Source organism: Myotis daubentonii, chromosome 9 (genome assembly GCF_963259705.1).
Source record: "Myotis daubentonii chromosome 9, mMyoDau2.1, whole genome shotgun sequence".
Lineage (NCBI taxonomy): Eukaryota > Metazoa > Chordata > Mammalia > Chiroptera > Vespertilionidae > Myotis > Myotis daubentonii.
Window position 1 is genome coordinate 78,117,514 of NC_081848.1, and position 557,915 is coordinate 78,675,428.

Below are 557,915 nucleotides of genomic sequence, written 5' to 3' on the forward strand. Positions count from 1 at the left end.
ACGTTTCTCTCTTATTAATGTTTCAACCTCTCCCTTTCCCTCTCTCTAAAATCAATCAAGACATATTTTTAAAAATATTATAAACAAACAAAACAACCAATCAACACCTCTGGTTTCTCTAGCATTGTAAACTAATGATGAGTAAAATTCTTTTGGAGTTTTTAAAATTTTTATTAAGGTGGTAATCTGCCATCTTTCACTATTAAAACATTGAAAATATAATTTTGGAGAATCACATATCAGGTTTATATCTTAACCAAGTTCACCCTACCAAAATTTGTAGTAGACTATTTGTGTTTAGGAAATTTATCCCATATTCATTCTCATATTTTGATGGGGCCAAGTGCTGGGGGGAAATGAGGATACTGAAAAGAGAAGGGAATTAAAACTTATTTTCTGGAAAGGATCTGATACATAATTGATAAATTTTGTGTGAACTGGTTAGTATTTTACCTTTTCCAGGGTTCTTTCCATTGTAACCTTACTTTTTATGTATTTTTTAATATATTTTTATTTATTTCAGAGAGGGAAAGAGAGATAAAAACATCAATGATGAGAGAGAATCATTGATCGGCTGCCTCCTGCACACCCCCTACCGGGTATATGCCCTTTACCAAAATTGAACCCAGGACCTTTCAGTCTGCAGGCTGATGCTCTATGCCAGTGGTTCTCAACCTTCCTAATGCCGCGACCCTTTAATACAGTTCCTCATGTTGTGGTGGCCCCCAATTTCATTGTTACAAATCGAACATAATTAAAGCATGGTGATTAATCACAAAAACAGTATGTAATTATATATGTGTTTTCCGATGGTCTTAGGCGACCCCTGTGAAAGGGTTGTTCAACCCCCAAAGGGGTCCCGACCCACAGGTTGAGAACCACTCCTCTATGCAGTAGGAATATTAGATGCTCTATCTGAGCCAAACCGGCTAAGGCTTAATCTTAATTTTTAAATAGATTACAACAAGATTGCCCATTAAAGAAATTTTGAACAAGAGTACATTAGATGATGAACATCTGGGAAACAAAGGAAGTCTTTTTTAAAAAGTTATTTTTATTGATTTGAGAGAGAGGAAAGGAAGGAGAGAGCAAGAAAGAGAAGCATTGATTTGTTTTTCCACTTACACATTCATTGGTTGATTCCTGTATGTGCCCTAACTGGGGATAGACCCTACCACTTTGGCATATTGTGAGGATGATCTAACCGAGTTACCTGGCCTGGGCAAGGAAGTCTTGATATGAGACAGCCTTGAGGCTGGCCTTTAAAAATTATTGGATATGCCTTAGCCAGTTTGGCTCAGTGGATAGAGCATCGGCCTGTGGACTGAAAGGTCCTAGGTTTGATTCTGGTCAAGGACACTTCCTGGGGTTGCAGCTTGACCCCCAGTACGGGGTGTGTGGGAGGCAGACCATCAATGATTCTCATAATTGATGTTTCTATCTCTACCTTCCTCTCTGAAATAAAAAAGAAAAGTATATTTTTAAAAATGATTGGATATTATAGGGGGGAACAGTTTATAATTCCTCTCTATTTTTTAAACTTTTGTTTATTGCCAAAACCGGTTTGGCTCAGTGGATAGAGCGTTGGCCTGCGGACTGAAAGGTCCCAGGTTCGATTCTGGTCAAGGGCATGTACCTGGGTTGCGGGCACATCCCCAGTAGGAGATGTGCAGGAGGCAGCTGATCGATGCTTCTCTCTCATCGATGTTTCTAACTCTCTATCTCTCTCCCTTCCTCTCTGTAAAAAATCAATAAAATATAAAACAAAACAAAACAACTTTTGTTTATTTAGGCTATTTCAATATCTTAAAAGATTAAATATACACCATGATGAAAATATCCTCTTTTGTCCTTTAAAAATAATATTTTTCTTAGAAGTAGTTTACATTACTTGGTACAGATTAATGTCAATTCTAATGAGTGTGTTTTAACAGGTTTGATCCATCTTCACATAAATTAGATTTTCATGTCCTTATAATGACCTTTTAGAGGCTATCAAAGATCCTGGATCTATGAGGACTTCAAATATACTCTAAAAATTACATTCTAATTTTTTTTAAAACTGAACATACCTTCTACTATTATGTGCTATTTTAAATGCAACTTCCTGTCCTCCATTCCACTTTATTTCTTGTTTCTGGGGTGGTGTACCTGAGAATCTCCATAATTTTAAAAAATTATGATAAAATAAACATCATTTTTTAAAAAATCTATTCTTATTCATTTTAGAGAGGAAGGGAGAAGGAGAGAGAGAGAGAAATATCAATGATGAGAGAGAATCATTGATCAGCTGCCTCCTACATGCTTCACACTGGGGATTAAGCCTGCAGCCCAGGCATGTGCCCTGACCAGGAATTAAACCATGACCTACTGGTTCACGGGTCAACACTGAACCACTGAGCCACGCCAGCTGGGCATCATCATTTTTAACATGTACCACTGATAATTAGAATGCAGAATTTCAGAGAACCATTTTTTGAGAATTATACCTCATAAAGTTTCCTTTTACCTGGCATAACAAGTTCTCTTTTTTGCCTCATATATTCCAGAGTTAGAGCTAAAGAAGCCAGCAACCTGGAAACACCAATGGGCACAACAAAAGAGCCCCAACAAAAGCTTGCTCCCTCTAGTCAGCGAAGTATGAAGACTTCATGGTAGGAGAACTTGTTTCTAGACTGGCTCTGCCATTAACAAATTGCAACTTGGTAGATACTCTCTCCAGCTCTTCATTATCAGCCAATAGCTAAGTCCAGCATTATGATTCCAAGTTGGATGAAGAAAGGAGTTGTGTTTAAAGCAGTTTACTTTTATTGCTTAAAGTAGAAATAATTGCACACTGGAGAATATTGGAAATTAAAGAAATGCATTTAAAAAATTCTACAATCCAGAAGTAATCACTATTAACATTTGAGGCATTTAAACATTTTTTAAATTTAAATTATTGTTTAAAGTGTTACATGAGATGAGTCTCCTTTTTTTCTCATTGACCTCTTCCTGGCCACTCCCAGCCCCTCAGCACATGCCCTCACCCCTCTACTGTCTGTGTCTGTTGGTTATGCTCATATGCATGCATACAAGTCCTTTGGTTGATCTCTTACCTCCTCACCCCCCATTTTCCTTCATAGGTTGGACAGTCTGTTCAATGCTTCTGTGTCTCTGGTTCTGTTTTCGTTCATCAGTTTATATTGTTTATTATATTCTACAAATGAGTGAGATCATGTGATGTTTATCATTCTCTGACTGACTTGTTTCGCTTAGCATAATGCTCTCCAGTTCCATCCATGCTGTTGCAAATGGTAAGAATTCCTTCCTTTTCACAGCAGCATAGTATTCCATTGTGTAGATGTACCACAGTTTTCTAATCCATATTCTGCTAATGGGCACTTAGGCTGATTCCAAATCTTAGCTATTGTAAATTGTGCTGCTATGAGCATAGGGGTGCATATATCCTTTCTGATTGGTGTTTCTGTTTTCTTGGGATATATATTACTGGGTCAAATGGAAGTTCCAGTTTTAATTTTTTGAGGCAACTCCATACTGTTTTCCACAGTGGCTGCACCAGGCTGCATTCCCACCAGCAGTGCATGAGGGTTCCTTTTTCTCTGCATCCTCACCAACACTAAACATTTTTTAAAAACAGTGCACATATTTTATCTGAGATCCTACTGTATGTAAAATTTTTCATTTGCATATTTTACTTAACGCTAGAACATATTATAAACCCGTCATAAACATTTTATAGTCTGCATACTCTTATTGTATAAATATATCATCATTCACCTAACCATTTCATTATAAAATTTATGGGGGTTTTTTCCAATTGAAATCATTAAAAAAACTTTATTCATGGCAACTCTTATATTTTGCCTCTTGTGCATTTATTATTTTTTTTAATTTTAATTATTTTATTTATTGACTTGAGAGAGAGTCAGAGAGAGAGAGAGACCTCAATTTATTGTTCTACTTATTTATGCATTCATTAGTTGCTTCTTGTATGTGCTATGACCAGAGATCAAACCCACAACTGAGGCATATCAGGACAGCTCTCTAACCAACTGAGCTACCCAGTAAATGCATATTACTTTTAGTTTACATTTCTTTGGAACATTGACTAAACTATTTGATAAGGCCCTTAAAAATAAAGGGTCATTTGGATGTTTGGAACCAGGCATTCTTCCTATGTTTTCTCCTAAGGCCTTGCAATTGTCTGTAGTGGAGAGACTTTAAATAATGGGATAAATATTAACTAAGGTAGCCTATTAAAAGTAAATATTAAAAGGAAACATAAGCCCTAGCTGGTTTGCTCAGTGGATAGAGCACCGGCCTGCAGACAGAAGGATCCTGAGTTCGATTCTGGTCAAGGGCACATGCCTGGGTTGCGGGCTCAATCCTTAGTACTGGGCATGCAGGAGGCAGCCGATCAATGATTCTCTCTCATCATTGATGTTTCTAGCTCTTTCCCTCTCCCTCACTCTCTGAAATCAATAAAAATATATTAAAAAAATAACGAAAAAAATAAAAGGAAACATAAATTAGGACTTAGATTTGGTTTGGAATTACAATTTTGCTTCTTTTGTAAGTCTTGTTTTCTTTGTGTCAGGAGGCTCGAAGTGAGTGAGTGTGTGTGTGTGTGTGTGTGTGTGTATATGTGTGTGTGATCATGTAATGTGATTCTTCTTAACTAAATAAACATTTCTTGGGAAACACTTCCACAATGGCAGAGTAAGGACTTCCCAAAACCTGCTCCTCCATAAAGCAGTGAAATAACTGGCAATAATTGTCTAGCTCAACTTTTTCAGAATTCTAGAAAGTAACCAAAGCCTTGCAACGACCTGAGGACTGTTCATTTGAGAAAAATGGCTGATCTCAGAACAGAGAGATTTGTGATGTTTATTTATTTTTTTTATTGATTGATTTTAGAGAGAGGAATGGAGAGAAAAAGAAAGAAATCAATTTGTTGTTCCACTTATTTTTCATTCATTGATTCTTCTTTTTTAAATATATTTCTTTTTTGATTTCAGAGAGGAAGGGAGGAGAGAGAGATAGAAACATCAATGGTGAGAGAGAATCACCAATCGGCTGCCTCCTGCACGCCCCCCACTGGGGACTGAGCCCGCAACCCAGGCATGTGCCCTTGGCCGGAATCGAACCTGGGACCCTTCAGTCTGCAGGCTGACGCTCTATCCACTGAGCCAAGCCGGCCAGGGCCATTGGTTGATTCTTGTATGTGCCCTAATCAGGGAACAAATCCACAACCTTGGTGGAGGGGGACAGTGCTCTAACAAATTGAGCTGCCTGGCCAGGGCTGAGACTTGTGGTGTTTAAATTGCTGTTACACCCTGCCAGCATGGTTCAGAGGTTGAGCATCGACCTATAAACCAGGAGGTCAAAGTTCAATTCCCAGGGTACCTGCCCAGGTTGTGGGCTCGATCCCCAGTGTGGGGTATGTGGGAGGCAGCCAATCAATGATTCTCTCTCATCATTGATGTTTCTCTCTCTCTCCCTCTCCCTTCCTCTCTGAAATCAATAAAAAATTTGTTTTAAAAATTTGCTCTATTCCCATCCCACTCTCCGTAGCTCTACAGTAGCCTCAAAAACCAAAGCAGTATCTATAAAATAGCAGCAAAGCAGCCGCAGGATAGTGTTGCACAGGTTTGGAGCACCTCAGAAAGTCCCATTGTCTGAGAATTGTCACTATTTAACCTGCATAGCAGCTCTCCGAAAAGCTGCATTCGCCTGACCTGATTCAGTCTCCCAGGCCATGTAAGTTTTGTCATAGAGGCAGCATTTTTAGAATTCTCTGGGATCACATAAGAAGGATGGTCATGCTCTGTCTAGGGGGGATATAGAAAGTTTCTCAGTGGGTCTGTGTTAAAGTTGAGCATTAGAGGATGTTACCACATAGAGGAGGAAGTAGAGCACTTCCAGGCAGGCAGAAGAAATATCATAAGTAAAAGCATGAAAAAACATGTCTAAAATGGCATACTCAGCAATAAAAAGCTGTGTGGCTATGGAATAGAGTCCATAAGGGTAGTGATGGGAGAACTGAAGAAGTTAGGTGAGAAACATAAGGTGGCTACGTCATGAGGGGTCTTTGGTGATCAGGAAACAAACTCTGAAGTTGAAAAGTTCAGTAAATGAATTAATAAACTCATGAGAGGAACTCAGTATGCTTTTGAACTGACAGAAGAAAGAATAAACAATCTTGAAGATAGATCAAGAGATTATGCAAACTGAAGAACAGAGAAAAAAGAGAATGAATAGAAATAAGGAAAGTTTCAGAAGAAATGTGGGACACCACTAGCACAACAACATATGTGTAATGGGAGTACCAGAAGGAGAAGATAGAAAAGAGCAGAAAAAAAATATTTGAAGAAATAATGGAGAAGGGAGGTGTGTATTCTGTTCTTGCCTCTTGATAGACCAGAGATCATTTTAAGCCAATCCATGATGACTATGTTCAGGGCTAGCTTTAAGTTTTTCTATGCCATAGTTGACGCCTCAGTGGTTATCATGCACTGAATATTTTTGTCCCACCAAGTTAATTTTTGAAATCCTAACCCTCAAAGTGGTGGTATTTGGAGATGGAAACTGAGAGGTAATTAGGGTTAAATAAGGTCATAAGTGTGGGGAGAGTCTCTAGAGAGCTTGCTCTCATTGCCATTTGAGGACACAGCAAGAAAGCAGCCCATCTACAAGCCAGGAATCTTGACCTGGGAATTCTAGCCTCTAGATCTGTGAGGAAATAATTTTTTTGTTGTTTAAGCCACCTAGTCTATTACATTTTGTTATAGCAGCTAATATAGTAGTGCTCAAGTACCAGTTACAGTGATGATTTTTCATCTTTCTCATTGAATGGCAGTGTTTGTTCTTGAGTAGTATGGGCATACTTAACAAAACAAGCAGGTTTTTGTTTTGCAGTGCTTTGTGAATGGTGCTTTAATGCATAATCTTTTTGATAGTGGATTGTTTGCAAACTCCTATGATAAAGTTAATGCATTTGCATTAGCATTGGTTGTGCAAAGCCCTAACATCCTGACTTCTACTTAAGTCAAATAACATTATCTTATAATAAACTTGATGGAGGACTGGCATTTAAAAGACTTTATACTGATTGGCCCATTTACAGTTTTTAAGTCATTGATAGAGTGTATGTAAACAAAGCTAATTTTAAAAATTCATTCTGAAGCCGGGTTCTTTCTGTTAGGCTGTTGCTAGTGCTTTGAATTCTCTTGCTTCACTGCTTAAAGACACCTGCTCTCTGATAATAGCCCATTCGCTTCCATAGAGTAAATGGAAATTAAATATGACAAGAGACTCTGGTCTGTGGAGAAGCACAGTGAGAACTAAGAGAGTGATATGCAAGAAATGGGTAGTATAAGAGAGATTTTCTTTTAAAGACAGAGACAGTTCCTAGCTGGTTTGGCTCAGTATAGAGCATCGGCTCACAAGGGTCTCTGGTTCCATTCTGGTCATGGGCATGTACCTCATTTGCAGGCTCGATCCCCAGCTCTGGTTGGGGGGTGTGCAGGAGGCAACTAATCAATGTGTCTCTCTCACATCAATGTTTCTCCGTCTTTCCCCTTCCCTTCCTCCCTCTCCCTCCCTCTCTCTCAAATAAATAAATAAATAAATAAATAAATAAATAAATAATGATAATAATAATAATAATAAGAAGAAGAAATCAATGGAAAAAATATCTTCAGGTGAGGATTAACCTCTGAGGCCACCTTGAAAACATCAAACTGATTCCAAATAAACTCTCATTTATATATTCACCCATCTATCCAACACATTCCTATTAAGTGCCTGTTGTGTAAAAGACATGCTATTGGAGATAGAGGACTAATTGAAAACAGACCTTAAGTACTCCATAATTAACTGTTGATATCAGACATGTTTCTAATTGATCTTATACTAGTGTCACAAGATGAACTAAATACTGATGGGTTTCTACGTGTGTAAAATTAGCTGCTTAATGATTTTGAGCGTCTTGCAAGTTAGTAAAAGTTAGTAAAATAATGTGGTAAGGCCTTTCCATTCTTACTATTTTGCTGTACCTCTTTTGGTGCTGCCAAACTGAACCACTTTGCATTTCTCCTAACATTCCAGTCGACCAAGAACATTAATAGCTGAAGACTTGCCTAATTTTGAGGAAGAGAAAAACATCCAGACTAATATCACATGACATGCCGGGAGTAGAACTAGTTTAGTGGCAACTGAAGCAGAAAACATTCTCCTGAATACAGACTATCATGTGGTCTTTTTTTAAAAAAATATATTTTATTGATTTTTTACAGAGAGGAAGGGAGAGAGAGAGTTAGAAACATCAATGAGAGAGAAACATCGATCAGCTGCTTCCTGCACACCTCCTACTGGGGATGTGCCCGCAACCAAGGTACATGCCCTTGACTGGAATCGAACTTGGGACCTTTCAATCCGACGCTCTATCCACTGAGCCAAACCAGTTAGGGCTCATGTGGTCTTTCTTAACCAGCTGTTTAAAAGTCCTTCCAACCTGAGGATTGGTTTCATCATTACTGCTTCCATGAAGCCTTCCCTGACTGCCCCAAGTAAATGAACTCTTCCCCCAAGAATGTTGCTCACAGGGAGTGCACCTACCAGAAACTTTCATTTGCTTTTACCAGGACTTTTTCTCTTAATTATTCTATCTGAAGAGTCTGAAAACCCAAAAGACAGGAATGTGAAATCCTGGTCCCTGGGCTCTCTCTTCATGAGGACAAAATGTGAAATATGATGGCTACTACATTTCACTTTTTCATAAAATACCAGCATTCTTGTATTATATAAACGCCTGGTATTGACATTTTCTCCTGATGTTGCAATTATTGCACACTATGGTCATTAATGCTCTTATTGCAAAATCCCAGTGAATACTTAACTGTTTTTACCTTATTAATGCTCCCTGTAACTTTCCATTCATATATTGTTATTCATCAAATATTTAATGAAACCAGATTCTGCACTAGACACTGGGAATGCAATAGTGAGCAAAATACACATGGGTCCTATCATCAAGGGCTGCTAGGATCCAGCACAAGAGAGAACAACAATCAAGCAACCACACAAAGTGTGGTGAATGCTCATCTAATCTAGTCCAGAGGGTTAAAATCTAATCTGGCTAACAGAAGTGACGTTAACGTGAAATCTGAAGAATTAAGAGGTGGAGGAAGAATAGTTCAGCTGAGGGAACAGGAAGGACTGGCGGCAAGAAAAAACATGCACATTTAAGGAACTTAAACTTTACTAAGAATGGGCCACATAGAGGAAGGGCAGTAAGAAGGAGGACAGTGCTTAGGGGCTTTGTAAACTGTGATAGAGTCTGGGTTAAAGGCAATGAAAAAAGTCCATGGGAAGGTTGTGAAGGAGGGAAGGACAGGAAAAAAAGTAATTTTGGCTACAATTTAAGAAAAACATTTCTATTATGTCCATTATTTCCTATTCTGTTTTCTAACTGATTTTCATTGTTGCCTTATTCTAAATACTTTAAAGAGCTAAAAGAACACTTATATTTAGTTCGGGTATAAACAGTAAATTCTCCATGTATCACAGATAAATTATATGTAAAACTTAAGTTATTTTTGCAGAGTAACTTCTTGACTCCTGATTAACATCACAAAATAGATAAGGTTTAACAATAGACTAACAGGTAATTGTATCTTCCTTTTATTTGAAACCATTCAGTTCTAAATTATTCATTTTAACTGAAGAACAGATATGTACATAAACTAAAATGATCAATAATCTAGTTTCTATTCCACTTTGGGATGTCCTTTTTAATTTTCATTTAAATATGGTATCTCTAAAATTTAGGAATTTAAAGCCACACTACAGAAAAGGGCAAATCCATAAATACATAATCTTGCGATTTATCCCCATATTGGGAACTGAAAGTGTGGGTTAGGCTGATGTCAAAGACTGAGTAGAGAATGGTTTGTAATTTTTTTTACAAGTTCATTTTTATATTCTTGGACTTTAAGAACAAAAATTATGAGTAGTTTTATTATTTTTCTGCTAATAAAAACATTTCCATATGGAAAACAAAGAGTAGCAGTATTCCCTTTCAAATCTTCCCTGAGAGAGTCAGGTTAAATAACTGAGTTTCATTGAGATACAAAAATTTTTTAAAATGTTTTTATTGATTTCAGAGTGAGGAAAGGGAAGGGATAGAAACATCAATATTGAGAACCATTGATTGGCTGCCTTCTGCATGCTCCCTACTGGGGAATCAAGCCCTCAACTTAGGCATGTACCCTGACACGGAATCAAACCTGGACCTCCTGGTTCATGGGTCAGTGCTTGACTACTGAGCCACACTAGCCTGGCTACAAAGTGTTTTTTAAAATACTAAAAAAAGAATATAAGCCCTAGCCGGTTTGGCTCAGTGGATAGAAATTCAGCCTGTGAACTAAAGGGTCCCAGGTTCGATTCCGGTCAGGGGCACATGCCCAGGTTGCAGGCTCGATCCCCAGTAGGGGTCATGCAGGAGGAAGCCAATAAATGATGTTTTTATCTCTCTCTCCCTTTCCCTTCCTCTCTGAAATCATTAAAAATATGTTTTTTTAAAAAAGAACTACATTAACAAAGCAGTGTAGTATTAATTTCTATAATTTAGTTTTGTATGTGAATATATAGTTTTGAATAGTGGCTGTATTCTAAAATATTTTGCGCAAAAATACTAAAATGAACAGCAATGTCAGCAACCAAATGGAGATAAGTTACAGAATTTTAAAATACTTTTTGATAGAGATCATTGATTAAAGTTTTAGTTTTGAACTGTGTAAAATAAATCAAGGAATAAGGTCTTATATAACCAAAACTAAAACATAGCAAAAATGCTGACAATATTTTTGCTTGAAATATTTAGTATTTTAAAATATTATTTGAAGGTTAAGCTCGCATCTTATTCTGAAAATTAAAGGATCAGTCAGGACACATTTCTTTTTTACCTTTTAATATAGATAATAAAAATATCTTGAGAGTCGCAGTTACTTCTAGCTTTGCTTTATTTTCAAATAAAAAATTAGGTGAATTAATGGATTCATACACCTTTATAGGTAGAAAAGGACTAAAAGAGTTCTACCTTAACACAAACTCAGTTATTTTCTGATATTGTCAGCTGAGGTAGTATATAATCAATCAATATTGACTTAATTTTAGAAAATCATGGGTGGATCATATACCACCTATACCTAATAACTTTGTTTAGGACTCTACATGATATGTGTTGTACGAGAAATCTGTAACATGATGATGCTTTAGTAAAATACAATACCTGTTTTCAAATATTAAAAAATAGACCAAACCCCAAACATTCTGATTTTGTTGTTTAAAAAATTGCTTTCATTTTAATGATCTGAGTTAGTAACAAACAAATGTACAAAATTATCTTTCACATTTCCATACATTGTATTATGGACCACTTAAAACTCTGGATTGCAAATGCAGGTTTCTTTGTATCCTTAACTTCAATTATTGCCACTTATAAATAAAGGTGATTTACAAAAACATGCATTTGAGAACACAGATGCTAAAAGTTGCACATGGAAGTTAATGTACAACCAGTAGAGTACATTGTTCATTTGTGCAGTTTATGTGTCGAATGCAACTGACGCAGAAGCAGTTATCTTGGGATTTTTCACTCTAGTTAAATAACATTTTTGGGCAACAGATGAAAGTACAGTTTAAAACAAAAACTGTATTCTACAAATACAATAAAATTCACTTGTACAGCTGAAGAAACTTTTGGTACCCAAAGCTGATTCACTAACCCTGCTGCTACATTGGTTTTATGGGTATATTGCCAAAGTCATAGGTTGGAAAATAGCTGAAAATAAGTATGTATAGTAAAAGGAAAATGAGACTGAAAAACGTGAGGAAAGCTTTGAAAATAGTAGTAATGTATGAGTCATCTATAATTTTCATTTTTAAATTTCAGAAACTTGGAAGATAATCTGAACATTTTCTAAGCCGTTTAAAATTTTAAGATTTTTCCATCATACTGTTTTCTAGGCCACTTCCCCAACCACTAATCTGCACTATAAACAAACACCAACATATGACTTTTTATATTAAATTGTTTCCAGATATCTGTAGGTAAAAAAAATCTAATCTTCCTTAAACATGTTTTTCTAGGTTGTGGCAACATGTGCTTTACCCCTCTTTAACTCAATCTATAACCTAAAGTTATTTCTATATTATAAATTTTAAATTCCCTGGCAAGTAATGTGAATGTTACCCAGCTAGATATTTATTCAGCTTCTTAAAGGACTTATATATGGTTGTCATAATTGTCCCACTTTCCCTTAAAGCCCAAGTTTGATGTAATCTCATGTAATATGGATTACATGAGAAAAAAATGGTACAAAACAATGGATCTCTTCCAGGCAGTATTATAGACTTAGCTTCTGATGTTATTGAAAACACTTGTTTTATTACAATGAATACAACTGCAAACAGTTTGAGGACAACTGCAGTTGAAAAGAAAATGGGTGGTTTTCTATAGGAAACATCTGTTTTCCATGGACCTTGTGAAGAAAATGTGGCTAGTGATTTCAAACATGTACTTCAAGTTACCTAAATGCAACACAACTTCTAAAAAAATATAAATCATCAGTGATTCAGGCAAGAAAGCTGGGGGAGTAAAGATGTATACTTAAACACTACATTAGGAGATGTAGTTACCTACTCTGTACTTTGAAATGAAAGAAACCAATTCTGTCCAGAGTCAGTACCAGAAAGAGATATAGCTGCTTCCTACTCTTCTACATAACAAAATTAATTTTATGATGCTTTCACTTGCTGATAGTTTCTTATTTGAACTATCAAAATGAATCTAGGTTATTTTTGTTTTCAAAATAAGCTGCCTAAACAGGTGTTGTTTTTATAAAACTTTCAGAAATGAAACATTTAACCTTAGAGAGAAACTTTGATATTGAGTATCTTGTCTAATGGCAGGTACAAAGATTGTTGAATTAAGGATTATTGCTTTTAAAAAGATAACCATCAGAAATAAATATGTAAGGTTAACTCAATACTCATTTTTCACTCAATGCTACGTTTTATTCCCAAATCAAGTCACATGTTACCTTCAATTCTTTGCCAGTTTACTTAGGTTTTTAATTATAAGAAGTTAGCCTGTTAACTCAAAATGAAGACAATAGCATTAGCTACATAAGCACATCTTATTTGGGCATTGAGCAGTAACACTGCTTTCTTGATAGGACTTAAGGCACTAAATGGTAGTAAAATAAACAAAAGTATGATGATTAACAAGTTATTTAGAATCCTAAAAAAGGAGATTTAGAAGGACACTATTAAATCTTTTTCTCAAACAAATAAGGCATCCAGTTGGCAAACACAAAAAACACAAGGTCATGTTGAACCTAATACATTCACTGTCTCTCAGCTAAAGTACTTGACAAATTGACAAATTAACTAGCTATGATAGCATGTATAAAGGTTGGAAAGGCACCAAGGAGAGCTCTACCACTTCCAGTTCTGAGAGTCAGGTAGGCTGTGTTTAACACTGCATGCATGTAATCTAATTATAAATTTTATTCTTTAAAATGTATAAAGTGGTTAGATTTTCGTTTCAACAAATCAGTTAATCCAATGCTTGTTTAGTAAGAAATTTATTTTCATGAATCAGAAAATTACAGCAGTGTCTAACACAACCCCATTATAAAGCTAAACTAATTCTAGTACTGAATGCATATTCTGGATAACACTGAAGCAAATCTGTATAAACAAAAAAGGTTACCTCAAGATAGAATTCACAATTGAAATTCAACATATAACTAAATAAGATTTACTGAAAACAAAAAGTGTAGTACAGGTACATCAAACAGTTATAATCACAACATTTTCCTTGTGAAAAATACAACTATTAGTGAAATAAAATGTACAATTGAAATTTTTTTCCAAAGGAAAAAAAAACAGTATAAAGGAAAATACTTTTCTTCGAGATAAGGAAGATAGTATGTCATTGTTGTTGTTTTTTATCACAATATAATTTGACACAAAAAGCAGTCATAGAATTGCACCAATTCCACATCCAGTTTCCTGAACATGTTAAGAGTAAAAGGAGTTTGTAAAGCAGAATGCAGTTTCTGAATTTTATATTTTAAATTGATGATATTCTCATACAGAATGTCATAGCACACCAGATCTGTTTACACATGTACAATACTTTCTGTTTTGTGGCCAGACATGAATACAAACATATGATTTCTGCCACCTTTCTATCATTCTGGTGTTTAGTCAGAGTCAGGAAAAAATAATCAAGCTACTTAAGTGTTACCTAACAATAAAGAAAAATATTTAGTGCATGCTTCATCATTTGTCAAAAAACATTTCTGAAAATAAAACTCAGTTACCAAATGGTTTACAAAATAGAAAAATCATTCATTAGGATAAAAATGTGGTGGGACGTAGGTCCATTTTCGAAGGACTGACTTCCTTGGCAGCACCACTGTCCTTCAGCAGAGGTCAGGATGCAAGCAAGTTCTATGGCCAGAGCAGGTGTGCCTGCAGGAGATCACTACTTGACATTTGATTATCCAAGGCTCTAGACCAGCGGTTCTCAACCTGTGGGTCACGACCCTTTGGGGGTCGAATGACCCTTTCACAGGGGTCTCCTAAGACCATCGGAAAAGACATATAAAATTACATATTGTTTTTGTGATGAATCACTAGGCTTTCATTATCTTCAATTTGTAACAATGAAATTGGGGGTCACCACAACATGAGAAACTGTATTAAAAGGTCGCGGCATTAGGAAGGTTGAGAACCACTGTTCTAGACCAACTTTGATCACTCCCTCCACCATTTCATTAGTGCTACAAAACAGATGAAAATTTTCTGGAAATGTTAGAAGCATTTCTGCTGTACATGATTTAGAAGTTCTCCAAATTTTTCAAATAGGTCTTCTACCCATTTTACATTTTTCATACAAAGCTGAACAATTTCTTCTTGTCCTAAATCTTCATTTTTCTTCTGCACAGAAGAGATCTAAAATAAAGAGAATTGCCACATTAGCTTATACATACCACTTTATAAGCTCTTTATAAAGACTATTTCTATATCCTGAAAAGAGGATTTATTAATTCACCTATAAGTACTGATCTTTTTTTTAAAACCCATCCACGGAGAATAATTATTTCATATACATCTGAATGAAGTCTAATCCTATCATTTTTGGCTCCATGGGAGAAAGGAAGAAGGCCAGGAAAAGTGGTTCAAACTTTTAAAATTCCTTTCAGTTGTATTAAAAGCAGAATGACAAAATTTGAGGTCAATATTTCCTTTAAGATAATGTAAAAATAGTGAACATATTTTGCATGACCACCTTTACTTTCTCCTTTGCTAAACAGAGGTTAGATTTAGAACATCTTTCGAATCAGACCATTATGAAATACATTACATGTAACTGTGAGTAAACTTAACCCTTTTTTTTTTTTTAATATATTTTATTGATTTTTTACAGAGAGGAAGGGAGAGGGATAGAGAGTTAGAAACATCGATGAGAGAGAAACATCGATCAGCTGCCTCCTGCACACTCCCTACTGGGGATGTGCCCGCAACCAAGGTACATGCCCTTGGCCGGAATCGAACCTGGAACCCTTGAGTCCGCAGGCCGAGGCTCTATCCACTGAGCCAAACCGGTTAGGGCAACTTAACCCTTTTTAATTAAAAACAAAACAAAACACCTGATAGTACTGTCTACATTTAAACCCTGAGCGAGTTAATCCTTATATCCCATCCACAAAGTGGTACTATTGTCATATATAATTTCTAAGCAACTTAAATTATGATACTTAAAAGCTACAATTAAATGTTAACTATCATTTCTTCATGCCAAGAGCGAAACCCCATTTCTCTATAATTGAAAAGGATAGGAACATTCTAGTGATAAGGAAAACAGTGAGATATATGTGACTGAAGTATATTAAAACTGGATCATTATACATTGAGAAGAAAATATAATAAAGTACCATTTATTATGGCAATGTAAACCAAGCACCTACAACCTAAAACATTACCACTTATAGCTCCTTTGAGAGGCGGTGAGCCTCAGATTAATCTGAGCACAACACAACAGAGAGGCTGGGAGCAATAGTCATTACTTATAGGAGACTATAGAGACATATATTTTTAAGCAATTCTCTTTGACACATTAAAAATACTATAGTTACAGTCTATACTATAGTTATAGTTAAGGCATGGAAAAACATACATTTTGTTTTTAAATAAATGAAAAAATAATTACCTCGTCTTTACATATCAGATAAACATGATATTTATAATGATGGAGTGAATGATACAAAGAATATAGCTGTATTTTCTCTGGATCAACAGCAAACTCCTGTAACAAGAAAACAGTTTAGAGATATATTTATTTCATGGAGCACCTGAGCTAAGAACACTTTTATAAAAATGCTAGGCTAAAAGTTTCAAAGGAAATATTAAAAGTGACTTGTATGGCTAGATATTAGCGCGTATTAATAAGCTGCTATTAATAAGAGGCTTATTCAAAATAATTTAAATTGTATTTTTAAACCTTCACTTTTTTTCCTGAACATAAATATACACTATTTCAAAATATTTAACCATTATAGAAAAGTTTAAACAGTGAAGATATAAGATGATTTATAAAGTAAAAGAATCCTATAATTTCTTGGTTCAGAGATCAACAAGATTAACAAAATGTTATATATTTCCCATGTTTTCCTCCATGTATAACATATATTTCTATAACTTCTTTTTTAGCCTAACTAAAACATGGGTATCTATCTATTACATACTCCATCCCCAATATAAATTAAATGAGGGCAGGAAATTTTGACCCTTTTTCACTGTTGTATTCTTAGTACTTAAAACTGTATTTGGCATACTACAAGCACTAAAAAAAAACCCAAAAACTTTATTGAAAGAATGAATGAATCTATCACTTCTTTTTCTGAATAGGCATTAATTTAGACCATGCTTGAAAATGAATCAATTTCAATTGTAACAATTTTGCAGATATGTGGTCAACACTGAATCTTATTAAATGTGTGCACACTCATTTATCTGTATGCATTTGTATCCAATGACAAAAAAAAACTATAAAATATACATTCAAGCATGGTATATTTCCTTGCTTACTAGGGTATTTAAAAATTTTTTGAGCACTTACTATATGCCAGATACTGTGCTAGGTAATGGAGAGAAACAAAGAATAAGACGGAATCCCTGCTTTTTAGGCCAGAGCGGCTCATTCCTACCTGAAAATAATTCAAATTTAACAACAATATAGTAAAATATTTGCCTGCCTCAATGTTTTAATTAGAATTATATTAACAACTGGAAGAGGTATAATAACATCAATCAATATATACTTACTTGTGCAGATTTAATGGTTGTTTTAGAAGTCCTTAGAGTTTTCTTATTATAAGCTTTGCCATTCATTTTGATTTTAGAAACAGCAGATCCCCCACTTTTTGCTTTAGAGTCTCGAGTAATTATTGTTAGTTCAGGAAAACTTTCCAAAGCATTCTTTAAAATAAAGCAAAAATAATTGACATCAGAAGAAAACTAATTTACACTCCTTATAGCTACTGAAATTTACTTTAAAAAATATATAAATGTTTACATACATGTACATATACACACAAACATATATATATGGGAAACACTGATTGGGTGTGGCATATCTGATATGCAAATACACACATACGTGGGAGTGTTAAACATGGCCAAATTCTTTGCAGCTCCCCTCCCCATCAAGATGTGAATCTTAACTATATTTATGGTGATCATTTTGCAGTATAGACAAATATTGAATCCTTGCTATACACCTGAAACTAATATAATGTTGTATGCAAGTATACCTCAAATAAAAAAAATGTAGATTCTATTTCCCCATCCCCTGAATCTGGGTCAACTTTATGACATGCTGTAAGCAACCCCACATGACACTGTGGGAACCCCTGAATGAGGCAGAAAGTTCTTTGCAATAATGCCTTTCTGGTTTCAATGTAGGGGAAAGAGGGACATATACAAATGCTTTTAATTTATGATGGGGTTATATTCTGATAAACCCATGCTAAGTTGAAAATACTGTAAGTTGAAAATGCATTTACCACTACACTACAGAGCATTGTTGTTTAACCTTGTGATCACGAGGCTAAGTGGGATTTGTGGGTCCCTGCTGCTGCCCAGCATTATAAGAGAGTATCATACCACATATTGTAGCCCAAGAAAAGGTCAAAATTCAAAACTCGAAGTATAGCTTCTACTGAATTCATATATCTTTTACACCATCTTAAAGTAAAAAAATTAAGTCAAACCATTGTAAATCTACTTAAGTTTCTTCAAAGCTCTACCAATTGAACCACTGTTAACACTCTAAAACTTGGTCAAGTCCTGGATCAGGGCAAGAAACAAGTGTTGTAATGTTCCTCTGGCTTCACCACTTCTCTTGCTTCTTTTGACTATAGGAAACGCAGTTGTGAAATAAGAGTGTAAAACAGTTTGATGAGTTTTGTGACCACAATGATACAATAGTTATCACTGATAATTTAGTGGCCATATGGCAGAACCAATTCTAGTCCATTCTTTAAAAGTCACTGGCGTATTTATGCCCTTACCTACTTGGCAAATCATCCTGACATGAAAAGCTACAAACAATAATTGGAGCCTGGCCACAGTGGGCACAGTGGTTGAGCATCGACTTATGAATCAGGAGGCCACGGTTCGATTCCCAGTTATGGCAAATGCCCGGGGTGCAGGTTCGATCCCCAGTGTGGGGTGTGCAGGAGGCAACTGATCAATGATTCTTTCTCATCATTGATGTTTCTAGTTCTCTCTCCCTCTCCCTTCCTCTCTGAAATCAATAAAAATATATTTAAAAAAAATAATTGAATATTTGTAGCTAAATTTAACTAGTTTGAATAGTTTTTAAAAATTGAGCTACTAGCATCATTTAATATTTTGATACTAAAAGGGTTCAAGAGTTCACATTATCTTTATTTTCCCCCATTATATTATACAAACTAGGGGCCCAGTGCACAAATTTGTGCATGGGTGATCAGGGCCAGCTGGCCAGGGGGAGGTACTGCGGGAGGTTGGCCAGCTGCGGGAGTGCACTAACCATCAGGGAGCAACTCCTGTGTTGAGCGCCTGCCTCCTGGTGGTCCGTGTGAGTCATAGCTACTGGTCTTTCAGCTGTTCCGCCTTAACGGTCGCTTAGGCTTTTATATATATTGATTGTACTTCTCATTTGATAAACTGAACTGTTTTATAAACAGTCACAACCTTCAAGGCCACTCTTTTCAAACCCCGTGTGAGTTCCCAAACACCTGGTATTCCCAACAATGCATTTTTAAACAGAGACCCTAATGTTTTTATATATAAGTGTAGGAGGGAACTAAGTTTCATTTAATAGACACAATAGAATTTTTACTATTTCCTACCAGAGTGAGCTATCACTAATTTCTAGCTTCATTTTCTTAGATTATTTGTGCTATTATATACTTTGGTGTTTTCCTTATAAAACATGCCCAGGCTTGAATTACTCTTTATAAGAAATGGAATTTAAAGACCAAAAAATAAAAATAAATGGATTTTACATTTGGGAACAATGAACACTAGGTCAGTATGCAGACGAAAGGAGAAAACTTAAGTGCTCTTTCTAATAAGCACAAGATGCTAAAGATGACTAGAAGTAAATAGGATTCCGAGGAAATAGATCATTAACTTCAAAAAGCTTTAGGATTCCTAAAATTACCAGGATCATCATGGGAAGTGGGGTTATTTCTAAAGAATAGAAAATAGTTTATAATCTCTTTGTAATATTTTATATCAAATCATTCTAAATTTTAGTACTGTTTGTGTATGTAGCTTAGAAATGGCTATAAATGAAAATTATCAAAATTAACTAATTTAAAAAAATTTTTTTCTGTGAAAATAAGAATATCAAAACTAATTTTTCACTTGCTTATCATAAACTATTACATAAGCTTTAAATATCTACTGAATCTATTAAATTTCAAGTGGTAGCTTTATTTTAATGCAAGTTATTAGAGAACTGGTTTGATATTTAAAACATGGTTAGCCAAAACTGGTCACTATTAAGATTTAATAAATCTTTAGAAAACACACAGCTAAGAATATTCTCTTGTCTCTAGAAACATGGTATTTCCCAAAGGATATTTCATTTGAAGAACAGTTAAGTGGAAAATACTTGACTAGGAGTCAGTAGACCAAATTCTTAGTAATGAGCTTCTTACCAACTTTGGACATTTTTTCCCTACAAGTACGTATCAGTGAAGAATATAGGACTACTGGAAGAGTTTGGTGTCAATTAATTTTGAACTCAGTGTTCAGAGCCTTAATTTTCACCTAGCTAAAATAAAATCAATTTTCACTTTTATGTGGAGTTCAGATAAAACAGTGATGTGAAAAAGCTATACAAATTACCCAAAGAAATTGAAAATTTAAGCCCACACAAAAACCTGCACATGGATGTATATAGTAGCTTTATTGATAATTGCCAGGATTAGGAAGCAACCAAGATATCACTCAGGAGGTGAACAAATTGGTACATTGAGACAATGGAATATTATTCAGTGCTAAAAAGAAATGAACTATTAAGTTATGAAAAGACATGACAGTACCTTAAATGCATATTACTAAGTGAAAGAAGCCTATCTTAAAAGGCTATACACTATATGGTTTCAACAATATGACATTCTGGAAAAGGTAAAAAGAGACAGTAAAAATATCAGTGGTTGCCAAATGTTGGGGGGCGGGGAAGATGACTTGACAGAGCAGTGAAACTACTCTACATGATACTGTAATAGTGGATACACGTCCAAACCCATAAAATGTGCAACACCATAATGTCAACTATGGACTTTGGGTTATAATGATATGTCAGTGTAGGTTCATCAATAATAAGAAATGTATCATTCTGGTAGATGTTGATAACTGGGGAGGTTGTTCGTGTGTATGTGGCATATGGAAACTCAATTTTGCCGTGAAACTGCTATAAAAAATAAACTGTTAATAAAAAGAAAAGCTATACAAATATGCAAAAAAAATTATCTGAAGATAGACTCAAACACTTTTAGATGTTATATGTTATACTCTGAATAAGAGCTGGAGAGTTTTTGACAGCTAGGTAGCTTCTGTGATAAATTTTCTGAGTTTAGATTAACTTATATATTTTTATATAAGTTAAAATATTTCTGATAACACTAAAAACAACTTATAGTGGCAAGATATATTAACAGATATAATTATATATATCTCCTACCATTATATGAGGATTAATTTTCCTCAGATATTGGCTAAATAAGGCAAGTAAAGAGAATTTTGATGACCATGCAAAGAAAATGCCAATTCTAACTATAGGTGAAATGTGAAAAATCTGAAAAGTTTAAAAGTAAAAAAGATTGGTATACAGTGGTAGTTTATAGGAAATATTTTTGAAACATTTGTGAGTTATTTTATAGAAGGAATACTAGATAAATATATAAGCCTTAAAACTTATTTTAAGCAAAGAAAAGTAAACAATTAACATTAAGAATATGTTTAATAGGAATATAATGAACAACATAAACTGATGAACAAAAATAGATCCAGAAATATAGAAGCATCAAACAGACTGTCAAACCTCAGAGGGAAGGTAGGGGAGGGTGGCAGGGGGTAAAAGATCAACCAAAGGACTTGTATGCATGCATGTAAGCATAACCAATAGACACACACAATAGGGGGTGAGGGCCTGTACTGGGGGGTGGGAGCAGGCTAGGAGTGGCCAATGGGGGCAAAAAGGAGACATATGTAATACTTTCAACAATAAAGAATTTTTTTAAAAAAAATAATGAAGACAAGCTAAAGACTCAATGAATAAAAATCAAATTTTTATTGGGTAAGGAAATTTTATAAAATGGAAAATGACTGTCATAAATTTCCTTCCTATTGTATTTAAGACTACGATTCCCACTGAGTTTGCTAATAAATCATCTGAAGAAAATACCTTGAATGATTGATCCAAATGAAGATTCAAAAGAAGTCTCTTTCGGTTATCATTCAGCATGCTATCTATTTTTTTCATATGTGGCAAAAGTAGCTCATCTAAAACAAGATAAAAATTTATTATAACAGGATAAACTATCAACTCAAAAACTCTAAAGTTTTTCACATCATTAATATATCAAGACATTAATTTAATTGGCTTATATAAAGTAATGCTTTTGAAAATTAGGACATGAAGCTTTCTGAACAAAAGCTAACTTGAAAAATAGGTTTACAATAGTCAAGTGAGAAAAAAGCATGATCCTAGTATGAAAGGATTAAAAGTCCTAGGTTTTACCCTTCTCCGCCACCAGAATTGATAGCAGTGATTTGAAAAGTAGGCAAGCTGATTTCTCCAGACCTCATTTACCATCTGAACAATAATAGTATTATAATTATTGGAAATTTATTTAACACTAGAGCCCCTGCACCGGTGGGGTCCCTCAGCTTGGCCTGTGGGATAGGGCCGAAACCGGCTCTCTGACATCCCTCAAGGGGTCCCGGATTCAAGAGGGCACAGGCCAGGCCGATGGACCCACCGGGTGCACGATTGTGGCTGGGGAGGGACGCGGGAGGTTGGCCAGCTGGGGAGGGATGGTGGGAAGGCTCCAGGGCATGTCCGGCCCATCTTGCTCAGTCCCAATCTGCTGGACCCCAGGAGCAAGCTAACCTACTGATTGGAGAATCTGCCCCCTGGTGGTCAGTGCGTGTCATAGTGAGCGGTTGAGCGACCTTAGCATATCATTCGCATATTACCCTTGATTTGTTCAATGGCCAACTCACCAGCCACTTAGCATATTAGGCTTTTATTATATAGGATTATAAAATTTTCTAAAATACTGAGTATGATATTCTTAATTCACTGTAGTTTGGGGCAAAGAAAAAGTAGGGAAAGGCCCTGTCTTGGTTGCTTGGAGTGTCATCCCGTATACCAGAGGGTTGTGGGTTCAACCCCCAGTTAGAGCATGTGCAAGAGGCAACCCATCGATGTTTCTCTTTCTCTCTCTCTACCTTCACCACTCTCTCAATCAATAAAAAAAAGCATGTCCTCAGGTGAGGATTAAAATAGTTAGTTAACTTAAAAAAAAGTAGGGGAAGAAAAATGATCGAAATCCAGTTTTAAAAACACAAGAGTCAGCATAGTTATTTTAAAAAAGGAGAGAGTAAAAGTATAACAAGGATTCCAACCCAAAACTTTCTGCTTCCTTCTTCACCCCTCTGAAATGTTAAGGACTTTTAAGAAAAGCACCTTCAGAATATAAGTTTAATTACTTTTGGTGTTGTATTAAATATTTTAGGTTATTAGGTGATTTCTTTTTCTTTCTTTGTTCTTTGCTTTCTCTTTCTCAATAATCCTCATCTGAAGACGTGTTTTTTTTGTTTTTTTTATATATTTTATTGATTTTTTTACAGAGAGGAAGGGAGAGGGATAGAGAGTTAGAAACATTGATCAGCTGCCTCCTGCACACCCCCTACTGGGGATGTGCCCGCAACCAAGATACATGCCCTTGATTGGAATCGAACCTGGGACCCCTCAGTCCGCAGGCTGATGCTCTATCCCAGGGGTGGGCAAACTTTTTGACTCGAGGGCCACAATGGGTTCTTAAACTGGACTGGAGGGCTGGAACAAAAGCATGGATGGAGTGTTTGTGTGAACTAATATAAATTCAAAGTAAACATCATTACATAAAAGGGTACGGTCTTTTTTTTTTTTTTTTAGTTTTATTAATTTCAAACGGGCCGGATCCGGCAAGCCGGCCGTAGTTTGCCCACGGCTGCTCTATCCGCTGAGCCAAACTGGTTAGGGCCGAAGACATGTTTTTATTAATTTTTTTAGAGAGAGGAAGGGAGAGTGAGAAACCTCAATGTGAGAGAGAAACATCAATCAGTTGCCTCCTTTACGGCCCCAACTGGGGATTGAACCTGCAACCTTTAGGTGTACAGGATAATGCTCTAGCCAACTAAGCCACTGGGACAGAGCTAGATGATGATGTTTTGTAACATGAATAATCTTTAATGACCTTTCTGAAAATGTATATATAATCCTCCGGATCTAGTTTCTAATTTCAGAGATGAATAAAACCACTCTTTATATATTTAAAAGTACAAACACAAGCACAGTGACCAGTGAAAGAACACGTCCCGGAATTGAAGATAAAGTCCTTAGTGAGGAACACTTTTTAAGGTCACACAATAACACACCTGATAGTTTTCTTTTATCTTTCCAGTAGTGATTAATTCTATTCAAATACTATGAGAATTACATTAAACAAAAACAACTTTTACATACTTATGAATTTTTAAATATAACCATTAAAATCTTTCCCCCTCATATTATATGGAGGAAAATAAGAAGATAAGGAATAGTAAAAAATCATTTAAAATACAACTGTTGAGAAATGACCACTGCTAAGAGATGTGTATTTTATGTTGCAAGAAGCTTTGAGTGGAAAACATTTAATGGCAAAAATACCAACCCAGAAATTAAGTATTGTTTTTGTTGTTGTTAATTCTCACTCAAGGATACTTTTCCATTGATTTTTACTTTTTTTTCTTAAATATATTTTATTGATTTTTTACAGTGAAGAAGGGAGAGGAATAGAGAGTTAGAAACATCGATGACAGAGAAACATGGATCAGCTGCCTCCTGCACATCTCCTACTGGGGATGTGCCCGCAACCAAGGTACATGCCCTTGACCGGAATCGAACCTGGGACTCTTCAGTCCGCAGGCCGACGCTCCATCCACTGAGCCAAACTGGCTAGGGCTCCATTTATTTTTAGAAAGTAGAAGTGGGGGAGCAAAGAGAGAGAAACATCTATGTGAGAGAGAGACATTGATTGGTTGCCTCCCTCGGGGATTGAGCCTGCAACCAAGGTACGTGACCTTGACCGCAATGGAACCCAGGACCCTTCAGTCCATGGGCTGACAGTTTATCCACTGAGCCAAACCAGCTAGAGCAACTATTGGGTTTTGATCATGGTTCATCTACCACTAACTTGTTAACTTAGGAAATACATTTAATCTTTTTGAACCTTAGTCTACCAAATAAATATTTTTGACTAGACAATTTCTAACTCTAAAATGATGTACAGATTATATCAGATGGCCAAAAAAGCATGGACCAGAAATTAGAAGACCTTTGATCTTAATCCTTTGCTACTTGCAAGCTGTGGGCCCTTAAGCAAGTCACTTAACCTCTGATCCTCACTGTCTTTATCCACCAAAATGGATGTCCAAGTTCTTCTGGGATTGAAATGGAATAGCCCGGCAAAATATGTGGAAATAATAAAACAATATGTATTATTAGGCATTACTGTTGAAATATCTGATTATCTTTTGATCTTATACCCGTTCAATTCATTTTGATATAAGGGTAATGAAAATTAGCTCATAAATCCTTTCATTCCTTCTTAAAAAAAAAAAGTATTGATTTCAGAGAGAGGAAGGGAGAAGGAGAGAGAGATAGAAACATGAACGATGAGAGAGAATCATTACTGACTGCCTCTGCACACCCCACACTGGGGATCGAGCCCACAACCTGGGCACGTGCCCCGACTGGGAATCAGACCACGACCTCCTGGTTCAGGGGGTGATGCTCAGCCCGAGCCACACCAGCAGGGCTCATTCCGTCTTAGCTGCCCTGGTACAGACTAAAGTAGCTGAAGGCTAAGTATTAGTGAGCAACATCAGTGATGTGAATTATAAGTTTATTTCATATGTCAATTTTATCCCTATTTTATTATAATAAAAAATTACTAAAGTATAAAGAAATATTAATGAATGTAACCCAATGCATATAGTTTTACTACTAATAGATTAGAAAATAATTACTGTGATGTATCTTTTACTGGACACAAATATACAGTTTTAATTTTTATATCATTATCTGATTCATCTTTCCAATTACTGTATCTGGATCTTTCATGATATACATGAAATATTATGAGGATGATAAAGATTCCGCAGTTGAAAGAAACTATTGGTTAGTTACATAATTTTACCATGAATAGAAATCAATAAAAGTGCATCCAATATAAAGTTGTTCAAATATTCAGAAAACTCATGAAAAGATATTACCATTTTACAGAATAGATATATATCATGGATTTGGTTTTTTTAATTAATTAATTGTTATTATTTTAAAATTTATATAAATTGTTGAAAGTATTACAGATGTCCTCCCCCTCTTTCTTATTGACCTCCTCCCACCCTGCACTGCCCCTCCCAGGCCTACACCACACTACTGTGTCCATGGGCTATGCATATCATTGATTTGTTAATGGACAAAGTATAGGTATATGTTATAAAAACCATACATTAAACACATAACTAAAACACAAGAAAAAATAGATCCATAAAGTACTACCAAAAAAGTACTACTTAGCAGACTGTACCATTGCTCTTCTCTAAGGCTTGCATTGTGTCAGGGTCCAAAGCAATGCTAACAAGCAATTCCATGTAACTCTTAAAGGTTTCCTTCATTGCTCTTGTGTTCAAAAAACGAGTGACAAAGGGAGCTGGAGGATCAAATTCTGGGAGGGAGAAAAGATGAAATATTAAATATTCTTTCCTGACAACTTTAAAAAGCAGGTTTCTCTATAACAAGACTGTATAAGCAGATGAAAGGATGTAGATAAAATTTCTCAAATTAAAATGGTTCTCCCACTCTGCCCTTTAAAAACACCCAGGTGAGAGAATTAGAAAGCTTGTTTATACCTGCGAAACAACCGCCGCCCCCCCCGCCCCCTGCTAGATTTATTAAAACATGATCTTTTGACAAGGGATGGAAGTTGCAATGAAGCTTAATTATACTTTATAAAAGGTTCCTAGGTGACTCTGAAGCCCAACACCAGTCCAGCCTCATCAGAACCTATTTCTCCTCCCTGGGCCCTATCACAGATAGGAGAAGTACATATAAAATGCTTCTGCTATGAAGTGTGATGGTTATCTCCAGGAAGATCATCCATATAACTGTTTGAGTCATAAAGTAAACTAGACATCTTTTCCCTATGGGACACCATTATTAAAAAAAATAATATTGTATTGATTTTTAGAGAGAGGGGAAGGGGAGAGAAACATCAATGTGAAAGTGCAACACTGATCGGCTGCCTCCTGCATGCCTCCTACTGGGGACAGAGCCCATAATCCTGACATATGCTCTGATCAGGAGTAGAACCAGCAACCTCCTGATGCATGGGATAACACCCAACCAACTGAGCCACAGCAGCCAAAGCTGGGACACCATTTTTATCTAAAAGAATGACTGACAGACACACCATGCCTATTCAGACTTAAGTATGCAGCAGACATTTTCTTAAAAATCAATGCAGTGGCCTTAGCTGGTTTGGCTCAGTAGACAGAGCATCAGCCTATGGACTCGATTCTGGTCAAGGGCACGTTACCTTGGTTGCAGGCTCCCGGTCCTGGTGGGACAGGAAGCAACCAATTGATGTGTCTCTCTCACGTCAGTCTTTCTCTCTGTCTCTCCCTCTCCCTTCCACTCTCTAAAAATCAGTGGGAAAACATCCTAGAGTGAGGATTAAAAAAAAATTTAATGAAGTGAATCTATCACTTCAAGGAAAACAACTAATGGTATTTGTTGCCAATAATAAAAATTGAGGTTTCAAGTGAAAATTAGAATTCTGGAAAAATTATATCTACCACTGTCCCAATACTTAAAGACTTCATCAATGAGAACAGAGGTGGTATTAATAAATGTTATTTTTGATACTATAAAAATATGACATAAATGTAAGAGGTAAAATCATAAAACTTTTAAGAAAATATAGGAATAAATATTTATGACTTGGGACTTGGTAATGGATTCTAAATATAACACTGAAAGCAGAAGCAATTAAAGAAAAATTTGGTTTCATTAGAATTTCAAACTTTTGTGCATTAAAGGACATTATTTAAAAAGTGAAATGTTGCCCTAGCCCAGTGATGGCGAACCTATGACACGCATGTCAGAGGTGATACGCGAACTCATTTTTTGGTTGATTTTTCTTTGTTAAATGGCATTTAAATATATAAAATAAATATAAAAAATATAAGTCTTTGTTTTACTATGGTTGCAAATATCAAAAAATTTCTATATGTGACACGGCACCAGAGTTAAGTTAGGGTTTTTCAAAATGCTGACACGGCGAGCTCAAAAGGTTCGCCATCACTGCCCTAGCCAGTTTGGCTCAGTGGATAGTGTGTTGGCCTGTGGACCGAAGGGTCCTAGGTTCAATTCTGGTCAAGGGCACATGCCTGGGTTTCAGGCTGGATCCAACGTGCAGGAGGCAGCCAATCAATGATTCCCTCTCATCACTGATGTTTCTATCTCTCTCTTACTCTCCCTTCCTCTCTAAAATCAGTAATAATAAAAAAAAAGTGAAATGTCAACCTACAAATTGGAAGAAAATGTTTTTAAATTATGTATCTGATAAGTGTTAAATATCTAGACTGCATAAAAAACACCCACAACTCAAGAACAAAAGGAAAAATGACCCAATTTAAAAATGTTCAAAGGATTTGAATAGACATTTCTGCATAGATAAGCAATGGCAAGTACATGAAAAGATGCTGAACACCATTAGAGGTTAGGAAAATATAAGTCAAAACCATAGTGAGACAAGTGTTGGTACGATGTGAAGAAATTGGAACCCCCATGCATTGCTGGTAGGAATGTAAAATGGGCAACGATAGTGAAAAACAGCTTGGCAATTTCTCAAAAAACTAAGCATACATTGTCACATGACTCAGCAATTTCACTTCTAGGTATATACCACAAAGAATGGAAAACAAGGACACAGATATTTGTATGCCAATGTTCATTGCAGAGGGGGAAACAATCCAAGTGTCTATCAAGAGATTAAAAATTAAACTAAATGAATGTATGTACAGGTAGATAAACTTACAATGGGATAGTACTGGACCATAAAAAGGAATGAAGTTCTAATTCATGCTATAATATGGATGAACCTTGAAAACATTATGCTAAATGAAATAAGCCAGAAACACTTATACGAGATATTTAGAACAGGCAAATTCATGAAGACAGAAAGTAGATTAGAGATTACCAGCAGCTGGGGGAAAGGGAGTTAATGCTTATAGTTACAAAGCTTCTGTTTGGGGTGATGAAAGTTTTGGAAATAGTTGTGATAGTTGCATAATAATGTGAATATAATTAATGCTACTGATTTGTATACTTAAAAATGGTTAAGCCCTAGCCAACTTGGCTCAGTGGATAGAGAGTCAGCCTGCAGACTGAAGGGTCCCAGGTTCAATTCCGGCCAAGGGCACATGCCTGGGTTGCGGGCTCGATCCCCAGTAGGTGGCGTGCAGGAGGCAGCCGAATGATTCTCTCTCATCATTGATGTTTCCATCTCTCTCTCCTCTCCCTTCCTCTCTGAAATCAATAAAGAAATACATATTTTTTTAAAAAATAATAAAAATAAAAATGGTTAAAATGGCAAATTTTGTTCTATTTTACCACAATTTTTTAAAATATGATGAAAATGAAATAGAATATGTACATCAGTGAGCAAACAAGTATCTTCACATGACCAATGAAAGTTATAAAATCATTCATGCATCAAAGATATATTTAAAAGGTAAGATGAACCAATAGATCTTAATGTAACAGGAATGAAAAGCTGAAGAAACTACTACTTCTCAAGTTTGTCAAATAAAAAATTTCCCTGAGTAACAAAAATATCCATAATTATCTGAAAAGGTAATTAAAATACTCCTCCCTGTCCCAACTACATATCTATGTAAGGCTAAGTTTTCTTCATATACTTTAACCAAAATAATCTATATTATAAAAGGCCTGTGGCCGTAACGCCCAAAGACTGAACTCACCAGGAGGTGTACTGATGGGTCCTGCGGTCGCTGCGGCAGGCAGGACTTGTGGGTCACCAGGAGGTGCATGGAGCACCTCTTGTTCCCCCCCCCACCCCCGAAAGCCACTCACGGTGGCAGGGCCTGCGCCCGGGGGCCCACGGCTTTCGGCAGCTAGTATATAATGACAAACTGAATGTAGAAGCAAATATGAAAATGCTACTCTTCTAAATACTGTTAACTTAGGAAAATACAGTTATTTTAAAGAAATATTTTTAAAATTTGTTTTAACTGATACTTAGTAAATATAAATAATAGAAAACCTAAGTATTTTGGAATCCTCACTGTATCCTCACTTAAAGATTATTAAGAAGTTTTGTTTTGTTTTTTAAATATAGTCTATTGATTTTTTTACAGAGAGGAAGGGAGAGAGATAGTTAGAAACATCGATGAGAGAGAAACATCGATCAGCTGCCTCCTGCACACTCCCCGCTGGGGACGTGCCTGCAACCAAGGTACATGCCCTTGACCAGAATCGAACCTGGGACCCTTGAGTCCGCAGGCCGACGCTCTATCCACTGAGCCAAACCAGTCAGGGCTATTAAGAAGTTTTGAAATAAATAGGTTGGAAACCAAAAGCCTGTTAATTTATATTTATTATTAATATTTGCCTTCTTGCCCTGGCCAGTTTGACTTAATGGTTAGAGCACTGCCCCGCAGACTGAAGGGTCTTGAATTATCAGTCAAGTGCATGTACCTGGGTTGCAGGTTCCCCAGGCTCGATCCCTGGTTGGGGCAGGAGGCAACCAATAGATGTGTTTCTCTCACATCAATGTTTCTGTCTCTACACCTCCCTGTAATAACTACTCTGTAATAACTACTTAAATCTGTGGTTGGAAAGCAACAGTATGAAATATGCAAATGAATCGGTATGCCAATAAAACTTTATTTATAGACTAGGTTGCAGATCCTATTTGGCTCACTGTCCAGAGTTTGCTACCTTTGCTCTAGACAACGGAACCATTTGAAATTTCTTGCCTATTGTAATTATACAATAAGTTTGATGGCTAATGAAATGTGTACTGACATTTTCTTGTGTTTTACAACTACCTGAGGTTTTATTTCTAAGAAAGTAAATATTTATGTATAACCTACATAAATGCTCTTTGGTGTTTCCAAAATTTTTAAGAGTGAACAAGGGTTCTAAGGTAAGAAAAAATTGATAACTGATTTATTTCAATCTTTTCATGTTATAAAAGAGAAGTAAAGCACAGAGGTTACCTAGCTTAGCCATAGGCAACTGGTTGGCTGGTGGCAGTATGCATTACAGTATACTAGAGGCCCAGTGCACGAAATTCATGCACAGGAGAGGGGGTGTCCTTCAGCCCAGCCTGCACCCTCTCCAATCTGGGACCCCTTTGGGGATGTCTGCCTGCCGGTCAGGCCTAAACTGGCAGTCAGACATCCCTCTCACAATCCAGGACCACTGGCTCCTAATTGCTTGCCTGCCTGCCTGCCTGATGGCTCCCAACTGCCCTCCCCTGCCAGCCTGATCACCCCAACTGCCCTCCCCTGCCAGCCTGATCGCCCCCAACTGCCCTCCCCTGCCAGCCTGATCGCCCCCAACTGCCCTCCCCTGCCAGCCTGATCGCCCCCAACTGCCCTCCCCTGCCGGCCTGATCGCCCCCTAACTGCCCTCCCCTGCAGGCCTGATCGCCCCCTAACTGCCTCTGCCTTGGCCCCCACCACCATGGCTTTGTCCAGAAGGAAGGCAGGATGATTGGAAGATGTCCAGTCAACCTGGTCTAATTAGCATATTACCCTTTTATTAGTATATGATTGATAAAATCCCATATATATATGAATATCCTATTTAATGAGGAATATGCTAATTATCCATTATGCCCTGAGGTATAACGACCAAGCGCATCACAACCAGATCATGGATCAGCAGGAGGGTGGGCCAGCAAGGTACAAGTGGGCTGCAGAGAGCTACAGGAGAGTGCAGGGCAACAAGCTATGAGGGGGGGCAGGGGGAGATACGGGAGGGTGGCAGGGACTTACTGGCACACGGATTCATGCACAGGGCTACTAATATATATATATATATATAATATAGAGTTTCAGAGTTGCTGCTTCCTAGGCTTATTTTACTCTTCTAGCATAAACACAAACTCAGACATTCAGAACTAGAGTAGTGGTTCTCAACCTTCTGGCCCTTTAAATACAGTTCCTCATGTTGTGACCCAACCATAAAATTATTTTCATTGCTACTTCATAACTGTAATGTTGCTATTGTTATGAATCGTAAGGTAAATATCTGATATGCAGGATGGTCTTGGGCGACCCCTGTGAAAGGGTCGTTCGACCGCCAAAGGGGTCGCAACCCACAGGTTGAGAACTGCTGAACTAGAGGATTCTTAGTAAATCATCTGAGAACTGGCATTACTAAGGTCTTCTTCAGTTCACTGCTTTTTCTACTTCACAAGGCTATATGTGTGGGCAAACTGATCAGGGAAAGTGAATTTATTTTTATGAAAGTCTGATTAGGTAGCTAAACCCCCTAAAGATAAATAAATATTGAATCATCAGCACCACTACTTCTCCCCATTTATGTAGAAGATGTAAAGTAATTAAGGTACTCATTTCATGGAGAACTCACCCTCATTACTACTACTAGAATGGACCTCAGGAGATGAATCAGACTGGGATGATGAAAATTCTTCTTTCCATTTCTTTCGTTTCTTTGGTGGTGGCTCAGCCTTTACTTTGAGCTGTTTACCTTTGGGTTTCATGGAAGGGGCTTTTGTAGTCGTTTTTGGTGTTGGAGGATCAGAAGTTTTACTGCTATTACTAGGCTTCGCCTGAACAGTTCTGTAATGTTATAAACAGACTTCATTAACACACTGAAATCTTGTCAAATTAAAATAAATTAGAACAAATGAAAAAAAAAAAAAAAGAGAGAAAGACTGGAGAACACTTTCACTTCCTCAACAATAGCTCCAAAATAAAGTCCAAGTCCTATACCTCTCCAATGCTGAATCCCCCAAATTCTCTTGAAATGCATTCTTTTTTTTTTTTTTAAATATATTTTATTGATTTTTTACAGAGAGGAAGGGAGAGAGATAGAGAGTTAGAAACATCGATGAGAGAGAAACATCGATCAGCTGCCTCCTGCACACTCCCCACTGGGGATGTGCCCGCAACCCAGGTACATGCCCTTGACCGGAATCGAACCTGGGACCTTTCAGTCCGCAAGCCGACGCTCTATCCACTGAGCCAAACCGGCTTCGGCGTGAAATGCATTCTTTACTGACATTCAATACTCAGTTACTAAGGGACTATTAATTCAGTCCCTATTTCTCTCTCTTCACTACCCCCTCCCTTTATGAACTAATTTTCCCAAATATGAGGCTGTATAGCACAGGGGTGGGCAACCCCTGGCATGGGTGCCAAACATGGCATGCCAATAACTTTTGCTGGCACGCGAAACCCTCTCTTATAATCTTCCACTTACAATTTTTTTCTTAATATCAACTTTTTTATTTTTCAGATAAATTCAGTGTAGGTGCATCTTAGATAAATAATTTTACATAACAAGTTATCTTAAAGACCATAGACATGGATTGACAAGAGAGGGGAAGAGCAATTTCTATGCCTTTGCCTTAAACTCTCCCTGCCTTCTTAGATCCGACCAGTGTTTTGGTTTCCTCCACATACACTTGTGAATCTTTGTTCTCAGTGATGAATTTTGTTAAGTCTCCTAATAGGAGTAGCCTGACGGATGAAAGTAGTAGTTCGTGCATATCTCTGAAGGTCACGAAATATAAACCTGATGTAAAATCTGTCATCAGTGATGCAGCAGCAAAAGTCCCACTGATAATATCAAACGGAGTCATAAAGTTTTCTGTCGGACTATCAGTGTACATGTATACATTAAAAAATAAATGTATTTTTCATCATCATATACTGTGTTTTTGTCGCTCGAATGAATTTTATTATTCAAGGTTCTTCACATACATATACCTTAGAAGATATCAAGTAGGCGTAACATATTCTCAAAAAATTAGGGTTGGCATGCAGAAGAATTTTGAGTCAGAGATTTTGCAGGTTTTGGCACGCACTCACAAAAAAGTTGCCCACCCCTGGTATAGCAGATGATCAGTGGGCTTTGGGAAGTAATACATGATAAACCCTTCAAAGCTACATCTAGCTGTGAACATAAAAAACTCTCACATGTGGTGTAGGTTTTGATGTGGAGACCCAACTGTATCTGTCCTGGAGCCCCTTAAGAACATCTACTATAGCCCAAGCTGGTTTGGTTCAGTGGATAGAGCAACGGCCTGCGGACAGAAGGGTCCTGGGTTCGATTGCAATTAAGGGCACATGCCTGGTCTCTGGGCTCAATCCCCAGTAGGGGGCACGCAGGAGGCAGCCAATCAATGATTCTCTCTCATCATTGATGTTTCTCTCCCTTTCTCTCTGAAGTCAATAAAAATGTATTAAAAAGAAGATCTATATACGAGTGCTAGAGATTTAAATGGATCAAATTCCATTATAAAAATAAGGTGAGCTGTTTCCAATAAGTTGGAATTTTAATCAACTAGACCTTCCTAGCACTAGATTGAGAATAACTAGTGCAGTGGTTCTCAACCTGTGGGTTGCGACCCCTTTGGCGGTCGAACGACCCTTTCACAGGGGTCGCCTAAGATCATCCTGTGATATTTACATTACGATTCATAACAGTAGCAACATTACAGTTATGAAGTAGCAATGAAAATAATTTTATGGTTGGGTCACAACATGAGGAACTGTATTTAAAGGGCCAGAAGGTTGAGAACTACTGAACTACTGTATCTCCTTTCCCATACAGACCACAGGGAATGTGGCTAGGTCAGTGTCCTTCCAGATTCATGCTGCCAACAACTCAGTTACATTAATATGATGATAATTCTATTGTACACTTGCTTAATAATACACACTGAGTGGCCAGATTATTATGACCACCTGACGTTGGTAGGCAAATTAGCTATAATTTTGCGCTGAAGTTGCTAGAGGGCCAGACCATTATAAATAGGGAAGCAGGTTGTTTACCACAACAGAAGTGATTTTTTCTGAAGATATGGGTAAACAATGCGATTTAACAGCCTTTGAATGTGGGATATACATTATGATGAGTGGCCAGATTATTATGACCACCTGACGTTTGTAGGCAAATTAGCCGTACACTGCATCTTATGGGATATGGAAGCCGAAGGCCTGTTCGAACACCTTTGCTGTCTGCAGTTACCAAGATAAAGCATCTCCAATTCACACAGGAACACAAGGATTGGACAGTCGAGCATTGGAAAAAAGTCATGTGGTCCGATGAATTACATTTCCAGTTGCATCATGCAGATGGCAGAGTGAGAATTTGGCGGAAACAGCATGAAAGCATGCACCCCACATACATGAGTACAACCCTTCAAGCTGGTGGGGGCAGTGTTATGGTTTGGGGCATGTTTTCCTGGCATGATTTGGGCCCTTTATTTCATGTGGAACAATGTCTGAATAGCACAACAAACCATTATCATTTTCAACAAACCATTATACTTTATGTATAAAAAAAGATTGTCTTACTCTAGGTCACAAAAAGCTGAACTCAAACCTTGACTACAAATTCTTTTTCTTCTCACTTCTTCAAAAAGAATTAATTATTCCCTAGGGCTGAATTTTTAGACTTGTATATAATGGGGGGAAAATCTGTCTCTTTGATATAATTCTTTTTTTAAAAACATATTTTATTGATTTTTTACAGAGAGGAAGGGAGAGGGATAGAGAGTTAGAAACATCGATGAGAGAGAAACATCGACCAGCTGCCTCCTGCACACCTCCTACTGGGGATGTGCCCGCAACCAAGGTATATGCCCTTGACCGGAATCGAACCTGGGACCTTTCAGTCCGCAGGCCGATGCTCAATCTACTGAGCTAAACCGGTTTGGCTGATATAATTCTTTATACAAGACATCACCAATAATAAGCTCTCCAATAATTACTACACAAACATCTATAATAATTAAAGCGTAATATGCTAATTAGACCAGACATCCTTCTGAGTGACTTTCCAGAAGAAGCTGGGACTGTGAGGGAAGCCCAGGTCCCGGGTGCCTGCCGGTTGCCGGAGGGAAGCCAGTGCCAGCAGCCAGGGGAAGGAAGGCCTACTCTTTTTAAAAAATATATATTTTATTGATTTTTTACAGAGAGGAAGGGAGAGGGATAGAGAGTTAGAAACAATCAGCTGCCTCCTGCACACCTCCTACTGGGGATGTGCCCGTAACCAAGGTACATGCTCTTTTTTATTTTAAATATATTTTATTGATTTTTTACAGAGAAGAAGAGAGAGCATGCTGCCCGCCTGGCTTCCATGTGGCACCGCTGGGCAGCACAGAGGCCCAGGCTGCACTCTAGCCCATGGCGTCCGGCCACGTTAATCGCATCTCTGCATGGGGACTCGGGCACCGTGACTCAGGCGGAGGGGGCGCGTGGGGGCCCGGGAGGCCAAGAGGTCAGCTGGGACCTGCCCTTCCACGTCAGATGCTTGCGCTTCGATCATCAGCCAGGTCTAGGACCACACCCATGCACAAACTTCATGCACCGGGCCTCTAGTATTATATAAAAAAATAAATACCTGCTAGTTTGTGAAGGCTTACTTCTTGGCTTTTTGGAACACACTCTGACATATTCCTTTTTGTTTGTGTTTTCAATGAACTTCACATATATCCTTTTGTATTTACTCTTTGCGTCTCCAAAATATCCAAGGTACTAAGGAAAAAGCAACACTTTGAATTACATAATTATACATTCTGTACATAGAATATCACTTTGTCAGCTTGAATGTCACATAACCATCCTTCACGTTTTTCAAAACGCAGCTCTGGGCAGGCTAATTGCACCCTTAATAAAAATGATCCTAGGCTAATTCTTAACTGCAGGCTCATACACAGAAGCAATTTCATTTGGTTAATTATTAGATATTTACTTAATGCTATTAAATAAGTACATAAGTATAAAAGAATAACCTCTGTAAATCTTCTGGTAAATCGGGATAATCAACATTAAGCGTCTCTGAGCCCATCTAAACTCTTACCTTCCACCAGCAAGAAGATTATGACTCACTTTATTGTGGTGTTCTGAAACTGAAGCTGCAATATCTCCAAGGTATGCCTGTACTCTGTTATTCAAATTTTATGCTATTTTATAAATGCTCAATATAAAATATATTTAAATTTAAATCATTCTATATTTTCCACAGGATCACTGTCAAAAAATAGGAAAGCTAATATAAACAAACATTTTGCTTACACTATTTGTAGCAGCAAATTCTCTTTGCCCAACTCGAATTTCAGGAACAAACTTCTGTAATAAAGCTTTCTGTACTTTCCAAATAGCTGGCGGTTCTTTTCCTGTTTTTAAAGCCTCCTATAATAAGCAGAATTAATTACATTTACAAACACTAGCAACATATGCTAGATTTATAGAATCTTAGAGTTAAAAGGAATCTTAAAAACCTATCTAGAGCAACCTTTTATCTTTTACCTTAGCTGAATTTTTATAATAATTCATAAAAGCTGGCTATTCAGTCTCTGCTTAAATTCTTCCAGATATAGGGAGCACACCAACATGCAAAGTAGCCCATTACCCTTTTGTATAGCTATTGGAAAATTTTTCTGATATTTTCATGTATTACTTATGCAGTTTTATAACAGTAGATACATATTTAAAAAGACAATAAACAAATATGCTGAAATAATAACAGCAGTTAATTGTGAATGGAATATAGATTATTTGAATTTTGTACTCATTGTACTTTTTAATGCTGTTCCTTTCCACCCCAATTAAAAAATAAAACCAAAGCAAACACACAGAAACTCAAACATAAGTTTTCTTAAACATAGATAAAATTTTCTTGTGTGAAATTGTAAAGTTCTACTCATGGTTCTATAATTTGAAATTATAAAAATAAGTCTAATTCTACTTTTACATTATACTCCTGTTATTTTCTTTAAACTTTAAAATTAAATAATCATTTTCTCAATCTCCTAATAGTATACAATTAGTTGAGAGCCTTGAAAAAAAAAATTAACATTTCAAAACTGCTCTAGTCGCTAGTACATAAATGCAACATATTGACTAGTCAGAAATACATAAGACTCAGATACAAGTTAAAATTATTTTAAGTTATTTTCCTTTATATAATATCTGGTATATACTAGTGATTTTATTATTGAACAATGATAAAGAATATAACTTTATGAATTTCAAGCTAGGTACATACTACTGAAGTCATCATGAAAGCTAAAATAGTACATTCCCACTAAACTATACATAGCCTTTATACCTGTGAACATTCACATCACCTTAAAAGTCTCTATGTCTTCTATCTTTACCACAAACTCATCACGCTCTCTGTATTGGCCTTCTCCTCCACTTTCTGTGTTCTCATCATCTGTAAAACCTTCTATGGCAATAGTGTCTTGTCCTTTTGCAAATTGGTCTGAAGGAAGACCATCAAGTTCGATGGGCTTTGGGAGTTCTGTAGAGCCTTTATTTTCCAGGATATTTACTGCAGATGAAGTAGAGTAGAAAGGTTCTTGCTTAATTGTACCCACAGAGGTGGAGGAAGTAGAAGTACCAGTAGTATTGGCAGTTAGGCTAGTAGTTACCACCTGTAGGGCTTCTGAAACTAGATCAAGCAAATACAAATAAATAATAAAAATAATTAAACATAACAGCTTAAAAAGAAACAATTATTTTTGCCTAAAATTATTTGAAATGCCCAGCTTGTGTGGGCTCAGTGATTCAGCATCTACGAACCAGGAAGTCAAGGTTCGATTCCCAGTGAGGGCACATTTCCGGGTTGTGAGCTCGATCCCCAATAGGGGGCATGCATGAGGCAATTGATCAATGATTCTCTCATCATTGATGTGTCCATCTCTCCCTCTCCCTTCCTCTCTGAAATCAATAAAAAATATATTTAAAAAAGTACTTGAAACAGTCAAAAACTGCAGAAAGAAATTAAAGAATGGTTGTTAATTTTCAATAATCAAAGTGGTGGGCATTACAGACTGAGAACCTCCATTGACCTACAATGACCCTAAGTCCACTTAAGTAATATAAAGATATTTTAAAAAGAATAGAGTCACAAAAGTGATGCAAATTAAGTAAGGGTCAGCTGACCAAAGCTGTGAAATATTCCTAGAAGAACAGCCAATTGTATGTAGGAAAGGAAAACAACAACCCCAAAATATTCTGAACCAGCTCTAGAAGCCATAAAATAAAAAGGATTACAATGTAATAATATGAAAAACTGTATGCTAACAAATAACTTACATGAAATGGACAAATTTCCTAGACACAAACTACCAAAATAGACTCAAGAAAAAACTGAATTCTGGATAGACCAGTGATTTCTTTCTTTTTTTTACTTTATATATATTTTATTGATTTTTTTACAGAGAGGAAGGGAGAGGGATAGAGAGCTAGAAACATCGATCAGCTGCCTCCTGCACACCTCCCACTGGGGATGTGCCCACAACCAAAGTACATGCCTTGACAGGAATCAAACGTGGGACCTTTCAGTCCGCAGGCCGATGCTCTATCCACTGAGCCAAACCAGTCAGGGCTAGACCAGTGATTTTCAACTGATGTCATAAGAATTTTGAAAACACGCAGTATTTAGTCAGGGGCACTGACCTCTTTTCCCTTAGATTATCAAATTTAAAAATGACAACAGCTGCCCTAGCCAGTGTTTCTCAGTGGGTTGAGCTTAGCCGCATGCACTAAGAGGTCACCAGTTTGATTCCTCCTTAGGGCACATGCCTAGGTTGTGGGCTTGAGGAGGTAGCCAATCAGTGTTGATGTTTTTCGCTCTCTCCCTCTCCCTTCCTCTCTCAAATTAATAAAAACATTTTTTAAAATGACAACAGCCATCGGTGGGAACGAATCAAAATTATACCTATTTTTTTTGTCAGATCAGCAGGAAATATACTTTTGGTATGCCGTAGAATTTTAGTAATTAGTTTATGTGTGCCATGAGATAAAAAAGGTTGAAAATTATTGGAATAGACCAATAACAAATAAAGAGAATAAAAGAAATTTTAAAACATCCCACAAAGATAAAGATAAGCACATGCCTAAATGGGTTCACCCAACAGTTTAATAAGAATACTAATCCCTGCTAAATTCCAAAAAATAGGAGGAAGTACTTCCAGACTCATTTTTTGAGACTGGTATTATTCCAATACCTAAACCAGACAAAAATACCATGAAAAAAAACTATAGATCAGTATCCCTCATGAATATATACACAAAAATCTCCAAAACAAACAAACAAAAAAACTATGAGAAAATCTACCAACATAAAAAAGAATGACCCAAGTGGGTTTTATCCTAGGAATGCATGCTTAGTTTAACATCTGAAAATCAACCAATCATCATATTAATATAAAAAAGTACAAAAACCAAGGATCATCTCAATGAGCACAGAAAAAGCATTTGACAAAATTCAGTATCATGAATAAACACTTTCATGATACAAATACTCACAAACTAAAAATAGAAGGGAACGTCTTCAACCTGATAAAGGGTATCTATCTATAAAAAAATCCAGTTAATATCATGCTTATTAGTAAAGGAATAATTCTGACTTTCAGTCTTATTATTTAAGAAATATATTTCATGCCTAAATTGGTTTAATTATACAAATCACTGTACTTTTATGTTTGAAAATTTCCATAATTAAGCAAATTTTTTAAAGTGTATAACTTCCAAACTAGTAGAGAGATAAATGTATAATACTGTGTGATGTCCTTTATATGAAGTTTTAAAACAAGCCAAAACAAAAGTATAGTGTGTAGGGATGCATACACAGGTGGTAAAATGATAGAAGAAAAGCAAGGAAGTGATTACCATCCAACTCAGTGATTAATTCTAAAGGTTATGAGTTAGGTTTAATTTAATACTCAATTTATTTTTGTACTTTTTTGCTTTCTAATGTGTAGAATTTAATGTCATAAGTTTTCTTCTTTGCTCCACATTCTTGGTACATCCCATTGGTTTTAAAATACAATGCTCCACGGTCCTTTCTAAGTGGTTTGTCACTTCAGTTCTGGTTTCCTTTTTAAGCCATGAGTAGTTTAGAATTGTAACAAGTTATTTAGAAGTTTTTAAATAAAAACTTATTTTTATTTCTTTATATCTTTCTTTTTTCTTTTTGCCTGGCCGATGTGGTTCAGCTGATTGATACATAAATTGGCTTAATTATGCCAATCACTGTACTTTTGTTTATGTTTGAAAATTTCCATAATTAAAAGTTAAGCAAATATCTTTTTAAAAGAATGTATAACTTTCAAATTAATTGAGGGAAAAATGTAAAATACTGTACAATGAAATTGCTGCATATGGTCAGAAAATGTGGCTTAAATGTCTGCATTTTCAAATTTATGGAAATTTTTATGTGTTTTTCCTGTGTGTGTTATAGTCCATATGTGAGTTTTATTTCATAAGAAAAATGTTCTGAAAGAAAGAAAAGAGATATGGAAAAATACACTAAATATGCTACCAATAATAAAATTAGTACAGCAATATTAAAAACAGAAATGGGAAATTAAATGGGGAAAAGAGATATTTTGTTATGATAAAAGAAATTTAACTATAGTAAAATTGTATGCACCTGATTACATAGGTTCAAAACATATCAAATAAACTGTATTCGATAAATAATTAAATGTAGTTGGAAACTTTTAACACACCTTTTTCAGGAATCAACAGATCAAGCAATCTAAAAACAAATAAGGATAGGGAGGATTTTAAAAAACTTTTTTATTATTAAACATTTCAAACATACACAAAAGTAGAGAATACAAACCCTCGTGGTACCATAGCTCAGTGGTAGCAACCATGAACATTTTGGTATACTTCTTTCATCTACCCATTCATCACATAGTGAAAAATGAGATATAAAGGATTTAATGAAACCTATTAACACTTGTTACTCATGGAATTTATAAAAATTGACCATTTACCCAGCTACTAATAAAATTTCCATACATTTAAAGATGCAGACATTATTTAAGCCATATTTCCTTGATAATAATATAACAGGGCCACAAGTCAGTAACAAAAGAATGCCAAAAACAACAACAAACACCAAAACCTACTAGGAAATAGGCAAAAACTACTATTCTTAATAATTTTTGGGTTAAAAAGGAAATAAAAACTGTAATGACAAACCATTTAGAAGGGACAGTGAGAGCATTACAAATTGAAACCAGAGGGATAGAGACAGAGTGTTGTGCAAAAAAGAAAACTAACACTTCAATGGCAATAGTTAGAAAGTGAGCAAATACAAACATGAAGTATTATACTCAAGAAGCCAAAGAGAGAATATTAAATTGAAACCAGGGAACATAGGAAAAAAGAACTGATAAAAGCGAAAATTAAGAAAAAGTGAGTAAAAAATGATAAAAGAATAAAAAAAGTACTTAGGTTTCTTGAAAAGACTCATTCAATAGGTAAACTTTTCACAAATCAATCAACAAAAAGATTCAAATAGTCATTTGGAACAAAAAAGAACATAATTACAGAAATAGAGGGGAATAAAAACTTATGAGGGAAGACTTCGCTAGGTTGCTGAGTAGTTTAGAGCTTTGTCCTAATACACCAAGTTGTGGGTTTGATCCCCAGTCAGAGCACATATAAGAAGCAATCAATGAGCCGAAACCGGTTTGGCTCAGTGGATAGAGCGTCGGCTTGCAGACTGAAAGGTCCTAGGTTCGATTCCGGTCAAGGGCATGTACCTGGGTTGCGGGCACATCCCCAGTAGGAGATGTGCAGGAGGCAGCTGATGGATGTTTCTCTCTCATCGATGTTTCTAACTCTCTATCTCTCTCCCTTCCTCTCTGTAAAAAATCAATAAAATACATTAAAAAAAAAAGAAGCAATCAATGAATGCATAAACAAGTGGAACAACAAATAGATGTTTCTATCTCTCTCTAAAAATCAATAATAAAAAAAAATGTATAAGCACTGACCTAAGAACGAGAAGGTCAAAGTTCGATTCCTGGTCAGGGCACATGCTCGGGTTGCAGGTTTGATCCCTGTGTGGGGTGTGTAGGGGGCTGCCAATCAATGATTCTCTCATCACTGATGTTTCTATCTCTCTCTCTCACTCTTCCTTCCTCTCTTAAATCAATAAAAAGTTTTTTTTTAATGTATAAGGGAATACTATGTACAATTTTGTAACAACAAACTTTAAAATTAAGCAAAAGGGATGATTTTTACTAGAAAATATACCTTTCTTAAATTGACCCAGATAGATCAAACTACCTCAGGAAAAAACTGCAAAGTCCCAGACATATTCTTAGAAAGTTTAACCAAATCCCTATAATATGTAATAAACTTCAAAATATTCCTGAATACAAACAAGAATAAGACAAAAGAAAACCAGTACAAACTAATCTCATTTATGAATCTAGGTCTAAAATCCTATATAATAAAAGGCTAATATGCAAATCAACCAAACAATGGAACGACCGGTTGCTATGACATGCACTGACCACCAGGGGGCAGATGCTCAACAAATGGGGAGCACCCACAGGGGAAGCACCACTCTGCCAGAAGCCAGGCTCAAGGCTGGTGAGTGCAGCGGCGGTGGCGGGTGCCTCTCCCACCTCCGCGGCAGCGCTAAGGATGTCCGACTGCCAGTTTAGCCCCGCTCCCCACAGAAAGCGGGCCTAAGCCGTCAGTCGGATGTCCCCTGAGGGCTCTCGGACTGCAAGAGGGTGCAGGCCGGGCAAATGGAACCCCCCCAAGTGCACGAATTTCGTGCACTGGGCCTCTAGTCTATAATAATAAAAGCATAATATGCTAATTAGACCAGAGGAAGCCAGGGCTGCGAGGGAAGCCCAGGCCCCAGGTGCCTTAGGGAAGCAGGTGCCGGTAGCCGGGGGAAGGAAGGCCTACTCTTGCACAAATTTCATGCATCATGTCTCTAGTTCCAAATAAAATACCAGCAACTTAAATTTTACAATGGGTTAAAAAAATGCATCATGACCAAGTAGAGTATGGTAGAATTTTTTTTAAAAAAGGATTTAGCAATAAGAAATCAACTGAGCCCTAGCCAGTTTATCTCAGTGGATAGAGTGTTGGACTGCGGACTGAAGGATCCTGGGTTCGATTCCAGTCAAGGGCACATACCTCAGTTGCAGGCTTTGATCCCCTGCCCTTAGTCTGGGTGTGTGTGGGAGGCAACCAATCCATGTGTCTCTTTCACATCGATGTTTCTCTCTGTCCATGCCCCTCCCTTCCACTCTCTCTAAAAATGAATGGAAAATATCCTTGGGTGAGGATTAACAAAAAAAAAAGGAATAAAGAAGTAAACTGGCCGAAACTGGTTTGGCTCAGTGGATAGAGCGTCGGCCTGCGGACTGAAAGGTCCCGGGTTCGATTCTGGTCAGGGGCATGTGCCTGGGTTGCGGGCATATCCCCAGTAGGAGATGTGCAGGAGGCAGCTGATCGATGTTTCTCTCTCATTGATGTTTCTGGCTCTCTATCTCTCTCCCTTCCTCTCTGTAAAAAATCAATAAAATATATTTTTTAAAAAAAAAAGAAGTAAACTGAATTCATAGTTAAAAACTTTCTGATGAAGAAAACTCCAGATCTGCCGAAACCGGTTTGGCTCAGTGGATAGAGCGTCGGCCTGTGGACTGAGGGGTCCCAGGTTCGATTCCGGTCAAGGGCATGTACCTCGGTTGCGGGCATATCCCCAGTGGGGGATGTGCAGGAGGCAGCTGATCGATGTTTCTCCCTCATCAATGTTTCTAACTATCTCTCTCCCTTCCTCTCTGTAAAAAATCAATAAAAAAAATATTAAAAAAAAAAAAAAAAAAAGAAAACTCCAGATCTAGATGGCTTCACTAGCAAATTCAGCCAAACATCTGTGGAAGAAATACTACCACCAAATCTTTTACAGAGAATACAAAAGAAGGGAACACTACCCAATTCATTTATGAAGTCAGCAATAACCAGATATCAAAACCAGACAAATGAATTACAAAAAGGAAACTACAGTGGGGCCTTGACTTACGAGTTTAATTCGTTCCGTGACGGAGCTCGTAACTCAAATTACTCGTATGTCAAATCAATTTTCACCATTACAATGAATTGAAATGCCATTAATCCGTTCCAGACACCCAAAAAACACCGCAATTGTTTTGTTAAATTGTTTTTAAAAAAGAAAAATGTATTTTAAAATAACGAATATTGTATAAAAACACAATACTGAACAATAGAATGTAGTGCAATAAACTTGTTTTATTAAGTTTAATATACAGCATTTACCTTGGAGATCAAACGACTTAAAGATGCTGATGGAGTTGGAGGAGAAAGGCTGAACTGAATAACTGAATAACTGAATCTTATTTGCTGATTTTTGCCCTTTTTGCCATGTTCTGGGAGCCGGTCCATGCTTGCTGTTTCAAGGGACCTGGCATATATGGCATACTGTTCTTAATATGTTTGCTCACCTTCTTGGCACTATGTGTTTTAACCAAGGTCTCCTCTCTGAGAAAGGTTGTTTCCCCAGGTAGGGATTTTCCCCTGAAGTTAGGGAGGGAATAAAACCCCTCAACTAAGTGCCAGGTGGGTAATTAATCACTTTAACTACGAACAATCATGCTTAAGCTACATAATCTTTTCTCCCTGGAATGGAGATAAGAAACGCCCTAACCTTTGTAATAGAGATTGATAGGATTGAATCAACTGGTATAAATACAGATGTAACAAGACAGAACTTAGAACACAGAACTTAGAAGAGAACCAAGAGAGACAGAACCTAGGCACAGAACCTACACAGAACGTTCTCTAGAGACAGAAGAACTTCGCTGGAGAGAACATGGCAAAAGATCCTGGACTGAACCTGACTACAGAAATTGGCAAGAGAACCTGACTAGAACCTGGTGACTGAACCTGGCTGGAGAACCTGGACAGAACCTGGCTGAAGAACCTAGTGAGGGAACATGGCTACAGAACCTTGCTGGAGATCCGAAGCAGAACCTCTCTGGAGATCCAGACCAGAACTTGGCTGGAGATCCGGGCTAGAGATCCTGGCTAGGCTGCTGATCAACTGAACGCTGTCTCCGTGTCATTCCTTCTTCGCCGACTCCGTCCACACCTTTGGGAACCCCTGGACCTGCTGGGGCTGGACCCCGGCAGCCATGCTTTCATCACTTTCATCTACAGGAGTTTTCGATAAAAACCTGTCCAATGAGATCTGTTTCATCCTCCCTTTCAGAATATTTCTGAAATGAGTTAGGCAAGTGTCATTAAATAGCTCCATCGCACGCCCAGTTGCAATTTTTTCTGGGTGTTTCTTTTGAATAAAGTCTGAAAGTTTCTCCCACATTCCCAACATTTCCTTCATCTCACTTATAGAGATAACCTCCTCCTCCTCCTCCGTGTCATCTATTTCCTACAAAACCTCCGTGTGCTGCTGCGTCTGTAGCTCCTTTAGCTCCTGCATTGTCAGTTCCTCGGAGTGCTCCTCGATGAGCTCGTTGATGTCACCTTCCTTTATATCCGCGCTCGCTGCCTCACCATGTCTGACAACGGAGTGAATGCCGGTCCTCTTTTTAAAATTTTCGAACCAGCCCCGACCGGCTTTAAACGGCTCGCCCGATGCCTCGTCCATTGAAGTGCCTGGGGTCTGCTGCAGCCAATCAGCGTAAATAGCTCGTGCCTTCTCGCAGATTATAGCCTTCGTCACGGTATCTCCTGTGAGCTGCTTCTCCGTTAACCACACCATCAGCAGCTTCTCCATATTTTCATGGATAGATGTCCGCTGTTCAGAAATTATTGTAACGCCCTTGGCTGGAGTTGTAGCCTGTATCGGCTCCTTCTGCTTCAGGATGGTGCAGATCATAGAAGTGCTGCGCTCGTACCGCTTCGCCAAGTCGATTACAGGCACACCTTGGTCATGTTTTTCGATAATTTCTTTCTTTAATTCAATGCACATCATCCGCTTCTGCTTCTCAGCACTGTCCTTCGCACTTACTTTCTTCAGATCCATGGCTGAAAAAACCAAGTTTTGCAAAATAACTGCAAGCACAAATGCGAGCACAACACTGATGCTTCAACTAAGAGCTAACCGCGTAAAGTGAATGAGTGAGACACATGATGCTGGGCTGATGTTGTGGCGTTCACTGTGATGTTCGCTGCGCCAACTAGCGGTGGGGTATCTGAAGCTGGCTCGTAACCCGAATTTTAGCTCGCAACTCAAAGCAAAAAATCGGCCAAGAGACGGCTCGTATCTTGAAAAACTTGTTAGTCAGGATACTCGTAAGTCAAGGCCCCACTGTATATACTAATATCGATTGCAAACAGAGATGCAAAAAAAAATTAGAAAGTCGAATCCATTCATGTATAAAAAAAGGGGAAAACTGCATGAAGACCTGGCCTGGTAGCTCAGTTGTTTAGAGCAGCAGTTGCCAACCTTTCAAACCTCATGGACCACCACTGGTCCACAAACCACCGGTTGGTGACTGCCGCTCCAAAGGTTTCCCTAAACCAGCGGTCGCCAACCTTTCAGACCTCACGGACCATCAGTGGTTCGCGGACTATTGGTTGGCGATCGCTGGTTTAGAGGATGGTCCTAATACTCCAAGATTGCAGGTTTGATTGCTGGTCAGGGCATATGTAAGTATCAACCAATGAATGCATATATTAGTGAAACAACAAATCGATGTTTCTCTCTCTAAAACAGTCGCGGGCAAACTACGGCCTGCGGGCTGGATCCGGCCCGTTTGAAATGAATAAAACTAAAAAAAAAAAAAAAAAGACCGTACCCTTTTATGTAATGATGTTTACTTTGAATTTATATTAGTTCACACAAACACTCCATCCATGCTTTTGTTCCGGCCCTCCGGTCCAGTTTAAGAACCCATTGTGGCCCTTGAGTCAAAAAGTTTGCCCACCCCTGCTCTAAAATCAATCAATAAAAGTTTTTTAAAAGAATTTTAAAACAAGAAAATTGCACGATCATTTCAACAGATAAAAAAGCATTTGACAAAATTCAACCTCCATTCATTGTAAAAACTGTCAGCAATCTAAGAAATGTATGGAACTTCTTTAATGTGATAAAAGACATCTACAAAACACATACGGTTAACATCATACTTAATGGCAAGATTGAGTCCTTTCTGCCAAAGATTAAGAACATGATCATGATGTCCAACACATCACTCTCATTAAACATTGTATAAGAAATCCTAGCATGTGTATTAAGACAGGGATAAAAAGGGCATAAGATTAGAAAAGGAAAAATAAATTATCTCTATTTGCAGATGCCATCATTTTCTACATAAAAAATCATACGGAATAAAAATATCCTAGAATAAATGAGTTGTGCATATTTGCAGAATTTAAAATCTATAATAATAAAAGTGTAATATGCAAATCAACCAACGACCGAACAGCAGAACGACCATCCGGATGACCAGGCTATGACATGCTTTGGTGCCAAGCCAGCCACGATTGGCCCGCAGACACTGTGGTGGGTGTGTGGGGCCAGCCAGCGATCACCCTGCAGAGGGAGACCCAGGCCAGCCAAGCAATCGCACTCCACACCTGTCACCCGCAGAGGGAGGTGACCAGTGGCGGGGAAGGGCAGTGCCATACAGATGGCAAGCAGTGGCAATAGTGGGGGTGGGCAACCAGGGGAAGGAAAACCCCAATAGGCCCTGATCGCCGGCCAGGCCTAGGGACCCTACCTGAGGGGTCCCAGATTGCGAAAGGGCACATGCCGGGCTGAGAGACCCCCTCCTCCCCCATGCACGAATTTCATGCACCGGACCTCTAGTTAACATATAAAAGGCAACTGTATTTTTATGATCAACCAAGAATAATTGGAATTTGAAAGCTTTTAAAAGTATAGTTTATAATAAATAGCACCACAAAAACATCCCAGAATAAATCTAACAAAGCATGTATAGGATCTATAGGCCAAAAACTATAAAAAAAGACTAGTGAAATGTAAAAATGTTCATAAATTGTTAAAACTCAAAAAATTGTTAACAGCTGTTTTTCTCAAAATGCTATAGATTCAAGGAAATCAAAATCAAAACCCCGGCAGGAGTTTTTGTAGATGCCAACAGTTGATTTGAAAATGTATGTGGAAAAGGAAAGGAACTAAAATAATCAAAACAATTTTGTAAAAGGCAAGTTTGGAGGACTCACACTGCCTTACCATAAAGCTACAAGAATTAAAATAGTGTGGTATTGGTAAAACCATAAACACATAGGTCAATGTAACAGAATTGAGTCCAGAAATAGATTCATATAAATATGACCAATTGATTTTGACAAAAGTGCAAAAACAACCAATGGAGAAAGGATTGTCTTTTCAACAAGTGGTACTGGAAACACTGGACTTCTATATGTAAAAAAAAATTAACTTCAACCTATATTTCATATCTTACACAAAAATATAATCAAAAGACACCATACTCCTAAATGTAAAATGCAAAACTTTCCAACTTCTAGAAGAAAACAGGAGAAAATTTTTGTAACCATGGGCTAGACAAAAAGCATAGATCATAAAGGAAAAGGTGGATTTATTAGATCTCATCACAATGCCTGCCCTTCAGAATTAAGGGCTGTGGGAATTTAGAAGACAGGAGCACTTATTCTGCCTGCAGTAACTTCCACAATGTGACTTTGAGAATGGTCTTCAAAGATAACTAAGTGTCTGCTGGGCTAAAAATGGAGAGGAGGTAGAAGAAAACCTGTTCAAAGACTCACAGTCCAAGGAACAATGAGAAGTTCAGTTGTCACAGAAGAGGGAACATGGAAAGAGTAGGGCAAGAGAGTAACATATGGAAAAGAAGAATTTTTTCATATTATTTGTCTTTCTTCCCATTAAGCACCAAGTAAGAATTCTTCAGAAACATACTAGCAGATAGCTATGCTAATAGATTTTTTGGGATACCATTTGTTTCATGTCACTTTAGTAGTTAAAAGTAGTCTCAAGTCTGGAAAGAAGCTAAGAACACCACAAAACAAGGTTTAACACTTGAAGCACCACTGTTTATACAAAAGAGCTAGGGTAGAACCAGGAAAACTTGAGTTCAGAATTCAGCTCTGCCACCTACTAGCTGCATGAACCTGGGCAATTCATTTACTCTGTTATATTATCAGTATATTGGAGGTAACAATGCATATCTCCCACCATTGCTACTAGGTTCCTAGCACAGAGGTGGGAGCTATTTTATTATTTTAAATATTTTTTCCTTAGTATATGCTTTAAAATAGTAGTATTTATACTCGTCAATTATTTACATAAGATAGTGTTTCTTAAAACAGTTCTTCTAAATGTTCCCTTAAAGTGATTTGGACATAGTCTGGAGCCAGCTGAAAATTTTATCTTATATTAACTGTACATGCTACATACAATATAGCCACATTTAATAGTAAAATGTTACTCTTCAGGTAAAATTGGCATACCAAAAAAATATGCCAGTTTATACAACAGGGCCCTCAATACAACGCCTCATATTCATAAGCCCACCTCAAGGTGCCTCAGATTAGACAAGTCTGGATAGCATACCATGTAAGTTAAGTTGCATGTGATAAAAAAAAGTCAAGGAAAATACAAAACTACTCCATCAGAAATCCAGAAATTCCTACAGTCAAGGAACACTGGGGGGAAAAAGTCCTTAAGGTACCTACCTGTGCATTTTGTCCTGAAAATTAATTTGCAGACCTGCTTCAAGCGAAAAAAGCTTCAAAGCCAGTCCTACAGCCAGAAGAATAATAGTGGACAGCCATAATTATGAAATCTAAATTTTAAAACTTTACCTGTTTCCTTTTTTTTATCAGAAGTAGTATCCAAAGTAGTTAAGGTAGTAGGGGTGCTTTTATAAATATCCTGACTGCATACTCCAGAATCTTCTTCATCAGATGAGAATGAAGATAAATGTTCTAAGTTTTTAAGTTCCTTATCAACTTTTTCTGATGGACTGTTATCCCCCGTTTCAGACACTAAAGGTGTGGGTATTGTAGATGAAGTCTTTGGAAATGGTGGGGGACAAAATGTACGAACGATCTGGGTCCCTGGTCGTCTAGTCCTGTTAGGCATTCGTACAGCAAGAGTGGAAAACTGTTGCTTGGGCCCAGATTTCAGAAAATCTAAGAAAGAGGCAATAAATCCTGTTTTGACTTCTGGCTGTTTTTCCTCTACTTCTTTGATCTTCTGTCTCATTTTTTCTTGATGCTGATAAACATCATGGCAGCCTTCTGAGGGAGGAGGAGTATATGGCAAATATATATCTGTTCCCCTTGAATTCTGGCGTTTGCCTTGGATAGGTCTTTTCAGCTGTTTCAGATTACTGTTCTCTTCCTCTTTAGTTTGCCCTTTCCCTTTAGTTTTCTTCTTCTGAAGGTTAAAATGCAGTAAATCTTGGTTTTCTTCTTCAATCTTGACACTGATTGCCTCCCCAGGTTGGGCCATGGCCAACAGTGCAAGTGCACTCCTTGTCAGATTCACTGACACACCACTGTCATCACCCCCTAAGGTGAAGTCACTCTCCGATGTAGCGCTCTCTCCACTTATACTTCTACTACTGGAAACGAACTCTTGGTTTCTGTTATTTAATGAACTATCAACAGGAACTTCACAATCATCTTCAAAGTCATGATTGGTAGCAGGCTGTTTCTTGAATGGGCCAGACCTTTGCTCCTGGACTTCATGACTTGGTCCAGTCACTGGTGAAGTTAGTTTAGATGCTTTATTTTGACCTGGTGTTTCAATGTGCTGTTGATCAAGTGTTATTTTTGACTGAAGGGTAGATACTGGTGAAAGGTTTACCGTAACTTGATTTCCATTTAAGGAAATATCATTTATATTCTGTGGCTTTCCTCCTGTAGCTGTTATAGAGTTAAAATCTGAACTTACATGCCCGACATCTAATGACTGCTGAAAATGAGATTTAGAATTACCATCTTCAACAGTTGGGATGGTTTCATTTGAAGTTGACTTGGAAAAATCAGGTGTAACCCCACAAGCTGCTGCTGTAGCTGCTAAGATATCATCCACATTTGATAAAATATTTCTTTCATCATTGAGAAGAATTGCCTCTGGAAAACATATTGATCCAAGGGAAACAAAATGATTCTTTGAATCATGCTGATTTGTTTCACTAAAAGGGCCCTTTGTTGTTAGATGTTGTTGTAAAGGTTTTGAAGACTCAGAGAGGTCCATTTTCATAATTTCAGAATTCTGAGTATGGAGTTGCTGCTGAGAATGATCACCATTGCTCTGAATAATATGACTATCCATTTGAAGAAAAGGATGCACTATTTGTTGAGGACTTGGAACATGATGTACTTGTAAAGACGCCTTTACTTGTCCTAAACCTGCCTGCAGCATTGACTGCTGAAGAATTTGTAAATCACAGGTAGAATCTAAAAGGATCTGTGTATTAGGAAGAGATGCCTGCTGGCCCTGCTCTAAAGTATGATTTGGAATTTGAATCTGAGATGATGCATTAATTATTTGATCATGCTGCTCCTGGACCTTGGCATCATGTACCTTATGTATAAGAGAGTGCTGCTGGTTTAGGTCTTTAGCATTCAATGTTATTTGTGGAGTTTGCATTAAATCAGTTGCCTTCTTAATATCAAGGGCTGCTGCACTATTGACTTGGCCAATTTGTTGGTTAAGTTGTGTCACTGAACCAACCATACTTTCTTCTTTTTTTGAACTTTGTAGAGCAATCCCAACAACGTGATCTTCAAGATGGGAATTACTTCTGATTACGCTCTGAGAATATCTGTCATCTGCCTTTGACACCTTATAAGTTGATTCTTGAACATTAATTTCCCCATCAGATAGCCTTTGGGTCGATGACTCAAGAGATACTTGTGGCTGTAAGACCTGTAACTCTTGCATTGGAAAACCATCTTTTTGCTTTGAAGATGTATACACATTTGAGTCAAGTTTCCTTTCAGCATAAGACTTTGGATCAGGGGAAGGTATGCTGTTCTTTAATGTCTGACAATGAGTAGAGGACGTAAAAGATGACTGAATGGCAGGCAAAAACTTTTGGGACTGGGGAGATGATGACCCTTGAGCTTGAGCATTTTGGGAAGAGTGCATAGAAATATAATTCTGAGTTGTGCTAGACTCTGGCAAACTCTGAGCCCGAGAGGCGGAAGAATAAGAAAGAGAAGGAGCTGTTAATGTTAGGGACTGCCCCGAAGCATAGCTTTCTGAAGGATTAACAACTGACAAAACTTGTGATTGAGATGAATAATTAACCTGTGTCTGGCTAGCTGGTGATAAACCCTGAGAATGACCAGATGAGTAACTTTGAGACTGGCTAACTGAAGATAGATCTCTTGTTTGAGCAGGGTAATTCTCATTTGTAACTGAGGATAACACCTCTTGCTGATTAGAAGAATAATTAAGTGTCTGATTTTCAGAAGTTATAGTCTGAGGTGAACCAGAAAAAGTCAGTGTTTTATATAAGGATGGCAACTTTTCAACTTTGCTGGATCTATAAACCTGTGAATGAACAATAGATGGCACATTATGTGGTTGTACTAAACCATAATTTTGGGACTGACTAACTGATAAAAGGCTTGGTAGTTGTGCTGTAGAATAAATTTGTGCTTGGCCTGATATTACAGAACTCTGGTTATGTAAAGGTTTGGAATAGCTTAGTGTTTGCACAGGAGGAATTATACTTTGAGGTTTGGGAGTCTGAGTTGATGTGAGTGGTTCCTTCGCAGAAGAGCTTTTTACAATTATAGTGGAAGGAGGATACCCTGATGATGGAATTACAGATGAATAAGATTGAGCAAGTTCCACTGATACCTGGGAGGTCTTCTGCTGCAGTCCTCCATTGCTCACCTGAGTGGACTCTCCAATTGGGCTACAGGATAAAGATGACTGCCTGCTTGTTTCCTGAAAATTAACTACATTTGCATTTGATAGATAACTATGTAAGGAATGCTGTGAACCAGTCAGTTGTGCCTGAATAGACTGGGTACCTGAAGGCCGCTGATGGTGTTTAATAACACTACATTCTCGAAGAGCTCTTTCAATGGAAGCAGTAGAATTAGTAAAGAGAGTTGTACTGTAGGCTTGAGGCATTTGCTGGGTTCCCCCAAGTGCTGAAGGCAACAAACTGAACTGAGGTTGTAAAAGATGGGGTGCAGACTCTTGAGCTGAGCGATATGTTGAGGACTGAGGTGGTACACTGTTACATAACACAGAACTGCCCAGGCGCTCAAATGCCAAAGCAGTTGGAACAGTTCCCTGGGAAGTTTTGATTTGTAGCAAAGGGTCATGAGGATTTAGAATTCCATTTGATGTAGTGTTAAAACTTGAATCCTGAAGCACCAAAGGTGAGGTGGTAGCAAAGTTCCTATTGTTGAAGGTGGTGGGATGCTGATAAGCAGAGAGGGCAGAAGGTGAAAGTGTTCCAGTGGTTGGCAAAGGTCCAGTAACGAACAGTTCAGCTGCTGCTGAGGAATGCATACCTATGAAGAGAAGACATGAAGATATTTATGCAATTACCACACAAATACACACACACACACATATATATGTTTTCATAGTAGATACTTATGTAACATTTGCTCACTAAAAAAGCATGTAAACAATACAAGGGTATATAAAATGGAAAGTGATAGTTTCTAACAACAGTCCTACTTTTTGAGAAGATTCTGAAAATTACATTTTCAAATAGCTAGCTTTCTTAAAGCAAAAACAAAATTACAGTTATCAGCAACTCATACCTATAATTGTTACATAAATGTGATTATAAACAGTTAGACAAGGCCAATTAAGAAACCAGTAAAAATGAGTCCTGGCTAGGTGGCTCAATTGGTTAGAGCATCATCCCAATATGCCAAGGTTGTGGGTTCGATCCCCAGTTAGGGCACATAAAGTAGGAACATATGAATGCATAAATAAGTGGAACAACAAATCGATGTCTCTCTCCCCCGCCCCCACCCTCCTTTCCACAATCTCTAAAAATCAATGAAAAAAATGACCTTGAAGATTAACAAAAACCACCTGTAAAAATGCACAATCTCTAGTGATCAATTTAACCAATGCAAAATAACAATGGACAAACTAAAATATTCATTAACATTAAAATTGAAACTAAGCCCTGACCAGTTTGGCTCAGTGGATAGAGCGTCGGCCTGCGGACTGAAGGTCCCAGGATCGATTCCGGTCAAGGGCATGTACCTTGGTTGCGGGCACATCCCCAGTAGGGAGTGTCCAGGAGGCAGCTGATTGATGTTTCTCTCTCATCGATGTTTCTAACTCTCTATCCCTCTCCCTTCCTCTCTGTAAAAAAAATCAATCAAATATATTTTAAAAATTAAAACTAAATTATCTACATTTAACATGATAAATAAATCTCACAATTACAGTAAGGTTAATACTGCAAAGTTTCTCTTATCAAAATACATGCACTTTAAAAATCTCTTGCAATTCAAGTTTTGATGCCCTATGAACGATTTCTAGTAACAACAGATGCATGTTTATCATAAAAGGCTAATCAGAAATTAATAAAGTACTGTCAAGAAGAAATTGTTGCCGAACCAGTTTGGCTCAGTGGATAGAGCATCGGTCTGCGGACTCAAGGGTCCAGGGTTAGATTCCGGTCAAGGGCATGTACCCTGGTTGCGGGTACATCCCCAGTGGGGGGCGTGCAGGAGGCAGCTGATCGATCTCTCTCATCGATGTTTCTAACTCTCTATCCCTCTCCCTTCTTCTAAAAAATCAATAAAATATATTTTAAAAAAAGAAATTATTAACATTTCAGGACAGCATTTTAGCCATATACAGCTAAAATAAAAAAAGTGTATGCCCTTGTCATCCTAAAGTTCCACTTCTAGAAATTTATCCTATAGAAATAAGTGGACACAAAAAAATTTGTACAAGATATTCACTACAGTTATTATACATAATGAGTAGAAACAACCTAAATGTCCACCAACAGGGGATTGATCAAATAATGATGGCATACCCTAATAATATTATTGCTATAAACATTGATAGGTGGATATATGTTTTGATATACAAAGACATAAAAAAAAAAAAAGGGTTGCCTTGACCAGTTTGGCTCAGTGGCTAGAACCTGGACTGAAGAGTCCCAGGTTCAATTCCGGTCAAGGGCATGTACCTTGGTTGCGGGCACATCCCCAGTAGGGTGTGTGCAGGAGGCAGCTGATCAATGTTTCTCTCTCATGGATGTTTCTAACTCTCTATCCCTCTCCCTTCCTCGCTGTAAAAAATCAGTAAAAAATATATTTTTAAAAAAAGGGTAAATACAAACTGATAAATCTTCCCTAAAAAGTGGGATTGTTGTTAGAAACTATCACTTTCCATTTTATATACCCTTGTATTGTTTACATGGTTTTTAGTGAGTTTCCATTAAAAATATTTTTTTCCACTTTGGAGAAATTGGGGAAAACAGATTCTCTAGTCCTTTCAAAAACATTCTTCTCTTACTTCTTTCCATTGAATGTCAAAAAAGTATTACTACTACAAGGACAGAAAATATCTAGTTACACTTAAAAGAATAAATAACACTTATAATTACTGGTTAAAATAATATTACCATAGGAACTAGAATAGAAAGTCTAACTGAATATGTAAAATTATTCCAGGAAGCAAAAGATGAAGCTACTGTGTTTTTTAATATTCTGTTATATTTTACACTAAACATTATCTTCTTAGAAGCAGAAATTGCTGAGGCATTTTGAGAAGCTCTATTGTAATTTGCATGAGAATAAAATATTGTTTCCTATAGCTATCATTTACAAATGTTTTCTCAAATATGCTATGATGTTTCTTATTCTTTAAAATAAAACCTTAAAAACTAACCTTCCTGTTATCCTGTAAAAAATAAAAACATACAAATAACTGGGGGTGAGAAACAGTTGAAAAGTAAAATAATGAAAATAAAATTTACAAGTTCATATAAACAAACACAATACAGAGTGGGGCGAAAGTAGGTTTATAGTTGTATGTGAAAGTCTATTCTTGTATTATTATTAATTATTGTATTATTTTCCATACAAACAACTATAATACCTACTTTTGCCCCGCCTTGTATAATGATTTTTATTAAATAGTGATTCAGTCAATTTAATTAAGAATAAATTTATGTAACTTTAATGATGAAATCAGTTCCATGATTTTATTCTATCATATAAGCTACCCAGCCTGCAGTTGCTGACATATGTGAATTTAATCTTTCACCAAAAAGTAAAAAATAAAGTGATGAATGTAAATTTACTAAATGAGGGGGAATTCGTTCACAATGTAAATGTATATAAAATCATTACAAGGTATATTTTCATTATCTTATAATTTTATATTCACAATAAAAGCTAAAATTTAAAAAAGAAAGTTAATCTCTGCTCCTCTCAAGTAGACAAGAACTACAGTTAGCCCTTAGATACACAGGTTTGAACTACATGGGTTCACTTACATAAGATTTTTAAAAATAAATACTGTAAATGTATTTTCTCTTCCTTATGATTTTTCTTTTTATTTTTATAAAAATATATTTTATTGATTTTTTACACAGAGGAAGGGAGAAGGATAGAGAACCAGAAATATCGATGAGAGAGAAACATCGATCAGCTGCCTCCTGAACACTCCCCACTGGGGATGTGCCCGAAACCAAGGTACACGCCCCTGACTGGAATCGAACCTGGGACCCTTGAGTCCGCAGGCTGATGCTCTATCCACTGAGCCAAACTGGTTAGGGCTGATTTTTCTTAATAACATCTTCTTTTCTCTAGCTTACTTTCTTTTAATATAGCACATAATACATATAAACATATAAAATGTGCAATCGACTGCTTACTTTATTGGTAAGGCTTCCAGTCCACAGTAAGTTGTTAGAAGTTAGGTTTTAGGGGAATCAAAAGTTTTTGCATGCCCAGCCGACATGGCTCAATGGTTGAACGTCAACCTATGAACCAGGAAGTCATGGTTTAATTCCCAGTCAGGGCACATGCCTGGGTGGGCTGATCCCCAGTGGGGGACATGTAGGAGGCACCTGATTGATGATTCTCTCTCATCATTAATGTTTCAGTCTCTCTTTCCCTCTCCCTTTCTGTCTGAAGTCAATAAAAATATATTTTTTAAAAAGTTATTTGCAACACAGCAAATATAATGAATACTGTAATAACTACGTATGATGCCAGGTGAGCACTAGAATTATTAAAGCGATCACTTTGCAAATTATAAAAATGTCTAATCACTATGTTGTACTCTTGAAACTAATATACAATAATATTGAATGTCAACTGTAATAGGGAAAAAAGTAAATTTTGCTCTTAAAAAGAAGTTATATGTGGATTTTCAACTATGCAGGGGGTCAATACACTCTTAACACCCATTTTTCAAGGGCCAACTGTATTTAAGTTGCCAGATAAAAACTTTACTTCTAGGGTTTATCTTTAATAAATTTAAAAAATTATCTTCTTTCTTCAATTTGGTTTTTATCAGAGTGCTAAAACTGAATTTCTGCTAGTAAAATTTATTTTGTCCACCTTAAAATTGTGAAAAATTTCAGGTTTTAAAGTTCACTGGAAAATCAATAATTAACTTCACTCTCAGCCACACTACCATAATGATAAGGCCCATTCAAAGTATATTTTTACAAGACTTAAAAATTCTGAAAACAAAGAATCACCTGTCTGCCAGGATGGAGCCCTGAATTGTGGTAAAAGAGTAGTTCCTGAAGAAGCAGCCTGAGCTGTTTGAGATTCAACAGAAGAGAGAAAGTTCATTACTGAAGATTCCTTAGTGTTAGTGCTGGCACTGTTCACACCAGTATCAAATATTCCAGAAAGACCTACATTTGAAGATAAAATATATCCCGAAGTAAAGATATTATTAATATAAAATTATATTTCTGATATTTTTAAAAGGACTCTCTGAAATTTGAGGCCAAAATTCTACAATTCTAAACTGTCTTATTTTGAAGTAGCAAACAAATATTAATTTGACTAAGCATAGTATAGTTATCATTCAAAATCTATAAAGATGCATGAAAAAGATCTCCCAACTAATTAGTTGTTTATATTCCTTATCAATAAAAGACAAAGCTTTTAATCTCATTTTTATTTTAAAATTTCCCATGACACTGTTATGTACTGCACACATATTCATAACCCAACATGTGAAAACTGATTTTTCCCCCTTATTCACTAAATGTATCCAGATTCTGTTATATTTCACAAGAGAATTTTTACCGGTTGGCTGAGGTGTGGTAGGATATCCAGGAAGTTGATGAGAAGCTGCAAAAGTCTGTCTCTGAAGGCGATTTGTTTCAGAGAGTGAGGGATGTCCTTCTTCATAGCTTAAACTAGAGAATAATAAAAACAAGTGACCAAAAACACAATGCTCAAACCATATGATCAAAAAATTTCTAGAAAAAAAGTTTCTAAAACAGCAACTGTCAAAAGTAGCGGAAGTCTTTGACTATAAATTCCTGATCTATAGACCAATAGATCAAGCACAGTCTGAAAATGTCAAAATGGGGAAAGCACATTGAAGATATACAAGGAAGAAAAATGACACATAATATTTTCTTTAATTCAACTTTTACCTCCTACAAAGTCCTTTTACTGAGAGTGGTAAAACATGGTACAGTGGGAAGAGCAATATCCCGGAAAACAGGAGAGCTGAATTCACTATCCAAGCTCTACTACTGGCTTACAGTGTGATTTCAAGAAGTGATTCAGTTACTGTCAGACTAATCTCCTCATCTGTATGAATAAGGGACTAAACAAGATAATCTCCAAGGTCCCTCTAATTTTAACATTCTATGTAATATCAGATCATTCAAATAAATCGATCATTAATATTATTTCCCAAAAGCTTGAAATTACATTTTGAGTCATTCAGAAAAAGATGTTTTCTTCCCTTGATTTTTTTTTTGAATATTTTAAGCCCACAGAAAAAATTAAAATAGTATAGTGAATAACCCACACACCTGTCACCTAAGATTGAACAATTGTTAACATTTTGTTATCTTTTACTACACACACACACATTATTTTTTTTTACTAAACCACTTGAAAATAACTTGCAGACATCACAACACTACATCCTTAATTCCTTCAGTTGTATCTCCTAGGAATAGAATATTGTCCTATATAACCAGTATTAACTTGAAGAACTTCAACATTAAGTCAATAATAGCATGTAACACAGAGGTCATAATTCAATTTCCCCTAATTATTAGCAAAATATTTGGAAATTTTAAAGCTTTTTCAATGTAGGATCCAATCAAATTCAAGGATAGCATTTGGTTGTATCTCTTTACATTTAGTTTAAAAAAAATATATATATATATATATATATATATATATATATACACACACACACACATACATACTAGAGGCCCGATGCATGGAGGTCCCTCAGCCCAGCCTGCGCCGTCTTACAGTCCAGGAGCCCTTGGGGGATGTCCAACTAATGGCTTAGGCCCACTCCCCTAAGTCTGCAGTCAGACATCCTTAGCGCTGCTGCGGAGGTGCCCCTGCCACCACTGCTGCGCTCACCAGGGGAGCCTTTTCTGGAGAGCAGAGGTTCACTGGAGAAAGATATCCTCTGCAGTGTGACTCGGCACAGGGAACCAGGGTGGCTGCCCTACGAACTCCAACCCCAGATCCCTCAAACCTGTCTTCTTACTAACACAGTCCCAGTCCACTCTGCCCAGGCCCAAGGGACAATGGATTCTCGGTGGAGCCAGATCCCACTGATAGGTGGGGGCCTGGATCTCAAACAGGCACAGCAACGGACACTGAGCTTTCAACTGTTCCAGAAGAAACCTGTTTCTGTTGCTGGAGACAGAACACACACAGCCTCTCTCAGAAGCAGCGTCAGAGAAGAAGTTTCACAATGTGGACCGTGTGGGTTGATCGCTGAGGAATCTGAGCCTTGCTTTTCATATTTCAGGTGGAAGGAAGGCCTGCTGTGGGAAGAGGATATGCTCAATGGGGAGGGCTTCCTGGAGACGGAGGAGAATCAGAAGGCTCCAGGGCGTGCCCATTACCACCTCTGGCTCTTCTGAGAAAACCAGGATGGAGACCTGAGCTTTCAGCACTTGTGGACCTGGCATGAATCAAAGAGAGACAGCCAACCCAAGTCAAGTGAGTGAGTGGTGAGCGGCAGTGAAGGGACTCATGAGCATCAAGGGTGTATTTCACAGAATTGCAGGGAGGACTTACAGTCAGGTGTTCAGGACAAATAGATTCCTGACCTCTTTCTCTTTGTAAAAGTGCTATATTTTTTCACAAGGAATTAGAAGATTTTCAGTTTTTCGAAAAGGACCTTTACAAAGCCCTAGCAAAATCTCCAATGGAGTGGTATTTCTTATCCATGAGAGTGAGTATTCTCCAGACAGAGGGACACTGTCAGTTTATTACACAGACAGATACTGAAGCCAAGCATCACTGTTTTGGTTCTGACATTAATCTGTAATCAGAATGGGCACAAGCCATGTGCCTCTCAGTACCAGCAGGAAATTCTCTGTCCCATGCACCTGTAGGCTTGCTAGAAGGTTGTGGTGGGAGCCACTGGGTCAACACTGTCAAGGGGGCTTTATCTCTTTAACCTGATGGCAGCTGAGTAAGCAGGATTCTTGTCTTAGAATAGTTTGGTTCCCATGAGAATAAAATCAGGATCATTTTACCATTCCTTCCTTAGAGAGGTCAATGGGGCCACCACCTGTTGCAGACCTGTGGGCTGCCCACTAGGGAGCCATTTCCTCCTTGCTACCTGGGTGGCAGAGCCTTGATTGGGTTGCCCTCTTCTTAGGGTTATGTCCTTTTTAGGACCATGGGCTCCACCCAGCTCCAAAGGGCGACTCTTCATTAGTCTAGGCCAGTGGTCGGCAAACTACGGCTTGCGAGCCACATGAGGCTCTTTGGCCCCTTGAGTGTGGCTCCTCCACAAAATAGCAACTTCTGCGCATAGGCCACGAAGTTTCAATCGCACTGTACGTGTGCGCCCGCACGTGGTATTTTGTGGAAGAGCCACACTCAAGGGGCCAAAGAGCCGCATGTGGCTTGCGAGCCGCAGTTTGCCGACCACTGGTCTAGGCCATTGTGGGGGCCTCGTCTTACCTGGAGATTGTTAAGTGGGTTGTGCTGATTCTGGCCAATGAAACCTGGGGGACATCTGATGAGGGACATGAGACAGGATACCGTGAGCAAAAGTGAATGGCAGGGGGAGAAAATGGAGAGAACCTGGGTCCTCAATGACATTTTTCAGCTGCTCATGTATGTAATCTTGGATCATCTCTACTTTGGAAGCTCTTATTATGAGAGGGAATGATTTGTACCTGTTGCCCAGAGCCACTTGGTTGGGTTGCTATTATCGAAGCCGGCTAACAGGCAAATGAATCTCCTCTTCTGCATCTATACTTGCCTTCCTGCTTGGAGAGCACTTGGGAGAAGGTACCACCAAGCAAAGGCCCCCTCAGAGGGCGGATCTTAAACCAGAGCCTTTCAAAACAGGACGTGAGGCAGGGTGGAGGAGAGGCAACCCCCACTCCGCCATAGGACTGGGGCACAGGGACTAAAGCCACCACCCAAGGAGCTGAAATACACTTGACTTCCCATCTTCAACTTTGGAATTCATGGGAACTTTTCATTCTATTTCCTAACATTTTTTTTCTTCACATATAACTGATATTTCTGATCTTTTTCCTACTTTCCAGTTAAATTACTTAACCCCCACCCCCACTCCCACTCAGCACATTGTCCACATGAAGCAGTTGTGCATGGACCCCGGCTGCATGCCACAGGTAATCCCAGAGTGTGTGGATAGCACCTGCCAAGGTCCACACAGTGATTGTTGCAAACACAAAAGGGGACAGAGCAACAGAAAGCACCTTGGGTGGATGTAGCAGCTTTCGCTTCCCCTGAATCCTCGGGTTGGAAGTCTGGGCAGGTGGTGGTGACAGAAGCCCAGCACAGACCACATTCCTGCCTCAGGTGAGGTCTGTGTAGGTGAATTCCCAGGTTGCATGAAAGGGCCCAGTCATCACAGCTGAGAGCTCAAACTTGCCCCAGGCCAATTGTTCAACAGCAGGGACAGTGTCCCTTCCACTAGGCTTCCGTAACCCTGGCTGGCTGTGGTTCAAAGCAAAAGGATGAATTACTGACTATCTAGGGTGATTCTCCCTGTCTCTCCCCACCCAGACTGGCCCCTCTGTGGTGAAGTTGGAACTCTCCTTTCATGAAAGTCCCTAGAATGTCCGCTTGGGGAGGCCAGGACTTTGCCTATCCTGGTCCCTGCTGGCTTCCCAGTGCCCAGAACTGTCTGGCGCCTCATGTGTGTTTCATAAGTATTTCTGAATGACTAACTTTGAACTGTTTAGATTAGGGATGCTTTAAAGGCCACACTACAGTGGGAGAGAGGAAAGTGCCCAGTGCATCTGGACTCTGAACAGAGTTTAAATGGTAGGAATAGAGAGAATAAATGAAGATGGAGCCTTGGAGGGTGGCAGGAAGGAGCTGCTGGAGAAGGCAGGGTGGCCCCACTCAAATTTTCAAGAACCAGGTGGGAGAACACAGCTTATCTTTACTGGTGTGGGAACTTCTGCTGGCTTGGGTCCAGGGTCCAGGCCAGGCAATGCTCTGTGGGCCCAGGATAGAATTGGGCTCCATCCCCTTAGCACCCTACTCATGGCCTGGCCAGGACTGAATCTGATAAGACTGTCCTTGGTCCCTGTTCAATTACCCGAAAATCTCCAGGGGTAGTTTCCAGATCCTGGAGGAATGGTTGTGAGGAAGCCCCTGAATTCTTCCCAGAGAAAGGAGGTGGTGGGAGGTATTCCTGTTAGGCTCAAACACATCTTTCTAACACAAGAAGCTTTAGGCTCACCTTGTTATTTTCCCTGTACCAGACCTGAAATCAATCATTTCTACGAGGAGCCCTTTTAGTGGGCATCGGCGTTTAAAACCAAGATCGGGTGTGAGGTGTGTTCCATGCCCGAGGTTTCATTTGCTTTTAGGCCCTTTTGGTGGACAAAGCTAGTCTTTTAAAATATATGAGTTCATACTGACAATTCTCATTCAAATCTAATACAGTATTCCCCTCTTCCCTGATTTCACATATGTATCTCCCTTTTCCTAAGGTTGGAATCCTAATTCACAACTACATCAATATTTCTCATTAGCTCTATTTGAAAATACTATAATGCAACCTCTACCAAAAACAAATCTACTAAGTAAAGGTCAGTATTTCTTCATAGTGCTTTCTGTGCCAAGATTATATCCCACTAAGTGTAAACAGTTAGAAAACTGATTCAAAAGTAATATTGTTACAGCTACCTTATTAATTACTTGTAGGAATTATATTTTGTTTGTTTGAAGATTCAATTTAGGGTTATTTTTAAATCTTTTTTGTTGTTGTTAATCATCACCTGAGGATATGTTCCCCTTTATTTTTAGAGAGAGTGGAAAGGAAGAGGAGAGACACAGAGAGAGAAGCATCAATGTGAGAGAAACACATCAATTGGTTGCCTCCCACACGCACCCTGATCAGGGCCGGAGATTGAGCCTGCAACCAAGGTACACAGCCTTGACCAGAATCTAACTCAGGACCCTTCAATCTGCAAGCCAACACTCCATCCACTGAGCCAAACCAGCTAGGGCATAAAAATCTTTTTTTAACTTTAAAAATAAATTTTATTAAGGTATAATTTACACACAATCAAGTACATTCATTTTTTAAAATCTTCACCTGAGGATATGTTTTTATTGATTTTAGAGAGGAAGGGAAAGGAGAGTGACACACCAATGTGAGAGAGAAACATCCACAGATCAGCTGCCTCCTATACCCTCGACCTAGGTATGTGCCCTGACCAGAATCGAACCCAGAATCGAACGGGTGATGCTCTAACTAACTGAGCCAGCTGGCCAGGGCAAGTATACCCATTTTAAGTGCACAGTTCACTTATTTTGATAAATAAATACACCAATATAATCACAATCCTAACCAACTTTTCCTTCACAACAAAAGGTTTCTCATGACTATTTGCAATCAATATCTTTTTCATCTCATCCCCAGATAGCCACTGATAAGCCTCATGCCTATATTCTTTTGTGTCTGGCTCTTTTCATTCAACATGTTTTTGAGATAAATTCATGGTGTTGCATACATGAATAATTCATTCCTTTTCAATGAGTTGCATGAATACTAGTATATCATAACATGTTTATCTAGTCACCTGAGGGACATTTGGGTTATTTCTAGTTAGGGACGACTATGAATAAACAAACCTGCTTTGAACATTTGTATACAAGTTTTTTGTGGACATACGTTTTTATTTCTCTAAATTAAATATTTGGAGTGGGATTTCTAGGTGAGAAGGTAAGTGCATGTACTATTTATTTCACATTACCATTAATAATGAATGAATATTCCACTTCTGCTTTATATTCTTTTGACCATTTGAATTTTTCAGTCTTCTTAATTTTAGACATTCTAAGTAGGTAGAGGTATCTCATTGTGGTTTAATTTGCATTTCCATAATAACAAATGATGAGAAGCATCTTTTTATATTTTTATAGGCTATTCTTATAGTTTCCCTTATGAAGTTTGTTTAAATTGTTTGGCCAAAAGAAAAAAAAAGTGGTGGTTAGCTGTCTTATTAGTTTTTAAGAAGTGTGTATGTGTATTATATAAAGTCCATGACAAGGACTTTATATTTTCCTCTGGAGAAACATTGGAAGGTTTTAAGCAGGGTAATGACATCACCTGATTTATATTATGAATATTAAATCTGGCTGTTGCAGGCTTAATAGACTCTAGAAAAGCTAAAGTGGAAGCAAGAAAAGCAAAAGGAGGCAACTGCAACAGTCCATGTAGGAAACCATGGACTCAAGTCAGCAGGATTTACTAAGGGAGTGGATATGGAAGGAAAGAAATGAATCATAGATGGCTCCCACTTTTAGGCCTGAGATACAATAAAAGGTGATTATTATTTACTGAGGTGGGAAAGATTAAAGGAGAACCAGTTTGGTGGTTAGGGTGATACCCATATTTGTTTGAAATACCTCTTCAATATTCATGTGGAGATAATAGTAAGCAACTAGGTATGAATCTAGAGATATAAATTTGAAAGTCATTTGATATACATGGTAGCTTCACTAAGGATGACATAGGATGCTACCATAGTAATCCAAGTGAAAAATAACAGTACCTTGAATCAGGGTGGAGTAGTGGGAACAGAAAAAAGTAGACAATTTCAATATATATTTAAGAGATTAAAAAGTAGTAGCACACACAACTCCCAGGTTCTGGCCTGAGCAACTAGGTGGAGAGAGGTGTGACTGAGATGGACCTCACTATACAAACAAGAGCTGGGGTGGTGGGGGAAGCATGAGCTCTTAACTAAAAGCCCATCACATACCCAAGTAAAAGTTCAGAGAGAGGTAACTGCATATGGATTAGGTGCTCAGAAGAGGTCTGGGCTTTAGCACATGTGTCCCCAGAGATGATATTTAAAGCCATAAGCATGGATGTTATGTGCTTAGGAGAAAGCACAGAATGGACAAGAAATCACATCAGTCCCAAGCCCTGAGGAAATGACAACATGTAGAGATTAAAATAGTCAGGACTAACCAAGAACAGGGAAAAGCAGTGGGCCAGAGAGGAAAATACAGTGCTATGGAAGTGAAAGGAAGCTTGTTTCAATTAGGGGGGGGTGTGTGTGTGTGGGGGTAATGGTGACAAAGAACAGCGAAGTAAATATATTAATAATGGTTAGGTTTCCAGGCCAGCTACAAAAGCTCATTCAACCCATAATACAGGTAGATGTATCTTATCATGAAGTAGTTAAGTACAGTAATTAAACATGCGGCTCCAGATCCACAATGCCCAGGTTTAAATCCCAGCTCCACTACTTACTAGCTATGTGTCTCTAAGTATATTAATGTCTCTATGCCTCGGCTTCCATTTTCAGTAAAAGTAAAAATACGTACCTCAAACGATTACTGGAAGATTAAATTGTGTGCATGTGTGTTCTAGTACATCACTTAAAACACTCAGTAGCTAGCACACATTAGTTGCTCAGTAAATGATGGTTACTATTACTTACAACTTTATTTCTATGGGAAAACACTTTCTGAACAACAAAAGTTTATTTAAAAGTAGGGGCCCGGTGCACGAAATTCGTGCACTGGGTGTGTGTGGGGGAGAGTGTCCCTCAGCCCAGCCTGCCCCCTCTCACATACTGGGAGCTCTCAGGCGTTGACCCCCATCACCCTCCAATCACAGGATCAGCTCCTTGCCCAGGCCTGACGCCTCTGACAGAGGTGTCAGGCTTGGACAGGGGACCCCCATCTCCCCCCCCCATCACTGGCTCTGGCCCCCGCCCAGGCCTGAGGCCTCTGGCCCCAGGAATCATGCCTGAGCAGGGGACTCCCATCTCCCTCTGATCGCTTGTTCCACCCCCCCCCGCCCAAGCCTGACCCCTCTGACCCAGGCTTCAGGCCTGGGCAAGGGGACCCTCATATCCCCCCAATCCCCGGCTCCGCCCCCCACCCAGGCCTGATGCCTTGGCCAGAGGAGTTGACCCTCATCACCCTCCAATCACCAATCACCGGATCGGCCCCTTGACCAGGCCTGAGGCCTCTGGCAGAGGTGTCAGGCCTGGGCAGGGGACCCCCAGCTCCCCGTGGTTGCAGGCTCCGCCCCTGCCCAGGCCTAACGCCTCTGGCTGAGGCGTCCGGCTCGGGCAGCGGGGACCTGCAGCTGCAGCGGCCCCTCGATCGTGGGCTCCACTTTAGGCCCAGGCAAGGGACCCATAGCTCCTGGGACTACCAGCTTCAACCGTGCCCAGCTCCCATCGCTGGCTCCACCCCTACTTCCTGCTATCACTGGCCAGGGCGGAAAAGGCACCTGATTCTCCGATCATGGCTGGGGGGGCAGGGCCGCCTTTGCCCTGCCCCCCAGCTCTTAGCTCCCCCCTGGGTTTCCGATCACTGTCAGTGGCAGGGGGCTTCTTCCTGCTTTCCCTTTCGCCTCCCTGCATTGTGCCTACATATGCAAATTAACTGCCATCTTGTTGGCAGTTAACTGCCAATCTTAGTTGGCAGTTAATTTGCATATAGCCCTGATTAGCCAATGAAAAGGGTAGCTCGTACGCCAATTACCATTTTTCTCTTTTATTAGTGTTGATAACCTTAGTAATTTGGGATTGTCCTTACTCCTCATAAATTGTGATCTTACAAGGTCTTTTTCCAAAAGCCTTGGGGGAAACTCTAACTTTAAAACTCACTCAAAAAGTCCTTAATATAGTAGCTGACCATTTTTAGAGAAGCTAATCATTATTTTGTTTTTTTGGAGGGGTACCTATCACACTCATTACACATACTATAATCAGAAAGAACTTATTAGGAAATTCTAAAAACTGGTGGCAAGAAAAACCCCGGACTGTTTCAAGTTAGAAAGGCAAAAAAACAAATATAAATCATTGTAAAACAAAATATTTCCATTTAGTCACTTTCTGGTGCATATTCAAATACAAACATCTGTCATCACCATGATAAAACTGCTATCTCTTCCTGTTCAGTACAAAATATAAGTAATAGAGAAAAGGCAGCAGGTCTGCAGCTTCCTGATGTCATCTTATTTCCAAAAGCATGCGAAGGTATTTATAGTATCTAAAATAGTCCCACAAAAAATATTTCCAATTCCATAGTGATAGGCAAAAATATGCTCATTTGGTCCCTAAAACCAACTGAGAAAAGCACAAATAAATGGAGACTAATATGACCAGTTCTTACCCCTGAACTTCCATGTACCTAGCCTGTATTGTTTTAGAAATATTCAGAAATCCCTATTTACACCCTATTTTAAGGTAAAATGCTGGTGTTTCCCATTAGCTCTTTATTTTTCAATGGTTAAAATAAGAGAAATACCTATGTCTGATGGAGCGGTTATATAAAAAAAAGCATTACTTTAAACTCATGAAAAATTATTTACCATGCTTTTCCCTATCAACTGATGAAAATGTTCCATTTCAGGACCAAGCAGACAGAAAGTAGGATGTTCGATCCCATGCCAGTAACAACTGAATGTCATTATCATCTATAAGCTTCTGAATAGGTTACTGGAAACAAGGCGACAGACAAGCTAATTCTTTATGGATATGTATCCATATTACCTCATCACAACTAGTACTCATTTGCACCTTCAAGAAGAAAGTGCCACAAAGGGAAACAAAAACATTCAACTGATAACCTGAATTATGAAAAAGCTCTTTAAAATGTTATAAAAATATGAACAGGCTTCAGAAAATGAAGAATACTGAAAGACTTAAGGGCATCATTTCAGATTTGGTATTTTCTATATAACTGAAACGAAAGAGGGCATTGCACAGTTTGAGGAATAAAAGGAGGTGCAATTAAGAAGTGTGTGTAGCCCTGTACAGATGGCCTGATCCTAACACAAGATGTTAACAAAGCAAGTTGGTGGGGGAGGGGGAAAGCCTGCATTTTCTATGCTATAATTTTGCTGACCCCATCCCCCAAATATATTTTAAGGGGGGGACTTAGCATTTAAAAATCAATAACTTCCAATAAACAGAAAATAAATTTTTTTCTAGATTATGTGTTCCAAATGAATCTACTTACTGTTTTCAAATGTGTTTGGGAAGTCATTCTTTGTTATTTTGATAAACAACATTTGGAAAATATGACAAGTAGATTTAGTTTCTTGCCTCAGAAGTATTCTGCTAAAAGAAATAACAGAAATAACTAGGTAGCATTTACCTAATAAAACATTTTTTCATTTAAAACATAAAAAAAATGCTGCACAAATTCCTATCATTGCTGTTCACTGAAGAGAAAGTAGTTTTAATTTGTAAATTATCATTTTCAATGCAAAAGCTACTTGAAAAATGATAGTCAAATTACCACCAAAATAATAATAGTAATGGGAAAGGTACCAAACATCTTTCATAAAACTCCATGGTTTAATTGTATATAATACAGAGTTATGACTGTTTATGACTATTTATTTCAGCATTTAAGTATTTATCTCCAAATTGGGACATCATATTATTTTTTAAAAAATCGCAGTTCTTTTAAGCAAAGGCCCTAACATTTTCTAAGGAAGCTGATTTCCCGTTTCTTGTGCCAGATTTTTCTCAATTTCTCATAATCATCCCAAGGTACTAACTAAAGACAAAGATCAGCTGATCTTCACACCTATTTTCCAAATCGTGATCGTGGAATTTTCATAAAAACAAAGATAACCTAGAACACTGTAATATGTAAAGTAAAAAAAAAAAAGTTCACTTCTGTCTGGACAATAATGAAGAAATCTGATGAGACAAAGCCACGAAGCTTCCTGTCGGTAGTTGAGGATGAAGTCATGGGCGACCCCGGCTTCCCGATCCCGGTCCTCTGACGCGGCACCCACCTACCGGACTCAGCATTGTTCGGCGGAGGTGGTTTCAAAACGCCCCGCTCCCGCACCGCCCGAACCAGACCACGCCTTCCGGCCATCATTCAAAGGACCGTTTCGCAAAGTGGCACTACGACACGTCTCCCGTGCGCTTAAATACCGAGAAAGCGTCAATATCTTAGGTTCCCTTGGTTCTGCTATCGACTCGCAGAGATGAACTCTTGAACCCCGCGCTACAAAGACGACCAGAGCGCCAGAAGCCGAAATGGAGAAGCACGCCCCTGTTCTTCAACCTTTGCGGCCTGCACGGAAGCCCCCCTCCAATGTCTTCCCAACTTTTGGTCTCCCCAACACACAGAGCGATTCCTTACTTCTGCCGCTGCTGCGGAAAGGGAAGGAGACCGAAGAGTAACTCTGAAGGCGGGGAAGAGAAAGGGCTTGGGCTTGGCCGGCACTGCAAACATATGTCACCCGCTCGGCGCAGCGTTCGCGCCACCAGGACCCCTGCCGGGGCCCCGCGCCCCAGGGGTTCTCCCGCCGCCCAACCCTCCCGGACCCCCCAAAGTCAGCGGCCCGGCTCGGCGCCTCTTCCTCTCCGGCCTCCCCGACCCCTACACTGCCAGGCCCCCCAAGACCACATTGCCGGTGCTAATACAATGGAATGTCACAGCCCCGACCTCCTCGGAGCCCCCCTTCCCCCCTCACCCCGGAGGCACTCTCGGGCTCCGTGAGAGCGAGTGCAGCCACGAACCCAAACTTCACCATGTGAGAGCCCAGGACCCGGGAGGTGACGGATCCCACGAATCCCGACCAGCCCTCCCTGGTCCCCACCGACCCCCACTCGCCCCGGGCGCGAATCCCGCGCTGGGCGCCCCCGCCCACCCCAAGACCACCGGGAAGAGTCACCCGCCGCCGCCTCGGGGGGGGGGGTGAGGGCGGGGAGGCGAGCGGAGGGCTCCCCACCCGGCCCGGACCCCTGCGCGGTGCTGCAAAGGGGCGAAGGCCCCAAACGCATCCCCGGCCTTTCCTGGCCCACCGATACCCCGCCGCCCACCTCCCTACCTGGCCTTGATGCTGGGGCTGCTGCCGCTGCTGCCGCTGGGGCTGGCGGCGGCCGCCGCGGCTCGGGGCTCGTAGGCCCAGGCGGGGGCGGGGGGTTGTGCGGCGGCGCTGGAAGCGGCGGGGGCAGCGGGGGGCGCGGGCGGCGGCGGCGGGTCGGCGAAGCCGGAGGTCGCGTAGTTCCTGTCCATCGCGGGGGCGGCGTAGGAAGGGCGGGCAGCAGCGGGGGCTCCTCCAGGGCCCCGTGGGAGGGGAGGGGGAGAGGGGGAGGGGAGGGGGGAGGAAGAGGAGGAGGCGGCGGCGGCGGAGGGAGCCGCCCGCTCACATGGCCCCGGCGGCGGACGGGCGGAGGTCGCGCTGGCCAGTTTGTGCCCTGGGCTCCTGGGCCGCGGCGCGCGGCGAGGCCCCCGCTGGGCGTCAGGGAAGCGGCGGCATCCGCGGCCCGGGCTCGCGGCGGCGGCGGCGGTTTCGCCCCATGTTGGTGGATTTCCCAGGATGCACCTCCCGCCCCCTCCGCCCCGCCCCCCCGCTCCGGCGCCCCGCGCTCTAGCAGCTCCCGGCCGAGCGGGCTGCCCGCGAGGCCTCCGCCGCCACCGGCCGCCTCTCGGTGGCTAACGTGGGGGTGAAGGCTCGAGGCCTCCCCCGCCCAGCCCGCTCTGGGGGTTCCGGAGGGGCGCCCCCCAGCCGTAGCCCGCGGGCCGCGAGCTTCCCGCCGTCGGCTGCTCCAGGGACAGCTGTCCGCTCGCCGCGCCCCGCGTGGGCAGGGGCCGCGCCTGATGTTCGCGCTGCGCGAGGGAAGGGGAACTGAGTGGAAACGGGTAGGAGCTGCAACGGGGGGACCTGGCCACGCGTCGCTTGGAGCTCGTGCTTGACCCTTCGAGTTACTTGGACCCAGATACTCGGTTCCCACATCGCGACTCCTTTCCCCGCGCCTGGTCCCCGACCAGAAACAGCTGAGCGGGCTGTTCTCCGGTTCCGTTTACTCCCTTCCTGCCCCGAGCTGCTCGGTTAGGGGACCCTTTTCCTGCTGTTAGGGGGGGATTTCTATTTAAAGAGATTCAAATTCAAATGCATTATTTATTTTCAGTCCTCGATGAAAGGACCTTTCCCAGGGGCTCTTATTAACTCCCCACGCCCCACCTCGGGGATTTTCTCATTCTGGGTTTTAGAATCTTCTATCCCAAGATAAATAGTGCCTCTTCATTAATTAATCCAGCTACCTTCTGGATGACTTTAATTACAATAAATTTAAACGCACTATGCACATCTTGTGTTGGAGTTTTTTGTTTGAGACTTGGAACCTCAGCAGGACTCTTTACCCACACATTTACTATCTGTTTGGTGCACGGTAATTAAATTATTATTTGAGGTTCTTCTATTGTACATGAGTTGTGTTTCCTCTACCCTAGTAGTGAGATTTAGGGATCATAGGAAACATCGGTCTTGAAGGCATAAAGTAAAAGTTAAAAATAAGAGTAAAGTTTATATTTATTGGCCATCGCCCTTAAAAATCAATACTGGTTTAACACCTATTATGTGCTTAGCACAGAAATCTATCCCCAAGATAAGCCTAGGATAAAAGTTTAAGCAAATCAGGCAGGCATAGTAGAAGACCCAATAAACTTGATACACTATCTCTGATCACCATTTTAAAGGCAGTTTAAACTTTGGTAATACCCGGTATTGGATTAGCTATTTCTTTTGAGATTAATTTTGTCCTGGGAGATTGTTTTCCTCCTGGCGCCTACATCCCTTTGTTCCTATTCATTCCTTTTTGTAAGTCTTTAGGCACCTGTGCTGCTTGGAGTCCTGTCCTGGGGTGGGAAAGCAAGGAAGTGAGTAGTGGTTATTTACAAATGAATTCGAATGTGCAGACACAAGGGACTTGCCAATTTTATGTTAATTTCAGTATGCATGTTACCGAGGATATCTTTGAAAAGTGGTTTTCCTTGGGGAAGGAATTTGCCAGAAAATCTGAGATCCTGCAGAGAAGTAAATCTTCCTTGCAACATTTATTTTTCTTACTGCAGACTGGAGGTCTGTAATCTAAATAAACCAAAAAAGTTTTCACTATTACATTTATGTGTATTTTTCTGAGCACCAAAATGTTGTCTCTGTGGAGAAGGTATATAGGAAGTAGAGAGACATGCTATAAATGTTTTATGGCACTTAGTTTGAGGTACCCACAACTGTTACTCAGAGTGAGTTATGCAGTCAATTCCAAACAAGTGGCAATAAAACCTTTATAGTCCCTCACACCATTATGCAGTGTGTTTATATCACATAAATAAGAGGAAAGATATTAAGCAAAATGTTCAATGAGTATTTTAAAAATATAGTACTCTGTCACCATGTTTCTTTGCCCACTAAGTGAAATTTCCTTAATTTACTTTAAACCAATACACATACATTTCCAATGTTACATGTCTACAAATAATGTCATTAAATCTTTTTTATTAAATGGGTATCTGGAGAATGTCTTCTTCCCTACTGGCAATATACTCCCAATGCTGCAAATTTTTCATGATCTCTTTTAAATAGTCCACAACTAAGCTGCATTAAGTCTGAGCTAGATAGTGTCAAAAGGGAGCCTTGTTCTTGTTTTAAATAAAAATGGTTATTCCATTCTTTGCCTGTGGAACTTTTACTGACTGTTCAAGAATCCACATCAGAAAAAAAAAAAAAAAAAGAATCCACATCAGACATGCTGTCCTCCATGACATTCCCCCAACTTTCCAAAGCAAAACGAATTGCTTCCTTTTCAGTTGCCTGATGGCGCTTATTATTATTACATTTAACACTGTCGTGTCCATTACAATTAGTTGTGTATCTGCCACTTTCCCTCACAGATGAGTTCCTTAAGGGGACTCATCTTGGACTGGCTGCCTGCCATACCCCCTGGGCAACAGCAATGGAGTCCAAAGGGCTGTGTTTAAGCCTGCTTCTTTGGACGCCACAGTCTCACTGAAGTGTCACTGACAGACAGTGATGAGATACTCCTCCCAGTGAGCAGAGCTTCAAGAAGCATATTTGGTCATCAATTTTGTATGTAGAAGGAGTGGTCTGAGCTATTGATATGGATGGACCTCAGGGCTCTGGTGAATGGCTTAGCTGATTGGTGCTCTGGAAGGAGCAAGGTTGAAGGACTGGACCAGGAGGCCTGGGAATGAAATAATCTTAAATAGTAGCTGTAAAGATAGGGGTGTGGCCTGATCATAAAGTCTTTCAATGAGTATAGCTTTTTATCTCTCTGGAACTTAAAATATACATATTTTAATTGATTTAAGGGAGAGAGAGAGAAACATCCACTTATTGTTCCACTTAGTCATGCATTCGTTGGTTGATTCTTGTATGTACCCTGACCCAGGATCGAACCTGCAACCTTGGAGTATTGGGATGACACTCTAACCAATTGGGCTACCCGACCAGGACATATTACAGGAACTTGAAACGTCATTCTGTAGATGATAGCTATTCTCATCAGAACAACCAATGTGTATTTTAATACATATGTGCTGGATCCTGTGCTGTGGGCTTTACATGGGTTGTCTCATTTAATCCTCAAAATGTCCTTCAGATATGGGTATTGATGATTAATATTTCCATTTTATAGAAAATTGAGGCTTAATGAAGTTAAGTAACTCCTAAAATCATTTCAGCTAATATAAATTGATAATGCAGGTAGAACTTCAAACCACTAATGTTTGACTCTGAAACCCAGTAAGTTTCAGCAATAAGGACTATTGCCTACTTTCCCTACTGAGGAGTTACTATATTTTTATATTTTTCCTTATAATGAGTACGAATTTTGTGGGTGCTTTAAGAATTTGTAAATTCCCACCGAAACCGGTTTGGCTCAGTGGATAGAGCGTCGGCCTACGGACTGAAAGGTCCCAGGTTCGATTCCGGTCAAGGGCATGTACCTGGGTTGCGGGCACATCCCCAGTAGGAGATGTGCAGGAGGCAGCTGATCGATGTTTCTCTCTCATCGATGTTTCTAACTCTCTATCTCTCTCCCTTTCTCTCTGTAAAAAATCAATAAAATATATTTTAAAAAAAAAAGAATTTGTAAATTCCTGAGGCATCACTCTTTTTTCACCAATGGTTTTAGCATCTGTATTAGTTTCCTGTGGCTGCTGCAACAAATTCTTACAAACTGGATGGCTTAACGCAACAGAAATTTATTGTCTGAGTTCTGGAGGCCAGAAGTCTGAAGTCAAGATGTCTGCAGGGTGTTTTCCCTGGAGACTCCAGGGGAGAATTCTTGCTTGCCTATTCCAGCTTCTGGTGGCATTCCTTGGTTTGTGGCCACATTCATCTCTGCTCTGTCTCTGGCTCACATTACCTTCTCTTCTGTGTATCTGTCTGCTGCTCTGTCTTTTATAAGAGAAAAACATTAAGTATCTCTTACAGTCATTGGATTTAGGACCCACCTAGGTAATTCATGATGATCTCATCTCAAGGTACTAAATTTAATTATATCTTGCAAAGACCCTTTTTCCCAAGTAAAGTCAGATTCCCATGTTCTGAAGAATAGAACATGGACATGCCTTTTGGGCAACCATTAACTCACTGGAGCATCCATTAATAATTATTGCCTGAAGTAAGTATTATGGTAACCAAACAGTGATTTTTCTAATCCATTATCCCTCCTAGAATCATTCTTGGACAAGAGGGAACTTTTTCTTATTTATTTATTTATTTCCTTATAGACTCGTGGATTCTTATGTTATTCAATGGGTTTGTGCCAAAAGATTAACTGAGCAGATCCAGGTTGTCCAGACCCTGTACATTCCAAAGAAAGATTTGTCCCTTGCCAGACTCCAGGACAGTAAGTTTTAAGTACTTTGAATATCGTTCCTGTTAAGAGTATCTTTGTTTATCTGAGGCCTTGGCCCACACCAGATAGTTTATGCTAACAATGTGATTTATGGTGAGGGTTTTGGACCACACAGTATCTTTTGACCTCTAAAGAGGCTAGAGAAATAAGTTCAGCCACCAGGACAGTCAGCCATGCCCATGTGACTGACCACCAATAAAAACCCTGACACCAAAACTGAGGTGAGCTTTCCTGGTTGGCAGTACTTCACGTGATCAGTGTCCACAGTAGTCCACTGAGAGAGGACAACTGCAAACTTGCACCTGGTTTTCCATATGCTCTACACCAGGGGTCCTCAAACTACGGCCCGCGGGCCACATGCAAATACAAATATTGTATTTGTTCCCATTTTTTGTTTTTGTTTTTGTTTCCGTTTTTTTTGTTTGTTTTGTTTTGTTTTGTTTTACTTCAAAATAAGATATGTACAGTGTGCATAGGAATTTGTTCATAGTTTTTTTAAAACTATAGTCCGGCCCTCCAACGGTCTGAGGGACAGTGAACTAGTCCCCTGTTTAAAAAGTTTGAGGACCCCTGCTCTACACTGTGTGCCTTTTTCCATTGCTGATTTTGATCTGTATTCTTTCACAGTAACAGACTAATCCTCAGCACAACTTCCTTACTCTGTGGGTCCTTATAGCAAATCATTGAGAATGAGAGTGGTATTGGGAGGTCCTTGAACACAGGATTATTATCCATTACCATAATTATTTATTTTGATGTTCAAATAGTCTATATTTGGCCCGATATCCACACATTTGATTACTTTAGTATACCTCCTCCCAATAAGGAGCCAAGAGAAACTTTAAAGCAGGGAGTGACATGATCAAAGCCTGGAAAACATTCCCTTGCCCATCCTAATGTTCCACCATAGTCTACATCTTCAGCCTGGATAGAACATTGGTGTACCCACCTGAGAAGCATAGTTCCTTCACAGGTTTACACACACACCACCACCACCACCAGCAACAACGATAACAAAAAAAAGAATAAAACAGGCCCTGGCTGGGTAGCTCAGTTGGTTAGAGCATCATTCCGATTGTAGGTTCCATTCCCAGTCAGGCTAAGTGTCTGTCTGTCTGACCTGTAGCTATGATGCACACTGACCACCAGGGGGCAGACACTCAATGCAGGAGTTGCCATGACGTGCACTGGCCACTGGCCATTTAAAAATAAAGGCACCATGGACCTGGCCCCAACAAACCAACACTCAGCTTCCTCTAAATGGGACACACCCTGGAGCCACACCCCACCAAATGGCAGCCAACACTGCCAAGACCTCATGGTGCAAAATGCGGCCCACAGCCCAGCCCAGAAATGGTCACTATGGGTGCCAGGTAATGCCTTCACATAGCAACACCTGGCTTCCTCTCCCTAGTGACTAGCCTCCTTGGAGTTTCCTCAGCCCAGGAACATGACTTGCTTTATAGCCAGGTGCAAACACTTTACAGTTTAACCAAATGTTTGTGAAGCGTTTTCACATGCCTCATCTCATTTGATCCTTAAAGAAGTCCTGGAGTAGGTAGATAAGAGACTTGGTAGAATCCTATTTTCCTTTCATTAGCAAGACAATGGAGATTTAGAAAGTTTAGAAACTTGACCCGACTAAAAAGAAGTAAGAAATGGTGGAACTTGACAGTGACTTCAGGTTTTCTCACTGCGCAGAATATAGTCAAACACTGCTACAGTTAAATATTTTACCCCTTTTTCTCCCTGCGTGATCTACAATAATAATCTGCTTCATGTTGATATTTACTGCTATGTTGCTGACAATTACCTGAAAGAGAAGTTGGGGTGCTTCATTGGGCTGGGAAATGTTTAGCAACATCAGAAATCAGGTCTAATTAAACAAGTTTATTCTATATCTATAAAAGTCTAAGTGTGCATGTGTGATACATATAAAGCTCTCACTAGTGCCAATCGCATGCATGTGTTTCAATCTGTCATTGCTGATCATGAATTTCGTTGATACTTCTATTATAGAGAAAAGGGGAATAGCGATATTAAAGTAGATGAATGGATTAGAAAACTGTGGTACATCTACACGATGGAATACTATGCTGCTGTAAAAAGGAAGGAACTCTTACCATTTGCAACGTCATGGATGGAACTGGAGAGCATTATGCTAAGTGAAATAAGCCAGTCAATAAAGGAAAAATACCACATGATCTCACTCATTCATGGACAATAGAGACCATTATAAACTTTTGAACAATAATAGATACAGAGGCAGAGCTGCCTCAAACAGATTGTCAAACTGCAGCGGGAAGGCCGGGGAGGGTTGGGGGGCAGGAGGTAGGGGGGTAAGAGATCAACTAAAGGACTTGTATGCATGCATATAAGCATAACCAATGGACATAAGACACTGGGGAATAGGGGAGGCTAGGGGACTGTCTAGGGAGGGGGGATAAAATGGACACATATGTAATACCCTTTGTAATACTTTAAGCAATAAAAATATATATATATATATTTTATTGATTTTTTACAGAGAGGAAGGGAGAGGGATGAAAGTTAGAAACATCAACGAGAGAGAAACATTGATCAGCTGCCTCCTACACACCTCCCACTGGGGATGTGCCCGCAACCAAGGTACATGCCCTTGACCGGAATCGAACCTGGGACCCTTCAGTCCGCAGGCCGACACTCTATCCACTGAGCCAAACCGGTTAGAGCTAAAATATTTCTTTTTTTAAAAAAATTTTGTTTTTCCTAAAGTATTACAAAGAGTATTACATATGTCTCCTTTTTTTTTTTTCCCTTGACATTCCCCCGGCCTCCCCTACCCCCCAGTGTCTTATGTCCATTGGTTATGCTTATATGCATGCATACAAGTCCTTCCGTTGATTTCTTACTCCCCCAACCCACCCCAGCCTTCCCACTGTAGTTTGACAGTCTGTTTGATGCTGCTCTGCCTCTGTACCTATTTTTGTTCATCAGTTTATAATGGTCTTTATTATCCATAAATGAGTGAGATCATGTGGTATTTTTCTTTCATTGACTGGCTTATTTCACTTAGCATAATGCTCTCCAGTTCCATCCATGCTGTTGCAAATGGTAAGAATTCCTTCTTTTTTACAGCAGCATAGTATTCCATCGTGTAGATGTACCACAGTTTTCTAATCCATTCATCTGCTGATGGGCACTTAGGCTGTTTCCAGATCTTCGCTATGGTAAATTGTGCTGCTATGAACATAGGGATGCATATATCCTTTCTAATTGGTGTTTCTGGTTTTTTGGGATATGTTCCTAGAAGTGAGATTACTGGGTCAAATGGGAGTTCCATTTTTAACTTTTTGAGGAAACTCCATACTGTCTTCCATAGTGGTTGCACCAGTCTGCATTCCCACCAGCAGTGCATGAGTGTTCCTTTTTCTCCACATCCTCTCCAGCACTTGTCGTTTGTGGATTTGTTGATGATAGCCAGTCTGACAGGTGTGAGATGGTACCTCATTGTTGTTTTGATTTGCATCCCTCGGATGATTAGTGACTTTGAGCATGTTTTCATATGTCTCTTGGCTTTCTGAATGTCCTCTTTTGAAAAGTGTCTATTTAGGTCCTTTGCCCATTTTTTTATTGGATTGTTTATCTTCCTTTTGTTAAGTTGTATGAGTTCCCTATAAATATTGGAGATTAAATCCTGATCAGTGATAACATTGGCAAATATGTTCTCCCATGCAGTGGGCTTTCTTGTTGTTTTGTTGATGGTTTCTTTTGCTGTGCCGAAGTTTTTTATTTTGATGTAGTCCCATTTGTTTATTTTCTCTTTAGTTTCCAATGTCCTAGGAGATGTATCGATGAAGAAATTGCTTCGGCATATGTTTGAGATTTTGTTGCCTTTGGATTCCTCTAGTATTTTTATGGTTTATCGTCTTACATTTAAGTCCTTTATCTGTTTTGAGTTTATTTTTGTGTAAGTTGGTGGTCTGGTTTCATTTTTTTTGCATGTATCTGTCCAATTTTCCCAGAACCATTTGTTGAAGAGACTGTCTTGACTCCATTGCATGTTCTTGCCTCCTTTGTCAAATATTAATTGAGCATATTGGTTCGGGTCGATTTCTGGGTTCTCTAGTCTATTCCATTGATCTATATGTCTGTTCTGTGCCAGGCAGTTTTGAGAATAGTGGCTTTGTAATACAGCTTGATATCTGGTATTGAGATCCCACCTACTTTGTTCTTCTTTCTCAGGATCGCTGCAGCTATTCGGGGTCTTTTTTTATTCCAGATAAATTTTTGGAGAGTTCGTTCTAGGTCTGTGAAATATGTCGTTGGTATTTTAATGGGGAGTGCATTGAATTTATAGATTGCTTTGGGTGGTATGGACATTTTAATGATGTTGATTCTACTAATCCATGAACATGTTATGTTCTTCCATCTGTTTATGTCTTCCTCTATCTCTTTTTTCAACATCCTGTAGTTTTCTGAGTAGAGGTCTTTTACCTCTTTAGTTAAGTTTATTCCTAGGTATCTTAATTTTTTTGGTGTGATGGTAAATGGGACTACTTTTTTAGTCTCTCTTTCTGTAAGTTCATTATTGGTGTATAGAAATGCCATAGATTTCTTGGCGTTAATTTTGTATCCTGCTACATTGCCAAATTCATTTATTAAGTCTAATAGTTTTTTGATGGAGTCTTTAGGGTTTTTTATGTACAATATCATGTCATCCGCAAAAAAGGACAGTTTTACTTCTTCTTTTCCAATTTCGATGCCTTTTATTTATTTCTTCTTTTTTTTTCTTTTTATTTATTTATTTTTATTTATTTATTTTTTTTTCAATTAAATCTTTATTGTTCAGATTATTACATTTGTTCCTCTTTTTTCCCACCATAACTCCCCTCCACCCAGTTCCCACCCCACCCTCCGCCCTCACTCCCCACCCACAATCCTCATCCATAGGTGCATGATTATTGTCCAATCTCTTCCCTCACCCCCACACCCTTTCCCCCCCTCCCAAGAATAGTCAGTCCATTCCCTTTCTATGTCCCTGATTCTATTACAATCACCAGTTTATACTGTTCATCAGATTATTTATTCACTTGATTTTTAGATTCACTTGTTGATAGATGTGTATTTGCTGTTCATAATTTGTATCTTTACCTTTTTCTTCTTCTTCCTCTTCTTAAAGGATACCTTTCAGCATTTCATATAAAACTGGTGTGGTGGTGATGAACTCCTTTAGCTTTTTCTTATCTGTGAAGCTTTTTATCTGGCCTTCACTTCTGAATGATAGCTTTGCTGGATAAAGTAGTCTTGGTTGTAGGTTCTTGGTATTCATCACTTTGAATATTTCTTGCCACTCGCTTCTGGCCTGCAAAGTTTCTGTTGAGAAATCAGCTGACAGTCGTATGGGTATTCCCTTGTAGGTAACTGAGTTTCTTTCTCTTGCTGCTTTTAAGATTCTCTCTTTGTCTTTTGCTCTTGGCATTTTAATTATGATGTGTCTTGGTGTGGTCCTCTTTGGATTCCTTTTGTTTGGGGTTCTCTGCGCTTCCTGGACCTGTAAGTCTATTTCTTTCACCAGGTGGGGGAAGTTTTCTGTCATTATTTCTTCAAATAGGTTTTCAATATCTTGCTCTCTCTCATCTTCTGGCACCCCTATAATTCGGATGTTGGTACGCTTGAAGCTGTCCCAGAGGCTCCTTACACTATCTTCGTATTTTTGGATTCTTTTTAAATTTTGCTTTTCCGGTTGGGTGTTTTTTGCTTCTTCGTATTTCAAATCTTTGACTTGATTCTTGCGACCCTCTGGTCTGCCATTGGGAGTCTGTATAATATTCTTTATTTCAGTCAGTGTATGCTTAATTTCTAGTTGGTTCTTTATCACAACATCGAGGGTCTCATTAGATTTCTTGAGGATCTCACTACATTTATCGGCAGTCTCACCAGTCTTCTTGAAGATCTCACTACATTTATTGGCGGTCTCATCAGTCTTTTCGAGGGCCTTATTAAATTTATCGGCGGCTTCTAGACAGTTCTTTAAAGACCTTAAAAGTGTGGTTTTGAACTCTATATCCAACAGTTTGCTTTCCTCCAATTCTGTTGTTTGTGTCCTGCTTCTTTGTCTCAGCATTTTTTATGCTTTGCTGGGTCAATAGAGTGCCTTTCTGTGCTAAGTGTCCCAATTACCTGAGGTAGACACTCTTGGTGCACCCCCTTGTGGGCTTTGTGCACAGTCTTGTTGTAGTTAAGCCTTGGTTGTTGTAGTTATCACTGTGAGGAATTGACCTCCAGGCCAATTGGCTGTGAGAATCAGCTGTGCCTGCAGTGGGAGAACTTCTGTGCTGGAGACGCCCCTCTGGGGCTAGACTTGCTTCGATGGGGCTTTGGTGCTCACTGAGTCTGCCCCCTGAGTGTATCTTTTATGGTTCCACGGAGCTGCAAACTCTATTTCTTCTTCTTGTCTGATCGCAATGGCTAGTACTTCCAGTACTATGTCGAACAAGAGTGGTGAGAGTGGGCATCCCTGTCTTGTGCCTGTTCTTACAGGAAATGGTTTTAGTTTTTCCCATTGAGTATGAAGTTGGCTGTGGGTTTGTCGTATATGGCTTTTATTATGTTGAGGTATAATCCTTCTATTCCCACCTTTCTGAGAGTTTTTATCAAAAATGGGTGTTGGATTTTGTCAAATGCTTTTTTTGCATCAATTGATATGGCTATGTGGTTTTTATCTCTCAGTTCATTTATGTGATGTATCACGTTTACTGATTTGCAGATATTGTACCATCCTTGCATCCCTGGGATAAATCCTACTTGGTCATGGTGTATGATCTTTCTGATGTACTGCTGGATCCGATTTGCTAAGATTTTGTTGAGGATTTTGGCATCTATGTTCATGAGGGATATTGGCCTGTAATTCTCTTTCATTGTGTTGTCTTTATCTGGTTTTGGTATTAGGGTGATGCTGGCTTCATAGAATGAGCTTGGAAGTGTTCCTTCCTCTTGAATTTTTTGTAGTAGTCTGAGGAGGATAGGTTTTAGTTCTTCCTTTAATGTTTGGTAAAACTCCCCTGTGAAGCCGTCTGGCCCTGGGCTTTTGTTTGCTGGAAGCTTTTTGATGACTGCTTCAATTTCTTCCATAGTTATTGGCCTATTGAGATTTTTAGATTCTTCCTGATTGAGTTTTGGAAGGTTGTATTTTTCTAGGAATATGTCCGTTTCCTCCAGGTTGTCTAGTTTGTTGGAGTAGAGTTGTTCATAGTATTTTTTAACAATCATTTGTATTTCTGTGAGGTCTGTTGTTATTTCTCCTCTTTCATTTCTGATTTTGTTTATTTGGGTCCTCTCTCTTTACTTCTTGGTGAGCCTGGCTAGAGGTTCATCAATCTTGTTTATCCTTTCAAAGAACCAGCTCTTGGTTTTGTTGATCTTTTGTATTGTTTTTTTGGTCTCTATGTCGTTTATCTCTGCTCTGATCTTAAAATATTTCTTCTAATTAATTTCCTTTCAATGTGCATGAATCCATGCACCAGGACACTAGTAATAAATAGATAAATAAACAAACAAATACCGTTTAAATGCTTCGCTAAACTTTGGGGAAAACACACACACAAAAAAATATACAAACATTTTACTGTTGAGGAGAATGACATTTGTCCTGGTTGCCTGCAAACACTTGAAGCAAATATTTTGCATTGGTTTTGCTGCTGGAGGACTGAACCTCAAACCAAAGGTGATAGAGCATGTGTTCCCAGCCTCCAGCCTCCAGCTTCTCCCAGCTACGGCCTAAGGTGTAAAGCTCACTCTGCTGGTTTATATCCTCTCCTTTCTCTGTTCCCTTTATCCCAATGCCCCAGATATGGGCGCAGTAAAGGAGCTTGTTGGAAAAGATGTAGGCTTCCCCTAATTAGGATCCATGCTAATGTTATATGTATACTAAGTACTAAGCATGTCAGGAATTGGTATTAATGCCCCAACCGGTTTGGCTCAGGGGATAGAGCGTCAGCCTGCTAACTGAAAGGAATTGGTATTAGATTCAGTTTTCTCATGTGGGATTTCTTAGTTTAAGTTCAGGATAAGGTAATCTCAAAACATCTTGTGAAAGTCAAAAAACCCTCTCCCAAATTTCTGCAAACTTTGGAGAAACCGAGAGTCTCTCGCTCAACATGTCTTCAAGTTTCTTCTGCTTCCATGAGTGCTTTCTCTTTTCAGGAGAGAAGCTGAAATTCAGTCTCTTCATAGACTTATTACACACACAAAATCCACTCAAATGGAACATTTATGAAAGTAACAATGTAAGCACTGGACTATTCATCATACCAGTTTTATTATATTTACATATATTCCTTTTTCTGCTGCTCACTCAGAACTTTAAGAATTCAGAGGAAAATTGCTTGTGTCAGGTGGTAGAACACCCCTCTGGTGCCCACATCACACCCCCGGCTTACCTCTGAGGTCTTGCTGCACTCTGCTTATTTTTATAAAATTTTATTGTTATAATATATATATAATTTATTGATTTCAGAGAGGAAAGAAGAAGGGGAGAGAGATAGAAACATCAATGATGAGAGAGAATCATTGATTGGCTGCCTCCTGCACACCCCCCACTGGGGATTGATTGAGTCCGCAACCCCAGGCATGTGCCCTTGACCGGAATCGAACCTGGGACCCTTCAGTCTGCAGGCTGACACTTTATCCACTGAGCCAAACTGGTTAGGGCTGCACTTTGCTTTCTTTGACTCCACTGAAGCTCCCTGAAACTCAAGGGAGCTTGCATCTCCCCATCAGGAGAAACCCTCATCCAACAGAGAAGGGAAGTCAGTGGGTAAACACTCCAGCCTCTTAGCTTCCAGGTGGGTTGCTATGGAAGGCATTTAGCACCTCTTCCAGTGGTCCTCACAGAAGTGAGCCCTTATTGCCAACAACTTTGATAAAATACCCTTTGCCTTGTCCTCCTGCCCTGTCTTTGTTGAGGTGTCTATTCAGATCTTTTGCCCATTTTAAAAACTGGGTTGTTTTCTTAATTGTTGAGTTTTAAGAGTTCCTTGTGTAATTTGGGTAACAGGCCTTCTTTATCAGATGTCTTTTGCAAATATTTTCTCTTAGTCACTAGTTTGTTTTCTCATTCCCTTGATTAAAGTAATCTTTTTAAAAAAATATATTTTATTGTGTTTTTTTTTTTACAGAGAGGAAGGGAGAGGGATAGAGAGTTAGAAACATCGATGAGAGAGAAACATCGACCACCTGCCTCCTGCACACCTCCTACTGGGGATGTGCCCGCAACCAAGGTACATGCCCTTGACTCAAATCGAACCTGGGACCCTTCAGTCCGCAGGCCGACGCTCTATCCACTGAGCCAAACTGGTCAGGGCAAAAACTTAAGGTAATTTAAATGTATAACATGAAGTAATATTTAACAATAGTCAGGGTTTATTCTATGTATATGGTACCTAATATTACTTAATGTATTTCTCTTAAGCTAGAAGTACTTCTATGCTATAATTTATCTTTTATTTTTTTGCTATGCTATAGTTTAGTGTAACATTACTATAGTCTCTTTTGATTTTTAAATTATGTATAGTCATAGGCCACAGGAATAAATTATATAGTTTTACTATATAAAATTAATATATATAATTTTTAAGGAGCAATATATAATAAAATTGCCTCAAACAATAAATTAAATATTAAAACCATGTTAAAGACAATAGCACTTTCACAATGGCAACTAAATTGTTTAACAGAATGCTGGCCCCACTGGGTGAAAGGTATATACAGCAACACCATGGTGTAAACGTTGTTTTGAAAACATGCATTGTGTTGTTCACATTTAATTTATATAGTTATATGCCACTAAGTAAGGAAAAAGTATATTTAATTGAAACAAGCAATAAATATTTACTTAGTATAAAGTTTATTCACATGTTTAAAAAGTGTCTGTAATTGAAAATCCATTAACACCAAAACATAATCAAGGCTGTGGGGAAAATGTACATTAAAAAAAATGGATTTCTTTTTCCAGATAATGAAAATACTGAAACATTTGTACTGTATTGTCTTAAGTTCTTAACCTGATAGGAAAGCATTTTTAAACAACAAAAAATGGTGGAGAAATCACACAGTACAGAAGAGTGAAGGCATCCATATGACATACATGTTCCAAAACGTCACACTGGCAGTCCACAAAAGAATCTAGTTTAAAAAATACAGAAATTCTAGACACTCTTTTAATAGCATAAGCACTATCTGCAACATTCCAAATCAAACTAATAACCATTAATTCACATTCAGTTAGAACAAAAACAATATGAATGATATGAAATTGAGCTTTTGAACAGCACTAACAAACATTTTCTTGTTAAAGATTCTCTTGTACATACTGGAAAAGTGTACACACAGAAAGTATCTGATAAATAGAAAAAAAAATGATTAGAATTTTACAGGCAAAGGGGAAACCAAAGACACCGAGGACACTTTTGTTCTACTTCTTAATTGTTCGGAGAGTTTTCACCCACCCTATTTTACACAGAGGGAATATTATTAACAGATGCAAAACTTTCACATTTTGTTGTGCTCTCTTTAATTTTTTTCATTTTGAAAGAACATTCCATGTAGAATTATCTACTGAAGGTATAACATTATAAATGTGTATTTCTCTTTTTCTAGTCCAATTTCCTTTTTTTTTAAAAAAAAAAATATATTTTATTGATTTTTTACAGAGAGGAAGGGAGAGGGATAGAGAGTTAGAAACATCGATGAGAGAGAAGCATCGATCAGCTGCCTCCTGCACACCCCCTACTGGGGATGTGCCTGCAACCAAGGTACATGCCCTTGACCGGAATCCAACCCGGGACTCTTCAGTCCCCAGACCGATGCTCTATCCAGTGAGCCAAACCAGCTAGGGCCAATTTCCTTTTTTATACCCATATTCCATTCATTTCCTGATTGTAATAGAGGGGAAAACACCTAATTCAACATAAAACTTTGTGTCAAAGTAGATTTAATGGTTAACCCTAATCAGTTACCTAGGGAAGAAGCACAAACAAACAAAAAAATCCACCCAAAATACAATAGGAATAGGAAAGGGTGGCTATATGTCAGAAATATGTCAATAATTTTACGTTGAGATATTTTCCTTTCAAACATTATAAGCATTTGTCAATTGTGGCCGACGCTCTATCCACTGAGCCAAACCAGCTAGGGCACATATACTAGTATATACTTTTATATATAGGTTCATATATTACATATGACAAATGCTTATAAATTCCTCATATAGATTTAGAATTAAGCAACAACACCCCTGGATTTCATAATTTGAGACAGTCTAATTCTATAGTTACAAGTTGGGCCTTGAAAAGTGTGCTTGCTCATTATAAACCTAGCTCTCACCAATATGTTAGATTTTGGGCAAGTTAGCCTATGCCTTAGTCTGACTGTTACAAAGTGAGCAAAGTAGAGTTTGCCTCTGACCTGTTAAAGTAAGTGCAAAGTGCAAGGTGCAAAGTTACATGAGAAAAAGTGCTTACTTGTAAAAGCCAAGTTATGACTAACAGTTAAATTTTTATAGGTAATATAGGAGGCTCTATAAGGACCACTTTTCCTAATTATATGTAAATGTTACTAGATTATTTCTTTGTGACAGACAAGCAAACAAAGAGACACAAGAATCTAAAAAGGATAATGCTTGTGGTAGTCTGTAATGGTGAAGGTATTGCTTTTATGTGCCTTAAGATCATGCTGTCTTAAAGGAGAGACACATACACATATGGTAACATGACTTATACTTTCTAAATATTCAATTTGGAAGGAATTACCAGTCATGTGAGTTTAAGTCTCGCCTCTGTAAAAATTATAAAACAATACAATTTTACAAATGAGCTTTAATAGAAAAATGCAATCCCTGGTAAAATCATAAAGAACAGAATTTTCTATTTCTCAGGAGTATGTTATATTTCTTTTCTTTGTCTTTCTTTTGTGTGTGTGTGATTCTGGATCTCTTTATTACATGTAATAGTTGTATTTCTTGAGCTCCTGCAAGGAGGAAACAAATTCCACATACATACATATCCACCTACATAAATTTGTGCACACACATTCACTCCAGAGGTTACTAGTAGCCCTACGCATGAATCCGTGCACGAGTAGCTCCCTGCCACTTGCCTCAGCTGGCCACCCCGCCCACCACCCCAGTAGCTCTCCACTGCTGGTAGCTCGTTGCCCCGCCCTCCGCCCTCCTGTAGCTCTCCGCTCATAGCTGCCCGCCAGTAGCTCGCTGCCCCACCCCCCTGTAGCTCTCCACCGCTTGTAGATTGATCATGACATTACGGCGTCCTGGCTAATTTGCATATTCCTCTATTATTACATTAGATACTCTACTACATTATTTTTTGTTTGTTAACCCTCACCCAAGGATATTTTTCTATTGAATTTTAGAGAGTGGGAGGGGGAAAGACAGAAACATCAATGTGAATGAGACACATCAATTCGTTGCCTCCTGCACACACCCCAACCATGGCCAGGGATTGAGCCTGCAACTGAGGTACATGCCCTAGACTGTAATCAAACTTGGGACCCTTCAGTCTGCAGGCCAAACTCTAACCATTGAGCCAATCGGCTAGGGCAACTCTACTACATTCTTAAGGAGAGACTGGTCATAAATACGATTAGAAGGAGAGATAAAATATAAGTTAAAATGGCTACTGATAGTGTTTTGTGTCCAGACATTAAGAGATACAAGGGGTTGCTGGTAACTTTAACCAATATTATATTTTAATAGCAGAAAAGTAAATTACTTCTTCTAGGTTCTGAAGCTATTATTTAGAAAAATCACATTTTCAAAATAAATAATTATATATAGTTATATATTGATAATCCTATATAATAAAAGCGTATTATGCAAATTTTCCCCTTGACCGGAGTTATTCCGGGAGTTCGACCAGGGGGCAGGCCAGCCAGGGGAAGGGAGGGAGGCCCCAGCCGGCAGCTGCTAGGGACCCTACCAGTGCACAATTTTCGTGCACCGGGCCTCTAGTTTAACAATAAAATAGGTGCATCTACTTAGTAATTTGGGTAACTTTATCAGATTCTAGCCACTCCTAGATTTGAGGCCTGTGTATTTATTTGTTAGTGTAACACTCTTGAAAATCCTTGTTATTACAGTCCTCTAAAGATCTAACTCCTTAGCAAGTGTGTTGTTTTTTAGAGAAAATTACTGATCCCACTCCTCATAATGAAACATGACTGATAGCCAGAATTAACGACTAAAACCGGCAATATATGGTGAATGCCATTTTATAATTTAAAATATAAAACCAAGTGATTATATTAAGGCCACCAATTTATAATGAAGTATCAAATTCTTTGAAGTTTTGCAACCAATAAGAAAACCTAATAAAGAGTGGGCCCGATATTATGATGGGATAATCTAATGGTTACAAATTCTTACTTTTAAAATATTCAACACAAAAAATCTACAACCTTTATCTACCACAAAGGATACAGATATTTTCATCAGTTCTACTTATGACACCCATACTACAGATTTTTTTTTTGAACCATTAAAATAAATAAGAAAAAAGTGCTCTCTTCTTAACCGCAAAGATATGGAGTCCAAGCTTCTTATCAGGTTAATAATGATCAAGTTCAGGTTCAAGATGCCGACAGAATTTCTGTGGTGTAATACTCATGCTTATTCCTCCGTTACTTCTTGCAGTTCGTCATAAAGGGCTGAACTGGCGTGTCTTTATGGTTCGGGAAAAATGAACCATTCAAATAATACGAATCTCCTCTACCACCAAGATGGCAAGGTGAGCTTAGTGAGATGGGAGTGACAGAGACTTTTTAAATACCCTAAACCCTTTTGTTGATCCAGGATAAGGCGGTGGTGGCGAAATACTGTGTTTTCTGGTCAGTGCTACTGCCTGTTCATAAGAAGGTAATTCTGCGTCCCCCAGTGGAGGTGGTGATGGAAACAAGACAGCCTCCTCAGGTCTTCTGAAAATGATGGAGGGAGTCTGCCTTCCTCTTCTTACGTAGGTGGCTGAAGAACTAAACAGAGACACAGCATTTATGTCTAGAAAAGGCAGCAGTTTTAGTTTAAGGTGGCAACATTTAAAAATCCAACTGACTAATTTTATAAAAGTTGAACCTAATTTATTAATAGAACAACAGGTTTCTAACAACAGAAAGAGTCTTTCTTGGTCTAGTGGAAAGGTCAAGAGCTTTAAAGTCAGACATGGGTATGAAGCCGGATCCTGTCCTTGGTTAGTCATGTGACCAAAGGCAAGTTAACCTCTCTGTAAAGCGGGAATAATAATAGCTACCTCTACATAAGGACTCAAAATACGCTACTTTCCCTGGACGAAAACTTCCTCAAAGTATGGCGTGAAACCAAACCCAGGTTTTGCTGACAGGCAGCTCAACGCCAAGTCAAGGCAACCAAATGCCACCGATAATCACAGCAGCTGATGTCTGTCTCTCCTTTGTCCCCCTCCCGAAGTCCTGCTGCCTGATGCGGAGGTCCCTTCTAAACAGTTCCTTCATCGCATCACTCTTCTCTGCAAAAGTCTAACCTGCAGCGTTCTTCCCACTGAATCGAGTTCTAACTCCTGTACCTCCTTTTCAAAGCCTCCCTTATTCCGGCCTCATCCTGCTTTTTATAGCTCTCTGCTCTTGCCAAGGTAGCCTCTTTAACACTCCTCAGTATGTGCGATGAGCTCTGTGCGTTCACTGGTATGGTTCCCTTCCTCACATTATGTCTTTTTCCCACTCCATTGATCTAAGCCCAACAATGAAAAAATATATATATGGCCTAGTTCTAGTCCCACCATATTCACAAAACTTTGTCAGCTACACCAGCCAATGAAAATTGAAATGCAATATGGGTCTGATGTTTTGAACCTACCTTTTCCCTCCTCACTTGTAAATTACAAAATGATAATTGAAACATTAGTAAATGGAACTGTTTAGGCTAATCTATGCATAAATTAACCTCCTACAGTTATGGCTAACAAGATAATTAAAATTCATAGGTAATCCCCAACCTCTAGTCAATATTTACAACATCCTTCCCAACAAGAGACAGTTTAGCAGACTCAAAATTCTGTAAACTTTTCTAAACTAAGTAAGTCCATTTGCACCTTAAAACACCCTTTCCTTCAGAGGTAATAATGAGATCTGAAATTGGAGGGAAGGAGAGTAGAAAAAGATCTGTGTAAATCTAGGAACTGGATAATCAGCCCGTCAATAATTGAGAGGTGACCGAGATCATTACACGTTCACTTAGAGGGCTGAACACAATTCCTCCTCTGTCAGAAATCTGGAATGTTCTCATGGTAGGCTAGTCACTTGCCACATTCACTAGCTTGTAACAAAAAGTTCTGTTTGTTTGCTTATAAGGAACAGATGCTTTATTTGAACAAATAAATTTTTCCATGTCAACTTTCAAAGCTTGAGATATAGAAACAATAACTGCACCAAAGCCATTAAATATCTACACAGCTATTTCTTACATACACCTTAGATGAGTGAAACCAGAAAGTATGCACCAATAACATCTCAAATAAATGGACATCATATTACACCTATTTTACTCCATAAAATAAGAAACTAAGAAATGAAAAGATCTCGTTTCCAATTTCTTGGCATGTTTTTACAGAAGAATGAGACAAACTTTTCTGACAATGATCTTATTTTTCACTCTTTTTCAAATATTTCTTCACCCTTCCCCCATTTCAGACTTGCAAAATATAGAAAGAAAACAAATAACTCTGCTGGAAGAATTTCTTAGGACAATAGATGAAATGTACTTTAGTAAGTATCTAAAAGCTAATCCCAACAAAGGAGAATATTTGGTAAACCTAGTTTGAAATGTCCCCTAAAATGCAAAGGGTCGCTGTGAGGGTTAAAGTGAGACAATAGATGTAAGAATGATCTGTGAACTGTACAGCACTATACTGTACTAACATTAAGTGTAACTATTTTTTTAAAAAAGCTGACATTTGTGAACCTTCTTGTATTCTTTTGAAGGACCAGCGTTTTTAATGTTAATACTTGGAAATACTTTCTGTCTGTTAAATAAGGGAAATTAATAGAAGTCATACAGCATAAAAGATAGTGGCTTAAGAAAAATGGAACCAATTCTCCTTACTTTCTCTCACTTCTCAGATTTCTGCAGGATTTACAGAAGTCTGACACACTCCTTAGTCCATGCCCACAGGTCAGATGAATGCCTCAGGGAGCTTTTTGGGAATTCCAGTTTGGGGACAGAATTACAGTTTATGTTGCCCCTGTCCTCTGCCCTCTTTGCTGGCATGTCTCCTGTCTGCACCCTTTCTGTGGGCATCCTTATGGGCTCAGTCCTTTGCTTTCTGTTCTTCCATCTCATTCAGAACTTGCCTATTCTCATGGCTTCAGCTTTTATCCTCCAACAGATGAATCCTAATTCTATATTGTTGCCCTAAACTCTGACCTTAACAATACAGAAAAAAAATTTATTGTGATAAAATATATATAACTTAAAATTTGCTATATTAGCCATTTTTACGTATACAATTCAGCAGTATTGATTATATTCACAGCATTCTGTAATCATCACCATTATCTAATATCCATAACCTTTCCATCACCTGGTCACCATCATGCACTTGTTCACTTAATTTGGAAGTGTAAATAGGAATATATAAGCACCAATTTTGAATAGTCTGTTTAGTATCTGGTGCTTTTAAAAATAACATTATTCTGTGCTTACTCATCTATATTTATTAAGAAGGTAATACAGAAGCTAATAACTTTTTATTCCTATAAGTACATTGAGGTTCTATTATGTAAACAAGTACTGCTTTTATGAATATTCATGAAACTTTATTAATGTACTATTATCTTCAAGTGGGTAACCATTTTATTTTATTAATTTTTATTTGATTTAAAGTATCAGTAAAAATAACTGAATTTAAAAGCTAATCTTTTTCTATTTGGGTAGCCACATGGCTAGATCTGATATCACCGTGACTCAGACTAAACTATGGGACTTCTTGCCTCTGGAAAGAATGTGGGGACACTGGTATCTGCCTCCTGCTCAAGAAGGAAACATCGCCCGGCCCGTAGCGTGGCTCAGTGGTTGAACATCAACCCATAGAGGTCAGGGTTTGACTCCTGGTCAGGGCACGTGCCCAGGTTGCAGGCTCGATCCCCAGTGTGGGGTGTGCAAGAGGCAATCGATCAATAATTCTCTCTTATCATTGATGTTTCTATCTCTGTCTTCCTCTCTAAAATCAATTACAATTTTTTTTTTTAAAAAAAGAAGGAAACATTGAAAATTCAATCTGATATTTGGGAATCTTCTTGTATTGTTTTGAAGGACCTTAGAAACAGCATTTTGAAGTTTTTTATTTGTGTTAAATTAGGCAACCAAACAACTCTCATATACTAGAGGAGACTGGGGACACATGACAACTAAATGCAATGTGCTATCTTGATTGGCTCCTAGAGCAGGAGGAGGACAATCATGTAAAAATTGGTGAAATCTAAATGAGGTCTGGAATTCAGTTAATATTAATGTACCAATGTTGTTTTTTTAAACTTTTATTTATTTTAGTTTGTTAATCCTCACCCAAGGATATTTTTCCATTGATCTTTTAGAGAGAGTGGAATAGAGAAGGAAAGACAGAGAGAAACATCGAAGTGAGAGAAGCACATTGATTAGTTGCCTCCTGCACATGCCCTAACCCGGGCCCAGGCCAGGGAGGAACCAGCATCCGAGGTACGTGTCCTTGACCAGAATTAAACCCGGGATCCTTTGGTCTGCAGGCCGATGATCTATCCACTGAGCCAAGCCGGCCAGGGCCCAATGTTGTTTTATAAATGTACTATGATAACATAAACTGTTAACAATGAGGGGAACTGGGTGAAAGATACATGGTACTCCTTTGAACTATCTTTATCACTCTCCTGTATATCTAAAATTATTCCAAAATAAAAAGTTTATTTAAAAAACAGGCAGCCATTTTAAATCCACTTAAAAATAACAGTACAGAATGTGTAATAGTGAATTAAATATTTTCATTTGGTACTTACCCTGGATGTCCTTGCCGGTTACACTTAGTGATACAAAGATAGTAACCAAGTAATCCAAAAATAACCAAAAATACTCCAGCAGCAATTAGTCCAGTCAGAAGGCCCAAAACGTCAATTTTCTCTCTGTTTCCACCTTAAGAAAAATCATTAAAATAACGTAAATATAACAACTGAAAAGCCCTACCTGTGATTTCCATAAATTTAATCCTGGGTCTAAGCACAATATTAAGCATCAAATAATATTAATTTTTAAAAAATCTTTTTTTTAAAATATATTTTATTGGTTTTTTAGAGAGGAAGGGAGAGGGATAGAGAGTTAGAAACATCGATGAGAGAGAAACATCGATCAGCTGCCTCCTGCATACCCCCTACTGGGATGTGCCCACAACCAAGGTACATGCCCTTGACCGGAATCGAACCCGGGACCCTGGAGTCCGCAGGCCGACGCTCTATCCACTGAGCCAAACCGGTTCGGCTTTTAAAAAATCTTTGTGCTAAACATATGACCTAAAGAATTTTAAACAGCCCTAACCGGTTTGGCTCAATGGATAGAGCGTCGGCCTGTGGACTCAAAGGTCCCGGGTTCGATTCCGGTCAAGGGCATGTACCTTGGTTGCGGGCACACACCCAGTAGGGAGTGTGCAGGAGGCAGCTGATAGATATTTCTAACTCTCTATCCCTCTCCCTTCCTCTCTGTAAAAAATCAATAAAATATATTTTAAAAAATAATAATTTTAAACACTTCCTGAAAGCCCTAGTTATGGTTTCGTTTCTTTTAAATAAGTCATATTAAATGAATAATATTCAAGACTAAGCGGGATAAACTTAAACTTTGTTCCACTAGGCACACTTTGATAGTAACTACTAAGATAAATGTATTGAGCAACTCCAGTGTAGCTGTGTAATATAATCTCCCTATAAGCTTGGGCCCTACGCAAGAGGAATGAAAGAACAGCTGGCAAAAAACCTACCTAAAAGTTAACTAGAGGTGATCAATATAGATAAAAGACAGGATGGTCCCTCTCTAGAAGTTACTTCATACTACCTAACAATCTTAACTTACCTAGTAACATATGATTTCCATTCACTTGTAATGGTAAAAAAAAAAAAGGACAAAACAATTAAAACAGTTTACTACTGGAGTACAACCTTTATTCTGTGCAAGTCTTGACTTAGCTGAGCTGTTTAAAGCAGCTTTAAACCTATTATCTCATTTCCCGAGTATCTCACCAAACTTGATTTTCATTGTATAAATAGATGAATGGGGCCTTTTCTATCTTAAATAGCCCAGTGTGTAATTGAGAAAATTTCCTTGAATTTACAAGGTAAGCATGTTGAGCAACAACCAAACTCAAATAATGAAACTAAATGTATTATAAAAGAAAGGGTGTGGGAAAAACATTATTTAATCAATTCTTGTCTTACCTGATATTGTGGTTGGTCCTTTAATTGAATAGTCCTGCCAAAATGCCAGCTAAGAGAAAGATAAATTTTCCAAGTTAATTTCATTTCATTGTCATTTTATTTGGTCCCAATGACCTAGACTAGGGGTGGTAAATTTTTGGCATGTACCACAGGTAAGATACCAGTTCATTCAAGCTAAAGGGTGTGACTCACTCTAATTAAAGCACTACCATGCACTACTGTTTCTCCCAACTCTGGAATGGTCAGGGGATTATTGCCAGTGCCACCTCTCTACCACTGTACCCTGCTATTCTCCCTTCACCTGCCCAGAGCTCCCACGCAGGCATCAGGGAAACTATTGCATTGCAGAGTTGGTGCAAGTGCCAAAGGTAGAAGCTGAGGCAGGAGACTAATTTTTGAAAAGGAGTCTGAATTTTTCTATGCTAAGTGGGACCTCGGTTTGCTAGATTTTATTGAAAGGTATTTATTGATTTAGAAAGACATCCCCAAGGCTGTTTAAGTTCAGTGTTACTTGAGAGAATGGGAGAGATTTTAAGGAACCGTGATAAAATTACAAAACGGGTTTGTGAAAAACAGAATAAAATCTCAACAGGCACCCTTACAAAGTGTAGACTTTGTTTTCCTTCTCTAATACAAGCAGCAGATGTTAGTGTGGAGGCTGGGCACCGTTTTGGGGGGAAAAGAACTACGTTCCATTAAAACCTGCATTTGAAGGATACCAAGCGAGGTTCTTATTGACCAAAGAGTAAAATGGCACTTTTGAGGAAGGGAAAAAGGAGCTGGGGTTATTTAATCTACAAAAGTAAAGAATTTGGGTCATTTAACATTCTTCAAGAATATGCCAGATTATAACAAGGCCAGTGCTGTCTCTGTTTTGTGCCTTTACAAGATGAACAGACGGGATTTCATTATATTTTAAGGGAGAATGTCTCAAAGTCTCTCCCTTACATTTACAGTGATGCCACACAACCGACTCCTGAGTGCGGGGACTGTATATTTTGTATCTTCAGGCTCTAGCAGAGCACTTGGCACATAGCAGATTGCCAATACCTGAACTATAAATACAGTCATCCAAGAGGTGAGGCCACCGTCCGAAAATACTGCTCAGAGTCTTGGGTTAAAGCCTGTGTCAGAGAGCTAGCTCAGCTTATATCCTGAAGTTTAGTTCACTGCTTCATGATTGTTTTTGAAGATAATAAACATTAAGCACACAAAATTACAGCATAACCAATCATTTGCTGATTACTATAAGCCCAGTTAATTAAGTATAAAGCCAAGTCTAAAGTAAAAGCTAATTCGCTTTTTAAGAAAGTAGAAAAGAGATGACAGAGATAGAATCCTAATTTTATTTAAAGCATTAAATCTCTAATGACTGCAAGGGCCATTTTCTTAGGTACGAGTTATTAAATTTCCAGACAATTAACATCATTAACCAAATTACCGTTTTATCTTCATCCACAAAAATCTCTCTGGCTTCCTCATAATTGCAGAGCTCTTCGATGCACTCTCTTTCTAGGTCACCTGGAGTGAGGAGCTCCAAATCAAATCTATTATATAGCAGGTGTCTATGTATGAAAGAGTTTGCTTCTTCTTTTGATGTAAATACTAATGAAGAAATAGAAAGATGTCAAATACTGATAACAATAAGAAAGAAAATTCCTATTTAAATTGTGAAAAGAGTGAAGAGTTCTCTTGATGTAGTTAAGTTACACCAAGCTTTCTTGTGTGGTTTTCAAAGCTGACAAAAAGAAATATCACTAAAAATAATTCTATCAGTTGAAGCAATTCGTAGATATAGTCTAGTGGTACTCGGCTTGACATGGGTTTAAAATACTAAACCAATAATGCAGTACCTCAAAACCTGCCTAACTTAACTATAACTACATGAAATCTAATTTCAGAAAGGAGAATATTAGAAATCTGCTTCTGTATTGCTACTTCTCAGATTCACCCAGATCTTCACATTTTATTGACTAGAAAGCGGTGCCAAATTTCTCATTGTTGGTCCTCTGTTTGAAAAGGTTATCTGAGTTATAAAAATATCCCTACCCTCCTGAATGGCACTCAATAAGGCTACTTTCAACTGGAAAGGAATACAAAAGAGAGAGGCGTAAACGTGTTTTATTGTTCCTGAAGTGATGTTTATGCCAGTACAAATCCTCACCCAGAGGCTGTTTGCCACTTCCCCGAGTGTGAAAGTTCCAATTCGGTCAGTGCCTTATCAAACTTTTCCCTGCCTCCCTCACAGTCTTAGGAGAAATGCTGCTTTTTATTGTTTGGGTTCTAAGTAACCCTGAAAGTGCTTATAATTGAAAGAAGCAAACTTCCTTGCTCTGGATCATCCTGAACTTGCGCGAGAGATTCTATTTTCCCTCTGGTCTTTGCACTTTGGATCTGCCGCCTCAGATTCTCTATCCATCTCCATTTCTCCTGCCTTAGACCATTCAAAGAGTCCCTCTGTGCATTTCAGACCCACCAGTCCAAATATTTCATTCTCGTTCTCTCTCCGGTCTCCACATGTTTTTTAAATAAATTCCTTGTAAGTCACTGACCTTTATCAGAATTTAGCTGTAGGTTTTCCTAGTTACTTTTCATATTTCCATTTATTATATACCTTTTCATTTATCTTATTTGCATATAGAGAGCACTGGCTTCTGTGCCGTACAACTCTCCTAAGACAGAGTTACTGCTAAGAACTTTCCTCTACTCTGCAGGTCTCTGTTACTACCTTCTGAGTTTATGGTCACTTCCTGTTTACACCCTGCCTCCCAGATCAATGAAGAGGCCCTCCAGGGCAAGGATTACAGCCTTTCATTTCTACATCTCCAGTACACAGCATAGGGCCTGGCGCAGAGTCTGTGTTAACAAAATGGTTAATAACTGAACAAGCTGGCTTTTTAAACATAGAGGATTCCTCTTTTACATTTCCCACATATATTGCCAGCCTTTTGCACTCAAGTATGATCTCTAAATTCCTTCCAGAGTTTGTGATACTATTTTCGAGAGTGTCTTTTTGTCTGTTACTGTGTGCATAGATGAATACATTCACAAGGATTCTGGGGATCAGCATCTGGTCCCACTGAGAATGGATCATCAACCTCATATATGAGTGAACTTACATACATGGTACAACTTGGGAGATACCAAGAAGGATCTCCTTCCAAAATCTGTCCTTTTACCATGAGCTAGCCTATCCAATTGCCTAGAATTCTGTCATCAAGGGTTCAATTCCTCTGGATTAAGATAATTGCCCTATCTTAAAACCCAATCTCTCCTCTCTCTCTCTCTCTCTCCTAGAAGGTTTAACACACTAAGCTGTATTAATCATTAATAAGTCATCCAGGAGTATTAGTGTAACAGATCCTGAAAATGAGCTGAGTATGATCTGATGAGAAGGGAAGGGATAAGGGACAGTAATGTGTGGGGAAGTAGATCCAAAGTACTAGCGCTGGGTAGGGAAGCAGGGAGAAGGATGCTGAGAGCCAAAGCCTTTTTCCCCCCTTTTCTGTTTTTTTTTTCTTCTTCTTCTTTGTTAGGCTCTTAAAACATGGGCAGGAACCCGTCTATTTATGACCTGGAACCCACAAGGTGTAAAAATATAGGTTAGTAAGCCCCAAACCTAATCTCACAACCATCCGACTATATCCAGAGATTTGAAAAATCAAAAAGGACCTCAGATCATTCCACTCCTCACCCCCATGACTTTACAGATGAAGAAATTCAAGCCAAAAGGCATCAGGTGACTTGCCTAGGGTCTCAACAAGTCCAGACCAGATCTTGGACTCTCTCTCTTTCCAGGAAGAACAACTCATTATGCTCATTACAATTACCACATAGCCTTATGTAAACAAAAAAAAAAAAAAAGAAAAATGGCACTCACTGATTTTAGAAGTTGAAATAGGTTCTCCATTCAGGTTAACCACAAACCAGATCTTAAGTGTGTAAGTGTGTGTGTGTGTGTGTGTGTGTGTGTGTGTGTGTGTGTGTGTTTAATCAAAAGTAACTCAAAATCAGTTTGTATCCATTGCACTTAAACCACAACATTACCAAATAAACCAAAAATTAAACTAAAGAATATTTTAGTGCTCCTATGATTGACGAGGGCGTGTAATTTCAAATACTATGCTTCCTACTTTGAGATCTATACTAGGCGGCTTGGGGTTGCAAGAGGGTTTTCTGGGAAACCGAAGCCACGCTCACCTTCTTCCCCCGCATGCCCAGACTCCTCTGGACCTCTCGTACAAAGAGGAAACGCGATGGTAGCTGCGGGCAGCTGGCTGAGTAGAATCAGGAGCGTAAACATAGTCCAGCAACGGTCAAACAAACTAGAACAGAAACAAACAGAAAGACACGTCAAAAAAGCCCCTGCCTCAGCACTGAGTTTCTGTAGGACCTGAGTCACGGACCTGTTGTGCTCAGAGCCACGGGACAATTGTGCCCCGCGCGCGGTTTCGGTCACCCGGGTCCAATCCGCGCCCTGACAGCGGCCGCGAAAGTGCCTGGGGACAAACGCCGCGCCCCGAACCCGGCCGACGCCCGAGCCGGCACCTGCCGCCACGGGCGACCCTCTGCCTCGAGTTGCAATCGGACCCGATCTGCGGAGTGGCCGCTCCGAGAAACCCATCCCCCGCCAGGGCCAGCGCGGGGCAGCGCACCTGCAGCTCCGGGCGCATGTTCCCGCAGCTCCCGGGCCGCAGCCGCGTCGTAGGGTAGTGTCTGCGGCCGCCAGACCCTCCGTCTCTGCTCCCCGCCAAATCTCGGCCACGCTCTCTGCAGGACGGGGTGGCCCCCGCGCTCGGGCCACGGAAGCGCCTGGGGTCCGCGAAGGAGTGCCCTGACCGGCACCGGGGCGCGCGCGACGGAACTTCCTGCCTGGATCCCGGGAGGCCGCGCAGCTGATCGGTGGGAAAGGGAGGCGGCGGCTACCTGGGGAGCACCTGGCGGCGCCGCCCCGCCCCCGGGGCCCGCCTACCTGCGGCGGGCGGCCAATGGGCGGGCGTCTCCCGGAGCTCGCGCTGCGCTTTCTTAGGCAAGAACCTCCCTCCTGAGCCTCTGGTTCTGGCCTCGCCTTAGCGCGCGGGTGGCTGGTTTATCTGGGTTCTAGACCCGGCTTATTCTGCGACTTCAGGAGGGGGTTCTCAGTGCTCAGCGGAGCGTCCTCGGGGAGTCCGGAGGTTTTCGGGTTTGGTCCCTACTAGGCTGCGGGGGGGGGGGGGGGGTCTTGTGGTTCCCTTAACTCAACATTCCTAAAAGGGTGATCTGGGAAGGAGAGCAACATATGCATCAGAGAAAAGTCACTTTAGTAATAATATGAAATGGGAAGTGACATTAAAGTTATTCGGTGGCATTGGTTCTCAAACTCGCCGGATCTGGGACGTCTCCAAGATCTTTTTTTTGAATCTCCGAGATCAAAACCATTTCCATTAGGATAATAAGACAATTTGCCTTTTTAATTTTCTTAATTGATAAAATTAAACTTAATTTTATTTTGCAAAAATCTACAAATACGTATTCTAGATCTGGTTTATCTTCAAACCACGTGTTCGTTTTTTGACAAACATGCCAGTTTATTTGGCATGCCAAACTTCAAGTTTTACTAACATTAATATTCATTGAGCGGAAAGAAAAACTGCATTGCTTGATTTTGGTAATTAGCAGTATAATTAAAAACTTGTAATTGTTTTTAAGATAAACACTTTGAAGGACATTTAATAAATCTTGGTTTTGCTCTTCAAAGGAGCCACTATACCAAAGCATTTACCTGGATCTATCAAGTTCCTGCTGATAGAATATTACTTCCAACCTATTTGTTAGCTTTTCTTCCTGTAGTCCAATATATGCTTCCCTCCCTCCACTGAATGAAAGTACAGAAAAAGGCAATTTATTTCTTCTTCCCTCCCCACTCCTAGAATCATGACAAAAGGAAAACATTCCCCTACAAATGTGTGTCCAACAGCACTTCCCCCAGTGACTCCTTCCAGTTCATTTTCATTCTCTTATGAATGGAAATTTCTCTTATGAGTGGAAATTTCCAGAGACCATTTGATGTGTAATGATGTCATCACTCTGCTGACTAATAGAATGCCTGCCTGCATGTGTATTCTTGTGTTTTCTAGTATTTTCTATGGTAGTTGATGTAAGGATCAATATGTATATATTTATAAATAATAGAAATTTATAAAGATTAATAAAATGTTTTATCTCAGTATTTCTGTAATTTTATTAGCTAACCTTGGTATTATCTGTCAGGATAGCTCTAACCTCATTATCCTCAAATAAATGGTTATGTTGAAATCTTGAACTTGTCTTTGAGTCTATAGAGAAACAACAAAAAGTAAGTACTCATCGTTGCCTTGATTTGAAATAATATTTTGAAATTCTCTATTTTAATATGTAATAGAAATACCGTTAGATGGCATTCACATAAGTGAAAGCTCTTTGGGGCCCTTGTTAATGTTAAAGATTATATAAAGTTCCCAAGATAAAAGAGTTTGAGAACTGCCGCCATAAGTAATGAAGGCAGCAGGTGGACAAAGGACCTCTGGCAGGCGATTTTCTCATCCTTCTTTGTCCAAACAACATGCTTAGCAATTCTTTGGAACATCACTTAAGGTTCCATGCTTTGGCTTGGCACTTGCTGGAAGCCAAAGGAAACATTCTCCCCGACCCCTTCTAATCTTTGGTTAAGTCAATTTCCACTAAATTTTCTTTTTTTCTCCCCACAAAGGCTACTATTGTCAATTTTATCTTAATGTTTTAGAATCAACTGTATTCTTCTTTAATCTTCTGCAGAAAATTTGTTTTCACTGATTCCTTACACCAGGGGTGGGGAGCATCCGGCCTGCGGACCGTATAAGGCCTGCAAAATCATTCGGTCTGGCCCTGCCAAGGCATTAGGGGTGAGTTAATTAAATATTTGACCAAATATAGCAGGCTAATTTTTAACTTGATAATTTTGTATGGCTCATGAATGATGTTAAAATTATCCAAATGCACTCTAACCGGTTTGGCTCAGTGGATAGGGCATCGTCCTGCGGACTAAAGGGTCCCAGGTTCCATTCTGGTCAAGGGCATGTACCTTGGTTGCAGGCACATCCCCAGTAGGGGGTGTGCAGGAGACAGCTGAGCGATGTTTCTCTCTCATCGATGTTTCTGACTCTCTATCCCTCTCCCTTCCTCTCTGTAAAAAATCAATAAAATATATTTTTTAAAAAAATATATCCAAATGGTCCTTGGCAGAAAAAAGGTTCCCCACCCCTGCTTTACAAGTTCCAACTCCTATTCGCCTTGTTCTCTAACCTGGTCCTATCATAGATCCTTCTTCTTTCACTCTTCAGTTCTTTTATTGTCCTTAAGCAAATGGGATCAGACTAAAGAGGCTAGAAATGATTTCTTGTTGGTTGACATCCAATAACAAAAAATGTCTTCGTTAGAATACCCATTCTTCTATTAATTCACTCGTTTAGCCAAACCACAACACTAACATCTAAGGATGGAGAGATCATCACTGTCCATATTTTGGAGAAGAATGTAATCTAAGATCTGTATCTAAGAATGTGGGCCTATAAAGTTCTTATCAAGAGCAAGAACTGACTTATTCAGCTTTATATTCTACACAGTACCCAGCAGAGTGCCTTTTATGTTGTTGGTGCTCAATCTATATTTTTGGGTGGAAGCAATTTATTTCCAGGCAGGAAAAGTACTTCATGCTATTTTGAGAGTGGCAAATGGTCAGATGCTTCATGCTGTGGAATCAGCAGATGTGAACTTTAATGACATTCCTTGGCAGAAGGCATCCACCCACATATCTGGATATTTGGACCAAAATAAATGAGGCTTTGTGTTCAAGTGAAATATCACTTTATAGCCTGAGAGGGGAGGTAGATATAGAAATGAGTCTGTTTCTCAGTAGTGAAGTACATCCCTGAATGTTTACCTGTAATATTGGATCCTACAGAATATTATAGCATTTGGCAATATGCACATAAACTTCAGCCACTATGGAACTGCAAGATATTTTGAGAGTAGATAGCAAAGAGAAAAGAGTGTAGTCAGAAACAACATTGTCCAAGATTGTTGATTTCTTCTATTTACTTGCAGTATTTATTTTCTAATTTTGTACCATTTGCTTGTTTTTTAAAAAATTTTTTAAAATAATTTTTATTTCTTGAAGTATTACAAAGGGTATTACATATGCCCCCCCCCTTGACATTCCTCCGACCTCCCCTACCCCCTAGTGTCTTGTGTCCATTGGTTATTCTTATATACATGCATATAAGTCCTTCGGTTGATCTCTTAACCCACCCCCCCAAACCCTCCCCAGGCTTCCCACTATAGTTTGACAGTCTGTTCAATGCTGCTCTGCCTCTGCCATTTGCTTGTTAAAGTCACAGTATTCTTATGCCTTTCTTCCAAAGCATTTCAAGTGCTCTTATTCTGGCCATCTGTGGAGTTGGGCCAGATATTATGATTCTTACTTTACAGAGAGAGAGCATGAAATAAAAAGTCTTGGATGGTCATTGGCCAAGTAGTAGCCTGGCTCTTGACTCTTTCCAGTACTTTTTTTTTTTTTTTAGTTATTACAAAGCAATGGAGGGTACTAGGTGAAGAATTATTTAATTTAAAAAGAAATAAGAAGAAAAAAACAGAGCAATAAGATTAAAATATGTGGATTAAAGTGATAATGCATCATTGAGTTTGAGCACATACCTGCCCACTTACCTGTGTGAATTCAAGAATGAAATAGAGATTCCATCTTGGGAGAAACCAAGATGGCGGCATAGGTTAACTCCGGAGATTGCTGCCTCGAACAACCAATCAAAAATACAACTAAACGACGGAACAGACATCATCCAGAACCACAGGAAGGCTGGCTGAGTGGAAATTCTACAACTAGGAGGAAAGAGAATATCATACCCAGACTCAGAGGAGGCGCAGTGCTGAAGTGAAATACTCAGGTGCGGAGTGCGTGTGTGGAGCGGGCTGGCGGCAGAGGGCGTGGTTATTGTTTTCAATCAGGAGGGAGTTTCAGACTCTGAGCTCCAGATCCGGGCGAGTCTCTAGGGACCCAGACTCCAACGGGAGAAGGGGGACTGTCTGGCTTCGGTCTGAAGGCAGCTTTCTCTCCGAGGCTTGCAGTGGTTGCTGGGACTCTGTGAGGCAGAGCCCCTGGGGATGGAACTGAGAGCAGCCATAACTGCTCACTCTGCCCGCCCTATAGATCCCCAGGGACCCGCCCCGCCCAAGCCCTGCACAGAGCCATTTGCCGGATAGCCTCAGGCAAATGCTAGATTAGCACCGCCCTAGAGATCCAGCACAGAAGTTCTCCCACTGCAGACACAGCTGACTCTCATAGCCAGTTGGCCTGGAGGTCAAATCACCCCCAGTATTGCCGACAACAGTCAAGGCTTAACTACAACAAGACTGCACACAAAGACCACAAGGGGGTGCACCAAGAAAGCATAAAAAATGCAGAGACAAAGAAACATGACAGAAATGGAGGATATAGAGCTAAAAACCGCAATTTTAAGGTCTTTCAATAATTTTCTAGAAACTGCTGATAAATGTAGTGAGATCCTCAAGAAAACTAATGAGACCCTCGATGCTGTGATAAAGGACCAACTAGAAATTAAGCATACACTGACTGAAATAAAGAATATTATACAGACACCCAACAGCAGACCAGAGGAGCATAAGAATCAAGGCAAAGATTCGAAATGCGAAGAAGCAAAAAACACCCAACTGGAAAAGCAAAATGAAAAAAGAATCTAAAAATACGAAAATAGTGTAGGGAGCCTCTGGGACAGCTTCAACCGTACCAACATCCGAATTATAGGGGTGCCAGAAGAAGAGAGAGAGCAAGATATTGAAAACCTATTTGAAGAAATAATGACAGAAAACTTCCCCCACCTGGTGAAAGAAATATACTTACAGGTCCAGGAAGCGCAGAGAACCCCAAACAAAAGGAATCCAAAGAGGACCACACCAAGACACATCATAATTAAAATGCCAAGAGCAAAAGACAAAGAGAGAATCTTAAAAGCAGCAAGAGAAAGAAACTCAGTTACCTACAAGGGAATACCCATACGACTGTCAGCTGATTTCTCAACAGAAACTTTGCAGGCCGGAAGGGAATGGCAAGAAATATTCAAAGTGATGAATACCAAGAACCTACAACCAAGATTACTTTATCCAGCAAAGCTATCATTCAGAACTGAAGGTCAGATAAAGAGCTTCACAGATAAGGAAAAGCTAAAGGAGTTCATCACCACCAAACCAGTATTATATGAAATGCTGAAAGGTATCCTTTAAGAAGAGGAAGAAGAAGAAAAAGGTAAAGATACAAATTATGAACAACAAACATGCATCTATCAACAAGTGAATCTAAGAATCAAGTGAACAAATAATCTGGTGATCATAATAGAATCAGGGACATAGAAAGGGAATGGACTGACTATTCTTGGGGGGGGGGGGAAGGGGTGTGGGAGATTCGGGAAGAGACTGGACAAAAATCGTGCACCTATGGATGAGGACAGTGGGTGGGGAGTGAGGGCGGAGGGTGGGGCGGGAACTGGGAGGAGGGGAGTTATGGAGGGGGGGAAAGAGGAACAAATGAAATAATCTGAACAATAAAGATTTAATTAAAAAAAAAAGAAAACGTAAAAAATCCTAAAAAAAAAAAAAGAATGAAATGGAAACTTGCTTTACTTTTCATGCCCACTGTGGGCATGAGGGTTGACTCAAGGGCTGTGACAGGAAATGTTAAGATTGTGGCCATGAAGCTCTTACAGCATGAGATCGCATTCACATCCCTAAAGACACAGTGATGACTCTACCATTCAACTCCTCAGAACAGGAGATGCAACTTTCCTGAACCTGATATTTCTGTGACATGTTAGCCTTGACATTTCACCATCGATTGTTCAAAATTTTAATTCATCCTAGTAAAATCAGCAGGTGGAAAAGGAAAGACTCCTCGTGTTCAAGGGTGATTATATGTTCGTCTGCAGGTATTTTCAGATTCAACAAATAGGTAAAGGGGTTAAAGAGTTTATTTTAAACATTTGGTTAAAGTCCATAAAGGAATTTTTGACTAGCGTTCATGTTTACTTATCTAATTTAAGAACAGTGACTGTTAATAACAAAGCAAATAATATCAAGAACATGCCTGCCCTAACCGGTTTGGCTCAGTGGATAGAGCATCGGCCTGCGGACTCAAGGGCCCCAGGTTCGATTCCGGTCAAGGGCATGTACCTTGGTTGCGGGCACATCCCCAGTGGGGAGTGTGTAAGAGGCAGCTGATAGATGTTTCTAACTCTCTATCCCTCTCCTTTCCTCTCTGTAAAAAATCAATAAAATATATTTTTTTAAAAAATAAGAACAGTGTGAGGGGTCATCTGGTTTCACGTGACACTGTGAGTAATAATAACTACGTGTCATGCTTTTAAAAATGAGTAATCCTTTAAATCCTTACGGAGCAATAAGAATCACTGTAGTTCTGAGATACCCACAGGGGCCTGTGACAGGGACTTGTGTCACAATTGATCACAAAACTCTCACTCTTTGTTCCGGCCTTGGCATTTTTACAACTATAATTAATTATTTGACTCATAGACTGATTTTATCATCATAGACTTACTGTCTGATTGCCACACATTATTTTGGCCTCTATTTTGGAAACTCGTGTTCAGGTGTTCTAAGAAAACACAGAATTATTTTCATACATAAGTTTATTTGGCATCAATTGCGAAACCATACTTTCTATCCACAACATGAGAAAAGGGGGTTTAAAAAATCATGCATTTTGTTAATTCTGCGTGGAAGAAGGATAATAACGTGGTGTTGATGTTACTGATATGATTAAAGTCGCACATTAGGTGGGAGAACTGTTAGGAAGTCTATAAACCAGGCTTCCATTTATCTTGCTTAGGCAGACAAGTCTCCTTTGTTATTTTATGTATCACTCTGGTTTGAAGCTCTCAAATAAGGGTTCTCAAAACATGAGTTTTGAAATATAAAACGTGGGGTTTTAAGCATTGTTTCTTTTACTGATGTACTCTAACGGCTTTAGTAAAATTTATGGCGCTCCTTTACCCACCTTCTGCCGGGAGCCGGTCCATCCTTGCTGTTTCAAGGGACCTGGCATATATGGCATATGGTTCTTAATATGTTTGCTCACCTTCTTGGCGCTGTGTTTTAACCAAGGTCACCTCTCCGAGAAAGGTTGAATCCCCAGGTAGGGATTTTCCCCTGAAGTTAGGGAGGGAATAAAACCCCTCAACTAAGTGCCAGGCGGGTAATTAATCCCTTTAACTACGAACAATCATGCTTAAACTACATAATCTTTTCTCCCTGGAATGGAGATAAGAAACGCCCTAACCTTTGTAATAGAGATTGATAGGATTGAATCAACTGGTATAAATACAGTTGTAACAAGACAGAAACACTCAGAACTTAGAACACAGAATTTAGAAGTCAGAACTCAGAAGACAGGACCAAGAGAGACAGAACCTACAGGGAACCAGGAGATGGAGGAGCTTCGCTGGAGAGAACATGGCAAGGGATCCTGGACTGAACCTGACTGCAGAGGTTGGCAAGAGAGCCTGACTAGAACCTGGTGACCGAACCTGGTTGGAGATCTCAGACAGAACTTGGCTGGAGATCCTAAGCAGAACCTCTCTGGAGATCGAGACCAGAACTTGGCTGGAGATCCTGGCTAGGCTGCTGATCAACTGAACGCTGTCTCCGTGTCATTCCTTCTTCGCCGACTCCGTCCACACCTTTGGGGACCCCTGGACTCGCTGGGGCTGGACCCCGGCATATGGCGCCCGAACAGGGACCCCTAGGTAAGCGCCCCGCACTCGGGACGGATAGGACTCCACCATAGGAAAAGGGTGGATAGTCTTCGCCGACTCCGTCCACACCTTTGGGAACACCTGGAACAGGATTCCCCTAGGTAAGCCCCCCCCCCCCCATTGAGAACCCCCACACTCGGGACGGATAGGACTCCACCAGGGTGCTACAGACACCCCTATAGAGGATAAATAGGGTAAGAAGGTGGATAGTACAGAACTTAGATTGAGAAGATGTGCCATACTGAGTCCAAAGAAAGAAGACTCTGTATTGATTCTTAGTTTGAGAAGATGTGCCATACTGAGTCCAAAGAAAGAAGACTCTGTATTGATCTTTAGATTAAGAAGATGTGCCATACTGAGTCTAAAGAAAAAAGACTCCGTATTGATCTTTTAACATATATGCTTGCTAGCAGAGGAATCAAGGTGACTCCCAGTCAGACAGAACGTTTTATACAAGAAATACGTCCATGCTTTTCTGAGGAAGGAAAGGTGCCGGAAAGGTAAATGTAGAGGCATGGGAGAAGGTAGGCCCAAGGAGCCTTATCCTTAACCCCACTGCAGCCTTTCCACCCCGGGAAAGTGCAGGATTGGCAAGCTCTCCCTGGGATGATAGATCAGGACTCAGGTAATAGCGGAAAGCGCCAATCCTACTCTTAAAATGGATACAAGAGAGCGTTTCAGGTTTTTCTTTTTAATGCTTGCTTTTAAAAAATAAAAAAGGGGGAATTTGCCGGGAGCCGGTCCATCCTTGCTGTTTCAAGGGACCTGGCATATATGGCATATGGTTCTTAATATGTTTGCTCACCTTCTTGGCGCTGTGTTTTAACCAAGGTCACCTCTCCGAGAAAGGTTGAATCCCCAGGTAGGGATTTTCCCCTGAAGTTAGGGAGGGAATAAAACCCCTCAACTAAGTGCCAGGCGGGTAATTAATCCCTTTAACTACGAACAATCATGCTTAAACTACATAATCTTTTCTCCCTGGAATGGAGATAAGAAACGCCCTAACCTTTGTAATAGAGATTGATAGGATTGAATCAACTGGTATAAATACAGTTGTAACAAGACAGAAACACTCAGAACTTAGAACAGAATCAAGAAGACAGAACCTACTCGGAGCCTGAAGGCGGAGCCTGGCGAGAGAGCATGGCAGGGGATCCTGGACTGAACCTGACTGCGGAGATTGGCAGGAGAGCCTGACTGGAACCTGGACACTGAACCTGACTGGAGAACCTGTACAGAACCTGGCCGGAGAACCTGTACAGAACCTGGCTGGAGATCCTAAGCAGAACCTCTCTGGAGATCCAGACCAGAACTTGGCTGGAGATCCTGGCTAGGCTGCTGATCAACTGAACGCTGTCTCCGTGTCATTCCTTCTTCGCCGACTCCGTCTACGCCTTTGGGGACCCCTGGACCCGCTGGGGCAGGACCCCAGCAACCTTCAACAATGCCTCCCTGACAGTTCCTGAGAGCCAGGAACAAAATCTACCAGTCTTTGAATCTCACCTGGCACATGGCAAGATTTCCTAAGTGAATGCAAGAATTAATAAATTCTAGTCGTGAGTCTGCTTCTCTCTAGCTAGATGACTTTGAACAAATCACTTCTCTGAACTCTGTCATCCTCTTCTGAGTCATTGAAGGCTTATCTGAATAAACTCTAAGATTCCTTCCTATGCTCAAATTCTATGGTTCTTTGACCATCCTTTAATAATAGAAGAGTAAAGATACTCTACTTAGATAAGTTTCTAATTATTCTTTCCTGCCTGGATAGTCTTAGATTACTTGCTATTATATAATTTACTATAGGCATGAATCCGTGCACCAGGCCTCTAGTATGCATATAAGATGTTTGGTTAATCTCTTTCCGCCCTCCCCCTCCTCCCTTCCCACTGAGATTCATCAGTCTGTTTCATGTTTCCATGCCTGTGGTTTCCGCTCCTGCATTGAGCATCTGCCCCTTGGTGGTCACTGCATGTCATAGCTACCAGCTGGTCAGCCAGCCAGCCAGTCGTTTAGGCTTTTATATATATAGACTAGAGGCCTGATGCATGAATTCGTGCATGGGTGGGATCCCTCTGGGTGGCCTGCAGGGATCGGGCTGAAACCTGCAGTCCAACACTGTCTTCAGCTCCTACCTGCCACTCCTGCTCATCCTGGCCCACTGTGTCTGCCATGGGCTCGCCCCCAATCAGTCCTGATCGAGAGAGGCTCACGCTGCTGCAGCAGCACTCAGCAGCCATGAGCCCTACATCTGGTGCCCTCCCAAGGGGAGTGGCCTGTTGGATTGGGCTGAAACCAGCTTTCCGACATTCCCCAAGGGGTCCCAGATTGCGAGAGGGTGCAGGCCAGGCTGAGGGACCCCACTGGTGCACGATCAGGCCAGGGAGGAACGCAGGAGGGCTCCAGGGAATGTCTGGCCCATCTCACTCAGTCCCAATTGCTTGGACCCAGCAGCAACCTAACCTATCAGTTGGAGCATCTGCCCCCTGGTGGTCAGTGCATGTCTTAGCGACTGGTCAACCAGTTGACTGTCTGCCCCCTGTGGTAAGTGCATGTCATAGCAAGCACTAGAGCAGCCTTAGCATATCATTAGCATATTATGCTTTGATTGGTTGGTTGTTCTGCTGTTTGGTCTATTTGCATATTACCCTTTTATTATATAGGATATTTGCATGGATGTTAGGAAACAAATTTATGGAGCATGCATCTTTTTGAGAACATCATCTCAAAAAGCTGAAATATGTTAAAAGGGAAATAGTTTGTTCAGAAAGTAGAAATTGAAGGAAGATCAGGTTTCTTAAAACATGCCGTAACCAGTTTGGCTCAGTGGATAGAGCATCAGCCTGTGGACTCAAGGGTCCCAGGTTTGATTCCAGCCAAGGGCATGTACCTTGGTTGCAGGCACATCCCCAGTGGGGAGTGTGCAGGAGGCAGCTGATTGATGCTTCTCTCTCATCGATGTTTCTAACTCTCTATCCCTCTCCCTTCCTCTCTGTAAAAAATCAATAAAATATATTAAAAAACACACACACACACACAAAAACACATGATTATTTCAGTGTCATTAGCATTAATGTGAAATATCTGTTATCTCCCCAATGGTCACCTCCAATATTTTACCTTCAATGGGCCTCAGAGAATTTATGCACACTGAAATAACAGACGAGCCTTGGAGAGGAGACTTATCATTGTGGAAACATTTCAGGCTTCCTGGGTTGCTGATGACTAGAATTGCCTACACTGTCCATGAAGATTTTTAGTTCAAGCTGCTTTTAATACTTCAATACATTATCACATAAGCCCATTTTTTTTTTAACAACTAAGATCTTTGTTTAATGCATTGACAATAGGTGCAGAATTTTAAGCAATTTATCTCATGAAATTCAGTAAGCAAATCAGGGAATCAGGGGGAACATTAAAACTAGGATTTCTGGTTTCTACCCAATAGGATTTCCACTTCACCTCATTGGCATTAGACTTCTATTTAGTCATTCAGTAATTGCACTTATGATTCACACCCCCATGAATTGTGAAGAGTGTCTTTTGTTCTCTTTTAGTCATGAAAAGGTGAGGTTCAAGATCTGACTCTGACATGTGGTATCAATTTCTCATGCAAGGAAGGACATACTTTTTCTTTCTTTCTTTTTGAAAGATAAATTTATAATTATTTAATAGTAAAGCAATACATATCCTTTGTAAAACATTCAAATAACATAGAAGTTAGTTAGTAAAAAAGACCTAATCTAAAAGAAAGCTGTTAAAATAAGTTTTCACACAGTCCAGTCCTTTTCTTTAATGAACTCTGAACTATTTAAATACTTATATTATAGTAAATTTTGTAGTATTGCAATGACTCTTTAGACACATTTAATATTACAATTTTTTTTTGCACAAAAGAGGAAATACAAACAGCCAATAAATAAGCCTTAGCAATGTTCAGTTTCACTAATCATCAAAGATATGAAAAGTAACATGAGGTTCATTTTGTGCTCAGTACATGTAGTACTGTGAAGAGGGTGGCAAAAGGGGCATTCTCTACTCACTACTGTAATAACCATTTTAAATGGCATTTTAGCAATTCGCTTTAATAAGTGTGAAGATTCTGTTCTTAAACATTACATGAGAGTATTGCCCAATCCATTTGTATTTACCTAACTATTGCACGTTTGCATTGCTGATTTGTAAACATAACATCTCATGAGTCAATCTCATGATCATGATCTCATGTGTCATTCTCTAATTGCAGATGTAATGTCTCTTCAGTTATTTCTATGTTTTATCTATTTATCACTTTCTAGATATGCCACTAAGAAGCCCAGTAAAATTCTAGTTTATTCATAAAAGCTTTTTTTTTAAATTAATAAGTTGACTTCAACAAAGTGAACTGGTTCCCCTTGCCCTCAAGAAATCCTTGTTTATTGAAAAATTTAAGGGACAAGAACAAGCAAGAAAAATGCCTAATTCCATTTCCAAGTGTACCACTTGGAGTACATCATTCCAGGCTTTTTGTCTAGAGTAGACATAAATATATGTATGTATTATACATGCTGCCTCCAGAAAGAGTTATAAATGTATATGCCCACCTATATAAAAAGGGAAATGACAAGCAAGACTATAATTTCTCCTTGTAAACAGTGGATATTAACATTTTAAAAATGGTTTAAAAATACCCTCTTGCTTTAACTAGCTTTATTTTTTACATACTAAATGCATATTTATAGTTCTTCATTTTTGAGTTCTCTATTAGTATTTTTTGTTAGAGTGTATTTTAGCCAAGTGTAATCCCAAGATTGTTGGAACTGTTTTGTTTTAATTGGGCTTAGTCTATTCTTGGAATTTCTATAGGACAATACATTACCATTTATCTGGTTTGTTCTGCATGCAAATTGTAATCACTATAATTTATAGAAGTTACTCGAATCATTTCACTTTTGCAGTTAAGGCCATATTAAATGTCATTCCCTTTAAAAAATGATTTTCTTTTTGTTGTTGTTGTTAATCTTCACCTGAGTATATTTTTCCATTGGTTTTTAGAGAGAATGGAAGAGACAGGGAAAGACAGAGAAAAGCATTGATGTTTCTCTCACATTGATTGGTTGCCCCCAGCAACGGAGCTGGGAGGGGAAGGAGCCTGCAAACCAAGGTACAAGCCCTTAACCTGGGACTCTGGTTCACCAGCTGACGCTCTACCCACTGAGCCAAACCAGCTAGGCTCATTTTGAAATTTTAAAAAACTGACTTAGTGCCCTAACTTGTTTGACTCAGTGGATAGAGCTCAGCTCATGGATTGAAGGAGGGTTCTGGGTTTGATTCTGGTCAAGGGCTTGTTCCTTGGTTGTGGGCTCGATCCCTAATAGGGGGTGCACAGGAGGCACCTGATCAATGTTTCTCTCTCATCGAAGTTTCTAACTCTCTATCCATCACCCTTCCTCTCTGTAAAAATCAACAAAATATATTTAATAAAAAACAAACAAACAAACAAAAAACTGACTTAGTAAAGTTGTTTCAAGCCACATTTGGCCAGAATATGAATTTGTTAAGTAAATCTGATCAGAAGAATTTTCTTCAGAAAATTGCCTTAAGTTGGCCTGTGTTTTATATTTTTATTTCACTTAGATCCACATTTTTGGATACAGTTGCTTACACTTGACTTGATTTTCTGAACTCTATGAGTAAAAGACCTTAACAAGCATTTGAGTATATTTTATAGAGCTCTTTTATCCTTTTCCTACCTATGTGGAATTCCTATTAATGTCAGGGGGATTTACTGTGATTGAAATAAAGGGAGTCTGTGTCCTTGAAAAGTTTGTAAGCAGGCTTTAAGTATATAAATGGTATTTCACTAACATGCTAAATGTCCTACCGTCCAACCAGTCGCTATGATGCACATGGACCACCAGAGAGCAGATGCTCATTGCAGGAGCTGCCATGATGCACACTGGTCATTTACAGAGAAATGGAACTGTGCACTTGACAGCCACAAAGCAACACTCAGCTTCCCCCAAGTGGGACACAGGCCCCGCCACACTCTGGAGCAATACCCCACCAAATCGCAGCCGACGCTGCCAAGACCCCATGGTGCAAAATGTGGCCATCTTGTGACAACGCGGGGGCAGTCATCTTGTGACGTGGGGGTGGCCATCTTGTGACAACATGGGGACCGCCATCTTGTGATGCGAGGGTGTGATGGTCAATTTGCATATTACCTCTTTATTATATAGGGTGTCTTAGAAGTAGGTACTATCATTATCCCTATTTCACTGTTGTGGATTTTGAGGCACAGAGAAATAATATGCCTTTTCCCAAGTCATCAGCTAGTGAATGGGAGTTAGGATTTGTATCAAGCCATTTATGCCTTAACCACTGTGTGTGTATACCATCCGCTGTGTTAGCTTGAGGATATTTTTTCCATTGATTTTTTTAGAGAGTGGAAGGTAGAGGATGAGAGAGAGAGAGAGAGAGAGAGAGAGAGAGAGGAAGAGAGAGAGAGGCTGCCTCCCACATGCTGGGATCAATCTGCAACCCAGGTATGTGCCCTTGACCAGGGATCGAACCCATGACCCTTCAGTGCATGGGCCAACGCTCTAACCACCAAGCACACCGACTGGGACAAGCCTTTCCCCAAAGGCTTTAAAAGTCTACATGACCAGAATCCTTGTCCCGAAGTTCACAATATATTAGGAGAAGGAAACTGCAGATAATTGCAGTGGAGTGTGATAAATACTACAACAAAGATTTGTAGAATACAGTGATTATACCAAGGAGGAATGATCAATTCTGCTTAGATGGGAGTGGAGGGTTCATGAAATTTCAAAGTGGAGGCGTGGAATTTAAAGAAGGAGAGCTGGAGTTTAAAGAAGGAGAAGATTTGGGGGGCAGGTAGAGCAACGATAAAGGGAGAGGAAGCATCACGTGCCAAAGCTAAAGGAACTGCTGGGTGGGGCGAAGTACTATGGAGGAAAAATCTAAAAAGGAGGACTACAAGGATATCTTAGGCAAGTGAAAGAAGCATAAGGAATTCTAAACAGTTTTAATATATTTATTAATTTTCAGTTAGGGCATGACACTATTAACAACATATTAAAAGACAAAATAGCCAAACTATTCAATTAGAATTCACTATAAAATGTACCAACTTTGACACAAATTTTTAAAATTAAAGGACTTACCCAATCATTGTTTTCACTTTGGGGATATCGATTTTAGGCCATTGTACATATGGACATTTAAAAAATATAATTTCCATCTTATTATGCAGCATTACAATATCTTTTAGGTATTTGGACATAGATATCTGGACCAGGTAGTTTCTATATAGCTACTGGAATAAAAATTCTGGTGTTCAGAGAGGAAAACATATCTTACAGAATGAGAATGAAGTCTTAGGCTTCTATCTGTGAGGTACTTGAGAGAGAAATATCTACTGGGGGGAAGGTGTGTAGCTACAAAATGAATCCTCATTTAGGTCGTTGAAGTTTTACAGGCCCTTCCATAAAAAATCCTGGGCTGGGGTCAGATGGGAAGAAGAAAGCTCTCCTTTGGTATTTTCCCCTTTTAGTCTTACTTTCACCTCTTCCCCATATAATTGACTAATACCATGAATTAGATCAGTGACAGATACAGAGGTGTGGGTACCATTGTTTCTAGTATGAGTCCATTATGTAATCATATGTTAGGTAATTAAGTAATTATGGTAATCATATGATAAATACAAATTATATACAATAACAATGTTATTATTACAATAAAAAGAGGCTTGTTCCCTCACAATAATTTTTCAATTACTTTTTGTGTAATTTTCAAAATACCAGTTTAGTGTACTCAATCATTTTTTTAAAATACATTTTTACTCAATCATTTTTTTAAAATACATTTTTATTGATTTCAGAGAGGAAGGGAGAGGGAGGGAGATAGAAACATCATTGATGAGAGAGAATCATGGATCGGCTGCCTCCTGCACGCCTCCTAGTCTGTGACCCAGGCATGTGCCCTTGACCGGAATGGAGCCCGGGACCCTTCAGTCTGCAGGCCAACGCTCTATCCACTGAGCCAAACCGAACAGGGCTCAATCATTTTTATTTTATTTAAAAATGTTTTTAAATTAATTTCAGAGAGGAAGGGAGAGGGAGATTGAAACATTAATGATGAGAGATCAATCATTGATCGGCTGCCTCCTGCATGCCCCCTACTGGAAATCAAACCCACAACCCAGGGTTGAGAAACATTGATTGGTTGTCTCCCACATGCGCCCCGACCAGGACTGGAGATCAAGTCTGCAACTGAGGTACATGCCCTTGACCGGAATCGAACCTGGGACCCTTGAGTCCGCAGGCTGATGATCTGTCCATTGAGCCAAACTGGTTAGGGCTTGAGAGTGCATTTTTTTTTTTGCATTGAAACAGTGTACTTATTTTTAAAAGGTTATAAAGGGTATGAATTTACTGATATACTATGTTGTTTTCCACATATCCAACTACTTTCGGATGATTATTTAAACATTTTTCATTATTATAAATAGCACTGTTATAAACACCTTTGTACAAATTGCTATTCTTCCTTCTGTCTCCATTTGATCATTCCTCTTGGAATGATCTTTCAAAAATGAAATTATGGAGTCAAATGATCCGTTTAATTTCACTGTTCTTGTTAATATAATGATGTTATTGTGATGAACTAAACTCTTACTGTAAAATATTTTCAATCAAAACCAAGATGTTTTCCATTGAACAACAAATATCTACTGTGAATATATTAGAAAAGGAGAATAGCAAAAAAATTCTAGAAATTATTTAAAATAACACTTCTAGGAATAACTTATATTTTTATATTTACCAATCACTGGGAAATTTGCATAGAATTAGAAGTGGATCAGATGTCATTAAGTTCAACTCCTTAACCTCTCTACATCTTAATTTCCTAGTGTGCAAAAGTCTATGATTATAGAGTTGTTGTGAGACCAAAACAAGAAAATACATGTAAAACACTTAGGCCATTGTCTGGCACAAGTAAATTATCAGTAAATATTAGTCATTATTATAGTATAGCTGTAATAGTTAGCATATACCAAATTGAAAGATCATATTCCATCCATTCATTTATTCAGCATGTAAATGCTAGACATTGTGCTAGAACCTGATATGCAAAAGTGAAAAAAGTCTCTGCCTTCATGGAGCTTATGTTCTATGATATAGACAATAAACAAATATATCATGTGTGGGAACCATGCCAGAGTCCCCAGATAGTCAAGGCTAATTAGAGTGTGGCGGCCTTGTATATAGTATGCCGGATGGCCAAGGCCGCTCTGAACATGGGCACCTCAATCAAATGTTCAAGATTGAGATACCATAAGCAGATGCAAGGCTACAGCGATCTGATGGTACGCTGTGCCCTTCTGTAGCCAAATGATTGATGTCATTGTTGGCAACTAGCCTTCTTTGTCTAAGGAGTATAATACGTGTTGTTAACCAGCCAGTGGGCTAGAAGGGAAAAAAGCTAGAGAGCTCAGAGGAGCTGAGAGTTGGTACTGCTACGATGTAAGGCTGAGAGCTCATAGAGAGCTCAGATATAGCTACCATGCTGACCAGCCAGTGTGCTGGGCAGAGGAGTGTGCTAGAGAGGCAGTAGGCACAGAGGATGTAGCTACTGGAGACTCGGGAGACAGGAGAAGCTGCTGAGCCAGAGAGCTCAGGTGCCGCTACTATGTGAGGCGATAAGTCTAGGGGGGCAGTGTGCGGCTGCTCAAATAATAACTGTGGGTGCAAAGACTGCTACTACTGTGTGAGAATGATATGTATTTACCAGCCGGTGTCCGGCTGCCTGTATGGACTTTGTTGTAAAGGACTGTTTTGTCTGATGGCTATATGGCCACTGGCTTCTGCAATAAAGACTCATTCTTATACACCCACAACCTCTCATGGCTTCTCCATCTAAAACCCAGCGTCCAAGAAGGTCCAGCCCCTAAGCAGAGGGCCTGGGACCCAACAATTAGAACAGTAGGCAGGGTTTTGACAAAGGAACCTGCCCTGTGCTTGGCATAGTTAAATGGGAGAATTTAGAAGAATATATGGATTCAAAGCAACTCAGAGCAGCAGTGCTATGGTTGTGATCTGACATCTTAGATGGTGATTGTGTTATGGAAAATAAGGCAAAATCCATAAAGTAGAGTATGTACGTGGGTATTACTATTGTATATATGGCAGTCAGGGAAGGTCTCCCTAACTTGGCAACATTTGGGCAAAGACCTGTAAAAAGACGGAGTTAAAAGAGAGACTTTTACTCGGAAATATGGTTAAACTCTTTTTCATTGTTGCTAATCCTCACCCGAGGATTTTTTCCATTGATTTACAGAGAGAGTGAAAGGGAAGGGGCGAGACTGAGTGAGAAACTTCAATGTGAGAGAGACACATCCACTGGTTGCCTCCTGCACACGCCCTGACCGACCGGGGCCTGGATGGAGCCTGCAATTGAGGTACATGTCCTTGGCCAGAATCAAACCCGAGACCCTTCAGTCTGTGGGTCGATGCTCTCTCCACTGAGAAAAACAGGCCATGGCTGGTTAAACTTTTGAGTACAGGGACCAATTCTTTGGTAACACAGCCAAAACTATATAGGAGACCTGAAATATATTGCATTCTACATTAGGTGTTGGAATAGTATGATTATAGCTACAGTTTTCTCTTTATTATTTCACTTAAAAATCACTATTTAATTTTTTGCATGGATTAACACCTTTACGTGATTCAAACATAAAAAAGTGTAAATAAGGCCCTGGCTGGTTTGGCTCAGTGGATAGAGCGTTGGCCTGCGGACTGAGGGGTCCTGGGTTCAATTCCGGCCAAGGGCACATGCCCAGGTTGCGAGCTTAATCCCCAGTGGGGGCCAAGCAGAAGGCGGCCAATCAATGATTCTCTCTCATCATTGTTGTTTCTATCTCTCTCTCTCCCTCTCCCTTCCTCTCTTAAATCAATAAAGAAATACATATATTTTAAAAACGTGTAAATAGGTAGAGAAGTGTCTCTGTCCTGTCCTCATCTATACAGTTTGCATGGCTCCCAACAAACAGGTAACACATTCAAATTTTTAAAAATCATTCCAAAGATTTTAAAATTATTATTATCTTATTGATTGATTTTAGAGAGAGAGGGAGGAGGGGAGAGGGAGAGAGAGAGAAACCTTGATTTGTTGTTCTACTTACTGATACATTCCTTGGTTGAATCTAGTGAGTGCCCTGACCAGGATGTAACCTGCTACCTTGGCTGTGGGGAGGACGCTGTAAGCAACTGAACTACCGGGCGGGGCCCCAAAGGTTCACACACACACACACACACACACAGACACACACACAGACACACACACAGACACACAGACATGTGAGCCAATACATGTTCTACTTAAACAAAAGAAAACCACCCAGCATCCAGAGACAGCTTTACAGTAGCCTGTATCTTTAAAAAAAAAAGTGAGTCCATGTTGCCCCAGCTGCCCAAGATTGCCCACCCACGCTCAGCTGGTGAGCTCAAGGCCCGGAAACCGGAAACGCCCTCGGGTGGGTGAAGGTGAACCGGAAGTCCTTCCCGGGGAGCCACAGAGGCGCCTGGCTGAGGTCCCCGCGCGCTTGGCAGCTCGAGGCCGGCTGTCGAGGAGCGGGCCTGACCTCCTCCGCCCAGTTTCCCGGGCGTCACCTGCGTCTGGGGGTGCCCGACCTCCCCTCCTCGCTCTGGCTGCTGAGCGGTGTCCTTCCCAGGAGGCCGCTGGCGGGCGCAGTGGGGAGTCTAGAACCTTCCGCCCTCAGGCCTCTCTGGTTGGGCTTCTCACCTCGGGCCTGTCGAGGCTGCTGGTTAGTCAGGTGAGTCTTGTCTGTTCCTCACAGAGAAACGCAGTTTGGGAAAAGCGCCGATGCGGTCTATACTGTTTTGTTTTGTTTTTAAGGTTTTGTTTTATTTGGAAACTTCACGTTTTCGTCGTGAATACAAGGCGATGATGCCGGTCATTCTGGTGAACAATTTCAAACGCGTCTGGCGGTCCAGGTGGGCGGCGTGTGGAACTGTGGCCGTGCCTCGGGACGTGTTTTGTTGGGTGTTAATTCGCAGAATGAGGCAGCGGTTCTCTAGAACCAGGGGCGGTTGCGGAAGTGTGTAACTCCCCGAGGAGCAGCTCTCCAGTTTTCTCTGTTCTTGCGGTAACTTTATTCCTTTTGAAGTGCCTGGCACGAGCCGGCCGGAGTGGAGTTTCCCGCCGATCCTGCTAACGCCGGAGTATATAGCGGTTCTCAGCCTCGGCTGCACGTTAGAATCACCTGGGAGTCTTTTTGAAATGCTGATTTCCGGGCCTGGTCCTCCGGAAATTCTGTTTCTTTGTATGGGGTGGGGCCACAGCATTAGTAACAAAGAAACAGAATTTCCGGAGGACAAGGCCCGGAAATTAGCATTTCAAAAAGATTCCCAGGTGATTCTAACGTGCAGCCGAGGGTGAGAACCACTGGGTTAGAAAGAAAATGTGTAGATTCCACTATGAAATCCTTTGCCTTTTGATTATTTGCTATTTTGCCTTAGTTGTGATAAATGCCTATGGCTGTGTTGAATTTTTTTTTTAAGGGAAAACCCTTACTGAAACGGCAGTCTAACCTATGTGAGTGGAATTTTTTTCTGCAGTCCTCCACAGTTTTCTTCTCTGCCCATTTCTTTAGTCAATTTTAGTGTTTGTGATAACCCTTCCTGGCTTCAGGGTTGGATTCGAGTAGTATTATTGAATTTTAAACGTTATAGTCACTGCTTTGATGATTTGTAAATTGTGCTGCTGTAACTTGAGAAAAGGTTTTCGTTTTTATACTGCTTCATACCATAGTATCAGGAAGGATCCTACTGTCAATTTCTGTATCGTAGTGCCCACTGGGTGGCAGCATAGTGTTTTTAGTTTCTTTAGCTTTCCCTGGATTTCATAATTACTGATGCTGTAACAGTGTTGTTATTCTGATAGCAGTCAATAGCTTTCATGTGTTGAATGCTTATTACATGCCAGGTGCTGGACCAACTCCTTTATGTGTATTTTCACATTCAATCCTAAATGAATTCCCAAACCTGTGACTTAAATATTCCTATTATTCTTTTTATGCCATATGAGGAAGCTGTGGGAAAGAGGATAACTAATAATGCAAGGCCTGCCCTAACCGGTTTGGCTCAGTGGATAGAGCGTCGGCCTGCGGACACAAGGGTCCCAGGTTTGATTCCGGTCAAGGGCATGTACCTTGGTTGCGGGCACATCCCCAGTAGAGAGTGTGCAGGAGGCAGCTGATCAATGTTCCTCTCTTATCGATGTTTCTAACTCTCTATCCCTCTCCCTTCCTCTCTGTAAAAAATCAATAAAATATATTTTTTAAAAAATAATGCAAGGCCAATAATAAGCCAATAAGTGATAGAGCCAGAACTGAAACACAGGTGCTAACTACTTCATGCTAATCAAATTAAAACCATTGTAAATTTGACCAATTGGTGAAGAACCAGCAGTTAATATGAGAAATCTGGGGATATTCTGAAAGAATATAAAATTTTTATTGGTTTTATATAATGTGCCTCAAAACAGTTGGGGGGGCATGGTTTACAAAAGGCAGTGTGTGTGTGTGTGTGTGTGTGTGTGTGTGTGTGTGTGTGTGTATGTGTATAACTTAAATAAATACACATGAGGTAGTACTTACTTTCATACTACTCTTATGTTTATGTTTTTCTAGCCTAGCCTTCCATTTAATTTTTCTATTGATTTTAGAGAGAAAGAAACATTGATTTGTTGTTCCACTCATTCATGCATTCATTGGTTTCTTCTTTTAAAAAATATATTTTATTGATTTTAGAGAGGAAGGAAGAAGGAGAGAGAGATAGAAACATCAAAGATGAGAGAGAATCATTGATCAGCTCCCTCTTGTATACCCCCAATTGGGGATCGAGCCTACAACCTGGGCATGTGCCCCGACTGGGAATTGAACTGTGACCTTCTGGTTCATAGGTTGCCGCTCAACCACTGAACCACACCAGTCGGGCATTGGTTGCTTCTTGTATGTACCGTGACCAGAGATCTGACCAGGATGACCAACTGTAACTAACTGAGCTACCCAGCCAGGGCTAGCCTTGGCTTTCATTTTTAAAAAGTCTTTAAAATAAAAGACCTTTTACATTGATTTCAACCAGTCGCTCTGATGTGCACTGACCACCAGGGGGGCAGATGCTCCAATCGTAGGTTAGCTTGCTGCTGGGGTCTGGCTGATTGGGACTGAGTGAGACGGGCTGGACACGCCCTGGAGCCCTCCTGCGGTTCCTCCCTGACTGGGCAATCTCCCTCGTCCCTCCCTGGCTCCCATTGTGCACCGTGGGGTTCCTTGGCCTGGCTTGTGCCCTTTCACAATCCGGGACCCCTCAGGGTATGTCGGAGAACCAGTTTCAGCCCAATCCCACAGGCCAGGCTGAGGGACCCCACCTGTGCACAAATTTGTTTACCAGGCCTCTAGTTGTATTATAATTATTTTTATATATTTGTATCTCTTTCTACCATAGTTCCTTGAGGACAAAGTCCCTCTTCTCTCTCTCTCTCTCTTAAATCATTACGTTTTGAATATAGAAGGCTCAACAAATGTTTGTTGAATGAATGAAAAATTTTTTGGTTTATTTATTTACATTAATATTTTCAGACTCCTTAGCTCTGGTATTTTGAAATTTATTTAATACCAGGTTTACACTTGATTTTATAATATTCTATTCCCTTCTGTAACCTCAACAATCTTTGTACATTGGCCCTATACTTTATTCTTCACTCTACTTTCTAAGAAAGAAAAGAGTGTGTTCTTTCCTTTTTTTCCTAAGGTTAATCATTCAGCAATGTGTTTCAGCTCTACCTAACTCCAAGACCTCACTTCTTCAGTTACCCCTCTTTTCATATTTAATCAGTTGATCTTTACTAGCTTCTTTTTTTATTTTTTTTTTATTTTTATTTTTTACAGAGAGGAAGGGAGAGGGATAGAGAATTAGAAACATCGGGAATGTGCCCACAAACAAGGTACATGCCCTTGACCAGAATCAAACCTGGGACCCTTGAGTCCGCAGGCTGACACTCTATCTGCTGAGCCAAACTGGTTAGGGCTTTACTAGCTTAATGTTTCCATTTCTCTCTTATCTCCTACCTTTCCTTGATTATTTATAACCTTAAACTACTATCTATATTTCATTTCATATCTTTTTGTGAGGACTGCTCATCAGTGATCTCTTACTTTCCAGGTCAATTTGTGTCAATAGAACTACCATGTTATCCTTCTGCCAAATTTGATTTCCCTTTGAACTATTTCTTTTTTTTTTTTTTTAATATATTTTATTGAACTTTTACAGAGAGGAAAGGAGAGAGATAGAGAGTTAGAAACATCGATCAGCTGCCTCCTGCACATCTCCCACTGGGGAGGTGCCCGCAACCCAGGCACATGCCCTTGACCGGAATCGAACCCAGGACCTTTCAGTCCGCAGGCTGACGCTCCATCCACTGAGCCAAACCGGTTTCGGCCCCTTTGAACTATTTCTTGAATTTCTCCATAGCCTAAGAATTCTTCTTCATAGCTCAACTAGGGGCCCACTGCAAGAAGTCATGCACCTTGAAAGGAACTGTGGGCCGTGAGGCTGCGTTGGGCACAGGGGCAGGTCTTGGCCCATCCTCCACGCCTCTACCCAGCCCCTCCTGTTGCAGCCCCTGGTCTGCTGTCTGCTGGCAGCCCCGCTCCCACCACTCCCACACGCTGACAGCACCAGTCCCGCTTGCACCCACTGATGGCGCGGAGTGATTGGGACCAGCGCCAGCAGCAGGTGCCATCAGCAGGTGTGAGTGGTGGCTGCTGCCCCAATTGCCCCTCAGGAGCAGGGGGAGATGGAGAAGCCCTCAGGGGCGATTGGGGCCAGCAGCGGACACTGGCAGTGGGTGTGAGCACTGGATGGGACCACGGCGTGCGGGAGTGAAGAGTTTTCAGTAGCCACCAGAGGCTTGCCCTGATGACAGTGACAGGTGCCCCACCTTGGTCTGGCGCCCCTGCTCACCTGCTCCACCATCCTGCCATGGCCAACGCCTGCCATGTTCCACATGTGCCCCTTGGAGGTCAGTGCACATCATAGTGACCCGTTGTTCAGTTGTCCCACCGTTCAGTCTATTTGCCAATTAGCCTTTTCCTTTTATTATATAGGATTAGATCAGAATTATACTGCTACAAGTAGCCTTGATACCGTTTACTCCAATTGCTATTGCACTTATAACTATTTCAGTTAATGAGCTTATTTACAAATAAAAATTTAAACTTAGTTTACCATTCTTATTTTATAGATAACATAAATGAGGCTTTGGCACTGTGTACTTTGAACCCTCTGAACACTTAGAGCCTCCTTTTAAATCTATGGTATGTTTTTAAAAAAGGTGTTTTTATTTATTTTAGAGAGAGAGGAAGGGAGAGGGATAGAGAGGAAAACATCGAGGAAACATTGATTGGCTGCTTCCTACATGCCCCTTTCTGAGACTTGAGCCTGAAACCCGGGCATGTTCCCTTACCAGGAATAGAACCAGTGACCTCTCAGTGTATGGCATTACGGTCAACCAACTGAGCCACACCATCCAGGACTATCTATGATGTGTTTTATATCATGCTTCGTGTTATCATGTCTGGGGTTACACTTATTTGAATAAATGCTTTATTCACCTTTCAGATCTTGAAGTTAAATGCCATTAACTCAAATTTGTGTCACCTCAGTTTCTTGAACAGAGAGATTTATTAAATTATGTCACTCTCTTTTTTACTGTCTCTATACAAGAAGTCTAATTTAAAAAATTCATATGTGGTCTGGCCAGCGTGGCTTAGTGGTTGAGTGTTGACCTGTGAACCAGGAGGTTGTGGTTCAATTCCTGTTTGGGGCACATGCCTGGATTGCAGGTTCCATCACCAGTGTGGGTTATGCAGGAGGCAGCCAGTCAGTGATTCTCAGCATTGATGTTTCTGTCTCTCTTCCTCTCCCTTTCCCTCTGAAATCAATAAAAATATATTTAAAAAATTAATATGTGGATGCTTTTCCATTTTCCTTCATTAGATAATTATTATTCTCTAGGTCTTTTCTAGTATTGTGATATCTATCAAAGTTTATCTATCACAGTTACAGGAAACACTCTGATTACACATGTGACTTTATTTGACTCAGTTTCCCAGTATCCTACTCCCCATCTTTCCAGAGTATACAAGTGATCTGTTAAACTCAGTGCAACAAATATTGAGTGCCCGACTTTTGTAAATTATTGTATTGGGCAATGTGAGGATATAAAAGTGAGTGAGATTTGGTCACTAATTAAAGAACTTACAATATAATGGTTAACACACCATTGCTAATACAAGATAGAATATGATTATTTTTTGGTAATTTTTTTTTTCTTTTAAAGAAATATAGGAGAACCAAGATGGCGGCATAGGTTAACGCCGGAGTTTGCTGCTTTGAACAACTACTTCAAAAGTGAAACCAAAAAACGGAAGGGACATCACCCAGAACCACAGGAACGCTGGCTGAGTGGAAGTCCTACAACTAGGAGGAAAGAGAAACGCATACGGACACTCAGAGGAGGCGCAGTGCTGAAGTCAAATTCTGAGGTGCGGAGTGCGCGGAGCAGGCTGGTGGCGGAGGGCGCGGTTGGCGTTTTCAATCGGGAGGGAGTCGCAGACTCTGAGCACCAGATCCAGGCGAGTCTTTAGGGACCCAGACTCAAACGGCAGAAGCGGGTCTGTCTGGCTTCGGTCAGAGCGAGTGCAGCTTTCTCTCCCAGCTTTGCAGCGGGTGCTGGGACTCAGAGAGGCAGACCCCCTGGGGACAGGACTGAGAGCCGCCATAACTGCTCTCTCCGGCCCACCCTGTTGATCCTGTTCCACCCACCCCGCCCAAGCCCTGCGCAGAGGCATTTGCCGGATAGCCTCAGGCAAAGGCTAGATTAGCACCTCCCTAGAGGACAGAAGTTCTCTCACTACTGACACAGCTGATTCTCATAGCCACTTGGCCTGGAGGTCAAACCCTCCCTGGAATTAGCTACAACAATCAAGATTTATCTATAAGACTGCGAACAAAGATCACTAGGGGGTGCACCAAGGAAGCATAACAAAATGCGGAGACAAAGAAACAGGACAAAATTGTCAATGGAAGAAATAGAGTTCAGAACCACACTTTTAAGGTCTCTCAAGAACTGTTTAGAAGCTGCCGATAAACTTAATGAGCTCTACACAAAAACTAATAAGACCCTCGATCTTATATTGGGGAACCAACTAGAAATTAAGCATACACGGACTGAAATAACGAACATTATACAGACGCCCGACAGCAGACCAGAGGAGCGCAAGAATCAAGTCAATGATTTGAAATGCGAGGAAGCAAAAAACATCCAACCGGAAAAGCAAAATGAAAAAAGAATCCAAAAATGCGAGGACAGTGTAAGGAGCCTCTGGGACAGCTTCAAGCGTACCAACATCAGAATTATAGGGGTGCCAGAAGAAGAGAGAGAGCAAGATATTGAAAACCTATTTGAAGAAATAATGACAGAAAACTTCCCCCACCTGGTGAAAGAAATGGACTTACAGGTCCAAGAAGCGCGGAGAACCCCAAACAAAAGGAATCCAAAGAGGACCACACCAAGACACATCATCATTAAAATGCCAAGAGCAAAAGATAAAGAGAGAATCTTAAAAACAGCAAGAGAAAGAAACTCAGTTACCTACAAGGGAATACCCATACGACTGTCAGCTGATTTCTCAACAGAAACTTTGCAGGCCAGAAGGGAGTGGCAAGAAATATTCAAAGTGATGAATACCAAGAACCTACAACCAAGATTACTTTATCCAGCAAAGCTATCATTCAGAATTGAAGGTCAGATAAAGAGCTTCACAGATAAGGAAAAGCTAAAGGAGTTCATCACCACCAAACCAGGATTATATGAAATGCTGAAAGGTATCCTTTAAGAAGAGGAAGAGGAAGAAAAAGGTAAAGATACAAATTATGAACAACAAATATGCATCTATCAACAAGTGAATCTAAGAATCAAGTGAATAAATAATCTGATGAACAGAATGAACTGTTGATTATAATAGAATCAGGGACATAGAAAGGGAATGGACTGACTATTCTTGGGGGGGAAAGGGGTGTGGGAGATGTGGGAAGAGACTGGACAAAAATTGTGCACCTATGGATGAGGACAGTGGGTGGGGAGTGAGGGCGGAGGGTGGGGCGGGAACTGGGAGGAGGGGAGTTATGGGGGGAAAAAAAAGGAACAAATGTAATAATCTGAACAATAAAGATTTAATTAAAAAAAAAAAAAAAGAAATATATATACACTAGCTTGTATACATATAATACTTTAGAAATATATTTATACACTTTAAAAATATGTAAATATACACACTAGCTTATATATACATTAATACAATTTTCACACGAGGATTCATTTTTTGTGACAAATATCACCGATATTTTACATCTAAATTTTATATTTATAATTACTTATGAAGGAGATATGCTTATAAGACTGATTTAGCATTTAGTTTAAGATTTAAGAGTATTTCTGAGAATAAAGGTAATATGATGATACCAACTTATAGGCTATTAAAAAAAAAGGAAACTTGGAAGTTATAGTTCTTTAGCAAAATTTTTGAGGAAAATATTTTAGTCACTAAAAAATCAAAATTTTTTGTATTTGTAAAGCTATTGATTTTGTTTATACTCTTTGAATGTTTTAGCTAATATCAAAGTTCACCAATCATTATGTGATTGTGTGAAATTGAGGCTGTTATAGTATAACAATAAGGACCTGACTCATGTATTTTATGTACATATGCATTCAACTGTAGTGACAAATGGTTTTATGCTGTGTGATTAAATGCATATTAGCGATTGCCCTAGGCCTTTGATTATTACCATCTTTACTTCATTACATCACCACACTATCCTATATAATAAAAGGCTAATATGCAAATCAACCAAATGGCAGAATGACCGGTCACTATGACGTGAACTGACCACCAGGGGGCAGATGCTCAATGCAGGAGCTGCCCCCTGGTGGTCAGTGCACTCCCACAGGGGGAGCGCCGCTCAACCATAAGCCGGGCTCAGAGCTGGCGAGCACAGCACTTGTGGCGGGAGCCTCTCCTGCTTCCGCAGCAGGGCTAAGGATGTCTGACTGATGGCTTATGGCTGAGCCGTCAATTAGACATCCCCTGAGGGCTCCCAGACTTCGAGGGCGCAGGCCGGGCTGAGGGGCCCCCCCCATGCACAAATTTTGTGCACTGGGTCTCTAGTATAGACATATAGTTTATAAGGTAATACACACATCACTTTGTTGCTGATAGGAATTATTCTGTTTTATGGATGGTATCCTTTAATTTTGCCTTTCATGGATTATAAAATAGGTTAATATCTGCTGAAGTAAATCACCGAAGAAGCAAATGAAGATGCTGGCCTCATGTCACGGTGTCATTTGTGACACTGGAAAAATCTTACAGGCTCATTTATGCCTGTACATGATTGATAACAGCATGGGTTAAATGGAGAAAGCTTTGTTTCTATAAAAGGACCATCATGAATGAAGACCTCCCATTTAATAGCCAGGCATAAAAGAAGTGCTGTTCTCAGAATGTCCACAAGAGGGCGCTATTGTAAGAAAGCCTCTGGAAGTCAGTGAGGTGTTAAAGTCCGCTACTAGGACTATTGTTGATCTCTCCCTAAAAGTCCTCAAGAAGGTTTTTTTTTTATATATTTAGGTGCGCCTATATTAGGTGCATATATGTTTACCCGGATTATAATATCCTATTGTTGGATGGATCCCTTTAGCATTATGTAGTGTCCTTTATTGTTTCTTGTGATGGTCCTCATTTTAAAGTCTGTTTTGTCAGATATGAGTATTGCTAACCCAGGGTTTTTTTTCGTCTCCATTTGCATGGAAAAATTTTTTCCCATCCCTTCACTCATCCTGTGTGAGTTTTTTGTTCTAAGGTGAGACTCTTATAGACAGTATAGTGTTGGGTCATGTTTTTGTATTCATTAAGTTACCCCATGTCTTTTGATTGGAACATTTAATCAATTTACATTTAAAGTTATTGATAGATACATATTTATTTGTCATTTAATTTTTTAGAACAAATTTTTTTTTTAATATATTTTATTGATTTTTTACAGAGAGGAAGGGAGAGGAATAGAGAGTTAGAAACACTGATGAGTAAGAAACATAGATCAGCTGCCTCCTGCACACTCCTCACTGGAGATGTGCCCTCAACTAAGGTACATGCCCTTGATGGGAATTGAACCTGGGACCCTTCAGTCTTCAGGCTGACGCTCTATCCACTGAGGCAAACCGGTTAGGGCCAAATTTTCCTTTAAAAATAATATTTTTATTGATTTCAGAAAGGAAGGGAGAGAGAGAGAGAGAGATAGAAACATCAATGATGAGAGAGAATCATTGATCAGTAAGTTACCTTCTGCATGCCCCTTGACCAGAATCGAACCCGAGACCCTTCAGTCCTCAGGTCGACACTCTGTCCACTGAGCCAAACTGGCTAGGGCACTATTTTAATTTTGTATGCCTACGTTTCTTGCTCTATTTCTTCTTCTCATTACAGCAGTCCCTTTAACATTTTTTACAATGTTGGCAATAAACTCCTTTAGCCTTTTTTTTTTTCTGCAAAGCTCTTTATTCACCATCTATTTTGAATGATAGCCTTGCTGGATATAGTAATCTTGGTTTCAGATCCTTGCTTTTCATTACCTTGAGTACTTCATTCCAATCCCTTCTGGCCTGTAGAGTTTTGGATGAGAAATCAGCTGATAACCTTATGGTAGCTCCTTTGTAGGTAACAAATTGCTTTTCTCTTGCTGCCATTAAGATACTCTCTTTGTCTTTAATTTTTGGCATTTTAATTATGAGGTGTCTGGGCGTTGGTCTGTTTGGGTTGTTCTTGCTTGGGACTCTCTGTGCCTTCTGAACTTGTGTGACTTTTTCCTTTACCAGTTAGGGAAGTTTTCCGCCATTATTTCTTCAAACACATTCTCTATCCCTTGCTCACTTTCTTCGCCTTCTGGCACACCTATTGTGCAAAGATTGTTACATTTCATGTTGTCCCACAGCTCCCTTAAACTGTCCTGTTTTTTCATTGTATTTTTCTTTTTGGTTCTCTGATTGATTTTTTTTTCTATCCTGTTTTTTAATTCACTGATCCAGTCTTCAGCTTTCCCTAATCTGCTGTATATTCCTTCCAGTGTATTCTTTATTTGTGCTATATCGTTCTTTATTTCAGCCTGTGTTTTTTTTCATATTTACTATATCTTTTTTCTTATGCTGTTGAGTATCTTTACCATCCTTGTTCTGAACTCTATATCAGATAAGTTTCTTATCTTCATTTATTTTCTGGAGCATTCTCTTGTTCTTTCTTTCTTTCTTCCTTTCTTTCTTTCTTTCCTTTTTTTTTTTTTGTCTCCCCATTTTGGTTGCCTGTTTGGGTTTGTGACTATGTATTAGGTAGGTCTGCTATGCCTCCAAATCTCTAGTGCAGGACAGTCAAATGCTGTTTCTGACTAATTAGATCAGGCAAAGACTCAAATCCTCCCGAGACTCACCTCTGCCTACAGATTGATTGAATTCATTTTTTAAAAAAATATATTTTATTGAGTTTTTACAGAGAGGAAGGGAAAGGGATAGAGAGTCAGAAACATCGATGAGAGAGAAACATCGATGAGCTGCCTCCTACACACTCCCCACTGGGGACGTGCCTGCAACCAAGGTACATGCCCTTGACCAGAATCGAACCCGGGACCCTTGAGTCTGCAGGCCGACGCTCTATCCACTGAGCCAAACCGGTTAGGGCTGGATTCATTTGGAGTAGCCCTCAGGCAATTTGTCCACAGGTGTGGTGAGAGGTTTCCGACAGGGTGGGGCAGTTGCTTCTGCCTGGAGGCTAGTTGTTATTCTCAGTCTCTTAATGGGTCTCAGAAATGCCACATGGTGGGACAAGGGGTTTTCCAATAGAGTGGGTCAACTGTCTTCCCCCCAGGCAAAAACCACCTGGATAACAAAATTCTGCCTGAGAAAGATGACCTCTGCAATGTGAGGAATGACTCAACACAGAAAACCAGATTGTCTGCCCTCTGACCTCTAACCCTAGAGCCCCCAACTCTGGCTTCTGCTCACACAGCTCCAGTCTACTCTGCCCTCCCTCTCCTGGAGCCCAAGGTGAGTGTCTGCAAACGAAATTTTGTGTATTGGCCCTTTAAGAAAGTGCCTGCATTTTTAGGCATCTCTCCCTGGAAGATAGCAACCCTGCTCCTGTTCACAGCCAGATGTTTTGTGGGCACCCTTCTCAGTTCTGGTGCTCTCTGCTGGGGGGCCGAATTGGGGATTAGACCCCAGAGTTCTCAGTGGCAACCCACACAGCTGAGATATCTCTCCAGAACTTCAGCTGCTGTCTGTGGTGCCCAGCCGCTCTTTCGTGCCTCTGCCCTTCCTCCCAGTATCTATGTGGTCCCCACTTTCTGTCTTTGGTTATCAGGGTTCTCTTCAGCTAGTCTTCAGATGATTATTTGTGATTTTTTTTGGTATTTTAGTTGGAATTCCAGTTTGGTCCTGGGAGCATGTCTGTGTAGCATCCACTTACTCCGCCAACCATTTTTAATTCCTTCAATTGGGTTTTCTTTTCAGACACCCAGAATTCAGTACTAGGGTGCTGTTCTCATAATATCCACCAGAAGGCCCTATTGCCACAACTCCTTGCAAGGGCAAGAGCTCCCTGTCTGTCCATTGGGTTTTGTCTTGGCTGAGCTAGAGACCAGAGGCGCCCCCCCCCCCCCCGCGCCCCAAGTCCAGTCCTTTCAACTCCTCCTTTCTGCTCTTGGTGTTGGCCCCTGGGGCTCTCAGAAAATCCTAGTACACTCTTGGGTGCCTAGCCTCCCCAGCCTGGCCCCTCCCACGAGGGCCTGCCCCGCCCCCACAGCACCACTGTCCGGAGGGCTGCACAGGGGTTGCTGGCGGCTGCACCTCCTGGTGCTCAAAGCAACCCCAGCCTGGTGATTCAGTCTGAAGGGCATCAGAATTGTTTCTGTGTGGCTACAGTGCTTTGTTCTAGAAGGTTCCATCATGTGTCCTGCTGGACTCATGCATGCTGGCAGCCCTGGACAAATGCTTCCCGCCCTGCATGAAGGCTCCTGGGCTCTGCTTTGCCCCTTGGGATCCACTCCCATCAGGAAGCTGCTCCATGATCAGCAGCCGGCACCCCGAGAGTCAGGTAACCCTGTGCCCTGTGAGAGTGTAACCACCAAATTCCTTCAGCCTGTTTTCTAAGCTGAGGTTAACAAGACACTATGCAGTCCAGCCTTTGCAATGGAGCCTGGTGCCCTCTGCATCTCCAAAGCACCTCTGGGCACCCACCCCCTCAGAGGCAAGCCCAGTTGCCAGTAGGCTCCCCATTGAGCCAGAGAAGCCAGGCACCCTTGGGCTGTCCCCTGTAGCAGGGGTTGCAGGAGATGAGGGCAGGACTCAAGGGCTGATTCTGCCCCCAGGGCACCTGTGGCAAGTCTGGGAACAGGTTTGATTGCCAACCAGGAGTGGGTGATCAGGGCAGTGCTGACATGGTACAAAGCACAGGATGCCCCCACCAGAGAGCCACCGTAGATCTGTGCTACACCCGGCCCAGGGGACATGGCTGGTGCTGAGACGTTCCCCAGCTAGCCCCATGGCCGTGCTGTGCCCGACATCCACATATGGGGCAGTGTGCTTGTCGGGGATCTCCAAGGGCGACTGCTCTCTGCTCAGATGCCCTATCCAGGGTACTGTCCCCGTCTCATGGCTGTGCAGTGGGTCCCTAAGTGCTGCCCTGGCGATGGGACTGGGCCTGCCCTTCCTGGTGCAGTAGCAGAGGGGTGGATGGCTGAAATGTGATCCAAGTACCTGCATCCCTGGCTGGCGGGCACTGAGGGTGTGGCTGGGATTGCCTCCCTTCGCTTCCAGGGTTGGGCTACAGAACCCCATCTGCTTCTTCCCAAAAAAAGGATTGAAAAGGTTATCCTCCAGGAGAAGCCCACGTGCTGGGTGACACCTGAGGTCTGGGTGGCCGTGGTCAAGCAGGGGGTGGTGTTTGTTCACTTTGGGTGAGGCTTCCCTGTGCCCCGGGCCTCTCCTCCCACCCACCCCAGCGGGTTACCCAGCTCAGACTGGGGCAGCCCCCACCCCCGTACAGGGTCTGTCCTCTTCAGCTGAGGCAGAGGCCGTACCACCCACCCCTGCAGAGCCCTGGGCAGCACATGTGGGGGACACGAGCTGGTGAACCCAGACCACCCGTGTCCCCACCCCGCCCACCTGGACCGAGACTGGTGTCAGTGTCTTTACTGAAGGAATTTATTGTTCCGGAACTAAAGTTGCTCACAGTTATTTGACAGGGGTACATGGGGTGGGCTTGTTTGTTTCCGTGACGTCTGCGTGTGTCCCAAGTACAAAAGAGGAAGGCTGACGAAGAGATATTGCTTTCGGTGTCCTCTGCCTCTTGAGAAGCCCCCGCTTGTACCTGTGGCTTTGCTGTTATCGGGCGTGTAATAGTTCTTATGTGGAAGCCCCAGCCTGTGGTGGGGCCAGTGGACAGAAGCGTTAAAATCTATCCTCGACCGAGGGCGGGCAGGCGGGCGGGCTGCGGGGAGACACCAGAAGCAAAGTGGACCCGTCACAGCGAAGGCATGCAATCAGACCTGCCCTCCCGGCCTCCGGCTGCCCGGTCCCTCGACACCGCGGGGTCTGTGCGCCGGGCTGGCCATACCCACAGGAAGAAACGCAAGCATTAGCTGGGGATGGAAAGCGGGCAGCCGCACCCGCACCCGCACAGGAAACACTGCAGAGGACGCCGCTGACTCTGTTCTTGGTTATGTGGTTGTTTTTTTTGTTTTTTTGTTTTTTTTCACTTTTTGTCATTTTAGTAAAAAACTCTGCGGTGCCCCTGCCATCCTGTGAGTGGGTGGGGGCCAGCCCAGGGCCTTCCTCCTACCCTGTTCTCGGACACAGAACCAAGAGGGTCCCCATCCTGGACCGGGTGGAGGGGCCCTGGGCAGTGGCGCCCATGGGACTGGAGTTGCTTCTACCCAGGACGGACAGAGCAGACAGAGTGGCCTGCGCCGTTCTTTAAATATATATATGTGTGTATATAGAAAGAACCAAGAGCAAGAACCAAACACAAAACCTAGCCCTGCCCAGCGGCTCCCCTCCCCCACACCCTTTTCCAAAAACAACCAAGAAAAAAAGTTTATAAAAATATCTTGCAGGAATTCTTTAAAGTTTACAGTAGCTTGCCGGCACTGCACCCACCGGCCTGCCCCCCAGTGCCCCATCGGCTGCGTCCTCAGGGCACCTGGGCCCAGACCCACCCTGCCCGAGACAGACAGACAGACAGACAGACTGCAGGAAGATGCTGCTGCTGCCCCTTCCCTGAACAGAGAAGTAAAGAAACTCAATAAGTTAAAACAGCAAATAAATAATACTGATCTCGGCCAGCCTGCTGCCTCTGGGTCCAGTTCCACCCGAGCCAGGACAGGAACGCAGGCCCGAGAGCACCTGCAGCGACGAGCCGGGGGGACTGGGTGCCAGCTAGCATCAGCGTGGGTGCCGAGGTGTCGATGGACTGGGGAGGGGGTGCTGCAGAAGGAAGGGGCTGAGGAGAGGCTGCAAGTGCCCTCTGCCCGCCTCTCAGATGCTTCGCCCACCATGGCCCCGCCCTGGAGGCAGCCTGGGCGACAGGACCTGCCGAGGGCTCTAGTCACTGCAAGTCTGTCGGCAGGCTGGAGGCAGCTTCCCCTCGGAGCCAGGTCCTCCTCCCCATGGCCATGCGGAGCAGAAACCGGGCAGAGTGCCACGCGGGCAGGTGGACGGAGGCAGTGGCGGTGGGCAGGGCCTCGCCGCCGGGCACGCCGCAGCAGCAGGAGAGGAGAGGCAGGTCCACGGCAGCTGCCTTCAGCGGGCCGGTGTCCGGCGCGGAGCCCAGAGGACGGCCTCGTGGAGGTGACATGTTAACTTTTCGGGATAATTCCTGGTATCAGAGCGGAAACAGTGACGTTGTCAGAGACAGGCAGAGAGAGAAACAGCGAGAGAAAGAGAGAGCAGGCACGGGTGGACCGGCCACAGGCCCTGGCCCCCGGTGCCCCTATCCTTTCCTCCCCCGCTTCACACCAGTCTAGATGGGTAGGTGGGTGAGGCCCTGGGTCCACTCAGGGCGGGCAGGTGGCTCGGTAGCCTTGGTGGCCACTGTCAGGGCCGTGCTGGGGGGGAGGGGCTATGTGTCTAAGGCTGCTCGTGGCGGGCGGCGGGTGGCCCCGTCTTGGCCGTGTCCTTGCCCGTTGGGTACTCGGCATCCCCTCCAGGGCCAGGGCCAGCGGCCGCCGAGTCACCGAGTGGACTGTGGGCACTCCGCTTGGCGGGCGTGCTGGGGGCCTGGGCCGCCTGCCCGTTCTTCTCGTCTGAAAAAAGTTGTTTAATTACGTCAAAGAAGTTACTCAATGGGCTGCCTGGGTACACAGAACAGAAGACAAAAGAAAAGAAAAAAGAAAAAAAAGGGGCGAGAAAGAGGAAGGGAGGGAAGGAGAGAGAAAGAGAACAAACAAACAAATGAACGAAAGGGCCTTGTCGAGAGAAAGAAAAACCCAACGAGATGAGGTCTGAGATGGGCGTAGGGGGTGGGGACAGGTGACAGCAAGCAGGGTGGGCAGGCGGCCGGCCGGCGGGGTGCCCTCTGTGCCAGGGGCTCACAGAAGGGGTTGGGGCTTTGGGGACACGAGCTGGGACCTCTAGGCCTCTGAACTGCGGGGCGGGAACCCAAGGCAGGTGGAGAGACCCCTCCTCCCTCACCAGGCCTGGCCTTGCAGGTGCAGCGCCTCCCCTGGCCTCAGCCAGACACGGAGCTCAGACACCAGTCTCAGAGTCTCCCCATGTCAGCTCCGTGGCCTTGCTGGCCGGCCGGCCCACTCTGAACTCAGAGCCACAAAGACAGGGCTTCCACATCCCCAGGGAGCAGGAGCCTGGGACGGGCGTCTGGCTCTTGGCAGGAGGCCACGGGGTCTGCTCTGGGTTGGGAGGCTGGAGCCAACGTGCCCGCCATACTCCTCCCCTGGCCAGCCCAGGCCACACAATGTGGAGACAGCGGACGGACAGATGGAAGGATGGATGGACAGGCATGGAGAGCTTGGGTGTGGGAGGGTGGGGGGCAGGCAGCCAGAGTGGGAATGTCCTGAGGTCAAGAGGAAGGGGTAGGATGGGATGACCACCCTGACCTGGGGCCTGTGCTCCCTTTCCAAGTGCACTGATGGGGCACCTTTGCTCTAGTTCCTAAACCTGAGCCCTGCCAGGTCCCTCCTCTCCCTGCCAGGTACAGTGGGAGGGTAGTGTTATATGGCCTGGGTAGCTCACAGGTCCCAGCAGGAGCGGCCCCTGCTCCTGATTGCAGTCCATTGTGATCCCCGGTCAGAGCCTGCACATGCGACCCTCGCTGGTCTCAGGGCATGCTCTGAACACGGGTCCCTCCCGGGCCCACCCTGATCCTGGCCAGGCCTGTGCTGCTTTTGGGTGAGTGACAGGGTGCTCCTGGCAGAGGCAAGAGGCTGGGCGTGCAGGGGCCTACCCTGAGTCCCGTGTGTGTCTGGGCCCCAAGCTACACACAGACCCCAGGACAGCCCCAGGGGTGGCAGGCGCAGCACCCAGCCGGGAGCGGGTTGCAGGTGGGGTGATAGGCGGGAGGCCCAGGCAATGGGGGTTCTTACCACACTTGGAAAGCCTCCCCGTCATCATCTCCACACAGTTAGTGGTGTCTGGAGCACAGAACGGAGAGAGGGGGATGTGAACACAGCTTCCCACCAGCCCCTCAGGGACAAGCAGAGGCTCAGGGCAGGGAGTGGGCGGGCTCAGAGTGCAGGCATTAGGTGAGGGCCACCTGGGCAGTAGAGGGTCCTGCCGCAACCAGAGCCTCTCCTGCTGTCCTGCCCTGGGTCCAAGACACGCTGTGGAGCTGAGAAGCCCACGACTTTGGCCATGGTCTGCACTGGCCACCCACGTGTCCTCACCCTGCAGGTCTGCAGTACCCTACCCTGACCCTCCCATCTGCTGCTGGGCCTGGGAGTGTTGGTGCTGGCAAAGCCCTCGCCGCAGGTGGGGTGTGCCCTCTGGGCCTCCCCTTTGTAGGCCAGGCTGGGGGCCCTGTTGGAGTGGCCACCAGAGGACTCGGCGTGGCGGTTGAAGGTCCCTCTTTCCACCCACCTCCCATGATGGCCTGGGACTGAGCTTGCTGGACAAGAGCATCCAGTGTGGGAGGGAGGCCAGGGGATGGGGTCAGGGAATGGGCTGAGGTACCAGGTTGGGCTCCCTAGGAAGAGAACTTGCTGAAGGAGGGCGAGGGAGATGGGTGAGGGCCCAGAGCTCATTGGTCCAGGCCAGCAAGGCCCCTGCTCTGGGATGGCTGTAGGCACAGATGACTGCTGGACATAAGCATGCCAGGCCCTGGTCTTGGCTCCCCTTCCCGGACAAGCTCTGTTCTTCCCCAGCCTCAGTTTCCCTGTCAGCATTGCACTGCTCCAGATGGAGACCTTAACAGCTCAGGAGCCAGAGGCACCTGGCCTGCCTGCTCCCCACCCCCACAGCCAGGAGAGCGGGCCCACACCTGGGCTAGGGCCAGGGTGCTGAGGGACATGTTAGGGAGAAAAGGAGGGCAGTGAAAAACAGACGATGGAATGAGGATGGCAGGGTGGGGTGGGCACTGGGCCGGCCTGGCCTTTAGAACTCCACACAGAAGCACCACAGGTCGGGGGAGGGCCCACTGAGGCCCCAGCTGGCTGCAGGGGGTTCAGAGAGGCAGACGAGGGCTGGACACTCTGCTCCCGCGGCCCCGAACGTCAGATCAGGCCTCACGACAACCCCGCACCTCACCGCCATCCAGACACACACTGCACACCTTCACCAATAGATGGCGACTCACGCAGGGCTCACACACCCATACCAGTGCAGCCCACCCCCCACCAGGCATGACCCTCGGGCCTGGGAGCCACTTTCCCTGGATGGCTTCTCTAGGCCCAGTTGGGGAGCCCTTGCTTTGACTGGGGTCTGAGGCCTCTTTTGTCCTGCTCAAAGCCAGACAGTCACAGGCCTTCTCAGGGAGGGCAGATAGCAAGCAACCCCACCACATGTCAGGCTCCAGGGCCACAGCCCTCACAGGGCACTGCTGCAGGGAGATCTCAAGGGGCCATGGCTCCAGGCAGGACCTTGGCCACTGCTCTCCCGGGGCCTGCTCTCGCTGAGGGGTCCCGGGGCCAGGCTGCCCTGTGCCCCGAGACTCAGCCTGGGTTCTGGACCTGCACGGCTTGTCAAGGGCCGGGAGCTGGCCACTGGCCATGTGAGTGGGCACAGGGTACCCTTCTCAGGGCCAGCCTGGCTCTTGCCAGAGGACATGACTGCAGCCCCCTCCTTGCCCCAGCGGTGGGGTGGGACACCTTACCTGCCAGCGTCAGAGGCTACTCTCGTAGCTGGTGGCCACCTTCTGGCCTTTAAGCCCAGCACCCCAGCTTAGTCCTGGCGCTGGCGGGGAGGGTTCTACAGTGGACAAGAGGTGCCTTTCAGTGTGGTGTGCTGGGCCCTACCTCCCTGGGTGTGCAGACTCGGGCTGGCCCGCTGTGCTGGGGAGGCCCTGCTCCCTGGGGGGCGGTGGAGGGGCCACGCCCACTCGATGGCCCACAGGGCGGCCGAACTGAGCGCCGCCTCACCTGACAAGTGCTGGGTGGAGGGCTGGTCGTGTGTGCTCAGTAGCTGTGTCTGAATGGTCTCCACGACCCTCTTGAAGCGGCGGCTTGGGCCTGGGGGAGACAGCGGGTTAAGCCTGGGCGAGGTGGCCGGAGCCCGTGCCCTGGACCCAGCAGCTCACCTGATAGAAGCGTGAATGTGACAGAGTAGATGCCGTTCTCCTTCTGTGCTGCCCCACCCTCGCTGTAGGTGATGTCCACCTGGAACTTGACAGGCTTCTGGAACACGGCCGGGCCCCCTGTCGCCTTGTACTCGGCCCGAAAGCTGGTCTGGGAGATGACGCTGTGGCTGAGACTGGGAATCTGCAGAGTGGCAGTTCAGTGTGAGCAGGGACCCAGCCCCCACCCTGAGCTCCTGAACTGGGACCCACAGGCCAGCCCCTCCAGCCTCATCTGTGAAATGGGGAGGCCATCACCAGCAGGGCCCTCGGGATGTGGCCATGAGAGCCAAGAGCAGGACTGACCGAGACCCCGGGGCAGGGCTTTCTAAGGAGCGATGAGTAAACATGCAGGTTGGAGGGGGACCCTCAGAGCAGCAGTGAGGACAGGGGACCAAGGCTGAAGCCTCTATTGGCACTGAGAACAGCCACCTGAGGCCAAGGCCAGGGCCATCAGTGACAACAGTGCCTGAGGCTCTGCACCTGGTCCACTCCGCTGTGTATTTGGGTTTTGGGCAACCAAGGAAACTGGTCACAACAAACTCAGCAGGCAATCTTGCCTCAGGGTCCCCCCCAAGAGAGGGTTCTGCCCCCAGGAATGCCCAGCACCCGAGGTCAGAAGGGCCAGCCATACTGGGAAGCATTAGAGGGCGGGGGCTGAGTCCATGCCCCACGGGGAGGGACTCTTGGTGCTCCAGGAACAGTAGAAGGGGCCTGGAGATCATAGGGTGGGGTCAGGGGGGACAGAGGCCCAGATCTGGGCCCTAAGGAAGAGAGCAGGGTACAGGAGAGTCAAAGGGGACAGTGTGCCTGTGTCCAGCGTGAGGCTGACCCCTGCCTGGTTCTGGGCTCTCCTGGCCCCTGAACCTCTGGGAGGAGCACCTGCTGTCCTCATAGCCCTAAGGGAACCTGGGCAGCAGCTGGTGACAGGGGGTGCTGAGACTGGGCTCAGAGAAACCCCCGGCAATCTCTGCCCACCTGGTGATGGGGCTGGAGCTGCAGCAGCTAGACCCCCTCTAGTGATCCTGGGATCTCCCCTAAGCTATGATCCTGGGGCCCCCTGGCATGAATCTGGAAGAAAACCCTCAGGGCTTTCTGCTCCCTGTGCCTGGTGATTTGGCAAAGACAAGGGAACCCATAGAAGGCCCAGTGTAGTCCCCTCAGCACTATAGGCCTCAGTGGGAGGCAGGGGCTGCAGGAGGCCGGCAGCATGTGGGGCATGCAGAGGGCACTCAGGAAACAGGCCCCTGGGGACTGTTCCCGAGGCCTTGGCACATCCCCCGGATGCGGCAGAGGTCCCTCTATTGAGGCTGCCTGCGCATCAGCCCTCAGGGCATATCCCTGTCCCCAGTGCCACCCTCCATCACAGCCCAGCCTGGGACCTGGTCACAGCATGGCTTGCTTTGTCAACGCCTCAACCCGCCAGCCACACGTGCCCCTGCCTGGCCCACACCTGCTCCTCCACGGTCCCCTTCCTTTCACCCCCGGGGCAGGCGGAGACAGTGTCTGTCTGTCCAGTGAATGGGCCCTCTGGGGCGGGACAAGGCTCACCGACAGGAAGGCATGAACAATGTCGGCTTTGATGGAGCTCAGGGGCTTGTCCTTGATGACCAGGAAGATCTGCTCCTCCTTCTCGAGGCTGATGAAGTTCCCAAACCAGGACTTCTTGGCCAGCCTGCGGGGTGGAGTGAAGGGCTGCTCACACCTCGGGGACAGGCCTGCCCTGCCCCTGACCCCACCATCCTGACCTCCCGACTGCCTCCTGAGCTCTGATTCACCCTGCTCTGGACCCTGAGCCCCTGCCCACCCTGATATTACCATCCTAACCTCGACCTGCCTCGTCCCTGTCTCTACTCATGCCTCACTCGATAACCCTACTGCTAATCCCACAGCCCTGGGCCTAACACTCCATCCTCCCCCCTTGTCTGGGCCCAGCAGCACCCACTGGAACCCAACCAGAAGGGTATGGCACCATGACCCTGGGGTGATTTGCTGTGCGGCAGTCCCACAGCCTCCTTGAGGAAAGTGGCCCCCACCCAGGGGGGGCTGTGAGGGGAGCAGGAGCATGCGGGAGCTGGGGTGGGATTGGGGCAGGCCAGGCACCCTTGCTTGGCTATAAATGGCTGAGACATGGCGCAGAGGAGGGGCAACCTCAGCTTCCCCAGGCCACCCTTCTTGTCTCCGCCCTCAGGGACTGGTGGCCCTCGCTGCCTGCTTCCTTGCTGCCCCAACCCAGGCCACTCCATGGGACTGGGCTGCTGGGCAGAGCGGGGATGCCGCCCACAGAGCCCCAGACTGGCAGCACCTTCTCACATGAGCCCTTACCCCATTGCGCTCAGGGCCACCCTCCCTCCTTGGTCATCAATGCTGACCTGGTCACTGTGACCTGGTCTGGGGCTTCCCCTGAGGTGGAGCCCTCCCCGTGACAGTGTGGGATAGACATCCACCACCCTGCCTCCTGGATTCACGCCTGTGTGGCCCTTCCTATGGTGTGGGTGGGCCAGTGACCAGCTTCTGACAGGAGAATGTGGAAAAGTGGAAGTCATCTCCAAGATCGGGCCACAAAGTCTGACTCCCCTCTCACCGTTTTGTTGAAACGGACCAACTGGTGAGAGGCCCACAGGGACCTGAATCCGGCCCACAGCAGCTCCTGCTCCTGTGCAGCCATGAAGGCCACAGTCTGTCATCCCTAAAGTCAAGCACCCAGGTGGGCGTGGCTGGTCCTGACCACTGAGAGGACAAGCATGCACCGTTTTACGGTGCAGTGTGTTTGATTCGTTTGTCATGCAGCCATTGATGACTGGCAAACCCTGGCCAACTTCTTGCTGCCTCCCTTGCAGCTATAGTGTAGACACATGACCACTCTACCTGTCCAGTGATGAGAAGCAGCAGCCAGGCCCAGTGTCTTCCCCATGGCATTAGTAGGGCACTCCAAGGTACTCTACACTGGCCTGGGCATGGCCAATAGTTTTCCTGGTTGTGTGACATCTTCCCTTTTCCTGCCCATGTCCAGAGCCACTCTTCAGCAGCTGTGACAATGACCAACCCACCTGCCAACAGTGTCCCTGTCCTCCCTCGTCAGCCCGGCGCAGGAATCCCAACAGAAGATGTGAAGAGAGGACATTGAGGACCCCACACCCTCATTCAGCCACCTCAGCTCCCTGGTTGTCTGCCATGTTGAGCGAGTGCGGGCTGCTGGCCTGAGCTGCACAATGCTGCACCCAGGACTACGCCGGGCCTGGAACCCACAGCTGGGGCTCGTGCCTTCTGCAGACGAGTTACAGTGAAAACTGGCTTTTTGTACTTTGACACCAGGGGTTTGAATAGTCCCAGATCTGAAAGAAGCCTGGCTGAGCGGGAAGGCTAATAGAGGGTGTGTGGGGACAGGCCTGTGACGGTAGCTCAAGGTGTCAACTTGGCCTGTTTGGTCCAACATTGGGTGTTGCTTCTTGAAAGCCATCTTATCGACGTGGTAGTTGTTACCAGCGCGGTCCTGCAGGCCAGCCTGCGACATCACCCAAGCTCTACTTCCCGCCTGCTGACCCGTCTCAGGCCCGCTAGCATTCATGTGCACACTCACCCGCACCCTCCTGGTTTCGGTTTCCTCGGGGACCCTGACTGATGCAGGGCTCCTAGAAGCTGCAGGTGGAATGTCCTGGGACCAGGAGTATGTCTTGTGCAGGAGGCGCTGGGGAGCTCACTGCACCCCGCTTCCAGGGACACCTGCACCTGCTCATTCCCACCAGGCTCTTGGGCAGGGACAGGCCCCATGGGCCTCAATGGAATGGAGGGGCACAGGCCATCGGCTGCAGCACGTGACTGTGTGATTTTGTAAATTCCCTGAAAGTCCAGCAGTTACACTGCAGGCAAGTTTGGGAAGGCTTTTCAGGGCAGCAGAGACTGGCAACTGAAGGGATGCAACCAGTGGGACTGCAGAATCCCCCTAACCCAGCAGCTCCGGGCTCGCACCTGCACCCACATGCACAACACCATGACGACAACTCTCTCTCAGACAGCTGGCCCCACTGCCTTCACTGCCAGCGCAGCCCCCGCGCCCTGCCCTGTGTCTACACTGCATTTCCTGTTCACACCACCACCCGGTGACGAGGGAACCGAGGCCTCAGGGAGGGCGGGCACTTGCGCAGGTCTCTCCAGGACCTTGGCTGGAGACCCTGAGTGGGGGGCATTTCCGTATGCAGATCTTCTGCAGGGTGGGGGGGCGGTGGCCCTGTTTCCCCATCGCTCCCACGGCCCCTGCATCTTCCTCTCATGTGACAATGATCCGAGGGTCACTCTGCACCTGGCCTTGGCCAAGGCCACGCCATATGCGTGTTCCTGCAGGCCATCGCTGGCTATCCCTCCTCGGCCTGCACATGATTTCACCTTGAGACCCTCCATCCTTACAACCGGACACGCCTGGCCACCTTCTGGGCTCTGCTCTGCCCAGCACCCTTCCCTGGTGGAAACCCCTGTAGCAGGCACCTCAGACTAGTCCTGGAGGCCTCCCCATGCTCAGCACATCCAGGGCAGACGCTGTGTTTGAAGTGTGAGCAAGCCGGGCCCCTGTGGCTCCCTCGTGTGGAGGCCAGGGCTCAGCAAGTATGCAGCAGTGCCTCCGAGGAGTGGCTATGCCGTACTGCCTCCAGCCAGCATAGGCCCTTCTCCCAGGCTGTGGCTCAGAGAACTGAACTGTCCCCTAAGGGCTCCCCCACCATCCTAGGCCCTGCTCCCCGCCTGGTGTTCAAAGTGCAGGAGGCTCCGAGATGTGCACGTTGGAGAGGAGGTAGCTGAGGCAGGAAGTGGAGGAGAGGACCAGTGGCAGCAGGGGCCACAGGGAGAAGGACCTGTGGGCTGGGATGCTCAGCCGGAAGCCCTTGTGGATTCCGTGGCCTGTTATGTGGGAGTGTACCCTGCGGCCCCCTCGTGCTCTTGGCATCCTAGCACCAGCCAGGAGGTTGACAGATCCCACCTGCTCCGACGGCCACTTACTCTGGGGAGGACTCCGGGGTCAGGTTGGACATCTCCTCTGGCGTTGGGACTGTGCACAGGAAGGACAGAGAGAGAAGGTGTGGTGACCACTATGCCCTCCCCACAGGTCCTGCACCGTGGGGGGTCCTATGGAGCACCCACATACTGTCTACGGGCGCCTTCCTGGTCAGGGCCTTGGGAGCCTTGGGCCATTGGGAGCTGTCCTGACCCCTGGTGCTGAAACCAGGCTAGGCCTGCTCTGGCCTTTAGCCAGTCCTGCTGTCCCTCCAGGTGTTGGGTGTCTGGCTGGGCTCTCCTTGGGTGTGTGCCCGGCATCCCCTTGGAGGTGAGGAGGGGACTGCCCCTTGGCACTGGGCCCCATGCCTCACCCCTTGGCTGTGCAGTGGGGCTGGTGAGCCCAGATAGCCAGCCACTGTCAACTGACCCTCAGCACCCAGCACACAGGGGCAGGCTTCCGAGCATCACCCTGTGGGCTTCGTGACCATCATGTCCATACCCACCCAGTGGCCATCTCTCCTCCCTGGGCCTCAGGCAACCCGTACTGAGGAGGCCACTGGGCTGAGGAGAAGCAAGGGTTCCAGGAGGGCTCCCAAGGCTGTGCCCACTGGGTGCCAGGTCTGCACTGTGTAGGCCCAGGCACAGGTTGAGCAGGCTGGTAAATAGTGGAAATCTGTGATGCTGCCTAGGCCTGTGCCAGTCTAGCAGACCTGGGAATGATCCAGTGCTTTTGGTAGGGTGACCCCTGCCTGGCTCCACTCGCCCCGCTGGCCAGGATGAGCAGTGCTCCACTTGCCCCGCTCATCGCCTGTGCCCTGCCGTCACGGAGCTCACCCTGCAGTTTCCGGCGGTGGAAGCGAGGTGACCCCAGGAAGCTGTTCTTGATGGAATTGAGCCTTGTCCTCCAGGGCACCCCTCCAACGCTGGGGCTGGATGGCGGTGTGGGGTTGGGTGTGCCAGCTGGGCTTTCCTTGGGCGTGTGCACTGGCGTCCCCTTGGGGGTAGGGAGGGGACTGCCCCTTGGAGAGGGGTGAGGGGTCACCTGTATGGTGGGGACAGATTTAGTGTTTGGTTCAGTCCCAGTGAGCAGAAGCCGGGTGGGGGCAGGCAGAGGGGCCAGCCCCAGGGGCGGGGCCAGTTGGGGGCCAAGGCCGCCAGGGACAGGGTGCCGGGCCTGGGTGCTGGCTGGGAGTGGGTTGGACTTGGTGCCCTGCAGAGGCTTGTCGGTCAGCTTGGCCTTGCTTGGCAAGGTTTGGGTCTTGGGGTTGGGCCGCGGGGCGGCCTGTGGAGGGAGGACGTGTCCAGGCCGAGAGGCGCTCTGACAAACTTCAGGCTCCATGGAGGTGGCCAGGGTGCAGGCCACGAAGGGAAGTTCAGGGGGAGGGGGAGGCAGCACAAACTTCCTAACAGGCTACAGGGCAGGCACCGAGGGCAGGGAGTGGAGTGCGGGTCCACCATGCAGGAGTCAGCCATGCATCCGTGCCCCCCACCCACATGCACACAGAACCCCAGGAAGACCCACGGGTGCAGGCATGTGGGGGCGGAGCATTTGCCACGAAAGAAAACAAGTAACACACAAGAAAACACACAAAACAAAACAAAAAACGTGCAGTTAGCGAGAGCAGCCAGAGCCGCAGAGCAGCAGCACCACGCGTGGCCCCCAGCAGGTGGGAATGGCGAGGGCCTCTTCCAGGGCCGCCCGGCCCCTCCCGAGCACCTTCGGTTTGGGAGCCTGAGTGGAGGGGGCGTCACTCACCCGGGGGCTGCTGAGTGGGCTGGTGGACAGGCCTGAGGAAGCGCCGCTGATGGATCGGGACCTGGGGACACAGGTGCAGAGCGGGGCTCAGCTGAGACGGGCCACAGGCGCACAGCTTCTCTTCCCACAGGAGGCCTGGGTGCCCAGGACTGTCCTGCTGTCCCCAACCCGCCTGTCCTCATCAGGAGAGACCCTGCAGCCTCTCTGGGACCCCATCGGAGCCCCATGGTGCAGCCTTGGAGCCCTCTTCCAGTGTCTGCAGGGGCTCAGGTGGGCAAAGGGATGAGGAAGGTTGCAGATTCCTGGAAACTGAACCCAGCCTGTGCCAGGCCCCTCTCCACACTCCAGCTGCCAGGAACCACCTGACCCCCAAGGCTGTTCTGGCCCAGGGCCACCAGCTGGGCATTAGCCATCCCCTTGGCACCCACAGCCCACCTGCCCGGTCCAGAGCTGCCCACAGCAGGCCAGTCCTTGGCCCTCTCCTCACTTGCATGACCAGGGCCTGGGCAAGACGAGGCTGGGGTGGACACTGATCTTTTTCCACCACAGGCTGCACTGGGCCTGCAGGCCTGGCCTGGGCATAGCTGGACCCAGGGTGCCCAGCTGAGACAGGCACACAGCTGTGCCCCCTTGGGGCAGACACGGCCTGCAGGGACTTACCACACCTGCGGTCCTTAGGGAAAGGAATGGGACTGGGGGCTGATGCAGCCCTAGGAAAGGACAGGGGAATGGTGGACTGCCCTGCCACCTGCCCACCCCGGCCAGCATGGCCTGGAGAGAGGTCTCGCCTGCCACACCTTGGCCTGGCCCCTGGGCCTGGGGGAGGAATGGAGCCCATGCTGGCCAGACCTTGGCTCCTGGCCACTCCACCAGCACCTGTGAGCTGGGGCCCCATGGCCATGACCGTCGTACTCTCCCACCTGACCCAGGCCCACTGTCACTTAGCACTGACCCTGCTCCAGTTCCCCAGCCCAAAGCTTTCCGATGCTGAGTCCCAGTTGGTGCCCCCCAACAGCCACAGTGAGGCCCAGTGCCTGGGGCCTCCCACCGAGCCAGTGCAAGCTTGTGGCTTGGCACAAGGAAGCAGAGAGCAGCAAGGGGAGGAAGGGGTGGGAGCCGTCCACACGCCCTCCTGCCCAGCAGGCAGCTTCTGGAGACTGAGCCATGGCTGCCTAGACAGGACAACACCTGCACCCCAGAGGCAGGGGCGGCGAGACTGTGGGGGACCACGGGGCAGGCCCAACCATGTCACCCTCAGGCAGTGGGCCCTGCAGGTGCAGGGCAGGGGGCTCACAAAGGCCAGGTGTGACCAGCACACCTCCTGCCATCAACTTGGGAGGCTGCAATGAGCTCGGGATGGCTGAGCCGCCTCTGGCTGCCACTTCCACTCAGGCCCTAGTGGGCAGCATGGTGGCCCCAGGACCCAGGGGACAGCGCTGGCCAAGGGGAGGTTAACCAGAACCACCACCAGCCACATCAAGGTGGGCCAGATGGGGCCTCGCACCTGCAACCCCTCAGGGGCCCAGGGCAGGGAGAGCACAGTGGGTCTCCCAGCCCCTCTTGGGCTGGCCGTTGGCCTCGCCCAGTAGCCCACTCCTCCTGGGCCTCAGCCTGGCCTGACCCAGCCTTTCCCCCGGCTTCTGGAAGGTTCCCTTGCCAAAGGGGAGCAGGCCAGAGCCTCAGGCCCAGCCCTGCCACCAGGCCCGAGTCGCCTGGGGGGCTGGGGGCGGGGCGGGTGGGCAGGGTGTATACCTGTCTTCTTTGCTGAATTGGGGGTGGGCTTCAGCGATATCCAGGCTTTTACTGAACATTGCTTTACTACAGCGGGAACAAAGCGAGAAAACAGAGTTACTGCCACAGCGCCGCCAGACGGCCTGGAGGCCAGACCACACAGCTCCTAGCTGTGCGCAGGGCACACAGATGCCAGGGGACATGAGCAGGAGAGCTCCAGGGGCACAGCACCCCCTGGTGACCTGCAGGGTACTCAGCATCAGCCCCAGCAGGAGGCCCACTGTCACTCAGCACCCTATGGCCAGAGGAGGAGGCAGAGGCCAGGAGCTGGGAGGAAGGGGCTTTCAGGTGACCATCAGCCTGGGTCACACCAACCCACCCTAGCACCCAGCAGCCCATGGCAGCCAGGCCTGGGAAGCAGAGTAGAAGCCGTGGCAGGGTGGCCTCCCACCCCCAGCCCCTACCCCAGGCCCAGGCAGGTGGGGTGGGAGGGTGTGGGGAGGCTGGTGCAGGGAGGGCCAGGTCAGCACTCAGCCGGCCCCGCCGGTTTCCAGCCAGAAGCCAAGGGCCAGGCTTGGGGAGCTGGGCTGAGCAGAGGTATGCCCACAACAAGCAGGGCAGGTGTGGTACTGGGCAGGAGTGTGGCCAGCAGGAAACCTTCCCCCTGCTCCTCCCCTTGCCCCACCTGGTGCCAGAGCCACAGCTGTCTGGAGACCTGGATAGAGGCTGAGCCAGCTGGTTCCCTGGGAGGACCCAGGACCACTAGGGGGCTGTGGGCCATCAGCCCAGTTTAATCTTGATGGTGGCCCAGCTGCCCTGTGGTTCCCCTGTTTGATGGTAAATTCCTTGGGAGGTTTGGCCAGCTCGAGCACCCAGCACCCAGCTGACCAGAGATAGCTGGGGCTGCTTGGACCACCCATGGTGCTCCCCGGGAGGGGGGCGGAGGGACAGACAGCTGAAGCCCCCATCTGGGCAAGAACATTCAACCTCAACCTAACAGCGCCAGGTGAGGATTGGCCAAGGGCCTCACAGCTGTGACTGTGGGCCTGGATGTCTGCTTCCTCCAGGGGGATCTGTTGGGACAGCCTAGATCTGCTCATCGTCCCCCAAAATTCCATTTTTGCCCCTTGCACAGCCATAGGGGACCAGCGGTTAAGTGGGGACAAGCCTGCTAGGCTGCTGGCTCTGAGCATAACTGGACCACGATCCAGTCTATTCCACCTCAGGTCAGCCCAATCCAACTCAGCCCAACCCAGTCAAGCCCAGCTCAGCCCAGTCCAGTCCAGTCCAGGGTGGCCTACCAGCCCAGGCCAACAAAGCAAAGCCCTGCCCAGCTCAGCCTGTGCAGCCCAGTGCAGCCGGCCCAGCCCCAGGGCCAGGGGGCAGAGATGAGTTAGCCCAGCACAGCTCAGGAGGGGTGCCTTCACTGATCAGGCCAGGGCACAAGCAAGTAGGGCACTGGGTCCCCCCAGGAGGCACGTACCTCTGGCTGTGCTGGGCCATCTCGATGGCCCGCCGAGCAGGCACCGGAGAGCCGCCGTCTGTCACACTGAGCACCTCCATGGACTTGCGTTCAGGCCGCCGCTTGCCGTGCCGGTTCAGCATTGGGGAGTCTACGCGCTTCCGGGGAGGGTCTGTGTGCAGATAGGGGTCAGGCCGGGCAGCCTGCTGCATCTGGCAGGGCTGGTGTGGGGCCAGGCTTCCCTGGGACTTTGTACCTATTTCGTTCCTGGGGGGCAGGTCCTCATCCTCGTGGCTGGGGTACCTTTCTTTCCGGTCCAGGAGGAGGAAATAGATCATCTTCTCCTGGTTTTCCCTGTTGGGGGCGGGGGTGGGGGGCGAGAAGGGTCAGCAAGCGTGGTGTCCACTGCCGGATGGCGGTCCCAGGGCCACAGCATTCCCTCCCACAGCCCACCATCCCCCGCTGCTGCCTGCAGGACCCCACATGGGACATACTCCTCAGACAGCAGGTCCTGCAGCAGCTTGTTGCGGTCTCGGAAGCAGCCCAGCGAGTGCATGCTGTCTAGCACATCGGGGTCAATGTCCTCCAGGCTGGGCAGTGAGCGGATCTGCACCTTTCGGGGGATGGGCTGCTCTGGCTCAGGCTCGTTCTTGCCCCCTCTGTGGACAACAGGGCACCACCAGTGGTCACTGACCTCGGCAGGCCTAAGGCTTCTTCCCCCCAGCCCTTCCTGGGGACCCTGAGTCCTGCTGCTCTCTCCCTGTCCCAGCCCCTGCACACCTCCTGCACGCTGCTGTGCCCAGCGCAGGCATGCCGGGAGTCCCTGACCGCTGGGCTGAGGCTGGGGGCAGGCCTGCGCTGGGCTGGGTCCTCCCCCCGCCTTCCCTAGCAGGCCCTCCGGCTGCAGTGACAGGCAAAGCAGGCGATGAGTGGGAGGAAAAGCTACTTACATATACCATATGTGTTTCTGAATGTGCTCTAGCTACAAGAGAGAGAAACAGGAAGTTAGTATGGAGGGAGCAGGGAGCCCACGTTAGGAGGCCAGAGGGAGCAGGAGCTGGGAGCACCTGGGAGGGGGTGGAGAGGACCATTGTGGAGGAAGATAGCCAGCAGGAAGAGGGGAGGGAGTGGAGGAGGGATGATGGGGGAGGGCATGGGGAGGGAGGAGGAGGGGAGAAGGATGAAGGGAGGGCAGGGTGAGGGCGTGGAGGGAAGGTGGGGGGAGGAGAGGGGAGAGGGTGGGGATGGAGGAAAATGGGGAGGGGCTGCGCGTTCCCAGAGGCTCCAGACTAGCCCCCTGACCCTGCCTCCCCAGCGGAAGAGGAAATGCCAGTCTAGGGAAAGGATGGTAGGGGCTGCAGGTATGGGTAGGAGGCAGGGGGCCCCTGGTGGCTCAGAGAAGGAGGCTTGAGGGAGGAGAGCAGAAGGCAGCCAGGGGTGGCCCACTTGTGGGGAGGGGCTGGGGTGCAGGTGAGAGCAGGGGGCTCAGAGGCCCGCTCTCCAAGTGCCTCTCCACCAGCCTGGGGACAGCTGGGTTGGGGCGGTTGGGAGATGGCCTCTTGGTCACCAGGCCACCCCTGTCCTGGAAAGACCAGTCCAAGGGAGTCCTGCTGCCCTTGCCCTGGGGATCTAATATCCTGGTACCCGCTAAGCCCTGGCTGCCTATGGGCTTCTTTCAGAAGTGGGACTTCCCTCAGAACATCCACCCGCCATGGTCAGTGTCATGATGAGCTGTGTCCACTGTCAGGGCTGGCCTGGAAGCTGAGGGACGGTGCTAGAGTTGGTGAAGGCTGGTCTCCCAGGCACACCTGCAGGACTCAGCCAGCAGGAGGTCCCTGTGCACATACCCACATATCCATGCACATTCACACCTGGGCACATGCTCACACATGTGAATACTGCCTGTGCATCTGTGTACATGCACACATGTGCACATACCTGTGAAATACAGTTGTGCAGACACTCTCATGCATGTGAACACACAAACTGTACCCGTGCAGGGGCACACACACTTATGAACGGTTCTCATGTGCATGAGTGCACATACCTGTGTACACGTGTATGTGCACACTACTGTGCCTGCACTCATGCACTTGCAGTCACACTTATGAAACGTGCAAACAACTGCATGCACTCTCACACATGTGCACATTCATACCTGTGCGTGCACACACATGCACACACCTGTGCACACACATAGCTGTGCATTCACTCACGCCTGTGTATAGCCCGCACACTCAGGGGTCCCTGTACCACACTCCGCAGGCACAAGTCTCCCTTCCCAGGGAGGTGGCATGGAGAGGGAACCTCTATCCCTGGGGGCCCTTAAGTCTGGCCTGGAAGTGTAGGCCCGCACCCTCTGACCCTCTGTGCGCCCGCACGCACCGTGAGGCGCCGCGCCGCATCCACTTCGATCATGCCGCGCAGCAGGCTCTGGCAGTCCGGCGGGATGAAGTGCGGCATGTGGAACACTCCCCGCTTCACCTTCTCCAGCAGCTGCCGCAGGTTGTCATCGTCGAAGGGCAGCGCCCCCTGCCGGCCGGGGACGGGGTCACCGTGGGGCGGGGGACTGGGCGGGAGGGGCGGCACAGAGGGGCGGCACAGAGATGGACGGGTGAGGGACGAGGGACGAGGGACGGGCGGGGAGGAGAGGCAGACGGGGGAGGGCGGAGCAGGGTGTGGACGGCGCGGGGCTCACCACCAGCAAGGCGAACAGGATCACGCCGCAGCTCCACACGTCCGCCTTGCGCCCGTCGTACTTTTCTCCCTGCGGGGGGCGGTGTGGTTGGCTTCGTGAAGAATGAGGGACCCAGGTGGAGGGTCTGGGGTCCGCGAGGGCGGGGGTGAGGCCCCTTGGACAGGCAGGGACAGGGGCGCGTAGTGACTACTCACCCGGATCACCTCGGGGCAGGCATAGTGGGGGGACCTGAAGGCAAAAGCAGCCATCAGGGCGCAGGCTGGGGGCTCGCTGTCCGCCCAGCCGTGACCTCGAAGCTGCCCCAGGACCACAGCAGGTGGACGCCGAGAGAGAGAGGTGCCGTTCCCCCAGCACCCGCCGCCCAGAGGAGGCCCCACCGGGAGCCTCAAGGGGCGTTGCTGCCACCCCATCCCCTACTCAGGGAGGAGACCAGCCTAGGAGTCTAGGGCTCTGCCACCTCTAGGCTGCCCAGACGTCCTGGTCCAAGAAGGCAGACATCAGAGGAAGGACCGCGTCACGGCCGGGGTCCCGAGCCAGCACCACCGCTGGGAGTGCACGGAGCAGGAGGCTGGTACACCAGCTTGCTCGCCAGGGGCCAGACCCGCCTGCCTTCCAGGGCCAGACGGGTCACCAGCAGCCCCCTCACAGCACCGCACATCGGAGCCACCGCCAGGAGCGGAACCAGGGTCCTGCCTGCAGCCCAGGCTGTGAGGTGCTGGACAGGCGCTTGGGGCCTGGACCTCCCTGGCCACGGAGACCACTCACTCCGGGCCTCCAGGGGACCACAGCACTGAGCCACCCGCGGGCCTGGCAGCACTGGCGGTGGCCGGGAGAGGGCGCGGGGGCAGCGGATGGCGGGTGGCCGGCCGGGGCGCCCACTCACCCGCAGCTGGTCTCCAGGAGGCTGTCCCCCACCTGCAGGGACGCCATGCCGAAGTCCGCGATCCGGATGTTGTTCTTCTCGTCCAGCAGGAGATTTTCTGGTTTCAGATCCCTGTGGCTGTGAGGGAGGCAGCGGAGGCTGACCTGGGTCCCTCCCCCAAACCCCACCCACACGGCACCCGGCCAATGGCAGCACAGCCTGGTGATGTCACAGGCAGCCAATCGGAAGTCGCCTGCCTGGCGGTTGGCTGCAGGTCTGGGATGGAGGGACTGGGAGCCTGTGGTCGCACCGCGTGCTCCCCCAGGCTCGTGAGCAGGGATCCCTCCCGCTCCCTGCTCCCCCCACACCTGCTCTGGGGCCAACAGAGGGGTGTCTGCTGGCGGGACAGCTAGGCGTGGGTCACGTGGGGGCGGCTCGCACCAGATGGAGTGGCTGTGGCAGAAATCCAGCGCTGAGATGATCTGCCGGAAGAACTTGCGGGCCTCTTTGGGGGTCAGCCTCCCCTTCTTGACCAGGTAGTCAAAGAGCTCCCCACCAGACACATGTTCTAGCACCAGGTATCTGCGGGGATGGGCGGGCTTCAGGTGGGTGCACACGCCTGCTGGCCCACCTCAGGGCCATCCTCGGCATGAGGGCCCCCCCCCCCGCTTGCCCCACCCCCCCACCCCCCTCCTGGCAAGCCTGCCTCCAGGGCAGCGACTGGAGGAGCCCATGGTGCCAGGGTCTGGGAGCAGGGCCACACCTGGCTTTCCCGTTGAGGGACCATTAGGCCCCAAGGTGAGTGGGCACTGTGGCTGCTGACCCTCAAGGAGCTGGTGCGTGGCCCTCCAGGCCCTGCCCAGCCCAGGTTGGGCTCCCGGAGCAGGGGGACAAATCAGACAGGGACCCTCAGGGAGCCCTGGCCAGCAGGTGGAAAAAGGGGCTGGAGGTGCAGGGGGTGGTGGGCGAGAAGGGTCAGGAGGTAGAGGGCAGGAAGACATTGGAGGATGGTGGCGGGGAGACCCCGAACCCCTCTGAGGGTGGTGAGTGAGAAGCCTCTGTCCGAGCCCCTGGTGGAGCCTGTGGGGGCTGGTTTCGGGGATGGGGGACATGGGACTCGTGGGCACTGAAGCCTGTGGGGCCTCAGAGGAGCTTGGACGGGGGCTGTGCAGACTCCCCTAGGACTTGCTAGTGGGCAGCAGTGGCTTTCGGGAGGGAGAGGGACGAGAGGAGAGGACAGAGCAGGGAAGAGGCGAAGGACCGGGGCTGGTGGGGAGGAGGGTGTGGGCTACGGGGACCGGCTGTCTCCAGAGCTGGTCTTGCAGGACTTAAGGGATCAGTGGGGGGGGGGCACCCTCAGGGCATAAGGAGTCTGTCTGTGGAGAGGAGAGGGGGAGGGGCTGGAGACACAGGGCAGGGGGCACAGGGTGGTACTGGGGGGGGGGCGGGAACGCCAAGGCACAGCACAGGCCAGAGGTGCCCTGCAGGCGCCCTGGCCTCAGTGACCCAGGCTTGCTACTGCACCTCCAGGCTCCCTGAGCTGTCTTGGGACTTCTGACCCCGTGGGAGGGGGCTGGCCCCAGCAGGACCTGGACCAGCCACCTGTCCGCCTTCATGCTAGGCATCCTGCTCCCGTCACCAGGCCTTTGCCCCAGCTGTATCCCTCCTTGGGCTGTCCTCCTAGACCAGTGATGGCGAACCTTTTGAGCTCGGCGTGCCAGCATTTTGAAAAACCCTAACTTAAATCTGGTGCCGTGTCACATAGAGAAATTTTTTGGTATTTGCAACCATAGGCAAACAAAGATTTATATTTTTGATATTTATTTTATATATTTAAATGCCATTTAACAAAGAAAAATCAACCAAAAAAATGAGTTCGTGTGTCACCTCTGACACGCATGTCATAGGTTCGCCACCACTGTCCTAGACCAGTGGTTCTCAACCTTGGCTGCACATTAGAATCACCTGGGAATTGTTTTAAAATCGTGATTCCTGGGCCTCATCCTCCAGAAATTCTGTTTCTTTGTTATGGGGTGGGGCCACATCATTAGTAAGAAAGAAACAGAATTTCTGGAGGATGAGGCCCAGAAATCAGGATTTTAAAAAGATTTCCAGGTGATTCTAATGTGGAGCCAAGGTTGGGAACCACTGTCCTAGACCCTTTCCTGCTTCCTGCCCACCGCCCCCACCCGCAAGGTGGCCTCCTCAGAGCCAAGTGCTCTGCCCCTCGTCCTCGTGTGTCCGTCCTCAAAAGTATCTCGCCAGGAGCGAGGTGGTGACCGGTGTCCTGCATGCTGTACACAGAGGTGGGCCAGGCCTGCCCCAGGTCCTGCCTGCCCCCCAAACTCATGGGACATCACCAAGGCACTGCAAGACAAGCCGCCATCAAGCCAGTGGGTGTGTCTGTCGGTGCCCTTGCCATGGTTCTGACGGTGGCCGAGTTCCTGCGGCTCCCCAGCGTCGGCCCCAACACCAGGACCAGCCCCCCTGAGGCATGGGTGACAGCGTCCCTGCTCCTCAAGGCCCCCACATGGGGCAGCTGCGTCACCCGTCCTCAGTTAAACACGAGCTGGCCATTCGTGCCATGTCGGGACCCCTGCCCCTCGAACCCCACCCCCCACCCCAGCCACGCCTCCAGGAAGCCCCGTCCCCCGTGGCGGCTCCGCGAGTCCCCGGTGTTTGGTCAAGGAGCAGTGACGCCACCGCCCGGGACTGTTCCTGAGACCGCCCTGCCTGGTCCCACCGCCAGAGGGGCTGCCCGTCTCCTCCCCAGGTCCCTCGGCCTCCACTCTGGCCACCCCAACTCTCCGGACCCAGCAATACCTACAAATATTTTTTGTTTTCATAAACGTCGTGCAGCTTGAGGACGTGGGGGTGTTCGATGAGCTTCAGGATGGCGATCTCCCGCTCCACCTGCGGAGGAGGAGTGCATCACACGTGCTTGCCTGTGGGGCGTGGACCCCGGCCTCGGCCTCCCCCTCCCCAGGAGCCTCGGCTGCTGGGAACACAGCCCCTTGGGGGCACCGCTGTGGGCTCTCGGGTGCAGCTGGGGCTTCGGGGCAGGGCCAGTCTAGCCACAGGGTCTCCACCTGTGGGATGGCCTGGACTACACGGCATCACACACAGCCCCACGGGTGTCAGGGCCACCTCCAGGCCCCTGGCCCAACTGCATGTGGTTCTTGCCAGGCCTTCAGGGGGATGGGCCCCAGTTACATCCCCAGTCCCTTTCCCCCAGCTCCTGTCTCTCCACTTGGACATCTCAGAGTCCCAGTCGGAGTCCAGGACCTCAGCCAAGTGCTCCCCAAGGCAGGTCAGAATGCACCTGGCCCCATCTCCACTGCCCCGCCCAGCCCAGCAGCCACCACCTCCCCTAAAATCACCCACCTCGGGTCCCTCGGGGTTCCCCAGGTGAACCCGCCCAAGTCCCCCTCTACCCTCAGCAGCCAGAGGGGTCCTCACTGATGTCACTTGCCCTCCCCACCTAAGCAGAGTGCTGTCCTCACCCACCTGGGTCCCTTCACTGCAGCAGAGCCCTTGGCCTGCCTGTGGCACTGACCGCAGGGCCAGCTCCCACCCACTGGCCCTGCCTGCCTCACTCTCGCTCACCTTCATCAGCACAGACTCACTGAGCTTCTCCCGATTGACGATTTTGATGGCCACCTTCTGGCACGTGACACAGTGAATGCCCAGCTTCACGAGGCCTGTGGGGAGAGAAGCCCGTCAGACCCACCCAGGGCCTTGCGGACCCTCAGACGTGCCCCACCCCAGAGTGGTCTGGGCAGGGGGCTTGACCAGGAGGGATGCCACTCACTCCAGGTCTGGCCTCTGCCCCACCCTGCCCTTTATTGTGCCTCAAGCTGGATTCCTGTGACCACTGTCTGCCCTCCCACACTCCCTGGTCACAGCCCAGGACAGCTCTGCCCCCCCCCACCCCTCTCCCATGTGGGTGATGTTGAGTCCCTCCCCCAGGCCTTCAGCTGCCCAGATGCCCCCTGCAGGGGAGCTTGGGTGCCCTCAGGCCCAGGAGGCCCCACCCAGGCCCCTCCCCCCAGCACACTCAGCCTCTGCCACCCTTTCAGCCTGGACAGAGGCGCCTGAGACAGCAGGACAGGCCACGGTCATCCAGGGCAGCACACCTCAGCCTGCCTTGCACTGTCCGCCTGGAGCCCCCACTGGGGGGACTCCCCGATAACTGCTCTCCTGGCCATACTTCAAGGACCCTGGCCCTGGCCCCCTTGTCATGTGGGCAGAGCTGGGTACCTGCCTCTCCTCCTGCCCACTCCGTGCTGGGACCGGCCACCACCAGCCTCTCCCAGCAGCGCCCAGCCCCCTGCCAGCTGCCCCCTGTTGGACTGCTCTGTGGCCTCAGGCCCCAGACACCCTGCCCTCCCCTTCCTGATTTGGGGGGCCTGTTAGCCATGGCACTGCAGCTTGAGGGTGACTTAGGCTGTTTTAAGGGATGCAGACCATGTCAGGACTCCCCGCTGTGAATGCTGAGGGACACCACACTGCCATTTCCGACTTCAGAAGGTGGCCCCACAGTGCCCCTCCTCCCTTGTCATCGTCACCCACCTCAGATTCCAAATGCTTGGGTTTGTCTCCGCCCCTTTTTACACTGGGAGGGGGGGCGGTTAGTTACCAATTTGCGAGCCCTTTGTGGTGTGTCCCGCACCCGCGCCTCCTTCCCAGCCTCCTACAGGGAGGCCTCAGCCTCTGCCTTGTGGCCAAGAGATGAGGCTGTGCCCCCAGAGGCACCACACCAGGCTTGAGGGTAGGGGGCCCTGAAGCTCTGGTGCCTACAGGGTCTGCTCGCCGAGCCAGGCCCCTGCTGTCAAGGGCAGCAGGCTCCTAGGCCTCTCCCTGGCGGCCTCTGATCTGCTGCTCAGTGGCCCTGTGGTTCCAGGTCGGGCGGGAGAAGGCAGCGCCATCCACCCATCAGAGCCAATGGCCTGGGGACTCCACTGCCTCCGGGAGCAGCAGGGCTGGCACCTCCTCCGGTCCTTGGCCAAGACATGGAAACAGGAGGGAGCAAGACAGAGTGAGAGGGAGAACTGTCTGGCAAGTCCCCCAAACAGGTTGACAAGCCGAGAGGAACCAGGGAACAGCGGTGACAGGAAGCAAAGGCCACTAACTACCCTGAGAGAGCCAAGCTCCTACAAGTCCTCAGCGCCCAGGGCGGGTGCCAGATGAGCTGGGTTCCTGGGAGACCCCACAAAGGCGGGGGGCGTGAGGCAGGCGGCTTGGCCCTAGGCCAGCTCTGCAGGGCTGTTCGTGCAGCAGAACGTGAAGGACAATGTCATGTCCCCAAACAGTGCGGAGTAGTTACGGCTGGTCAGCAGCTACTGGACAGATGTGGAAACTGTGACGCCACCGAGACGGACAGACCGGGCGGGAGCCTGCGCAGGAAGCACAGGCACACGAACGCGCTCACACACGCTCCACGAGGGTCCCCAGGAGGCAGACGTCACAGACGTGAGGGCAATTTCCTGCTTCCAGAAGAGGAAGCGCTGGGCCTCAAACTGACAGGGAGACAAAGAGCAGTGCCGGGGACCCTCCGGAAGCAGGAAGCTAGAGGCGGCCAACGGCAACAGCTGTCTGCTGAGCAGAACACACCCAGCACCCATTTCACAGATAAGGAAAGGCGGAGGCTGTGTCACCAGCTGGTATACAGAAAGGTGGGGAGGACAAAGGGCACAGCCAATGAGGTGCCCTGGATGAGCCCCACGCTGTGGGCACCCTCAGAGCTGCTCGTGGGCGGGGGCACAGGCGGCCAGGACACATGGCTGGGGTGTGTCCTGGAACTCTGGTGGCTTCCTCCTGCTTTCATTCTCATCCACCTGCTGCCTCCCTGCCCTGCAGACTCCTATACATCCCTCAAAGCCCAGCATAGAGGGGCCCCTCCTTGGTGAGGCTTCCCTGCCACTTGGGCAGATCAGCCCTGGGTGTCCTGGTCCCCCACAGCCGGGATCTCTGGGGCGGGACCGGTGGGTTCCGAGCAGCCCTGCCAGTCCCTGGGGACAGGCAGTGGGGAGTCCTCCACAGGAGCCTCCTGAGTCGCTGCAGCCTCAGGCGGGCAGAAGCAGCTCCTGCTGGGGAAGCCCACAGCCGCCCTAATCACCCAGCCCTCCAAGTGCTCAGGCTCATTATCCAATTGGTGTTTTATCTCTAATTATTGCCTTTATAGCAAACACAGGCTCACATGGAGAGAGGAAAGTACACCATGTCACACTGTGGGAGGCGCCGCGGCAGTCTGCGCCGGCTGGTGCGCTCGGAAGAGGGGTTTTCCGAGTGCTGGCCGCTTCCCTGGGTGAGGAGGACTGGGGTGCGGTTCCTACAGTTACTGCCCCCAAAAGACACTCGCAGCAGCTCCCAGCCCACTGCCTGGGCCAGGCCCTCAGATGGCCCATGTCCCCTGCCCCACAGGACCCTCCCAGCTGCCCCTTAACAGGTGGGGGAGGAGGTTCTATGGCCTGGAGGTTAGTCTGTCCAGTGAGGGCTTCGTATCCCCGAAGGCTAACAGCTGTGTGGAGAGGGGCCTGCTCCGCCTCCCCCCTCCTCTTCTCAGGGCTTTCAGCTTCTGGCGCCTCCTCCCTGAAGCTGACCTGTGTCCTGTCCTGTGGGACAGCCTGAAGGAACAGTGACAACCCAGCACGGTGACCTGGGACCTTCCCCTGCGGGTCTCCGGTGTGCTGCACGTGCTGGGCGTCTGGCTAGGCCTGGAAGGTCCTCACCAATGGAAACCCACACCCACCGGCCCTGTGACCCCGAGACAACCCGGTGGCCTCTGCTGGGCACCTGGGAACCACCCGGGCCTGCTGGCAGAGTCCTGTGAGGACCACACAGGTGCCGAGGCTCCTCCACAGCCGGCAAAGCCCTTCCCCATTCAGATAACCGACCTCTAGACCACGCCTCCCTGAGCACCCGCTGTGGGGCGGGAGCCCGCTGAAGGAGAGAGCTGGCCTGGAGTCTGAGGCCTCCAGGAACACAGGGCAGACCTGGGGCCGCCCTGTTTCTGCCTCAGTTATTCTCAAAGCTCCGCAAACCTGCCCCCCATCTCCCCCTTGTTTTCTCCCCCACACAGTCCCCATGACAGCCCAGCAGAGGTGCTGTCACCCACTGGCTGGCCCCGGCACAGCCCTTCCCCAATCCCTCCACCTGACCTCCCTCCCCAGCCACAGACCTGCCCCTCCCCCAGTGGGGTCTGTGCTCCAGAGCCCTGGAGTTTCTGTCCCTAAAGTCCTGGCCTTCCCCGCCCCTTCCCCCACCCCATTTCCTCCTGTCACAGACAAGTCCTGTCCTGCCCTGGGCCATGCACGTCAGTGCCACAGGCCACCTTGCTATACAGTGCACCAGGCACCTGGCTGCGTGTCAGCTGGTCCTTGGGCACGGGTGACCAGAGGGCAGCACCCCGAGACTTATGGGGGACAGGATGTGCCAGAGTCCCAGCTCTGAGTCCACTGCTGAGCCAGGAGGAGGAGCAGGGCGGCCTCCAGGTCCTGCCACTAATGCTCACAGGACCACTCTGGGCGTCACTGACTCCTGGGACAGCCGACTCTGTCCTCCCCCACCGCTAAAGCTGTGCCTCTGGGACCACGTGGCCAGCTCCCCGGGGCCACAAGCACAGCTAACAGTGACCCACTTTCCGCCACCTCACAAGCCTCACCGTGGGGGTGTTGGGGGGCAGTTTCTGCACCAAGCTCAGCAGACACCCCTCCTGCCTGGGCTCCTTGGAGGGATGACCGCACTGGCTCTTGGAAAAGTGAGTCAGCAGAGTGGGCCGCCCTGAGCCAGTACGGCCTCCTCTGGCCTGGCAGCACGTGGGCACCAGGGAGAAGCTTCCGGGAGCAGGCAGGGGCAGACGCAGCGCTGCTGCCCTGATGAGAGGGCCACGGGACTGCGGGGAGGATGGGGCCCAGTCCTCCACCCCCAACAGCCTCTGCTGAGCGACCTGGATTGGAGCTCGCAGCCTGCAGGCTGCCCTTGTCCATGCTGGGACCTGAGTGTCCCAGGAGCTGCTGCCGAGGACACTGTCCCCACAGGGACCACAACCCCACGCCACGGCCAGGACCCACATACCAGCCTGCTCTGCCCTCACCACGGCCCTCACTAAAGTGGGCCCGGCGGCCCCAGGTGGCCTCCCTGGCAGGAGTGGCAAGACCACGGCCTCTCCCCTGGTCTGCCTCCACCCCTGCCTCCTGGCCAGCTCCCCTCAGGTGAGAGAGGAGTGGGGGAGTCAGCTGCTGGGGGGAAAGCAAGGGCCTGCCTGGCTCCCAGGACTAGCCCCTCCTGTGCCCGGACTGGAGTGAGGAATGGAGGGGATAGCTAGTTGCTGGAGCTCCTGCTGGTTCTGCAAGGGGCCTCCAGGTGACCAAGCTCCAGATGATGGCCGAGGGCTTCTGGCAGCTAGCTGAGCCGTTCCTAAGTCCCCAGAGACGCTGAGGGATCCGCCTGGGGTCCCAACCACAAATGGAGTGCGTGGCTCCAAAAAGATGCGTCCAAGTCCTAGTCCCTGGACTGCCCGAATGTGACCTTGTGTACAGAGCTGGCTTACGAGATCCCCTGCACACGGAGGCCCTAACCGCAGTGAGTTCTTCCAGGAGAAAGACAGGGAGATGGGACATAGACTCAGAGCGAACCCCGGGAGCTGGGCACGGGGCCTGGGCCAGCCTCTCCCTCACAGCCTCAGGAGGAAGCGGCCCGCTGACTCCAGCCTCTGGAACAGAAAGAATAAGGCCGTGTGTGCAGCAACCAGGTGTGTGGCCGTTTGTGGGGCCCAGTGTGGGCATTTTCAACTCACACGGGTATTTACCTTGAGTTTCCTTTCACCGGAAAACTCCCAGTACATTTAGTTCAACCCACGAGGACTTGGCCGAAGAACTTGTGTTCAGGTGGCTCACTGAGATAGGAGCTGCTGCCCGTACTCCGACACCCAGCAAAAGTGTGTCCCAGGCTCCTAACAGCAAGTGGGCTGTCCACCCAGCATCAGCCTGGAGACACTGAGGGTAGGACTTGGGGGAGGGGTGTGGGTTCGGCCACATTTGCAGGAGCCACGGTGCAGGCCCAGCTGGTTCTCACCATTGCCTGACCCCAGAAGGTGTGGCTCTGAGCCTGTGGGCTGCAGACCACTCAGCCTGGAGCCATGGCTGACCCTGGGGCACATGGGCTCCCGCAGTGCCCCGGCCTGGATGGGGCCACCTGTTCCAGCAATGGCTGGTCAGAACGAAGGCTCCCAAGTATCCTCGCTGATCCTCACAACAGCCCTGCTCTCTTTCTCAGAGAGGAAGGCAGGCTGGGCCAAGCCTTAGTGACATCCAGGCCCACTTGCCCGCCATTGCACAAGGGGTCGGTGGAAGCCTGCACAAGCCCTGCCCTGTCGCTTCCCCAGCGGGTGCAGGCACGAACTCCACCCCTTCGTCCCGTGTACAGGCCTGGGGAGTTAACAACGCTCCGGGCAAGGAAGTGGGGCGAAACCAAGAGCCCAGGGGCCCACTGTGTTCATTTCCCAGGGCCACTGAGGGCGGGGCGCGTCTTCGGGAGCAGAGACAACCTGAGCAGCGTTCAGCACCATGGACAGGGCCCCCGGGCCGGCGCGGCCCCGCCCACAGGGCGCAGGGACAGCAGGGGACCTGCTCCCGGCCCACAGCTCGTGGGGCGCCTGAGCCTGGGGGCCTTTGGAGGCCGGTGGTCAGCGCTCCTGGGGCGCCTCCTGCGGCCACACCCCAGCTCTTCCCTGGGCTTGAGGCCTAGACCCGAGCCTTTCTAGCCCTGGTGGTCGTAGCAGGGCCATGACCTGTACACCCAAGGCACTCTCCCTCCGACTGGAGGCGAGCGGCCGGAAGCCTAGACCAGTGACCCGGGCGCCCAGGCGCTGAACGAAGGTTTGGGGGCCGCCCCACCCCAGCCCAAGCCTCAGCTGCTCCCTCTCTCCCCTCCCGAGCCCGGGTTCGGGCCCCACGCGCGCTCCTCGGACTTCAAAGTCCCCTCCACGCAGGCAGAGGGCGGGTCCGGCGCCAGGGAGCGAGAAAAGCAGGGCCAGATTGGGTTCCGGGGCTCCGCGAGCACTCTCACCCGGGCTCCCCGGGTCCCACAGCAGACACTTCGCTGCACGCTCGGCCCCGGCTCCGCAGACACACGCGCCGCCGCGGGGCCGCCCCTCCCCCCCCCCCCCCCCCCGGATGCCGCAGGGGACTCGCCGACTCCGGCTGCCAGCGGCGGGGCGGGGGCTGCGCAGACATCAAAGCGCCGGTCGTTCCCCCTCATTAGTCGGTCCCGGCGGAGCTCCTCCCGCGCCCCCGCCCCCGCGCTCCTTTCCAGCCGCGCCCCCTGCTTCTGCCCCAGTTCTCAGCCTCCCCTCCCCAACCCTTCTCCTCCTCCCGGGCAGGGGGTGGGGGGGACGCCTGGCTTCTGGGCCCTGCCCCAGCTTTTCGCGGCGGCAGGCCTCTCCACGGGTCCTCGCCAGTGCACCCACATTTCTGCTCTCGGGGAGGCCCTGCCCACCGCCCACCCCGGCTCCTGGTTCACAGCCACGCCGCTCCTCCGGGCGTCGGGAAGGAGCCCCCCCGCCCATGGAAGGGCTCGGGAGCAGGGGACAGAGAGGAGGCTGGGCACCTCCAGGCGGCGCCCTCTCAATATAGATTCCGCGGTTTCCTTCGCCCACCAGCGCCAGGCAGGCGGAGGGGGAAGGCGGCAGTGCGTCTCCCAAGAGACGACTGTTCACGCTCCGAAAAGGAACCTCTCAAATTAAATTAATTAAGGCCTGAACTATTTCACACGCGTTACAGCCGCTGGGCTGCCTCTGCTGAGCTCCCTGCCCTCCCACCCACAGCCCCCAGACAGGACCGCAGAGTCCCCCCCGCCCCCGCCCCTGATCCTAGAGAGGAAGGGATTGGGGGGGGGGGGAGGATTCTGGCACTCCTTACATAACGGAGGGCTATTCCAGCACCCAAGGCCTTTCCGGGGTGGAGCTGGCCGTCTCTGCAGTCCCGGGACCGGGATGGGAGGGTGGCCGCGGTCAGCGCCCAGACTGTGAAGCCTGGCTCCCTGTCCCGTCCCGGGTGGGGGCTCACGCGGCCCCTCCAGCTCCAGGAGTGCCCTCATGCCCTCTCCTGCCGGCAAGGTTGGGTGAGAGCCACTGTACACACATCCGCAAGCCTACGCTGCTCCCCACAGTCCGCCTGGGATTGCACCAGGAAGAGACCTGGGGGGGGGGGGGGCGGGCCAAAGGCAGTGTTCAGGGGCTTGGAACCAGCCGCCCTGAAAGTCAGAAGACACCAGCCCTGCACCCCCCAAAGCTCCTCGGTTCTGCACCCAGTTGGAAGATGCTGAAAGGAACCACCGTCAGAGCCCCAGGGATAAGAACTCACTTTCTAGGACCCCGTGTGTGCAGAGGGTGGGGGTGGGGGCTGTGACCCTTGTGGGACTCAGGCCAGGCTCCCAAGGTCATTGCTGAGAAGGGGCGAGATGCTGGGCACCAGCTGAACACACGCCAAGCACCCAGGTCTGCAGGCTCGGTAACGGGCAGACCTCCCCCCCCCCGCCCCCCGAGGCTGGCGTGGGCTCCAACACAGACACAGCTGGGAACAGGGGCATCCCCTGCCACGGGGAGGGGAGGGTGCCTGAGGTGTGTCCCTAGCAGGCTGCCATGAGGTGCATGTTCAGAGAGGGAAGCTGGAGAGGACAGGTCCCAGAGGACTTGCTGCCCAGGTAATGGAGGAGGGAGGGGCCGGGACAGGTGTGGGGGGGCTCTGGCAGGAGTCGAGCTGGGGCCAATGCCCACCACCGGGCAGACTCAGGTCCCTTGTGTTTGCCTCCTATTGAGGCAAAAAAAGAGGGAGCCTGGAGCGGAAAGATGAGATCTCCAAACATTCTGGAAACCTCTGAAAGAAGGCAGGCAGGGGCAGGTGATGGTCTCCAGGGACCCTGAAGAGGCCTGATGATGGGGCTCCAAACACAATGGGACACTTACTGAGGGGGGGGGGCAGCTTAGGTCGGCATCCCCTCTCTCCAAACCCTATCTTCACGCCAAGACCAGGAGACAAAGTGCAGCATGCGGGGCCTGGAGACAGCCCTGAGAAAACCTCCCGGTTCTGTTGTATGAATGGCTGTTCTCTGGAGTCCAGTACGTGAGGTGGGCACCCAGCCCCCAGAGAGCGGCCCAGTCTCCAAGGGGGCCCTCCAGTATGGCTGGGGCTCATGTCCCCCCAGGTTGCCCGGGCAGCCCCACTCACACCCCAAGCCCCAAAGATGAGCCTCTGGCCAACAAGGTGGCCCCAGTCGTCTGCCCTGCAGCATGGGCCCCTGGCTGGGTCTGCCCTTGGCCTGGGCATCCCTGGCTAAGTTCACTCCAGGTGGCCATGTCCTCTCCCTGCCTGTCGCCATGGCTGGGACCAGCAGCCAGTGTACTGGGCAGGATGTCCCTGTACCTTCTCAGGAGGGTCACAGCCACTGGTGAGCTATCCTGCCCCTCAACCCAGTGTTTCCAGAGATGGCATGAGGGGCTAGTGGAGTGAGGGGTGCAGCAGGTCCCCCTGACCCCGAGCTCAGGTCAGGACCCCACTGGCCTCCACCAGCTCTGCCCAGAAGGGCACCGACCTAGGGACAGCAGATGGTGGGATACAAACCCCAGGAAAGGCTGGCCCCTGCCTACAGGCCCTGGACGCCCCACGCCTTTCCTGACCCAGGGGGTCTCTATCATGGAGCTGGAGGCCAGGACCCACATCTGAGTTGGGGGGCAGATGTCAGCACGGCTGGGGGGAGGGGCAGTGAGGGGAGGGGTGCAACGGGCGGGGAGCACAGGCCTCACCTGATCCCCAGCCTCCTGCTGCCCTGGTGCCATAGGAGCCTCAGGCCTCCCCAGGGTGGGGGTGAGGCTGTCCACACCAGCCAGGCCCTTGATGGAGCAATCCTGTCCTGGGACAGTGACCCTGGAGGACTGCCTGCTCCCCACCCCTGCAGGTGAGGTAGAGGGGGTGGGACAGAGCGGGGTCCCCTGGGCTGAGGAGAGTGGGTGGTGGGTCACAGTATAGACTCGGGAAACAGGGCTGCCCTTGGGAGTCCCAAGGAAGCCTTAGGGAGACACCAGGCTGAAGGCTGCAGGGGAGAGGACACTGCCAGGGTGTCATGATAGTCAGGGGCCCCCAGGGGCCCCACTGTGAGCTGGGGCCAGCACAGTGACTCCAGAACAGACCTGACTGTGCCTGAGCCCTGGGATGCCACAGAGAAACCAGCCGCAGTGCCCCCTCCTCCCTAGTAGGCCGGGTGGCGCAGGCTCCTCCTGGGCAGCGCTGCACAGGGTGCTAACATGGGCCAAGTTCAGCAAGACCAGTGGTGCCTGTGGGCCGGGGCGGGAGGAGAGACGGCAGCATAAACCCTGGGCACTGCCTTGGGCTAGGGGAGGCAGCACCTATCCCTGCTCCGCCCCAGCCCACTCAGGATGTCAGACTGGTGAGCCGGTCCCTGCAGTAGCCCGGCAGGTGGCCAGCAGCCTTCACACCCACGGTGCCAGGCCCCAGGACTCAGATACGTGCAAGCACTCCCACCTGGGAACCTCGCAGCTAGGCCTCACTTGGTGCAGGTGAACATGCACAGGGCCCTTCCAATGGGGAGGATGTCTCTCACACTTGTGCACACACACACACGAACTCATGCTCTTACACAGTCCTGCACACACACACGCTCTCACACACCCAGTCACACACGCAGACTCACACTTTCACACACTCACATTCTCCACACATGCAGACTCCCAGTTATGCACACACATAAACTCACTCACACAGGTGTGAACACACATAAAGACACAGGGATAACGGGCAGAGCGTGGGGGGAAGCTGCCTCTGCAGGAAGAGCCAGCCTGGCCTGGAGGAGGGGTGGTGCAGTGGGAGCCAGAGTTGGGGTGCAGGCTGAGCCTCACCCCTCCCACCGGCTGGGACATGATCTTCCAGGGCAGTGCCAGTGCCAGTGCCAGTGGTGGTGCCCCTGCAGTCTGGCCTCACAGGGGTGAGGTGAGACTGCTGTGCCGCAGCCATGCCTTCCCCCCAACTCCAGGGCAGGGAGGGGGGCAGAGCCACACCCACTGCCCAGTTGCAGCCCCCACTCTGCCCACTGACCCAGGCTCGAGGGGTGTCCAGGTGGGGACCACAGCCTCTTTCCCAGCCCTCTGGCCCAGGAGCAAGGAGGAGAGGGAGGGGTGGGCGAGAGTGGGCCAGTTGGCCATTGTGACAGCTCAGATGGGTTTGCATCTAAAACCTGCCCTGCAGGGGAATGGGGGCTGCTCTGAGGGCCCCAAAGGAGGAGCCTTCTCAGCCTGGCGGCCAGCTCCCCCACACCCCTATCCCTGAAGGATCCCCAGCTGGTCTCTAAACCCAGGGCTGCCTCATACAAAGCCCTCCCCCTCCTCTCTCCTGCCAAACCGCCATCTGTTGCCATGGCAACGGAGCAGAAAAGGCAGGCAGCACTCAGAGCTCTCCCCACCCCCTTCTTTCCTGTTCCATCAGCTGGGCTGTGGGCTCAGAGCAGGCTGGTGCAGCCCCCACTAGTCCAGGAGCCCCCGGGCCCGAGCGAAGGGCCTGGCTGCAGCCCCACCAACAGCTGCGTCCTGCACAGAAGGCGAGGCAAAGCCTCCCATGACTCCAGCCTCCAAAGCCCCTCCTCTGGCCCGGCTTCAGCGCCAACCCTGCCCCCGGCAGGACCTGTCTTGCACTGGGGAATGGCTGATGGCCCATCTGGTCCCTGACCCGCCTCCCCTGCTGTGCACCCACCAAGGAGCGGCCCCGGGGCCAGCCAACCACCCTGCCACCCCGAGGCCAGATCCAGGGGAGAGGCACAGTCCTGGCTACTAAAGAGCAGTGCCCAGCAGGTGGCCTCACCTGCACCTGCTGCCCCAGATGAACTCCCGAAGGACGAAGGAGGCTGGGAGCGTAGGAGCCACCACACGCTCTGCAGTCAGGGGCGGCTACGGCCCCGAGGTCCCAGGTGACCAACATGCACAGCATCAGCCGCGTCAGCAGCTGAGCACATCGCCACCGTCACAGTGCAGCTCTCACACCTCCATGAGGCCCACATAGGTGCCCCTTGGCTGTGAGGCCTCCGGCCAGAGCGGTACAGCCACTGGCCTGGCGGTGACCGTCCACAGCCGGCAACAGGCCTGAACTTGTGGTTTCTCTTTTTCCTTTTGTGTTTTGCTCCTGGCTTGCTCCCTGAAACCTGCTTCTCCAGCAGCCCCCACCCCAGCTGCTTTTCCACACTCGGGGAGGTGTCACTGACACCCAGGTTCCACAGAGCGTCGCCGGTTTCTACCTGGGCGCACACCCTGAAACCGGCAGGTGATCAGGACAGCGGTCCCTCCTCCAGCCCAGGGGTGCTAGTACCCCTTTCTCACCTCTTCACCACCTCTGCTCACTGTCACTATCCAGTCTGCCTTCTCTGGACTGTCACCCAGACGCATCACCACCCAGCGCGTGGCAGCTGCAGCGGTGACTCAGAGCGGCCTGAGTGACAGGCGGGTGATGGGGGAATAGTTATGGAAGCTCTGACTTGCCCACCTCGACTGTCCTCAGAGGAGCGAGGAGGAGCCGGGCTTCTCTAAGAGACGCAAGTGCCCAGCACACACCAGAGTTCAGTGGTCACCCGCACAGGGCAGGCCTCTGAGGGCCTGGCCGGCGAGGACTCAACCTGCAGAGTTTAAGGACGGTCACCAGCAGGGCCGGCCCTCCAGGCTCAGGTGCAGGGCCTGGGAGTGGGAGGTAGGTGGGGCTCGGGGTAGAAATGGGGCCACAGAAGCAGGAGGCACCAGCCTGCCTCTCCTCATGCCCACTGTCCAGGGCCACCTCCCCCTGTGGATCCGGGAGATGGGGCTGGAGCCTGGGGCTGTGGCGTGAAGTCCCTATGAAGCCACATCCAATCAGTTCCTTCCAAGGGCTGCAGTCCTGGGCCCAGCCCACAGGGATGTATGGACGCTGGACTCAGTCCCACGCGGTGGGGCTGCAGGGCTGCAGAAGGAGTAGGCTTGGGGCCTCCTCCCACGGCCACACCGGGCTGCATGGACAGAACAGGGGGGAAGGGGAGAAGGGGGAAGGAAGTCCTGGCAAGAGGCCACGCAGATCCCCCACCCTCAGGTGTTGAGGGTGAGCACTGGTGGGGAGGGGGAGGGGATTCCCTTTCCTCAGCAGAGTAGGATGCCCAGCCTTAGCAGCTCCTTGGTTGCCATGGCGACGGTAGAGGCAGCAGCAGACCCAGGGGGTGTATGATGCAACAGGGTACCCTTTTTTCCTCCCTCAGCACCCCACCTGGTTTCCTCCCAAACCAGCACCTACTCCCCCAGAACCAGGAGCCCCCAAACAGGCCCACCCACTGCACTCACCCTGCTCCCCTCTGCTGTGGTCCCCATGGTGTCCCTACCTCCAGACAGAAGCTCCCCCAGACACAGCAGGACCCACCTGCACCTCCCTCAGCCATGGGAAGCCCACCCACCCAGCTAGTGACCAGGAGGGGAAGGGCGCCTTCCTACTCTATGCTCAGCACCACATCCTAAGGGCACAAGCCCCAGTGCTGGTCAGGCAACCTGAGGGCTGGGGTGGGGTGTGCTGGAGAGAGGGAGGCGGGAGGTGGAGGGAGAGCACCCGCATCAGGGCACCCCCTCCACCCAGCCAGGTCACAACCCTGCCAGCCACGCTCAGGTATGGGCGGGTGCCCATGGGGACCCAACCACCTTATCTGGGCACAAGGGCTGTGAGCCCCACAGTTTCAGGGGGCACTGGGCAAAGCCATGACAAACGGCTGCCTGGCTCCTGGGTGCCCCCTCTCAGCCATCCCGCCCAGAATGTCCCTCCTCCAGGCCACATCTTTCGAGTCCCTCGGGGCACATGACCACATTCGATTTTTATTAACCGGCTTTTCAATTCAATACTGTAAAATTAGACCAATGAGCTATCCTGATTGAACTTAGTAACTATTCCGTAATCCCATCTGGTAAATTGTGTTCTTTTTAAGCTGGTGTCCTAGTTTCAGAAGCCTCAGGTCTGGGGGTGGATGCTGGGTGGCCAGCCAGCCCTGCAGGCTGGGACAGGAAGGTGGGCGGCAGGCCTGAGGGCCCAGGGAAAGGAGGGGTCGGAGGCCAGTGGGGAGCAGGCAGCAGAGGGCCGGCTCAGGGGCTGCTCTGAAGGGAAGGCTGAGGGTCCTGTCCCAGGGGACTCACAGCTGCAGCGTGAAGGCCGTGGTGTGATGGCCGTGGGAGGCATGACTAGCGGCAGTGCCCTGGCTAGCAGCTGGCCAGCCCCCAGGGACGTGTGGGCGTGTAGGTGGGGTGAGTCGTGGAGGGACAGATCCGTGGTGGGCAGCAGGAGTGACTCAGTGTCAGTGACCCAGGGCCTGGCTGGTGAGTGCAGGAGTCCCCCGGCAGAGGTGGACAGCCTGTGGTCCAGGCCCAGCCTGCCCAGCAGAGCTCTGACCCCACCAGGCCCAGGGATGGTGGGACGGTGATGGGGCTGCCGTGATGATGAGGTCGGGACCTACCCTGGGAAGCCGAGGGAGTCTCTGCCTGTCATGACCCAGACAGACACACACCAACACAGACACCTCTTAGGTTGGCAGCGGCAACCCCAACCAACTCCACACAGGCTTGCTGAGCGCGGGAGGACCCTCAGGCAGGGAGCCAGGCCAGGCCACTCCCAGTCTAAGCCAGGTGTAGAGACACTTCCCAGAAGCCTCCGGGACTCCCAGCAGCCTCTGCCCCAGGGAGCAGGAGCTGCGGGTCACCAGACCCCAGAGGTCAGACACCCTCCATCCCTGCCATCCTTAAGCTCCTACCGGCACACTGCGTGCGCCCCACCCCAACACAGAACACAGGCCCCCTCGTCGGCCGGCCCGCTGTGGTCAAGCAGAGAAGGCACAGCCCACCGCTGCCTCCCTAGCAGCCTCATCACCCGGACACCCGGGAGGGCCAGCAGGGGGGCCAGGGAAGGGATGGAGGGGGGATGGCTGCAGAGCAGGCAGCCTTTCTGGTCTGTGCCGACACCTCCTGTCTCCCCCTTGGGGTTTCTCTGCAGGGGCGGGGCTGAGGGCCACCCGGCACTGTCAGATTTGGGTTTAGCTGAAATAAAACCCCAGTCCACATTTAATAGACTCTCTGCTAACTTGGTTTCCCCAATACTAGGATGGTCTCAGGTACCCCCTCCTGGCCCACCCCTGCGCGTCGGTGGGGGAGTTGGGGACATTGCCACAGCCTCTCCCTAGCTCCTTCCCGGAGAACAGCCCTCGGGGTGCCCTGGGCAGCTCTGCCCAGAGGAAGGGGTGGGCCCTGGGCCTCGATTTCCTCCTCTGAGCCACGGCACAGGCATCCCGACCACAGCTTCCGGAGCTGCATGTGGGGAGCACCTGACCTGGGGAGCGGGGCCGGGGGGGTGCGGGGCTCAGGGAACCCAGCGGCGCTGGCATGAGCTGGACACCGAGGCCTGGGCTGAATGGGCAGTGTGCCGGGCATTCCCTGTCTGGCCCAGGCTGGTCCTAGAGCCCAGGGCAGAGCTCGGTTGAGGCACCGAAACCCAGGGCTGCTCTCTGGGGGTGAACCCGACCCCTTTGGGCCCCTCAGCTGGATCTGCTCCCCAGACAGCCAGGCAGACACCGGCCCTGAGCCAGGAGAGCCGGCCATGCCCGGAAGGGCACCTGCGACGTAATCTCCAGCTGGGGTAATAATAGAATCTGCTTAGCGGGCAGTGGGCAGCTTGTTCAAAGGACAGAGGCAGAGGAGAGAGGCACCCGCCTGCCCACACCAGTCCTCTCGCTGTCCCCAGGAGGCCCGCCTGCCTGGAGTTGTCCCTGGTCACGGAGCCAGGGTGGGCCTGCCGCCTCTGCCAACTTTTTCCCTCTTTGGGGCTGGCAGTCAGGGGGCAGGGAGGTGGGACCAACATTACAAGGAGCAGCCCTTCCCCCCATATGCCAGCTACACACCCACACACAACCTCCGGCTGCGGCTCCCTGCCCAGAGGTCTCTGCTCTGTGCCCCAGGGCCTCTGCCCTGACCTCTTGACCTTCTGGCCCTGGACCCCGAGCCCCACAACCCACAGCACCCGTGGGCACAGGCCGCTTTATGAAGTCCTGAGCCCAAATGCCACCAGAGGCCACTTGTCCTGAGGCCACACATGCCAGAGAATCCTGCAGCTCAAGGACCCCCGCTCTGCTCTGCTCGCCCCATGACAGGATTGGCTGCCACCTGCCGGGCTCTGAGCAGGGCCTGGGGAGGCCCCGGCGCCTTGCTCCCCCAGCGCTCAGCCCACACCTGCTCCGCAGCCCAGAGCTGGCGGCCCCACCCATTTCTGGGGCTGCAGGCCCCTCTAGGGGAGAAGCCACGTGGCATCCAAGAGATGAGGTGCCCACATGGGGGTCAGTACAGCTCCAGTGGTGAACCCCTGAGGCCCAGCAATGGATCAGGGGCCCCAGGGCAGTGCGTGGGGACATGGCTGCCCACTGGACCCCTACAGCCTGCTGAGGGGCCAGTCACACAGTCGCCGAAGACAGCCCTCAGCAGAGAGACCTGCACCCTGTAGTCCTGCCACTGGTCAGACCGGCCCCGTGCCTCTCCTTCCCGAGGGGCTCCTGCAGTGGGCATGGGCGGCAGCCGGAGCCCCAGACCCGGCCTGGCCTGGCTGCTCCTTGGTCTCTCAGCCCAGGTAAGGACTGTCCCCACAGAGCTCAGCCAGCTTCCCAGAGGTGTCCCTCCCCCAGCACCAAGAGAGACAGGGCTGCTGAGCAGGCCTGAGTCAGCACAGAACCCAACGTGAGCCACCTGGGCCCAGCAGGCCACCTGACTTTGGTGACTCGGGATGCTGTGGGCCCTGGAGGGAGGGGCAGGGAGTAAGACTGTGAGGTCAGGGCCCAGGCCCCTTAGCCCCCGCCAGGCCCAGAGCATCTCTCGGACCCACAGGACTGAGTGTCAGGCTGGGTCCCCAGGTCCTGGCTTCAGTCTGACTCCCTTGCTGGCCATCTGCCCCCCCAACCTGGCTCCCAATGGGGGCAGTACCAGCATCACCCACAGTGACCCATGGACCAGGGGTGGCATGGGGTGGGGTGCGGACCAGCCACCTTCCTGGTCTCTGGGTGTGGGACAACTACTACTGTCTCCGATTGACCCATCTGGGCCCATGTCCCCCTCTCAGTCACCAGGGCAGGGGCTCAGCATGTGCACTGCAAAGGAGGTGGCACGACACAGGGCCCTGAGGTCAGAGTCCCAGGGCTGGCTGACCCCAAAGGAAGCACCCCACAGGAGGCATCAGGAAGGGTGGCGCAGACATGGGCCCATCCCCAAGGCAGGGGGACACCCTCCAGGGCACCCCTGCAGCCCCACCAAGCTGAAGGCACTTATGCCCTGGGGCCCACAGCCCTCATCCATGCAGACACCCCTGCTGCCCCCGGCATCGCTGGAGGGGCCCTATCTGCACCACCCTTTGGGATTTGGGGCTTTGAGTCAGCAAGCCTCCTATCTGAGATAAGCTTCCGCCTCAGAGAGAAGCCAGCACCAAAACCCTCAATGGTGTCCTCACACCCTCCCCAACAGGAAACCCTCCCTCCCCCAGCCCAGCACTTAGCCCAGGATGGTGATTTGGAGGTGGGAGGGTTGGGTGAGGTTGGCTCCCTGCGTCCAGTGCCCCAAAGCCTGGCCCACAGCTGGTGGTCCCTTCGGCCTCCCCAAGGCCATCCAGGGACATTCCCATGTTCTGCACAAACACCTGCATTTCTCCCACTTCAAGCATCAAGATCCCATAACAAGGGTCTCAGGAGTGAGCCGGGGGACCTGGCCCCATGGTGTGCCTGCCCCTCCCCAGGGAGACCCCAGGGTGCAGAGCACAGGCCCAGTGGTCAAGGCCTCCTGGGTTACTCTGTGCCACATGGCACCCACACCTCAGGCCCTGGCCCTCCCCTCACTCCCAGCAAGTCAGTGGCAGCCCCCGGAGAACTGGCCATTAGCTTCTCTTATGGGGCCAAGGTCTCCCGTTGGAGCACACCAGCGGGGTTGGGGGGACTTGGGCCACCACCAGGTGGCTTCCACCTCCCACCCCTCCTCAGCACAGAACCAAATCCACGGCGGGAGACAGGTGCGGGGACTTGCCACAGGTCTGCCCAGCTGCTGGGAGGTCTGAGCACCACTGTTCACACAGCCTCCCTCGCGGGAGCGGGAGCCCCAGACTTCAGCACAGCCGTGCTGGACAGCTCCCCGCCCAAGGCCCAGGCCTGCCCAGGAGAGGTGACAGGTTCTTCCCCAATCCTGAAGGCTTCAGAGAGGAGCTGCCCCAGCCGCATCCCCACATGCCTCCCAGGAGGTAGAGGCCACCGCCCTTGGGCCTGCACTGCTCTCCCTGGAGACCGGGAGGGCAGGAGGCTGCAGGCTGCCAGTGCGGATCAGAGAGGGGCACTCCCGGCAGAGAGAGCAGGGGTCCCAGGCTGCCTGGGCCCCAGCTCCCGCTCCGGACAGCCCCCTCGGTGTCAAGCCATGCTCCAGGGACACTGCTCCGGGTTGCTGCCCCCTGGCAGCCACCATGTACATGGAGGTGGTGGGCTTGCAGGTTAGCACAGTCCTAGCCAGAGAGCTCACCGTGAAATGCACACGCGGTGGGGCAGGGGGAGCATCTTCCCACTTAGCCCGAGCCCCGGCCGCAGGAAAGCAGCACATGCCGGGCATGAAACCCAACATGAGACACCTCGGGTAGCGTGGCCCAGGGGTGGGCAGGGCCGAGACCACCCGCCTGCGCTTGACCATCTCACGCTCTGTCCCTGCCTTTCTGCAGGGCCCCAGGTGGCAGTGAGCATGAGAACTGGCACTTGGTGAAAGGGCCACCATGTCCAGGGAGAGGCTGTGCGTGGAGCCGAGGACCACTGCAAAGTAAGGAAGGTCAGATGTACCAAGCACCCCAGGGGTCAGGGGTCAGAGGTCAGGAGTAAGGAGTGGGACAGGGCACAGTTCTTTCCACCTGGGGTCCTGCCAGCATCAGCATCTCCAGGGACACAGCAGATCCTCAGGCCCACCTGACCCGTGCCGCGGACGCCCTGGTGAGGGCCCAGGGCCCAGTCCCCGCGGTCCTCCAGGGGCGGCAGGCCCCCAAAACCGCCAGGTAGAGTGGAAACCCCCCATCTGGGGGGACTTCTGTGGGTTTGGAAATCGTGTTCAAGTCTCGGGGCAACGATGATGGTGCTGTGCTTTTTAAGTTTCTCTTAGACGCAGGCACCAAAATATTTACAGTTAAACATACCTGAGGTTATGGGCGGGGGGCGGGGGGGCGTGAAGGGGAACCGGCCGCATGTCCTGGGGCTGGGTGGGCACACGGGACCAGGGCCCTCCTCTCTCTGTGTCTGAAAATACCTGCATGCGAGGAAAGGAGACGCTGGGCCCAGGACAGCCTGACTGGGGTGCCAGAAACCAGGGTCCCCACCCCCAAAGGGCCCCAGGACAAAGGAAGCTGCAGGCCAGATGCAGTGAGAGGGGTCAGCCGGGTAGGGACACGGGCAGAGCAGGGCCACGTCCCAGGGCAGTGTGGCACCCTGTGGCAAAGGAAGAGGCAGGGAGCCCCTCACCCGCCCAGTGCCTTCGGGGAGGGGCCGCCATCTGTCTGAGGCCTTGGGACTGGGCCCCTCAGCAGGCACAGCTGGCCTGGCCCGGCTTTGCCACAATCCCCGCCCATCCCAGAAGTGAGCTCCATGTAAATAAACCCTGCACTGAGGGGATGAGCACACACCACTCACCTGGTTCTCCCTGCAGCAACCCTGACTGGGGGGGAGGCGGGGGGCATTCCAGGCCCCGTGGCCCACCTGAGACCCGAGGGTGACTCAGATCCCCAGCTCAGCCTCACCCACCATCGTGCCTGAGCTGGATGGGGAAACGGAAGCATGGAGACATGTGACCATCGACAGTGGAGTCGGCTCCTCACGGAACCCCTGCCTCAGGGACTCTGCAACGGGCTGCCCCAGGGACCCCACAGTCACACCGCTCTGTACTTTCGGGCTGACTCCTGGGGGGGCGGTCAGACTGGGCCTGGGATGGGACGGCCTATCCAGCTCCCTCCGGACTACGTGGGGCTGGCCCAGGGGCTGCAGAGGAAGAGGCAGAGGAGCCCCTCGCCCACCGGGACTCGGCTCCTCTCGCACCCTGAAGAGCAGGGGCCTGCCCCTCACACAGGCCTCAGGCCATACTCTCGCCCTGGGGCTCCCTGAGCTCCCACAGGCACCCACCAAGTGCCACCCAGGCTTCTGCCAGACAAGCGGGGGTGGGGCCAGCAAAGCCTGTGACTCCCAACCCAGGAAGGGGCTTCAACTGGTCTTGCCCACCTGGCACCAGCTTGGGGCAGTCACTCCCAAGGAAGCTGGACACACTGGGCCGACTGCCGATGGACTAGTCTCGGATAGAACGACTTACCCAACCCTGCCCTGCCCCACCCCACCCCGCCCCACCCTGCGGCCACCTCTGGCCAGTGCCTTTCCTGTCTCAGCTCGGCCCAGGAGAGGTCTCCTGCCCAGGGAAACAGCCAGCCGGGGCCCAGGCGGGCCTCCAACCAGGCAGCCCAGGCAGCGTCCCAGCGTCATCTAGTCCGGCCTTGTGGCCCATGCTCCACGCTGAAGCCGTCGGGAGGAGAGACCCTCAGGCTTCCAGACAGCCACCCCAGCACACAGGGACCTCCCATCCCAGGGCTTGGCCCAAGCCAGTGGCTGCCCAGTGGTTCTGGAGTTACCCAGGGCCATGGGCCAAACCACCCCTCACAGATGCCACATTCCTTGCCGGGCAGCCTTGCTGCCCCCACAAACGCCCACGGCACTGAGATGAAGAGGCAGCCTGACGTGTCTCCAGGCTCCAGCCACGTCACTCAGGCCACGCAAGCCATTCAGGCCGCCTCCCACCTCTGCCTGGGGGCCAGGAAGGCCAGCCCTGCCCTCGGGACTCTCCCACCCAGCCTGAACCCAGAGTGGGCGACAATGGTACAAGGGGCCCTGGGTGCCCCATCACTACGCAGGCCATGGGCCCCTGCTCCAGGGCCCTCCCTCGCCCCAGCTCACAGCCCAGAACCACAGGCCCAGAATCCTCCATTCACCCCTGGCCAGGTCCGCAGTCAAGGCCGGCACAAGATCCAGTCGGGGGCAGCCAGCCCGGGGTCCCTGTGCAGACGAGGACCCGGCAGCACCCTGGGGAAGCACCTCTGTCCTCGGAGGCCAGAACCCAGCCAGGATGCATGTCCCCAGGACATGTGCGGGGGTCTGTACGCATCGGCCTGCATGACCCTGGCAGTCCACCCAAGGGCGCTGTCCTCCCCAGGCACAGGGAGGAAACTGAGGACCAGCCGCGGCCTCCCGGGCTCCCAGGGATGAAACGCACACTCGGGGGAAAAACCCGGGAAGAAAGGGGCCCTTCTCTTGAGCCACTCCAACAGGGTGGGGGGCTCCCAGCTGCCGGCTCAGAACACTGGCCCTTCAGAGGCTGCAGAACAAGGCCTGGGCCGCCTCTCAGGGCCCGGCCCACACAATCCCGGCTTTGTCCCCAGCCCCAGCCCAGCCCAGCCTCCATCTTGTCCTGAGGCCGAGGCAGCTGGCCAGCCGGCACCCCTGGAACAAGGCCTCGGGCAGCTCGGCCATCCCTGGCCAGGACCAGGACTTCGGGCCCGGCTCACGGAGGCCACCCTGGACCTGCCACCCGGTGCTGGGACACATCAGCCACATGCAGGTAACAGTGGGGCTGACCAGGCCTGGCACCAGGGAGGGTCAGCAGATCTCCCACATGCAAGAGGATTTCCTGCAGAGGCCTGAGCAACACCAGGGACCCCCCCCCCCCCCACCTAGAGGAGCCAGGGGTCTCACCCTTCCCCCAAGATCCAGATGGGCCCTGACAGATGCCAGCTCCTGTCCCCTGCCGGACCCCAGGCACAATGGAGGTGCCCACATGGTTCCCAGCCATCAGAGCCTCACAGAAGCTGCAGGACACCCGGCCACACAGCTGTGGGCCTGAGGCTCAAGACCCCTCGGCCCCTGAGTGCAGAGCCCGGCAGGCAGTCCCCACACTGTGCCTCCAGGACCAGGACACAGAAATGCCCAGTGGGCTCCACGATGGCCACGGGGGACCTGGGCCCTGGCCAAGTGGTTGGAGGAGCATCCGGGGCCACAGGCACCTCCACTCCCCTCACTCCCTGTGTGGCCACAGGCCCTAGGAAGTGCAGCGTCCCCCCTTCAAGGAGCCCCAGGCTGCGGGGACAGTCCACCTCAGATGGGGGCAGGCAGAGGGCCCTGGGAGCTCCAGGTCCAGCCCCACAGGGGTGCACACAGTGGTCGGCCACCTCCTCTTGGTGCCGCCACCAGCTGAGGTGCTGACTTCAGAGCAGCCTGACCCTCTCAAGGCCTCAGAGAAGCCAGCTCTGTGTCCAGTGGCGTTGAAGGCACAGATGCTCTCCAAACCAGCGCACCATGCAACCTAGAAGGTGCCCTAACTGCTCCTTGTGAGCACTGGCCATAGACCCTCCCACTGTCCTCAGATGTGGGCAGCACAGCCAACCCGAGCTGCCCTCAGCATCCGGCCTCTGACCTGAGAGGGCCTGTCTGTCTGCTCCAGGTACACTTGCCGAGTGGGCTGCCACACAGGCAGGGAGGATGCCGACGGTGCTGTGACCTGGCCCACACCTGCCTCCTCCTTCTCCTCCTTCCTCTCCTCCCTGCTCCTCCCTTCCTCCCCCTCCTCTTACATTTTGTGGCCCAGGGGTCACCCCACAGACAAACACTGAGGGTGGCAAACAGGAGCAGAAACAACCAGAGAAAGGTGCGCCCAGCAGGGAAGGTGCATGCGCTTGGGCTCATGACCAGGAACCGGCCCAGGACAGGGCAGGGGAGACACTGGTGTGGGCGGCAGGAGAGCCCGGTGTCCTGCGACACGGCCCTCACATGCCCCACTAGTCAGGGAGGGTCCTGCTGGTGGGGGAGCACCGGGAGCCAGTCCTGGAGGCCCCAGTCCACACAAGCCACTTATGCTGGGCCAAAGCCATCAGCTACCAGCACGGTCGGGTGGGACCTGGACCTTCTCAGGCCCCAGGCCCGTGTGCCCTCCGCGCCAGCACAGTCACGGTGGCTGCCTGCCCAGCAGCATTCACACCTGGAGCCCCGGAATCTGCTGGGAACAGATGGCCCTTGGTTAGAACCTCCGGGCTGGGGCTGGGGCCGGGGTCGGCAGGCTTCATGTGGAGAGTGAGGGCCAGGCCTGGCGCTGCCTGTGCATGCGCGGTCGGGGGCAGCCGCTCTGGACGGTGCTCTAGACAGCTCTGCGCCCAGGGCACCTGTCAGGGCAGAGGCTGAGCACAGGTGACCTCAGAAGGCTTCTAGGTTCTGCCTGTGTCATGCAGGGAGCCCGGGGCCGGGCGGGGAAAATGCTAGTCCTCAGTGATTCCTGCGGGGAACCCACAGCTAAAGCTACACCTAGGCAGCACCTGGTTCTGCAAAGAGCAGTTCTCACCTCTGCCCGGGGCTGTGCCCTCTGCCTGGCAGGCCCTTCCTGGTATACAGGTCCCTGCAGAGCCTGTCCCCTACAGCCAGTGGTGAGCCAGGGGGGACCTGTGACAACTCCCAGATGCTCTGAGCCACCGCAGGCCACGTGGGCAGGGGCCACTCTGGGAACGGCGACCTAGGGCTCTGCCGACACCAGACCCTGCCTGCAGGAAACGGCCCATCCTTCGAGGCATGAGCCCATCACCCCGAGATTGACAGGGACAGCCCACCCAGAGCTGCCCCCTGCCCCCAGCAGAGGGTTCCTGGCAGAGAGCCTGCACCATGGGAGGAGGGCTGGAGCTGTGTCGTCCACTCAGTCACTGATGGGGTGCCGAGAGCACACAGGCCTTTCCCCACCCCCCACCCCCGCCCGGAGCACTGCCCACAGCGATTTGGGAAGAGGGTCCTGCTTCCTTGGACTTTCAGGCCCGTGCAGTGAGCAGACTGTGCCTTCCTTCCGTCCCCAAGGAGCTGCTGTCCTTGACCGAAGTGCTGCGTCGGAGCTGGTTTCCTGGCTTATAAAGTGGTTGGACAGACCGAGGGCCGGCCTGATGCACAGAGGAGCAGGCTCCGGGCTCACAGCAAGGACCAGCGTGACCTGCCCATGGCAGTGACCGTCAGACACCACAGGCAGTCCACACTCGGTCAGCGTTCACGGGCCCACGCATCCTGCTCTGTCCACGTTTGCCCCATACCCAAGTCCAGTCCACGCAGGAAGGCCAGCTCCTTCTCCTGGCCTCAGCACCCCCATGGCACCTCCCGAAGGACCCCAGCCAGACCCTGCCTCAACCCCACCCGGATACCTCCCCTCCCTCTGCTGCCTCTGCCTTCCCATCCAGCTCCTGGCCTTGGTCAGCCCAGGGTTGGCCAGACTCTCACTCTCACCTGTCTCTCCCCCAGGTCACCTGTTCCATCTTTACTGGCTCCCTCTACCCCAGGATTCCTCTCCAGCCTGCCTGCCACCAGCACCCCAACATTGATTCTCCTAAAGGTCTCCTGAGAACCTGGAGCGGGACCTGGCAGCCTAGGCTCTTCCCCCAGGCCCACCCACCGGCTTGAGAGCCCAGCCAGGTGAGCAACAGGGAGGCCTCCTCACTCCCATCTCTTCTCTTTAGCTCCAGTGATCCCTGAGCCCTGCTCAGCCCCCTCTCTCACCTCCTGCCCTCTGGAAGGTTTCCAAGGGTAGGCTGCACAATTTACTGTGGACCCCAGCTCGCAGAGCCTGCTGTCCACCCTCCTCTCAGGGGTCTACCACCTCCTCCCAGGAGTCCTCCGGGCTTACACCCACCCTACGGGAGCTGAGCCCACCAGGCTTGCTACACTCTGGTTTGGGCAGGACCGCGCCCTCCTCCACTTCTTGGGATTATAGGGATGGTGGCCTCACGGCCTAAGTGACACGCCCTCCTAGATCTGGTCGTGCCTGGGGGTGCTCCCATCCCCTGCCCCAGCTGAAGAAGCCTTTTCCGGATGTGGGAGAGGCCAAGCAGAGCCTTGGCAGTGGATTCCGCCCAGCACAGCGACGCCTGCCCCATCAGGCCCTGACGCCCATCTCACCACCAGAAACCACAATGGCCAGTGGAGCTTACATGGGGCTGCCTGCAGAGGCCACACCAGGCCACCGAGGACAGCTGTGCAGGGGAGATGGGGCAGAAGGGAGGTGACCCCACGACCACAGCCCAACCCCAACATGAGTGACAGAGCCCCTTGCTGAGCCGACGCTGCACAAGCCAGACGGCAGCACCCACCACCGCAAACACACTACAGGACAGACTGGACCCTGCCGGCCACCAGAGCAGCGTGCGGAGGGCAGAGGGCAGCAGCTCTGCCCTCACCTGCACTCCACACCAGGCAGCGTCCCCCACCCTCAGCTGATGCCCCAAAGGCAGCGTTTTGGGGACAAGCGGCGGGCTCACCTTCCAAGAGGCCCCGGCTTGGAACTGAAGGGCTGCGAGGCCCAGCTGCCCCAGGCCGCTCGCACCACCCGACAGCTCCCACTTTACTGGACTTGGGCCAAGACAAGGGGACTGAGGTGATTGTGGCCGTGAGACAGGAGAGCCAGCCTGGGCGGAAGGTGCTCACGCACAGTCCCCGCCAAGGGCTCCTGGCCCCCAGCTAAGGTCAGATGTTTGCCTCCGGAGCGAAAGGCTGGGCCTGGGAAATCGCAACTCTCTCGGCATTTGGCAAGCCTAGTGGCCAGGCCAGGCAGTCACATAAGAGGTGGCCCCATGTCCACCAAACTCCAGAGGACCCTTCAACAGAAGGTTCGGAGAGACGGGCACCAACAGTCCTCCTGGGAACCAGGCACTCCCGTCATCGGGGCCAGAGGGGACACAGGACTAACAGAGCCCCTGGGGTGGCCACTCAACTAGACCAGCGGGGGGTTTTCCTCAAGGGGGAGGCTGCTGGCTTTGTGCACCCTGGAGCTCTTTTCCAAACCGCACATGGTGGTGTGTTGTTGACACGCACACACACAGCACACCCTTTGTGTTCATTACTGTTAATTACAGTGGAGACCTCCTATAATTAACTGTGTGATGGTATAACTCAATGAAGAGTACGGGGACCAGGCCTACCCACGGAGGCCGGCACACGCGCTGTGTGTAATTCATCCCTGTCATCACTTACACGCTGATGTTTCCTTATAACATCTTATTGGTACAATAATTAGGTTATTTCACTGCCTCCCACATTGTGCGGCCCCAGGCCCCTCCCCTGCCGCGGATTTCACCAACTACAGCTGTTCCTCCCAGGAAACATGCGTAGTTTGAACTCCGTGGAGCCCAGGTTGTCTGCCACCTTCTCCTCTTCCTCCTCGAACCCAAGCCATGCCATCACCACTCCCAATGTCACTGCCCTAACTGCCAGGGACCCCTCGGTGCTTCAGCAGTTGGCACAGGGGTCTGTCTATCCAGGGTTTGGACCAGGGGCAGCCTCCACCCCAGATGCCCCATGCTCGCTGCTTACATCACAACCACTGCCCGCTGGAGAGAAAGCCGGACCTGGCCCACTTTCCTCCCAAACACCACCTTCCAGCTCCACCTCCAGGCCACCCTGGGGGGCTCTGGGAAGGCCTGCAGCACCCGGCTAGAGCAGCTGCCTCCCAGGCCCCCACCCTGCACGGGTGGTGGGCCCAGCCCTGTCTCACCCTCCTCCCCTGCCTCTCCCAGGTCTAACGGGCGTCCGAGTGGCAGGGAGATCACTGCCAATTGGACCTCTGAGCGCCAGGAGAGGCTCATCCTGGGAGAAGAAAGAAAATGGCTGAGCCCAGCTTCCCACAAAGCGACTCTGAACATCAGCCAGATGAGGGGACTGGCCGCCTGGCTGGGACCTAACCTGCTCCCTGGAAGCCAGAACCAGCCAGGAAGCCCCTTCTCCCTCCCACAGGCCCGGGTCAGGTCAGGTCTGGGAGGATCTACGGCCTGATCCTCGATGGGGCCCGGTATCAGCCTTTTTCCCTCCTCTGGGGAGCGCAGTGTCGCAGACGTTGCGAGCGGAAGCTGGGAGGGGAGAAAGGCGCTGTCCAGCCCTTTCAGTGGCGAGCACTCTTCCATTCCCACCGCGCAGGGAGGTCCAGGCCAGGCCAGGGAGGCTCCGCTGGCCCGCAGACCGCACCGGGCGGCCTCCCTACCTGCCCGCCACCCGGAGTTGGGGGTCGCGGCCGGGGGGCGCGCGGCCCGGGGCGCAGCTGCTCGGGCGGCACGCCTATTAGCGCGGCCGCGGCAGACGGCAGATGGGCGCCCGCTCGGCCCCCTCCTCCCGCGGCACAATGGGCCTGGTCGCTCGGGCGCACAATGGGGCTGCCGGGGCCGCACACCTGCAGCCTGGGCCGAGGGGCGCTGGCCGCGGTGCGTCCCCGTCCGGGCTGCGTGTCCTTGGGCCGCGCCCGGCCGACCGCAGCCACGCGGCCTGCGGAACTCCGAGGCGGGACCCGGCGTCCGGCCGCCCATTGTTCGCGGCCGCTGGCAGGATCTGGGCCAGGCCTGCAGCCCCGCACTCGGGGCGGCCTCCCTCCTGGGCCCCGCTCGGCGCGCCGTCAACACGGCCTCCCCGACCGCGGCGGGCCTGTGCGCCCCGGAGCCCTGGTCCTTCCCGGCGCCCCCCGGTCCTCCCGGATCCCCCGGCGCCCCCAGTCCTTCCCGGTGACCCGGTCCTCCCCAGTCCCGGTTCCCCCCAGTCTCCTCGCGGCGCTGCCGGTCCCCCTCGGGGCCCCAGGCCCTCCTGACCCCGGCCCCCAGGCCCCGAATCTCCCGGTTCTCCAGCCCCAGGCCTGGCCCTGCCCGCACGCACCTGTCTGCCCCTTGCCCAGCGTCTTCTCCAGCCGGTAGGGCCCCACATACTGCGCGTGCTGCGCTCCGCCGCCGTCCTTCCCCGTCGATGTCATCGCTCCCGGGCCTGGCGCCGGCGAGTGGGCGCCCCGGGCGGGCGGGCGGCGGCGGCAGGGAGGGGCCGCGTCGGTCCGCGTCTGTCCGTCCGTCTGCTGAGCCGGGTTGGCGGTGCCCGGTGGGCCGCGCTTGCTCCGCGCCCCCGCTCTTCCCCGCGCCTCCGAACCCGCGTCCCGCTCCGCAGCGGCCCGCGGCACTGCCTCCGCCTTTGCGAGAGGACCGGGCGGGCGGGGGCACTAGGCTTCCGCCGCCGCCGCCGCCGAGGCCCGCGCCTCGCGCCCCGCGCCCAGCGCCCCGCGCCCCGCGCCTCCAGCGCACGCCCGTCAGTCGGTCCGCGGCCGAGCAGACGAGCCGAGCCGAGCAGACCCGAGCGGACCCGAGCCCGAACGAGCGAAGCCCGCTGCAGAGGTTGCGGCTGCGAGTGGTTCCCCCATCGGCCAATCAGCGGGTCTGGCCAATCATCGGCGCCCGCGTCCGCCGCCCCCTCCTCCGCGCGCCCAGCCGCCGCAAGCGCTCTGGGGAGCTGGGACGCTAGGCGGCGAGTCCCGGGCGAGGTCCGGGCGAGGTCCCGGCGAGGTGGGGGCGAGTCCGAGGCGGGGCGGGATGCGGGGGGCTCCAGCTCGCCGCCCGGCCTGCCCACCTGCTCCTAAAGCGACCCCGGGTCGGTGCAGGCAGTGGAGCGGGGGTGGGGGGAGCGCGCGGAGCGGGAGCGCGCCGGGCCGCCTGGGCCAGATGAGGGTGGACCATCTGCAGCCCCTGTCTCCCCGCGCCAAGCCTGCTGGCCACGACCAACGGGGTAGGAAGGACTTGTCGTCCCCCCACCCCCGGGAATGGGGGCGCGTGGCCCAATCGTGACCTTGCGCCTCCCTGCGCTCCTGGCCCTCCTGCGCTCCGTTTTCTGGGGTATACAACGTGGCCAGCACAGCGAGGTCAAAGGACTCGCCGAAGTCACCCAGCAGTGGCCACCCTGGGGAGGCAGCTCTCAAGCCTTCGTGCAGACCCTTCTGTCGGGTTGGACGGTTGGGCCAGGGTGCAGGGCCACCGGCCACCGACAGCTCCGGAGAATCGTCTGCCGAGGCAGCCAAACCTGTTTCTTGTAGAAAAATCTTCCTTAAGCAGGTGCTGCAGAGGGTGGTGAGAGAGGAGAGGTGAGGCCGGGAGCAGGGAGCCCAGAACCCTGCCGATGTTGGGGGTCCCACAGCATTGGAGCCACTGGATTCCTGCACATAGCATGGGGTCTGCAGCCAAGTCCTTGATGCCAAGTTCCACCCGTGCGTTTTCTGCTGCGGCTCCACCTCTGCAATGCCAGCTGCGGACAGTCCCCTGCTCCAGCCCTCCCTTGGGGGAGGGCTGTATGAACTCCAGAATCCTTACGGAGCCCCACCTGGGAGGACCTGTTTGCATCTTTCTTGTCTGCCCAGGAAGTGGGGCTAGGCCTCAGAACAGCTGTCTGCTTGCTCCTCTCTGTCCTTGCGTGTCCCCGGGGCTATGCTAAGTGAGGAGGCCTCAAAGGTGTGCAAGCGCCAGTCAGGGTCCTTCCCTGTGTGGAGCTCATGGCACTAAAGGAGCAGTTCTCAACCTGTGGGTCGAACGACCCTTTCACAGGGGTCGCCTAAGACCATCGGAAAACACATATATAATTACACATTGTTTTTGTGGTTAATCACTATGCTTTAATTATGTTCAATTTGGAACAATGAAAATACATCCTGCATATCAGATATTTACGATTCATAACAGTAGCAAAATTACAGTTATGAATAAGCAACGAAAATAATTTTATGGTTGGGGGTCACCACAACATGAGGAACTGTATTAAAGGGTTGCGGCATTAGGAAGGTTGAGAACCGCTGCACTAAAGGGATCATCACAGAGGCTCCACTCCAGGCTGGGGAGTGGGGTGTTGTTGGACTTAAGGAGCGTTTGGAACCTTGGACTAGAAAAATTATCCAGGGGTGCGATCTGGCTGGAGGCAGACCTAGAGTCCCCCGGGGAGGGCCATGGTGTCTGAAGGAGGGGCACCTGCCAGGGACATACTTCACGGCCTCCATGTCTCCCTCTGCTGGACCAGTGCCTGCCACCGTCACCTGGGTCTCCCCAGCCCACAGGCCGTGTCATCTCTCTGCCCTCAGCAGCACTTGGCCTTCTTGACCATTCTCCTCTGGGCGCCCCTCCCCCCGGCTAAACCTCTTGGCTTTCAGGACTCCCACCCCACCCCTGGGCTCCCGGGGTCTTTTTCCTTCTCTGACCACCTCTCAGTCTGTCTGTGCAGCCTTCTTGGGGCTTCGTGGGAGACCTGTCTGCTGGCCTCCCCATGTCCTCCAGGCGATTGCCCGCTCTCAGCCCAGTCCTGCATCCTCATGGCCAGCCTGCCCTCACTCCAGGGTCTCAGGCCAGCTTCCTCCTGCAGCTTTCCTTGTGTCTTGTCTGTTGCAAAAATTCCCAAACTCAACACACATTCCCAGAAGAGTGCCTCGTCTCCTCCATCCTCATGGGGGTCAAGAGCACAACCCGGCATGGCCGGGCTCCCGTCCGCCCTGTCCGGTGCTGGCCTCGGTGCAGACAATGTCCAGGCGGGAGGCCCGGCTGGAAGGTGACACCAAACACTTAAAGAAGGAACAGGGGCGCCATCTGAGAGTTTCCAGGCGCAAGGAGGAGGAAGCAGGCATCCACGACTGTGTGTGCAGCTGGGCTTCTCCGGAGAAACAGAACCAATGAGATGCCTATAGAGAGGAGAGAAAGACAGTTATTATAAGGCACTGGGTCACGATTATGGGGCTGATGACCCAGGACATGCAGCCAGCAGGCTGGACCCAGGAGAGCGATGGCAGCTCCCATCTGGAGGCAGGAGAGGACCGATGTCCCAGCTCAGCAGTCGGTCCGAGGTGTGTTCTCGTACTCGGGAGGGTCAGCCTCTGGGTCTGTCCAGACCTTCAACTGATCGGACGAGGCCCACCCACACGTTGGCTTCACTCAGCCGACCCACCAGTTCAGACTTTAACCTCATCCGGAAACCCTCACAGGCACGCCCGGGATAAGGTCTAATCAAGTATCCAGGCTCCTGTGGCCAGTCGGGTGGACTCATAAATTGAGCTGCACACGGTGCCGGCTGTGGTAACGTCTCCTCCGCGCGTGAGCAGGGCGCCTGGTGCGGTCCGTTTCCGTGCCTCTCCGATCATTTTCCTGCGATAAACTTCCCCACGCAGGACCATGAGGCCTTGGGGACCAGTTCCATGAGCCTTCCAACCCACACTGCCGGGGTCCAACCCCAGCAGGTCCAGGGGTTCCCAAAGGTGTAGACGGAGTCGGCGAAGAAGGAATGACACGGAGACAGCGTTCAGTTGATCAGCAGCCTAGCCAGGATCTCCAGCCAAGTTCTGGTTAGGATCTCCAGAGAGGTTCTGCTGTTTATTGTCTTGTTACATCCGTATTTATACCAGTTGATTTTAATCCTGTCAATTTCTATTACAAAGGTTAGGGCGTTTCTTATCTCCATTCCAGGGAGTAAAGATTATGTAGCTTAAGCATGATTGTTTGTAGTGATTACCCGCCTGGCACTTAGTTAAGGAGTTTCATCCCCTCCCTGACTTCAGGGAAAAATTCCTACCTGGGGAAACAACCTTTCTAGGGGAGGCATCCCCTCCCTGACTTCAGGGAAAAATTCCTACCTGGGGAAACAACCTTTCTCGGAGAGGTGACCTTGGTAAAACACACAGCGCTAAGGGGAGCAAACATATTAAGAACAGTATGCTATATACGCCAGGTCCCTTGAAACATATGCTGTGCAGATGTTTCTTTCCTGCAGCGACTGTGTCAAGCAGCAAGGATGGACCAGCTTCCGGCACCACACCACCACGTGCCCGAGAACAGTCCTGCTGAGCTGACTAATCCTCCTGGTCCTGCTTCCTGTGGGGGCTGTTCTGGGACCCCCGCCGTGGCCTCGGAGCTGGCTCCTGTGTGACACTCGACTCTGCCCTCGTGTGCCGTCCGCTGACGGTGAGGCTGGATGCCTGCTTTTTCATGTACTTGGTAACCATTTGCATTTCGAGAATCACTCATGTCCTGCTTTTCCCTTGAGGTGTCAGGCTTTTCCTACGAGTCGCAGGAGTCCGTTGATCCTGGAGACGGCAGCGTGCTCGCCGGCGGGCAAGGTGCAGTATTTGTCCCGAGCCAGTAGCGGTGCTCTGCGTGCATGGTCAGTGTTTGCGCCTTCAGGCCGTGCTTGGAAGGGAGCCCTGTGGGGTTGTGTGTCCAGATCGGGGCGTTCCGCTGTCAACGCCCTGATCTCTGAGTCATGTTGGTTCGGGCCTGGTGACGCCCAACCTGGGCTCATTGGACCAGGGTGCCCTCTGCCTGCTGGGCCAACTGGGTTCTGCCTGCGGATAACTTGAGACGGGGCTCCACCAGGCAATGCTGCCCATGTGACCTGCACCCCTGGGCCTGAGGCCTCCTCGGGCCTGTCGCCAGCCTAGGAGGCCCACGGTCCTGTGTCCTTGAGAGCCGTTCCCGCTCATGCTGGGCTGAGGCAGGTCACTCGCCACAATAAAGCCTGACCCAGCCCCTCCGGGGGCAGGATTGCGGGGGTGTGTCTGGCAGCCTAGCAAGCCCTGCCACCTCTCACCCCTCCCCTCAGCTCACCCTGGGGGCACCCCCAAGAGAGAACTCCACTCTTTTCGGGCCCAGCTGGCTGCCATCCACCACTGCGCGGGGGTGAGGAAGAGCTGAGGGCGCTGGGAAGCAGGGAGGGTGCGGGAGTCTGTGCCCGCCTCTCACCAGCGAGGGAGAGATGGAGCCTTGTTCCTGGCGACTCCAGGGCCAGGGGTACAGAATCTAGGGGCCAGGATCTGGCCCTGGGACCCAGAAGGCCTTTCCCGCACTTCAGAGATGGGGTGTGCTGTCCTGGAGCCCCAGAAAGCTCTGCATCCCCCACCCAGCTGGACGGGGGTCCACACTTTGGTGGAAGGGGGTGGAGGAGCCTGGGAAGTGGAGGGACCTCTTACGGGGGCAGGGGAGGGTCAAAATCCAGGGCCCCATAGCCTTGTTCACCACCCATCTGGGGTCACAATGGGGGGCAAAGGCACCTCTGTGCTCCTCACTCCCCACCTGTGCATTCCCACGGGCACCTGAGTAAGAGATGGGGAGTCCAGCACCACCTGAGGGAGTGCTTGCTCAGTGTATTAGCACCACTGAAGTCACACTTAAAGATGCCTAAGACGTTCACGTATGTTTTCAGGTTAGAAAAAGACGGGGGTCGTGTTCTTTTTTTCTTTTTTTTAAAATATATTTTATTGATCTTTCACAGAGAGGAAGGGAGAGAGATAGAGAGTTAGAAACATCGATGAGAGAGAAACATCGATCAGCCGCCTCCTGCACATCTCCCACTGGGGATGTGCCCGCAACCCAGGTACATGCCCTTGACCGGAATCGAACCTGGGACCTTTCAGTCTGCAGGCTGACGCTCTATCCACTGAGCCAAACCGGTTTTGGCAGGGGGTCGTGTTCTTAAAAGTGAGGTGCATGGAGGTGCCTTTCCTTCCTTCCCGTCCATGGGCTTCTCAGGGCTGAGACGGGACACTGGATGGGTCCACAGCGCAGGGAGCACTGCCTGCCCACCACCGCCCCCCGCCGCCCCCCGGGCTGGCGGGGAGGAGGGGGGGCACCATTTCTCTGGTGATTGGCTGGGGAGTTCGGAGCATAATCCCATTCCTCCAGAGACAGCAGGACTCCAGGCCCCCAGCCCCGGCTCTGGTTCCAGGGCGAACACGCACCTCTCGGACCAGGATTGCCACCACCACCACCACCACCACCACCACCACCACCACCACCACCACCACCACCACCACCACCACCACCGGGAGGAGGGGGAGGGGCCGCGCTGGAGGTTACACTTATTAGGCGAACGAACGCAGGTGGTGTGAGTTTTTCTCCTCCCTCGGCCCTTCTGGGCGTAGGATTCCTGCGGAAGGGAAAGGCGCCCAAAGCCTTCAGCAGAGAGCCCTCTGTGCGGAGTCTCCCGTCGGGTGGTGACGGGCGCACGGACAGTACAGGCGCTGGTGCTCCGGCGAGCTGGGGCTTCGCGTGGCACGCGTCTCCGTGCCCCGCCTTTACTGACTTGCCTTGCCTAGTGACATATGGCCCTGGAGAGGCCCGCCTGGAGGAGCTGCGGGAGGCCGACCAGCCCGGCCTCCCTCCCCACCCCTCCTGCCCGGTAATGAGACCCTTTAGTTATGTTTTCAATTTGGTTTTTATTATTATTTGTTTCCTGGAATTGGGGGAGCATAGCTAACATCCCCCGCCCCCAGAACCGGGTCGCCTGTCTCCGCAGCACAGGCGAGACTGTCCTCACGTGAGCGGGAGAAAGTGTCTAATGATGTTGGATGTCGATAATTACAGTGAAAGTAACTCAACGGCTTGAGCCCCTATCTCCCGGAATTTGCCTCTTCGCTTCTCCGCGCGAGTAGCTGGTAGACTGGCATTTTTGCAATGTTAGTGTTGTTTTCCCGTGAAATTTGGGTTTAATGAGGGATTTCTTTTCCCGTTCCTTTGAGGAGCCCTTCAGTACCATGCCCGGTCCCTTGGCCTGGACCCGACCGATTCCCGGAGTCCCTGTAGAGCAGCGGTCGCCAACCGGTGGTCCGCAGACCACCAGTGGCCCGTGAGGTCCGAAAGGTTGGCGGCCGCTGCCTTAGAGAGGGAGGCTGTGTCTGTTATCTGATCGCCTTGTATCGGCTCACGCCGTCGTGCCCTCACACGTTCACACACGCGCTTACACACGTGCTCACGGGAAGCACGTTGGTCCCCTGCCACCAACCCCGAGAGCCTTGATCCCTGGTGCCAGCCCCTTCTGGGAATGAGCCACAGCACCAGGTCCTCCTACCCGCTCCCCAGGGCCCAGGAGGGGTCGAGCTCCAGGCCAGGCTCCCCCCGGGGGAGGGGGGTGTCCGTCTCGGACTAAGGGTTGGGATGAGGAATTCTTGCTGCTCACCTGAAGGTGAAGCCGGTATGGTTGGGTGTGGCTGTTAGAGACGCACATGGAACCCCAAACACCACTTTCTTGGGTGCCTGCACCTTTGCGGAGGGAGGCATGGCAGGGCCTCGGGAGTGCAGCTGTGGGGGTGTCGGGGGCACTAGTCAAGCGGGGGCCTGGGCTGCCAGTGGGCTGATCCGGGTACGGAGGGGGACCCAGGGCCGCGGTCGCAGGCCCACGGGCAGGAAAGATGACCCCCGACGAGGGCCTCCGAGGAGCCGCAGAATTGCAGACGATGGTGCTGCCGGCATCTCACCTCCCAACCTGGAGCACAGGAGCCGTCACGTGGCGGAGTGGCCACCCCGTGGTTTGGGGACCTGTTTCCCCCTCCCCCCACGCACTCCCCTGCCACCTGTGGGTTCCATGACTCGGTCCCTTACTGCCTCCCTGGCCTCGGTTCCCACGACATGGGCCAGCTGTCCAGGCTGCGTGGTGAGCCCGTGGTGTCTGAGCACACAGGCACGTCACGAGCCGGAGACTTGGTCTATGGTTGAGGCGGCCGTTCTCACGGAAGGCCACCAAATAGAACCGTTTCTGAAAGCAGTGACGGAAAACACCGTTTCTCCTAACGTCGGGATCTGAAACCCTGCCTTCACCAGCAGGGGCCGGTGAGCAGGAAGGAACGTTAGATGCCGGGTCTGCGTCCTGCCGAGCCCCCCACCCTCAGCTCGCACCCCTGGGTGGCCCCAGCGCAGGGGGCCCGAGCCGGTGCCGAATGGGGCTCCTTCCTGGGTCCCAACTTCATGGCCGTCGGTTCCGCGCTGTGACCCGTGACCAGCCTCTGTCCTCGGCGCGCAGGGAAGCTTTCTGGCCGGTGACTGCCTGTGCTCCTTAAAGTGCCGCCATAAATACGTTACAACAGCCTGAACGGCAGGACACCCAGGGAAGGGCAGCAGCCGTCTGTCACAAGGCCGCCAGGAGCTGTGGCCACGCCACTGCCTCTTTGTCCCCTGGTCCAGTCGGTCAGCAGTACCGAGCTGCCCTATAAGAAAGGGCCGTCGCGGGTGTGGATCAGAGAGTGAGCTCTCGGCCTGCCGGGCCTGGTTCCTCTCTGACCGGACCTCTCAGGGGCCACGCGGGCGAGGCTGCCGCCGGCAAGTTCTCCGTTCCCCAGCATCAGCGCCACACGTAGAACAGCTGGGTTCAGTGAATAAACACAGGACACGCAGGTAAGTTTAAATTTCAGATAAACAACAATGTTTTAGTGTAAGCGCGTCCTGTGCAATGTTTAGGGCACACTCGTGCTGAAAAATTATTCATCGTTTATCCGAAAGTCAAACATAAGGGGGTGTCCTGTGACCTGCCGGGCAACTCCGTGAGCAAGTGGGGGAGTCCCCGGATTGAGAGGTGTGTGCAGGGAGGCCAGGGAGTGGGGGGGAGGCAGGAGTGGGGGACAGGGCAGGGGCGGGGGGAGCAGACGAATGCCAGGCCACCCTCAGATCCCTGGGCTGTGGCAGTGACCTTCAGAGCGTGTCCTGGGGCCTGCAGGGACAGTGGAGTGGGCCAGGGGAAGGGGTCAGAGCCCCAGAGACACCCCAGCTCCCACACCCACCCCTTAGGTCCAGCGGAGGCATGAGTCCCAATCAGAGAGGCTGTCCCCCACCTCTTGCTGGGGACAACAGCACCCTGCAGTACGCAGTGGCCCCCCAAGTGCCTCCAGCCCCCGTCCCCGTCCCCTCTGTCCCCCGCCACCCCCTCCCGCAGCCCTAGTTCTCAGGAGACCCGGAGCAGGTGCAGAGCCTAAGCCTCGGCCACAGAGACCGTTTCCAGCTGTGCCGCCTCCCGGCCTCCTGGCCTCCGCGGCATCTCATGTGGATCTGAGGCCGGAGTTCAAGGCAGAGCCGCACTGCGCAGGAGCGGCTGCTCCAGAAGCTGGGGTTCCCGGCCTGAACCTCGCCTGGCCTCGACACCCCCAGCAGCGAGCCGCTCACCCGGAGATGCTGCTGCCAGGGCTCTGATTGGCTGTAACAAAGAAAACAGGCCACTGCTCAGGATGACATAAAGTGACCTGGGGTCGGTAGAAGAGACCTTTCAAGTTCCTTGAGCAGATTGGGAACCGGAGAGACGGGGTTGGTCAGCCCAGTGAAATGAAACCGGCTGTAGGTGGTCTGACCCAGTGGGGGGCTCCTCCTTGGCTGAGGCTCTGAGCACCCCGGGGGCCCCCAACACCCCGGCAGACCCTGGGCTCCCTGGCATTACGGAGGACACGCAGCCAAGGCTTCTGCGGTGATCAGGCAGGTGAGGGGTCAGCCTGGTTCAAATCCCACCTCCAGCCAGGAGCCAGCGGGACCCTTCCCTCCCCGCCCTCCTGTCTGTGGGTGAGGGTGGCGGAGTGGTCTCTGGCGTAGTCACAGGGACAATAGAGGGGGTATTAGGGCACAGGCAGGATGGCATGAGGGCCCTGGTGGTACCCCTTCCTGGGCCTGTATCCATGGATGGCCCGGTGGTCAGACCCACCTGAGGGGCAGGGCAGCCCAGCTGCAGAGAACGAGGCCAGCATGCTCATCTGGGGTTCCTTGGGCTGCACCCCGGCTCCCCACCTCCCCTCAGTGGCAGAGCCACCCAGCCCAGCACTGGGCAGACTCCGGTCCCCTCATGGGCACAGGGCTTGCTGGGCAGGAATGGCTGCCCATCACAGCTCGAGGGGAGACCATGGAGGTGTGGCTGCAAGGCTTACCGGGGGACACCTGAGGCTGGCCCGGAGGGAGGGAGGGGAGGGCACTGGGTGGGCAGTGAGACACGAAATGCGGGCCTGCCACGGAGGGGTGCGGGTGGGGGTCCCACAGGCAGGTGAGCGAGGACCCCAAGCAGCCCCAAGGCAAGGCCGGCGGGGGTGACCCCCCGTTCCCCCGGGCCACTTCCTGGCAGCTTCCAGGTCACCTTCCCGAGAACACGCCGCTGGCGAGGCCAGCCCTTTCGACGTGTTGACATCTGTCTCACAGACCCACACGCGGTGTTTGTCCCAGTGTTCCTGACACCTGGGAGGGGGTCATTTTGGGGGCCTAGTGTGTTTATCATGGGAGTCGAGTCTGCACAGTTATTAACTTTCCTTCCTGTCTTATTGTCCCGAGGGAGGGGTGACATCTCCCAGTGACAGGTACAGGGTAGTCTGCCTCTCCATGCAGGTCCCTGGCCCGTGACTGAGGGAAAAATCACAGTGACATGCAAGGACCTCGGTGAGTGTGATTTCATGAATTCTGATGAACGGACGCACCTCACGGCGGAGGAGGTGGACCCCTGCCCGGAACACCCAGGCCCGCCCTGGCCCTGACGCCCCAACAGACGCTGCCTGGCGTCCAGCACCCAGATCCCATTCTCGAGCTTCACGTACATGGAGTCAAGAGCCATGGCCGGCTTCCTTCGTGTACAACAACGCCTTCAACATTTTATTTGTAAAGAGACTTTACAGTTTTACGGAGGGCTAGCTGAAATCCAAGGGACTGGCACCGAACCAAGGGGCACAACAGGGGTTCATTCCAGATAAAGTCTTTCTATTTATTTTATTTTTTGTTAATCCCCACCCAAGGATATATTTTTCCATTTATTTATTTATTTACTTATTTTAATATATTTTATTGATTTTTTACAGAGAGGAAGTGAGAGGGATAGAGAGTTAGAAACATTGATGAGAGAGAAGCATCGATCAGCTGCCTCCTGCACACCCCCTACTGGGGATGTGCCCGCAACCAAGGTAGGTACATGCCCTTGACTGGAATCAAACCGGGGACCCTTCAGTCTGCAGGCCGACGCTCTAACCACTGAGCCAAACCGGTTAGGGCTCCATTGATTTTTAGAAAGAATGGAGGGACAGAGAGAGAAACATCGATTGGTTGCCTCCAGCACATGCCCTGACCAGGGCCAGGGATCGAGCCTGCAACCCAGGTACGTGCTCTTGAACCGGAATCAAACCCAGGACCCTCAGTCTGCAGGCGGATGCTCTATTGTCTGAGCCAAACCGGCCGGGGCCAGATAAATTTATTTTAAACCTCACGGTGGAACGCCTAAGGCTCAGGGCACACATGGCATAGGGCACACGCACGGCTTAGGGCGCACGCACGGCTTAGGGTACACGCACGGCTTAGGGCACACGCATGGCGCAGGGCACGCACAGTGTAAGACACACACACACACGCACGCACGCACATGGCACAGGGCACGCACGGCACAGGGCATGCACGACGTAGGACGCACGCACGGCACAGGGCATGCACGACGTAGGACGCACGCACGGCACAGGGCACGCACGACGTAGGACGCACGCACGGCACAGGGCACGCACGACGTAGGACGCACGCACGGCGTAGGGCACGCACGACGTAGGACACACGCACGGCGCAGGGCACGCACGCACGGTGTGGATTTACCAACTCCAGCGTTCTGAGGCGTGGGGCTCGGCTCCAGTAGGTGTGTTCCCGCCTGTGCGGCGAGGCCTCCATCCTCCGCTGGTTCTGGCTGTCAGTTGGGCCGTGATTGCGGAACTCCCCTGAGCAAGATGAGGGTTCCTCTGCGAGGATTAGCTCTGCGACAGCCCGCCTGCCCGCGCGCTGCGGAGGGAGCTCTCATTTGCACGGATGCCCAGCATGTCATCGCCCGGCGCACAGATGGTACGCTTGTCCTTCCTGCTTTCCCACAGCTGAGCCTGGAGACGGGCGTGCACCTGGGGAAGGAGAGGGGGACCCAGGCGGTGGGGAGCATCAGCAAGGGCTGGACGGCAGGAACGGGACTGACGAGGGGAGGCTGGGGGACCCTGGGCAGCGAGCAGCAGGCGGGGCAGGACCTCAGTCAGACTCAGCCCCAGGAAGGAAGCAAACCCGATGGGTCGGGCACCTCAGGATTTCACAGGTAGGAGGGGGCCGGGCACCAGGACAAGCAGGGGGGTCAGCTAAGAGGACCCAGGGTGGAGGGCGGAGAGGGTGGGAGGGGGCCAGTGGGCTGCGGATAGACTTGCCCCAGGGGGCTCCAGGCAGCTGATTCCCCACCTGAGAGGCCCTCCAGCCCGTGCCCAGTCAGTTCCCATGGTCACCACCAGGCCCCGGCCACCCCACAGGCCTGGGGGCAGGAGCCCACAGCCCAGGTCTCAGAGGAGGAACAAAGGCAGCAAAGACAGCAGCCGGCGCGCTGAGCCGTCCCCAGAGTCAGGCCAGATGGAGCGGGTGGCGGCCTCAGGGACTCAGGGCCTTTGTGTCCTGGGCCCAGGGACAGTCACAAGTCATCCATCAAACTGAGGGCCCGCATTTGAATTCTAATAGAAAGGGTGGGAGGCAGGGGCTGCCCTGCAGGATGAGAGCTGTCCCCACCAGGAGGGGCACACAGACCTGAGGGACACTCAGGGCTCGTGCTTGGGGGTTTCCCAGGGACCCACTGGAATCACGCCACCTGCCACAGGAAGACTGCAGTCTGCACGACCCAGAGCCGAGTGCAGTGCCGCGGGGCCTGCTGGCGTGGCAAGGGCGTGGTTTACTCAAACCATCACCCACCTAATCGCTAGCCAGAAATCCCTAACTCAGATCAGGTGGTCCTCCTGCTGGGCCCCGTCACTGATTGGAGCCAGGGGTGAGGGGGCCCGAAAAGTCCCAGCCAAGTCCTAGCTTTCTGCCCGTCAGAGACGGGGGTGGCTGTGCCCTGGGAAGTGGTGGGGCTGGGGACACCCACCTGGATGTTAGTGACATGCAGTGCACGGGTCCTCCCCCCAGCATTTCACGCCAAGGAGCGAGGCCTCAGAAGGAACCAGGCCTCAGAAGGAACCAGCCCTACGACACCTGGATCTCGGACGCCAGCCTCCAGGACGGAGACAGTGAGTATCTGTCATTGCAGCTGCTTGGCTGTGGTGCTTGGCAAACGAATACGATGATCATCTATCTATATACAGAAAAGCCTAATATGCAAAGTGTCCCCTCAGGAGTTGGACCAACCAGGAGTTTGATCGCTCGCTATAACGTGCGCTGACCACCAGGGGGCGGCGTGGAACGAAGGACCCTCCCAGTGCACGGATTTTGTGCACTGGGCCTCTAGTTGATAATCAATATACAGGGGATGGAGTTTGTATGTGGGGTGCTGAAAAGGTCCTGGCGATGACAGTGGTGACAGCTGCACGCAATGTGAAGGTGCTAACGTCATCGAGCTGGGCACCTAAGATTGGCTAAGATGGTATCTTTGTGTTATGTACGTTTTACCCCAAGAAAGAGAATCAATGTACAGAAATCAATTGTTTGCATGTCAACAGTCAAACCACTGGAAATAGAATTTGGAAGCTGATACCAAAGGCATCAGAAAAGTCAAATAATTATTAATTCAGCAGAAGATGTGTGAGCGCACTGTGGGGGAAAAGATGACATGGGAGGAAATCTAAAGGTTATCACTAAAGCCCTGGCTGGGTGGCTCAGTTGGTGAGAGGGTCGTCTCAGACACCAAAAGGTTGTGGGTTCCATCCCCGGTCGGGGCGTGTATGGGAGGCAACCCATTGATGTTTCTCTCTCTCCCTCTCTCCAAAAAATCAATAAAAACATATCCTCGAGTGAGGATTGAAAAAAAAAAGATGATCACGGAGAGATATACCCTGTTTATAGATGAGACGACAGTGTTGTCAGGATGTCAGCTCTCCCAGGTTTGCTGTCCGTGACTCAGGGCAGACTTTAATGGAATGCTTCTACATTTAACAAATAAACAGCAGCGTTGCTGCAGGTCTCCAGCCGCACGCAGTTAGGACGGTCTCTGCGTTCCTGATTCACAGAGCGTCCTCACCTGCGAGCTGTCAGTGCCGAGGAGTGTTAACAGCACGCGGCATCCTGCACCCCCTCGCCGCAGCCTGTGTGCTCGCGGTTCATTCAGGCAAACTCGAGGACGGCACTCTCTGCTTCCACAGGTACGGAGCTGACATAATTCCAAACCACAAAACCCGCGGAGCTGGGGGAGGGGACGCGGCCGTCGGCCATTTCAGCGTCGCCTGCTTTGTGGGTGGTTTGTGTCACTAAAGTGACCTGGGAAACCCGGTGTGTGCCTCTCCCTTCTGCATGCTGCTGCCCTGAGGTTGTCTCTTTACATGTACAGGACGTCTGTGTGTGTGAGTGTGAGTGTGTGACGGGGACTGTGTGTGACCGAGGGTCAGGATGCGGGGGCTGCAGTGAGAGGCTGGCCCGTGCCGGGCTCTGCTCCCAGGCTATGGGCAGCTCTCGCCTGGCTCAGGGCCCAGAAAACACAGTGCAGAGGGGCCCTGTGTGGTCCTCGGTGATGCACGGAGGTTGCTCTGTGGGTTCCCAGGTGTCATTGGCGGGCTTACGGCACCTTGCATGCCTTCCTGGTCGTTGTTCCAGTTTTCTGCCTCTCATGGGTCCTATTAGAACCCCGAGGGCAGGGGTTCCTGTCTGTCTGTCAATCCCCAGCTGAAATGCCAGCACCTACATCAGAACCTGGCTCATAGGAAGTGCCCCAAAATACCTGGGGGTAAACAAGCCCATTTATCCTGTATGCCTTAGAACAGTGGTTCGCAACCGTGGCTGCACATTAGAATCACCTGGGAGTCTTTTTAAAATCCTGATTTCTGGGCCTCATCCTCCGGAAATTCTGTTTCTTTGTTACTCATGTTGTCGCCCCACCCCATCACAAAGAAACAGAATTTCCGGAGGATGGGGCCCAGAAATCAGGATTTTTAAAAGATTCCCAGGTGATTCTAATGTGAGCCGAGGTTGAGAACCGCTGAACTAGAAGATTATCAGTTTCATCGAGATGCTCCAATTTACAGGCATCAGTACTACACCAGGTTCTCTTTAACTTTTAAAGCCTCTGCCATTATTTTCCCTTTGTCTTTTTCATTTATCATAATTGCACTCATTTCTTTCTCAGAACCTGGCTTTGGGTTTTATTGAGCGCTTCTGTGCTTTAATTCCCTGCAGCCGGGCGACTCCCGTGACTGACCGTTTGCTTTCGCCCCCTCTTCCCCCCCCCCAAAAGCCTGGAGGCTGTGCTGAGAGGACTCAGCAGGCTGTGGTCTAAGATGTCGTTTCCTCTTGGACCAGAAAGTTTAGAAAGTTTTAAGTGTCCTGGGAACCGACCGGACACATTGCTGCGCTGTACGGGGCACGGCTGCGCTCCGTGCAGGGAGCTCGGGGACTTCCTGGTGGCCCTAAACAGGGTCTACCTGGCCACCGGGTGACCCTGTCCGGCACCCGCGTCTCCGTTTTCCTTCCGCCTCGTCGGTGTCTGAGAGCGCCGTCACCACACGCCGGGTCTGCTAAGGTCCCAAAGGGCTTACGTGGTTTCCGGTGAGGGTTTAGCTGTGCGACCCACACTCTGTGTCTTTTGTCAATGCAAAATCTTCCCCCTTTTCCATCTTAATTCTGTTTTATTTATGTGCGTCTGTACATATTTATAATAGCACGGCTGTCTTCTGTCTGGTGGCTGCTTTCTTCTCTGTGCTGGTCTCGTGTCTGTCACGTCCTCCCGCCACCCACACCTACAAGGTTCTCAGTGGGAACTGGAACCCCAGCTCCTCTCTGGGGTGCTGGTAGCTGCACCCCCCCGGCATCTGGTCCGTGCTTCCTGTTTCCAGAGGGTTGTCCCTGAGCCCCACGCCCCGGCCTCTCGCTGTACGTCTGAGTTTTCCTTGTTCTGTCTGTCTCGGCGATAGTTGGGACTCCTATACCCTTCACATCCGAGCGTTACGTGTACGTGTGGGGAGGTGTTTTTCTGTCGGTACTTGGAATCTGTGTCCCCAGGCTGGGGGTGCTGAGCCGATCCTCCGGGAGGACGTTTACCTCCGGCAGTTTGGGGTCAGCGTGCGGGTGAGGGAACACAGACACGCGTATTTTGTTAGGGTGTTTGGATTCCCTTATGCCCCTGGAGTGGGACGCCCGGCATCCCCTCAGGCGTCACCCACCAGGCTCCTGACTCTCCTTAGAAACCAGAGAAGTCCCTCCTAGGCTAGGTTTGAGATACACAAAACCCACACGTACACGTGTGCGCGCACACACACACACACATACCCCCCCAATACCTGCACACATGTATCCACAGATACACCCCACAACCATAGACAGCTACACACCCACACCACATACCTGTGTCTGTACATACACCACACATGTGCACTCACACGTACGTACACTCTCAAATGTAGGCACACAGGTGCATACACTCACGTGCATGCGCACATTCTCAGACCTGTGCACTCACGTGCATGCACACACATGCACACACATGCACACACTCAGACATGCCCACAGTCTCACAGGTGCACACATGCATGTACACTATCACCACGGCCCCCGGGTGGCAGGGTTGGCCCCCTTTGCTCCTGCTGCATCGCGGATGCTGAGCCGGGGACGCCCAGTGACGCCTGAGGAATGCAGGTAGAGGAACGGCTTGGCACGTGCAGTGACATAGTCTCATCCTTTCAGGAACATCGTGTGAGTGTCCACAGATGCGCAGGTGCTCAGCAGAGGAAACTGCTTCCTGTTGGTGGCTGAGCAGCTGGTAAGTGGCCGCCTTCCAGATGGCGCCCTCTGCTGGCCCAGAGCCCCAGCGGGCCGCACGGCCGGGGTCGCTGAGGGCGTCTCGGTGCTGGGGCTGTTCTGGCTGTGGGACAACTCGCTGCCCGGGACACACTGTGAACTTGGGCTAGGCACTGAAAAGGAGGCGGCCGGAGGACGGAGCCTGCCTCTGTGGGCCGGCAAGGAAGAGACCCGGGCCCTGAGCACAGAGCTACCAGAGCCAGTGGGGAGACACATGGGCACCAACTCCAGAGAGAGAACCCTCGGGGGAGAGAGTCAGAGAGACAGACGGAGGCAGAGACAGAGAGAGGTAAAGAGAGACACAGATAGAAACAGGGAGAGGGAGGGAGAGAGATGGAGACAGAGGGACAGAGACAGAGACAGACAGAGACACAGAGAGAGGTAGAAAGACACACACACACACACACACACACACACACACACGGAAATGGAGAGATAGGTACAGAGAGACAGAGACAGACGAGACGGACAGTGGAGATGGCCTTGGAGGGAACCTTCCAGAGCTGGACAGTGAAACCGAAGGGCGGATGTGAGGCAGGGATGGGCGTGTGGGGAGCCTGACTGCCCAGTAACTTACCCAGCTGGAGGGGCTGGTCCCCACTGTCCACTGTTTGAACTGGGCTCCCGTGGTGAGACCAGGAGCCGGGGAGGCCGGATTTGTGCATCTCTCTCCACCCCTCCCTCCTTCCTTTTCAGCAACGTTTCTCAGGGGAGGGTGAGATGGGGTTAAAACGTGCTGGGATGGAGTGGCTCCTGCCGACGGGGACGGAGGGAAGCACCTCTACAACGTGGAAGGGATGAGGTAGGGTTAGGGTTAGCTCTGCCTGCCCTTCAGGACCGGCTCTGCTGCTGGTGACGAGGCGAGGCCCTTCGGGGCCAGGCGGGGCTCTGAGGGCAGGTTGTCCCTTTGGGCGAGGCTCGGTCTTGGGGACGAGGCTTGGCCCTTGGGTAGAAGGCTCGGCTCTTCAGTGCTGGGTCGGCTCTCTGGGACTTGGCTGGCTTTTCCTAGCTTGGTTCGTCTCTCCGAGGCTCCAAGGCTAGGCTGGACTTGAGGCAAGCATCAGTCTTTTTGTTTTTGGCTAATCCTTGCCTGAGAATGTTTTTCCATTGACCTTAGAGAGTGTGAGAGGGAAAGACAGAGAGAAACATTGATGAGAGAAACACATTGGTTGCCTCCTGCATGAGCCCCAACCAGGGCCCAGGACGGGAAGGAGCCTGCAACCAAGGTACGTGCCCTTGGCTGGAATCGAACCCGGGACCCTTTGGTCCGCAGGCCGACGCTCTATCCACTGAGCCACACTGGCCAGGGCTAGATCAGTCTTTAGTGATGTCATGCAGTACATTGACACATCGCAGGCTTTGTGCTTGTGTTGGCAGCGACGACCTACCGTGAGTCTGCACGGTCTGAGCATCAGACTGGCCTGCAGGGGACATTCATTCATTCCAAACCCCTCCCCCCATCTCTTCTGACTTCCCATCATGGGCCTGAGAGCAGCAGCTGCCGTGGATTGGTTTGATTTCTGTGTACACCAGCTTTACCTGGCTTAATAAATACAAACCTTCCATAGTGTTCCTGTAAGCAGGAGCAAAAATCCTTTCCTCAGAAGGGATTATTTCTAGGGCCGTGCAACATTCAAAAGCAGGGTCGCCAACCTGTCAGACCTCGCGGACCACAGTGGTCTGCGGACCGCCGGTTGGTGACCGCTGTTCAAAAGGATCAGATCCCTTTGAGAGTCCAGAGTCCAGGACCATCAAACTGACCGGGCCATGGGGAAGCCCCGGTCTCCTCAAGACTGCCTTCCAGGAAAGGACCCCTACGTGAGCCCAGTGGGCCTCAGAGCTGGAGGTTGAGAGGGCCACTGACTGTCAAGGGGGATGCGCCTGTGCAAATCGCTCCAACACAGGCTGGCTCCCTGGGGCTGCTGGAGGAGCAGAGCGTGCTCAGGGCTGCGCCGGGCTCTTCAGGGCTGCGCCGGGCTCTTCAGGGCTGCGCCGGGCTCTTGGGAGCGAGGCTGGGCTCTTTGGGGTCAGCTTGGCCCTTTGGGGCTACGCTCAGCTCAGCGAGAGTGGAGCCCGCCTCTCTACTCCTATAAGGAATCAATGAAGGAAAACATTCCTTAAGGAGCACAAGCTCTGCGGCCCCAGGTACTTACTGCCCTTTGGGACTGGCTCCAGCTGTTCGGGGCTGGGCCAGGCTCTGCCCTTGGGCCGGGGCTTTGTCTGTTCGGGTCTGGGCCTGCGGACTGTTGACATGAGCCCACATTTCCACTCTGCTTCAGTCCCCTGTGCCCTGGTCCTCCCAGTTCTGGTTCCCCTGAGGACGGGCGAGGTCATCTCGGCCTCCAGGGCAAGGGCAGGGACCGCCTGGCCCTCCTTCGGATGACTCCTGAGCCTCCCCACTGGCTTCCGTCATAGTTTCCCAAGGGAGGACAAGGCCCAGAGCTGAGGCGGACAGGGCAGGCCACCCACGCCCACTGGCAGTGGGAAATGCTTTATTGAAAGAAAGCAATAAATAACACTGTGATAAAAAGAGTTCCAAAGTGGACTGTACATACTGTTACATAATCGGGACGTTCACAAAGGGTTACTAGAAAAACAGAAGGGCCACAGCCAACTGTCCAAGTCGCTCGGAGCCGAGAGTGAATGTCGGGACACGCCATCTTCTGTCTCCGCAGCGGCTGCAGAATAAATAATGCACCGTGATCCGCACGCAGCCCCTGCTGGCTGTGCCACGTGCCATTAAAAAAGGGCCCCTGGCTACTCAGACCGTCCAAAATGGCTACATCATCAACCCTAAAAAATGCATGGCTGGGTCCATTCTTTAAACAAGTTTACAAACAAATGTAAAACGATGTTCTAAGTAAGAAAAATAAGGCCTTTATTAGTTGCGCAGCATTATTCTCAGGAGCCCGTGCGTCATCTCTGCATCCACGTCTCTGCGATGTGCGTGTGGCCGCCGTGATTGGTCCTTGTGTGGGGGTGCCGGCGCCTTCCCGGGGCAGAGCCGGAGGCTCCCCACCTGCTTTTTCTTGTCCAGCAGAAAGCTGTCCCCAGCTCACGGCTCTGGCCGTCACTGAAGACGTCTCCAGTCCACAGAGACGAGGCTACAAAGCACTGAGCCGGGCCCGGGAGTTCGTCGTGTTCTGATTCGTCCTTTCAGTCCAAACGTCTAACCCAGGTATCTTCTCGCTGCAGAAGGAAGCATTTCTTGCTAGAAAAGTATAGCAAGGTCAGTCATTAAACTCCAACAGGGACTGCAGGAAACGTCTGCCCATTGCACAGGGATTGCTGTGCAGCTCGGAGAGGCCACCGCACGGTGTCAGGCCGACTTCACAGACCCAGTGAGAGTCTTTTCTCTGCTGTGGCTTATTATCAAAAAATTAAAGTGATAATTACAGAAAATGCATAATTTACAAAAGCCCTACATTTGTTCACAGGATTTTTACATACAAGCATTACAGTACATTCGTTGAAGAGACTAAAATTAGACATAGGGACATGACTTGGTCTGATAGGACATTTATAGCACAGATACACATGAAAAAGTAAGTAACTGTATAAATGAAGGCATAAGTTTACATAAATATAAGAAACATTAGATTCTAAAATATTTTCTTTATGGTACTTGTGAAATTTTCACTGATTAAAAACTCTGTAATAAAATATCTCAGGTCCATATAACAAGTATTGACAGACGGAAGAGTCCATCGAGTTCTAAAAGGCCGTCTCTGCAGGGCTCACGGCTGCAGAGTCACCTGTAGAAGTAGTGTGGATAACCTGCAAACGAAACAGAAAGGCAGCCTTGAGACCATCCACGGGAGGCACTGCCCTCCATGCCCCACCCCCGGGCTCCCGCCTTCCCACTGCCTGCATTCCAGCTGCTCAAGAATTTGGATAAAACACCAAGGACTGCGTGTATCAATGAGACAATTTCTTGACTGACTTTATTTTGGCACATGTCTAAAAGTTGCGAATTTTAAAAAAAGATGACAAGCCCTGATCAGTGTGGCTCAGTTGATTGAGCGTCGTCCTGTGCACCAAAAGGCCACCGATTCGGTCCCCAGTCAGGGCACTTGCCCAGTTTCAAGCTCGATCCCCAGTAGGAGGCGTGCAGGAGGCAGTGACTGATGTTTCTCTCTCACATAGATCTCTCTAAAATCAATAAAAGTAGCCTGGCCAGTGTGGTTCAGTGGTTGAACATTGACCTATGAACCAGGAGGCCATGGTTGATTCCTGGTCAGGGCACATGCCTGGGTTGTGGCTCAATCCCCATTAGGGCGTGCAGGAGGCAGCCAATCAATGGTTCTCTCTCATCATTGAGGTTTCAATCTCTCCCTCTCCCTTCTTCTCTGAAATCAATAAAAATATATTTAAAGATAAAATCAATAAAAGTGTATTAAAAAAAGTGATGAAACCAATCAAATAATCCGGCTGAGAGATGACAACAGAACAGAGCCCTCCATCCAGCCCTCAGAGGGTGACAAGGGCTGCCCCCCGCTACCCGCAAGGGTATGTCCCTCAGGAACTGATCTTGGTGATGGCCATGCAATTCTGTTTTTAAAACCAGTTTCTACATTGAAAGGCTATCAGCAAGTGTCACAGCATGGTACAGAGTCATGAAACAATTCTTTAGGGCTTGTCACCAGGAATGTGTGACAGCCAGCTAGCACCAAGACCTGGGGCCACGCCGGCACACGCACAGTGTGCAGGGACCAGTGCCTGGCACTCTGAACCACCGCCAGCTAAGAGCCGGGTTCCTCTTTTCTGCTGTGTTTGGCCTCCCCACTCCGAAAAGGACGTTAGCAGATACTTAGAAGAAGCCAGCTTTCTCAGGTTTAGGGACAGCAGGCGTGCACATTCTGGCTCCCGTGGCCAATGGCAAGTACACAGCACCAAAGCCACCTCTGTGGCGCAGAGGCCACGCCTCTCCAGGTTTAAGTGCCTAGAGTGGGCGCTCCAGGCCCGAGCCGCCTCAGACCGGCTGCAGGATGCTGCTCTACTCACCACAGGAGGCGTCAGCAGGAGTAAGTCCTGACTGTGGCGGAATCCAGCCTCTGCGCTCCTGACACACTGCCTGCGCGACGCCCCGGGAAGAAGCATGCAAACACAGCGTGCAGTTAGTGTGGGCGTCACACGAGGGCACTGGCACACACGCACACCTGCCACCGCCACCATGAGGGTCCCAGGGAGCCTTCCAGAGGGGGACGTGATGGGCCAGGGAATCTACGTGTCACCAACTGCGGTGCCCCTAAGTGTCTCTGCGTCTCCCAAGCAGCCCTGCAGTCACTGCAAGTTAACCCCCAAACAGTGTCGCTGCATCGGTGACAATTTCACCACGTGCATCTATGTGCACGACTACTTAACGTGATGACTTTCTCCTTAAGCATCCAGAAAAGAGAGCAACTGGATTTTCCTTTCCACCCTAAACGCTGCACCTGTAAGGAGGCGGGAAAGCCCAGCAGTGACGGAGCTGTTACCAGTCCACTGGGGGGAGGCCAGAGTCCAATGCCCACCTCCCAGCACCCTCTCCGTCCGCCTGCCGAAGGACGGGCTGCTCCCCCGGGAGGCCTCAGGGCAGGAAGGGGCCCAGGGGGGTGGTTTCGGGGGGTGGCTAGAGGACAATGACTTATCAAAGGACCTGAAGCCACTGTCAGTTTCTCTGGGAAACAGTGCACACCACGGACTTTTTGGTTAAGAAGCACACTGCAGGGCCCAGGAGATAAGCCCCAGTTCTTCCTTGCAAATCTAAGAAATTTTCAAAAGTATGTAGCAGATAGTCAAGGTTCCCAATTACACATTTTTGGTTTTCCACCAGGAACACATTAGTAACATTCTGCTAAGGTTCCAGGAAGGATGCTAAGACAGCTGGTGCTGCTGCAGAGAATGGACAAGCTTATAAATCCTTCCAATTCCATGTGCCAGGAAACCTGCTGCAATTCATCTTACACGCCCTCATTTCAACAGCCATTAAAACAGCCCATTCAATCAGGTTTATGCCTTAGTTACCATATAGGGTAGAAAGTCGTCTTCCCATATAACATGCTCCCTATACCTTTTCTAGAAATAGTTTTAATTCATCTAAACTCTAATCTCAATATTGCTGTTATTAAGGAAAAGGTGTAATGAGGAAAATAAGAAAGCACCGAGGCTGTTTAATAAGTCAAAGGCCAAATTAAAACTTATGAAAATTATCTGCGTGCTCCTTTAAAGAAAAATGTGACTGTTTAAAAAGCTCCTGGCTCCCCCCGATAAGCATATTAACTCAGAGAGACGTCTTTCTAACAGGAAGGCTGCCCTGCAGCCTGGCCCGCGGCTCGGTTGGCTGGAGCGCCATCCCGCACGTCCAGAGGCGATGGACTCGATCCCTGGTCAGGCACGTATGGAAGGCACCAGATTGATGTGTCTAACATCTATGTTTCTCTCTCCCTCCTGACAAAACAAATAAAAAATAATAACAATGTTCCCTACAAGCCATCCTCATTAAAAGTGTCCAGCTTAGCCAAGGCCTTATTTATATAAATGCACTTTTCTCTGATTTTTACATAGGCAAGTGAGACAAAACTTCTAAACCCACTTATGGGAAGGGCTAGTTAACATGAAAAACAGTAAAACCACATCAGTGCCCTTTTTAACTTCCCTAGGGCCCCCACTTCAGAAACCAGAATGGAGCCATCTGTCACAGGAGCATGAATACTGACTTGTGCCGGCCACACACTGAGAGCTTTATGGGGATCACTCCTCTGGCCATCGCATCAGGCCGATGAGGAGGACCGCTGCACGACCATGTCACAGACGGGGAAGCAGGCGCAGTGCCTGCCGTCGAGCGGGCAGAGCACAGTGGCTGTCCGAGGCCTGATTTGAGACCAGGACTGCAGGGGCAGCGCAGTCAGCAGGACCGGCTCCCGTCTGGGGATGACTCCCCAGGCCTGCAAGGTCTCCATCCCTCTGTGACAGGCAGTGTCGTGGACGGGTCCCAGCAGGGACAGGGAAGAACAGAAAGGGAGCCCTCCCAGGGTGCAGGGTGCAGACTGCTGTTAGGTGGACTTGGCCGTTGCCCAGTGTGGAGAGAGGTCCTGGGAGTAAGTGCTGCGGGCTGAGAGCCACCACACAGCTGCTACAGCGAATTCTAGCGCTGCCTGTCATGCCCACGTCCTCACATGCACGGATGTCCATCTACACGGAGGACACGCAGTGCTTAGCATCATGCGTTGGAAGAATATGAATATTCAACCAGACACGAACATAAATAAAACATTTCCTATTGTTAAACTTTTATAAACAGATGTTAAGATTAATTCTAAAACATGTAAGCCGGGGCATGCAACAGGACTGAAATCCCTCGTAACAGATTAAACGGCCGTGCTCCATCACTACCCACACTCCAGCCACCCAGCGCCCACGTACCGTCCAGCTGCATCTTCTTGGGTGGCACGGAGGGCGAGGACAGGGAGGAGGTGACCCGGAAGTTTGCAGGGAGAGTCTCTGCTGATCCAGCAGCTAAGCCACGAACGTCCTTTGGTCTAAATTTTTTTCTCCAAGAAGGTGCTCTCCTAAAGGTCTTATCATCGTCCTGGAAGGTAAAGGACAGAATACAAAATGACTGTAAAATAAAGGACAAGAAAATAGTGGTTTTCAGCCCTTTGAAATGATGGCTGGACTCGCGGCCGCACTCTCATTCACATGCATCCCACCCGTTCCTGACGACCATATGCCTCGGGGACCGACTGGGAACCTGACTGAGAGGTGGTGGGCAGCACGTGCACCGGAGCCCCAACTGGGCAGAAATCTGCACTGTCCTGGCCGCCGGGGTGATGCTCCTCCCCTCCACCACCACGAGTCACTTCTGATCTTGCAAAAATCACGTCCTAACTATGCAAGAGGACATATCTCTGTCTTAAAAATAGCCATCAAGCTGTAAGGATTCTGTCTTATGCTGGGGTGGAGCCAGCAAGTGCTTCTAACTCAAGTTTCCTTCAGACCCGAAGAAGAGAGTAATAATAGTGCGGGAATCAGTGAGTCATGGTTTTGTACAAGGAAAAATTAACATTTTTATGTTTAACGTACTTCCGAAACAGTCCCCCAAATGTTCCCAACACACAGCTTACAGACTCCATTCCTAGGCTACAACCAATGTTTTATGAACATTTTTGAGGGTTATCAAACGTTAAATAACAAAAAACAACCTATCTTACTGAAAATGTTAGTTTCTTAATAGCTCATTTGTTCCTAAAGTTTTAAGAACAAAGCTTAACTTGAAGTAAACACATCGCCACACTTAGCGAGTCCACTGAAGTTATTAGGCTGGAACTTACTTCATTGAACCGCCTGTCAGTGCCCACGACCAAGAGGTTGTTAAACTCTCTCTCCAGGACAGTGCGAGCCTGAAAGGATAAAACACTCAACTTCAGTCTCACTTGGGAGGGAGGGGTCAGCACAGCACAGCTGTTCTTTCAACCAAGACTTTAAAAACCTTTGAAGGGAGGGAGGGGGAAAGGGAGACAGCCGTTATATTTTCAACAATAAAAACTAAAACAAAATAAATAAAAAACCTTTGAAAAAGCTCCGACTGCCTTGAGCCATGACAGTGACCCAAATCAGGGTTTTCCTGTGGGGTTCCCAGACGGGCTTCTAGGAACTGCAGTGGGAAGGGTGTGTGTGGGTGGTGCAGCCAGGGGAGCGCCATGGGTGGGGGCGGAGTACTGGCAAAGCACATGCATCCTCTCAGAGGAATAAAGAATGTCCTGGCTCTCAAACGAGCCCGCGAGTCAGAAAGGACCAGGCAGGCGGCAGCGCACAGAAACGACTGCCCTCCGTCCGTCCGGCACGTGGAGGGTATGGAAGGTGTTTCTCGTCCACGTAAGGTTGGATATGGATGCGACTTTCATGAGCATGTGGACCTGAATGAAAACTTCCCATTATTTTATCGTTAAGACTCATGCAACCGGACATGAAAAGAGGACACAAATAACGGATCTGAACTGCCACGCCCGGGTTAGGCAGGGAAAGAGGTGCTGCGCTGCTGGAGGGTTTACGTTGTGTCTCCATTTCGGTAACTCGCTGAAGGTCCCGGCCAGGAGAGCCGAGGGGACACGGACTGCGTGAGGCCGGGCGGGCGCTACCTGGGTGTTCTGCGTGGGGATCTGCAGTAGGAGGGCCAGCACGTTGAAATCGAAGGTTTCGTCTAAGGCCATGAGCGCCCCGTGCACCCCGCTCTCCAGGAGGTTGTTTGCGTATTCTTTCAGACCAATAGACAGGACCCAGCGAATCACGCGATCGTTGCTCCAAACAAGCACATCTGCAGGGAACAACAGGATGCAAGTGACTTCAGAAGGCTGTCTCCCTCATGTGTCCCCCGAACCCAGGACCAGGGCTCCTGCATGGGCCCTGATCCCTCAGTGCCTGCCTCAGCCAAAGCTCCACGGGCCAGGAAACACTGCTGAGTGTGCACCAGCCACTCACTGACCAGGGATCGGAAGCAAAAGGACAGACTCCTGGGAATCTGAGTGCTCACCAGGTGCCAACTCGACTCACACACAGACTTGAGATACTTGAAACACGTTCCTCCCATCACAGGAGCTGGCACCAACATGCATGCCTTGCTCACTCAACACAAACTTCCTGCTTATGATCTTGAAGCCATTTTTCTTGTCCCACTTTTAAAAGAGAGAAACGTAAAGATATTCTCCAGAATACTAGGATACTAGGAATTTGGAATTGGGCGGGGGGGTGGGGGGATGGGGGGGGGGAGGCAACAGAAGATCTTACATTATGCAAAGCAATAAATTATTAAATTCGCTCTAAAAATACCTCTCTAAAATACATACAGATGATCATCACTGCTTTCAAAGACAGCTTTTGTCAATTGTAAAAAGATTTAAAATGAATAGAAAAAAACAAGACAGATTTACACATTTAATTTCTAAAGCCCCTTTCTGGATAAAGGACAACACACACACACAGTGAGCGCGGGCTTACAGTTGTTCTCATGAGTCACATCAACTCAAACACAACTAGACTATTCTTCCAATGGGCCATCACCCCCAAAACACGTTCATCTTCCATTTCTTTCTTAGTGAGAGTTGGGGACAGCAGCATTTACAGAGCCATGGAGGATTAAATAAATTAACCCACAAAGAAAAGCATTCTGGTCTCCCGGTCCAACATCTGCATCTTCTCATGCTTCCCCACCCGTTTTCTTTTTCTTAGTATGTTTTTATTGATTTCAGAGAGGAAGGGAGGGGGAGAGAGAGAGATTGAAACATCAATGATGACACGTCCCACACTGGAGTTCAAGCCCACAACTCAGGCATGTGCCCCAACCGGGAATCAAACTGTGACCTCCTGGTTCACAGGCCGACGCTCAACCACTGAGCCACGCCAGCCGGGCCCCACCTGTTTTCTAACAGAAACGCCTTTGCCTTCCTTGCCATAGGAAGCTCCCACCCAGCCTCCAGGCTCAGCTGGAATGTTAGCCCCGCACCATTCCCCCCGCCCTGGGAGCAGGACCACCTGCTCTGTTCTGTGGCTCAAGTTCTTGAGTCAGTGGCCAGAGCAGCATTCACACCTCCATCAGGCGAGTGAAGTGCAGGCTCTTGCCCACCCTGCTCAGCGGTCCTGAAAGTAGTGGGGAGGCACCTGTGTACCCCCACCAGGAAAGGCCGAGTCAGAGGGAGAACATGCACCTTGGTGCACCCAACCACAAACTAAGGATGCACAAGCTTCTCCGGCCGCAGCGGGACCTTGAAAAGCCCTCTTTCTCCCACCCTATCTGTGATGACTCCAGGCTCATCTTCCCCACTCAGAGCCTTTCCTGATTTTTTTAAATATGGGAAGCAGAGACATGCTAAATCAATTAGACATGAGGTACTAGCCTTTTACTTCATTCTGGCTTTCTTCTCTTTTCCTTTCCAGTTCTTTTCGGTCATAATTTAACCTTCGCAGGCACATAATTCCGCACTGGAAACTGTTTCTATTTATTAAAAACAAATAATAAAAATTATAAAAAAAGAGAGAAAAAAATGGCAACAGTCACAAGTCAGCCAAGCAATAAGCACTCTGGCAACGACGTGCCTGTGGAAGCTGTCGACCATCTTCAGCTGCCCGCGCAGGTCCTTCTTGGTCAGGTGGTCCAGCATGCGTGCGTCCACCAGGCACTCCATGAAGTAGCTGCGGTACTGCGGGAGGCCCAGGCTGGGCAGCCACTCGTTGCCGATCCACTCGTGGTTCATGTCCCCGTACGCCAGCGTCTGCTTTCAATAATTGAGTACAATCAGCTCAGAAAAAAACCAGGAAAGAGGTCACAAGAACAGTTTCAATAATCTTTACACTGGATGTTTAGTCTATGACATATTCCCAAAGGCTAAAAACTAAGTACATCATTCTCCTTTATAATATCAAAATCATTTGCTCTCCTGTTAACTACCTTAAAATGTTAGTAAAACTTTATACAAAAGGAATTATACTAATAAGAATCTATGACTCATTTGTGTTTATAAATTGAATCTATTTACTGAACTACAACAGAACTGTAACTGACTATATATTATCTTTCTGGAATACGTTTTATGTGTAATAACATAAAACCAAAGAATGACCATGACTCATGAACAAGTTTGAAGGACCTACCCACCTGTACTCATTAAGTAATCTTCGCTGGCTTTAATTTTAATACTTTGCTTTCTAAATTTTCTTAAAACCTGTTACTTTCAAAATCAGTTAGAAAAGTGAATAAAATTGTTTTAAAAGAATAGATAAAAGAGCTGATGGGTCTGAAAGGAAAAACAGACACACACACAGGCCCACTCTCAGTTCATCACCCTCTACCTCATTAAGGCTGTGGATGCCTCCAGTACCGAGCCCCTGACCTAATGGGCATGTCATAGCGCACTCCACAGCTACAAGGGCATATGGAGCATTCTTCACGACAGACAGAGCTCAATGTACTCACAGAGAATAAAATCATAAAATGTGCTCCAACCTCAAAAGAATTAAATTAGAAATCGATAATAAAAAGGTAAATGAAAACTCCTGAATATTTGGAAAGCAGCATACTTCTAATAACCCATGTGTCAAAGAAGAAATCATAAGAGGAATGAGAAAATATATTAAACTGAGTGAGTGAAAATACAATATATTCAAAAAGTATGGGATACAGCTAAAGCAGTGCCTTGAGGGAAATTAATAGTATAAATACTTATGATATAATTGAGGAAAGGTCACAAATCAATAATCTAAGATTCTACCTGAAAAACCTTGAAAAGAACAAATGAAATCAGAAGGAAGGAAATGAAGCAGAACGAAGAAAAGAAAAAGAGCAGAAACCAATAAAACAGAAACCAGAAAAATAATTAAAAATGTTTTAGAAATAATTAAAATCTGTTTCTTCATAACTATCAATAAAATTGTCTATCTGTGACCCCTGAAAATACAGCCTGCATATCAGATATTTACATTATGATTCACAACAGTAGCAAAATTACAGTTATGAAGTAGCAACGAAAATAATTTTATGGTTGGGGTCACCACAACATGAGGACCTGTATTAAAGGGTTGCGGCATTAGGAAGGTTGAGAACCACTGGACCCTTCACCAGAGTACTAAAACAAAAGACATTACCAATATTAAGAATGAAAGGGGATAAGGGTTCATATCCTATAGATATTGAAAGAATAATAAGGGAAAATTGTGAATAACTTTAAGCAACTCAGACAATCTATGAAAGCCACTGAGTAAGAAGTGTATGACCTCTATCTATTAGAACTTTTTTGTAGTTACAAACCTTTTCACAACCAAAATTTCTGTCCTAAATGGCTTCACAGGTGAATCCTACCTAACAAACATTTATGAAAAAAGAGCAATTCTATATGTAACTGGTGAGAAGAGAACATCTTTATTGGTAGGAGACCTAACAACCCGGGAAATGAATCTACGAGACAGCCGTTACAACTGAAGAGTCCAGTCAAGTTGCAGGATACAAGGTAAAAATATGAAAATGAACTGTATTTCCAAACACTAGAAAGGAACTGGAAACGGAAATTTTAGAAATGCATTCACAATGCCATGAATCGCCACGGACGCCTTGGGTAAATCTAACAGGATAGGTGCAGCTTTGTCCAGAGAAGAAAGGGGCACATTGTGTGCAGTATGTCAGAGACACTGGGGTTCTTCAGCCCGAGACCAAACTAACCCACAGGATGCTGCACGGATCCCTGGACACCGCAACTCTACCTCCTACCATGTTGTTTTGAAAATATGGTCTCTAAGCTATTATTTATTCCAACCAAGCTGAAAGGAATGACTCCAACTCCAACAAGAATGCTCAAATTCTAACAAAAAAAGTTTTACCATTTGCTCTAAACAACCATGAGGGAGAAATACACACTTTTTTGGACACTGTCACAATATCATGTTTTTCTCAGTCTTTCAAGCCTCACTTTCATTTCACAGACACTTAGAGCATGGATATCTGGTACTGCTTTCTTGCTTGCTGAGTATGTAATTCTTAAATTGACACAAAATGCAAAGAAACTTCTAAACAGAAAATTCTATGGAAGCAGAACCCTCCTTATTCTCATCTACTCACTCTAGTCTAGTTACTTCCTCCTGGTCAGCGACGTGAGCTCCTGGGAGGACCGGCTCATCCCAGGGAGTCCCACATCTCCTGGGCTGCCATCACAGGCCTCTGAGAAACGCACGCAGCAGGGTCTCGTGGTCAGAGAATGTGGGCGACAGGAGACAGCCACAGCACAGGGTGTTTTCCCACCATTGGAATGATCACAAATTCAATTCGGACCTTTGAGCTCTGTAGAACGGGGCGCTGGGAGGGCCCAGGGCCGTCCTGCCCCTGCTGCGTCTGGAAGCAGCAGTCTCGTGGGTGGACACACTGATGGTGCCTGCCCAATGGCTGTATCTTGACATGTTCTTCCCCCAGTGCCCACGGGCACCTCGAACTTTCCCGGCGGTAGAGCTGCCGCCGTGGGGCGGCACGGGGTGGGCACCGAATGACTCCCGCACTTGGCAGCACCCGGACCCGCCTCCTTTCCTCTCATCTAAAAGCCCAGTGGCCTTGGCTCACGCCGAAGACCGCATGCTGGCTAATTCTGGCGTTATCAGCACAGCTCGCCCTTGCTTACATTTCCAGAGCAAGAGCAAATGTTCAGCTTATGTAATTTATACGTCGTGCCTCTGATGCAGGGATTTCCTAAGGCAGAGCTCTGCTTCTCACTATAAAGTTCAGTGACATGTAAGGAACTACGAAATGCCCCCTTTTTAATTCTAGTGGTCACCACTGACCCTGTGAAGGTGGACAGGGCATTTACCTGGAGAAGCAGCCAGACCATAGGTGGGGGCGGGGAGCTCAGGGAATCCTGCTCGAGCTCCCCTCTTTTGTTTAGGAAGTTGATGTAACTGGCTTTATTTTAAGGGGACCAATAGGAGAAACAGGAGTGTCAACCATCAACTGTAACTAAGAAAATTCTCATTTAAAATTATTGTTTTTCAGATACACAATCTCCAGATCCGTGTGCAATGCCTTTAAGGAGGCCTCGGGAGAAAAGGCCTGCCCACACCTCCCGGCTCCGAGGTGCTGCTGAAATGCACAGCACACGGCAGTGCTGGCGGACGCAGGAGGGAAGCCACTGCTTAGCACAGCTGCAAACCAGCTGGGACAAAGCTCCCTGGAGCTGAAGCACCAGGAAGTTGAAAATCCAGATGTGCACTAAGTGAGAAGAGGCTGAACTGAGGTTTCCATAGGAAGAAAGCTGTTAGTTAGCTCACACAGTGTTAAGAAAGTACCCACACAGACTCAGAGGTGAGCCTCTGAACCTACTTGTGTTGTTAATTTATTAGAAGGGTTTTCCCATCAGCAGATCTTATAACTACAGTGACCCTACTGTGGACTGAAATATCTAATCTCAGGAGCTGCTGAGTCCACAGGACTTTGCATAAAGGCCACACGTCAGGCAAAGTGATCTATGTTCATGAGAGTGAACCACTGTGTCCCTACGAGAAAGCTGAGAAATGTTCAAAATTGTCCATGAGACATCCTCTCTGCACTCTTGAATCCTATACTTGGCTTTGACTGATGCTTTCAATCATTAACATTATTATGATTAAATTAAGATGTTAAAAACGTCAAGAAAAGTAAATTACAAGTTTTCATACGCCAATTCTTTTTGTTGCTGTACATATAGTGAAGAATAGATTATAGAAAGTCTCCAACCTGAGCCCAGCTTCCCTCCTCATCCTCCTGATGTTACGTGGTTAGGGATGCAAGAGAACATACACATATGGTTAGTACTGTGAGCTTAGGAACGCAAAACAGTGAACGCGGGCAGTACAGCTTCACCAAGGGAAAGCTCAAACAGCACAAGCATCATGCAGAACGCATGCACAACCCACACGCCCTCTCGCATGCAAGGAGCAGGCGTCCATGCCCAGCGCACCCACTGAGGAGGAAACTCGGGTTGGGCCCTCACAGTGGGGGCTAAACTGAGGTCTCCCCTCAAGAGAAAGGAATTCAATCTAAACAGAGCTGGTCTACCAACTTTAAGTTCATGACAAAAAAAATCTAAAAGAAGAAGATAAAATACAAATTCTATTGCACACATTGAACCCAGACCTAAAAGAAGTATGCATCGGGAACAATATGGTGTGGAGGACACCCTGTCCCTGCTCTGAACGGGATGCCCTGAGGGACACAAGCCCGGGCGGGACTGACCGTGCGTGGCGTGGCGGTGAGCGTCTCCATCTCCTCGTGCGTTAACCAGACATTTCCTGTGGTCTAGGGTGACCCATGACCACGCCCATCCGGGATAAGGGGAGCAGTGACGAGAAGGAAAGGTGGCAGACATGTCAGCCACAGGCACGTAAGAGCAGGCGACGCAAAGGGTGTCCTTTTCACCTTCATGTCAGATGTCCACATGGAAGTAACATGTTACCACCAGCTCTCCCCTTTTACCGAGTAGCCACACCTCACTGACACTGTGCTGTCAACAGCAGGAGAGCAGCCCACGCCTTCCAGGTGTACCTGCCACGCTTACCACCTGAGGTATGTGACAGGCACAGAGGAAACAGGTCGTACTCCTGAGAGCTGTGACTGACTGTCGATTCAATAGATTGAGCGCAGTCTGACCGACAGCACAAAGGGCACAGCACAAAAGCAGGTTCCGTTATGGGAAGACGGTCCTCAGCAGGGGCCGCCGAGAGTGGCCTCCCACCTGGACAACCTCGTGTGGGGGCACCAGGAGGCTGGGAGCAGGGCTGTGTCCACAGAACGGCCCCCTCCCCTCAGCTGGCCTAGGAACAGGCCCTAGCCCCGGGATCCTCAGGGAACAGCTGCCCTGGTCTTGGGGTGCAGGGAAGGCTCCCCCAGGGGAGGTGTGCTCTCACTGCCTACTCAGGAGCTGTCTTTGTCACGAGTTTATGAAACACTGGGGAACCACCGGCCCCCTCCTTTCTAGAAAGGCCAATGAGGTGAACTGGGACAAGCCCACGGGACAAGAGCATCTGGGCAGCAGCTGAGACAGGGGTGCCGTTCACCCCGCCTTCCCTACTCAACAAAACCAACACACGCGCTCTTGACTCACTGAGAGGAGCAGCTACGCGTTCGAATCAGGCCTTGGCCTCCACTCAGACGAGTGTCTGTGCGGCTCTGAGGGGCCTGACCAGGTCTTCTCTCCAGAGCAGACGTAGAGCAGAGAGGCCCGGAGCCAATGCCAGAGCTGCCCGGACCCGTTACCGAGCATATGCCCCTGAGGTATGTTTTTAACTTTTCAACCAGCAGCTTTGAAGGCTGTTCAAGGTCTCCCCGTGGGGGAAACTGAGCAGACCACGCTGGCACACCTGCTGGTTCAGGACTGCTCACACCCTCGCTCCCAGGGGCTCCAGTCCCCAATGAGCAGCACCCGCAGGCCGAATACATCGGTAGAGAAACACTAGTTATCATGCAACTGGGGATCTAAGTTTTCCCTTCACTTTTTCATAAATTTCTATTTAAATGTGATCACCACTTTTCTACATTTCAAACGCCTTCTGTATTACAATGGCAAAGCTGCTGTAAAAGCATTTCATAAAGTGTCTTTTAACCACCGTCACATGAGAAGCTGTAGTGTTTCTGAATGCTAAAATCTTAAACCGGAACCGTGAGTGTGTTTCTAAGGAAGCAGGGACGGACACGTACCGTCCTGGACGTGGGTGGGGCCGACGGGCTGGTCAGGGACATGATCTCCTGGATGGCCAGCCGCAGCTTCAGCCGGTGCAGAGGGTTGCTGATGCCGATCTCCCGCTGGATCTCCGTGTCCGACAGGGCCGACATGATGGCCCCGCTCTTCACGTTGGCTCGGCACGCGGCCACATACCAGGCCGGCATCCCCACCCAGAGCTAGAGACAGGAAGTGTCAAGGCGGGGTTAGGCTTAGAGTCTGACGGGAATCACACGCTCACCCCCCGATGAGAAGGAGGCGTACCTCCAGCCACACGACCACAGTGGGCCCGTCCCATTGTGCAAAAGGTAGACCTTGTCTCCGTGCTTCCTCGAGCAGCTCGTGCCTGCAAATGACAAGACGCTTGAAATCAGAGTCCCTACTATACACATACATAAAACACATGGACAGCATTCTTTCCGTAACTGCTCCCAAGTGTAAGAGTGCATGCCCATCACTCCTCTAATCTCCCACATCGCCCACTTATTGCTGGTTTGCTACAAACTACAAAGAATGCCTGGAGGAGGAAATGCTGACTGACTCCTCCATCTCTACAGCATTGTCTCCTTGCAGAATGAAGGACACATTTAATAAACAAACATTAGGTAAAAATCAGGCTCAATAAAAAAATATTCAGTAAGTTGGACAATAAAACACTTACTTTTTCTGAAGTTTGCGATTTTTCTCAGCCTGTCCTCCCAATTTGCTAAGTCCCAAGGCGTCTTGAGAAGAGTTTTCTGTCTCTGAAATGCCAGCTACGAGGAAGCAGAGTGGTTGAGAGATCAATATGGGCACCTTAGATGGTTTCATCAACAGGTGGACAGTGTGAGCAGGTAGAGTGAAAAACTCTATAGGCTGTTTATAACGTCACACAGATGCCCAGAGAAGTAAACCGCTTACTTCCACAAGAAGCTGGTGGCTCTGTGGTTTGTAGGTGCACACGGAGAAAATGAGCCTGTCCCTGGCCTAGGCCCCAGGAGAACACCCAGCTGGTAAGGCAGACCCCACGCAGGACGGATGGGGCACACAGCAGGCACACCTGGCAGACCCACCCTCACGGCTGGCAGTCTGCTGAGAACACCGACCTTGTCCCAGCGCCTCCTTGCCGATGTGCCCAGGGCGCATCTTTTCCTTCTTGCCAAACAAGCGGCCGATGGAGGACTTGATGCCCTTCTTCTTGGGGGCTTTGTGCAGCGAGTCCTGGCTACTGTTACTGCTGCTGGGGTTGCTCACCGGGCCATCCTGTGAGCCTGTCGAGCTTTGGGGACAGAAAATGATCTTTAACAGGTGCCCCTGTCACAGGAACCAGAACTCTCCATATTTTTAATACCCGCTCTCAAACTTCACCACAAACATCTCCGTCTCTTCTGCGACACCTACTTCACAGAACACACAAGCCAGGAAGCTTGGGCTCCCGTGTCTCCCGATAGAGCCCTGTTTCTGGGAGGCCGAGGTTCTTCTGGGCCTGGGAGACTCCTTCCAAGGAAGGCGGGGCTCCACACCACCTGCCACAGAGGGCATGAGCGACCCCACCCAGGTCACCTCTCAGCTAGTGACACGGCAGTCCCCACTCTCTGCAGCTCCCTCAGCCTCCCCGAGTGCAACTGTCCTGGCCGTGGAAAGAGCAAGAGTAACCAGCTGCAGGGCTGTCTCACTGGGCTCCTGAGGGCAGACACTCGAGAGCAGGAAGGACAAGTGAAGTCCCGCAGCTCAAAGGTACAGGGGCACCTGAAAGCCACCGATTGCCTTACAGGGGTGACTACCAGAAACATGCCATGTGCGGGGCAAACGCTCCCAGAAGAATAGAACGTTCGTTCTCAAACCAGTTGATTTGTGGAGTCTGAAGAAATGAGGTTTTCCTAAAATTGTGGATCTGGCCTAAGTCTATCTTCCCGCACTGCCTCTACCACCCACGCCTGCACCCGTGGCATCACTGCAGCTCCAGGGCACGGCCCGCATGCTGAGAACACCATTTCAATAAACGCTACTGAATTAGCCAGTTTTTCTTTAAAAACATTGTTCTGGCCGGGACCGGTTTGGCTCAGTGGATAGAGCGTCGTCTTGCGGACTGAAGGGTCCCAGGTTCGATTCCGGTCAAGGGCATGTACCTTGGTTGGGGGCACATCCCCAGTAGGGGGTGTGCAGGAGGCAGCTGATCGATGTTTCTCTTTCATCGATGTTTCTAACTCTCTATCCCTCTCCCTTCCTCTCTGTAAAAAATCAATAAAATATATATATTTAAAAAAATAAAATAAAAATAAAAACAATAAAAACATTGTTCTGACTTTTTTAAGCGAGAAAAGATCAAGAGCCTTGGCCAGTGTTGCCAAGTGGTCAGAGCCTTGGCCTGCAGGTTTGTTCCCCACCCAATCTGGGCGCATGTGCAACCAATCGATGTGTCTCTCTCACATCCATGTTTCTCTCGCTCTCCCTTTCCCTCCCTCCCTTCCACTCCCTCTACAGCAAACAAACATACAATGGAAAACTATCCTTGGGTGAGAATTAACAACAAAACAAAATCAATAGCTTGCCTGGCTGGTGTGGCTCAATGGCTGACTATCAACCTATGAATCAGGAGGTCACGGTTCGATTCCCAGTCAGGGGACATGCCCGGGTCGCACGCTTGATTCCCAGTGGGGGGCATGCAGGAGGCAGCTGATCAATGATTCTCTCTCATCATTGAAATCTCTCTCTCTCGTCCCCTCTCCCTTCCTCTCTGAAAGTAAAAAAAAAAAAAAAAGACATTAAAAAAATAGAGGGAAGGAGAATGGTCTTTCTTAAAAAAAAAAAATAGCTTTCTTAATGCTGAAAATCCAGACAAGTATGTTTCCACGGTGACTGGCTCCGCCCCACCCCTTACTTCCTATAGACTGCGCGTCCTTACTTCCTGAGGTCCCGGATGTCTTCGTGGCTGACCGTGTGCAGGGCTCCTTTGTGCAGCCTGTCCAAGCGCAGGGACCTCGGGGAGGGAGGGGGGGATGTTTCACATTTTATTGTTGTCTTGTCATCTCGTACCTCTTCTCGGGAAGCTGGCAACTGAGGGGTGGAGAGAAGTGTAAACTTAGTTAACAACAGACTTGACCAAAAAAATAAAAAATCACACAGGCTTTAAATTACAATCATACACTTATTTGAAAATCTACTGGCTCCGCTTTTGTCTGAGTACAAAGCGGTCTCGGGCTAATGCCATTTTAAAGGCAGGTCTTGCTCACAAGACACAGGGCCACGGACCACCAAGCGCACAGCTCAGAGCCTGGCCCCAGTCCCCACTGCTGCACTCGGGCGAATGTGGGCCCTGGCGGGACACAGGGACACTCCTGTTCCCGAGCCTCCACGCAGACTAGAGTCCGAGGACACCATGGGGACAGCCACTGATGGGATGGCAGAGACCTGGACCACATCATCACGACCTAGGCGGCATTCGCTCTCCCCAGTGGGGAGTGGGGAGAATGTGTGGATCCGGTGCCCTTCCAAAGAAATGCCAGCAAGGGCAGAACCCTTTTGGGCAAAACTATCCAGACCTTTTTGTTTAGAAGGAAGAAAAAGAAACAGCTTGTACCATGACCCAGTACGATTTCAAATAATGATTCAAATTATTGGAGTAACAAACAGTTAAAAAAGTGAAAAGGTAACTAACTCCTCCACCCCCACACGTGTGTCTGGCCCGTTTCTCAATAATGTTTAGATTGGGTGTCATAACTGAAACATTATATGCGGTTGAAAAACAATGTGTTCACTCTGGCTTAGAGGAAATAACCCTAAGTTTTCACTAAAAGATGGTCTCCGTGGTCTTGAAGATTCTAGGTGTGCCAGGATGTGAGTATGGGAAGCAGGGCGATGGCAAGAGCATGGGGAGCAGATGGACCCTCAGGACTCATGTACATATTTGAGTTTCATGTTTAGGGCAGGGCTGGACATCACGAACTGCCCCTCGCAAGCACTTGTGTGCACAAAAGAGACTTGAGCAGCCAACGTACGCCTTTTTAAAAATGATATTGTGTATAAAATATCAATCCACTGCATCCCAGAGGCTCGGTGATGACCAAGTGAATTAGTGCAGAACAGAGCTGAGCTCATTCAAGACATAACCATTAGCAACAGCTGGACAATTCTGCATCCTCTCCTCATTTCCAACCATCAGACCACAGGCTACAATGGCTAAACCTATCACTGTGAAACTTAGGGGTAGATCTCAGATGCAGGTTAAAACAATGATTTGTGAAAACCCAACAACAAAAAACAGGACGGGAAGTGACCCTTGTGGCTGAACTGACTGTAAACTCCATGAAGGCCAGCAACTGCCCAAGCAAAGGCTGCCCCTCGTTCAAAGCTCAGTTGACATGAGCCTGTTGCTAAGGACATCTCCCGGCTCACCCCACGTGGCCTGGCCGGCCCTCTCCCTCTGTGCTCCTACTGGAAGGTGCTCCCCATGCTGGACTAGAGTCTACGTGCCATTTCAGACTTGACGACAAGAGGAGACTCCGTGGAGCTGGGAAGTCATCTGGGCATATCCAAGGACACTGGGGAGTAGAAAGGCGCCATTGCATACCCATTGGCCGCATCTGCATGGCGCCAGGCACTCCGCACACACCTGGTTGCATCCTCACAACCACCCCAGGGCAGTCATGACAGAACAAATATAAGTGAGCTAAGATTTAGAAGAAAAAAAGTAACTGGAAATAGAACATTTTTTCACCAAAAATGTTTAAGTTATTCAGCCCTGGCTGGGTTGGTTCAGTGGATAGAGCGTCAGCCTGTGAACAGAAGGGTCCCAGGTTTGATTCCGGTCAAGGGCACATGCGGAGGTTTCTGGCTCGATCCCCAGTAGAGGGTGTGCAGGAGGCAGCCGATCAATGATTCTCTCTCATCATTGATGCTTCTCTCTCTCTCTCTCTCTCTCTCTCTCTCTCTCTCTCTCTCTCCCTCTCACTTCCTCTCTGAAATCAATAAAAAATAAAAAAATATGATTCAAAATTTACTAGAGAAACACTAAGATTACTCAAGGAAATAAAATTCTATTACAACCTATAAGATTAATTAAAATAATGCAACCTATGTATCAAAGAGCCCTAATAGTTGTCTATTCTAAGCCAAACTTCTCTATTCTTTAGGTACTGCATGTTTGGTAAGTTGATGACATCGACAGTCTTTTTTTTTTTTTTCCATATATTTTATTGATTTTTTTAGAGAGGAAGGGAGAGGGATAGAAAGTTAGAAACATCGATGAGAGAGAAACATTGATCAGCTGCCTCCTGCACACTCCCCATTGGGTATGTGCCCGCAACCAAGGTACATGCCCTTGACTGGAATCGAACCTGGGACCCTTGAGTCCGCAGGCCGACGCTCTATCCACTGAGCCAAACCGGTTAGGATGACATCGACAGTCTTGAATACAAAGGAGCCCGTGAGTGAGCCCAGGCTGTCCTGCCCGGAGACAGATCAGCACACCACTTCCTTCATTGAAAGCCTTGCTAGCAAGAAAAGTGAAGTATGAGCCAGCAGGACGGGAGGTGTGCTCTGTGCCTGTCGCTAGTGTAAGCTCTTCATCACCTGTGGCCTGTGCGCAGACAGGCACAGCCCATGGCCTCCCGAGGGCACGCTTTCTGTCACTGTCTTCATTTCACAGGAGAGCAGAGCCGGGCACCAAGAGGGCGAGGAGCACAGCCAGGCCACACACCACGCAGCGACAGAGCTGGAACGTCACCACACAAGGTCCCTAAATCACCAGGCTACTCTGCGCGAGGGAAGGCTCACACCACTGAGCATCTGAAGGGCTGTCCGAGTGCGTGAGCACACAGGCTTGGGAGGGGGTAGACTGGTGCACAGCGTGACAATCACGAGGAAGTCATTTGGTTCCATCCTCTGAGAGCAGGGAAACCCAATTCATGGCCATCTATATGGAGAAGAGGCCCTGACCCCCCTGGCAGGGATGCTGCAAAGGAGCCGAGAGCATCTGGGAAAAGGTAGGCTGGAGGGCGACGTGGCCAAGTGTCCAGGCTTTGAAACCAGACAGATCGTATTGCACTGTTTCCTGACTGTGCGACTGTGGGCACAGTGCGTGACACCTCTCCAAGCCTCAGTTCCCAAGTCTGTAAAATGGGGGTAACAAGAGTAACCCGTGTCTCCCAGGGTGTGTGTGAGGATCAGTGACAGACTCGTAAGCATGGAGCACAGAGCCTGGCATATAGTAAGAGCTTACTAACTGCTGCCAGCTATGATGATTAAAACTGGTTTTTCTCAGACCTAAGATCCATGGTTCTGCTTTAATAGTCAAACACCACGTTTGTTATAAACATGAAAGCAGCAACTGAAAGGCAACCAGGTGGGAGGAAGGCCAACGCTTATGCCCATCATGGCTTCTGTGGAACCACCAAGGACCTATTTCTAACAGTGTCATTCATTCCCTGCCCTCGGTGTGCATGTATATGCAGTGACAGACACTCTTCACAGAGAAACAAAGGCACGTTACATCACGAAAATTTACCTTTCTACGATGTTTCCTTAAATCACTAGGCTGACAGATGCATGCAAAGAAAGGAAGAGAAACCAGGTTTACTGCACACTTTGATGTTAAAAATCCAACCATTAGTATATACAGGCAAATACATTTAAAAAAGAATGACAGGAGAAATATAAGTGAGCTAAGATTTAGAAAAAAAAAAGTAACTGGAAATAGAACATTTTTCACCAAAAATTTAAATATAAGTTATTCAAAATTTACTAGAGAAATACCACGAATTATTACTCAAGGAAGTAAAATTCTATTACAACATATAAGATTAATTAAAATAACGCAATCTATGTAACAAAGAGCCCTAATAGTTGTCTATTCTAAGCCAAACTTCTCTATTCTTTCATTTTTCTTAATGAAAAACAAGTTACACTTCAAACGATCAGTCTTATAACTGTTATAAAACTGAACAAACCTAATTGGAGTTAATCACCTGTTGGATGTTAACGTAAAATCCTTGCCTAGAATTTAATTTAAAATGCTCAAAAAAAAAGTTTTATTGACTACAGCAGGGAACCCCCTGAAAATCTGTAAGAATAAAAGCTAGAATAAGTAGGTGGAATCTTCACATTCTGTAATTCATGATCTTTAAATTAGAAAAGTAGTCTGTTAAAAGTATTAACTGTGCATGTTCAGTAAGTTGATGCTATTGATGGTCTTGAATACGGCATCACAACCAGAAGGTATACTGTTTGTGTCAAGATTCCATTAATCCTACACTTAGTGGATCATTTCTTCACATTTGTAGAGGTAACATTTCACTTACGAATTACACACATCCTATAGTTTTGAGTAAAACCACTCTGATCCATCTATATCATGCCTATATCCTCATCTAAAATATATCATCATTGTGGGGAAAAACACTATTCAATGAAAAATGAAGAAAACGCATAAAGTCACCAATGAGCTGAGCGTGAACAGTCACTCCCCATGGACCACATGGCTGCCGTCACTTGGGCCTGTGGTGGAGGGAGGTATTGCAGCCAGGGAGAGGGGAAGGGAGGGAGGAATAGACTACGGGGAGATGGGGGCCAGGGGAACTGAGGCCTGGATGAATGGTGATTAAACAAACAAAAGGATGATGCAGGAGATCAAAACCAAATGCAGCAGACACAGGCCAGCCAGCATGCAGAACTACACACAAGGGGAAAATATCCAGCCTGTTTATAAATTCTCAGAGAAAATAAATATGAAACCCTAAGTGAAATTGTCAGTGTTTAAAATACTAGCTAATTAGCTAATGATGTAAGTTATGGAGAGTATGTCACATGCCACCAGAATGATGCAGAGGTGAAGTGGCTACTGCTGGCGGGCAGTGTGGCTGAGGGTGAGTGTGGGCGGGACAGGGAAGGTCGGTGGTACGGCTGCACAGCACGCTGTCGGTCAGTGTGCAATGTGAGGCAGTGCTCATGCAAACCTAAACCAGATGCGTGAACAAGGGTATCGCTCTGTCACCAGGGCCATAGGTCACTGCATTTCCAGATGCTGCCTAGGAAGCCACGCAGCTCTTTATGGATGGCTGCTGGTCTCCCAGGCAGCATGACTAAGAGGGCCGGTCTGCCTTGCTTGGTTGTTGTTTTCTGATGGCAGGCCTTGTACCCTCCAATTAGGCAACCCTAATGTAAAGGAAGACGGCCTTGGCCTTGGTACACTTCTCTATCAGCTACGAGGCTGCCTATACTTACTCTGTTAAACTGTCCATTCCTAAAAAACGGAAATACTCCCCCTTGAAGCTGCCATGCCCAATTGGTCCTCCGAGAAGTAAAATTCATTTGTCACCGTGCTGCTGTCGAATGACTGATGACATACCAGCTGGTTTTCAAAACCTTGGACTTCCAAGCATAACATATGCGAAGCCAAATACCCGATTTTCTTCTGGGTCAAACAAAAAGCACATGTGCAGTGTCCGAGACAGAACTCGCTGGATGGGGAGTGCAGCGGGGAACAGGCAAACACTTACCAGAGTCATGATGCCTAGTCTGTCCACTTCCCGAGCGGGGCTGTGCGGGATGCGTCGAGGGGTGGACCGACCGCTGTTTGGAGGGGAGGAGCCCGCGAGTGAGGACGCAGGATATGGAATGGAGCTCATGGATCTGAAACGACCAAGGTTGTCCAGGCTCCCACTGCCAACGCGGCTTTCGATCTCCTCGGCCCGCTGCTCCGTGCTCTCCTTTTCCTCCTGAATCAACCTGGACAAACACAGACAGGGCATCCGCTGTCAGCAGCAGCACCCACGCCACTGTGTAGAAACCGTGTGCAGGTGAGGGGCATTTCTGCCGTGTTAGTTGTACAAGAACAAGACCTGGTGGCCGCGCCACCTGCATGTACGGCAGGCTCAGCACGTGGTGCTCTTCACGTGGCCTGGGGACCAACCGGGTGTGTGGCTGCATCAGGTCTGAGCAGGGCGGGCCTCAGGGCACCCTGGTCATGGCTGCGCCCCAACACCTAAGGCCTCCTAAGCCCAGGCAATTCTTTGAATCCTGCCCCAGATGGCCCACTCTTGTACTTTTACTACTAGAACTGCTGGGAGGTTTCTAAGGAAACCCTTTTAAAATACTGATGAGCCTAAAAGAGCGCACACACCCCTTGTGACCAGCACTGTCCCACAATGCACCAGTGCCTGTGCTGTGTTAATTTACTATGGCCAAGTACAAACACCAAGGGGATTTGCCAACCTTCACACCTTAGCTTTCCTGTTCGAAGTGGCTGTGTGATACACACCGGCACTCTGCAGGGTTGGAGGAGACACATGTGGGAGGTAGCCCCCACCCGCAGCCTCCCAGGTGGGCAAAGCTCCAGGGCCCTCCAGCTGGGTCCTCAGCTTTTGGGGATGGAACTGAACACCTCTCACCCTGCCACGGCACCTTACACAAATGAGCCGACACCACAGTTGTAGAGGGAAGGCCCTGGCTGACTGAATTCCATAATAAAGGGCAATTTCAAAACTTAAAAACCCTTCAAACAGAACTGAAGTATTATTCTAGACCAGTGGTTCTCAACCTTCTGGCCCTTTAAATACAGTTCCTCATGTTGTGACCCAACCATAAAATTATTTTCGTTGCTACTTCATAACTGTAATGTTGCTACTGTGATGAATCGTAATGTAAATATCTGATATGCAGGATGGTCTTAGGCGACCCCAGTGAAAGGGTCATTCGACCGCCAAAGGGGTCGCGACCCACAGGTTGAGAACCACTGTTCTAGACCATTTAGACACTGCTCGCTGCACCTGCTCCAGCCTTCTCTAAGTGGGGTACAGTTCCCCGGGGACACTGTCTGTGTGCCGGGCATAACTCCATGTACAACCCCGTATACCTGATCTCCTTGTTGATGGCGTCCAGCTGCTCCTGCAGCATCATGGCCAGCGTCTGAGCGTCGGCCTGCCCACTGGGCGACAGCAGCGCCGACGAGCTGAAGAGAGTGTCCCCTTCGTCCTCGCCGTCTGACAGGTCGACATCGCTCTCAAACGCCTGTGCCACGTTGGCCAGGACGCTGGCTTGCTGGGCACGCTCCCAATCCTGCTCGTTCAGAGTCTGTACCTGTGGAGAGAAACCCCATCTCAGAAAAGATGCAAGAGTATAACCACAGTCAGAGCAACTTTAAGGAAGTCAAAGTCAAAAGTTTTCAAAAATTTCTAAATCAAGCCAGAAAGATTCTTGAAAAATGGGCCATGCTACAAGCTGCTGGCATCCATCAAGATTAGCCAGCGAATGTTAATTTAATTAGCGAGCGAATGCTCATTTAAGTTAAAATAAAATGCTTAGCCTGGCTGGCGTGGCTCAGTGGTTGAGCGTCAACCTATAAACCAGAAGGTCAGGGTTTGATTCCCGGTCAGGGCACATGCCCAGATTGTGGGCTCAGTCCCCAGTGGAGGGCGTGCAGGAGGCAGCCAATCAATGATTCTCATCATTGATGTTTCTGTCTCTCTCCTTCTCCCTTCCTCTCTGAAATAAATAAAAATATACTAAAAAAAATATATATATATACTCTTAAAACTGAAAAGATAAATATTGTCGACCCTTGAACAATACAGGGTTAGGGGTGCCAACCCCCTGCAGTCATAAATCTATGTATAACTTTTGACTCCCCCAAAACTTAACTACTGACAGTCCATTGTTGACTGGAACTCTTATCAATAAGATAGTCAATTAACACATACTTTATCTTACATTATACACTGTACTTATAATAAAGTAAGCTAGAGGAAAATACATTCACGATGCTGTACCTACTCATAGATACCTAGTCCTAAGTGTAAGTGGTCTGTTTACACGTTGGAAAATTCCACAGATAAGCTACTTGCAGTTCAAAACCGTGTTGTTCAAGGGTTAACTATACATGCGCTCATTAACTATACATTCTTCACTACTACTTCAAGACTACTAATCGGCATTGTGTTAGATTAAGAGGTCATATTTTATTAGAATTTCCATTCCTTAAAAAAATAGCACACCTCAAAAATAAACTTTTAGCCAGAAAAAGGGACCTGGGGGGGAGGGAAAGAGAACGTGACCTATTGACACTGTCATTCCAAAACACTCTCACAACTATGAGGTAAACAGGTGACTTGTGCAGGCAGGTGACCCAGGGAGAAGACGGAGCGCTTGCCTTAGAAGGCTCGTCCCGCAGCGCTGCCACGCGGCCTTTCTGGGGGCGCCGCAACACCACGCTGCTGCTGTAGGAGTCCGTGGGACCGTCTGCCACGGGGAACCTGAAGTCTGGGACGCTGCCCAAGTGGGGTCGGCTGAAACATGGGAAAAAAGATTATTAGAAGAAAGTGAACTAACTTTGTAGGTCAGGCCAGACCTGTCAATCTGGGAAATAAATAAATTTACGGCAAGGTCTCCACGGAGGGCACAGAGGGGCCTCCGCTTGCTCCAGTGCCCACGCCCTGCCAATCTTTCCTCTTTCAGCCCCTCCAGGAGGGAAACCTCGATGCCCAGGGAAACCAATGCGACACCGCAAACGTGACCCTCAGAACTGTCCCTTGGTCAGGCTGCGCAGCCTGGGTCATCTCCACTTTCTCCCTGATTGACCAGGGGGCACACCCGCATGTCACTCCTGGCCGCCAACTGCTTACCTTCCCAGCTACCAACAACCACCGCGTGAGGCTGCCGGCCCCCAGCCCCCACCTGTGAGGCTGCCTCAAGTGCACCCTGGAGGACCTGCTGCAGGAGCCCCTGAACCCCAGCTGGCACTGACAGGAACTGGACTTGGCAGCTTGCTTTCATGTTTCCAGATCCAAAGCACAGACCAGTGTGCAATCAGATTAGCAGACACTCAACACTGTTGGCTGGAGGAATCTCCAGAACAGTGGCCAGGCCTGGACACCCTGGACGGAGATGCTGAAGGAGCCACCAGCTGTCACCAGGAGGCCTGCCACGGACCTGGTCAGCGGGGGACGGAGCGCACTGCCCACAGGTCCCACCTTCACTGGGCAGGGCACTACACTCAGTCCTGCCACCGTCACCTGGGAAACAAGGGTGCTGCCTTCATTCTTAAAAGTCCTTAGGATCTGGGGAGATAAAACCCACCCACCTGATCAAAGTAAGTTAACGGGTCCCCTTGTGCCTGGGCACGCGACCTGCGGACAGGGCCAGTGGGGCATGCCAACTCATCCCCTTTTTGGTTCCCACACCTCTACATTCTTTCAAGAAATGTTTCTGAAATGCTGCTCAGACTTATTGCTCATCTAAAGATGTCCGCGTCGGGAATTTCCTCTTTCCCTTGTTCCTAATGAACTGCTCCTTCCTCCTCAGCAGGGTTCCAGCTGTGGTGGGGCTGGGCCTTGTTTCACACCAGCTGAAAGCCACGCGCACAGTCCTGCATGTCATTCTGGATGATTCTCGGTTTCTCCAGAGTCCGCAAGTGCCTACTCCTGACACCGATCTCCAGGCTGCCTCGCCTCCCCACTGCCACCACCCTGCAGCTAGTCCCCTCAGGAGCGAGGCTCTTGTCCACATGCCGTCTATTTACAGAAGCCCGTCCATCAGCTGCCTTTCCCACTCCGCCTGGGCTCTCTCCTCTCGCTCCAGAAGGTCACAAAACAAGCTGACAGACCCCACTGCGAAGTCACGCCCAGAAGCCGAGCTCATGCCTGCTTCTCTTCACCCTCCCAGCCAATGCCTGTCCCAGGCGCTCTGCGAGGTGTCTTTTCCCACCTCCGGCTCCTCTGTGAAATCTGCAGGTTTGCCTCCTCGAAGTCTCTCCTGCAGCTGTCCCCCACACAGCCTCTCGGTCCCTGTGCCCGTGCCTGTCACTCCCGGGTCTGATGCTCTCTGAGGCCCTGGGCTTTGCCTGCCTGTCCCTACACCACCAGGGCCTTGTTCTGCGGGGCCTTCCAGTGCACACACCCATGAACTGATCACCCCGCTTCCAAACCTCCTCCAGGTGCTGAGCCTGGCCTGGCCTCCGGGGCCCAGCCAAGCTGCAGCCAGTGATGCTGCTCACCCAGCCAGGCATGCGCCCTGTGCACACGACAGGGCGGAGGCCGACTTCATACCTGTGATGAAGGGAAGCACCTCTGAGCCGCATCTGGCTCAGTTCAGCCCTCAAAGCTTCGATGTTCAGTACCAGCTGATTCTGCAAAACATCAAGTGACACCCATTGAAGATCTCAGGATGCAAATTCTTCGCACAATAGGTTAACTGAACAGTGACAAGTACCAAGCGCTTTAATTCTAAGAACATTTTCTCCAGAAGTCCTAATGTAAACAGACCCCCCTAACCCCCAACGAATAATTGCACACCTGCACTCACCTACCATTTGTATGCTCAACCTCCTTTCTATACGCTGCAGAACATTAAGTCAAGCTGACAAAAAGCTGTTCCAGGCACCCCTAAGCTGTGTCTCAGTGCTACCCCAAGTAGCTCCTATAGTGGCCCCACGTGGCCACGGAGCACTCGAAGGGGCAGTCCCAGTTGAGATGTGTGGTGACTCTAAGACTGTAACGTGGATTTCAAGCTTCATATGATAAAAAGCATGGGAAGGAGCTCATCAATTTTTATATTAATTACATGAAGAAGTAACATTTTGATTCTACTGGGTTAAACACAAGTACTTTCACCTGTCCTTGTACTGTTTAAATGTGGGCCACTAGGATCACGCATGGCTCAGTGTCTTCCGACTGGCCAGGCCTGTGCTAGGGGAAGGTTTGTGGTTCTGTCGTAGCTTTTCTGTGGAGCCAGAAGGAAGCAGTCCTGGGCCGCGTGCACCACCAGACGCACAGCCACGGAGCAGTGGGCCCGCACAGAGAAGCCGCCTCAGCACCCCCCATGCCGCAGTGGTCACAGCAGCACTGGACGCAGCTCCGTTCTGCTCTCAATGGGGGTCTATATGGGTTACAGACTTAAGTACCTTATCATGTTGAGTTTCTTCTAGTTGCTTTTTTGCATCTTCAACTTCACGTACTAGAGAATTCTGAAAAAGATACAGTGCTTTAGTGTTGATTCGGGACAGTGCTCCAGGTGATCAGATGGCCGCGTTCCTGTTTAAAATAATCGCCGAAACCGATTTGGCTCAGTGGATAGAGCATCAGCCTGCGGACTGAAAGGTCCCAGGTTCGATTCCGGTCAAGGGCATGTACCTGGGTTGTGGGCACATCCCCGGTAGGAGATGTGCAGGAGGCAGCTGATCGATGTTTCTCTCTCATCGATGTTTCTAACTCTCTATCTCTCTACCTTCCTCTCTATAAAAAATCAATAAAATATATATTTAAAAAAAAATAATCAAGCGCCTCAGCAAAGGAATGAGGCATAAGAACGTACTGCTGAGCAGCGCCACACTCCCAGAGTGAGTCAGAGGAACCGTGAACAGCCCCTGGCAGGGTAAACTTACTCTTCTGGCTGCCTTCCGAATGTTGGTGTGGACATGCATTTTAATTGTTACACTGGTCTGCAGTGGCCTTTAGGCCATTAGGGAAAGCTAACACAGGTTCACATGCCGGGTTCAGCTCCCAGATAAAAACATTCCTGCCTGCCCAGCCAGTGTTGCTCAGTGGTTGAGCAGTGACCTATGAACCAAGAGGTCATGGTTTGATTCCCAGTCAGGGCACATGCCCGGGTTGTGGTCTCAGTCACTAATGTGGGGAGTGTAGGAGGCAGCCAATCAATGATTCTCTCTCATCATTGATGTTTCTATCTCTCTCTCCCTCTTCCTTCTTCTCTGAAATCAATAAAAATAAATAAAAATTAAAAACATTCGTGCCTTCGGGTTGGCCCACTGATCAGGGATGTGTGTCACCAACCATCCTGTGCAGCTCGGACAATGCGTTTCATAGTGTCTGATGTGTCGCACCATCAGTAGAGATCACTGGTCTCTCTCAAGTGAGCATGACCAAATGCCAATCCCAACAAAGATTCTGGGTCGCATCTCTAGGTACACTGGTGCCATCAGAACAATTTTATTGACCTGGACCCCACTGGCTCCCACTGGGGTCCTGACAGATCCTAGAATGTGCCTCCTCTCAGTCATAGCTAAGAATTCCATGGCGACAGCAGCAAAAGCCCAGGCTCAGACACTTTCCAAACCAAATGGAAAGAGAGAAGGCAGGTGGTAGAATGGGACTCTGAGACACAAATCAACTTCCAATGCAAGAGCAACAAAGGGGTGAGGGCCGGGCCTCCCAAAAGATTCTAGTGTAGGGGTTGGTAAACTGGCGCCTGTTGGCGAAATTCAGCCCACAGCCTCTTCCTGTCAATTAATTTTTATTAGAACAGCACACCAACTGATTTACATACCGTGTCTTTGGCTGCTTGCATGTTCATTGATTAGCATGGAATTATTTTACTCAGTTTGTAATTATTAGCAAGAGTGTAAAATATTTACTGTCTGCTCCTTGAAAGAAACAGTTTACTGACTCCTGCTCTAGAGAATAAGAATGGCAAACGATTTTCCATGTATGCAAACTGCGCAAGGACATGGCCAGTGAGAGCCACTTCTGCTGGAAGATACTGTCTGCTTTCCGCACTGGCATTGACCGTTAGGCACTGTAGGGCGGGAATGCCCTCAGGGCAACCAACCTTCTCTTCCAGAGCAGCCATCCTCTCCTTAAGGTGAAGCTGAAGTCTCTCATTTGATTCTGAAAGGAGCCTGTCAACAGTTTCTGATAAGCGTTTATTATGTTCTTCATTCATCTTTTCTCTCTGCCGTGCCTAAAACAGGAGAAAAAAACTTAGTGCCCTGGCTGGTTTGGCTCAGTGGATGGGGCGTCAGCCTGTGGACTGAGGGGTCGTGGGTTCCATTCCGGTTGGGACACATGCCCGGGTTGCAGGCTCAATCCTCAGTAGGGGGCGTGCAGGAGGCAGCTGATCGATGATTCTCATCATTGATATTTCTCTCTCTCTCCCTTCTTCTCTGAAATCAATAAAAATATATTAAAAAACAAACAAACACTTAGCAACTTCCAGCAAAGGCAGGATCATTATTTTAAAAGTGCCAAAGGCCGATGGTGTGGGCGACCTGTGCTATCAGCCCTAGGCTGTCCCTCCCCATCGCCTGTAGTGATGACAGGAGCACTAGGACCCACTCGCAGGTGCAGAGTCGCAGGGACGAGTCTGTGAGAGATCACCAAGGAGAAGGTCCTATTGCTTCTGCTGACGAAGCACTCGTGGGCCTCAGGAACCCCTCCAATCAGCTGCCAGACTGACGCAGGAGGCAGACTGACATGCAGGAACGAGGGTGTTTATGGGGATCAGATTATGTACACACACTGGGGACCTTTCCCCGCGTGTAAACAGAAGCCTGTGTCTGGAATCAGGGGAGAAAAGAATTTAACCCACAAAGCAAAAGGTAAAGAGGTTCATTTTGGAAAAAAGTCAGTGGTAATAGAGAGACTTTCACTTGTTTTTCTTTATATTCCTACATCTCTTGAACATTTTATAATAAAGGTTTATATTAAAAAATTACAAATACCTTAATTTTAAAATATATTAACAAAGTGATAAGTCTATAGTTGATAAAACCATCACCCATATCCTAAGTGCAGGGACAGGAAGTGCCAACAGGCAGCCAAGTCAGGGTGGGCCGCTGGAGCGTGGCAGGCGCTTACCCAGGCGGAGGGCAGCGTGGCCAGGGGCTGAGAGGCGTGCTCAAGCCACGCTGCCCGGGTAGGAGTGGTGAACCCACAAGAACTCACTGCGGGACTGTGCTTCAGTTTCCTCGTCTATAAAATGTGGTGCCAGTGTCCCCCTTTTCTCTATGGTCTTGTAAGGATTAAAGAGAAAGCCCTCCAAACCATGCCTAACACTCTGCAAACACCACCTGGAGGAGACCCCATACAGTAAGGTGTTAACATTCGAATATTTTGAGAGCAAAACTTAAAAGTTTACTTTGAATTGCCTTAGCTATACACAGAATCCCCATCTCAGCCCCTGTCCTTCAACTCTACAAGCCAGTACTGAAAATAATAGAGGCTTAAGCAGTGTGGCTCAGTGGTTGAGTCGACCTATGAACCAGGTCACAGTTCAATTCCCGGTCAGGGCACATGCCCAGGTTGTGGGGCTCAATCCCCAGTGTGGGGCATGCAGGAGGCAGCCAATCAATGATTCTCTCTCATTGATGTTTCTCTCTCTCTCCCCCGACCTCTTTGAAATCAATAAAAATTAAAAAATAATAAAATGCACCCCTAAATAGCCAAAAATCTAATTCTCCAAGAGGTGAACGTGTGCATGAGCCTGTGCATGTGTGCCTGTATGTGTGCACAAGCCTGTGTGTGTGTGTGTGTGTGTGTGCGTGCATGAATCTGTGTATACCTGCAAAGGAGCATGTGTGCATATGTGTATGTGAGTGTGCACATCCTGGGAGGCAGGGGACTGCCCAGCACAGTCCCTTCATCAGAGTCAGAATCTTCTCTTTGTGGAAGCTCATGTCTGATGCTCGGCATCCATGACCAAGAATACAGGTTTCTGGTGAAAACAAAATCTAACAGCCTTGAACTGATGTCATAAGGTGGATACCCGCTGGACCTGGGGCAGCCACTCTCTGACCTCTGACGGACTCTTTGTGAAAAGCTCTTAGATCCACCCGGCATGCGCCCCACGACCCTGCTCACGGACTCCTTCCATCACGGCTCAGCCAACAATCCTCATGTGCAGGAATATCCATCCCTATATATACCTTTACATTGAGAGTAATAATTTGCTATTTCGGGATAGAGGTCAGGAACATAACCTGAATTTGGGACTTAGGTGCCATATCCTAAGCAAGCAGACTCTGCCTAGTCATTTCAGGGGGCCCCAGGCCAGCAACCTCAGTGTGTTTGAGGGGCGCCCATAAATCGGTCCCGCTGGTGCCTGGAGCAATTCCTGACAGGTTCGTCAGGGCTGCAGGCAGCCTCCTTGGACGTGGGGATCCATCTGCCCCTGCAGGACTGCCCGCAGGCCCCAAGTTCTTTCCTGCTCCCAAGGGGACATAATGTTGCCTGTGTGGCAGGGGCCCCTATCAGCAGACAAAGCGCAGATGCGGCCACAAGGTAAATGCACGCAGCAGAGGGAGAAGGGGACAGAGTCAGGGAAAGAGGAGAACTGAGCCTCCCGCACCCGGCGGCCCCCAGGCTCCACGCAGCGCTGGAGCAGACAGATGTCTGCTGGCCACGTACCCGCTGCAGCTCCTGGTTCTTCTCCTCCAGCTGCGCCTCCATCTGGCACAGCTGCTCCTCAATGTTGCCGTGTCTCTCTTCAGCCTGTCGGCAAGAACAGTGTATAAGTTCAACTAACAGTGACGCGACTCTGGGGACCGCATGCTGCAAACTAACTAAAGCGGTAGCAGAAAGCACACATGCTCCGTGCGGCGCTCCCACCCGACGGATGGAAGCGCTTCCTCATCCACCAGCACGTCCTGGGTGGCGGCATGTGTCAGTGGGAGGCAGCTGACCCTCTGAGGGTGGCTCTGGGTGCGGCTGGGGTGTGGTGAGCTCTGTGAGGAAACTGCCTCCCCCCATGCCCAGGCTCGGGCTTCCTCGTGTCCCCCGTCCTGAGCTTGCGTGCTGAGTGCGCATGGAGCGGAGAGCAAGCACGACCCGACGCGGCACGACTACCTTCCTAAGCTGGGAAGTGAGTTCGCACAGTTTAGCTTCCTTAGCAGCAGAGCTTCCAGGAGACAAAAGGTCAGACTACAGGGCCGACCGGGGACAGGAGAGATGACAAGGACAGGAGAGGTGACAGAGGAGAGAAACCGAGACTTTAAACGCAGATCACGGTGGAAAGGAAGAGCTTCCGTCCCAGCTGTTAGCATAAACTCGCTCACGGGTCTGTGAGCACGTGTGTCAGCTGACTGACCCCCCGCTGGCCACGCAGCATTGTCTGTCCTGCCCCTGCCAGCTCCTGAGCTCGAGCCAGTGAGACAAACCATCAGCAGGTGCTCCCCCACAGACGCCTGGGCTGCTGGGCCGCTGGGCCGCAGACCTGAGGCTCTCGAAGGCCCAAGAGGGCGGGGTATCTGTGGCTATGCCTGTCCTCCTCCTGGGGACCCGCCCAGCCCAGGCACCAGGACAGCATTCTGACATCGTCTTGTCATCCGTCTGCTTCCCCCGGGGTGAGGATGACTCTGAGAACAGGCACTGTGTCTTGCACATGCGTAGCCAATATTTGTTGAGCAAATGAATAAATTACTTAAAAAATTTGTTTATTACAAATCCACTCTGACTGTCTGTAGAAGAGAGTGGTTCCTCCCCTACTTCTGAGAAGCCCTTCCCTTCCTCTCCACAAAGCTTCCATCTGGGGCCTTGAGCTGCTGACTTAACTCCAAGAAGCAGTGACTCTTACTTAGAGCACCCACGCTGGGGACAAACAGTACACATCTGACAAACTGGAGGGAAATCAACATCAGGATAACAAATAACTGGGGGTATGCCTGACATTTAAGAAGTGTTCCGCTCTCAAACAAAACAGCACTAAAAACCAGTCTGGCTATTTCAGGGATTTTGGGCTACCGATGTAAGACCAATGACCAAGGTCCATGAACAAACCATCCCCCCAATCAAAGCCTCGTGTGTAAGGGAAGGAAGCCGGGGAAGCACCTTGGAGAGCGCAGCCACCCGCTGGGCCAGCTCAGCCTCCACCTCAGGGAGTGTCTCCGCCTTCCGCAGGGTCTGCTGCAGCTTCTGCTCCGCCAGCTCCAAGCGCTCCTGCAACTGGCGGTTCTTATCCTCAGTCTGTGGGGAGAGAGCAGAGAAGCGAGTGGGAACAGGTCTTTGTGTGTTTTTTAAAATATATTTTATTGATTTCAGAAAGGAAGAGGGAGAGAGAGAGAGAAACATCAATGATGATAGAATCATCGATCAGCTGCCCCCTGCAAGCCCCCTACTGATGATTGAGCCTGCAACCTGGGCATGTGCCCTAATCAGAATCCAATCGGCAACCTCTGGGTGCACAGGACGTTGCCCAACCACCTGAGCCACAGCAGCTGGGGCAGCCATTCTGTCTTTAATAAACTAAGACAAATCTGAATGCTGACATCGAAGTTAGTTCTGATAGGAGAACTCTTCCTGTGAGGAGTTCACACCCACTTTCTTGGGCTTGACTTCAATTGCAAAACACCTCTGGCCAGAGTACTTGCCTTTCCTAAGTATCGTTAAAGAAATCTTCCCAGAAATACAAGTTTCTACACATTAAAGAAACATGCTGGTCCCTTTTCAGTGGGGACTGAGGAGAACCAGGCCCCTCTCACAGCTGACCACCACGGTGTGGCTCCATCTCCTCGGAAAGGGAGCCCCCCCCCCCCAAGAGGATGCCTACGAAATGCATCTCAAGTTATTTTTGCTTTTTAATATATTTTTATTGATTTCAGAGAGGAAGGGAGAAGGAGAGAGATAGAAACATCGATGAGAGAGAATCATTGATCGGCTGCCTCCTGTATACCCCACACTGGGAATTGAGCCTGCAACCTGGGGATGTACCCAGCCCGGGAATCGAACTATGACCCCCTGGTTCATAGGTTGACGCTCAACCACTGAGCCATGCCAGCTGGGCTCAAGTTATTTTTGTAAATGTATGATTAGTCTTTTAAAAAAAAATCCTCATACTCTACAAAAATTTCAATGTAGAAAATGCAGACAAAAGAATTTTTTTTTTTTTTTTTTTTAAAAAGAAAACTTGCCGAAACCGGTTTGGCTCAGTGGATAGAGCGTCGGCCTGTGGACTGAAAGGTCCCAGGTTCGATTCCGGTCAAGGGCATGTACCTGGGTTGTGGGCACATCCCCACTGGGGGATGTGCAGGAGGCAGCTGATCGATGTATCTCTCTCATCGATGTTTCTGACACTCTATCCCTCTCCCTTCCTCTCTGTAAAAAAACACACACAAAAAACAAAAACAAAAAAAAACACACAAAAAAACTCAGAACTCATTTATAAGTTCAGGTTCCTGAGATGTTAGCATTTGTTTATATTCAGCTTTCTTCCCTTTCTCTGCCTGCATATATACGGGTAGACAAAAGTAGGTTTACAGTTATAATACATCTAATAATACAATAATCAATACATAATAACCAAGAGTAAACTGTTCTGAGTACTCACAATTTTAAACCTGTTACACATATACAATATATTATGCTTTCAAACCCTCAGAAAATTTTGTGACCTGTCTTTTAAACTCAGTATTGTGAACATCTTACATGCTCTTAAACAGCATTCCACATTCTAATTTATAACTTCCCAGTATTTTATTTATTATTTTAACTTGGGTGCTAAGGATACACTTTATAATACACTAGACAAACTCACTTTATTTTCAGAAGTAGATTCAGTTGTCGAGTTAACTGACTACCTGAGCCTCCAGAGGAACAAGAACGGTGTGGCTGTGGAATCACCAGAGGTGAACGCTCCCTGCAGGCTGCCTTGCTAAACCCACCATTTACTATCCTGACCCCAGTTACTCACAAGCAGCCCACTGCCTCGAAATGGGAAGGTCTTTGCCACTCTGTTTCTTAGGTAAACAGGCTGACAAACAACAGATTAATGAAACAAAACAGAAGAATCGAGGAGTGTAACTCTATAAAATGGTAAAACCAAATCCTACATAATTAAAACTGTTAATTAAAATAACCCATACTTTTCAAACATAATAGTCTGAGATCATAAAAACTTTACTTTGGACTTGACATCAACAGGAAAGTCACAGGAAAAAGGGCTCTAACTTCCTTAGTAATTAACTGGAAAAGCGAGACCAAGTTCCTTAAGAACACTACCTGTCGATGCATAGAGTCCTTGTTGGCAATTTCGTTTTCCAGCTTGTCGTTGAGGTCGTGCACAGAGGTGGCCTCGCGCTGGGCTGCGAGGTAGCGCTCCTCCAGGGTGTTGATCCGCTCCTCCATGTCTTCCTTCTGCGCCATGGCCTGCACAGCATTCAGAGGGGAAGGTAAGTGACAGGGAACACATCAACATGCTGCTGAGAAAAAACTGGACTAAACCCTAATTTTCAAATCAGATATAAAATTAGTGTCTCCAAAATTTAATTGATAGGTCAATTTTCAGCAATGTGAATGGAAACGTGCCTACCTCAAATATCATAAACATGCACCTATACCATTAACCAGCACTCCCTATCTTAACACTATGTCTGGCCACTCAGTTAACCAAGCTTATCCTTTTCTACGTAGCATTTCCAAAAAAATGTACAATGAAATATCGCAATATTGCACAAATTCCAGGAGGGGAAGGTATCTGCCTCACGGTACAAGAGGGTTCATCAAGGTGTGATCCCTCAATGGACATGACAGTCAGACACCAGTGTCATTTTCTTGGGTACAAATTGGATGAAATCACATCCAATTACCACAAAATTAAGGAAATCGTTACACTCGGCTGGTGTGGTTTAGTGGTTGAGCGTCGACCCAGGAAATAGGAGGTCACGGTTCGATTCCCAGTCAGGGCACATGCCCGGGTTGCAGGCTCGATCCCCAGTAGGGGGCATGTAGGAGGCAGCCAATCAATGATTCTCTCTCATCATTGATATTTCTATTCCTCTCTCGCTCTCCCTCCCTCTCTGAAGTCAAAACATATATTTTAAAAAAAAATGTAAGGAGATCAAATGAATGAATGGAAATGGAAGTCAAAGTTTAAGTTAACTGTATACAGCCTTCAAAAGCCTAATCCTGTGAAAATAATTCTCTTACACAGTATTAAACACTGAAACTAGGGCCGAACTTTCTGCTCATGCAATTCCTGTCCCCATGTAGAAATTCATTTTAGGTGCCTCCCCATTGACTAAGTAACTAATGTTAGCAAAGTCTTAATATTAAAAGTGACAGGTCTTTAAAAAAAGAATTTAATTTCAAAATTCTCTGCATATTACTCTGCCACATAAATACTGCCTGTTACCAGGGAACAATGTAATAAACCTTAATAGGTTACACTCTATCTACTCCTGTGAGGGTCTGAAAGGCTCTTCCCGAGAGTCCTGGCTGAGATGGTCTCCCCGGGAGAAGAGGTGGGGTGTTTGTCTTGTTTACAAAGAAGAGCATAAAGTGAAGGGGGAGGGGCAATGCCAGAGAAAGTATGCAGCCCTCGCTGGCTTTTATAATGACGATAATAAATTCTTACACATACAGAAGGAACTGTCTGCCAGATAGGAGTGCATTTCTACGCAATGTGACAGCATCATCCTGAAGACCCCATGTGAGCACACTCACTGTCTGTCTGACCCCGGCATTTAGTATCAATGATTCCTTTGGGGACAGGACATATAAAGGCTAGGAGATTGCCAACGCTCTGAACAGTCAGCAGACAACGCAGATAGCAGGTCAGTGAACTAGCAGCACACCAAACACCAACACCCACATGTTCACGTGTGCGTCAGAAGGAAATCTGAGCATGGTGGAGACTAGGTTCAGACCGCCCAGACCTTGCAGAAATCAGGACTCCACAACCAGGCCATTACACAGTCACGCAGTAGCATGACCAGAAGGGTGGCCTCCTGCCCCTTCTGCCGCCGCCGGTCTAATGAGCAGCTGGATCAGGTCTCCACCTTTCCAGACCTTGGGGAAAGGAGACTGCATCAGCAGAACGGGGAGGTCACCTATCACGGTCTCACAGCACCGTTCTGTTTTTTGCTATTACGTATACAATGATGCGAAGGTTGGAAGCAATTGGGAGGGTAAGGGACAAAAGGAGCAAAACAATCAAACTTTCAGACCACCCCAGCATTTGGCCCGATGATGGCCCTGCAATCTGTGGGCTCGCTTACCTCCCGCACATCTCGCTGCAGCTTCGTGTTCACCTCCTCGGACTTGATGAGGTCCTTCCGGGCCGTGTCCAGGTCCTCCTCCAGCTCTGCCACGTGGGTGGAGAGGGCGGCCAGGCGCTCCTTCATCTGGCTCTGCTCCCGGGCCTGCTTGTCTATGACTTCCTGCAGCTCCATCACTTTAGCAAGGTCTTCCTCATGGCTTAAAGAACCATCAGAGGATCTCTGATGGGGAGAAAAGAACTCTTAAACAGCCTCATCTGAGGAGCTAGGAAGCAAAGTGCTTCTGGGACACAGGGAGACATCAAATGAATATATGCAGCCAGCTGGACCACAACTTCCGCAGGCGCGAGGCTGGACTGGACTGGGCTGTGGCCCAGCGTTCCCCACAGCCTTGTGCAGACCACGGACAGGTGAAACCAGGACTTAGAAAGGGACAGAGAGAGCCAAGGACTTGCCTTTCCATTCGTGCTGGGTGTGTTTCCTTGTTCATGATTTATGTCAAGCACCCCATCTGTCAGTGTTTTTTTCTGATTATTCTGTTCTTTAAGAATCATCAGCTAAAACCAAAAAATCGAATATGAGAGTAAAGCACTAAGTAAAGATAGCAAAACTCGTTTTGGAAAAACACAACTACCAAATGTAAACATAATGGGCACGTCAGCCATCCGGACTATGGCCGGATTAGTAAAACCAGAACTTACTCCCGACTGGACAGGTGGTACTAAGAGATATCCTGCAACTCTGGAAGGAAAGTGCCATTCACCAGTCCTTACACTGACTCCAGGGGCTGGTCCTCACTCAGAAAGACAAACAGCACCTGATATCCACTAGCACAGTCTTCATAATTTTTTTAAAATTACGAGATAAAAATGAAAAACCCTCAATTCAAACCATGTGATGTACCAAACTTACCTCTTTGTGGGTGGCACCCAGCTCTTCTTCCAGCAAACTACACCTTTCAAGTGCTACTCGTAGGCGCTCCCTCACCTGAAAGCAAACGGAGTTGAAGTGTGTGCATATTTATTTAATGCTTAATGACAGCAATTCTAATTCACCATCATTCTAACATAACACAACAGTATACCTTAACGTCTTTCATGATGTTAATGTCAAGAAAAGCCGTTTGTTAATAGCTTAATAATTTAGAAAAATCTTCTCCCTAAATTATACTATTCAATTCTTAATAACAAATCAATATACAGAATGGAATAAATTTTAAGCCTGGCTGGCATAGTTCAGTGACTGAGCATCGACCTATGAACCAGGAGGTCACGGTTCGATTCCCATTCAGGGCACATGCCAGCATGCGGGCTCGATCCCCAGTGTGGGGCATGCAGGAGATGCCGATCAATGATTCTCTCTCATCACTGATGTTTCTCTCTCTCTCTCTCTCGAACTCTCCCTTCCTCACTGAAATCAATAAAAATATGTAACAAAACAACAACAAAAACTTTAAAACATTTATGCTAATACTTTTTACCTATACAGAACTCTGTCTTCTCAGAGGAAAACTGTAAGAGTTTAAGTGGTGCACATCCATGATGCCCTCGGAGCAATGCGGCACGTGGTCAAGCCAAGAACAACTGCGGGGCTGCTGTACCTTTTCATCCAGAGCTTTGTGGTGCTCAAACAATGACTTGAGTGCTTTGAGGACTTCCACCTCGCTGGACACGCCTGCCGGGGACTGCGCCTGTCTCTTCACCACGGTCATCCGGAGAGAACGCTCGTGCCTGGAGACAAGGCACTCTAAATGTTCTAGCAGCAGCTACAAGAAAGGCCAAAATCAAACACGTTTAAGGCACACTCTCAGTATCGTATTTGAACCTGGAGCAAATAACTCCCTTCATTCTCATGCTAACACGAGTCTGACTCCCTTCAATTTGGTCTAAAGTCAGAGAGAGCCCTCTCAACGGTATTAAAATATTAGTTCTTCTCATCATCAATTTCAAGCCAGGACTGAGAACACTGAACTGATCAAATGCAGTTGAGTCACGGGAAATGTTCAAACAGTACTTGAAGCCAGACGGAGTGGGTCGTCTTTGAGAGTAAAGCCAGCAGCACAGCTCTGGACAGCGACCCAGAGGCCAGTGTGAGAGCACGCAGACCAGACTCACCCTGGTGTTGTTTCTTTCTGCCTTCAGTTCAGCAATTTCTTCTTCCCGCTCAAGCAGCTGCTCCCTGCACACATTGAGCTCTTTAGTAAGTGCTGCAAACTCCTGGAAAACAGGACAGACGCTGTCAAGATCCCAGGGCTCACGCAGAGGCAGCCCAGGCCTGGGACAAGGGGTGACCCTCCAGAGAAAGAGGTCAGACGACGAGCCCAGACCACAGACCACCTCACTCAGACTGCCTGTCAGGCATTCAATAGAGCGAAACTCCTCTGAAATAATTAAAATTATCTGCCAACGTTTCGCTGCATTTTAAGTTTTTCTCTCTAAAGAACAAAGAAGGGACAAAGGTTCACTTAATCAATCTGACATTCAAATTATGAAAAATGGTTGATATAGATTCTAGACAATTTACAAACAGGTGGCATATTCAAGTTCATGAATAAATTCTTTGAAATCAAAGTCAACTTTACCCCAGAAATGACGCCAGTCATTAGAACCTGACTTTACAAGGCTAGCCTCCAAGAGCTTATTTGAGCCATGACGCAGAACTGAAATACTTGAAAAGGAGCTGTCCCCAGGACTTGAAAAGAAGCAAAACCCAGGACTATTCATGCAAACTGGGGCACATGGTCATCCCACCTACGAGAGGTGGGTAGACAGAGATGGGAGGGGCAAGACTTCTGAGTATGCCTAGTTCTGTGGTTCTGATTTTTGGATCATATAAACATTTTATATATTTGGAAAAAAATTATATTCCAAACAAAAAAGGCAGACCCTAAAATTAAGAATAATCAAAAACAAATGAACCTGTGTTCTCAAATTTTGTGTGGCTATGTTATTTCCTATTGCTTTAAAACATATTATTCTAACTACACCTGACACTTAAACAATGGGGGAGGTTGGCTTAGGGGCACCGACCTGCACATGCAGTCAAAAATGTGCCTGCATATAACTTCTGACTCTCCAAAAACTTTACTCATGACTGAAGCCTTACCGATCACATAAACAGTCAATTAACACATATTTTGTATGTTATGTTATATACTGTATAATTACAATAAAGTAACTTAAAGAAAATCAAGAAAGATAAAATACATTTATAGTACCGTATGTGTATATTGAAAACAAAAATTGCACATATGTGGGTCTGCACAGTTCAAATCCATTTTGTGCAAGGGTCAATTTGCATATATTCTTTTTTTCAAATTGATTTTAGAGAGAGGCAGGGAAGGAAAGAGAGAGAGAGAGAGAGAGAGAGGGAAAACACTGCTCAGTCACCTCCCATACACTCCCCAACCAGGGATTGAACCCGAAACCTTTTAGTAGACAGGAAGACTCTCCAACCAACTGAGCCACACTGGCCAGGGCTGGGCTGCATATATTCTTAAGATATATTTATTCCAAAACTCAAAAGAATTATAAAAACAATTCTAAAACTTGACTCAGTAGGATAATTATAACAATAAGGTACTAAATATCTAAATAGGATAAAGAAAATAATGTTGCCCTGGCTGGTTTGGCTCAGTGGTTGGAATGTCAGCCCAAGAACAGAAGGGTTTTGGGCTTGATTCCCTGTCAAGGGCATGTACCTGGGTTGCAGGTTTGATCCCCGCCCCGCTTGGGGCACATATGGGAGGCAGCCAATTGATATGACTCACATCCATGTTTCTCTCTCTCTCTACTCCCCCCACCTCCTTTCCACTCTCTAAAAAAAAAAAAAAAAAAAAAATCAATGGAAAAAATATCCTCTGGTGAGGATTAGCTAAAAAAAAATATGAAAAAATAAGTGACCACTCGAACCAATGGTTCCCACCTTGTGTCCATGCTTGCCCCCACCCCCAACCTATTCTCTAAGCAGCATAAGCATGATCTAAAAACATCCCAACAAACCTTGCTAATCTCTCCACCTGGTCCGTGACAGTATTTAAAGAAACCCTCACTCTTTGGCAGCCAAGGCTCTGACTGCCCACCTGGCCCCCTCACCTGACGCACTCCTCCTTTGCTGCAGGAACAATGGCCTCACTTCTATGGTGTGAGCCATGGCCAAGTTCTTCCTTGCCTCTGGCCTTAGCCCCTGCAGTCACAGTGCTGGGGAAGGTCTCACAGCTGGCTTCTCAGCCTCTGGATCTCTGACCAAAAGAGACCCTCGACAGGCCTTTTCTGGGTCCCTCCTGGTCCCCAGCGTGCCACAGGCAGCACACCTCACACAGCCCTGGCTGTGTCTTTCTAACTACTTCGTCTGTGAAGATACACCTCACAACCTGTACTGCTGTTGAGAAGCGGTTTGATGTCAGCTCTCGAAAGACAGCTGTCTGCCTCTACCATGGTCTCCCGGGGATATGGAACTCGGAACCTGAGGGGCTCAACTGAAAGCGGAAGGCTCACCTGGCTGGTGTGGCTCAGTGGTTGAGCATCAACTTATGAACTAGGACAGTGATGGTGAACCTATGACACGTGTGTCAGAGGTGACACACGAACGCGAACTCATTTTTTTGGTTGATTTTTCTTTGTTAAATGGCATTTAAATATATAAAATAAATATCAAAAATATAAGTCTTTGTTTTACTATGGTTGCAAATATCAAAAAATTTCCATATGTGACACGGCACCAGAGTTAAGATAGGGTTTTTCAAAATGCTGACACGCCAAGCTCAAAAGGTTCGCCATCACTGAACTAGGAGGTCACTGTTTGATTCCCGGCCAGGGCACATGCCCAGGTTTCGGGCTCGAACACCAGTAGGGGTCATGCAGAAGGCAGCCGATCAATGATTCTCTCTCATCATTGATGTTTCTCTCTCTCCCTTCCTCTCTGAAATCAATAAAAACATATTTAAAAGTAAGAAAGTGACCACGGTAGCCCTGGCCAGTGTTGTTCTGCAGTTAGAGTGTTAGCCGACACACCTAAGGGTCACAGGTTCATTTTCCGGTCAAGGGTATGTACCTTGGTTGCAGGTTTGATCCCCCAGTAGGGGTCATGCAGAAGGCAGCCGATCAATGATTCTCTCTCATCATTGATGTTTCTATTCCTCTCTTCCTTCCTCTCTCTGAAATCAATACTCCCCCCCCCCACCTTTATTTTAAAAAAGAGTGGAAGGCTCTGTCTCAGGCAGACAGTTAAAGGTGCTGGCACGGAGGAAGACAAGGCAGGGCTGCTTTAAAAAAGATGGCAAGTTGTGCAAAAGAGAGAAGATACAAATGGGCCAGTGCTGCTTGGAAAGGATATAATTAACCGTTTCATAAACTAGGAACCATGGAAATAAGCATGGTCTCCTGAGCGAGGTTCTGCCAAGTCAGTGAGGCACACCAGGGGGACCATCATAGGCCTACCCTCAGTGAGGAGGCCTTGACTAACTTTACCGCTCCCTGATTAGGAGGTCGGTCTCCCTAACCTGTGCACTGACTTAAGCTCAGCCCGTGCCTGATCGCCTTGTTTAAAGCCCTGAAAACGGAATTACAATTGAGCGCTGCACCCTCTGGCTGTGACCCCTGGAGCCCCTCCACCCCGGCCCCTGGCCGCATACTCTTCCCTATGGGGGAGTGGGGGGGGGGGGGTTGCACTGTCCAATGTTCAGGAGCGTCTCTACCCCAGTTCCTTTGTCTCCCCAGCATCAGAGCTTTTCCAGATCTCATCCTCCCGACAAGTCTGCTTCCACCTGCTTCCCTTTCCAATCCACCCAGCACACTTGATACTGCCACCAGCTTCCCCTAAACCTCTGCTGTGACAATCAACACATCTGATATAGGTAGGCTTACTTCTCACTAAGTTGTGATTCTCCTCCCCCCCATTATATTTTTATTGATTTTAGATTGAGGAAGGGAGAGGGAAAGATAGAAACATTAATGATGAGAGAGAATCATTCATCGGCTGCCTCTTGTATGCCCCCCACTGGGGATGGATGTGCCCTGACGGGAATTGAACTTTGACCTCCTGGTTCATGGGTCCATGCTCAACCACTGAGCAACATGAACCTGGCTGAGTTGTGATTTTTAAGAACCTGTTCAGGCCTGGCTGGTGTGGCTCAGGTGATTGGGGTTGTCCCACGCATCAGAAGGTCTCAGGTTCAATTCCCAGTCAGGGCACATGCCCAGTTTGCAGGTTTGTTCCTGGTTGGGTGAGTACGGGAGGCAGCAGATCGATGTTTCTCTCTCACATTGATGTTTTTTTTTCCTCTTTCCAAAATTAATAAAACATTAAAAAAAACCCACCACCACCTTATTGGTTAGGGTGTCTGAGTCTTATATACACTCCTGTCTCAGGGATTAGCAGACTGGGAGAGACATGGACAAAATTTGGGGTCCTACCCAAAACTCAACCTGAACAATCGGATTCTCTTTTCTCAGTTTCATATACGAGAGTTCTCTGAGAGAAATGTGTTTCAAAAATCTCATTTGTTGCTTTCAAACAAATCTGATCTGATATACTGAAAACACTGCTTTCCCACCAATACTCATTGTTTTCAAGTACCCGAGGAAGAGTTCACAAAAATGAATACATGCTGTCTCATCATCAGGCAAGCTCAACACATCTCACAGGACTGAAATGATGCAGTCTACTTAGGAAATGCAGCGGATTGACAGTTTATGTCCCCTCCAAATCCTCCACCGCCCCAAGGAGATGGTATGAGGAGGCAGGAACTTTGGGAGGTGATTAGGTCATGAGTGGACAGAGCTCCTTTGCCCCGTCACTATGTGAGGACAGGGAGAAGCTGGCCATCTATACACCAGGAAGCAGGCTCACCCGACAGCGAATCATCTGGCACCAAGACCTTGGACTTCCCAGCCTCCAGACCATGAGAAATAAATCCTGTCGTTTATAAGACAGCTAGTCTATGGTACTGTTATAGTGGTCTGAAAAGACTAAGACAGGTATCTTCATGAAATTAAGCCAGAAATCAACACAGAGATAAACAGAAAATCCCCCAAACATTGGGAAGTAGTATACTTTCTAAAAACTTTATGACAAAAAAAGATACTACAATGACAAAATTATAAATATTTTAATGTCTTTATTGATTTTTTTTTGAGAGAGAGAGGAAGGGAGGAGAGATAGAAACATCGATGAGAGACAAACATCAACATTGATCAGCTGCCTCCTGAACACCCCCTGCTGGGGATCAGCCCAAAACCCCGGCATATGCCCTGACTGGGAATTGAAGGGTGACCTCCTGGTTCATGCTCAACCACTGAGCCACACCATTTAATATTTTTACCTAAAAGAATAAAAATTTGGCTTATCAAAACTTGTGGAATGCAACTAAAGGTGTGCTTATAGGGAAACTTACAGTCTTAAACACATATATTGGAAAAGAAGAAAAGCTAAAAATCAATTAAGCATCTATCTCAAGAAACCAGAAAAAAGAACAGCAAATAAAAAGTAGATGGAGGGAAAAAAATGAAATAGAAAACAAAAATTACATAGGAAAAAAAAATCAATAAAGCCAAAAGGTGGTTCTTTGAAAGGATTAATACAATTGATAAACACCTAGCAAGACCAGCAAGAAAAAGAAATAAAGCCCAGTGACCAATATCAAATAATTGTAAAGGGGACATGAGCCACTTCACACTCATTAACTGAAAAGTTCAGGTGAACTGAATGAATTCCTAGAGGGGAAAAAAGCCTACCTAAATAGACACAAAAAACAGAAAATAAGAAAAATCCTATTTCCATGTAAGAAACTGAATCTGAAATTAAAGCCTTCTCACACACAATAACAAACCCTACACCAGCTTCTTCCAAAAATCTAAGGGAAAAGAACACCAGTCTCACAGGAACTCTTCTGGGAACCCATGAGGAACACTCCCACCCTGTTTTATGAGACCAGCATAACCCTGACCAAACGCAACAAAAAGAATGGACTGTAAAGCACAGAGCTCAAAGATACGCAGATATTTAGCGTCAGAGACATTCAGTGCAGGAAAGTGTTGGATGCTACAGATTCATCAGGATTCCACAGTTTCAATTATAATTTACTTGCAAGGCTACACTAATGTTTTTGCTTGACTCATTACAAGATACGTTTCTTGACTCTCAATTAGGTTTTCAATGAGGATGTAACAAAATAAGAATTTTGAGACTAGAAATTGTTCTTTTAAAAAAACTGAAATAAGTTCATTCCTAGTTAATTATAATAGAAGCATAAAATTTTATTGGGCAAGCAGATAACATACATGTATTGAAACATAATACTTCTCTGAACTTCATTAGGCTTTCATATACTCATTTCTATTTAATTATAACTAAATCACCATCATTCATTGCCAAGTTGGAAACACTGTCAAATAAACACTTTCAATAAGAGAATTAAAAAAAAAAAAGATTTAAAATTACAGACCAATTTCTCATGAATGCAGATGAAATAATTCTTAAAAATATTAAGAACAACAAAAACAGTGAAAGAAGAATACACTGAGGTCAGGTTGGGATTATTACAGAATTTCAAAAAAAAATTTTTAAAGTTAAACCACCACATAAAAGAAAAATCACTTGATACAAACTGATGGTCACCAGATTGAGAAGGGGAGGCAGAGGGTGGAGGCTGGGTGAAAAGGGGGAAGGGATTAATATGTATGAACTGCCAGTTATAAAAATAGTCATAAAGTATAGCATAGGGAATATGGTCAATAATTTTGTGGTAACTATGCATAGTACCAAGTAGGTACTGGACTTATGGGGGAATATCATTCTGTAAGTTATTTAAGTATCTAACCACTAAGTTGTACACCTGAAACTAATAATATCAAATGTCAACTGTAATTGAAAAATTCTAAAGTAAAAAAAAGTTAACATAATAATTTAATTCATTATTTTTAAAATGCTTAGCAAACTAGAGAATTTTCAAATTTTGATAAAAATATCTACAAAGAAACTACATCAAATATCACTTGTAATGGTAAAATACGGACTGCTTTCCCTCTGATATTGGAAGCGACATAAGGAAACCTATTCTCATCACTTCTACTTAACACTGTACTGGAGATCTTAGCTAGTACAATAAGGCAAGAAAAATAAAAATGGGTATAGCACTGGGAAAGAAAAAAAAATAAAGTGTCATTTGCAGATACATGTGTACGCATAGAAAATACAATAATTATTATTAGAAATATATTTAGCAAGTGAGTATCCAAAAAGTTCTATCTCTATATACCAGTAATACACAACGGCATTATTTAATTCATAAAGATATAATTTTTAATGGCATCAAAAATATCAAATACCTTTGAATAAATTAAACACATATTAAACATATACAGAAAACTGTAAAATACTAAGACAAGTTAAAGAAGATCTAAATAAATGGTAGACTTTCTTGTGTTCATGGCTTATAAGACCAATATTAAAAAGATGTCAGTACTCCCTACATTGGCCTACAGATTTAATGCAATCTCAATGAAAATCCCAGCACATTTTCTGGGGAGAGACTGCCAAGTAGATCCTAAAATTTATCTGAAAACACAAAGGGTCAAGATTAGCTAGGTAATCATGAATCAGAGCAAAGCTGGAGGACTTAAATTACTAGCTATCAAGACTGACTAGCTGGGGAGAAACCAAGATGGCGGCATAGGTTAACGCCAGAGATTGCTGCCTCAAACAACCACTTCAAAAAACGACTAAAAGACAGAACGGACATCATCCAGAACCACAGGAAGGCTGGCTGAGTGGAAATTCTACAACTAGGAGGAAAGAGAATATCATACCCAGACTCAGAGGAGGCGCAGTGCTGAAGTGAAATACTAAGGTGTGGAGTGCACGCAGAGCGGGCTGGAGGCGGAGGGCGCAGTTGTTGTTTTCAATCGGGAGGGAGTTTCAGACTCTGAGCTCCAGATCCGGGCGAGTCTCTAGGGGCCCAGGCTCAAACGGGAGAAGCGGGACTGTCTGGCTTCGGTCGGAACTCGAAGGCAGCTTTCTCTCCGAGGTTTGCAGCGGTTGCTGGGACTCTGTGAGGCAGAGTCCCTAGGGACGGAACTGAGAGCAGCCATACCTGCTTGCTCTGGCCCGCCCTGTAGATCCCCAGGGACCCGCCCTGCCCAAGCCCTGCACAGAGCCATTTGCCCGATAGCCTCAGGCAAACGCTAGATTAGCACCGCCCTAGAGATCCAGCACAGAAGCTCTCCCACTGCAGACACAGCGGACTCTCATAGCAAGTTAGCCTGGAGGTCAAATCACCCCCGGTATTGCCGACAACAATCAAGGCTTAACTACAACAAGACTGTGCACAAAGACCACTAGGGGGTGCACCAAGAAAGCATAAAAAATGCGGAGACAAAGAAACAGGACAAAACTGTCAATGGAGGATATTGAGTTCAGAACCACACTTTTAAGGTCTCTTAAGAACTGTCTAGAAGCCGCCGATAAATGTAGTGAGATCCTCAATAAATCTAATGAGACCCTCGATATTATGATAAAGAACCAACTAGAAATTAAGCATACATGGACTGAAATAACGAATACTATACAGACTCCCAACAGCAGACCAGAGGAGCGCTAGAATCAAGGCAAAGATTTGAAATGCGAAGAAGCAAAAAACACCCAACCGGAAAAGCAAAATGAAAAAAGAATCCGAAAATACGAAGATAGTGTAAGGAGCCTCTGGGACAGCTACAAGCGTACCAACATCAGAATTATAGGGGTGCCAGAAGATGAGAGAGAGCAAGATATTGGAAACCTATTTGAAGACATAATGACAGAAAACTTCCCCCACCTGGTGAAAGAAATAGACTTACAGGTCCAGGAAGCGCAGAGAACCCCAAACAAAAGGAATCCAAAGAGGACCACACCAAGACACATCATAATTAAAATGCCAAGAGCAAAAGACAAAGAGAGAATCTTAAAAGCCGCAAGAGAAAGAAAATCAGTTACCTACAAGGGAATACCCATACGACTGTCAGCTGATTTCTCAACAGAAACTTTGCAGGCCGGAAGGGAATGGCAAGAAATATTCAAAGTGATGAATACCAAGAACCTACAACCAAGATTACTTTATCCAGCAAAGCTATCATTCAGAACTGAAGGTCAGATAAAGAGCTTCACAGATAAGGAAAAGCTAAAGGAGTTCATCACCACCAAACCAGTTATTATATGAAATGCTGAAAGGGATCCTTTAAGAAGAGGAAGAAGAAAAAGGTAAAGATACAAATTATGAACAACAAACATGCATCTATCAACAAGTGAATCTAAGAATCAAGTGAATAAATAATCTGGTGATCATAATAGAATCGGACATAGAAAGGGAATGGACTGACTATTCTTGGGGGGGAAAAGGGTGTGGGAGATGCGGGAAGAGACTGGACAAATATCTTGCACCTATGGATGAGGACAGTGGGTGGGGAGTGAGGGCGGAGGGTGGGGTGGGAACTGGGAGGAGGGGAGTTATGGGGGGAAAAAAGAGGAACAAATGTAATAATCTGAACAATAAAGATTTAATTAAAAAAAAAAAAAAAGACTGACTAAATCTACAGTAAGTTAGACAGTGTGGCATTTGTGCAAAGATAACCAAAAGATCAAGGGCACAGGGTAGTCCAGAAACAGACCCATACATTTACAGTGACTTGATTTATGACAGAGATGACACTGCAGTGCACTAGGGAAGGATGGTCTTCTTAATAAATTACGTGGTGTCATTTGGATATCTATATATTTCAGGTAGGGGAAGGATCTTGGCCCCTATCTCACACCATAAACAAAAATCAATTTCAGATGGATTATAGATCTAAATGTGACAGATAAAACAAGAAAGCTTTCACAGGAAAACACCTTCATGAACTTCATGATATCGTGCAATGAACCAAGAGCATCAATTGGTCTACATTAAAATGAAAACTTCTCATCAAAAGATACCACTGAGAGAGTGAAGAGGCAAACACAAGAATGTAAAAGAAAATCTGCCATACATATATGCACTCAACACCCACCAGACAGCGAGAATGAAAGAACTGATGAGACCACGTATTAGAGAACCACTGACTGCTCACACACTGCAGATGGTACAAACTGGTACCAACACCACTCGGGCAGTGTCTACTGAGGCTGATCAAATGACACCACTACTTGTCACTCCTTTGAACACACCTAATAGGAATGTATACATATCTGCACCCAAAAAACCAGCAAGGATATTCAGGGCAGCATTTGCAAAAACTAGAAACAACCCAGATACCCACAAACAGTAGAAAGAATAAGTTATGATAGCCCTGGCTGGTGTGGCTCAGTTGGTTAAAGCAGTATCCCATGCATTGGAAGGTCGTGCCTAACAATCGATGTATCTCACATCAATGTTTCTCTCTCTTCCTTCCTCCCTCTCTAAAATCAATTTTAAAAATAAATAAGTTATGGTATATCCATTCATATATTGGGTTACTAGACAGCAGATGAGAATAAACAAAGCTACATAAGATAACATGGATGGATTTCGCATACAATGTTGAATGATAGAATCAAGAAACAAAATATACATATTACTTTACTGCATTTATATAAAATCAAGAACATGCCAAAGCAATCATCACCAAAAGTCAAAAGCGGGCAGGCTGGCGTGGCTCAGTGGTTGAACATCGACCTATGAACCAGGAGGTAATGGGTTTGATTCCTGATGAGGCCATATGCCCTGGTTGCGGGCTCGATCCTGTGTGGGTTGTGCAGGACACAGCAGATCAATGACTCTCTCTCATCATTGATGTTTTCATCTCTCTCTCTCCCTTCCTCTCTGAAATCAATAAAAATATTTTTAAAAAAGTCCAGACCATCATTTTCTACTGATACTTGTTTTATATATTGGGATTCTGAATACAAGTTTTCTTGAAGAAAGAGTTCCTGTGGTTTTTAAAAAAATTGAAAACCACTGGAACAAATAAAATTAAAAGTCTTTTTAAAAAATTGGGGGGGGGCATAGTTAGCTCTGGGGGACAAATACTGGGAGTAGGTAAGAGGGGCTTCTGGGAAGCTTGGAAATGTTCTGTTTTTTGAGCTAGTGGTGGTTACAAGAATGTGTTCACCTTGTGAAGAACTCGAGATGTACACTTATGATTTGTGAATTTTCCTGGTGTATATTATATTCAAATTTTGAAGTATATACTTGCCTACATAATGTGCCAGGAGAACAAATGTACTTATCTGATTCATATGCCTCCTACCTGGTTACACTGCTAACCACCAAACAGGAGATAAATGCCAAGAAAGGGAAGCGTCCAAAACACGTTTACTCGATGGTTCCTGTGTTTCTGAAATGCTGGCCCCAGGTGCTTAGGTGGTGAGTGACTGTGTGACACCATCTCTACTTAATGAGGCATTTCCAGGTTACCACCCTGCACAGTAGCTAGAAACAAATCATTGAGCAACTGTCTCACCCCACTGGTGCAGCAACCCCCTGTACGAGACTGTACTGCACAAAACTCCGTCCCTTCCCTGCTGTGTCCTTGTGCTCCTTTAAAAAAACTAGCTCACCAGATCTGTATTTGACATACACTTCAGTATATGTACCTACCTCCAATTACATTAAAACAAATACAATCACACATACACAAAAATACAACTGAAAAGATTTACAAATACACTAAAATCTGGCAAGACATAATATGACCAATCCTTTTAAGCTTCTGGTAATAAAATCTGACCCAAATAAAATTGGCAATTTAGAGGATTGGAATGAGAAAAAACTTAATGGTTCTCTAATCCAAAAAAAGGAAATATTATAGCACTTACATTAAATTATTGCTGCTAAAAAAGAAATCCAAATGTTGAACTTATCAATCTTTCAGGACAGCTGACTAAAGCCAAGAAACGCATTAAGGCCAGTAATTATTCATTCACTAATTTAGCGCTGCAGACCCACCACGAAAGCATCAATGTGTGCCTATTCAGGGCTGCCTGAAAGCACCATCAAGGCAGCTATTATGAATAAGTAAAACGGCACCTAGACAGCTCATAAACACCCAAGTCACTTTCCTCTCTCCCACCAGGCTGTGCCTTTTACCTTACATTCCAGTTGCCATTCTCTCCCTTCACCTATCATTAAACCCTCATTCAGCTCCATAATCAACGGGTTTGAAACACTGGTCCAAACGTAACATACTTAAATGAACAACTGCAGCTTTAGAATTCTCATCTGCCAAGGAGAAAGTTCCAAAGGAATCAATGTCCAGTTTTCTATTTCCTGGAACAAATTTAATTTATAACACGCAGGTGTCCTGATAAAGGCGGATTGTACAAGTATTTTCCTGTGAAACCAATCCTATTTGTCCATTCAATTTCATCAGTTAATTAGAAATATATGACACAACCCATGGGCAATACCCATTTAACAAGAAACGGCTGAAGACGAGCGATCGAAAGGCACCCCATAGCTTGACTGTTTCAAGGTCCTTTTAAAAAAACTTGGGAGCACCGCCCCAAATCCAGTTCCTCCCGCCGCCCCGAAGAAAGGAACAAGAGTAACCAGGTGTTTTCACATGACTTCAGAAGGGCAGAACCTTTTTTCCTGAGAACTTTAATCCCCAGGACCTGGCTCTATAGCTCTTACAAATACCAGAACCCCATCAACTCACAGATGGTCATGTAAAGGACTCATCTAAAAATACCAACACCATCAAGATGACCTCCCAGAAATGACACCACTTAGCAGACACCAATCTGTAAAGCTGCAGGAGAGGGAAGAGCATCCGTACCTGCGGAAGTGCAGTGTTGAGCTGCCTCTGCAAGGAATCTCTTTCATGGCCAACCTCGTGTAATTTCCCCTGGGTTAACGCCAGTGTCTCTTGGGTCTCTCTCAGCGTCTCAAGAAGGCGGTCCTTCTCCTCCAGCATGGACACCATCAACTGCTCAAAATGCGAATCTGCATCTGGCTGCGAAGGCGAGCCGGACCCATGGCTCCCACTTCCTCCTGGGGGGCCTTCTGCTTCACTGATGGTTGGCATCACCTCGCACATCATCTTGAAAGAAAAGGCCCAGACTACAGTCAGCAAGTGCAAAGTCAGGGCTCTCACAAAGCTGCAACTTTATAGCTACCTGTCCTTCATAAACGGAAGGCCCACAGCCTCAGTCTCCCATCTGACTGTTAGGCTCTGAACATGACAGACTGGGAAAACACACACATGCAAACCACAAGATGAAGGGAGACATTAATAGACAATGATCCATAAAGGACACAAGGAGCAAACCCTTGGTACTTTGTTTGCAAAGCTGTATTTTCTAGATGTTGAAAACACGTGTGCTTCTGTAACCTTTTTTTTTTTTTTCCTATTTCCCGGTAGGGGAAAGACAGTTGAAACACACGCCACCCAATCAGTCTTCAGGAAAAGCACCGGGGCGCACACAGACAAGTACAAATCCACCAGGCATCTTACAGGAATGTGTGCCGTCAGCTCCTGAGAAGGACTGACGGCTCCCTGAATTCTTGGGCTGGATTTGGGGAGCGCTAAAAGGCCTGGATTCCTTAGGGGCTGGGAGACATGTTTTCCAATGGCTGCAATGGCTGGTCCGACAGTCTAACTTACGTAAGTTACCAGACCAAAAAAAAAAAAAAAAAATTCCACAATGGAAATATAGCAGGTCGATACAGCCGTGACGGCTAGGAAAGAAAAGTGAAAGGTGAGATTATGAGAGGCTATTAAGTGTCTCAAATATAACTCCGGGGCCAGGGAAAGGAGGGCCGGTGCCCGAGGCTGCCGCGGTATTCCCGGCTCGGCAGAACCCCGAGCGGGAGATGCCCAAGACCACGCACCGGATGGTCACCACGACCTCTCCACGCTCACGCTCGCACCAGGTGCGGCAGATCCCGGACCCCGGGGTGCTGAGAACCGTTTGCAACGGGAGCTCAGCCTGAGTCGGGGTTTCTCGCGGCCACAGGTGTTTGCCTTTCGCGCTCGGAGCTGGGATCACCGGGGCGCTGGGGGCAGGGGAGGGGGCGGCGCGCAGTGCCTGAGCTCGTCCCTCGGGGCGCGGGCGGGGGACGCATCCTCCCGGGGTCCCGCCGGGGTTCCAGCGGGCGCCCGCAGGGCTCTCGCACCGACCCCGCGCCGCGGGCCCCGCCCCCAGTTCCCGCCCTGCGCCCCCCGGAGCGCGCCCTTCCCGCGAGGCTGACATTAATCGGCAGCGGTGCCGTCCCGGGGAGGGGCTGGCTCCCGGGACCCCGCTCCGCCCGAGCCTGCCTCAGTCTCCCGCTCCCTTACCTTGCTCGCCGGCGGGAGCAGGCGAGGAGGCTCCGCGGCGGCTCCCGGGCGGCCGCTCGCACCGGGCGAGCTCGGGGCCCGACGAAGGCAGCCCGCGCCCGCGCGCGCCCCGCGCCCGCGGCCCCGGGCCCGCCGCCCCCAGTCACTAAGGCCGGCCCGCGGCCGGACACTGTCGGAGCACGGGAGGAGCGGGCCCGGCTGCGCGTCGCCGGCGTCAACGTGCCCGACGTCGGGCGCGTCGGCGTAGCGTCAGCGCCGAGCGCCGCCGGCCCGGCCCGCCCCGCCCCGGGGAGGGGCGTCGGGCTAGCACCGTGGCGGCCGAGAGCGCAAGCGCCGCCTCCTCAGGTGGGGCGGTCTGCGCCTCCCAGGCGCCGATTGGATGGGCGCTGCCGGAGCCCCGCCCCCACAGGCCCCGCCCAGGCCGGGGTCGCCTCCCCGGAGTCGTGGCTCCGGGCTCGGGTCCTGACAGCGTCTGGCACCTCCCGGGCCGCCCCCAAATCTCCTACTGCGCGAGGACTCCAGAGTCATGATCGAGCGTCCACTCTTTATCAGGCTCTGGGCCAGACTCTTCCCGACGTCACGTCTCCACACCTTGCTGGGAGCGCGCGCGGGCGGAAGTCACCTGCTGGCAGGTCCGAGCCCGCGGCGTCGCTTCCGGAGCCTGCGCGGAACCGATCCTTACCGGACTCCGAAGGACGCGCTTTCCACGCAAGACCCCTTGACCTCGCTTTACCTGCTGTGGTCGGAGAGGCAGAGATGCGCAGCGCTGGAAGTCGAGTCCCCAGGCGCTGGGTGGTGAATGCAGGCTTCGGAGCCAGGCGCACCCGGTTCGGCTCCCGCAGATGCTTCTGGCCGTGTGCGCTTCTCGCGGTGTGCGCCCGAGTCTGACTCAGGGGAACCTGTCTGCGATTCAGAGCCTTATCTCTAGGATGGGAAGAGGATCCAGAACCACCCCAGGGCTTTCCTAATAAGTAGAACATCTGCAGAGAGCATCCAGATGAGAACCTGGCTGGGAGGCACTCTGCAAATGATGGTCATTTTTATCCTTATTCATATTCCTATTTCAGCCTTACTCAAACCTTTTTAAACACCAGCTCTGTGCCAACTCCTGCGCTAGATCCTGCAGGTACAGATATTGATAAATACACCTTTAATACATGAAAGCAGATGCTCCCCCTTTGGTTTGACTCCTGGAGCACAAACTTTTCACAAACCAGAATGTCAGGGCATGTTGCCCGGCGCTGCTGCCACTGTCTGGCTATTTGTGATGAGGCAGCCAGAAATCCCTGAATTACCCAAGTCTAAATAAAGGCAATATGGGGGCAGAGGACTCTACCCAGGCTGATTCCTGGACTCCCCCAGATCGCTCCCTCAGATTGGCTTTCTTAACTCCCAGAGTCCAGGACCACACCTCTTTTTCCTTCATGTATTCATTCATTCATTCATTCAATAAATATTTATTGAGTGACTGCATACACACACGAATTTGCACTCCTAACCCAGGGTCTGGAACAGAGGAAAGTCTCTAGCTCTCCTTACATGTACCAGCTTAATTCATCCAGCCCATGTTTGCACCATGCTCATAAAGTACCTTCTAAGAAATCAGGAAAAAACAAATACCTGGCAGGAGAGAGAGCATGATCACAAAGGTGATTTCCCACAGTGAGGCTTATCCATTGCACTCCAGATGTGCTGCCCCCTGCGATTTCCCCAAATGTAGGAAGCTTGACGGCATAACTTGTGGTAGTGGGGGCAGGACTGCGTACGCGTACACACTCTCCACTGGGGGAGGGGGGGGAGAAATTGGGAAGATACCCAAATTTAGTTCAATGGGGTGGAATGTTCATTCATTTAATGAATATTTTTAGGGCCCTATGTGCTGCCGGGAGCCAGTCCATCCTTGCTGTTTCAAGGGACCTGGCATATATGGCATGCTGTTCTTAATATGTTTGCTCACCTTCTTGGCACTATGTGTTTTAACCAAGGTCACCTCTCTGAGAAAGGTTGTTTCCCCAGGTAGGGATTTTCCCCTGAAGTTAGGGAGGGAATAAAACCCCTTAACTAAGTGCCAGGCGGGTAATTAATCACTTTAACTACGAACAATCATGCTTAAGCTACATAATCTTTACTCCCTGGAATGGAGATAAGAAACGCCCTAACCTTTGGAATAGAGATTGATAGGATTGGAATCAACTGGTATAAATACAGATGTAACGTGACAACAGGATATAGAACCTAGAACAGAACCTACACAGAACCTAGACACAGAACCTACACAGAACCTAGAGACAGAAGAACTTCGCTGGAGAGAACATGGCAAAAGATCCTGGACAGAAACTGGCAACAGAAACTAGTGAGAGAACCTGGCTGAAGAACCTAGAGACAGAACCTGGATAGAACATGGCAAGAGAACCTGACTAGAACCTGGCAAAAGATCCTGGACAGAACCTGGCTACAGAACCTGGCTGGAGAACCTGGAGATCCTGGCTAGGCTGCTGATCAACTGAACGCTGTCTCCGTGTCATTCCTCCTTCGCCAACTCCGTCCACACCTTTGGGGACCCCTGGACCTGCTGGGGTTGGACCCCAGCAATGTGCCAGGTGTGGCATAGGTTTGGGGAACACAGAGCTAAGACATCACTTCTACCCCGCCCCCCCGCCCCCCAGTTTATAGCCTGGAGGGGCAAAGAAAAACAGAGTATTGCAATGTTTGTCTTATAAACAATGTGTGACTGGTGCAGAGGGACCACAGAAGAAGGAGGATCCAACTCTCCAGCTGGCATCATGGGGGCTTCACAGGGGAGATTTGAGCTGGGTCTCAAAGGATGAGCAGTTTTCCAAGCAGAGAAGGGAGAAGCCCGTTTGGTATAGCTCCAGTAAAGTGAGATCCCAGCTTTCACTCATTTTCATTCATTCATTCATTCATTCATTCATTCATGCATTCATGCATTCATGCATTCATGCATTCATGCATTCATGCATTCATTCATTTCATTCCCCCAGATTGCAAATTCAGTAAGAGAAAGTTGTAAACAAGCTAAAAGGCCAACAAAAAGAGACTGGTTAAATCATTTTCTTTCCAAATGACAGAAAGTGTGATGACATTCTCAGTCATGTTTTGATAACTATCTAATCACAGGCAAAATTCTTTATCTTGTTTGTGGTGGTAGTTACAAGACTATACACGTTTGTCAAAACTCACACAACTCTACACTAATATGTAAAGTATGCCCTAATTCTTAAAAGTGGGGAAAACCTTTTTTTAAAAAGCAAGATACAAACAAGTATATACAGAGTGAGTCCAAATTCAAAAAAGAAAGCGGGATGTGTTTAGATGAAACATGTATGATATAAACTTTAAAGCTCTAGAACAGCGGTTCTCAACCTGTGGGTCACGACCCCTTTGGGAGACCATCGGAAAACACATATATAATTACATATTGTTTTTGTGGTTAATCACTATGCTTTAATTATGTTCAATTTGTAACAATGAAAATACATCCTGCATATCAGATATTTACATTACGATTCATAACAGTAGCAACATTACAGTTATGAAGTAGCAACGAAAATAATTTTATGGTTGGGGGTCACCACAACATGAGGAACTGTATTAAAGGGTCGCGGCATTAGGAAGGTTGAGAACCACTGCTCTAGAATGTTATTAATCAAGTGATAGAAATGTGATAAAATCAGTTTGTTGTTTTAAATATATACTTTTATTGATTTCAGAGAGAAAGGGAGAGGGAGAGAGAGAGAAACATCAATGCTGAGAATCATCAATCGGCTGCTTCCTGCACGCCCCCTACTGGGGATTGAGCCTGCAACCAAGGACATGTGCCCTGATTGGGAATTGAACCATGACCTCCTGGTTCATAGGTTGCTGTGCAACCACCGAGCCAGACCAGCTGGGCAACAAAATAAGTTTTACATGAAATGAAATTCTAAGCCTGAAATTTGTAAAAGAAAAACATACACATCCATACATGAAAATATTGTTACAATACGCAATTAGTGTTGTGCATTTTTCTGTATAAACATCATATGTTTTCCTGCAGAGGGACCCATCAGAATGTTGGCAGTGGTTGTCTGAGTGGGACGTGGGTAGTTTTCATGTATTTCTTCGTGCTAGTCTGTACTTCCTAGATACTTTATGGTGAATATGCACTACTTTTATCATGGGGGGGGGGGCACAAATCTTATTTTAATAAAACCTAGGCAAGAATGAACCATGGAGAATTGCTCAGGAAGTGAAAATGACTTTTAGATGCAGTTATCTGTACCACCCAACTAAACTGTTTCCCAGAAGTATTCATCTGAACAACACTGTAGAGATTGGGTGGCATCCTTGTGAGCCTCAGTCAGGAAAACAATGAACATGGGAAATGCTTTGGCTCCAATTCTTCTAAAGTTTCGATAAAGATAAGGTAATATGGGTGGGGAGGGGGTTGTGTCTTCACAAATGTGCCACCAGCCTCGGCTCGAGATAATGTAGTTAGTTGTCAACCTTGAGCATGACCCAAGCCGCCTCTCCTTTCTAGAGATGCAAGCAAGCCAAGGAATCCTGTGAGATCAGAGTGTGTATCACAGAGATCTGGGCGTGTCTCAAACCCCCAGGAATATGTAAGAACCTAATGAATGGTGGTGTGACAAGCAGCCAGAAGGTCTGGGCTGGAAGAGCTGTGTGGGTGGATGGTGGGACAGGGGACCCTCCCTTTAAGAGGAAGAAACAAAGCCCAGAGATGCAAAAGGGATTTTCCTACTGGCACCCGGCCAGGCTGGGGCAGAGATGGGACTGGAGCTTCGAGTGAACCGGGGCTGTAGGTTCCTGAGTCCACCCTGCTTGGATTTTCCATGTACCCCTGTTAGGTGGGAGGTCAGTAAACGAGGAGACAGGGAAATAAAGCAAGTGCTTTGCTTATTCATCTCATTTAATTCTTACAGTAACTCCCCAGATGGGTTTCTATATCTTCCCATTTTGCAGATGAGGAAACTGAGGTCCAAGTGGCCGATAAGCAGGGAGATCCATCATCAGCCCAATTGTTCCAGGGTCCACAGTTGTTCGATTTCTCGTAGTCAACCAATTAACTGAAATTTTGACCCATCAATAAGCCAGCCTGGATCGTGGGAGCTTGGTTGGTGCGTGTCAGTCCCTAAGAGCAGGGATGATAAAATCACACTTGCAGAGCATTTTACAGAAAACCCTTTACCCCTGTAACCTCACTCAATCCCACATCCTTTTACAGGTGCCACCGAGAGACTAGATAACCTGCCTGGCGCCCATGATTTGGTCAAAGCTCTGCCTGGAATGCAGGAATGGCTCCGGAGCCCGTGTTCCTGATGCTATATCAAAAGGTGTCTCCTGACCCCAAAGCTGGGAACAAAACCCCTTGACCCGTGTGGGCCGACCAAGGTACCACCCCCAATGCCCACTGAGGGTCCACACTGCCTCCCACCTGCCCAGCCTAAAATGCTCCCCATTTTCCCAGCAAATGCCAGGCACAGAGAGTCCCAGCTCTGGGAGTACCCCACACAGGGGTGAAGATTTCTGTTCCCTTCACCCATATAATTAGGTTTTAAAATCAGGTCATAAGCTTCCCGCAACTTGATTTTCTGGATTTCACTGAGTTCATCAGATAGTGTCATCTAATAAAAATACCCAGCTATTATAGGGAGAAGAGCCCACGGGCAGTTCAAACTCTCTGAGAGCTGGGCCCTCTTCCCTTAACCTTGACCTTGGGCAAGGTATGTAACCCATAATAAGCCTCAATCTCACCTGTCAGATAGGGACAACAAAGACTAACTTGCAAGCTGGGATGTTGAAATAAGAGTAACTGCCCTTCTTGTCCAGTCACCATTGCCCTCTTTGAAAGCCACTTTCACACAGTGGTTACTAACATGGACTCTGGAGCTGGGTGGCCTGGTTCAGACGTTGGCTCTGTTTCTTTTGGCCGTGGCTGTGTACTCTCAGGCAAGTTGGTTGACCTCTCTGGGTCTCAGTTTCCTCATTCCTAAAGCAAGCATCATAGCACCGCCTCAGAGGCCAGCTGTGAGGGCTAAGTGAGTGGGGAAGAGCTCCCGTGTAAGAGCCCTACCCTCCCCCCCTCCCCCACCCCCCAAGAATCTGGATTACTTCCTACTTCTTTGCTTCTGACAGGCTGAGAGAGGGCGGGGCCTGTTCTCACCACTGCCACCCAAGGGGCCTCGCAGGTCTTCTGAGGTTTTCTTCCTATTTGTGACCATCCCGCGAGCACGTGTGGCTGGGAGCTAAGACAGTCGTCTGAGGCCGTAGGGAGAGACACTGTCCATCCCATTGCCAGGCAGGGGTTCCTCACCCCCCCCCCCCAATCTCCCAGGAAAGTTTTGTTTTTCCCATTCCCAAAGAGCGCAGAAAAGCAGTCAAGAAATGGAGAAAAAGGGGAAAGTATTATAATTCCGTAATAATGAAAGAGAAGCATAATGGTTAGACTTTTATATAATTTATGAGGTGATCCCCAATAAGCCTAGTACTCACGTGGCACCATCGCTAGTTATTACAATACCATTGACGATATTCCCTGTGCTGTGCTTTCTATCCCTGTGACTGCTTTGTAACGACGTGGAATTATCTTTAAAATTTTAAGTGGTTTTTATTTGGCATGTAGCTATTATCATTCTCTGGAGAAGTAAACTTACCAACCAACATGAAGAGGTTACTGGTTGGAAGGGATCCACTGATCAAGTCAAAAGCAAGGGCAGGAAATGCCGTCACGTGGAGCTGCAGGATAAGGGTTAATTTCGGGAACTGGGACCGAAGCACGTGGGACCAGTCTTGCTGTGGCTGTGGCTGTGGCTGCTCTTGGCCCCGCCTCTGCCAATGGTGAGCTGTCCTTTCAAATAAAAGAAATATCAATGAGTTTATGCACACAGGTTACTTCATATGGACCTGGGAGTGGTATTCCCAGGAATAAGCAAAGGACTCACATTGGCGACTCTGTGTAGTTCCACATGGCCAACAGCTGCACGTGTTCCGTGACTGGAATCCCACTCCATCACACTTGCTGGCATTTCCAGTAAGTTTTTAGGGTTTTTTGGTTTGTTTTAGATTCTCTCAACATTTTACTTTTTTTTACGTTTCTGAAATACAAGTCAAAGCACATTTTTGTAACACAGCATGTTAACAAGCTTTACATTCGTTTCCCTACAGGATGACTGAATATAGGTACTTTAAAACTTCCTCTTCAAAAGAACACATTTTATGGAGGGAAGTCCCTCGTTAAAAGAATACATGGGAGCACAGGCTATCATGTTTAATTATTTTAGTGCTTATGAACACCAAACTTGGACACAGCAGCCCCGCCGACGGAAAATTTGTTCTCTGAAGTATATTAAGTATTCCTCCTATTACAAAAAGAAATTAAGTGCATTTGAAAAAGTGGCAGTTTTTGGTATAGGCCTCTGAGCTTGGAAAATTAGGATATGTTTTGACTCTACAGAAGGAACATTCTAGAATCCACCTAAAAACATCTGGCAGAACAGTTGGCCTGAGGCTACTGGGGTTGTTCCACATCAGAGGGGGTCAAAGGGGGCCTGGAACAGTGCCCAAGTCTCACAGTAGCCACAGAACCGCTTACTCGAATTAGCCGAAATTCTGTATAGACTACACAACACTAGCAGAACCACCTCGGCAGTCACAAACCGTAAGCTTAGAACAAATATCTCAGCAGGAACAATGTTCAAAATGTTGACAAACTTTGGAGGTGAAAACTCACTTCCTCCTTCAGAGATGATGTCTGTGCTGAAGCACGTTGTTTCCAGGACGCGGGGGACAACCACGAAACATTCACACTGAGAATAAATCCAAGCTGCTTGCCCCAAGCTTGGTGCTTAGGGTGTCGGCCCGTTCCCCATTGGGTCTCAGGTCCGATTCTTGGTCAAGGGCACCTACCTGGGTGGCAGGTAAGATCCCCGGCCCTGGTCAGGGCACGTGCCAGGGGATGTGTCTCTCTCACATCGATGTTTCTCCCCTCTCCCTCCCTTCCTCCCTTCCACGCTCTGTAAAAATCAATGGAAAAGATATCCTCAGGTGAGGACTAACAAAGAAATTAAATTAAAAAATTTAATAAATAATCAATTTAATAAATTTAACGGTGCTTCACTCTCACCGTTCCTGTGACCTTGCAAGGGGTGTCTTATCTTCTTTATTCTCAATGTAAATACTTGCTCCCTGGGACACTGGCAGGTATGCCTCCCCCACTCTCTCCTCATCACGGACTAAGTATAGAGGAGTGGTGCCTTGGATGCTTGTGGGTGCCCCGTAGAAGGAGATGAATCATCTTCAGGTTACCCTGGCTGCCGCCCGGTGCATTGCTATAGCCTCACCTGGTCCTTAGCATCTGGATCAGCCCTGCCTTCGGGCAACAGCTGCATGGTGTGGGGGAGTACAGCTATTTTGATGGGCAGCATTCACTTGAGCACCTCTTCCCAGAAGGGCTTTTGCAGTCTCATTATCCCAGCCAGTGGAAGCAGCAATATGAAGCAGAGACTGACCGGCATCACGCTCATCACGCACTGGCACCCCAAGGTGCCGCAAGAATGCAACCATTTCTGTGTGTCCGCTGAGCACGCCCACGCAATGCAGTTCTGCTGTCCCAGTAGCCGGGATGTCTGCGCCAGGATCTCCTGCTTCAACTCCTCCAGCTTCCCGCTGCCGGCCAGACCGCAGACCATCCGCTTAGAGCCAGGGGTGGGCAAACTTTTTGACTCGAGGGCCACAATGGGTTCTTAAACTGGACCGGAGGGCCGGAACAAAAGCATGGATGGAGTGTTTGTGTGAACTAATATAAATTCAAAGTAAACATCATTACATAAAAGGGTACGGTCTTTTTTTTTTTTTTAGTTTTATTCATTTCAAATGGGCCGGATCCGGCCCGAGGGCTGTAGTTTGCCCACGGCTGGCTTAGGCCCTCCTTCCCTTTCCAAGATCGGTGGCAGCAGGGCCCTCCTGGGTCTGATGTTCACGTGGGACTACAGGTTTTTAAAATATATTTTTGATTTTTTGGGGGGGAGAGAGAAAGGGAGGGAAACATCAATTTGTTGTTCTACTTATTTATGCATTCACTGCTTCTTCTATGTGCCCTGGCTGGGAATTAAACCTGCAGCCTTTTTGGCATATTCCTATTGCCCAACTCCTACTGACATGTTCCTAAAAATCTGACCAACACAAAAAGAAATGTTTTTAGCTCTGGAATATTTGTCATGAAACAAAAGATTGAGAGGATCAGATAGGGTAATTTTTAATATTTGAAAGCATGCAAATACAGTGTTCTCAAGAACACGGAATAATTAGGGTGTGGGGTATTCTGATTTCTCGTTCCCAAGTTTTAAAGATTAATATCTGTGAGGAACTTGGATCCCGTGGCTGCTGACTTACTGAGGAAGCAGGTTGTGCTGCGCAGGGGTGCCAGCCAGCACCCGCCCCCACACCGGGCTTGCTGAGTGGAACCGTCAATGGGTGTTTTGTTTGCGTACCTTCAGTTGATCAATCTTGGCACCCAGGCCATGGCAGTACCACCAGGAAGGTCTATTTCTTTCTTCCTGACACGTCCTTAAAATCACTTTAACGTTCACAGAGGATATGACAACTGTTAGACGTTGGAATTTTTCAGCATGTATACGATGAACATGTTTATCCATTTCATTCATCTATTCAGCAGACATTGTCATGTTGAGCCACTTTAAGCCAGGCACCGGGCCAGGCGCTCAAAATACCTCCATAATTCGAGATGTGAGAGCTGGTTGTCTAGGCAGAGAAGCGGACGGACGGATAAGCAAAGATTTGCGTCTGGTTTGGAAATAGTGTGTTCTGTGGCCGGGAACGACTCCTTTATATGGGCTCCATCAACTGGACCCCCACAGGGAGAAGCAGAGTTGGGGTTACAGGGGCCATGAGCTCCTCCTGCCTGCTGCCTCTCCTGCCATCTGGGAAAGGAAGGGAGCTGCTGGGGAGACGCAGAGGGAGGCAGGCAGGTGGCTGCACTCAGGGTCGGTGAACCGATGCAGCCACTGGAGCTGAGGTTTCTTACCAGCACTTGGCTTTTTGCCTGGGAGTGGCTGGTTGTCCATCCTCACTGCTAAGACCAAGTTAGTTGGAATTAAAGTTTTATCATTCTATGTTTAAAAAAAAAAGGGGGGGGGAAAGCTGGAAAACTTTTTGTTTGAGATTGGAATGTGTGTTGATCTACTCGGGCGGCTGTAACTAAGTCCCACAGACGGCGGCTTAAACCAGACATTTACTATCCCCGCCCTGGAGGCTGGGGGTCAGAGATCCAGGTGTAGGCAGCCGTTTCCTCCCTGTGTCCCCACATGGTTGTCCCTCTGTGTGTATCTGTGCCCTGATCTCCTCTTTTAATAAGGATACCAGTCACAGTGGATTAGGACCACCCCAGGGACCTCATTCTACCTTAATCACCTCTTTAAAGACCCCATCTCCAGATACAGTCACATTCTGAGGTCCTAGAGGTCAGGACTCCAACATATGACCCTGGGGGACAGTGCAGCCCATTGCTGCCGCCCTCAGTGTCCCTGGCTGCCGTGGTGCAGACACACCACTGGTCTCCCCTCAGGGTTAACTTCCTGCCACATTTCCATGTCCAAGGTGTGATGATGGACTCGACTAAGCTGGACTGGCAGGGCTCACAGAATACTTTTTACCTCACCAAGAGAACGGTTTTATTTATTTTTTAAACATTTTTAAATTGATATTTTTTAGAGAGAGAAGGGAGAGAGAGAAACACGCACACATTGATTTGTTGTTCCATCCATTCATGCATTCATTGGTTGATTCATATATGTGCCCTGACCAAGGATCGAACCCGCAATCTTGGCGTATTAGGACGATGCTCTAACCAACTGAGCTTCCTGGCCAGGGCCCGAGAGACTTGTTGTAAAAACGAATCTGAAAATACTCGAGCTGAGAGTCAATTCTCAAATCTCCATTTTCAAGTTCTATTTCCCACCACCATGCCTGCAGGCTACCTAGAGTCGTTTCTTCCTCCCCCCGCCATCTTCCTGCATCGGTAGGGCTGTGCATTGGTGACAACCTTCTTTGTGTGTGGCTGGCAGCAGATGCCCTTATCCTGTCTTCCTCTGATTGTGTGTGTCCATTGTGTTCAGTGAGGAACTGGGAACTGGTGGCTTTCTTGTGCTTTATAGACTGTCACACTGATGCTTAGGACAGGGCACTCATGAGGAGTTTAGGACACAATAGTGGGGTGGGATTAAATATGGAAAAAAAATGTCCTTGCATAGGAGGCGTCCATATCTCCCACAAACGGAGCCTTGGTAGCCTGAGCTGCCATGCCCCACGGCGCTGCCCACTGCCTCATCCACCCTCCTTTTTTTAATCCTCACCAGAGGTTATTTTTCCATTGATTATTTTTAGAGAGAGTGGAAGAGAGAGGGAAAGCAGAGAGAAATATTGATGTGAGAGAAACACATCGATTGGTTACCTCCTGCACAAGCCCCAACCAGAGCCCGGGCTGGGGAGGAGCCTGGAACCGAGGTAAGTCCCCTTGACCAGAATCAATCCCAGGAGCCTTCGGTCTGCAGGCCGGCGCTCTATCCACCGAGCCAAACCGGCCAGGGCCCCACCCACCCTCCTCATCGCCCCTGGGCTCCCCGCTGCCCACTGCCTGGCACCCACTCTTGCCACACCTTCTCCTGGCCCTGGAGGACGAATGATGGCTCACAGCTTGGCCGGGACTGATGAGAACATTGTCCCTGTTCCCTGCAGCCCAGTCTTCTCAGAACCAGCTGGCTGTGACTCAGAAGGAAAGAGGAGAAATGAGGCCTGTTTCATGGGCAGCAGGGGTGGGGGTGGGCGTTTAAAATCTGGGAAATAATGAGCTGTGAGTGACGCTTCCCTTGAGCCAGGCAGGTGACAGCAGCCTCGATGGCCCCGATGAAGCCAAGAGGCCGAGGCAGGGCCAGGGGAGTGGCTTGGCGTATTAACCTGCTTGGACAGCTGTAACTAAGTCCCACAGATGGCGGCTTACGCCAGACATTTACTGGCCCTGAAGGAGTTTTAGCCCCCGTAAGGTCACATCAAGCAATCAGCCAACACCGAGCCAGAGGGGCTCTGACCAGACACAGAAGAAACCCCTGGTTGTGGCAGAACTGACCCAAAGCGGAGCCAGGTAGGCTCCGCATCCCGGCTCTGGTGGCACAGGCTGGGAGCCACATGCGGAGCCTCGCAGCTCATGGAGGGGCCTGTCCACTTAGTCCCCAGCACTTAAGAGTTTGGCCTTTTTACATCAGGCGGAAGGAGAACGTGCCCGATCTCTTTGTGGGAATCCCGGGAGTTTCCACCGTGGGAAGTTGGAGTGTGGATCCCCTGCACTGTGGACCAGCCCTTCCCCAGGTCTGCACACGGAGCAGGTCCCAGCAGGTGTGGCAGAGGGCCAGGGAGCAGTCTGTCCCTGGCTCGCTGTCTTGATCTCCCTCACTGAGCAGGTGCTCAGTCATCACCACAGAGCCTCCTGGCGGCCCAGTCAAGGTGGCAAGCCAGGGACAGCGACAGTGTTTGCACGATGCTCTCAGCTGCCATGGGAAAGGCCCCACCCAGCCAGTCCCCTTGGAGCGATTCCCTCCTCCTAGCCCAGCTGGGCACCTCCCTGCCACCCAGCCCACCCCGCAGGCTCTGGACCAGGCCAAGAGGGTCCAGACCTTCCTGGCGGGACCTCATTCTTTCAGCCCACAGAGATCTCTGGAGGCCGACAGGAAAGAAGAAACAGGACAGGCAGGATCCTGGGAGGAGATAAGCCTTAAACAAGTAATTACTTGTCATTCTTTAATCACAAGGTGAGGCGTGCCCCAGAGGAAAGGGTGGGCGAGGAGAACCTGACAGCAGCCAACAGCATGCACTGGACGAGGCTGATCTGGCGGGAGGGGCGGGTGGCGGCCCACAGCGGGTCTGGATGGCAGGTGCGTGGCCACATGCTAATGCACCTGTGCAGGCTCCTGAGGAAGCTTCTGGCAGCCACACGAGGCCCCTTCTCCTCCATCACACTGAGCAGCGGGGAGAGGCAATGACAGAGACATCCCCGTCCTGTAGGGGCCTAAACTTTTAAGCTCCTGGTTTATTAATGCTGTCGTGGAAACTGCCGATCTCCGTAGGTAGGATGAAGTCACTGCACGGTTCGCCCCCCTCTCCCGTCTGCTGCCCGACACCGGCCTCCGCAGGCCTGACTCCTGCGTCCCATCCTCTGTGTTCTTGAGGTCGTCGTCTTCTCACATGGACATATCTTGCGAGTCTGTGCTGGGGTTCATATCTCTGTGTAATCCCAGGATTCATAAACCACGCCAAAGCCTGGCCACCACCAAAATGGGTCCCGAATCTAGACACAAAGTTGACGTCTGCTTGGTCTTGTACATTTAGCTAGTTTTTCCCGAATTTCTGTCTTAGGTACTGTTCCCTTCCCAGGGAGAAGGGTTTGCTTCTCCTGAGGTTGGCCATGAACTTCCTGGTCCGGATAGTTACTGTGTCGCTCACGAGGGCGGGCGATCCAGGGGGCCCTAAACTTATAGATCGAGCATCCTGATCATGTGGTAACTTTTTTTTTCCTTGACAGACAACTGTTTAGTTTTTATTTCATAATCATAAACTTAACTCTGCAATCCAGCTAGACTGGGAAGGGGTAGGGAAATTATGGAACCCAATAAACTGGCAAGAGCACAAAGATGATAGAACATTCCAAGCAAATCGGGGTGAGTGGGTGCTCTCCTGAGCCACAGAAGGAATGGTCTGGTGGTTAAGATAAAACAAACACAAGTCAAATTTATTAGAGTTGCCCACAGTCAGCAATGGTGATCTTCTTGCTGGTCTTGCCATTCCTGGACCCAGAGCGCTCCATGGCTGTCACTATATCCAGGCCTTCTGTCACCTGGCGAAGACCACATGCTTGCCACCCACCCACTCAGGCTTGGCAGCGCAGATGAGAAACTGGGGACTATTTGCGTTAGGTCCAGTGTTTGCCATGGACAGATGCCAGGACCTGTATGTTTCAGGATGAAGTTCTCATCCTCTAATTTCTCCCCATAGATGGACTCGCTGCCTGTGCCATTATGGCGTGTGAAGTCACCATCCTGACACATAAATCCTGGAATAATTCTGCGAAAGCAGGAACTTTTATAACCAAATCCCTTCTCCCCAGTGCTCAGAGCATGGAAGTTTTCTGCTGTCTTTCGAACTTTGTCTGCAAACAGCTCGAAGGAGATGCGGCCCGAGCGCTCGCCGTCGACGGCGATGTCGAAGAACACGGTGGGGTTCACCAGGGCTGGTCACGGGCGGCTTCGGGGTAGCAGCATCTGCCCATGTGGTAACTTTTGAGCACCGTCCTCTCTGCAGTGGGTAGAAGTGGTCCCCAAAAGACATGTCTGTGTCCTGACCCCCAGGACCTGCAAACGCATCGTATTTAGGGTCTTTACAGACGGGATCAAATTAAGGGTGTCAAGATGAGAGCTCCTGGATTTAGGGGGCCTTAGTTTGTGTCCCTATAAAAAGAGGAGAGGATGCACACACACAGGAAGCCATGTGAAGACAGAAGCTGGAGAGAGGCAGCTTGCCCACGCCTTGATTTCGGACGTCTGGCCTCCAGGACTGCGAGAGAATCTATTTCTGTTGTTTTAAACCAAGGGAGGGGAACCTTTATTCTACCCAGGGCCATTTAGATATCTGTAACATCATTCGAGGGCCATACAAAATCATCAACTTAAAATTTAGCCTGCTATATTTGGCCAAACAGTTAATTAATTCACCCCTAATGCCTTGGCAGGGCCAGACCAAATGATTCTCGGGCCTTATATGGCCTGCAGGCTGGACATTCCCCACCCCTGTAAGGATCCAGTGTGTCTGTGACAGGAAACTACTCCTCTCTAACCTACGCATCTTTACGTATTTATACATGAAACACCCCCCACATTAGTACTTGCTAAGACCACAGCGCAGCTGGCATGAAGCGGGAGGCACACCAGGAGAGGAAGATGAAGGTGAGACTTGGGGTCCCTGTGGGGCGGCGTTGGGGGGTGGTGGGTCAGGAGCAACAGGAGGGGTGATTGGTCTTGGCGTGTTGTATTTCTTAGGCGGGCGGTGGTACGGGGTGTCCGTGTTATCTTATTACTATTTTCACTTCTGTTCTTTTGTATGAATGAACTATTTCATAGTAAAAGGTTTTCTAAAGGGCACAGGACTTGGGGGTCATGTTCTGCATGCTCTGGATTGTGGCTCCGGTAGGTCTCTGAGCCTCACTGGTCACACAGGGGTAGGTCACAGTGCCACCTCATAGAAGGGGACCGCTGGCAGTGCCTGGCTGAGGTGGGCATGCCTTGTCGGTCTTCAGGGTGGGACCTCAGCAGGGAGATGGCATCCAGACCCGTAGCTGGTCTCTGTGGCCACTCAGATCCTTTCAACGAGAGAGGAAAAGACTGGCTCTTTTTGTCTTTTAGCTTAACCTGTTTACAATTTCTCTTACACCTTCTGGCGAATGCCTGAATCCGGAGGGCCGGCCACACTGCTTTTGCCCAAAGCCCAGAATGCTCGCCGCACTCCTGTCTGCATCCCTGCTGGTGGCTGAGAGGCTCGCTCTCACCACGATGACGACTCTGGACACGGAAGGTGAGGGTGTGCTGCGGCCCGCCCACGGGACCCTTCTTCCTCACTGTGCTTTCTGGGTACGGTTCTTCCTCACTGTGCTTTCTGGGTACGGTTCCAAGTCCCGGCCAGCATCTGCAGGATGGCGGAGGCGGCTGGGGCCGGGCAGCCGTGGGACCCGTCCCCCCACCTCAGCACAGGAGAGGCCCTGCCGCTGGGAAAGCCCGCCCACAGCTCACATTCTTCCCTGGCGTCCGACCCACTTGGAACAAAATCCACGGCTCACTCAGCTCCACGCCTACTGGCCCTCCTTGTGGCCTCAAACCTGCCAAGCTGGTTCCTGCCCCAGGGCCCTTGCACTAGCTGCCCCTCCCGCCCAGATCACTCTGGCCTGGCTCATCACCTGGCTGACGTCTCTCAGTCACTGAGTTCTCACGCCATAAAGTCACCTCTTCCGGGAGGTCACCTGACCAGGCTTCCCCCTCCGCCTCCCCCTGCACGGGAGCTCCGAGCTCCGCTCCGTGCCCTGCTCCTCGCTGGCCTTGGTTCCCACGGGGAAGGGAGAAGCCAGGGCCTCAGGCAGGAAGGCAATAAGCTTGGTCCTGGGAGGGAAGGAGGCGGATTGCCAGACTCCAGTTTCAGCTCCTTCAAACCCTCCGTGTTCTGCGAGGCCAGGTGCCGTAACAGGGTGGGCAGGCGCCCCCTCAGCCCCAGGGAGAGCAGGGCAGGCTTCCTGGAAGAAGCAACACTGAAGGAAGGACAGAGAGAACGGGATTCTGTCGGGTGAGGAGAGTGAGGGAAGGTCCAGGCGGAGAGGTGAGGCAGGACAAGAAAGCTTGACCGCCCTGCGCTCCCTCTTCCCAGAGGTCTGGGGGGAAGCTCAGATTGGCTCTGCCGGAGGGAAGGAAAACTCTGCAAGAGGGAGAAGGGGGTTCCTCCCTACCAGCCTTCTCTGGGGCACCCTGAGGAAGCGGAGGGGCCCCCTTTTCCCACGGCCCGCAGCAGGCTCCTCCCACCCAGGGGTGCCAGCCAGCCCCAGGGCAGTGTGGGAGAGGGCAGGACGCTGCGGCTCCCACCACGGGCCATGCAGCAACCTGCCTGGGGATAACAAGCTTCAGTGCTGGTGAGAAGATTACAGAGGCCTCTAATAAACACTGAAAAAACAAAACAAAACGAACCAGACACCTCACCGCTGGCCGGTGAGCCAGAGAGCGTCAGGGTTTTCCCGGAACAAAGCCCGTCGGACAGGAGGCGGGGAGGGGAAGAGAAGCCGGCTGAGGACAGAGCCAAAGCCTGAAGGCAGGGGGCTCAACTGCCGGAGGACACAGAGCCAGCGCAGCCACCCTGGGTCTGGACCTGCACCTGCCCTTCAGGCCCCTGTCCTGTCCTGTCCTCTTCCAGGCCCAAGGAGCCCCCAGAGCAGGTCCACAGGCCTGGCCAAGACGATCTCCACAGTCCCCCCTGAAAGCAGCCAATGACATTCCAGCACATTGGATGACAAGGGGCAGCGGTCAGTCCAATGCCATGTGCTCTGCGAGGCGCTGTGTCTCCATGACCAGACCGCCGGCGTCTTATATGTGTGGCCTCGCTGTGGGGATGCAGAGTGAAGGGGATCAGCAGTGAGGAGAACAGGTGCCCCTTTTCCAACGCCGGGGACTGGGACAGATCAAACACCCCACCCGGGCCAGGAGGCCAGGCCCCGGTCACCGTTCACTTCACAGGTGCACTGAGTGTCTGTGACACGTGGGCACTGTCCTGGGGGCTGGCAGTGTCACGGGGAACAAAATCAGGGGTGTGTCCCGAACCCTGAGGGGCTTCTGTCCTATGAAGAGAAGTGACAGCACCAGCAAAGCTAACATCTAAAAAGGACCACTTAGGCCCTGGCCACTTGTGAAGTTTATAAACCAAATCCTGACAGTCTGGGTTTTCCCCAAGCAGCCCTGAATCTGCCCCTTCCCGCAGCCAGAGGCCAGCTCAGCTCCCCGTTTACTTGCTGTCACAGCACTTGACCCCGCTGACCCCATGCCCTCTGCACTCCCAGCGGTGACCAACCCCCAGTTCCTTTTTAGGACTCCTCACCCCACCATGACTCCCGAGGGCCCGTCCCGCGCCCTCCTCTCCTCTGTCTGTACTTCCTGCGCAGGCTCTTCCTTTCCTGAGGTCCCCATGACTGTCTAGAAGCTGACGGCCCTGGACTGCGTTGAACCGGGTCCCCCCAAATCCATGTCCACCTGGAACCTCAGAATGTGAGCTTATTTGGAAGCAGGTCTTTGCAGATGTGACAAGGTAAGTTAAGATGAGGCCACCCCGGAGGAGGGCAGGCCCTAAACCCAATGACCCGTGTCCTTATAAGAGACCCTGGGAGGACACAGGGGTGGGAGCCACGTGCCACGATGGGCAGAGATCGAAGAGACACAGCCGCAGCTAAGAACACGACCGATTGCCGAAAACCGAAAACCGCCAGCAGCCGGAACAGGCAGGAAGGATTCTCTCCTGAACCTTTGAGAGAGCATGGCCCTGGGTCACCCTGACTTAGGACTTCCGTCTCCAGGACTCTGAGAGCATAACTTCTGTTGTGTTAAGGCTCCCAGCTTGCAGTCCTTTGTTATGGCCACCCCAGGACACTCACACAGCCCCCCATCTGTATCCCATCACGACCTGTCTCCTGAAGCTCACGCCTGCTTCCCCACCTGCCTGCCAGATAACTCCTCCCGTGAGCTCTGTTCCCACTCCGGGACCCCCAGCTCAGGGATGCACCGCTGGCTGCCCAGGCCAGAGCCTGCCTGTCACCCAGACCCCTCCCTGCCCCTCGCCCGCCACCCAGTGACTCACCGGCCCTGAACTGTTCTTGGAGACAAGCCGACATAATCAAACGCAACTCTGCAAGCTTGATGGGACTTTAAAAACAAATAGGATCCAACGGTAGAAGGCGTTCCTGGAATCACGTGAACTTGAACGCAGGCAGGCAGCACCAGCACTCCTGCTGGACTTCTGAGTGACACTGGTCTCGTGATGGAGCAAACAGTCCTATCCCAGGGGCGCAGCTGAGGACGCAGGGACGAAGCGTCCTCGTGTCTGCGACTCACTTTCAGATGGTTCAGAAGAGGGAACTCTACCTGTCCTGCTGCCCGTCTGGTGAGAGAAAGCCAAGGGGAAGCGTGTTAGGGATCCTTGACTCCAGGTGGACACAATGTTCATTGGCCTTCCTTCCACTTCTGAGCAGGGCGCAGGCTTTTTAAAAAAATATATGTTTTGCCCTAGCTGGTTTGGCTCAGTGGGTAGAACGTAGGCCTGCAGACTGAAGGGTCCCAGGTTCAATGCTGGTCAAGGGCACATGCCAGGGTTGTGGCTTGATCCCCAGTAGGGGGCGTGCAGGAGGCAGCTGATCAATGATTCTCTCTCATCATTGATGTTTCTCTCTCTCTCTCTCTCTCTCTCTCTCTCTCTCTCTCTCTCTCTCCCTTCCGCTCTGAAATAAAAAAAGATATAAAAACAAACAAACAATGTCTCTTTTTAAAAAAAAAGATGGCCATACCATATGTTTATATAGCAAGGTCTGTTTAAAAAAGAAAAATATATATACATATACTGAGTGGCCAGATTATTATGACCACCTGACCTTTGTAGGCAAATTAGCTATAATTTCACGCTGAAGTTGCTAGAGGGCCAGATCATTATAAACATCTGAATAGCACAACATACCTAAGTATCGTTGCTGATCAAGTTCATCCTATCATGTTGATGGCGTATCCCAATGGAGATGGCTTCTTCCAACAAGACAATGGGCCATGCCATGGTGCTCATATTGTGCAGGAGTGGTTCCAAGAACATGAGGGAGACTTTACCTTGCTTAGGTGGCCCCCACAATCACCAGATCTCAATCTAATTGAGCATTTGTTGGATGAAGTTAAAAGAGCCATCAAAAAAAAAAAAAAAAAAAAAGAGCCATCAGGCAGCTGGTTCCACAACCATCAAATCTCACAGAACTGGACAGTGCTATTCACCAGGCATGGTGTCAGATTCCTCACATCACCTTACAACATCTCGTGGAGTCAATGCCAAGAAGAATCGCCACAGTATTGAAAGCAAAAGATGGCCCAACGAAGTACTGATGGGGTGGTCATAATAATCTGGCTGGTCATAATAATCTGGCCACTCAGATTATGTTTTTATTGATTTTGGGAAGAGAGGAAGAGAGAGGGAGAGAGATAGAAACATTGATGAAAGAGAAACATTGATTGGCTGTCTCCTGCACACCCCCTACTGGGGATTGAGCCCGCAATCCAAGCATGTGCACTGACCAGGACTTGGACCAGCGACCTCATGGTGCATAGGACGATGCCCAACCAACTGAGCCACACTAGCCAGGGAACGGTGAAGTCTTAATAATAAAAAGTTGGGGGCGGATTCTTTTGATCTCAGCCTATTCTCCAACCCCAGGGCTTGTGCTCTGCCCCAGACTGCCACCCTGCACTCTTGCTGGGGTCACCTCTGCTCCAGCCTTCCCTGCACATCACTGCTCACCCCCACTGACCATCCACTCCAACTCGTCCACATAGCAGCCATACTTCTCCCCCAAAACCAGACCCTTGTCCTGCCCCGCCTGCCTGAAGTCCTCTAAGTCTGTGCTTGGGTCAAAGTTCAGATTCCTTCCTCGGCCTACACAGTCCTCTGCTACCTCTCCAGGCCACACTACTCTTAACTTCAAGTTCAACACCCCACCTGCACTCCTTCCACTTCCCTTTTCACCCCCTCTCCCGTCGTCACCTGGCTGCTCTACCTGCAGGTCTCAACTGAGATGCCTCTTTTCTGCAAGTCCTGTGCCTGCACCATGTGCTCTACAGAGCACATTTACCCTACATATCTATTAAAGCTCGATGCTGTACAGTCAACTCCTTCTGATGGCATCTCTCCCCCACCTGACAGTTATCTCCATGAGAGGAAGGGCTGGGAGTGTATTGTCATTATCTCCTACCCACATGGCAGAGGACCTGGCACATCGTGGGCATGCAATAAATGATGAATGGATGACTCTGTTGGAGCTGGATGCATGTATGGATGGATAAATGGATGGATGAATAGATAAATGAATGGATGGATGAATGGGTGTGTGGTTGGATAGACAAATGGATGGATGGATGGATAGATGGTTGATGAAAGGATGGATGAGTGTGTAGAAGAATGGATTAATGGATGGATGGATGATGAATAGACAAATCGGTGGATGGATAGATGATGGATGGCTTGATAGATGAATGGGTAGATGATGGACGGATGATGAATAGGTGGGTGGATGGATGATATAGTGCAAACAAAGGTGCCATGAGGAGGTGGGGGTCAGGTTTAATTGAAGGAGGCTTATTAGAGGAGTTGAGAGGACAGCATTGTGGTGACAGCTCCAACTTAAAGAGCTTTCCCTCTTTGCTGGGTCCCAGACCTGGCACTGTATTTGTGTCACCTCTCTGCATCCTCATGGTAGCCCTTGGTGTGAGCTATCGTCCCCTTGCCTAAGTCTTGTTTCATTGCTAATTAATACTTTAATAAAAATTTAAATAAGTAACACTTGCTTGACATGGCATTTAAAGGGTGCAGCAAGATGTACATTTTCCCACTGCGGAGACCCAGACTGTTGTAGGCACAGTAGGAGCTCAACAAAACGCACTGACTTGAATATTTAACATGTGACGAAACAGCAGCTCAGAGAGGGTGGGAGCTTGCCCAGCGTCTCACCGTCAGCCACGTCACGGTGTGCAAGCAGGTTCCTCTCACTGCAGACCAGCCCTCTCCGCCGAGGAGGAGGAGTGGGGTGCGGAGGGCATGCCTGAGCTGAAAGGTGGGAGGTGTAGACAAAGGCTCAGAGGCAGGAAAGGCATGGCACGTCCTGGGGACAAGAGGAGGATTGTGTCAGGAAATACGGTGAAGCTGGAGTTGGCATCAAGGCCTTGAGATCCAGCTGAGGCGGCGGCGGTGACCGGCCAGGCACAGGAAAAGGGCAGATGCCATCTTTTTGGAGCTCGGAAGGCAGAAGGCTGGGACCAGACGAGAAAGCCGATGTTGCAGGTTGGGGTGAAGACAGTGTGACACACAGAATCAAGCCAGACCCACTCTCAAAGCCTCCGCCTGGATGTCTGCCCTGCTCCCACCTGCCCGTCCTCACCGCCGCCTGCCTCATGGAAAGAACATGATCCACTGGGCCGCTCTCTTGGCTGAGCGCAGGGGCCCTGGGGACAGGAATGGAGGTGCTTCCAGGCCAGCAGAGGCGGTGCTCCGGGGGCTGCCTGCCTGCGTGCGGGTGTGCCCCGCCAGAGGGCTCTAGGTAGCGGTGAGGTAAGGGACTTGGCACCAGATAGCACTGGGTCACATGGTGAGAAAGCTGTTCCCCTTTCAATTACCCATCAATCCTGAGCAAACTGAGATTCAGGATCCTGGTTATTCAGGTGAATGACTAAGTTTTCTGTTTGTTTTAAAGACAAGAGCAGCCCTGTGGTTCAGAGCCTTGAAGGGCAGCTGAATCTGTCAGTGGTTTCTGAATATTATTTTTTCACCGAGTCATTGGTACGGTCACCTTCTACCGACTCCCAAGTAATACTTTCTTTCAGTTTGTAGGAGGTTGGTGGTAAGTGTCTGAAACCCCCAAATCACCGTGGCTTCAATGAGAGAGCATGTCTTTCACCGAAGGCAGGCTGGTAGAGGCTCCGCGATCCAGGCTCCGTCCACCTTGCTGCTTTGCCCCTCGTGGTCCAAGATACCTGCCGGTGCTCCAGCTACCAGGCTTGCGTTCCAGCCAAAGGAAGGAAGGAGATGCTGACGTGCACAGCGCCCTCCCTTTAAGGATACTTCTAGAAAGTTCCAAATGGCACTTCTTCTCAAATGGCCACGCCCGGCTGCAAGGGAGGTTGGGAAGCAGCCTGGATTCTGGGCAGCCATCCACTCATCCAAAAATCAGGGATCTCAGGGAAAGCAAGAAGGTGTGAACAGGTACTGGGGAAACGAGCGAGTCTGCCGCGCTCCGCTTTTCTCTCCCGATGGAGACATCAAGTTTTATTTTATTTTAATTTCAAGTGAGGAAAGAGTGTCGCTTTAAAGAAAAAGCTAAGTAAATAAAGGAACAGGTGGCCCCTGGCTGGCCTGGAGCTCAGTGAAGTTCAGGAAGCATGCTGTGAATACAGAAACACAAAAGATAATCGAAGGGCCAGATGGATCAGGGTCAAGTTTCATTTTTAGGATATCTCAGGCCCCTGTGGACAGCGGCCTGGAGCAGGACAGATCAGAGGCCGGAGCCCAGAAGAGGGGCAGAACGGTCTGAGCCAGGCCCTGGAGCTGGGAGGAGCGCAGGTCTGGATAACCAGGAAAGCTAACCAGGCCTGGCGAGGGGGTACCTGTGGGCATCAGCATCTGTTTGTTTGCTTTGGGGGCAGGAGTGGGGGTGGGTGGGGCTGCCATGGGGTTTAAGAATAAGAAAGAAGTTAAGATGGGATAGGTCAGAGGTCTCTAGGTCAGAGGCTGCTGAGAGGATGGAGGGGTCTACTAAGCCAAGCCCACAGGCCATCCTGAACAAGTCTGTGGACAAAGCACTGGCCAGGGCAGTGCATGGGGCGAGGGCTCACATCCTGGCAGTGCTGACGCTGTCTGCATTGTTTCCCTGCACCCACACAGCGCAGCAAACCGGTCACCTCTGTCTCCGTTGGACAGCAAGAGGAAGCTGCTCCCGATGGTCTGGGGCGTGTGAACAGCAGAGCAGATCCACACGGGGTCCGAAGCTTCCCAAACTGGGGCCCTGGTGCCCAGAGCTGTGCCTGGCCCGGGCAGGGTGGTCCTGAAGAATGAGCGAATGAATGAATGAGCGAATGAATGGGAGGGCCATCCTCCTGCCTTTGGGTGCAAACATTCTCTAGCAAGCAGGAGTCTCGGGGAACCATGCCACCCCTTCCCCTGGCCGGCAGCTCCTGGTGGGGAACACTCCATTTTCCCAAAATAAAAGGGTGTGGGGACCGGAAGTGTGCTCCCTGGGCTCCTCCCTGACTGCTCTGGGCAGGAAGCCAGCTCTCGCGGTTATTTCCAGCGCCCGCCCTGCTTTCAGCGGAGTATTTCTGGAGTGCACACAGCCTTATTTTAGTTTTATGTTAGGGGTTGCTCCGCGCAGGGCAGACGCCTGGCCACGCATGCTGCTGGTGACTGCCTGGCTGTGGTGACTGGGCCAACCTTCCGTGGGAGCCCAGGACAGCATGTGGGCTGGGATGAGCTTCTACACGCCCCCCCTCCCCCGCCCCCCCAGCTGGGCCAGTCTGGGAGCTGGAAGGTGCTGCAGGGCAGGCCAGCTCTGTCAGTCTGCGGACTTCACCCTCCGCCTCCTACTGTGAGCCTCCCTCCCCCGCCCCCCCCCCCCCCACCCAATCACCAAACTCCAAAAGTTAAAGTACCACCCTTAGGAATCTAGTTGTTTGGTTTTTCTCATTTTCCGATGAGCAAGCACATTCACTGAATCTCTAATAAAATGAGCCACACATTTAGTCATGTCCTTGTCCTGCTTAAAACATGTTGTCTAGAAGATAAAATCCAGGCCTTTCCTTTCCCTTCAGGCTGAGAACACTCTCCTGAACCTGCCTGGAACCAGCCCCACTAATCTGCTCCCTGCCTCCCGAACAAGCCCTCTTCTTTCATGCCTCCTGGCCTTTGCACTTGCTGTTTTCTGTGCTTGAACTGCTTGCCATCTGCTGAACTCCTACTTATCCTATGAAACCCAACTCAAAAGGCCCCTTCTCCGAAACACAGTTAGGTGTCCTTGCCCCACCTGTGATCTGACAGATTACTCAGCTCTCAGGACTCTGGTTTCTTTTGTCATTGTTTTCCTGTCTCTCCTGTTATACCTGGAACTCCTGAACATCACGTACCACCCTGCATTCATTCCAGTCCTGTCCTTCCCCAGTGCCTAAGGCAGTTACTATCCCATGATGGTAATAAGTCAGCAACTACCTTCCTTGGTGTTTCAAGTTCTGCCCTGGCTTTGTCCCACCACAGCCCTGGGAAAGGCGGGGCACCCCCAACTTTACTCATAGGAAATGCAGGGGTTCCATCAGTGAGCAGTGAGTGCCACATTCCTTGGGCTGGCAGCACTGGGTGTGCAGTTAGAAGGCACCCAGCTGTGGTGACTCAGTGGGTGTCAGAGGTGGCCCAAGGTCACTCCTCACATCCCCCCCCTCCCCAGCCCAAACAGGGAGAAAGGAAGGTGAATCCCAGCCCCCTTTGTTTTACAAATTGGATGACAGAGCCTCTCAGATTAACCAGAAAACAAAACCAAAACCAAAACCCCAAATCCACCACTTGCATCATTTCCAGCCTGGAGGAGGGCCAGCTTTCAGCCTAGGGCTCAGCTCTACGCACTGGATTGGCCCAGAACACCACCTGCCTTCTCTGTTCCCTGAGCTTCGGGTTGGCAATGGGGGGGCGTTGTCCCCTGGGGGCCGGAACCCCACAAGACCACTGGGAGTCTCTGGAGCTGCTAGACCCCTCCCCCCACAGCCCATGCTCCCCCTGACAGGCCTGGGCTCCATCCTGAGGGGAAGGCCAGGTTAGAGCCCAGGCAGTTAGTGTACCTCACGTTGGTAAGGAATCCGGTCATCCTGCCCCCTGCGGTGCTGGGGCCACTTCAGGGCTCTGTGTAGGACTGAATCAGACTCCGTGGGGGTGGGGGTGGGGGTCTGGGCAGGGTGGTCCTGAAGAATGAGCGAATGAATGAATGGGCTTGGGCAATTTGAACACATTTCCAGAAGATTCTTTCTTCCTTGGGGATAGATGCTCCCCCTCTCCTCTCCTGACCAGCAGGCACCCACACTCTTGAAGCTCTTACTCCAGCCCCGTGATTCACCTCCTTGCCCAGGTGCCTCCTTCGGTGGAAGTCCTGAGGGCCCCTCCCATTCAGCGTCCTCGGAACCCAGCATCCGTTTGTGGGCTGTCCCCCCCACCACCCCCAGCCACTGGGCCTCCTGCTCAGGACACCACCTCCTGCCCTGAATCTCTCGGCACCACCCCCTCTCTCTTGCCCCATTGCCCCACATGTATGCCAGGCCACAAATATACCCTGGAATTCATTTCTGCTCTCCCTCCACCACCGCACACTATCCCAGCCCCCTCCATCGCCACCCCCCCTCCCCCGTCGCCTGGCCCATTCCAGTAGCCTTGAACCCACTCCCCTTTCCCTCCTCTGTTCCCTGCAGCCAGAGCAGCAAATCTGATTACCTTGCCCCCTGCTGGCACGTCTTCAGGGCTGCCCCTTACTCCTGGGACAAAATCAAACTCATGGAGTTCCAGCTTGCACAACAAAGGCTGGAGTGGCTGACGCAGCAAAGCGAGTTGCTAAAGGACAGCAGACCACTCTCGGGCTTCAAGAGGGCAAGCGCCCCAGGGAACCTTCCAGCTGGCACTGCCACCCAAGCCACCACGAGACCTCTGCTGTGCTGCTCCCGCCTGTGCAATGGGGTCCCCGAGCCCTGCCTGGGTCCTGGCTTTGGGCCATCCCTGCGCTGCAGGGAGGCAGAGGGTGCCGTTGCCCTGGGAGGTAAGGGCTCTGGGCATGCATTTCTTAGGCATGTGTCACATGAGCAGAGCAAGCTGATTGAGCCACTCAGTGATGTTTGTCACTCGGCTCTGCTGATGGCTACACCGAGGTCGCTGTGACTGCCACAGCCCTGGAACAAGGGGCTGATGCGTCCTTAGTTCTATACTTCCCTCTGCTCTGTGAGCAAGTCACAGAATCCTCACGGGGTCCTAGGAGGAGGTGCCGGGACCACCCACTTTGTAGATGAGTTCATTTGCCCAACGGCACACAGCTGCTAAGTAGTGGAGCTGGGCTTCGAACCTGGCCAGGCTGCTCCAGAGCCAGCCTCCTGGGGATGCCATGTCCCTGGGGGTGGGGTTCGCTGGGTCTCTGTTAGCTCTGCCTTATTGTTATCCATTACCTCTACACGGTCCCCCACATCTTTTTGGCTATTTGAATTTCGGTCTGTGCTGACAAAGATGAGTTAGTCTCCAGTCTCCTCGATCCATGTACACTGACTTCTTCCCATAATCTTTGGTTTGTGGTCTGGGTTGCAAACACCATCAGTGGGGCCAGATGACAGGAGTCCCATTCCCATTTGTCTATCCATCCACACACCCATTCATCCATCCATTCATTTTATATGTAAAAATCTTGATAAGTAAGGGCTTGCCAGCCAGGCCTGGATCAAGTGCTCCTCAGTGCGAGGTGCAGGGGTTGACTTCCTAGATGTTACCCAGGGCCCGTGAAGATGTCTGGAAATAAACATGTGATCCAAGAGTTTATACCAGCAAGCTGTAAAAGAAGTCATTTAAAATATGCAGTCACTCAGGAATAATTAAGATAATGACATTTAGTGACCTTGACCATGTACAGTCACTCACCACACCTCATCTCTGCAGCCCTGGGAGAGGGAGGGTCCTATCAGGTGAGCAATGGAGGTTGGGGAGGTGGGGCTTTACTGTGGGGTCACCCAGCTAGAGGGAGGTGAAGTGGGCAGTCCCAGGCTGAGCCCTTTGCTAAGAATCTACTGGATGAAGAGATGGGTGAGTGGGTGGATGGATGGATGGGTGGGTGGATGGATCCAGAGCAAAGGTATGCTCCTGAGTATGGGCAAGTGGCATCCATCCTGGCTGGGGGGAGGGCAGCTCCCGAGGTCCCTGGCTGGACCTGCATGGTGTGAAGGGCAAATTCCGGGTCTTGGTCATCGCTGGCCGGGCACTGGGCGTCAGTGGGCGATGGCCTGCCTGCACCCACCCCAGCAGGAATCTCAGAGCCTGACCAGCCCAAGCCCAGCAAAGGCAAAGCGCCCTGGGAATCTGAAACCCTCCAATGACACGGTTCCTGGCCTGCAGGAGACTCTGGGCCCCCGGGGACGCCTGGGCTGGCCTTTCACAGATGCAGTTCACTTATTCATCCGCCCAGCAGACCCACAGGAAGCTTACCTGCAAAGCAGCTGGGTGGCGCTGGGAGCAGCAGCGAAGAGGAAGCTGTAGGTTGTGGCGCTCAGGGAGCTGAGCCTGGTGGTGTGGGACCGGGGCAGGAGGGGCCTAGGACGGGTAGCGGGGTTGGGCAAAGCTGCTGTCAGAATGGCTTGGGCAGCCTGCTGGGCACCGCTCCTGGCATCACAATGCTGCTGACCAGTGTTGATCCTGGGGGACCTGGGCGTCCTGGGAGCCGGTTCCTCCAGCCGGGACCCCCCGGAAAGCACCGACACTGACCCAGACTCAGTGATGAGCAAGGCTTTGCTTGTGACGATGTTACTGCGATCCATACAAACAGAAGGCCAGACGGAGGCTTCTGCTTCCAGCTCTCAGAAACTACAGAACATGAATACAATGACAAATTAGAGGGATGCCTACAAAACGGACACAATGTAGACGAACAGCTAATTAAATGGTTAATTTAATGTGAAGAATGACCTCTTAATTGCTGTAAAATAGACACAAAATGTACCCCTTTCAACCATGTTTAAACGTCACTGAGCATGCTCACAGTGCTGTGCAGTCATGGCCACCCTCCATCCCCCAAACTGTCGTCTCCCAACAGCTGTCCCACGAAGCAGCACGTGAGGTTTGGTGGGACAAAGCTGTCACCTCGTGTCTACACGGTCATCGGGTAGGTTTGGGAGAGGGGGCGGCCTTGCACTCCCTGGCATCTGGGGTGACACAAATGGCCGATGGCTTTTCATTCAACCCAACCAGGAGATCTGCGCCCACACATCACGTGGCTCTCACTCATTGAGGACCCCCCTCACCCACTGAGTCAGCCTCTGTGCCTTGGTGGCAATGTGGGGGGTACACACATGTGTCTCTGGCCAGTGTCTTAATTTAGACAGACTCAAAACTGAGGGCTTCTTTGATGAAACTGGATTTCCATTGCAAATTTTCCCTGTGAGAGACAAGTTCTGCCTTTGTATCCGCAGACGGAGGGAGACTGGGCATTTTCTCATGAGCACATGCGACCCCGGCATGCTTGCCTGTCCGGTTCCAGACACAATGCACACAGCAACCCTGTGGTTAGAAAGCGGTCCGAGAGATGACTCAGAATAGTTATCATGGAAATAAAAACACAAAACAAAAAAACGTGTAGAGAGCTTGCGGCTCTAAAAATACATTCTGGGCCCTGGCCAGTGTGGCTCAGATGGTTGGGCGTCATCCTGTGCACTGAAGGGCTGTTGGTTCCATTCCTGGTCAGGGCACATGCCCAGGTTGGGGGCTTGATCCCCTGCGCGTGGGGGGGGGGGGGGCGGGGGGGCACGCTGGAGGTACTTGGCGTTCCTTTCTCACATTGATGTTTCTTTCTCAAGACCAATAAAAAATGTTAAAATAGAAAGAATACATTGAGAGCTCTGCAGATGGGGGGTGGGTTAGAAGGGGAGGGAAGGGCAGGAAGGAGAAGAGCCTGTGTTTTCTAGAGGGGGTGAGGCTCACTGGGGGGAGGCAGCAGGAGAATCTGTGAGGTAGTCTGGTCTAGAGGTAGCCCCAGGCAGGAGGAGTCCCAGTTCTGCACCTTAGGCACTGGCCAGAAATGGGGAGGCGGGGAGGGGATGGGGAAGATGCTGAGCTTGAGTTTTGTGGCTGGCAAAATGCCTACCCGCCCAGGTGCCCGAGTCCTAACCCCCAGAACCTGTGAATACCTCTTGCATGACAACAGGTGTTACCCCGGCAGCCAACAGTATGGGTTTGGTGTTTTAGGAAAAGACCTGGGAGGAACCAGAGAGCTGGGACAGGTGGGGCCAAGGCTGTAAACTGGTGCTGGGAGAGGGTGTGCAGGAGTGGGCAGCAGTGAGAGGAAACCAGGAGCATTTCATGGGGAATGGTCAAGAGAAGTCAGTGCCTGGACTGAGCGAGACTGAACAGGTATATGAGTTTGCAACCTGCAACCTCAGCAAGTGCTGGGAAGATGCAGTGAGGACGGAGGCCAGTGAGTGGGAAGGAAACAGGATGAACGAGGGCCTCCCACCAGTGGCTGGTGACCCTGGAGGCGGGGTGACTGACAGAGAGAGCCCTGTGTGTGTCCAGGGCAGGACTGGCTGTGGTGTGAAGGGGTGAGAGGGTGTGAAGGGGTGAGAGGGTGTGAAGTCAGAGCACTCAGGAGGGGTGGGCAGGCCAGGCGTTGACCCTTTGTTCCAGGAGACGCTTGATCCAGTTCCCCTTGATTGGCCTGAAATCTGGGAAACACACAGGCCTCTCTTTTTCAGGGGAAAAGGGTGGAGAGCAAAACATGCCCTTAACTTCAGCTTTCGAGTTGACTTGTCTACACACCTTTATTAGAAACATACGATGTCATGATTGCAAAAAATAAGGCACATGGGTTGCTATGAGAACTCCTTGTCCAAAAATTGTAGCAGCTCCCTCCTTTGGGTGGTGGAATTGACCCTGTCAAGGCCATGGCTCTGATCAGACATCAACCCTGTCTGTCCCAGGAGAGGCTATGGGAAGGCCCAGAACGTTCCGCGGAAGCAGCCATCGCCACCCGTGTCAGACTCGAGCCACATGCTCTCCAGGGGCAGAACACCCCACCAAATAGTCCAGGTTACTCCACACATCAAAGAAAATGCAGAAAACACAAGTACAGTAACCCTGTCATCAGCAAATAACCGTTCTCAGATGCTTGCTGTGTGCATTTCACTCTGTGCCCACCTGTGCTTTGTACAAGCTGTGTGTATGGTTTATGTTTCCTTGTTTTACAAAACTGGGGACACTGTGCTTCTCAAGGACAGGCTGTGTGTCCTGTTCGACCGAGTCTCACGCCAGGCTCGGTGGCAGTCCCTTGGAAGCCTCCCAACCACGTGCACGCTTCTATCTGGCTCGAAGCCTCATCTTCACCCCACCCTCCGGCTCTGACCTGGTGGCACACAGCAGCCCAGGGCTAGGACCCCCTGGGCCCAGTAGCATCAGTTGGAGGCATTTTGTCACCCATCACCTTTGCCGAGTTTTACAACTCAAGACCCAAGCTTTGTTTGAGATTAGATCACGCAGAGGATGAGGTGAGGCTGCCCCAAGGCTAGGGCTCCTCCCTCACCACAGGGACAGGAGTCCTGGGATGTCAGTGCCTCACTGCACTGGCATTGGGTGATGGGCTGCTGGCAGCAGAGCTGAGGACTGAGCCCGTGTCTCTCTACTGGGCAATGGGAAATTTCGGGTACAGCAACCACGCCCATCAAAGCCTCTATTGGAGCACCTGGCATGATGGGAGGGCTGGGGTTCTTATAGCAAGTGGGAGAGGTAGGACGTGGGAGAGGGAGGATGCTGCCAGTTGCTCCACACGTCCCCATTTCAGCAGTGGACACCACAAACCATAGGAATGGCAGAACCTCTAAAACCTATCTCTGGGCAAGAAATATGGACACACTGCCCAGAAAACTCAATTCCCTAAGCTACTCATTCGGGAAGCCACTCACATTTGCTGATGGTGATGACTTCTGCTGTCCACAGAACTGAGCTGGCCTGGGGCTTGAAGAGGGTGCTGCTGGTGGGTGGGGGTGTGTAGCGTTAACACGGGGCCGGACCACACCGTATGGGACAGAAACCAGCTCAGCTCCTTGGCAGCACCCAGACCTGTGATGGGCAGGCTTTTGGGGTGAACGGAGTAGGGCCATGCTGTCCTGTGTGCTGCTGTGCCCCAGCTCCTGGCACAGGAAGTATCTGCTGAAGGTGTAGGGGCTCAAGGGCTGGTCCACACTGAGTGGGGGCATGGCTAGGTCCTCAGGGGGAGGCACACGCATGACATCCCATCACATGTGGCTGTTCCCAGGTGGCAGCTGGAAGGCCCAGACTAGGGACACCACTTGGCTCCCGGGTGCCTCCTGGAGGTAGGCAGGGCCCAAGCAGCGAACGCTGCCCTCCAGACCCCGGTTTCCTGAGGGTAACGCTCCCCTATTCAGAGGTGGGGCAACTGTGAGGAAATGCGGCCACTCACAGGCTGAGCCCAGGATGGGCTGCAAGGGAGACCATGATCGGCTGAGACGGGACTCTTGAGAATATGTGATATAAAATCGATAGAAATGGAAAATTATCTGTAATAGGGAGATTTTTGCTATAAAGGCATTTGCTTAGTACGATTACTGTAGAAACAGGAAGACTGCTTTTTAAAATTACAGATCCCAGTCCCTTGCCAATTCTGTTACCAGAAGGAGCGTGATTTTGATACAATAGTAACTGGGTTCACAGGAATCACAGTGCTTCTAAGGACTGAGTGCCGAGCTGACTGTGAGATCCCTTCACTTCTGAGCCCCGAACAGGCACCACCTCAGAGGCGGCAGCTCCCTCAGGGGCAGGGGCAGGGCCTGGAGCAGGGGTGCGTCTCGCCCACGCGCTGCCCTAGCACTCGGTCCGCACGGACAGCCTCACGAGCAGAGTGGGCTCTGAGCTGGCGCACTGCCTCCAGTCCCAGCTCTGCTGGCACCAACCCCAGTTCCCTCCAGTGCCTTAACTCTGAGCTCCCTCCCTCCCCTGAGAATCGTGAGGTATCAACCAGGGCTAGATTCCTTTTATGTGCTGGAGATGGTTCCAAAATCCCTCTGTAGGAACTCACTTAATGGAGGCCAGACTCCCTTTCACAGGGTGATCAAGAAGAATGAATGGACGTATGGGTACCAGGCCCGAAGCTCCACCTGGCACACAGTGTGTGCTAAGTCAGCGCTCTGGCCGAGATGCCTGTGGCTGTGCGAGTGAGCGCTGAGGTCGCTTGTCCTGGCTCACTGTGAGGTCGTCACAGCGCAGGCGCACGGAAGCCCTGGTCAAGCTCGGGGGAGGGGTCCCTGGAGAAGAGCCGCGGGGTCAGGAGGAGGCTCTCGTGCTGGGTGCGTCCACGTCCCATGACATGAGGGACACAGCGCTGCTTCCGCTCTCGTTCTCGCGCTGGAGGTCCCGGGCCTGCTGGCGCTCCTCGATGAGGTCTGCCACCAGGTTGAGCCGGCAGGCCCTGAGCGCCTCCACAAGGCGGGGCACGGCCGCTCGCTCCCGTGCGCTGCTCTTCCAGACTCTCAGCGACTCCCTCACCTGCTCTGTCAGGTTCCGGGGATACTTCACCTCGATGGCATCGATCTTGCTGTCAGACACTTTAAGCTGACGAGCCAGCCTTCTCCAGTCCTTCCCCACGTGATCGCATATGATGTCAAATGCTGCATAAAGGTCTAGGGAAAGAAAGAACAAAATGATTGCCAGAGGTTTGGGGCAGCTGCTTAGGAGACAGATACCCCAATGGACTTCTCCGTGCTGACCCAAGTGCTGGGTACACCAGAGGTCCTCTTGCAAAGCTGAAGTCACCTGGCAGCAGAGGGGCTGGAGGTCACAGAAAGCCCAGCAGTGACTTCTAATCCCACCCCAGCCAATGCCACCCCAAGACACGGAGGTGTGGCCTGCTGAAGACTTGGTGGCTGGGACGGGCTGTGGTGGAACTATCTGTTTGGACAGGGGGCACTGAAGAAAGGGCTGGGAGTTGCTGGAAGGAAGGAAATGGGGCTACTCCCCTAACCCATCCCGAACCATGGCCTCTAAAAGGGTATATCCGTGTCAATTCCCTGGAACCACGAACGTTAACTTAGTTAGAAAAGGGTCTTTGCAGATGTGAGTAAGTTGAGGATCTCGAGATGAGGCCATCCTGGGTTATGCAGGTGGCACTATATCCAGTGGTGTCCTGACAGGACATACACAGAGGCCATGTAACCATGGGGGCAGACACTCAAGTGTCGTGGCCGCCTGGAGCCCCAGGAGCAGGACGAGGCAGGAAGGACCGCCCCCAAAGCCTGCGGAGGGAGCACAGTCCCCAGACACCGTGGCTCTGGACTCTGGCTGCCTCCTGTGAGAGAAGCAAGCCCTGCTGCTTTAAGCCACCGAGTCGGTGGGGGTTTGTACGGCAGCCCCAGACTGACCACCAGTCTTCAGTCCCCGGCTACCATGTCCTCAAGTGCTGGCGCTACTGCTGAGACCAACCAGCCGGGCACTACAGACCACAGGCTATTCTGGAATGCGGAGAGAGGCGAGAGGACAAAACGTTCCTGCAAATTCCATCTCCAGCGACAGACCAGCGACTCTATGGCCATTTGTACAGACGAGGAAACCGAGCACAGGGAAGGCCAGTCAGCCTCCTGAGGTCGGACAGCCAGACCAGGGCAGAGCCAGGTGGCAAAACCCTGACAGTCTGAATCTTTAGGCTAATTCATCTTCTATAGAAGAGTAACGAAGAATCACCCCTGTCAACCCTCACACCTGCTCTTCACCTCCTGGTGCACTTGCCTCCAACGTACATAAAACACACACACACACACACACACACACACACACCCCGGAAAATACTTGAAGATACACTTTTCCCATGTCCTGGATTGTCTGTCTAGCACTGTGTGTGCACGTGTAATATGTATAAATCTGTCTACTTTTAGGCAGAGCTGTGCTGTCAGCCTGCCACCAAGAAGAAGCACCAGTGCTTATGGAGTGACACCCATGGAGTCACTCTTAATATCCTTTTTGGGTTCAGACACAGAATAACCCATTTCAGGCCACAGCCTGAAGCCCTGAGGGGTGCCCCCCAAGCACTTCCTGCCCTTGGGTTGTAGACTATGGCCCGTGGCTGAGAAACCCTGAACTTGGGTTTCACTTTTATTCCTGGAGGCTCTGCAAGCCACAGGTGCGGGCTGCGGAGGGGGTGCCTGCTAGCCGGGCAGGAGCCACTGCAGAATGGACTTGACCAGGGAGACAGTTTAGTGCCCAATACCCCCTGCACCCCGAGGCCATACTGCCTGGCCTCAACCCTCCCTCCGTTAACTATTGGCTATGCAAGTCACTGAATATCCCTCTGAGCCACAGTCCTCTCGCCTGTAGAAGAGGAAGAATAACGTAGGTAACAGTCTTTAACAAACGGGGTTATTGTGAAACTGAATACGTAATGTGCCGAGAACAGTAAGGGCAGCCATAAACCCGCCTACTGCTACTGTCACTATTCCCCGAAGGCGGCGGGCACAGCTGGGCGCTTACTCCCAGCAGAAGGCCAGTGCGGGCGGCAGCACAGGCTCCCGCGACCCTCTCCCACCCGGAGGATGTCAGCAACGCCTTTTCCTTCCGACGATTTTCTCTTGTTTGGTGCGGACCCGGGCTCTGCACCACAAACACTGAACTTGGGGGGCGGGTGTCCAGGCCCTGCAGCCCAGGGCGAGCTCACGGTTCTGAAGTTTGGTTCTCCCATGTGTCACCGGTGTTCCAGGGGGGGTTTAGGGGAAACCCACGCAAACTCGAACCTGGCAACGATCAGACGCCCGGCAGACCCGCAACGCGGCCTGCTGGGCAGACTGGCTCCGGCCCCCGGCCGCGCCCACCTTGCTCCTCAGGCGCCGCCCGCTCCGCCGCGCCCGCCTCGTAGTCGTCCAGGAGCCGCAGCAGGTCTTGGCGCCGCAGGGGCACGAGCAGCTCGCGCAGCAGCTCGGTGTGCTCGCCGTCCAGCTCGTTCTGCTCGAGCAGCACGGAGAAGAGGTCCACGCCGCTCTGCACGCGCTCCAGCTTCCTCTTGCTGATGCGGCCTTGGCACAGGAACTTGAGCTCGGTCAGCTCGCCGCTCGTCAGGCCGGTGGACACCGAGTGCAGCAGCACCAGGAACCGATCCATGGCGGCGGCCACCGGGCGGGCGCGGCCCGAACCTGGCCCGCCGCGCGCGTCCCCCGCTCCGGCCCGCCACCCCCGGCCTCGGTCCGCCGCCCGCCCGCCCGCCGGCCTGCGCCGCCGCTGGGGGGTCCCTCTTCACAAATCCCGAGCTTCGATCCCGACACCGGAAGTCCACCCAGGGCCTCCTCCGGGTTTCGCGAGAACTCCGGAGCCTCGCGAGAACTGCGGGACTCACGCATGCGCCCGGGACCGACCGTAGCCGTTTCTGCCTGGGAGACGCGCCGCCGCCTCCAGGGGGCGCCCCAGGCAGGGTACCGGCGCGGGCTGGGGCGGCCTCTGCGCCTGCGCCCTTCGGACCCTCTCCCTCCTGATGGGAACCTTTGGCCTTGGCGCTCCCGAGACCCCGGTGGCGGGCGGGAGGGCGGGCCTGCGTTTCCTGTGGAATGTGGCAGGACAGCTGCTGATGATAAATTCATTTATTTATTGACATTGGTGATGGTGCATGTCCTTTAGTGCCCCCTAGGCACCTGTGTGCGGAAAAGGTGACTCAGGTTTATTTAGGTGGTTAACTTTAATCGGTATTTGATTTTTAAAGTTGTAGTCATTGGTGCTTTGAATGCTTTTTAGCCTTTATTGAGCGCCTACTGTATGCCAGGCAGTAGGTGCTGGGGACAAATTCGGGAAGTCCCTGCCTGCTAGAGCTTAGTCATCAGTACACTCCTTTACAAAACGCAGATAAGAAAGCGCAGTGTGCCTGAGGTCAATGCTGCAGGAAGGGGGCTGGGGGGGGGGGGCAGAAGGTAGGGGTGGGGTGGGGTGGGGGTGGGGGCTGAGGGAAGGCAGGGGGAGGTCAGGGAGGGGCCACGTAAGGATCGGCTTTTCTGCTGAGATGGAGCCCCTGCAGAGTGTGAGAAGCAAAGACATTTGAGTTACATTAATATATATATGATGTGCGATAACTCACATACCATATCACTTACCCTTTTAAGGTGTACAATCCACTGGTTTTTAGTCTATTCATGAGGTTGTCCGACCCTTTCCATTAGCTAATTTTAGAACATTTTCATCACCCCAAGTAGGACCCTGCCTCCCTTTAGCGGCCCCTTCCTTCCCTCCTCCTCCCCCAGCCCCTGGCACCTGCTAATTTACTTTCTGTCTCTGGATTTGACTATTCTGGGCATTTCATACAACTGGAACCATACACCACGTGGCCTGTGGAGCCTGCTTCCTTTTCATTGAGCAGAACGTCTTCCAGGTTCATCCACGACGTAGCAGGTGTCAGTGTGGGTTCCTTTCTATGGGGCAGAAGTCTTCCATGCATGGATGGACCACATTTGTTCACCAGTCATCAGCTGATGGACATTCCAGTTGTTTCCACCTTTTGGCTATTATGAATAATGCCGCTATGAACTGAGTAATATATTTGAAACCTTTTTAATTTATTGATTTTAGAGAGGGAGAAAGAGGGAGAGAGATGTTGATTTGCTGTTTTACTCATTTATGTATGTATTGGTTGACTCCTGTATGTGCCCTGACGGGGATCGAACTCACTACCTTGGCACAGAGGGATAATTCTTTAACCCACCGAGCCACGCCAGCCGGGCTCTGTGTAATATTTTTAAGGAATTGTTCTGAGTAGAAGCCATGGGACTCTGCACTCATCCCGACGAGGGAGGAGAGCCCCTGGTCCGAGTGCAGTGCAGGGGGTGAGAGGGGTGAGGCCCTCTTCAGATTTGGGGTGGACATAAACAAGAGGAACTGAGGGTGCTTGTGCATTGACTCACCTGGGGAAGGTGGGGGTGGGTGGGTTTGGGGGAGGACCTATTAGAAATGTTGACTGGGCAGTGGGATGTACAGGAAGAGGGTTTGGCACAGAGATCTGGGCAGTGATGTGAATTTGGGAGCATTCTGCAGATAGGTGGTGCTTGTGATGGTAAATTTTTAAAAAATGCATTTTTTTTTTTTATTGATTTCAGAGAGAAAGCGAGAGGGAGAGAGAGATAGAAACATCAGTGAAGAGAGAGAATCATATGTTCCAGATATGAGTCCCACGTCAGATATATGATGTGCAAACATTGCCTCCCACTTGGTGAATTGCCATTTAACTCTGTCGACTGTATCCTCTGATGCAGTCTAACTAGAGAGATGGCAGGCAGCGTGAGAAGGACCCCCAGCCGACACTGGCTTGACGATTGTGGGGTGGGTCTGGCCCTGCCGACACCTTGGTTTTAGCCCAGTGAGACTTGTGTCAGACGTCTCACCTACGGAACTAGAAGTTAATAAATGTGTGTTGTTTGAAGCCACTAAATTTGTGGTAATTTGCCCCAACAGCAGACAGAAAACCAGCCCTGGCCCGCCTGCAGGCGCTTTCCCTCCCAAAGTGCAGTTCCCACAGGCAGCCAGCAGAGGGAAGCAGCCACCTATAAACAGACCCAGGGACCAGCCTTAAGGCAGCTGGAAGTCAGCACAGGGGTTCAGGACCCTGGTTACAGTTGGGTGAGGAGGGGTGACCAGAAGGGAGCACCAAGGGAGGCTTCTGAGTCCTGGCTACAGCGGTGTGGGTTTTGTGGCAGTTGTCTAGACACTTAAGGTACGTGCAGTTTTCTGTGTTACACGTCAATGTGTGGGGAGAGTGGGGGCATGGGGGTGGGAGGAAGAGAAGGGGAGAGGGAGAATGGATCACAGTAAATAAGTATCGGCAGAGCTGAGGAAATCAGGCCTCAGTTTCACAAGCTGCCTTTTCCCCAGGTGCATCCCAGGATCCTGGCCCGGGGGCTCACACCAACTCCTCTGAGGAAACCTGGCTGAGGTGTCTGTGCTGCCCAAGTCAGTGTGCCAGGTGTCAGCTCCTCTGCCAGAGGCTGTGGGCCTATCTGCGGGCCAGAGGCATCAACTACCTCCCACGTAACCCCTAACCTCCTCCACCAACACCCCTGCCAGTTGATTCTAAGGTCCACGCAGCCCAAAGGCAGAAAAGCTCAGTTGTCAGTCTGTTTGCCTGCCATCCATGTACCCATTCACTGATCTGTCTGCCTAACCACTCATCCATCCATCCATCCATCCATCCTCCCAGCCACCCATCCATGCACCCATTTACCCATCTATCCACCCATCTACTTATTTATCCATCCATCCATCCATCCATCCATCCATCCATCCATCCATCCATCCTCCCAACCACCCATCCATGCACCCATTCACCCATCTATCCACCCATCTACTTATTTATCCATCCATCCATGCATCCATCCATCCTCCCAACCACCCATCCATGCACCCATTCACCCATCTATCCACCCATCTACTTATTTATCCATCCATCCATCCATCCATCCATCCATCCATCCATCCATCCATCCTCCCAACCACCCATCCATGCACCCATTCACCCATCTATCCACCCATCTACTTATTTATCCATCCATCCATGCATCCATCCATCCTCCCAACCACCCATCCATGTACCCATTCACCCTTCTATCAACCCATCCACTTATCCATCCATCCATCCATCCTCCCAACTACCTATCCATGTACCCATTCACCCATCTATCCATCCATCCTCCCAGCTACCCATCATCCATTCACTCACTTGGCACTTCTGCTGCCTTCTTTGTGCCCGGCCTGGGCCCCTGCTCCTTCCGGGTCTGTTCCTTGCAGGGTCAGCACTTTCCCACTTGGCGGTGGCTCCTACAGAACGTGGACGGTAAATGAGTGCTGCCCAAGCGTGGAGACACCGACACCTGTGCTGGGGGTCATTTTAGGGAGCATGTTGGGCCGTAGGAGCCTGCAGGTGAATGAGTGGGAGGTGGGGATGTGGGTGCCCGGCTCTGAGTCCAGCCTTGGGGTGAGGACAGCTGTGTCCCAGCACACGCCTTGGCCAAGCTCTGTTGCAGGGACCCCCACAGCTGGTTCTGCATCTCAGGAAAAGGACCTGCCCTGGGCTCGTCTAGAAAACCAGTGGCTCCGGCAGCCATAGTCTCAGCTGCTTCTGTGGGCTGTGGGCAGGCACGTTTGGGAGGGTGGGAGGTGGACTGTGGCGGGTGGAGAGGACTTGCACCATCTGAAGAAGGGCAACTGGCCCCAGTCACACGTGAGAGGTGACACGGTGAAAAATGGGGCCGTGTCATCAGTGGGGGAGAATTTTCAAGAGAACAGCAAGCCAGGATTTTTATGTGGATTTAACTGGTTTTTCTATATTAAATTCACTCAAATATCAGCTAATTCTGAACCTATCAAATGGAGGTTGTGGGGCTGGATGCAGCTCACACCAGCCTCCACCCTCTGGGGAGGGCTGCCCAAAACCCCACCTCAGACGCCGGGGACAGACTCCTGCCCATTCCCACACCATCCAGGGGCCAGAAGCAAAAGTGTTCGGCACTAGGTGCCACAGGGCCTGGGTGTGAAAGATGGCTGTGCAGCCTGCTGTGTGACCACAGTGGAACTATGACCTCTGGGCCTCCTTGTGCCTGCTGTGAAGTAATGGCACCGACCGACCAGCTCATCTCTGGGGAATCCTTCCACTGCGAGATTGTGAGTCTTTCTGGCATTGTTGCTCTTCCTCCACCACTTCTACCACCCCTGCCCAAGCCTACCCTCGCTCACCTGGACTTCTGCAGCTCTCTCCTCTCAGCCTTCCCACCCAACAGCTGCAGAGACTAAGATGTGAATCAGATCCTGGCACTGCCTGGTTTAAACCACCCTCACTTTGCCATGGCACTTAGCACCAAGCTCACAGTCCTCACGTGGCCGGGAGTCCCTGCGTGAGTTGGTTCTGGTGGCCTCCCCTGCCCTTTGCTCTAGCCACGCTATCCTTGCTGCTCCTAGAGTTAGCCCAGCACACTGCTGCCTCAGGACCTTTGCACTGGCTGTTCCCGCTGCCTGAACTGTCCTGCCTTCCTCTCCAGGGTTTTACGTTCTGGCTCCTCATTGCTCAGCTCCCCAGGGGCCTCCCTGACCAACTCAGTCTGTCCGTGGTACCCCCTGTTTATGTTCATCAGCACCCCTTTCTTCCTCTGAAGCTATCATATTTTGGTGTTCATTTTCTGGTTCAGCATATGGCGCCCTCTGTAAGAAGCCATCCCCCGAGAGCAGGGGCGGTGTCTGCTTGGTCTATGGCTCTCTCTGTGAGCGTGCCATGAGTGGATGTCTGAAGGCCCCGAGTGCCAGCCTCCATAAGGTCTTGGCTTAGGTGCTACGGAGCCTGTGATCGTGGGCAAGTCACCGCCCTGCTCTGACGCCGTGTCCTCATCTGTCAAACGGGGCAGGTGCCACCATGAGCCCTCAGGCTTCAGGGAGGACCCAGGAGAGGAAGGGGTTCCTGCGACACTGGCCCTGGGTGCTGCCCTCCGTTTAGGACCTAGAGTGCGTCCCAAAGCTTCAGAAGGCCTTTCTGAATGCGAGTAACCAGGACCCTGGGCGCTCGCGGTTTGCTGAGGTTTTCTTGGGGACGGAGGCACGTGGCCACCAGAGGGCGCCCGAGGCTTGCGGCTGGCAGGGAAGGCCCGGAGGTGTGCGGACCCCGCTAGCCTGCGCGGCTCCTGGGCGAGCGTCCAGCTGCCAGGGTGTGCTGCCCGCTGGAGTTTGATATTACAAATGCCCCTTCTTTCACGAAATGACGGTGGTTCTCGGTGGTGGTTTAAAAGCAGGTGCCCCCACTTAGCCACAGGAGAACACTGGTGACTCTAGGTTGGTCCCCGAAAGGTTGGCGGGAAGGTTTAGCTCCATGAAATCCCAAATACTCTGTTGGGTGGGAGCAGGGGTCAGGATTTGGAGTTCATGGAAGAGGCTGCTGGGAAGGTGCGCAACTCCCATCCCAACGCACACGTGTGCACACACAGACACAAGGACATATAAACACATATAAACACATGCACACACGTGCACACACAAGCCCCTGCACACATACATAGGCACACACCAATACACACTTGCACACACACAAGCACATATACCAGTAAACACATAAGCGCATATGTGCACACACAAGCCCCAGCATATACACATGCAGACACACACACATATGAACATGTGCGCACACATGCCCCTGCACACATGTACACACACACGTGCACACACACGCACTCAGAGGGGAAGTCCCAGGAACACCCACAGCACTCCATGTGTCTCACCAAAGACGACGGATGCCCCCAAGTCCCTCCCGAATTCTCAGCTCCGCCCTGGGGCTTGGGACAGGGGGGAGCCCGGGGAGCCCCCCGGGGCAGATGTCACCGGACAGTGTTCCGTGAGGACGGTGCCACACACACACATTTACTCAGGGGAACGTCTAGCCACGGCTTCCGGATCTGTGCACATTCACTTAAAAAAAAAAAAGGTTTCCATGAGAGGATTTTTGGTCATCACCTAGTTTTTAATACAATATTCGTATACAAAACCCCCATTTCACACAACTTCCTGTACACAAGAACACAGACGCATCCGATGGCACGATTTTAGCACATGACGGGCATCGCCGCCTGCAGACTATGACCAGGGCTGGCAGCCGGTGTGTCTGCTTCCCTCCTGTGTTTCTCTGGGTGCTCGAGGCTTGGACCCCGGCACCCACAAGACCTGTGTACACAAGCTCTTAAAATCCTAACTGTCCAACAGTAACATTCCTGTGAGTAAAAATATAGAGAAGTGTTACCAAAATAGAAGACTTTATTAATAAAAATCTTTGGTAGTAACAGTATTTTAAATTCCTCTCAATGATACTTGGTTAACTAGTAAAAGAAATTCCTTCCACCTTTGAGCTACAGGAAAAAAACCCTTCAAATCCACCGTAGAATCGATTAAAAAAAAAAAACCAAAAAAACACAAACCCTCAATAAATATCCTAAAGCTGTGACCGAACCCTGGGAGCTGTTAGACTTCCTGAAACCACTGTCGCCCCCAGATGCGTCCGGGTGACCGCTCACTGCCTGCTGTCCTGTCGCTGGGCATTGCCCATGAGGAAAGGGGACAGCTGTGAGGCCAGCTCCCGGTGCGGGGGTGGGGTGGGGTGGGGTGGGGAGGGGACAGGTGTGGCTCCCGGTGGGACCTGCCCCCCGCTGGCTCAGGCGTAAGCTGGACGCTCCCACGCCCTCTGGCCGACATGGCCAGGCCACCTCCCCTGACCAGAATGCCTGCTTCTGAGCCTACAGAAAAGGTGATGGAAATCGGCTCGCTCTCCTGACCGAGAGGCAGGTGAGGTCTCAGGGAACTGGTCTCAAATGGCTCATTCCTCTCTGTTCCCCCTCCAGGTGGCACCAGATGTGCCCAGGGCCTCGGGTGCTGTTCCCACCTGTCAGGGTGCCAGGGGGATTACAGAAGGTGCTCCCCGGCGCCTCTGCTCATGGCCGCCGTGGGGCGGGGGGGGGGGGGGGGGGGAGACGCCAGGACTGCCCTGCAAAGGCCGCCTCTGCCGCGTGCACCACCCTATCCCAGCAACCATTCTGATTAACTCCAAGAGAAAAGATAAAAAATTCCCTGCATCATGGGTTTGTGCAAAAACAAGGGAAAAAAACAGAAACCCAGAAAAAAGATTTTAAAAAATGTCGTCCTATCAGAAGGTGGTCTTCAAGGTTTGCTGCAAACACAGGAGCCACCCGACCTGGTGGGGGTGGGCCGCCTGCCCGGGAGAGGTGCCCCTTGGTCGGGCGCCGGGGCCGCTACAGGGCGCCCCCGTGGTTTTCGGGGCCGTCCGGGCCGGCCTGGGGGCTGTGGTTGCTGCAGGGCTCGCTCTTCTTCGGGCCCCGCTCCATCCACGTGTCCAGCAGCTGCTGCTTGCCCTGCTCCTCCCGCATGAACAGCTCGACCATCAGCACCTTCTCCTTGTGGATCTGCTGGCTGATGTCCTTGGGGATGTCCGGGATGACCCAGTCCACGAAGTCGCTCATGAACATGACCAGGTTCTGGAAGGACAGTCAGCGTGTGGGGATGGAGAGGAGGACCCCGGAAAATGCTCCCCAGGTCTCCCCACCTGGCAGCACCGCCCCCCTGTCATGCCCCTGCCGGTGGCTTTGGGCACCCCCTTGGAGCTCCTGGGCTCGGTTTCCCGGAAGGTATAACTGAGGCAGGAAACCTCCCTACATGTTTGCCAGCCTTCCTTTGAAAATTTTACAGTTATTGATTTTTAGAGAGAGGGAGGGAGCGAGAGGGAGAAAAGGAAACACCCGTTTGTTATTCCGCTTGCTCATCACTCATTGGTTGAATTCCTGTATGTGCCCTGACCTGGGGATCGAACCCACAACCTGGGGGTAGTGGGTGACGCTCTAACCGACCGAGCCACCGGCCAGGGCGGCCGGCCTGCTTGAGAATCTGAGCTCCGTCAACAGGAAACGCCTCTGGAGGAATCGAAATTCCTTGGCTGGGAGGCTTCAGAGATGACCCGCTGGGTCACGCATCGCCAAATAAGACAAGCATCAAGGCTTTAAAGCAATTAATAACATGAAAACAGCCCACAAAAGGACGGAACTCCGGCTGATGCCGCCGTGGGCACGCCCGCCATGCCGCGGCTCGGAACCCTGCCGCCCAGACCCTGCCTGACACAGACTCTCAAACTCCGGGACGCGGGGCCCCGGCGTACCTGGAAGACGATGACGAAGGCCAGCCGTGCCGCCAGGACGGCCCAGAAGTCCTTGGAGATGTCGTACTTGTGTTCCGACCACGGGGGCTCCCGGTAATCTTTGTACCTGCAAACGCCGGCAGGAATGGGGGGCTGCGAGAGGACCCTGGGGTTCTGCCCAGCACCACGTGGCCCCTGAGGCCACAGCCTTGGCAGGGGCAGCCCCGCTGCCCAGGGGACAGGAAGTCTCTCCATGTTGGAGGGATGGCCAGGAGCCACCGTGGGCTGGCAGGGCCCGAGGGACTTTGCGGAAAGTTGAGGACCCCAGTGAAGTGTCCCTGGAGGCCCGGCTGTGGGCCCCCAGAAGGAGGCTCTGGGACCATCTGGTGAAACCCCATCTCCAAAAGAAGTCCCACCGGACACCCCGGGAGGTCAAACCAAGCGAGCGGGGCTCCCCTGGCTGGAGTGGGTGGGGGTCCCTAAGCCTGGCTCCCCTAACCTCGGCCCACGCCTGCTGTCCACAACACTCAGGCTGGGTCTGCTGAAACCCAGTCTGAAAACCACCTGCCCAGTCTTTGCAGCGGAAACTACTGGAAAGAACGACATGTTTTCTCAGCGTGGCCTGTGGAGGGGGTTAAACATACAAGTGGTGTGGCCGGGGCCTGCCTGGCAACTGCCCCAGGGGGCCCAGTGCCCAGGGGCACTCCTCTCTCTTCCAGCCACAGCCTCTTGGCTGTGACCTCCTTATCTCTGACTAATACAGTCCACCCCTCCTTCCCAGTCATCACGTTTAGACATTGCCTAATGACTTCCTGCTCGGAGAGACCAGCTCCTCACACCCCTCCCCCGAGCCTGCCTCTGTCCCTCCTTCTGCCCACCACTCTGCCACGTGGAAGTGATGGGCACCTCCTGAGCTTCCGGTCTCTCCGTCCCCTTCCTCTTTCACGCAGGCCCAGAGATGCCCAGGGTGAGGACCCAGGGTTCTGGCTCCACCTAGGCCCATCCAACTGCTCCCTGAAATCTGGGGGTGCTTGGGCTTAATGGGCTGATGCCCCTCTGCATTGGGAATGCCCTCAGGAAAAATGCCCGCGGTTTCCAGGCTAGGGGGCCACAGGTGTGCTCCGCGCTGGTCACTGAGAAGCTGAGGTCCAGTGGGGGAGGGGGGGAGGGGCGGCACCGGCTCTGTGGGCACAGTAGCCCCGGCCTGGACCCCAACCCAGTTACTGCCTTGCTGTGTGTCCCTGCACAATCGCCTGGCCTCTCTGGGCCTCTGCCTGGCATTCCCTCACTTATTCACATCGTGTGCCTTTACTGAACAGCTACCATGTGCCAGGCCCCAGTCCAGGGAGCAGACGCAGCAGGGAACACAACCGACAGGGCTCCTCACCCACAGAGCGGTATCTCTGGCGTGAGCTGGATGGGAGGGCTAAGCTGCCAACCCCGGAGATAGGATTGGGCTGGGAACCCACAGTCTGGTGCCAGCTGCTGAGCGACACAGAAGTTGCACAACCTGAACTCCGATGGGAACAGGCAGCCCGTGTTCTCCCAGCATCAGAAGCCACACACGTGTCCTCCTTTCTGTGCTCAAGGCCTGCGGCATCGGGTGACTGGGAAAGGTGTTTGGGTCACCTGGCAAACTCCTATGCATCCCTCAAAGCCCACTTACAGATCTGTCCAGATGCCACCACCTGCACTGACCTCTATGATCCTTTTTTATTTCCTTGCGTGGCTCTCCTTAGCCACCTGCTAGCTCCCCTGGGGAGAATAACAATATTGACGTCCTCTCTGGGGATGGCTGTGAGCATTCCATGAGACAAGGCCTGTTTTAGTAGAGGGACAAATGGTAGCCACCAGCATCACAGCTCTCAGCTCTGCTCCGCCGCCTCTCACACCCACCGCCCCAGGCTGGGCTCCGTGCTGCTCCTCCCACAGCCAGCTCCTCCGGGAAGTGGGTTGTCATGGGCGCGGCCAGTGGAGGCGTGGAGCTCACAGCACCTGCAGCCCATGATCATGGCCAAAGGATGGGGTGGACCTGGCCGAAAGCGAATTCTGGGGAGTGCAGTGGTCTGGCCCACGGTCTTCCACATCCACGGGGGTAAAAGCAGCAAGCTACTTAAAATAATGGGGCCTTCACCCTGCTCCCTGGCCTCCCGCTACGTGAGCAGGACACCTGAACTAATGCATGGGCCGAGAGCTGCCTCCTTAACCAATGCCTGTGACCTGCTTCCTGATCCTAAGACCCAAGGCTGACCCTATGACATCAGCACTGACACTCCCGAGGGGATTTCTAATGAAATGGCCTCCTGCCTCCCTGCCTTCTTTCTTCAGAATCATCCTTCCTTTAAAATTCAGTTTAGACAAATAGGTCAAGCCCGAGCGTGTTCTTGGCATGAACATTCAGACAACACAAAGGTACTGGTGCTCCTGACAAGCCGGAGGCTGGGGCTTGGGCTCTGCCCGCCCGGCACCCGGGGCGCCTGCCTGCGGTAGGACAGGCGGAGGGTTGGAGCAGGTCATCCTCTGCCTTTCCTGGGTGCATGTGCCCACCTATGTGTATGTTGAAGTATGGGCCCCTCCCTGACACAGGGCACGCAGGGCACCGTGTCGCTGCTCACTGATCACTCGCCAGCCGGGAGTGTCTGCTGCTGCAGCGCCATCAGCAGCACCTGCAGAGTCCAGGAGACTCGGGCCTGGGACCGCTGACTACTGGGCAGGAGACATTCTCGCCACTGGGACTGCTGCTGGGGGACCTCCCTGCTGCCAGAAAACCACGCCCGCACGGACGGGACAAAGGTGGGAGGCAGCACCCGAGTGGCCCTGATGGCACCCGGCAGCACCTGGATCCAGCCATGCCTGAAGCTACCCTGGACTTCCTAGTTAAAAGAACGAAGGGATCTTTTATTTCTCGCAGTACAACTGAGCTGTCCCGCGACTTGCCCCTGAAAGAACCCTGGCTTGAACCGGGTTCTCCCAGAAAGCAGGCTCTTCACTGGGAGGGGCGGGGAGGGTACCTGCAGACGTGCACCTCGTAGCCCAGGTCCAGGGGGTCGTTGGGGGCCGTGCCGTCCTGGAAGTCGCTGACGTTGAAGGAGGAGAGGGTGTGGTTGACGAAGCCGTGCATGGTCCCGTTCTTGCTGTACATGTACAGGTACACCAGGCGGGGGATGAAGTCGGACGTGAAGGAGATCACAAAGGCCTGGGCGGAACAGCAGGGTGAGCGCAGGGCCCGTGGCCCTGGGCCTGCTCGTGGGACGCTCTGCCCATGAGTGTGTGATGTGAGCAAAGGCCCAGTGAACACAGGAAGGGTTGGGGGCATTCCCGTCAGCCCCTCCGGCAGCCCAAGGAGCTGGGAACACATCACCCCTGGGTGGGAAGGCATGGGATGAATGCTGGCAGCCTCTACTAGCTGTGCGGCCTTGGGCTAGTCACCTAACCTCTCTGTGCCTCCATTTTTCTTCTGGTTACACAGGACTAACGACACCCACTGTACAATCCTCGTGCCTCGTGGTTTTTTTTTAATATATTTTTTAAGATTTTAAAAATTGATTTTTAGAGAGAGAAGAAGAGGGAGATAGAGTTTAGAGAAACATCGATGTGAGAGTGAAACATCAATCTGCCGCCTCCTGCACACCCCCTACCAGGGATGGAGCCTGCAACCCAGGCATGTGCTCTGACTGGGAACTGAACCTGCAACTTTTCAGTGGACGGGATGATGCTCAAGCAACTGAGCCACACCGGCCAGGCACTTAAAAAAAAAAAAAAGAGCAGAAAAATTGCCTATGAGGAATCTCTCTTTCTCAATGTCTCTCTGTCTCTGTCTCTCTCTTGTTTATTCTCAGGACTCTGGGGAGAGTGGACTTAGGGGTCAAGGTGGGCATGGTGGAGAATTTTGCTCAAGGTCGCAGGAAAAGGTTCAGGGGGATCTGTGATTCCTGCCTAAAGCTCCCCACAACGTCTCAACACGACCCAGGGACACTTCTAAAGAGGAGACGCTGAGCTGATTCTCATAGCCAGTTGGCCTGGAGGTCAAATCCCCGCCAGTATTATCTACAACAACCAAGGCTTAACTACAACAAGACTGCGCACAAAGACCACAAGGGGGTGCACCAAGAAAGCATAAAAAATGCGGAGACAAAGAAACATGACAGAAATGGAGGATACAGAGCTCAAAACCACACTTTTAAGGTCTTTCAATAAGTTTCTAGAAACTGCCGATAAACTTAATGAGATCTACAAGAAATCTAATGAGACCCTCGATGCTGTGATAAAGAACCAACTAGAAATTAAGCATACACTGACTGAAATAAAGAATATTATACACTTCTCGCCCTTCCTACTGGTCTCCAGGTACCTTCTGTTCTTCCTTGGTATAAGTCACCTCAGCTGGACCAAGTTGAAAATTCCAGACTGTCATAATGGAGTTGGTTGCCCTGGTTTCAAGTCTACTCCTGACTACAGCAGTTTCAGTAATTATCTCCCTGAGCTCAAGCTTTGAGAAGACTGAAAGCAGGCAGAATGCTTTGCCAGCAGCCGACCCAATTCAACCTCCCTCAGACCCTATGTCATCAGGGATCAGACTGTGTCTCAGGGGACTGGAGACACAGCATGGATGAGAGTATGGATATGTATAAACAGCTCTAACTCTCTCTCCTAGTTATTTCTAATAAGCTAAACCTAGATAAAGAAAGGTATACACTCCTAAGGAAAAAATAAATGATGCAATGCCATTGCACTGATTTCCCACACACAAAAAAAAATATTATACAGACACCCAACAGCAGACCAGAGGAGCGCAAGAATCAAGTCAAAGATTCGAAATACGAAGAAGCAAAAAACACCCAACCAGAAAAGCAAAATGAAAAAAGAATTCGAAAATACGAAGATAGTGTAAGGAGCCTCTGGGACAGCTTCAAGCATACCAACATAAGAATTTTAGGGGTGCCTGAAGATGAGAGAGAGCAAGATATTGAAAACCTATTTGAAGAAATAATGACAGAAAACTTCCCCCACCTGGTGAAAGAAATAGACTTACAGGTCCAAGAAGCGCGGAGAACCCCAAACAAAAGGAATCCAAAGAGGACCACACCAAGACACATCATCATTAAAATGCCAAGAGCAAAAGACAAAGAGAGAATCTTAAAAGCAGCAAGAGAAAGAAACCCAGTTACCTACAAGGGAATACCCATACGACTGTCAGCTGATTTCTCAACAGAAACTTTGCAGGCCAGAAGGGAGTGGCAAGAAATATTCAAAGTGATGAATACCAAGAACCTACAACCAAGATTACTTTATCCAGCAAAGCTATCATTCAGAACTGAAGGTCAGATAAAGAGCTTCACAGATAAGGAAAAGCTAAAGGAGTTCACCACCAACAAACCAGTGTTATATGAAATGCTGAAAGGTATCCTTTAAGAAGAGGAGGAAGAAGAAAAAGGTAAAGATACAAATTATGAACAACAAACATGCATTTATCAACAAGTGAATCTAAGAATCAAGTGAATAAATAATCTGGTGATCATAAAAAAAAAATAAAAAAAATAAAAAAAAATAAAGAGGAGACGCTGCTGCCAGCCCGCGGCCTCACCCAGGTTGAAAGCAGAGGGTGCCCAGCTCCCTGGGAGGGGCAACGGGCTGCCAGCCAGCTCAGCCAGGGCCTCCCTGTGCCCGACCGCTGTCACTTACGTTGATGATGACGGCAAGTTTCCCGATGCCTCTGAGAATGTTGTACCAGATTCCTGGGGAGGCAGAAGCACAGTGTTAGCCCCTGCGGTGGGTCTCAGGGACCCGGCTGCTGGCCCAGACAGGCACCTGCTGACCCCAGAGCCTGGGCTCCTGCAGGTCCACCAGCTGCTTGTAAGCAAATCCTAACTTCTAAACGAGTCCCTCCGTCGTCCTGAACTAGCTCCCGTGAGCCTGTTTACCCACTGATTGGCTTGGACGCTGCCATCTTTTCTACAACAACAAAGATTCAAGTCGGGTGCAGCTCTTGCCCATAAGAGCCCACGGCACAGTAACTCGAGGCCAAGCCCAGAGGGTTGGTGACTAGAACTGTTACGGCAGCTCTTTCTTTCTGTCCCTGTATTTAGGGACAAGCCAGAGGTAGTGCGGGGTCCTGGCTGCTGAGGCCGGGTCCCGTCCTGGGTGTAAAGACCATTTCCCGTGCACCTGAGCGCAGGTGAGAAGGCTCCGGCTGCCCTGGAGGAGCAGGTGTTCCGCCACGGCCTCCCTGGCAGCCGGGCCCAGGAAGGAAGTGCCTTGCCTGGGGGCCCTGCCTGTTGGGGCCTCGATGCTGCGACTCCTGGGAAGGGGCCCAGTGCCTCCTAGCCCAGTGACCCTAACCCGGTCCTGTTGGGCCAGGAACCCTGTCGCTGAACCAGATCTGATTCTGGGGACAACCAGCACTTCTCGGAAAGGGCGGGAGAGGACCGCGGCCCAGCCTGGCCTGTTGGTGCGACTGGCACTAGGGAAGACTGTGGAGGGTGGGGTTTCTCTACTCAGGGCGGAGGCTGCTTTGGGGCAGGAGCGCAGTGAGCACCTGGGCGCCCCCTCGGCCCCGATTTGGGGGTGCATGTTGGTGGTCTGCAAAGACATGATTCCAGGTCTGTGTGGCCCAGAAGCTAGAAGCCACAGGCTTGGAGGCAGCGCCCGCCCGAGGCCAGCTCTCTTACTCCCTGCCGGCCTGTGAGATTCTGTGACAGCGCCCCCTGCTGCCGGCCCTGCCTCCGGTCAGCAGTCCTGGGGCCGTGGGAGGGCCGACCGAATCCAGACACAAGTTGGTGTGGTTCTCTTTGGTTTTCCCTGAGAGCAGGAACTTGGCCCATCACGTGCTCCGTGGCCCTGTCAGCATCCTGTGTGTGCCCGTCTCCCGTTCACGCGGCCCACCTGTGGGGCCTGAGTCTGCGACCTCAGAGCTGGGGTGCTGGGGTGCTGGGGCTCAGGTAGCCTGGGGAAGGTTGCCGTCTCTGGGTCGGGGGCTCCCTCGGGAGGCAGCTGAGCTCAGCACGAGGAAACGGGTCCACGGCCGGGCTGGTGGCAGCGGGGAACGGGTGGGCCAGCAGAGCTTTCCCCAAGTTGGGAGCGAAACCTGTCTTGCAGGTGCTGCAGCGACTTCACGTGGCGGCCAGTGGTCCTCGGAGTGACCCCCACACCAGAATCGTGGGGTCCCGCTTAACAAGTGCAAAACCAGGGCCAGACCAGCCTGTCTCGTGTCGTGACTCTCCCCAGGTGCCTGGCCGAGCTCCATGGTGAGGACGGCCGCCCTGCGGATCCCCAGGCGCCAGGGGCCACGCTCGTGGGAAAAACCTCTGGGCTTCCTTTATGGGGGCGGGGTGGGGGGGGGCTGCCTTCTTCAAGGCGCCTCTGCCGTCCCAGGTGCTGAGCCCCATTTCCAGGAACAGGACAGGGCTGTGCAGTCACCCGTGACCACACGCGGCGCCCGGAGCCGAATGCCGGCGGGAGTTTGTTCCCGGAGGCTCCGCAGAAGGAGGCTGAGAGCCGGAAGCGGGTTAATCTGGTGTCAGAGGTCAGGGCCGGGAAGCTGGAGCCGGTTCCCACGCACAGGGCTGGGTCCCCTGCAGCGCCGCGCCGCACCCCTCCCCCCTCTCCGTGCCCAGGCAGCGCGATGGAGGCGCCCGGCCTTTGTGGCAGAGCTTCCCGCAGCCACCCCGCCCGTGGGTGCAGGTCACAGGGGCCACTGGGGCCCTCCGTCCCCTCGGGGCCCTGCACGGATCACAGGAGGAATACAAAAGCCTCTTCAGGAAAAGGTTACAGCGAAGAAGCCCATAAATAAACCCGTGAAAGGAGGCAGATTATGCCTCCAACCAACCGTACAGGAACCAGGAAGTGAGCGGTGATCCGCAAGAACCAGAAAAAAACAGGGCCACCCTCCCCCAGGCCCCGGAGACCTGCTCCAAGCCTTGCTCGCGGTGGGAACAACGGCCACGGCGGAGCGCAGAGGCCGGAGGCTGCCAGCCTCCTCCCACCCTGGTGGGTTGGCAACTTTCGGGATGTGGCTGCAGGGGGCAGCCAGGCTTTGCCAAGCAAAGGGCGCCAAAGCAAACACCGGACCGGGGCCTGCGGGCACCTGAGAATCATAAGGAAGAGTGACAGGAGGTCACGCTGTTTACTGCCACTGGGCACGGGGTCCAGCTTTCCCAAGGACTGTCCAGGGTGTGGCGAGCAGGCCCCTGACACCCCTGGCGAGGCCTTTGGTGCAGCACGAGCTTCTGGAGGCCACTCTCCTCGTCCCCGCACGGCTGTCAACCCTCTAGCCTCGGTTTTCCCATCTGGAAAGTGGGACCCAGGATCTTGCCATCTGGAAAGTGGGACCCAGGATCTTGCCACCCGACAGCTGAACCCCCAGGAGACGTTCGATGCCAGACCTGCTCCCCGGGGTGTTCCTCGGAGCAGGCGTGATGCGCTAACGGAAGCCTGCTGCCGTGTCTCAGTCTCCGGGGGGTCTGCAAGCGTCGCCTGGGTTTGGGTGGCCCACGAGCGAAGACCGGCTTCTTACATTTAACGTGGAGATGGGAACCCAGCTGCTCTGACTCAAGGACGAGGCCTCCTGGTCCACAGGGACCGAAACATTGACTCTGGGGCCTTCACGTGCGCTGAGCTCCGACCCATGTGATGGGGGGGTGCGGGGGAGGGGAGGGGAGGTGAGGGGGAGGCAGGCAGCATCACAGACCAGAAGGGACTCAGAGAGCCAGCCAGTTCAAGGGCCTTAACAGCTGTTTAAAATTGCACGCAAGCCCGGCCGGTGTGGCTTACTGGTTGAGCATCAACCTATGAACCAGGAGGTCACTGTTTGATTCCTATATGCCCTGGATTGCGGGCTCGATTCCCAGTAGGGAGTGTGCAGGAGGCAGCCGATCAAGGATTCTCTCTCATCATTGATGTTTCTATCTCTCCCTCCCTCTCCCTTCCTCTCTGAACTCAATAAAAATAAATTTTAAAAAAAGCCCACATGGAATCCTACCGGGAAGTTGGGTAGGGAGGGCGTCTGTTCTGAGTCCTTGCTGGTGGTCTGGGATGGGGGCAAGCTAACGTGTCAGAACGCAGGGGGATGGCTGCTCTACTCGCGTCCTGGCTCTGACGTCCCTCCCTGAGGAAAGCCCGAGTGTCCAGGCTCCTCTCAAAGCCGGGCCCGCAGGTCTTGCCACGGATCCCGCAGCTCCAATGTGGGGTTGCACGGGAACCGGACAAAATCACCGCTAGGCGACCATGTCGGAGCCATGAAGATGGCGATTTCATACAGTTCAACCTAAGAGACCACACTTGTGATGGAGTCCACGCCACCTCAGAGGTGGATGGGGGGCCGGGGGAGGGGGGAGGTCTGGCTACCATGGGCGGGTCCATCGGCCGGCAGAGGCCAAGGCATGGCCAAGGACAGGGATGGGATGGCCCAAGAGGACAGAGGAGCTCCTGGCAGGGCTGATGGAGCCCCCATATTTAGCAATATCATGTCTCGGCTGTGAAATGATAGAGTGATCCCCCAGGAAGGAAGGCCCTGGGGTGTCCTGCCACACTGCAATCCAGTCCTTCATCAGGGGGAGGGGGGCGTTTCCCCTCCTTTTCTTTCTTTCTTGTGAACATCAAATGATTAAAGGATACCCTGCGTAGGAAGGCTCTTGTTAAGCAGCTAACGTGCGCTTCCCCACTGGCCTAGCTCTGTGTTCTGGGGGTGCACACAGTGTCCCTCGTGGGGAGGGGACGTTGGGGACCATCGAAGGGAAGTGCAGCCGGAGGACCTGGGGCAGTGGGTGGTGAGACGCGTCTGGACTAACTCTCGTGGCCAATACATCTCAGGAGTTAGGAGGTCGGCGGGTGGGGGATGGGGGAGCCTTGGGGTTGTACATCACCCCGCCCCGAGACCCTGAGTCTCCATCCAGGCAAGGCGTAGTGAGCAGCCTGTGGGGACCCCCTGCCTGGCCCCACTTGGCTGGCTCTGACTCTCGCTTGGGCAGAGCGGGTTCCCCCCCCAAACCAGCATGTGCTCGCTCACAACCCGCCGGTGTCGCTCACCGATGTCCTTGGCCCTGACGGCCACCGGCCTGCGCAGCTCGGTGACGAACTTTTTGGCGTCCAGGCGGATCTCGATGATATTATTCAGCAGCGCGAACAGCGGGGCGAGGGGGAAGGATGCCACAAACAGGGTGACGAAGCCAAACTGGATGACTGCAGAGAGAGGGAGCCATCAGCCTCCCACCCGGGAGGGGTGCCCACCGCCCAGGAGCCCCGGGAGCTGACCACTGGGGTTCTGGCTGGTGCCCTGCCTCCAGAGGAAGAAGGTAACCCGGGAGTGTGATTATTATTATTATTTTTGGGGGGAGTGTGACTCTTGAACAATGGGCCCAGCTGGTCCATAAGTACTCATTTATCACATGTTTAATCTTAAAAAAGAATACAAAATTATCTTGACTGTAAACTGTAATAAGTAAAAAGAGAAAATCAATAATGGGAAAAAGGCCCCACGGGTATCAGGGCCCAGCCTTGGCCATCGTGCCTGGGCTAGAAGGGCCTCGCATGGGCCCTTACGCTCCCATCGGCCAGAGGTTCCTGCACTTGGGGGGCCTGCCAGGGTCTCCAAAAGCCCTTAACATCCCCTTCCATTGGGCCTCGGGGAGCCGGGCGGGGACCAGTGTGCAGGATGATGTCCCCCTGCCTCAGGCCCCTCCCTCTCCCTCCTCATCCTCATCAGGGACAGGCCGCCTCTGTGGTTTCTTCGCTGGGGACACTGCAGCCAGCACAGGGCCGGCGACCCGGAGGGGACAGGAAAAGGTTGCTGAGCGGAAGCGAGTGGGGCTGCTGGTTCGGGAATTGCACAACAGGACCCGGCCAAGGCGCTCGGTGCCAGGCGGCAAACAAGGAGCTGACAGGATGTCACGGTGTGCCTGGGCAGCTGAGTGTGGCCACTGACCGCACCGTGGGTGGGGGCTCCATGTGGCCTCTGGGCCGTACGTTGGTCCGGTCTAAAGGCTCTGGGGGTGACGGGGCCCTTGGATAAACTCAGCGTGGGGTCAGGGGCTGCTGAGGCTGAGGCTGTGGGTTCCCCCACTCGTCTTGCACTGCTGGGCCAGGAATGGGGCCAGGAGGGCAGCTGGAGCCTCGATTGGGCGGGACATTCTCGGCGGGCCTTTTCTTGCCGTGTACGGGCACCCGTGACCCGTGCTCTGGGTGCCCAGCGAGTTGGCCTCAAGGGGGAGACAGGCAGCGGGTGTGGCGGGGTGACAGCCATGGGTGCCCCCTGGATGAACGGATGAGGGAAAGGTCTGAAGACTCCTGCAGAGAGCTCCAGGGGAGGGGGTGCCTGTGGCCACCACCGACAGCTTATTTAAAAGGCGGGTTCCCTGGCCCATCCCTGGTCTGAGCCAGGCAGACCTGGGGCTGTGGATTTTAAAACAACCCCCCGGGCAAGTGGTGCGGGGCAGGGCGACCTGGGGCGGAGCTTCCTGCTTTATGGCGAGCCTGCCCTGCGCGCCTGTTGGCCCAGCTGGTCCATAAGTCAATCCCAGCGTCCCAGAGCGGCGTGGGGCACGGGGAGTGGGGCGCTCCCTGGTTGGCAGGAGGAGCCTGTCCCAGGATCTAATTTCATCAAATCCAGGGGAACGTGGGACTCGACCTCCAGCCATCATAGAAACGACCTCCTCTCTTAGCCCATCAGAGGCTGCCTCTCTCCACCCCCCTCCTGGGGCGGGGCAGGCAGGGGCGGCCTCCTCCCACACCCCGTGCTGGGTGGAACAGCCCACCTGCCTCTGGTTCAGCTTGGATTTTATTCCAGGAGGAAATAGAGAATGTCTTTCAAACACAACACTGTTGCCTTTTATTCCAAGCCTCCAGATTCTTCTCCTTCTGAGTCAACGGCGCGGTGCTCTTTGCACCACTGGGAAGCGGGCGGGACTTACACGGACCAGCTGGGCCAACAGGCGCGCAGGGCAGGCTCGCCATAAAGCAGGAAGCTCCGCCCCAGGTCGCCCTGCCCCGCACCGCCTTGGCAGTTTGCCCAGGGGTTTGTTTTAAAATGCACAGCCCCGGGTCTCAGCCCGCACAGACCAGGGATGGGCCGGGGAACCCACATCTTAAACAACCTGTCCGTGGTGGCCAGGGGGCACTCCCCTCTGAGGCATCCTTCGCTCATCCGTTCATTCAGCGAACACGCACTGAGCGCCCACTGTCCGCCTGGGCCTGTTCTAGGTGCAGGGGGCCTGCTAGGAAAGCTGACCATGTCAGAGGGTGATGGGAGCCGTGTGCAGGGAGCGTGGAGGGGAGCCGCTGGGCAGGGAGGGGCCGCCCCCTTTCAACACTGTGGTCAGGGAGACCCTCTGGGGTGGACACTCGGTGCTGAGCCCCGGGGAAGGGAGAGGGGGAGTGGTGCCAGTATTAGGGGGAGAGCATTCCTGGCCCTGCTAGTGCAAGGGAGGTGGCCACTTGTGTCTGGGTGACAGTGGGGAGGCCTGTGTGGCCAGAGCCAGGGGAGGCGGGTGGGGTCAGGGAGGCTCCGGGTGGTTGCCATGTGGCCACACCTGGCCTCCTCCCTCTGTCCCTAGCTCCGCCTGTGAGTTACATGCCACCCTTGGGCACCCTCCCGAGTGCAGGTGGCCAGGCCTCCCTGGTGAGCAAGGGCCCGCCCCCCTCGAGCCCGCCGTGCTCACTCATCTCCATGTACTCGGGGGTGAGGCCCCCGAACGGCTCCAGCGTGAAGTCCGCCTCGTATCGCTGCTTCCTCTTCATGTGCTCGTCGTGGTCGGCGGGGCTCTGGCGCTTCAGCCGCAGGTAGCGGATGAACTTCTTCATCTTCCTGAAAGCAAGGCCAGGACTCGGTCAGGCTGCCAGGCGGGCGGGCTTTGGGGGCTGAGTCTGCACCGCCAGCCGTGCTCCGAATTCCCTGAGCCGTCATGCCACACCCTGAGCTGTCGCGCTGGCCAGGACTGCTCTGTCCATGGGCCTCTTTGCCCGTTCCCCCCCCCCCCCCCGAGGCCGGGGTCCTAAGGAAGCAGAGGCGCAGGGAGGGCAATGGCCACCTAAAGCCATGGGGAGGTGCCGGGGGTCTGGCTGTGCCTACGCGGACCCTGGGAGGGCGGAAAGAGAAGGCAGATCATGGCGCCTTGAAGAGGGACCAGGCCATGGTTCCTGAAGGATGCTGGGTAAGCAGGCACAGCCTCCACAGGAGCTGTCGGTACTCTGCATCCTCGGCCAGTCGGGGAGCAGAGTCCCCGGCCTCCTCCTCGTTCCCTGTGGGGTGGCTTCCGTCCGGTCCTCCCCTTCTGTGCTCACCACCTCCCTGTCTGGCATCCCCACGCCCCCCACCCCGTCCTGGCCCAGGCCCCCCGGCCCGCGGTACTCACGGGATGCCGATCTCGAACAGGTTGTTCTGGATGAGCTGCTTGCCCAGCATGATGATGCTGAGCTGGATGCACAGCTCCATCAGGCAGCCGCCCGGGGCGCACTGCAGGTAGAGGGGGGTGCGTGAGATCCCACCCCACCCCGAGGGCACGGGAGAGAGGACCGGCCCCAGGGAGGGGAGCTCGGCCCTCCTGGGGTGGGCTGAACTGTGTCCTCCACAAAGCTAGGTCCACGTCCTAATCCCAGAACCTCAGAAGGGGACCTTATTTAGAAATAGGGTCTTTGCGGACGGGACCAAGTTAGAATGAGGTCACTCGGGAGCACAGAGGGCTCCTGTCCAATGACTGGTGTCCTTACAAGAAGAGAACACAGACCCGCAGAGAAGGCGAGTGAAGCCGGAGGGAGGCAGAGGTCGGAGTGCTGCGTTTATATGCAAGGGAGCGCCACGGACTGCCCGGGGCCATGGAAGCCGGGAGAGGCCAGGCAGAGCCCCCTCCAGCCTTTGGAAGGAGCGCAGCCCTGCTGACACCCTGGTTTTGGACATCTGGCCTCCAGAACTGCGAGGGGATCCATTTCTGTTTGTTTTTCTTTTAAATATTTTAAATGATTTCAGAGAGGAAAGGAGAGGGAGATAAACATCAATGATGAGAGAGAATCATTGATCGGCTGCCTCCTGCACACCCCCTACTGGGGATCCAGCCCACGTCTGGGGCATGTGCCCTGACAGGGAATCAAACTGTGACCTCCTGGTTCATAGGTCGATGTTCAACCCCTGAGCCACACCAGCCGGGCAATTTCTGTTGTTTTGAGTCTCCCGTCTGTGGTATTCTGTTTGGCCCCCCAGAAGCTAGTGCGCCCGGCCTGCAGGCCGTTGGGGCTGGGACCAGGCTCAGGGAGGGAATGCACGGCCAGGCTGGGCAGCGCTGGGGCTGATCTCGGCTTCCCCTTCTCCCCCAAGGCCAGTGCTCTGTCCCTTACACTGGCTGCCTGTCCACAGACCCTGCGTGGCCACGGGCATGGCCACGGCACGGGCACGGCAGCCTGGGGTCCCTGCAGTTGGGAAGCCACACGGTGAGACAGCCAGCCACCTACAGCCCCTGTCCTTATGGGGTTTGTGTGGCCTTAGGCTGGGGGCTGGTATGATGGGTGAGAACTTAACTCATCTGAACAAAGAGAACTCAGGACACACTAGAGACCCCTGAGTACAGATGACTCCTCTTTGAGTCCCTAGCAAATCTCTTTATATTGTTACCCAAAAGTTTTTCTTGCAGAGCTGTTATTTCATTAAAAAAAAAAAAATGATGATGGCTGTAGCTGGTTTGCCTCAGTGGATGGAGCATTAGCTCATGGACTGAAGCGTCCGGGTTTGAGTCTGGTCGAGGGCATGCACCTCAGTTGCTGGCTTGGTCCCTGGCCCTGGTCGGGGCACATGTGGGAGGCAACCAATGAATGTCTCTCTCTCATATTGATGTTTTTCTTTCTCCGACTCTCCCCCTCCTATCCACTCTCTAAAAAAAAAAAAAAAAAGATGATGTCTTTGCTGTATTCTATTCTACGAAGGCATGTCACCATGTCAACTTCCCCAGACACTGCAGAGTTTGACAGGGCGCCGTCCATGTGAAGGGCACGTCCAGGAAAGCCCTGGCTGGGCTTTTGGCAACCATCTCTTCCCGTGGGTGAGGCCTGTGCCGGGATGTTCAGAGGCTGGCACTCAAGGGGCTGAACCTCTAGGCTGTGCCCTGGGCAGCCAGATTGCCCTGTGCCTGATGCCCACCCCAACCTTCCCCTCCACAGGCTCTTGATCAGGAAGATACTCCCCCTCATTTTCCGTCAAGTGGAATTATTCTGGGGGTTGGAAATGCTGACCTGGTCCCCCGAGACCTGAACAACCCACCGGCTCAGAAGCCCAGCTTGGTCTGGGCTGGGACTCGGCGGCAGAGGACAGCGGGCGCCCTGACCAGACCCGCGGTGGCCCAGGGTCACCAGCATCGTGTTTGGGGGGAAGAGAAGTGGGCATTCCGATGTTAAAGTAAAATGAAAGGTAGCCGAGTTTCGTTTTCCCCTCATCTTAACCAAAGAGGAGAAGATCCTCGGTCTCATAGAAAAAGGGAAAAAATCGGTGTCCTTGTTGGGTTTCCCCGGCTACGAAGAGACGCTCCTTTCGGGGTGATCCTGTACGGACACACCTCAGACTACCAGAGCCCGGCCGCCACCCGGGGGAGAGGGGCTCCCACGGGAAGGAAGGAGACTGCCCCCCAATAAGGAATCGGCCGGGTGCTGAGTGGACATGTGATGGGGGCCCGGGAGGCTTGCGAGCTCATTACCTCTTCCATGCGGAAGGACCGGAAGATGTACACGTAGTCGCCGGGGCGCCCCACGAACCTGTAACGGTTGGAAGGCAGTTAGAGGGCAGAGTCCCAGCTTGGGGGACCCGTCGGGGAGGGGCGAGCTGAGACCCCCGAAGGCACAGCCCGGAGTGTGTTATAGAGGCCTCTCTCTGCCTGTTCCACTGGCTAAGAAATGACCGGGGGCTTTTCTGTTGGTCCAGTGTTCCTGTGACTGCCAAACCCACGTGGGGCAAGAAACGTAACAGGAAACAAGTGGCTGAGGGGGGATGGAAGCGGGGAGCCCAGGAGGGGACGAAGGCCAAGCTGTCACCCACCATGGCAGGGCCCCGGGACCCCAGGGGCCTTGGAGGCTGGGGTGTGGTGGTCCCTGAGGCCGCCTCTCAGCTTCCTGTGGGATGTGAGGCTGGGGGCCTGCTCCATTGTCATGTATGCTCTCGGAGGGCCTGGACCCCTTGGCTGGGCTCTGGGACCCCAGGGTGGGAGGACCCCGAGGATCTTGTAAATGATAGGGTGCTGAGGAGGAGCCTTTGGGAGCGGTCTTGGGATCACACCTGCCAGCCCCAGCAGGAGGGGTGGTAGGGAGTCTGGCGGAGGGGGTCACGGGCCAGGATGGCTCCAGAGGGTCCAGACACGGGCTCACCCTGCCACCAGCCTGGCACATGGAGCTGGTCAGTAGCGGCACTTCTTACACCGTCTCCCAGGGCCCTCGCCCTCGAGTCATCTTGACCCACTGTGGAGGCAACTGGTGCTTGCTGCCTGGGGTCCTTAGTATCTGGGGTCTCCATGGTCCAAGGTTCCTGCAGCCTGGAGTCCCTAATGTTCAGGGCCCCTGCTGCCTGGCACCCCCACAGGCACTAGAACTGGGCGGCCGTGAGAACCATCCTGACTGCTCTGTCCTGGGCCATGGTGCCCCCCGCCTGCAGACACAGGAAGGGGAGCCTCCCACGGGCCTGGCAGCAGCGAGTGGGGGAAAGGCAGTGAGTTTCAGTGGCTGAGGAGGTCCCTACCGGCCTTTGAAGAAAGCCACGTAAAAGATGGGGGTGTAGGAGTTGACGAACTTCAGCAGGAAAGCCTTGAAGATCAGCCTCTCCTCGAAGCTCTTCTCAGTCTTGGGGACCTCTGGAGGGAGCGAGACGCAGGCTGCTGAGTGGCCGGCTGACCGCTCCACGCGGCTCTCAGGGGACGGGGCCCAGAGGAGGGAAGTGACCCGCCCGAGGCCCCAGGGCAGGAGGGGCCGCGGTCCCGGACACGGGCGCTCACCGATCTTGGTGAGCCACCGGGCTACGCAGCCGTAGACCTCGTCCAGCAGGATGATGACCACCAGGTTGATGATGACTGCAGTGGCCGTGACTGTGACCCGGATGTTGGACCGCACGGAGGGGGAGGAGTTCATGGCTAAGGCGGCGGCTGTGGAGATTCTGTAGATGATGACTCCAAGGACGATGGCGAAGGTGACCGCGATCTGCAGAGGAGGAGGGACACCTTGGCTGGGCCACCTGGGTCTCCCGGACCTCCCCCTGCGCTCCCCAGCCAGCCCTCCCTCCACCCCGTCACCCACACATGCCAGGGGCTCTACGGCGTTAAGTCCACAGACACGAACAAAGGACTGGTTTCTGTTGTCCAGAAGAGACTGAGCGGTCTGGCCACCAGGCCAGGTCCCCCAGCACACAAGTGGGGGTTCACCAGGCTGACCACCGGGTGGGGGCTCCTCCCCTCAACCTGGTGATGAGCAGAAGCAGAGACACTCGGGTGGAGCGATGTTTAAAGGAGGCGGGTGGCGTGGGGGCGGCCCGATCTGGGGTGGGCGCTGCTGCAGGCCTGGCTGGACAGTCAGATGGGTCCCTCTCTCAACCTCCTTGGTTCACCAACACCCTCGGGCTTGTCCCCAAGAGCGAGCCCCTCTTCTTGCCACACCCCACTGTTGGACTGGAACGTCCCACACAACTCGGGCTGGAGGTTGCCTGGGAGATGGGGGGGGTGGGGGCGGGGCGGCTGGGTGGGATGACAAGGCTGTTCCGTGTGGAGCTGTCTGTCTCTCTGTCTGGGTTCCATTTCCTTTTCCTCAAAGACCCTAACTCAGCCGGGGAGACCCTGTCCTGCCCCAGGGGTGAGGCCACCTGCGAATCCCAGCCCCGAAGACACACTGCGTGCGCAGGCTCCACGCTCTTCCCACTCCCTCCTGGGTGTTCGCATCCTCACACATTTACCCCCATTAGGGTGCGGAGGGCGGGCCCCAGCTCTGCTAGGAGGGTGCCGAGAGGCCCCGGGACAGTCCTGAGGCCAGGGGGTGCGCCGTGCGCCTGCAGCTTGGTTCACCCCTCGGGGGCACCGCAGCCATCAGAAGTCTCCTAGCAAAGCTCTTATTTTGAACTTTGGGCCAGTGACTTTGCTTCTGCTGCTGACTAAAGGGTGACCACACCCTGCCCAAGAAATGTCCACGGCCACACCACGCCCTGATGAAGGGGTGGCCCCATTTTGAGGTGTGGGTACCGCTCCCTGCCGGCTCTGGGAACAAGGGCTTTCCTCGGAAAATCCCTGGCTCCTGCCAAGGGGCCCCTCCCAGGGGAAGGCACCGCCCTGGCCCTGGAGTTGGCCCTCGTGCCCGCGTGTGGGGGGGCAGGCAGGCGGCCGGGCCTGCAGGGTGACTCAGCAAGGCCCCCCCTTTCCCAGCCAGAGGGCTGGCACGTCCCCATGACAGGCAAGCCCCGTGCAGCCTCCTTCCTGGGTACAGTTCCCCCTGGAAGGACAGGGCGCCGGGGCGTGGGGCTGGCTGGTGCGGCCACTCCAGTGTCTCTACACCAGGAACACGGGCACATCGTAGGTGCTCAGCCAACATTTGTTCAGTGAATGGAGCTCCTGTGGGCGGGACAAAACTTGCTGATTCATTTGAGGGGGTCGCCAGTACCTCAAGGGCCAGCTCCTTTCCACCAGCCTGCCTTTGCTGGGAGTGACAGTGCGCCCATGTCCCCATTTCCCTGCAGATAGGGGGCCCGCGTGAAGTGGTCTGACCAGTGAGATGCAAGCAGAGGTTGTGGGCAGGTCTCTGGAAAGCACCTTCAAAGAGGGCTGCCTCCACCGGCATGGTCTCCTTCCCCTTGGCCCCACCCCGTCCTCCCGCCTGGAGAGTGGAGGTGATGCCGGGGCTGGAGCAGCCTCGTTGTGACTAAGAGGAGGCACAGGCTGGGTGAGAAGGAGGTCAGAGAGGTCAGTGTCTGGCAGCATTGTGGAGCTGCCAGACGAGCCCTGCACAGCCACCTCCTCACTTTTGGTTAGGAGGAGCTTAGACGCCCTGAAAGACCATCCAGGAAGTGACATGTAGCCAACGCCTCCTTGCTGCGGTGCAGAGGGCCCAGCCAGCCCCCCCGCCCCCACCACCCCGCTCTCACTGGTCCTTCTGCAAGGACACTGCCGCTTCTCCGCCAGGTGCCTCCGTCTCCTGCTTCTGCATCCGGACCCCTGTGCTGTGAGCCCCAGGGAGGCTCAGGGTAGGGACCCCATCATCCTTAGGTGACCCCCAGCACTAAGCCCAATGTTTGCCCAGAGGGGACACTCACATGCCTTTGGGGCACGTGCTCCAGGGCCCTCAAGACCAGACTGGCCCGCTCGAGTTGGCTCTGGGGATTTCCTTCCATTAGCCGAGAGCCCGCTCTAGCGTGTGTAAGAGCAGGAGGGGAAACTGAGTCCTCACTCTGCCCTGCCCTTACCCCAACCTGGAAAACCAAGACAAGCCTCTGGCCCCAAGTTCATATGGAACAGCGGGCTCCTGGGGCAGATGGGCCTAGTGGCGTGTGGCCCTGTCACCTGCTGGCTGGCGGCCTGGGGAGAGGGACTGGCCCTCCAGGCCTCAGTTTCCTCACCAGCTGCAGGGGTGGCCTCAGGACAGGCAGGTGGTGAGGCCTGAAGGAGATGCTCCCTGTTAGGCGCTCCGGCCAGCTGGGCTCAGGCTCAGCCCTCGAACCCGAGGCCCCTGGGAGCCAGGTCACGGGGTGGGGGCTGGACAAGGGGACAGCCGTTCCTTCAGTGACCACAAGTGGCCCTGACCTCTTGGGGAAGGATGAAAGCACGGCCGGCCGGGGAGCCCCATCCGTGTGGGGGGAAAACCCCCTCAGAGAGCTCAGGTGTGGCCGAGTCATTCGGGCCCACCAGCGCGTCACAGCCCCCCAGTCACCCTGAGTTGTATCACCCTGACTTCTGTCCTGTCTGTGCTTATTTAATCTCTTTCTTTAAAAACCTTCCAATTAAAAGGACAATGAGGTACCACCTCCCACCTGCCAGAATGGCTACCATCATTAGCTCAACAAGCAACAAGTGCTGGCGAGGATGTGGACAAAAGGGAACCCCAGTGCACTGCTGGTGGGGATGCAGACTGGCGCTGCCACTGTGGAAGACAGTGTGGAGTTTCCTCAAAAAATTAAAAATTGGAACTGCCTTTTGACCCAGCAACCCGTTTCTAACACGATGTCCTAAGAACCCCGAAACACCAATCAGAAAGAAGGCATGCACCCCTATGTTCATAGCAGCACAATATACAATAGCTAAGATCTGAAAACAGCCCGAGTGCTCATCAGTAGACGAGTGGATAAAAAAGCTGTGGTACATTTACTCCATGGAAGACTGTGCAGCAGTAAAGGAGAGGGACCTCTTACCCTTTGAGACAGCACGGAGGGACCTGGAGAGAATCACGCTAAGTGAAATAAGCCAGTCAGAGAAAGACAAGCATCACATGATCTCACTCACATGTGGAATCTAATGAACCAAACAAACTGACGAACAAAATAGACCCAGAGACATAGAAGCATGGGAGAGACTGATGAATCTCAGAGGAAAGGGGGCGGGGGAAGGCAAGAAAAGATTAACCAAAGAACTTATATACACATATGCATAACCATGGACACAGACAACAGTGGGGTGAAGGCCTGGGGAGGGGTGGGGGGAAGGAGGGGACCTCTGTAATACTTTCAACAATAAAGATAAATTTTAAAAAAATAAAAACCTCAGTTTTGTCTTAAATAATATCTGTGAGATCTGGGTCTGGCTGTCACAATGAGAGATGTGCATCGGGGACTCTGGGAAATTCTCTCACCGACCCCAGGGCCCGCAGAGCGCCCCTGGGGACCACGGGGAACCTCGCTCCTTCCCATTCCAGGGGCACCATCCCAGGAGCATACACCTGCCACAGTGACGGCTGACCCCGGCCCGGGTGTGGGCTCCCCGGCGTCCTCCCGCCTCGGCCTTCCAGAACTTACCATGAAGACGATGGACATCAAGTTGGTGAAGTAGGCGGGGAACCGGTCTCTCCAGGTCAGCTTCACCTTGTCAGTCTGCAACATGGAACACCGCGGGTCACCCGTGGGAACCACCCGGGCGGGGAGGCGTGCGTTGTGTATGTGTGCATGTGTGCACATATGTGCGTGTGTGTGCACGTGTGTGTGTGTGAACTCGGACGACAGAAACACTTAGAAACACCTTAAAAAAAACATTTACAGTTCGAGTGGATGCAAATGTCTAGTGTTCACAGAAACAGCTGGGGTCCCGTGACCTAGGAAATGATGTCAGGTCATGACAGAGGGAACTCGTTTAACATGGGCTTACAACAGCAGTAACGACAAGAGTGTCAGGCTCTTTTCTAAATCAGACCGTCAGACCCTCGTCGGGAGAAGCGTGTCTGGACCCCACTTCTTCGGCGGAAGGTCTCACGTCTGGGGCAAGAAGATCTAAGGTGCTCTGCCCTCCGCCGCCCAGACCATAATAGTTATTTTCCTTTGCAGAGCAAGTCGAAACAGGCAGCCCGCACGACACGTTCCAATGCTGCTTGCCGCGTAGCCGCAGCGGACAGTGGCGACACTTGGCGACAGGCGCCTGGAGGCTCTCTGGGTGGGGAGGAGCCCTAGGTGGAAGCCTGTCACCAACCCGGGATGTTTCAAGAACCGGGGTGGGCTTTTAAACGGGAAGCACAAGTGTTCGGACAAGGAATGCTGCCGCGGACAGGACCCGGGAGGCCCTCGCTCCGGGGCGGGTGGCATGCATGTTAACGAGAAGACGAGACCGCGGGCAGGCAGTGGTGACAAGCACAGATCACAGGCCCCCCCGCACCCCCCAGCCCTCCGTAGCCATGCAGTGACACCTCCGCACACGTCACAGCTCGCTGGGGGTGGCAGGAGGCGAGGAAGCACGCATGTGAATGTTAAGAAAAAGACAAAACCAACACAAAAGTCAGAGTTGGTTGAGGAGGACGCAATGGACTTTGGTCGTCGCAAACAGTCACGACTCGCATCGCCCCGACACAGAAAAGTACCAATTTCACCCCCGCCATGGCTGTCTTAACCCTCTGCTTCCATTTGTTTGTTGACTCTTCTGGAATATTCCGGTGCTTCTAAGGGGAGGGGGGAGGGAACAAGAGAGCACCACGGGGTGAGGTGTGACCTTGGCCCAGGCCCCCGTCACCCCCGTGGCGTGCTTGCCGCCGAGGCTGGTCCAGGTTCTGGGCGTTGCAGACCACAGGAGCCGGCAGGGACCCCGTCCTAACAGCAAAGGCTGAGACCAGGGGGGAGGGGAGCGCAGGCCAGGCTTCAGACCGAGACCCCAGCACGGAAGTCCGCGGGGCTCGGAATGCCCGACTCGCCAACCGGCTGCTGTGATCTACAGGGTTCGCTTATGCAGACGCCGCGCGTGCTGAGCGTCCGATGCCAACACAAAGGAGGCCACGCCCAGAGCTGTAAGTTAATACACCCATTAAGGGGTGGATTGTGTTTTCCTAAGTGAATCTGGAGCCTCGGGGGGGGGGGGGGGGGACGAAAACCATCAAGGAGCCGCTGGGAGCCAATGAAATGGAGGAGAAAATAAGGGTGTGGCCCCCCAGGGGCAAACAGGGCTTGGGGTCCCCCAACAGCCTGCAGAAATCACCCCATACCTTGTTCTCATGTGATCTGAGATCTCTGGTCAAAGCCCAGAGCGGGAGTGAGCGGGGGTCTGAGGGGCACTCCTGACACCACCACCCCCAGACCCACTGTTGGGGTTGGTTAAGTCCCTCGACTTACGCAGACACGACATGTGCCACAAAGCCCTTTTCCCCCTTAGGAGGGAATGCAACACCCACCCCTGCTGACGCTCAGAGGTGCCACTGTGAAGCCATGGGATGGACTGTCCTGGGCCACCGCGGCCGAGATGCCGCACTGAGCGCATTGGCATCACGGCTCTCCCTTCAGGAGGGGAAACCGAGGCCCAGGAGGGGAAAAGGAGCCGCTCAAGGCCACAGGTCGCTGCTCAGATGGCACCGTGCACGGGGGTGTCACACCTTCTGATCGGTCCAACTGAAGACAATATCCCGATCTGGGGTGATGGCTCATGCTTTTGTGGTTATATTTTTGCACCCCGAGTCCCGCTCAGACTGTAAGAGTGTGTTCGAAGAGTGCACCCTCTTTGTGACTACAAGAGGACTAAGCTGGACTCTGCTGTCATGGAAACGGGCCCGAGAGGGGGCTTTGGTGCACCCACTTTACCCCCTAGATGGGATGCTGGCGATTGCGACCCCCAGCCTCTCGGAACCAGAAAACTCTGCCCATGTGACACAGCGACCAGGAAAGACTGGGGGACTGCCCTGATCAGCTCCAGAGGCTGAGTGTGCAAAGGGGACAGCAGACACTGGAGCTGGGACGAGCATCTGTCAACTGTCCCCGTCCCACAGGCATGATGCGAAGGTCCCCAGCCGCGGTCAGAGGCTGACAAGGGCCCAGGGCTCTGTGCGGCCCCGGCCATGTACAAACACCTCCCCCGCAAAAACCCAACACTCTAGAGCTTGCGAGCCTTCAGGCTGCACACGTAAGACTACCAACTCGAATGACAGGTTTGGGGAGAAAGAAAGGCATGTATTATGAGAAGATGATGGCCTCCAGGACATCACCAAAACCCACCTCTCTCTCTCTCATCCTCCTTGTCTGTGAGTGGAACAAGGAACTGGCCATTTGTTCAGGGATGGCTGGTTGAGCAATCCCTTCCATTTCATCCTTCAACCCAGAACAGAGTGAGGTGGACACAATGAATGTCAAGTGTACTGCGAAAAAGCTGCAAAGCTACCTGGTCCTTGATGTTAAAATGCTGGCTGAAGTTTGAGGTCACGCTCAGGATAGATCAAGACGGTAGGGCTATAGCAGGTTTGACAAACTACAGCCTGCAGCCAAATCTGGCCCTCCCCCCCACTTGTTTTTATAAATAAAGTTTTATTGGAACAAATGGGCCAGGCCCATTTGTTTACCTGCTGTCTATGGCTGCTTTCAAGCCATAATGGCAGAATTGAGCAGTTGTGACAGAGGCTTGCAGAGTCTAAATATTTCTCTGTCTCGCGGGCCAGCTTCTGATTTACACTGTGAACAGGCAGAGTTTTCTGAGCCCCAGTCTACACTGTTGATGAACACACAATGTTGGATTGCTGGGAAAGCCAGAAGAGGTGGCCAACGTACCTCTTTGTTCTTGGATTCTTTCCTGAGTGACTTCTCCAAAACTCTAGCTTCATACTCAGCTCTGGGATGGTCCTGTGGAAGAAACCAAGTTGGCCGGTGAACTGTGAGTTTGAGATCCTCACCTTGAACACGCATGCCAAATCCAGTCCACCCAATCGCGCTGGGCACCCTTTGGGCCCAATTCACAGCTGGCTGCTTTGTACCGTTTCCAATTCAGAACGCACCATACGCAGTCCGTCCGGGATCTACCCCTTGTTGGGAACGCAGCCCGTGGGGAAGGCCAGAGAACCTGGCAGCGAATCAGTGCCCAGTGGCCCCCTTTTGAACACCCAGCTGTGAACTGGCCCCGAGAACGCCTACTGGGGTCAGGAGAGACGCAGTGAGTGTCAGCAAGCGCGGGCAGACCGGAGGCGCCAGGCCTCGGGGGAGCCCGGAGCAGGCCAGCAGCGGGCACTGGAACGGAAGAACGGGGTTAAGAGAGGCCCGAAGGTGGGGAGAAGCGGAGACCCCGCCCGCGGTGGAGGAGCTGCGGAAGCCTGATGGTAGAAAGAGGCAGATGAGGCGTGAGAAGATCCCTCTTCCCGGGAGACAGGCTATGGGGAGACAGAGGAGTGACAAAAAGTTCCAAACCTTGACGGCCTCCTTCAGGGAACCAGAAACATAAACATGAAAACAAACAGAAAAGACTCCATTACTTGTGCTGTTTTTAAAGAAATAGGCCACGTCCTCTAAACTAATGACAATTTTCTTAAGGGCTGGAATGAGGGTGAAGGACATGGGTGGACAAGGAGCACCTAGGGTCCGAGACCCGCTAGCGGTCGTCGTTGCTTTAGGGTGACCGTGCGTGCTGTTGCTTTTGCAGCTTGAGCGATTTTGGGAATTCCCAGGCGGGTGCTGGACTGTGTCGGTCTCAGCTAAGGGGCACACGGGCTCCTTCTGCTCCCAGGGCCAACGCCGGGGCTCAGACTGCACGGAGAGGCTGCCTTTACCCCTCAGATTCACTCCCAAAGGGTCCCTGGTCAGCTATGGGGGGGAGGGAGGTGATGGGGAGATTCACCTTGGGGACCTCATTCAGTCCCCTGGGGCCTCATGCCCAAGGGCTCCGACTGCCACCCCCAAGTCAAGTGCCGGGGATGGGGGGCAGGTGAAGAGATCATGAGATGGATCCCCGAGGGGCTGAACACACAGGACTGGCCCCCTCCCCAACTTTCCCCAACCAGAGGGACATCATGAAAAGGACATTCTCAATCTTCTCCTAAAATAAGACGGCGATTGCTTTGTGTTGTGCTTGCATCTTCCTAATTGAAAGAGTAACAAGGAAAGAACCTACCCAGGGGGAGGTTCCGTGCCTGGCTCACCCCTGAAGGGCTGCCTGTCAGTGAACAGGCTGCACCTGTTTCGGCGTCGCCATGTGTGAGACGGGATAACGGGGCCCCCTGGGTTAAGAGGGTTGAGCTCAGAGGTGGCTAGCGGGTGACTGGTCCTGGGGCACTTAGTGGTCCGGGGCCCTCCCTGCCCTAAGTGCTTCTTATCCACTGAGACCCCCTCAAACCCTCTAGAGTGAGAACTAGTTCACAATCCGTATTTAAGAAGGGAGGACACTGAGGCACAGAGAGGTTAGGCAACCTGGCCTCGGGCACACAGCAAGGGCAGTGCCAAACCAGGATGGAAGCCCTGCGGTGCCTCTCCCCGCAGACCCCAGTCCCCTCGGCCACCAGCAGCACTGGGAGCACGGAGCCCGCCCACCAGCTTCCCTGACTGCAGTAGGTTCGGCTGAAGACTGGCGGGCAGACTCAGCGTCAGGAGGGAGCATGTGTGGGGAGAACGATGGAATGCTAAAAAACGACGGAGGAGATTTCACATCCAGTGAACATGCATGAGAGCTCGCTTTTAAAAGACAAGCTCGGCGTCTTATAAAATTAAGTGGCTGCCGTGACCGGTTTGGCTCAGGGGATAGAGCGTCGGCCTGCGGACAGAGGGGTCCCGGGTTCGATTCCGGTCAAGGGCATGCACTCTCTATCTCCCTCCCTTCCTCTCTGTGAAAAATAAAAAATATATATATTTTAAAAAAAATTAAGTGGCGACCAGTGTGGCCACACCTTACAGCTCTGCTCTGCGGGCGGCAGGCTGTGGGGACTGCTTTTCCTTGTCTTCCCTGCTCTCCCTGTGGGGAACTCGGGCGGGAGCTGCCCATTCGGAGGGCAGCGGCCAGGCTTCTCCGAGGAACCTCTGGGGAGTGTTCTCCGCCGTCCCAGTGGCCCCTGGGCCGTCTCGGGAAAGCGGGGATGCGGGCGTCTGGTTTTCCCTCTATTGGGAAAGGCTCGGCTCCCACCTCTCAGTCACGCCCAACGACTGGCACTGAGGAGCGTGGCTTTGGCACCGGGGCAAAGGCTCACAGCCGCTTTTGGGGACTCGACCTCCTGGGCGGTGGTGATTCCCTCCCAGACTCGCCCGGCCTCCCCCGGATTCGATGAGGTCAGCGTGGTGAGCTGTCCCTGACCACACTGGTGGGCGGTGCGTCCATGTGAGCATGGAGATCAGAAACACTAGACAGACATCAAACCGTCGCCCTGGCAACCGCGGGTGATTCAAACACCAGGGATGTGAACTGAGAAGCAGGCGGGGGCAGCCTTGCCTAGGCCCCAGGGCCTCAGGCTTCCAGGAGCGTCCCCAGGAGGTAATGGGTGGGGGCAGGGGAGGACGCAGTGCCCCCCACTCACCTCCTCCTCCTCGAAGCCTGTGAGGTCCCAGCGGTAGTTGAGACGCATCTGTTTCCGCTTCCAGTGCTCCATGAAGGTGGCGGCTGCAGGCAGGGAGGAAAACCATAAAGTCAGGGCCGAGCAGCCCTGAGACGCCGGATGGCACAAATGCATTCTTTGCTTCTGCACCATTTGGTGAGTGAGGGTGACATTGTGCTGGGCAAGAACGTCACAGGAATGAACCCTTTCTGCCCTCCTGCCCACCCTGAGGCAGAGACGGTCCCATTCCCCTTTTACAGATGAAGAAACTCAGGCACGTGGAAATCAAGTCCTGGTCAAGGTTACTCATCCAGCCAGTGAGGGGCCAGCCTGGGCTCTTAACCGTCCTGTTCCATCGATCTTGGGGACCCCCAGGTCAGAAAGCGTGAGGGGAGAGCCAAGGACACACACTCAAGCTTCAAACCCTCGCAGGTGGTCTGGCTGCTGGGCTGCACTCTTAGGTGCGACCTCCTGCTTTCGCATTCCCAACAGACTATGCATAGTTCAAATGCCGCCTCCTCCAGGGAGCCCCCGATCCTCCTCCTGTGTCAGAAAGAAACTAACTCCTCCTGGGGCCTCTCCCACTCGCGGTGTCCACACTGCCCTCCATTATGATCCCCGTCCCATGTCAAGGGGCCTTTCTATTGGGAGGGGTGCAGGGGGGGCCCTGTTCCCCTGGGTCCCAGGCACACAGCCCGGCACCCGGCGCAGACTGGAGCTCAAGGGTGCTCACTGAATGAGCGGACGGCGTTCATGAGCACACAGCTTGCAACCGGAGATGCTGGCTGCCCCTTTATCCTTAACGCTTCTCCCCAGGAAGGAAGCTCGGGTGCATGCAAAGGTCAAGCTGTCCCGAGTCAGGCCTATATGGAGGGCCGTCGTGTAAAGTACTAATCAACCTCCCAGTCATCCCAGGAGGGAGGTGCTACTCTCGCTCCCTTTTTCAGAGGCGGAAACTGAGGCTCAGAGGAATTAAACGGCTGGTCTGACAAGGGGTGGCATCAAGATGGCGTCAAATCACAGGACAAGGACGGATTCCCCGGCGGGCCACCTGCCACACCTGGAAGGCCGGAGAAATGGATCGTTTTCCCCTGGGGTTTCTCAGAGCGTGGGCCTGGGTTCTGCGGTATCAGAGTCCCCCAGGGAGCTTGTTAAAATGCAGATCCCGGGGGCCCATGTTCGGAACAAGCTGTGGGGTGGCACTCGGGCCCAGAGCATGCAGACACACTGACCTACCACGCCTGTCCTTCCTCCCACCCGTCCCTGCCCAGCGATGAGTTGGCTGCTTAACGCTCGTCCCCCCACCCCCACCCCCCAGGCCTCCGTTTCAGCTTCCACCCAGGCCGCATCCACCCGCACCCTGGGCCCCCCGTCTTGCCCTGTCCCCACTGCCTCCTGCCTGGGCCTGCCTCCAATTTCCCTAATTCTGGATGCCTCCTCCGCGGGCTACCGGAGCCCTTTCCCGAGCACACCCCTGAACACTGCTGCTGTGACCGAGCGTGACCTTGCAGGCCCGGGAGATGCCCTGGCGCGGCCTCCCCGCCGACTGTTGTGCCAGGTGGGCCAGCAGAGCCTCTCAGACCGGCCGCTGGAGTCTCAGGTCACCAGGCGAGGCTCTGGCCAATCTGGGTGCTTCTGCCGCTGCGTGCAGACCTGCCCGCCTCCCTGGGGAGGTCCGCGCTCCTAGGGGCCGGGGTCTTGTCTCCCAAACCTCTGGGCTCCATCACCCAGACTCCATAGGGCAGGGCCGCATCCTCCTTAAAGCGCAGCCCCCTGAGAGCAGAGACCAGCTGCATGAACGGTGGCTCCCAAGAGTCACACGTCTGCTCAACGCACATCTGTTTTCTGAGAGCGGAGGAGCAGACGGGACCCTGCCTGTCAGCCCCTGTGGGGACGGGGGCCAGGCACGAAGGCCCTTGCCCTCCACGGCCTCCCTGAGTCCAGAGGACACCACAGTGTCGCTCTCCGTGTCCCTCCAGCCCAGGGTGACTCAGCCGGGTCACCTGCCCACTCCACGCTGACCCCGGGGAAGGGGTTTCAGCCCTGCCTCTGCCATTTCATTCAAGCAGGGACCATCGTCCTCCGGCTTCTGGGGGCCGGGCTCAAATCTAATTACTTCCTTTGTTCTGCACGAAAGTGACAGGCAGTTAAAACCCATTATTATGCCATCATTTCAGAACACTGATCCTGGAGAACAGCTAAATGGGGCTCAAAGTTGCTGTGTGCGACGCCTAATTTGAGGTTTTGAAATGTCATAAATTCCAGGCAGCAGGGAGCTGAGGTCTCTCGGCCCAGAGTGTCAGCCCCGGGGAAGTCAGACCCCACCGTGGCGTGGAAGCGAGATTAGAACCGCGGGCCGGCAGCCATTCCTCCGGGGGCACAGCCCACGCCCCTCCCGGCAGGAACAGGTTTGGGGCCGCTCTGTCACTGTGTGAGCAGAAACTTTAAAAGCTGGGGAACGGAAAAGAAAGGACACAGTGGGATGAAGCAGCAGTGGGAAGGTGATCCCTGAGAGGGCAATGAAGAAACAATTGACAGAGGATTAAAAAACCAGCAGTGCAAGGCCAGGGGACAGAGGGACTGTCCCTCCCCCCGACCCCCCATTCTGTGCGGTGCGGCCGCACAGGGCACACACACCTCTCCGCCCAGCAGGCTCTTTCCCGTGGCTTCTGTCTTAATTTCTAATAACCTCCTTTTCCCCTGAAGTAAGTGCTTCATGGGAGTGGTTTGGCTTCTCTGTTATTCCCCCCAGATGGGAAAGTGTAGACTGAGCTTGCTTTTGACTCTCTGACAGGCACTTGTCTCCTGGGGGAAGTGGAGCTGGAGGAGGCTGGGGCAGACAGCGGAACAGATTGGCCCTTTTCCCTCCTGGTGGTGGGGGTGGTGGTGGTGCAGATGGAACCATATGTTTTCCCCGCAAGGATGGGCTGTGGTGAGGGCTGGCCAACACCTTTGAGGGTGTGAAGCAGCACTGCCTTGCACACAGTAGGTGCTCAATAAAGAAGTGTGAAGTGAGCGAGCTGGCGGCAGAGAAGGGGCTGCACCGGATTTACTGGATTTAACTGAAACCTTGTGGTGCTGCCTGGCCGAGCAGTGCTGCTGCCCGAGTGCCCTCAATACCGCTCTGGGTGAACCTCGGCTCCTCCAGGAGGGCACAGAGCAGGGCCTGGGGGAGGCTGGGGTGGGGAGGTGTGACCGGGGCATGGATCCGTCATGGCTGGTATGAGTCTGTTAGCTGTGTGATCTTGGGTAAGTCACTTAACCTCTCTGGGCCTCAGTGTCCCCATGAGAGAATATGAACAGAGCCTCCCTCTGCTTGCGCTGTGGTGGGGTCACTGAGATAAGCTGGCTTCCTCCTCTGCCCACCACTCCTGCCAGCGCCTGGCATAGTTCACCCTCAGCGCAGGCTCTGGAGGGGAAGGCAGGAGTGGTGGGCAGAGGAGGAAGCCAGTCCAGCACAAATTCGAGCTGGTCCCGTCAGGAACGAGCCAGGCAGGTGCTAAGTGTGCCTGGCACCAGAGCTGTGAGTGACACCAGCAGAGGGGGCAGAGCCCAGGGGTGGGGTTGGGGAGCAGATGCTGGGTTCTCGTCTCCCTTTGCCTCTTATTAGTGGTGTCTGTTTGGGAAAGTTGCCTCAGTGTGTCCATCTGTCAAATGGGGCAATGGAGGTAGCACCTCTTAAAGCCACGGGGGGAATGATGAACCACCTCCCGTGAGGCGCTCAGAACAGCGCCTGGCCCAGCGGGGCCCAGCTCACTGAAGCTCGCGTTCCTTTCTGAAGGTGAAGTGACAGGACTCACAGAGGGCCCCAAGCGCAAGGGGGGAGGTCAGATTTGGGCTCTGATATCTAGAGTCTAGGCTGTTTTCACAAAGCAAATGGGCATGGCACCGGTGTGCCAGCTGGCAGGACATCACAGCTGGCTCTCGGTACGGCCCAGAGATCGTCACAGGGATGCACTCGAGGGTTCCAACAACTCAGCTGGGTACCAGCACTATCTGCACTGTACAAATGGAGACCTGTCCCAGCTTGGAGGTGACCGAGCTGGGCACGAAACCGGAGTTTGGCCCAGGAAGGGGCCCTATCCTAGTACACGGCCAACCCAGCCGAGTTATCCAATTAGCCCAATGGTTAGGCTGGGGGGGCGCGGTCTGTGCGGGCTGAGCTTGGCTGTGCTTCCTGGGCCCAGGTCAGAGGAGGGGAGTGGGCAGTGAGCTGACCGGTGCTGAGGTCTTGAGGAGGGCCAGCAGGCTGGGGATGAGGAGCAGCAGGTGGTGGGGGATGGCTAGGGATGGTTCTCCATGGACACAGGATCCAGAGAGGCGGGAGATGGGTGGGGAGGAGTGGAGGGGCCAGAGCTCAGGAAAATGGGGGCTCAGTTCCTAGACCTGGCATTTCAGTGGCCATGGCTTCCATACCTGTGAAAGAGGCACGCGGCACCTACAGGGATCTGTAAGGGTCTAAGGAGACACGTGCCCCAGGGCTGGCTCCGGCCGGAGGAATGCAGAGGCCAGGCCTCCTGCGCTAAAGCAGCTGCCTCCCTGGACCACCAGACCCTGGTCCCAGGAGGAAGGTCCTGTTTCTAAGGGCAACGCACCCTCCTGGGCTTTTCCCCAGGGGTTCCGGGGTCGGTCAGAATAACTCAGAGTAACTGCAGCTGCGATGGACGCAGCGGAGACCCTGGGAACTGCAGGTAAAGCAGGGGGTTATTTCCACGACCTCCCTCCGTGCTCATCCCCGGCATGTGCTGCCTGTGGGCGGTCCCAAGAAGGAAATTAGGGACCTACCCCATGTCACCTGGTCCCCAATGGCCCGGGGGTGGGGGTGGGGGCGCGGCGCTCTGCTCACCCCAGAGAGCCATGAAGATGGAGAAGAAGACGGTGGCCGGGTTGTCGAAGAGGTGGCTGGCCCGGGCCGTGGCGCAGGCCGAGCTCATCTTCCAGTAGCTGCAGGTCTTGTCGCACAGCGGGCACATGGTAATGTTGTGGCTCTGGTCACACATCTCCATGCTGGAAGAGAGGGAGCCGCTGAGAGTCCTCCGCCGGCCCACAAGGACTGCCCGGCCCCACCACGGTGCCCCTGGCCAGGCCCTTTAACCTTCGGGAAGACGAGGGGAGGGCCCAGCTCTGGCCTGCCTTGCCCTCCTCCCCACGGACTTGGACAAGATGCGGAGCTCTCAGTGACCCAGGCAGGAGTCACTCCCAGGGCGGAGGTGGTCATCCAGGAGAAGGCTGGGGGGGGGGGGGGGTGCTGCTTTTTGTTTTAAATTTCTGCTGCACGACTTTATGCACCGAATCACAGCTGGCCCACGGCCGACGGTGGGTGTCTAGTAAACGTCTGCGGAATGGTTCTCTTCCCGGCACAGTGGGCACTCCGGCCCCATTCTGTCCTTTCAGTTACTCACCAAATGCCTATTAGAGAATGTGCATGTGCTGTATGTGCCCAGCTCTGTGTTGGGCCCGGGGGATGGGAAGATGCCTGGTGACCGAGGCTGCTGGCTCGAGGCAGCTGGGGAATTGTGCATGCGTGTACACGTGTCTGTGTGCGTGTGCGTGAGGGGTGGGTGCCTGCCGGTGGCGGGACTGCGTGCAGCCAGCCAGCGCTGGACTGGAATCTCACCCCACCACTTGGGATCTGTGTGCCCTCGGGCATGTTACTCCAACTCCTTGGGCCTCAGTTTCCCCATCTGCAGCGTGGGGATGCTGAGAGTGAAGAGTGCCCATGTTACTGGGTTGTCAGGAGGATCACACAGAGCGAGCGTGGAGCCCTGGAACAGAGCTGGCACGCGCACACCACACTCCCGTTACGGGAATAACCGGGCGCCGAGCAGCCGCAGTGATTTTGAAAGGAGGCCCATGGGCCGCCTTGAGGGGTCTATCCCTTGCCCCTCCCTGAGCTTCCTGTCTTCTGGGGGCCTCTGCTGGGAGGCAGAAGGAACCCATGTGTGGGGGGCAGACGCCCCAGGGAGGGCTGGCCGCATCTCTGCCTGCCGTGAGTCCCGTGGCTGCCACAGCCCTCCTCCCTGCCAGCGCTAACGCCAGCCAGACTAAAAGCCTGTTTTCTGCCAGTTTTAAACCCTCCGCCACTCCCTTCACCACTTTCAGCCAAAATAAAGACAAGGAAAGGGATGGCTTGTCCTTGGAGGGGGTAAAAGGGCAGATCAGACCCCCCCCCTCCCCTCCCCGGGGAACACGCCCACATCATGGGCTGAGGGCCGATGGGACTCAGGAATCCCCGGTAAGCGCCGTCTGCCTCTGGCTGTGTGGTGGGGGAGGTGGCCTGGCCTAGGCGATGGCTGTGCTGGGGAATGCACGCCTGCCTGGGCAGCGCCTCAGCTGGCTCCGCATCCCCTGCAGGGGGGAGGGAAGGTGACGTCCTCTGCAGCCTCCCAGGGGGACCGTGAGGGTGCCCCGGCTTCCACGGGCCACGTCCCGCAGGGCTTTCGAATCCGAACCCGCCCCACCTAGGCCACTTTCACCTTCGCCACAGCCACACCCAAGCACTGTGACCTCACGTCACATTAGCAAACAAAGGGTAAGCGTTCTCCCGCCTGTGCCCCACATAAGCCGGTGCCCTTAACCGTTAGATCCCGAGTGGGTGGACCTTAGGTGTTATTCGTGTGTAAGAACACTGACACATGTTTGAGGTGTCATTCACATATTAAACATTTACGCGAGGTTCACTGGATACGGCCTCTCCGGGCTGTGGGCCCTACGAGCCACCTCCTCGCCAGGCAAAGGCTCATGGGCTCTTTTCTGAATGGACGGTGGGCGCACTTCCCAAGCCACAGCTCGGCTTCCAAGACTCGGGGCTGAGCCGTAGGAAATGGAACTGAGCTGATGTCTTAGGGCTTTTCCAGAGAGACTGGGAGCTGCTGGGAGGCAGGGCCAGGGGGCACCCGCCCTTCTAAACTCGAGTTTGCCCATGGGTACAGCAGCCTCTTGTCCTCACACACAACCTGGTTGTCTTGGGGCTGGTGTTGGCAGGTCTAGGAACAACTAGAAAGGAGGGGAGACATCTATGCATGCGGGACAGGGTCCCCTGAGCTCTGTGCGTGTGGGGACAGGGTCCTCTGAGCTCTGTGCGTGTGGGGACAGGGTCCCCTGAGCTCTGTGCACACGGGGACAGGGTCCTCCGAGCTCTGTGCCTGCAGACAGGGTCCTCCGAGCTCTGTGCCTGCAGACAGGGTCCTCCAAGCTCGTGCGATTTGACTTACGTTCTGGCTGCCACTCTGGGAGACACCTTCCTCCTCCCCCCAGCACGAGGTCAGGCTGCCCCTAGAGTCTCGGCCTCTCCCTAGTGCCCAGCCGGCCCTGACCGTGGCAGACGGCAGCAGGAGCGTGGGCTCTGCGTGCAGAGGCCTGGTCTGCTGTTCATGCCTCACCTCCCAAGCCCCGGGGTCGGGGCGGAGAGAGACATGGCTGAGTCCCCTGCCCGAGGCCCATGAGTGGCATTTGTCCCATGTCCCAACCTCACAGGAGGCAGGGGATTTCCTGTCACCTGAGGACTGAGAACTAAAAGGGGAAAGAAAACTTCAGAGGAAGAAAAGGGCGTTGTCTCCCGTCTGCTTTCGACAGTAAAACGGCTCCCAGGGTGTTTGTGCCCGAAAAGGATGCCCGGCCTTCAGATGGCAATTACGCCCCTTGCACCGGGCCCCCGCCCTGACAGCACACGGCCAGCATGCCCGTCCGGGGCTGAGTGTGGGTGCGGAAGGTTCTGGGGCCTGAGGCCAAGGAGGCCTGCAGCTGGTCGCAGAGATGGGCGTGTCCTGGGACAGGCCCCGCCTACCTGGGGATGTTTTCATTGACGGTGGCGCATCCATAGAGGAAAACGATGACCCCGACAATGGAGGCGGGGATGAGCATCTGGGTGTACACGCCCAGCCAGGCGAAGTACAGGCCGATCTTCTCCCCAAAGTACTTCCTGCACGGCGGGCAAAGCCAGAGAGACAAGCTCACTCATTCTGCACCGCTGGGAGACAAGTCCCGTCCCCTCCCCTGCAGGCAACAGCTCAGAGCCGCCCCTGGTCCTCTGGGCCAGGAAGTAGAGAGCGGGCGGGGCTCTGAGCCAGGCTACCAGGTTTGGGGGTGCTCTCTGCTTTCCCTACGTCCGCCCCCTCTCTCTGTGCCCCGGGGGAAGTGTTTGTGATACGCATGCTGGTGGGCGCGATGCATGGCCCGCGAGGCTGCCAGCTTCCTTGCGAGTCGGGTTCCGCTAAAAGCTGGCACTCTGGCCTGGGGGCACCAGGAGAGGGCCTGCGCCTCCTGCTGAGGGTCTCGGATGCCGTGATGGGTTTAGACGAATGCTCATGGGCTGAGCTCTGTCTCCACGTCCCCAGAGGACACACACAGCTGGATCTGGTCCACCCCGTTCCTGCCCTCGGGACAGAGGTCCTCTGGGAGAGGACACATTCTTTTCTGCCTCGCAGCACAGCAACGAGAAGACCTGGCCCGCCGCCCACCCGGCAGAGTCAGGCCGGGCTGCGAAATTAGGAGGAGACAGCGAGTGTGAGGAAAGAGCCATCCTCCAGTGAACTAAGGCTACTGGGTCCTGCCGGGAGGCCTCGGGTCAAGTTCAAACAGGTTCCCCGGCACTGAACAGTCAGGGCAGCTGGCACACGTGGGGACATTTATCCCACTGGCATCCAACTGGGGATGTGCCTCCCACAGCCGCTGCCCGGGGAGCCGGGCTGCTCTCGCTTACCTGACCAGGTCGATGGGCTGGTACTTATAGAAGACGCCGTAGCTGGCCCACTCTTCGTACAGGAGCTGGGAGAGAGAAAGCGGCGAGGGGCCGGTGAGAGTGGGATGCTCCCAGGTCCCTTCCCAGAACACAGGGCTGATGCTCTCTGCTCACAGCTGCATCCTTCATTCATTCAACAAACGCTGGCGAGAGTCGGACAAGGGCCAGGCCCATGCTGGGCACCGGGCTTTCAGAGGGGAGCTGGGCAGACACAGCCCTGAGCCCCGGGCCCCTGTCGAGGTGGGGGAGACGGACGTGGAAAAACTGGGTCACGGCCTTCAGCTCTGGGAAGGGTCCCAAAGAACCCACCCTCGGGGGTCGCTGAGCTGCCGCTGAAGGCCAGCGATGGGGTTGGGGCTCCCTGAGCAGGAACGAGCCTACGGTTTCAGGTGAAGGTGGGGATGGGAAAGAGGCTTTGGGCATCTTCGTGGAATCCTCTCCCTTCGCGACTTGATCTAAAGCCACCCGACACTGCAAGGCTTTTCCATTTAGGTTTCCCGGTCGCTCCCGTCACACACGGAACCATTGTGATAAAGGACAGAATCTACTTGGCTTTGGAGCAAAGAAATAAAAGTGGCAAGATTAAAAAAAAAAAATCGCATGGGATGCACAGAGCTCGACGTTTGTCTCCTGAGACGGGCTGTCTGATTAAGACACTTAGTGAAATAAATGAAGCCTGCACACACCGTTGCCCCCGGGCTGCGGGCAGGAACGGTAATGAGAGGGACAGATCGGAAGCTGGGCGTGAACATGCTCAGGGTGTCCCAGGACGCCGCCGTGTCAGGACTGCTGGCTGGAAGAAGGAAATCCCACGCACAGGGGTAATTCGTGCTTTCCCAGCCTTAGCTCCAAGCCCAAGGTCACACGGCTGGCTGCACGGGAGAGGGGGCCCGGCCTGGGGCCTTCTGTGCCTCGCCACCTGTCTCTGCTGGGCAGGAGGCGGGCTTGGGGATGCCTGTGAGGACTCGCCAGGGTCTCTTCTGGATGCTGCAGCTTGCCCTGTGTCCTTCTTTCTTTTCTTCATAGTTAAAATATTTTGGGGGTCTCCTATGTTCAATTAAAAAATTTGGGGGGTCTCCAATGCTCAGATTTTGCTGTGGCCCCATCTTATCATCCCAAACGCTCTATGCTATGGACTAAATGTTTGTGTCCTATGTGACTGTATTTGGGAAGTAATTAAGGTTAAAAGAGGTCATAAAAGTGAGGTTTGGATAGACACTTTTCGAAAGAGGACATACAGAAGGCCGAAAGACATATGAAAACATGCTCAAAGTCACTAATTATATGAGAGATGCAAATCAAAATGACAATGTGTTATCATCTCACACCTGTAAGAATGGCTATCATCAACAAATCAACAAACAACAAGTGTTGGAGAGGATGTGGAGAAAAAAGAACCCTTTTGCACTGCTGGTGGGAATGCAGACTGGTGCAGCCACTGTGGAGAACAGTATGGAGCTACCTCAAAAAACTAAAAATGGCACTCCCATTTGACCCAGTGATCCCACTACTAGGAATATATCCCAAGAAACCAGAAATGCCAATCAGAAAGGATATATGCGCCCCTATGTTCATAGCAGCACAATCCACCATAGCTAAGATTTGGAAACAGCCTAAGTGCCCATCAGCAGATGAATGGATTAGAAAACTGTGGTACATATACACAATGGAATACTATGCTGCTGTAAAAAAAAAGGAACTCTTGCCTTTTGCAACAGCATGGATGGACCTGGAGAGCATTATGCTAAGTGAAATAAGCCAGTCAGAGAAAGATAAATACCACATGATCTCACTCATTTGTGGATTATAGAGAACAACATAGACTGATGGAAAGGGACAGACCCAAAGACTGAGAAACAGCAATCAGGCTATCAATCCCCAGAAGGAAAGTAGGGGGTAAGGGGAAGAGATCAACCAAAGGACTTGTATACTTGTATATAAGCCAAACCAATGGACATGGACAACAGGGGGATGGGAGCATGAGTGTGCGGGGCGGGGGTGGGGGGAGGTTGGGGGTTAATGGGGGGGATGAGGAAACATTTGTAATACCTTAACTAATAAAAAAAAAAAAGTGAGGTTTGGATGTGACAGGACTGGTGCGCCTATAAGAAGAGATGCGGAGCGTCTGCCGGGAGCCGGTCCATCCTTGCTGTTTCAAGGGACCTGGCATATATAGCATACGGTTCTTAATATGTTTGCTCACCTTCTTGGCGCTGTGTTTTAACCAAGGTCACCTCTCCGAGAAAGGTTGAATCCCCAGGTAGGGATTTTCCCCTGAAGTCAGGGAGGGGATGAAACTCCTTAACTAAGTGCCAGGTGGGTAGTTAATCAATTTAACTACAAACAATCATGCTTAAGCTACATAATCTTTACTCCTTGGAATGGAGATAAGAAACGCCCTAACCTTTGTAATAGAGATTGACAGGATTAAAATGAACTGGTATAAATACAGATGTAACAAGACAGCAAGACACAGAACTCAGAACAAGACAGCAAGAGACAGAACTCAGACAGGGCTTGGAAGACAGGACCAAGAGAGACAGAGCCTAGGCACAGAATCTACACAGAACATTCTCTAGAGATAGAAGAACTTCGCTGGAGAGAGCATGCCGGAGGATCCTGGAGAGGGACTGGCCTCGGAGCCTAGAGACAGAGCCTAGCGGGAGAACATGGCAAGGGATCCTGGACTGAACCTGACTACAGAGATTGGCAGGAGAACCTGACTGGAACCTGGACACTGAACCTGACTGGAGAGCCTGGACAGAACCTGGCTGGAGAACCTAGCGAGGGAACATGGCTACAGAACCTCGCTGGAGATCCGAAGCAGAGCCTCTCTGGAGATCAAGACCAGAACTTGGCTGGAGATCCTGGCTAGGCTGCTGATCAACTGAACGCTGTCTCCGTGTCATTCCTTCTTCGCCGACTCCGTCCACACCTTTGGGGACCCCTGGACCTGCTGGGGCTGGACCCCGGCAAGCGTCCCTTCTCCACGCACACGCAGAGAGGAAAGGCCCTGTGAGGATGTGGCCAGAAGGCGGCCGTCTGCAAGCCAGAAAGCGAGCCCTCCAGGACCCCACCCCGGCGGCACCTGGGTCCTGGGCTTCCAGCCTCCAGAACTGTGAGAATAAATGTCTGCTGTTTAAGCCGCCCTTCTATGCAGTTCTGTGCCTGCAGCCCGAGCTAACACATTCTCCTCCATTTCTGGGCACCCACGTATAGTCAAGTCTTTGAAAACGAAAAATGTGTAAGAAGCTTGCTGGGTGGGTCCAGCTTCCACAGACCAGGGAGACATGGCCCCCGGCCAGTTTCTCCGCTTCCTCGGGCCCCTGCTGAGCGAGAACGCCTGGGAGGAAGAGAGGCACCGTGATCCGTCAGCGGTCCACACGCACCGCTGAAAGCAGGGAGGAAAGGACGCAGGAAAGCGAAGCGCAATCGTAATAAATCACAGTGAACCTGGCTGTCGGCATCCTGTGTGTTGCCTGCTCTGATCTTTATGGGGTAGCTGCCTTCAGACCTTCAGTCCTGCGAGTGGTACAAACAGGATGTATTCAGCAGGACTCCAAGTTCTGACAGATGAATGGCCAGGCCTGCTGCTGGGGAAGGGGGGTGGGGGTGAGGGGAGCTCTGCAGCTTCGGGCGGGCAGGGAGCCAGGTTGCACGGGGCCTCCCCCGCTGTGCTCTGAGCGGGGTGGTTGGCTCTGCTGAGTCTGGAGTGGCCATCCCGGGCAGACCTCTCTCAGCCTGGTGGGAGGTCCTGCGTCGACCCTAACCACTGAGCGCTGAGTGTGTGAGCTGGCCCTCCCCTCCGAGTCCTGGTGGGCATCGGGGCTCTCCCCTGGGCCCCATCGCCTCCTTTATACTGAAGGGCGCTGTCCTTCCTGCCGGTCACAGAATGAACCCAGACGGGCTCACGCACTGAGGGAGCTCCGTGGAAGGCAGAGGGCCGTGCCCCCGGTCTCACACGCCTGGCCATGCAGAAAGCGACGCACAGCCCACAGCGGCACTCTGTGAACAGGGAGGTCTGCGCCAGCAAACTCTGACGAGACTGCACAGCACCTCCGGAGAAGCAACATGGCCATCCCTGTCCCGGGCGGCGTCCTCCCTTGGCTGAAATCAAGTCACTGATTTATATCATAGACAGGCTGGGAGGCGCTGGGAAGGAGGAAGGGAGGGAGAGAGGGAGGGAGGAGAGGGGGAGAGAGGGGGAGGGAGAGATCCTGGGAGGGAGAGAGAGAAGGAAGACTGGCCCGGGAGGGGTGGTACGGGGGGGGGGGGGGGAGCCTGGAGAGCCTCTGAAGCCATGGCCATGTCCCACCAGTCACCGTGTTCCCGAACCTGCGCAGGAGGACTGGCCCGCAGCAGGCCGGCCACCATGCACCCACAGCTGTGCCAAGTGGGGCACACCCCGATTTCTGCATAAGCCACTCTACCTCGGTAAAGTTCTCTTCCTGCCAAGCAGAGAACATCCATCACCCTGTAGCTGTCAGGGTAGAGAAATCTGACTGAAGATTTCCCTGTTACCGTTGGCAGAACTCCCAGGGTGCACCCCAGCCTCATGAGCAGGGTGGGAGGTGCTGGGGGTGCCCTGGGTGGGGAACCGGCGGCTCCAGTCACAGTGACCTAGAGCTCCCAGCACCCAGACCTCAGAGGGGGTCTCGGCTCAACCTGCCAGCATTCCTCCTGCCCAGACCTCCCGCTGGGCCCACATGCTGGGCACTGGTGCAGTTCTTAATGGCTGTGTATGAACTTGCCCTTTGCTGTGTCCCCCCCTGAATGCAGGTCCCAAGAAGACCAGGTTTGTTTGGTCTGTGTCGTCCCCAACACCTCCAACAAGGCCTGGGGCAGATAACAGGTTTCCAGTCAGTACCTGCCAGATGGATGGATGGATGGATGAATGAACAAAGGAAGGGAGGGAGGAAGGCAGCATGGACTGGGCCCTGTGGCTCTCAGTCCAGCCCAGGATGGAGCCACCTTAATCCACACCTGAAGGAGGGACCGGGTGCAGAGGGGAGAGCCGCACCCACCCCCGGTTGTGGCCGCGCCTCCCTCCTGCTGGGCCCCTGCTCCTGAAGCTCAGCCAGGAAGATGGCCTTGGCTTGCCTGGTTCCCCCTTTCCGTCCTGTCCCTGGGGTCAGCCACACGGGCTCCTGCCACTGACAGGATGCCTCAGGCTTTGTCATTGGAAAAGCAAAATATTCAGAACCGGGCCCCTTAGGGGGGAGTCATCATGGGAGAATGAGAGGTTCTTTAGGGTTCTGAGATAGGACCCAAACACCTGACTGGGCATCCTCCCTCCTGGCCTCCCTCTCTGTTTTCCTTTAGTCCATTCCATCCCATCCTAACTTTTTTTTTTTTTAATATATTTTATTGATTTTTCACAGAGAGGAAGGGAGAGAGATAGAGAGAGTTAGAAACATCGATGAGATCGATCAGCTGCCTCTTGCACATCCCCCACCGGGGATGTGCCCGCAACCCAGGTACATGCCCTTGACCGGAATCGAACCCGGGACCTCTCAGTCCGCAGGCTGATGCTCTATCCACTGAGCCAAACCAGTTTCGGCCCATCCTAACTTTTATCTGTTTGTCCGTTGTCCATTCATCCATCCACCCACCCACCCACCCATCTAATACTCCCTGACTAGCCCCCCGGGCCAGGCCTCATGTTCATTGCTGGGGCATAACATTAAAAAGGAGATGGAGGCTGGCAGCTTTCCAGGCAGAGAACAGGTGGGTCTGGGTGAACTGGGAGCCATGCTGGCTGGGCCTGGCACACAGCAGTGTTCAGTAAATAGTTCCTGCCAAAGCAACTGGGAAGACAGTTTTGGCACTGGTGTGATCATCGTCCAAGGAGCCTTCAGACTGGCAAGGCAGCCAGTGTGGCTGGAGCGTGCAGAGGAGGGAGGGGGACTGGGGTGGAAGGGCCTAGGGCCTGGAGGATGGGATTGGGCCAGAGGGGGTTGCTGGTGCCAAAGGGGCACAGAGAGAGCAGGAAGGGGGCTTCCGAGGCCGAGTTGGCCAGGCCGGGGGAGGGGCTGGGGGAGTTCTGCAAGTCATGGGGTCTCAGACGAATGCCAGATGTTCCACTAAAAATAACCAAATATGTAATTTTGTGCTAACCCAGATAGCATCTTCAGCTGGATCCCGGGGCGGGCAAGTTGGATCAAGTACCAGAGGTTTAAAAACACGTATGGGGGGCTGGAGGGGGCGGGAATGAGGAACATTCCAGAGCCTGAGGTTCCTGGCCCTGCCATCTGGGACGAGGCCACCACTGTGAGGCTCTCGGGGGAGTGTCCCTGCTCTCCACATTGGAGGGATCCGCTCTCAGGGTGAGAGGCTGGACAGGGGACAAAAGAGACACAGGGCCCAGGGAGGGCTGCTCCCCGAGGGGTGGGTGGGGGGAGGGCTGAGCTTGTCTGGGGTGACACGGAGCCAGGAGCAAGGCTGGTATCTGGGCGTGGGCACATGTGCAGGACGGCAGGGCAGAACCTTCCAGAGTGTGGAGGGCGGAGAGGTGGCTATTGTGGGAAGATGCGTACATGTAGTGGGTGGGGGGAAGTGGGGGTGGAGGAACAGAGCTTCCTGGAAAGCCTGGGGGCTGGAATCAGGAACACCCACTGGGGAAGGGAGGAATCACGTTTCCAAAGTGCGTCCCACGAATGCTAGCTCAACAACTTGTCCACTAGAAAGGGTTCCACCCTCCTGCACTGCTGGTGGGAATGCAGACTGGTACAGCCACTGTGGAGAACAGTATGGAGTTTCCTCAAAAAACTAAAAATGGAACTCCCATTTGACCCAGTGATCCCACTTCTAGGAATATATCCCAAGAAGCCAGAAACACCAATCAGAAAGGATATATGCACCCCTATGTCCATAGCAGCACAATCCACCATAGCTAAGATCTGGAAACAGCCTAAGTGCCCATCAGCAGATGAATGGATTAAAAAACTGTGGTACATCTACACAATGGAATACTATGCTGCTGTAAAAAAGAAGGAACTCTTGCCATTTGCAACAGCATGGATGGAACTGGAGAGCATTATGCTAAGTGAAATAAGCCAGTCAGAGAAAGATAAATACCACATGATCTCACTCATTTGTGGAATATAGAGAACAACATAGACTGATGAACAGGGACAGATCCAAAGACAGAGAAACATCAACCAGACTATTAATCCCCAGAGGGAAAGTAGGGGAGGGTGGGGGTAAGGGGAAGAGATCAACCAAAGGACTTGTATGCATACATATAAGCCAAACCAATGGACACAGACAACAGGGGGATGAGAGCATGAGTGGTGCGGGGGGATGGGGGGGTTAATGGGAGGATGAGGATACATTTGTAATACCTTAAGCAATAAAGAAATTAAAGATAAAAAAGAGAAAGGGTTCCAGGTCAAGTAAGTTTGAGAAACACTGGGTTGAATACCATCCAGCAAGTTTCCCCAGGGTGCTGGGGGCTCTCTATGCAGCTGGCCACAGCGGTTCCCACACTCACCTGCCCGGAGCAGGGCAGGATAGGCTGAATGTCAGCAGGGATGGCGGAGGTTGCGTACCCCGGTTAAGACACAGGTTTACCCCGGTCCGGGCAGCATCTGAGCAGCACAGATAACCTGCCACCCGCGTTTCTGAGCATCAGACGGAGAAACCGACCAAATGGAGTTCACCGACGATCTCCCTCAACTGTGGCAGCGGAAGCCCTGTCACCACAGATGCCCATGGAGCAACCCGCCCTGACCCTCCCGGGGCCCAGGGGCCCTCCCTGCCCGGCCGGAGCCCCTTCTCTCCCTCGCGTCCACTTACTTTTCTGTCATTGAACTCCACGTCCTCACCTTCATACTCTCCCTGTTGGAAAAGAAAAAAGGGATGTCTTACCACCCAAGGGCACTCTCGAGTACTTTCCACTCCTCACGTCTCCAAACAGACTCCACAAACACGCACTGGCCCGGTTAAGATCATCCTGGGACGAGACTTCACCCAGAGCAGGAGGTGGACCAGGCCTCCCTCCGTGATACAAATCACTCCGCGTGTCCCGCGTGCCCTGCCCTCCACCCGACCCAGAGGCGAAGTCCGAGAAAGGACTGTGGCCAGGTCCCTGGAGGTGCCTTCTGGGGCTGGAGAATCTATCGACAGGGTGAACACACCTTCCACTCTGCAGGGTGGCCCCAGTGTCTCGGCCCCAGGGCCCCGTCCAGGTGGGGTCCCTGTCACTCTTGATTGTCCCAGGAGGGACGATAAATGATATGGTAACGGCACGTACAGATCAGTGAGCCCAAATCTCCCATTTTACAGATGGAAACATTGAGGCTCATTGATTTTCCTGAGGATAGAAGGCTGAATTTGATCCAACCCGGGACTCAGATCCCGTCTCCAAGTGCAATGGAAGAGGAGGGTCTAAAAGTCAAAAGTGAGTCCCATGCACCAGCTTTGACTGAGCAGGAGCCACAAGTGAGGGGCTCAGTGAGGGCCTGGTGAGGATGGTCCTGAGAACTGCCCGACAGATAAAGCTCTGAGGCCCCTTGGAGGCGTGCCCACTGCCCGTTCCACCACCAGCCCCCTCCAGGTGAGGAGGACTGGGCCACCCTGGTCCTGGAAGGGAGATGCTCTGAGAGTCTTAAAGGACTCTCCCCTGCCCTGTCTTTCTTCTCATGGTGGAGTCAGCCACCTGGGTCCCACAGTACCGCATTTATCCAGAGGTCAGTTAGCTGGTGACCTCAAGGCAGGGAGATGCCAACCAGGAAGGAAGCCGAGTGGCCAGCTGAAATGTCAAAACCCGTTCTCTGTGGCTGACACACTGATTACAGAGACCCCCTGGGGGGGGGGTCTTGCTCAGAGCACACCCCATTTTGGCAGTTATCCTCTGGTTGGCACCAGCACCCCACACCGTGCTGACAGGTGATCTTGCTTAATGAATGAATGAATGAATGAATGAACAAATGAACACAGTGAGCCAGGCACTGGAAGGGGGTGGCAGTGCTGCGGGCATGCACAACGATTTCCACCCTGTGCGCCACAAGAATTTTTAAACATGTAATACCTGACTATTTAGTCAGGCGCACTGACCTCTTTGCCCTTAGGCCAGCGGTTCTCAACCTGTGGGTCGTGGAACGACCCTTTCACAGGGGTCGCCTAAGACCATGGGAAACCACATATATAATTACATATTGTTTTTGTGATTAATCACTATGCTTTAATTATGTTCAATTTGTAACGATGAAATTGGGGGTCACCACAACATGAGGAACTGTATTAAAGGGTCACGGCATTAGGAAGGTTGAGAACCAATGCCTTAGACTGTCAAATAAAAAATGATAACGGCCAACACAGTAACTCTCCCATGTGAATGAATCAAAATGATATCTATCTATATATATATATTTTTTTTTTTTGCCAGATTGCCATAGAATTTTAGTAATTAGGTTATGTGTGCGTGAGATGAAAAGGGTTGGAAAGAGCTAGGACTACACAGCACGTGCGAAGAGCCTGCGCCGACCAAGGAGACTGCGCCTTCACTGTGGGCAGGATTCTCTGCTTAAGAGCATGGGGTGCACGGGGCCCCGCTCACAGCCATGTCTGAACACCAGCTTTGGTACTGAAGGAGGTGGGTGTCCTTTACGTGTATGGGAAATTCACGGATATAAAACTCCGTATTCCCTCAAGACGCCCAAGTCCATAACTTGGCTGGAAAGAACCCTGGAAGTGGAACCAGAGGATCTAGGCTCCACTTCCTCTTGGCTGTCTTTCCCAGCAACCCCAGCCTCAGTTTCCCCATCCATAAAGTGGGAACAGTTTGCTTACACTGCAGACAGACTCGATTGCTGGACAAATGTGGCAGTGATGGGGGGGGGGTGCATTTGGTGCCCAGGGAAAAATGAGGTGGTGGTCCACTTGGGGATGGAGGCATAGCCTCGGGTCAGAGGGCTGGCTTCCGGCTCTAGCTCTCCCCAGAGGCTGTGTGACCTTGGGCAAGTTACTAAACCTCTCTAGTCCCCTTGTCTCCACTGAATTAAATAAGGTAAAGCTCCTACTAAATACAGTTCTTTGCACATAGTAGGTGCTCAGAAAAGTTGATTTCTCCCCTTTCCCTTTCAAGACTTAAAGGTCTGACTTAAAACAGGCAGGGAATCTGAAACATTTCCGCTTCTGTGTCCCTGACCCTTGCCAGGAGTCCTCAGCTCAAAGGCCACGTGGGTGACGGAGAGGGCTGCCCTCCTGGTGCCGGTGGGACCTAACACTGAGCCTGAGCGGATGGCGGGTGGGTGAGCGAAGCCCCTCTGGACCCCGGGCTCTGCGGGAGGGGGCAGGAGCAATGGTGAGATCTGTGGGGCTCTGAGCCCTGCCCTGGAAACTGTCATCCAGCAACATGGCTCACCGAGGCAACTTGACTTGGTCCAGCCCATGTCAACACCACATTGATTGAGCACCACTAGGTGCCGGCATCGGGTTTTCATGAGATACACGCACAGTGAATGGCGGCCCAAAGTGGTGTCTTACTGGGACCGGAGCAACAGGGGCCCCAAGGAGGCAGGGAGAGATCACGGAGCTGGGGAAGGGGAACAAGGCAGGCGTGGGTCGATGTGATGCTTCGTCTGCCCTGGGAGGGGAGAGGTGTTGTCCAGGCAGAGGAGGCGGGAAAAGCATGACAGGCAGAGGGAACAGCATGCACGAAGGCACAAAGATGGGAAAGCTGGCCCAGGGGGTCACGGTTTGATTCCCCGTCAGGGCACATGCCTGGGTCGCCAGCTCCATCCCCAGTCGGGGCTGTGTGCAGGAGGCATGCGATCAATGTTCCTCTCTCATTGATGTTTCTCCTCTCTCTCCCTCTTCCTTCCTCTTTCTAAAAAGTCAATAAAAATATGTATTTTTTAAAAAAGGTGGGGAATCCAGTTGACCTCAAATCCCTACAGTGAGTGGTGAGGGCAGGGGTAGCAGGTCAGAGTTTCAGGGGTCGGCCTTCTGCTGCTCTATACCAGTGATGGCGAACCTGTGACACGCGTGTCAGAGGTGACACGTGAACTCATTTTTTTGGGTTGATTTTTCTTTGTTAAATGGCATTTAAATATATAAAATATCAAAAATGTAAGTCTTTGTTTTACTATGGTTGCAAAGATCAAAAAATTCCTATATGTGACACGGCACCAGAGTTAAGTTAGGGTTTTTCAAAATGCTGACACGCTGAGCTCAAAAGGTTCACCATCACTGCTCTACACCCTCCGTTTGTCCAGTCCACTGCTGCTGAAACCCCTTTCGTTTCTGCATTCCCTCTGACACCCCCACAGGCCCTGGCAATGGGATGGGGCGGGAATTATTCCCAACTGGCAGGTGGGGACACTGGGGTTCAGAGACCACAAGGGGCTATTTCCACTGTAGCCGAAGAGGAGTGAGCAGAGCCAGCGTCTGAGTCCCTGGCCCCCAGGCCTGTCCTCTCCGGCTTCTTGGCTCCTCACCGTGGCAGTAACGCACATTTGGAAAGTTCGAGAGCCTCTGTCCGGGATTCCCACACTGCTCCGGCCTCACGGCCCATTCCCAGTGCCCTTCTGAACTCTAGACTGTTTCCATAGAGACAATGAGGAGGAATCATCTCGCTCTCTCCACCCCGGAGCCAAGACAACAAGGGGCGGAGGCCACGGGCTATATTTGTCAAGGGGATCCCAGTGGGATTTGGAGATTCAGCTCAGGAAGCCGGCCACTCGCTCTGCAGAGATAGAAACGTGCAGAGCCCTGGCCACTCTGCCAGAACCCGGGGGGTTGGGCAGGGCGGGGACCAGCCAGGGGAGACAGGTCCTGGACAGCTGGTCGAGGTTCAGATAAGGCTGGGGCAGATGCTCTGCCACTGCCGTGTCTGGTGGATTTGCTCTTCAAGAAAAGATGGCCCTGTAACTCCTCGGTCCCCACTCAGGGGAACAGGGAAGGCCTGTGCCCAGCTGACATTTCAGGGCGAGCCAAAGCAGGAAGCCGAGACCGCAGGATAATGAGAGCTCCAGCGGGTGTGCGGGCCCCGTGGGGATTCTGGCAGGCAAATGATGCAGAGATAAACCCCGTTGTCAAGGTCACTTACATCGTGCAGAGGGTAGGCGGCCGAGTAGACGCCATTGGCCAGCAGGCTGGTGATGCCTTGAAAATAAAGGCAGAGAGAGAGGATTATGGACCAGGCGTGTCCCCTGCTGCTCCGTGTCCCGACAGAGCTGTCCCGGGACTGTCGCAACCACCGAGAGTGTTCACAGAGCGAACCACACCTGGCTGCACAGAGCCCAGCCACCTTCCTGGGGCGTCCTCCCCAGGTTCGACCCGATGACACACACATGCTCGATTGGCAGAATCAGGAAGACACCCAGGAAACCCCGAGAGGAAGTTACGTCTGGAAGGAAGGAGGAACCCCAAACCGGCAATTCACCAACGACCCCGCCTGCTTGAGGGCAAGCCTGCAGATCGGAAGGATGATTTCGAGTGGTTAGAAAAGCTGAATCACGAGAAAAACATGGATGGGAAGGAAAATTGATGGTGTCAGAAACACGCATACAATTTGGAATTAGATTTTAGGTTGATTGGAAAAGCCGAGGAGGAGGCCGGCGGCCCCGCACGGAGGGCAGAGGCACTTACCGTATTTACCACACTTTCGCCTTTTACTTAAAAGGGCAGAGTCCTTCTTTCTTCCCTCTCCATGCCCTGTTTATACATCCGGCTATTAGTTACATTAGCAAAAGGGCCTGAAAGCATCGAAGCTGCTGCGTTTGGGGGAGCGCGGGCCCTGCGGCCCAGTGCCCCTGGGGCAGTGGGATGAGAGTCAGGCCCTAATTCGCAGACCCCAGGCCCTGCACGGAGTGCATTGTACCGAGAGCCACACCTGCACTTCCTGTGGATCAGGGCGCCCCGCCCTGGAAGGCAGTGCTGTGAGAGAGGCTGGCTGTGCATGGGGATCGGGTCCTGGGACTCTGGTCTTGGTCCACACACACGTTTTTGGGATTCAGTGCTGTTGCTGGTCACAGAACCACCTGCCTGGCCCAAGAGACGTTCTAGGGGATATGTGGGTTAGGTTTTTGCACTGGCCTGGCCGCCCGCCTTCCGCTGTTGTGAGAGTGCTGGAAAGGGGGCTTCTGGAAATCTGCTTAAAAACTGTGTCCACCATTAGTGACCTGGAATGGTCAGGGCACCTGAGGGCGCTGGGCAATCCAGACCAGAGAGAGGCGGGAGCACATGGCTGAAATCACACACAAGTGAGTTCGCCTGCAATAAGAGATGGACCCGGGGCCCAGCCAGCATGGCTCAGCGGTTGAGCATCGAACTATGAACCGGGAGTTCACGGTTCGATTCCCGGTCAGGGCACTGGACCAGATTGTGGGCTTGATGCCCAGCTTGTGGGCTCGATCCCCAGTAGTAGGTGTGCGGGAGGCAGCTGATGAATGGTTCTCTCTCATCATTGATGTTTCTATCTCTCCCTCTCCCTTCCTCTCTGAAATCAGTAAAAATGTATTATAAAAAAAGACAAGAAAAGGGTGTGGGTGTGGTCCCGGTCACTGGCTCCTCGCTGTTCCTAGGACCCTCTTAACACGGAGCTGCCTTCTTTGAGGTTTGGGCCTTCTCTGACCACTGCTTCTCATCCGCCCCCGCCCCCCGGGCCTCCCCACCCCCTGCAATGGCAAGTTTAGGACCTGGTGCATCTGATGATTTACTGTCATTTCCCTCCCCCAGAACACAGACCCCTGGGGGCAGGGAGCACCTGGAGGGGCCTGGCGGGTGGCAGACTCCTCAGGTGCTGAATGAATAATCTGGAGGCCAGTAGGGCTTTCAGACAAGGCACCCATGTGAAATGGGGGTGCAGAGAGGTGCCCCCCACATCGATCTGCTCTGACACCAGGCTCTGGGAACCAGGCCTGCCAGAGAAACAGCGGGAACACTCAGCGCGCCCACCCCCAGGGAGCACCTGCACCCGGAGGCCCCAGCCCCCAGCTATCAACAGCTTCCTAGGGAAGGGGCTCCACAGGCAGCCTGAGCTCCCAGACGTACTGGGGTGCTAGATCCATGCTTCCTCCCTGCTCTAATCCCCCCTGCCCTATTCCTGCCCCCGCTCTACTCCCCCCTGCTCTACTCCCCCCTGCTCTAGTCCTCCTGCTCTCCTCCTCCCTGTTCTACTCCCCCCTGCTCTGCTCCTCCCTGCTAAAAACTGTGTCCACTGGGCCATTCTGGAGGCTCTCGCTCTATTGACGGTGGCCAGGCCTGTGGGGACAGTTTTCTTGGGCTCTTCCTGACCCCTCGCTGAGGCCCCACTCCCTCTGACCTAGGACATGGGCTTAGAGATTTCAGGCCTGGAAGCGTGTCCCTGTGACCGGCTATGGGTCCTACTGGCCAGAGGCCACACAGCCTGTCTAACCCTGTAGGGTTCGTCCTCACCCCGAGTCCTGGACTTGTCCAGGACCATCACCTGCCAAGCTTTTGACTCCTCCCACCCCCTCCCAGGGCGTCCTTCCTTCCGTGGGGAGCAGGTGGCAAGGACTCTCACTCCTGGGTGCACAGACCCCGGCTCCTACAAGACCCACCCTGCGGCCCTCACCACAGCCTCACAACCTCAGGTGCTTGTCCAGCGTGATGAACTGCAGCGTGGGCACCGCCCCCGGCAGGGCCTACCACAGCTCGGGAAGAAGGAGAATCGGCTAGAAAAGGCATTCCTTTGCTCTGAATGTTCCAGATTAGCAAGCTCAGCCTGCAGCTGTGGGCAAGGGACCGGCGGCGGGGCGGTGCCCGTCCACATGCTTTGATTGGTAAGGCTCTGGACACTGGCCCCCGAGGAGCCCAGCTCGGGTGGTTGTACGGCAGGTTCCAGAATCAGGGCGTGTGGTGAGGGGAGCACTTTCCGGCAAGGCCTGGTATGGGGCTGCACCGGCCTGGAGGGGCTGCTGTGGGCCATCACCCCGGCTGGAACCCTAACTACTTCTTGCTGGACTGTGAAGGTCCAGAGAGGGTTAAGACACCTGGTCACCCTACAGCGGCCAGCAGCCAGGATTTACCGCCTCGCCAATGCCTCAAGCCAAAGAGGAGACTTCGGTGCCGAGAAGTGCGGGCCGTAAAACTGCCCCGCGGTTCCGGTCCCGGAACGGCTCTCCTTTCTGAGACTGTCACACGGGCTTAAATCAAAACCCTCTAACAACGCCCAAGCCTGCCCGCCCCCCACGGAGATGATGCCGAGGCGAGATTACCGCTGGGAACCCAGCGCTGATGTCAAGCCCCAGAAATGTCCTTACCCATGCTGTACTTGGCTTTGGTACACGTTGTTCTTTTCAGAATTTCATAGACCTAGTGAGGAGACAAGAAGGGCGGACAGTTACTGGGGCTGCAACGGCACGCAGAGCCCGCCGTGTGATCGCCGAGGAGGGACGCGGTCGAGCGCGGCCCGTGATGACCTCCTCTCGGGGACTTTTCTGCGGATGCTCGGTCAACAGTGCTGGGGTTTCGATGTTCTCAGGGATAAGTCAGGGCGTTTCGAAGGGGTCCCATCTTTTACTTTCCTTCTCGAAGCGCCGACTCCGTGTTGTGCTAGGCTCAGGGTTAGGGGTGGTCCTGTGGGCCCTGCGTCATGGGTTACTGTCCCCCTGGCTATGAGGTGAGTTACAATTCAGAGACATAAGCACCCGGCTAATAGGGCAACTCCCGGTATAGCCAGGAAAGTTCCAGAAACCCCTAGTGGGCAGATCTCAGGATTCCATTCTGCTGTCAAGAGGCAGCAGAGCACAGGGTGCTTGGCAGAACCCCCTCACCCCCACCCCTCCGGGAAGGCTCCCATCGCACGCCCCTCCGTGCCCCATTTGCTAACAAAACATTTTGCCTGGTGGCCTCAGGAGCCCCGGCTGGGGAGTCTGCCTGCCTGGGTCTGAGTCCAGCCTCTACCACTTGTAGCTGTGTGACCTTGGGCACCTACCTCACCACCCTGTGCCTCAGTTTCCCCATCTGCAAAATGGGATGAAAAGAAGGGACCTTGCACCATAGACATACGGGGCAGAGCACCGATCCCCCTCGCAACCTTCCACGATCCCACTCACTGGGGCAAGACCAACAGCCTTGCCATGGCCCCCCAGGCCCACCTGTCTGACCTTCTCTTCCCATCCTGTCTGTTCCAGTAACCCCAGCCTCCTGGCTGCTCCTCGGACTCACCAAACCCTCTCCCATAGCCTAGGGCCTCCACCCTGGCTGCTCCTTCTGCCAGAAGTGCTTGTCCCGAGATTTAAATGAGAGGGACCTAAGCAAACAGGCCACAGTGCACCTGCCTTTCCCGCCGCTCTGCCATCTAACTTCTGTCCTGTCCTGGAGTGCATTTCACCACCTGCCCTATTGCTTCTCCGCCCACCAGTGGTGGGTACACATCAGGTGCTCCATAACTGCCCACCGAATGAATGAATGAATGAATGAACGATGGCCACTCAGTTGGCTCGCTCTCGTCATCCCCCAAATCTAATCGGTGGCCTCTTCCTGACCACGCTATTCTCCCAGAACTGCCTCCTCCCACCCACCTGCCGTCACAGCTGCATTCACAACCACCGCCATGAATCTGCCTGCACTTTCCTTCTGTTCTTCCTCAGCCGGCCATGGGCAGTGATCTTTGTAGGACAGATCTGACCTCACCTTAAACCTTGTTCCACAACCTTCTATGGCTCCCTAGTGCCCAAGGCTGAAGGTCTAAATCCCAAGACCAGCACATTGGCTCTTTCCCTGCTGTTCCCGACTCCTACCTGCCTACAATGACCTCACACCAATGCCAAATACTGTTGGGACTCAAAGACCATGGAGCCTGACTAACCAAGGGCAACCTTTTGAATCACCAAAGTTTTGAATCCAGAGCACAGGCAGTTTACAAACTGGCCTTCAGGGTGTGAGAGAGTGACCCTGCCCCACAGGTAAATGGACTGATGGACGGTCCAGTTTATACTTACTGCCCTATCAAAATTGCTTTCTGTGACTTGGGGGTCATGGACTGATCCCCAGTGTATGAGAACTAAAACTTTAGATTCTCGTATTCCTCCCTTCCGTAATAGCAAGAGTGAATTTACAAATGTGCACCTGCCCTGTGTTCCGGGGATAATGCGAAAAGTTGGGGAGCACATACGTAATGGAGCACGGGCACGTGGCTCAGCAAACACCGCTGGCCACTCTCTCCTGTCCCATCCTGGTGTAGGAAAGGGGAACCACTGAGGTGAGAACTGGGGGTTCTCCCAAGCAGTGGGCATCCCAGAGAGAGGGGTTCCCTCTGGACACAGGTCAGCCCCAAGCTATGCCGGGTAAAGGAGTCCCCCTTCATTTATAATTATGAGATTTAATTGCTAAAACTAATCAGTAACACGGTTAACAATAAAAATCACAGCCTCTGTTCCCGGCTCTGTGTCCAGGTGACCCTCGGAGGAGGCCCCCGCTGTCCTCTGAGCAGGAAGCCAGGATCGCCGTGGTTCGCACGCAGGCTCTGACTCCCAAAGTCACGAGGCTAGGAGGGACCGGCGGGGGGACAGGACCCTGATCTGCCTGTCCAGGCCTCGGCAGCAGCCCCCCACGTCCGTGTGACCGGCGGCACTGTCTCTGGCCTGGCAGTTATCTGCTCAAGGTCCAGCCCTGCACCCCGCACCCCCCGGCTGGGCTTTGGGGCGGGGAGGAGAGGGCAGCAGTGGAGGTTTGTCTGTGGCTTGGCTGCGAGGTTAATTTCTTGTTTAGATAAAAGTTGGGTCCCGAGCCACGCAGGGCCCAGCTTGGCTGGCGGACAAGTTGGCAGCCAATGGATAAACATTAAACCAATACTGTACCTTGAATAAGACAGGGTGGCCCGGTCAGATTTCAAACCTCGGTTTGCTCATCTGGCAAAGCCTCAGATATCTACCCCAACCCACCCGGCTCTGCGGGCCACTGCCCATCACGCCTGCCTGGCCGCTGCCTGGGCAACCTCTGGGCCTGGGCCCCACAGTTAGGAACCTGCAGATTCCTCTTCGGGCCCAGGGAGCTGTGCTGGGCACAGCAAGACCAGACCACCCAGAAATCACCCCAGGGTCTGGAATCCCTCTCTCTCTTTCCTGCTGCCACCCCCTCTCCTCCTCTCCCCACCACCCCCTGCTGGGCTGGGCCATCCTCTGGGCCCCTCCAAGCTCTCTAGGTTTTATGATCCTAATTATTTCTGTCACAGACAATTAGAGGCACTTCCACCCCGAGGAGTTTCTCTGAAATGAAATTATCCTCCCTCTCCCTGAGGCCACCTTGCTGGGGAGCGGGCGAGCCCCACGTGCGCACGTGATACTTACTATTGTGCTGCGGGTTTTGCTATCGAAAAAGGAATCCTTGTCAGACAGGTCAAATCTGTTGAAATAATAAGACACAGTTCGCCGGAGTCTGAGAACCTCGCTGTCCCCATGAGCATCAGCTGTGCAATTGGCAGAGCTGTCCACAGCCCAGATGTGACCAGATCCTAGGCCAGGGGTGGGCAAACTTTTTGACTCGAGGCCCACAATGGGTTCTTAAACTGGACCGGAGGGCCGGAACAAAAGCATGGATGGAGTGTTTGTGTGAACTAATATAAATTCAAAGTACACATCATTACATAAAAGGGTACGGTCTTTTTTTTTTTTTTTTAGTTTTATTCATTTCAAATGGGCCGGATCCGGCCCGCGGGCCATAGTTTGCCCACGGCTGTCCTAGGCGCTTGGAACAGTTTATCCCTCCCCTCCCCCACCTTTTCGCCAAGAGGATGGGAGACCTTCAGGGGTGGGAAGTGACCCCAGAGGCAAGCGTGCTCAGACCTCCCCTCGGAAGACCCTGCTTCTGTTAGGGGCAGAGATAGAATATTGGGGACCAGCTACAGTTACCTATCTATGTAATAGAGGAATATGCAAATTAGCCGGGACATCGTAACATCACAACTGAACAGCAGGGACCTGAGGCTGCAACCCCCAACTGGCACCAGGCTGGGGGATCTGAGGCTGTGCCCCCCCGCCTGGAGGGGCTTGACGGGGGCGGGGCCAACCGGGTCTGGGTCTCACCCAATGGGGGTGGAGCCAGCCAGGTCTGGGTCTCCTGTGTTTTTGAAGCGCCTGTGGGTGGTGGGTGGGGATTTGACTCTAGGTCCCACGGTGTGCCCCAGACTCTGACAGGGGGGAGATTTTCATGTACATTTTACTAATTTTCTTTAATTTCTGACACTTCTATTATAGAGAAAGGGCAAATAGCAATATTGAAATATTTCCGCTAATTAATTCCCTTTTAATGTGCACAAATTTCATGCACCAGGCCACTACTAAGAAATAGTCATCGTGCTCTGTTAACTGTGATGGTTCTGTTCTGATTAGAGAAAGCACATTCTAACCTGGTTGGGAGGTGCACGCCCTGGGACATGGGAGCTACCATCACAATGCAGCCCGTCCTCCTCTCCAAAGAGCTGCCTATTAGCATGGAAAGATTTACAACCTCGAGGCCAAAATAATCTAGTCCCAGAGTCACCCATCCTTTGCAAGCCCCAGCCCCTATTGCCTGCAACGATTATACCTTGCCAACTTCCCCGTGCCTGTAATTCCTACTTTCCAACGTAATCTTTGCCCTTCTACCCTATATAAGCAGTTGGCTTATGGGGAGAGGGAGTGCAGATGTTTGTGGATGACCTGCTACTCTCCCACGCTGCCAAAATTATTGGAATAAACGCTCATATATGATTCAACCCTGCCTCTGCTTAATTGGCTCAAGTAGTGACAGGCAGCCCTGACCCCTTGGCTGTCCAATTATACTCCCTTTTGAGGACGGTCTTGGTGGGCAGTTGTGGTCTCTGCCTCAACACTGCTGGGGGCGGGGATGGTATCATTCCACCAGCGTGCTTTCTGCATAAGATAATCTCCCAGTAACTCCCAAACGGGCTTCGTCCTGAGATCTTGGGCCACCTTGAGGTTGCCTAACTCTTCTGAGTGCATAGGGACATTGGTGGGGTAGGTGACCCACTCGGTAAGGTAGGGCTGGGAGGGCGGCTGGGGGGAGCCTGGCGGCGAGCCTGGGCTGGCAGGGTGCGAGGGAGTCGGCCAGGGCAGAGCGAGGGCGGCCGGGCCTGGGGTCCGGGCCTGCTTCTAAGGCCCCGGAGCTCTCTGTCTGGGAGCTGGTGGAAGAAGCTGGGCTGAGCCACTTATTTCTTATCCCTTGTCCTGGGGAAATGGGCGGAGTGGGGCCCGGGACCTCTGCGCTGTGACTAACGCATTTGCATTTGCCAGGCAGAAGTCCCAGTTTTGAGCCAGGCACAGGTCTCCATGCCCGTGAGAGCAGGGGTGTCTGGGACACCCCCCCCCCCGCCCCCCGCCCTGCCCCGGCTGGCCATCAAAGTCCCACTGCGTTCCCGGAGCCCAAGCTACTTATTCCCACCACTGCCCGCGCTCCAGCTCTGCCCAGTGAGGGCCCAAGGAGGCCTTGCAGCCACCACCGCCCCAGGTGGCTACGCCCCACTGCCCCGAGGGGTCAGGGAGGCAGGGGGGCGGGAAGGCTCCGGAACAGATACCGCACTGCCAGGCAACCCCGCTGGCTGCTGAGTCCCTGGGGCCTCAGGACTCCAGCTGGGGCCGCTTTTCAGTTCCTGCCTCCCAGCTCCGCAGCCTGCAGGAGGCCGCTCAGCAGCCCCTCTCAGGGGACACATCCTGAGACGGACAAGAGGGATGGAGCCGGGCAGGAGGGAGGGAGGGTGCCCAGACACTGCTTTGGGGCTGTGATCTGAGGCCCACACCTGCCCTCACTGTGCCCTCGCCAGTGTCCCTGTCAGATTGGCAAGTTCTTTGCCCCCTTAGTTCCTCCGTTAACAGTGACCTTAGGGAGCGTTTTTAGGGCCCGAAGAACTCCGAGCGCCATGGGAAGAGGCACCAGAGGCTGCCACCCCCACTTCTTTGGGGGAGTTTGCCCCACAACCTGCATTTCTCACGTTATGGACGATGACAGGGGGTGACCACCCAGCAGGGCCCCGGGGCGGGGCTGGGCTCACTCACAGGTGCTGCTTCTCCCTGGAGAAGGGGTAGGACAGTCTCTTCATGGTCTGGGCTCTGTGCTCCGCCACCCGGGGCTGGATGGGGTCCGTGATCTTCTGGAGCACCGAGTTGATCTTTTTCAGGAGGCCCCGCGTCTCGTTGATGTGATACATCTGCGGCGAGACGGGGCGGGGCACCGTCACCTGCTGAGCCCGGAGCCCAGGGCTCTATTCCCACCCCCCTGAGGCGGCCCCTCCTGGGAACGCACGCTGGGACCCGCCAGGGTGCCCCTCTCCCCGTCTGGGTTCCAGATAAATCTGGGAAGCCCGCGGTTTCAGGCAAGACCGGCCGAGAGAGCAATTACAATCCATTCCAGAAACTTCCCTGAACTTTAGTTTCAAAAGGGGTGAATTTGAGACACCTGGATGACTTACTCCCCGCACCACCGCCCGCCCCTCGCTGTCCTCTCCGGGGAAACCCTGATGCCCAGCTGAGCTTCAGGAGCATACCACCCTCCGACGGGGTCTGAGCTGCACCGTCTTCGGAGATTAGAAAGAAAAATCCCAGCCAGCCAGGAAATGCAACTAAAACGAGTCTAATGAACTAGCTGAGACACGGTGAGCGGTGAGCGAGGGAGAAACCCCTGCGCGGGAAGTTCAACTGCATTCACTTCAACGCAGACGGAGCCTCCTGCCAGCATCTGCCGGGCGTCTGCGGGGCCCTGTGGCCGGAGACCTGCCTCGGAGCAGACACGTCCCCACTAACCTTCTTGGTCGGCATCTTCAGTTTCAGAAACTCGGCCTCTCTGCACAGCACGTTCCAGGGCGCGTGGATCTTCACAAACCCGACGCCGTGGATTTTGGTCTGCAAGAGGAGCGGCGTTCTCAGTCCGTGCGGGCGGACACGGGCGGAAGCCATCCTCACCTCCGGGCCCCGTGACAGCCTGTCAGGAGCTGCCACACCGGCCCCTTTCGCCCGTCACCCCTCGTGCCCCTCTCGACAGGGCTCCGAGCCCCCTCCTTGCAGGTGGCGTGGGGAGCTTGGGAGGCCGGGTCTCAGGGAGCAGGGAGCCAGGAGGGCCTGGAGGGAGGGTCCAGGCTCCAACACCAGGGGGTGAGCCGCAGGCCCCCAGAGCAGCCGCCCATACCACAAAAGAGGCCCCTTTACAGCACAGAGCCGGGCCCAGGGCCGTGCTCCCTCTGGAAGCTCCAGGGGAGGGTCCTTCCCGCCTCCCCCAGCTTTTGGGGCGCCAGGTGTCCCTGGGCTTGTTGACCCCATCACCCTCGTCTCTGCCTCTGTCTTCACATGGCCTCCTCCCCTCTGTGTGTCTCTGCTTCAAATCTCCCTCCTTTCTCTTCGAAGGACACCTGTCATGGGACGTGGGGCCCACCCGAAATCCAGAGGATGCCGCCCAAAGATCCTTAACTCCTTACATATCTGCAAAGACCCTGCTTCCAAATAAAGTCACATCTGCAGGGTCCAGAGGACACAGCTACACTCGTCACAAAGCTACGGCCCGAGCCCCCCGGGGCTGCGCTCCCAGGGCCGTGGAGCTCGGCCATCAGGGAAGTTGCAGAGAAGCACGGGCCAGAAGCTGGCGCTGGGGCTGCTTCACAGAGACAGCCAGAACCAGGGCGCTCAGGCCCAGGGACCCTCCCGATGGGCAAGGGCTCAGAGGCGTGCCAGCCGGGAGCCTGGAGCCCTGACTCAGCGGCCCAGGGCTGGGGACTCAGGTCAGGTGGGCACCGGGCGAGGCCATGGGACTTAGAGGCCTTGGGAACAGGTGGCCTGGGTGGGAGTCCTACCCTGCCCCTCTGGGGTCCCCAGCAAGCCAGGCAACCTCTTGGAGCCCCCGTATGCTCATCTGCAAATCTGGGCAGCACGGGATTGCTTCACAGTCAGGGGGAGGCCCCCCCACCCATGGCTGGCAGGAGAGGTCAGAGAATGAGGGGCTGTTGACTCTGCTCCGGATGCCCTCTCCCTGGCCGAGAGGCAGCTGAGACCATGCCCGCTATGTGGACTCCGTTGCCAAGAAGCTAAAGCAGCTTCCCAGACCTGGAGGCCCAGCGGGGCACCGAGGGGCTGGCCCTGGCGGCCCATGGGCGCCCCCGAGCAGGGAGAAACGACCGTGAATGCCCACGTGCGGCAGAGCCCGTCTCCTCCCGCTACAGATCAAGTTTATTTCTGTGCACTGCTCATCCGCACGCAGACCCAAAATACATCCTCCCGAGTCCATGGAGATTTCTCCCGAGGTGGTCAAGGAGCTGGTGCGCGGCCGCCTCCCTGGGAAAACACGCTTCTTTGTTTACGCGAGCAACGGGGCGCTCCCAGGGAAACATCTGGCGGACTTGGGAAAGGGGTCATGGGACCAGCTCGGCAAGAGCACACACGGGATGCTTTAAAACACGGTGCCCAGCCTGCCCGCAGCCCACCGCGGTGGGAAGACACTGTGACAGGCCGGGTCCCTTTTCCAACAGCCGGAGGCCCCAGAGCGGTGAGGCCCATCCCAACTCGGGCCCCTCGTGCTGGGGAGTTTGGAGGCCACAGATTGGCCAGGGCCAGAGCCGTGGTGCGGGGGCTCCGGGAGGAGACAGAGTCAGGGCTCCGACTGGGCCCCCAACTAAATTAAGACACTGGCAAGAGACGCTCGTGTACACCCAGGTGTGAGCCCTGGGTCTTGGATCCTGAAAGGGTTAGGATGGATGATAAATCAGAAAGGTTCTGCCAAGGACAGGAAACTACTAAAACCCGACACAGCCAACTTGGAAATGAACCCAAGAGAACTTCCAGAAATAGTGTCACCAAGAGAATCAAACACTCCACAGACATGTTTGGAAATACTCAGCCAGAGAAAGGAAGACAGGCATGCAGGGCAGAGCAGGTTGATGCTGGTAACCTGGCTCTCCAGAGAGAAAACACAACCCCTAGCCCTGATCTGTAGTGGTAGCTCCTGCCCATTTCCATGGTGTAAATACTCCCATTATGGCCTAGTGCAAACTACCAAAGGGTTAGCAACCGGCTGGCAGGTTCCCAATGAGCCAGAAAGAGCTGACTCGGGCACTCCAGGGCCTGAGACACAGCTGCAGCCAGAATGGCACAGATTTTATCACAACCCATCTGGGACCTGGGCAGGGCTGTGCAAACATCTTTGAGGGCTTTTAAAGACTCGGCTTTAAAAAGAATGTCCAGGATACACTTTAAGAGATAGGCTCACAAACCAAGACAGGCCAAAGGAACTCAGGTGGGAGTGTAAGAGCCTCAGCAGAAAGACTCAAAAGACATAAAACCTTTAGTGCCAAAGACACGAACGTATCCTGGCGGAATTACGAATGAGAAATGACTGCTTCAGGACAGGACCAGCATCTGGGACCCAGGCCCTGTGGGGTCAGTTTCCTGGGTTCACCTCTCAGAGCCTCAGTTCCTTTCTTTCCATCTGTAAAGGGATCAATTCCCGGACCACCTACTCACGGCGGGGTTAGGGCGCTCACACGGGTGGGTTAGGGTTTGCTTCCAAATGGACAAGTCCCCCCCAAAATGTTTGCTGCTCCTTTGTTCTTACGTATGGAGATGTTGGGATTAGACCTCCAGTTCCTCAATGCCACAGGGGAGGGGCCGCCCTCACCCCTGCCAGTGCTGAGGGCCCAGCTGGTCATCACTGTCAGCCAAGCCCCAGAACCACCTGGGACACCTGCCCATGCCCTCCAGGCCTCAGCTGGAAACTGCAGGAAACACGTCCCCTCCCTGTGGCCATGACCATGCCCTGTCACCTGGTGGTGTCTCCATCTGCAGGGAGACCCTTCCCCCAAGGTTTGCCTCCTGGTTCCCGACAGGCAGAAAGAAAGGCAGGAGCTGAAGCCCCCTGTGACCATGAGCAGGGCACCTGTGCCCGGGGTGGGGGCGAGGAGTAACTCTCTCAGCCCACTCCCTGAGGAAGGAAGCACCATCACCTCCATTTCGCAGATCGGAAAACTGAGGTCCAGGAGGGGAAGCCCCTTGCCCGAGACCGACCAGCCAGGAAGTGGCCGAGGTGGTCTGAACCCGCGTCGGGGGGGCTCCGAGCCCTCATCTTCGCCAGCCCACGATGCATCCCGCGCCCGAAGCTTGGCCTGGAAGCTGCCTCCGTTCTCCCTCATTTGTTTCTCAAAGGGAACATCCCCAGTAACGAGGATGGGACGCAGATGTCGCTGAGGGACCACACGGGCTCCCCGGGAGGAACCCGAGCCAGACAGCCGGGCGCACGGCTGAACCCTGGACGGCAGTGTGAAGGCGGACAGACTTCCCAGGGCTCTGATGTCCGAGGCCCTCACTGTGCTGCCAGAGCCGAGGTCAGGTTCAACCTCAGGGCAGCGTGGGCCTCGGCGCCCCAGGCACACACAGCGGATACAGTGTGTGGCCTTCTCGGCGATGACCCCGGACATAAATAATGTCCGGCCGGCTTTGAGGCTGGACTTGGAAGATGCTGATGGGTTTCAGTTGAGAGGAAGCGCGCTGGCCACAAACCGCTCTCGTCCATTTAATGGGGTCCTGGACGCTGACCCCTCTGCTGTCGGAGGGAGGGGAGAGGGCGCTTTCCTTCAGAAGGAAGGCGGGGCCTCCTGCCTCCAGGGCGCTTTTTCTTCCTGTCATTTCCGATCATGGGTGCTGGGGGCTCTGTCCGGGCTACCTCTGGGTGCCAACGTGGGACCGGGGCGTGGACTCTGGGGCCCTTCTCAGAGGATGGCTCTGTGGGCACATAGATAAGAAGGCCTGCACGCTCCTCATGCCTCAGAGTGTGGTCGGGGGCAGCGGCCTCCCCGCGCCCTGGGAGCTGGTCAGAAACTCAGTCCCGTTCCCACCCCACACCTGCATCAGAGCCGCATTCCGACAGGACCACGGGGGTTTCTGGGCAGATCCTGGGCCCTGACACCATGGCTGGGCCCATCCCAGACCATCTACCTGCTCTGCCCCCACCCAGGACCGCACCTCCCTCGCCCACTGCTCGTACCCCTGCGTGAGCCACCCACTCCTTGGGCCGCTGCTCAGTGCACAGTCTCAGCTGCTGTGCTGGTGAACGGTGTCTCCAAACAGAGACGTCCGTGTCTTAACTCTCCACATCGGTGACTGAATGGGATCCTGTTTGGAAAGAGGGTCTTTGCAGAGGTAACCCAGTCAAGAGGAAGTCATACTGGATTAGTGTGGGCCCTCAATGCAGGACCAGTGACCTTATACGAAGGTCGCACAGAGGTCGTACAAAGACAGGGGCCAAGGGAGGCCTGGAGCCCCAGAAGCTGGAAGAGGGAGGAAGGAGCCTCCCCCTGGAGTCTTGGGGGGGAGTGGGGCCCTGCCCACACCTCGACCGCAGACTCCTGGCCTCCTGAACTGGGAGAGAATAAATCTGGATTGTTTTAAGCCCCCAGTTTGTTATGGCCGCCCCAGGAGAATAACCATTGCGTGTCCCTAAGAACCGGCCCCCACTGCGCCCCGAGCCAGGCCGGTCTTCCACGTCATCAGGAATGTCTTTACCTCAACAGACCCCCTGACCCAAAGCACAGCACAGCATGCCTGCTGCCCCTCCGGGAGCAAAGGCAGGTCACGTCTGTGCGGCTGGTGACCTCCACGGGACTGCCTGGACACGGCCAGGGGAGCCTGGGCCAGCAGACAGCTCAGGGGGTCTGCCATTGCCCCCAGGAGGCCTTGTCTAGCTGTCCCGTTTCTTGTCCCTCCCTCCCCTAGACTTTTGTGGACGAAAGGGGCCACATGCTAACCTGACAAGCTCAGGGGAGGCCTGCATGGCAGTCTTGCAAACTCAGAGACTTAAAGTAACCACAAAGGATGGTCTGAAATTAAGCTTTCATTAAAAGCAGTTAGGGTGGGCAGTTACGTCCTAGGCCGGTATCTTCACTGACAAGGTCAACCTTTACCTTGACTGAGCCTATCTGTCTTTTTGCATCTATCATAACATACCCTTGAAATGTCTGGGTAACTTATAACTTCCCTTTTTCTGGACTCTCTGGGGAACAACCTAATTAATGTGCCTGTACCACAAATCCCTTCATTGTTATGTTAATTGTTCCTGCACCCACCTAAGTATGTGTCTATCATTTTACCTTTTATCCAATCCCAGGGGTTCCCCCCACTTTACCCCCCCCCCCCGTCTCTAGTCTATCACCAATGGATTTCATGTAACCCACCTATGCCCCTTCCTTTGATTACAATGTATAAATACAGATGTAACCTGCCATTCTCCGGAGCATTATCTCAATTCCTTGAGGTTCGGCTTCCCGTCACATGTCGACAGTTTGACTCAAATAAACTCACAAAAAAAAATTCTTTACAGGTTTGAATGTTTTTTTACATTAACACTTGAAAGCTGAGCCTCTCAATATTAGCCCCCAGGGACATTTAGCAATGTCTGGGGACATTCTGGGTTGCGTGACTTGGGGGTGCTACTGGCCAGAGAGAGCCAGAGATGCTGCTAAATATGAGATGCCAGCAGTGCCGCCGAGGGTGAGAAACCTGCTCAATGCAATGGTCCCTTCTCTTTGGGTGTCACTGAGTATCTGAGGATCCAATGGATTCCACGGACTTTTCTCCCCAGAAAAGTGCACATAGGCACCAAATTTCGCTTCAAATTGAGTACGGCTGCACACCTGGGGTCTTCCAGAGGCTATCGCATTTCCCACACTACGAAGCCTCTAGGCCTTGTCCTCGGAGCGCACCAGGGGGACTGATTCACGGACAAGCTGTCTCTCCCCCTGAAACACACAACAGCGGCTGTCTGCTAATCGCCCCGGCGGGGCCCGCACACGCCTCAATGCTGCCTGAGCCCAAGCGGCCTTGGAACAGATTCTGGTCCCACCTGTCTCAGGAGAGCAGGTGAGAGCACCAGATGAAGGCTTTTCCCAGCCATCTTGGGCCTGACGGTCTCAGGTGAGAGCTGCAAATTACAGCGGCCCTGGTAAAGCACGGTTCACCGTGAGAGGCTCCACCGGAGACGGTCTACTCCACACTCAACGTCAGCTGCTTTGAAAACTCGAACCGTCTAGTCTCCACCACCACAGCGTTTTCATTTTAAAGTGGCCCAATTGGCAGCTGAAAGACCTCTTCTGGCCACAGAGCCAAATTACCAATGACATTTTTGGGCCCCTTATTGGGAAAACTAGGTCTTTTATTGGTGACAGTAACCAACGTCTTTATGTTTGCTTGTCACAAAGTTATTTTAAAAAGATATGGCTCTTTTCTCTCCTCCTTCGAGGGCACTGCTGTTCCCACTTCCCCAGGAACAGTAGGAGCTGATGAAATATTATTAGCGTTCAGTACGAATTTGTCACGTGCCAGGCTTGGAGTTAAGCACTTTGCATTTTACTCACGATAGCCCAGTGATATAAACACCAGGCTTATCTCCATTTGACACATGGGGAAACTGAGGCCTAAGCAGTTGAACAAAGGACAGGTAGAGGGTCTGGGATCGGGCCAGGGTCAGTGTGAGTCACCAGACCTCGTGGGCCCTTTCAAGCGTGAGATTTCATAGTTGTAGTGAGGAAAGAATGGCAGCGACAGCAAACCCCTGGGTACACTATACAGACTGGCACACACCACACTGAGCCCAAGCTCCCGGCTCTGCCCGCCCGCTCCTGCGAGAGGAGCGTTTGTTCCTCCGGCTAGAAAGCGACATGTTGAAGTCAGCTCTGCATAGTAGCAGTATTGTCTCCACAAATTGCTGTAGGGCTGGCCGGGCGGAACAACACAGGAAGTCATCAAAAATGACTGCTGTCTGTGCGTGGCCCCAGCTCAAAGCGAGTCACAAAACTCGGAAGGGCCAGCGCACACCTGTCTGCAGCTGCTGCCCAATGCCAGGGACAGAGGCACTCTGCCACCGTGTCAGGACCAAGTCCCTGATCGTCAAAGCATTCTGAGGCCCCGCACACGCCCTTGCAGCTCCAACATCCCTGCAGCGCAAGTCACCCACACCCGGCAGGCCGCCCGACCCCCGAAGGCGAACATGACCCAGAGGCGTGTTCCATGCCAAACACAGACCCACGACTGGTCAGGGCAGAAAGAGGTCAATGGAAACAGACGTCACACCACGGGCTCCCCCACTGAATCCCCAAAGCATGCTAATCACTGGACCCAAAGCATTCGCTATTGATTGTGGTTCTCATCGATGAAATAGCAAATCGACATCAACTTTTATCTTGAACACTCACAGGTGGCTGTTAGTTTCCTAAGTTAACCTGCTCATTCGTGGCTTGTTCTGTTCGTAATGTGCTGTGAAGACTTTTGCCGATTCTCCATGAACCCTCGCAGTGACAGCTCTTCGGGCCAGGGGCCGGTCCCCAGTGTTCGCGGAAGGCAGGCCCGGTGCACAGACAGGTTAAGGGGTTGACGGGGGAGCACCGGCAAACCAAGGGCTGCTAAGGGGGCCCTCTCTCCACACTGCTTGCCTCTCGCCACCAGAGCGGCCCTGCTTGCCAGGTGAGTTCACTGTTTGCTCTCCACCAAGCCTTTCCCTTAGAAAGGCTCTCTCTCAGGCTTTGCCGGGGAGCGGGGCTCCAGAAAAGGGTTCGAGTTGCGGGATTTCAGAGCACCAGCCCTCAGGGCTCAGTCAGGCTGACCTCCCGACTTGGAGAAGCTGAGCCTCTGAGAAGGGCCAAGGCCAACCACCAGAAGACTCCCAGGAGAGCTCCATCCTCCGTCCCTTCCCTGGGACACATCTTCCAGGGAAGGAGCTGACCAGAGCAGGAAAGGCCTCCACCCCAAAGGTCATCGCTAGAAGGTCAGTCCTGCCCCAGAGCAGAGGTGGCCTGGAGGGGGGTGGTTTGGGACTCCCCGAAGCCATTGGAAGCAATTTTTTTCTTTTTCTTTTTTCTATTTCTACTTTTTTAAAAATATATATATATTTTATTGATTTTTTACAGAGAGGAAGGGAGAGGGATAGACAGTTAGAAACATCGATGAGAGAGAAACATCGATCAACTGCCTCGTGCACACTCCCTACTGGGGATGTGCCCACAACCAAGGTACATGCCCTTGACCAGAATCGAACCTGGGACCTTTCAGTCCGCAGGCCAACGCTCCATCCACTGAGCCAAACCGGTTAGGGCCCTATTTCTAATTTTTCAAAAATTTTTATTCTATTGTTTAAAGTATTACAGATAGTAGTACATGTCTTCTTTTTTCTTTTTTCCCCATTGAGCTTCCCCTGGCCTCCCCTACCTCCACCTGCCCCCCCCCCCCCCCAAGCAATTTCTACTCAACCTTAACAAGGGTGGCGTTCTCATCCACCTTCCCTAAGAACAGGTTTAAAGCTAGAGGGCACGTCCCCACCGCCTTCTGAAGAAAGAACCGCACAGCCCCGCCCACCGACACCCCACCCTCTCCACCCTGTCCACCCAACATGCCAATAAGAAGAGGGACAGTTACCTCCTCGTCGTGCTCCAGCTCCAGACCCGCCTCCAGGAGGTTCCCCTCGTACTCCTCCCTGCGGAACCGCTTGTCATCCTCGTGGAAGTCCATGGGGGGCTCCTGCTGGCGCGCGCCCCCAGGGCTGCCCTTCCCGGGCAGGGGCTGGTCCTGCCGGGCGCTGCGGGTGCCCAGCGCGGCGTCGTTCTGCAGGACCCTCCTGGCCAGCGTCCTGCTGCCCGAGCCCCGCTTGTGATGGTACACCAAGACGTAGTCCACCTTGCGTTTGCCATCGCGGAAGTACAGGCCATACTTGCACTTGGCGTCAGGGTTCACGGACAGCGAGTTCAGCAGCTGCAGAGGAAGAGGAGGAAAACCCACTCACCGCTGGATTGTGGGGGATGGGCCCTCAGAGGGAGCGCGTTTCAGACCGAACACATCATCCACTCGCTCCCTCAGTCATCAGCCATTCGACAAGCACCGAATGCGGGCAGGGGCTAAGTCAACCACGGCGGCCGCCTTCATGCCGCTGACATGAAGGAGACATTCTCTGCTAAGGAAGGACACATGAAGATGCCAAGCAGGCCACCGGCCCTCGGAAGGCCTCCTGGTTCCAGGAGCCCGAGCGGGCTGGCCCAGAGGGACCAGATGGTTTGCCAAAGGCGACCAGGGTCGACCCCAGGAAGTGCTCCTCACACAGGGTCACAGGCAGAATAGAGGCCTGGGCTTGTGAGGGCTCCTGAGGTCACTGCCCAGCCTTGAATCCCGTGTGCACACCCAGGGTGCTCCATCCCTGCACAGTAACGTCGACTCGAGTGAGGAAGGGGCCATGAGGGGCAGTGGCCGAGCACCAGGCCCTGCAGCCAGCCAGACCTGGCTCTAAATCTGGGCGTGGACGCTCTCCCTCTACCCGCTCTGGGCCTCAGTGTCCGTCTCTGTGAAATGGGAGGATAATGTAAGCTGTCCAGTGGCGGCCAGGAGGGTTATCCGAGTTACAGAACGCCTGTGCTGGGCACACTCTCCATCTAATTCCCAGGACAGGTGCTGGGGGACGTCCTGTCACCCTGCCTTCGATCCTGGTGCCAACGGCCGAGGCTCATTCTCCTCAATATCTCAGGAATGTCAGAGAAGTGCAGAGTCACAGTGAGCTGGCGGCCAAGTGTGGTGTCTCTTCTCCCGGCGGAGTGGGCAGAAAAGCCAGACCCGAAGGCTGCCTGGGGAAGCCACTGGCCGGCGCTCAGGGGATGAACTGCTGCCGGGCAGGGCAAGAACTTGGGATGAGGTCAAACCACAGTGGACACCCTGCCTGCTGCCAGCATCCTGGGCGCTCCAGACTCTCAGCATCTGTACAAGGCGCTTAACCCTATGTTCCAAACGGGGAACTGCCCTCTTCAGAGCTGAGCCAGGCGTGGCTGTCCATCCTCGTGCCCTGCCCACACCACCCTCCCCAGCTTCCTGTGCCCCTGCCCTCCACCCCCCGGGGCCTACAGGACTCAGGACATCCTCATCCCCTTTCACGTGCTGTGCTCCCTACCTGCACACCTTCCCTCCTCCGTGCTTCGTAATTCTACCTAGCTTCCAGGGCATGGGACGAATCCCCTGTCCTCCGCAATCTGGGGGTCCCTGACCACTCCAGCCTGTGCAGGTCTCGTGTGTTGGGATTGCCGGGGAACCTTCCACTTAGGAGCCTTAACTCACAGGGGCTTCTAAGGTGGGTGGCAGGATCCCTGAGGCCAGCCCAGGAACTGCCCAATACACCTCCATTCATCACCTGCTACACACAGGTTGGGCGTGGCACCTTCTGTGGGCCCCATAAGTGCCCTGATTGGCCAGAATAACCGCTACTACTGAACAACATGGACACACGAACCCTTAGAGCAGCGGTTCTCAACCTGTGGGTCGCGACCCCTTTGGCGGTCGAACGACCCTTTCATAGGGGTCGCCTAAGACCATCCTGCATATCAGATATTTACATGATGATTCCTAACAGTAGCAACATTACAGTTATGAAGTAGCAAGGAAAATAATTTTACGGTTGGGTCACAACATGAGGAACCGTATTTAAAGGGCCAGAAGGTTGAGAACCACTGCCTTAGAGAGTGGGAAAGAAATTCAGAGGTACCACCATCAAGCCAGAGAGCAGGGAAATAAACTTAGGGGCAGCCCCCAACCCCCCCAGGTTCAACACTGGACGACAACTCTGTCCACTGAGGCCTGATCGAGGACCCATAAGGCCTGACAGTCTGGGGAGCACAGAAACAGCCCCACACATCTCGAACCACCTAGGAGTGGCAGCACGGAGGCCTGATCCAGTGGGCGTCCTCCTGCCTGAGGGCAAAGGCCAGCTCTGCCACTACTGCTGCCTCATCCCAGGCACACAGCCTCCTCTCTTTGTCCTCTGGGTCCTTCTTTGTAAAATGAGGGCTGGGGGTTAAATAACAAGACCTCTCTCGTCTGATGTGATTGCCCTCAAAGGGTCTTAGCAAGGAATAAATGTGTTACTATATATAAGACGTCTACAACAGGTCCTCCCAGAATCTGCAACGGAAGTTTGCTCTAATTGGGAAGTGAGACACAGCACAAAGACCTAGGAGAGGACAGGGAAAAACAATCTCATGGTCAAAGTGGACCACAAGTGGAAGATGGTGGCAATGCCACACCTAGATGTAAAAAGAGTTATAAAAGAGAGCTGGATGTGCTGCCAGGACATGCCGGAGGCAGCACCAAGCACTGGTGTGAGTCCCAGATCCTGCCCCCAGACCTGGCCCTGTCTGTCACTGATTTGTGTGCCTGGGCAGTTGCTTTGTTTGTTTGCATCTTGGCTTAACTTTATAAAATGGGACGATCCCACCTGAGTAAGGGGTGAGGGGTGAGCAGCCTTCACACAGAAAGTGTGGGCTCTTTTTCTACTGCACTCAACACGGGCTGGGAGGCCCCAGGATCTGAAGAGCAATTCTCAGCTGGGGAGGTGGCTACACTGTGACGACCACAGAAGCTGACATGGTGGCCATGTGACTCTACGGGGCCCTTCCATGGAGCAGTGGAGTGTAGGACAGGACAAAGAGGCAGATTGAACTTGCAGGGGGCGGATGTGCGTGTATTGTACGCATAACCTCCCATTTCAGGGGCTCCAGGACGTTCCCTTACCCTTAAGGAAGAGGCGGGAGACTCCCGCAGGGAAACGTGGTTGAATGGGTGGTTGTGGAATGAATGAATGCATGCATGCATGAACGGATGGCAGAGGCTTGGGTTTTGCACACCATGACTGGTGGGGGCCCCAGGAGGAAGGGTACATAAGCTGAGACCCAGCTTATTCACGACACTCCTCAGCGCTGAGCCTCAGTTTTCTATCGGTGAGATGGGGACAAAACATCTCGACACAGGTCGCAGGATTCTTGTCAGGGCAACGTGTGACTGAGGGGAGATTTGAAAGTATTTTGAAGATCAATCCCTGGAATATCTGGGGGGAAGTGCTCCTGGAAGGAGCCTCCCCAAGGAAGAGAGAAGAATGATGGAAGAGAAATGGCTCCCTGAGGGTCCATGGGAAGATGCCAGGGGACAAAGGCCCTGTCCCAACTACCACTAACAGTGAGAGGGCAGTCCACATCTGGGCCACACCTGCCTCTACAAACTCCCTCCCCAAACCCCGAGGAAAGGGCAGAAGAGGGGACTGCGGCCCCGTGTCCACACCTGGGACGCTCCTGGGGCCCCATGTGACGTGTTCATGTATTTGGCTTCGGACCTGGAGTTGGCGCTCCAGGAGATGAATCACACATTCAGGTGAAATAGCCAACGTCTCAGCGACCAAAGTCTCAGTGACCATTCCAGGGGAATCTCCCACATTCCCTTTCTCTTTCTTTCTTTTTCTTAAAATGGGGAAAATGAAATCACTGACCTGCCAAATCCCTTTCGGTTTTCAATTTCAGATCCAAGGGGACCATCACTCAAACTTCATTTTATTCCAAAACTAAAAAAGACCTGAATCACAGCACTCTGCGTCAATTTCTGCTGATCAGGCAAACTCTGTAATCTACAAACAGATCGCCTCCAACTGCAGATAAGCAGGGAAGCGCAATGCTTGTCTCTCGGGCAGGCAGGTTCCAGCGTCAGGTGCCTCTGGAGTGTCTGGGCTTGTTGGGCACGTAGATGGGCCATTGACAGCCACCGGTGTGAAGGAAGAAAGTGAAAACACTCACCGATGAACGCAAAGAACAGTTCATGAAATAAACAGCACCCAACGTGGCCTCTAGCTTTTGAGTCATTCCTTACACCTCTTTGTACAGACACAACCAAGTGACTTTTACCCTTGAATCTGGGAATGAGAAGGGAGGCACAAAGTCATGGGCGGGGAATGGCAGTCGGCATGGGACCGGCTTATGCTGATGGCTGATTGAAATTACGTCCACACCGCACGCCTCGGGGGCCCGTCTGGGAACCGGATAGCAGCCCACGCCCTCTGGCCTTTGCATGCACAGATCCGCTGTCACTGGGTGACTCAGATAACCACAGAGCGACAATGATTGGCTTCAGCTGTGCCAAGGATGCCCTAGGACGGTGGTCGGCAAACTGGGGCTCGCGAGCCACATGCGGCTCTTTGGCCCCTTGAGTGTGGCTCTTCCTAAGCCTTAGGAGTACCCTCATTAGGTTAATAACAATGTACCTACCTATATAGTTTAAGTTTAAAAAATTTGGCTCTCAAAAGAAATTTCAATCGTTGTACTGTTGATATTTGGCACTGTTGACTAATGAGTTTGCCGACCACGGCTCTAGGAAGTTCTCCCGCCACGCTGCCCCCAGCTCCCAGACAGGCCCCCGGCTCCCAGAGCTGCTGCCTCCAGCCCTTCTGTGGCCACCTCTCCTATAGCCAGTGCCCGATTCACAGCCCTCAGGCCCTCGATACCCGAGACCTGCAAAGTAAGAGTCAATGGTCTCACCTGGGCTTGTCTGCGGGTTTCCAGTCAGTGAAGACCTTGAAGGAAGGGCCAAGCTGCCTCTCTGCAGACTTTGAGACCCTCACTAGGATTTCAGGAAGACAGTTTCTGGATCCAGATGAGCACAGGGGGGTGGGGGTGGGGGTGGCTCCCTGAGGACTCCAGAGCCAGAGGCCACTGGAGGTTAAGGGCTCCATTTCTTATTTCACATGGACTCGGGTCTACCTCTGGACTGTCCATTTCTCTCCATGTCCTCAAATGCCACCATTACCTCATGGCTCCTAACTGGTGTCCTGCGTTCCCACCTCTGGGTCTTCGCATGCTCTAGTTCTCTGACACCCCCCTTCTCACCCGCTTCCCCCCCCCCCCCGCCCCCCCCCCCCACACACACACCGTACAGGTATAAGGAGCTCTTCTCCAGAAATCCCATTCCTCAGGCCACCTGCGTTTCTGTCTTGGCCCTTCCTAGCTCTCTCCTCCGAGCTCCTGGGTGACTGGTAACAGCTCATCAGATCCCTCTTGGCCTCGGTTTCCCCATCTGTAGCAACAGCACCTACCCCATATGGCTGTTGTGAGTTAAATGAGCTGCTAGGCAGCGACTGGCCCAGTGCTAAGAACGTGTCCCTTGCCACCGTCCTGGGTCACGTTCCATCACTGCTCCCTAAGTCCCAGAGAGGCGAGGCTTCCCTGTGGGGGTGCCCAGGACCCAGCACGGCCTGGCACACAGCTGGCACACAGCGTTTGTTGAAATGATGACCCTGAAGCTCTCCAGGCCAATGGTATTATCACAGGCAGACCCCTCTCCACCAACACTGTGCCCAGTGCTGCCTGCCTGCCCCTCCAAGCAAGCCCAGCTGCAGAGGAGCCTTGAAATGACTGCCAGGAGCTCAACTGTGACCCCAGGGGCTGCAAGGCCCTCCGTCTCTGCCCCACAGGGGCCCCACATGGCAGGCACCTCCCTAGATGCCCGTCTCCAGACCTGAGGCTAGAGGCGGGCCAGGGCAATCCTCAGCACAGAAAGCCACCGGTCTGGGGCGTTGGCATCCCCTGGGGCGGGGGGGCGAGGCCCTGGGCGGAAGGGGAGTCTGCTCTGTGAAGAGCAGCAGCCGCAGGGCTCCCCCAGCTGAGCCTGCCCTCCTTGGGCAAACTTTGTTCTAACCTTAAGCCAAACCCCTCATGGGCAAAATCTGTCCTCCAGGGATCCCTGTGACTGACGGGTCTGGACTGGAGAGGGCGGTGGGGGCAGCGGGGACCCCATAGAGGTCCCCAACCACGTGGCCGGCTCAGCGCTGGCCCACGCCTCGGGGCTACCACAGGATTGATTGGGCACGGGTGCGGGGTGGGAACAGGGTGGAAAGAAGTTCCAGAGACTAGAGCCCGCCCGCTGCCCCGGGCGTGGGGAGTTCCCGTTCCGGCCGCGCGCCCTGGGAACTCCGCGCACCCGGGGCAGGTGAGGGAGACGCTGGCGGGTCGGACGCCAAAGGGGCGCAGCTGCCGCCAGAGGGGCGGTGCTGCGGGGCCTGGAGGCTGCCACCCTCCTCCAGCGAGGTGGCTCCCCCACCCCCACCCTGGCGGCCCCAACCAACACCAATAGGAAGGGCAAGTCCCATCCAGGGCCCCAGTTTGGGCTCCGGGCCCGGGGCCCGCGGTAAAAGCGACTCCGCACTCACCCGGGGCAAAAGAGACGCCGAGTCGGGCCCGAGGGAGGGGCGCCGCGTTGCGCGGGGGTGGGGGGGGGTGGGGAGGCGCCCCGCTCTGGACCCGCAGATCGCAGACTGTGTGCGCGCCGGAAGCCGCGCCCCACGTGCACGGGTGGGCGTCCCGCACGCACCCCGAGCCCCGCGAGGCCCGGCGCCCCGTGCTGCCCTCCCCGGGCGCGGCGCAGGTGCGCGGCCCTCCCGCCGGTCGCGGCGCCCGCACTCACCGTGCCCTCGGACGGCTGGTAGCCGAGGTCCTCGATGGCGCAGATGTTGATGATGTGGACGCTGCGGTCCTCGGCCGGGAGCGTCGAGTACTTCTCATTGACCCTCATCGCGGCTGCCAGGGCGCCGGCACCGCCGGGCGGCGCGCCCTCCCCGTCCACGGCCCGGGCGGCCTCTGAAAGCGGACACGGCAGCGTTCGCGGCGGGCGCGCTCGCTCGAAGGGGGCCGGGCCTCCCGCTCCGCCCGCCACCCCGGGCGCCAGCAGCTCCGCGCCCCAAGCGCCCACCCTGCCGCGCCCGCCCCACCCTGGCCGTCTTTTCCTTAAAGAAAGATATAAGCGCTCCGCGCCCGCTCGGGGCAGGGGCGGCGGCCGCTGGTCACATTTTCCGTAGAAACTTAAACGCAGGAAGAAAGTATTGCGTTCCTGCGGCCCCTCCAAGTTTTATTTTTATCCGGAGAAAGTGCCCCTAGGATTTTTTTTTGAGGGTGGCCGAGGTTTCATTCTGGGGAGGAAACTCCCAGCGCCCCCACCTTAAAGAAAAGTCTCCAAGAGTCGCACTTCGGTGTCGGGTGGCCTCGCAGGGGAGAGACGCTTCTGAGAGTGAAGTCAGGAATGCGCTCTCTGCCTCTTCTCCTTCCACCCGCAGGCGGACTCCTGCTGTCAGTCTCACCTCCTCCGGGGAGCCTCCCCTGCTTTTAGCAGGCCCGCCCTCCCCAGGCCCTGGCTCCACGGGTCTCTCCCCCAGGGCAAACATCTCTCTGGAATCCCCAAGTGATACCTGCATCCCCCATTTATGGAATGCTTAGTATTCTCTGATCGGACAGGAGCCAAGGTCCTCCTACAGCCCATCTCACGTACAGCCTGGTCCTCATTTTGCACAAGCGGGTGGGGGCTTGAAGGCGAAGGAAGGGGGGGGGGGTGAAGGGGGGCTCATGCCCAGTAGTCTACACTCCTTGCATGACTCTCTACTGCCTCCCTGAGGAGGGTGGTGGGGAGGGGGGGGGGGGGACAGTGACTTTGATTATTCTCCTCCCAGGACCCGCAGGTGGCTGGCACACAGTAGGTGCTCCTCAGGACAGCTTTAATCCTCTATCCTTGCAGGTCTCCGGGGGTGGCCACATTGGCAACCCTGCCCAGGGAGAACTGTCTCCCTTCCTCTGCCTCTCTCCTCTAGGAACCCTGCCTGTACCTGCCTGTACCTCCACTACAGCACTTCCTTTCTTTACTCCACCTCACTTTACAAGGGTTCATGCAGTTGACACTCAACTGCTTGATGAATGGCCACGGAGGAACATCCAGGGCCTACAGGAGTGGTTATAAAGCTGCCCTCCAAGGTCATTATGTCAGTAGCATGCCACGGTTCCAAGCGGGGAGGGGTGTGGGGGGGGGGGATTCTGGGATCGGACAGGATGGGGTGGGGGAAATGGGGCGAGTCTGGTTCCAGGGTTGGCACTTTCCAGCTCGATGACCTTGGGTGAGCCTCCTTTGCCTCCAGGGTGTGCAAAGCTTCAGCTCCGTGCCAGGCACCGGGGGAGGCTGGGTACCGGTCGGCATTGCCACCACCTCCCCTTCCCCCTCCCCCTCATTCGGGCTCAAGTCTGTGAGCTTCTTGAACTTGGAGAGGTGCAGGGAGGGAGGTTATTTTGCCCTTGGGCTGGCCTTGCCAACGGGTGCTAAGTGGCCCTAAAGGACCCTTTGTCTGCACCTTGGACAGGGATAACAGGTTTGGAGAAGGGCACTAGGCTGGCCAAGTCCCCGCCGGAAACAGCCCTCCACGGTTTCTGCCTCGCCAGGGAGGCCTCACTCCTAAAAGTTCACGTTTTTAAAAGCCGGGAAGAATAACACACACACACACACACACACACACACACACACGCACGCACGCTTATGTAACTTAGTTCTCTTATCCTTGTTGGTAAACAACCAAGATTGTGTAACCCAAATGTCATCTTTCTAAATTTATTTTCAAGTACAAAGGGTCCTGCAGAAGTCTGCGAGGTGTGATTTGTGAAAAAGAGTAAATCTGTGATCCCTCAATTCTGGGGGCATTCCCAGAGTTTGGGAAATGACACTTGACTGCTGACCCCGAGAGGATGCTGAGCCCTCTTGGGGGCTGCAGAGTGGGGGACCATCTCTTAGGCACAGCAGCTCCCTCCTTCCTCCGGGCACAGTGCCCCCTAGGGCCCTCCTGTGTCTGTGATTTATGCCTTAGCCAGATGTTCCGGAGGTCTGCTTGCCTGCGAAGCGTCCTTTCTTGGCCACATCCCTGTAGATGTCCTTGCTCTGCCCTCCTCCCCAGTCTTCCCAGGTGGACAGTGTGAAAACACTCCAACACGCTGAGGGAGAGGCAGGGCCTCTGTGCAGAGCTGGTGAGTGGGCGGCCAGCAGGACGTCAGTGGCCCGGGGGTTCTTGGATCACGGGATGTCAAGGACCAACAAAAAGTAAAAATCGGGAGGGGCAACGGGATTCTTCTATGTTGAGACATCTTCTGAGGTAGAGAACTTTAAAGGGCCCTTCCCCTGGTGGTGAGTCCGGCTGTCTCACGTGGGCCACCTCCATGGGATCCTGTCTCTACTTCGAGTTGCTTACAAACAGGCCCTCTAGATCAGTGATGGCGAACCTTTTGAGCTCGGCGTGTCAGCATTTTGAAAAACCCTAACTTAACTCTGGTGCCATGTCACATATAGAAATTTTTTGATCTTTGCAACCATAGTAAAACAGACTTATATTTTTGATATTTATTTTATATATTTAAATGCCATTTAAGAAAAATCAACCAAAAAATGAGTTCGCGTGTCAAAGGTGTCATAGGTTCGCCATCACTACTCTAGATAAACTTGCATTTTCCGCTTTTTGATTCAGTGGTTCTCAGGATTGAAAACCCAGGGGGATAGATTTCACCAGCAGGGTTAATTCCCAGCTCAGGAATTAGTAAAAAGCAGCCTCATTAGCCCAAATGGTACATTTGATGACGGGAAGTTCAAGGCTTCACAGCGTAGCCTGGTCTGTCACCCTGTTGCCCTTTCGTGTCATTGTGATGTTACCCACCATCAGGCGCTTATGTCTTTGCTGGCATTAAAAAAAAAAATACTTTTATTGGTTTCAGAGAGAAGAAGGGAGAGGGAGAGAGCTAGAAACATCAATGATGAGAATCATTGATTGGCTGCCTCCTGCACGCCCCCTTCTAGAGATCGAACCCGCAACCTGAGATCTGCCCTTGACCAGAATCGAACCCGAGACCCTTCAGTCTGCAGGCCGACACTGCCCCCTGAGCCAAACCAGTCAGGGCATTTTGCTGACATTTTAATAGCAGGAGTCCAGGCACCAAGTGACAAGGGACACAGGAGAAGGCGGAGTGGGATCAGGGGAGGTAGAGGCTCGGAAGGGCACCCTTCCAACCGTGTTTTATTTTCAACATCAGTTTCACCTCCTTGGTTGCCCACGAGAAAGGATACCTTGCTCTCTGCCTAGCAACGTGAGTCTAAGTCTGAGCACTCACCGTCTGCCACTTAGTGAAAAGGTGACTCTGCCAAGCTCTGCAAAGCAGGGCAGATCGGGCCCTCTGACTTACCGGGCAGTGGTGTCAGGGGTTCTTGCACGGGGGTCTCTTGCATGGTGATCGTGGGGGCTTCTCCACCTCCCTCTCCCCGTGTGACAACCCAAAATGTCTGCGGACACTGTTCCTTGTTCCCTGGGGGCCATGGCCCCCATCTGCAGTCTCAGGGGAGATTTGGGGGTGGGGGCTGATCTTATCACCCCACATTTCTCAGATGAGAACATGGAGGCCTGGAGAGGCGGTTTACGTGACAGCCCAAAGGCAGGGCGCATTCCATGAATTCAGCACTCGCTCTCACAGAGGGAAGGAGAGAGCTCTGAGGTGGCAGGTGTGGTTTCTTCCCACAAAATACACAGCCACCCCTGGGGCTGCCCGCATCTGGCTGGCGAGCGGCTGGTGCTGGGCAGCTGAGGCTGCTCTCCGGGGTCCTAGCCACCCCTGCCCAGGGCAGCTGCCCACTGCAGGTCTCCATAGTACTCAGAGGTGCTAAACAAATGCCGTTGACTCACAGATGGCGGGTGGGGAAAGAGCATGGAAGAAGTGAGCAGCTCATGACTCAGGGCTATTGTGAGCGCCAACGGCCACCAGGCCACCCATCCCCTCCCCTCCCGGGCTGGCTCTGTGCCCCTGTAGAGTCTCCGGTGGGGGTCGCCAAACAGGTAGATGACCTAAGACCCTAAAAAGGACTTGGGGTGTAATTATCCCGGGGAAGACGAGTCTGGGGAATTTATAACTGAGAGATGGTGGGCGGGAGACGAGACCACGGTCATTTCCTTCCCTCCATGAGGTCAGAATCCTCAGCAGAGGCCTGGGCGCTGCAGCTGGCCGGGCAGACTCCGCGGGCATGGAAACCGCCGGCCCCACATTCTGGAGCGCAGCCAAAGCGTGAAGCTCTGTCTGGGGGATTCCAACCCCCCCGCCCCCCTCCCGCCAGAATCCATGGCTGTTGTTTCCATCTCAGGGTTCTCAGAGGCCTGCCTTCAGAGAATAATTCCTAAGAACTCTAAAAACATGCCCAGCCAGCTCAGACCCACTGCCTCCTCCCGGAAGCCTTTCTGGTCCAGCTCACTCGCATTACTCATGTCAGTTCCGCTGGCCCTGCTCCCGGCTCCGTCCGGACACTCGGGCTCATTTCTGCCCCATCACTTCAAGACTGCTGCGCTATTCTGCACTCTTCACCCCTCGCCCTCCTGCCACACCATGGATGCCCTGTGTGTGCTCACTGATTGAACAGGCAGTGGTACTGTGCCCACTGCGGTCAGGCCAGCATCGTGCTGAGCTCTCGGCAACTCCTACCTCGTTCTTAGGTTCTTAGGGTGATTACCACTGTCTGCAGATGTCCCACCCTGCCACCCCACGGGGGGTCCTTTCCTTGGTGATGTGGGGAGAAGTCCAGGCTGAGTCTCCAACAGCTCCCTCTGCTCCAGAGAGGCGGGAGTTGCGGCACTGATCCCCATGAGGATGGCCGCTTCTCCTAAGAAACCCCGGTCATCCTGGGGACAGGGGACAGCCCTCCTGTAGCAGGACAAGGCCCAGCCAGCACTGGAGCCCCTGCCCGGCAGGTCGTGGAAACCCCGTGGCATGGCCTGCACGGCCTGTGGACTCCACGCTTTCAAAGGAAAGCCTTGTTTGCTGGTTTAGTTCTTCCCGGGGTTCGAAAGAATGAAAAACCTCAGCTGCGCTGCTGAGTCACAGCGCTACCTTTCCTCGAGGCCCCGAGGACAAGGGACTGGTGCGCTACACATGGAGGCACCTCCTCCCTCTGAGCTTAGCCCCACTGGCGGAGGCGGGCCTTCTTCCGAGGACTGCTGTCCCCCAGGTCCACGGAGCCTCTGACAGATACGGGCCACATCCTCCTGGCGGAGGCCCCTGGAGGCCTCGGGCTCCGAACCAGGAAGGAGCTTGGGACCCTGTCCTACTGAGAGTGTGTGACCGGGCCTGATGACCCTTGCATTCTCCATGTATGTGCATGCGTGTGTGCATGCACGTGTGTGCGCGCACACGTGTGAGTGCACTGCACCTGCATTATTGCTTCCCTGGGCTCAGTGACCATGCACAGCCCTTAATTTCCCTAGAGACCCATCTCCAGAGAGGCTGGGCCCTGATGTCATAGGCACTGGCTGCACTGATGTCACAGGCATTGCCACAGGCACTGGCTGGCACCTCTTAGACCCGTGTGGCCTCACCCAGCTTCCCCCGCAAAGATCCAGCAAAGCGAGAGCCCCTTGGGCAGACGAGGCTGGGGTGTCTCCATGGGAAGATGCCAACACTTTCCTGGGAGACCCCGGGCCTGGGGTAAAAGGTCTTCCGGCTTCTTGTGGGACCACAAGTGGCCTTTCCTTGGACACTGTGGCCTTCGTCTAGGTGTATCTTCATGTGTGTGTGACTCGGTGCCAGCTTCTGGTTTGTGTCAGAGCCTCAGCTAGGTCCAGGCTCGCCATCCTGAGCCGAGCTGCGGGCGGCAAGCTTCTCCCGGGGATGCAGAGTGTCTTGTGTTCCCAGGGCCAGCCCCCTGGGCACCCAGCCCAAGCTGTGGCCTGATGCTTGTGGGACGCACGAATGAGCCAATGAGCCAGGGGCCTCACCAGCAAGTCAACGGATCTCCTGACCCAATAATACTGGGTCAGAACCTTGAACCTCACCCAGGTGTCACACTCGCGCCCATGGAGGGACTCCCGGACCCTGTAGCATAGCACTGCCCAGCAGGAACGTGACGTGAGCCACGCAGGTCATCTGAGATGTGCCAGTAGCCACACTATAGAGTAAAAACAATGAGGTGGAATTAAGACAGTATTTTATGTAGCCTAATATATAAAAATATTATCTTTTCAGCCTATAATCAGGATAAAAATCGTTAATGGGGATTTGAGAGTCCTTTTCCCCTGATGAGTATTTGAAATCCAGTGTGGATGTTCACTAATAGCACATCCCAGTTCAGACCAGGGCTCAAAGCCACGTGCGGTCTGGGACGATGGAGCCTTTTGTTATCACCAAAGGAGAATCATAGGGCAGCTTTCTTTTCTGCTGCATATTTTGCTGTGTTTTTCTGAGATTTGAACACAGATTAGTGTGTCATCAGAAAAAGAGCAGGTATTATTAAAAGCACTGACTCACCGTATACCCTGCAGACTTATGTCGGACCCTTTTGTGATCTAAGGAAAAATGGCCTATTGGCGTTCCTTGGGCACAGCGCCAACTGAGAGACAACCACCTTTGCTTAAGGGCCAACTGGAGGCACATTCATAAGATATTTGGAGAGAACAGTTTTCAATTCCAAAACATATCTGATTACACAGCTGGTCACGTAGGCTCTTCGTGGAGGGGGTGAGCAAGTTTTCTACTTCGGGACCGATGAAAGTACCCCTGGAGGGCCCTCCATGCTGTGTTTGCAGCAGTATCAGTGTCTGCCTCACCACACGCACACCTCATGCACACACCACACATACCAAGTGCACACCACGCACACACCACATGCAGGGGGAGGCTGTCGGACACAATGAGCCAAGTGCACGGGGCAGGGTGTCTGACCGAGCCGCCTCCCGAGGACTCCTGGACACTGGGGTCGGGCCACACTCAAGCAGGTGGTTCCCTGAGAAGGAGGCATCTCAGGCTCCTGCTCTTCTGAAAGCACCATGTTGGCTGGTTGGGGGGTCCATTCATTGCTTCACCCATAATTTATCCACTCATTCATCAACTCATTTACTCAGTCACCCAGTGACTGCTCACCAGGCCATCATTCCTTCGTTAACCAATTCACTCCCTCACACATTCCCTCATGCCTTCATGGGCTCATGCACTGGCTCACTCACTCACCCATCATTCATTCATTCTACTACCTCCCCCCGTCCTCAAACGCCTCCCCAGCTCTGGGTTTCACCAGAGACTCTGTCGCCTTCTACCTACTGCCTAACTCCGTATCTTGCTGTGTCTGCCCCCTCAATGTCAACTCCAGGCTATCTTGTCACGATGTGATGGCTCTGGATTTTTGTGCCTGAAAATGACACCAGAAGTGAGCCACCGGGACCCAGGAAAAAGGCACAGAATGGGGCCAGATATTCAACAACGCATTTTCCTCTTTAAGAAGTAAACCATTTAGAGGAGGAAGAGAGAGACCTCTATCCTTGCAGAAGGCATCGATGACCGACAATGAATCAACTCAGCCCTGTCAACCCCTTTGCTTATGCAGACAGAACCCAAAAGCCTGTGTCCTACGGAGTTAGTGAGCGCGCACACGCACAGGTACACACACACACACACACACACACGTGCACGCACACATACACACACACATCGGCTCATCCACAAAGGGTTAAAAATGGACCCAACGTGGGACCTTCTTCCTCACATGTGTGCAATTATTGGTCCCGACGTCCATCCAGAAGCTGGCCCTGGTGGTTACATCTTGTCCCTGTGGCCACACAGGTCTGTGAGGGCCCCTGGCCGCCGTCCTGGCGCCCCGCCTCTGCGTCCAGCTGGTCGCTTCCCAGAGCTGCTTGTGCGGAGCCTGCCGGCCCGACAGCAGACTTTCTGGAAAACCACGCGGCTCCATTTCCCCCTGCCCTTCCGCCCGCCCGCCTGCCCCTAAGCAGCAAGAGAACGGGGAGGAACTGCTTAGGATTTTACTGCACGACTTGATCCTCAGCACGAGCACCCTGAGACTTTCTTAGCCACGTTTCTCCTTCCCGCCTCCCTGAGACCGACATCGCCCCAGACCCTCCTCCCTCTGCAGAACTACGCGGCTCCTTCCAGCCACCTGGCGGGAGAGAATGCCCGTCCGCCCTAGCTTTGTCGGGGAGCATGGCAGAAAACGAGGGAAAAAGAAACGGATCGTGCCCAGAGGTGGACGGGGCCTGTGTAAGCCGATCAGGGGAACTGCTTGTAAGGCAAAGCTTACAGGGGAGACGTCCTCCCATCCTGGGGGACAGACGGGCCAGCCCCGTCCTTGGAGCTGGCCTGGCCTCTGCAGAACCAGCGACATTTAGGGACAGGTTTCTGGGAGGAGACAGGTGGCAGCCTTCCCTTCCTGCTGCTCCGGGTCACAGCCCACAGCGTGTTTATCTTGGGGACCGAACAAAGGGGACTGTTTTCCCTTAAATGACCGCTGGGACCTCTGGGATCCCCTCCCCACGCAGCAGACATTTGCTGAGGGCCTCACAGGAGTTAATTTTTTCCCTCCGGTCCCCTGATCAAGTATCGCCTTTCTAGAGAGCTTTCCTGGCCCTCGTTCCTGGCCCCTCCTTTCTTTCAAAGCACTTGCTACCTGACCTTTATTTTGTCTCTGCCCTGGGAACGCAGGGACCTTTGTCTGTCTCGCTCTCCCTGTGTCCTCGGCGCCAGCGGCCCGCAGAGCCGGCATGCCGCAGGTTGCAAAGAATTTGTCAGAAGCACCACGGAGTGAAAACCGTGTGCTTTGCCAGCGTGCACGGATCCTAGCGCCATGCGGAGCAAGAACATGGCACGTTGATGGGGCCTCCGCAAGCAGTGCTGCACAGGCCACGGTCCAGCTGCCACAAAGGCCCGTGGACAAGCCCTGGTCAGCCTCCTCTAACTGTGCCCTGGCCCAGGGAGAGAGCAGGGCTGGGCTCTCCGGCCAGGAGGCTGCCCCCCTCCGCCGGGCAATGAGCATATTCACGGAGGCCCCGCTGTGTGCAGCCACTGAGCTGTGAGCCTTGGACACCAAGGGAGAGGCAGACCTGCCTGCACGGGAGTCACAAAAAACCCAGGGCTCTGGCAGTGTGGAAGGGTCTGAGACAGAAAGGCCACGGGAGGTTCCGGAAGGTTCTCCAGAGGGTGTGGCTTCATAGCTGAGCCCTAAAGGATCACCAGGAACCAGGAAGATGAAGAGGAGGGGATGGCTGCTCCAAGAAGGGGGAAGGCCTGGAGGCCAGGGCACCCAGGGCCTGGAGGAGGCACAGGTAGAGGTGGTGGCGGGTGGGAGAGGGTGGGGCAGCGGGGAGGGCGGCTGGGCGGGGCCGTGGGTGCCTCCGTCACACAGTGGGTGCCTCCGTCACACAGTGCCGCTGCGGCATTGCCATCCGTGACATAGCTGACACAGTGGAAGGTTATGGTGGCTGCACGGGACAGGGCAGAGGGCTCAGAAGCACCCGGAGTGACCAACGTGGGCAGTGCCTGGACGCCAACAGCAACCTGCCTCCCATGCTGTCACACTGCCTTTCCCTGCCGGGCCCCTGGGCGTGTTGTCCATAAGGGTGGCAGGCATTTCCCCTCGGAACTAACAGCGCTCGGGCCTAGGGCTGACTCGGTCTCTATGAAGTTGGCACTCCTCCTGCCATGTGCCCGGGGGCTTGTGGGGACCTCTGGTCTGCTGTGCAGTGGATGTCACAGCGACAGGCCGGCTCGCACCCCTGCACCTCTGCACCTGGGGCATTTTATTTATTCTTAAATATATGTTTATTGATTTCAGAGAGGAAGAGAGAGGGAGAGAGGGAGAGAGAGAGAGACATCAATGATGAGAGAGAACCCCTGATCGGCTGCCTCTTGCATGCCCCACACTGGGGATCGAGCCCACAACCCGGGCATGTGCCCTGACCAAGAATTGAACCTCCTGGTTCATAGGTCGATGCTCAACCACTGAGCCATGCCAGCCAGGCCCTGAGGGCATTTTGCACTCCTTGGGAGAGAAGCCTTCTGTGCCATTACCAGGGGAAAGCCAAGGTCAGCTGTCCTGGCCCCTGCCCCTTCCAATCACCAAGGAGGGGAAGATGCAACCTGCCTTTGGCCCTGACACAGCAGCTACTCCATAGATGGGTGTGGAAGAGACTGTCCCAGAGGACTTTAAGTTCTATCTATTGGAATAGAACTTTCCAGAGAACCCACTCTGTACGTAGGATCTGCGACCCCTGTTTCCTCGTTGGTCCCAATTATAGACAGGCTGTTGGGATGCATGGGTCTGGCATATAATGCAGGGGTCACCACTGAGAAGCTCAGCATCTGGCCGTCTGCTTGTCATAGCTGTTTATTACCACAACTAGAGGCCCGGTGCACAAAATTTGTGCACTCAGGGGTCAGGGTGGTGGGGGGTCCCTCAGCCTGGCCTGCACCTTCTTGCAGTCCGGGAGCCCTCAGGGGATGTCCGACTGCTGGCAGTTGGACATCCTTAGTGCTGCCACGGAGGCAGGAGAGGCTCCCGCCACTGCCACTGTGCTTGCCGGCCGTGAGCCTGGCTTCCGGCTGAGTGGTGCTCCCTCTGTGGCAGCGCACTGACCACCATGAGGCAGCTCCTGCATCGAGCATCTGCCCCCCCACCTGGTGGTCAGTGCACGTCATAGCGACCGGTCGTTCTGCCATTCGGTCGATTTTCATATTACCCTTTTATTATATAGGATTACCCCAGAGGCAGAGGGGGCTGAACAGGAGCATAGGCACCTGGGTCGGCGCCTCCCACACCGGGCCTTTCAGCCACTCATTCGTGCAGACAGTGGACATTCATTCATTCACTCATTCACTGAGCACTCCCGAGTGCCAGGCACAGAGCAGGCACTGAGACCTGGAGGGAAAACTGGGGACAAGTCCCTGTTCCCATGGGACTTACCTACCGTGGGGAAGGCAAAGAACACACAGGTAAACAGGAATATCAGAGGCCATGACTGCTACGGGGGAGGCGAGCCAGGGCAGCAGGCCGTGGGTGTGGGGTGGGGCCCAGGATGTGCATCTTAGCAAGGGCCCCGCGTGCCTGACCTGGCACAACCCCTGTCAACGTGCAGGGCCTCCAATGACCCCAAGAGATTCCAACCCCTGTGACAGAGACCTCACTGCCGGGGGGAAGGGGTGGCAGCTGGCTGTCCCCGGGCAGCTCTGCTTATCTCAAAGGGAATCTGTTTTACAACATCGGCCCTGCTTCTATGCTTCTATGCTTCACCCAGAACGACTCAAGAAGTAAAACATCAAAGATTTAGAGCCCGCAGAATCTTATGGCTCCCGGCACCTCCTCCCCGCTCAGCCAAGCAGCCCCAGCTCTCTGTCCTTGGTGGTGCCACAACCATTTTTAAAGCCCTCTGCTCCGAAACATGGACAGTATGCCAACTAAGCGAGATCTTGGGGTTAGCAACTTGTGTGTGTGTGAGCGCCTGGGCTTTGAGAGGACCTCCGAGATCAGCCTCCCCCTCCAGCCGTCACTCCTCCTGTAACTGCCTCAGTGTCGGGACGGTGGCCCTAAGCTCTTCATTGACACAGAGAACAAATATCCTGGGAAAAGGCAAACTATTGATCTAATTCTTACTAAGGTGTAAGTGGTTTTCTTCTCCCAAATTATTTTTTTAGGTAAACAAGGCAACCAGCATCAGGCCCACGGACATCTGAGATGGGAAAAGTGGAGACAGGGAACTTCCCACAGATAGGGGAAAGGGAAGAAGGAAGCGGTTTAGGGGAAGGGGGACAAGGAAAACCTTTATTTCCTGCTGGTTTGGCCTGGACTGCCCAGTGACTTGACTTTGGAGGCCAACACAACCAGAGTGGGGAGAGGTGAGGGTCAGCATCTGGCTGATCCCTGGGGGCAATTTCAAAGCTCACCCCCCAGTCCAGGGTGTCCATCTGAAAAACCCAGAGCAAAAATAGGGCCAAGAACACAGGGGGAAAACGGTGAAGGGCAACAGAGGGCCACTCGGGGACTGAGAGAGCTGTTTCCCAGATAAACATCTGGGCTTGGGAGAAGTTTTCCTGGTCACCTGTGGGGCTGCGGCCAGACGACCGGCTAGGGTGGGGGCGAAGGTGAGGCAGGGGCTCCTCCCAATAGACGGGTCCCGAGTGCGAGAGCGGAGGCTGAGGGTCACGTTGCTCCAGCTCCGCGGGCACCGGTGGGGAGACCCCCACCCGGGGCCCAGACCTCCAGCTCATGCTATGGGCAGCCCTGACAGCAGCAGGAACGACCCGCCTGATAGTTCATGCCCTTCCCTCTACAAGCCACAGAGGCGCCGCCCGGCACGAGAACCTCTCCACCGCACCCATCACAAACCACCTGCGGCTGGGACAGTGGCGCCAGCAGGCTGCACGCCCGCATCCTCCAGTCCACTCCAAAGCACGCAGACCTCTTTCCAGATAAAGAAGAAAGAGGAATCAAAGAAGCAAGGGGGTGGAGGGGGGGGGGGGAGAAAAGAAAGAACTGAGAGAATGAGGGAAATAAAGACAGAGCAAGATTCACAGAAAAGACCTGATGGCTGAGAAAAGACGGGCGAGAAGCCCTAGTCCAGTGATGGCGAACCTATGACACGCGTGTCAGAGGTGACACGCGAACTCATTTTTTTGGTTGATTTTTCTTTGTTAAATGGCATTTAATTATATAAAATAAATATCAAAAATATAAATCTCTGTTTTACTATGGTTGCAAAGATCAAAAAATATCTATATGGGACACGGCACCAGAGTTAAGTTAGGGTTTTTCAACATGCTGACACGCCGAGCTCAAAAGGTTCGCCATCACCGCCCCAGGGGCCGGCTCGGGACCCTCAGTGTCCTATCGTGGTGCTGGTGGTGGCCTGATTTTGATTTATTCGAAAATGACAGAAAGAGGGGGAGAGAAAGACTTGATACGACTGGGTCGTGTTTCTCCAGAACAATGGGGTTCTGAAGGCTGGGCGGGTGGGGCGCGGTGCCGGTTCTTCAGAGACTCGCAGAGGCGCTCAGGTGAGCGGCACTTTCCTTATCGTAAGGTGAATGGCGTAAGGAGACACCGACCAAACAGTGGGCGAGACTGGGGACGGCTGGGCTTCCCCCGCACAGGGCAACGCCCGCGTGGTGAGACTCACTTTAACAGACACTTAGTCTTATCTGTAAGAAAGGCAGGAATCCCTCAGCCGAAATGGCCGCCTTTGCTGTGAGGCCACTGGCCAGCAGGCCACAGTGGAGCTGGGCCGGTCCTGGTGGGACCAGGGGATCGGGGCCCAGGAGCTGGGATCGCTTTCCTAGTGAATGGTCCTGCCCCTCAGCCAGGGACCTGCCTCGTTCAGGCTTCAGGCGCACAGGAGGACAGGCTTGCCCACAGGGGACCAGTAAGCCCTCAGTGAGACGGGCAGGGGTTGAGCTCATATTTCTATGGAAGCGCCCAGGAGGGGACACTGGGCAAGGCCCCAGAGAGGAGGTAACTTCTGGAACCTCCGCCCACCGTGCTCCACCTGCCGTTTCAGAACACACCACACCTGCCGCGTTATTCTCAGCTGTTCTGCTCCTGCCTGGTGGGCGCGATTCAGCTCATTAGGAGAATGTCTTTGGGGTCTTTCAGAAGTGGGGCCCCCGGGGAAGGTTCCTGGGGCACACACCCACCTTTTATACACGTTTTGCAAATGTCTGTCAGGGATGTGATACCTACTACTGTACACATAGCAAAAGGCTCATGTCCCGACTCCATCCCTATAGGTGGGGCCCACTGCATCATCTGTATTAGAAAGAAAGTCACTTACTTCTCTGTTCTCTGAGTAGCTGTGGCCGTGCCCCAGTGGCTCGCCTCACACGAGGCCTATGAAGTACATGGCACAGGTATTAGACCCGCTTTGCAGAGCATGGACCCTCAGGCCCTGACAGTGACGGTGGCTTACTCAAGGCCATGCAGTTGGAAGCAGCAGAGGTAGGGACCCTGCCCTACATGACACCCCCAGAACCAGCCTTCCCTCCGCTGTTGGTCTGAAGTTCCAACTCTCACAGCCATACTCTGTGTCCACCCCTCCGAGGCATGAGCGAGCCTGCAGGAGGCAGCTGGTAGGACCCATACTGGGAGCTCTGCTTCCAGCCGCAACAGAACAGCGACTGTGTAAGGTGCTCTTTCTGTTAAGAACTAGAGAAGCTGCATAAAAACAACAGAAAAACTGAGGCGTGGAAGGGCCCGGAGGATAGCCAGGGCAGATAGGACTCAAGGGCTAAGATCCCAGAGAGAGAGAGGAACCACAGAAATATGAACTCAACATTCTGCTCAGTTGATTTCGGCTGTCTCTTGATGCTAGGGAAGCAAGAATTGGAGTTGAGGATCCGGCAAGGAGGTGGGGGTCCTGGTAAATCCACCAGCTTTAAATTCAGAACCCAAAAGCTACATTTCAGAAAGAGACCAGGGCCCCCCAAATCCTGAAGTCTAGACTCAAATCATCTCCGTACCTGAGAGAAGCAAGCTGATCCGTCCGTAGTCTGCCTGCCAAAGAAACCAAAGTCCTCTCTGGGGAAAGCGAACGTCATCCAGAATCCTACCCTCCACCCCCATTTTTCACACACGATATCCAAGAGTCAGTGAAAAATTACCAGGAGTACCAGGAAGGGGGGGGTCAAACAATGAAAAACCAAGCAAAACACACAACAATAGAAACAGACCAACAGCAGATCCAGATATTGGAGGTTATTGGACACCTACATCCATAGGCAGGAGAAAATACATGAAAAGATGGAGAATTTCACCAGAGAACTGAAGAAATAATATTGAATGGAAATTCTAAAGGAAAAAATGAGAATTCAAAAGATGGGTAGAAGAGCAGATTAGTGCGGAGGGGATCAGTAAAGTGGGACATAGTTCAGTAGAAAATAGTCTATTTGAAGCACAAAGAGAAAAATGAAAGTACATAAAACAGAAAGGATCGAGACATACCATTTTGAATATGCGTAACTTATGTGCTGTGGGAGTTCCAGAGAAAGAGGAGAGAGAAAAGGGCCAGAAGCAATATTTGAAAGGAGTCTGATCAAGAATTGTCCAAAACCGGTGAAATATACCAGGCCACGTTTAATTTTGGCTAGGCGGAGCTCTGTAAAGTCAGGAGGGCATACACAAAGAAAACCACAGGTAGGAGCACTACAATGAAACTGGTGAAAATGGAAGACAAGGAAAAAGAGCCTTAAAAGCAACAGGGGTGGGGGTGGGGGAACTACACTATTTTCAAAAGATCAACAATCATGTTGACATTTCCACAGAAACAATGGAAGCTAAAGACAACAGAATGGCCTATTTACATTTGTGAGAGAAAACAATGGCCAATTTAGGATTCTATACCTAGAGAAAGTATTTTTCAAAAATGAAAGGGTAAGTATGTAGGCAAATCCAAATGACTATTGATTATTTAGAATAGCAATAGCAATACCTTGTGGGGGTTAAAATATACCAAAAGTGAGTGGCAAAAGCACTATTTTAAGACATACTCTGAAAAGCCAGGGATGTATTTGAATAGAATAATAAAGGAATGTATAACTAACCAGACAATAGAAGAGAAATTGGAATAAGAACATTTGGTTCATGGAAAAGAAGTTAAGAATGCCCAAAACACAAATGAGACAAGTAGAAAGAGTAAGATGGTGGGTATAAACCCAGCTATATAAAAATAATTATGTTAAATATAAATGTGCTAAATATGCCAATTAAATGACAGGTATCAGGCTAGATTTTTTTAAAAAAACTTCAACTCTATACTATTTGCAGAAGACACACTTTAATATAAAGACTCAGAATGAGGTGGGGTTGGAGATGGAAGAAATGTATACCAGGCAAAAACAAGAAAAAGAAATCTGGTATAGCTATACTAACATCAAATAAGGTAGATTTCAAAGGATGACATTTCCCAGAGATAAAAAGGAATGTTTTATAATGGTACGTCAATTCAACAGAAAGACATAATTCTAAATTATATTTACCTCAGAAAGCATAAAGCAAAAGTGGACAGAACTAAAATAAACAAATCATCATATTTGTGAATGTTAACTGTTAAAAACTAACAAAACCCTTTTAGTAAATGGTAGAATTTCAGGCAAAAGAAATCAACCTAAGAAATCCTCTCACGTGCACGCATACCATTTACTATGAGGGCCCGTGTTGGGCTGTAAAACCTGTCTCAACATATTTCTAAGACCGGACTCTGTCCTCGGACAACACGGGAAACAAAGACCAAAAGATAAAGATAAAAATCCCCAAATACTTGGAAATTAAGTAAAACTCTTCTTTCATCTTTAGATGTAAGAAGAAATCACTATGAATATTTGAAGTTACTTTGAACTGCATATAATAAAGATATGCTATCAGCATATCACATTATAGTGTATTATTATCAATGCAGTCAAATCTGTGCTTGAAGATAATGGTAGAGAATTAGATGCACTCACCAAAAAGAAAAAAGGCCGAAACTCAGTTCTCCAAGTGCTCATGCCAAAAAGCAAGAGAAAATAAAACAGCAAATCAAACCCAAAGTAGAAGGAAGCAAATTACTTAAAAAAAAAAAATGGGTGTCAGTGATTTAGAGAACACATGTATCATGGAGGCATCATCAAAACGAAAATCTAGTTGTTGTTTTTTAAATCTCATAATATTGATAAAGCCCTTTTGATACAAGCCTGCCTCTAACAAGAGCACAGCATGTGTCCCGTATCTAATACTAAAGTTATAAACCAAACAAGCTTACTACAGCAAAATATTTTCTATCCTCCTGTTTTGAGAAATAGACCTTCATACGACAGAGAAGGTAAGGTTCAAAGTTAGAGGTCACACACTCCTCGGAGATCTGTGCCCGAGGCGAGGGGGAGGCGCAGGTGGTGCCGGCCCCCGATTCTTGCCACCCCAGCACCATCTGGCACCACGAGCAGCCTGCATGTCCCTGCTCTGACCACAGCCCCATAGACAGAACTCCCCAGGTAACCACGGGCCTACACAGCGTGCCACGCTCTGCCCTCAAGAGGGTGGTCCAGGGAGGGGCCTGCAGGCTCGGGACCAGAGGCAGACCTACCGGTTTCTGTTATTTGATTGATGGCAGAGTCCACCCTGGGGGTGGGTGGGTTCATCTTTGGAATCAGTAAATGTGTGGACCCCGTGGGGGAAAGGTGAACCTTGACCTCCTGTCTCACAGCAAACACCAGGCCCATTCCACACAGGGAAAGTCAAACAGCAAAACTTCTAGAAGATACCAGAGGAGATGCGCCCCGCGACCTCCTGAACGGGACACAGGAAACACTGGCCGCAAAGGAAAAGATTCACGCATTGACCCTTTCAAGTTCAGAGCTTGTGTTGATCAAAACACATCACTACGTAAGTGTGTAGGCAAGTCACGGAGCGGGAGAAGGCCACTGTGATACACATACCTCCAAGGACTTGCATCCAAATATATATATATATACACTCTTACAAAGGAACAAAAAAGGACAAAACCCAACTTTACTATTATTTTTTTTCAAAACCCAACTTTATAAGGTGCTTGTCCAGCACTTCCCCAAAGAGGCTCCCCCAGTGGCCGTGTGCACGGGTCGTAGCGACCACCACCCTCGGCCCTCAGAGCGCATGACAAGCTCAGGGAGAGTCCACGGGACACTCAGATCCGCTCAGCGCCAAGCGAAACGAAGTGGAGAATCCCTAACCTGTAATCCCACGTGTGGGGAGGGCGTGGGTTCCTGGACATCCCCACGCCACTGACACAAGTTTCAATGATCACAGCGTTGGGAATCTGGCAGTCAGGACTGAAGCCGACGTCAGCGTGTCCGGGACCAAGTGCCCTCCTGGGTGGGAACCCAGTGGCAGGTGTGCGGACGTTCAGTACCAGCATTATTCCCTGGAGCTCCCCCCCCCACCCCCACCAGCTGGAACCAACGCAGGTGCCCTCGGGCAGAACTGGGTGACCTCACTGGATGGAACGCTCCAGAGCTATGGCCGTGAGGCGCTGTTCCGTTCAACGACATGGGCGCTTCTCACAGACACAATGTGGAGCTAAAGCAGATTCCCCTGAGTTGCAAGGCAGGCGAGTTGAATGCATGGGGATGGGTGGGGAGGTGGGGAGGGGGGCATCCCAAAGGGGCTTCGGGGAGCTGACGATATGCTCAGCTGATCTGCGTGGTCCGTATCAGATGAATCCGCTTCGTACAAGTTCATCATCGATGAGCTCTGGATCTGTGCACGTTTACAACTGTCTGCTTTACTTCAGTCACAAATGTTTCCCTCAAGATAACAACATGCAGAAGATGGTGGGTTCTTGGGGCACAGAGTCCAGTTAACACTGTGTCGGTCACCAGCCAGGTAGGACCTCTCTATCCTCCTAGGAACTTTCAAGACATGCGTGCTCTGCTTCCCCCTCGCCCCGTGCATATCCCCATTTTACAGCTGAGGAGACTGAGCTCGGAGATGTGGAAGGACTTGCCTAAGGCCACACAGCTGGTGACAGTGGAGCAGAGTTCGAACCCAGGTCCACGTCCCCTCTGCCTTTCTAAAGGGACCATCCCCAAGGGGAGACAGACCGAGAGCCTCAGGCAAGTATTGATTTAAGCACTAATCATCTGTGGGGCCCCCACAGGTGGACTGTTCTCAAAGTTCCTGAAAAAGGAAAGAAGAAAAGTGGTGAAGGTGGAGAGTGTGGTTCCCCCCCACCCCTGACTCCCACCGCCCCAAGGAGCTTTAAAGTCGTCAGGAGAGACTCGGGCCCACGTGACTGGGCAGCAGTCCCCAGGCAAGGTGCAGACGTGGGCACCGGGCACCTTGCAGCAGGAGGGCACGGGGAGAAGCACTGGGGGTGGCAGGGTTGGAGAAGGTTCTGGAAGGAGGAGGCACAGGACTGCCTTGGGGCTGGCCAGGGACCAAAGGAAGGGGGCTCCGTGTGAGGGCCAACCAGAACCTGGCTCTGAATTCAGAGTAAGGGGGTGGCTTGCTGCTAAACTGGGAGCTGCCCCCACTCTGGGCAGTTGCTGGCCCTCGGCTCCCTCCCTCGGCCTGTGCTTCCAGCACTTCTATGTCAACAGTCGGGCCATTCAGACCCCACCTGCCGCAGGTACAAAAAGGGCTGTGTTATCACAGCTGCCTGGACCCGGGGGGTAGGCTGGCTTTTGCGTTATGTAACTCGTACCCCAAGCAGGTTACTGCTGTTTCCACGTTGCAGGGCCGGGGCCAGGAGGAAAATCTCCAGGTAACATCCAAGTGATTTTCCCAGAATGCAGTGTGTCCTCTGCCGGGATGGAGGGATCTCTCCTGAAATAGCCCAGGTGCCCTATTGGTTGCTTAAAATACAGAGAGCTGCATATTTGCAGAAGACCAGATGGACATATTGCTCATTCACTCATTCGTTCATTCACTAACTCCCTCCCTCCCTGGAATAGTTATCCCTCCCATTACCTTTTAGCATTTGCCTAGTGAGGTTAATTCAAGAGTGATATCTATAAAATCCACCTCCAGTGCCCATAACAGTACCTGGAACATTGTAGGGCTCAATGAATGAACCAGCTACCGTTTGCTCAGTACCGACTATAGGACAGGCATTACACTTTATACCCAATGTTTTGGTCATCGTCGAGAAAATCTCTAGGCAGGGACTCTTAGTCCCATTTGACAGATGAGGAAACTGAGGCACAGAGAGACAAAGTAACTTGGCGAAGGTCACCCAGCTGTAAAGAGCCGATTCATGGCTTGAAACCGCAGAGCCTGAGTACCAGGCCAGGAATGGAACGTACCCTGGGATGCCTGCTGTCCTGCTGGGCAAGCGGGAAGCAGTGGAAAGTGCAGGCGGGGGTGGGGGGTGGGGGTACGAGGGGGGCGGGCTGAGGTCCCTGATCTTATTTCACGCCAGTCACGCCAGTCACGGCTCACTCTGCTGAGCTGGGCCTTTGGCACCTTGCTGGACTTGGATTTTCACCTCCCAGGTGTCGCAGCCAGCTCCCCACATAAGCCACCCCAAATCAATGCGAGGCCGTCACCGGTGGCGACTGCTGGGAAAACAGCCGTGGCTCAGGAAGAAACACATCCTGCTGGTCCGGGAAGCGTATGCCAGGTGTGCGCAAGGCACGTACAAGCCCAGAGAAACAAGGCATAGCCTGCCATTCAAGAAGAACCTGTTTCCGCTGGAAACCCAGTGCCCAGAATCCTGTCAGTCCACTTTCTGGCGAGGCGGCGAGGCCCCAGGTAGATCGCTTCCTGACGGGCAGAAACCAACTGCCAGGTCCGAGGTCTCTGGCATGCGCCGCACAACACCTAGCGGCTAGAGAGGCAAAGTGCCCCTCTGAGCCCACCTCCCGGGACAGAGAGAGGGAAGCTGGGGACAGAGGAGAGGGGGGGCAGAAAGGAGGGGGGCATTGGGAGGGAGAGAGGGAAGGAGAGGGAGGGAGAGCGAGTGAGAACAAAAACCAAAGACGACGTTTATGTCGTATCTCTGACTTCCTGACGTTCCAGCTTACACCTAATCAATAAACCACACCCCACTCATTGCCTAACCTCAAAATCTTGATTAAACACGAGCAGAGATGGCTTCTATAACTGTGTTTGAAGCAAGATGGGAAAGAAAAGAATATAAACTAATCTTTAGAAAAATATTCTGCATGAACCTTAAACTTTATTCAACCTTAAAAGCAGCTAAAACATCTAATAAATTGATACAGTTTAGAGAAACGGGATAGCTTATTAAATAGGAAAATGTTTACTATGCTTCATAAATTCAAATCCACCCAGTTCACCCATTGGGTAAATGTTTAGCTGAAAGTTCAGGGGCAAAGTTAAACAGTTGAAATAAAATGGAATTAAGCCTTACTATTTTGTTTTACTTTGCGTACAGATGGGAGACAAAAATAATATCTCATAAAACGGAAAGTTTCTATTTTCACCAAAATATTTGGAAAAGTGATTTTATTTTTCATTTGGAGACTTCGATTCCGTGTAACTTTCACAAGGGAGGTTTTCTGGCTGAATGCTGAGCTGGATTGTGTCTGGGACCTGGCCGTTGTCTATTATTTAAAACATCCATTTCACAAAGATACAATTTGTGTCAAAAAGTGTCAGACCAGCCAGAAACGGCCTGTAAAAGCAGCACTTTTAAAATCCCGATGACTCCGGGGGAAATTCCATTCCCCCATGCATTCGACCACATGGCAGGTAAGAAGGCAGGTCTCGTCTTTACACCTGGGGCACTGCTCCCATAGGCCAACTCCTTCCTTCCTGGGTTTTCTTCTGGGTCTTTTTTGAAATGATGATCTTATACGTGACCATCGAAATTATTTTAAAGAGTGTCGTTGGGAATGCCGAATGCTGAGAAAAGGTCATTATAATTCAAAATTGTGCAAACATTTTTGTCTTTGGCCTTTGTTCTCAGTTGCGAAGAAAGTCTTCAGAGACCCGAAAAGCAAACAGAAGTTACTCTTCACTGTGTCCGGTCTTTTTCTCTCTACCCCCACTGCAGAGAAAATTTTTCCTGTTTTTCTATCTTCCTTGCACTCTATCAAGTCTTGTCCTCATGCATGTTAGCTTTCTCTCTGATCATTCAAAGATTCTTTTTTTAAAAAAATAACTTTTCAAGTGCCTAGGATATTCTGTCCTTTAGAAATCATAAAGTGATGTTACTTTGTCTTTTTTAAAAAATATATGTTTTTATTTATTTTAGGGAGAGCGGAAGGGAGAGGGAGAGAGAGAGAGAAACATCGATGTGAGAATGCAACTGCCTACTGCACACCCCTGCTGGGGATCAGGTCTGTAACCCGGCATGTGGCCTGACTGGGAATCGAACCCGCAACCCGTTAGTGCATGGGATGATGCTCAGCCAACTGAGCCACAGCAGCCAGGACAGATTCCTGTATCTCTGATGTATTCCAATCTATTGTGGCCATTATTCTGAGTTCCCCCTAGAATTAATTAGTTGTGTGTGTGTGTGTGTGTGTGTGTGTGTGTGTGTGTGTGTATTTTAGAATAGTTTTAGCTTGATAGGAAGACTGAGGAGAGGACAGAGAGAGTTCCCATACCCCTGGCACCCAATTTCCCATTACTACCATCTTACATTATATGATGCATTGGTTACACTCAATGAACCGATATCAATACATTATTATTAAAGTCTGTACTTCATTCAGACTTTCTTAGTTGTCACCTAATGCCCTTTTTCTGTTCCAGGACAACGCATAATATCATTTTTCTTTTTGATGTTTGGTGGCTCATCTCTGGCCACTGGTGCCCCTGTGACTCTCTGGCCCATCCGAGGGCTGTGAGCCCTTCTTTGCCACGTGGCCCAACCAGGTGCTGCAGGCTCCTTTGGGTCCCTTCTCACCAGGGGACCTGGAGTCAGTCACTTCCCACAGGGTCCCCGGGGGTCTCCTGGGTAAACTGCCATATCCCCGAAAAAGCCGAAATAAGAACACGCCACATTGTGTTTGAGCTGCTTTGGCGAGATGCTTAGGTAAGGTCTGCCCAGGTGGGGTCTGCCCAGGTGGGATCTGCCCAGGTGGGGTCTGCCCAGGTGGGATCTGCCCAGGTGGGATCTGCCCAGGTAGGATCTGCCCAGATAAGAGCTGCTCAGCTCTCCAGAACACAGAGGCCCAGAGCCGCACCCACTGTTAAAGGTTCCCGGAGATGGAGTCGTGGGTGGATGTCAGGAGACAACCAGCTACTGTGTGTGCCACCCTTGCATTTTGCATGCTGACACTTGAGTAAATAAAAGGAGAACCCGTCAACTGCTCCAGAGGGGACCATGTAAGCTTCGCATCATGTAAAAAAGCAGGAAGTGGGCAGAGCAGCCTGGGCTCCGCCTTCTGCACCCACGTACCTGGTGCGAACATGTTCGCAGCCCGCACCCCCGCAGCAGGCCCCACCGGCTCCTGGGACGTTTCCCCCGACACAGCCCCTTCAGCTGCTCACAAAGGTCTTTCTCGGTTTCCTTACACATTTGCGGGCGGCTCCTTACAACTTGCCTGCTCTTCTGCGTCCTGCTTTCGGGGGCCACAGGGTACAGGGCGGCCGGGTCACAGCTGGCTCATCACACGGCGTCATCCTCTCTCTCCCGGGGGCTCCATCACTGTCCTGCCCAGTCTCTGTGGAATGTGGTCCTGAGCCCTCTCGTGTCCTGCCTTCTGGGCCCAAGCCCCGCCACGGAAGGGGCTCTGTGACCCGGACGAGTTTCTTCACTGCTCCTAATCGCTTCAGTTTCCCCCTCTGCCAATGGCTGACAGGGCGTCCAGTTAGCCACCCTTCCCATGAGCCCGGCCCCAGGAAGCAGGCGATGTGCCCAGGGGTCTGACTTCAAGCCTGTCCATAGTTAGATGAGGTTCAGAGAGGCTGCACCACTCTCCCCAGGCCCCACAGCGCATATGCGGCGGAGGCGGGCTCACCCACGCGTGTCTGACCCTAAAAGACTGGCTCTTCCCACCGGGCCACGGTCAGAGAGCGTGGCTCCTCCTCTCCTGCAGGCTTCCTGAGTGCGGTTTCCCCGGAGCGGGCCCTCTGAACCCTCCGCTTGCACATTCTCTCTGGGGACTCAGGTCTCACCCAGTGCCCTAACCACCCTGACGCGTTAATTTTATCAGAGCCAATCCCCCCTCAAACACCCCTCCCCCCCCCCGTTTCCCCAGAGCTCCAGGCCCCGAAGCCCCAGTCCCAGGGCAAGACTTCTGAGAGCCTCCTCCGTCCCACCAAGGCCGGCTGCTTGGCAGGCAGGGCGGTGGGACTAGGAGGGACAGGTGAGGAGGAGGAGGAGCCTCACACGTCACTCACCTGCTCAGTCACCTACTCACTGAACAGAGCGCCAGCAAAGCGCCCGTCACTGACTTAGCAGCTGGGCCACAAACATGCCTGAGATGTGGCCCGTGGCCTCTGAGGCCCCAGCCTTTTCTATCTTCATCCCCAAAAGGAACAGTCGCTGGCTGTGCCTCATTTCTCGGGGGGTGGGGCAGGTGTGGAGGCCCCCAAAAGATAGGCCGCATCCTAACCCCTGGAACTCGTGAAGATGGCCTCGTTCGGAATAAGGGTCTTTGGGGGGTATAATCCAGTTGAGGGTCTCGAGATGAGATCATCCTGGCCCCAAATCTAACCACAGGTGTCCTTCCAGGAGACACGCAGAGGGCAGGCCCAGGGGAGCCCCAGAGCCGGACAGGGCAGCAAGGACCCTCCCTGGAGCCTCCAGAGAGGGCATGGTCCAGGGACACCTTGATTTTGGGCTCTGGCCCCCAGAACTGTGACAGAAGCAATTCCTGCTGTTTTAAGTCCCTTGGTTCCTGGTCATTGGCTATGGCCGCCCCAGGACACTGACACAGCAGGGTCATAATAAGTGAAAAGGTCCGAAGTGGCAGAAGGTCTTGCCCCCTCAGCCTCCCCTTCACAGGCTCAGCCCCTGGCTGTTCTCCTCATTTCCATCGGCCGTCGCGGGTGGTAAGTGGACACAGGCTCACACAGACCTGTCCCTAGACACCGGCTCCCAGCCAGTGCCAGGCAGCTCTGTGGGGGCACAGCCCTGGGCTGGCTGGAAAGTAGACCCCATTCCCCCTGCCCTGCTGCCCCTCGGTGCACAGTTCACCCGGGACCCACAGGGACAGGGAGGAGGCTCAGCCGATGGGCCCCGGCCTCGGCTCATCAGTGTCCAGAGCATCCGAGTCCACCAGGGCCTGACATGGGGCCCCTGGGAGCTGAGAGGAAGGTGTGGCCACTAGATCCTGGTGTCCTGCCCCTTCCTGGTCTGGGATGAGGTGAGGACAATGCATTTGTCAGTTCAGCAAATATTGACCGAGCGGCCCGTTGCTCTCCTGGCCCTGCTCCACCTCTTTAAAAATCCACCCCAGCAGAGGCAGGAGCCCCAGTGTTCCACGCCACTGCTGGCGCCGAAACTCGAGCACGTTCCGTGCGTGGTCTGGGGAGAATGCGCCCTGCTCACCTTCTCGATGTGGCCCTTGTCCAGTCTGTCCTCAGCCGAGCGCCTCGGCAGCCCCTGCCCCGCGGTGAGCCCACGGCCGCTGGTGGCCGGCACACCGGGCACACGCCAGGGGAGGGGCAGAATCAATGCCTAATTGTGCTCCTTTTCTCACGGTGAATAATTTATGTCAGTTTTGGATGCTGCATTGGTCAGGAGAGCGGGAAAGCTGACTCTCCCTCCTGGCCCCGCGGTGCCCAGCTGACCTTGAGGTCTGTGCCCATTTGTCTCCCCTGCCCCCAAACTCTGGACACCACGGGCACCAGGGGTGGGGACTGTTTGCTGGGTGGAGGTGGCTGCAGAGGATGGCCCCCCCCCCCGCCCGGCCCAGCCACTGGGTGGGTTCTTGGCTCTCAGAGACCCTGACCAGGGGTGTTGGGTGCTGAGCCCACAAGGGGCCGTGGGTGGCTGCAGGCGGTCTCTCCTCCTCCCTTCAAGCGGAGGCTGACCCCACGCCCAGGCCTGCTCATGGCCTTGGAAAGTGGACCCGTTGAGCCAGGACTCTGCATGTGGGGACGGGAGGGGAAGAGGGGGAAAAGGAGGGGGCCCCACTCAGGCGCTCCACACACTGATCCCCTCTCAGAATCAGGCACCCCATCTTCTATGCATCAAGCCCTCTGGTCGGGTACCCACGGGGCTGCTGGGGGCACCAGGGCTCCTGCCGCTGAGACACTTAGAGCTGGAGGCCGGGCCCTCAGCGCTTGCTCCCCTGGTTGGAAATGAATGAAATACCCCACGACCACCTGTTTCTTACAATGTTGTCCCCGCACCAATTGAAGATTTTCAATGTGAATAAATTCTGGATGCTATTCTATTTTGCAAACTTTCAAAACAACTCCAAACAGGCAAAGACACGGGAGGGGCGACCCGACGGGTTCCAGCTGCCCTGGGACACGGAGCCTCTTCATGCACCTGTGCAAGGCGCACGCTCACGCTCACGCTCACGGACTTGGCACGCTCACCTGCCCTTAAGCTTAGCGCAGAGAGGTGATGAGAGAGAGGTGACGGCTGGGAGGAGGAGAATGGGCCTAGCAGGCTCCCGTAGATAAACTAGAACCCCAGGCACAGCCATCAGTGACCGATGTCATCAGGGTTCAATGTGGCAGGCCCGTCTTTAAAGACACCTCGTCTTTGTACCCAACAGACTTGGAAACATACCAGTTTCTCTCCAGCAAATGGGTTTGCCGATTCCGACACAGTTCTTCTGCGAAAAGTTAGGATAGTACCTTCTCTTTCAATGAAACGATTTATTAAAAAATTCTTTGGCCCAGTCAGCATGGCTCAGTGGTTGAGCGTCGACCTATGAAGCAGGAGGTCACGGTTCGATTCCTGGTGAGGGCACATGCCCGGGGTTGCGGGCTTGATCCCCAGTGTGGGGCGTGCAAGAAGCAGCCAATCAATGACTCTCTTTCATTGATGTTTCTATTTCTCTCTCCTTCTCCCTTCCTCTCTGAAAGCAATAAAAATGTATTAAAAAACAACAACTCTCTACCATTTCTTAAAACCCTTGAGTGTATTTAATCATTTTAAATACAAAAGAAAACCACAGAAGTTCAAGACTCAGATGACTTAAGTAACACGAATGCCGAAATGGCCTTGTCCAGAGATGGGTTTTCGGCGTGTGCTCGTAACGGAGCTTCAAGGTTGCACAGCAACAGAGATCAACCCGTTTCAACAGCAGGTGAGCAGGACTCTCAGCCTCTCGCGACTGGGAAGGTCACCTGCACCCAAACCTCCGGGCACCGTCCACCCCCTGCAGGTCGGGACTCAGCAGCACAACCTGGCGGGCCTGCATCCTCGTTTCCAGGTTACAGAAATGACAACTGCTACTGATTCAGCAAACAGTGGGCCTACTAAGTGTGAGGCCTGCTTCCATGTGCCGAGGGAACAGAGTCCCACTTCCTTGTGGCTTATGAGTTAGTGGTAGTGGTGGTGGTGGGGGGGGGGCAGATGATAAATCACTCACTATGTGGTTGTCTGAGAGTGAGAGTGATGAGGGCTGAGAGAAGAAGGAAGCAGGGAAAGCACATGGAAAGCATCCGATGGGGGTGCAATTTGGGGTGTTGCTGTCATACTTAGAGGTGTCAGGAGACACCTTGCTGAAGAGGGGACATTTGCACAGAGACCTGGATGCGGGGAGGGCATGAGCCAGGTGGATAACTTGAGAAAAAGTGTCGTGGGCAGAGGGGACAGCAAGTGCAAAGGTCCTGAGGCGGAACCAGCAGGGGGTCTGAGGGGCCTCTTGAAGAGGAGCTGTTCTCCATTGGGTGAGGGTGGGGGTGGGCCCCTGCTCAAGACGCCCCTGCTCTTTCCACTCCCTGACTTTTGCTGTTGGCACTTCGGTTCCTTGAGGAACCACACTGACTCCCTTTGGCCCGGCCAGCACGGTTTAGGGACAGTAGACTCTCCCTGAGCTCCAAGAGTAGCCACGGGGTCAGCTTCCCGCCAGTCCCAGCTCAGCACCCCCCAGGGCATGGTACTCATTCAGGCGTGGTTACAGACCCACATCAGGGCAACCAGAGCTAACCTTGGAGCTCCTCCCAGAGGGCCCAGCGCTCTCAGCCCACAGGGGCTGCCCAAGGTGGAGGAGGCCAGGTGTGCAAAGAACAGCAGAGCCAAGAGATGGAGAAAGATGGAACTTTGGGAACATGAGCCCCTGGACCCAGCTATGCCTGAAGCTGATCCTGGGTTCTCTGTCACTTACAACCCAGACATTCCTGGACAGTATGGATGGGTGGCCCTGAACCTCCTGCATTCTCTCGCTCAGTCTCGTGTGGTGAACTCCCCGGACTTAAAGGACACACTTTAACTGCAGGCCGGTTTCCTTCCTCCTCTTCCCCCCGGCATCGCACAGACAGCCTGGGACACACACACACACACACACACACACACACACACACACTCCTATACAGACTCTGGGAAGTCAAGTTCTATGTGAGTTCATTAACAGAGCCTTTTATTATTATAAGCCATCTAGTGACGGTTTAAATATTTGGCATTTCTTAAAATAAATGGAGGTTTTGCAGATGGTCGTCTTGCAGTCTGGGCGTGAGGCCGTAGCTCCCAAGCCAGCACAGAACAAAGGCCGGCCTCCACGCTCCCTGACCCGGGCGGTGACAGGCCCCTCTCGGTACCCGTCCAACCTCAGCCCCGGAGGAAAACAAAGGGGCCCTTGCCCCTCCCAAAGGGTGCTGAGGTCCCTCACGCCTGAGAAGGGCCACCCTCCGCCTCTTCCTCCTGGGCCTTCGTGGTGTGTGTTAGCGATGGGAACACCTGCTGTGAAGAAAGCCACTGGGCCTGCTTGAATCCGGCCCCCACACCGGTCAGCTCCCGAGGGACTGGCTCGGCCCCCTCCTGGTGCACGGAAGACCTCAGGACGACGGACCTCGAACACCTCTCCTCAACTCCCGATGTCACAGGTGTTTCTGGGGGCTGTTGTAACAAATCCCAGAAATGCACAGGCTTAAAATAACGTGCAGAAGTCTGCAGTGGGCTAAAACCAAGGCATCAGCAGGGCTCCGTTCCTCCTCCAAGCGTGTTAAACTCACGGCCAGCAGGCCGCGTGTCTAAGAGACGCTCTGCGGGAGAGGTCCCATTCTGGCCTCCTCCAGCTCCTAGCGGCACCTGCATTCCCTGGCTGGTGGCCCCTGCTCCACCTTCAGAGACAGGGACACCTCGCTGTGAACCCTGCTCCCACTCGTGTCTCTGACTCTGAGCCCTCTGCCACATTTAAGGCCCCTGTGGTTCCACTGGACCGGCCCAAATCGTCCTGGGTGATCTCCCCACGTCAAGGTCAGCTGATCAGCTGCCCTCCTCCCATCTGCAGTCTCAATCCCACCCCCCATTCACAGGTGGCAGGGATTAGCACGTGGGCATCTCTGGGGGCCTCATTCTGCCTGCCACACCCACCAAGTGTGCCCCCCATCAAACGTTGGAAAAAGGAATTGAGTAGAGAATGGGTAGGGCCATTTATTCATGCATGCATGCATTCATTCAACAACTATACCGTAGGGTGTCCAAAAGAATGTATACACACTGTAACAGCTGATTGCTCAATGTTCACTCATTTTCAGGCTTTTCTTTTTCTAAAATATGTTTTATTGATTTTAGAGAGAGAGGAAGGGAGAGGAAGAGAGAGATAGAAATTTGTATGAGAAAGAAACATCATCCATTGGCTGCTTCCTGCACGCCACATACTGGGGATGAGTCAGAAACCCGGGCATGTGCCCTGACTGGGAATTAACCGGTGGCCTCTTAGTGCGTGGGTGGAGACACAACCACTGAGCCACACCAGCCTGGCTCCTTTTCAGGTTTCACTAATTTGAAATAATGGGTGAAGCTAAACTAAGCTTTGAACAAAAAAGATTTATCCTAAAGTGCTTCTAGACTTTTTTTTTTTTTTTATGGGGAAACATAAAAGATAGTTTACGGTACAAAACCGGTAATAGTTGACGGATTGAGGTCACATAAATACCGAACAAAATGATACTTGATGTTTGTGATTCCATTGTTTCAAGTTATCAGAAGTGCCTAGGCCAGAACGGTCCTGGGAGATACAGCAAGGAAGAGGCCAGACCGAGTTCCCACCCTTGTGGGGTCCTTAACAAAGAGGTGGAATGACCCCGATCTGAACTCATCGCAGTGGGCAAGCTGCTCTCTGGCCCGCCCGAGGCCATCCCTGCGCCAGCCCGGGGGATGCCTGTTTCTCTCTGGCAGTTCTGCCTCAGAGTGAAATGTCAGCGGGCCAGGAAGTGAAGGGAGGCGGGAGGGGACCTGATGCCGAGGAAGAGCTGCGTTTTCTCAGGTTGGGTTGGGAAGAACACAGCGTGGCAGACCTGCTCTTGGTTTGTCTCCTTGTTTTCCCCGACGTTCCGTCTTTGGGGGGAGCCAGCTCTCAGGAGACAGCGGCCGGGATTTAAAATACTCCTCAGATTCGGTTCACACGCTCCTCCTGACGGCGATGTCACCGCGGTGGAAGCGGAGGGACCGCGGGCAGGGCCCAGGGTCAGGATTTCACGGGCTCTCACTTCGCGTCCCTGGAGCCCTCCTGGGCAAGAGCCGGGCTCCCGGGGCCCCGGCCGGCCACGGGCCGCCGTTTAACCCACCGCACCGCTGGGAGTTCCTGGACGACGACATGGGAAAAACGGAGGGCAGGCAGGGGAGGAAGTGGATGCATTAAAAATAATGAGGCTGCTTTAAACGGACACAAGTTCCGGGGAGAACGTGAACCAAGCTGTGGGTCTATTTTAAAATACACTTTCTTTGCCCTCCTGTCTCTGTTTACTCTCTTCTGATAGAGCTAAAAAAAACCCACCCCACAAACCCTTCTTATTCTAAAAACTGAAATTTACACATAGCTTAAAAAAGAAAAACGGGGGGGGGGGGTAAAACGTAGCCTGAAATAGCACCCTGCAATGACCACAGTTCTCTGTGCACAGTGGGGCCAAGCGAATATTCATTGGGTCAACGAGCAAGTTGATACGTGAAATTTACCACGAATCCCAGAATCTTGGCCCTGTGTGGGATCTGCATGCTTGAAATTTCCATCATTTTTCTTAATCTTTTCCCAGGTTGATGTTTTTTATTTTCTAGATAATTCTATGGCAGCACAGTGAGGATAAGCACTAACTCTGGAAGTGCAGGAAGATCGGGGTTCGAATCCTGCTCTCCCTTAGCAGCTGTGTGAGCTTGGGCGAGTCTTGCTACTTCTCTGAAAAATAAACACCAATTCCCACAGGTGCGCCTTGGGGCTGAGACCGAACACGTCTGTAAAGGAAGCGCTGGGCACCAGGCTCGGCTCACAGTGACAGCGCCAGCTATTTCGTTAGCGATGACTGCGCTGTGACAGTTCGAACAAGCCCATTCTGGAATAAGGCTAGCTGTCGGCTTTTTTGAACTGTCAAGTCCTTTAGTGCACAAGGGATAACGAATGTGTTTCTGTGCCTCGTTAAGATGCAGGCTGATGACTCCTGCTCAGACACCGCTTGCCAAGGAGGTGACCAGCATCAGTTTGATGACCCACAGCTGGACCTCCCGGAGGCTGGGGAGACTCGAGGAGGCCCCTCAGGGGGCCTGGCTCAGGCCCTGGGGTTGGGGAGGGTGGGCCAGAGTCTGGCTGGTGCTTCAAAAGCGTCTCTGGCGAGAGGCTGGCTGGAGAGTCCTGTGCAGTGGGGTGGGGCTGTGCTGAGTGGGGACTGTGCTGAGTGCTGAGTGGGGACTGCCTGCAGGGGTGCAGGGCGGATGGGGCCAGGGTGTCAGAGAAGCTCCTATGAACCGGAGGTGAGCCTTGGAGGGAGCCGGCCAGGAGTGAAGAGACCTGTGTGTTACTATCAGCTACAGATGCTCGGGGGTTCGAAGTGGGATGTTTTCATTACATCTGGGTCTAAATATCCCTCAGAAGTATCCTCAAAAGATCCAGCTTCAAACACCTACCCCAGCTGGGAGAACCCCACCGAGCTGGTACATTCTGGCCCTCCAGCCCCCATCCCCTCACCCCGCCCTGGAGGGTCCGAGGGCTGGAGAATGGGGTGGGGAGGGGGAGCAGGAGGAGAAGCCCGGAAGGGAAATGGGGGCAAGGGCAGCATGCGCCCCTCCCACCCCCCTGCCCCGCTGAGGCCACACCTGAAGTTGCTGGGCTGGGGCAGTGAGAAAATGTTATCGCATGATATCTCACCCAGAACTGGACGTTTTAATTCTCCAAAGGAGAATTCAGAGAACTCATGCTTTTGTGAGTAAACACGGCTGGGAAAGCTTTTATTAGGACAGTGACCAGAAAGTCATGGGACCTGCCCTAGAATTACCCGGGGGCCAGGGAGAACCAGCTCTGGACAGCGGTGGGCGGGTCAGCTAGCTCTTGGAAACAAACAAATCTGACCTGATTTCTAGTGTTTGCTGATTACGCAGTGTAAATATTCCCACCGCGGCCGAATTCAGGCTAGCAGTGTGATGTCACTGATGCAGCGTCGGGAAGAGGTACACACACTTGACTCTGTGAATGGGTGTGAACTACGGTGAACCTATGTGAGCTGGTGTGAGCCATTATGATCTGGTGCAAGTTGATGTGAGCTGGCGAGAGCCAGTGTGAGCTGGAAGAGTCAGTATGAACTAGTACAGTGGTTCTCAACCTTCCTGATGCCATGACCCTTTAATACAGTTCCTCATGTTGTGGTGACCCCCAACCATAAAATTATTTTCATTGCTACTTCATAACTGTAATTTTGCTACTGTTAGGAATCGTAATGTAAATATCTGATATGCAGGATATATTTTCATTGTTACAAATTGAACATAATTAAAGCATAGTGATTAATCACAAAAACAATATGTAATTATATATGTGTTTTCTGATGGTCTTAGGCGACCCCTGTGAAAGGGACGTTCAACCCCCAAAGGGGTCGTGACCCACAGGTTGAGAACCGCTGAACTAGTATGAACAGGTGTGAACTAGTGTTCACTGGTGTGAAACTAGTGTGAGCTGGTGAGAGTCAGTGTGAGAGCTGGTGAGAGCCAGTGTGAACTGGTGTGAGCTAGTATGAGCCGGTGAGAGAAGGTGTGACTGGTGTGAGCTGGTGTGGATTGGTGTGAACTAGTGTGAGCTGGTGAGAGTTGGTATGAACTAGTGTGCATTGGTGAGAGTTGGTGAGCTCTGGATTCAGTACACCCTGATTGCAATGGGGAAAGAATGGGACCTTTCTCGCTGTGCCCTCTGGAGTCTTGCTCCTTTTTAAAATATATATATATATATATATTTTATTGATTTTTTTACAGAGAGAAAGGGAGAGGGATAGAGAGTTAGAAACATCTATGAGAGAGAAACATCGATCAGCTGCTTCCTGCACACTCCCTACTGGGGATGTGCCTGCAACCAAGGTACATGCCCTTGACGGGAATCAAACCTGGGACCCTGGAGTCCGCAGGCCGACACTCTATCCATTGAGCCAAACTGGTTAGGGAAAGTCCTGCTCCTTTAATGCAACAGTTTCCCTGCTTTCCTTTCCTTCAGAACACTCCCACCCCTCATGTTTTGTGCATTTCTGTAGGTCTTCTTTCTTTCCTCTGCACCTCAAGGTGCATGAGAACAGCCATACGCTGTTTTGATCATACTTATCCCTCTGCATAGGCTGCATAGGCCTAGCTCTGATCAGGTTCAGTATTTGTCGAATGAATGAATAAATGAGTGAATGGGGCACCTCCTACAAGAAGCCCACTCGGGCCTGTGACAGGTCTGCCACAGGTTGGCACTATGCGTGGACTCTGCAACACTCGATTTGCATGTGGGCTGCAGATGTGTCCATCCTGCTGGATGACTGTCAGGCAGAGTCCATGCTGCCTGATTTCGGCCACATCCCAGCACTGCCTCTGGGCTCACACTTAGCAGACCCTCACTAAGTATCTCTGAACAGATGAACACATGCATAATTGATACATGGTCTCTCACTGGTATAAACCCAGGTAAGGACTTCCACGTGAGGCCAGACAGGCCCCTCAGACTTTCCATCACCAGGGCTGTTGGTCAGAGGGGCAGGTTTTGCTGAAGTAACGAACAAGCCCCGGCTCGCAGGGCTTCAGACAGCACTCTATCTCCTGCTTGGGCCACGAACGTTCAACCCAGTTTAGCAAAGGCTCTGCTCACGGGAGTCACACAGGGTCCGGGCAGAAGGGGCAGCCACCACCCAAACACTGCCGGGCACTGTGACAGAGGGATGAGAAGGTGGTAGAGTCCAGAAACAGCCAAGGAATGCTCCTGCTCGAAGATACCCAATGTCACCTCTGTTCACTACTGGAGCGCCAGACTAGTCCCAGCACACGACCCAGGAGGGCCCAGGAAGTACCCCACCTCTCCATGACCTGGCAGGTGGAGACCTGGACATGTGCGGTGAACAGTGTCGAAGACCACCCTCGCTCTCTGAGACACAGGCAGGCCGGCGGGGCATGCATAGCCCTGAGACGAGGCATCGGGGAGCGTGGCAATGGCTGGCAGCCGGGCCCAGGGCTGCCCATGAGGGTCTGTAAAGAGGGGTCAGCAAACTGCAGGGCCCAGCAAGATATCCTGCGTATTTCACTTGGCACTGCCCACGGGGTATGTCCCCCACAAGCAAGCAGGGCCCAGGGTTTCATCCTCCACTGTTGCCCTCTTGAAATTCTTCATAATATTTTTGCAGAACCTGCATCTTCCCTTTGGAACGGGCCCCACAGATTACGTAGCTGGCCCTGATGAATGGCATCCTTGGGAGGGGGTGATGGAGAGTGTCCGGGAGCGTGGGCCTCGCCTTTGGCAGGTGGGAGGAGCCGGCACATATAGTCCCTGCCCGGGAGCTGCTGGTTTTCATGGAAACGGCCTCATTAAAAATGAAAACAGGCTCAGGACTTAAAAAGAGTCTCGCCTGGCTCCTAAAGGGTTTGCTTTCATGAGTCACTGTGTAGGTGTGCTGTTTTGCTGGACTGGAGAGAAAGAGACGGCTCCACTTGTCTATGAGAAAATGCATCTGGACATGGGGCCTTCGTCTAGCTGCATCAGAACCCATGCACACCTCGGACCGCGCGTGGTTCATCCATTGGACAAGGAAGGGGTGAGCCCTGCCATGTGCCCTGCGTCTGTCTAGGGAAACAGGCAAGGGCTGGTCTTGTTCTCCAGCAAGACCACAGTGACCACTGTAAATGAAAGGATAGATGAATATGAACAAGGGGATGAATAGATGGACAATGGGTGAGTGGATGGGTGAATGTACACATAGACAAATGGGTGGATGGGTGGATAGGTGGGTTGATGGATGAATGGATGGTTGGATAGATGGGTGGATGGATAGATGGATGAATGGATGGATGGATGGATGGATGGATGGATGGATGGGTAGATGGATGGATGGATGGATGGATGGATGGATGGATGGGTGGATGATGGATGGATGAATAGATGGCTGGCTGGCTGGATGAATGGATGGATGAATGGTTGTATGGATGAATGGATGGGTGGATGGATGGATGGGTAGCTGGCTGGCTGGCTGGGTGGGTGGGTAGATGGATGGGTGGGTGGATGGATAGATGAATAGGTGGATAGATTTATGAACACATGGCTGGATGTGAATATCAATCCCCAGTGAAAATATCTGCAGCAGGCAGCAATTCTGTTGACTGTGTGATCAGAGCCCCCTACTGAAGCTCTGAGAAGCGTGGACGCTGCAGGAATGAGTCAGCGCTCTACGCTCTGCTGATCTTTAAGAAGTGATCTAAGAATACATCTCTGAGGCTTTCATCGATGAGGCAAATGGTGGACTTCTTTAAATATTTATGTTTCTAAAGTGCTAAAGTTTGGAAACCCCTAAAAAACCTCCCCACTGTGATTCAGCACCTTAGAGTGCCGACTCAAGGCCATCCGGCTCCATGGAAAGGGGAAAAAATAACTTTTTGAAAATGGGGGGAGGACATTTCCCCAGCCCCAGAGGGGGAATGTGAGATAATTCTGTACCCTGGTGTGTGGGCAGCCAGCAAAGGTCCGAGTGCTGGCTGCTGTGGCTACCAAAGCCCAAGGGTGCACCTCTTAGAACTGCAAGGTCAGACAGAGAGGTAGGGGTCGGACAGAGGCAGGGTGGGTTCCAAACATCATCCAGCTTATAAGGTATGGAATGCCCCGGCACCTGCATAACTCCACCCCCAGCCCCTCAACTGCTGTACTCCAGCCAGACGCCTTGCATTTCAGTCCCTCCATCCTGCTCTCCCCACTTCAGGCCTTTGCACATACTGTTCCCTCTGCTTGGAACACCCTTCCTGCACTTTTCAGCCTGACTAACTCCTACTCGTCCTGTGCGTTGTCAGCAGAAAGGTCACTGCCTCCAGGAGGCCCTCCTGAGATCCCCCCAACACATTACATCAGCCTTTCCTTCCACTGTTCTCCGGCACCTGGCTCTTCCCCTGTACATTCAGTCTGTACTCACAGAGCGCCTACTGTGTGCAGGCCAGCGTCAAGGCCCTGGATCCTCATCCAAGGTGACTGGTAAGAAGAGATCAGGACCCAGACACACAGAGAGGGACGACCATGTGGGGACTCAGGGGGCGACAGCCATCTCCGCGCCAAGAAGAGAGGCCTCCGGAGGAACCAGCCCTGCAGACACCTGGATTTCGGACTCCAGCCTCCGGGACGGGGACAGTGAACGTCTGTGGTTCCAGCTGCCGTCCTGTGGGACTGTGTCACAGCTACCACAGCAAAGGAATGCGATTCCCTTTAAGGGAAAAGCAGACACGAAAGGCAGTGCTCCCGGCAGTGACATTAAGGGGACATCCCACGGCTCGAGCCTGGCCGGCTGAGTTCCCGGCTCTCCAGTGGGAGGGCCTGAGAGTGCACCGGGCTGGCCCTTGCTCTGGGGAAAGTAATCCTAACAGAAGCATGGACTGCCCTGGCTGGTTTGGCTCAGTAGATAGAGCATCAGCCTGCGTACTAAAGGGTTCCGTGTTCGATTCCTGTCAAGGGCACATGCCCGGATTGTGGGCTTGATCCCCAGCAGGGGGTGTGCAGGAGGCAGCTGATCAATGATTCTCTCTCATCATTGATGTTTCTCTCTCCTTTCCTCTCTGAAATCAATAAAAATATATTTTTAAAAAAGAAGTATGGACCTGAGGAGTCCACTTCTCTGCTCTTCAACCCCAGCCCCCATGAGCGGACTCCCCACCCCATCTCATACTTCAGGAGCCGAGCACAGGGACAGAGTAATTGCTGGCCACACGAGGGAAGCAGAGCTGGGTCCTTGCTGTCCCCACCTCAGGCCCTGCCATGTCCCTGGGTGAGGCCTGTGTGACCTGCAGCGTCTCTGTCCTCTGCAGAACCTTTCTCAGGACTTCTGCGAGCTGCAGCCCGTGCACCCACATGCAGGCTGCTAGAAATCAAGGGATGACGACCCCACCCTGAAGGCTCTGGCAAACCCAGACCCTCCCCGATCAGCTGGCTCTCGCTTGTCATCACTCAAGCTGGGTGACACAGGGAAGCTGCGCCACTGTGCCTTCTGTCCTTCGGTCCCCAATCGGCATAAATTCTGGTGTGTGTTAAGAGGAGGAAATAATAAAACCTGCTAGGGTGATATCATCACTTCAGACGTCTGGGGGCACATGTGGGAAATGCCTGTGATGTCTGGACCCAAGACAACCGTCTGGGCGCCCTGACCCATGGCTAACCGCCTGTGGAATGTGACTTTGTCTCACTGGGGACTCTGTGGCTGGACCATGCTCGTCCCTCAATTCCTCAACATCCCCCCCACTAAGATGTGCGGGACACGGATGCCGAGTGCTGCATCCATGTGGGCTTTCTGGAGGTGGTGACTCTGCTCCCCGGGAAGAGAAGGCTGGGAGACACTCTACTACGTTCAATGACCAGGACAGCACAGTCTCCCTTTGTAAGGTCTCTAAGGCCATCAATCATCACCAAGTCTAAAGGGCACCCGCTTTGTTCAAAGTTGGGGGAAAAGTGGAAGCAGGTTAAGGCCCATATTGCCAAATAATTAGGCAAACATCACAGCTTTTTAAAAGGGCCAGCTGCTCATAAATAGCACGGTGGTGGCATAAAGACAGACACACAGGCCTACGGACAGAATACAGAGCCCAGAAAGAACCCTCGAGTACACGGGCGAAATGATCTTCAGCGGGGAGCTAAGACCATCCGGCGGGGAAAGGCGGTCTTTTCAACAAATGGTTCGGGAGAAATGGTTATCCACATGCAAAAGGGTGGACCGAGACCCTTCCCTCACACCATATACAAAAATTTACTCCACATGGATCCAAGACCCAAACGTAAGACTTGAAGCTATAAAACTCCAAGAAGAAAACATTCGGGAAAAGCTTTATGACAAAGGATTTAAGGATGAATTCTTTTTCTTTTCTTTCCTTTTCTTTTGTTTGTTTGTTCATCCTCACCTGAGGATATTTTCCCATTGATTTTTAGAAAGGGGGGCGGGGTGGAGAAGAAACATTGATGTGAGAGAGACACATTGATTGGTTGCCTCCCACACGCTCCCCAACCAGGGCTGGGAATCGAGCTTGCAACCCAGGCATGTGCCCTTGACCAGGAATTGAACCCGAGAGCCTTAGGTGTGCGGGATGATGCTCTAACCACTGAACACACTGGACAGGGCTGACGATGATTTCTTGAATATGATACCAAAATTATAGGCAACAAAAGTGAAAATAAACCAGTGGGACCACATCCAACTGAGGCCTTCTATGCATCGAAGGAAACCTTCAACAGAGAGAGAGGCAACCTACACAGAGAGGAAACATCTGCAAACCATCTGTGTGACAAGGGGTTAATATCCAGGTTATGTAAACAACACCTACAACTCACAAACAGAAACCCCCAAAATCCAATTAAAAAGTGGGCAAAGGACTTGAATAGACATTTCTCCAAAGAACACAGACAAATGGCCAACGGGCAAATGAAAGATGCTCAACATCACTAGTTATCAGGGAAATGCAAGTCAAAACCATAAGAGAGGCCACTTCACACCCATTACCACGGCTACAATAAAGTCAGAAAATAACAAGTGTGGGCGAGGATGTGGAGGGATTGGAACCTTGTGCACTGCTGATGGGGACGCAGAATGGTGCAGCTGCTGTGGAAATGGTATGGAGGTTCCCCAAAAAGCTAAAAATAGAACTACTGTGTGCCCCAGCGATCCCCCTCCTGGGTCTATATCCCAAAAATTGAAAGCAGAATCCTGAAGAGTTATTTGCACACCCAAGTCCATTGCATCGCTATTCACGGTAGTCAAGAAGTGGGAGCAACCCACGTGTCCATCGACTGACGGATAAAGAGTGCATAGCCCATCACACAATGCAACAGTATTCACCCCTAAGAAGGAAGGGAGTTCTGACACCTGCTACATGGATGGACCTTGAGGACATTGTGCCGAGGGAAAGAAGCCAGACACAGAAGGACAAATCCTGTGTGATCCCACGTCTAGGGAGACCTAAAGTAGACCAAGTGTTGAAACATAAAGGAGAAAGGTGGTGCTGGGGGCAGGTGTGGCTGGGGGTGGGGAGGTGGGGAGGGTGGGAGTTGCTGTTCGGTGGGGACAGAGTTTTGGTTTTGCAAGATGAAAACGTTCCAGAGACCCTCTGCACGTGGTTAACACGACTGCACCACACACTTCAAATGCTCAAGAGGGTACATTTGATGTTGTGTGTTTTAACCACAATAAAAACAAAGAGCAGAAGGCTCCTTGGAGGGTCAGAGCTTGTAGGAAAGAAAGGGTGGTGCGTGGGGGTGGGGACAGGGAGCGAGCTGAGTGGAGGCGGCGGGAAGCGAGATGCACGCTGGGTCAAGTTCCAAGGTGGCGTGTGGACACGGGCAGAGCCCCACCAGGCCATCTCTGGACTTGGCAAGTTCGTTGAACAGAGCTGGGGGGCAGACAAGGTTTGATGAATACAGAGGGCAGGCAGGAAAAAGCCACGGGGATAAAATGTGAGGCTGGGAGGGAGAGGGAAAGTTGGGATCCTGGCTTGACTCGGGGGAAGTTTGGGTATCAGATTGGACGCGAGCACCTGATGCACGGCTCCGTGCCGGGCTGTGTGCACAGGTGGGAATCAGGCTGCAGGCAGCGATGACGGGGCTCAGGGGACAGGAAGACAAGGTTAGGGACCAGGGCTTGTCTCCACGTATCCGTAGTCTCGAAAGGTTTCACCTTTGGTTTAAGTGGTGGCAGTGGCAGCCAAGAGCTACTGCAAATTACCCACCAAAGGTGGTTGGGAGTTTGTGTGTGGCCTTTAGTGGCCCAGGTCTCATGGGGGCCTGGGGGCCGGGCACGAAAAGGGGGCTCTGCTCTGGGGGTGCCTCGGATCCCCGGAGACCAGGAACTCAGAGAAGCCAAAATCTTGCGGTGGGTCTGTGCTCCCCAACCCCACATGGGCACTACAGACTGAGAAGTGGAAACAGTTTCATCACTTGGTCTACAACTGTTCCCCATTCAAAAAGAAAAGAAAACAGAAAAGAAAATGGATGGCTTTCCGTTAAAAGAGCCACAGTCCTGGACTGGTAGTCCCTTCAGGTAACTGTCATGACAAACAATCAAAGCGCACTCCCGGGCAGACGGTGCTCGGGCACATAACCAGGCGCCTACGCAGACTCCCTTCTCCGCTCCTCACGGGAACTTTCCGTTTTGAATTCTTTGGAACTGGTAACCGCATCTGATTGGTCCACTCACTTGTGAATCGTGCACAGGAAGTAAAATGAGGGGGGAGGGGGAGGTCATGGCTTTATTTATAGAAACCCCATTTTTGCTATTTATCAAAAAATAAACACAACCCACCTCACACTAAAAATATGCATCTGAAGATCAACAATGAGGCCATGTTTGGCTGACTCCACAGAGAAGTGGAGATTTCAAGCCATCGGCATTTCTCACAGACGCCCCGAGAACAAGCCGGGACGGGATGCCAACAGCAGTTTTTTTCATTAACATTTTAAGCAACATGCCACCTCCTCCCTGATCCTGAAACTGGCCAAGAAAAGCCTCCTGGTCTGGTCTATTAGTACAAGCTGTGTGACCTCTGCCAAGTTACTCGACCTCTCTGAGCCGCAGTTTCTTTGTAAGAATGAGGATAATGATACATACCTTTCAGGAATGCCGTGAGGAGTAAACGAGGTAATAAACCCATAACGAAGTTCTGAACCCAAAAGAGATGCTCCGTGGCCGGTAATGCACTGGTGGCGGGGATTTTGTCACCAGTTCTAATTCTATGAGTCAAGGGCTGGCCCACGTGCCGGTACAGTCAGCCCCACGAGGGACCACCATGTTGGACTCCTCCTAGCAGCCCTGCAAGATTTTTGCTGAGACTAAAAGAACCCAGGCCGTCACGAAAGGACAGGCCTATAGCTCCACGGTATATTTTAAAGACAGAGCAACTGAGGGGCCCATGGTCACAAGCCCTCGGAACAGAGGATGCGTGCCTGTCTCGACGTGTTTCATGCCCTGCTTCCATCTGCGAGTGGCCTGCAGTGCTGCGAGGCTCACGGTCCCACCGTGTGGATGTGAGCCCTGAGCCGCCACCTCCTTGCGGCCTGACCTTGGCTGTTTCCTCGTCTGTGAGTGGGAAAGGAGCAATAGCTGGTGATGAGACGACCCGTGTGAAGTGCCCACCCAGGCATCTGGTGTGTTGTCAACACAGTCGACCTCAGCCTCCGTAAGTCTCGATGGTGACGGCATTTTAGAATTGTTCCCCTTTCTCTCTCTCCACGTAAATGGCTGTTTCACTCCCCAGTGTAAACCCACACCTAGCACAGTCGGCCCCACGGACCCACAGCCTGATGGGCAGTAAGACAGGGTTGCTGTTTGAAGCCACGGCATTCTGGGGTGTTTGTTACAGGGGTGATAGTAGACTGTGCCACGGCTTCTGTCTCTGGCCTATTTAACTGGACGGGTCTTACTGCCGCGTCCTGGAAACCACGGGGCAGGTCCGCATGTGTGATGCGCCCGAGCCTCCTAACGTCTGCGGAGGCGCCCAAACCTTAGCCAGTGTGGCCAGTCGCTCTGTCACCATCGGCTGCCTGAGACCTGACACAACTTCAGGCTCATTTACAAACGTGTTATTGCCCCCGATCGCCCCTCCCCCAATGATCCTACAACGAACTCGCGGGAGAGGATACGCGTGGTCTCTGGATCTGCCCACGAGCCTGGGTTCTGGGCAACGGTTAGAGGAGAATGAGCATCCTGCCCGAGTGGGGACATGTGGTCGACATGTCTTAGGCCCCACGGGCACAGGCCAACGGAAGTCGCTTTCTGCCTGGGTGTGGCCCAAGGACAGTCGGTTTCATTCCATGGTTGGTGACCAAATCTAAGCCGCACGGAGCCCCCAGAACACTGCTGATCCGAGCTTTGCTGGGTGCTTTTGCTCTATGTCCCCAAGTTCTCTGAGACTCCGCTATTCAGAAGGTGGAGTCCAATCTCCCCTCCTCTCGTGTGTGCCGGCCTTAGTGACACGCTTCTAACAAACAGAGGGAGTCAGAGGTCATGGTGTGAGCATGAAACTGGGTCACGCGAGGCATGCCAGCCTCTTCCTCGCTTTCTCCTGGGCCACTGGCTCTGGGGGGTGCCAGTCACCACATGTGGGGACCCTCTAGCAGCCCTCGGAGGGGCCCACGTGGTGAGGCACCCAGGCCTCCTGGGCACAGCCTTCAGATGCTGGCAGCCCTGGCTGACATGGTGACCACAACCTCACGAGAGACCCCAGCCAGAACCGCCCAGCTAAGCCACTGCTGGGTTTCTGACCCACAGGAGGACGCTGAGATGATGCACGTGGACTGTTCTAAGCCACTAGGTGCTGTGGTGTCTGTCACATGGCGCAAGATAACTAGTACACGTGTTACGGAGACTCCGAAGGGTGAGCTCATCTTTGTCATCGTGCCCTCGGTCAAGTCGAGGGCCTGGCACAGTCTTCTAACCTCCCACTGGTCCCATGTCTCAGTTTACTGGACGTGGCTCAGAATGTGTGCCAGCGAGTTATTTGACAAGTGGCACTCACAAGGAGCAGGGGTCTCTGAGCACGGCCTCCCACAGGCCCTGTATGGGAGACGCCCATCCATGCTGCCCAACGTGTGTCCCTCTGCCCCGTATTGGCTCCCACCCTTCCACAGCCATTGGCGGTGAGCTGAGCTCCACTGGGGTGGGCTGAGCTGGGGCACCCACGGCAGACCGAGCCACGCGGGCGGCAATATGTTCTCCTCCAGAGCTGCCGAGGTGACTCAGAGCAGGGGTGGCTTCTGGCACTGCCTTGTCCCTACTTCTTCTTAAAAAAATAATATATATATATATCTACACTAATAAAAGAGAAAAATGGTAATTGGCGTACGACGATACCCTTTTCATTGGCTAATCAGGGCTATATGCAAATTAACTGCCAACTAAGATTGGCAGTTAACTGCCAACAAGATGGCGGTTAATTTGCATATGTAGGCACAATGCAGGGAGGTGAAAGGGAAAGCAGGAAGAAGCTCCCTGCCACTGACAGTGATCAGAAACCCAGGGGGGAGCTAAGAACTGGGGGGCAGGGCAAAGGCGGCCCTGGGGCCGCCTTTGCCCTGCCCCCCAGCCATGATTGGAGAATCAGGCGCCTTTTCCACCCTGGCCAGTGATAGCAGGAAGTAGGGGTGGAGCCAGCGATGGGAGCTGGGCACGGTCGAAGCTGGCAGTCCCAGGAGCTAGGGGTCCCTTGCCTGGGCCTAAAGCGAAGCCCACAATCGCGGGGCCGCTGCAGCTGTGGGTCCCCGCTGCCCGGGCCGGACGCCTAGGCCAGAGGCATCAGGTCTGGGCTGGGGGCAGAACCAGTGATGGGGGGAAATGAGGGTCCCCTGCCCAGGCCTGACGCCTCTGTCAGAGGCATCAGGCCTGGGCAAGGGGCCGATCCTGCGATTGGAGGGTGATGGGGGTCAACGCCTGAGGGCTCCCAGTATGTGAGAGGGGGCAGGCTGGGCTGAGGGACACTCCCCCCCACCCCACACCCAGTGCACGAATTTCGTGCACCAGGCCCCTAGTATGTATGTATGTATGTATGTATGTATGTATGTATATATATATATATATATATATATATATATATATATATATATATATCAGAGAGAAAGCAGGGGGGAGAGAGAGAGAGAGAAACATCAATGATGAGAGAGAATCATTGATCAGCTGCCTCCTGCACGCCCCACTCTGGGAATTGAGCCCACAAGCCAGGCATGTGCCCTGACCAAGAATCAAACCATGACCTCCAGGTTCATAGGTCGACACTCGACCCCTGAGCCACGCGGGACGGGCTCCTTACTTCTGAGAGACATGCCACGGAAGTTTCACTCACTTAGGAAGAGCCAGCGCTCAGTACGCTTTTGCTCACTGCACACACGCCTGCCAGCCCCCAGAAGCGTCTTCCTGAGCCCAGAGGGACGCCCTGTGCCAGTTCCCGTCTCCGCGGGCGTCGAGCCATCTCTGCATGTTACATGAACACAGTGCGCACCTGGCCTCTGTGGCTCGTCGTGATCTTTGGGATTCTCTCCCGACGTGGGGAGTTATTGCAGCCGGTTCCGCCCCGGGGCTGTGGGACGAGCCATGGCGGGCACGGGCCACGTGCGTGTCCGTCCTCGTGTTCGTGGGTGTTCGGGGGCTTTGAGTTCGGGGCCCTGTGGCCCTCGCTGCCAGGCACGCCCACATGGCCTGGGATGAGCAAGCGGGCGGCTCTGGTGGACAATCTCCCAGGAGTGGCTTCCGGGGCCCTGAGTCCACGCTTGCTACCAGCAGTAAATGCACCTATGGATTCCCCGGAGTGGCTTCCCTCGCTTTTCCCGATGGCCCGTGAACCTGAGCGCCTTTTCACACGCTCATTGGGTCCAATGACCTGCCGTGATTTTCCCATGAATGGACGCTGCCTCTCCCGCGGGAACACACCGATAAGCGATAAGTGTTCCAAGAAGCAGGTGCCACGTTCCATTTTCTGCCTCTGCTGGGAGCCCAAACAAATGCAACTCCCGGCTAATTATTGACAGAAAGGAGGCTTATCAGACAATTTCTCCGCCCCCCACCCCCCGCCCCAGGACTCATTCTGCGTCGCTATGCCCCCGCTTTCATCTCCCCATCCAACAAGTAGTCTCAGTTACAATTACAATCGTGATCTCCTGGGCAGTCTCGGGGGTTCTCCGTAAGTGCCTCCCCAGGCCTCACCTGGGCGGCGGGAGCTCTGGTTACACCTGACTCAGAGCCTTTCAGAACAGGACAGAGCGGCCCATGCTGGCGGAGGATGCGGGCTTCCCTGCCCTTTCTCCTTGACCGCTCTGTGGACCTTGGGGCAGCTGTTTGGGCAGCTCTCACGGTCTCCCCTTTCACAGCAGGGGGTGGGTTCCCGGCTCCGGCTACGTAGCAGGAAAAAGCTGCAGAGCAGGTATGCCCTTCGTTTGGCAAACGTGGACTGAGCACCTGGCCTGCCCAGAGGCGGTGCAATCCTTGACTACCTGGCGGTGACGTCGGGGGAGGGACAGTAAATAAGTCCAGTACACAAAAGCCCAATTACATTCTCAGTCACTGGGTGGACGGGGTGGGGGGACACTTTGGCCAACTGCTTGGCAGTTTCTTAAATAAACACACCTCTGCCTCTGACCCAGGACTCCAGTTGTTGGCATTTTATCAGAGAAATGAAAATACATGTCCATCGAAAGCTTTGTTCCTCGCAGTTTTCTTAAGGGCTCCCAACGGGAGACAAGCAATCTGTCCAGAAGGATGGATACACAGGCTGTGGCCCCTCCGCACCGTGGGGAACGCGCAGTCGCACACCCTCTCGCGGGTGCACGGAGCGTTCTGCTGAGCAGCAGAGGTTATGTCTGCGACTATCCCATGGTGATGGGGCCGGGAGGGGTCGGGGACAGGTGATGGGGCATGAACCTGAGGCCCTTCCTGGGGGTGATAGGAATATTCTATACCTGTTTTTGTGACTATATTTTATTTTTATCTTTATTGTTGAAAGTATTACAGATGTCCCCATCCCTCCCCCATTGACCCTTTCTAGCCCCCCTCCTCAGGCCTTCACATTATATTGTCTGTGTCCATGGGTTATGCATATATGCATACACATTCTTTGGTAATGGGACTACATCAAAATACAAAGCTGCACAGCAAAGAAAACATCAACAAATGAAAAGGGAGCCGCTCATATTTGCCAATGCTACACCTGACCTGGGGTTAATATCCAAAGTATATAAGGAACTCATACAACTTACAAAAGGAAGACAAACAGTCCAATTAAAAAAAATGGGGAAAGGACCTAAATAGACACTTTTCCAAAGTGGACACACGGATGACCAAGAGGCATGAAAAAATGCTCCAAGTCACTAATCACCCGAGAGATGCAAATTAAAATGACAATGAAATATCGCCTCACACCTGTCAGAATGGCTGCCATCAACAAATCAACAAGTGTCAAGTGCTGGCAATGATACGGAGAAAAGGGAACCCTCGTGCACTGCTGGAGGGAATGCAGACTGGTGCAGCCACTGTGGAAGACAGTATGGAGTTTCCTCAAAAAATTAAATGTGGGACTGCCCTTTGAACCCATGATCCCACTTGTAGGAATATATCCTAAGAAACTCAAAACACAGATCAGAAAGAATGTATGCACCCCTATGTTCATAGCAGTGCAATTTACAATAGCTAAGAGCTGGAATGTTCTATATCTTAATGGGGTGTGGGGTACACAGATGCACGAATCTGTGTTAAAACCGATGGAACTGCACGTAAGATCCTGGCATTTTACTCTGTGCCAATTACACTTCAATTTAAAACATCTAATTACAAAGCCTGATCAGAGCTGCAAGGCGCGGGCGGGTGCTGGGACTGTGGCCAATGGGCACTCCCACGTGGATGGAGCCGATTGGGGAGGTCTCTTAGAAGACATCTAAGGCAAGAGGAGAAGGGGGGGGCGTGCTCCTGGGAGGGGGCTGCTGTGGGAATCGGGGGCTGCCGCCTGGGGGAGGCCAGTAGACGCCCAGGGGAGCTCTGCCTGCCCGGGCTCACTCCTGGTCCCTCTGGCTCTGTCCTTCGCTTCCTTCATTTCCCCCTTCACCCTGATGTTGTTTTGTGCCATTTTCTTATATTTTACCCAAATGCATAAGTGGACTATCATTTTTTATTTGGGAGAAGGAAGGACAAAGCAGTGTGTTTTTAAAAAGATTTTTAATGGATTTCTGTGTGTGTGTGTGTGTGTGTGTGTGTGTGTGTGTGTGTGAGAGAGAGAGAGAGAGAGAGAGAGAGAGAGAGAGAGAGAGAGAAAGAGACATGGATGTGAAAGAGAAATATCAATCGGCTGCCTCCTGCACGCCCCCAACAGGGGGTTGAGCCCGCAACCTGGGCATGTGCCCTGACCCGGAACGGAACCAGAGACCTCTTGGTACATGGGATGGTGCTCAACCAACTGAGCCACACCAGCCAGGGCCGCAGGGTATTTTTCTGAAAACCAGATCTGAGTGTAAAATGTGAAGCAGCCTAAGTATGCTTGGGAGCCACCCACACTGCCCTCGAGGGAACAGCAAACTCATACAGATTCAACTAACACGGCTGGTCCCCTCGCCGGAGAAAGAACAGTTAGATGAGAACACACTTAAACACTGCAGCTGGCTCCACCCACCGCCCACCGCCCAGGGAGCGGGTGGCCCAGGAGGAGCCCAGGTGAGGGAGGTGAACCCACTGTTCCTTGCTCAGGTCTCGTGCCCTCGTGCCCTCCTGCCTCCCAGCACGTGGGCATGGTCCACGCCTTCGAGGAGCTCCATGCATTTTCCATACGACTGCTCTCTAAGGACAGCTACGTCCACTCAGCTGAAGTGATGGCGTCTCCTCTCTCTTCTATGGCGGCAGGAAGCAGCTGGCACTGGGCGGATCTTCAAGGCTGGTTTCCAGTGTAGCCTTCTGAAGGGACTGTCACGGTGGCCATCCTTACACACTCACCTCCCTAATGCCGTGTTAGATTAGGGAGGAGGCGAGGGAGCATGGGACTTGGAGTAAACACATGTGAGCTCTAGTCCCAGCTCTGCCACCAAACCGCTGTGTGACCTTAGGAATATCCCTCAACCTCTCTGAGCCCCAGTTTCCTTCTGTTACCTGAAGGTTGGACCTGGCTTTCTCAAATTCAGGGGTCTCTGGGGGAGACACGGGACATGCATTAGCCTCCTTAAGGGCAGAAAAAGCACCCATTCAGATGAATATTTATTAAAATCAGTGACCATTATTTAAAGACTTCCCTTGGAAATGGACGCTGGAGCGCCTCTGCATGTCCATGAGGTGGTCAGTTGAGGTCAAGACTCAGTTTATCGCTCAGCTGAACACTTGTAACCACCCTGGGACCTTGGCCACGTGAGAGCTTTAAATGGTTAGTATTCTTTGTCAGATATCGTTTAATTTATAACCGCACGGGCTGCCGGTCGTGTAAGGAATGCCGATGCTACAATATTCGTTAAGGAAGAGCCCACGAGCGCTAATAACTCCGCACATTCGGTCAGGCGCTTTCATAAATGCATGGCCCTGATCTGAAACCTCCTGTGGCCGTCCATAAAACTCCGGAACTGCAAACACCACTGGTCAAGAGAGAAACAAGTACCTTCAGGGAGGAGCCCGGCGCGCACACCTCAGCCAGGGGAGCAAGGTCGGCATCACGGGGGCGAGTCACCCTGGGAGAGTGTGCCTCCCGCTGGCGTGAACAGGGCCCCTCACCCCCGGGATCCTCCCCAACCTACAACCTCAGGATAATCGTGACAAAAAAGGTTCCAGTTAAGAACACGAAAGCACGGCACAGTCTTCCCCCAAACTGTCATCAAAAACGAAGACAGTCAGAAGCTGTCCCAGGAGCCTTGACAACTACAGGTGACGTGGTCCCCGGAGGGGGGGCTGGGACAGGAAAGGACGTTCGGTAAAAGCCAAGGAAACGTGCATCAAGGACGGACTTCAGTGCATACTAATGTGTCCGTGTCGGCTCGTCGCTGCGACGGTGTCCCACACGACGTGTGATGTTAATGACAGGAAACCTGCCGTGGGTGTTTGGGAACTTGCTGTGCTATCTTTGCAATAACTCTGCAAATCTGAAACTGTTTGAAGAGGAAAAGTTTGTTTAAACACAACCAGAGTAATGATGGTGACAATTACTCAGTTACAACCGGCTGGGAGTGAGCGCCTGCCAGGGGCTGCCGGCCGGACGGGTGTGTGGGAAGCAGTGTGAGCCCACCCTGAGCCCGCCCTCTGAGGTCCTCGGGCAGAAACACGTCACCGAACACACAAAGCCAACCGGCGGGTTTTAAAAACGCATCATGAGAGATGAAGAAAGCAGCTGGAGCTATTTTTTTAGGTGGCACTATAACCCGAAATCAGCCGTCCAGATGACAAATTTTAATTTATAAATAATCTGCATTTATAGAGAAAGATGATATCTTATAGAAAATCATTATCTAGAAATCTATCTACCCTACCTACCATCCATCCATCCATCCATCCGTCCATCCATATAGGAAGTGGGAACCTTTCCATACTTTCCACCAGAAATCCCGTCTTTCTCACAGAGCACAGATGAAGCAAACGGCATGTGTCACTCCCTGGAGCTCTGCCAAGATCCGCAGTGATGCTGAGTGAGCAGGGAATCTGCGAGGCCAGGAGCCCCACCTGCGGGGCGGGCAACAGTGAGGTGACAGGCCTGGGGCACAGCAGGCAGATTTCAGAAATGCACAGGAAGTGGCTTCGCCCCGACGTGGCACTGGGCAGAATGTGGGGGCACAGTGCATGTGGGGGCGCAGGACCTGCAGGGAGCAAATAGTGCTTATAGCTTGTGACATGCACCGGCGTGGGGCAGAGGGATCTGCGTCCCCTCGGCCGGGACACAGCCGGGCCTAGAAAGAGACTGCTCCAAACTCCAGCGCTGCCACCTCCAGGGTGCTCATAGGAACTGGGTACCGTGGGCTCGGCCCACCCCCTCCGCCTGCACTCCCCGTCCGCTGCAGTCCCCGCTGTCTGCTGCCCAGGAAACAATGCAATAAAAATTATGGCTGCTGACGCCTCCGCTGTAACAGCTCCCATCAATAGCCCGTTTCCGCACAAATGGCCTGTGCAGATTTCTGCGCCGAGGTGCCATGTCAACACATTAAAAAATCATTACGCACCCGAGGCCCTGTGTGGGCACAAGTCGTTCAGGCTGAGTGCGGAGGGAGAGGAGTGCGTCTTGGCTGCCAAGGGTAATGTTTGCGCACCACACCCAGAAGCAAACAGGGGTGCAGCTGATAGCCCTCTCCAACAGGGCGGGATGTCGGGGCCTGGGGGGCTCGGCTGGGTGGGAACCCGGAGCCCAGCCCAATCTCGGAGAGGCTCAGAGGGGAGCAGAGTGCGCCCTGGCTGGACTGCAGGCTCCTCTGAGGGCGAGGCGCACGAACCAGTCACTTGTCCACCTAATGGCCACGTATTACCAAGTGGGTTTTGAGGGTCGGAAGGCTTTTAGTACTTCATTAAGCAGCATGAAAAGCCAGACACGTGTGCCAGTGCTGATGGCCGAGGGCCGTGACTGACGCGAGTGGGCACCAACCTGCCAGCAAGGACCTCCTGAGCCATGTGGCTCCTGCTGGGGCTCCAGCAGCTGCAAGCTCCTGCCCCCAGGACTGCCTTCTCCTCCCAGAGCTGGGGAGGCAGGAGCTGAGTTGGGAAGGACCGGGGGTGGAGGTGGGCTCCACGGACCCATTTTCAGTTCAGTCCTCATCTGAATGTTCTCCAGGCACAGCTGGGCATGCCCAGTCCACCCCAAGTGATTGACAGGCACGCTTGGCTGTGTGAACATGGGCACATCATATGCTCTCTCTGTGCCTTGGTTTCCTCATTGTCAAAGTATTAAAGGATGTGACATATGTAAAGGGCTTGGAACAGTGCCATCTGTCCATCCACCCACCCGTCCTCCCACCCATCCACCCACCCATCTATCCACCCACCCCCCATGCACCTCCACGCCGGGCCCTGTGCTCGGGCTAGAGAAATGAGTCCATCAAGGGAGGCTGGTGTGATGGAGGCAGTTAACAGAGACCTGACCTGCTGGGTGCTAGAGGAAGTGAAGCTGAACCCCCACATCAGCAGCTCGGAGGTGGGGAGGTGGGTCTGTCAGGTGGACCCGGCCTCGGCACACGGAGCTCACTTAGCCAGAATCAGGAACCTTCCACATCTTAAGTCAGGGATGGCGAACCTATGACACGCGTGTCAGAGGTGACACGCGAACTCATTTTATTGGTTGATTTTTCTTTGTTAAATGGCATTTAAATATATAAAATTAATATCAAAATATAAATCTTTGTTTTACTATGGTTGCAAATATCAAAAAATTTCTATATGTGACACGGCACCAGAGTTAAGTTAGGGTTTTTCAAAATGCTGACACGCCGAACTCAAAAGGTTCGCCATCACTGTCCTAAATCACAGCATAATTCTACAAGGGCTGTAAACTCCATGAGAGCAAGACTGTGGTTCCCCTGTAGCTCCAGCCTCTGGCACTGCAACTGGCCCAAAGGAGATGCACTGCCATCCGTTCAGTTGGGTTGGTTTGGGCGTCATACGGCAGCGGAACAAGACAGTTTGCTCAATTTGTCACATCACAGCACAGAAGAGAACGCATGACATGTGTGAGGACATCAACAGACATAGAGAAAGGGGGTGAGGAAATACTAGCTAATCATATAACTGGTAAGAGTTTAATATCCAGAATATATAAAGAGCTCCTACAATTCAACAACAAAAGATAACCCATAAAAGATGTGCCAAGGTGCCCGGCTGGTGTGGCTCAGTGGTTGAGCATCGACTTATGAACCAGGAGGTCATGGTTTGATTCCTGGTTAGGGCACATGCCCGGGGTTGCTGGCTCAATCCCCAGTGGGGGGCATGCAGGAAGCAGCTGATCAATGATTCTCTCTCATCATTGATGTTTCTCTCTTCCTCTCCCTCTCCCTTCCTCTCTGAAATCAATAAAAAAATATATATATATTAAAAGATTTTACAAAAACAGGCAAAGTAACTAAAACTGATGTACAAAGAAGATAGACAAACAGCCACTAACCACATGCAAAGATGCTCAATATCAGTGGTCATTGGGCAAATGTAAATCAAAACCACAATGAGATATCATGTCACACCTATTAGGATGGCTGCAATTCAAAAAAAAATAAAATAAAATAAAATGCAACATAGCGAGTTGTTGGTTAGAACATGGAGAAGTTGGAACCCTCATACCAACTGGGAATGGGAATGGTGTCGCCTTAGTGTAGTGATTGCCCAGAAAGTCAGAGATATGGTCCAGCTATCCCACAAGGTATACTCCCAAACGGATTGAAAACAGGGACTCAAACAGGTACCTGTATGCAAATGTTCACTGCAGCCTTATGAACAAGCACCAAAAGGTGGAAATAACTCAAGTGTCTATTGCCAGGTGAATGAATAAACAGAGTGTGGGCTCTGCATATCAGAACTTCATTCCTTTTTTAAAGGCTGGATGTGGCCCTAACTGGTTTGGCTCAGTGGATAGAGCGTCCGCCTGTGGACTGAAGGGTCCCAGGTTCGATTCCGGTCAAGGGCATGTACCTTGGCTGCGGGCACATCCCCACTAGGGGTTGTGCAGGAGGCAGCTGATCGATGTTTCTCTCTCATCGATGTTTCTAACTCTCTATCCCTCTCCCTTCCTCTCTGTAAAAAAATCAATAAAAATATATATATATTAAAGGCTGGATGTGGGTCTGAGAGTAAGACAGGCGTTAAAAAAGGAATGAAGTTCTGATACATGCTATGACATGGATGAACCTTGCAAAATGTAATAGGCCAGACACAAAAGAACAGCTATTGTATGATTTCACTCATACGAAGTATCAAGAATAGTCAAATTCTTAGACACAGAAAGTAGATCAGTACCAGGGGTTGGGGGAAGGGAGGGAAATAGAGTCAGGGTCTAAGGCAGGGGTGGGCAAACTTTTTGACTCGAGGGCCACAATGGGTTCTTAAACTGGACCGGAGGGCCGGAACAAAAGCATGGATGGAGTGTTTGTGTGAACTAATATAAATTCAAAGTAAACATCATGACATAAAAGGGTACGGTCTTTTTGTTGTTTTTTTTTAGTTTTATTCATTTCAAACGGGCCATAGTTTGCCCACGGCTGGTCTAATGGGTCCCAAGTTTCTGTTTGGGACGATAAAGAGTTTTAGAAATAGACGATGATGATGGTTTCATAACACTGTGAATGCCACTGAATTAACTGTACACTTAAAATGATTAAAATGTTATGCTATATATTTAACCTCAATTTAAAAGAACAAAAACAAAAAGGCAACCCCTCACCTACCCCCAACCAAACCTGCGGATCCTGTGCAATCCAGAAATCTTGGCGCTTCTCTGAGGCCTGCCTTACTCTCAGACCCACATCCAATGACGTCCACCATACCCAGATCTGGCCTCCGCCTCTGCCCACACCCGCTGTGCAGCCTCTCACACCTGGACCACAGCAAGAGCCCCCAGAGCAGCTCTGCCCTTGCCCGCGCAGCCCGCTCTCTGCAGAGCAGCCAGAGGGATCCTGTCCAAACCTAAGTCAGCTCCCACCCCTCCCTGCTCCACCCTCCTCCAGCGCTCCTGTCTCACCCAGCCCAAGCCCGCCAGTGACCAGAGGCTCATTACAGTCAGACTGCCCCTCCTGCTCCCTCCCTCCATGCTCCCCAAACTGTCTCCACAAGCCCATCCGACATGTTGCAGGCACTCTGGGTCAGAGGTTTTGCACTGGCTGTTCCCTCAGCCCAGAATGCACGTCCCCCACTCCCTCCAGGTGTGTGCTGCCACCATGCTGCCCATTGACAAGGACATCCCTGGCCACCCGATTTAGAATTGCCCCTGTTCCCATCCACTAAGCCAGCAGAGTCAGTATTCAATTAGGCACTTTTGGTGGTCAAGAAAGCTTCCCCAGGACCACGGCTTTGTCTGTTCTGTCCTCTGCTGTGTCCCAAGCCCTGAGGACACAGCGCCAGGCACCCAGCCAGCTCATAGCTGCTTGTTGAACAGGCGAATGAAAGGTCAGGAGAGAGAGCTCTCCTGCTCCCACCGAGGGGGCGAATGACAGCCTGCCTGGGCTTCCGATCCTGCCTCTGCCACTTGTCAGCTGTTTGACCCTGAGGTATTGCTTCGTGACTCAGTTTCCTCATCCATAAATGGGGAGAACAACAGGGCCTGCCGCATAGAGTGAGGACCGCACGGGATGATGTATAAGAGACTTCCACACGCACGCTCAGCAAGTGAGTTATCTGTACGCGCCTTCTTCCCTCCCTTCCTCCCTCCCTCCATGCCCAGGATGCCATCAGTGTAGAGACGCACATAGGACATCCCAACAGGGTTTTGTGGGATGAGCAGGAGCGCGTTAGGCAGTGGAATTGCCACTTCACCTCCACCTGCCCTTGCAGGAGGTTCAGACTGTGGGCTACATAACTTCTTCATAACCAGGAGGGAGCTGGTAAGGAAGCCAGGATGGGAGGTGACATGTGCAACAATCCGTGGCTCAGGAAAGTGAGAATGACCTGGTCCTAGGACACGTCCCAGAGCGTCAGGTATGACTTCACATCTGGGTCTCAGGGAACCGGCCTATTTCGGGGAGGCCTCCTGAGAGCAGGAAGGCAGGTCCTCCAGGCTGGCTTCTCACGCCACCCCCTCCCCTCCGGTGCCCAGCTCCTGCCCCCCCTCCCCCTCTCTGGCCAGTGGGACCTTCCCTCTTCCTTCTGGCCCCTTAATTTGATGAGCGCACAGCTTTGTTTCTAGAAAGACGCCAAACTGGGCCTTTTAAGAAGGATAAGTTTCTCCTTGGAAATCCAAAAGGAAAAAGGAGGGGTGGGGAGGAGAGAGGGAGAAGGACATAATCAAAAGGAGGGCTCCCAGGCTATAGTTAGCAGCTCCAGTCCGAGGTGGCACTCTGATTGCAGGGCACAGGAGCCCAGCCCTCGGCTCCAGGGGTGGGACGCAGCCGCGCGTAATCAAATAAACCGCGTGCAGCCGCAGCCCCTCGTCCCTGCCCCGCCCCTCCCAGGTTTATTTAATAACCTCTGAACCGGCAGGGGGAAGTCGTCCAGGAAGCACTGCTTGGGTCATTTATTTTAAAATTATTGGTATAAAAATATCCAGGGTCGAGATTTATGTGCAGGGAGAGGCCCAGGAAGTGAGGGAGTCCCCCTCCCCGCCGGTCCCAGCCTCATTTATCTCCTCCCCTCACCCCCAGTTCCTCTGCAGTTTCCATTAGGACTTCAAGTCATAGTAGTTACTTTATATCTCAAATAAATCTCCAGAACAGCACGGAAATATTGTGTGTATTAATAGCGCCTATAAAAACATCCGAAATCCCTCCATCCGCCACGCGGTGGACACAGCATGGCTGGGGATGGGGGGGGGGAGTGCTCCCCAGCCCTGGCCCAGCCGCGGTCTGGACGCCGTCTGCCTGTCTGTGGTGCCCCCGTAACCTGAGGCTGACAGAGTACCCTCCACACCCCAGAGCAGCGCAGGGGACGGTCCCCACCAAGGAGTCTGGGGTCCCCTGTCCCCGCCCCTCGTGTGCCCCACAGTCTCCTGAGAGCTGCCACCCCCGGAGTCCCCAACGCGGCTGTGCTCAGGGACCCCCCTCCCTTCCCTCGCAGCCTCTGGATACTCACGGGCTGCAGGGTCCTCCTTGGGGGGCAGCCCCTCGAGGCCGATGTCGCCCTCCAGCATGGCTGGGCTCGCTGCCCGGCTCCGGTGCGCCCGGACCCGCGGGGTCCAGGAGAGGAGGTGACTTCGTCTTTGAGGGTTCTGAGGGCCGGGGTCCTGGCCCAGCTGGTCCGGGGACAGTCCCCCGCCTCCCGTCCAGACGCAGGACGCGGAACCTCGCGCGCGCGCCTGAGCCAAACTTGGCCTCCCCGGCGCACCACCGCGCCACTCCTCCCCCTCGGCTTTTTGGGCTGGGGGTCCTGGACCAACCTCCCGCCCCAGGGGGGCTACCTGCGGGCGCCGCCCTCGCCCCGCCCCGCGCGCAAATCAACACCCCCCGCTGTCGCCCAGACACCGAGCGAGCGAGCGAGCGAGCGAGCGCACGGGACTCTGGAGATGAACAGCCACCGAGCTCTGCTCGCGGTCCGGCCCGCCCCCGCCTCCACTCCGCGGGCGCCTCTCCACCGGTTCTGGACCGACTTATCAGTGGGGCCCTGAGCAGCCCTACGAGGCGCGCCCCCAGCCAGGCCCCCAGAGAAGGGTGTCCACTGGGGGAGGGGCGGGGGTAGCGACCCAGCCCTGAGAGACCAGCACAGCGTGGGGCGATTCCGTGGGTGGCCCATCCAGGGCAATGAGCGCATTCCGGACCCCTCCCCCAGGCAAGGAGGCCTGAAGTTGAACCCCAGGCTAGGAAGAGCTTGGAATCTGGGTAAAGGCAGAACTGCCCCCCAAATAGGAGAAATCCTGTTCTATGAGGACTCCAGGGAAGTGAGCTAAGAAAACCGGCCAAGGGCGCAGGCAAGGCCTTCTGACCCACCTCCTGCCACCGGCTCTGGGCTGGGAGCAGGAGGTGCCACCCTCCAGCCCTGTCCACGTTTAGAGGGCCAGGTCCCGACAGCCCCGCATCCTCCCTGGGCAGAGATGCGGGCACCAGGAGAGCGTGGAGAGCCACAGGGGAGGCCCCTCCAGGGTCTCTACAAACCTCACACCCACGACGCCTCCAGTAAACCCAGTACATGCTGAGCAGAACTGCCTTCAGCAAATTGCTAATTTAAGCGGCTCCCCGACTGCAGCACAGCGGTGGTGGGACAGGGGCAGCCCGCATGACATTTCAAAAGGTCACCTCACACTTTCTGCACCACAAGGAGGAGCTGGGCGGGTGCTGGGCGCCCTCCTGTGCCAGGGACCCCTGAGTACCTGCCAAGTTAACACTCCACAAGCCACCAGCGTGTGGCTGGCCCCTGGTGGAGACAGACCCAGCCACCCCGAGCAAACAGGCATCACCCACATGAAAGGAATCTATGCATCTTGAGGGGGGGGGGGGAGGAGCAGCAGAGGGGGGCGTGGTTGCAAGTCCTCCCCATCCACCCAAGCCTGCTCCAGCAGAAGCTCTGCCCTGGGCGGAAACGCTCCCGGTAGCAGCAAAACCACAGAGAAATGTCTCCGGTCCGGCATGTGCTTCCCTGCCCCTCTCCCGAGATGCTGCGTTCAGAGAGGACAGTCTAGTGTCCTTGCTCCCCACCGGGCGGGCGGAAGGTGACCTGCCACTGTCTTCAGCATTCGGCCCCTCTCAGTCTGGACTCGGAAACCGGGAGACAGGCAGCAGGTGGGGCTTCCTAACCTCCGTGGAGGAAGGCTCACCTGTGAGGGGTCTGCCCGGAGCCCCGAGGCGGGGGCTGAGCGCTCCAGACACTCGCCCCAGGAGGGCAGAGCGGGCCCTTGCAGGGACCCCGAGACTTTCTCACAGTCTGTCCACCCGACCCCAACCACGGTTGCGCGGGAATCGAGATAAAAACGCATTTTTTCTTGGAAGGGCCTGATGGCCACCGTGATACATGGCAATAGCTCAGTTGTGTAAATACACAGAGAAAATTTTAGCATTCTAACCCCTGGAATGATGAACTATAAACCGAAAAGGCTCAGGGGGAAAAAATGTAAATACGACCAGGGCTATTTTTAAGCCTCATTGTTTACCTTTTTGGGCCAGGGATGGGCTAGTGCACATTTAGCCAGCTTTAAAATGCACATTATTATCGCATTGTTATTAGCAGACGTATGGTAAACGGCCATTAATAGGTGCTGATTCATCCGACTGGAGCCGTGTTTCTGGTCCCACGCTCTTGGCTCCCATTGAGTTGTGTTCTGACGGAGCCTTCAGCTGAGCCCAGCACGTGCGCAAGCCCGGAGCAGACTGAGACCGGCTAAGCAGATATTCCATTCTGTCCGGTTTAAAAAGACATCTTCGTAAATACCGGCTCATTTTTACCAAGACTGGTTTTGGCAACTATTTTGGTACATGTTGCCGGGCGAGGAGGATGCCAGGCTGGGGAGATTTGGGGCTCCCACGTGGCCCGAGCGGGGCCAGTGTCCTGGGAGGAGATGGAATGACCTGCCCCAACCAGGGCAGCCCGCCTGTGCCAGGAGATGTTTATGTCAAAAGCAGACTGGGGCAAGTGGACTGGCGCGGGGAGTGGCACGCCTGTCATCACAGCCCCAGCCATCATTACGGGACACAGCAATCACGCCACACAATGCTTATAATCATGGGCAATGGTTTCCCTTTTGGGGAGGCGGCAAGGGAGGGGGAGAGGCAGCTCCCTGCGAGGCTGGGCCAGCGCTCCGGCCCTGGGGTCGGCCCAGGTTTAAAATAGGCTTTGCAGGGTAAGGCCTGGCCCCGCTGGGTGGGACAGGCTCAGCCCTCCTGGACACCGGAGCCTTATCAGACCCCGGGGCCTCATCAGACCGCGGGGCCTCGTGGAGTCTGAACTTGTACGTGACTCAGGGCCACCGGCAACAGCACCCGAGTGTCCACGGCTCTCCACTGCTGCTCAGGGGCCGGTCAGAGGCCAGAGCTGACTCAACAAGCAGAGAGTCGCGGAGCCGAAAGCCACCCCTGTGTCACCTGCAGTTAGTAACCCAGCCCTTCGGATGAACCAGGAGATGGCCAGTGTCACTCGTCCGTCCTCAGCACAGGAACAGGTCACGGGTCATTTCAATCCTGACTTGTAGTCTTAGGATGTCTGTTTGCAATTCAACATGGTTCTTTGAGCACCTGCCTTGGGTAGGACCTAGGACCCGACTCAGGGTTGGCAGAGGGTGGGGATGCAAATGAGCAAGACGAGGCCCAGCCCCCCAGGGCTCGTGCACAGCTCCGGGAGATAAGCCAGGGGTGGAGGAGTGAAGGCAGGGCCTCACAGGGAAACGAAGCGGCTAGAACCCATCAAGGACAAGTTGCTCCTTGGACCTCGGTGTGTGCATCTGTGAGAAGGGCCCTGGCTCGTGCTGCCTCTCGGGGAGGGGCGCGGCGTGGGGTGAAGCTGGAAAGAGAACCCAGCTTCCAGCCCGAAACGCAGCTCTCGTCCGCACTGGACTCGGGGGGTGTCACTACGTCTGTCGTCCTTGGGTCGGCGGGCAGGGCCTGTGTGGGACGCTCGGATGCAGCAAGCAGCTTGGAGCCGCAGTGCCCCTGACCTGGGGGCCAGGGAGGGGAAGGAGTTTTTCTGGGTTGAGGTGGCTTAAGGGCAGAAGCGGGGACAAGGCATAGAGGTGGGGGAGTGAGTGGGAACAGGCCAGCCTGGTAGATGTGGGGCACAGTGAGTAATGAGTCCAAAGGCGGGGTTCAGGCAGACCCCAGGCCTGTGCAGTGCACTATCTATAGACAGATAGATAGATAGATAGATAGATACAGGAGGATATGGTTTTATTGATTTTAGAAGGAGAGGAAGGGAGAGAGAGAGACATCCCATACTCGCCCTGACTAGGGATCGAACCCGCAACCTTTTGGTGTAGGGGACAAGGCTCCCACTGAGTCAAGGCAGGACGGAAAAATGCTTTAAGAATTGTATTCACGTGAAAGTGACATAACACAAAACTAACCACTGAAAAGTAACGACGCAGTGGCACTTAGGACATATGGGTGCTGCGCAACCATAGCCACTGTCTAGTTCCAGAACACTTCCCGCACCCCAGAGTAAAGCCCCCCACCCCACAGTCAGCCCCTGCCCCCCTCCCCCGCCCCCACTCCTGCCTGCTGTCTGTCTCCGTGGCTTTGTCTGTTCTGGGCATTTCACGTCACTGGACCATGCAGTGCGTGGCCTTCTGCGCCCTTCTCTCGGTGTTGGTTTTCATAATTTATAATGTCCTTGACGCTCTCCCACATTATTGCGTGTGTCAGGACTTCGTTTCTTTCTGTGGCTGCGTAAGGTTCGTGGTGTGGCTATGCCACAGTTGGTATCCACTTATCCGATGAGTATCGGGGCTGTTTCCCCAAGGGGTCCCACCAAGGAACCTGCAGGGCCTGGGGTTCTTCGATGGCCTGAGGGTCCCTGGCAAGGCTGGGCAGAGGGGACAGTGGCTGAGCTGTGCGGAAGTGGAGGAGGAGGGGGACCAGCAGGGAGCTGGGGAGAAACCGGCCCAGCCTTCCCACAGTTTGAGACGCGAGGCAGCTGCTTGTGGCTGATAGCGGGGGAGGGGGGGGGCCTGAGTGGGCCAGAGGTGTTGGAGAGAGCCCGGCCCCCACGGATGCAGAGGACCCGCTTCCTCTCCCTTCACCGGCTTCACTGGCACAGGGGCCCGGGGACACAGCAGCTGCTGCCTGGGCCTCCCTCGGAGCCTGTTTATTTAACAAGCACTTAGCCAGCACTTACTGTGTACCAGGCCCTGTGCCAAGCACTTTATAAAAGCCGCTCTCTGCCGTGCGCGCTAGCATCAGTTCCACTTTACAGGTGAGGAAACTGAGGCTCAGAGAGGTGAAATCACTTGCCCGAGACCACACCACAGCCAGTGTAGGAGCTGGGGCTCAAACCCAGGCAGCCCGGCTCCAGAGTTGGTGACTGAACCAAGTCTGTGCTCTGAGGTCCAAGTCCAGCTTTCCCAGCATCTGAGCTCCAGGGCCCCGAGTGCAGCCTGAGCTGTGAGCCTGGGGCTACATGTACTTCCTAGTTTTCCTTTATCCAGCTCATCTTTTCAAACTATTTTGGTTCTTTTTATTTTTTTTAATATTTTTTTTATGGATTTCAGAGTGGAAGGGAGAGGGAGAGGAAGATAGAAACATCAATGATGAGAAAGAATCATGGATCGGCTGCCTCCTGCACACCCCACACTGGGGATCGAGCCCACAACCCAGGCATGTGCCCGGACCGGGAATGGAACTGTGACCTCCTGATTCATAGGTTGACGCTCAACCACTGAGCCACACCGGTTGGGCTATTTTTATTTTTTAATTGTGCTAAAGTACACATGACATGATATTTACCATTTTAACCATTTTTAGGTGTTCTGTTCTGTGGCCCTGAAGTTCCTTCACACTGTTGTGCAGCATCGTTTATTCACAGAACTCTCTTTTCCCAACCCAAAACTGTCCCCAGGGGACCCCCCGCCCAGCCCTGGCACCCACGTCCTGCTTCTGTGAATCCAACTCCTCTAGGCCCGCCTCGGAGTGGGCCACGCAGGACTTGTCCTTTGGAGTCTGGCGTTTTGCATGAAGCCTAGGGCCCCCAGGTTCCCCCACGTGGTCGTGGGTTTCAGAAGTTTCTTTTTTTTTAAAGGGCTCATCCAACTTCATTCTTACAGAACCCAATATTGCCGTTGGAAATGGAAAATTAGAATCACTGGCTATATAAAGAAGGTGATAGTTTAATAGAACACAATTTAAAAATATGTTTGTATTGATTTTAGAGAGAGGGAAAGAGAGAGGAAGAGGAAAGAGAGAGAGAGAGAGAACATCAATGAATGAGAATCATTGATTGGCTGCCCCCTGCACGCCCCCCCACAGGGGTGGAGGCCACAACCAGGGCATGTGCCCTGACCAGGAATCGAACTATGACCCCCTAATTCATGGGGTCGATGCTCAACCACTGAGCCACACCAGCTGGGCTAGAGCACGGTTTTTATACACCAATGTTCACTTCTGCCTGGGTGCCCTGCGGGGGGCGGGCGTGAGCCTGGGTGGTGCTGCTGAGCCGGAGACTCGGTGGCAGTGCGGTGACAGACCTGCTGACCCCAAGCCCAGACTCTGTCCTCTACAGACGCCACGAGTCTGCAAGAGAACTGAGAACCAACTGCGTTCTCACCACGTGCTGCCACCCCTCCCTGTGGCCCGCACCTTGTGCCCCCGACATCGGCTCCCTTTGCACTGAAGTGGCTCACGGAGCACCAGGGGCTGGGGTGGCGCATCTGGGGAAACACCCCAAATAGCGACGATCCCTCCTGGGCACCAGGTTGTGTGCGGCGACACCGTGGCCCTGTCACATCCGCTGTCTTCCTTTCCGATGCAGGAGGGCAGCCGCGGGCTTGGAGGCCTGGCATTAAATACTTGCACTGTCCTATTTTTATCTGTTACGCCAACCACGTGAGGTACGAGTTCTCATTCCCACTTACAGCCGAGGAAGCTGCTAGCCAGAGGCGGGGAGTGGCTTGCCCAAGCCCACACAGCGTGTAAGTGGCAGAACCAGGAGTCAAATCCTAGCGCAACGGCTTCTAGAACTTTCTAGGCAATTCCAGGACTCCTCCCCCTGCACCCTACCCACTTGCTTGTTTCTCTAGAGTTGGAACTAGGATGGATGGGCCTAGCACGCCAGCTGCAACACATTGTCATTATAGTAACAGCAGGAATGCTATGGAACCAACAGGAGAAAAAGCCCTGGTTTCGCCCTTTTGATCGGCTACGCCCAGAATCCGGGCTCAGGTCTCCTTGGTGTCTCCTCAGCCTCCCGCCCTCTTGCCTGTTTACAGGATGAAGACTCAGCCGCCGTCTTCCAGGAATGACTAACATCTCATGGCCTGTGTACCTTCGAGGCTGCCCAGATGGCTTCAGTTTTCAGAATTAAAGGGACTCTAATTAACGGTGCAAATATTTACGCTCAAAGCTCCAACAGAGAAAACACAGCTTGCTGTTTTTTCAGAGTAAATAACACAGATGCCAAGGCTCTTGGCAATAACGCAGGGGTGAGATCGCCAAGGATGGTAGGTTCCTGTGAAAGTCCCTTCTGTAACTCAACACACCCGGAGGGTTCGCTTCCCCCCCAAAAGGCCAAAGTTCTATTCAGTCCTCTCAATGGAGACGTCGGCCTCCTCCGGGAGTCGACGATGGACCGCGTCCCGGGGGGAGGATCGCGTCACATGCGTTCATTTAGGAACGAGACCCTTCGGCTCGCAGTCGGTGACCCCGGGGCCGCCTGCTTCTGGAGGCCGGGCCTTTTGCAGGTGCGTCGCCATCTGATCAGAGGGCCTTGCCTGGCACAGGGCCCATCGGACGGCGTGGGTGCCGCCTGCCAAGAGCCGGAAGATGGGCCTCTGCGTCACTCGGGGTCTTTTGTCCCAAATGCCTCTGTACCCTCATCTTCAGTGTGGGCAGGGGTGGGGGGACCAGTCCCAGGGAAAGAGAACACGGGGTCAGGCTGCCCGCCTCCGCCCCAGGCCTCCACAGGGCCCTCGAGTGTCCCTGGGAGAGTGTCCCCCCGGGAGCAAGCGCAGCGGCTCAGAGAAGACTGCGCACCCACCCTCCTCTCCTCTCGGGAGAGATAACGCATTCCCAGACGCTCGGAGGGAACCTGAGAGGGGAAAGCGGAACCCGACCCCATTTATCTCCGCAGGGCCGGGAGCCGCCATGACGCTGCGCCCACGGTGCTCTGGGCGTGGGGTGCACAAAGCCGCAGTCATCTCCGGGGACGGCCCGACGAGCAGTAGGCGTCTTTGTCCCTCAAAAGCAGAGGGTAAGTCACGTCCCCAGGCTACCCTGTGCTCCCATTTATGATACGTTTGATGGCAAAACCTCGAACTCAGAGCATCAGGCCAGGGCCATGGGGACTGGCCTGCTGCTCCGGTCCGCTGTGACGTCTGCGTGGGCCGTGGTGTGGCCCCTTGTGAAAGGTGACCCTGCCATCCATCCCACTCACGCCGAACCTGTCAGTATTTCTGCCTGGAACACGGGCGGCCTTGCTGGGTTGGGGGCCCCTGGACTCTAGGCCACGCTTGGCCCAGCAGTGGGAGGCTATGGGCAGGACCACCCACCCGCAGCCTGGGGTCTGGAACAATGGCCCACTGTTGGCAGCACATTTATTGTTCCCATGGTCTTTGTGGCATCGTTTCGGGGTTGAACGCCCTCTCCCAGCCTCTGCTGCGCTCATGGGCAGGGTTCCCTGGGTGCCAGGGTTGGGTGACGGGTCAGGTAGTGCCCAGAGCGGTGTTTTGGCCCCTCCTCACCACCACCGCAGGGACTTAGTACCACTTGGGGAGTCTCACTCTGGGCAATGAGTCCTGTGGCACTCTGAGAAGCAGGACAGGGTGGGGAGAGGAGGAGAGGGGGGAGAGGGGACCGTCGGGCCCATGTCCTGGCTGTGCGGCTCACTATGGCACCCCTCCCAGCCTTCCCAAACTCACACACAGTGCAGGGATGGCAGCACCCATCTGAGGGGGATGAGCATGCAGTGAACCCCGCCGGGGGGACCTGGGCCAGCATCTGAGCTGTCAGGAGCTTGTCCTGGTGCACCTGTCGGCCGGGCAGCAAACACAGGGCTCCCTCCGGGCAGGGGTCAATGAGTCAGCTCAGCGCTGGTAACAAATGGCACCGCTGGTTGGGCTTAAACCACAGACATTTACTGTCCCCGTCCTGGGAGCTAGAATCCGAGACCCAGGTGTCCCTGGGCTGGCTGCCTCTCTCCTGGGTGTGCAGACGGCGGCCTTCTCCCTGGATCCCTTCGTGGTCCCTCTGTGTGTGTGCCTGACCTCTCATTCTAAGGGCACTAATCACACTGGATTAGACCCACCCCAAGGCAGGATGAGGCACTGGGACCTTAGCGGCTCGGGGGAGGGGGGGGGGCAATCCTGGAACAGTCAGGAGAGAGGGTGGGGCAGGGCCAGAGAGCTGGCAGCGGAGGGGGCTGCCTGGCGGTGCTGTGGCCGCTGGAGAGGGACAGCAGCCTGGCAGGAGTGGCCCAGAGAACAGACAGCCAGTATCTCTGTCCTCTGACCCCAATAGCTGGGCATGTTCAGAGTTCAGAGCGTGGTGGGGACAAGTGTACCCAGTCCATAGGGCTCCCCCGCCCCCAGCACAGGGCAGAGCGGGTGGCAGGGGAGCTGGGCTGCGGAGGCCCTGGCATGGTAGCCAAGCGCTTGGCCCCAGCTGCATGGACAGCAGACTAAACTAAACAAACCAGAGCAAACGAAAACAGGCACACTGGCCACCCGCCTGGTCCTGCCAGCCAGGATGGTCTGAGGGGACCATTCTAAGGAACAAGTCACCCCCCTGCCAGAGGCCCCAACTTCTCACTGGCTCATGGGAGGGACCCTGGTTCCGGGACTGTTTGGGCAGGTTGTCCAGGAGAGCTCGGGGCTCAGAGCCGCAGCCCACAGTTGCCATGAGCACGATGAACCCCAGAAAGATGCTCTTGCAGGTTTCCGAGGACCAGAGGAGAGGGCTGCCCCTTGGGGGCCTGAATCACCCCTGGTGTCGGTGCTAGAGGAGCCCCAGTCGCCCCTCAGGGCCCACTCAGCTCCCATGGCTCAGGGGCCTCCTTTCCACAGCTTCTCAAACAGCTAGAGCCTGCGGTTCTCAGTGGACCCCATGGAAGACTGTCCTGCAGGACTCCTCAGGGAGGGGAGGATGGGCTTGGTCATTTCAGGGAGGGGCTGCCCAGCACCTAACTCCCCTTCCCATTGGAGGATCCCCCAGGTGTGACATCGGTGGGTACCGAGCCTGCTCCTGTGTCAGGGGGTAGGAAATCCTCCAGCTCTATCTCCCTGGCAACTGGGCCATGGGCATGTGACCCAGGCTTGGCCAATCAGATGCACCTTGACCAGAGAGGGCAGGGTTAGGGTTCTCCCAGGACAGTGTGGCACTGCCCAGTGGCTGTGGCAGCCGAGTGCAGCGGCCGGGGGTCCGGCAGCACCATGGAGCGTGGGCCCCTTGCCCGTCCGCTCACGGCTCTCCCAGGCCGCCTTCCTTCCTGCCTCACAGGGTCTTCCATCGTGTTCCTTTCCAGAATGGCAGCCAGACTGGTGTTGGTTGCTTACATTCTGAGGTGCTGAGCAGCTGTTAGTTTTACTGGACTTCTCACCCGGACAATCACAGTTTGCATTCACGCCCAGAAGCCCGCTGGCCTCCGGCACCTCCCTTCTGAGCCACTGGTGTGGCCTTGTTTCAGAACACTGGGTTGTGTAACGGCTTGTTTCCTGCTAGACTTGGGCGCTCAGAGACGACTTGGGGGGCTGCGTCAGGGCCGAGAGCACGGTGGTCCCACGTGCTGGGAGACCACCGACTCACACCCACCAGCCCTTTGTCAGCTCGGCAATCTTGGGCAAGTGCCCGTTCCTTTCTGTGCCTCAGTTTCCTTGTCTGTGAAATGGGGATCCATTATTGTGCCTCCCGCCAGCATTGGCACGGCCAGCAAGTGAGCAAAACGGCAAAAACACTCCGTGCCTCGCCCACGGCGACCATCAGTGAGTGCTGACCAATGTTTTTAACCACCTTACTTCCAGAACCTCGATTTCCCAGTGTCTCCTTGTCCAGACAAACCCCCAGAGGACTTTATGCCTGGAGGAGTATTAAGGCGCGTAGTAAGCTACCATAGCGCCCTTGAGGACAAGACGGAATCTCAAGGCATCCGCTCGGCAGAACACAGCGATGTCTGCCAGCCCAGAACGCCACCCCCACACCCCCGGCATTGCCGAGTTGGGCACTGAAGTGTTTTCCATCTTTAAGGGAGTCTGTAAGGACTGTCAGTGTGGAGCGTGGAGGCCTCCGGGCAGTGAACATTTGTGGAGCCGTTCCTATTGCCCTGGCACAGGTTTAGATGCTGAGGGGACCAGGTTCGGAAAGTCTTTCCCACTTTGGAAATGATATTCTTACGAGGGAAACAGAGAATACGCAGATGATGCCGTGCAGAGAGGAAGGGCTTGGAAGAGAAGTGAAGGAGGGTGAGGATGGAGATGACCAGACGCCACCAACACGGGCCAGGGAGGGGACCTTGGCTTGGAGCTCGGGGTGAATCGGGAGGGAGGCCTGCCGGAATCTGGGGGCCCGGGGAACCCCCGTGCAAAGGCCCCGAGGGCAGCTGGCTGTTGCTTTGACCACGTTTAATTGCCATAGGAAGGCTGGTGCGGGGGAAGGACGCAGAATCCGCCTAGATTTACCAACACGTCTGCAGGCATAATCCCAGGTAAATATTGATTCAGCGTATTTACACAGAAGTATCTTATCACAGGGCGGCGTGAAAGTGACAAAAAAATCTAATTGGTCACGAATTGTTTTACAGCGCCAGGAAGATGACACAGAGGGCGTTAATTACCGCATTTATAGGTTCCCATGGGAGGGAATATACAGAGGTATATACATTTGAAGGAGCACTCACATTTTGCCAGGACTGAAAACTACGTATCCAAATGCCTATGTACCCACCTAAAAAAATAAAATAAAAATCTAGACACACACGATGCACTGTGTTCATTTGAGACCGAGATAACGCTGGCATTTCCAAACGCAGCCTAGTAGTTACTAGTAAATACCCCGGCGGTTTCTCTGAGCGCGCCTGCAGTTTTCTTTTCAAGGGAGTCATTTATCCAAAGCGGAAACTGTGGGGACCAGTCGTCCCATTTTAGAGATGAGAGACCAAGGCTCAGAGGGAGGAGGAGAAACCCAGGTTCCTGGTTAATCAATGGCTTGCCAGGACCAGGATGAGAAATTGCCCTGAGACCCTGCCACAGACTGCCAGTTGCTGCACCCCCTTCCTCCAATATTTATTCTTTGCTTTTTTTCTTAGCAAAAGAACACCTAGTTTTTAGCTGCATGTGACTACCCAGAACAAACATTGCATTCCTGACGGCCCTTGCACCTCGGTGTGGCCATGGGACTAAGTTCAGGCCAGTGGAAATGAGTGAAAGTGTGTGGGCAACTTCCAGGGAGGGGGAGTGCCGCCTCTGCCTTCTCTCTTTCCTGTGCTGGAATGCGTATGTGATGGCTTGAGCTCAGGCAGCTGTATGGGGCCATGAGGTCGATGCCTTTGCTGAACATGACAGAGCAATCTGAGAGAAGGGCCCTGCGTCTCTGATGACTTTGTGAAGCCTTCTACCATCCCTGGAATCCTGAAACACCCACCTCTGGATTTCTCTTATAGGAGAGAAACTTACTTCCACCTCTTTAAAGGTGGCTTTTTTTGCCCCTTGCTGCTGAACCAACACAGGCCTTCCCTGGGTCTCCTCTGAAATACGGCTGTTTAACTCCCTCACGATGACAGAGATGAAGGAACAGCCCCAGAAGTCACAGAGTTCTCTTATAGAAACACTAGAGGCCCGGTGCACAAATTCGTGCACAGGTGGGGTCTGGCCAGCTCATCCCAATCGGGTCTGATCAGGCTGGGCCGGCTGGGGGCAAGGGCTGTGGGCCATTGGCCGGCTGCCCCCACCCCCTGATTGGGGGGGTGGGGGGGACACGATCAGGGGTAGGAGTGGCCAGGGGGGAGGGGCTGCAGGCTGTTGGCCAGCCAGCCCCACCCCCTGTTCGAACTCCTGGTTGAACTCCCTGTTGAACTTCTGATTGAAGGCACAATTTGCATATTAGCCTTTTATTATATAGGATTTCACTTCAGACCTGTGTGAAGCAGTTGCTGGAGCAAACAGCCCCTGCTCCCAGCATGCGGGCCCAGACCGAGGCCTGGAGAACACTTCCCAACAGCACGTTCACACGAGGACGAGTCATGAGGCTGGTGACACATTGAAGGCCATGGCCACTGTCAGCCAGCTTGCCACACCCTCCCTGAGGAAACGCGGGTGTGCGTACGATCTCAAGGCTCCGGGGAAACACTTCCCAGAGGGTCAGCCTCTGGGACAGTTGGGTGCACGGGCCCGTCGAGCTCTGGCCGAGCTTCTGATGTGTCGCGTCACCCATCCCGGGTTCCCCTCGGGGGTGAGATGTTCCCCCCTCTTCCTATCTGTCCGCATTTCCCTCCTCCTCCAAAGGACCCTGCTCTGCCCGCTGAGAGACACAGCATTCATCCCGCCACGTTCCTGCCACGGGGTCACTGGAAGCTCCCAGCTGCCTCCTCTCCTGACCTTGAGAGCCCACAGCGGCATTTCACACGTGTCCTCTGGGCGAAGAGAGGCCAGGTTCTATGTGGAGTCGGATACTTAGGGCCTCCTTCTGCACAGGAAATGGTGGCAACAGCCAGAGAGAGGCCCTGCCAGCTCCCATGGCAGCCGTGAGCACCCGCAGGGGACACTGCCCTGTGCAGGGTCCTCCGTGCTGGGGACAGACCCCTTGTGCAGAAGAAGCAGCTGAGCGAGAGGTTGCTTTGCTCCAGGTCACAGCAGCTGGGCAGTCCCAGCACAGGGACCTAGTCCTGCCTCAGACCAGAGCCTGGGTCTCTATCGCCCTTTCCAGCCTCCACCCTGGGAGGAAGTCATCACACACGGCCCTGAAAGGGAAGCCTGAATCTCAGGCGACAGCTGGAGGAGGAGAGCGGCTTCTCACTGCTAGCTGTGTATCCCCATCCCTTGACCGGGACCCCCTCATGGTCCCTGCACCCCAGTGCTGTCCCATGACTGTCCAGCATCCTGTGGTCAAGCCCATTTCCATTCAGCCCACAGTCACCAGAAGAGGCTCATGCTAACCTTATTTATACTAGGGTGTGATTGACTGATACATGCCTCACTGTTTCCCTTTGGAGAGGCAGGCATTATAATCAAGGACTCTTGATCACCTACAGCTTAGTGACAAAGGAATGGAGACTGAAGGATGCGCCTTCCAACAGGGTAACAAGGGATCTTTCCAGGGGACGCCCTCCAGTTACAGCCCTGTGCTGCCGGAAGGAAGGCACTTAAGGCCAGGTCAGAAGTCCATGGGCTGTCCAGTTAGTATAGGAGTGTCACGCACTCTGCGGCTCCTGGGCAGAACTCCCACCGAGGAAGTGCCCCCGGGAGAGGTGGATGCTGGTGTCTGAACCTGGAGATGTCTGTGCCTGTGTATTCCCTCCCGACGCCGACGGTGCGAACGCTGCATCCAGCCCTGCCCTGAAAGGACCCCAGCGGCACCTCTGCCCTGCCTTCCTCCACCCTCTCCATGAAACAGCTCAGGTGGTGAAGACCGCACGTCCCAGAATTCCTAGCTCCCCTCCCCGCACCATGCGCATCAGGCTGGCTGATTGATGACAATGACAGACGATGCCACCACACCTCGGGCTGATCGGCCGAGGGCCACCGCGGAGGAAGTGGGCTCTCGGACAATCTCAGTGTAGGGATCTCAAAAGTTTGGCAAAACTTTGTTGCTATTTGAGGGCTCCTCTGTAAACATTTGATTGCTCAATTCGAATTCCTCCTTCCTCTGTCTTGACTCTCAGGCGCTTTCAGAACAAACCAAAAATAAAAATTAGTTCTTTTCCAGCTAATTCATTCATTTTTGCAAATCCTCACTCTGTCCCCCTCTGCCCTTGGAACTTGTCTCCCAAAGGAGGTCAGAGGGCCCCAGAGACAGAGGGTCATCCATGGGGGTGTTGCAGCTTTGGCAAGGAAATCTCTGGGAAGGCAGCTGCCCCATAGACTCTGACCTCTGACCTTTGAGGGGGGAGCACAGAGTGGGGGCCACTGAGAACCACCTCCTACCCACTCTGTCCTACAGGAGAGGACACCCCAGCTCATGTCTTGGAATTCTCTTTGGGGGGCAAGGCCTCCTCATTTATTCATTCATTCATTCATTCAATCATAGATGGAGTGATGGAGTGACGTCATTCATTCATTCACGCATCAAAGGATGGAGGGTGGGGCTGGTCAGACCGACCCAAGTCTTGGACTTGGTGGCTAAATTCCCATGAGACAGGAGCAAGGCTCTGTTTCCAGAAATGCCCTCTGCCCTGCCCCAAAGCATCCCAGCTGGCCCCTGATGCCAGGAAGACCCTCAGAGTGCCCGTCTTTCCGAACAGAGTCCCCTCAGGAAGGACGGGAAGCAGGAAGCTACCAGCTGGGAGACCAGGGCAAGTTGTTCTCCCTGAGCCTCATGGTCCTCGTCCACCTGGCGGGCATGGGAGAGGCCCCGCCCACCCAGTCAGGTGGACCAGAACCACTCACTGGGCTGCTCGGAGCAGGATCTGCTGTGGTGCTGGGGGCCGGAGGCCGAGGCCGAGGCCTGGAGCCGGGGAGCGAGCTGCCCAGGCCTCACAGTGGAGGAGGGCGGGCTGGGACCAGGCCCCGCTCTGAAGCCTCCTGTCAAGCCCATTTCCCTTCAGCCCACAGTCACCAGAAGAGGCTCAGGCACAGGGCGGCTCAGTGCTTACAAGAGGAAGCTCAGGAGAGAGGCCGTCACTCACAGCCCCGACGCTACCAGCTGGCAGGTGAGGAGCAGGTGTGACTCCTTCTCTCTGGGCCTCAGCCTTACCCTTACGCGAAATGGGATCATAACAGCAGTAACAGGTGCCAGGCCGGTGCATAGAGCCCTTAACACAACTCACGTGTTTCCCACCAGAGTCCTTTGTGGTGGGCCCTAGTATCAGCCTCATTGTACCAATGAGTAAAACAAGGTACAGGGGGTTAAAGCCACCGCCTCCGGGTGGGGCTTAGCGCAGGGTCTGGCCTCAAAAAAGCCCTGGCATCGGGGCCGACTCATAGGGCCCCGCAAGGCTCAAAGGCATCATTGGTGGAAGGCTCCCCCGGACGCCTGGTGCACTCAGCGCTCAACACAGGCAGAACGGCGCTTCTCAATGGGGGGATGTGGCTTTTGCCTTCAAGGGACATTGGGAATGTCTGGGCACATGCTGGGGTTGTGACAGCAGAGGGCCGGGTACCATTGGCCCCCAGTAGTCCAGGTTTGCTGCTAAACCCCCAGAGTGCACAGAATGGCCCGCAGGACAAGAACGGCCCAGCCCCGCACGTCAACAGCACCGAGGGTAAGAAGCCTGGGGCTGGGATCTAGGAGGCGCCTTACATTAACGCACCCACTGACGGGCCTGCCCACCCTGGGGCGCTTTCCCCGTGGGCTGGTCTGGGCACCACTGGAAGCCGAGTTCCCTGGGTCCTCCCAGCACCTCCCAGGGTCACAGAGGGCAGCCTGGGCTGGCTGGCGGCGAGCGGCGCTCCCCTGGCCCCCACCCCGTGGACCCCGCCTGCTCCTTACTTGCCAGCAGAGGATCCAGCACCGTCTCCTCCATTGGGACACCTCCCGCGTCCTGGCCTCCGGTGGCGCCGGGTTCCTGCGGCGGGTCAGACACCAGGGCTGCACTTCACCTGTGTCGGAATCTTGGGCAAGGTGGCAGAGGCCACTCCTGAGGGCGAGCGGAGTTTGCAAAATGAGTCAGAGGGCGAGAGGGCTCACGGCCAGGTGCTGCACGTGAGGTAATCATTAACGCGCAGCTCAGACACCTCCCCAGGATCCCGCGTGGCATCTGCCAGCCTTAACCGCGGTCTGAGCCACCCACCCAATCAGGGCTCAGCTCAGCCGGTTGCCTGCGGAAGGGGAGGGTGAGGGCCCAGGACCCCTCCTCCACTATCCGCAGGGCTTCAGCTCTGAGAGGGCGGGGCCGATGAAGGAGAGGGGTCCCATTTCACAGCCCGCACTGAGGCCCCTCAGATCACCCTGCTGCCCTTTCCTAAGCGCCTCTTCTGTTCCCTACGCTGTGCCAGCCACTGGCCGGACGTTATCTCCTTGAATATTCTCACCAACCCTGCAAACGAAGGCTTGTGTGTCTCCCTGTCACGGGTGATGGGGGTGAGGCCCAGGCGGGTCACTGCCCAGACAGGGCTGGTGAACAGAAAGGCAGGAAAGGAGTGAATCGTTGCTTCTCCTGGGGTCTGTTTTCTCCGCTGAGAGAGGAGCTGCAGTTGTTTGCAGGCTAAATGTGGGGGAAATGCAGAAACCCCGCTGAGCACAGGTCTCTGAGCACACCGTAGGTGCTCCATAAATGCTGCTGCTTCTCATGTCACCGGGTTGTCTCCAGGCCATGGGCCCTGCCCGCTCTGCTCACTGGTGCGGCAGCACGCGGCGGGCATTGGATGAACGGCTATGTCAGGTGACTTGGCCAAAGCCACAGGGCAGGTGGGTCTCATTCCCAACGACGTGCTTTCAAACAAAGATGCGTTCGGGCCCCGAGATATGCGTCATCTGGGAAGGTGAACCGCACTTCCTTTGCGGGGGCGGGTTTGACAGCAGCAGTCCTGGGAGTGGCCGCGGGGCCCGGTCCACGTGGGCTCCAGGCCAGCCGAGCTGCCTGACATGCCTCCACCGGCACAGATGACAGCAGAGCCCTGCCCGTGGTGACAGCGCGGCTGCTTGGCACTCACTCGTGTTGCTCTCCTGCGTGGGGGAGGGGCGTGAGGATGCGGACAAGGGTGGTGGCTGGGTGAGGGAATGTGGGAGACCTTCCCTGGTGGGTTGGGGAGGCTCCGAGGGGCAGGGGACTTTGGGGGGTGGCAGGGCAGAAAGGCTGAGGACCGATAACTGTGGGCCTCCCCAGAAATCAACTCCGGGCTCAAGCGCTTCATTCTAAAGCTGGTCCTGGGTCCCTCGGCCACTGCAGACCCAGCCTGCATGACCTCGGGGAGCCACGGGAGGTGCGTCAGAGGCTGCCATTGGAGGGATGCAGTGATGTGTTGCACTCGTTCATTCATTCACTTAATCAGCCATTCACTTAGTCCTTCCCTCACTCACTCATTCATTCACTCACTGGTTCATTTATTCACTCGTTCATTTATTCACTCACTCATTGGTTACTCGTTCTCCCCTCCGGGAAACATGTCCTGAGCACCTAGATGCCCAGAAAGGATTCCTTGGGGCAGAGAGTGGAGATGAAAGTAGCTGGTTCCTGAGTCAAGCGGTGCCTGGGGCGATGCAAAGGGTGCCGTGGGGAGAGAATTCCATCTCGAAGGTGAGGCTGATGCTGTCCTGTTGGCCGCCTTGTAGGATTCGTGCCCTCATCCCGGGCTTTAAACGGGCCCACTTCGGCAGGGCCGTGCCAGCCAAATCCCCAGGTCGGCGTCTTCTTAGCTGCAGGGTGGGTTGTCCGCACGCAGGGTGCAGATGCCAGCAAGTTGAGGCTTTGTTTGGCGTGTAAAGCCTCCTAATGGGTTTCCAACATTTACACTTGTCTTATTAACACCAATTACTAAGACTCGGCCCTGGCAACGGTACATGTCGTTTTATAAATACTGTCGGGAAAGGAAGGTCACCCACAGTTCTTAGCTGCAGCAACGGTCTTTTTTGCAAAAGAAAGTCTGAGATAAATTCTCAGGGCAGAGCAAGGCACCTCCCAGATAGAGCGCGAGGTCTGCCCTGTCGGAGGCGCCTGTGTTTTCGCTCGGGCCCTGCCCTTTAAATCACGCGTGTGGACGTTTAAAGCCGGGTTCTGCCAGCACCAGGGTGCGTGGAGGCGAGACGGGGTCACCTCTTGGGTTTGTATTTGAAACGTGACAGATGGTTGTTTCTGTAAGGACGTGGTAACTGGCTGTGGGCAGAGTTATGGGTGTTGGGAACGGAGAGACGGCGAGAACCCCGCTTCCCGGGTGCCCCTCGGGCACATAAACAGTGAAATGTAATATCGCCTTATTCGGTCACGGAGCCCTGTCCTCACTTGCGGAGGCCTCGTTGCCTTCGACTACGCGAGAAAGGGCCAGGCAGCGGAATGTGGGGGCTGCCTCGGCGGACCCTGCGGGGCTCCAGGTCCCCCGTTCGGAGGCAGCCCCCTGGGGTCTGGCGCTGACAGGAAGCTTGTGCCGGGGTGCTGCCTGAGTCAGGGGTGTCACCCTCAAATCCGGGGCCCCTGGCGGCCTTTGCAGTAGGCGGGGTGCCTGGTGCAGGGACCCGGTGTGGGAAGAACCTCCTGTGTCTTTGCGGTTTGTGTGGCGCTCACGGGGTTTTTAAACAATCGTCTGGAAGCAGAGTGGGATTGAGGAGTGGCAGGCACCCCCAGAGTCCAGGGGTATCTGGGAAGGCACCCAACCCTGGCAGGGAAAGCAGAGCGAGGCATCCACTGCGGCCGCGGTCACTGGGGTGCCAGGCTCGGGGCTCAGCACCCGCCACACATTCTCACCGTGAGTGAGGGCGGCTCCGGGCTCACGGAGGAGGGTGGACCACAGGCCGCTCAGCTTCTGTCGGAGGGGAGGATGGCCGGCGTCCTGGGGCTTGAACCCGAGCCCCGTGACAGCCACGCAGAGGACACCCCTTTCCTCCCAGAGGCAGCCCCGTGGAAATCCCGCTGCAGAGCCAGCGGCCTGAGCCCCACGGTCCAGGGACGGAGGGCTCCTCCTACCCACCTGCGGGAGGCTGGCTTCCATGGGAAAGGGGACAGACCCAGAGGTCATCTGCTCAGTCACCACTCTCCATGCCCGGGCGTTCCCTCCAAGGGGTGATCTGGGCTGGACCGGACACTGAGTCACAAGGAAACGAAGAGAAAATGCAAAGGGTCGTGACTCACTGGTGGCCCAGAGTGGGCAGGAAGCCCAGGTGCACACACTGGGGGTGGGGGTGGGGGTGGGGGCAGGGCCAGGCTGGCATCAGAGGGCATTTTTCAGGCAAGTTCTGGGGAATCAGGTGGCAGGGTCTTGAGCAGCCCTCCAGGTCATGCTGGCTGCTCCAGTGCCCAGCCCTGACCTCTTGCCCCAGCTCCCCGCCTACTGGACAATCCTGGTTCCTACACAGAGCTGCCTGGATGGCCCGCTACCTGTCCCTGGCCTGCTGGGGTCCCCCGTAGCTCAAGGGGCCATCCCTTGGGCAAGACGTACTTCCTGGACACCAGGCGTCCTCATCTGGGGAGTGGAGATGTGATGGGACATTGTCACGCCCAGACAGGTGAGAAGCCTTAAGACCGGCTGGTGCAGGGCCTGGCGGGCTGAGCAGCCAGAGACAGCCCCATGGGGGGATCCTAGCACAGACACCTGCTCCGCTGGCCTCTGCATCCGGAAACCAGCGAGGTGGCCCTGGTGAAGGCAAAGGTGGTGGACTGTGGTTTTCCGAGAGCTTCCCAACGGGCCCGGCCCTTCCACAGACCTCATTTTCTCATCCGATGTTTAGGCCCATCTGACCCATTTGGCTGGTGAGAAAGCTGACATCTGAAGAAATTAAGCAACTTGGCAGGAATCATGAGGACCTGGACTCGGGTCTCCAAGGCTGGTCTCAGCACCAAGACCCTGTGGGTGTCTGGGCTGGGGGGGGGGGGGCAAGACCACCCCCTGGCCAGGCTGGGCTCCTTCTGGGTGAGGAGAGGAGGCTGGGTCTCCAGAAACATCTCTTTGGAAAGTTTAAAACATTCCAGTCATTAAACAATTCAGTGTGTGTGTGTGTGGTGATTGGGGGTGGGAGGGGGCAGGCGTGATGTGAACATCTGATCTGAGAGCTGTTCCTCCTCCAAAAATCCTTCCAATGACTAAGAATAGTGGATTTTGTTCTGCCCATTAAACTTGAACCCCACTTATCATTTTACGACACATTATGCAGTTATTTTGAGTTGTCGGCAAGAATGCCTGGAGCGGCAGGGGCTGGCGGGCGACCCGTTGGGCGCTTTTGTTTGGGCCTAGAGATAGGATCACAGCTGTCTTATAACCAGAGCCCTGGGGAAAAGAGAAGGGTGGCGTTCTTCCCCTTCTAAGACATATTCTGAGTTCCCCCCTCCGGCCGCTCCGGGGGGCGCATGGGAGGCCTTATTTGGGGTTGCTGCGCTCCCTGGATTTTGGTGGGTGTGGGGCACTTGTTCTCAGTGCATGTCTGAGCTCCGGGTTCTGTGCTGGGTGCTGGGGTCTCCTGGGAGGCTGTGTGCCGGGGAGAAGCCGGCAGGCCTGGCCACCTTTGCTGGACTCTTGTCCTTGAGGCCTTAGTGCCCTCACCTGCAAGCTGGGGGCCGTGATGTCCAGGACCAGGTGCCATCGTCCCGAGTGCTGCCTTGGTCTTCAGGCAGCCTGGCCAGATCCTGGCTCCATCACTGACTCCTCCTGCCTCAGTTTGCCCATCTGTAAAGAAGGGTTCATGATAAGGTGCCCTCCTTCCTGGGGCGGCTGCGCATCAGAGGAGTCTGTGCTCAGAGCAGCGGCCGGTGACACGTGGTGAGCAGTCAGCTGTCGCTGGCCCCTGGCAGGGCCGTGGTGAGGACAAAGGGGACCGACTGGGAAGGACAGAGGTGCCTTCCACACGGGAGCCCCCGTCTTCATCCCCCCAAGCCGTCCCAAGAGAGTCAGAGGTGGCCGGAGCTGGCCGCCCTCCAAGTAGGCCGCTGTGTCGCCCGGTGACAGCCGTGCCTGCAGCCCTGCCCGGTCCTCGGTGGTGATGCCAGCGTCCAGGAATGCCCCGTCCCACAGCCTTCAGACTCTTCTCCGGGAGCTCATGCATTAGGGCCGAAGGATAAATAAATGCCGTCAGCTGCGCTCCGGCCCCTGCCCCGCTGTGGCATCTGCAAGCACCCAGCGCCCCAGCCACAGGCGGGTGCCGCACAACAGATGTGACTGCTCCCTGTTAAAAATGGGGTGTGAAGGAGGCCCAGGGAGGGCCTGGGGGCTGGGCATTGGCCTGACCCGTCCTGACCCTCGCCTGGTGTGTCTGGGGCTCCTGGATCACCCCCTCCCCCGCCCTGCGCCACCCAGACCCCTTCCTACCCCTCTCGTCTGTCTCTCGCCCTCCTCACTCCTCTCTGTCTCGCTCTGTCTCCCTCAATCTCTGTCTCTCTCTCTCTCTCCCCACCCCACTCTCGGTTACACCAAAACTCCCTGGAGACCTGGGTGCAGCAGGTTCCACAGGCCGCATAGCCGCGATGGCTGGAGAGAGAACGGCAACTCAGGGAAGCTGAAACCCCTCCGGCCGCCGGCAGGGGTTTGGAAAAAGGCAGATTTGAATTAAAAAGACCTGAGTAGGTCTAAACCCTTGATGTTACTAGTAGAGAGAAAACACGGGAAAATGTTAAATTAAATCTGTGCCCCTAATTGTACCTCATTAGCCAAGGCACGTATCATTTCTAGGACTTCGTCCTGGATGGGCTCCACGGGCACTGGGATCTCGAGTAGAGCTGCCGACACGGAGCCCAGGCCCAGGGCTCCAGGGCAGGGAGAATGCCTGGTGACCCCACAGTCGCACGGAGCCCTGCCTGTGGGGGTCAGTGCAAAGTAATGGGGTGTCATCCACCCTGAGCGAGTGGACTCCCAGCGCCTGGGGAGCAGTCACAGAGAGGAGGCACTGCCGTTCTGGGCCCTCCCACCTGCGACACTTCCCTGCATCACCCCACCACCGGGACCCTGGCGATGCTGAAGGAAAGGGGGAGCTGAGACAGGCGTGCGGTGTTCCCTCTGCTCTCGGAACAACAGAAACGCGCCTGCGTGTGCGAGCTGGGAACCGGGAGTGATGTGATTTCGGGGATTCCTCACACGCGTGCGACACGCTCTGTTTGCATTCAGAACTGGCACCGCACAGGGTCCAGATGAACCGAAATCTCTTCTCTCCCCTGCCCCTCTCCCTGCCGGTGGGCCCCCTCCCCCTTCCCCTCCCTCCCACACTCAGGGCCCCTCTAGGACTTGGCGTCCAGAAGTCACGGTCACCACCGGAGTCCGGCTCCACCCCAGGGTGTCAGCTGGATGAAGTGTTTCCTTTTTATCCTGGTCAAGGCTGGGAGGTGCCACCTGCTTCTCTGACCGTGTGATGAAGATAAGGGGTCGGTGAGTGGGCTCCGGAGGGGGTGGGTAGCAGGGACTCAGTGGCTTGACCATCTCTCCCCAACCCCTGCTCCCACCCCGCCCCATCCCGTACCCTGAGGAGTGGTGCTGGGAGGAGGTGGCCCATACGTCTTCTAGGTGCGGGCGTGCGGGGATGGAAGCCCTGGCCCCTGGAGACACTCGGATGGATGGGAATGGCTCCAGCTGAGGCCATGGACCAAAGAGGGTCCGAGGGCCCACAGTCCTCAAGGGGACCCTGCCCTGTGGCTCTTCACATGAGCCTCAGGTTGGGAGAGCTGGTTCTGCCAAACTGTGGTCTGATGGGGACAGGGACAGCCCTGAATCCACAGGGCCTGGGAGCCCTTGTGTGGGACACCATGAGGACAGGAGCAGCCCCAGCCCCTGCCCCCGCCCCCACCAGGCAGGAGCCAGGATGCACAGGGCCCGGGCTCAACAGCGACACCGTGTGGTGGGAATGGAAGCCATGGGGCCAACCTGGGCTCTGGGGGGGCAGTGGTGGGGGGGGGCGGGGGGGGGGGAGAAAGCTGACAGTCTAGGCCCCCTGTCTGGGTTGGAGGGAGATGAAGCTACTGAAAGCGCTGGGGCAGCTCGTACTGGTGGTGGCAGCTCTCAGAGGAATGGTGGACCCGGCCGGCCGAGGCGGGCGGTGAGAGAAGGCGCAGTGAGTGGGAAGCCACAACGGAAGGGGTGTCGGTCCTGCGGGCCCTACTTCACGGCGACACCGGCCTGGGTGCGGGCTTGGCCCCGGCATTCGCCTGCTGTTTAGCATTGAAGCAGGAATGCGTTTCCTGCCGGAGAAAACAGCCCTGCAGTGACCTCCAGTGACCTTCCGGAGTGTCCATCACGGCCCCGGTCACTCACCTCACTGGCCTGCACTGTGGGCTGACCAGCCCAGCGCTGTGCCTCCGCGGCTCCCCGGGGACCCTTGTGAGCGTCCCTTCCACCGTGCTGCACCCAGGCTGGAGCCCAGTCCCCGAGGCGAGGCTCGCCTGGCCTTGCACCTGGAAGGGAAACCCACTCATCCGCAAGAACGCCCGCCCGCCCACAGCGGCTCATGATTCCTGCCCAGGTCTGCCCTCCGAAGACCGGCCTCAGGAGGGAGCTGGTCGGGCAGAGTCACCTGGAAGTCCCTGGTGGGGTGCCTGGCTCTCAGCCATGGGGCGGCTGCCACTTAACAGGTCTGACCTGACCTCAGTCAGCCCTGACGGCCAAGTTTGCAGGTTGCACCAGGTGGGTAACGTCCCGGGAGCCGGAGGCTGTGCAGAAGCCGCATGTGGCTGACTCCAAATTCTTCCCACCCTCAGGCGGGACAGGTCACGGAGACCCACACCCTTTGTGGGACATGGGATCCCCCTCCCAAACCCCAGGTCAGTGGTGGGTCAGAAACCCTCTGGTGAGGGGCAGGGCTGGGGGGACACATCTTTTTTTTTTTTTTTTTCCAGAGAGGAAGGGCAGGAGAGAGAGAGAGAGAGAGAGAGAGAGAGAGAGAGAGAAACATAAATGATGAGAAAGAATCATTGATTGGCTGCCTCCTGCACGCCCCCCAATGGGGACCGAGCCTGAAACCTGGGCAGGTGCCCTTGACCGGAATCGAACCTGGGACCCTTCAGTCCCCAGGCCGATGCTCTATCCACTGAGCCAAACCAGGTAGGCCGGGACACATCTTCTTATCATCTGTTTCCCACCCCCGATTGTCCAAAGAGCCACCCTGCACCAGCCTGGTGCTCTAGGGGCCGACCCGCAGGGGTGGGCCCCGGCCCCGGGTCCTTGCCCCTGGATTCCAGCCGGGGTGGCCCATAGAGAGCCTGGCAGTGGCAGGGGACAGAGAGGTTGAGGGATCTGTCCCCAGGTCCTTCCCTGCAGTGGCCCAGTCCCTCCATCTGAGGGGGCAGTGCCATGGGGTGGCCCGTCCGCAGCCAAAGCATCATCCTGTTTGGTGACGGCCACCGCTGGCCCCTTCATTCTGGGGACACACGGGCTGCCCGCCCACTGCTGTCAGCCCTGGGCACCCCCCACCATTGGTCCCTCTGTTCACACCTTTGAAAATGGTTCCATTCACTAAGCGCTCGGACCCTTTGGACCCTTTTCTGAGAGTGAGTGTCTCAGCCCTGGGAGAGGCATCTGGGCTCGGGGCTGGGCAGTGCAGCTACGAAAGGGCTCTTTCTCATTTAAAATTCTCCTGCATTGCGGCCACTCCCTGTCCCGAGGCCGGACCAGCCTCCCTCGGCTCTTTGCGGTGAGTCAGCCCTGTAAATGGTGGGGGACAGCCGTGCCGGCCCTCTGTCTCCTGCCCTGCAGCTGGAGGTCCTGGAGGTTCCGGCCCCGCCCTGTCCCGGCTTTGTTCTCCGGGCGCACCTGGTGACTCAGGGTCCCCCGACAAGCAGGCCCAGCCGTGAACGTGTGCCCTCCCGTTTGATGCCAGGCCATGTGGGGCACAGGCCTATAGGGAGATCCCAGGGCTTGGAGACAGGGTAGGGGCAGGGCTGGGGGACACCCCTCCTTATCATCTGTTTCCCCACTCCCGATTGTCCAAAGGCCAGTGTGTGTGTGTGTGTGTGTGTGTGTGTGTGTGTGTGTGTGTTGGGGTGGGGGGTACTTGCTGAGGTTCTGTTTGGCTCAGAAGCCCTGCTCAGCCACCAAGAGGGGACCTGCAGCCCTGCCCGGGATGGCCCAGCCCCGGCTGTGAACTGGAGTCACTTGGAGAGTTTCCTAAAAGTAGAGGTGCCCGGGCAGGTCCAAGGTCACACAGAGTCAGACTCTCAAGGGATTTCAAAGAAACACTGAGGGCTGGGGCCCGGGGCCCGGGTGGGGCCGGTCAGCTCTGAGAGGGCCGGGGCGCCGCCCTGTGCCAAGAACACCTGAGTCAACTGGGAGGGTTGTTACTCAGCAGCCCAGGCTGAGCGAGGCCTGGGGCTGTTTCCATGGAGTGGAACGCTGGGAGCGTCAGGGACTGGGGTTTCCAAATGTTCTGGAATGTTCCATGTGCCTGGAGGGGACCACAACCACTTTGGGATTTCACCTCTTCTGTTTCTCTCACTAGAAAATGCTGGGATCTGGATGCACGGGGGACCCCTGGTCCACGCCGCTGGGCTCTGTCCTGGGCGGCCGCGAGCCATGTGGCAACTCCATGCAAGTTGGGTCCAGGGGCCCTCCCACCTGACAGAGCCGGGCAGGAGCAGGCCTGCGATGTCTACGGCTCTGATGTCCCTGGGTGCCCCCTGAGTGCACACAGCACGTGCTGGCATGGGCCTGTGACTTCCACGGACGTCCACCAGAGCTCCGAGCCTGGTGGCTTCATTTTCAGGCCGTAAGGAGAATTTCGTGAGGGGCCACGGGAGACGCTGGCGTGGCTGAATGTCTGTGTCCCCCCAGTGGGATGGGACTGGGCCTTTGGGGGGAGTAGGGTTAGAGAGGCCACGAGGGAGGCCACGAGGGAGGCCCGTGGCAAACAGCCCCAAAGATCCCATTAGCCTCGTCTCTGCAGGCCCCGTGTCTCCCTTGGATTCTGATCTGGAATTGTTTTCTCTTGACTTGCTTTCGAATGATTTGCTTCGTATCGTTAAGTTCTGCAGGGCAATGCCCGGCCTTGCTGAGCCGTGGTTAGTTCAGGTTTGATTTGTCACTTGGCTTCCACCCACTGACCCCTGAAGGCAGGTGATCCTGGGTAGGAGATGGCGCCGGAGGCGGGTGGGGGGGTGGGGGGGTGGGGGTGGGAAGGTGGCCCCGTGGAAGGTGCAGGTGCCTGAGGAGGTGGCTCCATCTTGCCCAAGGGGATCCTGCCTCCCAGCTCAGGAGCAGCAAGCCCCACGGAGAGCGGCAGGGGTTCCCGAGAGTGTACTGTTCTCCCAGGGTGTGGGGGTGCAGTCTCCTCCCAGCCCAGCCCGCTCCAACCAGAGGAGGCCAGACCCAGAGGGCTGTCCCCGGCACCCGGCTGGTGCTGGTGTGGGTTAGCTCAGCGGGAACCTGGGCCACCCAGGCCCTGGAGGGCAGCAGCCTTTCATGACCCTCCACTATGTGTGCTCATGCTGACCCCTGGGCCCCTGCCTCAGTTTCCCCAGCGTTCCAGCCCCCTTTCCCACCTGGGCTGGGAACTGTTCCTTGAACCCTTTCCAGCTACATGGCGCTGGGGCAGGGGGGAAGGGGGGACGCGTGGGGGAGGGCGCTCTGGCCAGCCCTTGCCATCATCGCTGAGGCTCAGGCGTGTGACCCTCTGGCCCCGTCCACCCAGCTCAGGCCCTTGAGCAGAAGCAGGGCCAGGGCGAGTTAGAAGGAGGGCCCGTGCTGGGACGCCAGGTGCCCACGGCGTGATCAACAGGAGTGAGGGTGCCCAGGGAAACGCGTGCGCATCGGAGGTTGAAACATTCCAAGTGGCTGTTACCAGGGAGCTTCGCACCAGAGGGAGAGATTCGATTCCTTCTGGGAGGATGGATTCCGGCCTCCAGCGGGCTACGCGGGAAAAGCGCGTCTCTGTGTGGTCCTCACCCTGAGCCCGTGTGGTCCTCACCCTGAGCCCGGGCTGGAGGGCCCCTCTGGGCCTCTCACCTGCAGACAAGGGTGCCCGACGGGGAGGGAGGTTCTTGAGTCTTTTAGCGACAACGCAGAGCTGTGAAGTCAGGACCTGGGGAGGAGCCGGGTGGCCCACCCAGGGCGGGGCCCTCCCTGCCAGGGGCCGCCCGAGTGCTGAGCGGCCTGGCAGGGCGCCCCTGAGCCTCTCGGTGGGAGTCTTCCGCTGCTGCTCCTCTCTCAGGGCCGGTCCTGGAGGGACTCCCAGTGCCGCTTCCGGGTTGGGCTGGGTCAGTCCCTGTAATAGCTCCCCGTGGGACCAGGTCTCTGCACTGCGGAGGGGGCGGCGTGGGAAACAGCCCAGCGGCCCCAGGGCACGCTCTGCGGCAGACCCCACCTCCCTCTGGCCTGGTCCCCGGGGGAGGGGGAAAGGAAACCTGGCTGGGTGCGCGTCCTGTCCCCAAAGCTTCCGTGTGTGCCGGGGGTGGCCCAGTCCCCCCTCACCGCCAGGCTCCCCCGGAGCCCATGCGGAGGAGCTCCACAGGAATTCCACGCCGGAGTTGTTTTTCGCCTACAGGCCCCTTTGGGGCTCTGCCTCCCCCTGCGAGGCCAGCTCGCCCGACGTCCACAGGGTCTTAGCGGTGATGAACTTGTGCTGTGTCACTGGGGACAGCGGTGGCCTGTCCTCTGGGGTAGGTCCTTATAGGCTCAGGGCTCATCCTCAGCTCCTTCCGGGGACCTCTGGAACCCGCCAGCCTGCTGCTCGGGCCTCGCCCTCCTACACCGGCCTGTGGAGGTCTCTAGGGGTCACCATCGGCCCTACCTGCCCCGAACTCCCTTCCTTGTCCAGTGGCCCTGGACACGGAGGGGCCAAATGTGACATCAGGATGGACCTGCCTTCCCTCCCTCCCAGGGGACAGGTGGGCTTCCCTGGGGCAGTAGTTCTCAATGGGGAGGGGGAGGGCACAGTGATCTTTGCCCCCCAGGGACACTGGGCGTGTCTGGAGGAATATTTGGCTGTCGCAACTGCTATTGGCACCTGGTGGGTGAGGCCAGGGATGCTGCTCAGCACTCTGCAGGGCCCGGGACAGCCTCCTCCGACCCCCAGCAGATAATGCTCCGGCTGCAAACGTCAATAGCGCCACACGGGAAAGACTCAGTGGTGGGCTGATCTTGGGGTCCCTGTGGTCCCTGTGCTCTGACACCCATTCTGGCCCCTCTGGGCTGAGGGTGCTACCCACTGTGTTTCTATCTTCACTAAGATTCGCTGTGGGCTCTGAGCTGCATGACTGGATACAAAGGAGAGTGAAAACCGAATCATGGGCAGGGACAGCATGTGTCACGGGAGACAGAGCGCAGCACAGGGCAGTGACGGCTCCCTGTGGGCCCTGCTCTCGGGGTGAGGGGCAGTCTCCTGAATGAGGGCTGGACCTGCCCCCTGGCTGTGGCTTTGGGGTGGGCCAGGGCAAACCAGGCCAAGGGGCGTTGCATGTGCAAAGGCCCTCAGGAGTGACCCCTTGATGGGTGAACACCCTTCTGAGCTGAGACGCTGGAAGAGGGAAAGGTCCCTCTACCTTACCCCTCCCCCCCCCCCCCCCGCTACCCCCCAGAGGCCCGGGCCTCGGAATCAGGCCAGTCCGTGGCTGCTCTGTTAGACTCCCTCAGCCCTCCCGGGTGCCCTGGGTCCCCAGCCCACATCCATCCAGCCTTGTCACCTCGCTATCTCTGGGGGAAGAATGCTGACGGCAGCCAGGCCATCAACATGGGCTTTCAACATGAAAGAAAGGGCTAAAGCTGGGACTGCTGCCCCGGGGACACGGAGAGAACACCCCCATTCCTGCGCTGTGGCCAGAAACACAGCCTGGGGTGCCAGCAGCAGAGGGAGCGGCCCACGGTCACAGCACCCAGGCCAGGCAGGGCCGCTCTCCCAGGATCCCGCAGGGGGCTGACTCTGGTAGCCCAGCCACAGCCTCCTGCAGGCACCCAGGAGGGCTGGGCACCAGGGGAGGCTGGCATTCATTGCCTGCTGATATGAGCATTTCCTCTGTTCTCAGCTACACTGCGGGTCTTCAAACTTGGCGGATGAACTTCCCGGCAGAGATAATATCCTAGCAACCCCCAGGGAACTGGACAGCCGTGGTTAGAGCTGCAAAGCTGTTTACATTGTGTTTTATGGCATCCAGAGAACTTGGCTGCTTCGAAGACGGGTGGATGGCCGCGTGGAACTTCCAAAAGTCGAACCTAGGGCAGCGGGGTCTAAAACCAGATGGGCTGGCTTCTGAGGACCATGAACTCTAAACTTTTAGCACGCCCCTGAGCATTTGGAGGCTGCTGGGCCAGGGAGTCTGGGTCTCCTGTGAGAGCCTCCCAGTGCTGGGGGCCCCGTCTCCCGGCTGCGGGTCCCTCTTGTGTGTGTGTGTGTGTGTGTGTGTGTCTAGGGGTGGGGGCGGAGGCTGGATGAGAAAATGAAGAGAAAGGTTTTGCCAGCTTTAAGTGTAGCAGACAGTAAATGCTCAATGTTAGCTGAAGGCAAGAGGAGTGAGTATACTTTTACTAATGCTGATGGTCATGGCACTGTGGAAATTCTATTTTACTGTAATTAGTGTTTTGAAGAGATCCAGGGATAATGCCGACCACATGCTGCCAAGGGAAGTTCCGTGTCACTACCAGCACAAGCATCTAATGGCCCGTTTGAGGCCCTCAGAGCCTCCTTTCCTGCCTGGCCTGGCAGACTGGCAACGTTCAAGATGGGCCCCGAGTAGCTATGATGAGATCAAGATGTCCTCAGAGCTTACGTAGACGCACCATGAGCTAGAGATAAACCATTGTCATTTGAAGCCACAACAATTTGGGGGTTGTTTTGTTACTGCAGCATAACTTATCCTAGACTGACTAGTCCATTTTCTTATGGATTCATAAAAGCTTTTTATTCATGAAGGAAATTAGCTCTTAATCTATTATATGAATGACAGATATTTTATATTTATTTCTTGGCATTGTGATGGTTTTCCCACTCGAAGATTACAATGTTGTATAGTCAACTTTTCAGTCTCTTTTTTTTTTTTTTTGGTGGGGTAAGGATATAGGAAGGACTTGACTATTCGAAAACTTAAAAAAAAAATCCTTCCTGTTTTCCTTCTTTTTATTTTATGACTTTATTGAGAGATAATTCAATACCATAAAATCTACCCTTTTACAGTGTATATTCACAGAATTGTACAAAGTAACCATGATCTAATTTTAGCATATTTTCACCCTCCCGCAGAGAAACCTGGTCCCAACTACTAGTCATTTCCTGTGCCTACCCTACCCCCAACCTCACGCCACTGCCAATCTACTTTCTGGCTCTTCGGATATTCTCAACCAAACGGGATCGGGCCATTGGTGGTCTTTTGTGACTGGCTTCTCCTACCTGGCATGATTATTTTGAGCTTCACCTATGCTGTAGCATGTACCAGTATCAGTGCTCCATTCCTTTTTATGGCTGAGTCATACCCCATTTCATCCGTTGATAGACATGTGGGTTATTCCTGATTTGGGGCTATTATGAATAATGCTGTTGTAAACATGCACGTACAAGGTTTTGTGTAGACACGTGTTTGCATTTCTCTTGGGTATTGGAATCGCTGGGCCTGTGGTCACGGTGTGTAGCATTTTGAGGAACTGCCAGACTGTTTTTCGAATCAGCCGCCGCCTTTTGCATTCCCACCCACAGTGCATGAGGGTTCCCACTTCTCCACAATAACAACCAACACTTGTTATTGACATTCATATAAAAAGAATATACACGGTGGCCACATGACATTTATTCATGGTTTGACATGTGAAAATCAATTAAAGCAGTGGTTCTCAACCTTCCTAATGCCGCGACCCTTTCATACAGTTCCTCATGTTGTGGTGACCCCCAGCCATAAAATTATTTTCATTGCTACTTCATAACTGTAATGTTGCTACTGTTAGGAATCGTAATGTAAATATCTGATATGCAGGATGTATTCAGGCGACCCCTGTGAAAGGGTCGTTCGACCGCCAAAGGGGTCGCCACCCACAGGTTGAGAAACGCTGAGTTAAAGTTATATACATATTGTTTGAATAAAAGATAAAAACCACAAGTTCATCTCGATAGATGTAGGAAAAGCATTTACCAAAACATAGCATCCTTTCATGAGGAAAACACACAACAAACCAGGAATAGAAAACTGCTCTTGTAAGAGAGCGTCCTGTCCCCAAAGTCTTCTGCGTGTGCCCTGGGATCGGCCCGCCCCCCCCCCCCCACCTCCAGACTCTCCTGGAGCCCACGCAGAGGAGCTCAACAGGAATTCCACGCGCAGAATTGTTCTCCTACAGGTCCCTTTAGGGCTCTGCCTCCCCCTAAACAACCCTTGTTTTTGAAAGTTGAATCATCGAGTGAGTTTCTAATTGTGCGTTTGACTAGCCTTTCTCTGATGAATCATGACATTTAGCATCTTTTGATACGTTTATTGGCCGTTTGTATATCTTCTTTGGAGCATTGGCTATTCAGACACTCTGTCCATTTCTCACCTGGGTTGTCTGTCTTGTTATTTTGGGCTGTAAGCATTCTGTATATGATTTACAAATCTCTCTCTCCTCTTCTGTAGATTGTGTTTTCATTTTCGTGATGATATCGTGTGCAACACGAAAGTGTTTGATTGTGAGGAAGTCCAATGTATCTATTTTTCTTTTGTTGCTCATGTTTTTGGTGCTGTGTCCAAGAAGGCCTTGCCTAACCCAAGGTCGTGAAGATTTAGTCCTGTATTTTCTTCTAGGGGTTTTGTAATATTAGCTCTTACATGTAGTCTAGGATCCATTTTTAGTTAATTTTTGTGCATAGCATAAGGAAGGGGTTCCACGTCATCCTTTTGCATGTAGAAATCTAGTTGTTCCAGCACCACTTGTTGAAAAGATGATTCTCCTTCAGCCCCTCCTCCCCCCCGAATGGCCTTGGTGCCTCTGAGCCAAACCAGCTAGGGCTGGTCTTGGTACCTTTGTCAAAAATAAAATGGCTACAAATGTGAGGGTTGGCTTCTAGATCTCCATTCCGTTCCAATGCTCCCCAAGTCTGTCCTCATGCCAGCGCCACTCTCTGTAGCACGTTTGACATCAGGAAGTGAGACTCATCCAACGTTGTCCTTTTTCAAGATTGTTTTGGCCCTTCTGGGTTCATATGAATATTAGGATCAGCTTGTCAACCTGAAAAAAAAGAAAAAAAGAAAAACAAAACCCAGCTTAGGTTTTGATAAGGAGTACATTGAATCTGTAGATCAATTTGGGGAATAGTGACATTTAACAATGCTGAATGTCCTGATGCATAAATATGGAATGTTTTTCCACATATTTAGATCTTCTTTCATTCCTTACATTTCCATCATTCCATTCGTACCAGTGTACGAATCTTGTACTTCTTTTGTTAAATTTCTTCCTAAGCATTTTATTCTTCTTACTGCTATTATAAATGGAGTGGTTTTCCTAATTCTATTTTCAGATTGTTCGTTTCTGCGATGTAGAAATACATTGATTTTTAAAAATATATTGATCTTGTCTCCTGTCATTGATGAGATTAGTAGTTTAAAAAATTTTAGTGGGTTTCTTCCTGTTTTCTACATATGAGATCAGATCATCTGTGAATAGGGATAGTGTCACTTCTCCTTTTCCAACCTGGATGCCTTTTATTTCTTTTTCTTGCCTGATTGCTCTGGCTAGGACCTCCAGTACAACATTGAGTCAGGGTGGTGAGAGCAGCCATTGTCGTCGTATTCTTGATCTTAAGGGGAAAGCACTCCGTCTTTCACTATTAAGTCGATGTTAGATGTGATTTTTCCATGGATTTCCTCATCAAGTTGAGGAACTTTTCTATTCCTGGTTTGTTGGTGTCTTCATCATGAAAGAACGCGATCCCCACATCTATCGAAGTGAACTTGTGGCTTTTCTCTCTCACTCTCACAATATGGTGTGTTACATTGAGTGATTTTCATATGTCAAACCAACCTGTCATTCTGGGATAGATGTCACATGCTCATGGTGTACAAGCTTTGAATGTGTTTTTATGGGTTTTAAATGTTTTTATATGTTGCTGAATTTGGTTTGCCTGTGTTTCCTTGCAGGTCTTTGCATCTGTATTCACAAAGATTTTCAGTGTTTGAGAATATTGTACATCAGATTTTTGCATTAATACTCTTGAGAGTGGCCTATGGTTTTCAAAATCTCGTTCTGTTTTTATTGAATTCGGTATCAGTGCCACACTAACTTTTCCGAAAGAGTTTAAAAGTTGCCTACTTTTTCCACACCCTGAAACAGTTTAAATGGTATTGGAATGGCCTGTTTCCTAAAAATGGTGTTAGAATTCCTATGTGGAACCACACACAGCCCGGTGCTGTTTTGGCACAGGGTAGAAGTATCTATTTAAGAACTTTGTTGTTGTTTTTATGGTGATTGGGTCATTTTCTTTTTTCTGTCTCTTCTGGGGTTAAGTTTTATAATACATGTTTTCTTAGAAAGAATCCGGTTCATCCAAGTTTCCAAACATATTTGCATTGAGTAAGTCAAAGCATTCACTGTGGTTCTTAATTTTCTGTCTATCGCTACTTCCCTCTTTGCATTTTCTTGCTGTGCACATGTGTGCATATGCACCCTCCCTTTTGTCTTGATTAATTTAGCTGTTGAACTGCATTTACCTCCAAAGAGTCTGCCTGGCTCTTGGAATTTCTTGGAATGGGTCAATGCAAGGCTCACCCAGCACAGCCCTCCCGTCCCTCTCTCCCTCTTCAGGTGTCGGCCTCACTGTGGTCCAAGGGTTCTTTGCTCTCTCTCCTCTCTCTCCCTCCATAATTCCCTTCTCTATTGAATCTTATCGTTGCATCTGCTCTCGGCAGACCCAGTCATTTCCTGGCTGCAGTGCGGAGAATGGACTGGAAGGGGCGAGAATGCCTAGCTGTTGACCATGGCCATGGCCCGACCCCAGAAAGCGGGGGGTGGGAAGGAGTGAACAGGGGTGGGGGATGTGAGTCTGAGAGCTGCTGGGATCATCGGGATTTGGGGGTCAAAGCGCACAGCTTACATTTTACCATTTATTGCTCTAGCATTCCTCCCGGGATCACAGGAATCGGGCAAAGCTACAAAACTGAAGACAGGCTTGAAATGTTTATTCACAAGCTGTCAACTTTGCCTCCCGTCAGATCTCTACAGAATCTTGCACGAGAAAGAGAGAGACATGGCTCTAAAGGTGACAGTGAATGTTATTAAACAGCCTGCGTGTGGAGGCTGGGGCAGCAGACGGCTGGGGAGGGTCTGGCCGGCTCTGATGAGGCCTGGATAAGCCGCTCGGAGGGCTGGTGGCCTGAGCCCACCTTCCCCCAATGCTGAAAGAAAAATCTAGAAAAACCCATTACTTTTCAGGCGTGTTTTGTGTTGTCTAGTCTTTGTTTGTTTGTTTTGGACATCCTATGCATCGTCTCTTTTTTGAAAATAGAATATTTTGGTGCGAAGGAACCTCAAACACCATCTTAGTCACCTGGCCTTCGAGCTGCTCAGCAGAGGAGGGACATGGGGGAGGCCAGCTGAGGGTCTTCCCGGCACCCAGGACCCTCCACCTGCAACTCCAGGTCAATCTGAGTCCCATACCACATGCCCCGCCCACTGAAGGCAGACACGGCATCGCAGGAGGTGTCCTGTCCGTGGGGTTCAGGTTTCCCGGTCTAAATTCGGCCACAGAGGTCGAGCCCATTGTGTGCAGATGCCTTGTGTGGCTCTGAGTCTCCTGAGTGCTCGGGCAGCAGCAGGGTAATGGTTCCAGCCCAGGGGACAGACCCCCGCAGCGGCCCCCCTAGAGGGGCCCACATGGTTCCTGGCCTGCCTCACCTTCCTCCGGGCCGCCCCTTACTTCACTGCCCCTCGGTCACTGCACACGGCCGGGTCTGACGGAGCTGGCTGCTGGGCGTGGGTGAAGGTCCTCCCAGCTCCGGGCCAGTCAGTCGCGGAAGCGAGTACGAACCAGAGAAGCGAGGTCCCCGCGTGCTGGGGCACTGGGATCCACAAGCACACTAGTCATCTCCTGGGCTCTGTCCCGTGCCGGCGCCGGTACCAGCAGATCGGGCTGCAGCGTCTGGGAGACCAGGAAAGGTGGCGGGTGAAGGTCTGTGAGGGCCCGGCGAGGTGAGCCGTGGTGGTTCTGGACACGTCACATCAAAACCCACTCTGAATCCCCAGTGAGGCCGGTCCCTCCCCCCACGGAGAGCATTAAGTGCGTGTCAACACAGCCAGCTCTTCTAAATCCCTTAATCTTATTATCCCTTCATGGGCAGGCTCCAGACATTCTTTCATATAAAAGAAAGAGGGAAAGAAAGGAAGAAAAAAAGCTGACAAGTTTCTTAAATAGCACTTTGTGTTTTAACCCCTGATTTCCAGTGGGATTATTCCCTGCTGGGCCAAGGATGGGGTCCTTCTAGGTGTCGAGGATGTGAAACAATCCTCCAACGGGGTCTCCCCGAGGTTGGGGTGACAGCGCGCAGGTCGCCTGTGACTAAAGCCCAAGACGCCTTCCCTGACGCCTTCCCCGACGCCCGGCCGCTGGTGTGGGGATGGGGCAGAAGGTGGGGACCTCTCCAGGCCCCACCTTAGCTGCACTGATGGGGAAGGTCAGGCGGGGGAGCCTGAGACCCAGCAGGTGCCCCTGGGGGGTGCTGGCCTGGCGTTGGGGAAGCCGGTCTGCAGGGGACAGTGAGGCCTGACAGACACAGCCCTGTCTCTGGGAAGCTGGCGTCTGGAGGGGAGGGTCAGACTGGACCCCAGTTGGAAACACGTCCTCGGGACCCAGGCAGCGACGTGCGACCCTGGTGAGTCTGGCTGCTTCTGCGGGCGTGGTGGTTTTGTGGTCCCCGTGAAGCAGCATCTGTCAGTGCCCTAGGCCTCCTTGCCCTCTGCCCGCCACCCCCCACCCCCCGCCCCCGCCCCCAGGTGAGCATGGGGACAGGAAACCGCAGCTCGGATGTGCCCGCTGCAAGCCGCAGGCGGGCCTCCACCTCCGTCCTCTGCTCCGGGCAGGAGGCCGTGCATCAGCCAGCAATCTGGCCTTTGTGATAGCCGCGTGCGGACTCTGCTTGAAAGCACTGCTGGGAGGAAGCTCCAAGCCCTGCTCATCCTCAGACCGACTTCCTCCTGAAACTGCACCCCTGGGGCCGGGCAGCCAGGCCCGTGTGATGTGGGGGACCATCTTCCCACCAGACGGGGCGCTGGGCCTTTCACCAAAGCCGGGCTGTGCTCCTGGGGTGCTGGGGCCCAGAGAAGAAGCTGGAGCCTGGCTTCCAGGAGGGGGCGGCCCCCCACCCTGCTGTCCCCTGGAGTGGGCACAGCGCCCCCCTGCCTGGCTCCTTCGATCTGGGGTCCAGCCTGTCCTACGAGGCCCTGAGTCCCACAGCCCAGGGCCAGGCAGGACGTCACAGCTGCCCCGTCCCCTCCGGGTCCTCCCGTGTTGGGAGAAGCTTGGGGACCAGGAGGGGGGAGGCGGTATCCTGGCGCCTGGAGACACGGGATTGGAGGAATTCCGAGGCAGGAGCGTCTTCCAGCCCCTGCTCTTCCCCGGGGCGTGGACGGGCACAGGTTCCGGCCGGTCGTGAGCCATGACCCCCCGACTGGTGGCAGGAGGAAGCCATTTATCATCGCGGAAGGATCTGGCTGCTGGCGTGTTTATCTAGAGGAAGGAAATGAACTCTTTTCATCTCTTCCCAGCGGCGTCTGGCCCATCTGCCGGCCGGGGATTTTAAATAGCGTGTTTCGTCCCTGTCAGGACCTGTTTTGTGTCTCCTGCGGAGCCCTCTGCTCATCACTGCCTGGGTGTCGCACTTTATTGCTCCTTCCTCCTTTAAATAAACTCTGTCATTCGTTTAATTCTTGTTGGAGCTGAGTTTAGAGGTCAGTCTGGCAACGTGGGCCAGCGAGGCCAGGCTCTCTCCTTGGCTGGTGTCCACAGCAGCCTGCCCAGGACACCTGGGCCCGCGGGGTGCCAGCTGGGGCGGCTGCTGCCCTTCCAGATCTCCAAGCCAGGGAGTAGGTAGTAAGGAGTCTCACCTGCCAACTGGCATGGAGCTGGCCACAGTGCGACTGCGCAAACCCAGCAGCCTGGCCAGGCTGCACACTGCTGGCCAACGGGGTCACTCAGATAAGAGCACCTTCCAAATGAGGAGCTATGGCGTTAGCACCTCCAGTCTCCCCGTGGCAACGTGATGCAGGGGTGAGACCATAGTCAAGCAGCCTCCCATCCATCCCTCCATCCACTCATCCATCCATCTATCCATTCATCTATCCACTCATTGATCCATTTGTCCATCTAACCACCCATTCATTCATCCATATGCCCACCTGTCTACCTGTCCATCCATCCATCCATGGAGGCACCATCATTTCAGATGTTTCCATGGACTGGACATCTCACAGGCTCAAGGGAATGATGCCCCAGGGAACCCTTGGCCGTGGGGAAAGGGGATCTCAGGATGATAAGGGGGTTTGGGGTAGTCGTGGGGCAGCTGCCAGGCTGTGCGCAGGAGGGAAGGGGTGCTCGTTCTGCTGCAGCTCTCAGGACCACAGCTCTGGTGGGTTTCCACCCTGCTGTCTCCAGAGCCCAAGACCTATGGGGCTCAGGGTACCCAGAGCCCAGGGGGGATTCAGGCTGGGTTCCCCATTAAGCCTATGGGGCCTCTTATGGGGAAGATGCCAGCTGGGGTCAGGGCACCCAGCTCTGCCTTCCACCGCCCAGCTCTCTGACTCCCACACGTCATTCCCAGCAGCCTTGGGTCCTCCTGGGCCTTCTGGTGTTCACATTTCCAGAACCAACCCAAGAATGCCGGTTTCCCGGGCCGGTTCCTAGGCCGGATTCTGCTGGTCCTCAGGGTCCTCCACCTGCTGCTGCTCAGGGCCGGTGCACCCCTGCCTGGGGGCCGTGGGCTTTGGGAACTCTGAGGGGTCAAGAACTACGCCCTGAGCCACCAGCTGGCCTGAGACCCCTCCTCGGCCACTCAGAGAAATGGAGTGAGGGGAGGATGCCAGCCGAGGAAACCCACACAGGAGACACCTGGGGCAAGGGCAGCTGGCAGTGCCACTCACCACGAATCTCCTTCCCTTCCCCGATGGGCATTGAGCCCACACCAAGCCCTTGGGATGAAGACCCAGCTTTCCACACCCCACTCTCTGGAAAGAATTGCTCCAGGGGCGTGGGGACAGGACACCTACTTCCTGCCTCAGCCACCCGCTCCCCAGTCCTGGGCCCGCCCAGGGCTTTCCAGCCTTTGTCCACGCTGTGCCCTGCCCTCCCCAGGAATGTACGGTCCCAGCCCGGCCGTGGCCGAGCTCCACCCCTCAGGGAGCCCCTGTGGCCCCAGGTACCTGCGGGTTTGTGGGAGCCTTGAGGAGGCTCCATGGAAGCTGGCTGGGGGGGGGCGGGGCAGGTGACTGGAGAAGGACCCCAGGCAGGAGGACTCCCCCTGAGGCAGGAGGACTCTGCAGGGAGCCTCCAGGTGTCCATGGGGCGGGGGGTGACTCCTGGGGCAGCTGGTGGCAACAGAGAGGACCTGAGAGGAATGCTCTGGGAGTGCTGTGTGTGCGCGCAAGTATGTGTCCACACGTAAGCAGGTGTGCACGTATGTGTAGGTACGTCTCTGTGCGTGTGCATGAGTGTATTGTGAGTGCTCGCGAACTGTGAGCATGTGTGAGTGGATACACTATGTCAGTGTGCACATATGTGTAAAAGTGAGTGGATTTGTGAGTGCGTGTGTGTTAGTGTGTCTGTGCACTTGTGTGAGTTGCACGTGTGTGTGCACACGTGTGTGTTCGCATGGTGTGTCCTGGGCATGTGTCTGCGTATGTGCACATGTGAGTGCGTGTGTCTGTGGGAGCACCAGGTAGAGTGAAGGAGCTGAGGCCCAAAGTGGCTCAGGCGCGTCCCCTCCCAGGTCCCATCACCCCAAGTCCCACCATCCGGGCCTCCCAGTGCGCGGGGCAGGTGTGAGGGGACAGTGCCTGGGGGAGCCGGGACACCAGGGGCCGGGGAAGGAGCCAAGTCACAGAGGCGAGACTTTCACAGCAGGACCCAGGCCGGGAGGGCCTGCCACCCGCACCTTTTACTGGGGCGTTCATCTTGAGAGCCCCTCCTTAGGTTTGTAGGACCTGGAAGTGGGGTCTGGGACGGGCAGGCCGACTTGACCGCCCCCACGCGGTGAACCAGGGCCTCTGCCCTTGCCGGGAGTCTGGGACGCAGCCAGGGCCCCCGCCGAAGACTCGGAGGTGAGAACCGATGCCGCCCCCTGGTGGTGGGTGAGCCTCGTCCTGCGGTCCGTAATTAAATTTCCATGGCACCAGAGGCTTTGGTAGAAGATGCGATGCGTTACACACCAGACCTTCCGAGTGAGGCGGGATGAGCCAGTGGCCTCGTGCTGGGGGGCGGAGAGCTGACATCACTGCTATTTATTCCCCACACAGCAGGGCTGTGGGACTGTTTACTAGGGTGTCCCCATGGCTCTGCTGATAGCTAACAGAATCCAGGCCTGAGCCCCAATCTCTTCACCTGACCTGACAGTAGTCCACTCCTCACATGAGGCTCACCGGGAGGACCGGCCGCCGGGATCACCAGCATGGGACGTTGCCCTGCCCCTACGCCGTTAACCCCAGTGGTCAGGACCCTGGGAAGCTGGAGACTGAGCAGATGCCACGCTGGACATCCCGTGCGTGGGGGACAGCTCCCGGGGGGCGGGAACATTCCAGACAGCAGAAGCCCGGAGTGGGTCCTAGCTCACGCCGTGTTTCTGTGGCCAGGCAACGCGGTCTCGCTGAGCTTCTCTGTCCCCTGAGATCAGGAATACCACCGCCCGCCTTCCCCAGCTGGTGTCGCGGGGACGGCCGGGCACACAGCCGGTGCTCATGACCATAACTCCCTTGAGCACCAACTGTGAGCAGGGTCTCTGACAGGCCAAAAAGGGGACCCCCGAGGATGTCCACAACTTAGCACCCAGGCCCTGTGGGTACGTGGCCTTACGTGGCAAAGGGGCTTTGCCGAGGAGATGAAGTTAGGATCTTGAGATGAGAGATGAGCCCAGATTTCCTGGGTGGGCCCCATGTCATCACAAGGTCCTCGTAAGAGGGAGGCCGGAGGGTCAGAGTCAGAGGAAAGATGCAACCACGGAGCAGGGGCCAGAGCGATCTGAAGACGTTGAAGATGGGCGACGGGGCCACTAGCCAATGAACCCCAGCATCTGGAAGCTGAGAGGGGCAGGGCATGGATCCCCTGCCCCCCGAGCCCCTGGGGAGGAGCCAGCCCTGTGACACCTTCATTTTAGCCCATGAGACTCCCGACCCCCAGGCTGTTAGAGAGTAAATCTGTGATGTCTCGAGGCAGTAAATTTGTAGTCGTTTATGTCCGCAGAGATAGGGAACTAACATAGGTCCCATTCTAGGGCGTGGTTTAGTGTCCTCTCAGTGACACAGGCACTTGGGGCTGATTCCACAGCTCCCACGTCACCCCAACGCTGGGCTGAGGTGGCCCTGCGGGGGGAGGGGAGAGCTGAAGCAGCCTCAGTTTCCCGGGGAAGCAGGCAGCTGTTCCCGCTCTCGTCCACCTGGCTGCCCGAGGAGAGCCGGAGGCTGGGGCGGGGCGTAGCGCTCGGAGCCCCCGAAGAGCTCTCATTAGCCACAGCCTCGGCGCGGCCCTGCCCGGCTCTTCCCCCAGAGCCTGCCAAGAGCGACCCCGCGGGAAATAATAGAACGTTCTTTTGGACACGTTTCCTCCTATTTTTAAACCATTGCCTGTTTCCCACAGCTTTTTGGAGGTTGAAAAGGGGCCGGGAGCGATGATGACATCATCTCAAGTGGCACAGAGTCCCGCCCTCCGTGCCCACCGCCTCCCCTCGGGGCTGCCTGGCACGTCCGATTCTAAGTCCCACTTTACAGAGGGCAACACTGAGGCTCAGGAGAGGAAGCGGTCAGCAGCCGGCACTGGATCCAGACCCAGACCCAGACCCAGGTGCTCTGAAGCCAGCATCTGCCTTTTTCCCACGACACCATGCTGCCCCCTGGAGGTGAGTCTGGTTTCCCAGGGAGTGGAGCAGAGCGGCTTCTAGGAGCGTCCCTCCCCAGCTCCCACAGTCAGACCCAGAGCTGACACACAGGATGGGTTACGCAGGGAATGGTGTGTGTTGCTGGAACAATGTGGGGTGACTGGGTGCTGGCACCCTCTGTGGGGGAAGCGGGGAGTGAGCAGAGTGAGAGCTCAGGAGTCTGGGAACTGGGCAGCAATTGGTTTCCATATGGGGCCTTAAAAATGTAACAGTGGATGCCTTGTGTCTTCGCTTAATGACGATCTATCGAGTCCTACTATGTGCGGGGCCTGGATCCAGATCAGAGAATGGCCTCGCGATAGTGGAAAGGACTCGAGCGGCAGTGTCGTGGTGACTGAAACGCAGAGGGTGATATTCAAGCCAAGACCAGCTCTGAGGGAGAAGCCTTCCCGGCAGACGGAACAGCAAGTGCAAAGGTCCTGGGGCAGGAACTAGCCCACCATGTTCCAGGACCAGCAGGAAAGTCTGCATGGCCTGTCCAGGGCGGGGGCCCATCTGGGGGGTGTGAGGTGATGGAGAGGGGGCCTGGGCCAGCGTGGGGGTGGGGCTTGGAGGCCCAGTGAAGTGTGGGCAGTGGTGTGAGCTCTACAGGGTGTGGCCTGGGCCTAGAAGGTGTCTGGAGCCCCATGTTTGCTGGGGTGTCTACATTTGGGAAGTTCTGGTAAGTGCAGCTGTCTTCTTTGGCTTTGCAAAAGTAGGTTTACTGCCACACAACCGCCTACAGCACGAACATCCCCACAAGAAGAACACAGTTTGCTTTTCTGATCCGACCTTCTGTGGCCGCTCGCCTCTTCCCACTGAAAGCAGGCTTTCGCCTGGCCGAGTCTCCTCACCAGGGCTCCTTACCGGGCAGTTCGGCTCTGCCATGGCCGCCCTGTGACCCCTGCGCCTCCCTGGTGTGTTCTGCCCCCTCCCCCAGCCCCGTGCTGAGCCCTCCACCCGAGGGTGTCTCATAGGCTTCCCAGGCCAGGCCCGGCCCCACCTCACACAGCTCTCTTCATTCCTCTAACCCAGCAGTTCCAACCCTTTTTGGCCACGCCCCACCTAAGCATCTCTCAAATCCTGATGCCCCCCCCCACCCCTGTGACATGTAATTCTTACTATTCAAAAAGTGAACTCCTATTCACGTGGAGGAAGCTAAAAGGCCACCAACTTGGTCTAAACAAGCTTCCAAAGAACATGGCATCCATGAAAGAGAAAAATAAAAGAACGAAAGGATACTTCAAGTACTGAGGAAGAAATCACTAAGAAATTGTTTAAAATAATAATAATAATAATAATAATAATATGAAGTGATATGAAAAAATTTCAAATAAAGTTTCAAAACATAAAATAGAGAACTGAAATGTATAAATAGGTCACAATACATTTATATACTGAACCTGAGGCCCCTAGAACCATAAGAAATGCAAAAAATCCACTGTTAATAACTCACTCTTGAGTTGTCCCCCTTAAAAATCAGATTGCGTGCACCCCACAGTGGGAACCAGTGCTCTAAGCCATCCTGACTCAAGGCTGTGAGCCTGTGTCGGCCTCAGGGTTTGGGGAGAATAGGAAGAAAGGAGAGCGCAGAACGGGAGAGACTTCAGATCCAAGAGCAGACACTGTCGGCCCCAGAAACAGCCTGGGCTCCCCGTGCACTGGCCACGCCCAGGCCCCAACCCAAGTGCTCTGCCTGTGTCACCTCGCACCATCGGCACGCCAGCTCCTGGGTGGGCATGGTTTCTTACGGGTGGGGAAACTGAGGCACAGAGCGGTTAAACGATGGGCCCAAGTTCTGAAGCAGGTGGTGCGTGCGGTCTGGGTGAAGCTGCCTTCTCCCCCATCCGCTGTGCCTCTCAGATGCAGGGCTGCGCCTCTCCAGGGGCTGAGCTCCTCATCCCCTTCCCCCCTCCCTGCCCTGGCACCCCCCCCCCCCGTTACTCACCCCTCAGCTCTGTGGCAGGACCAGCAGCTTAGTTCTCTCTGCCCTCCTGTTCTGGATATTTGGGGGTCTTGGCTCCCCGAGGGCCGAGAAGCAGCAGGTCAAATATTTGATGACACGTAATTGTTTTTCTTTCTTTTTTTTTTACTGTCTTTTCCCTCCAGGGTGGTCAGGCCCCTGAGGCTAGAGACTTCGTCCCCAAGGGTAGGGAGCATGCCTGTCTTGCTGACCACTGTCTCCCGGCACCGAGCACAGGCCTGGCAAAGAGTAGGGGCTCAGTGAGTGTCTGCTGAACGAGAGGGTGCATGAGCCCACACACAGGGGCACGTACACACACCCGTCATGAAAGTGGCATTGCTCTGTCTCGTTCTTTCGGAAGGAGGTTCATGTCAGGGGAGGCGGGCAGTAGTAAGGATCCATGAAACAACTTCTAGGGGGTGTTCCAGGTGCCAGTACCTCCGAGGTGCCACCTGCACCTTCATCCAACTTCCTTTTGGCCTTGGCTGCTAGGAGGCGCTGAGCCGGCTTGTGTAACCACGGCTGTCCTGTCTCCCTCAGGCCCTGGAGTAGCCACCGTCCTCTGCCCTCCCCTGCCTCCTGCTCTGCTCCTGCTCTTTCTGATTTCCTGTCTAACTGCCTTTCATCACCTGCCACCTCCGATGCTGCAGAGAGTAGGCAGGTGACCAGCTGGATAGGGGGAAAGGCATCTAGGGAAGCGGTGCTGGGGACGGGGACGGGGACTGGGACGGGGACGGGGGCGGGGGCGGGGGCGGGGGCGGGGACGGGGACAGGGACAAAGGCCCCTCTCCAGCTGATCCTCGGCACCCACGATTGCCCACCTGGCCTCCAGGGCCTCCAGGAGCCGCTCCGAGATCCCGAAAGGACACGCTGATAAGATCTCACCAGATAAGGATCGTTGACCCCGGACATGAAGGAGTCTGAGCTTTAACCGCCTTCCGCTGGCAGCAGACGGACTTGGGGATACAATACCAGGTGCGGGTGGGTGTGGAACCTCTGGGAGCCTTCCCAGCCTGGCACCGCCTGGGCCTGGCCGGGGACACCATGCAAAGGTGAGGAGCAACAGGAAGTTCCAAACCCAGCCCCACCCGGCAGGAGAGGCGGCCCTGGAGGCCCTGTGGCCTCAAACAGCGGCCTGGCCTCCCTGGGCCCTCGTGGGTGTGAGGCCAGAGGAGAGCGCCATGGAGGTGCCTTGTAAAGTGTGGGGTGCGGTGCTCCCGCCGCAGGCTGGCTCCGGGGGATTGCTGGGTGCTTCCCCCAGGGCTCCTAAGCGTGGCGGATGGGCCCAGCCACCCTCATTTGAGACCATTTGTCCTCAGCGAGGGGACTCATAGGGCTCGTAAAGCTGTCCTGCTGCTGGGGGCTGGGCGGGAGGTTGAGGCTGACGGTAACAGAGATGTGGGGTCCAGTCTTGTGTTGAGGCTCCCACCCTCTCTGCAGTGTGTCAGGGGGGATTCCATCTGCTGGGCCTCCCCAGCACTGGTCCCCGGTATGAGAAGGGAGAGTCAGGGGAGCTCAGGCCAGGGTCCAAATGTGCCAGCCCAGGTGCGAGCCCAGCCCAAGTCCCCACACCTGAGGGGGTCCCCAGGGCCCAGCCCCACAGATTCCCATCCAGCCGGTGTGGGTGGCCAGCTGCTGGCTCTGTGGGAGGTGAGTCCAGGGTGGTGATGCTCCGTGCCCCCTCGGCCTGACCCAGCGCTGGGCACACAGGACACATGGGCAGATGCTATTTGCCTCTGAGTGAGGGGTGCTGCTCTGGTGCCTCCCATGACCCCAGAGGGGGGGGCTCTGGGGTCAGGAGGCCCAAGGAATCCTTTGAGGTCCTCTGGCAGGTGGGTGGCCTGGGGTGCCCACCTGGGAGTCTCTTGGGCCGAGGTTGACACCCCCAGGAAATGAGATTCCAGGCAGCTGCCCTCTTGCCTGGGAGCCCTGGATCAGACTGGGCCCTGCTCTAGCGGTTCCGAGGCTGCCCTCCAGGGGGCAGTGCCTGCCTGGGGACTGGCCTTCAAGAGGCCATGTCCTCCCTCCAGGCTGATGAGGAATCTCAAGGGTCTGGACCCCCAGGAACAGGCTGGCAGCCGCTGCACCAGCAGGTGGGGAGGAGGGATGAGTCCAAAGGGAAGTGCCCAGAGCCAAAGGGACTGGGGACTCAGGGGGTGGCACCCCTTCCCCATTCCCAGACGTGGGGGCAGCTCTGAGGGCCACAGCTTCCTTTCTGCTGCCCAGCCATGGTCGTCTGCTGAGGGGGCTCTCAGAACCAGGCCCCATCCTTGCGTGATGCCCTCAGACTCCACTTCCCCCCAGGGAAGGGAGAAACAGGACACTGGGTTGGTGGCCCCTGGGACCAAGGAAAGGCACTTTCTTTGGCCCACCCTCTGGATTGAAGGGTGCGGGTGAGGACACGCTGGGCCACCAGGCCCTTCCGTGCCCTGGACGGGGAGAGAGGGTGGGTGGCCCCAGCTGCAGCCCTGGGGGCCCACCAGTCTGAGCACTGAGTCTCCCCAAACCCTCCCTGGATCAGCCCCGGCTCAAAGACGCTCTGGTCTGACCTCGGAGGAGCCCAGGTGTGGACCCCTGGCCCCGGCTCGCAGCTGGCCCAGCTGCCCCAGGTCGTTGTTCTCCTCCCAGCCGCCGCAGGCCGGGCCCCGGACCTGGATGGAGGGGGAGTGGAGCAGCCCATGGGATGTGTACCCCTTTCGAGCCCCCGGTCCCACCTGGGAAGCTGCACCTGCTGGCTCAGAGCCAGGGGCCCCTGGTGGTGGGTGCCTGCTGCCGGCTGCAGGGGTGTCATGAAAGGGTCTGAGGGGTCCACCCGGTCACTCCCAAGGCCGCCTTCGGGGACCCTCGGAAGAGGCTTGGTTGCCAGCCTGTCTGCTCCCAGGCAGAAGCCCGTCCTGGCTCCCCCTGGACAACTGCACCTGGGCCGCCTCTGTCCTGGACCAGCAAAGTCTTCACGTCTCGTGCCTCAGTTTCCTCCTCTGTTAAATGGGGTAATGGCAGCAGCTGCCTCCTGGCGTTTTATGGCAACTTCCTGAGTCACCGCAGGTCAAGGACCTGGCACCGCGCACACGGTAGTGCTTACTAATTAGCATCGTTGCTCAGATGGGCGGCAGCGCCCTGGAGGGCTCACCCGCAGCGCCTGCTGGTGCGGGCACTGGGCTTCCTCCCTCGGAACTCCTTCTCTGAAAAAGAGGCAGGGACTTGGGGAGATGACTCGGCCGGCGTGGGTCACACAGCACGTTGGGGGCAGGCCCGGGACCTGCCCGGCTGGGGGATTCTAAGTCCGGGCCCCGTCTTCTCACCGGGGCACATGCGCCCTGCTGCCCGTCCAGCCCACTGAGCAGTGTTACCGTGCAATATCTATTCTGCAGACCTCAGTTTCCCCACCTGTGAGACGCACCCCTGCCTGGTGTCCTGGGGCGGCTGTAACAAGTGGCCACGTACTGGCGGGACCAAAAGCATCAGGAATGTATCTTCTCAACAGTCCTAGGGGCCAGGAGTCCGATGCCAAGGTGTGTGGCCGGGCCGGGCTCCCTGTGCGGGCTCCGGGGAGAGTCCCCCTGCCTCTCCAGCCCCGGGCGTCCCCGGGCTGTGGCTGCAGCCTCCAGCCTCTGCCTCCCTCTTCACGCAGCCTCCTCTGCTTCTCTGTGTATTTCTCCTTCTCCTGCAAGGACACCCATTAGGGCCCACCCGAATCCAGGGTGGTCTCATCTCCACCCTGACCTCAGCTACAGCTCCACAAAGCCTCCGTCAAAGTCGCCTGCACTGCGGGGAGAAGACACGGACAGGTGCACCGTGTCTACCTTTTACATCCTATTTTTGCTGTGCCTTGCCGATGCTTAGACACGCTTAGACACACTTGAACACGCTTAGACACACAACTACTTCCCAGGTGTTACAACCGCCTGCCGTCCTGGGTGCAGGAGCAGCTGCGTGGGTCTGTAGCGGGCGCAATGGGCTACACCACCCCGCCCAGGTGTGCAGTAGATGGCGCCGTGCAGGTGTGTGTGAGTGCACTGTGATGTTCCCACAGCGCAGTTCCCGACGCTGCGTCCCTCAGAGCGCATCCCTGCCGCTCAGCGGCGTGTGGCGTGCCTTGTGGGGAAGGGGGGGATACAGCTCTGCCCAAATGGCCCACTCACAAGATCCGAGATGAAAATACGGTTACACGGTAAGCTCAGTTGCCAGAACGTTTGCATCTGTGTGTGTATCTTTTAAAAACACATTTAAAATACTTTCTCTTCTCATTTTTCTCTTTCTCGTTCATTCTCCACGCCCACCCCCCCATCCCCACCTTACAGACATGGCCTGTTGAACACTTTATGCAGGAGGTGCAGGTCACAGAGTGGGCAGGATGACACGAGGAAAGCCTGTGAGACACGCAGCGCTGTGCCTGGCACAGGGTACGTGGGTCCCAGGAGGTCATTGTCAGGTACAAGCAGTGAGGAGTCCAGGGGGTCTGGGAGGCGGAGGGACCAAGGGGCAGGGACCCAGGCCTGACTTCAGGTCCTTGGGTATGTCTGGCTGGAGGTCAACCGGGTACCCATTCACACGCATGGGGCCCAGGGCTCTGCCCACCCCGCAGGCAGGATGGTGGAGTCTGGGCTGGTGGAATCAGGGGTGCTTGGAGGGGCCGTAGATTGAAGGGAGACATAAGAAGGGTCCTAGGGGACTGGGGCGCTCAGGCTCTTCTGCCTGTCACCTCCCCTGGCTCTGCCCCCACGTCCGGGCGGGTGACCCTGGGTCTCCACGGGGCTGTGCAGCTGCTGCGCCAGGGCTGGCACGGGGCCCGTTCCTTTCTAAGGAAGAAATCTTGGCCACCCCCACCACCAGGCACCTTCGGAGATCGGAGATCGCTCCCACTTCCCCAGAAGAAGCAAGCTGCCCTCATAAAAGCATAAACCAGTGACTGGCCGTGGAGGCGGCTGGAGATAAGAGGGACCTTTAGGACCAGATAAGCTGGCAAGGGTGTCTGGCCCCTAAAGTAGGGGGCGTGCAGGAGGCAGCCGATCAATGATTCTCTCTTATCATTGATATTTCTATCTCTCCCTCCCTCTCTGAAATCAATAAAAATATCTTTTAAAAAAATAAAAATAAAACATTTTATATAATAAAAGCCTAATATACTAAGTGTTTGGTCATCCAGTGACTGGTTGACTGTTCAACCAATCAAAGGGTAATATGCTAGTGATATGCTCAGACCGCTCAACCACTCGCTATGACATGCACTGACCACCAAGGGGCAGATGCTCTGACCAGCAGGTTAGCTTGATGCTGGGGTCTGGCCAATCGGGACTGAGTGAGACAGGGCACCTTGGAGCCCTCCCAGGGTCCCTCCCTGGCCCGATCTTGCACCTGTGGGGTCCCTTGGCCTGGCCTGGACTCTCTCGCAACCCGGGACCCCTCGGGGGATGTCAGAGAGCCGGCTTTGGCCCGATCCCGCAGCCCACTCCCCTTGGAAGGGCGCCAGATGCAGGGCTCATGGCTGATGAGCGCTGCTGTAGTGGCAGGAGCCCCTCTGATCAGGACTGATTGGGCGAGAGCCCGCAGCAGGTGCAGTGGGGCCGGGATGAGCAGGAGCAGCAGGTAGGAGCTGCAGGCGGCACTGGACTGTGGATTTCGGCCAGATCCCCGCCAGCCACCCAGAGGGACCCCACCCTTCCACGAATTTGTGCACCGGCCTCTAGTACTGTAATAACTCCCCACCCCTTCTCTCTCACCAGAAGGAGCCGGGCGTGTGTGGGGCCCCAAGTCTGCATTCCTGGAGGTGGCATGGCAGGTTGTTGATTAACCAGACCTTCCAGCAGGAAGCAGCCAGGGGAAGGAGTTCCCTGTAGTTTGGCCCAGGAATGCCTCATTCCTGTGACTCAGCAGGGCCTTCCGGGCACTCAGTGGCAGCCAGGCCGTGCCCTGCAGGTCACTGATCCCACCCGCCACCCGGGAGCTCTCTCTACAGCCACTGCAGAGCCAGTCCCCACTCTGACCCAGCTCTGCTAGTCACCCTGGCCATCTTGTGGGTGTCACCATCTGACCAGGGACGGCAGGGGGTATGGTGGGCGCCAGGACCCAGGCCATGTGCCCAAGCCGGGGACGAGGGGCACGTCTACCCTTTTTTTCCCAATAGAAACCCAGTGGGAGCCATAAGGCAATGTTATCGTTTCTACAAGCTACGTTAAAAAAATAGTAAACCAAAGCAGACGAAGTTAACTTAAATAATATATTCTATTTAATCCAGTATGTCCAACGTGTTATCCTTTTGACACGCAATCCACATTCAAACATGATTAGTGAGATATTTTCCTTCCAACGTCTGTGAAATCTGGTGCGTGTCACACTCGCCGCCGGCCTGTCTCAGTGTGGACTCCCCATCGTGCAGGGCTCCACAGCCACAAATGGGCGAGTGGCCACCACTGGGGACAACACAGGGCAGGCTGTCCTGGCCCCGAGGGGTCTTTAACGCCTTTCAGAAAAAGCGGCAGAAAATGGGTATCACAAGAGGAGAGACCCAGGCTGGCTCTCCCCTTGGGTAGCAGGCAGGTTCGTGTCTGATTGGGCAGGCCTGACAATAGTGTGAGCTGGCATCAGCCGTGTCCATCCTGGGAGAACACACAAGTGGACATGGCTGTGTGCACCTGGGGTCGGCACACCTGTACGTGGAGGCCCTCGTGACTCAGGATCACTCAGCAGGTCCCTGGCAGGTGTCAGCTGGGGCCGCAGGCATCTCAAGGCTGACTGGCAGCCCTGAGGTCCTCAGTGGCTACTGGCCAGAGACCCCGGTTCCTTGGGCCTTTCCACAGGGCAGCTCACAATGTGCAACTTGACTTCTCCAGTGAAGACTCCAAGGGAAAGAGGGGATACGAAAGGACAAATGAGACAGAAGTTGTAGTTTTTTTTGAAACCCAATCTTGAAAGTGACCACTCATCGCTTTGCCATATTTTATTCACTAGAACAGTGGTTCTCAACCTTGGGTGCACATGAGAATCACCTGGGAATCTTTTTAAAATCCTGATTTCTGGGCCTCACCCTCCGGAAATTCTGTTTCTTTGTTACTAATGTTGTGGCCCCACCCCATCACAAAGAAACAGAATTTCTGGAGGATGAGGCCCAGAAGTCAGGGTTTTAAAAAGATTCCCAGGTGATTCTAATGTGCAGCCAAGGTTGAGAACCACTGCACTAGAAGACGCTACTCAAAGAAAAGGACTTACACAGGGTGTGAGCAGCAAGAGGCGGGCCACTTTACAGGCTGCGTACCCCAAGCCCAAATCAAACCTCTCGAGGTGAAAACGATGGTGTCTGAGCTGCATAATGCACTCAATGGGATTAACAGATTAGACGCTGCAGTAGAGGAGATTAGTGAACTTGAAGATATAGCAATAGAAATTATCAAAAATGAAACAGGGAATCAACTGAAAAAATAGAACCAAGAATCAGTGAGTCATGGGACTGCTACATATGTGTATATGTATACATGTATGGTACATATAAAATAAAATTCCCCAAAGCAAGGAAATAGGGGAAGTAAAAGGAAAAAAAATTTGAAAAAGTGATGACAAAAATTGTTCCAAGTTGATAAAAATATAAACCTACAGATCCAAGAATCTCCATGAACCCCAAGAATAAGAAACATAAAGAAAACTATACCAAAGCATATCATAATCAAATTGCTCAAAATTAGTGATAAAGAGAGCATCTTAAAATTGACAGGGAAGAAGATATTTTGTACAGAAAAGCAAAGATAGGAATGACAGCAGATTTCTTTCCAGAAACAATCTGAGTGAGAGGACAATGCAGCAACCTCTATAAGGCACAAAAAGAGAAATCTGACAGTGGGAGTTCTCTACCTAGTGAAAATATTTCTCAAAAATGAAAGCGGAATAAGACTTTCTTGGGTATATATATATATATATATATATATATATATATATATATATATATAATTTATCACCAGCAGACCCACCCTCCAATAAATGTTAAAAGAAGTTCTTTAGGCCGAAAGAAAGTGACACCTGATAGATTGCTGAATCTATGCAAAGAAAAATGAGCATCAGAAATGATAACTCCATGAGAAAATGTATGAATTGTTTCTTACTATTTAAATGCCTTTAAAAGCAAGTGAACTATATAAGCAAAAATAATGTAACGGGGGTTTTAACATATGTATAAGTAAGATGTATGGCAACAGGAGCATAAAGGGGAGAAACTCAATAGAAATATACTACTGTAAGATTTTTATACTAATGAAGTGATATCCTATAGATAAAAGTAGATCATGATACGTTTAAGATACATACAATAAACTGTAAAGCAACCACTACAATAACAAAACAAGGAGTTGATAGCTAATAACAAAGCAAAGGAGATGAAATCAAATCACAAAAAGTACTCAACAATTTTTAAAAATAGGAAAAAAAGGGAAAGGGATTAAAGAACAGATGGGACAAACAGAAAGCAATGGCAAGATGACAGATGTAAACCCAATCATATCCATGCTTCCATTAAATGTAAATGATTAAAATGCCCCAATTAAATGGCAGAGATCGTCAGTGTGAATAAAAAAAATACACAAAATCAACTCTGACTGTGTACAAGAAGCTCACTTTAAACATAAATAGGTTCAAAGTAAAAAGATGAGAAAAGATATGTCATGCATACACTAATCATGATAAATATCTACTAATATCAGAACAGATAGATATGCAAGAGGTGCACCACAACATTATCAACCAACTTGGTGTGATTTACATTTATACTATCCTGAAACCAGAACATACCTTACTCTGGTCTGGGCAGGTGCAGGGGCTCTGACTACAGGACACCCCCATTGGATGGCGTGCTTCATGGGGCAGAGATGAGGTCTGTGTAATTCACCAGCGGAGCTCCACGCCTGGCAGCCACACAGGGAACGGCTTATTTTAAGGAACTGGCTCATGCAGTCCTGGGGGCTGGCATGTCTGAAATCTGTGGCGCAGGGTGTCTACGTGGCCTTGAGGCAGAATTCCTTCTCTAGGAAACCTCAGAGTTTTGCTCTTTAGGCCTCCGACTGACTGGGTGAGTCTCCCTCTGAGCACGGAGGTCAGTCTCCTGTACTTAAAGGCAACTGATGGCAGCTGTTAATCTCAGGCCCAGGACACCTTCGCAGCAACACCTGGGCTCACGTTTGACCGAACGACTGGTGGCCTGGCCAGGCTGACCCATGACTGAACCATCACAATAAGTGACCCATGTTGAGGGTGAGGGTTTGCCCACCGGGATCTGGCCTCCCCGGATCCAGGCCCAGGGTCCTTCTTGGCTGTAGAACCTGGGGTGTGCCAGAGGGGTGGCCCTCAACGTGGTGCCAGAACATGGTCCCCGTGCCTTACAAGTGCTGTGCTGGCGAGTCTCTGCTGACCCCCCAGGTCCAGCCCCCCTGCTTCTCTGCCCCAGGAGGCTGACCGGTTTAGCCAATGGGGGGAGCCAGCGACAGATCAGAGTGTGGAAGGAGAGAGGGGCTGGCGGCCTTCCTGCTGGGCCATGGGGGTGGCGGGAGCCCTTCCACCCAAGGCCACAGCTCCCGTCTGCACCCCTCCTACCACCCTTCTCACCGGGTTTCATAAAGGCTCGCTCCTGGTCAGGATGTACCCAGATTCGGCCATCGACCCCCCTCGGGTCTGCCTCTGCCAGGACCCTGATTGACACATGTCACTGGAACTAACAGTAACAAGTGACAAATGTTTACAAATGTGGAAACTGAGGCCTGGGGGAGCAGGGGAGCAGGGTCAGTATGCAAATGAAGGCTCTAGGATGGTGAGGAAGTCAGGGGTCTTCTCCAAAGACCGGACCCTCTCCAAGCCCGGGCCTTCAGTGGGTCTCTGGATGGACACCTGACCCTGGCCTCTGGCCAGGCCCCTGCCCACTCACACCCCCACACTCCGAAGGCTGAGTGCCATTTGCCAGGTCGCAACTGGCAGAAGCTTGACCTCGGAGTCCTGGGCATTGCCCGATAGTTACCCTGGTGCTCAAGTGACACGCATGTTTCTTTCTGTTTCCTTTCTGTTCAGACAGAGGGTTCAAAGGAGAGTCAGCGATCCTGGGGGAACAGTGCCGGCTCAAAATACCCGCAATAAACAAACAAAGCAGGTCAGTGGTCGGCAGCGTGCGACCGCAGTTCCGGGTGCACCAAGGCCGCCGTTTATGGGCTGGTTGCTCGAAGAATGCCAGGCCCGAGATAACGGCAGGCCGTGTCCTGCTGGGTAAGGACCCCGTGACCCACATTAAGTCATCACCCTCCCGGGGAGGCTGCACCCTCCCGGCCAGGACGCCGTCCACGTGCTTCCCGGCAAGGGCTCGGGGCCCTGACTCAGGTGGGGTCGGCGCTGAGCCGAGACGGGGCACACTCCAGCGGGGAGGTGGTTTCTTATCTGAGCCAGAACAAGGACGGAGCCGCTATCACCCGGTTACTCTCGGCGTGTTATCAGCGTGAACTCTTGGGCAGAGAGGTGCCCTGCGCGGGAGCCGGTGCAATCCGGCGAGGTGGGCCTCTCTGCGCCCCTGCCCCGGGCGGGGCTCAGGGTGTGGGTGAGGGCTGGAGGACTGTGGGAGGGGCAGCTGTTTGGTCTTCAAGATCAGGATTTTAACCAAAAAGAAATATGTCGGTTACTATTTCAGTGGTTGAGAGTCTCCGTGTGTGTGTCAAATTGGGGCAGTGACAGAGCCTGCTTCCCGGCTCGATTGAGAAGATTCCAGAAGATTCCGTAGGACGTAGTGCCTGCACAGAGCCTAGCGTGCAGTGGGTGCTTGACAATGGACACTTGTGTCTGCGATGGGGATGGCTATCGTTCTGCTAATTTCTCACTCAGAAGGGAATCAGGACGCAGCACAGACGTCTCGCCCGTGGGGTCTGGGGCGAGGCTCAGCGTCCGCTCTCGGCGCCTTTCTCAGGCTCCCCTCTCATTACCCCGCACCATGAGTGGAGCCATTGCTCCTTGGCAGTCAGGCACGCCCCTCCCTGGGGACCCCGCTCTCTGCAGGGGCTGCCAGGGCCTGGGGTGGGGGTGATGCAGGTGCCAGGAGGGGCAAGGCTCTTAGGGAGGCAGAGGTGAGCTCTTTTTATTCAAATTGTGATTGTTCAGAGCTGCTACTGAGGCCCGGGGAGGCTAGTCATGGCCACAGAGAACCCCACAAGGCTGCCAGACGTCTCCTGTGGGCGCGGGCATGCACGCTCTGTGGCAGAAGCAAGTGTGCCCTGGGCGTGCGTGGTATCCGTTTTGGGGCATCATCACTGTGATTATTGCTGGAAGTTGCCGGAGGAGCTTGGAGCTGGACCCGAGGGGCCTGCACCCTCCACAGGCTGCCTGTTCCCCAGGATGGGAGGATTGGGGGCCAGCTGGGGGCTGCCTCATGCACATCCCCTACTGAGGATCGAGCCTGGAACCCAGGCATGTGCCCTGACCGGGAATTGAACCAGCGACCTCTTGGTTCATGGGTCGATGCGCAACCATTGCGCCACACTGGCCGGGCCACCCAGACAGTCGTTAGCAGAGGTGGCTCTGGAACACAAGCCTCCCAAAATGTCCTGATTTTCCCTGTCATTTCTCTTCTTAGGTCCACTAAGGAGACAGACCGACGGCAAAGCCAGACGTGCCCGCTGGCATCTCTTCATCCAGGAAACCGGCGCAGGCTCGGCCGACGGGAGCGTGTTTCCAAGTATCTCCGCGCTCACATGAGCGCTCGCCTGGCAATTAGCAAATGTCACCACCTCCTCTCTGCGCGCAGGCTGCTTCCGATGTCAGGTTCCTGCCAGGCTTCATGTCTTGTTCTAAAACCGCTTTCCGGGGCACTCGGGGGAAATTAACATCGCGCCAGACAAGAAAGCCCCTGGGAGCCTGAGCGTGTCACGTCCGCCCAGGGAGGGAATTCAGCCGCCGCAGGACTAACGTGCGCTCGTATCGACAGCGAAAGATTAATTGGCGTGGAGCGAATTATGGAAATGCCCCGAGCTGCTCCCACCTCCGACGCCTTTGAAACAGGGTCCCTGGTCACACTCGCACACGCCAGCTCCACGGCGGGGCGCCTTTGTCCTCTCCGAGAGGGCCTCCCAGGCTCCGGAGACGAAGCCCAGAGTATAATGTGTTCAGAACCGGGCGGGGCAGTTAGGCAATAGTGCGAAGCCAGCACCACCCGCTCCACGCACTGAGCCCTGTGCTGGGCTGAGCACTTGGCATGAATTCATACTCACCGAATCCTGACAACAGTAAGCTCCGTTCCCGTTCCCACTCTGTGGATGAGGACGCGAATGCACAGAGACCGTCCCCGTCTGCTGAGTGACCGGAACCAGGACTCGCCCAGCAGCCGCCTCAGAGCTGGGTCCTCACGCCTGTCGCCTGGCGAGTGTGTGGACGGGCAGCCGGAGCGATGCCTCCTGGGCCAGCATTCGAGCGTCCCGGTCATCTGCTCACGGAATAGTTCTGAGCGCTGGTCCCAGGTGTGTGGCTCTAGACCACAGCACCCGACCTCTCCGGAAGCGAAGGGTGGCTGAGCGCCTGCCCCAGGGTCCCCTCCAGCCCGGGGGTGACCGTGGTGTCAGCCCCCCTCTGAAGTGGCTCTAGGAAAAACCGGCCAAAGGAAAGAGAAGGCCGCCCGCCTCGGGCCTGGCCTGGCCTGGCCCCGATGCCACCACAAGATGGCACTCTTTTGCGGGGTTTGTGGGTTTTGTTTCCTTTATTTGCAACCTGGGAGCATGGACCCCAGGGGTCTTCTCCAGGTTACGTGAGGTTGGGGGCACGTGTGTGAGTATGTGGGCGTGTGCATACGTTGGTGTGTGCATCTCCGTTTGCACAAATGTGGTGTACGCCCTTGTGTGTTTATGCCTATCTGTGCGGCTGTGTGTAGACACATACATGTGCTTACATGTGTGCTCCTGTCTTTGTGTGCATGTCCGCCTGTGCCTACGTGCTTATGTAGGCAGATGTACATGTGTGCATATTCTGATGTTTGTTGACTGAATGCAATTTGGGTTTGAAATAAAAAGTCTCCAAGTCCAGAATATTCCATACCCAGGCCTCTGCAGGCCCTGCCTGGGAAGAGGACCAGGCTGTGGGGAGAATCCTGCCAGAAAGGGAGGGGCTTGCGCCCAGGTCCCCGGGATGGTGCCTGTGACACTGGGGTTCCACCCTGGATGGCGGGAGCGCTGCGGAGGCCTGTGTGGTGACCGCTCCGGCCCCTGGAATGTCCCAGTTGGTACAAATTAACGGTTTGGAGGCCTGAGTGCGTGCGGTCTGTGTCCGTGTGCGGAAAGGGGAGAGCTAAACTGAGATGCCTTCTGACCCGGACTCAGGCATTAATTACTTAGATGAATAAGTATTAAATCAAAGGCCTGGCTTCAGAAATTAAACTCAGATTAGCCCCTTGCTCTGCTTCCTGGAGAATCAAAAACATTTGGTTGAAGAATGGACCCGGGAGGAGAGTGCCGAGCAGAAAGTCCCGGTGGCCGGCCCGTCCCCCAGGCAGGGCCGTGGTGCCTTCCGGGGGGGTGGGGGGTCCTGGTGCCCCTGCCGCTGCCACCACCCCTGTGGCCCGGAACGGAAACCCCAGGCTCTGGGGAAGTCGCTTCTCCACATCGGCCTCTCACCCCTGGGCTCCTGCACCAGCCCAGCCTGGATGGAAGTTTCTGGAATACCAGGGCGGAGGGAGCCAACTAGGCTGCCAGATCCAACTCGGTGGCTTGGGTGGATTCTGGGGCATGCAGTCTTTGCCTTGGGGTCCCTAAGGGACCGAGGCTGCTCTAGGGGCCATGTGCCATCTGAGCTGGCCCTGTGGGCCCCCAGAGGGCACCCCTCTGCCCAGGGCAGTGGGTTCTGCGCTGGGTATGCAGGCAGATCTGCCCTGAGCGGTGGCCTGGTGGAGGTGGTCATGCTCACAGGGCCACGTGGTTGGGCCACGGTGATCCACACAGACACCTCTGTCACCTCTAAGGAAAACCCGGGCCCACAAGCACCCCGTTCAGAACCACCCCAAGGAACCTGCCCCCCTTTCTGCAGGGTCCACGGGGTCGGTGAGAATCCCTGAGACAGGGAAGGAGCAAAGTTGGTCGCGAAGAGGGTGGGAACAACCCAGTGCTCCCACCTTCGAGGCCTCGGCTTCCCCATCTGTGAAATGGGCGAGGACCAGCCCTGTCCACCCACCTCACGGCATCGAGACGCCCAGGAGAGGGCTGGGTCAGCCCGGCTCCCACTGAACAAACAAAGCTAGACCTGCCCACGACCTCCACATCGAAGGGGCTGGGACCCCAGCTCCCTGGCTTCTCCTCAGACCCCGGAGAAGCCCTCAGGATGCAATGCAGTCCGGTTGTTTTGTAACGAACATTTCAGTCCCTTCAGGAATGCCTGTCCCCTCTCTTTGAAGCCCTCCTCGGGGAAGGCAGGCCCTGCCCTGGGGAGGGACAGAGAGGCCCATAAAACAAACCCTCCTGCCCCTGCTTGGGCCTGGGTCTCCACAGGACACCCTGCCTGGGTGCCAGGGGCCGTTCCAATGCCTCCCTCAAGAAAAGGGCCATTTGGCTCATCAAAGCCATTTTGTCCCTGGCTGGGCCTGATTCACACCTGCTGGCAGGTCGCTCCAGGCAGAGGGGAGCTGGGTGGCTCCATGAGGGACTGAGCTGGGCCCTGCCCCTGGAGGCGGCAGAGCTGGCACCTTTTGGAGCCCCGTGTTGGGGTCTGCCTCTCTCTGCAGGTCCCCACCCCGCCCCGCCCCGGGCAGCAGGAGGGAGGTCACTGGGAGCAGCTCTCAGGATGCAGCTACGGTCACAGCCTGGGAAGTGGCCACAGGTGGGGATGGCCGGCCCCTGCCCCCAGCAGGTCTCCCAGGGCAGCTGGAGATCTTTCCAAAAGCAGACTGAGTCACACACCCCAGCTCAGAGCCGCCCAGAGCCTTCAGGCAGACTGAGTCCCATGGCCTCTTCCTCATCCCCCTCCCCCGGTTCACAGGGCCCTGGTCTGTCCGCTCCCCCCTCCTCGAATCAGGCCCTGCTCTGCCCCCTCCCCCCCACCCCTCCTCGGATCAGGCCCTGCTCTGCCCCCTCCCAGCTCAATTATCACCTCCCAGGAGGGTCTTCCTATCTTCCTGCCCACCACGCCCTCCTAAGTCTCTCACAGCCCAGATTTCATGGTTGCAACATCTGTCTTCCCAGCTGAGTTCTGGGCTCCCCAGGGAGAGCCCCATTGGTGTTTGCTCATGGAGATGTCCCCAACCCCACAGCAAGCTCCAGAAACCTCTGGGTGGAGGGAGGGTCGGGGAGGGAGTGCGGGGGGATGTTTGCAAGCATCTGAATGAACACGTGAGGGCCTGCGGTGCTGACAGGCCGAGAGGGGCCCAACAGGGATCCTTCCATAGAGGACCCAGCCCCCCCACTCGCCTCCCTCACCCATCGCAGTGAGAGGGGCTGGAGCAGGCAAGACCCCAGGAAGGGGACCTCAGTGCGCCAGGGGTCCAGGAGCATCCAGCAGAACTCTGGCTCCAGCCTGAGCACCCCCCCCCCTGCCCCACGCCAGCCCACCCTCCAGTGTCCCAGGAGTGTGATGAGCGGGGGCTTTAGTTTACACAGAACCCCACAAGGAGACTGGGCTCAGTCCTGGCTCTGGATGTGTCCCAGTCAGACACGGCAAGAGGTGAGCGGCCCAGGGCACCGGACCCGTCGCCACCACCTGTCTCATTCCCACATCCCTGCCCGCCCTTGGTGACCACTAGTCCACCTTCTGCTGCAGATCCGCCAGGCCTTTGCTCTGGCTTTGCTCACTAGCAGGAGGCTTCCAGGTCCACCTGCACTACAGCGCCTGTCAGGGCTTCATTCCTGTTCGTGGCCGAGTAATATTCCGTCCCAGGGATGGGCCACACGGTGCTGGTCCTTTGCTCTCTGAGGGAACCTGGCCGGCGCCCTGTGGGGCTCTGGTGGATGCTGCCGCTATGAACTTGTGTGTATACGTTTCCGCGTGGACCTGTGTTTTCACTTCTGGGAACGGAATTTCGGGCCACAGGCTCACTCCAGGTTTCACCATGCGGGGAGCTTTCAGCTGCTTCCCAAAGCAGCCGCACGAGTCCACCCCATGTCCTCACTGTAATTATCTGACTTCTCCATGCTGGCCCTCAGGGTGGGTGTGAGCGGGCGGGGCCCTCGCCTGACATGGAGGATTCCTTGGGGGACAGAACCGGGTCCCCCCACAGCCCCAGGCTGGCCTGGGACCACTGGCTGCCACGCCCAGCAGCCTCTCCTCCTTCACTGTGAGCTGCTCTTCGGGGGCTGGTCTCAGAAGCCGCCAGCTTTCAAACAGGAGCGAGAAACTCAACCGTCTACCCAGCGATGCTCTAGAATCTGGAGGTGCCAGATGAACGGGAGGTGATTTCCTGGGCCCCACATGTGGAGGGGAAGGCAAGTAGACACATGAGACCAGTTCAGATGGTGGAAGGCACTCCAAAGCCACCAGGGGTGATGTGCAGGACGCATGGAAGGGTCCCGGTGGGTGCAGGGGACCGGCTTGCTCAGTGTGGGGCCAAGCTGGTGTCCACGGAGAGACAGCAAGAGCCACGGTGCAGGTGGAGCCTAGGGCGTGATTTCGAAGCAAACTGGGAGCCTCGAGCCCCAGGACACACGCACACGAGGAGCCGCGGGGCTGGCCCTGCCACCGCGTCCAGTTTGAGCCGCTTTAATAAATAGCTAAATAAAGCGATGGAGAACAGTTCACAATTAGCCCGGATTCCTGGTTAAGTGGTAGGTGGCTTCCCATTTCTTAAAATAAGTTCTTTCCATTGCCTGGCGGCCAGGCGGCCGGAGCCCCCTGCAAGACAAGAGCCCTCCTGGCTGCCGGGACACGGCTGGGGACAGAGGGAACGTCCCCTGCAGGCCCAGCACAGGACCCAGTCCCGCCGGGCGAGCCCTTTGGAGCAGTGGTTCTCAACCTTCCTAAGGCCGCGACCCTTTACTACAGCTCCTCATGTTGTGGTGACCCCCAGCCATAAAATTATTTTCGTTGCTACTTCATAACTGTAATGTTGCTACTGTTAGGAATCATAATGTAAATATCTGATATGCAGGATGTATTTAGGCGACCCCTGTGAAAGGGCCGTTCGACCCTCAAAGGGGTCGCGACCCACAGGTTGAGAACCGCTGCTTTGGAGAGAAGAGCACACCCAGCATCGCCGAGCCTACCATCTCGTCCGGCACCAAATGCCCAGGTGTGCCTGCCAACCTGCCAACCTTGAACTGCTCCCCCGGTGCCAGGGGGACCCCGTCCTGCGAGCCCCTCTGGAGCAGACCTCCCCCGCTCCAGAATTTCCCGGTAAATCCCACAGTGGCAGCGTGAAGCCAGGAGAGCCACTCCCCACTCCCCGCCCGCAGCCTCAGAGCCTCGGCTGTCTGCTCTGTCAAATGGGGTCCCTCCATGGGGTTCAAGGGACAGCGTATGTCAAACGCTGTGTGGCACTTGGTACACGGAGGCCCGAGCCAGCTCTGACCCCCAGTGTCGCTGTCCGGACACCCGCAGGCGTTCTGGCTCCGAACCGTCCTGGTGGGAGGGAGGTCTGGACGGGGCGGGTTTGGCCGCGATGACCGTTGCCCAGATGCTGATTCACAGTAAGGATCTTGCCCGGTCTCCATGCGCGGCCCTCCTTAGTCCCCTGCACCTTTACAAAAACCCAGGGACGTCCTGCCGGGCCGTGGCCCCTTCCACAGACGCGGACACGGGCACAGCTCTCAGGGCCGTGGCCACTGGGCAGGCCCAGGACTCGATGCCTTCCTGTTTCATCTCTTCCCCACCTCCCCCCCACCCCTGCACAAAGCCTCCCTCAAGCCCCCGCGCCCCCCCCCCCCCAACCAGGCTCCCAGCTGCTCCCTGTCATCCTCCCTTATGGGGTCATTCTGTGGGCAAATCTTAGGAATTCACTGGTGTTCTGGGCTGAAATGTGTCCCCCCAAATTCCTATATCGGAGGCCTGACCCACGGAGCCTTCACATGCGACCATATTTGGAAATAGGACCTTCTCAGAGGTGATTAAGGTAAAGTGAGGTCATAGGGTGGGTCCTAATCCAAGTCACTGAGGCCCTTATTAGAAGAGATCAGGACAGGACACACAGAGGGACCATGTGGGGACACGGGGAGAAGATGAGGGTCCAAAGGCCAGGGAGAGAGGCCTCAGGAGGAGCCAGCCCTGTGGCACCTGGGTCTCAGACTCCAGCCTCCAGGACGGGGACAGGAAGTGTCTGCGGGACTTGGCTGTGGCCACCTGCGCTGACCCCTACAGCTAGGAACATGTTGGCCTTGTCCGCTGACCTCTCTCAGGAGTCTTCCCTGAGAGCCACCATGGCCTATGAGTGATCCAAAGAACGGACATCTATTGCCATTAATTTCCCTACATGTGCTGGCCACACACTGTCCTCATTGACCCTGTGAGCCAGGGCCACCTTTACATCAGACCTGAGCACAGAGAGGCTGAGTGCCCGGCCCAGCCTCACACAGCATCACAGCCCTGCTTCCACCCTCTCGCCTCCTGGCTGCCGGGGGGCTGGAGAGCAGGGCAGGGTGAGGCAGGGCCTGGAGCAGCTGGCCCTCTCGGGGGCCTGCACCCCACAGTGTCTCACAGACACTGCTCTTAGGGTCCATCCGTCTGAGCCTGTGTGCCTTGGTGCCAGTGGGCGGGGCGACACTAAGGTTCGACTGGCTTGAAGCAAAATTGGGGTCCAAAGTTTCCAGAGGCTTGCTCCTGCAACCCCAGCATTACCAGGCACCCCAGGAATGTGCCTGAGAGCTGTTTGCTGATAAGCTACTTGTAAATGGGGAGGAGCTGCAATAATTAATGCTACTGAGCGATAAGTGTTGAGGAGCTGTGGGATAGCCCAGGTGAGCGTGGCTGAGAATCAGATAGCCCGCAGCGGTGGCCGCGGAGCTTCCCAGGTCGAGCTCTGGCTTCATCAGGGCCTCAGATCCTCTGCACCACCTTTTATCACTGGGTTGGTTTGTTTTTAAACAATGAATAGACTACTTTTAGATTTCCAGGGCAATTGAGCTAATAGTACATAGAGCTCCGTACACTCCATCTCGCATGAATCTGATGTTTGTTACAACTATGGACCAATAGGATCCATTGTTGTCAGCTACAGTCTACAGTTCACCTCAGGGCTCACTCCTTGTGCTGTCCTGGCCGGTGGGTTGGCCAAATGTCGGAGGGCACACCCAACATCACATAGAAGATTTCATGGTCCTAAATCTCTCTGCTTCATACCATTCGTAGAGTGAGCAAAAAGCCGGGCTGCAGGAGACACGGGAGCTGCCTGCGGCACGTCCAAGTCGGCCGGGTGGGCTGTGGATCTAACGCGAAACCGTCAAAGGGCCCAGGTGGGTGGCAGGCGGGGCAGCCTCAGAGCACACGGGTCTGGGGTCCCACAGCCCCGGTGCCCACGCAGCTGCACCTGCTGTGGTCCCTGTGGCCTTGGGCCAGTGCCTCCAGTTCTTTAAGCCTCAGCTACTCCTGTAATCGGGGGAGAGTACATGTGATCGCCCAATTCGGGCTGCTGGGGAGGTGCTGGGCTGGTAGGGGTGGTCTTGATTCTCTCCAAACACAAGCACACATGACACAATCAGGAAGGTGCCACTCGAGAAGGGCAAGTAGCTGTTGGTGTTTAGTTTTGTTTTCCATGCAGAAGGCCCAGGCAAGCATTGCGGGGCGGCCGTCAGCACTTGGGGCAGGACCAGGAGCCGTGCGGTAGCTCCCACCCACATCTCGGAGCAAGCGAGGCAGGAACCCAGGCGGCGGAAGTCTGTCCAGCGCTCTGTCCACCGGGGAGGAACAGGAGAGCGAAGGGCAGGCACAGTCCGGTGGGGTGGGCGTCTGGACCCTCCCTGCTACCCCCAGGGCACCCCCCCCCCCCGTTTTCTCTGCTTTATCTGTGATTGCGGTTTCATTTGGGAAACGGACCCTCCTGCCAAAGAAGCACCTTTAAGCAGTCACCTGCAACCTATTTTAAAAAACAGAAGACTGAGTCTTGGGGACAGACATGGCTGGTCCAAGGCTCTGAAGGGCTCTCTGCGGTGGGAACCCACGATGTGCCAGAGCCCGTGCTGACCACCTGGTCCTGGGTGCCCTGATCCCAGTCCCCCCACCAGTGAAGTCGACTCGAGTGGCTTGGCCCTCGGCCTGACCTCGCTGCCACAGGCAGCTTGGGGTCCACGCCCACGCCCCAGACCAGCGGCATTCAGCTCTTCTGCTGCAGGAGGTTGGTGTCGGCTCTGGTAAGAGAGCGGTTTTTACAGCCCGTAACCGGGCCAGCTCCTGCCGGACCTGGGGGCCTTCCTGTTCGTCCACCTCCTCCCCGACCTGCGGGCCACGCCTCCGCGCACACAGCAGGTGCTCGGCACCCACACACCTGCCACTTCCTGGGAGAAGCTGGGGGCTGGCCATCATCTCGTCTCTCCCATCAGACTGTCATGGGGTCCCCAGGAGTGGATGAAGCTGGCCAAGGGGCGCTATTCAGTGCTACTCAAATGGAATTAGATACGAGGCCGCAGGAGGGGGCGGCCTGGAACAGGGACTGTCAGAGCCAGGCCACTGGGAGCTGTGTGTGCCCTCATCACTTGTTGCCACACAGCCCTGACATTGTGCCAATGCTGGTAAGTCACAAGTTAGCTGTCACCATTGGGTGACAAGGGTCTCTCCCCTGCCAGCCCGTGAGCACCCATAGAGCACAGGTGGGGGGCATGTCCTGGGCCAAGTCACTTGACCTCCTTCAGCCTCAGTTTCCCCATCTATAGAATGGGGGTGATATGCCAGCCCCCCCCCCAATAGAGTTGATAGAGGCATCAGGGGAAGAGTCTGCCAGCTTGGTGCTTGGCACTGGGAACGTTGGGGTCATTCAATAAAGTGTGTCCCCAGTTTTGATAAAGGGGCCGGAGCCACTGGGAACAGGACAGCGAAGGGTGCTGGCCAGTGAACTCCCGTCACCCCTGCCCCACCGGTCAGGACAGGGAGGAGCCTGGGGTGGGGGCCAGGCAGGCTCTGGTGTCACCTCAGCACTGTGATGGCCCCTTTGAAGGTGCTGAGACTGACAGTCCCTTTTCGGGTCGTGTGGGGCTCGGCCTGGGAGCTGGCACCCTGTCACCGGGGCGTGACGGGGAGAGGGCCTCCCCTCCGCGGCCTGGGGCTTTGTGCAGGGTGGCGGAGACAATGGGGGCGCGGCGGGGCTGGCATAGCGGGCTGCCAGGGAAGCGGAACTTCCTGTCCCTCCGCCCTCCAGAGAAACCTAATCCGGGGAGCAGGCCGGGCCGGGGTGGGGGCGCCCCGCGGCCTGGGGCTGCAGTGTGTGCTCACGGTAATTTGAGGGTTTCCACGGGGGGTTCCCGATCATTTGATGTGGCAATTAGCGAGGGGACTTTTGTCGTCCGGAAAGACACAGCCGCCCACTTCAATCACCCTGTTTATGCCCCACAGAAGCCAAACAGCCCGGCGCAGATAACGGGGCCTTCAGACGGCCCCAGGCCGGGCGCCCCTGGAACCACCAGGCTGCGCTGCGACCCCTGCCTTTTATGCAGCCAAAGCGTTACTTTTCCCACGAGAAACTCCGGCTTCATGGCATCAGATGACAAAGCAGGCGCTCGCCCACCAGAGCCCTTTTCATGTGGGCACCTGGCTCCTGAGGTGGGTGGGGGAGGGCCAAGTCATCCCTCCCTGATTCAAACGGCGTGTGCCCCCAAGTGGGGTGGCCCAGGTGGCCCCTGGATGCCCTCAAGGGCCTGGGGGCCTAGGGGCCTGTTCCCCGTGCAGGTTTGCTTGCCCACCGCCCAGGGGGAGCCCCCCTCACAGTGAGTTCCACTGTGGCTCAGATAATGACAGCAGTGAGGACATCGTCCGCCTCCACTGTGTGTGGGGCCAGGCCCTGGGCCAGCACGGCATGCGAGCCTGGGCTCAGAGACCACCTCTCGCCCACACCCACGGGTTCACGGATGGGCTGGGGGACTTGCTTGAGGTGGCACATCCGCCAGCTGGGGCAGCCCGGGGGCTCGATGGGCGGGACCGACGCCCAGCCTGCCTCTGGCGGCCGAGGGCCCGCAGAGACCCTGCCCAGCCGCATCATCAGGAAGATGGACCTCATACCAAAGCCTGGCTGCTGCCGGAGCATGAGGCTGTCCCCAGGGTGGAGCAGCCCGAGCTGGCAGTTTGCACACGCTCGGCTCACAAGCTCAGCCTGTCCCCTCGGGCCGTGGTCCCCTCCCCTGGGAGAGGGGGCGGCAGAGCCGGAGCAGACACAAAGCTCCCGCACACCTGCAGGGCACATCGGCTCCTCGCCCCCTGCACCCTATGCCGGCATCGGCATCGAACACCCGGCTCCTCGCAGGCTGTCGTGGCTGGAACAGGTGGGGGAAGAAAACGCGGCTGGACATCTGTGCCGTCCCCGCCCCAGCCAGGGGTCCCCAGTGCTCATAAAGCACGCAGACACGTGCTCACGGAGGGACGGCCCACGCCTCCATCCACTGATTGGCGTGTTCCCTCTAGACCACAGCGCGCCACGCTGTGCAGGCTGGCGGCCAGGCAGAAGGGGGACCTGCTCTGCTAGAAGTTCTACCCGGTGGGGTGACGACAGGCCATTTCTGAGTGGAGGCCGAGTTCATTGTCACATCTGCTGGTGGAGGCGAAGGGAACACCGGGTGGTCACGGTCCAGCAGGAGAGGTGGATGGGTAAACAGCAGGAGCTGCCTGGAGTACCAGCAGGGGAGGACCAGGCGGACTTCCTGGAATGGGTTGGCCTGATGGGGCAGCTGGATCACATCTGGGGACGGGAACTGTGGTTTTGAACTTTTCAAGGTCCATGACAGACCTGAGCAATGGCAGGCCCCACCGGGCGGTGGTGGCCAATGGAAAGGAGTCACCCTGCCACAACCTGCCGGGGGCTGGGCACTCTTCAGCGGCTCTGTCCATCTCTACGTGACCTGAGGCCTGCTGCGGAGCTGACGATGCCCCCACGCTCCTGGCCCTCAGCACACAAGCCCCAGCGCTCGCTGACCACTGGCAAGGGGAATGTCTGTGTGTAACTTCAACACTGCGGGCAGCACAGGCCAGCCTGCTGCCTGCTCGCCTGCCCACCTGCCCTGCCCACCCACCTCCCCCGCCTGCCCACCAGCCTGCCCACCTGCCCACCTGCCCTGCCTGGGGACGACTGGCGGGCAGGACTAGGAGGAAAGCTGGAGCGGAGGCCCTGCCCCTCCACACATCCACCCAGGAGTCCACAGGGGTCAGGGGTTGCTTCCGTGGGGGCCACCTCACAGCTGACCATTAAATGGTTCAAGAGAGCGTGTGCGTGCCTGGCCTATGGGATGGGCCTGGGGCTGGCTCTGCCACCGGCTCTGTGCTGGGGCAGCTCACGAGCCTGTTTCTTTCTTGCCTGTGAAACGGGAGGCGGCACTGCTTACCTGCTGGGTGGTCGTGAGGATCAGAGGAGATGGCGTACAGGGGGCTCGGGTCCCCCTGGACTCTCCTCCCATCCTCCTCACTGTCATCCTGGTCTCAGGTCACATGCCCCCGAAGGGCCTGGCTGTGCTCTGCTGGGCTGTGTGAGGTGCTGGAGCTCTGGGGGCGGGGGGGGGGGGGAGTGTGGGAAGGAAGGGAGAAGAGCCCTTCTTAGCTGACCACGCCTGGGCATGGAAGGGAGGAAGGTGCCCGGCCGGGTAGAGGCAGACAAGATAAAGACGCACCCGTTCCGTTACTGGATCGCTGGAGGCCAGCTCTGAAGCTAAGGATTCTGGGCTTCAGGTGTCCTCGGGGGATTGGGGGGGACAGCCCTGGCTGCAGTGGGAAGGGAGGGGGGGCTCCCACAGCCAGACCCGAAGGGAACCAGGGAGTTGCTGGTGGTTGTTGCCACTTCCTTAGGGATCAGTCAAGCCCCCTGCATTCTGTCCTCGCAGAAAGGCTCGGGGGGCGGGGGTGGGAGGGACACTCCCAGGGACAGGCCTTTGCCGCCTCCCTGGACACAGGCGAAGTAGTTGGCTCTCAGACAGCAATTTGTCACCTCATTCTGAGTTTGATGGATGAGTACGGGGCTGGTCAGTGGGCCCTGAGGCCAGCAGCTCCTGGGCCACCCCAGGGGCCGGGAGTGCATGATGAAATGCCTTCTGCCCGCCCGGTGCCGGTGACAGGCCCTCAAAGGAAATGCAGCCCCTGCAGAAGCGATTCACGCTCCGGCTCTTTGTGGCGCTGAGGTCGGCTTTTCTTTGGGGATGAAGAAAGGGCCACCGTCTCCTGTTGTCTCTGGGAATGCCATCCCCACGGGCCACCGGCCCTCTGAGCAGCACGCACAGGGCCACTCCTCATTTTGATGAGGTTTCAAAAGCCCTGGCTGTAGCTGGGCACGACCCCCCACATCATCGCCCCCCCCCCCCCGGTCCCCAGGGCTGTGCTGGTTTCCACAGGAGAGAAAGGGGCTCCTGCCGTCACAGCTGTAGCCCCAGACAGCGCCCGGTCCCCGCAGTGCCCTGTCCCACCCCACGGTCCTCCAGTAGTGAACTGGATCTTGGGTTGATTGGCATCTCGCTCCCACTGGAACGTAACCTCATGGGCTGTTCTTATTGGCATTTGGTTCCAGCCCCCGCCCCCTTGGGTTCTCTTTATGGAGAGGCCGATCGGGCTCCAAAGGCAGTGTTCTGATCTCCACCTTGGGGTGGACACCACAGAGGACATGTAGAGAATGGCTATCTCCCTTGGGTGGGTGAGGGGGTGAGAGAGGCAGGGATAGAAGCCAGACTTCTTCTACTGTGTCGCCTGAGGAAGACAAGATGAATGCCCTCTAGAGGTGCCCACGCCCTATTCTCCAGAACCCGTGAATCGTGAGCTTACAGGGCAAAAGGGACTTTGCAGGTCTGATTGAGTTAAGGATCCCCAGAGATTAGTCCTGGATTCCCCAGGAGGAGCCAATGTCATCACAGGGTCCTTAAAATTGGGAGGCAGGAGGGTCAGAGTGAGTGGAACTATGATGACAGAAGCAGGGGTCGGGGAAGGGGCCATGGACCAAGGATGCAGGTGGCCTCGGGGAGGGAACATATTCTCCCTAGAGCCCCCAGGAGGAGCTGTCCCTGCAGACTCCTTGTGTTTAGGACTTCTGAGCTCCAGGCCCATGAAAGAATAAATCTGGCCCTAGCTGGTTTGGCTCAGTGGATAGAGCGTCGGCCTGCGGATTGAAGGGTCCCAGGTTCAATTCCAGTCAGGGGCACATGCCCGGGTTGTGGGCTTCATCCCCAGTGGGGGGCATGCAGGAGGCAGGTGATCAATGATTATCTCTCATCACTGATGTTTCTATCTCTCTCTCTCCCTCTTCCTTCCTCTCTGAAGTCAACAATAATATATATATATATATGCTATCTAATAAAAGAGAACCATGGTAATTGGCGTACGACCGCTACCCTTCCCATTGGCTAATCAGGGCAATATGCAAATTAACTGCCAGCCAAGATGGTGGCCAGCAGCCAGGCAGCTTGAAACTAACATGAGGCTTGCTTGCTTCAGTGACGGAGGAAACCAACGTTCCCCGCCTGCCTTGCAGGCCTCTGAGCCTGCAGTTTAAGAAACATTGTAACAAATATAGAAGCTAAACAAAACCCCAGAAACCAGCTTTCAGCCAGCTGGGATCTCAGAGCTGGAGTCGATACAGAGTTTCGATTATAGAACCCAAACAAACCAGATACCTACTTTCAACAGCTGAGGCCTCAGAGCTGGAGCCTCAGAGCTAAAGCTGGCCCAGAATAAAAAAAAAAGAAAAAAAGGAGTGGTTGGGAGCTTCAGTCCCAGCCTGAAAACAGCCCTCAGCCCCTCACCCAGACTGGCCAGGCACCCCAGTGGGGACCCCCACCCTGAAGGGTGTGTGACCAGCTGCAAACAGCCATCATCCCCTCATCCAGGCTGGCCAGGCACCCCAGTGGGGACCCCCACCCTGATCCAGGACACCCTTCAGGGCAAACCAGCCAGCCCCCACCCATGCACCAGGCCTCTATTCTATATAGTAAAAGGGTAATATGCCTCCCAGCACCGGGATCAGAGTGACAGGGGGCAACGCCCAAACCCCCTGATCGCCCTGCAGCTCTGTGTGTGACAGGGGGCAGGGCCACAACTTCTCTATCGGCCCTGCTCTGTTCCTGACAGGGGAAGGCGCCCCAACCCCCTGATCGGCCCTGCTCTGTGCCTGATAGGGGGAGCTCCCCAACCCCCTGTGGCTCTGTGTGTGACAGGGTGCAGTGCCCCAACCCCCCCACCCCACGGGCCCTGCTCTGTGTGTGACAGGGTAGAGCCATAACCTTCCCATCCGCCCTGCCCTGAGTGTGACAGTGGCGGCGCCCCAACCCCCTGATCCGCCCTGCTCTGTGAGTGACAGGGGGGAGCTCCTCAACCCCCTGATGGGCCCTGCTCTGTGCGTGACAGGGTACGGAGCCCCAACCCCCCTGATGGGCCCTGCTCTGTGTGTGACAGGGGGTGGCGCCGCAACCTCCCCATCGACCCTGCCTTGAGTGTGCCAGGGGGCGGTGCCCCACCCCCCCAAATCGGCCCTGCTCTGAGCCCGACCAGGGGCTGCACCTAGGGATTAGGCCTGCCCTCTGCCACCCGAGAGCAGGCCTAAGCCAGCAGGTCGTTATCTCCCGAGGGGTCCCAGACTGCGAGAAGGCACAGGCCGGGCTGAGGGACCCCCTCCCCCCCACCCCGCTGAGTGCACAAATTTTTGTGCACCGGACCTCTAGTGTGTGTGTGTGTGTGTGTGTATATACATATACATATACATATACATATACATATACATATACATATACATATACATATACATATATATATATATATATATATATGTTTAAAGAATAAATCTGTGTTGTTGTTTTAATATTTATATATTTTTAAAATATATTTTCATTGATTTCAGCTACCTTTTGCAAACTTGATTTGCAAATGCCCTTTTCCTGGGTTTAGTCCCTGTCTTGATCAAGGGCCGTATGGCACAGCTGTGACCTGCTGCATGGTGGCAGTCCCCAGAGGGCTCCAAAACCAGGCTCCTGGCTCTAATCCTCCAGCTCTAGCACTTTCCAGAGCAGACCACTCACTCCACGAGTCTTTATTCAGCCTGGGCCATGCTCCAGGCCTCAGGTATATAGTGAGCAGGACAAACTGAGCTCAGGGGCACATGCTCCAGAAGGGACATGGGTGAAGTGTCCGGTGTGTCCAGTGCAAGGGGCAGGCAGGGCTGGGGGCTTGCTAAGTGGTAAGGAAAGCATCTCTGAGGTGACAGTGGCATGTGGTGAAACTCCCCTTGCCTCACTCTTACAAGAACGTTTGTGGTTATAGTTAGGGCCCACCCAGATAATTCTGGGTAAACTCCCATCTCAATATGTTTAACTGCATCACATCTGCTAAGTCCCTTTCACCACCACATTCACAGGATCCAGAGATTAGGGCCTAGATATCTTGGGGGACTTGACTCAGCTTCCTACATGTCGATATTGTCCCCACACACATGGGAATGGAACCTCAACGAAGGCAGGGATTACATTTTTTTCTTTAAGTACAGTACATGCACAAGTGATGAGAGCACATTTTGGTGATTTTCAAACCGAACATACTTGTGTTTGAGAATCAGAATGTTTCCAGCACCAGAGGCCTTGCTCAGGAAGTGGGGCTTATGTTTGTGTCTGTTATGATCCCTACTGTAACTTTAGAACAGGGCCAGCCTCAAGCAGCTTTCAATGGACACCTGGAGAATAAGAGGAATTCTGAGCCTGGGGGACACAGTGTAATGTGAGGACAAGCAAGTGCATCTGGGCAAGTCTCCACTCCTCTGGGTCTCAGTTTTCTCACCTGTAAAAGGTAAGAATTAGCTGATATGATATATATATATATATATATATATATATACATATATATATATATATATATATATATATATATATATATACACATCCTCTGGCACAGGGCCTGGCACACAATAGGAGTGAATGTGAGTGCTGAAGTTGCACAAGAAAAGGGAAGTCTAGTGTAATCTGGGGTGCTATGTTGTGGAGAGGTGGCCTGGATGTGCAAGCTTGGATGTAGCTGAGAGCAATCTGGGCAATGCTAGAGCTCCTCCGTGCCCTTAAAAGCTCCCCCACTGTGGGGAGTGCAGCAACCATATTCCTGAGGTACAGGGCAGTTGCCAGCTCCATGCAGACCCATAGCTAGACACGCTAGGTGCTTTTCCAAATTTGATGGCTTGATTTTTCTCCCCCACTTGGGTGTCCCCAAGGAAAGTCTTCACAATCCAGGGTTGCCTGAATACTGCACCCACCTTGGGTATCTGCTTACCTTGAGCCAGGATTTGGACAGGTGAAGAACAGAGAAGAAGTGATGTGGTATTGCAAATGGAAACAGGGGAAGAGGCAGGCACTTGGAGAAAAATGGTCTCTTCTGCAAACTAATTTTAAGTGAGGTAGATTTGCCTCCTTCCCCAGCTTCATAGGTCTCTGATTCCACTTGATTAACAAGAGCATTTATCTGTGGATTCTATGTCCCTCAGCTGATCTTGGTCCGTGCAGCTCCTGTTGACGACTGCGCCTCATGAATTCCGAGGCTCAGCTGAGCCCAGGTTCTGCTGTCACCTGATGGAGGGCTGCTGGTTGAAATCTACTCTGCCTCAGCCCACTGGAGGCCACTGACCTGCCTGTGCAATTGGCATAAAAACAATTGGATTACCCCTTTGTTATTCAGAGAATCATTCAAAGAAAAGGAAGTGAAGCTTTTATATGAACATGTCACACCCAGTTTTTTAAATATTTACACACCACCATGTCTCTGTCCTGTGGGAACATGGCCTCTTGTTCCTCATTAAAAGCACATCTGGTTGGTTTGGCTGATCAGAGGAGCCTGGCCATGCCCTTCTCTCTGCCCCCAGAGCACTCAGGACATGAAATGCAACTACCAAATTGAGTATGAGATGGTTCCTGGGCAGGGCTTCTTGGGGCCAGGGCCACCTCTCATATCTAGATGACCACAGGCTTCTCCTCCAGTGGCCTCTCCTCACACCCAGAATAGTGTCTAGAGTGGCTGATGATGGCCTGTGTAATGTCCCCCACCTCAATCTGGACCTCAGCACTACCATTCACCCTGTGGCTGCTGTAACAAAGGACCACAAACTTGGCGACCTAAATTTATTCTCTCACAGTTAAATTCCAGAGGTTCAACTTCAAGTTGCCAGCGGGGCTGTGCTCCCCTCAAAGGCTCCAGGGGAGGATGCTCCCTGTCCCTTGCAGCTCTGCTAGCTGTTTGAAATTCTTGGTTCCAATCCCTGCCTCCCTGGTCATGTGGCTTCCTGCTCCTCTCTGCCTCTCCTCCGTGTGTCTCTCTTCTGAGAACGTGTGTGATTGCACTTAGAGCACACCCAGAAAACCCAGGATAAAGGCCTCATCACAAGATCCTTAACCGCATCATACTTTCACCATATAAGGTAATTTTCATGTTCTAGGAACTACGACATAGGCATATATTTTGGGAGGTCATATTCAACTCCATGCACACTCCAATTTTCACACAACCTCAGCTCCCTGACTCCTGGTTGTTCCTCGAACATATGAAGCACATTTCCGAGGCCCTTCTCCCCTCTAATAGACTGCCCCTCCCCAACCCCACCTCTAGTGGCTTGCTCTAGCCCTTTATGCAGGACTTAGAGCTCACCTCCACTACTTCTAGACAGCGCAGCCCGATCATTCTCCATCCTTTTTATGTCTTTATCACCTCCTGATTTGAACAAATTTGCATGTTTATTGTTTTATTTCCTGTCTCCCTCAACCAGCATGAATGCTCCACAGGTCTGGGGCACAGGGGAGCATTTTTGCAGCACACAGGTGGGCATTTGGTGCTGGTGTGATGGTCTGTGGTCATCAGCAACCCTGGTCCTTTTTATCTTTCTGCTCCTCCCTCTTCAGCATGTGACTTCCTTTCTTGTGGCCTCATGATCCAAGATGGCTGCTCTAGCTCCAGCCATCCTCTTGGCATCCCAGGCAGTGGAAGAAAGACAAAGGGAAGGGCAAAAAGGATTTTCTTAAAAACCACATCCAATAACTTCTGCTCATGTCCCATTGGCTACATCAACCTACAGGACTTCTGTTACTAAAGAAATGGACAAGGGATTGAGGAGGTAACTGGCTGACTCTGCACACCTGGGGATCTAAGCACACGTGATCTAATTCCAGATTCCCATGAATCTCAGGAATCCACTTAAGAATTAGAGCAGTTGCTTCAATTCAAGGTGGTATCAAGGGGTGTGCGGTCATTGGAAAGAGCACTAAAATGGGAGTCAGGAGCCTAGGATGCTCGGTCTGGCTCTACCACTAATTGCTTTGTGACTTTGGGTTATTCCTTCCCCTTCCTGTGCCTTTAAAGAGGAAATTGGAATAGATATATTCAGCAGGAGAATCATCTTAATCTTCATCATCTTCATCATTGTCTTCACTATCTTCTCCTCCTCCTCCACCTTTATTATCATTATCATCTTCACTGTTATCATCCTCATCATCACCATTATCATTTCAACTTCTCTATCTTTATCATCATCATCATCACCACCATCATCTTCATTATCTTCACCATTATCGCATCTTTACCATCTTCACTGATATCATTATCTTCTTCCTCATCATCATATCCATCACTGCAGTCATCATCTTCACATCACTAGCATCATCTGTGTCAGGGCTGTCATATCTTCATCACCATCTTCACCACCACCATCCTCCCAGCTCATCCGGAGCAGCTAGTGTAGATCAGGCATCGTACATCATGTGCATCATCTCCTTTCATCCTCCCTGCAATGGTGTCAGGAGGCATGATTTTCTACCACCACTTCCACTTTGAAAATGAGGCAACTGAGACTCATGAAGGTTAAGTGGCCTGCCACAGGAATACGCTGGAAAGTGCCAGAGCCAAAAGGCAAACCAGACCTCTCTCTCTCCAAAGGCCCAGTGCTGGGTTTTCTCCGTGAAGTTCCATCCTCAGCCGCCACCCACCCTGTGACCCGTGACCTCGAAGCCCTGACCTCGCCCAAGTGCTGACAGAGCCTCTATGCCAATTGCTTCATAGCCAATTCGCCCTTCCCCAGGCCCACTCCTCTGCTCCCCAAAGCTGGAGACAGGAGCCCCTTCCTTTCTTTCAGTTAGGATGGGAGGGCTCCCTGCTTCAAAGTCAGCCTCCTCAGGCAGGGCCTGCCTATTGATGATGCCAAATTATCAAAGGGCCGCATCAAAGCCTGCCAAGGTGGCTTTCAGACGGGCAATTTACAAAACAAAAAAGGAGGCCTGGGCTGTGGTGAGTGGTGGGGGCCGGGTTGGTGAAGCCCTGCTTGAAAGTGTTGGCTAAGTTGGTTTTGCTGCTAAAAGTGAGAGGTCACAGAACCACTCTCCTTGGCCCCCCTCAGCATAATCAACACCTTCGGACGTGGGCTGCAGGCTGCTCCTGCCCATGCAAGCCTCTGGGTGCCAAAAGGGGAAGCCTCTAGTTCCATGGGAGCAGGGAAACCTGCACCTCCTCTGGCCCCAGAAAGGCGGCTGCAACTCCCCCGGCTCAGCTGCAAGTGCCCCTGTGTGCAAGCGGCCCAGGAGTCGCTAGGCTAAAGGCCCTCGGCCTGTGGCTCTTTGCAGTGGTCATCAGGGTGCTGTGAGGCAGCTCCTAAACTTTCTGTCTCCTCTGAGCTCACAGCCGGGCCTACAACATTCACTTGGCCCCTCCTGAATGAGGAGCCAACTGCTGCTAAGGGCAGCACCTGCACTGGGCTCCTCGTGGTGTCCCCCACCCTGAAAGTCAGGTTTGTCTTGTAGCCTGCTTTCTCCTTGCATTGCCAACAGCTATCATTTTCTGATAACATAAAATAGGCTAAACACTTGAATCATCCCCTTCATCACTATCACCATCACCACTACACCATCATCACCATCACCATCATCACTATACCATCATCACCATCACCATCTCCATCATCATTCTATTATTCTTATTATTGAGATTAGCTAAGATCATGCATGCTCTCTACCAACACTACTCTAGAGACTTTGTATGGGTTAAGTCATTGATCCTGACCTAACGGGCCCTGGTGAGCAGCAGGGTCAGGACTGGGACTCAGGACTTCAAGCATCTGCTCCGTGGCTTTTAGATTCAATCTGATGCAGGGACTCCATGGCGGACTCGACTCTGGGCGGAAAGCTGGTAGAATGAGCAAGAGTGTGAAGGCTTCTATAGAACTATCCTCTCTCATCTTGAAAGTCTCAGTGGAGACTTAGCACGTTGAGGACACATGGACCTGGGTGTCCTGGGGCATTATGGGGGCTGCCTCTTGATGGGTATGAGAAGTGCTGCAAAGCAGCAAAACCATGTGTTTGTCACCAGGCTGGGAGCTACATGCTGGACTGTGGGAACCTGTCGGTCCAGTGCTTGTGTGTTGATCGCTGAGAAAAAATGATTGTGCTAATTAAAAATCTATATAAAAATGCCAAACTATGTACTGATATAGATGCAGAAGTAGGTGTAGATGCAGATGTAGATGTAGATACTAGTACTAGTATATCCTTGATTTAGCCAAGGAACCGGCTCCTGTGACTGTGAGGCTGGCTAGCTGAGTGCCATAGGACAGGCCGCAGCTGGAGACCCCTGACCGCTTCTACATGGGAGCCCACGGTTAGAGCACTTCTTGATGAGTCCATTTCCTGGACAGGTACTTCCTGTTGTCCCTGGAGTGCAGTGGTGAGTGGGCACCAGGTGGAGGCTCAGGGTCAGCTCTGCCCAGGACGTGGCCTCCTTTGCATCCTGGACCCACGTGGCTCACCCACTTGGGAGAGAGCCTGGCAGCCTGGTTTGGGCACAAGCTCTGGAATCAGGTCACCTGTGCTCAGATTCTGGGTGCCCCGCCTCGCAGCTGAGGGCAGGCTCCTCAGCCTCTCCGGGTCTCAGTGTCCTCATCTGTAAAACAGGAAACACGGTGACAGTCCCACTCTCTGGAGGGAATGCCTCAAGCCGAGTGTTTACAGTGAGTCCGGCGTTGGGCAGATCTTTCTCGATGCTGGCCACCCTCTGCCCACACACTTCCAAGGACTTCACTTGGACCCACCCAGTGATCCTGACAACAGCCCTGCAAGGCGGGCACCGTAGCATCGCCCCTCCGACCGGTGAGGGATGGGGCTGCCGTGGCTCCCGCTGCTGCTGCTGCTGCTTCCCGTGTTGCTGGTGGGTTGGTGTTGCTTCAGGTGTTGATGGTGTCAGCACTGGCCATGTCATCCGCCTGGGGTGCCCACCCCAGAGGGGGCTGCTTCTGGGCTCTGGGTGTGACCCCACCAGCAGGCTCTTCCTCCCACTTCAGGGCTTCTGGAAAAGCCCAGAGCTGCCAGGGAGGGGCTGCCCCTGCCAGTGGGCGCTGCGGGCCGGCCTGGCACACCGTGCTGCTCAAGGTGCGCCAGACTGCAGCTGGCCCCCGCCCCCGGCCTTTCTTCTCTCTCCTTTTTGTGCGGGCCCTTTTGATTTGGGAACAAGGCCCCTTTATGTGGCGCCGGGCCTGGCCAGGCCTCCCCGTCCCACCCAGGGCTGGGGATTTCCTTTTCATCTGGCACGAGGAGCCCCGGGCTCGGAGCGAGAGAGCAGGAGGGATTTGGTGGTGTCACAAAACCTGGGTGACTCAGCTTTCAGTGGGCATTGTGGCCTCGCGGCTTTGATATTTTAAGTGGGAATCGCAACAAAGGGGAGCCGGGACGGCGGGGCGGTAATGCTGCTCGCAGGGGCTCTTAATGGCGTGGCCCTCTCAGGCTCGCCCGCTGAAAGGAGGTCCCTCTCCCAGGAGGACTATTCCGTTTCGGTGGGATGACTGGCCTGTGACCCCAGCCTCTTGAGGGTGACATTGAGCAGGGCTGTCATCTCGGGGTGGGGGGTTCAGCCGCAGGCTCCTTGCCCCCACCCAGCCGCCTCCTCACCTGCCGTTAGTCCCTGGCGTTTCCCACAGGCTGCTCTGGCCAGGCGTTTCCAGGCAGAGAGGCTCTTGGCGGGCCTCTGGTCCGGTTCAGGGAGCCTCTGGCCCGGTTCAGGGAGCCCCTGGCCCGGTTCAGGGAGCCCCTGGCCCGGTTCAGGGAGCCAGCCTGGAGGGCCTGGAGTCTGGGTCCCCAGCAGCTGGGGAGCCTGACCAGGAGGGAAGAGCCTGGCAGCAGGCATGGACTCAGAGACTTACCGTGCAGACAAGACAGACGGCACAGAGGACAGCTCTTCTGCTTTGCTGTCACGCTTGCCTATGAGTAGTGCAGGGCGCGGCAGAAACATAGATGGGCCTTTAGGTTTTCTGTGCGTCAGTTTCCTCATCTGTAGAATGGTCTCAACAGGGCTCCGTGAGGGTGAATAGATAAGGCCCGCTCGCTGTTTACAAGAGCTCATGACGAGTCCGCACGAATGGACTAGTTTGGGGATGGTTGGCCATTCCCATCCATCTTCTTGCCAGACGCCACGCAGGATGGCCCAAGGACGAAGGACACGAGACGGGGCCTCCAGGTGCACACCCTGCTGGGGAGCCTGGGGCTTCAGAGCCGGCTCTGCTCCAGGCCCCTCCTCTGCCGGGTGGGATGGTGATCGTACCCACCCGAGCTGGTGTGGAGGGACCACCTTGGATTCTGCGAGGAGAGTCTGGTGCGGGGCCTGGCCCATTCAGGGCACTCGACCCACAGGGCTGTTTCCATGACGATAGTTTTGACGGCCTGTGCGGAGGGCTGTGGGTGGACTTGTGGTTGGTTGGAGGCCACAGTGGTTGGCAGGACCGCCCGGGGCCACGCAGCTCGCAAGCACAGGATGGAATTTGCACTCTGGCTGTTGGGCTCCTAGAGATCTTACCCATCCCCTGCCCCTCCCCACTCCGGGCCACAACGTAGCAGGCAGAGGGCAAGGGGCTCGCCTCGCTCCAGGTCTGGCAGCTAGGAGGTGCAGAGGCGAGGCTGCACCTTGGGCTGCCCACCTGACAGGGAGGGGCAGGGGAGTGGGCAGCTGTGTGTTTGGTGTTCGGGAGGAGCACGGTTACACGGAGCTGGGACCCGGTCCCTGCTGTTCACCTTCGTGAATTCACAGCTCAACGGGAGGCAGCACGGGTCACGGAAGCAGATAGCCGTGGGCTGCCAGGGCGCAGGGCGTTCCCCTCGGGGAAGGGGGTCACAGTTCGATCTCATGTGGTCCCGGTGCCGGGGCTAGCGAGCACCGGCAGGGCTCTATGCCTTGATTTCTCCCTCTGAAAAATGGGAACGATGGAGACAGTGATGGTGTGCCTCCCTCACAGGGGGCTTGAGACTAGCCACCATGGACATCATGTGAGAGTGTAAGAACTGTGCCCCCCAAAAGATGTCTCTAAGCCCCAATTCCCAGAACCTGTGAATGGGATCTTATTTGGATATAGGGTCTTGCCCAGCCAGTGGGGTTCAGTGGTTGACCATTGACCTATGAACCAGGAGGTCATGGTTCGATTCCCCGACCAGGGCACATGCCCAGATTGCAGGTTTGACCCCCAGGAGAAGGCGTGCAGAAGGCAGCCAATCAGTGATTGTCTCTCAGCATTGATATTTCTATCTCTCTTCCATTCCTCTCTAAAATCAATAAAAATATTTTTTTAAAAAGAAAAAGAAACAAAGAAATAGGTCTTTGCAGATGTAATCAAATTAAGATGAGGCCACACTGGACAAGGGTGGCCCTAATCCAATGACTGGTGTCCTTTATTTAAATTACTGACGCTGTTACAGATGTTCCCCATTTCCCTTCTGTTGCCCCCCTCCACCCAGCCTGCCCCGGCCCCCCATCCTCTGGCCATCACCACACTGTTGTCCACGTCCATGGGTTATGCATATAAGTTCTTTGGCTAATCCCTTCACCTTCTTTCATCCAGTCTCTCCGCACCCCCCTCCCCACCCTTCGACTGGTGTCCTTATGCGAAGAGATAATAGAGGTATAGAAACACATGGGACAGGAGGCCATGTGATGATGGGGACAGAGCCTGGAGGGATGTGGAGGAACACTGGAGCCCCAGACGCTGAAAGAGACAAGGAGGGCTCCCCCCCCCCCCCCCCCCGAGCCTTCTGACACCTTGATTTCAGACCGTGAGCCTCTGGAACTGTGAGAGAATGAATTCCTGTCGTCTGAAGTCCCCAGTCTGTGGAGCTTTGTTACAGCCGCCCCAGACACTGTGACCAACAGGTAGCTGTCACTACTCCAGGCCGCAGGTGCAGGCCCAGGAGCAGCTCCGCAGATCTCCCCACACCTGAGGGTCTGATGTCGGCCGTGGATGCTGCTGAGCTGAGCTGTTGGGAGGGGACTCGGTTCCAGGTGCCGCCTGCCTGCCCCGCCCTTCCACCCCCACCCCTCCACCCCCTACCTCCACCCCCAGACTGGATCAGCTCCTCCAGTTACAGCGTCCCAATGCCACCAGCTCCTTGAACGTGGTCGCAGGGCTGCTGTTAGTCATCATTTCAGGTCCTTCCACAAAGTCCTCCCAGCCGCTCACAGTGCCTGCTTGGCCCTTCCACGGCCTTTCTCTTCCTGACTTTGAAGATGAATGAATTTTAAAGACCACGGTGTCCCTTTAAAACCAGACAAATCGGGGTGGGAATGGTTGGGGTCCAGAATGCTCTGAAGGAGGCGTGTCCTCTCTCTGCCCTGAAGCTTGCCCGCTCTGACCCCCCAGGACTGGAGGGCAGGCCCAGGGAGGACAGCAGCTCGGGGCCTGGGCCTGGGTTCCAGGGTTCCAGTGCCAGGAAGAAAAGTGCCCCACAACTCCTGGCTGTAAAAACCAGTGGGCATTGCAGCTGAGGGCGATGGAGGCTGCTGGAGTTCCAGGCAGTTCCTCTTAAGCGCCCAGGCACCGACATACTCAGATTCACTCCCTCTGAGTCCTAGCGCGGGGGCAGCAGCTCGAAAGGCATGAGGGACATGCGGAGGGGAACTGAATTGTCCGGCATCAGGGTCAGGGCTGGAGGGACAGCTTTCTCCAGGCAGAAGTGCAGGCAGAGGCCATTGTTCCTCTTCTGAGCCTTCCCCCCACAGAGCCAGCAGGATCTCAGTCTCCATCAACCTGGTCATGCTATTTGCCAGGCCCTACTGGTACCCTGAGATCCTGCCCCAGGCAACTTCCCCACCCACCCAAGCTGTTTCCAGTGTCTCCTCAGGAGGGACCTCACAGTGGAGATATTTCTCACAATTTTTGTCCGCCACAAGTGGGTATGAGACCAGCCAATTCTGCATTTCTGCCCCTCCTACCAGCCTCGATGTGGCTTCTTCTTTATATCCTTAGTTGTATAACTTCTATTCAGCTCGATTTCAGGTGGTTCTGAATGATGGCCGTTGTGCGGCTTGGTTGTAATTTTGATGTGGCCATGGGGCGATGCGAGGACTGCATTTACCTACACCGCCATTTAACTGGAACCCCCTTACTGAATTCATTTTTAAAGTTACATCTTAATTAGGGCACGTGATGCTACTCTCTATTCTTGATAAAGGTATAAAGTTTCCTTTGAAATAAATTTAAGTAAAAAAATAAAAATCAATTATTTTGTTCTTTTCATTGTCTCGGTGTCTGGTGGGACTCTCAGCTGCTTCGAGTTCCACGGGGATGAGCCTGCCACACCCCCAGACCTGGGATCCAGGGCTGACCATTCTGAGGGAGGTGGTGTTAATCCAGGAATGGACCCAAACAAATATAAAGCCACCGCCCCCTGACTCTGGGCCCCTTACTTCCCTTCTCACCTGCAACGAATGCACTTTCATTCCTCACCCGCAAAGGATGGGCGACCAGAAGGCCCCTCACAGGGGTGCTGTAAGGGTTGAAGAGTCCTAGCTCTTGACATCGTCCCCATACTCACTACCTGTGGGGCCATACTAAGGGGTTTGTCATCACAAAAACCCTATGAACTGGTGTTACTATGTGCCCATTTTATAGATACCAAAACTGAGGCATAGTCAGGTCACAGAATGGGTTGGTCTGAGGGCAGAGGCTGACTGCACTGAGCACACTGTGTCAAGACCCACATGGCATGTGGGCACTCATGCGTGGGAGCAAGTAGCTTTCAGGGAGCGAGTCTACGCCGGGCACCTCAGCTGTGACAGAAGTGGCCCCAAACGCTCAAACCCATGTCAACAGCACCAGTGGCTACAGAAGGTCTGCAGGTTTCCCATCTTTAGAGACCAAGCCGCAGCTTCCCTCGAACCACAGCTGCTGGCCCGAGCCCTCGACAAAGCCAGCGCCTGGTGGGTTTGGAGCTGGAGAAATGTCTGCAGAGCTGGAGCCTGCGGAGCCGCCACACGGAGCGGCGTATCTGAGGTCTGGTTTCCTGGGATGTTCCCGTGTGCCCAGTGAAATGCCATTTTTCTTTCAGGCCATGCCCTCTGAGCCTCAAAGCCCAGCGCAGGCAGGTGGGACTCCTGTCCCTCTGTCCTGAGCCCGGAAAACGGACCCCCTTCCTCTCATTCTAGGCACCTGAGCGAGCCCGGAGAATCCAAAAGGAATTTTAAAGTGACACTTGAAAGAAACCCATTCACGGGCAAGTGAGTTATTTTTGTTGTGAAGACAATGGTGAGTGGGCAGGAGAGGAAACAGAGGAAGGCCCCTCCCACCCCCATTCCTCCACGCTAGTCACTCTTGTGTCTGGGGTTTTGTGTCTGCCCCCTGCCAGGCCCTGGCCCCAGGTAACAGAGCCATCGCAGGTTTTTCACAATATAAAATACATGGATATCTTTCTCCTATTTGCAAACAAAATGGTATGTGTGCAATGTTGAATGCTGCTTTTCACTCCTTTTTATCATGAGCTTTCCCCACAGAGCACTCACTCTTCATATTCTCCTTAACGCTGCACGGGGGACACCTGAGAGGCAGTGCAGACTCCGGAGCTGGCGCCTGCCCCTGAGTCCTGGCTCTGCCCCTTGGCCACTGAACACCTACAGGCCAGTTGCTTGGCCTCTCTGTGCCTTTGCGGGGTTTTGTGCGTGTTTTTTTAATCTTTGAAATGAGGCTACTCATAGGCCCTACCCACTAGGGCTGTGATAAGGATTAAATGAATTAATATTTGTAAGATGCTTAGGACACATTGTGTGTAGGGAACGCTATAAGTGGATTTTCACCTATTGTCAGAATTTGTAGAATTTGGCTACAAATCACAACCAGAGGAATAGCACTATCTGGCCCTCTCTTGTTTTGTTGTTGTGGACAATATTACAATGTCCCCTAATCCCCCCCCCCATTTACTCCCCTCTTCCCAGCCCTCTCCCCCCGGCCCTCACCACACCACCGAGTGTCCATTGGCTCTTTCTCGGTGATGGGTCCATCCACTCCTGAGCACACGGTTCCTTTCTGGGCCTCAGTGTCCTCATCTGTGAAATGGAACAGATAGTCTCTACCTTGTCTATTGCTCAGAACTCAGGTGTGATACAGCGGAGACGGGGAGCAAAAGGGAAGGTTTGGCCTAAACCTGGGACAGTTTGGGGGGGAAATGAAATTTGAAAGATTTGGAGCAGAGGAGGAACCCATGATGCTTGCTGAGGGGATAAGTGAGAGTCCAAAGGCAGCCAGCATGAGGGGAGGGGACTGCCTCCTGACCCGCCAGGCACAGTTCGAACCCCCTGCCGGTGCCCAGAGAGCCTGAATGTGCCACTCGCCTTTGTCACCCACCTTCTCCCTGGATGTAGATGGCTGCTGCCTGCCCTACCGGCCTCCCCCAGGAAGACCATGTGTTCTTCTGTGTCCTGAGCTCATGGCCTGGCACAAAGCTGGAACTCAGCACATTGGTGAATGAATGAATGAATGAATGAGTATTTGAAGGAGCAGGTGAGTGAATGACAACATGTTAATAGCAGCCGGAGCCTGGGGTGCTCATCATCAAGACAGCAACGGCTCCTCAGTGCTCTCACCATATGCCTTCAGAGGGCCCTGCAGGAAGTAGGGTCTCCAGGTGGGTCCAGTGGCCTCCAGGTGGTTCCAGTGGCCTCTGGGTGTGGTCTGTCTGATCTCAATCACACAGGTGAGCCACCAGCGGTTTGAACAAACACTCCCGCACCCACCTGGACAGGCAGCCCCTGCAGAGTCATCCATCCCAGGGGAGACGCAGAGACACAGACTAACTTGCTCTCCACAAACTCCCTGTTGGGAAGGAATGACAGTCCAATGTTCTGAGGACACCTTCACAGAGAGTTCGTGATGAGACAGCCATTTCCTCCCCCAGTGTCTGGCCTTGCACCTCTGGTCACTCGGGGGCAGGGCCCGGGAGCTGGGTCTCCCCTGGCTTCTGTGGCTTTCCTGTCCTTCCCCACCCCAGGGCCAGAGACGGGCTACATCCCAGGTCAGAGATGGCCTTTCCTGCTCAGGCCACTCCCTGCATTCACCAGTGGTGGTTACAATGCAGGTGGGCGAATCCAAGTTTTGCGAATGTGGCTGCAGAGCCCTCAGAAAGGACAGCAGCCATGGGAGGGGTGCCCCTCTTCTACCTTTTATCAGGGGCTCTGTTTTAGGGGACTCATGCTCCCCAAACTCTCCAGCAAGCCCCATATTCATAGTGGGGGGTGCGGGGAGAGGTCTGGGCAGAGTTCGTTCCTAGTCCTGGTTTGACTGGGACCAGAGCCCCCCACCCAATGCCATGGCTCCTGCACCCTGGAGCAGCGATGGGGCGGGCCTGCCGGGAAAGGGTTAAGAGCCATGCAGGTGTGCCTGGGGGGACAATGGCTGCCGATTTGTAGGCTGGTGGGGACAGGCAGGTGAAATCAAAAGCTTCAGGGACAAGAGGGACCAAAGGCAGGAGCTGGGAGAGCAGTGACCAGCGTCCCTCCTCCGCCCCACAGGAGCCACACAGGGCAGAGGTCAGAGGTGTGGGACTTGGGCTCAGTGCTTCTTTTCACCCCGAGCAAGAGCCAAGGAGAGAGCTAGGGACCTGGGAGTGCAGGCTCGCTGTGAGGGCGCGGGGTCTCCCGGAATAAACTGTCATCTGGCTCAGAGGCACTCTTCCCACCTGGGCATGTCCCCAGGAGAGACCCAGGCAGCCTTCCCTGGCCTAATGATGGCCCCTGAACTCAGCCCATTGTCCCACATAATCTGCTGCTAAAAGGATTTCAAAATGAGAGAGAAAACTGTTGAAGCCAATTAGCTCCATTGTGCAGGCTTCAAACAGCCAGAGGCCATGGCTCCTGGGCCCCAACTTCCCCTCTAAGTCAGAGCTCCGCTCTAGCGTCCCTGTCAGTGTTTAGAGTGTAAGCTGGGAGAGCGGGTCTAGGGCCCAAGGCCTACCCATGAGGTCATTACTTCCCAGGCTGGGCTGGGGAGCGGAGGGCACTTGCTTGTGCTGTGCTGTCCACCTGAGGTCACCTGTAGGGGACACTGAGACGTGCTGACTCTCTGCTCACAGGTCTCGTTGATGAGTAGCGTCTGAATCCAGCCCCCGGGCTCCCACCAGCTGCTCACGGGAAAGAGATGGTGACCAGGGCCCAGGGTAGGAACCTGCTGCCCCCACCTGCTTCCTTCCCTCTCATCTGCAGACATGAGTCCTGATCCCCACACCTGTCCCAGCTGGAGGGCCCCCCAATGACTCCCCAGCACAAAACCCAGGCAGTGAAATCAAAACAACAGCGAAATCAACACGAAGGGCAGACCAGAACAGTCCTCCTCCCTCTCACCCCTTCCTGCCTCCTCCTCTCCCAGACATCACTACCAACCCTACAGCTCCTCCACTTTTTTCACTCAAATGACCAACATTATCAAGTCAAGGGATGCTGGGGGGATCTCTCTCTCTCTCTCTCTCTCTCTCTCTCTCTCTCTCTCTCTCTCTCTCTCTCAGTGATTGACTCAGGCCAAGCCCCGGGAGGGGGCACTGAGAAACCAGAGATGGATGCAGGGACCTGGGAGGAGGGACCCCGGGACCCCTCACCCCACCAGGAGTTTAGGAGGGGATGGCATGCAGAGACACCCGCTCCCAGAAGGGGCTCTCTCAGCTGGATCACCAAGAACAAGAAGAATCTAAACAAGACCAAAGTGGGCGCAGGGGAGGAGAGGGTGCTGCAGGGGTGGGGACAAGCAGCACAGAGACTCTAAGGTGAGCGGAGCTCCAGGAGGACCCCGACTGGTCAAGGCTCTGGAGTGGGGGGGCGGGGGGAGGAGATGGAGACTGAGAGATGGCTGGAACCAGACCAAGTGAGGGGCGTGGCCTTCACCCCAAAGGTGAGGGCGTGCTTACGGGCAAAAAACTGGGGGAGGGGGTTTGCACAGCAGGCTTGAGGGGAACAGTGGCAGTTGGCCTGGCAGCTGGCAGTGACAGAGATGGAGGCGCCAGCCCTGGGACCTGCCGGGTGGGTGAGGAGGCCATCAGCTCAGTCCGTGGGCGGCAACGAGCGTCTCTCTGGCCTCTTGAAGTCGGGGGATGAGAAACGTTTCTCATTAACAAAAGCAAGCCTGCACCCTGCCAGCTGCTTCCTGGCTCGGTCCCTCGGCCGTCTCTGCTGGACTGGAGCGCATGACGGGAGGGGACGGGACGGGTTCTATGGGGAGGCGGGCGCTTCCAGGTGTGATGCATTGGGTCTTGCAGGAACAGCAGGTGTTTCTAGAAGGGAAGGGCAGCCGGTGCCCCAGGTGGAATGACCAGCATGTGCAAAGGCCAGGGAGGCTGGGGGTAGGGGTGATTTTGTGGCTGAGGTTCACGTCTATAGCCCTTATCAGGACTGCCAGGCTGTAATCCGGGGGTGCTCCTGGTCGGCGACCCCATTCTGGAGCTGGACACAGCCCGAGGTCCAGCTGACATAGAGGAGGGGGTTCTTGTTCCTCTCTGCACCAGCAGCCCTCACTGCCCTTGGGCACAGGCAGTGGTCAAGCCCAGGATTCCTGAGACTAAAGGAGCCCCTCACTGGTGCCATCTGGGAGCCCAAGAGGGAGCTGTACCCCCCTAACTGGTCGGCTCCTGTCTGGTGCTGGGACCACACTCTGCCCTTAGGAGTGGGTGCCCTTGCTGGGGAGGGCAGCCAGCTGGTCTACCCACAGGCAGAGAACTAGCCCAGCTGTGTGTGGAGATTCTGCTTCCAGTCCCACACCTGGTGCTCATGGCCTCTAACTTGGCCAGAAGCAAAGGCAGAGACAGCAAAAAGCCTGCTGTGAGGGCCCGGGACCCACCCACAGCCTGTTGGGGATGAAGCTATCAGGTGGCAGAGGTGAGCCGACAGACGGAGGTTCCAGCGGCCTTGCCTCACCTCCCAGCTGTGTAACCCTGGGCAAGTCTCATCGGGTCTCTGAGCCTTCGTTTCTCATCCGTAAGGCAGGGCTGCCACGGTTTCAGGGCCACTGGCTCCAGGTGGTGCTGGAGGCGGGGGCTCTCTCCCACTGCTCTGGGGGCCACAATAACACAGAGTTTGGGGCCTGAAGCCAGCACCCCATCTGGCAGTCACCCCTGTGGGCAGGCTGGGACCCTGTCACAGGACACTGCGCTGTGTTCCGTCCCCTCCCTTGGCTCCCTCTCCAGGGGAAGGCTCTGGAGAGCTGAGGCCCGAACCCGAGGGTGGGGTCACAGGATGTCACACAAGTACCAGATAGGCTGGGAGGGGACTTGGGGGTGGGGGCACCCAGAGCAGAAGTCTCGGGAATCCTGGTGAGGTGGGCTGGGGCCAGGCCTGGGGGTGTCCAGGCCGGGGTCTGGAAGAGACCAATTAGTCAAATGGCTACAGTGACCATTTGGAAGCAATTAACAGGGTCGCTATTACCACATTACACCCCCCACCTGGTTCCGTATTGGAGGGGAGGGGCGGAGGTCGCCGTGGGGTGGGTTGCGTGGGTGCCCCAGCCCAGCCGGCCCAGCAGGGCTTTGTGAATGAGATCCATGCCCGGCCAGGAAGATGCCACGAAACCAGGGGCCCCTCCCTTGGCTGCACCTAAGCCTCTGAGGGCAGCACTGTGATGTCCGGAGCCCAGCCAAGGCCCTCAGGGGGGTGTCCACGGGCTTCCTGGGCCCGGAAAGACAGGGGTCAGGGAGATTTAGATAAAGAGGAAGGTGGGCAAAGCCTGGAGCCAGAGGGAGAGGCTATGGGCGGTGGGCAGGTGGGCGTGTGCCCCCCAATGCTAGCCCAGGATGGGGTTGCTGCAGGGCCTCAGACAGCACTCTCTGACTTCAGGGAGCTCCAGAGCAGAGGAGCAAACGCGGCCCAGCGAGCTTTGCTGTCTCGGCAAAGTCACACTGGAAGGGACCATGAGCCGTGGGTGCCCGCCGTCCCCGCAGAACTGTGAACAGTGCCCTGTTCCACTCTCAAAGGCGTCGCGGTTCCATAGGAAACAGTCCCCTGGTGATGGGCCTGCTCTGCGCTGATCATTCTACTGAGGGCCTCTCACTGTATTTGAGGCATTTTCTACACGAGGAACCAGCATCTCAGAGGAGCCACACGGCCAAGTCCACTCGGCGAGGAAGCGGCTGCTGGGCCCTTCGTCCCTTCCTTCTCTCCTTCATCCAGGGAGTAGGCACTGAGGGGCTGCCACCCAGGAACTGTGGGCACAACAGTGAACAGAGGCAGCAGACCTCCGGCCCCCGCCACCCTGCTCCACAGAAGCCCCTCCCCCAGTTCCAGGGGGCAGGTCCACTTGGGGGTCCATGCGGCTGACCCACAATGGACAGGGCGCCCCTGGGGCAGCGTGAAGAGGAGCGAAGCTGCACACCCTGAGCTTCTTCCATAGAAGTTTTCTGGCTCCTGCCCATCTTCCTCCAGGGGAGGAGGCTGAGGCCTGTACATTAAAGGGGGTTGGGAATCCTGCCCTCCCCCTGACCCAGCAGGTCTTGAACGCTTCACTCTGAAACTGATTCTCTCTGGACCCCAGGCCCACTCTCCCTCTCGTCGCTTCTGGACACGGACACCGCGTCAGGAGGTCCCTGCCTGACTCCCGAGCAGAGCTGAGGACCTGGAGGCGCCCCCAGCCCTCACGGTGCCCCTCTGTGCTCTCACAGGAAATCCAGGCTCAGGCCAGCTCTGTGGGTGGATGGGCAAGTCCCCTCTCAGCTCTGTCCCCAGGGGCTGTCCTCTGTCCCCAGGAAAGCAGGCTCCAGGAGTCAGGGGCTCTAGCGGTCAGCGGCCTGGTGCTTAGACCCTTCTGGTGGCAGACAGAGCCTGGCCTGGAACAACCTCCCCAGGAACTGGGATGCCGGGTGGCACCCCCAGGGCCGTTGGCACTGAGCATGCCAGAGTGGGCTCACTGAGGGCACATTGTGTTAGACCACACTGAGAAATGTCTGACTGGGGTGTGCCAGCTCCTGCAGCTCAGGGGGGTCCCCTTGCCCTGCATGCCTGCCCCTCCCTTGGGCAGGGTCAAGATCCCAAATCCTAATGCAGGTGGATGAGATGGGTCATTCCAGGAACCCTGAACCTGGAGCTAAGACTGTGGCCTAGACCACAGGACCTCATCGCTGCCTGTACCACCCCCTTTGCCATGGAACAAGCCCCTTGCTTGAGCTTGTGTGTCAGTATCTGCTGTTTGCTGGCCAGGGTCTATGGGGGAACAGAGGCCAGGGCTGTGGGGGACAGAGGCCAGTGGGGGGACAGAGGCCAGGGGCTGTGGGGGACAGAGGCCAGGGGAACTGAGAAGGGTGTGATGGTGTGGCTTTGCCCAGCACTCTATCCACAGCCCCTCTTCACTGGGGTCCCAAGGGGAGAGAGTCTAAGGGCCATCCAGGGGCATCTACCCTATTGCCCCTGTCCCACCGGGCAGGGGCTTCCATACCCCCTCCTCTGGCCACCCCCCTCCTCTCCTCTCCCTTCTCTGAGGCCACTACACCTCCCCTGCTTTTCTCTGGGGATCAAGCCCGGGGCTCAGTCTCCATTTCTGCTTCTTGGTGTCTGTCACTCTCTCCCCTGTTCTTTCTCCCTGTCTTTCTCTCTGTGCCTGTCTCTTGCTCTCAGCCTCTTTGCCCCTCTCTCCAGCTCTCCGCTCTCCTTCCCAGCCCCCTCTGTGGCCCGCCACTGGGACCAGACCCTCTGAGACACCCCCCATCCACACCCCCCCACATGTGAGAACCTCCGCTTCCGGATCTGGCGGTTGGGGTGCGAGACAGGATAAAGCACGTCTCCGCCGGTCCGCCTCCGGTGGCCCGCCTGAGACAGCGCTGCGGCTCCAGCAGGGACCCCTGGACGCAGACACAAGCCCGGGGTTCCCCACGCGCGCCCCAGGCCCCCCCCCCTCGCTCTCCCCGGCACCGTTCTCCGCGGCCCCTTCATTATGCGCCGCCTCTAATGGGCGTTTGTCAGCGCGACTTCCCCCGCAAGTTGTTTTCGCGGACATCAGTCATAGGCGGCGTCCCCATTGTGCCGGGGGATTGATGGGGGGCGGGAGGGGGTGACAGGGCCTGGGGCGGCCGCCTCGAGGCCTCGGTCTATAATTTTCGGAGGCATAATTGCTCTGGGGGAGGGGGCGAGGGAGGGACCTTTCAGAGCCCAGAGGGCGCAGCGGGGGCGCGGGGCGCGCGGCGAAGCGGAGCCGCGGCTCGACGGCGGTGCGCGGGGGCGAGTGTGCGCGGGCGGCGCTGGCCCGAACCCCGCGCCCGCCGGGCTCCCCACCCGCCCCTCCCGCGCCTCCGCCAGGGGACCACGTCGCCCTTTTGTTGACGAACCGTCTTTTCTTACAGCGTTTTGCGCAGCAACGGAAATTTCACCCGATCCTGGGAGAAAATTAAAGGAGATTCATTCTCTCTCTCTCCCTCCCTCCTTTTCTTTCCCTCCCTCCCTCTCTCCCTCTCCTTTTCTCTCGCTCTCTCCCTCTTTCTCCCTCTCTCTCTCTCACCACCCCTCCCGCTTCCCCTCTCCCCTCCCTCCCCTCTCCGCGGAGCCCGAGTCCGCAGCGCCAGGCGCGGGAGCCGGCTCCGCGCGCCCAGCCCGGCTCCGTCGCCGCCCCTTCCATGGGAGCCGCGCTCGCCTGCAGCCGCCGCGGGGCGGGCGCGATGCCACGATGGGCCTGATCTGGCTCCTGCTGCTCAGCCTGCTGGAGCCCAGCTGGCCGGCGGGTCCCGGCGCGCGGCTGCGGCGCGATGCGGGCGGCCGCGGCGGCGTCTACGAGCACCTCGGCGGGGCCCCCCGGCGCCGCAAGCTCTACTGCGCCACGAAGTACCACCTCCAGCTGCACCCGAGCGGCCGCGTCAACGGCAGCCTGGAGAACAGCGCCTACAGTGAGTGGCGGCCCGCGGAGCCGCGGCGCGTCCCGGGGAGGAGCGGTGCACCGGCGGGGTCGGCGCCCGGAGGGGGACGGGAAAGGGACCACTCCTCGCTGCCGAGGGAGCCCCCATCCCCCCCCCACCCCGGGTCCAGAAGAAGGGCGTGAGGGGCGCTGGGGGTGGGGTGGGGCTCGCGACCTCCGAGGACCAGGGCGGCTGCCGTTTGCTGACCAGCTCTGTCCCCGCGCGCGGTAGGCGGCCCAGGGCTCCCCGCTTGGCTGAATTCGGTGGCCCGGGCAAGTTTGAGCTCTGAGTTTTTCGGAGAAAAAGGCGCTGGACAAGTCATTGATCATCCTCTTTATTATTTTGACGACTTCTCCTCCTCCTGCCGACCCCGGGGCGCCCGTCCTCCCCTCTGCCCCACGGAACGCGCGCGGCCGCGCAGGTAGCAGGGTCCCGGGCCGCCACTGCCAGACCGTTTCCCGGTGGAACCTGCAGCCTTCGAGCCTCCATCCTTGACCACCGAGCGACCGCCAGGGTGGGAGCCTCGGGATCCGGGTTGGAAGCCCCGAGGGTCCTCCGCCTGGGTCTGGAGGCGCTGAGACCGCAGCCAGAACCCGCGGCCCGGGCTGCGCTGGAGCCGCAGCGGGCGAGGCTGCCGTGCTGGGCCCTCTGGCCGCCGGGACCGAGCCTGAGCTGAGCCCCGCCCGCGAGGAGCGCAGAGCCACGGACTCGCTGCGGTCCGCTCGGTGGGGAGCCCGAGACCCCAGCTCGGGGCCGAGGAGGGCGGCGTGGAGTGTGGCCAAGGCCTCGGGCTCCTCCGAGGCGAGGCGACGCGTGCGCTCGGCCTCCCGCCGGGCGGAGGGGGCGGAGGAAGCGGCTCCGTGGATTCCGGCGGCGGCGGGAAACCGCTGCTTCCTCGGGGAAGCCGCAGCCCTGCGCGGGCGGTCTCGCTCGGAGGACGCCTCCCCACGGAGCCGCGGTGGAGACCAACTGTCGCGTCGCCGGCCGTGTGTGTAGGACCCCGCCACGCGGGTGCCGTGCTCGCCTCACAGGGACACCCCAGTTCTCTCTGAGCCAGGGCTGCTCTTCCGAGTCTCAGAGCATCCAGATTCTTGGGGAATCTGAGGGGGCAGCGCTCCTGTCCCGCATCCAGGCGTGCGTTTCTCTGGTGCCGGCGCCGCTCAGTTCGTGCAGCCTGCACACCCGAACGCTCCCACCCAATCTCTCCAGCGGCCCACGGCTGGTTCTGGGATCCCTGCTGGGGCCGGCGCGGGGCCAGGAGCTGAGCCCCCTGGAGAGGGTACCCTCCACACTCCAAGCCCCCTTGGAGCCATTCAGGGGCAATGCGCCCCCCCCCTCCCCCGCCTTTGCTGTCCCTCTCCCCAAGGAAAAGCGCTCTGTGTCCAGGAGAGCGCTTAGGGGAGATTCAAGCTTTCCTCCGCTCGGTGGGGAGTGGGGACCCAGCCTGCTTCTCTTTGTCAGGTCCGGGGTCTAACCCGGCCTCGCTATCCCTCCAGCCACATGGACAGTTACGCCCACCAGGTCCAAGGTGACATCCTCAATGTGCCCTCGGGATTATATCATGAACCAGTTTCAGCCAGGGCCCCCGCTGTCCTCCTGCGGGACCCCCACGGCACTGCGGTCCAGGCTGGGGAGCTGTGTCTGCAACCCCAGTTTGAATTCGGGCTCAAACACGTGTGTGCGCCCTGGGCAGGTCACTCGGCCGTGGCAGTGTTAGGAAACTAGCTGGCAGGGTTGTTTCCACGTCCTTTGAGGCCTGGAGTCGGTGTGTAGCAATGTCAGCTTTGTTATCCCCCCACCCCTACCCCCCACTCCAGGTTTGAATTCTTCTCCTTGGAGCACCTTCCCCGGTGCTCCGCCCTTTCACCTCCCGCCCAGTAATTTCTCTCCCCTGAACTTCCAAAGTCACCCTCCTTCGGGGGGGTGTCAGCTTTGGGCAAGGCTCCCAGCCCTCACCCCTCACCTCTGTGCTCCGCGGGAGGCAGAGGGAGTGATGAGCCTTCCCCACTCTTCCCAGGTATTCTAGAGATCACGGCAGTGGAGGTGGGCATCGTGGCCATCAAGGGGCTCTTCTCTGGGCGGTACCTGGCCATGAACAAGAGGGGACGGCTCTACGCATCGGTGAGTCCAGCCTCTCATGTGGGAGGGCCCGGATGGAGCTGCGGTCCACTGGCCTGGAAGCCAGTGCTCCCCAAAGGTGGAAGGCTAGAGCTGTTAGCCCTCAGGAGGGAGCCCAGAAGCAGGAAGACGGGACCCACATCCCAGGCACACCTGCTGGAACCCAGTTTGTCCACTGCCTGGGACTCTGTGGGCCTTGGCATGTCCTTCCCCCAGGGCGGGGGCGGGGGATACATGGAGTAAAGTACATGGAACTAGGAAATTTGCTCCCTCCAACTAGTCATTACATGCAACTCGGCCGATAGCTTCTTGGGCAATGAGAGGTTTTCCATCCACACGTAACCTAGGCGACGCAGCCCAGGACCATCTCCACACCGTTATCCCACTCCATCGGCGCTTGCAAGGGAAACACACCACCACTTCCTGCCCCTTCTACAGCCGGGGCAAAGCGCCGGCCAGAAGAATTGCAGGAAGACCCGCCTTTAGGCCGATTATTTCATCGCACATGTTCTGCTGAGGGAAAGGGGGACCGGAATGCTCTGGCCCAGCGGGCACGGGACAGAGGCGTGTCTGGGAGGAGGGGCCCTCTGGTGCCCAGCCCCTCACATAGCAGTTGTGGTTTACAGGGCAGGCCCCTAGCCCGGCTGAGTTCTCCCTGAGGGAGTGTGGCTTCCCAGGCCCGCGGGCACTGTGCCCCTGGCGAGTGGAACTGACTTTCTGTTCTTGAAAGGACCTCAGACCTGTCCCTTAGAGAGAGGCGACCCCAGGGAGGAGGTGTCGCTGGCCTGCAGTGACGGTGCAGGTCTGACCTCTGAGGGCCTCCCGTCCACACTGGTGACATCCACGAGGGCGGCAGGGAAGACTGAACTGAGAGGGGAAGCCTAAGGCTACTGCCGTCTCTTTCGTGGGCAACCCAGGCCCCGGGCTTTGGGGGCAGAACAAAGCATGGCCTGAGTGATCCCAGTGGGTCAGAGCCCACCTGCGGCTTCTGTCCCCAAGTGTCATGGCGTTGGCTTGGGGAAAGGAGGAGGAGAGGTTCACCTCATGGGCATAGCCAGGAGTTCCAGTGGAAGTGAGTGGGGCTTTGCAGAGTGCCAGCAGGAGCGGTCTCGCTGCCCTGCAGAGACCTGGGGGAGGCAGCCAGGTGCCACCTTGTGACAGCCACCGCATGTCCCCATCCTAGGCGCCGCCAGCTAGCCAGCTGTTCCCACTGCCCTGCCTCTTGGCTGTCAGGGTCCCCTCATCTTTGCCGTCAGCCTGCCGGTCACCTCCCCAGGCCAGCTCATCCACTTCCCTAGCTCAGCGGCCACTGCACCCCGACAGCTCCCAATCCCAGCCCTGACTCCCTCTGAGTTAGAGGTCACCCCTGTAAGCCCTGGTGGCTCAGAGGCCCCGGCAGAGGGCAGCACACCGCAGCTGGACACGGCAGCTCCCCTAACTCCCCTACCAGCCACTCTCTCAAGCCCAGGGTCAGCTGGGAGTCATGGTGGATGCCTCTTTCTCTCTCAGCCCCACATCCAGGCCCTCTCCAAGTCCTAGACTAGACCTCCTGATCTCTCTCTTCCATCCATTCCCCTCACCTCCCTGCTTATGCCACTGCCCTCATGCCTCAGGCCCTCGTCACCTCCCACCTGGACCATCACAACCTTGGGGTGGGGCTACTGGCCTCCAGCCTCGCACCCTCTTCCAGTCCTCTGTCCATCCACCCATCTATTCATCTATCAACATCCACCCACTTATCTATCCATTCATCCATTCATCTGCCTGTCCTCCCTCCCCCCTCCCTCCATCCAGCATCCATCCCTTCATTCACAGGTACTTGCTGTAGGTCACACCCTGTGTCAGGTCCTGCTGGGGTCTTTCTGCACTCACGCAGCTGCACTCACGCAACTGTACAGTGTGGAGGTTGACATTGAGCTTCTGAGCCCTGAGCCCCCACTTGTAGGGGAGGAACAGAGAGGGGCTGGGCTGATCCCCCGCCCCGCCTCCGATCTCCAAGCCATTGGGAAAGAGGCGTTGATGCTTAAACAAGAGTCCTTCTGGCCCCCACCAGCCTGTGACCCCTCAGAATGGGTTTGTGGGTCACCTGCTCTCAGAGACAGACCCCAAGGATCTCTTGCTCCTGTTGAGTGGCCAGTCTCAGGAGAGAGGCCAGGTCCTTCTGCCCACCTTTGCCTCCCCCCAGCCCTGCCCCTTGGCACAGTCAGGGAGAGAAGCCCTGGGGGGTGGGTGTGGCCCTTGGTACGCCCACCCGCCTGGGGGTGGGACTGAAGCCTCGACTGAGTCAGCATGAGGCACATACACCCCTTCCCTGACCTGGGAGACCCCACAAGGTGCCCTGGGAGACACTGGTGACAGCTCCTTTAATTCCGAGTTCTCCCCTCTGACCCTCCAGATGCCTGCCTCCCAGAGGGCAGGGACTCCCACCCACACCCCCACCCTGTGCCGAGCTGACATGGGCCCATTCATCCCGCTGCCAAAGCCAACCTCCTTCCCACCCCTGGTGCTGGGGCCCTGAGAGCAGCACCTGCACCTTCGAGGGGGAGTGCTGACCCCGCTGGGCTCCTGGCTTCCGCTCCATGCACGTTCATCCCTCCTTCCACCTGTGGGGCAGGGACGGAGGCCAAGGCAGCGGCTTTCTAAGGCCCAGGCCCAGGGTTGGGGTCCGGCTCAGCCTTGAAGGGAAAACCTGGCTGTGCTCCCTCCCCTTCCCGTCTCAGTGTGCTTTTCCTTCTTTCTCCTTTATGCTGTTCCTTCTGGGGTGCCATCCCCTCCCCTGGTCCCAGTGTCTAGTCCTGCTCACATCCATGCCGCCAGCAGACAATTAGGGTGCTGGGTCGGGCAGGCCCTGGCCCTGCTGGCCCTGTGCTGGGGACACCCTCCAGGGTTAGTCCCGTGGAGGCTGTGGGAGGCTGGGGCCCAGGAGGGGAGACAGGGAGAGCCACTCCTCCCAAGGTGCTCAGGAAACCTTGGCCGAGGAAGAGGCCCTGAGCTGATCCCCAAGGCCAAGTTCACCAGACGCAGGTGGGAGGAAGGGCACGCTGGGCAGAGGGCACAGCCTCGGCAAAGGTGTGGAGGGCCCCCGTGCACGGGTCTGGGCAGGCTAAGCAGCCAGATTTGGCAGGAGCCGAAGGGGAGGGGGGATTGTGAAGAAGAAGCTGTCCCTGGGACCCTGGCCACATGTCCGTGTGGCCCCCGAGCCACTGACCGAGGCATCTTGCCCAAACCCGCAGGAGAACTACAACGCGGAGTGCGAGTTTGTGGAGCGGATCCACGAGCTGGGCTATAACACGTATGCCTCCCGGCTCTACCGGACGGTGCCCAGCGGGCCGGGGGCCCGGCGCCAGCCCAGCGCCGAGAGACTGTGGTATGTGTCTGTCAACGGCAAGGGCCGGCCCCGCAGGGGCTTCAAGACGCGCCGCACACAGAAGTCCTCACTGTTCCTGCCCCGCGTGCTCGACCACAAGGACCACGAGATGGTGCGGCTGCTCCAGAGCGGGGCCGGGCTCCATGGCGGCCTGGCCAGGCCACCCGGCAAGGCCACCCAGCCCCAGCGGCGGCGACAGCGGCAGAGGAGCCGGGGAGGCCTCGCTTAGGTGCCCAGCGGGCGGAGTGGAGGCCTCATGCATTGTGGCCCCATGGCTGGGCGCCAAGCTCATGGCCAGCCCAGCCCGGTAGGTGTGGACCAGTCAATGGCTGAGTGTCTGCCGTCCATCATAGCTGGCCATCCCGGCCGGGCAGGTTTCCGTAAGTGACTGCCCCCGCTCCTGCTGACTCTCTCAAACAAGCACCAATTCAGCCGGGACGATGGGGCCGAGCCGGGACTCAGAGAGGAACTGCTGTGAAGAAGACACTCGTGGGTCTGTGCTGACCAGGGGCCCCCACCCACCAGGGACCCCCACCAGCTGGGAAGACCAGCTGAATGCGGGGTCCTGGCTACCGAGGAGGCTCCCCGAGGTGCAGCTGTGGGACAAGGCGGGGGGATGTGTAATTGGAACATTAAAGTATTTTATTCTACCTTGTTCTTTAATAGATTTTAAGGCAGGTTTTACATGAACATGTTTGCTTGTGAGGACAGCAGGGTCCGTGCCGAGTCGCTGCTTTGGGATGTAAGATTGGCTGGGAAGCTGGCCTCGAGAGGCACCCAGTCCCCTGGCTCTGAACGCTGTTCGATCTGAAAGGTAAAAGGTGGATGGAAAGAAAGCGTAACGCACCTGGGAGCCTGTGTGTGGGCAGGTGTCCGTGAATTCGGGGACTGTCTGCGGACATCTGTGTGTGCACGCACGCGTGTACGTGTGTCTGTGTGATCCTGGTTGTCTGTGAATGTATCGTGCACGCATGTGAGAAAGAGAGGTGTGCTGTGTTTAAAATCCCAATAAAACCCTCCATGGCAAGGACCGCTGTGAGCGCCTGCGCAGGCAGGTGCGCTCCGGGACTCTGCTCGAAGCCCCCCTGGGCATTGATCATTTCTGCCTCTGCCTAGAGAGGCAGCATCTGCTGGAGTCCAGCAGGTGTGTGCGCGCCCACATGCATAGCAGTGCTATTCCCATCAGACCAAGTCCATCCGTGGGCGAATGGATAAGCAGAATGTGGTCCATCCACACAATGGAATATTCCCCAGCTTTAAAAAGGAAGCGAACTCTGACCTGCTACAAGGTGGGTGAACCTTGAGGACATTTTAAGTGAAATAAGCCAGTCACCAAGGACAAATCCTGTATGAGTCCACTCATAGGAGGTCCCTAGAGGAGTCAAGTTCATAGACAGGCTGGGGGAGGGGAGGGGGAGTGTGTATTTAATTTGGACTGAGTGTCCGTTTGGGAAGATGAAGAAGTCCGGAGATGGGTGGTGGTAACTGATGGTTGCACAACAAAAAAAACACTGTAACATCTCGATTTCGGGAGTTGCGTGCTTTCCGCATAAAAGTAGAGATCGAAGCGTCAAAGGTGCTCAATAAACAGTGCTGAATAAAATAAAATAAAACAGAAAGCAGAGCCTCTCAGGATTGGCCAGCCGCCACCCCTGTCTTCGCACAGCTGACGAGGACAGGCAGCCAGGTGGGCCCCTCTGCTCGCCCTGACCTGGTCCACTCCCCACCTGTCCCCAGGAAAAGGCGGCCCGCCTGTGTGAAGCAGGACCCAGGGCCCAGCCCCTGAGTCCCAGCCCGGGCGACCCTCTGATGGGGAAGGCGGACCGGCCCTGGGTGATGGGGCTTCAGCTGCTCTGAGCGGGCCTTTGAACCCCTCAGCGGGTTCAGAGGCCTCCTGCCTCCCTGCGGGTTGAAGGACCCGGAAAGATGAGCAAGCAGGTCTATAATTAGCGCCCACCCATCGGAGGGTGACCTTGCCGGGGTCGCATTCCAGGGCCGAGCCAGATATAGCGCCTGGGGCTGACCCCGTCCCCCCCACTCAGGCTGCAACAGCTGGACGACCAGGCGGCCCACACGGAGCCCGAGTGGCCCACCGGGCTGCGGTCCACACCTCGGAACCAGATCTGGGGAGAGGGGCTGCCTGGTGGGAAGAGAGGCAGCTCAGTGCTGGACTCAGACACGGCCTCGGCTACTTCTGTTGTCACAATTGATCACGGGAGCCCAGGACCAGCCTCTGTCTCTCCCCAGCCTCAGTTTCCCCATCTGTCAATGGGTTCCCACAGTGGTTGCCAGGATCCTCTGAGAGACTCAGTCATGGAATGGTCCGCAAATAATAGCTTTACAGCCAGGAGGGGGGTGTGGGGGGGAGGGCAGGCAGGTGCCTGTCCTGCGGTGCTCTCACCTGAGGAGCTCAAAGGTGGAGGGAAGGGAAAGTCATGGGGGCACACAGGCCGTCCCGAGGGCACGCTGGGAGTTTCTGGGAATCGCATGCCTTGGGAAGGTTAGTTTCAAGTTAGAGATTTCAAAAATTCATGTATGGTCATTGATAAAATAAATACATTTATCTGCTTTTTGTACAATTCAGAAGAATGGCACTGTGATTCTCCATCCATCCACCCACCCATCCATCCATCTGTCCATCCATCCACCCATCCATCCATCCATCCATCCATCTGTCCATCCATCCACCCACCCATCCATCCATCTGTCCATCCATCCACCCAGCCATCCATCCATCCATCTGTCCATCCATCCACCCAGCCATCCACCCAGCCATCCATCCATCCATCCATCCGTCCATCCACCCATCCATCCATCCATCCATCCATCCATCCATCCATCCGTCCATCCATCTACCATCCATCCATCCAGCCATGCATCCTCTACCCTCCACCAGACCTTCTGCTGGGCAGGTGGCTGCACAGGTAACGCAGCTTAGCCTTGCCTGTGAGGAGCGTGCAGCCTCCTGGGGGCCAGGCACAGCTCTAAAAGCGCAGGTTGGGAGCAGTGACCTGGAGAAAGTCAGGAAAAACTAGGACAGCTCCCAGTTAATGAGGACAAAGGGGACATCAGCAGTCAAGACCCTGTTGTTTATTTTATTTTATTTTTAAAATACATTTGTCTTGCCGAACCGGTTTGGCTCAGTGGATGGAGCGTCAGCCTGCGGATTGAAGGGTCCCAGGTTCGATTCTGGTCAAGGGCATGTACCTTGGTTGCGGGCACATCCCCAGTGGGGGGCGTGTAGGAGGCAGCTGATCGATCTCTCTCATCGATGTTTCTGGCTCTCTATCCCTCTCCCTTCTTCTCTGGGGGAAGTCAATAAAATATTTTAAAAAATACATTTGTCTTGATATCAGAGAGGAAGGGAGAGGGAGATAGAAACATCAATGATGAGAGAGAATCATTGATCAGCTGCCTCCTACACGACCCCTACTGGTGATCGAAGCCCAAACCTGGGCATGTGCCCTGACCGATAATCGGACCATGACTTCCTGGTTCCCTGGTTGATAGGTCGGCGCTCAACCACTGAGCTACACTGGCTGGGCTCAGGACCCTGTTCTTGAGAACCAGTGCCTGTGGCCAGCCAGCTCCCATCCAGATGGCAATCTGACCACAACCTCATCTGCATTCAGAGCCGACCTGGGGCGTGGGAAGGTCCAGACTGAGGGCTGGGGACAGGGTGAGGGGAGATGGGGCAGAGAAAGAACTGGCTTTGTGGTGAGAGGTGTCTAGGGTCACAGGCCTTGGAGTCAGGGTCTCCGTCAAGGCTGGTACAGGTTCGATGGCCTCTTGCCCACCATGCCCTCAGAGAGCAGAGCTCCTCGCCAGGCCAGGTCGCATGCACCCAGCTAGGTGGACCTCCTGGCTCTCCCAGGAGGACAGGGCCCTCCCTGAGCCCCTGGGGCCGCTGGCTGAATGTGTGAAGAAGAGGGGCTGTCAGGGAAACCTGCCCTGGCTGTTCGGTCCTTCCTCTCTGACCTCCTCCCCCGACGCATCTCACCACAAGTGCATGTGAACACTCAGATTCTTGTCTCAGGAGAGCAGGCAGGCCCTCCAGGCATTCGGCCAGCCTCAGTGATTTTTCCAGGAGTGGCCTCTCGACCAGGCATCCCTGCCTCCCGTCCCAAGTCCTGCTCTGCCCCAGGACCTCTGCACATGCCCCTACCGGACCATTCTTCCCTCTACTCCACCCGCCTGGCTGCTCCTCCACCTCCATTTCCCCCACCAATCGGGTCCCCTCTATTTTTCCTCACAATGCCTTGTTATTTTGTTCACAGATCCCTACACGATCTATAATTATCTGGCTAATTGCACAGTCACTGCAGGCCCCCACCAATCACCCACCTGGGGGGAGGCGGGGGAGGCACCTGGCCTATTTACCCTCCAAACCACATCTGCCTTTGGTTGAGGATTGCTCATAGAGACAGTCCCTCCTTGAATTCCGGGCCCACTCCCCTGGGGCAAAAATGGGCACTGGGGTGAGAAGCTCCGGGGCCCACGTGCACTGGACCGTGAGGGCCCCTGGATGTGGGCAGGCACACGGAGGGCATCTGCTACATTCTGCCATTACCTTTTACAGGCTCAGAGAGATTAAACCGTTTTCTTAAGGTCTCACAGCCAAGGAGGGGTATGTCAGGGCTGGTCCCAAGGTCACTCGGGCTCCAGCACCCTACATGGTACCCAGGACAGGCGGGACACGGGGACGGGGGTGGGGGACTGCACAGCGGGCAGCCGTTTCGGGAAACGGTCTGGCAGTTCTTTATCATGTTACCCAGCAAGGCCACTCCTGGGCATATGCCCATGAGAATGGAAGCCATGTCCACACAAACACCTGTGCACAAATGCTCACGGCAGCACCGTGCACAGCGGCCAGAGAGCGAAGACAACTGTCCATCAACTGGTGAGCAGAGCAACAGGGGGCTCCCTCCATGCAACACAACATTCCGTGGCCGACAAACGCACAGATGTACCAGTGCGTCCTGCCACATGATGAACCCCGAAAACATCATTGAGGACGTCTGACAGCAAAGGCCACGCACATGCTTAATGGTCCCGTTTTCATAGAATGTCCAGAATCGGGAAATCCATGGAGACAGAAAGGGGATTGACGTTTGCCAGGGGTGCAGGGAGGCTGACAGTGGTGATGGGGCTCTTCTTTGGGGTGATGAGAATGTTCTAACACTGATATGATGCTGCTGTATGAGGCTCTGAATATAAACCCAATGAGTTGTGCACCCTCAGTGGGTGAATTGTATGGTCGGAAGATTATATCTCAATACATGTCATTGTCACAGCCGTGTCTGAAAGTCTTTCTTTGAGTGTGGAACTGGTTGCACTCCCTCTCCCCCTCCCCCACCCCAGGCTTTGGGGACAAGTGGGAGACAGGAGGTGGGGGCTGGGTCGTCCCAAAGGGTCTGGAAGGGCACCCCTGTCTGCAATACCCAGTCCTACCAGCAGATGGCACTGACCTCAGGGACAAGCCCCAGGTGGACCTCGCTGATGGAGGACCTGGTCTGCCCAGTCCAAGTGGGTGTGGCATGCTCACAGCGCCTGCTGGGTCACCTTGGGCCAGGCAGGTGGAGAGGAGCGGCCATCAGTTCAGGACTGACTAAACCTGAGGGGACAGGACCATGACGACCATCCCAACATTCCTGCCTGGGCAGAGGGCTCCCTCCCAGGCACAGGGGCCTGAGCGGGGCAAGGAGCGGGCCATGGGCCATGGGCCATGGGCCTGGGGCCTGGGGCCTGGGTATGCAGTAGGCGCCCACTCTTGCTAATGGGCCAGGAAATGGAGAGCTGCTTTCCCTGCTGAGATGTGTTTACTGTAATAGTGAGGATGGGAGAAGAAGGGGAAGAAGAGAAGTATGTTGGGCCCTTGCCCAGCTCGCACCCGGTCGCTGTGACTGCTCCCCCCGTCAGCAACCTGGGTTGGGTTCCAGTTCTCCCCGTGTGATAGATGAGGATCCAGGGCTCAGAGAAGGGAGGCATCTTGCCCAGGGTCACACAGCTTCCAAGGGGTGGCACCCTCATTCAGACCCAGCCACCTGGCTCTGGGGCCCTGCTGGCCTCAGGCTGTCCTGAGGAGGAGATCACATCATGTTTTGGTCTCAGGGCCCTTGATTTAGACCAGTGGTTCTCACAACGTGCTAACCCGACCTGGGGTTGGGCTAAAAGTGTGTTCCAGGGCCCCACTGCACACCTGCCAAACCAGAACCCAGGGGAAGGGCCCAGCCATCTGTGCGCTAACAAGCCCCCCAGGTGAGCCCATGCACGAAAGTTTATGAGCCCTGCTTTAAAGGGACATCCCCCTAAGTGACTCACACTAAGTTAGTACAGAAAGCGCTTTGCTTTTCACCCGTCATCACTCGATTCTCCCAGTCCCTCTGCAAGGCTGGCCATTATGATCCCCATTTTGCAGATGGGGAGACTGAGGCTCAGGTCCCTTGTGCTAAGGCATGAGCAGGGGGCACAGGGAGGGTCCTGGCACAGACAGTGGTGCTTCCCCCCTAACAGGGGTTACCTCCTCCTAACTAGGACCGCAATCCCAGCCTCATCCTCTCAGCAGCGCCTCCTACAGGACCCCAGCCTCCCAGAAGCTGACCTGGCCCTTCTCACCTAGTGTCTCACAAATGGGCACCCCCTACTAAGCTACTAAGCCCCGGCACCCATCTACTCACACGCACATCAGCAAGTACTGTGATGCGATACCCGAATGAGAAGGAGAAAGCTGGGTATGAAGCGGGCGCGTGCTGACAGCCGCCATCACCGGGACTTCTAGGAAAGCCGGCGAGACCCTGTGAGATACCGGGGCCTTGGGGAGAAGCCACTCAGCCACTCATGGAGACATGGTCGGCCCTGGAGGTCATCAGAGGCACGGGAATCAAAACCCACAATCAAAACTCATCAAAACAGGGCAAGTCCGAGGGACTGTCACCACAAGAGGAGCCTCAGGGGACAGGACAGCTAAATGTGGTTCCGGATGGGGTCCTGGAACAGGAACAGGGACAGTCGGTCTAGATTAAGGAAATCTGCTTAAAGCACAGTCATTGGTTAACAAGACTATAGGTTCACTAGTTGGAACAAGGGTCCCACACTAACGCCAGGTGTTACTGACAGGGGAGATGGAGTGTGGGGTACACACGCCTCTCTGCACTATTCCGTAACTTTTCTATAAACCTAAAACTGTTATAACATTAAGAGTTTATTAATGGCCCTAGCCGGTTTGGCTCAGTGGATAGAGCATCAACTTGCGGACTGAAGGGTCCTGGATTCGATCCCGGTCAAGGGCACATGCCCGGGTTGTGGGCTTAATCCCCACTGGGGGGCGTGCAGCTGATCCATGATTCTCTCTCATCACTGATGTTTCTATCTCTGTCTCCCTCTCTCTTCCTCTCTGAAATCAATAAAAATATATATTTTTAAAATAGTTTATTAATGAATGAAGTCACAGTCTGGTATCATTGCTTGCCTCTCGGTACTGCAGGAAAGAAACAAAACAAGAACCCCAGCTCCCCCAGAGCTGGCGAGGATGTGGTTAAATGGACAGCCCCAGCGTATTGCTGTCGGCACACACTGGCCAATTTACAGCCCAAATTCTTGGCCTGAACGCAGAGGTTCTGCTCGTGAAGACCACATCCCAAATACAGAAGCCAGTGTTTACGCACAAGGATGTTCCTCGCAGCGTTGTTTATAATAGAAAAGGAAAAACCCGGAGGCCACGGACATCGGAGACAGAGCCAAGGGGTTAAGTAAACCTCGGAAGGCACGCCGTCTCCAAAGACCACGTGACGGTGTGGGAAAATGGCGGGGTGTACTTATTCAATGAAAACAAAAATTGTATTTTTGCAAATGATTCATTCGTTCATCTGTTCGTTCAGCAAATAAATATTCATTGAGGGCTTGCCCCTGCACTTGGGAGCTGCTGTTGCACCCAGGGGAAGGGTGCAGAAGGAGGTGCCCACACGGGACCCTGGGGCTGGGTAGAGGATTCTAATGCCAACGGGGGGAGGAGATGAAGTCCTCCAAGCCAGGCGGCCGTCCCTTCGGTGGGGACAGTGCAGGGAAACCTCGCTGGAGGCACAGCCGAGGGCAGCGGATCTCTTCCGTGGGGCGTGGGGAGCCAGGGAGGGTTACAGAGGCCACGGCCAGATCAGATTGCTTCCCAGCGTCTCCCAGGAGCCACCGCCTGGGCCCAGGCCCCCGGCCCTCCCTCCCGCATTGTGGTGGGCCCACTCACCGTGACCGCGCCCCGGGCCAGAGGAAGCGGCCCCTCCCCTCAGGACCTATCGGGGCCTCCATCTCAAGGGGCCTGACTGCTGCCGGATTCCGGGCCTGGGTGAGCGGGATGGACAGAGGCCGGGCCCCTCCCGAGTGCCACGGTCACTGCTTCTGGTGTGTCCACATCCCCTGCCCCCTGGGACCAAAGGGCTCGTGAGAAACCAAACATCCCGGGGCTGCCTGGACAGCCGTCCTCAGCCCAGGCCTGGGTTCTGGGAAGCCGCGTCACACAGTGAGGGGGCCTGGGGCGTGACCGAGGACGGCAAGAGGCTGTCCCCCCGGCCACGGAGCATCGTGCTGAAGAGGACCCGGGCCCTGCCACCAGCGAACGCCTCGCCGTGCCCCAAAGTGCCCGGGGAGGGGATCAGACCACCAACCCCCCTTCCACCGGTTCTGTGGAATCCCCACCACGAGGGCTGGAGGGGACGGAGGCTCAGAGAGGGTGCTTGACTTGCCCACGGCCACACAGCGAGGGATTAGCAGGGCGGAGCTCCCCGGAAGGTCTCCCATGAGTTTGCTCACATCCCCTCGCAGCCACAGTTGGCTGAGTTTGTCCCCAAGCCAGCCTGGGACCATTATCCTTGCCAGGGCAACCGGGAAATTGAGCAAGCTGTAAAACGCACCGACAGAACAGGATGCAAAATAAAGCTGATGCGCGCACGAAAAGGAAAGACTTGGCCAAGAGGACTCGCTGAAAAGTCCTACCGTCAAATTAGGGATGGGCGGGCCCCAGGAGCCCCCGAGGGAACGTTCACGTAGGATTCGGAGCTCCCATTTCTTGGTGACATCTTACAGAGGCTTGCCCTCCACCACCCCGGCTAACTAGAGTGTGCGCCTCGTTCCTGGTCCCCTCGCTGGCGTCTGGTTACTTACAGTCTGGAGGAGGTCTGTCTTATTGATGGCACGGTGCCTAATTTCAAGGAGGATTTGCAAGGCCACATGGGCTCCTTGAATGACATGGGGTCATCCCAGTGTGCACAGGACTGACCGCATTGCCTCAGTTTCCTCCTCTGCCCCCAGGACCTGTGAGGTCTACGTGAGACAAGCAAATGTCCGTGGGGTGTGTCAGTGGCAACCGCTATGGGGACCGGTGCCTGCTGCTCCTGGGGCTACAGAGGCAGAACGGCTGCCCACGCAGATTCGGGGAGGCTGGCGTGGGCAGGCGGCGAAATGAGGCCACGTGACCGCTCTGTCCACCACGGCCCTGCACACCCGTGGGCTCCTGCCTGTTCCCTGCACGTGGAGTTTTCCAGGTGCACAGCCAGCCACACCTGTCATTTATAGGGACGAAGGCTGTGCGGCCCCACAGGCTACAAATATCTTACCCGGCTCCTTCCAGAGCAGTGGGCCCTGCCCTGCTCCGTGGCAGCAAGGTCTAGATGGGTGGGCCTTCTCCAATCTCCAATCACCTCTCTTTGCTCTCAAGATAAAGAGGCCTCTCCCAGGCTCACGAGATCCCCGTGGCCTCCCTTTCCCCCTGGGTGGCCACACCGCCACCTTCCAGTTCCTCCAACATGTCCCGGAGCAGCAGGCCCAGGCTGGCCACTGGGTTGCACAGGTCAAGGACCAACCCAAGGCCCAGCCTGACCTGTGGGACGTTCAGACCTAGGGCCACGTCAGCACCAGCGGGAGGAGACAGGTCGACGACCATCAGGGGACCGGAACCCTCTGCAGGTTTGGTTTAAGGTCAGACGAAAGGGTGAGACCTTTCCTGCTGCCCCCAGGCCTGGCCCGGTGCTGGGAGCCGGGCGCGAGCCTTTGCCCCATGTGGAGGCGCTCTTAGCCGCTAGAGAGCCCTAGCTTTCACACAAACCACGTGGCCCACCCAAACCCACCCAGCAGCCTTTCAAAGCCCCGTGGTGCCCCTGGGTTGCCTGCCTTCCCTCCGGGCTTTGCACAATCTCTGCCCAGGTCACCCTCCCACCCACTCCAGATGCCTCGCCCCCCTCAGACCTCTGATTCCCCTTCTAAATCCTCACACTGTGGGCACTCCTTGCTGGGTGTCTGCGTCTCCCTTTGGAAGGGCAGGCCCACCTCTGCTGGAGCCCTGTGCCTGCAACAGGGCCATTGTGACGACCCAGGGCAGAATATGAAGAGGGGGCGGCCGAGATGGGTAAAATATTCAGGGAAAGCCCTTCAGAACGGATGGGGCCCATTGAGTTTAGTGGATGGCCAGCATTTCAGGTACCAGGGGCAAGCGACACACCTGAGCCGTGTTGCAATTCGATGTCTTTGTTTTTTTTGTTAATCCTCACCTGAGGATATTTTTTCCATTGATTTTTAGAGAGAGTGGAAGGGAGGGGGAAAGACAGAAAGAAACACATCTATGTGAGAGAGACACACTGATGGTTTGCCTCCTGCTCATGCACCTCGACCAGGGCAGGGGATGGAGCCTGAAACCGAGGTACGTGCCCTGGACTGGACTGGGGGTTGACGCTCTAACCACTGAGCAAAACTGCTAGGGTGCGATTCAATGTCTTTGGAAGATGGTCTCGCATCTTTAGTCAAAGGTCAAGTAGCACTGGAATTCCTAATGCACGTGATATAAAGGACACAAACAATTCAGGTGAGCACGGCCTCGCTCCTCTGGCCATGGAAATCCAGGTGACGTGGGCTCATTGGTCGGAGCTGGTGTTCAGGAGCTGGGCCGAAGGGAAGCCGCCCGGACTCAGGGCCATTCTCTGGCAGTGCTGAGCGGAGACTTTTCTCCCCAGAGGCACCTGCAGGGACGGGCCTGCCTGGGAGCTGGCCTGGCCATCGCTGCTTCAAATTCTCTAGGGCCTCCTGGCCACCTCCCCAAGTTGGCCCCTGTGATTTCACAATGAAAGTAAGAAGGTCTGTGGAACCGAGAGGCACCTGGTGGGTGGGCAGGAATTATTTTGGTTCCGGCCCCACGTTTGCCGTGGGTACTTCGGTGGGGCCCTCGTCACAGCTCCACGTGCCGGGTCTGGGTTTGGCTGGCCAGTCGGACCTGGTCCTCAAGGAATGACCTCTGGGCTGGGAGCATCTATTTTAAAGGACGCTGCCATTTGGTCTTTGCCAAAATAGTTGAAAGAAGACCCCAGAATAGCAGGCGGGGTCTGCCCTGGCTTACAGCCGCATCTCGGGCTTAGAGGCAGGCGTGTGGGACGTCAACGAGCAGGCAGCCGGGGCAGAGGCAAGCCTCTCTTCCGAGGCCAGAGACCCAGGAATGGCCTTGCTCCTCCTCAATCCACTGAGCTACACTGGCCAGCATCCCTGGTCTTAGAGCGGCGGGAGGGTCCCACAGGGGGATGTCAGAGGCGGGACTGGCTCAGAAGAGCAAAGGCAGATGGGTGCCAGCTCCTTTAGGCATTATCTCCTGGCATCCTCTCAGTGCCACCCATTTCAGAGATGGGAAGACTGAGGGTAAGACTCTGTCCGAGGCCTCACAGCCAGGGTTCGGGGTAGAGAGCCAGCCGGTCCTCACAGCCCCTGTCTGCCCAGGGCTGCCCAGGTGTGCACCATGGGGCCCAGTGTCCCCCCCCCCCCCACATGTGCATCATCATCCTGTCCCCTTTCTGGATCAAAAGGCCTGTGCTGGGTCCTGTGGTCACCCTGTGATGGCCGCTGGCCTGGAGAGTCAGGCAAGGCTTCCACAAAGGTCAAGGCTGGGCTGAGGTCTGCAAGGTGAGTAGCCAGCTAGGAAAGGGATGCCTCCAAACCATCTCTGCTCCATCCCCACGTCACACCTGCGCATCCCCTGGCCTGTGAACAGCAGGGACAGATGACCCGAGGCCAAATGTGTGCTGACCCAGGACAGACGCCTCCCCGAGAGCTTCAGGCCCCAGGGACCCCTCCCCTGGCCCACCTTCCTTCACAGTGGCCTTGCTCCCACTTTATCAAAGAAAGACTGAGCTCTGCGCCCTGCCCAGACCTCACCCAGAACTCTCCTTAGTCACACAAGCCTCCAGGCAGCAAACGAAGGGGACACGGTGACATTCCTTCCAGCCCTTCCAGACCAGGAGGCAGCCCTCTGCTGGGGGGTGGGGGTGTGGGTGGGGGCGCTGCAGAGAGAGGGCAGCCTGGCCTGTGCTGGATGTGCCTGACCAGGAATTGAACTGGTGACCTCTTGGTGCATGGGACGATGCTCAATCCACTGAGCCACACTGGCCAGGCTTAAGGAATTTTGGTGGTTGGAATAAAGCTTGGTCACTCATTCTCTTTTAAAAATAAAAGTTGGCAGATACCGAATTGTTATGGTTTTCGACATCATTAGATACGTTTAAAAGAGTAACAAAAATTTCATTTTAAAATGTCAATACTTAGAATACACTAGAGATTACATTCTTTGCAAGTATTTGTGACACACTTTGGATTTCAGCTTGAAAAAGGACAAGGGAGCCAGCTCATCCATGCACAGGAGAATGCAGCTGACCCTGAGGATGGGGGGCCAGCACAGAAAAGGAGCTGGGGTCCCGGTGGGACACCTGCCGCCTGTGCAGGAAAGGAGCCTGGGCTGAGCGAGGCCACCCGGCCTGGGTGACGAGGCCCGAGACACCCTGCTCCCCGCCCGCCCCACGTCCTCTCACCTGACCGCCTGTTCTCTGGAACAAAGAAACATGTGCCTCCCCAGGAAAAAGAGATTCTTCAGACCGAGGTCAGTCTAAGTCCAAATTTGGGGGTGTGCTCATCCATTCCGTCAGGGGTACACTCCTGTGCTTCCTAACCAGCGTCCCGGGCTGGTGACCACATGAAGGCCTGACTGCGCAGGAGCAGAGGACACCTGGCTCCTGTGCGAACAAGGTGGGGGAGGGGGCAGCCCAGAGCTGGAGCCTCGATTTTGCCCGAAGACCACCTGAGCCTCCCCCCACACCCCGGGGGGGAAATGCCCAACCTCAGTGAAGGGCACCTGTCCAGGTGCCTGGGCAGACCCTTCCCTGGGGCTGCCTCCCACGTCTGGGTCCCAGGCAGCACCTCTCCCAAGGAGGGGGACTGAACCCCAGCAGGGGGAGGCCAGAAACCCCAGCCCCACAGCCACGGGCCTGTGCGAGGAAGAGCTGCTGCCAGGGCCTCGGGCTCAGCCTGAGAAGCTGGGGCCGAGAACGCAGGCCCCTGCAGATCTGTTCAGACAGAAGTTTCACCTGTATATTTCCGTTCAGATCCCTAAGGTCCCCAGGTGGCAAACCGGGGCAGGGCCACGAACTCTGTTTACCAGAAAAGGAAACTGAGGCAGGAGGCCCAGCGGCTGGGAGCCTGGGCGTGGCATCCAGAGCTGGGCGGGGCTTGAGTTCTGGCTCTGCTACTTGCTGGCTCCGTGACCTTGAGTAAGCGGCTGGAGGCTGAGCTCTGGTTGATTCTTCTGTAAAATAGTGATGGTAAGCTGGGCCCCACCCTCGAGCGCCAGGAAGGAGCCGGCAGCAGGCGTGTGGAGCCCAGCCCCGCATCACGCCTGGCTCCCGCAGCGCTCAGTAATCGCCCCGGCCTGGCTTTTGTCAGGAGAGGTGCTGCAGTCCCCGGGGGTTCCCCGTCCTGGCTCACACACCCACACTTTACACCTCTAATTCTCCTAATTCTCTGCACGGAGAGAGATACGGGGCTGCCCCAGGCTGAGCGAGGCAGGGCTCGGAGGGGCAGCACCGCCTCTGAGAGAACAGCACCGGGTGGCTGTGCCGTGTCCTAACCGAGTCTGGCCACGTGCTGAACACCAATCAGCTCATTCATTCTCCCAGATGCCCTCGCAGGTGAGAGCTGAGTTCTCCGTTCTCAGCAGCGCCCCCAGGCTCGCTGGCTGTAGAGAGCTGCGTGGCGAACGGCTGTATGGATGTGCGGTTGTGAAAATGGTCCCTGCGCCTGTCACTCAGACCTGGCTGGGTCAGCTTCTGGGTGAGAGAGAAGCCAGAAAAATAACAAGCGAGGGGACCGCCCAGTGGGCACAGAGCCACCTCCGGGCAGGCTTCTGTCTACCCAGGACACCTCTCTGAGCCAAGAAGGACCTGCTGTCCCATCTCCTTGATGCCCCATGGTCAAGGTGACTTTAAAAAACCTGCAGAAGACATTTTGGCGGTTTCTCAAAAAATTAAACATAGAATTACCACATGACCCAGCAACCCCACTCCTGGGTATAGATCCCAACGAACTGAAAGCAGGGATGTAAAGAGACATCTACACCCCCGTTCGTGGCAGTGTTCCTCACAGTAGCTAAGAGGTGGGAGCAACCAGTGTCCGTCCATGGATGAAGGGATGAGCAACGTGTGTGATAGACGGGGGGGGGGGGGGGGGGGGGGACAACAGTAGGCTTACAGTCGTCCGTATGGAAAATAATACAATAATTAAAAAGTAATCCTACAAGAATAAACTCTGTGCTGCGAGTGCTCACAACTGTAAACCTCCTGTTACCCCACCCTGTGCACGCTGTGGAATCTCACTCAGCCTTAAAGAGGGGGGATCCTGACACCTGCTACACGGATGGACCTTGCAGACACTGTGCTAGGGAGTAACAGCAGGACAGATCCTGTGGGATCCCACTCAGGAGGCCCGGGAGGAGTCAGATTCCTAGAGCCAGGAAGTAGGACGGAAGGTGCCAGGGGCTGGGGGAGGGGTGGGGATTCGTGTTTAATGGGGACAGAGCTTCAGTTTGGGAAGATGGAAAGTTCTAGAGATGATGGTGGGGACAGCTGCACAGCAATGTGAATGTGCTTCATGCCGCTGAGCTGTGCACTTAGAGGTGGTCACATGATACAATTCTGTGATGTGTCATTTACCACAATAAAAAAAAAAAGCTGCAGAAAAGTGGCGGAATCTCCTCTTGCTTTGGGTGTTCGAAAGGAAAAAGTATATAAAGAAAAAAAAATGATTTCCTGGGGTGCTTCGGCGTGGTGGAGATGGTCTAGACCAGGGGTGGGGAACACCAGCCCTGAGGCCGTATAAGGCCCGAGAGATCATTAGGTCTGGCCCTGCCAAGGCATTAGGGTGAGGTAATTAAATGACCAAATATAGCAGGCCAATTTTTAAGTTGATGATTTTGTATGGCCCTTGAATGATGTTATAAATATCCAAATGGCAGACAAAGGTTCCCACCCCGGCTCTACACCAAGGGCCTCGCCGCCCTTGACTTTGCAGGAAGACGCTATTGTGAGGATCGGCTGGCCTCCGCCAAGAAAAGGAAGTTAAGCCAAGAAGACAGTTCAGGCCTTTGCAAAGTCCCCACACGGGAACCTGCCCCAGGCTCCGCTTGTCACTCTGCCCTGAGGGTTACAATTGGATTTTTATGCAGCAATTAGTGTTATTACTGTTAAGCCCAGTAAGTTCTTAACAGTTGGGCTGCTGGTTCTGAGAAGCCCTGTCACTCCGTCACAAGGCGAGAAACTATGGGTAGGTAGAAGGGACATTGCGATTTTCTTTGTAGGTTAAAAAAGGTCAGGATTAGGGCAGAGGGAGGGGGAGGGGGGCGGGGGAGGGGGGGTGTGTAGGCCCCCACTGGCCAGCTTCAGTCTGAGCCTTTGTTCTGTCTCAGAAGCTTCCTGATAGAAACCTGGATCTGCTCATTTCACAAATGCCCAGCATCTGCTGTTACCCCCCAAGAGGCTAGCCGTCTAAAGGGTTGACCCCGGTCAGCCTTTCCGACAACCAGCAATGGTATTAAGGTCGCCATCAACCCCTAAAAGTAGTTGCTGTTCTGCCCATTTTACAGATGGAGAAACTGAGTGTGATCAGTCCTGCAGCTCTCAGGGACAGAGCCTGGATGTGAGCCCATGGCTTAGAGACTAGACCCTACCGGCTTCTTCCACCCCAGTTCTTGGTAAACCAAGCTCCCCGGGGTGCAGCAGGACCTGTTAGAAGTCCTCTGGGGAGCTGGATCTGGAAAAATGAGTCACCTTGGCCCAACTAACCTTTCAAATGAAAGGAATAAAACAAAACAAAACACCAATGTGGCGCTTCTGGGGGGGAGCTGGCCGCTGGATCCTGAGGTCTCTGCAGGCGCCTGCCCTCCCCCGCCCCTGACCGCCCCCCGCCCTCGGCTCTCCCCTCCCTCCCAGGCACAGTGAGGGCTTGGCACTGCATCTTGAATTGGAGGGTCTTCAGGCGAGGAGCTCCGAGCTGCCCCGAGCCAGGCAGCATTTAGTCTCGAACGCCCACTGAGCACCTCCTGTGTGCCAGGCACTGTTGAAGGCCCACGGGACACAGCTGGGAACGAGACAGAACTGAATGGGCTCCGTGGAGGTGACAGTCTAATGGGCTACTGGGTCAGCAAATGCATGAAGATGGGTCCTTGAGGTCTGTGAGAAAGCTATGACCAGAGGGACGGGGGTGGGGGGTGGGGGGGACCTGCCTTGGTGTGTGTGTGGGGGGGCGAGGGGGGTGGCACCGGAGGTCTGTTATCTGCCTGGGGAGAACTCTAAGCGAGCATTTTCCAGTGAGGAGGTCAGAGGGAGGAAAGAAGGTGTGTGGCTGGTACGCGAAGGCCGAGGTTGGGGGAGGGGCGGGTTCAGAAGCTCTAGGTCAGCGGTTCTCAACCTGTGGGTCGCGACCCCTTTGGGGGTCGAACGACCCTTTCACAGGGGTCGCCTAAGACCATCGAAAACACATATATAATTACATATTGTTTTTGTGATTAATCGCTATGTTTTAATTATGTTCAATTTGTAACAATGAAATTGGGGGTCACCACCACATGAGGAACTGTATTAAAGGGTCGCGGCATTAGGAAGGTTGAGAACCACTGATCTAGGTGCTTCCCCTGGCATCCTTCACCTTCCATGGCTGCCTTGACCCTCACTGTGTTTTCGTGGGCCCCACCGGACAGTTGAGGAGACGAGGCCTACAGAGGTCAGGACGGGCTCAGGTCGGTGTACCCCGAAATTCCCAGCTCCTAACATCCTTGCTGGCTGCCAGCCATTTCAAGGACAGACACTAAGAGCACCTACTGTGTGCGGTGGGTGGGAGTTCTGGGAGATGAGCCAGCGCCAGGGTCCTTCAATGAACTTACCAGCAAATAGGAGAGACAGGGAGGGAGGTGCCTGTGGGGTTCTGCAGAGGAGCCACACCCTGCCAGGAGCTGGAGAAGACATCGGAGGGGCCGGCCTGGGCCCGGACTGAGGTGAGGGAACCCCCTTTCATGCTGTTTAGCAAATGGGGAGTCAGGGGTCCAGAGATGGAGAGGACTTGCCAGAGCCGCACAGAGGCAGCAGGGCTGGAGCAGGGTCTAAGTCTCCTGTGTCTGACCTTGGCCAGAATTGTCTTCTCGGCCCCAGATGCACAGACCCATCTGGGGCGCCCAGAGTCCCAGCAGCAGCTGTGAACTGACAGCCCATAGCCCAGGAAGGCCCTGGCCTGGGCGGGCCTTGCTCAGGTGGCTGCAGGCCCAGGGTGAGCAGAGCCCCATGGAATAGTCCAGAGACCACATGGGCCTGCCAAGGCCACTGACCCCCAAGTTCCCCTCTCTCTGGTCCCCTCCAGGATTCAGAGGTAGAGTTCAAGGGCTCCTCAGGCAGGAATGGGTGGGAGGTGGGGAGGCTGAAATGGCTTGGGACATCTCTAGTCACAGGTGTTGATGGCAGCAGGACGCGGGGTGTGCGCCAAGCCCCCTGTAGCTGTAGCTGGGAGGGGCAGCAAGGCTCCTCAGGGATCAGACCAGCGAACAGGGATTTTCACACCTAGGTGAGCCAGCAGCTAGCTGGGCCTCTGGCCAGTCCTGCCCCCATCAGGCCATTATGGACACAGTGGGGGCGGGGACAGCAGGTGGGGGAGGGGAGCCATCCGGGTCCAGGCCTGGGTCTCTATGGGTTGGGGGCTCCCACTAAAGCACTTGATTCTTCCTGCTGTGGAACTGAAGGCTGGGGGGGGGGGGGGGCAGTGAATGTCCCCTAAGGCTCTGTGCCTGACACCAGTGCCTGCAGGGAGGTGTGTGTGTGTAGGGGTGCAGGGCTGTGGGTGGGTACACCCCTAGCAATAACTGCACAAGGGCCCCAGTTAAGGCGATGCCTCTACCTGGTGGACAAAAATCCATTCCCGGATCACCTTGAGCACAGGGGCCCAGCACAGGGGGCAAAGCCAGGGCCTTGCCTCCCTCCAGTCCCAGCCCCCAGCTCTTCCCTCCCACGCCTGCCCTCCTGTCACCGACTGCCTGTCCCACCCTCCATCCCCAGGTGGTCTGCAGGGTCCTAAAGGAACCAGGCTCCTGGGAGCCCCTGAGAGGCAGGGCGCAAGGAGTGGCTGCTGGGAGCTGGGGGTGCGCTGGGAGTTGGGGGTGCCGGGATAGGGCGGCACCCGGGCTGCTCAAACCGTGTCGGAGAAGGGACAGACAGAGACGGGACACACAGAGACGGGATAGGCAGGGACAGGGAAAGAGGCAAAACTGACTGGCGGCGGGAGTGGAGGAGACTGAGGGGCGGGACAAACAGGCCCGTGGCCGGGCGCAGCCAGGGGTGGGGGACCCTCCAGGGGTGGGGGACCCTCCAGGTGGCACTCGCGCCGCTCGTCGCTGGCCGCCTCCCCTCCCCTCCCCCAGTCCTGATTGGCAGGCGGCCTGCGACCAGCCTGGAGCGCCACAGCGCCCCGGGCGCCCAGGCGGACACGGACGGCCCCCCGCGGGAGTAGGAGGGGGCGCCGGGCTATATATAGCGGCTCAGCCCGGGGCCGGCCCAGCGCGCAGCTAGGCGCGCACCGCTCCGCAAGGTCCCGGCCCCGCCGTGCGTCCCTCAGCGCTGCCCTCCCCTGCCCTCCCCTCCATGCAGCCAGGATAGCTCCCGCGCCCGGGGGCCTCATCGCTCGCCTCCCGCTCCTCCTGCGGCCGCGCACTCCCTTCCCAGGCCCAGGTCTTGCGCTCCCGCCGGCCACCACCGGCGCAGTTCGGTCCCCCGCTGCCCGGGCGCACGGACCGCCGGACGGACGCACGGCCCGAGGGCCGGGATGCCGGGGCCCGGGGCGGCCACGGCGGCGCTGCTCCCGGCGGTCCTGCTGGCCGTGCTGGCGCCCTGGGCTAGCCGAGGGAGCGCCGCCGCGCCCAGCGCACCCAACGGCACCCTGGAGGCCGAGCTGGAGCGCCGCTGGGAGAGCCTGGTGGCGCGTTCGCTGGCGCGCCTGCCCGTGGCCTCGCAGCCCAAGGAGGCCGCCGTCCAGAGCGGCGCCGGCGACTACCTGCTGGGCATCAAGCGGCTGCGGCGGCTCTACTGCAACGTGGGCATCGGCTTCCACCTCCAGGTGCTCCGCGACGGCCGCATCGGCGGCGTGCACGCGGACACGAGCGACAGTGAGTGGGGCGGCCGGGCAGGAAGGGTGGGAGCCCGGCACAGCGGCCACCCCTTCCAACTCGTCCAGCCGCACGGAGGCCCCTGGCTGACACCTGCTTCGGGCTCTGGGGACTGTGGGGGGGGGGGGCGGCACTGAGGTTCCGGTCCCTCTAGCGCGGGGTCGTGGGGGCGCCAACAATCTTGGCTCCTGTGTCGCCGCAGGAACCGGCTTTGCGCACCCGGCGGCCGAGCCCCGCCTCCCCGCCTTCAGCCGCCTGGGCTCCCTGTGCGGAATTCCAGCGCCTTCGCCCGTGGGCACGGGGCGCGCGGCGCCGCCACCGGGGATCCGCGCCCTGGTCGGGGCCTGGCTCGGGGGCCGCCGGGACTGGGCGCGGCCGCCGCGGGGCCCGGAGCGGAGGAAAGCGAGGCCAACCCGCGCGCGCTGGGCTCTGAGGCTCTATGGGGATGGCCTGGCCGGGGAGCCCGAGCCCTGTACACCCATCCCAGAAATGGGGGTCCCAGAGAGGCGCAGGCAGAGGAGGGAGCGGTGCCGGCGAAGGGTCCCCTTACCCGCAATGACCCGCGCCCTTCCCCCAGGCCTGCTGGAGCTCTCGCCGGTGGAGCGGGGCGTGGTGAGCATCTTCGGCGTGGCCAGCCGGTTCTTCGTGGCCATGAGTAACAAGGGCAAGCTGTACGGCTCGGTGAGTACCGCAGGGGCCCGCCGAGCACCGGCTGAGGAGCCCGGGCAGGATCCTGACCCTCCAGGCCGCGGGAAATGCGGGGCGGGGTCCCAGGACCGGTGGCCCCTCACCCCCAATGCCCTGGGACAGCGCCTGCCCAGGACCAGGGCCAGCCAAGGAGTGCAGCCTCAAGGCAGTAATATTGAAGTTCGTGCCATCCCGGAGTGGGCGCCTCCCAGTCCATCCAAGGGTGCCATTGGGAGCCCTTCTCTGGCTGCCAGGTGCTGGGCAGGTGGCTGGGGCACCAGCTGCTGTGACTGGCCGTAGTGTCCCTCTCCTCACCCGGGGAGGGTCTTGGCACCTGACTTCCCAGGAGAGACCTGTCACCCTAGTGGGACTGCGACAGAGAGGAGCCCCTGACCCCAGGCCCCAGGGTCCCTCCGCCATGGGGAGGTCCGACCTCACACTGTTCCTCCTTCCTCTAGCCTTTCTTCACGGAGGAGTGCAAGTTCAAGGAGATACTCCTCCCCAACAACTACAACGCCTACGAGTGCTACAGGTACCCCGGCATGTTCATCGCCCTGAGCAAGAACGGGAAAACCAAGAAGGGGAACCGCGTGTCCCCCACCATGAAGGTCACCCACTTCCTCCCCAGGCTGTGACCATCAGAGCCCTGCCTCAGCCTCGGAGAGCCCCCGGGGAGGGGAGCGCCCAGGGCCACCTCGGTGCACTTTCTTCCGATGGACACGTTGAATGCAAGAGTAGGTGTACGATATTTAAATTAATTATTTAAATATGTGTATATATGGCCACCAAATTATTTATGGTTCTGTGGGTGTGTTTTGTATTTTTCTGGAAAAAAAAAAGAAGGACAAAGGACAAAAAAAATACCCTGACTTTTCTGGTAAAACCGTGGAGACCCCGCCATTGGATTTATTTAACTTCAGAAACTTGTCACAAGTGTGCTGCTATTCTGTGTTGTAAAAGCCAGTGATATCGGACTCAGATATCCGCTTGCTTTGCACCCTCCGGTGGCCCTGTGTCCGGCAAGGCCCTCCCGGGACTCGGGGCTCCGGAGACCAGCTCTGGAGGCTCCCAGCGGGCTTCCTCCCCCAGCACCCTCGGCGCCCCGCTCCCTTTGTGCCCTGTTGCTATTAATTGGGGCGGATCGGTTTACTTCGGGGACAGAGAGTACGCTGTGGAGCCCACCACTGCCGCTCTGTTTTTAGATCTGCTGAGACTGACCTTTGAACTTTGCTGTAGTCAATCTTCCTCCATCTACCAGATGGGAGAGACCTTTAGACAACTTTATAAACTCCAGTTTTCCTTTTTTGGATCAGCCACAGCCACGGTTCTGTGGCCACTGGGGGGGAAAAGGCGAAAAATCAGCTATTTTGTAAATCCCACGGAAAGGCATCGCTATCCGACTGCAAGGCGGAAATGGACAGGACCTGAGTGATGAAATGCAACTTCTGATAGCAGATACTTCTGGTGGGTAGTCGCCTGGGTACGTATTTAACAGCACACTAGTTCTAGCTATTAGGTTTCGGCGGAATCTCCTGTAATTGTACGAAACCCTTAATGCAGAGTCTGCATGGAGGAGGCGCTGCTTCTCTCGGCTGCATTCCCTGGTTAAGTGGCCTTAACATCTACCTCGAAAGCCTTTACACCACTCACTCACCTGGCGGAAACCTGCAGGAAGCTCACGCCGCAATGCGTGCGAGTTGGCCATCCCAAGTGGCTTTTTTTTTCTTCCATATGTAGCCAAAAAGGACTGTGGATAGCGTCGGTGCGACCCATTCGAACCTTGTCACGTTTGAGCTATCTTTACCCCGTGATTTACTTTTAGTAAGGATAATCATGGTGAAAATATTTGCAGACAGCTGTTACAGTGCACTATATGGTCACCAAGTAACCTTATATTTTTCTTTATATATTTTACAAATGTCACCCCTGTCGTTGAAGCAAAGACAGAAGAGGCAGGGTTGGGGATGGTTAAAAAAAGTCCCGAGGTGATGGCAAACATTTAATTTTAATGAATGACTTTTTAGGGTTTATGCAAAATGCCCTCAGCTTGCTACCGGAGATGCCCGGCTGTCTCCCAGACTCGAATACTCTCGCCTGGATGTTTCTGAACTGTCTCCCGATTTAACTTTATGGGAGTCTACAGGCGGCTGGGCTGGGCATTCTGATTGGCGTTTTTGTCTTTCACATTCCTCCTTAAAACTCTTTGTTCGAATGCAAATCATCTCTTTAAAATACTATTCTTAAACCGAGGCCCAGAAGAAAGAAGCCATTGGTAAGCCAGGACCACACATCCTAAACTGCTATTCATGCACTGGAATAAAAATGTTTTGTTTTGTTTTTAATTTTAAACCACGCCCTGGACTCCAGGAGTGTTTGAGGAGAGGTGATGCTCCAAGATCGCCTGTGGATTGCAGGAAGGGGCGGCGTGGAATTTGTGGTCGTTCTGTATTTAATGTAGTCGCCTAGTGACAAGCCACGTCGGTCTTAGGTGCCTTAAATTATTGCACGACGTCTTGTCTCGGAGCCCAATCCAGTGTTAGGAGTGAAGATGGCCGAAGTGCAGAACCGGTCACCCTCCACGTCTGGTGTATGTTCATCGAGTCACGAGTGGAGCGTGTAGGGATGTGATGGACACATTGTCAAGTGTTTCTATTGCTGTGATGGGGGCTGAGGGTCCTGTAGGTGCCGCTGTTTTCAGACTGTAGTTTTATACAGGTGCCGACCGTCTTGTCATGTATGTGCTGTGCACACCGAGATGCCGAATAAACGGAGAGCATTTGTCATGCAAGAGAGCCCCACCGGGCTGGATGTAAATAATTGGGGGAGGTATTGAAAACCATTAAAACCTGCCTTGAAATGCCAAGACCTGGCTCCTCCCCCTGTCTCCCAATGTCTATTTGAGGCCTTGAGCCCCACGTGGCTGGGGCTGGGCGTGGGGTCGGGGGAGACGAAATTTAGCCAGCTGTGTCCACACAAATGTGGCCTGGAAGACAGGAGCCTGGAGGGGGGTGCAGGGGGGTGTTCGTGTCACCAGGTTTCCCGATGACTCTGAATGTTGCAGTTTATTCTCATGATGGGCTAATTCACGCCTTTCCCATACACCATTCCCACTGGAGCTCACCAACCCTGGCCCCCTGGCCTTGGCACTTGCCCAGGGGTCGGGGTGAAGTCCCCGTGGCTGGTCATCAGAAGACTGACTTGAAACTTTTGGGTATTCCCCACCGATGAATCTAGAAGTCGATACCCTGAACACCAACCAGCCTCCCATCAAAGGGAAATAGAGTAAAATCCTGCAAAAGAGAAACCAGTCAGGAAGAGATGGTCTAGCAGTGGTCGGCAAACCACGGCTCGCGAGCCACATGCGGCTCTTTGGCCCCTTGAGTGTGGCTCTTCCACAAAATACCGACTTCTGCGCACGGGCCACGAAGTTTTGATCGCACTGTACGTGCGCGCCCGCACGTGGTATTTTGCGGAAGAACCACACTCAAGGGGCCAAAGAGCCGCATGTGGCTCGCGAGCCATGGTTTGCCGACGGGTCTAGCGCAGCGGTCGCCAACCGGTGGTCCGTGGACCACTGGTGGTCAGTGAGGTCCGAAAGGTCGGCGACCGCGGGTCTGGTGGACATTTCCCATGCTCTATGGGACCATCTCTATAGATGTGATGTGGAATGTGAGTGTGAGTGTGGATTGCAATGAAAGCAATGACCTAATGGGCCTAGAATCTGGGTCGCCCCTCCACAAGATCTAGCCAATCACTTGATGAGAAGACCCCAAAAAGGCATTCAGGGTCCTTAGTTGCACCTATTTTTGTCTCCAAGGCATCCCCTTGCCCTTCCCTTCTCTGTGATACCGCCGTCATCTAGGGATGACAAATACATGGGCAGGGCTATGGGTTCAATCCAAAAAGATGTTGGCGTTCCAAGCCCCAGTACCTCAAATACAGGGACTTTATGAGGTAACCAAGTGGAAAGGGGGTCTCCAGTGGGCTCTGTGCTGCTGTGCTCATAAAGGAAGGTCCTGGAGACAGAGAGGCCTGGGAAGGAGGATGGCTTGGTGCACCTACAAGCCAAGGAACACCCACGGTCTCCACGGGCCACCAGCAGCCGGGAGAGGCCTGGTCAGTCTCCTGCCTCAGAAGGACCCAGCCAGCCAACACCTTGATCTAAATTCCGGTGTGAAACCCCCAGTCTGGGGTGCTTTGTTACTGGTGCCCCAGAGAAAGTAGTGTGGGTAGCCAGTCATATTCACTGGGGGGTGGGGAGTGAAACCCTGATGACCTCCAGCCTTGGCCTGCCCCCCATGTGGCCCCAAAGGTCCCTGTCCAGCTTCATCTTGGCCAGCAGGCACCGAAGGCCTCATCCAGCTTCGGGGTGAAAACCAGTCTCCAGCACAGACAGGTCCAAAGTGGGACTTAACACATATCTGATGCCAGGCACAGTCCTAAGAGCTGGGATCCCCACTGAGGAAAATGAAGTCCCTGTCCACACCGGGCCTTTGTTAAAAGGAGGGGATGACATGCAGTGGCCGGTGCTGGCTGGCTGCGAAAACGGAACCCGGATGGGAAGCACCAGGTGGCCACCCTGGCCTCACGGCGAAGGGGACTTTTGAGCAAAGACTTGAAGGTGCTGAAGGAGGAGGCCATGCAGGGAAGAGCATAGGGAACAGCCAATGCAGAGGTGCTGAGCTGGGAGGAGGCCGGCAGGTTGGAGGAGCCTCTAGGAGACCAGGGTGGCTGGAGTCTTGGGAGGGAACCAGGGGGAGGTGGGGTCAGAGAGGCCCGGTCACAGGGCCTGTCTCCAAGGCCGGGGGCATCGCCCAAGGGACTGACACTAGACGTTGGAGGGAGATTGTGGGGGTTCGGGCTGTGCTGGTTAGGGGTGGCACAGTGGCAGCAGCACCTAAGGCACCTACTTCTCTGCTCTGGTTTCCTCACATCCGCCCTCCTTAGCGAGGGCGCGCTCAGGCCCAGCCACTGCCTCCTCGCTGTGTGACCTTGGACAGACCGGTGACTTCTCTGTGCCTTCGGCTCCTCAGGCTCCCCGCCTCCTGGGCCTGTGAAGTGTCCTCCATAGCAGAACTAGAGCCTATTGTCTTTGTTTTCTCCTAAGTGACTTAATTACAGTCTTAAAGTCCAGATCCTTTTTATATTGTGCCGACCGGAGGATTGTCTGTCCCAGTGCTGGAGCCACTGTCATGCAGAGCACAGGCCCTCACCGGCTGTGGCGGGCACTGCTGAGGGCTGGGTCCCAGGGCCCTGCACTGGCTGCCCTGTGGGTCAGGGGGACACCCGCCCGTCCCCTTGGCCTGCTCTGCTCTGAGGCAGGATGGGCCAGAGGCTCTGAGCTCAGTCTTCCTTCAATGCTAATAACTTGTCATTGTTCTCGATTCATAATCTGAATCATAAATTCTTTTTTTTAAAAGTGGAGAGCAGGAGGGGTATCCATCAGGCTGACACTAGATGGCGGAGGAAGATTGTGGGGGTTCGGGCTGTGTTGGTTAGGGGTGGCATGGGCCATGTCCGGGAGGAGGCGGGACGTGCACCAGGGTGGGACAGCGGGCACTGCAGGGGACTGTCCAGCCCCGACAGACCAGCCCCAGACACCCTTGCTGGACGCTGTGGCCTCATTCCCTGCCGCCCTTGCTGAGTCCTCCCACAGCCTCCCGTCGCCATTAGGGTCAAGATCACAGTCCGCAGCACGGCCAAGGGGCTGTTCTCATGACTTACAGCCACGTTACAACGCACCTCGAGCCAGAGACTGAAACAGCTGTTTGATTAAACCTCACCATGCGGTGGCTGAGGAATTTGGACAGGGCCCGGCCGGGTGATTCTCCTGCCTTTTGTGCAGTTGAAGGATTCAGCTGCTGGTGGACTCATCTGGGAGGCCTAATTCTTACAGGGCAACGCAGGGCTCCCAGGGACAGTGCTCTGAGAGCCCCAAGGCTTCGTAGGGCCTGGCCTGGAAGTTCCAGAACATGACGTCTGCCGTCATGACTGCAAACTGCCAGACCAGCCCAGATTCCAGAGCAGAGGGTAGCACAGAATTCGCAGGCAGCTCTAACCTGTGTGCCCTCACCTGTGCCCATCCCACTATCTCCCCACACCATGCCCAATGCTTGACCCCGCTGCTCCTGTCATTCTGACCCCTTGAGGCCCAATGGCACTGTCCACTCAACCACAGGGCCTTTGCACACACTGGAGCCATCTCCCCTCAGCCCAGGCTCTTCACTCGGGCGTATCAGCGTCCCGGGGCTGCCCTGACAATGACCACAGAGCAGGCGGCTTAAGGCAACACCTCTGTGGTCTCACCATCTGGAGGGTGGCCTGAAATCACTGTGTCCCTCAGAGGCTCCAGCGGAGGGTCCTTCCTGCCTCGTCCAGCTTCCGGGGCTCCAGGCGCTGCTGAGCTGGTGGCTGCCTCCCTCCAGCCTGTCTCTGTCGTCACATGATTTCTCCTCCGTGTCTCCGTCCAAATTTGCCTCTTCTTCTAGGCACATCAGTCATTGGCTTTAGGGCCTGGAACTAGCAGCCCCACTCAGCTACTTGCCCCATGCCCGCCCCCCGCCCCCCACCCCAACCTTTTTTAACTTTGGTAAAATACCCGTAACATGAATTTACCATCTTAACCAATTCTAAAGACACAGCTCCCTGGCATGAAGCACATTCGCTCTGCTGTGCAGCTGTCACCACCATCATCTCCAGAACTGTTCCTCTTGTCATCTTGTCAAACTGAAACTGTCCCACTCACTCCCCAGCCCCCCCCCGCCCCCCCCCCCCCCAGCCCCTGGCAACCTCTATTCTACTTCCTGTCTATAAACTCGACTCCTCTAGGGACCTCCCCTAAGTGGGTCACACAGGATCTGTCCCCCTGGGTCTGGCTTATTTCACCCGGCACAACGTCGGCCAGGTCCATGCAGGCTGTAGCGTGTGTCAGAACGTCCTTCCTTCGGGAGGCAGCGTGACCTTCTGCTGCATGGACGAGCCGCGCTCCGGTCATCCCTTCCTCTGCTGAGGGACACGCAGGCTGCTCCACCTTTCGGCTCTTGTGAGTGATGCCGCCGTGACCGTGGGTGTGCAGACCTCTCTTCACCACCCGGCTTTCAGTTCTCCCGGGTCTGCACCCAGAGGCGATCCTATGGTGGTTCTATGTTTGATTGTGTTTCAGGAACTGTCACACTCTCCCCCACGCGGCTGCACCACTTCACATTCCCACCAACGGCGCACAAGGGTCCGATTTCTCCGCGTCCTCACCAGCATTGGTTATTTTCGTGTAGGGACGGGGGTTGACAGGAGCCATCCTAATGGGTATGGGGTGGCACCTCATCGTAGTTTGGTTTTCATTTCCCTAATGATGAGTGATGTTGGGCATTTTTCTTTTATGTGCGTATTGGCCATTTGTATGTCTTCTGTTTGGAGAAACGTCTGTTCAAGCCCTCTGCCCATTTTTGAATCAGATTGTTTGTTTGTTGTTGAGTTTTAGGAGTTCTCTATACTGGTATATTCTGGATCTAATCCCTTATCAGATATATGATTTTAAAATATTTTCTCCCATTCGATGGGTTGCCTTTTAACTCTCTGCGTTAAAATGCCCGGACTGGCGAGTCCTGGTGAGGTGCCCTGAGACCTTCCCGTGACATCACGTGAGTCCGTGTGACTGTCGCACGTCTGTGACTCATCCGCAGCACCTCCTAATCCAGCAGGCGGGCGTGGCCCACCCTTGGGGAAACACTGAAATAAAACCCCCAGGTCAGCAAAGGCGTAAAGGATGCGGACTCGAGCATCAACGAGAGAAACCCCTTACCCGTGCGGTCCTCCCTCCCCTGGAATATTCTGGAGGCGGGCTGGACTGTGTATCTGGCCACAAAGGAAGCTTAATCAAGCCCCCAGTTATAATGTAACAGAACAATAAGTCAACATCACTAAGATGAATGTTTACACTTCTACCACTTGGACACTTTGTAAACGCTCTGAGATTGCTGACGCAGTCACAGGTCCGCCTCGTTCCGGCTTCTCCCTGTGGATATGACTTTGCAGTTCTCCCCGGGGGACTCCGCTCCTCCCTGCGTGACGCTGGGCTTGGCCACGTGACCTGCCGTGGTCCACGGGACAGGAGCCCACGCGATGCCAGCACAGGCCTGGGCAGCGGCCCGAGCTTGCTGTCTCCTACTGCTCCTGGGAACAGTGGCTGTCACCAGGAAACCCAGGCAGGCCTGCCCGAGAATGAGACACATGCTCCAGCTATGCCGGCCCCGTCCTGACAGCTTGCCCGCTGCCAGACACCCACGCGTGGCAGTGAGGCCACCCTCGGTCATCGTCCAGGGTGGGAGGGAAGTGCGCAGGCGTCTACACAGAGGCCGGGGCCCGGGACAAGGTGCGGGCACTGCAGGCTCCAGGCCGGGCCACGGGAGCCGGTCTTTCTCCCTGTTGGTGGTGTCCCCGAACACAGTGACACTTCCCAGGGAGGCTCCTGGCCTCTTCCCAGCCACTTGACACCAGCCCCGGAGGTTGTAGGCTCCCAGAGAGGGGCAAACAGTGCCCTGGAAAACCCCAGAGCCCACAAGCCCCTGGCTCTTTGAAACCGGCTCCCAGCGGGCCTGATTTGTACTTCAGAGCTAATGTGATTAGGGGCACGTTTGTCGCCACAATATGCTAATGGCTCACACAGCCCCCATCACCCTTCCTGGTGCTGCCCAGCCCGGCCGCCATCCCCAGAGCACAGGACTTTGCTGAGATCCTTGCTTTGGGGTCATCTGGAGGGACCCTGCTGCCCCATGAGGGGGGCGCAGTGGTCACCTCATGTCACAGGTGAGGAAAGTCGGGTCAAAGGCAAGCTACCTGTGTGAGCTCACCCAGCAGGTGCAGGGGGGACACTGAGCCCCAAGTCCCTGTAAGCTTAGACTCTCCTAGGCACCTTCTTTCAGGGAGAGGCTGTCCGGGGCAGATAAGGAGGCTCACATGTGTTTGGGCCTCCTCGTCAGTGGTCACGTCACAGAGAGGCCAAAGGTGGCGTGTGAGGTCCTGGGCTGCTGTGACGGACGAGGACACAGTCAGTGGCTTAAGACAATAGACCTTTATCCTCTCCCAGGTATGGAGGCCAGAGTCTGAGATCATGCCAAACCAACCGGCCCGGGGCCTTTGCACTCGCTCTCCCTCTGCCTGGAGTGTTGCCCCGTATCTTCACAGGCGAGCTCCTTTATAGCCCCGACCCCAGCGAAATCTCCTCCCACAGCCCGGCCTTGGTACCTTCCCAGCCCCTATTAGCAACTGAAAACATCAAGGTCACGTCTATTGTGCGTCCCCCACACGCTGAGCCCCTGAGAGCAGGTCTCTGTCTGTCTAGTTTGTCTCCGTCACCCTAGTGCAGTGATGGCGAACCTATGACACGCGTGTCAGAGGTGACACAAGAACTCATTCTTTTGGTTGATTTTTCTTTGTTAAATGGCATTTAAATATATAAAATAAATATCAAAAATATAAATCTCTGTTTTGTTGCAAATATCAAAAAAATTTCCATATGTGACATGGCACCAGAGTTAAGTTAGGGTTTTTTCAACATGCTGACACGCCGAGCTCAAAAGGTTCGCCATCACTGCCCTAGCGCCTGGAAGAGCGTCCGTATGCGGCAGGGACGGAACAATGCTTTTTCCTTTTTGAATGTTCGTTCTGGAATGTGACGATAGTTGACATACAATGTTCCGTGAGTTTCAGGTGTACGACACAGTGATCTGACATTTATGTACTGAAGAAGTGGCCACCGCGGGAAGTCTAGTCCCACCTGCCACCGTGCCGTCATACGATACCGTCCACCGTGTTCCCTATGTTGTACATTGCGTCCCATGCTGTACATTTTAGGCTGACTTTTTAGGTTACAAATATGTACCTCTTAATCCCCTTCGCCTTTTTGCCCCCCCCCCCCGCCCCCCCTCCCCCGGCCCAACCCTCTGGCCACTGTCAGCTTGTATCTAGGAGTCTGTTTGCTTTGTTTTGCTTGTTCATTGGTTTAGTTTTCCAGATTCCACATCTAACGATACAGGATTTGTCTTTCTCGGACTTATGTCCCTGAGCACGATACCCTCTAGGTCCGTCCACGCTGTTGCAAACGGCAATCTCCCTCCTCTCTCTGGCTGAGTCGCAGGCCATTGCATAGATGCGCCCCCCTCTTCGTCCACTCGTCTATGGGTGGACGTGTACGTAGGTGCTTCCATAGCTTGGCTATTGTAAGCAACGCTGCCCTGAACATAGGGGCGCGTGTATCTTTTCAAATGAGTGATTTTGTTTTCTTCAGATAAATGCAGGGGGAGAAGGACGGTGTGTATTGAGTGAAGGAGTGAGCAGCGGCCGGCCTGGGCTCCCCCACAGCCCTGAAGGTCCGCTTGCAGGCAGCAATCCCAGAGGGCCCCGCACTCCCAGCCCCTCCTCTCTGCCCTGAGACACACGGCCCATTGGGGGCCTCAGTATCCTGGCCCCCTGCAGGCTTGTTCCAGCCGGCTCTAACGGAGCCAGGTAGAGCCCTAGGAGGGCCCAGCCCCCTCCACACCTGGGGACAGGATCAGCCTGGCTGCTTGCTGGAACCTGTGCCACCGGACTTGGAGCCTTTTGGTGAGAAATGTGCATTTTGGTGGGCAAAATGGTTTCAGGAAATCTCGAGCCATTCATGTGCAAATGCTGGGCTTCTGGGTCCTCAGAAGCTGGGGCTTTGACAAGCAAGGGTCGCTGGAAGTGAGGGGCCAAGGGGCCTGAGGCCGCTCGGGGGCCCGGAGTCAAGGCCAGGCAGACACTGGGGCTGGGAGTCCAGAGGGTCCTGGGCCACAGCCCCTCCCCCGTGGAGCCCTCCCTGCCGGGTGTGGGGATGAGGCTGCAGGAGAGTCAGGACTCTGGCCAATCAGGCCACCTCCCCGGCCTCAGTTTCCTCATCTGTAAAATGCGGTCTGGTTGCTTCTGTTTGTTTCTGGCCCTGAAAATTGCAGAACTTTAGGGCCGCCATCTGGTGCATAACACAGAATCCTTGAATACTCCCAGTGACGGGGCACTCACCCTTGAGACCAGACGGGCTGCATTCATGAGAAAGCTATGAGGGGCCGTGGGGAGAGCAAGGCTGTGCAGACATTTCCTGCTGCCCAGGATGTGCTGGGCACTGCGGCAGTTTTGGGGGGCAGACAACAAACAAAACAAATGAAACGCATGCGAGGAGGAGGATGGGGAAGGAGGCAGGAGGGCCGTGGGCACGCCGGGTACGGGCAGGATGGGAGCTGCAGTTTTCCTCGAGTGGTGGGGAAAGGCCTTGCCGGGAAGAAAGTGGCCTTTGAGCACTGATGTGCGGGCGGAAGCCAGCGAGTGGACCGTGAGGGTGTGCCAGGCAGGGGCCCGGCCAATGCAGAGGCCAGCAGGCCGGACTGGAAGAGTAGGGAGGCCGTGGCTGCAGGAGCGGGTTTGGGAGGAGCAGGTGAGGCGGCACAGGGCCGTGGGGGCCGTGGCAGGACGTGGGCTTTTACTGCGAGTGAAGTGGGAGCCATTGGGCAGTTTGGGGCATTGCAGGAGCCGCTGTGACCTGCACTGTCAGGGGCCCACTCTGGCTGCTGGGCTGAGACCAGGCCATCCTGGGACGTCACCCAGGCAGCAGGTGGGTGCCCGGACCGAGGGGAGCCGGCGGGGGGAGGAGGGCCGACCGGCTGAGCAGGGAGCTAGTGCTTTGCAAGCACCGGCCTGGCCCAGCTCATGGGGACGGCCAGGTCGTCTCCGTGTCCTTCCCTTTGGTGACCACTGCCCTTCATTTGTTTTTCTCCTTTTCAATGAATGATTTATTTTCCGGTTTATAAAATGCACCCACCACACTTGCTCATGAGCTCACAGACCCAAAGGAAGAATGTCAGGAATTTCCTAGCAGGAGGGGGGGCAATCTCCCTCCCTCCCCCCCACCCCCCCAGCCAGGCATCTCTGCCGGCCCCCTCACCCCTGCCAGGCCAGCGCCCACAGGCCCCGAGCCAGTGACAGCCCCGCGGGGCCCCACGGGCCCATGGGAGCAGATTCCAGGTCCAAAGAGCCACCCTCACCCCGCCACGGCATCCCAGAAAGGTCCCCTGCTGGCTCCTGTGGGCCGGCCGCTGGCAAGCTGGGGGCAGCAGGGAGGCCCAGCCCTCGGGGTGCTGGGGCTCAGGGCCCGCAGAACGAGACCCAACAGGAGGGAGATGCAGACAGGGGCTGGAGAGGGTCTGCCCAGCGCTGCTGTGCAGTCTTGGACAAATCACTT

General features: G+C 52.4%; 8 protein-coding genes, 1 long non-coding RNA gene, 1 other non-coding gene and 2 pseudogenes across 46 annotated transcripts; 3 read left to right on the forward strand and 9 right to left on the reverse strand.

The window, feature by feature from the left end:
- Positions 1-12,955: 12,955 nt before the first annotated feature.
- Positions 12,956-71,987, reverse strand: QSER1 (glutamine and serine rich 1). Of its 10 annotated transcripts, XM_059709746.1 has the most exons (14): positions 69,646-69,730; positions 62,892-63,132; positions 59,242-59,354; positions 58,680-58,841; positions 50,806-54,492; positions 38,313-38,638; positions 37,258-37,374; positions 36,584-36,717; positions 32,579-32,790; positions 26,481-26,618; positions 22,046-22,143; positions 17,407-17,559; positions 16,292-16,387; positions 12,956-15,033 (listed from the first exon to the last, which is right to left on the reverse strand). In XM_059709746.1, the coding sequence occupies exons 2-14, from the start codon at positions 63,026-63,028 to the stop codon at positions 14,893-14,895; spliced, it is 5,514 nt and encodes a 1,837-aa protein (XP_059565729.1). In that variant the 5' UTR covers positions 63,029-63,132; positions 69,646-69,730; the 3' UTR covers positions 12,956-14,892. The 10 variants fall into 10 exon arrangements, with proteins under 10 accessions (XP_059565729.1, XP_059565727.1, XP_059565730.1 ...); XM_059709744.1 differs by lacking the exons at positions 62,892-63,132; positions 69,646-69,730 and adding an exon at positions 71,483-71,985 and having other exon boundaries at positions 59,242-59,348; XM_059709747.1 differs by lacking the exons at positions 62,892-63,132; positions 69,646-69,730 and adding an exon at positions 71,483-71,985 and having other exon boundaries at positions 58,680-58,742.
- A 16,277-nt stretch (positions 71,988-88,264) lies between these two features.
- Positions 88,265-100,724, reverse strand: PRRG4 (proline rich and Gla domain 4). Of its 2 annotated transcripts, XM_059709776.1 has the most exons (7): positions 100,448-100,724; positions 99,993-100,117; positions 97,234-97,397; positions 95,793-95,841; positions 95,431-95,454; positions 94,368-94,500; positions 88,265-90,341 (listed from the first exon to the last, which is right to left on the reverse strand). In XM_059709776.1, exons 2-7 carry the CDS (start codon positions 100,093-100,095, stop codon positions 90,107-90,109), a joined length of 708 nt encoding a protein of 235 aa, XP_059565759.1. In that variant the 5' UTR covers positions 100,096-100,117; positions 100,448-100,724; the 3' UTR covers positions 88,265-90,106. The 2 variants fall into 2 exon arrangements, with proteins under 2 accessions (XP_059565759.1, XP_059565760.1); XM_059709777.1 differs by lacking the exon at positions 95,431-95,454 and having other exon boundaries at positions 100,448-100,720.
- Positions 100,725-134,028: 33,304 nt separating this feature from the next.
- On the reverse strand, positions 134,029-184,349 carry BRSK2 (BR serine/threonine kinase 2). 14 transcript variants are annotated; one of them, XR_009454478.1, is made up of 22 exons: positions 183,907-184,348; positions 156,730-156,824; positions 155,951-156,036; positions 153,565-153,705; positions 153,145-153,261; positions 152,456-152,489; positions 152,262-152,330; positions 151,949-152,095; positions 150,514-150,545; positions 150,058-150,222; positions 149,820-149,917; positions 149,585-149,735; positions 148,123-148,188; positions 146,371-146,431; positions 145,449-145,656; positions 144,618-144,666; positions 141,180-141,303; positions 139,593-139,773; positions 139,435-139,524; positions 139,170-139,264; positions 137,446-137,493; positions 135,647-135,722 (listed from the first exon to the last, which is right to left on the reverse strand). XR_009454478.1 is itself a non-coding variant. In XM_059709779.1 (21 exons), exons 1-21 carry the CDS (start codon positions 183,998-184,000, stop codon positions 135,974-135,976), a joined length of 2,232 nt encoding a protein of 743 aa, XP_059565762.1. In that variant the 5' UTR covers positions 184,001-184,349; the 3' UTR covers positions 134,029-135,973. The 14 variants fall into 14 exon arrangements, 11 of the variants coding, with proteins under 11 accessions (XP_059565762.1, XP_059565761.1, XP_059565768.1 ...); XR_009454479.1 differs by lacking the exon at positions 135,647-135,722 and adding an exon at positions 136,061-136,149; XM_059709779.1 differs by lacking the exon at positions 139,170-139,264 and having other exon boundaries at positions 134,029-136,149; positions 183,907-184,349.
- An 18,635-nt stretch (positions 184,350-202,984) lies between these two features.
- On the reverse strand, positions 202,985-257,844 carry PPFIA1 (PTPRF interacting protein alpha 1). The gene is made up of 32 exons (XM_059709790.1): positions 257,699-257,844; positions 256,196-256,459; positions 243,542-243,643; positions 243,028-243,192; positions 242,340-242,414; positions 241,883-241,984; positions 241,428-241,649; positions 239,431-239,577; positions 237,265-237,399; positions 236,284-236,358; positions 235,846-235,929; positions 233,270-233,401; positions 231,606-231,668; positions 230,752-230,831; positions 228,858-228,993; positions 227,565-227,788; positions 226,210-226,438; positions 224,220-224,249; positions 220,620-220,771; positions 218,821-218,993; positions 218,397-218,490; positions 218,000-218,081; positions 217,714-217,914; positions 216,253-216,315; positions 215,755-215,781; positions 211,605-211,780; positions 211,406-211,503; positions 209,654-209,829; positions 208,847-208,915; positions 207,939-208,104; positions 205,539-205,608; positions 202,985-204,311 (listed from the first exon to the last, which is right to left on the reverse strand). The coding sequence occupies exons 2-31, from the start codon at positions 256,457-256,459 to the stop codon at positions 205,550-205,552; spliced, it is 3,801 nt and encodes a 1,266-aa protein (XP_059565773.1). The 5' UTR covers positions 257,699-257,844; the 3' UTR covers positions 202,985-204,311; positions 205,539-205,549.
- Positions 257,845-259,310: 1,466 nt separating this feature from the next.
- LOC132242418 (U1 spliceosomal RNA) lies at positions 259,311-259,479 on the forward strand. Its single transcript, XR_009454612.1, has one exon. It is a non-coding gene; the product is annotated as a U1 spliceosomal RNA (small nuclear RNA).
- Positions 259,480-261,385: 1,906 nt separating this feature from the next.
- Positions 261,386-264,800, reverse strand: LOC132241295 (uncharacterized). The gene is made up of 3 exons (XR_009454481.1): positions 264,661-264,800; positions 264,373-264,566; positions 261,386-262,850 (listed from the first exon to the last, which is right to left on the reverse strand). It is a non-coding gene; the product is annotated as an uncharacterized LOC132241295 (long non-coding RNA).
- A 1,113-nt stretch (positions 264,801-265,913) lies between these two features.
- On the reverse strand, positions 265,914-266,684 carry LOC132242327 (26S proteasome non-ATPase regulatory subunit 10-like; annotated as a pseudogene).
- A 263-nt stretch (positions 266,685-266,947) lies between these two features.
- Positions 266,948-283,022, reverse strand: LOC132241297 (peptidyl-prolyl cis-trans isomerase A-like; annotated as a pseudogene).
- Positions 283,023-285,748: 2,726 nt separating this feature from the next.
- FADD (Fas associated via death domain) lies at positions 285,749-293,160 on the reverse strand. The gene is made up of 2 exons (XM_059709791.1): positions 292,678-293,160; positions 285,749-290,499 (listed from the first exon to the last, which is right to left on the reverse strand). The coding sequence occupies exons 1-2, from the start codon at positions 292,961-292,963 to the stop codon at positions 290,144-290,146; spliced, it is 642 nt and encodes a 213-aa protein (XP_059565774.1). The 5' UTR covers positions 292,964-293,160; the 3' UTR covers positions 285,749-290,143.
- A 6,152-nt stretch (positions 293,161-299,312) lies between these two features.
- On the reverse strand, positions 299,313-445,889 carry ANO1 (anoctamin 1). Of its 14 annotated transcripts, none has more exons than XM_059709794.1 (29): positions 445,757-445,889; positions 374,307-374,479; positions 367,473-367,805; positions 358,836-358,934; positions 358,092-358,243; positions 355,389-355,443; positions 352,359-352,410; positions 349,723-349,788; positions 349,181-349,236; positions 344,926-344,967; positions 337,090-337,154; positions 336,175-336,309; positions 333,235-333,395; positions 328,371-328,453; positions 326,281-326,292; positions 325,651-325,722; positions 325,105-325,197; positions 323,490-323,567; positions 322,441-322,515; positions 318,455-318,656; positions 318,202-318,313; positions 317,171-317,228; positions 314,849-314,949; positions 314,156-314,301; positions 311,529-311,681; positions 307,188-307,240; positions 304,517-304,701; positions 301,527-301,632; positions 299,313-300,852 (listed from the first exon to the last, which is right to left on the reverse strand). In XM_059709794.1, exons 1-29 carry the CDS (start codon positions 445,788-445,790, stop codon positions 300,610-300,612), a joined length of 3,195 nt encoding a protein of 1,064 aa, XP_059565777.1. In that variant the 5' UTR covers positions 445,791-445,889; the 3' UTR covers positions 299,313-300,609. The 14 variants fall into 14 exon arrangements, with proteins under 14 accessions (XP_059565777.1, XP_059565783.1, XP_059565778.1 ...); XM_059709800.1 differs by lacking the exon at positions 445,757-445,889 and adding an exon at positions 374,837-374,984; XM_059709795.1 differs by lacking the exons at positions 349,723-349,788; positions 445,757-445,889.
- Positions 445,890-519,635: 73,746 nt separating this feature from the next.
- On the forward strand, positions 519,636-526,117 carry FGF3 (fibroblast growth factor 3). Its single transcript, XM_059711224.1, has 3 exons — positions 519,636-520,004; positions 522,031-522,134; positions 525,365-526,117. The coding sequence occupies exons 1-3, from the start codon at positions 519,788-519,790 to the stop codon at positions 525,725-525,727; spliced, it is 684 nt and encodes a 227-aa protein (XP_059567207.1). The 5' UTR covers positions 519,636-519,787; the 3' UTR covers positions 525,728-526,117.
- Positions 526,118-544,644: 18,527 nt separating this feature from the next.
- FGF4 (fibroblast growth factor 4) lies at positions 544,645-546,306 on the forward strand. The gene is made up of 3 exons (XM_059711225.1): positions 544,645-544,984; positions 545,562-545,665; positions 546,130-546,306. The coding sequence occupies exons 1-3, from the start codon at positions 544,645-544,647 to the stop codon at positions 546,304-546,306; spliced, it is 621 nt and encodes a 206-aa protein (XP_059567208.1).
- Positions 546,307-557,915: the final 11,609 nt, after the last annotated feature.

Coding starts and splice junctions, on each gene's coding strand:
- QSER1 (XM_059709743.1), bottom strand. CDS start 71,670: ATGGACAGGAACTACGCGACCTCCGGCTTCGCCGACCCGCCGCCGCCG. Junction 59,355..71,482: donor AGCCCCAGCATCAAGGCCAG/GTAGGGAGGTGG, acceptor ATTATTCTCTAG/TTTAAGCTATGAAGAAGGAC. Junction 17,560..22,045: donor ATTTGGATCAATCATTCAAG/GTATTTTCTTCA, acceptor TTTATTTTAAAG/AATGCTTTGGAAAGTTTTCC.
- PRRG4 (XM_059709776.1), bottom strand. CDS start 100,095: ATGTTTACGCTCCTGATTCTACTCAGCCAGCTGCCCGCAGCTACCATC. Junction 97,398..99,992: donor TGGGCATGCGGGGGAAGAAG/GTGAGCGTGGCT, acceptor TTTCTTCATTAG/TATTTACATCAAAAGAAGAA. Junction 95,455..95,792: donor AGGACCAACCACAATATCAG/GTAAGACAAGAA, acceptor TACCATTACAAG/TGAATGGAAATCATATGTTA.
- BRSK2 (XM_059709778.1), bottom strand. CDS start 184,000: ATGACATCGACGGGGAAGGACGGCGGCGGAGCGCAGCACGCGCAGTAT. Junction 156,825..183,906: donor GCTGGGCAAGGGGCAGACAG/GTGCGTGCGGGC, acceptor CTCTCCCCACAG/GCCTCGTGAAGCTGGGCATT. Junction 152,490..153,144: donor CTCCTGGAGACCAGCTGCGG/GTGAGTGGGCGC, acceptor TTTTGCCTTCAG/GTCCCCCCACTATGCCTGCC.
- PPFIA1 (XM_059709790.1), bottom strand. CDS start 256,459: ATGATGTGCGAGGTGATGCCAACCATCAGTGAAGCAGAAGGCCCCCCA. Junction 233,402..235,845: donor AGAACCAGGAGCTGCAGCGG/GTACGTGGCCAG, acceptor CTCCTGTTTTAG/GCACGGCAGAGAGAAAAGAT. Junction 230,832..231,605: donor AAGAAACTCAACATGATAAG/GTACTTAAGTCT, acceptor GATGTTTTGCAG/AATCAGCTGGTACTGAACAT.
- FADD (XM_059709791.1), bottom strand. CDS start 292,963: ATGGATCGGTTCCTGGTGCTGCTGCACTCGGTGTCCACCGGCCTGACG. Junction 290,500..292,677: donor GGCGGCGCCTGAGGAGCAAG/GTGGGCGCGGCC, acceptor TTCTTTCCCTAG/ACCTTTATGCAGCATTTGAC.
- ANO1 (XM_059709794.1), bottom strand. CDS start 445,790: ATGGAGGAGACGGTGCTGGATCCTCTGCTGGCAA. Junction 367,806..374,306: donor ACCAGCCGTCCGAGGGCACG/GTGAGTGCGGGC, acceptor CTTCCTCTGCAG/CTGCTGAACTCGCTGTCCGT. Junction 333,396..336,174: donor GTCAATGAAAACATCCCCAG/GTAGGCGGGGCC, acceptor CCTCTCTTCCAG/CATGGAGATGTGTGACCAGA.
- FGF3 (XM_059711224.1), top strand. CDS start 519,788: ATGGGCCTGATCTGGCTCCTGCTGCTCAGCCTGCTGGAGCCCAGCTGG. Junction 520,005..522,030: donor CCTGGAGAACAGCGCCTACA/GTGAGTGGCGGC, acceptor CACTCTTCCCAG/GTATTCTAGAGATCACGGCA. Junction 522,135..525,364: donor GGGGACGGCTCTACGCATCG/GTGAGTCCAGCC, acceptor CCAAACCCGCAG/GAGAACTACAACGCGGAGTG.
- FGF4 (XM_059711225.1), top strand. CDS start 544,645: ATGCCGGGGCCCGGGGCGGCCACGGCGGCGCTGCTCCCGGCGGTCCTG. Junction 544,985..545,561: donor GCACGCGGACACGAGCGACA/GTGAGTGGGGCG, acceptor CCCTTCCCCCAG/GCCTGCTGGAGCTCTCGCCG. Junction 545,666..546,129: donor AGGGCAAGCTGTACGGCTCG/GTGAGTACCGCA, acceptor TCCTTCCTCTAG/CCTTTCTTCACGGAGGAGTG.